This window comes from Botryllus schlosseri, chromosome 15, assembly GCF_051294905.1.
Source record: "Botryllus schlosseri isolate E-star chromosome 15, Bs_hap1, whole genome shotgun sequence".
Lineage (NCBI taxonomy): Eukaryota > Metazoa > Chordata > Ascidiacea > Stolidobranchia > Styelidae > Botryllus > Botryllus schlosseri.
Genome location: NC_137250.1, coordinates 22,792,264 through 23,368,979, shown reverse-complemented (window position 1 = coordinate 23,368,979; position 576,716 = coordinate 22,792,264). Strand labels below are relative to the sequence as shown.

General features: G+C 40.2%; 30 protein-coding genes, 7 long non-coding RNA genes and 4 pseudogenes across 45 annotated transcripts; 27 read left to right on the top strand and 14 right to left on the bottom strand.

Moving 5' to 3' along the window:
* The first annotated feature begins 17,405 nt into the window (after positions 1 to 17,405).
* On the top strand, positions 17,406 to 19,866 carry LOC145457570 (ribosomal RNA processing protein 36 homolog). Its single transcript, XM_080335793.1, has one exon. The coding sequence runs from the start codon at positions 19,054 to 19,056 to the stop codon at positions 19,723 to 19,725; it is 672 nt and encodes a 223-aa protein (XP_080191919.1). The 5' UTR covers positions 17,406 to 19,053; the 3' UTR covers positions 19,726 to 19,866.
* Positions 19,867 to 23,182: 3,316 nt separating this feature from the next.
* On the top strand, positions 23,183 to 64,564 carry LOC145458069 (transient receptor potential cation channel subfamily A member 1 homolog). 2 transcript variants are annotated; one of them, XM_080336377.1, is made up of 22 exons: positions 23,184 to 24,682; positions 24,877 to 24,975; positions 27,255 to 27,353; positions 27,412 to 27,501; positions 30,678 to 30,776; positions 30,840 to 30,920; positions 33,245 to 33,337; positions 33,398 to 33,499; positions 33,732 to 33,872; positions 35,994 to 36,191; positions 37,063 to 37,234; positions 37,368 to 37,391; positions 43,753 to 43,916; positions 44,103 to 44,258; positions 44,326 to 44,436; positions 53,142 to 53,258; positions 54,023 to 54,220; positions 54,279 to 54,365; positions 59,589 to 59,747; positions 61,299 to 61,450; positions 61,959 to 62,040; positions 63,387 to 64,564. In XM_080336377.1, the coding sequence occupies exons 1-22, from the start codon at positions 24,599 to 24,601 to the stop codon at positions 63,588 to 63,590; spliced, it is 2,712 nt and encodes a 903-aa protein (XP_080192503.1). In that variant the 5' UTR covers positions 23,184 to 24,598; the 3' UTR covers positions 63,591 to 64,564. The 2 variants fall into 2 exon arrangements, with proteins under 2 accessions (XP_080192504.1, XP_080192503.1); XM_080336378.1 differs by lacking the exon at positions 37,368 to 37,391 and having other exon boundaries at positions 23,183 to 24,682.
* On the bottom strand, positions 53,001 to 54,147 carry LOC145458070 (uncharacterized). Its single transcript, XR_013921064.1, has 2 exons — positions 54,014 to 54,147; positions 53,001 to 53,300 (listed from the first exon to the last, which is right to left on the bottom strand). It is a non-coding gene; the product is annotated as an uncharacterized LOC145458070 (long non-coding RNA).
* A 5,496-nt stretch (positions 64,565 to 70,060) lies between the features above and the next one.
* LOC145457862 (engulfment and cell motility protein 1-like) lies at positions 70,061 to 83,700 on the bottom strand. The gene is made up of 21 exons (XM_080336154.1): positions 83,502 to 83,700; positions 83,334 to 83,429; positions 82,580 to 82,620; positions 82,454 to 82,517; positions 82,342 to 82,392; positions 80,262 to 80,438; positions 80,106 to 80,204; positions 79,558 to 79,646; positions 78,439 to 78,598; positions 77,954 to 78,004; positions 77,773 to 77,895; positions 76,489 to 76,620; positions 76,220 to 76,324; positions 75,411 to 75,519; positions 74,704 to 74,840; positions 74,426 to 74,589; positions 73,707 to 73,819; positions 73,157 to 73,264; positions 71,785 to 71,936; positions 71,680 to 71,724; positions 70,061 to 70,381 (listed from the first exon to the last, which is right to left on the bottom strand). The coding sequence occupies exons 1-21, from the start codon at positions 83,574 to 83,576 to the stop codon at positions 70,229 to 70,231; spliced, it is 2,244 nt and encodes a 747-aa protein (XP_080192280.1). The 5' UTR covers positions 83,577 to 83,700; the 3' UTR covers positions 70,061 to 70,228.
* A 28,115-nt stretch (positions 83,701 to 111,815) lies between these two features.
* On the top strand, positions 111,816 to 115,406 carry LOC145457628 (DDB1- and CUL4-associated factor 1-like). The gene has a single exon (XM_080335849.1). It carries the CDS (start codon positions 111,816 to 111,818, stop codon positions 115,404 to 115,406), a length of 3,591 nt encoding a protein of 1,196 aa, XP_080191975.1.
* Positions 115,407 to 124,959: 9,553 nt separating this feature from the next.
* LOC145456721 (mitochondrial dicarboxylate carrier-like) lies at positions 124,960 to 127,148 on the bottom strand. The gene has a single exon (XM_080334825.1). The coding sequence runs from the start codon at positions 126,865 to 126,867 to the stop codon at positions 126,001 to 126,003; it is 867 nt and encodes a 288-aa protein (XP_080190951.1). The 5' UTR covers positions 126,868 to 127,148; the 3' UTR covers positions 124,960 to 126,000.
* A 446-nt stretch (positions 127,149 to 127,594) lies between these two features.
* On the top strand, positions 127,595 to 131,299 carry LOC145456717 (uncharacterized). Its single transcript, XM_080334821.1, has one exon. The coding sequence runs from the start codon at positions 128,336 to 128,338 to the stop codon at positions 129,590 to 129,592; it is 1,257 nt and encodes a 418-aa protein (XP_080190947.1). The 5' UTR covers positions 127,595 to 128,335; the 3' UTR covers positions 129,593 to 131,299.
* A 782-nt stretch (positions 131,300 to 132,081) lies between these two features.
* LOC145456710 (WD repeat-containing protein 19-like) lies at positions 132,082 to 524,700 on the bottom strand. The gene is made up of 27 exons (XM_080334813.1): positions 524,690 to 524,700; positions 191,225 to 191,280; positions 190,591 to 190,745; positions 189,755 to 189,933; positions 189,307 to 189,452; positions 188,365 to 188,478; positions 187,750 to 187,944; positions 186,659 to 186,939; positions 185,655 to 185,824; positions 184,488 to 184,594; positions 184,178 to 184,294; positions 183,988 to 184,121; positions 183,081 to 183,244; positions 182,715 to 182,884; positions 182,386 to 182,585; positions 181,250 to 181,471; positions 176,717 to 176,891; positions 176,328 to 176,551; positions 173,876 to 173,995; positions 173,211 to 173,316; positions 172,904 to 173,032; positions 172,026 to 172,184; positions 171,075 to 171,205; positions 170,205 to 170,377; positions 135,430 to 135,580; positions 133,659 to 133,788; positions 132,082 to 132,620 (listed from the first exon to the last, which is right to left on the bottom strand). Exons 2-27 carry the CDS (start codon positions 191,228 to 191,230, stop codon positions 132,447 to 132,449), a joined length of 4,032 nt encoding a protein of 1,343 aa, XP_080190939.1. The 5' UTR covers positions 191,231 to 191,280; positions 524,690 to 524,700; the 3' UTR covers positions 132,082 to 132,446.
* On the top strand, positions 141,002 to 149,794 carry LOC145456713 (organic cation transporter protein-like). Its single transcript, XM_080334816.1, has 11 exons — positions 141,002 to 142,654; positions 143,012 to 143,094; positions 144,973 to 145,182; positions 146,029 to 146,183; positions 147,451 to 147,619; positions 148,267 to 148,404; positions 148,471 to 148,635; positions 148,877 to 149,091; positions 149,213 to 149,321; positions 149,380 to 149,510; positions 149,596 to 149,794. Exons 1-11 carry the CDS (start codon positions 142,472 to 142,474, stop codon positions 149,757 to 149,759), a joined length of 1,722 nt encoding a protein of 573 aa, XP_080190942.1. The 5' UTR covers positions 141,002 to 142,471; the 3' UTR covers positions 149,760 to 149,794.
* LOC145456725 (uncharacterized) lies at positions 145,325 to 147,558 on the bottom strand. Its single transcript, XR_013920688.1, has 2 exons — positions 147,418 to 147,558; positions 145,325 to 147,012 (listed from the first exon to the last, which is right to left on the bottom strand). It is a non-coding gene; the product is annotated as an uncharacterized LOC145456725 (long non-coding RNA).
* LOC145456714 (solute carrier family 22 member 1-like) lies at positions 149,982 to 161,059 on the top strand. The gene is made up of 10 exons (XM_080334817.1): positions 149,982 to 151,968; positions 152,452 to 152,682; positions 153,465 to 153,619; positions 153,686 to 153,854; positions 153,954 to 154,091; positions 154,151 to 154,252; positions 157,192 to 157,406; positions 158,701 to 158,809; positions 159,359 to 159,489; positions 160,440 to 161,059. Exons 1-10 carry the CDS (start codon positions 151,661 to 151,663, stop codon positions 160,541 to 160,543), a joined length of 1,662 nt encoding a protein of 553 aa, XP_080190943.1. The 5' UTR covers positions 149,982 to 151,660; the 3' UTR covers positions 160,544 to 161,059.
* On the top strand, positions 162,896 to 168,896 carry LOC145456715 (organic cation transporter protein-like). Its single transcript, XM_080334818.1, has 11 exons — positions 162,896 to 164,006; positions 164,073 to 164,158; positions 164,264 to 164,494; positions 165,234 to 165,388; positions 165,454 to 165,622; positions 166,143 to 166,280; positions 166,340 to 166,441; positions 166,575 to 166,789; positions 167,675 to 167,783; positions 168,179 to 168,309; positions 168,487 to 168,896. Exons 1-11 carry the CDS (start codon positions 163,797 to 163,799, stop codon positions 168,588 to 168,590), a joined length of 1,650 nt encoding a protein of 549 aa, XP_080190944.1. The 5' UTR covers positions 162,896 to 163,796; the 3' UTR covers positions 168,591 to 168,896.
* LOC145456712 (uncharacterized) lies at positions 178,868 to 181,224 on the bottom strand (annotated as a pseudogene).
* LOC145456716 (WASH complex subunit 1-like) lies at positions 191,279 to 195,159 on the bottom strand. Its single transcript, XM_080334820.1, has one exon. It carries the CDS (start codon positions 193,769 to 193,771, stop codon positions 192,377 to 192,379), a length of 1,395 nt encoding a protein of 464 aa, XP_080190946.1. The 5' UTR covers positions 193,772 to 195,159; the 3' UTR covers positions 191,279 to 192,376.
* On the top strand, positions 195,376 to 198,680 carry LOC145456723 (large ribosomal subunit protein eL31-like). The gene is made up of 4 exons (XM_080334828.1): positions 195,376 to 195,490; positions 195,647 to 195,741; positions 197,802 to 197,927; positions 198,514 to 198,680. The coding sequence occupies exons 2-4, from the start codon at positions 195,647 to 195,649 to the stop codon at positions 198,659 to 198,661; spliced, it is 369 nt and encodes a 122-aa protein (XP_080190954.1). The 5' UTR covers positions 195,376 to 195,490; the 3' UTR covers positions 198,662 to 198,680.
* LOC145457627 (small ribosomal subunit protein uS3-like) lies at positions 199,694 to 213,970 on the top strand (annotated as a pseudogene).
* LOC145456724 (large ribosomal subunit protein eL31-like) lies at positions 212,837 to 216,394 on the top strand (annotated as a pseudogene). Its single transcript, XR_013920687.1, has 4 exons — positions 212,837 to 212,979; positions 214,689 to 214,783; positions 215,497 to 215,622; positions 216,239 to 216,394. The product of XR_013920687.1 is annotated as a large ribosomal subunit protein eL31-like (transcript).
* Positions 229,661 to 235,401, top strand: LOC145456722 (small ribosomal subunit protein uS3-like). The gene is made up of 6 exons (XM_080334827.1): positions 229,661 to 229,785; positions 230,168 to 230,298; positions 233,475 to 233,568; positions 234,048 to 234,142; positions 234,347 to 234,534; positions 235,127 to 235,401. Exons 1-6 carry the CDS (start codon positions 229,687 to 229,689, stop codon positions 235,369 to 235,371), a joined length of 852 nt encoding a protein of 283 aa, XP_080190953.1. The 5' UTR covers positions 229,661 to 229,686; the 3' UTR covers positions 235,372 to 235,401.
* On the top strand, positions 238,136 to 257,174 carry LOC145456711 (uncharacterized). Of its 2 annotated transcripts, XM_080334814.1 has the most exons (17): positions 238,136 to 238,418; positions 241,865 to 242,032; positions 242,546 to 242,632; positions 243,290 to 243,499; positions 244,994 to 245,032; positions 245,094 to 245,218; positions 245,649 to 245,742; positions 249,541 to 249,683; positions 251,280 to 251,326; positions 251,389 to 251,477; positions 252,491 to 252,598; positions 252,657 to 252,744; positions 253,786 to 253,964; positions 254,421 to 254,595; positions 255,655 to 255,703; positions 255,763 to 255,855; positions 256,802 to 257,174. In XM_080334814.1, the coding sequence occupies exons 1-17, from the start codon at positions 238,334 to 238,336 to the stop codon at positions 256,949 to 256,951; spliced, it is 1,929 nt and encodes a 642-aa protein (XP_080190940.1). In that variant the 5' UTR covers positions 238,136 to 238,333; the 3' UTR covers positions 256,952 to 257,174. The 2 variants fall into 2 exon arrangements, with proteins under 2 accessions (XP_080190940.1, XP_080190941.1); XM_080334815.1 differs by lacking the exon at positions 238,136 to 238,418 and having other exon boundaries at positions 241,885 to 242,025.
* Positions 264,473 to 271,492, top strand: LOC145456720 (uncharacterized). The gene is made up of 5 exons (XM_080334824.1): positions 264,473 to 265,107; positions 266,218 to 266,408; positions 266,981 to 267,154; positions 268,270 to 268,728; positions 269,399 to 271,492. Exons 1-5 carry the CDS (start codon positions 265,089 to 265,091, stop codon positions 269,567 to 269,569), a joined length of 1,014 nt encoding a protein of 337 aa, XP_080190950.1. The 5' UTR covers positions 264,473 to 265,088; the 3' UTR covers positions 269,570 to 271,492.
* On the bottom strand, positions 281,493 to 327,763 carry LOC145456718 (uncharacterized). Its single transcript, XM_080334822.1, has 9 exons — positions 327,488 to 327,763; positions 327,164 to 327,316; positions 325,817 to 325,929; positions 322,913 to 323,026; positions 304,312 to 304,432; positions 303,813 to 303,954; positions 294,280 to 294,417; positions 294,078 to 294,213; positions 281,493 to 281,785 (listed from the first exon to the last, which is right to left on the bottom strand). The coding sequence occupies exons 1-9, from the start codon at positions 327,579 to 327,581 to the stop codon at positions 281,654 to 281,656; spliced, it is 1,143 nt and encodes a 380-aa protein (XP_080190948.1). The 5' UTR covers positions 327,582 to 327,763; the 3' UTR covers positions 281,493 to 281,653.
* On the top strand, positions 289,952 to 291,699 carry LOC145456726 (uncharacterized). The gene is made up of 2 exons (XR_013920689.1): positions 289,952 to 291,193; positions 291,231 to 291,699. It is a non-coding gene; the product is annotated as an uncharacterized LOC145456726 (long non-coding RNA).
* Positions 304,432 to 309,247, top strand: LOC145456727 (uncharacterized). The gene is made up of 2 exons (XR_013920690.1): positions 304,432 to 305,896; positions 306,803 to 309,247. It is a non-coding gene; the product is annotated as an uncharacterized LOC145456727 (long non-coding RNA).
* On the bottom strand, positions 336,812 to 342,193 carry LOC145457067 (major facilitator superfamily domain-containing protein 6-like). 2 transcript variants are annotated; one of them, XM_080335225.1, is made up of 8 exons: positions 341,393 to 342,193; positions 340,370 to 340,864; positions 339,351 to 339,514; positions 339,133 to 339,265; positions 338,673 to 338,788; positions 338,421 to 338,601; positions 337,951 to 338,102; positions 336,812 to 336,988 (listed from the first exon to the last, which is right to left on the bottom strand). In XM_080335225.1, the coding sequence occupies exons 1-8, from the start codon at positions 341,490 to 341,492 to the stop codon at positions 336,917 to 336,919; spliced, it is 1,413 nt and encodes a 470-aa protein (XP_080191351.1). In that variant the 5' UTR covers positions 341,493 to 342,193; the 3' UTR covers positions 336,812 to 336,916. The 2 variants fall into 2 exon arrangements, with proteins under 2 accessions (XP_080191351.1, XP_080191352.1); XM_080335226.1 differs by having other exon boundaries at positions 341,665 to 342,192.
* LOC145457066 (major facilitator superfamily domain-containing protein 6-like) lies at positions 343,699 to 353,309 on the bottom strand. Its single transcript, XM_080335224.1, has 9 exons — positions 352,741 to 353,309; positions 351,778 to 352,044; positions 350,368 to 350,991; positions 349,601 to 349,761; positions 347,755 to 347,887; positions 347,125 to 347,240; positions 346,242 to 346,422; positions 344,979 to 345,140; positions 343,699 to 343,977 (listed from the first exon to the last, which is right to left on the bottom strand). The coding sequence occupies exons 1-9, from the start codon at positions 352,871 to 352,873 to the stop codon at positions 343,898 to 343,900; spliced, it is 1,857 nt and encodes a 618-aa protein (XP_080191350.1). The 5' UTR covers positions 352,874 to 353,309; the 3' UTR covers positions 343,699 to 343,897.
* Positions 361,983 to 367,003, top strand: LOC145457489 (uncharacterized). The gene is made up of 6 exons (XM_080335704.1): positions 361,983 to 362,670; positions 362,787 to 362,876; positions 363,580 to 363,668; positions 363,727 to 363,888; positions 365,114 to 365,575; positions 366,209 to 367,003. Exons 1-6 carry the CDS (start codon positions 362,655 to 362,657, stop codon positions 366,452 to 366,454), a joined length of 1,065 nt encoding a protein of 354 aa, XP_080191830.1. The 5' UTR covers positions 361,983 to 362,654; the 3' UTR covers positions 366,455 to 367,003.
* LOC145457485 (neurobeachin-like) lies at positions 374,983 to 451,525 on the top strand. Of its 2 annotated transcripts, XM_080335701.1 has the most exons (59): positions 374,983 to 375,114; positions 387,867 to 388,282; positions 390,029 to 390,133; positions 390,395 to 390,521; positions 392,060 to 392,160; positions 393,441 to 393,658; positions 394,731 to 394,857; positions 395,622 to 395,741; positions 396,080 to 396,229; positions 396,749 to 396,967; positions 397,776 to 397,906; positions 397,974 to 398,104; positions 398,174 to 398,304; positions 399,649 to 399,817; positions 401,529 to 401,671; positions 406,713 to 406,903; positions 407,127 to 407,332; positions 408,145 to 408,271; positions 409,713 to 409,905; positions 410,556 to 410,718; positions 411,761 to 411,971; positions 412,236 to 412,369; positions 412,660 to 413,064; positions 413,537 to 413,757; positions 414,916 to 415,049; positions 415,115 to 415,265; positions 415,937 to 416,117; positions 417,091 to 417,230; positions 418,193 to 418,333; positions 419,816 to 419,981; positions 420,084 to 420,155; positions 421,133 to 421,185; positions 422,175 to 422,255; positions 424,146 to 424,233; positions 424,318 to 424,431; positions 424,805 to 424,942; positions 425,070 to 425,196; positions 426,103 to 426,211; positions 427,135 to 427,301; positions 427,616 to 427,743; positions 428,582 to 428,737; positions 429,442 to 429,578; positions 441,426 to 441,543; positions 441,614 to 441,716; positions 442,025 to 442,140; positions 442,447 to 442,559; positions 442,619 to 442,759; positions 443,557 to 443,676; positions 443,983 to 444,135; positions 444,272 to 444,421; positions 445,781 to 445,888; positions 446,152 to 446,322; positions 446,757 to 446,841; positions 447,403 to 447,558; positions 447,786 to 447,959; positions 448,292 to 448,475; positions 448,806 to 448,938; positions 449,242 to 449,393; positions 450,366 to 451,525. In XM_080335701.1, exons 2-59 carry the CDS (start codon positions 387,935 to 387,937, stop codon positions 450,454 to 450,456), a joined length of 8,622 nt encoding a protein of 2,873 aa, XP_080191827.1. In that variant the 5' UTR covers positions 374,983 to 375,114; positions 387,867 to 387,934; the 3' UTR covers positions 450,457 to 451,525. The 2 variants fall into 2 exon arrangements, with proteins under 2 accessions (XP_080191827.1, XP_080191828.1); XM_080335702.1 differs by lacking the exons at positions 374,983 to 375,114; positions 422,175 to 422,255 and having other exon boundaries at positions 387,835 to 388,282.
* LOC145457487 (uncharacterized) lies at positions 381,570 to 384,297 on the bottom strand. The gene is made up of 2 exons (XR_013920894.1): positions 383,088 to 384,297; positions 381,570 to 382,736 (listed from the first exon to the last, which is right to left on the bottom strand). It is a non-coding gene; the product is annotated as an uncharacterized LOC145457487 (long non-coding RNA).
* LOC145457486 (protein mab-21-like 2) lies at positions 430,729 to 438,041 on the bottom strand. 2 transcript variants are annotated; one of them, XR_013920893.1, is made up of 7 exons: positions 437,796 to 438,041; positions 437,476 to 437,676; positions 436,844 to 436,991; positions 436,389 to 436,549; positions 435,640 to 435,750; positions 431,585 to 432,310; positions 430,729 to 431,146 (listed from the first exon to the last, which is right to left on the bottom strand). XR_013920893.1 is itself a non-coding variant. In XM_080335703.1 (6 exons), the coding sequence occupies exons 1-6, from the start codon at positions 437,954 to 437,956 to the stop codon at positions 432,001 to 432,003; spliced, it is 1,092 nt and encodes a 363-aa protein (XP_080191829.1). In that variant the 5' UTR covers positions 437,957 to 438,041; the 3' UTR covers positions 431,455 to 432,000. The 2 variants fall into 2 exon arrangements, 1 of the variants encoding a protein (XP_080191829.1); XM_080335703.1 differs by lacking the exon at positions 430,729 to 431,146 and having other exon boundaries at positions 431,455 to 432,310.
* On the top strand, positions 454,066 to 459,527 carry LOC145457367 (cilia- and flagella-associated protein 100-like). The gene is made up of 3 exons (XM_080335562.1): positions 454,066 to 454,326; positions 457,640 to 457,885; positions 458,146 to 459,527. Exons 1-3 carry the CDS (start codon positions 454,081 to 454,083, stop codon positions 459,412 to 459,414), a joined length of 1,761 nt encoding a protein of 586 aa, XP_080191688.1. The 5' UTR covers positions 454,066 to 454,080; the 3' UTR covers positions 459,415 to 459,527.
* LOC145457254 (uncharacterized) lies at positions 462,169 to 478,563 on the top strand. Of its 2 annotated transcripts, none has more exons than XM_080335444.1 (28): positions 462,169 to 462,368; positions 463,017 to 463,312; positions 463,535 to 463,642; positions 464,214 to 464,297; positions 464,358 to 464,527; positions 465,155 to 465,302; positions 465,679 to 465,801; positions 465,920 to 466,033; positions 466,342 to 466,469; positions 466,602 to 466,721; positions 467,044 to 467,170; positions 469,063 to 469,221; positions 469,417 to 469,508; positions 470,335 to 470,542; positions 470,638 to 470,719; positions 470,787 to 470,908; positions 471,155 to 471,286; positions 471,923 to 472,053; positions 472,523 to 472,657; positions 472,721 to 472,877; positions 473,318 to 473,495; positions 473,949 to 474,019; positions 474,608 to 474,732; positions 475,174 to 475,256; positions 475,793 to 475,943; positions 476,494 to 476,558; positions 476,766 to 476,888; positions 477,606 to 478,563. In XM_080335444.1, exons 1-28 carry the CDS (start codon positions 462,254 to 462,256, stop codon positions 477,674 to 477,676), a joined length of 3,618 nt encoding a protein of 1,205 aa, XP_080191570.1. In that variant the 5' UTR covers positions 462,169 to 462,253; the 3' UTR covers positions 477,677 to 478,563. The 2 variants fall into 2 exon arrangements, with proteins under 2 accessions (XP_080191570.1, XP_080191569.1); XM_080335443.1 differs by having other exon boundaries at positions 472,721 to 472,886.
* On the bottom strand, positions 493,002 to 497,309 carry LOC145457108 (uncharacterized). Its single transcript, XR_013920785.1, has 2 exons — positions 496,418 to 497,309; positions 493,002 to 494,648 (listed from the first exon to the last, which is right to left on the bottom strand). It is a non-coding gene; the product is annotated as an uncharacterized LOC145457108 (long non-coding RNA).
* LOC145457363 (uncharacterized) lies at positions 505,400 to 510,249 on the top strand. Of its 2 annotated transcripts, XM_080335561.1 has the most exons (7): positions 505,400 to 506,564; positions 508,644 to 508,715; positions 508,981 to 509,038; positions 509,102 to 509,213; positions 509,267 to 509,459; positions 509,515 to 509,693; positions 509,748 to 510,249. In XM_080335561.1, the coding sequence occupies exons 2-7, from the start codon at positions 508,676 to 508,678 to the stop codon at positions 510,051 to 510,053; spliced, it is 888 nt and encodes a 295-aa protein (XP_080191687.1). In that variant the 5' UTR covers positions 505,400 to 506,564; positions 508,644 to 508,675; the 3' UTR covers positions 510,054 to 510,249. The 2 variants fall into 2 exon arrangements, with proteins under 2 accessions (XP_080191687.1, XP_080191686.1); XM_080335560.1 differs by lacking the exon at positions 505,400 to 506,564 and having other exon boundaries at positions 507,908 to 508,715.
* LOC145456719 (uncharacterized) lies at positions 523,598 to 530,397 on the top strand. The gene is made up of 7 exons (XM_080334823.1): positions 523,598 to 524,095; positions 524,735 to 524,767; positions 525,055 to 525,153; positions 526,395 to 526,483; positions 526,777 to 526,950; positions 528,130 to 528,597; positions 530,147 to 530,397. Exons 1-7 carry the CDS (start codon positions 524,086 to 524,088, stop codon positions 530,378 to 530,380), a joined length of 1,107 nt encoding a protein of 368 aa, XP_080190949.1. The 5' UTR covers positions 523,598 to 524,085; the 3' UTR covers positions 530,381 to 530,397.
* Positions 530,398 to 530,969: 572 nt separating this feature from the next.
* On the top strand, positions 530,970 to 539,539 carry LOC145457626 (collagen alpha-1(XII) chain-like). The gene is made up of 8 exons (XM_080335848.1): positions 530,970 to 531,000; positions 531,792 to 531,995; positions 532,684 to 532,726; positions 533,714 to 533,861; positions 536,053 to 536,150; positions 536,355 to 536,539; positions 537,364 to 537,444; positions 538,040 to 539,539. Exons 1-8 carry the CDS (start codon positions 530,970 to 530,972, stop codon positions 538,300 to 538,302), a joined length of 1,053 nt encoding a protein of 350 aa, XP_080191974.1. The 3' UTR covers positions 538,303 to 539,539.
* Positions 539,540 to 543,677: 4,138 nt separating this feature from the next.
* On the bottom strand, positions 543,678 to 545,969 carry LOC145457992 (uncharacterized). Its single transcript, XR_013921044.1, has 2 exons — positions 545,272 to 545,969; positions 543,678 to 544,457 (listed from the first exon to the last, which is right to left on the bottom strand). It is a non-coding gene; the product is annotated as an uncharacterized LOC145457992 (long non-coding RNA).
* A 3,035-nt stretch (positions 545,970 to 549,004) lies between these two features.
* LOC145456651 (THAP domain-containing protein 2-like) lies at positions 549,005 to 551,880 on the top strand. The gene is made up of 4 exons (XM_080334743.1): positions 549,005 to 549,976; positions 550,663 to 550,861; positions 550,972 to 551,598; positions 551,662 to 551,880. The coding sequence occupies exons 1-4, from the start codon at positions 549,807 to 549,809 to the stop codon at positions 551,710 to 551,712; spliced, it is 1,047 nt and encodes a 348-aa protein (XP_080190869.1). The 5' UTR covers positions 549,005 to 549,806; the 3' UTR covers positions 551,713 to 551,880.
* A 1,262-nt stretch (positions 551,881 to 553,142) lies between these two features.
* LOC145456961 (2-Hydroxyacid oxidase 1-like) lies at positions 553,143 to 555,741 on the top strand. Its single transcript, XM_080335110.1, has one exon. The coding sequence runs from the start codon at positions 553,314 to 553,316 to the stop codon at positions 554,496 to 554,498; it is 1,185 nt and encodes a 394-aa protein (XP_080191236.1). The 5' UTR covers positions 553,143 to 553,313; the 3' UTR covers positions 554,499 to 555,741.
* A 20-nt stretch (positions 555,742 to 555,761) lies between these two features.
* Positions 555,762 to 557,451, top strand: LOC145456962 (large ribosomal subunit protein bL17m-like). Its single transcript, XM_080335111.1, has one exon. The coding sequence runs from the start codon at positions 555,772 to 555,774 to the stop codon at positions 556,264 to 556,266; it is 495 nt and encodes a 164-aa protein (XP_080191237.1). The 5' UTR covers positions 555,762 to 555,771; the 3' UTR covers positions 556,267 to 557,451.
* A 49-nt stretch (positions 557,452 to 557,500) lies between these two features.
* LOC145456963 (2-Hydroxyacid oxidase 1 pseudogene) lies at positions 557,501 to 559,037 on the top strand (annotated as a pseudogene).
* Positions 558,951 to 569,792, top strand: LOC145456960 (GPI-anchor transamidase component PIGU-like). Its single transcript, XM_080335109.1, has 13 exons — positions 558,951 to 559,107; positions 559,980 to 560,107; positions 560,162 to 560,226; positions 560,291 to 560,362; positions 560,427 to 560,489; positions 560,692 to 560,795; positions 560,856 to 560,956; positions 562,237 to 562,334; positions 563,968 to 564,095; positions 565,897 to 566,040; positions 567,214 to 567,338; positions 568,994 to 569,136; positions 569,321 to 569,792. Coding segments are annotated over exons 1-13 (1,293 nt in total). The 5' UTR covers positions 558,951 to 559,105; the 3' UTR covers positions 569,441 to 569,792.
* Positions 569,793 to 576,716: the final 6,924 nt, after the last annotated feature.

Genomic DNA, 576,716 nt, shown 5'->3' with positions numbered 1-576,716 from the left:
CACGTTTTTTGAATAACTGGATTCTCGAGACTTGCTACTTGTACGATGTATCGTTGGTGTGCAAACTATAACGGCCATTTTGTATGATAGTATGTTTTAGTTGTATTGTTGTGATGACTCAGCGCTTTTCGTTAGCAAAGTAGGTTGATTTGTGTGTAAGATGTAAGCACCGTGCTAGAAAACATATGTACTCTGTTGTTGGAGTAGCTGATTTATTGTTATGACATGGACATATCCTGAAGCCTTGGTTTGTTGTCTTACGAAAGATGGGGCGACCTCGGTGTCGTAAATTGTGTTAACTAAACTCGTATGGATACCGCAATTGTGCTGGACTTACACCACCAATCATTGTACAGGTTTGTAGCATGAGCGAATATTTTCGTGTAACATGAATATCTTTCGTATACACTTAGTATGAAATGAGATGTGTGGAACAATAATTAGTGTCGTACAAAGTGTTGTGTTTGATTGCTTACTTACTTTTTATCAATGTCTATGTGATGTTAAAAGACGACTGAGTTTTCATTTACATTAAGCGGAGAAACTCATGTAATAAATTTTACTCATTTGAAAATCGACTCGCGTGAAAATACCGATTAACAGTATCAATATGAGCAGTATGTTATTTTTCGCGATATGCAACCAATCTTCTAAGCATAACTTGTCAAAATTTATCGTGTCATAGAAAAGTCGGCTGTTACGAATTCGAAACAAATGTACTTCGGTTATCACGACAAAGGGAATTGAGATCAACGCAGTATTTCGGAAGTGAATGTGTATCGTTTGGTATGTTCAGCAATCACTAAATGATAAAAATATGAAACTGTGCATACAACTCGGTTAGGTAAACGATACAGTTACAAGTCGGATGTGATCTCGATTTACAGATGACAGCTTGATGATGTAAAGCTCAACCACTCCAGTGTGTGTGTTTATTGCAAAGTATTTGACACAAACAAAATATTGAACGTAGGTCCACCACTTGGTTTCATTACGAGGTGAGTGAAAATTGTTTTCTGTTGGTCAGGTATGATTTGCATTTAGAAAAACGCTCTATACCGATTAAGCGACGCTGTTTAATATCATAATCCGATGACTGAGTGAAATTTCCTTATGGTTTGATTTAGCGAGTTAATTACCGGCGATTCAATCACATACAAGTAAGATCTTTTACGGGATGAGTATTGTGACAACATATACTTTGACGAATGACAATGGGGAGAAATTTCCGATTTCTTTGATCGTGAGCGTTCTACAAATATTTCCGGCATACATTTAGCAAGCAACCTACAATATTCTTTTGTTATGGTAATGACTTTCACAAGTTTGGTTTTATGATTACAATTACTTATTTAAATGATAATTTATGATCACTACTTTGAGTAACAATACAAACACATTTTGTAGATTTCAGTGTAGCGCCTATTGCGATTTTGTTAATGCTATGAGTTTTGTGTATTACTCAAGTCTAGTAGAATAGGATGCGTCCAGTAAAGATATTCCAAACGAAATTGTTGTGTCATCTTTAGTCTTGGTTACTGGAAACAACTACATTTGTAAAAATATTTTCTGATATCCGTAATACACAGAGTGATTTGTACCAACACGGAATATCTTTCAAACCAAGAACATTTCAGACAAGTCTAGTTTTACAAATCAATATGTTAATAACCACGGCGGTGAAAAGTTTGTTGCTGTCATAATAACCTTTACCGCAACGCCGGGTATAATTAACGCGAATAATTTAACAATCAAGTCATGATCAACTATTACATATGTCAAATCCATGTGTCAATCCTTATGTTTACAGCATGATAACTTTCAATGTAATACCGGTGTTCGATCGTATAAAATGAATTCTTAACTACGTTGGTCAGACATTCAAATATCATATACTCAAAACATATGTTAATCTCAAGTCGCCGACACCGAGAAGTAATTACTTTTGTCTTACAAAATATACCACATAGTAATTTCTTTGTCTTGCGGAATAGTAACGACTTTTACAGCTGAATAAAAGTACGAGTTGGTGGACTATGAATACAACCGAACTTGCTATGGATTTTGGATTGTGGTGATTACTCGCGTAGTCTTGTCTACTTTTCATAACGATACTTTTTGCTTTGGTTGGGTAAGTTACAAACGGATTGACTTGACAAGGTTTTTTGTATTTTACTCTTTTGTGTATGGGAAGATGTTAAAATGTTGAGACGTAATACTATTTCCGTTCACTCGATTACAACAAAAAAAAAATAATCCGATAGCTTGTTCAAGGTTTCGACAAATAGATTGAAATAGTCCGATTTAACTCATCGCGTCACAAGTCGATCGCGGTATGCACAAGTGGTTGTCAAGTTAGAAATATTTACAACAGGTGCTATTTCATTGAATGATTCTATTGTGTGTAGTAACACATTAAAATATCGCGATAGTATTTACTGAAACTGACAAACGGAAAACTCAGTCGTGAATAGAGTTGTAAGTTTCAAGGATTGTTTCAAAGTATAATCTTGAAATGTGACTGGATCAAAGTTAGTAGTCATGTTTGTCAAAGTCCAAATATTTCATTTTGGATTATCTGGATTTACCTTTAGTACATCCCGCGAATGGATTCCGATGCGGTACTATAACATTTTTGATAATAATGACTCAAGGATTTTCAATCAACAATACTGGAATTTTTTGGTAATGCTAGAGTTGCCAAATGATTAGTTGCGTGTTTTTGTTAAGTGTTTGATTTCAAGTTAATAAAGACAATAACTGTGTAATGCACATACTTGTGATTCTTGATTCTTGTAGAGTTATAGTTGGTATTGATTCTATAAGTGTGAAAACAGCGGCGAATGTGCGAATAATTCGATGCGGCTGAAAGTCGGCGTCAGTAATATTCGGGTTACGTTCGATTCAACAAAAACGCGTTAAGGGATTTGTCAAAGGATTAGAGTTGTACCGATTTAGAACATTCAGATACGAATCGACTTGATTTGTGTAGTGAGTTTCATTTCAAGTTGATAAACTAACACATTGATTGAATATTTTCATGGATCTTATCACGCAACTAAAGTCAGCCACTATTCTGGAGGCATGAAACATATAGCAATCGCGGGCGAGTGACAAATTGTTGGTTTTCGAATCACCACCTGCGACGGTTCTGTGACAAACTAATTACCGAAATATTACCTTGTGAGCGGGTATGAGGGATTGCTATGTCTGAAGCATTATCCGGTGAGTGGTCGTTGGATTTTAAAATTATATCACACCCTTTTGAATAAGCGTTCACTTCACAAAGGATTAGGGTTAGAGCGGAAATAAGTGACAATTTGTCGCTATTCAAGTTACCGACACTGGTGGTCTGTTATTCGTTACTTAATAAATCTTACGAGTGAAATCAAGTTCCGTACCAAACTATCAAAATATTACCTTGTGAGCGATTGGTATGTATGTAACATCAAGTCACGAATGATGGTTATGTCTGGGACATTATCTTGTGAGTGATCGTAGCATTTTACAAATATTTCACACCCTTTTTGAAGTGTTAGTTTGTGTGCATGGTTATTGTTGGTGTTGGATTCACCGTCTACGCCGGTTCTGTGACAAAATAATTACCAAAATATAATTCTGCGAGTGATGCCTACGAATATTTCACCGCGTGAGCGATCGATATGCCTGTAACACCAAGTCGCGAAAGATGGTTATGTCCGAGACATTATCTTGTCAGCGATCGCGGGGTTTTGTAAACTATTTCACACATTTTTGAAGTGTTAGTTTGTGAACGCGGTTATTGTTGATATTCGAATCCCCGTCTACACCGACTCTGTGGTAAACTAATTACCAAAATATTACCTCGGAAGTGACTCCTAGATTTAGCAAACTATTTCGCACTGAATGGAATAGTGTAATAATCGATAGTAGCACGCGGTTGGCCGTGAAACAATTCAGCGCGCAGGTCATTCGAAATATAGGTCGCACTGCTTAATCCTCACAACAAGCCACGTTTCCGTTTGTGCGGTTATTGTTGGTGACTCGTACATATTCAACACCGCGCGAGAGATGCCTATACTCGAAAGTACGATATGCCGACACATCCATAAGAACACACGGTGAATCACCAACACAACCTATACGCGAAAGCACGACATGCGAAAGTACGACGTGCGAGAGATGCCTATACCGAAAGGGCGATTCACGGCCGCACCCATAAGACACAATAGCCGCATGCGACCGCACCCATAAGAACACATGGCGAGTCACCACAGAACCCGTAAGAATACACGGCAGGCGAATCACCGTCACCACCTATAGTAAAAAAGGCGAGTCACGACCACGAGTTTTCACGATATACACATTAACAAAGATTCATTCACATGACTATTTACTTGATACATATTCAACACCAGTCGAGAGATGCATATACCCGAACGTATGAATTACCACCGCGACACCGGTTGAGCGATTCATATACCGAAAAGGGTTACCGGTCGAGAGATGGCTATACTAGCACCGGTTGAGCGATGCATATACCGAAAAGGGTCACCGGTCGAGAGATATCTATACTAGCACCGGTCGAGCGATGCATATACCGAAAAGGGTTACCGGTTCAACACGAGTTTCGAGGCACCGGTCGAGCGATCCCTATACCGAAAAGGGTTACCGGTCGAGAGATGCCTATACCAACCCAGGCACCGGTCGAGCGGAAGGGGGGGTCAAAAGGGTCACCGGTTCAACACGAGTTTCGCGGCACCGGTCGAGCGGGCCCATAAGAACCCCTGCCACCGGTTGACCGATCTATATAACTACTAACGTTGTTATTTCTGTCACACAGGAAGCTCGTGACGCAGATTCAAGTATACCCGATCCAAAAGTCTCTCGCGCGACTCGCTCGGCTTCAAGTGTGCGTGTCAAATTACACAGACGCGAGAGGGCTATCTTACGGGAGAGTTTGGTGGCCTCCGCCAAAGAGATTCGTGCTTCGGAAAAGATAACACTCGGCTTTGTTTACATAGAGCAACCGCATGCGGGCAGATGCATCTGTTTCCGGAACATATTCTCAACCGAAATAAATTGTATCGTTGTAATTTCGTTTTGAGTTAATACTATTTCTTTCAGTTCCAATAACTGAAACAGACTTGACTAGGAATTTTCAGCTTCGAGTTCATTCGAGTTTATTTCAATATAAATCTGCTATACAATTGTATATTGAAGTTCTGCACCTCCAAGAGTATCACAGCCAATATGAATCCGAATGAGATTGTGTAGGAGCGTGTGCAGCTCGCAAAAATCTAAATACGAAGCGACGCTTGCAGATACAGAACTTCAATGTACCATTGATAATATATTCATATTGAAATAAACCCAAATATTTTTGGCTGACACTCGTCAGGGGCAATCGCGTTCACCTTTCTTGCGATTCCATTCTTTGCCACAAGTTCCACAATTTATATACCACATACTAAGCACACTATGGGCGAGACACGCGGACGTGTTGAATTTTATCGCGTGTGGGCGAACTTATTATTCACTCCCATTGTGAGCGTGGAATGTGACTTAACAACTAATGGCTGTGACAGCTAAAACTTCTATCTGATTAGTGTTTGGAGAAAGTTTACTGGAATAACGAGCGGCGTTTTGTGCCCATGACTATATCCGACTGGGCGGGTTCAAAATTTATACACATTACCGAACTGAGTCACAAATATACTATTATACTGGAGGTACAGAACTTCGATATACAATTGAATAATATATTCATATTGCAATAAACTCGAATATTTTCGATTGGCACTTGTCAGGGTTAATCGTCAGCAACTAGTTGAGAATTGGAAAGAAGATTGTATATAAACAATCGTATTATCAAATACCAAAATATACTAAGCTGGTATGCCGTAGCAAAGGGTTATTCACGTTAAAGCGTCGGACCATGGATTGGCGTCTTTGCGGCAGCGCAATGTAGTTTTAGGTCGAAAATTGATTTTCAGAAATACCAGATTTTCCTCCTATGGGGGGTGGGTTCCCAGTGGATTCGGAACTTGGTAAGCTTGGCATTATCATGTAAAAACTATGTAAAACTAATTCTAATTCGAATCTAATTTCTGAAATGTTTCTCTTCTTTGAATTTTAATTCTAATCTAATTTCTGCTCTTCCTGAAAATGCTACAGAAGAACTGTATAGTGCGAAACGTGCCAAGCTTGCTTCGCATACGTTTTCCATGCTCGTGCTTGCAAGAATGAACTCTGACTTAATAATATTATCTGAACTTAATTCAATTTCCAAGTTTTCGCGAATTCAGTAATTCTAATTCTATCCAAATTTGTAGAAAAACTGTGTAGCTATAATTCTAATTGTAATCTAATTTGGAAATGCTGAAAATTTTCTAGTCGTCAACTCTCATGCATGCAAGTGCAAGTTTTAAAATAAATTCGAAAGTGAAAGTTTGGCTGCATATGAGCGTTAATTGTGCTGACGAACTTTGTGAATTCTATGTTGAATACGTCAACATGCTGGTCGCATATCGTTTCTCGGCCAATTTCGGCGTCGTCTATACTGTGCCAGCCATAAGTGGTTGAATAATATATTGATATTGAAATAGACCCGAATATTTTCGGCTGACATTCGACCGTCAGCAGCAGCTAGTAGAGAATTGAAAGAACATCGTATGCCAACAACCGCATCTCCAAATGTAGATATCGCGGTATTCTTCCCGAACCACAATTGTACCGAGAATAATCTTTATCGCAAGGTAACCGAGTCGTTATCAACCCATTCGTGGATCTAACAACTTCTCGATCACTCCGCATCGACAAGAGTGACGTAATCAATATTCATTACGAGCTCGCGTTTCATGGGAAAATTTGGGGAACCTTCGTAATTTTGCTTCCAATTTCGGACACTTCTAAATTACGGGAAGAATTGGAAATGAAAGTACTGACTCGAATATCATCTAGTTTTCAACTTTTACGTCTGGTACTTGAACCCAATTGCCATGTTACTATAGTTTAGTCTACATTCATTAGGAATAATTATTCCGAGTCCTGTCATAGAAGTCTGTCAGAAGCAGATTCGGACAACTAGGTAATTATAGGTGTGCAATCAGACTAATTTCAATAAATCTAATCTAATTCTAATTTGTGAAATTTTTATATGCTCTAATTTTAATTCTAATCTAATTTCTGGATTTCTTGAAAATGCTACAGGAAAACTGTATAGTGCGAAATGACTCAAGCTTGCTGTACAGACATTTTCCATTCTCGCGTTGATAAGAGTCAAATCTGATTTGATATGAACTAAGCTTGATTTTCATTATGTCTCTTTTTAATCCGGAATTGAATTCATTTCCCAAGTTTTTCCGAATTCAGTCATTCCTATTCTAATATAATTTGAAAGTGTTGAAAATATTCTAATTGTCCAATTCTGTTAGAAGCGCTGTCTTCGATATGTTGATGCGAATATCTGAGATTACTCGCAATCACACAGTAATCATGGTGTTGTTCCTAGATCCATTCAACAGATAACAATAAAGTTTTCGTGAAACGTCCGCAATTTCTCTCGGACTGCCTCAAAACACATCTGACTGTGTGTCTGCATACTGGTTGAGCAAAACCCACTCATCTCAATAAATTATAATCGATCTGAAAAGTCGAACACACGAACACCGAGTCATCTAATTTAGGAAGAAAAGTTTGGCCAGTCGACGATTATCTACAGACTCAAACAACTCTCGGGCAATAAACCCCTTTCTTATCTTCCTCATCTCACGCGTTATAATCTCGCCTGAAATAATTCGGAACGGGGCGCGCTGACAAAGTGAGTCACGTTCTCGCGATCGCTTGGAAGCTAAGAGGTGAACGCTCCGTTGGAGCTGAACCGACTCTTGGCTGCTAAACCGTTTGGCGAGTTTCTCGGAGTTACAGAACTTCAAGCCGCAATTTCCGCAATTAAATAGTATACTCAATATTCATATTGAAATATGAATAAATATTTTAGGTTGACACTGGTCTGTTATTATCAAGTCTCTACTAATAGTTGCTGGCGATTAGCTTACTCCTTACAGCCGAAAACATGCAGAGTTACTCAATTGTATATTGAAGTTCTGTACCTCCACGAAGCTGTTCAAGTGTTCAAATATGAATATACCATTCAATTCTTTTGCTGAGAGGGGTTACGAAAATGAGATTCCTGTTACACCATTTTATTTAGACATTTCCTTCGTTCATAACGGTTGGCACTTCACAAAATATCACGTTTGTCTGTCTTTGATGATAACCAACATGTTGATTTGGGCAGACGGAAAATCCTGCACACCATAGCTATTTCAAATCAGTATTTCACTCCGTCATTAAATGAGTTCTCGTGGAGCGTCCCAAGGCGCAAATTACTGTAAAACAAACAATTTAATCATGATGAAGGGCCCATGCAATGTATATGTAGTTGCACGGATATCAGAACGTCCTTGCGGTAGCCTGTGACCACCTTCAAGTTAGAATACAAGCTAATTCTATAACTGAACCCTAAGCGCGCGTATATTGAGGTTGTCGGATCGATTTTTGACCGGGGTGGTCAAAGACTCAACGTCCTCATCACTAGCATTCAAGTAGTAGAACTATCGTCGTAAATTTCTACTCAAGCGCGAGTTGAAGTAGCGATTTTCAAATTAAGTAAAAGGGAACCTCAATCTAGGCCTAGTCCATGTAGACGCGAAAACGACGGAGTAAGAAGTAGGAGTACTCTCAAATCATAACCACGTCAAAAAGTGTTTCAAGTAGGCAAAATCTACTACACTGTGTCATGCCTCTTCATCGCTTGTCTATTTGTTTCGGTACAGTTCCGGGTGCTCTGTCTGATTGAGTGTGTAATGTGTAGCCTATGCTATATTTACTACGTTCTTCCAATTTTGTTACTATATTCGTACAAGGGTGGCGAGACAAGTGCGCAGTGGTATAATCCGCTGCTGCAACACCAATGGGTGCGGGTTCGAGTCCGACCGAGGTCGACTTCCGAATTCCGATACCTAGGTGTTGGAGGTTTACCTAGGCTCCTCCTCGCCACCTCATCCGCGTCAGCGGTGTCTTACAAAAGCCTATAGAGGTGGGCCGTGCTATAAGTCGGCAGCTACGGAAAATAAAAAGAATATCGGCCTGGTGTAAATGACCGTAGTAGTCGACAAACACCACGAATACCCCAAAACAAACAAACAAACTAACTATATTCGTAGGCCACGATGGAAGTTTGATTTATTGGCTTTACAAAGTCGTTTCGACACCTTCCATTCTTTTCATTGTACCGCAATCTTGTGGTCGATTGGTCGGATAATATTGTGAACGATTAATTAAACTGAACAGTAAACAATTTAATATCTTAAATTGATGAAGAGGTGATAAATGGATACTCATATTGAGCATGAAACTAAGGACGAATGCTGTTCTAAAAAGTGACATTCCGACTTAACAAAAAGCAGCACGTCTGCAATGCGGAGGAGGCAACACGTGCCCTGTGTAAGTGCGAAATAAACCAATACTTCCCAACCAGTGGGTCGTGACCCATTGGAGGGTCGCGACCCATTGGAGGGTCGTGTGGCATTTCTAAATGTTACAGTTTTCTCTTTAATATGTCGTTGAGGCTGCTTTTGGCTGTTACGGAACGCTAATCTTCTAATTGATGTGATAGCGATTTTGTAGGAATAAATATTTAACTTTTGGAATACCGACGATTTTTCGAATGGCGGTTGGTAAAAAATACTTAAAATAGGTTTGCAATTTTAGGTATTTCTAAATATTTTCCGAGTGGAAAATCAATCAAGTCTAATCGAGCCTAGACTTGATCTGATATTAGCTAATATGCAAGCTCAACTTACGCATGAAACGTAAACTTTTTGAGTGAGATTGTTTCTATTCTCATTCATTTATTTTGATTCGTTTCGTCATATCTTACTGTGGGACGCCAACTGTAGAAGGTTGGGAAGCACTGCACGGACGAATCTGTGTCGGAAACCAGCTACGGAGTACCTGCAAATCACATAACCGCCCGTGAAGCAGCAGCGTTGGTCGCGTCGTTATATTATGACTGGATTTCTTCTTAACGTGCGATCAATTTACATTCCTCCGCAAAAGTAACCTCCCATTCGCGAGCCAACGCGGCGACGAGATGATTGAAACGCGCGTTAAAAGCCTCGGCGGAATCTTGATTCGATAATTGCGCGCCGCCAGCCGCATCCTTGCAAGTCGACTCGGTGGGTAGCTGTAAATTGTCGCAGTCTGCGGGATTTTCGATATCACCAACTCATCGAGTTCGCCGGAAATGCGCCATCACGTTACCGGTAGAGAGTGCTTTGAGATGAAATGTAGATTTTTTCACGTTTACCGAATTATAAATGGTATTAGATGTGTCTCTTGTAGGTACAGAACTCCGTGAAATAGATCCGAACATTTTCGGCTGACACTCGCCAGGCGCAAGCGTCAGCAACAAGTATAGAATTGGAGGAACATTGCATACAAACAATCGTATCACCAAATATGACGTCACCGGCATGAAAAATCGAATATTCGTAGCGAGCAGATATTTTCAGCTCAGTGTAGAATTTTTAGATGTTACACAAACTCCTTCTTTCGGCACAAACTAGGTTGGCGTATTTTAAAATTCGACTCGAAGGCACACAAATGAAAATATGAACGACCTCTCCGTGCGATGCAAAAACTACCGTATCAATAAGTAGACTCATGAGAGGTACACAACTTCGATGTACAATTGAATAATATATTCATATTGATATAAACCCGAATATTTTCGGCCAACATTCGTGAGGGGTGATCGTCATCAGCTAGCAGTAGAGACTAACCAAATATTTGGTGATACGATTGTTTATGTTCTTTTCAATTCCCAAACTATAGTTGCCGACGATTACCCCTGACAAGTATATTGTATTTCGACATGAATATATTATCCAAATTATGGGACAGCATCTGTCAAATAAGCAATTCTTTGTAACTGTACGAATGAAATTCTACTTCAGACATCGACTTTTTATTCGCAACTACATTAAGCTGTTTCGATCACACATAATCCACGTTTTGGGACTGGATGTACAGGAAGTTTAAAGTTAAAAAGGAGAGGTCAAATGACAGGCATTCTGCTTTTTCTTCTTCGACTTTCAACACAGTTATGGATTGCGTTGTATCGCGCTGCGCACTGGTGAACAGCAAGCGATCAAACAAGTGTTCGCTGCGGTATTACGGGGAAGATTCGCGTAACTTTCTGCGCCGCTGTTGACATAACCTCGTAAGCCCCAGCGAAAAGAAAACTTTCGTGCTTTCGAGATTATCGAATCCCTGTCCGAAAGATTCGGGGACGGTTTATATGACAAACGTAACGCACGGCATTTATTGATCACCATGGACAAGCTAACCTTTGTTGGTGGTGTTCACGGTGTTTTCGACTGCAAAGGTCATTTACACCAGTTCCGATATAATTCATAATGATTCCGTATCTGCCGATATGTAGCACTACTCACTACTGGGCGATTTAAGACACCGCTTTCGCGGATCGGATTGAAAGGCGAGGAGCCTAGGTATAGGCTACCTCCAACACACAGGAAGAGATTCTGGAGCTAAACTGAAGTATACTGCTGTTACTATTACCGGGCCATGATCTTTAATATGGCACACTCATTTTCATCGCTAAGCTTTTTACGGCGAGTTCAATTACCTTTCATCCGATGTCTAATGCGGACCTCTTATTTTCATTGTGGAGGCTTAAGTTGGTGTCTGATTAAAACAGTACTCCAAGTCAGAGTGAGAAAGATAACAGATTTATCGTCGGCTTTGACTATGGAGATGCGATATACCCATTGAGTAACGTTCAACCCACGACATACCGATCAAGAAGCCAGGCGCTCTACCACCACGTCACCTCACTCAGTAAGAAAGTACTACTTAATTCATTTCGACACCCTCCTATCATTTCATTGTATCGCAATCTAGACTGACTGCTGACTGACTGACAGTTATATGTTACCAATGGTTTTGGTTCACTTTTACTAGTGTTGCGATCATTTCAAAACACCACAATATTGCGTTAAATGAAAGGTTAGGAAGGTGTCGAAACGACTTGAAGTAGTCTTTCAGTGAGACACCCACCTTGGCCTGCTGTAGAAGATTAAAATATGTGGCATATTTGCAACCTTGGGTCGGTAGATACCCGTCAATTCACTTCATTAAAATTATTGACATCAGTACTCGGTTGAAATCTGACTTAAATCTTCATCAAGCAGTTTTGTTGACTTCGAATCGAATGTGAATCTCTATCAGCAAAGAAGCGCTTTTGATTCAGTCACAAAACTCGGGTAGTGCGGATGCCTCGAGCGGAAATGAATACGGGAAGACTCTCAAATACGCTAAGTCGCTACGGATCCGTAGCATGCGACGTTGGACAAACCTTAAGGCTGATGATTCTGATCAAGTGTCGAAAGGTCTTATCTTGTTATGGTTGTCGATATCAGGTCGACGCGTGGGGGACACGGTTGGATTGCTGCAACAGGCTGATACGATGACAAATATTCGGAATGATTGATAGTCCGAAAGCTGTCGACCAATATATATCACAATGTAATGTATAATTAATATAGAACATGCCATTTCTACGCTGATTCGCTACATCCATGCGATGGCGCATATATTTGAATTGATAGAATCCAGTAAAAGCCTTGTCTTTACGAGCATATTAAACCAACGTCCTTCTCATACTCACAGAGAAGTTTCTGGATATCTAGATATCCCCAGTCTCTGCGCCCTTCGCACCGTTTTTCGACAATCGTCAACTTATAGTGCGGGTTGCACTTAAAAATATCGTGTTTTAAAGCACGCCTGTTTAAGACAGTTGTTATCAACAGAAGTCTTTTCGTGTGGCCCGCGACAATACTCTGCAACACAGTACAGCGGTCCGCATTAATTTCGTCCGAGAGGCTGAATAGCATTGTTGTTAATATCGTGTAAAGTCTTGATGTGTTTGATCACTTTTATTTGGTATTTTCCTTTGGGAAACACTCGCCAAATGATAATATATTGTAATTTAGATGCTAGTGATTGCAATAAAACAAATTAAACAATAAAAGAAGTATTTTAGACAAGTACTCTGTTTGAAACTACTGTATTTTGAATATATTTTCATTTCAAACAGAACCCGGGCCTGCACTATACCGAAGCCTACGCGCGATATACTTTTGCTCTGGAGGCTCTTGTTATCTGCAGTCATGTAGGACTCCATACTACAACATCCCTTAGTAAATCATCCAGTAAATCTGCCCCCACGGTCGGCAAAACGGTACAGATTCGAGGCGACTCGCACATCTGTCCTCGCGGAGAAATGACGCATCTGTTGATGACGAAACGGAACCGTCAAACCAGTCACGACGAATATTTATTTTGCCGCTCGCAAAACAAAACAACCCACTAGGAAAGCCAGTGCGGGAAGTATATGCCAACACACCTGCGCCTACTCAAAAACAAAGACATAATGTTAGAGTGAAATATTCTTTTAGAAAATTCATGGATTCATAGCGTCAAATTAAAGTCGACATTCGATGCTGTGACAACCTATAAAGCAGTGCTTCCCACCAGTGGGCCGCAAAGCAATTTCAGCCAGACTTGGAGAACTAAATAATTCTAGCTGTCTAATTAAACTATAATTGAAGTAAAATACTGGTAATCTAATTCTAATGGACGTTTCTTTGCTCTAATTCTAATTCAATTTGCGAAATTTTTCTTTGCTCTATGCTCTAATTCTAATCTAATTTCTGGTTTCCTGAAAATTATACAGGAGAACTGTGGTGCAAAACGAGGCAAGCTTGCTGCACAGACATTTGAAACTTGCACGTCTTGCACAGTACATACATTTGCCATACTCATGCTTATGAGAATCGAATCCGGTTTGATACGATACGATTTGGACTTGATTTCATTTCCAAATTTTCGCGAATTCAGTAATCCTAATTCAAACCCAACTTGGACAAACCTGTGTAGCTACAATTACAAGTATAATCTAATTTGTAAAAGTTTTTTATAGCTGTCCATGTCCACACCGGGTTTCATGTGAGTCACAAAGCATTTCCTATTCAATAAATCATCGAGGGCTGCTTTTGGTTATGATGAAATGCCAGCAATCTTGTAATTTCTATGATAGCAATTTTATAGGTAATAATAAAACAACTTTTGAAATGCTGACGTTCTTGCATTTGAGAGTTTGTCGAAAACTGAAAAAGGCCGGGAAGCACTGCTATAAAGAAACGGTGCATCATTTCATTTGGATGTGACTACGGAAGACTTCTTGAAAGAGTTCGCTTTGAACCAATGGAACTGAATTCGAAGTTGTAACAGCATCGAGGCATCTTTTCGTCAACTCATTTTAATACATTCGCTTAGGTCTCCGATATACTTCAACTTGATGGACATCGACAACTCCCGGTCCACGCCAAGATTGTAGGCAATGTTTGAAGTGCAAACATCAATTTGTAGGGAAACCGAAATCCTGGCGACATAAATTCAGCATCGACTGTATTTGTTTTGTGTCGCGTTAAAATTGCGGCCGCTTCACAAGTCAGGAAGGATTCGTTGAGAACGATTCGTTGGCTGGATGCGAGCGATCGCTAATACATGGACTGATGGACATGTTCATTGTTCATGAGCAATGTGTCTCATTAGTGGTAACACAGCACTGCATGATTTGATGTTTGCTACGCTTATGATGTTTTGAGATCGTTGCCAGATATTTTCTACAGTGTTGGTGTGATCGCATGCAAAATAAGGGCAGTCACCATAATAATAGGGTTGGCGGTTAGCGTGTTTAGGGTAAGGGTGCGGGTTGCGGTTAGATTTGGTTAACATATTTTGCGAATCTGAAGAGAGGACACTTTTTCAAAAAATTTCCGACCTACATCGGAGCAAAATCAGGACAAATCCATATTTCAAATCCACCTTTTTTCGAATTTAAATTTAATTTTTTTTCCTAGTAGGCCTATCAAATTTACATTTTCCATATCAACATCGAATTCCTTATCTAGATCCTTACCGACAAGATAGCGTAGAATATCTTGCAGGAAAATATGAAAATTCTTTATAAATTGTCAATCAGCATCTCTTTGCTTAGTTTGTGTTCCTGTAGGGCTGTAGCCGGTGCCATTGTGTTATCTCGTCCATTCTTTAGGTTACCTACTGTGAATGATCCCACTTAGTTTTTCATTTGTTTTTGATACATTGCGAACATGTTATAACGAACGTGTTATATTCTGTTAAAAGTTTCGTATTACAACCATCCTTCCAGGCCGTAGCTGCCTTGCTGATCTTCCGATCCCTTCGCTACAGCCTGGTTCCGAATTGAATTATATATACTTTTCTTTGTATTTATCTGTCTATGTATTATCAATGTTCATAGAACCGAATAAATTCTCTCTCTCTCTCTCTAAGCGTCCGGCTTATTGATCCGCTAGGTCGTGGGTTCGATCCCCAGCCGAGTCAGACCAAAGCAGTTCTGACATGCAAAATAAGGTCAGTCACCCGTGTTGGATTCAGGGTTGCCAGATTGGCCCTTTCGGGGCCAAATTCGTGAAATTTGGCCCTTTTTAGAGACAGTTGGCCCCAAAATAATAATTTGGCCCCTTGGCCCTTTATTTTCAATTTTTGGCCCTTTTTGGAAACAGTTGAGACATACCGTCAAACTAACTATTAAAATAAATCTGTCTCGCAAAATGGGCTGACAATGTTTATGCCAACGTCAAAGATTCGAGTGGAAACACTGTAGAAGATTTGGATTTGTTTTTATAGAATGTAGACTGTGTTGGAATTGTAAATACAGATTTGTGAACAGCTGGACAAAAAAGCAGCGAACATGGCTGGAAGCTATGTAGCAGAAAAAGTCTGAAGAAGAGCACCCTTATAGTACTTAATGATTGATAAAAATTTCAAAGAAAAAAATCAACATAACCTTAGAGTTTTTTGGTGTAAAACCTAAAAATTCGGTAGATAAGTTGGATAAGTTTCAAATGTAAAGAAACTATTCTCTCGATGTGTAATTAAAATTCATAAAATTTAATCACTCTCATATTATAGCACAAAAAGTTTTATTTCACGATTTTATATTCAGTCGGAAAAGGCTTGAAATAATGAAGAAGTTATTGTAGTTGGATCCAGTGTAGTTGCAGGCAGTGGATTTGGTGTCCTACAACAGTATCAACAATATAAAACTGGAATTCCAGGTGTCTATGGGTAATGTGGCAGCGTTATTGACGTTACTGAACAATTTGGCCCTTTTATTGGCCAATTTGGCCCCTTTTTCGGCGCTGTTTGGCCCTTTTTCGCAGAAGATGTCTGGCAACGCTGTGTTGGAATCCGCGGACGTTTAGCGTAATGTCTTTGGTGTGCCAAGACGGTTCTCAGCGTTACACAGTCTGTGTGTAGTCAGTAGAATATTCGGTGTGCACTAGACACCGATTCCATATTCTTCAGTTGCTAGATGCAGAAAGAATAAATACAGTCACAATCGTGTTAGTGTTATGAAAGGTGCTTAGGGTTGGGGGTTAGGGTCGCTGATGGGGTTCTTTAGTTTTCCTGTAATTTGGGTGGGGTTCCTTCGGGTAGAGGGAGATTCTTAGGATTGAGGTGCGGTTCATTAGAGTAATTAGGGCTACAGGGTTGGTGCGATGACATTAGGGTTGGTTGTATCTTAGGGTCATTACACCCACCCAAAATACGCTAACCCCACCCCTACCCTAAACACGCTAATCTCCAACCCTAAAATAATGGTGACAGAACTTATTTTGCATGGGACTAACATCATTTTACATGTTGCGACTGACCCTATTTAGAACCGCTCATAAATCTTTGGAGGTTCGGTCTAAAAATGCCCGGCCTTGAAATCAATGTAGGCCACATAATGTAAAAGTGAATTGTTTGCATGTCTGAATTGAATGTTCTGAAATCGCAACTTCAGCAGGCACAAGACGAACGCAAGGCGTGCATAATAAAAATTCTTTCTCCACTTCTCTGTAGTGTCCCATTAACCGAAATCATGTTAAGGATTGTTTGAAGCTGACACCCAGAATCGTTTTGCTACCACAGTTTCGCCAGTATAGTGGAGCTAAAACTCAATTCACGCAAACTGAGTTTGTGGATGCGGGCTTTAGATCATCGTGTTTCGTGACATGCATGGAACAGCCATACTGTACACAATTGTTATACAGGCCGCAGCTATCGTTCCCTAAACCCCTCCAATTGAGGGGAGCTCGATGGAGACCCAAAATTATTTCGTTAGTTGCTTTTTTGAGGATATTTAATCAACGTGAAAATGTTCTTTGTGCAATTTTATGTCGCTAGAAATTTCTATTTTATTATGAGTACCGTAGCAGGAAAAAAAGGCGCATATCTTAGTGAAATGAGGCATATCGGCGTCGGCGATTACCACATATTGAGCAGGACTATGACTCTAGGGAAGAGGTGGGCCTCAGAACACTTTAAATCCACAAACAGGGCCACGGGAAAAAAAGGTTGAAAGCCCCTGGCCTGGGCCCAGGTGGATGTCTGATTTCAAAGAATACTCCAAATTCAAGTCGTATAGACACCTTTCTATCTTTTCATTGTATCACACTCTTGTGATGTTTTGAAATGAAGAAATTACTGATACACTGATACTGAGTTATTCAAGGTAAACTTAGTTGCCACTGTATTCATTCTAAAACGTAGATTATGTATCTCTGGTGCTCTGCACATCATCACATTTCTGATACATGACCGCACAATCCCATCACAATTAAATAGCTGGCATGTCATGCGTAAAATCCTGTGTGCCACCCGGCAAGTTATAACATGCTTCAATGTACAGAAACGTAGCAGTTAAAGTTATCTACTCGTTAGAGATTCAATGGTTGAGTATCGCATGATATGGCGCCGTAACAGTGCGAAATATGTTTGAAGTTCAAATATGTACCTTTATGCAACCACAAAAATGTAATGCCAGTTCTACATAACTTTAGACATAATTTGGTATTTTTGGACCATGCCTATTTCATTGCACTTTGTGACAATGCTGTGTGTCGGTCAACGACCCTTTCCGAGTATGCGAAATCTGTCGTTTCGATAATTTTTCGCACAGGCGGGATTATCCAACAAGTGTTTGCCAATTGCAGAATTTATGGCCTTTGATTGTTCCGCATCAATCTTGAGCGGATGAGTGGCGCGCCTGTGCGAAAAATTATCGAGACGACAGATTTCGCATACTCGGAAAGGGTCAGTCACACTTTCATTTGTGTGCCTTGGAGTCGACTTTTATCAAAACACACCAGCCAAGGCTGTGTCAACAAAAGGAGTTCGTGTATCATCTAAAAATAGTACATTGAACGTTCTCGTATTCATCATTCCGTACTGGTCACGTCATATTTTGTGATACGATGTTCTTTTGAATTCTCTAATAGTTGCTGACGATTACCCCTGACAGCCGAAAATATTCGGGTTCATTTCAATGTAAATATACTAATTCAATTGTATATTGAAGTTCTGTACCTCCAAGAAGCTGTTCTAATGTAGCGGTGTATTGCATGTCTCGTATGCTGTGATGCGACTAATCAATGTTTCAACGCTTCCATAGTGAAATATATTATCGGGACTATAATTTTTGCTGATAAACAACTCTTTGTGGCAAGTTATTTCAGTACTCTACTCTAATCATTAGAATTTATACTCGATTCAGATTTAATTAGCCTACTCATATCATTGTGCCCAGCCTACTAATTAACAGACAGAATATGCTGATTCAACTGAAAAAAGTGTGCTGTATGGGCTTGTGTCATTTACCGTGCCAGACCTGAAGCCTCGTCTTTTAGCAATACTTTCGCAACAAGCTTGTTTCCTGCAAGTGTTTTGCAAGCGCGCAGTCAAACTTCGACACTAGTTTGGTAACCCAGACTGAAATATTGTTAATGATATTATTCTGCCTTATATTTTGTAGATTTGCTTGATTAAAATTCGATATAGTAAAGAAATTTGGAGTACGTGCATCTCGCATCTTAACACAGCTACACAATGAGTTCGGATGAAGTATCTTCCTCTGACGAGATCGATTCGACTGTTGAAGAGGAAACATTTCGAGGGGAATATTCAATGGAAGAACTTGTAACTATGAGAGAGACAGTCGGATCTAAAGTTTTCGATAAAAAGCTTGCGACACATGTCAAGAAAAGGGAGAACGAATCAAAATCGTCGGCAAAATCTAAAAAACAAACTGATTTTGTGCGCAAAAATAAGAATCGACCTCAAGAAATCTCGTCAAAAAGACCAGTTCGTAAAATACGCGGTTCTTCGAGTTCAAAACATCCCGCGAGGGACCCGCGATTTGACCAAATCTGCGGGAGTGAATTTGATAAAGATGTATTCGAAGCCCGATTTTCGTTCCTAGAAGACATTCGAACGAAAGAGAAGAGAATACTGAGCAAAAAACTGAAAAAATCCAAAGACCCCGAAAAGCGACAAAAATTGAAATACTTGATCCAAAGGATGGACAATCAAACTCGCGAGAAAGAGAGAAGAAAAGAAGAGAAAGAAGTGATCCAAAAATGGCGTCGCGAGGAAAAAGGTAAAGTGGTCGAAGGAAAGAAACCGTACTTTTTAAAGGACAGCGACAAAAAGAAGATGATTTTGGAATACAGGAAGAAGAAAAAGATGGACAAAAATCAAAAATCTCAGAAAGCGAAGTAGCCCGTAACGCCAAATCTACTTTACAGCAGAGGTGGTCGCTGGTAGGTAGCGAAGAACTACTATTTCCGAGTTCTGAAGTAGTTTGTGCCTACTTGCACTACTTACTCAACTGGTAACCGGTAATGTTGGTAATGTTTTTGAACTACTTCAGAGTTGGACAACTAGACATTTTTCTGCTTTTTCAAGAATTAGAATTATATCTAACAGCACAGCTTTTCTCAAATTAGATTGGAATTATACTTATGGTTACCCCTACACAGTTTTCCAAATTAGATTACAATTACAATAAAATAGCTGCAGCTTTTTCCAAATTAGATTAGAATTGGAACAAATGAATTCGCAAAAACTTGGAAATTAGATCAAGTTCAGGTTATATCAAATCAGAGACCATTCTCATAAGCTAAAGAATTACAAATGCCTCTACAGCAGTGGTTACCAACGTGGGCGATATCGCCCCCCCCCCCCCAGGGGGCCATTTGGCGTTCTAGGGGGGCGAAAATGGACAAAGGGGGCGACGGGGGGGCGAAAATAGCGACGGGGGGCTATGACGCGTCAAAACAGCTGACCTTTTTTTTTTAGTCAACCCACGGAAATTTAGTTACAAAAGTGTCAAATTAGGCTTCGAGCCGTAAAGTTGACCTTTTTTTTTAGTCAATCCGCCTGTGATTACAGATTGTATGCCCAATTTTTGGTACACAAAATTTGGGGGGGCGATGATCGGTGTTGAGCTTGAAAAGGGGGCGATGGGTCGAAAAAGGTTGGGAGCCACTGCTCTACAGTATGCTTGGCTCGTTTCGCACGATACAGTTCAGCTGATGTATTTTCTGGAAAACCGGATATTAGATTAGAATTAAAATTGAATTAAATTGAAATTAGATTTTCGTCATTTCGTTCTGATTAGTCCATGTCTGCATAAAGATACATATGGCAATTACAATGCCACTTCAATTAACTACTAAAATTACACGATCCATCGACCAAATCTACTTTTCAAAACTACTTGACAACTATTCAAACCTTTCATTTTGTACTTCTACTTGTAATTGTGTACGGTGTTACTTTGGCCACCTCTGCTTTAAAGTCGATTTCTACTTTGAAACCATAATAAGGAATCAGGGTGATAAATCAAACGTGGATGGGTCTAAAGGACCATCAAAGAGGGGCTGTTGGGATCACATTGGTGATCCAAAGTCGTGGAAGAACGACGATATTTTGATGTGTCTCAAGATCTGTGGCGAGTCGCACTCTGCTTCAAAGAAAGATTCGAGTGTTGTCTCTTTGTTTTATCATTGATAACAATCATGCACATCACAGCCATTTAGTGTTTGTATCTTAAGAATTCGCCCACGAATAACACACGTCTTATTCACCTGCTGTTTATTATTCTATTGAAGTGACGCAGTTTCCTCGCATGTTAAGAATGGTAGGGGGAAGTTGCGTGAGGTAGTTGAATGTTCAGAGGCGGCGTTGAAGGTTCAGAGCAGACTATCAATCCGGTTATTTGATCGTCAATTAACCACTGGATTTTATAGTAGTTCTAGTTGCGCATTCCAAAAATCTTGTCTAATATACAGAAAACACGTGCCGTGTGGCGTGAATTCATTCAGTGTAAACACACTGCAATGCAGTGTGCATGCCTCTTGCATCGTTTAGGCCCAGATGGGTGTCTGATTTCAAAGACTACAAGTCGTTTCGGCACGTTCCTAACTTTTCATTTTATCGCAATTTTGAAATGATGAAAATATTAATAAACTGGCACTGAATCGTGATGCCAGTGTCCTGTTGTGTGATGCTCTTGCAGGCGTAGACGGGGGTGAATTTTGCGGGTCGCGGCCCCTTCCTTTTCAAATGCATGTCCTAGCTGTTTCCAATATTTCCTAGCAATGTCGCTGTTCAGTAGCTCGTATTATTAGTTGCATATTTCTAAATATTATTTTTTAGTTCGCGAATTGAAAAGTGATTAGTTCTAGTATCGCATGGTGAAAACCCAGTAGTTTTTACAAGTCTGCTTTGTTTGAGAACATAAATTAGACGCCCCTTGCCACTGCGAGTTGTTTGTCGACTAGAATTATAGTTTCGATACTTCCATGTCGCCGTGTAAGCCTTAAAGACATCCCAGAACCAATAACACAAAGCTGCGCAAGTTGGCGAAAGGTACGATTCTGTGAAACGGTGAACACCCTGCAGCATTGTCATAAAAGCGTTTTGAAATAGATAGGGTCGAAAAATACCTAATTACCTTCAATGTAGTCAAGGACATGTAGACTTCTATTTAGGCTACCCCTTGGTGTAGTAATAACTTTGATTAGAGAGAGATAGTCTTTATTTTCATCCAACCAAAATACATAACAGACGGCAGTGGTGGTGGTACAGAAAATATGCATGCACAGTATTCGGTATTAGATAGGAATGATCGATAAGACCGTGAAGAGGGAGAGAGAGAGAGATTTATTTCTTCGTCAACCGGAATAAACAGAATACTCATAACAAAAACAAAAAACACAGTAATAACAGCAATAACAGCAACACATACACAGTAATAATAGTGCGTAACTGGCTCTGTAACGGTATAGACGGGTGCCGGCGATATGATCATTACGATCTTCATGTCAAGCCGGAACCTAGGAGATTAGAAACAAGTTTATAGAATAGATACACTCATGCTTACTAGTTATGGTGGTGTGTAAAGAAAAAACAAAAATAGAAAAGCAACAACGAAGTACACAGTGGATGCCTTGATGCAATAGTACATGGGGAATACATCCAATGGCGATTAGTACTTACTGAGAAGTAAGTCAAGGAATTCTGCCTTGAATGACGGAAAACTCATACTTTTCAGTCGCGGGGGCAATTTATTCCACACATCGATTCCAGCACGCTTCAAGGGTGGAAAAGCATTGTCGGAATTAGACATAAATAGGTTGGAAGAGCTCTTAGATCGAGTACCGTGGTTGTGTATATGCATGCAATATTCAAAGTAGTTTACAAGTGAATTTGGAACTTCTTGTTTGTTAAACTTATACATGAACTTAGCTAATTCAAAAATATATATGTCTTCAACTTTAAGAATGCGAAGTTTCTTATAATACGGAGATAAGCGATGATAGATGGTCAATCCAGCAATGGCCCGAATGGCTTTATTCTGCAGTACTTGCAATGCTTTCAAAATAGTTTGGGTTGCAGATCCCCACATAATAATACCATATTGCAAATGGCAGTGAACAATGGAGAAATAAAGACTTCTGAGCATAGGCCTAGGAACAATTCTATTTAGTCGCCACAAGACACCAGTATTGCGAGAGATCTTGGACGAAACATGACTTGTATGGGTATTCCAACTGAGGTCATGGTCAATAAAAATTCCTAGATATTTCATTGATTTGCAAAAGCACATCGCTTGACCAGTCATAATTAATTTGGGATTAGTATTGGAGAGTTGGAGAGTCATCTAGTCTGATCACACCAGCATCAAACAGGTACACTTGACTCTAAACAGTCTGGCTGTAAAAAATGTTATGGTAGTTAAAAAAATAAAATAGAAGAAAAATTGAACGATGGCAACAAATGATCAATGAAGCGATGTCTGGGCGAGGTAGGGCAACAGTGTTAGTGTAACGAGAAGAGGTGATCAAGTAGGGCTTTTTTGAATCTATTATAAAGCGATTCACTCATACTCGATACTGAATCGAATCATTCAGATATTCGATTATGCCCAACCCCACTAATGAGAGACACACACACACACAGAGTCAGGTTTTATTGAACTAGAATCGCAATCAACAGACAATACATTTGCAGCGATACGGTCGTTCGGGGCTCCCACCAGCGGTGAAATACGAACGCCATGCTGCAATGAGTTGGAAACTGTTACCGACGTCATACATAAATTGAAAGCAGTGTAGATGGTTATACGCAGCAGTGGTGTAGGAGCATGTGGCTTTCGTTGAAAATGGTGCCGCCCAAATTTTTAAATAGTTTCATTCTTTTCCATTATATTTACTGGAAATCTTGTGTTGACTAAAAAAGTCATCACCTCACATTGATGCCCCTCAGAAGAAGCCTGCCGAACATGGCGCAGAGTCATAAGCGCCAAGTGGCTGCTGTTAGCCTGTTACGCCCCTGGTTATACGTAGTTTATTTTTGTCCTTGATGTTTTTTCGGCTTATACACCGACTCATGATATATATACACACGATCTATAGGCTACATATGCATACCATGAGTGAATGATGTGCATATGCCGCAAGGTGTCGAAACGACTTGCAGTGGTCTTTGAAATCAGACACCCCCACCTGATCCTTGGCGATGTAAAGAAGATGCATGCACATTGCACATTGGATGGAAAGGAATAAGGGATAACATAAAACGACTAGTGATGAATTGAATTTCCTGACGTCTTGCACACTAGTTCTGAGCTACAATGCCTTGGCCCTGACTCCGTCGAGTTCGAACTATCGGCTCTCGAGTACCAATCAACGAATCGCGATATTGAAATTGTTGATGACTGTGAAAATAACAAACCGCTGGTTTCGATATCATGCTCTCAACTGTTGGATTTGACTTGCGGGGTTCGATGAAAGCGACTCATTACGCACGTTTAGTCGTTTAGTCATTTGACATCGATACTGCATAGTGTCGATCCGTGAATCGTGCTGGGAGTCACCCTGATGGCCAACTCGGCTTTGAGTAATGAACTTTGTTCGGGGTAGGATAGCATCGCATCACGTGAGGTAGTATATAAATTCGTAACCTGGTGATAGTTATAGGTGGTTTGGCTCTCGTTTGACAGGCAATTGCTTTACCCAAATTAACCTTCGTCACGTCCTTCCGGCAGTGACTCATTCGCTCTAGTTTGGAAGAGCCCGATTTCGTAATGGATTCTCAGTCTTTGGATGATGAAAATTTGGACAAGGGGCCGTGGTTTCCACTTGAAATGCGACCGGAGGAAAGACGACTGGTGAGTTAATTCCTTGGCTTAATACTAGCGATGTTTGAATTCAAATTTGGTGGATCAATGCATTTGGTTATCTGGATTTGAATGCATTGACCGTGAACCTGGAACGCAGGTCCGGTTCAAAGTCTAATTAACGGGCGTTATATTCAATTTGTCACCCCGACAAAATCAAAATAGGTCCGCATGTGCTTATTCAGGTTCGCAATCTGGTACTTGCTACCAAAAACGGCCACGAGGATGAAGTGAAAGAAATTTTGGAAAGCAATCAAGTTGACGTTGACAGCAAGTATCACTGGGTGAGCATGAGTCGCATGACAAACTATACAGTATGACACTTGACGACGAATTATGTGAAACATTTTCAGCTGTGATATCAATGCCGATACTATAGCCTGTGCAGAGAAATGAGTTGAGCAACTAGCAAATTTTCAGCTTTTCCAAATTAGATTATCAATATAGTCACATAATTTCTTTAAATTAGATTAGAATTAGAATTAGCCACACAATTGTTTTCTAAATTACATAAGAATTAGGATTGTAGGCGTATGTTTTCTAGACTAGATTAAAATTAGAATTCCTGAATTCGAAATACAAATACACGAGAAATCAAGTTCAGAGTTGATTCTCATAAGCATGATTACGGCAAATGTCTCTACAGCAAGCTTGGCTCGTTCCGCACGATACAGTTCTCCTGTAGCATTTTCATAAAAACCAGAAATTAGATTATAATTAAAATGAGAGCGTAGAAATATCTCACAAATGGTACTAAAAATAAAATTACACCGGCATTTCACTCTATTTATAATCAATTTGACAAGTACAAGTATCTAGTTGTCAATGTCTGGCAGACATGATTTATACATTTGCACAGGCTGTAAAAGTAGTCGCGTTGGTAGGCCTATAGTCCAGCAGAAGTAGCAGTAAATTTATGCTCAAGTAAAAGCAGAATTAGCTATTTCCATACGACAGCGGCATAGCGACACATAGCGACATGTCAATATTAGAAAATGAAAGTTTGAAAAGAACCCAAGTACGCCTAAGTGCTCAAGTTTCGTATAGTAGATTTTGTCGAAGTGTCTCATAACCTACTTTAGCAGTTGATCGGGGGTGATACTACCGAAATTGCAGAGTGCAACTTCACGACGTACGCAAAATTGCTAATGACGTTGCGAATGGGTGCAATTATCGAAAGTAAACTCAGTTACCGTGATACAGTTCAGTTTATTATTAACAATTTTATCCGATCAATTCACCACAAGGCTGCGATACAATGTAAGAAACGAAGGCGTCAAAACGACTTGGAGTAGTCTCTGAAATCATACTCCCACCTTGCCTATAGGCGATGTAAATTGGAGGCATGCACACCAGTGTTGGGAGGACTCGAGTCATGACTTGACTTGGGTCAGACTCGAGTCACCTTTTTCGTATGACTTGACTTGACTCGAGTCACTTTGCAAAAATGAATTGACTTGATATGACTCGGTGCTTCAGAAATGTGGATTGACTCGTGACTCGGAGCAAAATTTACGAGTCAATTTCAAGTCATTAAGTAAACTGTGTCGAATAAATCACCCTATCTTATGTTCGGGTTGTTCGCGATACGCCGGTGTCACTTGTGAAAGCAACCATAGTCATTGACTGATTGTTCGTTTCACTGATCCTCGATTGTCCCATCACAAATAAATTAACCGCTAACGAAACAATCACAGCCTACGTTATCATAGTAGCAACAGATTAATATAATAGCAACGTATCTTTGTTTCAGACGGCTCAGTGCTTACGTTGCGCAGTGCTCACCTTTACCAACCATCTTGTATGATTTAAATCGAATGAATATAGTTTATGCCTTTATATTCTCACGGATGTGTAGTTGGGTAGTGTATTGTACCACATCAATTTCTTCAACTTCTCGAGGCTTCGTATTCGATCCTCTATATTGGCTGATAAAATCAGACTGTAGCATGTAGCTATACAGTTACACACGTATTTCATCAGCTGTTCAGCTGTTTGTGTGAGCGATACGGCACCTTTTTGCATAGGCCTATTTAACTTTATATTCGTTATTTGATTCAAGATGGCCAATTCATTTGTCCTTAATCCAGTCAGCAGAATGAAATGACTTTGCATCACCACTCATACTTCGAAAATTCAATTTGACTTGAATCGTGACTTGACTCGTGACTTGTGACTCGACTTGACTCGAGTCACCTCCAAAAAACGAGTGACTTGACTTGACTCGAGTCACATTTGAAAATCGATTGACTTGACTTCACTCGAGTCAAAATGTGCGACGACTCGAGATGACTCGTGACTCGAAGGTAGTGACTTGATCCCAACACTGATGCACACTGAATGAAAAGTAAGAGAAGATGACACAAAAGGACAAGCGACAAAGCGAGGTGGCAAATGACGGAAGACGGGGTCGATACGTCAGATCGTACTCCGGTAAATTTGAACGCTGACTAGTATATATTGCAGGCGCTATTTTCGCCAATTTTTATGACAATTTCACTCATAAACGCGATGCAATAAGTTCTCTTTGCTTTGTTACTAATACTCCACCGCTATATCATAGGAAACGGCGTTGATGGTCGCGTCGAGACTGAACAATGTCGATCTTTGCAAACTGCTGTTGGATTACGGCGCTGACTGTAACGTCAGCCGCATTATGCAGGTAAATCGTGACGTTAGGCATTCATGATTACTAGCAATGAACGTTGTTGGGATCTCAGCAAACCGCCCTCTGGATCGCGGCATCGTATGGAAATGTCCAAGTCATGGAATTGCTGGTTTCATCGCGTAAATGCACGCAGGAGAATATGGTAAGTGTTGTAGAAAGTGTCGCAAGAATAGAGGCATCCCGATGGATTGATGAATGTGAAGTATAGGCCTTTATGGTCATTAAATTAGTATATCTAGTAGTGCGGAGCGGATCAATAAATTCTCTGGTCCGACTCCGATCCGGTTTTTCAATTCTCTGATCCGGCTCCGATCCGGTTCCGGCCAAAAATGAAAAAGTCCGGTCCAACACGGTACGGTGGTTCCGTGAATTTATAAATATGGCTCGTTATTGTCGTACTGGCTTGGCGGTTACTTGCGTGTGGTTGGGTGGTGGTTATTTAGTTACAAACGTCATGCTCATCCATAAAGATTCTGGCCTTATCAAAAAAGTACTGATCCGGCTCCGATCCCGTCCGGCCAAAATTGAAAAAATCCGGCCGGATGTCCAATCCGGCTCCGGTCCATGCTCCGCACTAATATCCAGAGAGATGTCATAGAAGCTTAGATTCGCAGTCGAGCATTACTGCAAGAAGTGTAACATGTACTGCTACAATCATCAGCTACTGCGATAAATTGTGCCAGTGCCCGTCCGTTACAACTACGGTTGCATTTAAAACAAATGGTTGTTTAAAACTTTTGAAGGCCTTTTTTTAATTCTGTTTTTTAAAGTTCTATAATTATGCCTTAATTGTGTAAATACTTTCCAAAAAACATGTTGCATGAGCCTACGGACAATTACCACTCTATATAGACGACGTATACGATATGGGGATGGTTGGAACCCTCAAAATTGTAGGTTCAACATTAATAGTACAGATATTTCGTCGAAGGAGCTATATTTACCCTATATTTTCAATTGCTAATGTCAATCCACTATGACGTCACACTTGAACATTCGTGACTTCCTGGTTTAAAAAACAAAACAAAGAAAAACAATAAAAACACGTTTTAAACAAGGGCCTTGTTTTGAACATGTTTGTTTTGAATTGATTTTTGTTTTAAATGCAACCGCAGTAATAACACTGATTCTTAAACATTTTCATTTCGAGATATCTGCATTTATTGTTGTTGTTTGTTAGTGGTATTCATGTTTTTTTCGACTACAATTGTCATTTACACTAGGCCGATATTCTTTATTTTGATTCCGTATCTGCCGACTTGTATCACGTCCTACTTCTAGGTCAGTGGTTCCCAACCTTTTTGTCTTCATTCCCCACTTCAGATTCATTCCGAGCCTTCATTCCTCACCAGGCCCGTAACAGCACTTGGTCAGCCCCGGCAAAAACAACGTTGGTCTTGGGCCCCCGGCACCCCCTCAGCCCCGCTGAGCCTGTACGCTTTTCCCTGCAACTTATCAGCTACATTGGGTTTACTGTTTAGTGCGTCGCCTGACTTCGACTAAACGCGCGAAGCGCGCAAAATTTATATAATCCGTGTTTGAATCGGCTGATGTGATTGGGAATTGCATATATTTTGCTATCAATTTTTTATCCCCTCTCTGCTCACGTAATCAGATTTACCGGTAAAGCTGAGTAAGGTGTGTTGGAAAAGGTAGGACCCCTAAATAAGAATTAAACATCTTCAGGTGGACCCCTTGGTGTATTGACTTCGTTACATTATGTTATTTCGTGACCTATATCTACTATATTAAAATATAAGTAAATCGCCTAAATTAAAAGACACACACGATTTCAAATTGGTATTGCTTTACTGGCAAATTATTTTTCCTTGCGGGATGGCATTTGTCCTGTGGGGTTCAGATCGCTAGGAAAGGCCATTTAGCCAATTAAACATATATGTATATTGTATATATATCGAAGTTTTCGGTCACGACAAGGGCATTCCTTCTCGGCCAAGGTCTTCTCGCTGCTGATCGTTCTGGTGCACTTCTCGGAGTTGCATGTTACATGGCCTATAACTTCATATGCGTTGGTGCGTCGTGGCGCTGTAATGGCCGACGCCGAAGTCTCCATTTCTATAAATTCTACGTATTTTCGTGGGGGAAGGGTACCCAATAATCAGATATTCGGCAATAGTAAATCGCACACCCAGATCGAGAACATTTTGAAAAAGTGGCATAAATTTCCAAAAAAAAACTAACTTTAATTTATGTTAATTCACGAAATAATTTTGGGCCCCTTCGAGCTCGCCCCCCAATTTGGGGGGTTGGGGTGCGGCAGTTACGGTCCTGTTCCCCAGTACCCATCACTTTTGTCATCACAGAGCAGCTATTTGCTGGTTTGACTACACAAGACACACAACCACACCAGTACGCAAGAAAATCGCCTATAACTTCAACATAAAACGTATTGTGAACCACTACCAGTAACGCTCAAAATTTTGCGAAAGCGTTATTTCACGTCAAACTAGTCGTGCTGGATGCATTTGTGACGCCATCATTGGCCATCCAGAGTTGAAAATGAGGTTTTGTGAACAATACGCAATATAATTTTCGATACATACATTCCAGAGCAGTTAACTGGTAACGGTAATTGCGCTTGTGTCTCCGTGATGCTGACTGTCCTGTATATAATTTTGATCAAATGCGTCTATTCCCCACCAGAAACCATTGAATTCCCCACCAGTGCGGAATTCCCCACCGTTTGGGAACCACTGTTCTAGGTAGTACACCGCTTGCGCGGCTCAGCATGTATGACGTGCCCTTTAAAAGTCATATTGCAATTGAAACAATGAAAACTAATTAGAACGAATTGCCGGTAATCTAATCTGATTTATGAAACGTTTCTTTTCTCTAGAACTATTCTATACAAATTTTTGAAAGGTTTTTATGCTCTCATTTTAATTCTAATCTAATTTATGGATTTCCTGAAGATGTTACAGTAGGGTTGTATCTCGCTGAACGAGCCTAACTCGGTAAACAGGCATTCGTTATTCTCTTGCTTTATGAGAATGAACTGAACCTGATTCAATTTCCAAGTTTTTGTAAATTTGGTAATTCTAATTCTATTCTAATTCGGCAAAACACTGCGTAACCATAATTCTACTTTTAATCTAATTCGGAAAAGCTGAAAATCTTCTAGTTGTCCAAATCTGCTGCAAATACTGTAGCAGCCCTAATGCTGCTGTTGAACGTGTTATTATTGTATCTGTGGTCAAGATTACACGGAATCACGTAGGCTTACACAGTTCATGACCACAGATAGCATAAATAACTTAAATAACCCATTGCTTATGGTTATCGATTTTCTTCTTGCAGGATAACGCTCTCCGTAAATGTGTTATGATGAATTTCCTATGCGGTTGCGACTGCCTGCTGCGAGCGGGAGCTTCTCCGAACGCTACTGACAGTATGGGGGTGAGCTTATGGTGTTAGTATGATATATTTTGGGGGCTTGCAATTGTCATTTCCTCGTTACAGTTCACTTCGCTTCACGTGGCGGCGGGAGGCACGGACGATACCGACGTGCCGCGTCAGGACAACTGGAAATTTCAGAACCCGGTTAGTATTTCTAGAGTTGAAGAGATTCTTGGATTGGTACAGCGAACTTCAATATACAATTGAATAGCATATGCAGATTAAAATGAACCCGAATATTGTCAGCTGACACTCGTCAGGGGTAATCGTCGGCAACTAGTACTAGTATAGATAGCAATTGGAAAGTACATTGTTGTATTTTTTTATTTCTATATATAGGCCTACACATGCTATTCAATTGTATTTTTCTAGAGTTCAAAACGCTTTCCGCTGAGGTCAGACACGACCGAACAAGGTCGTCAAATACCGAAAGGCTATTCACCAGCTTTGTTTGTTGTTTGAGGTTTATGTAGGCTCCTTCTCGCCATCTTATCCGTTTTTTTTAGGTATTCATGGTGTTTGTTGACTACTATGGTCATTTACACCAGGACAATTTACTTTATTTTTATTCCAGCTGCTGACAGCTGCACGGACCACTTTTAGGCTTTTTATAAAACATCGCTTACACGGATCGAAATAAAGAAAATTGGCCTGGTGTAAATGACCATAGTAGTCGACAAACACCATGAATACCTAAAAAAAACACGGATAAGATGGCGAGATGGAGCCTACATAAACCTCCAACACTACACCAGTGATTGTTAACATTTTTGTTAGCGCGGGCCCTTAATTTTTTTTTGCGACGAACACAAGTCAGCCCTCAATATTACCGGACCTCGATCTGACACATCAACCTCGCCTATTGACTCATGCGCAGGCCGTGTTATTTTTGGCATTTCAGGAGCCAGATGCCAAAACTGCCAAAAATAAAAATTTGAAAATGCCAAAAATAAGCAATTTTTGGCACATGCCAAAAATAACACGGCCTGCCAAATAGTGCATTTTGTTCATTGTGTTGTGTTAACATGACCGCTTTACAAGCGAGAAGAGCGTTTGTGAAAGGCAGGTTTCTTAATCTGGGTCCAGACCACCCATTAGGGGTGAAAGCATGGTGTCCTAAATGGTGTGGGTACAGCGAGATTGAACGGCTGACTGCATTTGGTTTACGTCATACTTTCCATTTGTCCAAAGGCAATTTTACGACCATTTTTGACCAGCTTGTCGAGCGCTAAATTTGATAAAACGGGTATCAATGAGAAGCTGCCGCAGTACTGATTATTAAAATATAAATTGTATTCTGCTCATGGAACTGGAACGCCCAAAATCAACCACGATTTTTGCATCGCGATCGAGTTGAACATGGTGACGCAACAAACTGTCTGGCTATTTCTGAGATGCATAGTCTCGTTTTGCCAGACAGTCTTGTTGCGTCAATGTTCGTAAACAATCTAACCTTCCCAGGACTCTTCCATGCGAGTTGGTAATATTAAAGCCACCTGAAGTGACAGAAGTCCTCCGAAAATATATTGGTAGACTGAAGGAGAAATGATAGTCGGGCTACTAAATAGAATGGGTTGAGAGACAACGCAGGAAACTCCTGGAAAAGGATCGGGAAGAAAATTCTTTCCGCGATGAGATCGATGGCACTGGCGTATTGATCTATTTTCATGATGCATGGAAGCCGGTTCGGCCCTCCAAAGATTTTAAAGCTCTGAAAACCTTTTGTGGATGACTGGCAACATTCTTTCCCTCAACGGCTACTGTTGAAGCCGATATTTCCCAGATTCGCTGGGCGACAAATGAATTTAGGAGAAACTTAGCTGACATGAGTTTGGAAGCACTCTTACAGTGCAAACGATTTAAGTCTATTCAACAGCTGTAACAATCAGCTGTTGAGCGTGTTTGTTAGGCTTTTCTTTCTTTTTTTTGCTCATTGGCAGTGATTCCGATGGATACTGCACATTTTGTGGTTTTGTTTGATATTATTAACCTATGAAATCGTTAGGTTTTTTTTTCTTATTATTGTTCGTTGGCACTGATTATACGTGGATGCTGCACATTTTGTGGTGTCTTTTGACAAACTAGCCTAAATAAAGCGTTTTTGTGACTAATTCGAGGCTGAAACTATCTATTTAGAGGACGATGCCAAAACAGCCAAAAATAAAAATCGAAAAATGCCAAAAATAAGTTATTTTTGGCAGTTTTGGCATATGCCAAAAATAACACGGCCTGCTCATGCGTCATTCATTTTCATCACTATTTGTCTTATATTATCCCATATTTCTTTCTATCCGGTGTGCATGCCCCGTATTTACTTCGCCAAGGCCCAGGTGGATGTCTGTTTTCAAAGACTCTTCCAAGTCATTTCGACACCTTCCAATCTTTTCATTGTATCGCATTGTGTTGTTTTGGAATGATGGAAATTATTAATAACTGATACTGAAACCGCGTCGGATGTTACATTACAGGAAAGCTGGTGGTTGTACCACGCCACGAATTTCGAGACGTGCGAGCTTCTCATCATGTGGGACGCGGACGTGAACGCACGATGCAACCACGAGGTCGGAAATATTTCGATACGTTTGCGAGTCGCGTGTTCGATTTTCGGTTTTCATTCGCAGGCGACTCCGCTACATTTCGCGTGCGAAAACGAGGATGAAGAGATTTGCAATCTTTTGATTGAGAACGGGGCGGATGTCAACGCGCGAGGAGGCATGAGTTCGGTAAGTGTTTCAGAAAAAATGATGGTGTTGTGTCAGACTTATGCAAACTACACTAGAACTACTCATTTTTTAAAACCTGCAACTATTGTTAGAACTAGAGCTACTCACTTTTCAAAATGCGCAACTAGAATTAGTACTACTGAAGAGTGAACGGCCTCTCCCGACGACGCGATATCTGTCGTCTCGATAATTTTTTCTGTATTATTTCATCTATTTCTCTTTATGACGACAGAGAACGCCTCTTCATGTCGCCGTATCGAAGGACAGTCCTAAAATCATCAAGCTCCTTCTGAAGCAAGAACAAATCCAACCGAACCTCAAAGACGAGGAAGGCGAAACCGCGCTAATATGCGCCACGCACACGCAGAAGCGGGTAAGTCACTGTTCCCGAATGTTTGATTCAGAGCGAAACCGTCCAATAAGCTTACATACACTCGGACACCTAGATCGGGGCCTATACGATATTCAATATATTCAATATCGTGGGTCCCACCTACATATTTTTGGTGCTTAACGAGACTTATTAGAGCGAAATATCCGTAATCTATTCATCATTATAATCTAATTTGTGAAATGTGTTAACGCTCTAATTTTAATTTTGGTTTCACTCATTTATAGTTGTATTTCTTCCTAGTTCAGAATGTATTTTAATTTCCAACTTTTTGCGAATTCAATATAGTTCTGGTTTAAATCACGCTATAATCAGTGTGATTTAAATCAGTTTTTTTTCGTTGATTTTTGATTATAATTTTATCATTTTGATTTTATTGATTATTATTTTTTTCATATTTTCGGACGAGATGCATGAATGTGGTTTATTATCGGACAATCATGTGCATTTTTTGCGTATCGGGGATAGCATCTCATCACCGGCACCGGTATAGTTCAGCTACTGGACAGACAGGCGGGAAAAGAGCAAAGAGCGATAGTCAATCAATATGTTATCGCTTTGTTGTGGATACTAGTTAGTTGTCTGCGACATGCTGCTGCTATTTCCGAGGCACTGGTGGAATACCGCAAACGCAGTGCAATCCGGAGTCTCTATCGAATTGGAAAGATTATACCTCATCTCTGATCCAGTTTGCTGACGACAGAAACCACTCTATCGATCAAGATCAAGATGCAACTATTATGCGTGGTCCTGATTTGACTGAACAAGTTTCCTCGCTACTGGAACAGATCAGTAATGATTCTGGCGACCCATCATTACCACATAGGTTGAACGTTTTCAGCTATCTGGAAGATGATTCACAGCAGTGTTGGGATGACTCGAGTCATGACTTGACTCAAGTCAGACTCGAGTCACCTTTTTCGTATGACTTGACTTGACTCGAGTCACTTTGTAAAAATGACTTGACTTGACTCGACGTTTCAGTAATGAGAATTGACTCGTGACTCGAAGCAAAATTGACGAGTCAATATCAAGTCATACGATAAAAAATGGCTGATCTTGCATATATTCGGATTGTGCGCGATACGCTGGTATGACCTTTGAGAGTGAGCAATGTCTCATTGATTGTGCGTTTTACTGAGCCTCCATTGTTTATCACAAATAAATTGACCGCAAACGAAGTGATCGGAGCTTACAGCTTACGTTGTCGTAAACTATGTGAAGTAATCTAATGGCAAAAGTATCTCTGTCTGTTTTATACTCTGCTCATTGTGGTCGGTACTCACTCACTTTAACCAAACCTCTTGTATGACTCCAATCGAATTTTGATCTAGTTTAAATTACTTCGGCAACCATCGGCGCAGGCTTAAATTGTATCCCACGGGTGTTTAAGGTGGTCTCATATCAATTCCGTTTGTGAGGTTTCGTATTCTATTCTATATTTTTGGTGATAGTGACGCTATACAGTTTCTTATACGTATTTTAGCAGCAGTTCTACGTATGCGTGAGCGATACGTCGCCTTTTGCATGTTCATTTAACTCTTCGTCCCTCGATTCCAAATAAATGGCAACTTTCAAACAGCTAACAAAATTCTATGATGATAATTATGACTCGTACTTCGAAAAATCAACTTGACTTGAATTGTGACTTGACTCGTGACTTGACTTGACTCGACTCGACTCGAGTCACCTCCAAAAATCGAGTGACTTGACTTGACTCTAGTCAAAATGTGCAATGATTCGAGATGACTCGTGACTCGAAGGTAGTGACTTCATCCCAACACTGATTCACAGCCCCAAATGTTTAAAGTTTTAGCGTTATCTTTCATCACCTAGATTGACATGGTCGTCATTCATCCTATTTTCCTTTGTTCGTGTTGTTGTTATTATGAGTAAAAAATAAAATTTAAAATTAAAAAAAATCACGGTTTGAATTATGATTAAAATCGATTTTAATCAAGGGCAAAATGATTTTAACCAGAACCCTAGAATTCAGTAACTTTAATTATTGCCTAATTTGGAGAAAACGGTGTAACTATATTTCAAATCCTAATCTGATTTGGACAATCAGAAATTTTTCAAGTCGGACATCTCTGCTTGCAGGAAAGCGTGCGCGCTCTGCTAGACGACGACCGATGGCCGGCATTAATGTCGGTCGTAACTAGACGCGAACCCGAAGACGAGGAAATCAACACTCCGATGCGGGAGATGATCCGCCATATGCCGGAGATGGCTTGCTACGTGATGAACAAGTGCCTCGAACTGAGCCACACGAAGGACTTGAAGAGTCCCAACCTAACGGTGAGATTTCAGCGGAGGTGGTCAGTAAAGATCACGGTTGCATTGCAATGATTCGAGACCTGACTCGACTCCAGTTGCGACATTTTGGTGCCTCGACTTGACTCGAGTCTTTTTTTTCAAGCACGAAAAATGGCTCGACTCGGCTTGACTCAATTTTTGTATTGACTAGACTTCTAATCGAGTAATTGGGCAAGACTCGACCAAGCCACATGACTCCTGATAATAGGACGGCCAGGTCAGGCATTTCATCGTAACTTCGAAGCGCAGAAAAGTCACCACATTATTGGTAATTCGTCTGGCAGTGCAGGTGCTTGAAAATTCAATTCATTCAAATCGAAATGCAAACAATTTCTACTGAATCAATACTAGTTAGCCCTCTAGTTTACCGGGCCACGACCTGACCTATCGATCTCACCTACCGACACCGACACGGGCCACCTTTTTTCATCGCGTATGTCCTTATATAATTATCTTCGTTTACTTCCCATTCAGTGTGCATGCCTCCTTTTTACATCGCCTAGGCCAGGTGGGTGTCTGGTTTCGAAGACTACTCCAAGTCGTTTCGACACCTTTCTATCTTCCATTGTATCGCAGTCTTGTGATGTACTGAAATGATGAAATTGTTAGCAATAAATTGAATTTAATTTAATCGGGGCCAGAAACTGGAGTGGGTGAAATCACTATATTATGAATGCAGAGTAGAGCAGAGTCGAAAAAAGTGGGTTGAACATGATTTAAACGAAGCGATAAAAGTAAGATTGACTTGTGACTCGGAACCTTACGACTTAGTTAAAATAAGGCCGAATTCACTGGCAACTCTTTGGCCGCATCTAGATTTCAGTTGGCTTGGCTACAAAACAACTGTTTTCAGGCTCGCTTCTATTTCGCGTTTCTGGACGACGCGTACTCTAGCGGCTTTTGGAACGAGTCGAGCACAGACACCATAATGTCCACGTTGTCGGAAAACCGAATGCCACCTATTACGACTACAACACTGGATCGCTCATTCCCGCAAAAGGGCGTCGGAGGTCGAGACATTGCGGGTATACCGATTTAATAGTATATTCAATTGTATATTGAAGTACTGTACCTCCATGAAGCTGTTCAAGTAGCCTATATACCGATTTATGAATTACTGTATCGCGGAAATAGTTTTTTCCATACGCATGTTTTCAGATAATCCGAGGCGGGGCACAGTGGGTAAGTTTGAATTTTTAAATCATGTGTCGATATGTGTGCACTGTGCAGTGCACTGACTATAATAGATTGGGCCGGGAAAAATTGACTTTATCTGGGTGATTCGGTTCTGAATTGAGTATCACTCATGATAACGCCACAGCAGTATGAATGATAAGACAAGACAACCGTCAGAATATATTTTTATCTGAACAAGCCACACACAATGTACAATATGCGATAAGACACAATGCGATGTAATGAACAGATGTATAGGAGGATGCCGACGACCAGTTGCTGTTGCGGTCTCTTAAACTGGAATCCACCGCAGGGCCTAGAGCCCGCGATGTCGCAGTTCTTTCTTTGGTGTTTGTCTCTATTCCGCCGTTCTTTGTTGCTCTTTCCATTCCTTGCAAGTGTGATATCATTCTTCACCGTGTCTTCTTTCGGCTTTTATGTCGCCGTAAGAACAGCGACGCGGGGGATAAGGAGCCTAGAATAACCTCCGACAAGAATCGAACCCGGATTTGGTATTCATGGTGTTTGTCGACTACCATGCTCATTTACACCAGACCGATTTTCTTTATTTTATTCCGTAGCTGCCGATGCCGACTTGTAGCACGGCCCACTTCCATGCTTTTATAAGACACCGCTTACACGGATGAGATGGCGAGGAGTAGCCTAGATTAGGGTTGTCATACGTCCAGACTTTCACCGTTTAAACTGCGTCCGGGAGGAAATTCTGAAATATGACTAAATGTCCGGAATTTTGAAGACTTGAAATTTTTCATGAATCAATGGAAACGATATTATTTTTGGGAAGATTTATGCCACTTGAAATTTTTCTTCGCACTGCGCGCGATTTATTGTCACATTCATATTGATTCTAGTATGTGAACCACCGCCCTCGCGAAACATGCAATCAAAAATAAATTAATTAACCATCCTTGACTGAACTAAGTCTAATTGTAATCGCAATTATAGGTGTCGTCTCCAAGTAGAGACTTATGAAGAATGTGATTGGAGTAGGCTGACTCTGGATCTCCTCTCTCAACTGGTACGAAACAAGAACTCCAAATGGACGGATATCTTATTAAAATACCGTTGAAAAATTGCTGGTAATATCCTGGTAAGACCAAATACTCCAGTAAATAAAACAATAAATGAACAGATCAACAACAGCAAAACAAAGCTGGCTACTCTCACCACGTCACTCACGTAAATGAACACACGTGCGCTCCGAAGCAGTATAAGTGGCGAGTGAGCCATAAAGAAAATAATATCCACCGTGACATAGCCGGCCCTGTGACGAACTGTGAACTGCCAAAGCACATACATAGAGTCACAATAACTGATGAGCGGTGGTAATGAATGTTAACAAAATTGTAAAAATACACAGGGTGGTTGTATGAATATGAGCTTACGAATATTATGTTCGTAGGTTCTACTTACAGTACAAAACCTCACTCTCCTGACCAAGCCATTACAGTCAGGAAGCATGATTAGGATACAATAAAGGGTTGCCTTATCGACGTAAGTACGTCGCAGGCAATTATCTTGCGAACACAAAATTGTACAATATCAGGAGCACAAGTGTCTCCAAAGATGTGAGAAGTCATCTGAAGTCAGATCTGCTGCCCATGGACATTCAAGTATTCAAAATCGACATAATGCCCCAATGAGCGATGAATTAGAAGTGAATTGACAATTAGGATTAGTAAAATTGGCATTAAATGCAGAAAAGATAGTGTCTCATGACATTCTCAACAATAACAGAAGTCTTGTTATTGCAATCAAGGAAATTAACCTCAGTGGAATACACCTAATTAGTTCGAAAGGTTTTGTCACAACCCATAAAAGAATGGCCAAGTTATCATGAAGTAACTGCTGACTTCGTAATCCAGGTAACGCATAAGAACTTGTTACCAATAATACAGTAAAAATCATTTACATCAATAATTGGGTGGACATTGGACACGTCCTTCAGGTATCATTATGCATGTGCGTGCATTGTGCAACAATGTCTGCGCTTGGGGGTAGATTTTCAATAACAGGAAAGTGACAAGAAGCTAATACATCATTCAAGTTGATGACTGTCCTTTACCCGATTCCTTTAATGGATATGGGCACAAATTTAGGCTGGCAGGGAAGGATGGCAGCCGTATTCATCAAAAAAGTCTGCGGTTCACCACTGATAACCAATTGGTTTAGGAAAATGAAAGTACACAGGCAGTTGGTAGCCTCAGAAATAAGGAATGCACATGTGATAAAACTGGTAGAAGCTACCAGACAGGTGATTATCACCAAAGGTGTGGACAGATGTACCGGACAACTTATCTCGGCAATTGCAGGAGATAGAGCCGTAACTGTGTTGTTACTGGCAACAACAATCGATTTAGGATGTAATGAACAATTATAAGCGTCATGTAATAAAGTGCTTTGAGCACAGCCACATCCATGAATTTTGCAATGACATGTGGATGGGAAATAATTCGGATCATGATCACAGAATAAGCAATTACGGCGTAACAGACTCTCTTCTGCGTATCCATGACGTTGCTGAACTTGCATCTTTTGGATGTCTTCAAAGTTGAAGAGAGGATGAAGATCTTGACACAGGATACATGATGAATGTAGCTCCTTTTCAGCGACATATCGATGCATCGAGCTTGAATCCGTAGATGCAGTATTCACCTCTATTGCAGTTTTGCGCGGATTCTTTGAGTACTTCTTGTGCGGTACGCGTAGATCAACATCTTTGGGTTCAAGTGAACAATAAAATTCATTGTTGACCAGACCAAATGGTGACCGAGTCAATGCTGTTTTCTTCTTGACAAATTCAACGAAATCGTTGGAATTTGGATTAACACTGGCTTCATCCTGGTGACTTCGAGGGAATGAAGGTGTAACAGGGTATTGAGCAGAATGTAGCAACTCACTATTGTTAGTGGTAACAGTTGCAGAGTTCGTAGAACTATCAATGGACATTTCACAAGTGTGAAAGCCTCGATTAAATTTGGTCGCATCAGCCGCCGCACTACGGGTGGCTGAGTATTGACAATTAGAGGATATTTTAGGTTGCGCAGCCGGCCCATTATAGGCTTCTGAGTAACGGCAACTGAATATCAAATCTGGTTGCACAGCCGGCCCATTACAGGGGACTGAGAATAGGTAGTCGGATGAAATAACTGGTTTCACAGCCGGCCCATTACAGGGGACTGAGAATAGGTAGTCGGATGAAATAACTGGTTTCACAGCCGACCCATTACGTGGGGCTGAGAATCGGTAATTGGATATCTTCTCTGACAACAAACATCCTACAACAGGTGGAGTAGGGGAAGTCGCGAAAGTTTGACATTGAGTGGTAATGGCCCGAGTATCGAGAAAGTCTTCTGTGATAGGTTTATCATTAATAGCATTGCCAACTGGCAGTCCTTTGTTGTGGGTGTCATTACTATCCAAGCCGCAGCAACCTTTATGACTGGTTACAGAAGCTAATGATCCAAATTGTGACGAAACAATTGCTTTATACCGTTTAAGTTTTGACTGAGCATTGAAAAGTTCCCATTCCAACCTTTTCAAATTGTCTTCCTCATGCGTCCACAATGTCTGTAAGTCGTCAAGTGACGTACTTACACTTTCAGAAGTAATACGTTTACGGAATGTGCCATCAGCAATATTCTTTGCATATAGACACAGGTCATGAAATGACAAAATTCTTTCCAATATTGATTCGGCATCGACACTGCCCTCGGTTATCTTGTCTTTGATACCGGTAGTAAGATTGTTCAACTGGGTATTGACTCGATGGAATGTCTCGTCAAGACTGTCTTTTGCAGCCAGAACAGTTCGGGGAGTAGCTCCACTCAAACATTTAGTAAAGTAGGCATCGGCAGCGTGGAAGTCCCTTGCTAGACCGTCCAAAATATTGTCAGTGACTTGCATATCGAAGCCTCTGACTGTAATCGCCTCATAGGCATCAGGGTCTTTTCTTGGACCATAAGTAATAACATTGACTCGCGCATCGAAGTCTTTTACTGTAGATGGAGGATCCATAACGAAGTTAATGGAATACACTCAATTTTTCAACCTTTGTCGTCTCCAAGTAGAGACTTATGAAGAATGTGATTGGAGTAGGCTGACTCTGGATCTCCTCTCTCAACTGGTACGAAACAAGAACTCCAAATGGACGGATATCTTATTAAAATACCGTTGAAAAATTGCTGGTAATATCCTGGTAAGACCAAATACTCCAGTAAATAAAACAATAAATGAACAGATCAACAACAGCAAAACAAAGCTGGCTACTCTCACCACGTCACTCACGTAAATGAACACACGTGCGCTCCGAAGCAGTATAAGTGGCGAGTGAGCCATAAAGAAAATAATATCCACCGTGACAATAGGAGAACGGTATATTCCTAAAGTCGGTTAAGGCAGTTTAGATGCTTTAGTTAAAGATGGTGGCTCCAAACCTGGGGGTTGTTGGCCTTTATTCTGGGGTTCGCAATATGTTGAACGTAATCAGCTTCCAAAATAGGCCCTGATGGTCTGAAGTCTGGTGCGTTTTTCAGTAATCAGGTGATCAAATTTTGAGCTGGGCCACAGAGCATTTTCAAATAAGAAATGAAGTCGCTACCATAAGAGGTTGAAAACCGCCGGGTGTGCAACCTGCTGGAGCGGAGCGGCATTTAGGCTCATAAATAGTTTTATCTGTGTGACATGACTTTACTATGTATAATTACGGTCCTTTCATTTTCGAAATCATTATCCTCCACCAGCTCTCCCGGTAACTATGATCATGTGGACGGAGAGAGGATCAACATATTATTGTAATATACGGAAGAACCAATATTATGGACAGATTTCATTCACAAAATTTAACGACCAGATTCATAGATTCATATATTAAGACCCCAGAAGTTATCGATTACCCTATGGTGCGCTCAAGATCAGTGTTTATTTGGACGGGAGGGAGCTGAAAAAATGTTGTTTCGGTCCAGGTTACAACACAAAACCACAGAAATGCACCGACCTAACCTTATAGTGGCTCTCGATCCGAATCGTGGCCACTGCTCCCTCTAAGCTGCGCGCGTGCGCGGTCGCGCACTACTTTTAAAGTCGCCGCGCACAGAAAAACGTGTGCCGCGGACAAGAAAGCCAAAGTGAAGACTTTTTTTAGTCGTTACGCACTGGTGTCCAAGGGACCGCGCAGTGAGTTGGTGAGTGCGCGCAGACTCGTGAAAAATTAGAGGGAACAATGATCGCGGTCTCCTCTGGTCTAGGCGCAGCTTTGCTAGTGTGACGTCATATTGACAGACAATGCGTCATACCTCATTTTAAAATCCGCTAGTGGGCGCCAAAGAATGTCCGGAATTTGCTACACACAATATGGTAACCCTAGCTAGATAATCCTCCATTACTTAGGTAGGCCCTATAGGAATTCTTGGGTCGACATCGGTCGGACTCGAACCCGCAATCTATTGGTGTTGCAGCTGTGGATTATACCACTACGCTATCTCGCCACTCTTTTGTAATGTGTGTTTCGTATGCTGCCAATTGCCATACGACCAATCGAAAATTTTGTGTTCACAAGTAAAAGTAGCAGGGTTGTAACCAAGTCACAAGGCTCCGAGTCACAAGTCAATCTCACTTTCATATTTTTGACTCGAGTCAAGTCGAGTCATTTTCAATTCCCACCGAGTCAAGTCCGAGTCCAAGTCAGCGAACAGAGGATCGAGTCCGAGTCATGGTATTATGACTCGAGTCCGAGTCCAAGTCATTGTGTTGACTGCTCAGTTTCCAGTTAAAGTCTTCCTAAACCCACTTTTTTTAACTCTGTTTGGTGATATTGAATGGTTCGCATTTATAATATACTGATTTTCCTCACTTTTAGCAGTTTCTGGTCGCATTTTCAAGCGCCAGTACCAACAAACGAAATCCCAAGAGTGTGTTGGCTTCGAAATTACAATGAAATGTCGGTCTTGGCCGTCTGAATCTCGAGTCAATGACTTGCTTCGAGTCATGCGCAATGACTCGAGTACAAGTCGAGTCAATACACAGATTAACTCGAGTCGAGTCGAGTCATTTCCGTATTTTGTGAAAATGACTCGAGTCGAGTCGAGTCATCTGAAAATCGTGACTCGAGTCTGACTCGAGTCGAGTCATGACTCGAGTCATTACAACCCTGAAAAGTAGTATCGAAACCATAATCCTCGATGATAAATAAACAAGAAGTGTATAATTGCAGGACTCGACCCGAATCATTAGCAATAACACTAGATTCAGATTAGAGTACTCGAGTCATTATGTCCATTCCTAACTATAGATAACTAACCTAAGATAGGTCTGTACGTACGTACACTGACAGCACGCGCATTTTTAGTCGGAGACAGCGTTCGTCGTAAGAGAAATGAGACGAAAGCTCCGGCGTGTGACGACAGTTGCTTTACTTGTTGCGGGAGGTTCGGGTGTAGACTGAACGTGGGCGTGAAAGCCTACACGACCAGGAACAGGACGCTGATGAACAATCATCCCTTGAAGATTGCAGTGAGTTTTTAGCACAGCTGCTTTCGCTTGATGAGTAGCAGCCATTGTACAATATCACACTTGTCAGATCTCGAGACCATCGGATCACGATTCGATTCTAACACGGTGTTTGTTAATATTGCTATTTGTTTGTAAGGTATTTCGGTTGGATTGAAAATAGAAGTAAGTCTGTCTCTCTTTCTGTAGACAAAAGAAAAAAGATACTCCGTTCTATGCCATCCGCTTTCCGTCGCCTTGATCAATCATAAATGGAACAGGATGGGTCGATACTGGTTCTACGGGGGGCTTATTCTTCATGCTATCTTTGTTGTGTTGCTCAACACGCACATCATGACCGAGTTTGTAAGTAAATTGAGCATTGAGGCGACTCAATCAACTGCTAGAAACGAAATGACGGTGATTATTACAGCCACCCAAAAACACCACGTCGACAAATGAAACCACGGAAACCGCGAACGGCTGGATTCCAATCGTCACGTTTATCTTGCTGAGTTTTTGCGCTGTTGCAGTGACGGTGCTGGTGAGTTATTGCCGCCAAGATATCCGACTAGGACTGCGAAAAATCGAGTACCTGACTGATTCAATCGAGGATCACTCATTATTTAAGGGTATTAGGGGTAACCCTATATGGGTGATGTTGAATATTAAATACCTTCCTATCTTTCCATTGTATCGCAATCTTGCGGTGTATTGTCGATACAACACCATATTATGAACATGATTTGGTTTCTTCTCACCATTCCTATTTCGTTGCACTTAACTACAATTTAATAATGCTGTAAGTTGATCTATATGGCAGAGATGAGCAATGAGCATGGATTAGGATTAGGATTTTGAAAAACCGGATTTGTGAAATTCGGATTAGAATTTGAGTTTTTTTAAGCGGATTAGGATTAGGATTGGATTTACCGATTTTCGGGGAGATTGATGTCCTGTGGCGAATTGCGACAATTTTTTTCGTTCTACCACGATTTTACAAAGTTTGCGAAGTTAATATTTCTTGTAGGCTACTTTGGCACTCATTGAGCGTTTTATTTCTTTCTACATAATTATATAGGCATGAGATGTAGGCTATAGCTTTCTAAGTGGAATTACAAGTTTGAATCGGATTAGAATTAGGATAAGGATTTGAAAATACAAAATGTTTGGTTTGGGATTAGGATATGAAGTTTCGGATTTGGATTGGATTCAAGGCTTCTGCAATGAAAATTAGTATCCAGACTATAATTCTCGTTGATAAATTAACTTTCAGTGACGAGGAGCAAATATATTCAGTACTCGAAAAAATCGTTTTTTACTACTCGACTCGAATCATTAAAATTAATACTCGATTCAGATTCGAGTACTTGAATCAATAAGCCGATTTACATGGTCAAGTCGTCTTGAAGCCAAGTCGTCTTGGAGCGACGTCATGAGACGGCTTGCCAAAGTGATCGAGTTTACATGGTCATGTTTATCGCAGCTCGAGTGATACACAGCACTGTGGGATTCAGCTCGGGAATATGCTACGGCAGTTGAGATATCCAGAAATACCTTCAACACAATTCTAGAATGACCAAATACGCCGTGTATATATTCTTTCTGATTGTGAGTTGTGCAAGTTATATTGTTGGCTGTACTCGCTTCATAAGTTGTGACGCTGAACAAATAAGACCACGGGCATATTATAAAAGCAGTATCATGTACTGATAGAGCTTTCATATTCACCCATTTGAAATACGTGCCGGTTTCGTGAAATATGAACATGAAATGTTGGTATGTTGCTGTAGTCTGGATTCGTTTTCAAGTACCGGTACTGTTCAAGTCGTCTCCAAGCGACTCTGCGGAACGGATTGAGCTCAAGACGGATTGAAGCCGTCTGCCTTTTTCTCTTTTTCAAAAACGAGAGAGTCGGATTGACGAGTCAGCTTCGAAGCTGACCCAAACGGCCATGTAAATGGGCTTATTGTTCTCAGCCCGGTGATTATACGCTTGGGAAAGCAGTCTCTATTGTTGAGCAATCTACAAGTAGCATAATTGGTAGTGCTATAGCAGGCGACCTGAGCGCTGAAATTTAATAGAATTGGTCTTAATCAAACGCTAGTGGCGCACTGATTTCGAAAATATAAATATAAATCTTGTCAGTTCAATTTCAATGGAACCACCCCGAAACAGTCTCAAAGTCTAAAAATCGGCATTGATCCAACGACAATGCTACCGCCGCAACACAGTGAACATAACGATGGCCAATTTCGCCAACCGATTGTTCGGAACAATGCCGATTTTCATACTTTGATGGCTGTTTTGAGCAGGGCTTTGGAGCAGCCGTAAATTTAAACTGCTCCAGCTCCGGCTCCGGAGCTCTCTTTTATCATACATTAGCTCCGGCTCCAGCTCCGGAGCCGCATTATAACCACTGCTCCGGCTCCAGCTCCGGCTCCGGCTCTGAAATTATCGAATGGTCCTGTCTATATCAGGGGTGGGCCGCGAGAGGGTTTTGCGTGGCCCGCGAGGTAATATCCTATTATATTACGGAAAATGAATTGCTCAGATTGTGAACTTGCAATGCCAACCAAAAATTGCAATTCTGGCTGCGACACTTGGGATGTTGATGACTAAAATATCAGTTCCGACGCATTGGCAGATCCAGGGTCCAGTCACATTTTCAGTAAATCGTCGTACATTACAATAAACTAAAATAGTAGCGAAATTTTTCTTCACGCTTCGCGTGTTTAATTGTCACACGATTTCTTGCTTGGTAGCCTACCCCCTACTGAAAATGAAAAAACGCCCAATTTGCCCGATTGAGTCTATTCGCAATTACGGAAGAAAGTCTTTTCGCGTTTGAGCTCGCATAAAAATCGTCGACGGTGAAATGTAGGCACAAAATGAGAGTCGCATATTATCGGAGACCTTCGATATCGATGTGTCCAGACGCCGAATAGCCGTGTCCTTGCAAACTGAGCCTAGCGGGTGGTATACAATAGACCCGCAATACTTGTAATAATAGCTGCTTCTTTACTAAGCTTAGCAACAGACTGCAGAGTACATGTTTATTACTCGCCGGTATACAACACACTGATTGATGAAACAAGGATGCAAGCTGAAGCCTTGGAAAACATAAACGGAAATAATCAAATATTACAACATCTTCCTTCCAATAGTTTAGAAGTAAGAATGGCACAGTGACTACAATACTACACAAAGAAAAGTCAGTACTGAAGCCGATTCGGAGCTTTGATAAGCCTGCCGGATCTCGTGGTAATTGCACGAGTGCTGCCATCACTGATTGCTGTGGCATCACCAATATCCATGTCGTTTGATTTGGATCGAATCGGAGTCTTGATAAGTCTGCAAGGTCTTGCGGTAATTGCTCGAGCGCCGTCATTAGCCATTGAAGACGCATCACCAATATCCATGTCGTTTGTTTTCGTTTGCTCGGCATCGTCGAGTGTCGCTCGTTTTGCTGCGCTGGTTTCACGTAGATGGATTCTGTTACGTACCAATTCATTACCCTTTTCAGTTAGTACCCTGTACGAACGTTCATTTTCTCTAGTCACCACTTTAGCTGGGGACCATATTTTATCATATTTGTTGAATACACGAATCTGTTGTCCCTCTATCAATGGAGGGAGAGCCTTGCTGCGAATGTCAGAATAATCCTTCTGTTTCTGCAGTCGAGCTTGCACATGTTCTTTATAGATCTCTGGTTTGTTGCTGATACCGTGACTTGGCATAGCTGTAGGAATCGGTCTACCAAACATCAGCTCGGCTGGGCTAGGTAGAACACTGTCCAGTGGAGTTGCTCTAACATTTAATAGTGCCATATGGACATCTTCTCCCCCTTTCATGCATTTGCGAAGAATTGGTTTCAGGTATCCAATTTGTCTTTCGATGAACCCGTTTGATTTTGGAAAACGGGGCGAGGATTTGGTATGTTTGACACCCCACATATGACAAAATTTGTCAAACTTGCTGAGATAGCATGGACCATTGTCGGAGACGATTTCTTGCGGCACGCCAAAAAGGCTAAAACTTTCTTTGACAACTTCGATTACGTCTTCGCTGGTGCTTGAAGACAGTTTTTTCACAATCGGGAATCGACTGTAGTAGTCTGAAATTATAATGAAATGTTTACCTTGAATTTCAAAAAGGTCTGTTCCAAGCTTGGTCCATGGCATATTTGGTCGCTCATGACTGATAAGCGGTTCTCTTGTTTGTCGCGGCAGAGCCTCCTGACATAATTCACAGTTTTTGCAGAGATTTTCAATGTCCTTGTATAGCCCTGGCCAATAGACACTTTCCCGGCTCAGAGCACGCGTTTTCTCAATCCCTTGATGACCTGCATGAAGCTGCAACAGTATGTCATTCTGCATGGTTTCGGGAATAATGACTTGTCGACCTTTGAAGATGATGCCATCTTCAACTGCTAGTTCGTCCCTATAAGTCCAAAAGCTTCTCAGTTCATTTGGGATGGACTTGATATCTTCTGGCCAGCCAATGAAAATACATTCAGATAGTTTGTGGAGGACGTGGTCCTTGGTTGTCTCAGTTCTCAGATCTTTTCTCTTTTCTTCTGAAAAGTGGATCATGTCTATGTCGGTGTTTTCGATTGACCACATTGAGATTTCTTCCACATGCGAGTCAAGGTCAATATATCCAGCATTGGCTGTATTAGGCATTCTTGACAGGGTGTCTGCCAGAGTCATTTCATTGCCAGGTCTGTATTTAACATCAAAGTCATATCCTTGCACTTTCAACATCATTCTTTGCAGCCTTGGAGGTGCGACCCGTAGAGGTTTTTTAAAGATCATTTCCAGAGGTTTGTGATCTGTGACCACGGTGAAGTATCGACCATAAAGATAATGGTGGAATCTCTGTATACCACATATAACGGCAAGGCATTCCCTTTCTATATTGCTGTAGTTTGCTTGAGACGTCGTGAGCGTTTTACTGGCAAATGAAATGGGTGCCCCGTCCTGAATCAAGGCTGAGCCCATTCCTTTCATCGAGGCGTCCACTTCCAATGTGACAGGACGTTGCGGGTCATAATATCTCAATGCCATGCATTCGGAGATACCTTTTTTCATTTCGTTGAAGGCTTTCTCGTGGTCAGTATCCCAGGTGAATGGCGTATCCTTTTTAGTCAAATCTCTCAGAATGGAAGAGCTAACCGAAAAGTTTGGGAGATGATTAGCGAGAAAGTTGGTCATCCCAAGGAACCTTTGGAGATCTAGCTTGGTTGTTGGTGACGGCATTCTCAATACGTCTCCAACCTTTTTTGGATCAGGGTATACTCCATTGTCGGTGTAAATGCGTCCAAAGAATGAGATTCTTCTTGACTTCACGATACATTTACTCTGATTAAATTTCAAACCTTCTTGCATTGCAACTTTCATGAATCTCAGGACACGTTCATCGTGTTCGACTTCTGTGCTGCCGTAGATGACTATGTCATCCGAGATTCCGACGCAACCGTCACATTTTTCTAGAATGCTGTCCATTCGGGCTTGAAATATATCCTGACTTACTGATAGCCCGAAAGGTAGTCTCATGAAGCAATATCGACCGAATGGAGTCCTGAATGTGGTTAGTTCTTGAGACTCCTTGGCCAGTTTCACACTCCAATACCCCGCCTTCGCATCCAGTTTGGTAAAGAACTTGGCTTTGCATAGGGATGGAGTTATTTCTTCCACCGTGGGAATATTGTGCGGATATCGTTTCAGTGCCTTGTTCAGTTTGTGTGGGTCGAGGCACATACGAAGATCACCGTTCTTTTTCACTGCATAGGCTAGTGAGGAGCACCAATCTGTATGTCCCTCTACTTTGCGAATAACTTTCAAGCTCACCATACGCTCCAGTTCAGCTTTGATCTTGTCTTTTAAATTGAGAGAGACCCGTCTCGGTGGATCTATCGACGGTATGGCATCCTTCGTCACATAAAGATTCTCTTCTCCATTGAACTCTCCAATGCCATTAAAGCACCCTGGAAATCTTCTAGTAAGATCCTCCACTGTGTTCAGAGCGTCTCTGTCCGATTCACTTTTAATATCGTCGATATTAAACTGGATAAGGTCTAGTTTCAAACAACCTGGTAACCCAAGAATTACTGGTCCGGGCACATCCACAACGTAGAACTTGAGCTCAACCGGTTTGTGGTCAGTTTTCTTTCTTATTGATAGCGTTATTGATCCATGGCAAAGAAGTTTCGTACCGGAGTATCCTGTCAATCGAACGTTAGGTTCGTCTAGTAGGATTTCAGCATATGGCTTGCTGCCAAACATCTGTTTATATGTTCGTATTGGTAAAGTGTTACCACCAGCTCCTGTGTCCAGCTTGGAGTAGAGCTTGCCAGTTACTCTTGGCTCTGTGTATTTCATCAACAGAGGTATAATGACCTCTTTACAGTCCTCATCACATGCAATGTCATTGATCAATATATGGTGGAACTCAATTCCAGCTTCATCATCACTGTCCAGCTGTATCTCGTTGTGATAACTCTTTGATCTTTTGTTTCTGTGGTATTTTCTTTGAAATTGCTGTTCACTGTCTTGTTCTTCTGCAGATTCATCACGTTCATTTTGAGCATGTTTGCAGGTTTTCATCCAGTGGCCCAATTTACCACAATGATGACAAGTGGCATTATATGCAGGGCAACCTCTCGGCCTGTGATTTAGGCCACAGTTTGTACATCGTTTACCTTTCTTTATCGTGTCTATATTGTCATTGTACATTCCACTGCCAGTAGTCATCCTAGACAGTGAGTTACTTGACGCTTGGATCGCTTCATATTCTCTCCCCTTTTCTAGAATTTCAGCCAGACTAGCACCTTTAGGTTTAATCATCAATTCCTTTCGAAAGTTCTCGAATGGATTGGATAGGATAATCATCTCTATCAGACGTTCATTCAACTCCTCAAGTCCAAACTCGCAACGAGAGGCCTTCTCCCTCAATCGTGAGATAAATCCAGTAATAGTTTCTTCAGGTCGCTGCCTGATTTGAGAGTACTCAAGTCTGTGAATACGAAAGTTAATCTTGATTGAAACGTCAATCTCACTTTCTATCTGCTTCCATATTTCTTTTGGATCTCTTTGATTCTGCTGTGTGAGGCCAGAATTCATGATTCTGCGCATTCCCTCGTCGCCAAGCGCTATTTTTATTTTTATGGCCTTTTTCACGTCGTCTGTGATCTCTTGGTCCATAAAGAACAACTCCATTCTTGCCTTGAAGGCTCTAAACGAGTCCACGAGCGGTTCATGTTTCCAGTCCATATGCGGCATTGGAATATTGCTTGCCATTGTAGGTAAGGTCTTTGAAGAATGTAGGAGACAAAACGTACCTTTTCAACATAGACGCCAACACCGCTGCCACCATGTAATAATAGCTGCTTCTTTACTAAGCTTAGCAACAGACTGCAGAGTACATGTTTATTACTCGCCGGTATACAACACACTGATTGATGAAACAAGGATGCAAGCTGAAGCCTTGGAAAACATAAACGGAAATAATCAAATATTACAACAATACTCACCTAGTTTATTTATAAACTTAGAAAATTTTACCCGCTTGGCGTGGCTAGTGAACCGCGCACTCGTTCGTCAATTGCATGTGCCCCTTTAGCAGAAGAGGTTGGCCATTCCTGGTCTATATAGATTACTAATCTACTAATAGGTTAGTTATCTATAGTAATCTAGAGTCCATCAGCCGTCAGTAACATTCGATGTAGCAACAAATACATATAGGTGCCGCCGTGCCGGCTTGTGACTTCATACTGAATACTTGTCAATTGTCGACAACATCATAGTTGCACTAGAACGCAATTTACTCCGTGCCATTGCTGTGCAAGTGTGCATAGCATTAAAATTCACGCCTGGTGTTCAATTATGATAAATCAGCACATGTGGTTGTTGCATATATAATAGCATCTTATGAAATATGTCGGAGCCGGAGCTACTCCTCAAATAACGGGCTCCAGCTCCGGCTCCGGCTCCGGCTAAATTTTATGTAGAGCTCCGGCTCCGGCTCCAGCTCCGGTGAAAATTCACGGCTCCGGGGCTCCGGCTCCAAAGCCCTGGTTTTGAGGTGGTTCCATTTCCCTGACAAGATTTTAATTTGTAACATCGCAATCGGTACGACAATAGCTTTCGATCAATGCCAGTTTTATTAATTTTTCAGCCCTCGCGTCGCAAGCTATAGGACTACCAATTATCTTGATTTTAGATTGCTCAGTAATACGAGAGACTGCTTGCCCGAACGTAACGACCGGTTTTGCGGGAGTTGCGTATCTATCCGTAGGTTAGTAATCTATAGTTGATCACGTCTTCACAGAAATGTCATTACCAATAACGTGCGTAACTATACTCTGTACGGCTTTGCACTACGGGTTGTGGATGCCGTGATACGACCGTCGACCAATCGAGGTTTCAATTCAAGGTCTCACGTCGGAAAATATATTAATATAATTATACTTGATAAATATGACTCTTAGGATGGACAATGGACATGGAAAAGTTTGCTTATCCGGAAGAGTGCTAATCATATGATTACATCTGTTAATCGTGGCGCTTAAAGTTGGATAAGATTTCGCGGGCGGGAGAGAGAGAGAGAGATAGTGATTATTTTCATCCAACCAAAAGACGTAAAAAAACAGACGGCAATGATGATGGTACAGAAAATATACATGCGCAGTATTCGGTATCAGATAGGAATGATCGATACGACATACGACTGTGAAGGTCAACTAGTCTGATCACACCAGCATCAAACAGGTACACTTGACTCTATACAGTCTAGCTGTAAAAATGTTTGTTTAGAATAGGAAAATAAAAAATAAAAAGTAAACGATATGGTTGCAAATGATCAATGAAGCAATGTCTGGGCAGGGTAGGACAACAGCGTTAATATGACGACAGGAGGTGATCAAGCAGGTCTTTTTCGAATCCATTATAAGGCAGGACTATCACGAGTCGTCTGGTGAAATATGTTGCAACGAACGATTAACAGATTTTAATCAGACGATTACCATTCTCGGAATATTCACACTTATGATCTCCACCGTAAGTGGCAAGGCTCATATAACTTCAGTACTCAGAAAAACGCCTCTCGTTCATTAATGTTTTTCATGGATTCGAAACACAAGAATGCGATACAATGAAAAGAGTCGAATCATTGATGCGCGATTCGGGTTCGAGTGCCCAGCGATGCCTCCAACACGGTCGGCGTCGATGTTGTTCATTTTCCTTGCAGATAGTTTCCGTGGTCAGCGATTTTCCGGCTAGCGTTTGGAAGCTTGAAAATTGGTTGGATATCGTGGTGTACGTGACGACGGTCTGCACGGTGTACGAGATAGCGTCTTCAACTGATGTGAGCCTCACACCTTCTTTCGAATTTGGCCTTGGAATGGTTCTAGTTTCAAAAATCAATTTCAGTTTATATCAAACCAGTGTTAATTCGTGCTCACAAGCATGAGAATGACAATATATGTATGGATTGTTTCGCACGATACAGTTCTCCTTCAAGAGCTTCTTGGAGGTACAGAACTTCAGTATACAATTGAATGGTATATTCATATTGAAATGAAACCCGAATATTTTCGTCTGACACTCGTCAGGGGTAATCGTCAGCAACTAGTAGAGAATGGGAAAGAACATTGTATATCAACAATCGTATCAGAAAATATGACGTCACAATGTTCTTCCTTATTCTCTACTAGTTGCTGACGAGTTCTCCTTCAGTATTTTCAGGAAAACCGAAAATTAGATTAGAATTAACATGAGCGAGCATAGAAACTTTTCGCAACTTAAATTTTAATTGTAGTATAGTCATTTCGCTCTAATTAGTCTACTAGTACTATCTAGTTGTTTGGGTCTGTACTCAAATAGTCAAGTTTTTAAGACTACTTCCACTTAAACTCGTTAGATATCTTGAATTTGAACCACCCCCTTTTCCACGGTGATTGAACATACATTCGAGGATCGTTCATATTTGTGATGTCATTAGAGAAAAAACACCTTACAAATTAGATTAAAATTAGATTACCGGCATTTCGCTCTAATTCGTCAAGTCTAGGATTATTTAGTTGTCCAAATCTGGTACGGATAGAATCGGGATGCAACTACCCATTTCAGAGAAGTGAAATCCCTGCTGCCATCTGCATTTTCACGGCCTGGTTCAGCCTCCTGCTCGCCATGCGTCAGTTCCCGGTCATCGGCATCTTTTTCGTCATGTTCACGCGAATATTGAAGAATTCGATGATTGTCTTGCTGGTGTTCGCTCCGCTCATGATCGGGTTCGCCCTCACGTTCACTCTGATCACTCCCAAATTGGTGAGGGTTTCGATTTCGTCTTTCTCGTCTCGGGGTTATTTAGTTTTTTTTTCTGCAGCCTCAGTTCAGCACCCCCATGTCATTCTTTACGGTGCTGGTGATGCTCTCGGGCGAGATGGAATATATCGACAGTGTGACGGGACCGGTGAGATTTATTTCTTGGCCGTCATATGTTTATGAAATGTGTAGGCTAGGGTTGTTCAGAATTGACCGACTTTCAAAAAGTCCAGGTTTTCAGTCCGATTCCCATGCCTTATACCTTAAAAACATATTCTGGCTACTTTTTTTTTGTAACTCGTCCCCTGCATCCGTGTGCACATTGAGCTGGAAGAATAGCAGCTGAAAATAGGGGATTCCCCTAAAATCTGAGTGTCACGATTTTACCTAGCCTAGTTAAAGTGACATATAACATGGATTTATGCAGCTGTTGCGGTTTGGAGTGCTACAAAACCCCACTATATAAGGCATTCCTAGTTCAGGATATCATTTCCATGTCCCACACTGCCTTAGAACTGCTCAAAACTACCTAAAACTGATAGTCATTTTGTTGGATCACATATCCTACACCCCTCAAACTTACCCGGCACTGTTCATCAATTTCCTGGATCCCCATGTGCAAGAATACAACTGTAAATGTAACATCCACTCACAGCCACATAATAAACATCACAGGAAACGAAAAAATAAGGCAAAGAAAGAGATCAACTTGGCAAAATATTACATAAATCAGGTGGATGAAATGGTTGAATTCGAGAAATCTGCATATCTGTTCCGGTGATCTTCCACAGCTTGTAGGAGGCTCGCTCGCTGTTTTTTGTCATCCGTCATGAACGCAGCATAGTCGGTATTCAATTTTACCATACGCTCTGCTGCATCATTAACTACTTCAACAGTATTCACAAATTCTTGAGCAGTCACGAAATCCGGATCAGTATGCCATTCCGAAACTGAAAGACTCAACCAATCATGTTCAACATGTATAGCATCAAATAGAAACCACGATTCTAGCCCAATCAAATCGACCATACTCATTGACTCAGAGACAGAGTCAGAGATCAGACTGAGAGGCATAGGCTACCTCTGCGAAATTTTTCAGGGATTGGCATTTTCAGCAATTTAGCAGCCATCGCTTCCTTCAGTTTGTCAGGACACTTTGGATTAGCCGAGAACGTGGTAAATACCACCATTTCCTCAGTTAGATACCAATGATGTTTTCGCAATTTCTTGTATGCCACATCAGCAACAGTGAGATCGCATAATGAAAAGTTTTTCATGTCATGAAGGAATTTAAGATCATTCCAAGGTGCGTCACATGCAATATCACAGTTTTCAACCAAGCTGGAACATAAAACAAAGGAATGAATGTATTGATTCGTTCAATGAAATATTCAGAATAGTCCATTTGCTCACTCCACATGAACATTTTTTGACAGTACAGGACTTGACTCATTCATCTAGCGCTATGAGTAGCACCAGGCTTGTGAAAACGATGATCAACATATTTGTCATCCAAAATCGCCAAGGTGCCTGTTGCACATTCTCTGTAGTCATCTCTTATCAAGACCTCTTTCTGCTTTCCATCATTGGGTTTCATCAGTGGAAATATTTCTTGCTTTGCTTCATCAGCTTTCATCGCCAACCAGCGGCCTTCAATAAACTGCAGCGTTTTATAGCTTCTTGATTTATCAATATGTTTCCACTTCTTCTTGAAGGTATTAAAATCCGTGTTTTCAGGGCCCGTGGTTGTCGATCCAAACAAACACTTCCCAACCTCTCGAATGACCAGTTCATAGATATGATGGCGACAGCTATTGTAGAAAACTTTCCTGTTAATCAATTCTTCAAGTAACGGAACCGCACCTTTGTTTTTACCAGTGTTTGAGGATGTTGTGTCAAACACAAGAGCTCTAACAGATTTTGTTAAATTCCAAAGTTCCAGCAGTTCAAATGATGCATCAGCCTGTGCTTTTGCTGTAGCACTTTAATGATGCAGCAGACCGTATGGTAAAATTGAATACCGACTATGCTGCGTTCATGACGGATGACAAAAAACAGCGAGCGAGCCTCCTACAAGCTGTGGAAGATCACCGGAACAGATATGCAGATTTCTCGAAATCAACCATTTCACCCACCTGATTTATGTAATATTTTGCCAAGTTGATCTCTTTCTTTGCCTTATTTTTTCGTTTCATGTGATGTTTATTATGTGGCTGTGAGTAGATGTTACATTTACAGTTGTTTTCTTGCACATGGGGATCCAGGAAATTGATGAACAGTGCCGGGTAGGTTTGAGGGGTGTAGGATATGTGATCCAACAAAATGACTATCAGTTTTAGGTAGTTTTGAGCAGTTCTAAGGCAGTGTGGGACATGGAAATGATATCCTGAGCTAGGAATGCTTTATATAATGGGGTTTTGTAGCACTCCAAACCGCAACAGCTGCATAAATCCATGTTATATGTCACTTTAACTAGGCTAGGTAAAATCGTGACACTCAGATGTTAGGGGAATCCCCTATTTTCAGCTGCTATTCTTCCAGCTCAATGTGCACACGGATGCAGGGGACGAGTTACAAAAAAAAGTAGCCAGAATATGTTTTTAAGGTATAAGGCATGGGAATCGGACTGAAAACCTGGACTTTTTGAAAGTCGGTCAATTCTGAACAACCCTAGTGTAGGCCTTTGTTCAAATACGAGGATTTATTCAGATAGCCAAAACCCAACCTCCAATATCAACGGTACACAGTACACACATTACTACAGCGGCACAAATCCACATGACTGAAATGTACCTACTAGGCCAGTCTTTCTCAAACTTTTTCAGCACGCATTGCACTAATTTACATCTCTCCCCACTGCGTACCAACTGGATCATCAATGACTTATTTTACGCTATCGTACCGGTATCATTAACAGTACTATACCATATACACGCTCTGACTACATGGTTCTACATGGTATATAGACTGGGAGACCCGATATGACCAAAGCGTTCTTGGCCTAAGTCACCCAAGCATATTTGGCAGTATTAATAATAATATGCATCAATTTCTTCTCTCCGTCGAGTAGCACAGCAACGAGTAACGAAATAAATGAAAGTAGACAAAAGACAGCAACACCAGTGAAGGGCGGTTTTCATTGTTGACGGAGTGATCAGAAAATAACAATTTGACCCATGTACACAGTGGTAATATTGTTGTAGCATATAAAATGAAACAAAACAACAGTAAACTTATTACAAAATACATCACTGTGATCATGAGGTATATTCTTCTTGGTACTTGGATAAGAACAAGCCCTATGGGGTAAAGAACTTCAGAATTACATGGTACAATAACTTCATATTGTTAATTTAACAAGAACAAATCTTAAGTAACTAACTAGTGATATTCAAAGGTGTGAAAATGTTGGCTCCAGAGTTGGATCAATTGTAATTTGTAATTGAGCTGAATGTAATTAATACATTTTTTCATGTAATTGTAATTGCAATTGTAGCATTTCTATTTTGTGTAATTGTAATTACATTTCATTATCCTGACTCAGCTCTGAGTAGCCTAATCGTTTGATTACATTTCATTGACTTTCGTGTAGCCTATTCGCTGTTAGTCGATCAAATCTTTGGTTGTTAACAGTCGCTTGAAACATATTTCTGTGCCTGTAGTTTTCAGTACTCATGATTAGGAATAGTTCGAATACGTTCGAGCTTTTATTAATTAAAGGGTATTGTACATATCAGAAATGAAACATGAATAGCTTGAGATTGTTGCTAATTATGTTGCTACGGTTGTCAAAGAACACCTCTTTACTGAATCAATTACCCGTTGAAAAGTAATTGTAATTGTAATTATAATTGTAATTATTACATGTTTAACAGTAATTGTAATTTGATATTTTTAGCATTGAGTAATATAATTGTAATGTAATTAAAATATTGTAATTGATCCAACTCTGGTTGGCTCTAGCAACCAATAGAATTCAAATATTTAGATCAGTCAGTACATGTAGAATGGAAACGACACGGTCCGAGCAACGATGGACGAGGGGATTGCGAATCTGACTATCACTGACACCCAGTGATAGTGATAGTGCTTGATATGAAGGGATCATGGCTAGGCCTACTACTGGATAATATATCACGCCGTTTTAATCGTGGTGACTTCGTCGATAATGTAGCTGTTGTGCCCGCAAAGCTCACCACAACTGACCATTGACCAACACCTATATCTTCTACGACAGAATATATTTTCGAATAATGTCAAAAATATATCAAATGTCCTAGCAGCTAGCCCAGCGATGAAGCTTTGGAAGTACCGTACCGGTGTAGCTTCTCGCTCGAGAAAGACGTACTCAGTTAACCTACAGATAACTAACTAACTAGTTATCTACCCATTCCCATTCCCACCCCATGCATGACGATGACGGCGTAACACTCGTCTTAGTGAAAAAGTGAGTTTTCCGCGAGTGGTGCCGTGACTGGGTATTGTACCTGTGACACAATACTATAACTGTACAGTAGGGCTGTTCAAAAAAACTTTTTTTTCCGGATTCCAGCCATTCAGTGATTAAATTGTCAGGTTACCTTAAAAAACGCTGCACACCAAATTTGGTTCAATTCTAACAAGTATAGGGCTCCGCGGATCCAATTAAAATTTTTAATTTATACAGGAAAATTGAAAAAAAAAATTTTCAAATTTTTCTGTCAACCCCATGAAATTGTTGAGCTGTCTTCAGAGACGATGTAAAAAAAATTTGACTCAATTCGGACTAGTAGAAGTGGAGTTATTGGAGTTTTTCGTTGATAATTCTCTAATTATCCTTGATTGGTGGATAATCCGAGAATTATCAACGAAAAACTCAAATAACTCCGTTTCTACAGGTTGGAATTGACTCAAATTTCATTTGCATGGTCTTTCAAGACATCTCAACATTTTCATGGGGTTGAGAGAAAAATTTGAATTTTTTTTTTTTAAATTTTACGTAGTAAATTAAAAATTTTAATTGGCTCTGCGGACGCTTAGACATGTTCGAATTGAACCAAATTTGATGTGCAGCCTTTGTTGTGGCAACCTGACAATTTAATCAGTGAATGGCTGGAATCAGGAAAAAAAAGTTATTTTTGAACAGCCCTACTGTACAGTACATGTACAATGTACATTTTACAACTCTGCACCTACAGTACAACGGTAGAGTAATCACAGTAACGGAACATACATCACTACAAAGGTAAAAATCTACGCGGCTGCAACAGTACAGTGAGTAGGCCTACACATGTCACATACTACTAGATACCAACTCGTGCCTGAAATCCTCCTGGCGCCAACTTGAATAGAGGGCGCATGAAGTCTGCTACACGATGCAATCTGATTGCAGTCGTCAACGTCTATCTTGCAAAAAGAGGCTGCCATCGCTGTCTACGTCACGTTCACGATTCTTATGGTGATCTGCCTCCTCAACCTGCTGGTAGGACTGGCGGTTTCTGACGTTGAGTCTCTCCACAATCAGGCCAAAGCAGAAATGATTGCACTCAAGGTAAGTTTTCGCCTTCTGGTTACCAGTTTTAGGCCGAATTCAGTAGTTCACTCGCCCTTCTCTGTTATTTCAATGATTTTGTTCTTTTGTCACTGTTCGTGGGGAATACAGCAGTTCATTCTGTATACTAGTATGCACCAGTGATGAGCACCGGAGCGGAGTCGGAGTGGATTCGGAGCGGAGTTTTGCCGATTTTGTGACAGTCGGAGCGGAGTCGGAGTTTACTACAGATATTTTTTCGGAGAATTTCGGAGTATTGTAACTTTTGTCTCCAATGTCTTTGGATAGCTCTGACCAGAATACACTCTTGATTATGATTACAGACCAAAACACAGACAGTTGACACCTTGTAAAGTTGTAATATGACAGGTAACATGCAAAAATGATTGCCAAGTGCATAAAAATCAGCCATCTGCACTGCAATTGGGGACTGGATAGTAGACAATACTATGAGGCCAGCCATATTATCACTAAATTTAGTAAAACACATTACCAATTGTACCATGCTTGCCACTGTTTCGGATACTTGACGAGATTCGTTGGAGTATCTCGGAGTCTGGGATTGAGCTGTTCGGAGTCGAAGGGAGTTTTCCTCAGACACTAAAGTTGTCGGAGGGATTCGAAGTCTCGAAAAGCACTATCCGCTCATCACTGGTATGCACCACCAGTACACCAGTATATTATAGTTATGTATTAGATGTAGTACAATATATTTTTGCTTCTGTGACTGGGCGAAAATTTGGGGTTCGTCGAAGGCTCGCAGATTGGCTTAGGGTTCGCAAGGCTTGTAAAGTTGAAGAACCATGCACTGTTCTAGTATAGAGATTGTACGTACAATCTCTATATTTCTAGTACAGAATGTAAACGTGGAATGGCAACGACCGATTTTGCAGCTTCGTTCCGCTTCGCTGAAGCTTTACTCGGACTTATTTTACAACGGTTACTGTAGGATTTCTGGCAATCCAAAAGTTGTCTTCCAGACCGCAGAATCAACTGAATCTGGTCTTGATCGAAAGCTACTGTCACACTGACTCCGAAAATGTAAATGAAAATATGACCAGGCACTGAACCCCTTGGAGTTCACCCTCCAAGTCTGAATTATCTGCATTGTCCGAACAATCGAAGAGCCGCAATTGGTCATTGTTTTGCGGTCATCCGATTGTTCTGAACAATGCAGATTTTAGATGTTGACGGTGATTTTTCATCTAAGTGCGGATGGCTGACCATATTTTGATTGATATTTTCGGAATCAATGCGACAGTAGCTATCGAACAAGACCAGATACAGTAACTTCTGAGCTCTGCAAGACAACTTTTGGATTGCCAGAAATCCTACAGTAGCTGCCGTAAAATAAGTCTGAGTAAAGGTTCAGCGAAGCGGAACGAAGCTGCAAAATCGGTCGTTGCCATTCCATGTTTACGTTCTAGTTTGTAACGCCGGATTCTTGACATTAATTTTATCCAATTACTTTACTGTCGAAATCCTTCGTGACGTTCGTCGAGAGGACAATATGCCGAAGAAGAGTCGAATAGAAGTCCGTTTTTTGCGTAGGCCGAAAAAGTAATATCGTGCGAATGTCTCTTGTCGGACATCCCGCGTAGGAGGATCGCTTGCGGCTGTGTGACGGAACAACCGAACAAATCGCGGTTCTCGTTCAGGAAAGACGGACGGAAAATGAAATGGAAACATCGTCTGAGCGCGTGGTGAGTTTTCTAGACTGCTTTTGTGGCGTTGTGAGAGACTTCTGTCACTTGTTTTCTTATTGAAGTACTAAGATTATATTTTATCACCGTAGTGATGTTACATTTTGAGTAAATGCAGTTATTTTTTTTGGTTCGTATGTTACAACAATAGCAGCACGGTGTACTTGGGTCAAATTGTTGTTGTCTGTTGCACATGCATATATGAATGATATCGTTACAGTGTACACAGCGGAAGCCGTTTTCCGTGTATATTGGCTTGGTTTTGTATTCATCGTTTATTTGCTAATTTATTTTCCTATAACTTAACTGAGTGAAGAAATTGTTCTACATCGTCATATTTACGACTGACACCGGCTCTGGGGACCTCAGTTATATCGAGTCTCCCTACCAATACCATCCTAATGTTATTTCCGTATTATTATGCTTGTATTGTATATATAGCTATCAACATCGCTTTCTATATTTCATGATAAACGAAATACCTAAAACTCTCTCACTCTCTCTGAAGGTTCAACGTATACGGACTGGCTACCACTTACATTTCTCCCGCGGAACTAATCAAGACCCGCGCGCAAGAAAGACCCGAATCGGTGATCATGTGTTTCTTCATCTCGTACAGCAGGAAGTGACGTCGGCTTCGTATCGAAAATATCGTTAATCTTTATTATTTCGTGTCAAATGAATGTCACTCTTCTATGATCCTGGATAACTAACCGCAACACGTCATTTGTAATGCGGTGATTGTATTATGGCGCTCCAATTGTTCAAGACAATGCCAATTTCCGTCTTTTAAATGGAAATTTGGGGTAGTGGGAGTGACCTGGCCAAATTATCATTGATTTTTTAGGTCCGTGGAGCTATGAGCATGCCACACATGACTATGTATATTTTATCCATTTTGAGAAAATTAACTTTATGTGCAGTTCTTATTTTTTCGCCCATATATTAGCCATGATTAACTCTCAAACAATGTGACGAACAGAAGCATGGATACGATATGAACGACAAAAATGAAAATTTTACAAAAACTTGATTTTCCATCAATTTGAAAAATGGATCTCAAAATTGGAAAAATGGACATAAAGCTACTTAGATTCCCCCGCGACTATGTGGGTTAATTATCGTGTTAGGATTAGGATATATAGAAGGGTTGATTTCTGGATTAGTGTTGGGGTCGGGGTTAGCTTAGGGCAGGGGCGGGAAACTTATCCACTCGGCAGGCCGGATATGGGAAAATGAAGTAGTTGGTGGGGATTCCTGAACTGATGCATTATTCGCATATTTATCCACCTAAACAAGGAATAAATCGTATTTATTGTAAACTTTAAGTTTATAGCATATAGACCAAAACAGTCTTCAATGAATTTATTAACGTAATGTACTTCAATGGCGGTTGAAGTCAATGAGACATCTGTGGTCGATCAAAAGTTGTCAACAAGTTCTTTTAACTCTGGCTCCATGTCAGACTAAGAAACCCTCAGTAAAGTCTACGCGTGAACATCAGTTAGATTGGGACGCAGGTTTGCTGTTGATGGTGATCATGATCGAATATAATTGCTCGCAAATGTATGCAGATTCGCACAGAACAAGTATCTTTCTCAAGTTGGCAAATTTGGATTCATTCAGTGACACAAAAATTATTGTTCACGTTTCAGGTTGTAATTTCTCTTTCAGGGTAGAATCTGTCTGCGGGCGGCTCAAAATCCGGCCGCGGACCGTAAGCTACCCGCCCATGGTATAGGTGTTATGGAGTCACATGCTGAAGTGACGCATGCTCTGCTCAACTGTCGTTTTCATTGAGCCGCATGCTCAAATGTCGGGCAGCCATTTATCTGGCGATCATTATCCGTATCTGGCTGCCCATCAGTGTAGTCACCTGTTTTGCATCTATCAGTACGTTAGTAATCTGTGGTGCTATCCACCCTCACTTTAACAGGACACGGAAAAAATCGGCCGCGATTTATCACTCATCAAGATCTGCCTCGAGCGATTGGCCTCCGTGTCGCAACGGTCCCTGAAGAGCGAGGCTAGCGTGGGAGTGAAATCTCCGGTCGAAGTGCCGGGGGCGCGGGCGCTTCGGAAAACGTTCGGAATCACAGGAAGCAAAAGACGATCGCAGTTGAATCGACCGTTCTTCTGATCTGTTGTTTTCAGCCTTGAATAACGATGATTGGTGGCTCATTGGGTAATTGTGCATTGTGCAACCATTTTTAGCATGGTGGCGTGGACTTATCTTTACAGCACGGCCAATATCGGATAGCACCTTCATAGATAATCCCGATATTCAATTGTAGATTAATGAGGCGCATGTCCAGAACTTCAGAGCATTTATTTGAACATCTTTACCATAATTTATATGCTTGGATATGAAATACACTAGAAAGGATCCATCTGGACACCTGTAGTCGAAAAAAAACAGATCAATATTCCCTGTCTAGAAGTCGCAGATGATAGTTCTCACTTCCTACTACCGTGCTGTGCCTCCACAAAAATTGCCGATATTACTTTACCTCTGATGGCCGATATTTTATTCAAAATGTGATATCGATGTTTTGATCGCATTTTAATTTCTAGGCTTGAGAAGAAATTCCCCAAAAGGGGGGCATTATTAGGCGTCCTCCGTGGACACTTTCTATTTATTAATAAAGAGGACGTATAATAACCCGCCTTATCAAACAATGGAATGAACATCGGTCCCTTTTTGCTACTTCCTAATTTATTACCTGCTGTAAAGATCGCGTTTATCAAAGATTTGCTATTATATGGTTGATGGTAACTAAACACGAAAATGAAGCGGTCCGCCCGTTTAAGAATTTCCGATCTATTTTTTATATAGTTTCATCTAACTGAAATATATTTAATGCACCATATTGATATTTGTCCATTCGCACATTTCTTCCCACGCGAAATAGTTATTATATGTATTAAGCTACTATACTTGCGATTCGAGTGACGGGGATTTCATATTTAAACCAAGATCGGAGAAGTCTTCCGTACTCGTGGGCGTAAAAAGTTCATGTTCCCAGTTGTCTTCGTTCAGAGGGAAACTTGGACATTTTATTTTATAGAGGGGATCAGTTCTAGTCTATATAAATATATGAGACTACGATTCTATGTGTGTCTGTCGCTGTGTTTCATCGAGGATCGTTTTTACACTAGGTACAACTTGACAAGGTGATAGCTGGCGATAGTTAAGTGTCTGATTTCGAAGGCTACCCCAATTCGTTTCGATACCTTCCTATCTTTTCATTATATCGCAATACTGTGGTGCTTTGAAATGATATAAATTATTAATATGCTGACACTGATAGGACTGCAGTAAGATTTTCCTTCTGGACAGCACTTCGCAACTATATACGCCTCTCGACACACTAGTTCCACAATCCACATTTACGACGCTCAGCCTTCCCTCTATGCTTTCAGACATTCATTTGCGAAAATGAAGCATAGCAAGAACATAAAATCCGTACGGTAGTAGATGTCATAGCAAGGTATAAGAAATAATATAGTTTCACCATAGGGTGTAGGCTAAATAGCATCTGAGTTTTCAGCGAACTGGGCACCGAACGTCAGCAGAAATTAGTTTGCCGGACGTTACCGTGATCCCAGTCTATAAATCTAGATATTATACCTTCAGCAGAATACGTTTTAGCGACAAATTCCTCATCGCGAGACGGCAAGCAGATGTCATGAAATCGCTCAAAAATATCAATCACGAAACCAATATGAACCATAGGTGGGTCTTTTCAAATTCGCAAGAACTTGAAAATATAATTCAATTCCGAATTGGAAAGAAATACAACAACAAAACAAGTTCAGTTGATACCTTAAATCCAGAGGTGGTCAGTAACGAAGTACTTCCACTTTTTAGAAGTACTCAAGTAGTTTTCCTCTACTTCTGGTACTTGCTCAAGTAGGTCTGATTTTCTCTACTTCTACTTCGAAATATTTTGTGATCTACTTACTTACTTTTCGCTATTTTCAGTTTGTCAAGTACAAGTAGTTTGATCCCCCAATACTAAAGATAGCCTGAGGAAGTTCGGGCTGTTTTCACGGAGTACCAACATTTAATATTCATGAAAGTCAGGTAAAGCCCAGAAATTTTGTTGCGCTTCGCGCACAGTAGTTATGGAGTGACAAATATGTTTTCACGAAAGTATCAGTGAATATAATTTAGGTACGGGATTGCTTGGTTTCACTCACACCGTATTGTCGCCCATATGAAATATTTCATCACAGTAAATATGGCCACATAACGTTTGAAACTACCGTTTCGCAATCCAGCAGTTACCTATAATATCGTAATCTAGCAACTCATGACGTGTCCTGCTAATTCAATCTGAAAAATCTGGCTTTTTTGAACGTTACACCTGTTTTAACAGATCACTTTAGAAGGTTCATGGATAAAAGACATGAAATTTATTTTACACTTTTTAGAAGCGGTATTTGTATTTCACTTTCAATTCCGAGTATCACACTTTGAGTTCGAATTACTTTCAGTTCTTTTGTCAGCAGAACATACATGTTGAAGCATAAAAGCAAGTGTAGTAAAGCCTCTATTTTCAGAAAATAAAGCTACACTAAATACGAATTTTACGATCCACCATATTTGTTATTAACGTATACTAATCGCGCAAAGTGTTGAAACAGTATCCGATACAACTTCGCCGTATTTCTCTTCGCCTAAACTTGGGACTTACAATCAGGGCTTCGGAGCAGCCCTAAATTTGCATTGCTCCAGCTCCGGCTCCGGAGCTTTTTTCTAGCATAGATTAGCTCCGGCTCCAGCTCCGGAGCCGCATTATTACCACTGCTCCGGCTCAGCTCCGGCTCCGGCCCTGAAAACTATCGAAGGCGTGTCTGTCTATATCAGGGGTGGGCAACCCGCGGCGTGCGGGCCATATGTGGCACACGAAAAGGTTTTGGGTGGCCCACGAGCTAATTTCCCATTATAATATCGAAATTCTGTTATATTATCGAAATTAAATTGCTCAGATTGTGAACTTGCAAGGCCAACCAAAAATATGATTAGTCTGGCCGCGACACTTGGGATGTTGATGACTAAAATATCAGTTTCGACGCATTGGCAGATCTAGGGTCCAGTCACATTTTTAGTAAATCGTCGTACATTAAAATAAACTAAAAAAGTAATAAAATTTTCCTTCACGCTTCGCGTGTTTAATTGTCACACGATTTCTTTCTTTGTAGCCTACCCCCACCCGTAAATGAAAAAACGCCTGATTTAGCCGATTGAGTCTAACTATAGATTATTCGCAATTACGGGAGAAAGTATTTTCGCGTTTGCGCTCGCAGAAAGATCGTCGACGATGAAAGGTAGGCACAAAATGATTGTCGTATATTAGCGAAAATCCTCGATATCGATATGTCCAGATGCCGAATAGTGGGCGGTATACAATCGACCCGTCATATACCAAAGTAATAATATTATTAACTTTGAAAATTTTACGCGCCTGGCACGGCTAGTGGGCAGCGCACTCGTTCGTCAATTTCATGTGGCCCTTTAGTCGAAAAGGTTGGTCACCCCTGGTCTATATATATGACTAATTTACCCGTAGGTTAGGTATCTATAGTAATCTAGAGTCTGTCAGCCGTCAGTAACATCGGGTGCAGCAACGAAGACATAGGTGCCGCCGTGCCGGTTTGTGACGACATATTGAATACTTGTCAATTGCAGATAACATCATAGTTGCTCTAGAACGCACTTTACTCCGTGCCATTGCTGTGTACAGCATTAAAATTCTGATGCGGCGTTTTAACACTGGTCCTGTACTCGTTAATATTAAGTCATACAGCTCAATTCAATCTTTAAATGTGCGATTATTATTCAACTGTAACTGTAGTAAGAGCAATATGGGCGGATATAACGATGTGATCAATAGAAATTTGATTTGTACCAAATGGCCAATGGTTTGAAGTTCGATATTGGTGCATTCGTTACCAGTCCACCCGGTGTCGATCAAGTTTATCGGAATATAATATTTTATCGTTGAAACGAATCGAATAATCGAAATAAACACTGTGCCATGCCTATAGCGAATTAAACTATATGCAGTATGCACAAATTGCACATTGCACATTTACAAGTTTACGAAACAGATGATTAGCCTACAAATTGGAAATCGCGTATCAAATCAGTAATTTGTCTCCAACATAAAATACCATGGGGTTTTGGGCTACTCTTCTGGCATCCCCTATTTACGCTCGAAAATCCTTACTGGAGTGAATGACGATGATGCGCAGTAATGAATTTCAATTCGCATGCATAATTGCATACTCAATAACACTGTCCAATTTCGCGGCCCGATTAAAGAACTATCACGAAAAAACGAGTATTTGCTCATCCGATTAATAGCAGCGATGAGAGGGAATTTCTCGGCTCGTGCCCGTCATATCGACATGTGCAACGAAAATACATGGTGATCATAATTTTCGAGCCGTATACAATTGGCCAACAAGGTTGTGCTGATGATGAAATTACGGGTATGCCGAATACCCACAATTCACAGGCATATTTTGCATATCGGGGTTCGGCATTCATGTACGAAAATTGAACATTGAAGATACGACTGGTCTGCTGTTAAATTCCCAGGAACATGGTTAGTCGGTTCTTAATTTCGCGAAGGCCTGCTGTTGAATTATGTGAACTCGACAGATATGGTTGTTGCATGTATAATAGCATCTTATGAAACACGTCGGAGCCGGAGCTACCCCTCAAATAACTGGCTCCAGCTCCGGCTCCAGCTGAATTTTATGTAGAGCTCCAGCTCCGGCTCCAGCTCCGTTAAAAATGCACGGCTCCGGGGCTCCGGCTCCGGGCTCCGGCTCCAAAGACCTGCTTACAATATGGAGTCCGCGCCATGCCATGATGTTTTCTAAAACGGGGTCCTCCAGTAAACAAAGGGTTAGTATTGCATTTTCATATCAATACTATACTTTGCAACTCATGATGCGAAAGTATGCTTATTCTGTCGAAACTTGATACCTCCTGGGATGCATTAATACGAATCAAGCTCTCTGCACATTCCGCATAGCTCAATTATAGCAGCTTTTGACAGTCCATGCGAACGAATTAAGACTGTTTTCAAAACTACTTACTTACTTGAGTAGATTTAAAGTCAGTCAATGCTACTTCTACTTCAAGTAGTTTTAGGTGGCTTATGGAAGAAGTACTTTTACTCGTACTTGAGTAGATTTTTTTCGTCGCTACTCCTACTTCTACTTGAGTAGCTTTCTTGACTACTTTGACCACCTCTGCTTATATCAGGGTTCATTCTCATAAGCGTGAGATGACAGATGAATCATTTCGCACTGTAGGCCTACCTAGTTGTGAAAGTGTGTGCTACTCCTAAAACGATAGCTTAAGTATTCACAAGCAATAGATCAGCTACCCTAGTGCTCGAGCCAGTTTGGAATCACAATCCTGTGATTGTGAAATGTAACGAAAGCAACAAATAGGGAAAAATTCAACTCAAATAGGCAAGAATTGAAATGTTTCGCGATACCGATAAATCCGGTAGATAGCCAATCCTTGTCATCAAACTAACTCCTGGGATAATAGCAGAGTTGTAACCAAGTCACAAGTCAATCTTACTTTTATAGTTTTGACTCGGGTCAAGTCCAGTCATTTTCAATTTACCACCGAGTCAAGTCCGAGTTCAAGTCATGGAGCAAAGTACTTTGCTCGACACGTGTCGAGTCGAGTCCGAGTCATGGTAGGCCTATTATGACTCGAGTCAAAGTCACAGTGTTGACTGCTCAGTGCTCACTTTCGAGTTACAGTCTTGTTAAACCCACTTTTTATAACTCTGTTTTGTGACATCGACTTGTTCGTATACTAATTTTCCTCGCTTTTAACGGTTTCTAATGGCATTTTCAAGTACCAGTACCAAATATAGACGAAATACCAATAGTGTGATTATATACTTTAGTGTTCTTCAGAATAACAATGAAATTTCGGTTTTGGCCATCTGAGTCTCGAGTCCAAGTCGAGTCAACACATAGATTGACTTGAGTCGAGTCATTTCCGTATTTAAAGTCGAGTCGTCAGAAAATCGCGACTCGAGTCATTACATCCTTGGATGATAAGAAGTCGGGAAATAGAGCACTTGAGAAAAGTCACTGGTATCATTTCAATGTGAGCAAAAGGCAGATATTCGTGTCGTCGAAATATATTCTTTCCCGGGTCGTTCACTTCAAAATGAAGATGTAACCTACCTATCATAACATCTTGCATAAAATTTGTCACACTGACGACCTTTGTTCATCAACAAGCTAATAATTACATGCCCAATAATTGTGTCGTGAGATCAATATCCTTCAAAGATGAAATACTCTAAAAAAGGAAGACATTGACGGAAAACGTATAGAATCAGAACGACACCAACATTGTGACATTTACAAAAGCGGCCTTCTCAAGCGAAATATACTATATATTTCTGATTTGCTCTTTTCAATGAATCTCCCCATCACTTTGGTGATGATATATCGATCGGTATCGATTGCCACTGATTGGCATCCCCCCTCCCCACAAAATATGCACAATATCACCGTAGCCACCTCATTGCTCAACAAATATGTCTGCAATCATAATTCTCCTGGTGAGTGTATATTGGTCGGTTAAATGTACAAAATGCATAATATATGAAACTATATATTTTAATAAGGTTCGATGATTCATAAACGCATCCCATCCTAATCCTGGCTATGGAGTTAACAATCGCTTGGCTTGATATAGCGAGAGCAGGCGTTTATATATGATTAGAACTTGTAAGCAAAATTGTAGTTGTCGGGCGGAGGCGGAATAGCGGGGGGTCGATCCGGAATGTGGATGTTCTCCAGTTCCAAAAGACGAAGCTTCATCTCCATCCCAAGAAGCATCTCGACGTCGTACCTCATCAAACCGCTGGTCATCTGGAAAATAGTGATCGTTGAAGATGATACATATCGGCAATGAAATCTGTGAAATGTTTTAAGGGTCTCATTCTAATACTAATCTAATTTCTGGTTTCCTAAAAATTCTACAGAACTGCATAGTGCGAAACGAGGCAAGCTTGGTGTACAGACATTCGCCATTCTCATGCTTATGAGATTCAATTCCGATTGGATATGAACTGAACTTGATTTTTGCGGATTCTTTGCAATTCAGAATTTAATTTTATGTCATTTTTTCACGAATTAACAAATTCCAATTCCAATCTAATTTGAAAAATCTGAAAATTATCTAGTTGTCCAATTCTAATATTATACACTGCTTTTCTACTGTTGGCGTTTAATAATTAATTTCCAAGATTCTGCAAATTGAGTAATTCTAATTCTAACCAGACGAAATGTGTAACTATGGTTTTAACGTAATATAATTTGATATGAACTGAACTCGCTTTGCAATTCGGAATTAGTTCAATTTCAATTCAAAGTTTTTGCGAATTCAGAAATTCTAATTCTAATCTAATTTGGAAAAGTATTACTGCTAATGTAAACTACTTTTCTACAGTTGGTATTCGATAATTTCATTTACATGATTCTGCGAATTCAGTAATTATAATTATAATCTAACCCGGAAAAAATGCACAGCTATCATTCTTAATTTAATCTAATTTGATATGAATTGAACTTGATTTTTGTTGTGTTTGTTTCTAATTCGAAATTAGTTCAATTACAAAGTTTTTGTGAATTCAGTCATTGTAATTTTTATATAATCAGTCAAAAACCGTAGACCAGTGGTTGCCACCGTGGGCGATAGGGGCCGAAAATAACGAAGGGGGCTATGGGGGGCGATGGCGCGTTAAAATTGGTTTCAAGTCGGAGAAATGACCTTTTTCTTTAGTCAACTCAAGAAAATTTAGCTGTATAAGTGTAATTTCGAGGTCGAGCCGAACAGTTGACCTTTTCTTTTAGTCAACTCGCTGGTAATTACAGTTTCTATGGCCATTTTTCGGTTCCCAATATTTAAGGGGCCATGATCGGTGTGGAGCTTGAAAAGGGGGCGACGAGTCGAAAAAGGTTGGGAACCACTGCTGTAGACCTATCAGTCTAATTCTAATCCAATCTACCGGTCATTTAATTCTAATTTATTTGGCGAAATTTTTCTTTGCTCTAATTCTAATAAGTAAAAAAATCTGCGTCGCTATATTCTAACTCTAATTTAATATGGAGGAGCAGAAAATGTTCTGAATTGTCTAATTCCGGTGGAATGTGATTTAAAGTCTCACCTTTCTCCCGAGTAACGCAGCGATGCCGTCAGACCAGTGATCCAACTGAGGTAGAGAAATAATGAATTAGTCGGCACGGCGTTCATAGCGATGGTTAAGAATTACCGTTGCTGGGTCGGGAGCCACAAAGTTTAGATAATCGTCTGGGTCGTAGAGAATCGAAAACGCGAGATCGGCCGTGTTCTTGTGCACTTTTGAATTTCTGATGTGCGGGCAGCTTTTTCCAAACAGTATGTCTTTGCAGTCGGCGATATCCACTGAGGAAATATCAGGGTTGTAACCGAGTCACAAGGTTTCGAGTCACAAGCCAATTTGACTTTTGTAGTTTAGACTAGAGTCCGAGTTCAAGTCATAGTGTTTACAGTTCAGTATCGAGTTCAAGTCAGGTTCAACTCACTTCTGCAAAACTCTTGGGTGATATCGGATGCCTCGGATTCATAATATTTTCATTTTTCTCATTCTAATCATGTTTATTCAAACAGATATACAATTGCTGGGGCCTACTTTTTCAATTATGAGTCCTGATATACGAGACGAGCATAAGTCATGTAGAATGTGTCGAGTCATATGACTTGGACAAGTCAATGCACAAATTGACTCGAGTCGAGTCATTTTCTATTTTCAAGAAAATGCCTCGAGTCAAGTCGAGTCAGCAAAAATTAGGACTCGAGTCGAGTCGTTAGAACCCTCGGAAGTATGCAGACGTGGTCAGTGGGGTAGTATTTGTACTTTTTCAGGGTACTCGAGTATAGGTTTTGCCTACTTGTGGTTATGATTTTAAACGACTGCCCCTTCAACTTAACAGTTTATAGTAGAAGGGTAACATCGTCACAGCAGCCAATGCAAAACAGCCTTTGTATGCGGGAAGCTGATTATATTTTCTGAAAGTTGTAGGAGTTTGCACTGTCATCAGTGACAGCCACTCTGCATTAGTCGTGAAAATAGGGTCGTTCAGACACAACTTTTCAATGTGATATAATAGTGTTTACGGTTGTTCATTCTATAATTAATAATAATTGAAGAATTTCCCTCCATAAATTTCTATTTTTTCAAATCCTAAATTTTGCACTCCAATAACTTCGCTTCTACCTGTTGGCATGGAGTCGAATTTAAATAACTTGAAAATTTCGTGGGGTTGCCATTAATATTTGAAAAAAAAACAGTTTTTTTAGTAAACTGTATAATTTTCGAACAAAGTTTCTGATCCAAATTTGGTGTAAAATTTGCAGAAAAAAGTTATTTTTGAACAACCCTGGCGCCCTGAGATTTCAAAGGCAGCCACGGTTGCACTTGAACTTGAAGCAGTCGTAGTTTTAACACGTGCCGGATTGGAAATCACTACTTCAACTTGTAGTTGAGTTGAAGTTTACGGCAATCGCTTCTATTTGAGCACCAACAATGACCACTTGCGAAGACATACTTGTATTTGAAATGAAAATGGCATCAACACAATTTCACAAACAGCTTGACCACTCACATTTCCCGTTCATGGATTCAATAGGCGGCTTGTCGCTGGTGTTGTCAACGTCTCCGTAATGCAGATATTTCTGGTTGGGCGACAGTCGACAGCACCAATGCGATTTTTCTAGGGAATGTCAGTTTGTTAATGTGAATAGTAATAAGTAGGGATGGGCACAATGATTGGAGTATGAATTCCAATGATTAGAGTTGAGTCTAGCACTGAAACTATACTCTCCCTGTAACTAAGAGTTCACTTATCAACGAGAATTATAGTTCAGATACTTTTTTCCACTGTGGAAAGGCTGTAAACCACGATCGGTCATATCACGGCATACGAAACATGTAATACAAAACTATGCATGTTAATGGAAATCACATATCTGAGAAGTCATGATTGGCACAACATGCAATGAAATCGGTATGGTCGAAAACACCAAATTATCTTTAATGCGATGTAGAATTGGCATTGTATTTTTGGTGGTCGCGTAAAAGGTACGCATTTGAACTTTCCACATCATTCATACTGGTGCGATGTCATAATGAGTGATAGACAGAGTGCGGCGTACCTCGAAATTTTTTGTTGGAAACTTTATTAAAAACGGTTCCCGCTTTCAAGAAATTCAGTCTTTGCTCGCGGACAAGTTCGAGAATCCGCGGCCGGAGTTCTTCTTGAAGTTCGCTGCAAGGAATAACGGCATCTTAAAAGTTATAGATAACTCGAGTCAGGATTTTTGAATGACTTGACTCAAGTCACCGCCCTAAAAAGACTCGACTCGGAATCATTGTATAAAAAATACGGAACGACTCATGAATCGGGGCGAAACTGCGAGTCAATGTTCAAGTCATCGAATATTCTACTCGGCAAAGGCAGGCGATCAGAACCAATCTTATATTTACTGATTCCATATCTGTTAAAAAAATCAAAATATCTGATGATTCCATCGGAGTCAAAATTTTCAGCGACTCGTAATGACTTGCGACTCAAAGGCAGTGACTCAATCCTGACACTGCCCCCTGTTATGTTCGTTTGTAAATGTGCGTTGGTATCGTTTGTTTTTTCATTTGTCTGGGTTAGTAATCACCACCAATCATTATTTCCTCGTGTGTTGTACTGTGTATTTATACCCTTGTGTTTAACTGCACTCTGGACCATGATCGCCTGTCTTAAAGCTACTCTGCCATCAATATATTGATATCATCTTGGAAGATAGTCGTGTGAGTTATTGTTCTAAGAAGACTAAGAAGATAACACCTTCCGATGGTGACAAATGTAGGAAAAACTCACAGAACGGGTCTGATCTGCGAATCAAACTCTTCCTTGTTGAGACGTTCCTGCTCGCGGTACTTTACGATATCGTTGTAATTCTTGAGCTTCTGTTTGAAGATGTCCAGCGACGTCGGCTTCGTTTTCAGACCCAACAGGATTTGATCGCGGACCACGTTCAGGACCTGCCCGGACAAAATTTGAACTCTATCAATTCTAATCCCGATATTTCCTACAGCCTACTCGGAGTACTTCAAAAGTTAGTACTTGTTAGTAGCAGTACTCTGCAAAGTCCGTACCTTGTCAAAATCCTCTTGAATGGCGCTCATCTCTTTCCACGTCTTGTTGAGAAGTTGGATGCAGATGCAGAAAAACTCTTCGATCGCGTGGTCGTGCGTGAAGAACATGGCGTAATACTCCTCCCCCGTTTCGGTGGCTGCGAAATTTTCGCCTCAACATTATTTCATTTGCGACAGACAGACTTGCAAAAACTACCAATCTGGTAAGTGGAGGGTCAACCAACCGCTGCTTTTCTTTTCCGATTCTATCACCATCTTTTCTCATTTACAATATGGCAATTCTTACAATCAGTTATTTGTTATATATGTTTTAGTTGCAGATTTTTAAACGTCAGTAGGTCTAGTTGCAAGTTTCGAAAAGTGAGTAGTTGTGTAGTTGTAGTTACGAGTTTCAAAAAGTTACTAGTTCTAGTTCTAGTTTTCAGCGTTGAAAAGTGAGTGGTTTTAAAAAGTTATCAGTTCGAGATCTACTTACCAGTGTTGAAAAGTGAGTAGTTATAGTTGTGGCTACGAGTTCTAAAAAGTTATTAGGTCTAGTTCTAGTTACAAGTGTTAAAAAATTTCAGTTTAGTTTCAGTAGCGTGTGTAGAGTAGTGAGTAGTTCTAGTTCTAGCTACGACTGTTGAAAAGTGAGTCGTTCTAGCTTCAGTTGCACATTTTGTAACTCCAGTAACTTGTACAAGTATAAGACAGACAGACAGACTCACGCTGTTCGCCGATCTTCAGGATTTCACAAATCATCTTCACAAGATGAACGGAACTCTTCGCAAATGGGCATTCGTGTTTATCGCCGCGAGCGCTGTTTTCCAGAACGAGCTAAACCAAGACAGAAAAGGTGACGGCGCGCTCATGAGTAGAGCTGGGCGCAATGATTCGAGTACTCCAATTTGAATCGAGTATTAATCCAATGATTTCGTCCCAGTACTGAGAGATGATTTTTTCGACTACTGAAATTATGCAATTGAATAGAATAGTCATATTGAAGTGAGCCCGAATATTCTCGGCTGACACTCGTCAGGGGTACTCATCAGCAACTAGTAGAGAATTGGAAAATTGTACATCAACAATCGTATATCGAAATATGATGTCACCAGCATGAAATGAGATCCCAAATAAGAGAGCGTTCAATAATACGCCTCCTTGCCACTGAGTGTGAATTTATCAACGGAATTTCCAGTTTCGATACTGTTTTACACTGTGGGAAGCCTTGTAACCTCGACTGGTCATTATCGCAGCATACCGAACATCTAGTGCATGGCATATATGTGAAGTCGTGATTGACCCACAGCATTGTCGCAAGGTGCAATGAAATAGGCATGGTTGAAAAATACCAAATTATCTTTCATGTGATGTGGAACTGGTGTTGCATTCTTTGTGATCGCATAAAAGGGATAGATTTGAATGTGTTCTCTATTATTCATGCTCTTACGACGTCAACATGAGTAACCCTCGAATACTTATTCGGAAGCGAATTAGTCCGATACCTGATTATGTCCAGCACAATAATAAGACTTACCCGGATATAGTTGTCTTGCTGGTTCCGAGCGAAATAACGCATGCAGTCGAGCGCAAACAATCCCGGAGGCGTCTGGTCAAATTCAAGCACCGGGTTCTGATTGTTCTGGAATAATATGCTGATATTGAAATGACCGGAATATTTTTTGCTGACAATCGCCAGGGGTAATAATCGTCAGCAACCAGTAGAGGATTAGGAAGAACACTGTAGATCACAAACCAAAACACTCATTAGAAGACAAGCTAATTGGAATTCGACAGATTCATTACCTCGAAACCCAATTTCTTGAAATCGTCGGCGTTGAATTGCACAGAACTAGTCGATCTTTTTGTAGATGGTGAAATTTCCGTAGTGGAGTCAAACGCGATGGTTCGAAGTTCAAACAGGTTTCGACGTTGCTCCTGTGGAGGTATGGCATAAGTTATGAGTAAGATTTAACGTGTTAACCTTCGAGTCGAGTATCTGAGCATCACGCATTATGACTTTGCAACAGTATCGTTTCAATGGTGGAAAGTTCAAATATATACCCTTTATGCGACCACAAAGAATACAATGCTAGTTCTGTATCACATTAAAGGAGGGTTGTAACCAAGTCACAAGGTTCTGAGTCACAAGTCAGTCTGTTTTTATAGTTTTGACTCGAGTCAAGTCGAGTCATTGCCGATTCACCCCTGAGTTGAGTCCGAGTCAGGGAGCAACAGGTCGAGTCCAAGTCTTTATGTTAAGACTCTCAAGTTTGAGTGCAAGTTAGGTTCAACTGACTTCTGTGAAACAATTCGGTAATATTTAAGGCCTCGGATTCATGATATACTTATTTTTCTCACTAACAACACATTTATACAATCATATAAATAAGTTTCTGGGCGTACTTTTCAATTATCTGTCCTGATATACGAGACTGCAATACCAGTAAGTCAAATAACATGTGTCGAGTCTTATGACTGGATCGAGTCATGCGCAATGACTCGAGTACAAGTAGAGTCAATACACAACTTGACTCGAGTCGAGTCTAGTCATCTTCCATTTTTTCAAGAAAATGACTCGACTCGACTCAAGTTATAATTTTTCGATGACTCGACTTGAGTCATTTTATATTTTTCAAGAAATTGACTCGAGTCAAGTAGAGTCAACGAAAAATTACAACTCGAGTCGGATCATCACTGGAGTCATTACAACCCTACATTAAAGTTAATTTTGTATATTTTCGACCATACCTATTTCATTGCACTTTGTCAATGTTGTGGGTCCATCACGACTTCACAGAAATCTCATTTCCACTAACTTACGTAGCTTTCTACTACATGTCTGATATGCTGTGATACGATCAATCTATGATTACAGCCTCCTATAGTGGAAAATAGTATCGGAACTATAATTCTCGTTGATATATTATTAGCGGCAAGGAGTGTATAGTTTCAGTACTCGATAAAATCATTAATCACTACTCCACTCGAATCATGAGAATTAATACTAGACTCAGACTTGAGGACTCAAATCATTGTGCCCGGAACTAGCCACGAGTTTGCTGTCAATACAAAGGAGAGAATACTCACCGCGTCGTGAGGATTCAGTTTCGTTCTCATTCTCTCTTCCAGTAAATTGAAAGTCAAGACCTGGAGGACGTAAAGTTGATGAGCCATTTCCGAGTTGACGTTCTTTGAACTTCGGATGATGTGCTGCGACAGAGAACTGGATTAGAATCTTTCGTCAAACTGACAACCTTACGACACTCACGTTGAGGATGACCGTCCGGAATTGCTTCTGCGTCATAGGATTCGATATTTTCTGCAAAAGAGAGAGAGACTTTTATTAATCCAACTGGATCAAAAATATGTAGTAGTAGGCTAATTCTAGGCAACTTATAGCAGCAAACATGTAGAATTGGGAGCAAAGTCTAAAGCACTTCTGCAACAACTTTTATTCCTGTACCAATGATGGTAAGTTTGACCACCTCCAACTAAGTATGGTAGCAATTAATAATAGCTTCATATCGAAATGTACATGGAATATGTTCAGCTGACACTCGCCAGGGGTAATCGTCAGCAACTAGTAGAGAATTGGACAGAACATAGTATATCACCATATATGTCGTCACCGGCACAAAATTTGAACAATAAAGGGAAACAAATCTGCTATTACTACATGGTAGCAGTGTTAATGTGACACCAAAAATACATCATCTTTATGGCAGGAAAGCTATGCTCCAAAAGGTGCCTCACATTTCTTCCAGTAATTCTGGAGCCCTCGTTTGGATCTCGTAAGAAAAGAGCGTTGATGAGAGCAATCGTGTTGTGCTGAATCTCGGCGTTGGAACGTTGAATGTGCGTGGTCAGGTTGAGGACCGAGACTTCTTTCGAGATCTCGGTATACAGACGCTGACTGGGAAACAAAATTCAAATTCGGGAGTCGACGGAATCACGAATATTCCCGCTACCAACCAGACTTTGCCAATTAGATAATCTAGCTCTAATCTCATTTTTGAAATGCCCCTATGCTCTAATTTCAATTCGAATCTATTTTCTGCTTTTCCACTAATGTAGAACTGTATAGTGAAAAACGTGAGCCAAGCTTGCTGTACAGACATTTGCCATTCACATTTTCAAGAGAATGAGCTCTGATTTGATATGAACCAGGGTTGTAATGACTAGAGTCACGATTTTCTGATGACTCGGCTTGACTCGAGTCATTTTCTCAAAATAAGGAAATGACTTGACTCGACTCGAGTCAATATGTGCATGACTCGAACCAAGTCATATACCCTGAGACTCAGACGGCCAAGAGCGACGTTTCATTGTAATTTCGAAGAGTAGTCAAGTATAACCACCCTATTGGGAGTTCGTCTATTGGTACTGGTACTTGAAAATGCAACCAGAAACTATTAGAAGTGAGGAAAATTAGTATAATATAAATGCGAACCATTCGATATCACCAAACAGAGTTATGACAGTGGGTTTAACAAGACTTTATCTGGAAACTGAGCAGCCAACACAATGACTTGAACTCGAGTCATAATACCATGACTCGGACTCGAACCTCTGCTCGATGACTTGGACTTGAGTCGTGGGCGAATTGAAAATGACTCGACTTGACTCGAGTCAAAACTTAAAAAATGAGATTGACTTGTGACTCGGAGCCTTATGACTTGGTTACAACCCTGATATGAACTGAGCTTGATTTCTGTTATATTTCTTTCCAATTCAGAATTGAATTCGATATAATTTCCAAGTTTTTGCGAATTCAGTAAATTCTATTCTGATGCGGAAATAACTTTGTAGCTAAATTCCAATCTAATTTAGAAGAAAAGGAGAATTTTCTAGAAGTTTATCTCTGCCACCCACCTGTGGATGACGGCCAGTTCCAGAATATTCAGGGCTCTTTGCAAAATGGTGACGTCCGTTTCTGAATTATCTTTCACAAGACTGCAAACCTGCAACGTCATTATGATGATGATTTTCATTATTTCAGAACTTGGAAGCAGAGAGAGCCAGAGTAGACTTTGCTTACTAGCGCTACTCACTCTCAAGTGACTATGTTTTGGATAGCTTCTACCTGTATTCAACTATTTTCCAGGCAATACTTTGGATTTTAAAAAGTAGGAAGGAGTTTTTACATTTTTAACATAATAGTTGTGGCGTACGAGTGAAATAGCCTGTATCAGACTTACTGAATTTGAACATTACACCTAATTGTTAGTCTCATTAGAAGTTTTGAGTTAGCCCCTCCATCATATCCACGTTTCAGACCTCCTATTTTCTACAATCACCTTGAGCAGTTTTCGATGTCTTGGAAATTGCTAATGCTGCTTCAAATTGAACATAAATTTACGACATTACTTCTAACACAGTAGCAACAACGATTATTTAAGCAGTATTTCTCATTGCCGCACCTTTCTTATGAATCCATGTGTGAGAACGCTGTCGTACATAACCGTTCCATGATCGAGCAATTCAATCACTGCTCCCAATCCATGAGCCAATGCTTCTCCCTGAATAAAAGATCACTTTTAGCATTGCATTCTGCACTTGACTGCGACAGAGCTGACTTTGCAAGTCTCCCTCTCAATTCCTTCCACAATCATGGAGAGACCTTTCTTTTGAATGAATATGTCTGCAAAGGTTGGATCGATAGATGATTTGGATAGACGTTTGTACGCGACCACTTTGTCTTCTTGAGGCGTCTTCATTAGCAGGGATTGGATCAGGTCGTTTACAGACTTCTCCTGGAAATACACAACTTATCAATTCAATAAAAGCAGATGAGGTGCTATCGGAAGATATGACCGTGCTCAGAGGTAGTCAGAAACGAAGTACTTCTACCTTTCGGGAGTACTCAAGAACATTTGCTTACTTCACTACTTGCTGAAGCACAAAAATCATAAAGTATTTAAAAGAAGCGAACAGAGACTCTAATTTGGAACCAACACGCAATGACCAATTGCATCGCGAATATGTGCAATAGGGGTGGTCAAAAATGAATTTTTCTCTCAAATTATATTGGCTACTTGATAAAATTGTTAGGTTACCGTCGAAAAAATTTGGATTTGAACAAAATAGTATTTACGGTGACCAATTCTTTAATTATTTATTATAGTGGTGCTCACCGTAAATACTATTTTATTCAAATCCAAATTTTTCGACATCAACAACTCCGCTTCCGCTGGTTGGAATTGAGCCAAATTTGCTGAACATCATTTCTATATAGACACCCTTACACTTTCATGGGGTGAACAGAAAATTTTAAATTTTTGTTCATTAATTTTTATATATTAAATATAAACTTTCTACTCCTGTAGAAATGTGGCTACTGGCTGAAATTGAATCAAATTTGGTGTTTAGGCTTAAATTAGGTACCCTAACAATTTCATCAAGTAGCCAGTACAATTTGAGAAAAAAATCATTTTTGACACCCCTAATGTGCAATTATAAAATATTAAACTGTGATACAGGGTCATGTTACCAGTTACGTAAAGATATCCAATATCCCCATACTTTCTACTTGATTAAATCTGCAATGCGAAAAGGCTTCAAAGATCATAGTTCGTGTAATAGAAACATCTCAGCCTTTGAGATACAGTTGGCGCACGCAGCTATCCCGGACAGGAACATTTTAAGGGGACTAGCAACCCAAAAAAATCAAAATGTTTGATTTTTTTTATTCTGCTAAGAAATGTTAACATTGTATCTCTGCTGTTACCTCATGGCCATTTTTTACCCAAACAATAACTAAAAACTGCAAAATTTCGATTTTATTTTCCTTTGATAATTGGGGGGGGGGGGGTGTTTTTTTTTCAAGTTCCTACCAAAAGATCGCATGTTTCGTCCGATGACTTTATAAAATATAGTGTTTGACAGTTATAAAATATATCTATCTATAATATCTCCGGGTACAAATTTGTTGGATTGTTGTCAGTTGGCATTCTAGCATTCTGGCACTCATTCTTATCATTACATCGGTAACACCTGTTCATTGACTTTTTATGTTTCAAGTGTTTGATAGTCGTTTTCTCAATTGTAAAATTTTTGTTTAGTTGCATAACGGCAAACCAAAAATTTGTTTGAAATATTTGTCGTAAATGCGTCACTCTAGGTTTTTTGAAAAGCTGAGATTCAGACCTGTGCTATGCTAAAAGTTTTCAGTCATAGGTCTACCATGTCAAGAGGTACAGAACGTCACAGTAAACTTACAGCAAATTTATGATAAAAATTTGGATTTTTTTGAATTTTTGAATTTCAAAATGAAATTTCTCCGAGGTGGGTTGCATGTAATCCTTCAAATTTTAGCATAGCACGGCACTGTTCTGTTCTAGTACTTCCTAAAGAAGGCGTTAGATCGTAAAAAGGGCTTCACAATATCGAGATTTTGCATTCCCCGTGTCGGTGCATTTTCTGTCCTTGATATACAAAAAAATCCACAATCTGCAGAGTATAACGAAAATTTTTGTTTTTTTGTTTATAGCATAGCGACATCTAGCAACTGTGAAAATTTCATGGTGATGGGGGTAGCCATCCGAAATTTAGGTTTTTGGGTTGCTAGTCCCCTTAACAGGGGACTAATCTGACATATACAATACCAAGTACAGGATTCTACAGTGTTTCGCGGCAGGCGTCATCAAGATTACATACCGGGGACGGCACAAGCCTCAGCATTTCTCCGTCTTTTATTTCATGTTGATTCTGAAAAGCAATCAAGTTCATCTATCTGCAACATAGCATCACATGACATGACATGACCCACCGCTGCTGTTACGTACATTCCGCTGTCTGTAACTTGCAAAGAATACTCCGACCAATCTGCCGAACTGTGACAATAATATAGTAAGTAAAGTACACAATTATAGTAACTATGAGAGTTTAAACTTACCCTTTGCAAAGATCCTTTATTATGTCTTGTAATTTCTTTGTCTGTAAAAGTGATCACAAATCAGGTTTTTCCCATAATTCATTGCAATGATAACTATTCACTTTTCAAAACGCGCAATTAGAACTAGAACTAACAACCTTAGAAAATCATCAAGCAATCAACTATAATACAACTACGCTACATTCAAGACGGAGGAAACGTTTAGGTTTTCCACATTAACATCACTACAATTTTGAAATGGGAGAGATTGTGATCAACATCTGGCTAAACCACTGTTACTGGTGACGACTCTGAGCTAGCAATGTCTGCAAGAAGATCACACTACAGAACAGCGGTATTCGCACCAAATGACAATACACGTTTTCTAGTTTTTTTTAGATACACAACTAGAACTAGAACGAATCACTCCGCAAATAGAACTACTCGAAAAAACAGCAGTTATAGTTCACTAGATTAACCAAACTACATTAGATCAAGATTGTTAGCTGAGACACAAAAAATCACCAAGTCACAAAATTCATGGCCATCGGCCAGTCAAATTCACAGGGACTTGTGATCGTGCCATGAGTCACTGATTCCAGTTTGACTTCCTAGTAATAGGTGGTGCGGTTGCTTTCAGAAAATTGTGGACTATACCGCACGTATAATTAAGATAATTCTACGAGTCAGTTATAGATTTGACTTTTCGTAACTATATAAGGCAATACGGAAAAAGCTTACATGTTGATTCCTGTTACTACAAAGGCATGGTTACCTGATCCATTTCGTAGAGCTGAGTGAGACCTTTGACATCAACGGCCACCTTGACCACATCTCTCTTTCCATGGCCATGAGCTGTTTGGATCAGTTTCTAAATCAGATGACAAGGCCGCTTTTGAAATAAAGCAGACAAAGGTATCTTTGATTTCGTAAAATTCCATACCTTGTCATACTGAGTCAACTTGATGCTTGTTTTCGTATTAGGAGAAGTAGGCATGTGATGGCTATTCCTTGACATCTTGAACAGCTAAAGTATGCTGACCATAACACGGAATGCCTAAAACCAGTTTTTCCCAGTCCGATATTTGGTTGTATTAAGCTATAAGATACACCACATTACATATATATTAGGGTTGTTCATAATTTGGAAAATCTTACGAATCCTCCGTTGTAATGTCTTATTCTATAGATTATTGATAAAAAACGACACTGAGCCTGAAAGAAGCTCACTGGAAGGCCATTAAGATTTCGTGCAAGGCGTTTGAAAGTAGTTGCAGAAGAATGGGCGTGCCCGCACATCTGCGGTGTCATCCTATGTGGCTCTGCCAACGCCAAATTATTCACAACATAAATGCCGTGCACCGTGCAACTGAAGTGGTACTGGCGGAATTCTAGCGGAATCTTCGCTCTAACGTGAAACACCACGAATGAACATGTAAATCACTATTTCTGGGATTAACCCCGAGTGTATCGTGTACTCGGAAAATATCGACTACGGTTGAATTTTTTCTTTATTCGGGTCTAATTTGGAAATAATCAGGATTGGGAGGCTTCATTTATTACAACATCGTTATTCGCTCATTGCTATCTGAAATAAATCGAGGAATAATAGTCGACATGATTCGTAACACATTCTTCGCTAGAGCGAAATTATCGAATGCAACCAGAAGCACTTTCAACGTTATATTTGAGAGTCGAGCGGACTTGCTAATATTACAACTCATATACCACGGGAAAGTGATTGAATAGTTCTACAATATAAAAGTAATTTCAGAGTATAGCGGGTCTTAGTTTATTCAAAATAAGAACGCAAAGTTGGTCTGTAACGTCGCATTTGAGGCATACGAATATACCAATTGATACGAAAATACCATACATTCAGCGTTATATTTGAGAGTCGAGCGGACTTGCTAATATTATACCTAATGTACCACGGCAAAGTGATTGAATAGTTCTACAATATAAAAGTAGTTCCAGAGTATAGCGGGTGTTAGTTTATTCAAAATAAGAATGCAAAGTTGGTCTGTAACGTCGCATTTGAGGCATACGAATATACCAATTGATACAAAAATGCCATACATTCAGCGTTATATTTGAGAGTCGAGCGGACCTAATGTACCACGGGAAAGTGATTGAATAGTTCTACAATATAAAAGTAATTCCAGAGTATAGCGGGTCTTGGTTTATTCAAAATAAGAGCGCAAAGTTGGTCCGTAACGTCCGTATACCAATTGATACGAAAATACCATACATTCAGCGTTATATTTGAGAGTCGAGCGGACTTGCTAATATTATACCTAATGTACCACAGCAAAGTGATTGAATAGTTCTACATTATTACTGTAATTTCAGAGTATAGCGGGTCTTGTTTTATTCAAAATCAGAGCCGCAAGAAAGCTACCGCGGTGGGGGAATCACTGGCCTATATTATTGCACACGATACCTAGCGACGAGTCGGGCTACATAATGCCACGATGCTAAAGTACATATTGATGTTTTAAACGTCGCCAAATGTATCAAGTGAGCAATCAAATTCTATAATAATCCCGTAAAATCAATATCTTCCGTCGTTTTGCCAACAATTTCGAAGAGGACTTGCGAGGGAATATAAGCTTACGTCTTAACGGTCTAGGCCAGACCGAACAATGTATTCGGCTTTTGCGTATTGCTACGTCAAATATTGATGCAACACGAGATTCTCGGTAGCGCAAATTCTGAATTTATTCGATTAGTTTGAACGGGAACCTTCTATGTTCCAATACACTTCATTGCTGGACGGACTCTGTCGAGCGCAACCATATCGCGGATAGAATTTCAAACCTTGGGGATATGTATTTCTATTGATAAGGTCGCGCCATGCGCCCATATCGCTCTTACTGCAATAACACGTGGATAATTGAAAGCGCACCATTTTACGATCAAATTCGACTGGCTGATCGGGGCCTACGTAGGCCGTATAGGCCCCGGGCTGATATTAACCAGCGCGTTGTCGGCATTAAAACCCCAGATGCGTAGCCAAGGAGTTTCTCATTTATAACTAGAAATCCCGTTCTTTCGAAATGCCAATTCACTAATTCGTATTATCGATGCTGCGTACTGCAAATTAGCTAGAATCATTTGTGTGCGAAATGGGTCATCGATATCTCATGTGCACTATCGTCGGTATTTTGATTTAGCACGTCCGCTTGCAGGCCTGCTGTCGTCCGCAAAAACACTTTCGCCAAACGGGAACAATATCCGAGTGTAATATTGTTTGTGTTTATATATCTTTTTGATTAAAACTTATGCCAGCGTCTGAGCAAATTGTGCTCGTTGCCATTGCCGAATCTGGGTATTTGGGTATGATCAGGGCACCCTGAAATTGTATTTATTGCAGGTTTGCGGCATGTCTGCAATTTCGTTATCAGCGCAACCTTGCCGGCCGATTGATACACTGTACACAGTGTACAGTATACAGTCCGATAAAAGTGATCAATACTATGTATTTCGCACAGCGTAGCCTACTGATGCGTAACGATCCTTATTAGATGTACAAATTCGACCTCATCGTTAGAAACCTAGATTCCATCGCGTGCTCTGGGACACACCAACTCCTATCGCAATTTACAACCAAATATACGTTCACATTCTACAAATTAAAGTGCATTAATTGCATCGATGAGGGCCGCAAGCCGCGTTTAAAATATTTTGTGAACCATTTTTGTGATAAATATTCGCGGAGCGCAAAGTTGAACAGTGTTTTATTGTGTGTGCCTGCTAGTTTGAATATATTCCAGTGCCCATAATATTAATACAATTATGCTTTGCGGACGTAAATCGGAAAATGCAGCAATGCAGTCAAAATCGATGTTTTAATCAGCAATCATGCAATTGTCGCGATGCTAGTTACTCAATACTAAGCAAAAACCCATTGTGTTGGCGGTAAGGAATAATTACTGATTGACCGTGCGCGTTTGTAATCATAATTCTAATCTGTCCTTCGTGTTCCAGAATTGTCGTGCAGTGTTACTATTCAGTTCTCAGTCCAGCGACGAATGCCGAGTGCGCCGCAATCAATAGTCTCAGCCGCGATCTCTGCATTGTGCCATGCGATATGCGTTCACAAACGAATCTCGCTAATTGGTCGCGGCCCCACGTAACACTGATAACACGACTTGTTGAATTGCAACTGAATATTAGTGCCAGAATTGTCATTGCAAAAGGTCGGGGTTTTGCGTTTCAAAAGGAGGGTTTCGACACCCCCTGGCCACGCGCCAGCCGCCACCCCATGCAAAAATAAAAGTCGGCGCCTATGCCCATGACAAAAAGTAATTATTTACGTGCTCAAGACAAAGTGACAGAGATTACGACAGAATCTGATCGATATTACGAAGGCAATGTCATACTGTTACTGCGGTCATAGAACATGCTGCGAATGTACGGTCACTATCCATGCTCAATTGTACAGTAGGGTTGTTCAAAAATTTTTTTTTTCCAAATTTCACTCGCTTCATGATAAAATTGTCAGGTTGCCTACAAAAACCTTACACACTAAATTTGGGTCAATTCCGACCAGTAAAGGCCGTGCAATCTTAAATTGAAATTTCGACACTTCGATATGACCAAATATTGTGTTTCGGGCATGCCTGAAGGGAAAGTGATGCTTTTTTTACGGGTTTACATCTTGAAACTGGACTGTGATAGAGTTGAGATAATGAAATTGCTAATTAGTGGAAAATTAATGACACTGATTTGCTGGAAATGAGTCAACGAAATTGAAGTAGTCTCGTTAAAACGATGGTGATATATATTATCAAATAAAATACTTCTAAGGCTGAAATCGGGCACCATGAAGAGAAAATGAACTGACGCACAGGTAAAATACAGCAAAATATATTTCCCAGGTTAATATCCATACCCGAAAGTATCTTTTGACGTACCGATGTAGATTTGACGACGTTTTCGCTGTTTTCTTCGCAATGCGTTATGACATTTGCTTTTCACAACTCCTATATACCTCCACAAGGCGAATTACGAATGCTGAGTCATTGTATTTTCGAATTTTAGTGGATCTGCATTATCATAGGCCATTTATATGTAGTTATGTACCGTAGTGAACTCGCGCCAACCAACAATGGGATGCTTGAGGTATGTCATGTTACCAGTTGGTTGATAATAATGATGACATATCTTCTTCATATCAATATTTCTTCTGAACCACTTCATATCATTCTCGAGTACAATCGGCCGGCAAGGTTGCGCTGATAACGAAATTGCAGACATGCCGCAAACCTGTAATAATTACAATTTCAGGGTGCGCTAATCTACCCAAATACCCAGATTCGGCAATGGCAACGAGCACAATATGCTCAGACGCGGGCATAAGTTTTAATCAAAAAGATATATTGTGTGTGTCTTGATCGGATGAATGCTGTTATCCACAAGCTCATTTGCTCTGATTACGTGAAATTCACTGTGGTGCGACAAAAGTTATCGCCTCTAGTCTGGGAAGTATATTTTATTGTATTTTACCTGCTTGGCAATTCATTTTCATCATCATCATTCATTGGTTTAGTAGCAATTTTATCAGTTCAATACACCACAAAAATGCGATACAATGAAAAGAAAGGAAGATGTCGAAGCGACTAGGAGTTGTCTATGGAATCGGACACCCACCTTGGCCTAGGCGATGTAAAGAGGAGGCATGCACACTGAATGAAAGTAAAGAAGATAGTGTAGAAAAAGGAAGCGACAAGAAATAGGGCGTGATGTCATGGGAAGCGAGATCGATAGGTCAGTCGTGGTCCGGTAATCTTGAGGATGGACTGTATTTATTTAGTAGTAATTGCTTGTATTTCGACTTGAATGTGGACATGCTCGTCGACTGCCGGATGGCCGGCGGGATACTGTTCCACACATCAGGTCCGGCATATTTGATAGAGCGATGATCTTTTCGGTCGATCATATGATATTTGGACGACGTGGACGCGCGTGTGTTGTACTTGTGCGCTTTTGATTCAGAGGTAAAGAAGTCATTGAAGTATTCGGGCGACGACCGCAGTGAAACTGATACATAAACTTGGCGATTTCTAGTTTTCGCATATCTTCTATGTTTAGGACGCCGAATCTCTTTATGATCCCGGATTTCAGCGCTGAAAGTATTCATATGCGACGTATATCACTATCATTTTCACGGGGCTCTTTCAATGTAGTTTCAGCTTATTAGTGCAATAATCATTTTTCATATATTAGCAATTTCATCATCCAAACTCAATCACAGGCCTTTATCAAGATATAAACGCGTGTAAAAAGCATCAATTTCCCTTCAGGAATGCCTGAACACAATATTTGGTCATCGAAGTGTCGAAAGTTTCCACCGTAATACTATAAATTCAAAAATGGTAGAAATTGACCCAAATTTGGTGTGTAGCGTTTTTTTTTAGGCAACCTGACAAATTTATCACTAAGCGAGTGAAATTTAAATAAAAATTTTTTGAACTACCCTTGTACAGTATGGTGAATTCTGCGCAAATCGACTTTCATATAACTGGAAACAGGCATCATCGTCACGAATGTACCAAATCAAGAAGAGTTAAAGGCGAACAGCGGCTTAAACTCAAAGAGGAGCTTGATTGAAAAACCCCGACTCAAGTGCATCGACATTTATTTGATACATAGTCAGAAAATAAACGCTGTTTTGGTTCACATACATTCGCACCTTCGACTGACGCCTTGAAAGACATCAAAAGAGATTATTGTCCAGTGGTAAAATATTTCAAAAACTGGCTATTCTGCATGGAGAAATTATTGAAAATATTCACGAATGAGAAGAAAACTAATTTTCTGCGTGCGTGGTCCGCGAATCCTCCAACCGTAACTATGTACAATGACGGGTAGATCAATATCTATAAAGAGCTGTGCCGCGTGGATTTCCTTTTCATCGATGGCTGGTGTTGTGCGCAGCAGTAAAGGCTTTGAAAATTTTCAAAGCTATGTGATTTTTGTATGAAACCCAAGAAACCGGGAATGCCGGTGGCAAGCTTTCTCACAAGCAAGCATGACGCAATCACAATAGGAAACTTTCTGCGAGACTTCATACGCGATTCTTCGGGTAGAGAGCGATCCACGAAACCTCTAATCATTGTAGTAGACGGCAGTAAAGCGGTATGGAATGCAGTTTTGGATGCATTTACCAGATAAAATAGACTTGAGTATTATTACCGATGCTATCGCATTGTTAAAGGTCAACTGCATCTTATAAACAACTTCGCCTAATCATGTTCAGAATTTTTTTTCATACCGAAATTGCCGACTTTCCGTATTTCAAACTAATCGGAAATTGCCGTAATTTGGACTGAAAGTCCCAATATTGGTATGTTTACAGAAAAAGCGAAATGTTCATTGTGACGTCATGTAGTTGACATCTCTTCTGGCCGCTGCGGATGTATGCTATAGGCAGGGTTGCCATACCGTCCTTATTTCTAAGATTTGTCCTTATTTTCAAGGGCCACGTCTTAGAAAACTCAACTGTCCTTATTTTCGACTTGCGTCCTTATTTTGTCTTATTTTCAACAACCACAGTACTTCGATCGTTTTTCTCGGGTATCTGTGTTGCAGAATAATCCTAATCCTAATCCTAATCCTAATCCTAACCCTAACCGTAACCCCTAACCTCCAAATCACTTGATAATAGTATAATTATGTAATGAATTCACATTAATAGTTGGTAAGACATTTTTACACAAAATTCTCCGAGGCCCGAATTTACCGATTGAATTCGGCCATCGGTAAATTCGGCTCCGTAAATATCCGCGTTATCTTCCGTGGCTGTGTGATATACGCATACCCTGACCTCCAAATCACTCGATAATAATATAATTATGTAATTATTTCACATTAATAGTTGGTAAAGATTTTGTAGTAGAGGACCAAAATATAACGAATTAGCATTGCAAGCTTGGTAAAATTAACCGACATTTTTAATGGCAGTCTCCTCATAGCTAGGTTGGTGTTTCCTTATAAGGCCAATTTGTATGCAATGTATGATATGCCTTTTGAATATATTAATTAAAAATCTGTCTCATGTTGGTATGCTTAATTAGGACACATTTTGTAGAATGCCACTGCCATGAAGCTGAGATTTTAAGGAGAGCCACAATCAATCAATCAATCAATCAGGTTTATTTATATTTTCATCGCTTCAAAACATCACAAGACTGCGATACAATGAAAAGATAGGAAGGTGTCGAAACAACTTGGAGTAGCCTTTAAGATCAGACACCCAGCTTAGCCTAGGCGAAGTAAATAAGAGGCATGCACTGCACAGTGCATACTGAATGAAAAGTAATGCAGATCGAGAATATAATACTCAAGCGACAAAATGAGGTGGCATGTGGCGGAGGGCGAGGTCGAAGTTAGGTCGTGGTCCGGTAATCCTGAAGACTGGCTAGTATTCATTTAGAAGAATTTGCTTGTATTTCGACTTGAATGCGGGCATGCTCGACGACTGTCGGATAGCCGGCGAGATGCTGTTCCACATAATCCACAATTGGGGTCCGGCATACTTGATATAGCAATGCGTTTTCTTGTATTCAGTCCTGATCATATGGTAGTTGTTCTTCGTCGACGCTCGTGTGCAGTACTTGTGCGCTTTTGTCTCCGAGGTGAAGTATAGTCGTTGAAATTTGAGGGACATTGACCGCAATGGAACTAATACATAAACTTGGCAATTCTAGCTTCCTCATATCTTCTATGTTTAGAACACCAAATCTTCTGAGAAGCGATTAATCAGTTGCACATCCATGTCCCCGTGGTGCTTTGGCAATGATACGGATGGTCCGATGTTGAAGTTTTTGCAGTGGGTCAATTGTATTCTTGTAGGCAGCACCCCAACAGAGAATTCCGTATTGTAACATTGATAGGAATCGAGTGTTGAAGAGTATCAACAGCACGCTGACTGGCAGAGTGTAGCTAAGGCGGCGAAATAGACCACATACCTTCGATAGTTGTGGTTTGAGTGATTGGATGTGACTCTTCCAGGACATGTCCGAATCCAGTAAAACACCATTGGTATTTGGCATTTTTAGTGTTAGAAATTGGTTGGCCAGCGATGTCAACTGTTATGATATCGCAGGAGTTGACGACCAATAATTAGGATTTCGCATCGTTAACCCGAAGGCTATTATGGGACGTCCACTCATGCAATTTGGGCATTTGATCACGGGTGACGGCATTCAAGATTGGGGTAGTAGGTGCGTGAGATAGGAGGTGAGTATCGTCAGCGAACAGAGTGGTATTCAATGACGAGGTTTCAAAGATATCATTGACATATATTGACCGGTCCAAGAACAGAGCCTTGCGGAACACCACGGGTAACAAGGTGGGGGGAGGACAATGTGTTGGATATCGAAACCATTCGATATCTCCCAGTCAGGTAGCTTTTCATGAGCTCTAGTTGTGGACCCCAATGATGACCCCGGAACCCGTAGCGCGACAATTTCGAGAGAAGAATACTGTGATCGACGCAGTCAAACGCTTTTTTTTTAGATCAGTGGTTCTCAACCTTTTTGTCTTCGCGGACCCCCGACCCCCGCGGACCCCCAGAAGGTTTTAGTTCAGATTTAGCTCAATTATCGTGCAATCGTAATCTGACCTCATGACTGTAGGCTCAGTGATAAATAGCAACAAAATGACGTTTCTTGCAAATAAGATCATACTATGTCAACTGACTTTTATTACTTGAAAGCGAATTCTGCAATTGCATTTCCTGAAATATGGTCGTGTCTTTGGAAATTCACGCCCTCGATAGGATATTAGCGAGTGCCGAAAATCCATTTCCACAATATAGGTGGGGCGAATGTAATAATAACGCGTTACGCTTCCGACGACACATGATCGCAACAAATATGGCACTAACATTGACAAACATTTTTTTAATGAACATATAATGTCAAGCCTAGTCGTTTCTATCTTGCACAGTGGTTCTCAAACTTTTTTTAGACACGCCCCCCATTATGATGGTGAAAAATTTCGCTCCCCCTTATCGTCATATCACAAAATGAAACCAGAGTGCTAGCAATCGCAGAGGATAGTTTGATGGCATGGACGGTTATGACTGTTGATGTGTGAGTTCTCATATACGAAATTCGGACTATACACAGGGCAACAACCATGAATTGGAGGTAAACCGCGTAGCGCGAGAAACAATTTTCAGTTGGCCGCAGCTTCGCGCCCCCCTTAAGATGCTTTCACGCCCCCCATGGTGTGTGCCCCCTTCAGTTCGAGAACCACTGATCTAGCAGCTTATCTTGAAGTTATTTTATAGAAAGGGTTTTATATATCGCGGGAGAAAATGGATTTTTGTAAACATTTTCTAAACACCTTACTCATCCAACTCTTTTTCCACAATCCCCAACAAAATATCTCTAAACAGGAAAATGTTGTGTCGGTAGGCTGATGGAAATTTAGCAATTAAAATGAGTCAACACGGTAGGATATTTCATCTCCGACTGCCACTCTGTTTGTTTGAGCTCTGGAGTCTTACTATGAAGCGTATCTGAGTCGTGATTTTCCAAATTTAGAAACAATACAAATTAGCTTATCAACTATTTTGAGGCTTCGCGGACCCCCAGGGGTCCGGGGACCCCGGGTTGAGAACCACTGTTTTAGATCAAGAAAATGCTACACCCCACACTTCGTTTCTCCAAGATGTCATAGTACTGTTCAGCCACTGTTAGCAGGGCATGCGAGGTTTGATGCTTTTTGCGGAAGCCAAATTGTTGTGGAGAAATGATAGACATCTTGGCGAGGAACGAAGATAGGCGCGGGAGAGGAGCAATTTTTCGAATACAATTCCAATACACGGCAGTGTTGGGATCAAGTCACTACCTTCGAGTCACGAGTCATCTCGAGTCATTGCACATTTTGACTCGAGTCAAGTCAAGTCAATTGATTTTCGAAGGTGACTCGAGTCAAGTCAAGTCACTCGTTTTTAGGAGGTGACTCGATTCAAGTCGAGTCAAGTCAAGTCAAGTCATGAATCAAGTCACGAGTCAAGTCATATTGAATTTTCAAAGTATGAGTGGTGATGCAAAGTCATTACATTTTGCTGACTGAGTGAAAGACAGATTATTTGGCCATTTATTTTGATTGAAATAACGAATACAAAGTTAAATATACATGCCAAAAGGCGTTTTATAGCTCACTTAGAACTGCTAATAAAATACGGGATTAACTGCGTATAGCTACATGCTACTGTCTGTTACACCAAAATAGAAGATCGAATACGAAGCCTCGAGAAATCGAAACAAATTGATATGGTACAATACCCATCACTACCCATCTAGACATCTGCGAGAATATATGAACGCTAATGAACGCACAAACTATGTTGGTTTGATTTAAATTATGCAAGAGCGTTGATAAAGGTTTACACTGCGTAATGTGAGCACTGAGCCGTCTAAGAAACAAAGATACGTTTCTATAAGATTAATCTACTACTACTACTACGGCAACGTAAGCTGTGTGGTCAATTTACTATCAGTGAATGACATGGTTGCTTTCACAAGTGACAACGGCGTACAGCGAACAATCCGAACATACATAAGATAGGGTGATTTAATCGACACCGTGTACTTGATGACTTGAAATTGACTCGTAAATTTTGCTTAGAGTCACGAGTCAATTGACATTTTTGAAGCGCCGAGTCAAGTCAAGTCAAGTCATTTTTGCAAAGTGACTCGAGTCAAGTCAAGTCACACGAAAAAGTTGACTCGAGTCTGACCAACACTGATACACGGTAGGACAGATATAGGTCGGTAGTTGGTGACATTACTATGCCTGAAAATGAACACTATTTGAAAGTTCATTTATGTGTTAGTCGAGAAATGTTCAAATCTATGACCAAACATAATTGGCTATGGTATGGATGCGAAACCTGCGAAGATGCGCAAATTACGAATTGTATGCGTACAGGTTCAGATTGGCTCAAGTGGGATTATAGAAGGTTACGAAATACTGAAATCTCACATGAATACTTTTGAATAATTATTAAATCAATACCCTAACAAACATAGGCGTTGACTTTTATTTTTGCATGGGGTGGCGACGGGCGCGTAGTCAGGGGGTGTCGAAACCCCCTCCTTTTGAAATGACCATTCTGACGCTAATATTCAGTTGCACAACAAGTCGTATTATCAGTGTTACGCGTGGCTGCGACGAATTAGCGAGGCTCGTCTGTGCACGCTAATCGCACAATTTAACACGACGCAATCTCCCGCTGAGATGATTGCGAAATTAGGTCATCGTGGGGCCTACGATTACTTAACTTAAACCAAGTTATCGTAGGCCCCGGTCATTGTTTGCCGCGCTCTCGGCATTCGTCGCTGGACTGAGCAGTAAAACACGACGCGACAATTCTGAAACACGAAAGACAGACAAGAATGATATTACAAACGCGCGCGGCCAATCGGTAATTATCACTTACTGCCAACACAATGGCTTTTTTCTTAGTATGAGTAGCTCGCACCGCGACAATTGGTTGCAGAATAAAACATCGATTTTGACTGCATTGCTGCATTTCCCGATTTACGTTCGCAAAGCATAATAGGATTAATATTACGGGCACTGGAATATATTCCAACTAACAGGCACTCACAATATAGAACTGTTCATCTGTTCAACTTTACGCTCCGAGAATATTTATCACAAAAATGGTTCACAAAATATTTTAAACGCGCCTTGCGGCCCTCATCGATGCAAATAATGAACTTATAATTTGTAGGAGGTGAACGTATATTTGGTCTTCAAGTCGCGATAGAAAAGATGGTGTTTCTCAGAGTGCGCGATGAAATCTAAACGAATTTGTACGGTGTTTCTCAGAGCGCGCGATGAAACCTACGTTTCTAACGATGAGGTCGAATTTGTACATCTAATAAGGATCGTTCGTTTGCTGAAATCATCATCAGTACGCTGTGCGAAATACATAGTAGTGATCAATTTTATCGGACAGTAGGCTACAATCGGCCGGCAAGGTTGCGCTGATAACGAAATCGCAGTCATGCCGCAAACCTGCAATAATTAAAATTACAGGGTGTGCTAGTCTACACCTAAATGCCCAGATCCGTCAATGGCAACGAGCACAATGTGTTCAGACGCGAGCATAAGTTTTAAGCAAATAGATACATAAACACTAACAATATTACACTCAGAGATTGTTACTGTTAGGCGAAAGAGTTTCTGCGGACGGTACCAGGCCTGCATGCACCGACGATAGTGCACATGAGATATCGATGACCCATTTCGCATACAAATGATTCTCGCTAATTTGCAGTGCGCATCATCGATAATACGAATTAGTGAATTGGCATTTCAAAAGAACGGGATTTCTAGTTATAAATCAGAAAGTCCCTGGCTACGCACCTGGGGATTTAATGCCGACAACGCGCTGGTTATTATCAGCCCGAGACCTACGGCTTACGTATTCCCCGATCAGCCAGTCGAATTTGATCGTAAATTGGTGCGCTTTTAATTATTCACGTACTATTGCAGCAAGAGCAATATGGGCGCATGCCGCGACTTTATCAATAGAAATACATATCCCAACGGTTCGAAATTCGATCCGCGATATGGTTGCGCTCGATAGAGTCCGTCCAGCAATGAAGTTTATTGGAACATAGAAGGTTCTCGTTTAAACTAATCGAATAAATTCAGAATTTGCACCACCGAGAATCTCGTGTTGCATCAATATTTGACAACGTAATTCAACGCAGTGCACTGCACAATGCGCAGCATTAATAACAAATCGAACACTGACAAGTGACACCAAGGGAATACGAGTGTATGAAGCAGACGAGAATCAGTAGCCTACGGATGATAGCAAACAAGAAAGCGCGAATCTAATCAGTAATTCTTCAACTTGCGTACAGCACAATGGGGTTCCTAGTCTGACATCGCGACAATTGTTTGCACATTATAACGACGTTTGGGCTGCACTGTTGCATTTCCCGATAAAAGTTGGCAAAGCCGTAATAGAGTAATGAATGTGCGCACTTTGCGCAGGAATGACTTTTAATTCGCAGGCATAGGCCACACAAACTCACTGTCCTATTCCGCGCTCCAAGCCTCCAATTAAAGAGACTATCATGGAACTAACTCGAGAATTATTTTGTAAACGAGTATGGGAGCAAATACAATTTAATTAGAAGGAGAACGTGAATTTGCTCGTCTGGTCCAGAGAGAAGATGGTGTTTCGAAGTGCAAGCGTATCGAAATCGACGACGTAAACGAGGTTTCTTCGATTGTCTGATTACTAATCACGGATTACAATTTATTGGGGCGTTCGTTCGTCGTCGCCGACCAAGCTGCGTATCCAATTATCCGCGCGCGTATCGGTTAATGGTAAATAGTTGGCATTTACGCGCTATAACGGACTCAGTATCAGGATCAGGTTTACTAATATTTTCATCGTTTCAAAACATCACAAGACTGCGATACAATGAATAGATAGGAAGGTGTCGAAACAACTCGGAGTAGCCTTCAAGATCAGACACCCACCTTAGCCTAGGCGAAGTAAATAAGAGGCATGCACACTTGCACAAAATGCACAGTTGCACATGCACATTGAATGAAAAGTAATGCAGAGAAGAATATAAGACGCAAGCGACAAAATGAGGTGGCATGTGGCGGAGGGCGAGGTCGATGTTAGGTCGTGGCCCGGTAATCCTGAAGACTGGTTAGTATTGATTTAGAAGAAATTGCTTGTATTTCGACTTGAATGCGGACATGCTCGACGACTGTCGGTCGCGTCGGGTAGCCGGCGAGATGCTGTTCCACAATTGGGGTCCGGCATACTTGATTGATAGAGCAATGCGTTTTCATGTATTCAGTCCTGATCATATGGTAATTGACAGCGCTAATGATTTGAAATCGCACACGGCGGACGTTTAATCTTAATGTATGGGGTGGCCGCCACCCCATAAATGTGTCACCCCGTCACTCGGCGCCAATGCTAACAGATATTTGTTGCGCTAAGCACTATTTGTTTTCCAGGTATTGGTAATTCACATGTATAGTATAAGATTGGATTTTCCAGTCTCTAAACTGAAATAGGCAGACGTCACACCGATTCGCATTAAATATTGGTGATCATGGTTTTAGTAACAGCCGTGTGTGCGAATCCCGCTGCCACCATATAGCATTATCGCCGAGCTCCTAGCTGCAAGACTAACCAGAGATGCCACTGAGATATTTTGGAAAGACCCAGATTTGGACGTTGAAAAAAACCAGAAAAAACCAGATCCTATATTTCACTCAAATTTATATGATATAGCTGCAAAACAGTGACTGAGAGTCATCAATGACAGTTATACGACCATAGAAGAAGTTTTAGCCCTTGATATTGAAATCCCAACTGTTCATTTTCACACCATACATTTTGCTCAGTTAAATGAGGAAATCCATCGAAATATGATGCTTTCCTCTCGACACATTGCTACGGGCATTCGGTATGGAGGGGGGGGGGGGCAATACGTAGTTTATTATATATTCGTAATGTTTGTCACAATGATAATCCCTATCTATCATGAAGATGATTTTAGGGTAGTTCCAGCGACTGTGAGCTGACCAGATAGATTAAAAATAGCTTTCGATTCATTAAACTGGGACAAGCATTTTTATCTGGGATGTTTAGTCGAAAAAGAAACTGCCAGATCATGAAATTAAGGGTACATTTGAATTTGGCAAACCCCTCTCCCTCTGAATAACTTGCCCGGGTGCCCAAACTGTCTCTTTGAGTGTCCCTGTTGAAAGTGGTCATACTTTGATGTCAACATGGTAAATTAGTTAGATCATCATTTGGTCTTTCCATGTGCATTAATTGCATACTTTACAGCAGTTACATACTATTTACTGACACACAACGAATTTGTTGCAGCGCTAGCATTCAAGTTCTAAATCGTTTTGAATTGCAAAACAAATGCTCCAGACTCCAGAGTTTGTGAAAATGACTTTCAGTATTCAATTAAGCTCTCTCATCAGGGTTGTAACCAAGTCACATGGTTCCGAGTCACGAGTCAATCTTACTTTTGTGGTTTTGACTCGAGTCAAGTCGAGTCATTTTCAATTCATCACCGACTCGAGTCCGAGTCCAAGTCACCGTTCAAAGGGTCAAGTCCGAGTCTTAGTGTTATGACTCAAGTCGAGTCCAAGTCACAGTATTGAAGTCATGTTCAGCTCATGTTTTCAATCCTGCTTGGGTGATATCGAATTCCTAGCTTGCCAAACATGCTCATTTTGTCCCTATTTATTTAGGCAGTTAACGGACAGGTTCTGGCCTCATTTACCGATGCTACAGATAACTTCACTAAGCTAGAACGTAATATCAAATATCTGTCTTGTCAGTCTGATACATCACCAATTCAAGCATTCAGTTTTTATGATAAGCACATCGGCGATAGCTCATAAATTGCTGATAGAGAACCAACGAGTTCACGTCAAGATACCAGCTGATAGAGAATCAACATATGCGTGTTTATGTAGAGGTATTTACACCAGGCCAGCCTGCTGTAAAAGCGTGCATGCAGCTATGTGCATTGTGCAGTGACAAAAAAAACAGATACCTTTTGATATTACTTAAGGTTTTCCCAATGGCATTACAGACTACATCGCAGTTACAGAGCATTAGAGAAATAATTGTACAATGGGGTTGTTCAAAAACATTTTTTTAAGTTTTTCGGCTACTTCTTTAAATTGCTAGATTGCCTAAAAATTCAAATTTAGCTCAACTCCAACCAGTGGAAAGCAATGCTATGAAAGAAAATTTTAGATTAATTACAAATAGAGATTTTCGAATTTTACTAACTACAAATAGAGATTTTCGAATTTACCGGCTATCTCATAATATTGTTACATTGTGTAAAAATAGGATTCATAGCAAATTCCAACTAGAAGAAATGAAGTTATTAGAGTAGAATATTTTGGATATGAAAAATAGTCGGCTTACTACTAGTATGTAATTATATTATATGAAAGAATTTCTCACTAAAAATACTTCATTTATTTTCAAATCCAAAATTTTCTCCTATCATATCATTGATTCTACTTTTTAAAATTGAGCCAGATTCAATGTTCTTTTTATGCAACGTAACAATTTCATGAAGTAGCCACCGAGTAAAATAAAAAAGAAGTTACTTTTGAACAGTCCTATTCTACAAACATCACACAGCATTAGTCATTCATTATTACTCACATGCACAATGCACATACCTAACAAAACAGACAGCAGATCACGTCAATGATTAGTTACACTTTAAAAATATCAAAGTGGAAAGGAGATCTTCAGATATATTAGAGCGGCATGGCCTTAGAATAAATCCACCTCAACTGAATACACGTTCCACTGGTGCACTAGATGCAGGACTTGATAAGCATTTTTGAACCACACTGAAGAGCATAGGATACTCATTCTTTCGAGTCGCCCAAAAATGCAAAGAATCATCGCTTTCAAATCCACACATGAGCTTATCAGTCTCTTCCAAGTTCTTGACTATCTGAGTCCTTGCGTTGGGTCTAATTGAACGTTGCTTCGATTGTTTGCTTGTATAATTGGAAAGTCTTAAGTACTTTGATTGCGGAGAATCTAGTACCTCTTCGTCAGATGATTTTGTACCTTGGCTGGTGATCCTGTATGAATGAGTGTCAGGCTCAGTCATCATCAACTCGATTATTTTCTGCCGCAGTGCAATTCGGGATTGCTCTGAGCAATTTAGATCCATAAGCTAATGGAAAGCAAATTTCGGATCGAACACGCATGATGTGAAGAAGATGGTTTCACTAAACGGTTTGGGATTACCGATAGGCCAATCCAAAGACTCATCAGTTGTGATCATGTTCACATTTACAAACACTCCTGCAAAACGCTTTAAAATAGAATTTTTCAATGCTTCCACTAATGCGCGCAAGTAATTGACAGTGATAGTGTGCCTAATTGCATGGTTGTAGAGTGAGAGGGAGAGCAGGGTTGGTAGTTGGAACTACCCTGATTGGCATTGCGACGCAAGAATGCTGTCTGGCGAAACGAGAGGGTAGCTCAAGAGCAAAAGAGCCAGACAGTATTATTGCGTCCGAATGCCGATCTCCATAACAATGAAAAATTCCAGGCTGATTGTGGGGGTTCCAGGGCCACGAGCGGAATAACATTTACGTTTTCGTAATCAGTGCGGAGTCAGCTTTCGATTGATACCCGTTTTACCAAATTTAATGCTCGCCAAGCCGGTCAAAAATGACCTTCAAATTGCCTGTAGCCAAATCGAAATTGTGACGTGAATCAATTCTTTGGCGCGTGAGATTTGGTTGTGTCGACAGCATATAGGACACTATGGTACCATTGTCTGTTGTTTTTGCTGCGGCATATCTGATATCAGACGAGTGCAACGAAAGCAGTGGTGACAAATAGCGATGTCGGCAGAATTCGTCAGATGTGTTGAACTAGCCATTACGATTCGCAAATTTATTCATCTTCAAGTCATATAAAATAAGCCGAGTCATTGACTTGGGTCGAGTCATGCGTAATGACTCGAGTACAAGTCGAGTCAATTCAAATATTGACTCGAGTCGAGTCGGGTCATTTTCCCATTTCAAGAAAATGACTCAAGTCAAGTCGAGTCACAAAAAAAACGTGACTCGAGTCTGACTCGAGTCATTACAACCCTGTCTCTCATCACGCCAAGACCTCTCATTTTAATAGTAAATGGGTCTCTTTAGACTCAATCACAGTAGAATCTGTCATGTTATAAGATCTTATGAAGCTAATAATCAATTTTTCGCCGTAAAATTGTCCTGACAAACATGTCGAAAAAAAACCAGATTTCAAGCACAAAAACCCAGAAACCCAGCTGATGCTCGAAAAACCCAGATCTGGGTGGAAAAACCCAGGAGTGGCATCTCTGAGACTAACTATACTAGACAGTAGACAGGTACCATCACAAGTCATATTCGAACTGTAGGCTACTCTCTCAGCGGTCCTCATTTCGTGCCCGCCACAGAACAATAACACCAAAGGGGATCACAGCCTCGGAAATCCAGGTGTTCCGACATAAAATATGTTACGAAATTTGGTATGTTGCATTGTCATAATGTCCTACAACTGCGTACCAAATTTCGAGTTGGGGGAATGGCAAATTTCGATATTAAAGTTGACTATGTATAGGTGCGTGCTACAGTCCCGTAACGATATTAAAGTTGACTGTGTATATGTGCGTGCTATGCTCCCGTAAAATAGATTAACGCAAAAGTCGGTATGGAACTGCGTTAGTTTTCAAGGTGTTCCGACATGAAATATGTTACGAAATTTGGTATGTTGCATTGTCATAATGTCCTACAACTGCGTACCAAATTTCGAGTTGGGGGAATGGCAAATTTCGATATTAAAGTTGACTATGTATAGGTGCGTGCTACAGTCCCGTAACGATATTAAAGTTGACTGTGTATATGTGCGTGCTATGCTCCCGTAAAATAGATTAACGCAAAAGTCGGTATGGAACTGCGTTAGTTTTCAAGGTGTTCCGACATGAAATATGTTACGAAATTTGGTATGTTGCATTGTCATAATGTCCTACAACTGCGTACCAAATTTCGAGTTGGGGGAATGGCAAATTTCGACATTAAAGTTGACTATGTATAGGTGCGTGCTACAGTCCCGTAACGATATTAAAGTTGACTGTGTATATGTGCGTGCTATGCTCCCGTAAAATAGATTAACGCAAAAGTCGGTATGGAACTGCGTTAGTTTTCAAGGTGTTCCGACATGAAATATGTTACGAAATTTGGTATGTTGCATTGTCATAATGTCCTACAACTGCGTACCAAATTTCGAGTTGGGGGAATGGCAAATTTCGATATTAAAGTTGACTATGTATAGGTGCGTGCTACAGTCCCGTAACGATATTAAAGTTGACTGTGTATATGTGCGTGCTATGCTCCCGTAAAATAGATTAACGCAAAAGTCGGTATGGAACTGCGTTAGTTTTCAAGGTGTTCCGACATGAAATATGTTACGAAATTTGGTATGTTGCATTGTCATAATGTCCTACAACTGCGTACCAAATTTCGAGTTGGGGGAATGGCAAATTTCGACATTAAAGTTGACTATGTATAGGTGCGTGCTACAGTCCCGTAACGATATTAAAGTTGACTGTGTATATGTGCGTGCTATGCTCCCGTAAAATAGATTAACGCAAAAGTCGGTATGGAACTGCGTTAGTTTTCAAGGTGTTCCGACATGAAATATGTTACGAAATTTGGTATGTTGCATTGTCATAATGTCCTACAACTGCGTACCAAATTTCGAGTTGGGGGAATGGCAAATTTCGATATTAAAGTTGACTATGTATAGGTGCGTGCTACAGTCCCGTAACGATATTAAAGTTGACTGTGTATATGTGCGTGCTATGCTCCCGTAAAATAGATTAACGCAAAAGTCGGTATGGAACTGCGTTAGTTTTCAAGGTGTTCCGACATGAAATATGTTACGAAATTTGGTATGTTGCATTGTCATAATGTCCTACAACTGCGTACCAAATTTCGAGTTGGGGGAATGGCAAATTTCGATATTAAAGTTGACTATGTATAGGTGCGTGCTACAGTCCCGTAACGATATTAAAGTTGACTGTGTATATGTGCGTGCTATGCTCCCGTAAAATAGATTAACGCAAAAGTCGGTATGGAACTGCGTTAGTTTTCAAGGTGTTCCGACATGAAATATGTTACGAAATTTGGTATGTTGCATTGTCATAATGTCCTACAACTGCGTACCAAATTTCGAGTTGGGGGAATGGCAAATTTCGATATTAAAGTTGACTATGTATAGGTGCGTGCTACAGTCCCGTAACGATATTAAAGTTGACTGTGTATATGTGCGTGCTATGCTCCCGTAAAATAGATTAACGCAAAAGTCGGTATGGAACTGCGTTAGTTTTCAAGGTGTTCCGACATGAAATATGTTACGAAATTTGGTATGTTGCATTGTCGTAATGTCCTACAACTGCGTACCAAATTTCGAGTTGGGGGAATGGCAAATTTCGATATTAAAGTTGACTATGTATAGGTGCGTGCTACAGTCCCGTAACGATATTAAAGTTGACTGTGTATATGTGCGTGCTATGCTCCCGTAAAATAGATTAACGCAAAAGTCGGTATAGAACTGCGTTAGTTTTCAAGGTGTTCCGACATGAAATATGTTACGAAATTTGGTATGTTGCATTGTCGTAATGTCCTACAACTGCGTACCAAATTTCGAGTTGGGGAAATGGCAAATTTTGATATTAAAGTTGATTACGTATAGGTGCGTGCTACGCTACCGCAAACAGATGTAACGGAAAAGTCGATGTTGGACGGCGTTGGTTTTGAAGGCGTTTCATCCTAAAATGGTTGACGAAATTTGGTATGCTACACCTTAATGATGTTGGCTAACACTGTTATGAGTTTCGTGATTGGGTCTCAATTAGCGGAGTAGTAATTCGTCCATCAAAATCGAGTATCTAACAATGACGCGGTAAACTGGCATCTAGCCTGCGCGTGAGTGTGTACGCGTGCATTCACCGATTCGAGGCTCGGATCCCCCGTCATTTTCCGAGGCTGGATTTCCGAGGCTGTGATCCCCTTTGGTAACAATAACACTATAGATAACTAACCTACGGAATACGGATAGGCTACTCTAAGTTGTTTCGACACCATCCTATCTTTTCATTGTACCGCAGTCTAGTCATAGCAATTTACAGCGTAGCTATGCTGTAAATTGCTATGGTCTAGTGATGTTTTGATACGATGAAAATATTAATAAACCTGATTGATTGATTGATTGATACGCAACACCCGTCGTCACGCCTGCTTGCCCGGAGGAAATCACTGCTCAGGTGCTCAGCAATCTGAATGCGACATAATTGCCGCCCTATTTCTTGTCGCTTATTTTTCTATACTATCGCATTTTTTGTGCTGTATTGAACTGATAAAATTGCTAATAAACCAATGATGATGATGCTGATTTTCAGACTTTTAGGTGTATTTCAAGGGGCTTCCCCGGGCTCAATCAAGCGTATCATAACACAAAATTTAGTTTTGTATGGAAATCCGGTTGTAATGGTTCTCTACTTTTTAAAGCTGTTGTTGAATGTTGAGGCACAGTTCATTTTGTGCACAGTGTTCTATGGTAATGTATCACTTGTGCAATGTGGTAGATTTCACTTTTTGTGCAAAGTCTAAAATTTAGGGTTTGCTGAAGGCTACCAGACTAGCGTAGGGGTTCGCCAGGTTAGTGAAGGGAAGGTTTTTGATTTGATGATAATGGCACAATTCAAGTTCAAGTTAATTCATAAAATTCCAACACTTCAAAACATCAAGGGACTGCAATACAATGAATGATATAGGAGGATGCCGAAACGACTAGAAGTAGTCTTAAGATCAGACATTGTGCAAACTATTGGATTATCAAAATGCACAACTAAAACTAGAGAATACCTTGTGATTGTGTTTGTTGGTAGTGAAGCAATCAGTTATATTAGGCTATAGGCCAATTTCTCGTCTTAGAATGCGAAATATCCTTATCATGTATCAATCTCATATATAGAGAGAGCTATTGCCATTAGAAAATTGGTTTTGTTATTTTTCATGCAGCTGAGAAATTGCTTGTAAAAATGATGAGTTGAAATGTAAATGAATTTATAGCTAGTCTTACAATCGTATACTCGCGAGATACTAAGTGACTGCCTGTTTATTTGGGCCCCGTGGATATACCCGTTTATTTGCCCTACAGCAGTGGTTCTCAACCTTTTTGTCTTTGCGGACCCTTTTTGAACTGTCATGGAACCCCGCGGACCCCACGGGTTTTAGATCAAATTTTTCTCAACTATCGTGCAACCGTCAACTGTCTTGTGCAAATATTAACTGCAGGCTATTGATTGATTGATTGAACAACAAAATGACTTTTCTTGGAGGTAACACCATACTATTATGAAGAAATTGGATAGAAATATTCGCGGCCGTGTCTTGAAAATCCGCGCCTATACGATTTAATTGGTATATAATCGAGTGCCGAAAATCCATTTTCACCAAGAAAGATTGTGGCTAATGTAATATAACGCGTAACTTCCGATGACACTTTTTGGTATGGTCGCAGCATGACACCAAAGTTGAACCTGGTCATTTTTATGTGGCAGCTCACTGTGAAGTTATTCTGGAATAGCTATTATGTATAGGGCTATCACAGGAGAAAATGGATTCCGTGGCGAGGTTTCGAATCACTCAATTTGGACAGATCAGGAAAACACCGCAGGAATTTCCATTTCAAACTACTGTTCACTGATTAGCTGAGACTGACAGCTTCCGATCCAAAATATTTTGCAAACATTCCGAAGTCACCCTGATTGACCTCATAGTATACTCTTACTTTTTATTTTTTCACAAACCTCGACAAAACATTCCTAAACGGCAATATGTTTGTATCAGTATGCAATTGAGAATTTCACATAGTAAGTGCATCTATTTTGCAATATCACTAATGCAGCCAATATTGCCATCAAATATGCTGGACCTGATTTGCGGAACAGTATCTAGCCAGCTATCTGACAGTCGCCGAGGATGTCCATATTCAAGTCGAAAACAAACAATTTCTACAGAATCAATACAAGTCAGCCATCTAGTTTACCGGACCACGACCTCATATATCGATCCCACCTTCCGACAAACGTCACCTCTTTTGTCGATTGTCCTTTTATATTACCGTACCTCGACCTCCAAGGGTGAGCAATTATTTTCCTCCGCGGGCCAAATCAGAAGTAGAAAATACGTTGGCGCGCCGAGTGAAAAATTTCAGTTATATTTTCCAGAGTATTTTAATTTTATTTCTAAATGACATTGTTATTAATGCTTTTCAGTGAATGTGTTGACTTTGGGTAATGATATAGTGGCGGTCAAGTAAAAAACTGCATATTTGTCGTCATCACTCGAAACAATGTTAAACACGATACATTTTTAACTCTATTTAAACCCCTATCCACGTTTTTCTATTAAGACAGTAAAACAGTAATTCTCAAACTTTTTAGGCACGATTCCCTTTCTGATAGTGAAAGCATTCGATCCCCCTGTCATGATATCACAAAATATTTAAAATGCTAACAATCCCAACGGATGGTTTGATGGAATGAAGGGCTATGGCTGATGACGAGAAAATTCTGAAATATCAAAGTCGGACAATACACAGAGCCTAAACTGTATTAGCAAAATCTCAGAGTAAATCGCGCGGGGCGTGAGAAAAAATTTCACTTCGCTCCCTTCTACAGATGCTTTCGCCTCCCCCAGTTCGAGAACCACTAAATTGTATATGGCATAGTACAAAGTTTATTGTCTCGGTCGCAGTGTGCAGCTCAAATACCCTTGATGTGGAGCGAATACAAATATTTAGTGCTTTTACCGTCTTTGAATTTCAGGTTTCGACTTTATTTTTTTGACGTGTCCGTTCATCCGTTATGGTGATATATCTGATACTGATGTGATGAGTCATAATCGCGAGCACTGATTGACTTGTTTTGCGAATTAGGGATTTGGAATAGCATCACGTAACAATTTGAAACACATACACAACAAAGAAGGTTTGACCTAAACAATATGAAAAGAATGAATTCTTGTGACTTTAATAATGAAAGTTTAATTGCTACTTTGCCACATTGCCTTTATTTATAATCTGGATTATGCATTCGAGGTACGTCGGCAGCGTAATCGTTTTCGTAGCATATTAATGAGCAGGCTTCAACGTCAACGAATTTCCTTTGTAGTTGATACAGCCTATTGTTTTAGTTGATGCGTCAACATTCAAAAAGCAGGTTCTATGTTATGAATTCCAAGCAACCTTTCGCGGGCCGCACAGAATGGCTACACGGGCCGCACTTTGCCCAGGTATGGCCTAGACCAGTGGTTCCCAACATGGGCGAAAATCACGAAGGGGGCGAAAATGGACAAAGGGGGCGAAAATAGCGAAGGGGGCGATAGGGGGGCGATGACGCGTTAAAACGGCTATATTGGAGTCAAGTCGGAGAAATGACTTCTTTTTTTAGTTAAACGACGGAAAGTTAGTTGCAAAAGTGTAAAATTCGACACCGAGCCGATAAGTTGACCTTTTTTTTTTAATCAACCTGCCGATGATTACAGATTGTATACCGATTTACAAAATCTAGGGGGCGATGATCGGCGTTTAGCTTGAAAAGGGGCGATGAGTCGAAAAAGGTTGGGAACCACTGGCCTAGACCATTGTATCGCTCAGTTGTATCGAAATGTGGGGTATCGAAATGACATGAAATTGAAATTTGTGAACTGTTTCTATATGCTCATAAATCATAATATTGATATATTATTATTCTATGCTAGTTGGCGAATGTCGGTATTGGCGACATTGATAAAATAGATACACTTTGGAAAAGGCATAGCAGCGCCTGCATGAGTAACTATTTTTCTTGTTAGGTAAGAATCCCAATGCTTTACTACTAGATCTCTTCCCCGTAGGCCAGTGGTTCTCACACTTTTCAAACAGGCCCACCTTTTGGATAGTGAAAAATTTCACGCCCCTCTTATTGTGATATCACAAAATCGTAGAGAGATAAATATGAATGCTGCCCATCCCAACGGATAGTTTGATGGCAATAAAGGTTATAGCTATTGATGAGAGAATTCTCAAATATGAAATTGGAACAATAGACAGAGTAAACACTGAGCTGGAGTTAGCTGTGACTTCACGCACCTCTCCAGAACCACGACCGTAGGCCCTCATTGCTGGGATTGACATACCCACGACGACGGCTTCAAAGAACTCAAAATCAAGCCCACCTGAACTAATACCTCCCTTCGGTTGAAAAAAAAAACAGAATCTACTCGCGTACCACCTGGAAGATTTTCGCGTACCGCTATTGGCCATGTATTACTAATTCCCATGTCACAGGCTGTGTGTAGTACAAGTTTTTAAAACAGTGATTCTTGACCAGGCAGCATATATTATTCGTTCTGTAGATTTTTGACGCTCTTGTGGATGCACTGTCTATTTTCGGATCGGTATCCTACAGTAATGTGGTGGATTTTTTTTTTTAACTAGGCGAAAATCCGCATTTTCCCAACGGCTTGGAGACTAGTGTAAGGGTTCGTGAAGGTTAAAAACCACTGTTCTAAACAGTTACAGCTCTTCCAATACCTTGCTTGTTGGTTTTTTATTTGATAAGAGACAGGGTAAGTTCCTTTATTGTTAAACATAATTGCGTATCTGTAAAAGGTGCTCTAGAACCGTCAGTGAGGCGCGTCCCAACCTTTTCAGTTCGCGACCCACTTTCCATCAAATTTTCATTGCTAAACCCACAACGAGATATGACAAAACAAATGAAAACGTGATTCGGCGCACAATGCGTAGTTTTTGCTGGCGTTTTGTAGTATTCATGGTGCTCACGAGCCTGTATTACAGCACAGTTGCAAAGTTAACTATGCCTTATGAAGCTGAAAATTATATTTGAGTCCCACGGTACTAAATTGTTGCTGATATCCGAAGATGATATGAGAAGCTCTAAAGTACGGATTGCTAGGGTTGGGCAGCATGGTTCGAGCACGGATTCTAATATGAATCCAGTGTTAATTCTAGGGAATTGAGTCGAATAGTGAGAGATATTTTTTGATAACTGAAAATACACACTCGTTGCTGATAAAGAGTTCATTTTCCGAAGAGAATTATAGTTTTGATACTAATTTCAAATGTTGCAGTATTGAAAGCTTGAATAGTCGTATCTTAGCATACAAAAAAATGTATTGGTAATGCAGTGGAAATTGTTAGTGGAAAATGGATTACGGTACGCCCTTTGTGGTCCCGTAAGTGGTACATATTTGAACTTTCCGTATATTTCATATTGTTATAACGTCACAATGACTGATACTCTAATAACCGACTTGACGATAAGCCTAATATTCAATTTTGCACCGCCCCACTGATTGCGAATGAGGGAACTCAAACTCATTCAGGCATTAAGCTAGCTTTAAATCTACTGGTATTTCTCATTTACGATTAGACGTAATATTTGACTTCGACAACTTGCAGAAATGTCAGTTGAGAAATGCAAAACATATAGGCCTACAGTAGCAAGCAGGGTTGTAATGACTCGAGTCATGACTCGACTCGGACTCGAGTCACGATTTTCTGATGACTCGACTTGACTCGAGTCATTTTTTCAAAATACGGAAATGACTCGACTCGAGTCAATCTGTGTATTGACTCGACTTGGACTCGAGTCATTGCGCATGACTCGAACCAAGTCATTGACTCGAGACTCAGACGGCCAAGACCGACATTTCATTGTAATTCCGAAGCCTACACACTATTGGGATTTCGTCTGTTGGTACTGCTACTTGAATATGCGACCAGAAACTGCTAAAAGTGAGGAATATTGGTATATTATAAATGCGAAACATTCGATATCACCAAACAGAGTTATAAAAAGTGGGTTTACCAAGACTTTAACTGAAAAATGAGCAGTCTACACAATGACTTGGACTCGGACTCGAGTCATAATTCCATGACTCGGACTCGACCCTCTGCTCGCTGACTTGGACTCGGACTTGACTCGGTGGTGAATTGAAATGACTCGAGTCAAAACTATAAAAGTTAGATTGACTTGTGACTCGGAGCCTTCTGACTTGGTTACAGCCCTGGTAGCAAGTTCCGCAGTTCGCTCGTTACGCCGTTTAGAGTTGCCCGCTAAAACTAGCATCTATGTATCAATGTCATTGTTGACTGTCAGTTTCCAGATCCATACCTATCTCATTGAAATTTGATCGAAATATAGATCTGGGTTTATTTAGCGTCCACATCTGTGTTTTTTTTCAGATATATCCCAGTGGCATCGTTGAAGTATATAGTAGGTATAAATAGTATATTATTCTGAAGTGTTCGGTCATTATTATTCTCTTGTGCTTATTAACTTTGAATGATGTGATAATGCTTCCGATGGTGTACGATTGTAGTGCATTCAGTCTTCATGATGTTTATGGCTTTTGGTTTAATCCAACCAGACAAGTTGTTGGGTATTGTGGAAGTAGCTCCTCACAGCTGATACCTGTACTGATGTGTTCATGTGGTATTGCTGGTGTTATACCACATTGCCTCACAGTTTGCTTTATTCCCTATACATGAAAAAAGATAGGCCTAGTCCTGAACCTGGCTTGAACCCAGCCGTGGTGTGCTGGCTTCGGTGGCTCATTACTAGGGCGTTTTTTTTTTACCTAAAATAGGAAAATTTTGACCAAAAAAAATCGAAATTTTGACTTTCTTTTGTCCTAAAGAAACTGAATTTTGACCTAACGTATGCAAATCAGGTGTTTTCCCGCCTAATGTTAAAATTGTACCACTTATCTTCATTTCTGGTTGGAACTGACTGTCCTAGCGAAGTAGTTGGCCTGAAAAAACGTTTTTGGCTTGGAAACAGGCAACTTTTTACACAAAAAAAAACAATATTTTAACGAGATCTGGCCCTATGAAGAATTCCAGTGGTTACAATGTGTATTATGGTAGAAATAATTGAAAAAATTTGTAGTAGAACGAGAGATACGTTCCTACATTCTTGGGTAGAAAGTGCATGTCCTTACTAAGAAGCTTGCCAAGGACGTTCAACAGCATAGCAGTTGTTGGCTGACAACACTCAAGTTGCGCGTACACTGCTGGTGACACACTGTGTTGCTTCATTCTGACAATGTTGTCTACGTCACAATTTTTCATCATGCGCTTCTTAATATAAGAATGATGCAATGCGCAAGAAGTCTTCCTTCCTTCAGTTAGGATATAGCGGTACTTTGACCATAACGCCATGTTTACCTACTTGTTTTATTTGACCGTTTATGATTCACAATGAGCAGACAATTAGCCGTTTACAACAGTAGGCGTATGAAATAGGCTGCAAGCTGTAAAATATATAATTGTCACCAACAGTGCAAAATCTACGATGCAAACGAAATGCAGACGTCAAAAATTTTTGACATAACACTACAATTTTGTCAAAATGTCATAAAAAAAAACGCCCTACTCATTACTAATGTCAGATCAGACGACAGCATTCTAGATTTATGTGGTCTTTTTAGCTGGCAGTTTAGCTCGGTATATTATTATATCACGCTACATCCCATACATCTTAGTGCACATTTTTCTTTCTCATCATGCAATGCAGTCTTTCCTAATTTTTTCAGATTCCGTTCATATCCTACTAGTTTCGTTATGACCTCTGAAGTTGAACCTGTCAGTGAATTTGCTGATCTAATTGACAAGTGGAAGGCGGAACACCAGGATGAGGGCTGTGATCCACTGCCGTTTCTTACCAGATGCTGTGAAATCTTGGACTCTGCGTCAGTCGAATTCCATGAAGGACATCCCGACCCATTCGACCAGCGCCACCCCAAACTTGTCGTCCCGGGATGTAGATTGGGCAAAGTATTGACACTCCTCGAAAACTGCAAAGAATTTAATGATACGCTCACTTCGGCGTACCTAAAAACTAATGCAAGCCCAAAGAACGTCGGACGTGTTGTGATAACATCAGTGAAACTAGCTCTCTTGGCCAGGAAAGGCTATCGCATACCTGGATTGGATACCGAAGAATGGGTAAATGTCTTGACAGGCTGGATTATCTATGGCCACGAGCCTTTGCGAACACATGCAACAGGTCTTGTTGACGGTCATTGTGTTGTGAAAAAATCCCGTCATGACAAAAGCATCAAGCTAATTACTACCTTGCTGAAACGACTATGGAATTATCATGAGCCCGGCACATACAGGGAAGAGGAGTCGACGCTAGACGTCAGCTACTTGATGGAAAATCCCCTTGCTGCGAGTCTGGGCCAGTGTTACACATTCAGTCTGCTGAAATGCTTTGGAGGGTTCGAAAAGTTTCTATCGGCATTTGACAATTGCAATGCACTGCTTTTGATCAGTAGGTATCTTGAGATGAAATCGAACGACCGTGTGATTGGTCATGCGTTGGAGTTTTTGGGCACGCTCTTCTGTCATAACAAGGCTGCCATCGAGTTCATTGGATTGGGCGGCATTCAGAAGCTGATTGATATTCCGATAAAATCAATAGGTTCCTTTCGAGTCGCCATGTGTTTGTATAACCTAGCTTGTCATAAGAAGGCTATTGAGAGAATATGTCACTCTTCAACGCATATTTTGAGGAAACTCACAGAGTATGCCGTGTCGCTTTTGGGCTGTTCGCGCGACTCTGGTAAATCCAATATCGCCAAGTTTTTTACTGTGACATTTTCGTACCAGAATGTACTCTCGTTATTTGACGACATGGGCGGTCTGAGATATCTTGTAAATATGATTTGCACGACCGATTACTTGAAGAGAGATTGGGAGTACGACAATTGGCGTGCAAGTTGTCCTTATTTACCGGATTTTCCGTCTGTGACGACGCATATAATCAAACCGGCGTGCGTAGCAATTCGGAAGTATTTGGAAGCACACGCTGTATTCAAAGTCAGACAGCTCGTGAAATCGCTCCCTGTTCAAAAACACAAATACCCTTCGACGAAGTTTGTCACGAACCACGAGTTCGCCACGTGCACGAGGGATCAGCGTTTTGAATATTTTGATGTTCTCCGAGAGTTGGCAGTCGAATGCGACAATTTCGATCTAGATAGCTGGGCGCCGATAACTCTCTTTCAGAGACTAGGCGGTGTTACGAAGCTGCTCACTATCATTGAAATCACTCACATGCTTTTAGATACCATACCTGCGCAAAAAGAAGTTTGCCAGGCCGCGTTGGATGTTCTATGCTGCGTCACATTGTCGCAGTCTTGTCAAATCATACTTACGCAATCTCACCCTGAATTGCGGGTGAATGAGAACGGACTCCATGCAATACTGAATTTCATTGACACTTTTTTGGCCCATGATAACGCCACCTTCATGGATGGGGTTTGTGCAAATTCTGCCATTGCTGTTATCGCAAATTGTACTGAAGATACTTTTGCTGAAAGCAGGGACGACGCTGAGTCTTCGAAAGTGCATGCTATACCAAGGTATAATAACAGGAAACGAGAAGTTAAAGAGACATTGTGGGAAATCATTCGGGAGTCGCACGGCATACACATCCTATTATCTTTGTTAGGTGTCACCAAGCCAACGCAAACGGCGGATGAAACGCGCTACTTCGCTTGTAAGGCACTAGTAGGGTTTGTCGAATACCGCCCGGTACGTGATATCTTGCCAAAGCTTCACTTCATGACCAGCAAATTACTTGGAGCTATAATCCTGAAGCCCGTCCTCGAAGACAAGAAACAGCTACACCTCAAGTTTTGCAACAATTTGATGTTACTATTGAAAAGAATAGTGACAAGAAAAACAATTACTCTCGACGCTGACTGGAAAACTGTCATGACAAATGTTGCATGCGCGGAGACCCGTGCGCGGTATGATAATGAGGACATTCTGCTGATTATTTATGTCTGTCTGTTTTTTTCGGGTCGTCGCAACATTGCTGCGTCATTGGTACAGGAAGCTGCGATTTCCCCAGATGCCTATGACAACTTCTACGCCACGCCTATAGATGTTGGAAAATTGGAAATGGGTAAAGGTTTTGTGACAGAACATTCAAAGTTCAGTGAATGCAATCATTCCCTGCTTCCATTTACTCTGGATTTTCTCATTGATAAATGCAGTAAGCACGACCACTCCAATTGTGAAAATCCGATTGTTGCTATACCACCGTTTTCTCTATTCACCCACCGTAGGAACAAAATTGGAGCATCGCTCAATATCCTAAAACGCCATTGTTATCGACAAGGCGTTTATCGCGGCTGGGGTGGTACGAGTCGCGATATGCGAATGATTTACAGTCGTTTCAGGCCTGCCGGGGAGATCCGGTCTACCAGAGATCGGGAGTCGCGCTTCACGGCTGTTGCGTTCAATCATAACGACGATTGCGGGCTGATTCTCGGAGACAGTGCAGGAAATTTGCACTTCGTGGAACCGCCAAAGTTTGAAGATCGCGTCAAGACAAGAGTTTTTGATTCGGCAATTATGCGCATCGAACCCTCATACGCGGGAGACGTGATGTTGATTCGGTCAACATCTTGCAACGAATGCGCTCTATTATCCATGAACAATACGTTCGATGTAAAGTTAACGTTTGACGAACTTGATGATGCCGAATTTTCCAAGACCGTGCAAGACAAAATAGTCGTCACAAGTCTGTCAACACAAGCAATCATCTACGACCTCATCACCGGCAGGGCTATCAGCGTGTACGGAAATGACGTGGATGATGAGATCTATCCAGAAGACCGGCGGGATCTCATATACAGTAAGAATTGCGCCACTTTTTCCTATGACGACCAATTAGTCCTAAGCAATGGATGTTTGTGGGATGTCCGAAAACCCCCGACGTTTCCCGTCCACAGATTTGATAGCTTCAACGATGAAATCAGTGGAGTGTTCCACCCAAACGGTTTTGAAGTGATCATGAACACTGAAGTCTGGGATATGAGAAACTTCAAATTGATACAGTCGGTACCTGCTCTCGATCGATGCCGATTGATGTTTAATCGTAGCGGGAGTGTTATGTACGCCATGAAGCTTGACACCGAGGAGCGGCCAGGTTTGATGTCATCTTTCCGCACTTTGGACTCGTCAAATTACAATCAGTTGGGCTTTATATCTGTAAAACAACAAGTGTATGCTCTCGCTTTAGACGATTGGGACCGTAACATAGCTGTTGTCGAAACACCGAATGCCGAAGAATCGTCCGTTTCTGTGTGTAGAATGTATGAAGTCGGCATGAAATTTGAAGATGATGAAGAAGGGTAGTGCAATTTGGACAGCACAGATGATCTGGTAAATTTTCACAAGTTGGGTCCGACAGATCGTTAGGTTTGTTTGGCGAGTTTTCGAATGGCACTGACAAGGAAATAAATTCAGAATTGATCCAGATTCGGTGACTGGGTCTGCTGCCTGATGTGTTCGAATGCTCCATAAACTGCCTGCTGTGTGTGATATATTTGTATACTCACCCGGTCGTCCTAAATTGTTCCTGTGAATTTGGTTCAATACAGATCTCACTGTTACTTGATGGTTTATGTTTTTTGAAATCAAAATAGTGTCGGGTTTGACTGCTCCAAAATTAATCGTTGGTACTTGACTAGAAGGACAACGTCACAAATTTCTACAAGTAAAAGACGCGTGTAACAACGTAATGTCAGGAAAGTTTTCGAGTGACTAGTTCAGAAAAGTAGATGTCGGAATACTTTTAGCAGTTGTTCAGGGGTCACTGCTTTGAATCAGTTCTACAGCGGATTTTTGGCGCGACAATTGTCGGAAACAAATTCCGTTGCTGTGGATTCAACCTTGACAAGGTCGCGAGCGAGGTAACGGAATGATGCTGTGCCTGGCTTCTTGATCGGTAGGTCGTGGATTTAAGCCCCGGCCGGGTCAGACCAAAGGCTTGAAACTGGTGTCCGTGGCCAGTGGCTCCCAACCGCGGTGCGGCATAGATGCATTTGTTGAATATTATATACAGCAGAGGTCGCCAACTCAGAACGGGTCGTGGGCCACTTTTCAAAATTCGTAGAGGCCCCGGGGATTCGTAGGCCTACTGTTGCGGTTATGATGCTGGTGTACTCGAATACTTGAGTGAGTTGGGTTACGCAGAATGATTCCAATAATGGAATCTGAATCGAGTATCAATTCCAGTGAAAACACTGAAATTATAAGATCCCTGCGTCTTAGAGCTAATTCGTAAACGAGATTTCAAGTTTCGATACTATTCTACACTGTCGGAGCGTAGAGACCTCGATTTCTCGTATTGCAGCACAAAGCTGCCCAATACTCATATTAGTGGAAATGCCATATGTCACATATCTGAGAGTCATGATGAAACCTGAAAGTGCATAAAATAGGTTATGGCCGAAAACATACCCCAGTGTTAGGGTTACCATATTTTGGAAATCTGAAAAGAAGATACTTTTTCAGACTTGCAAAACCGGAGGAGAATTCTCCAAAAATGGTAAATTTTCCCACTTTGTGGTCGGTTGACTAAAAAAAGGTCAACTTCCTCGCTCAGCCCCAAAAATACAGTATTTACCTACACATTCTCAGTTGGTTGACTAAAATAAGGTCAACTTTTACGCTCGGTGCCCAAAATACAGTTTTTTCCTTCACATTGTTGGGTGTTTGACTAAAAAAAAGGTCAACTTTCCACTCAGTTTCCTCGAATTTTAGACGAGTCTGCGCACACTCGCCAACTCACTGCGCTAACCCTTAGACAACAGTGCGTAACGACTAAAAGAAATAAGGTCACCACTTCGGATTTTTTGTGCGCAACTTGGATATTCTGTGCGCAGAGACGGTGCCAGCACTACGCACGTGCGCACCTTAGAGGGAACATTGGTTACATCCTGGGCTATCTTTGGTCTCCTTATCCATGTTATTATCTCCGGTGGCGAGAAACGTAGTGGTACGCCCCACAGCTGTAACATCAGTGGATTCTTCGACGATCGCTCATTTCTATTCCAGGGGTCCATGGATGCCTTCTGGGTTCCAAGCACTACATCATGGGGTACGAGATGGTGTTAAAATGGACAAGGATACGAGAAATCTTATTTAAAGCACAGGGGGTATGATCGCTAAAAAGGTTAAGAAAATCTGCTATTATTATGAAACGATCAAAAATATATTTATATTGTTATTGATCTGTTCCAATCGAACGTTGATTTAATTTGCCTTTGGTAATGATACGAACAATAGCCTACTATCAATTATACCAGAAACCCAGATTAGGCTACATTTGATCAAATGCTCTGATATCAGAACAATCTTTGGTAACTTCTATAATATTCTACCGGGGCTTACGATATTCATCGTATCGTAGGGGTGCCTTTATTTTGTACTGAAACTTATGACACTTATGGAAACTTATGAAGATAAAGAGACTCTTGGAGGAAGAGCCGTTCAATATACAATATTTTCGGCTAAAACACGTCAGGGGTACTAATCGTCAGCAGCCAGTAGAGAATTGAAAAGAACATTGTATAGCAACAATCGCAATGACATAATGAATATATAATTAAGCCAATAAATAACCAATCAATTTTAGTTGAAACCGTCCATATGTCGTACCTTATTGTCATCGCATATATGTGCTGTGTCGATGTTTGATATGAACGCATGGCACCGCGCACACCAATGCTACTTGTACTTAGCCTATTTCATAGCGCAATGGTGAGAGTTCAGTATGCATACACCCGCTTTATCTTGTATTATAAACCTGACTGGAAATAAAATTTATTACCGTGAGTTATACTGGACTCATTCACCTTTACTTTGTTTAAATTTATATCGAATGCCAAGTGAAAACCGTGGGCTTTGTCAATGTGAAGTTGGATAACTCGGAAAATTTTCGCGACCAGTTGGAAATTGAGATAAGTTCAGTTCCTACCAAGTCAGAGCTCTATGTTATAAGTACGAGAATGACAAATGTCTGTACAACAAGCTCGGTTCGTTTCGAACTATACAGTTCTGTATAGTATTTTCCGGAAAACCAGGAGTAGATTAAATTCAAAATTGTAAAGCATTGAAAAATATCAGAAATAAATTAGAAGATTGCCAGCATTTCGCTTTAAGTATAGACATTATACAATTATGTCGGAACCAGGGTAGCCTATCTGGTAGATTCTCCTAAATTAACATTGCAATTTACATAAACATTGTTCGTAATTGTGGTAAAATTAAAGCGTCGCGTCCGGAGAGTTAGCATTTTTATATAATCTGTTGTGAAGAACAGAGAGTACATCAAAACAACGTGACGTCTAACAGCGCATCTGAGATATTGTGCACATTGCACAATCTTGAACTTTCCCCGCGCGGCAATCAAATCGGGTCGCGCGTTAGCATATGAAGATTGCGACACAGTCGCGTTTACTGATTGACGCTGAATTGGTATCTTGGAAATAATAGTCGACTTCAATGCCACTCAAGTATTTGGATAAACAATGCTTCCAGTTAAATCTTTCGGCTCTCGATATTATTGAAAATACTCGTGAAGTCGTGATATACTCATATATGACGTATTAATATGATGTTACTTATCATTCCCAATGATTATGATTTTAAAAATTATATCTAGGTAGAATCACCACACATCGACCAATAATTGCTGATGCGCAATTGCCCATTGCCATCCATCGTTGCTCTGGTTAAACCTCTAGTGAGTATAGTCTCGTTGTCTCCTGTCAGTCCAGTCACAGGCGTGTAACACCAGTACCAATATCCAGCCCTGGTAAACTAGTAGGGTAACGACAGAAACGAAATCCGTCGTCAAAATCGATCACTACTCAATGAGTAGTACTCATTTAGCGGATCACCGATCCGTTGAGGCAATTTCAAATTCTGTTTAATAAGTTTCCATAAGTTTCATAATTTTCAAACGTTTTCATAAGTTTCCATAAGTATCATAAGTTTTCATAAGTTTCCATAAGTGTCATAAGTTTCCTAGGACAAAATAAAGGCACCCCCTTTCGACTGCCATTCTCTGTGTCGCAAGAACAGCAACCCGGGGGAGGAGCCCATCAGACCTTCGAAACGTGCTGCAACAGGGACTAGACCAGAGGTCTCAAACTCAAATGTGCTCGCGGGCCAATTTCCTAGTTTTTGATGACCCCGCGGGCCGCAGCATCAATAATAGCGATATTCAATGTATAATTTCGAAGTAGGCTTTATTTGACGGGACCTTGCAGACAGGCATTCCACAAACATCGTGGAAATGTAATTTACTAATAGACTATTCACGCTTGACACGGAAAAATCACATTTTGAAATATATGAATAAAATCGTTTTTGTGCCGGGCATAATTTTTTTAATTAATGAGTTATAGACGTAATTAGAGAGGACGCATGATGACATCGTAAATCTGTCGGGTTTTATGCAGTATATTTTAAAATTTACTGAAGATTGATCTTATATCAGAGCATTTGAGCGGTGTAGCCTAATCCTGGTTTTGATATAGCAGTGATAAATATAGGCTATTGTTACTGTCATTGCCAAAGTCAAATTAAATCAGCGTTAGATTTTGTTGCATTCGATTATTATTGGAACATATCAATAACAACTTAAATATAATCATTATTGAACCTAGCGATCGTGCCCATGGTGCTTCCAATAAGATTTTTCGTAGCCCCTGTCCATTTACAACAAAATTTCTGATGGTACCATTAAAATCAGAAAGCCCATTCACATGAAATCGCGCGTTGCACGAAGACGATAAATTCGCCAAGAAAATATTCCGGAGCATATAGGACTAATTCCACGATGCGTCTCGTACACCCTGATGTGGTGCTTCGTACCCCGATGGGTCCCCACCCTGGTTAAGAACCCCTGGAATAGAAATGTCCAATCGGCGAAGAATTGATTGGTGTTACAGCTGCAAAAATCGTACTACTATACCTTACTCGCCACCGATAATAACATGGAAAGAGAACAAACAACATCTAGCATGTAACCAACTGTACGTCTCGGGGGTCACAGAATGCCAATGGTTGCAATACTGACCTGATTATGTAGCTATATACCCTACGCAACGCAGGCTACGGCCTTCTAATATATTACTATTCCACATGACAGTTCCGAGTCGCAGGTCCTTCTCTGATTTTAAAGTTTCACCCGACTCAACTTGAGTCGTTTTTATTCAATCACCCAGTCAATCCGAAATCGAGTAATTTTACGAAAAGGTCGCAGCAAACCAAATCGCAATTTTCAGTCACGAATCAACGGGTCATGTTTTATCATCATTAACTAGAATTGTGACGTAATAGTTGATCTTCTGCCGCATGTAGCTTTCGAAAGTGGTGTGATAATGAAGTTTGTTGAGATTTCAGTGATTTTTATAGCAGTTTTAGCGTAAACTTTAAGTTCTTTTATCTAAAAATGATATATGGCACTTGAAGATATTGTTGAATACTTGAAATTCCAAAATGCCGTCGCGGCCGCACAAAATGCTCTCGCGGGCCGCGTGTTTGAGAGCTCTGGACTAGGCACTAGACACCTCAGCCTAAGATCCGCGGGAACCTCATTTTGTCGCTTGCCTTTTATATCATCTTCTTTTGCTTTTCATTCAGTGTGCAATGTGCCTCCTCTTTACATCGCCTAGCCTGGGCCAAGGTGGGTGTCTGATTTCAAAGACTACTCAAGTCGTTTCGACACCTTCCTATCTTTTCATTGTGTCGCTATTTTGTGGTGTATTGAACTGAGAAAAATTTCTAATATACCGAACCGAACTTAAGATGGTGCCAGCACTGCAAAGTGTATATACTTTATTTTTATTGCAATTATTAATGAATAAAGACAGTATGTCCGTCACTTTGAAAGTCTGAAGTGTCTTATTATTAGATATCGTATTATCTCAGCTCATAAGATGACACTTTGAAGATCAAACATCCACAGCTACCATTTTTCTTTACCACATTTAAAATGATGACTCTGAGTCGTTTCCACACCTTTCTATCTTTTCATTATATCGCAATCTTGTGGTGTTTTGATCTGATGAAAATTTCCATAAAATAATTGATTGATCTTCTAGTCTGAGGATGTCGGGGTCGTATGATTGCATTACAGGTGACCCTGGCACCAGTGCATAGTACGACAGTACTTACAGTACCTTATTCATGGACTGAATATCTCTCACTTCACAGCTATACAAATCAGTGTATCTCTCACGCTACATGCTGACATTTAAGTAGCCCAACTTATTTGAACAGTACATCTGAAAAAACGATCCGATTTTGAAGACTACTCCAACTCGTTTCGAAATCTTCCTACCTCTTCATTGCAATCTTGTGGTGTATTTATTACCGTAATTTTCCATGTATAATCCGCAAAATTTACTCGATGTTTTGCTCTAAAATCGGGGGGTGCGTATTATACATGGGAACAACACGCTTGAAAAAAATCTCCCTCGATAAAAACTTGAAATCACACCTTTCTTTCAGTCATCGCGGGTAGTAATTCGTATTATAGAGTGTGACGCGCTGCCAATTAAGGGAAGCGCGTTGCTAATTAACGAGAGCCGTGTGCACAATCACGCGATCTCCTGCTGAGTTGGTTTGCCGTTTGTACGCGAGCGAAATGAGGTCAGTAATAGACACTCGCGCGCGGCAATTCTCGCCAATTCATCGCGTCAACGACAGGCCCGAACAATCGCATATACAAGAGGCCATGTGCGCAAGATATAATCGCTTGCGTAATCAGTCGCATCTCCAACAGACCTGTTGCGCATGACATAACCGTTAGCCTAGGCCAGGGGTTCTCAAAGGGTGGGCCATGGCCCACTGGTGGGTCACAAGAGCATTTGAGGTGGGCCACAGAGCTATTTGGAAAATTTTAGAAATAATTTAAGTTTAGTAATATTAGTTGTGTTAATCGCTAAAAAAAATTCATATTGGTTGATTATATGTAGGCTGCAGCTTTTCATCCGACTCTGATGAGACGTAGTGGTACGTAAGATTCAGCATTTCAATTCGAAAAAGGGAGGCAGAAACGGCGGCTTTTTCCACTGGCTATGACTACCTATGGCTAACAGGAACTAAAATAATTTCGCGTATATAATACCTGCTGGAAGGTAATGCTGAAGTAACCAAGTATTCCGGCAGGGTCATAGGTCGTATGCCGTCGAAAGGGGGGTACAATAAACTCGGAATGAAGTGTAATTCGTGTATAGATTTACTGTACTTCGGCAGGTCGTATTATTGTAAGTTGAAAATGGCCATAATTACAAATTATTAGCAACTTCTGATGGAGGTATACTGCACCACCGCAACGAATAGTAATGGATTGAGGATTCAGCGGAGAGCATTAATATTTGAAGTCTGTTTAAAATGTCATGCCTGTAAATCAATGTACATAATGTAAGAGTCACATGAATTGATAGTATCACTGGATTGAATATTCCGACATCGCAACTTCAGTTGGTTCAGTACGTGACATACAATGTAGTACATTGTACAGCAGAGGTCTCAAACTCAAATGTGCTCGCGGGCCATTTCCCAGTTCTTATTGACGCCGCGGGCCGCAGCACCAATCTTAGGGATCGGATATTCAATGTATAATTTCAAAGTAGGCCTTATTTGACGGGACCTTGCAGACAGGCATTCCACAAACATCGTGGCAATGATATTTACTATTGCATTTCACTCTTATTGACACGAAAAAATCAAATATTTCAATAAAATTGATTTTGTGCCGGGCATATTTTTTAAATTAATGAGTTATAGACATCATACGAGAGCATGCCTCATGACATCGTAAAACTGTCGGGTTATAATATTGCAGCTAATGGAGATTTAACTTGTCACAATTCTATGTAAAGTATTTTAAAATCTACTGAAGATTGATCTGATATCAGAGCATTTGAGCGGTGTAGCCTAATCCTGGTTTTGATGCAGTCGTGATAAGTATCGGCTGTTGTTACTGTCATTGCCAAAGTCAAACTAAATCAGCGTTAGATTTTGCCTTCGATTAATATTGGAATATATCAATAACCAATAACAACTTAAATATAGTCATTATTGAGCCATAGTAATAGCATTGCTTAGCGATCGTACCCATTGTGCTTATGATAAGATTTCTCGTAGCCCCTGTTCATTTACACCACAGTTTCTGATGGTACCTATATTAAAATCAGTAAGCCCATTCACATGAAATCGCGCGTAGCGCGGGGACTATTTTCCCGTTGAATTAATTGACCAAGAAAATATTCCACAGCATTTCGGCCTAATTCTACAATGCATCTCGTACACCCTGATGTGGTGCTTCGTACCCCGATGGAGTCTACGGACCCTGGTTAAGAACCCATGGACTTGAAATGTCCATCGGAGAAGAATTCATTGGTGTTACAGCTGTAGAGCGTACTACAATCTTACTCGCCAACGATTATAACATGGATAAAGAGAACTAACAACACCCAGCATATACCCAGCTGTACGTCATGGGGGTCACAGAATACCAATGGCTGCCATACTGTCCTGATTAGATAGCTTTATACCCCACGCAACGCAAGCTACAACCTTTTTATATATATTACTATTCCCCACGACAGTATCATAGATTGCTGCGTCCGGAGGATTACCAACCAAGTCACTGTTCCGAGTCGCAAGTCCTTCTCTGATTTTGACGTTTGACCCGACTCAACTCGAGTCATTTTAATTCAATCACCCAGCAAATCCGAAATCGAGTAACGAAAAGGTCGAATCAAACCAAATAACAATTTTCAGTCACGAATCATCAGCGGGTCATGTCTTATCATTATAAACTAGAATGAGACGTAATAGTCGATCTTCCACAGCATGGTAGCTTTTAAAATTAATGTGATAGTAAAGTTTGTTGAGATTTCGGTTATTTTATAGCAGTTTTAGCGTGAACTTCAAATTCATATATCTAAAAAAGATATACGGCACTTTAATATACAGGTGAATACTTGAAATTCCAAAATGCTATCGCGTGTTTGAGACCTCTGTTGTACAGCATGCATAATAAGAAAATCTTCCTCCACTCCTCTGTAGTACCTCATTCACCAATGAATTGTTTGAAGCTGGCCCAGAATGATTATACTATTCCCCTAATAGTGGAACTAAAATCCGAATCACACAGTGTATGCGGGAATTCGATCATTGTGTTTCGGGAAGCGAATGGAGGGAGCAGCGGACGATCATAATATACTCAGAAGTTTTAGCATATGATCTACCAGAGCCGTAACTGCCGTGCGTGTTTATACTTTAATTTCATCAGTAGAAAATATGACTTTAAGATTAGAGGTGGGCCACAGCACATTTTCAAACCGGAAAATGGGCCAAGGCCAAGAAAGAACTGAGAACCCCTGGCCTAGGCGCAATCGCATCTGTAATAGGCATCATGCTCAAGATGTCGGTTCGTTGGCCCAAACTAACTCGCCGCTAGCCTCGCAGGCTTTGGCTGCTATCTACTATCGTTCAAAGACAATCCCGCTAATTGTATAATGATTAGCGATCGTTGTGTAATGATTGTTCAAGAGTGACATCTCGGAACTATTCATGTACTGAAATGAAGGGTGCGTACTATACATGGGTACAGGCTTTTCCCCAGAATTTACATGCTATTTTAGGGGTGCGTATTATACATGGGGGCGTACTATACTTGGAAAATTACGGGTAGATGAGATTTTCAATGACAAATTGAACCTAATTATTGTTATACATGGTACATTCGTTGATTCTCTCAGGTCAAAAACCAATGATGATTTGTTGCATCTGATTACTGTCAGACTACACTGCAAGTCCTATGAGAAGCTCAAGACTATACAACCACAGGCTATCAGGCAACGGAAGAGTTTCCATACCATTATACAGTTGATAAAAATCTGGAATATTTTTTTAATGATCGATTCTATATTGAGATCAGAAAGCAGACAATTTAACAAATCAAAATTCAAAACAAACATGCAGGTTGAAATCGACGTAAAGGTAAATATTCTTGGATTGACTATGGTTGGAACAGGGTGTATCTATTTTGTCAATGTCAACAATGCCCCATGTCACCATCTTCTATTCTACTTGAGAAGAATTAGAATTGTAGCTACACATTATTTTCCAAATTAGATTAGCAAAAGAAAATAAATTATAAAAGGAGCACAGAAAATTTCAGAACTTAGATTACCGTCGTTGGAGGGGGGGGGGGGGGGGAGGGTTCACTTGAAAATACGCTTCTCGCTAATTGGCAGCACAAAACACTGACAATACGAATTACTGTGAATATTGGAGATGTAGTGGGCATTTCAAAATGACAGGTTTTCAAGTTTGACATGGGAGGGGTTTCGAACCCCCCGCTAATCAAGTAGAATAATGAAATAGTTCCTGGACGTAGACTTGGACAACTAGGTAACTCCAATTGTCTAATTATACCAATTAGAGTGAAATGCCATTATTCGAATTCTAATCTAATTTGTGAAATGTTTCTACGCTCTTATTATAATTATAATTTCAATTTCTTTGGTGAATGTAATTAAGAAAACATTTGTGTGGCTATAATTCTAATTCTACTCATGTAGAATAGTTGTAGACATTGGCGACACCCTTTGGAAAATACGAAAAATGAAAAAGAACTGAAGATCATGTCAACAAGATATGGCTATTGGGTACGACATCAATTCAGTTTCAGTACCTAGATGTAGTTAAATTAGATTCATTTCATTTTGCAATTTATCTCAAGCTAAAATGCAACGATGAGCCAATGTCATGTAGGAAGGATAACATTGATCAGTGAAGAGTTTTAATTATAAAAATAGAAATTAGGTTGACAATAATATATTTAACAAACGTTAGCGTAAAATTGAAACCCACAATTTTTTTAAAATCATCAATTTTAGTGTGCCAGTAAAATACATTATTTTTTATCGTTCCCGAAATAGATGCGAAACTGTTCTTTGAAGACCCAAATCAAAATCGTCAACGGTCCGAGTCTCACCCAAGCAGGTATAAACCCTTTGAAAAACCCCATCGGTCCAAACTTCCCAGTTTCGACCACGCAATGCCACACGCCCCGAAACTCGCCAGGTTTCGCATTCATGAGACGTGTCTTCATGACGTCCACAGGCTGCGTCATACCAGTCGCGATAGTGCTCGCGATGAAGCTTGCAGTGAAATGAGTCGTGATGTTGTCTTGAAAATTGAAGGAACCTAACAGAAACTGTTTGATCTGATCGTAAAACGCGATTTGACCGTTGGTGATCAGAACTGCTCTCAAAGCTGCCATTTGAACTCCATTGAATAGAGATAAGACTCCCTCCCCCTTGGCAGTCGCATATAATCCATGAAATACATGACGATAGTTTCTTCTTTGTTCTAATGGTAGCTTTATATCATTTTGCATCCTTACATTGATGACATCACACGGGGTACCGACAATACCTCCAATAAAACCACTGACGCTGGCAAGTATCATTTTCTTCACTAAAGACGGATTTGTTTCTCCTTTGGACACTATAACAGGCCGAACAGCGTCGTAGATAGCAAACCTTGTCATTGAATACGTTAGTTGACGACCTACTGATGCACTGACGCCGTTGTAAAGTGCCAGGAATCCCTGTTGACTGACGATGGATCTCGCCATTGTGAATGCTCGCATTTCCACTTTCTGTTGCGTTTGTAAATGTACTTTTATGAGGTCCAAAGGATGCGTGCAGCATGCAGCTAGCGCGGCAGCTACGCCTCCGTGATACCATTTTGGAGTTCTGTTCACGTCTGCCTTCATAATTACGATTGCTGCAATTTCACATTGACCAGCTTTTGCAAATCTGCTCGACACGTTCAACGAATCAACTTTTATCAAAATACACCAACCCAAACTCTGTCAACAAAAGGAGTTCGTGTATCACCTAAAAATAGTACATTGAACGTTCTCTCATTCGAAATTTCATGCTGGTGACGTCATATTTTGTGATACGATTGTTGATATACAATGTTCTTTCCAATTCTCTACTAGTTGCTGACGATTACCCCTGACGAGTGTCAGCCGAAAATATTCGGGTTCATTTCAATATGAATATACTATTTAATCGACACGTTTTGCTGCAGCGAACCCACACGTCATGGACCGCTGCATATCGCAGAGGTCAACAACAGGCAGAAATATGTTTTAGGATTTGTAACATTTACCTATAGAGACTGTAGATTGTAGACTTGTAGAGCTAGAAACTGTCTCTACAATTTAATTATATGAGCGTTTTCGGCACCTTCCATAGCATAGTGGTCACGAATCTGACGATAAGCGCCTACCGCCCAGGCGACCGAAGTTCGATTCCGCGTCGGAGCTTATTCCGGCCTCCTCTCCCCGCGTCGTAGTTCTTACGGCGACAAAAAAAGCTCAGAAAAGGACCCGATGGTTATATTGACATCCGATGTTTATTTTCATAACCTTTTATCGACCAGAATATCAACAAGTGATCGTTTTTTAATCCACGATTATGTCTTCCATCAGTGCGTGACGTAAGATGGTTATTTGCTTTCAGACCGTCGAGGAACCAGGAAGTGTGCAGCTGCGGTTTAGTTTCTAAAAATATCATCGGATATAACCACTGAGCTATATAAAAACCAGCTATATAAAACCAAGACATTACTATACAAGGAAAAGGCGGCAAGCGTTCGAAGCGATTTGATGAAGTCAATCAATCAAACTCCTATCCCGAAGTGAAAATATTGTAAAAAGGAAAGAACCTGTCATAAAAAAGGCATGTACAGTATATGGATGAGAAGGTGGACTCGATAATCTTAGAATATAGCTGTCGATATTAAAGAATGATTTACGTAGTCCAGTCTTAATTCATAACTTTTGTCACACTGTTATGTTGATGAATGGCCAGTTTTATGTACGGTATTATACAACGGGAACGGGTGAAACATACTGTAAGAGTCATGTCCGAAAAAATTCAAGAACAATCTCAATAAATAAGAAGCCCACTTTTCGCCTTGTTGGTTATTTTCGCATGTAGTAAGTACAAAGTACTGTATACGCTTCTTTTTCGCTTACTTGACAATCTGTTCTTGAGTTGAGTAGAAATTTATGTCATCCCTTTTACTTGATTCAGTACAAAAGATAACTACTTCGAGGACATGTAGTTACCATATACATTATTATATTTATTTTATTTGTTAGTGCTGACTATGTAACAAAAACATCTACCATATATATGTAGTGCTAGACTTTCTGTGGAATAGCAACTATGTCAAACATCGAGCCTGTATCGGTCGCGGAACAACATTTGAAAAGCGAATTTGAACGAGAAGTTCTCAACCGTTTACGGCAATTCCTCTGCGATCACCTGGAGCCGGAACGTTTTTTCCCTTTCCTACAAACCAAAAATTATTTGGACGTCGAGAACTGCGAGCAGATACGCAACTCTGGAACTACAAAGGGTAAAGTCAACAAGATGTTGGACATTTTGATGAGATCTGGCCGGCAACCGTTATTCGCCTTGGCCAAAGCTATTGAAAAAAGCGGTAGCACTCAAAGATTCGTGGCTGAACGTTTACGAGCTGAATATAATCGTTGGCTGAATCGTGCTGAAAATATTTCAAGACTTGAATCAGTCCGACAATCACACAACAACAATGATGATGATGGAACTACAGCTCAATATGATATATCTCCATCCCTACCGCCAATCCCTATGCCACCTCCTTATTCCCCTTACCCTCACACAATCCATTCATTGCCGCCATCCCATTTTCCACCATTTAACACGGTCAATCAATCCATAAATCCACCCAAATCTAGCCCTAAACAATTTGAGCTTTCATCCCAATACATGACTTCAACTCATGATCTACCCGTGGGTAGATCCCGATCTCCTGGTAGCAGTAGTTTTTTATCTTCTTACAGACCGAGTCAGTTTGTCACCAATGATTTCCCTGATTCTACGGACCATATCAACGCAGAAATACGTGGTGATCAGGAAAAAGCAGAACGGAAGATACCTCCACCTCTAAACGGTGTCAGTGCTTCACAAAATCTAGGCAATGACATTCAATTGAGTCAAGAGAAAGAATTTAGAAGGTATCAGTCTGATACGCCAGACCCAATAATGTCATGCAGCTATCCAAAGTCTCCAAGAACACCAAGCGAGCATGACGCTTCCAGTAATGAACCGCGTAACGCAAGACCGTATAAATCTCAAATCAGCTGTCAAACTGCAAGCATACAGCCTAGTAGCTTCAATTATTCCAGCGTGTGTAGCGATGCATCTCCTAGACTGCAACCTACTGATCTCGAAGAAAGTACGACAAAACGAGGTACTCCTAGAACCAATGTCCTTCTAAACAGGGAGTTGTTGATTCTCGACACGATACACAGCGAAGAGGTGCCGACTAACTTTGGGTCTGCGCCGCAAGTCCGGAATCCTACGGAACACACCGATGCCAGCATGTCTTCAGAAAATGACAATGATGAGATGTCTCTTGAAATTTCAAAGGAACCATAGACTGTTGGCAAAACCTGTGTGATTTGATTCCGAGTAGGGTATCGTCTCTCACTATGACATCAAATATGTAGCCCTACCATTTGTATATTGCCAGTCCTACATCACATTCACCATGATGTGTTACTTTTTTCAATCTTGCCTATCTCATCTCACTTTGTGACAATGCAGTGGGTTTATCAAGACTTCACGTATACGTCATTACCGCTGACACGCTTAGTAGGGTTGTTCAAAAAACGTTTTTTTTCGGGATTCTGGAGACACATATGACATTAGGTTACCTAAAAAACGCTGCACACCAGATTTGGCTCAATTCCAACCAGTAGAAGCCGACGCAGAGGCAATTGAAATTTTTGAATTTTTTATAAAAATAATACACTTTTTCAAATTTTACCGTCAACCCCATATAATCGTCAAGTAGCCTAAAAGAACAATTTTTGCTCACTTCCAACGGTAGAAGCCAAGTTATTGCAGTTGAAATTTTTGGATTTGCAAAAATAGCATTGATGATGGAAAATCCCAGAATTATTAATGAAAAGCTCAAATAAGTCCGCTTCTACAGGTTGAAATTGTGTCAAATTTGTTTTGCATCGTTTTTGTAGCCAGCTCCACTATTTCACGGGGTTGACAGTAAAATTTGAAATTTTTCATGTAGGCCTATTCTAATCAATTCAAAAGTTTCAATTGGCTCTGCTTCGGCTTCTGTTTGGAATTGAGTCAAATCTGGTGTGCAGCAATTTTTTAGGCAACCTAACAATTTAATCAGTGAATTCCTGGGATCTGAAAAAAAAAAGTTATTCCTGAACAGCCCTAACGCATAGCTATAGAGTGATATTACATGTTTTGTATGCTGTGGTACGACCAACCGAGGTTTCAAGGCGTCCACAGTGGCAAAATATTCTCTAAACTATAATTTTCATTTATAAATTCACTCTTAGGGGTAACGGGTGTATAATTGCAGTAATTGAAAAAATCATCCCTCACTATTTCATTAGAATTAATGCTCGATTCAGATTCCGAGTACTCAAATCTTTGCGTTCAACCTACTAATTAATACAAGAGTATGCTGCTTCAACTGCTAACGGCGTGCTGCATTGCCTCGTGTCATTTGTCGCAACAGACCTGAATCCTGTATCTTTTATATTCTTTTTAAAGCAACTTGTCTCCTGCAAGTATAATTTGGAAGCTCACTGTAAAACTTCGACACTCTGACAAGTAAACGCGGAGTCTTCTTTGAAAAAGGTTAAATTAGCTTTATCATAACTCACTGCTTTCATTGTGGAACAGTCACCTCTCCATTCATAACAGCGAGGGAACTAGTTTGGACGTTTTTTCCGTAATAGCTTGCTTGAAAACACAGCCCAATTGAAATCATTTTTTCCATGCGAAAAGTGACTTTCTCGTACTCTATGGTAGAAAAAACATGAAATGTTGACAATCCAGGCTCCACTGACAGATGACATAATTTTAAATGCTGCTTTCGTGCATTTTTTCTACAGTGCATTAGCTAAAGATTACACTACGTTTCTAAACTTGAAGAACACAGACTTGAATGTTGTTGCATGTTACTGCTGTAATGAAATATGTTTTCCGTCTGTTCCGTAAATCCTATGTATCTGTTTCTTATTTACATTATTTTCCGGCACCACAGTCATAAGTTGTTTGTAATTTTGCACAATAACTATGCATTATAATTTTTATGAAATCAAACGATCATAATAATACGGGTTTATTGGTCGGGAAGGGAGCAGGCAGAATTCTATAGAATTGAAGTTACTGCAGTTATAATTACGACAATGTAGCGTGTTGTTTGGACGTAGTTGCACTACATTCTCCAGTAGTTACGGTTTTAGACTACTTCTACTGAACTCCTTTCCGTTTTTTAGCCAAACCTATAGCCTAGAATACTTACTTTTTTACGTGTTATAAAATCTGTGCTTGAGTCTAGTCCAAGTCAGGGTACAGAGGACCGAGTCATAGCGCTGAGAGCTTTAGAGTAAAGTCAGTTTTCATGTTTAGGATAATGAGTCTAATTAATGAAAAATTGCGACTCAAGTCGTTACAACCCTGTTAAACGCAAAGGTATAGATTATGTTCAGAATTGTGATACAATATTACCATACGTCCTTTTTCAAAAAATCGAAAATGTCCTCCTTTTATAGCTTTCGCAGCCAGGCGATTGCACTGACACAACTAAAAGACATCATAAATGACGAGAAATCTGGATTCCGAAGGCAAGGCAATTTTTTCAAATCGACCGTTTTCTCGTCCGATATTATAAGTTCTGTGATTATTAAAAAGTGTCCCCACTTTCTGATCTCCAAATATGGTAACCCTACGAAACAAGTATCCACAACTGCTAGGACATGCCACCACTCATGCCAAACTCGCCTGTCTGCTGGCACTGCATGCTGATGTAGCCTAGCACTCATCTTGGAAAACTTAAATTTTTCCTAGATTTAGTCTTGGTTGCACAATAGTGTAATACACAATTCTGCTGCATCAGCACTTCTGTTACCATTCATTTATATCAAAAAATAAAAACTCTATTGACGAACACAAACAAGCAAACTATACATCAAGTTTTTCAGTGTTCAGAATAATCAACAGACACAAAACACCCTACAAACAAAACTTGGGCCGCACCAATAAAAATTATGATAACTATATGAGTTGTGCAAGTATTGAAGTATAAACAATGTTCACGTTCAAAATCTTATATGAATAAAGATAACCATCGTTACAAGTCTACAAGCAAGGTAATACTTTCAATAAATCACAGCATCTAAAAGTCCACGTATCAGTATAGAATCACAGAGCTACAAATCAATTTGATACGGCATCATGTGCAGGAGACTCAAGTCAAATACTTTTCCGCGTCCTTGGCCCTGACGAGGTCGTCAGCCTTGACTTTTTCGGAACACATTGGACATTCGGGTTCAACGTCCAAGAACCGTTGAAATTCGTTGTACAAGGCCGGAAAATCACATGCAGGACACGCGCACAGGTTGGTTCTCACGATATGACGGCCCTGCAAAGGTGATTCAATTTGAAAGAGATTCTTGGAGGTGCAGAACGTTAATATAAGTCAGTAGAGAATTGGAAAGAACATTGTATATCAACAATCGTATCATGTAATCGCCTCAGTTGTTCAAATTCTCATGCCGGTGACGTCATATTTTGTGATACGATTGTTGACGTACAAAGTTCTCCCCAAATTCTCACTAGTTGCCGACGGCAACCCTGACCAGTGTCGGCTGAAAATATTCAACATCTTACATTATTCAATAGAACATTAATTTTATCAACAACAGCAGGGTTGTAACCAAGTCACAAGTCAATCTCACTTTTATAGTTTTGACTAGAGTAAAGTCGAGTCATTTTCAATTCACCACCGAGTCAAGTCCAAGTCATCGAGCAGTGGGTCGAGTCCGAGTCAAGGTATTATGACTCGAGTCCGAGTCTAAGTCATTGTGTTGACTGCTCCGTTTCCTGCTTAAGTCTTATTAAACTCACTTTTTATAACTTTGTTTGGTGATAGCGAATGGTTCCCATTTATAATATACTAAATTTCCTCGCATTTAGCAGTTTCTGGTTGCATTTTCAAGTACCAGTGCTAATAGACGAAATCCAAATAATGTTACTATTGTTCGAAATTACAATGAAATGTCGGTCTGAGTCTTGAGTCGTATGACTTGGTTCGAGTCATGCACAATGACTCGAGTCCAAGTCGAGTCAATACTCAGATTGACTCGAGTCAAGTCGAGTCATCAGATAATCGTAACTCGAATCGAGTCATTACAACCCTGATAAACAGTCCAAGAACCTTTGACCACTTTCCTTTGTCTGCTCCCGAATTGAAGTGGTTTTTGCACGTCCTGGAAATTGCTACTTCCGCTTGCAAACGATAGAAATTTACGGCATAGCAACGCTTACTACTTTGACCAGCTCTGCGTATGCCTAGGGTCGAAAAAGTGTCCTAAGCCCGTATTAGCCGATAAATAGGTTGAAAGTGAATGAAGCGATAACCAAACAGGATATGTGCTCATCGGATGTTTATGTAACTCACAGTTGCAATACAGTACGGAACTTGGCTTTTACATCCTGGGCACAACAATTCCGTTTCTGGCAACTGATACTCGCAGTATGGACACGGCGTCGTTGGTTCTTCCTCGTCTTCTGCTTTACCGCCCGATTTCCTGCAATGTAATGTTGAGAGGTTTAGCTTATAACTAGGACAAGTCTTTACAATCTTTTTTTTACAGCTTCGGGAAGCTTCTTAAATACTTAAAGTATGCGAAGTATGATGTAGTAAGCTTGAAAGAATTTTATACTGCAACTTTTTCTATTTTTACATGCGACATAATTGTGTAACTTTTATCAAGTATTGCGCAAAATGTAAAGGAGTAATTTAAAACATGTTATAAAACTATTTCTAATATGATTTTCTCTTTGATTTGCATAACAAAGAGCTATGTGATGGATTATCTGCAACTCCAGCTAAGCATGACTTTACCTAAACTATATGCAAATAGAGCGTTTGATTGATTCACTGTCATTTAAATTTGAGGTCCTTTCCTATTTCACGGACACCTGGGCGAGACCGCCGAAAATTGTGTTTCACTGGGTCAGCCTTTCGGGCTCTTGATTTTGGTAAACTCACCAACACTGAGTTTTGCTGCAAAGCCTTGGGCCAAGTTTGCAGACCTGGGGGAATTGGGGTGTTTGCAGGCCTAGAGTCAGGGTTGAGATGACTCGAGTCTCAAATTTTTGGTGACTCGACTTCACTCGAGTCATTCTTTCAAATGCGCAAAATGACTAGGCTCGAGTCCATTTGTGTATTGAATCAGCTTGCACTAGAGTCATTCTGCATGACTAGAACCAAGTGATATGACTCGAGATTAGGACGGCCAAGACCGACATTTCATTGTAACTTCGAAGAATAGTGAAGTAACCGCATTATTGGTATTTCGTCTGGTCCGTGGACATATGAGCAATTGAGCATGCAACACTTTGGTATACAACAATTGGGCATGAAACACATGAGCATGTGGGCGAAATTACGGGTTAGGGGTGAATTTATGGTTGGGTTAGGCTTGGGGTTATGATATAGATGAGGCCTACGTTTCGGGTTAGGATAAGTTTTGGGGATATAAAGTCCTATGCTTAAGTGTCCAAGCTGAGCGGCTGCTTTTCATTGTATCGCATGCTCATATGTCGGGCAACCATTTTGTCTATCAGTCGGAGAGTCCTGATACTTGGAAAATAGGGCCAGACACTGTTAAGACTGAGGAAAATGACGGTATTATGAATGCGAGCCATTCCATATCACTCGAGCAGACTTGAAAACAGCGGGTTTAACCAGATTGAACTGCAAAGTGAGCAATGAACAGACACAACAAACCGGGCTCGAGTCCCAACACTATGTCTCGGACTCGACTCTCTACTCACTAGCTTGGATTCCGACTTGACTCGGTGGCGAATTAAAAATGACTCGACCTGACTCGAGTCAAAACTATAAAAGTGAGATTGACTTCTGACTGGGTTACAACCCTGCCTGCTCTTTTTACTTCTTGGAAACTGCTACTTCTACTTCTACTCGAATGTGAATTTACGCTGTCACTCCTACTTGAGGGGCAACGATGACTAATTTGACCTCTACTCTTAAAAGGCTTATTCAAACAGATAAAAATAAAAGACTTGTTCGAGTCACGTCGAATCAATACACAAAGTGACTTGAGTGATTTTCCATATTCGAGAAAATGATCCGAGTCCATTCGAGTCTCCGAGAAAACTGCGACCCGAGTCAATACAACCTGCAGTAATGCAATCAGTTTTACCTGACGATCTGCTCAATTTTTTTCTTGTATCTTTCGTCGACTTTGCTGCGATACTCGGGCCTCATCAGCATGGCCGCGTAGCTGAAGCTGCTAGCACGCAGTCCGGATTTTTGACATTCCACCACTGTCGAGGTGAGTATGGACACAATGTCTGAAAGAAACGTTAATAATAGTTCACTGTATATATTTAGTTCAGAGGGATATCAATTTAAACGATGGATATATAATGGCATGAGAATATTACGCATCAGTCAGTTAACACTAGTTCGCAACTTCAGGCAGTTAACAGAAATTAGGCATGTTGTGGTGATTATTTCCTCGTGATCTCACCAATTGTGTTGATTACCCGCATTTGTGTTGATTAGCCGCATCTTACCCTACCTTATATATTGAGTGTTGTATGTACCGCGTTTAGTTGCTCGAGTCTTCATTTAGTTAATAAAAACCAAACTTGCGTTGAGGTCGTAGTACGTTTTCAGTACAATTTTATTAACTAAATGAACGTTGTCGTCTTTCCGTAAAAGACATGGCTGCTTACAACGAGAAGCTCATCCGCGTACCAGTGTTGGAAGTGTTACCACGTGCAGTGGATTCGCAGAAGGTTTTCAACCATTGGAAGCGTATGTTGGAGAGCTATATTGAAGCCGTTGAGCAATCAAGAAATGCCGGCTCCGCATCGTCTGGGAGTGGGTCGGATTCACCCGCACTTTCCGCCATCAATAAGATCGCTATTATGGGTGGATACATGTCTGCTGAGATATTTTCGTATATCGAAGATAAGGAGAACTACCTTGAAGCAATGGAGAAATTGAAGAAGATGTATGTCAAGAAGAACAATACTATTTACGCTCGTCATAACCTCTCGGCCAGAAAACAAATGACGAGTGAGAGCGTATCTGAATTTGCACAAGAATTGTTAACATTGGGCAAGAAATGCGAGTTCAAGTCGGTTACCGCAGAAACGCATTTGGAAGAATCTGTACGCGATGCGTTCATTTCTGGATTGCGATCAGCAAATATACGTCTTCGTCTTCTGGAACACGAGGAGCTATCTTTGGATAAAGCGCTTCAAGTTGCAGACACTATGGAGAAAGCAGAGTGCTTCTCTCGTTCCTACGAGACCGCCGCTACTGTAAGTAGCATGGCTCACATAGATTGCGCATCCGCACACATTGCTGCGAATAATGATGCGAGCGAGATCGCTAATGTGAATAGCGTGGCTCGCACGGATTGTACATCTTCGAATGATGGCGTAAGTGAAGTCGCGGTAGTCCGTCGTCAATCGTCGAAGTGTATATTTTGTGGTAACAGTCACGTTTTAGACCGTGCCCTATGCCCTGCTCGGTACGTGAGGTGTTTCAAGTGCCAAAAGCAAGGACATTTCAGTAAAATGTGTCGATCCAAAGTAGTGAAAACAGCGGCGTCTGTCACTGAACCTCGAATCTCGTCCATTCTTGCATCTAATGGCTGTTCCTCGCTGTCCAATACTACTGTGCCCGCTTACATTCGTAAAGCAAAGTTGCGTGCCTTACTGGATTCCGGAGCTTGGGAAAATTACATGGATTCTAAAGTAGCCGCTTCGCTTGGGTTGAAAGGCAGAGGACTGCAAACCATGATCAAACTCGCTTCAGGACAATTCGCCGCCGAAGTCAACGGTTTCGTTTGTGTTCCTCTGGATTTGGGTAATCGAATATATAAGTCTGTTCGGTTCGGCGTTCTTGACGATCTTTGTTGCGATTTGGTTCTAGGCCATAATTTATTCGAAAAGCATAAAAGAGTTGTTTTTGAATTCAGTGGCGATGGAGATCTAACCATCAACAGCGGCAGAGCAAGTGGCGTAGGCGATGGGATGGTCACAAATGAAAGCGTTGACGGGAGCGCTGATACAGCTGCGGCAGCAACTGATGCCTGTAATGTGATAGCTGCTAAAGTGGATGAGACGCCGTGTATTTTTCGGTTTGTAGATGGAAACGTGCAGCCCTTGGCTACCAAGTCCAGAAATTACAGTAATGATGACAAGGTGTTTATACGTGACGAAGTCTCAAAACTTCTGGATTCTGGAGTGATTGAACCTTCCTCGTCTCCGTGGAGAGCTCAGGTATTGGTGGTAAAGGACTCCAGACACAAGAAGAGATTGGTCGTTGATTACTCTCAAACAATCAACCGCTATACTCCGCTAGATGCATATCCGCTTCCGAAGATTGAAAACGTCGTAAATGAAGTAGCTTGTGGTAAATGGTACAGTGCGATAGATTTGAAGTCCGCTTACCATCAGGTACCTCTTGGAAGTAATGATAAGCCTTTTACTGCATTCGAAGCTTGTGGTCGTCTATATCAATTTTGCAGGCTTCCCTTTGGAGTCACTAATGGAGTTGCTGCGTTTCAACGCTTTATTGACAGATTTATAGAAGGCAACGGACTGAAAGGCACTGTCGCTTATCTAGACGACATTACCATTTATGGCGACACAAAGCAACAGCATGATGAACGTTTGCAAGCTTTTATAACCGCCGCGAAGGTTTGTGATCTAACTCTGAATGTTAACAAGTGCAAGTTCTGTGTTAAGGAATTGTCCATTTTGGGACACTTCGTCGCTCACGACTCCATAAAGCCTGATCCTGCTCATCTGAAGCCTCTAGTTGACTTACCTGCGCCTTCTGACGGAAAAAGTTTGAAACGTTGTCTGGGAATGTTTTCTTACTACTCGAAGTGGATATCGAATTTTTCCGGTAAAATTGGTCCGCTATGTAACAACGATTTGACATTTCCCTTGAGCAGCGAAGCCTTGATGGCATTTCGGCAATTGAAGAACGATCTCCTACTGTCAAGTCTCGGCTGTATTCTGGAGGATGAAGAATTTACCATCGAGTGTGATGCCTCTGAATTCGCCATTGCTGCAATACTCAGCCAAAGAGGGAGGCCGGTAGCGTTTGCGCACAGAACGCTGAACAATCATGAGAAGAGGTACGCTGCCGTAGAAAAAGAAGCAGCTGCCATTATTGAAGCAGTACGTAAGTGGGGCTATCTACTTCATATAAAACCGTTTACCTTGATCACGGATCAAAAGGCACTGTCCTTCATATTCGCGAAATCTCATCGCAGTAAGATAAAGAATACAAAATTGTCCTTGTGGAAACTCGAATTAAGTGCATTCAAATACCGCATCAAACATCGACCAGGTAAAGACAACGTAGCCGCCGATTCGATGTCGAGAGTTTGTGCCTTTACAGGATCGAGCTTACGGAATATTCACGTAACACTGTCGCACCCAGGAGTGCGACGGATGATGCACTTCGTTCGAGCTAAATGTTTACCTTTTTCCACAGAAGAAATAAAGAAGGAGTGCCGAGATTGCCCAGAATGTGCTGAAATTAAACCCCGATTTTTCAGACCAGAAGCTTATACTCTCGTCAAAGCTCTTAGGGCATGGGATCGCGTGAGTATAGATTTCAAAGGACCAGTCGCTGGAAAGCGACCTTACTTGCTTGTTGTAATCGACGAATTCAGTCGTTTTCCTTTCGTCTTCCCATGCGCCGATATGACGTCGCAGACTGTTATTAGCTGTTTATCGTCATTGTTCGCTTTGTTTGGATTACCTGGCTATGTACATAGTGACAGGGGAAAGTCTTTTCTCTCTAAAGATGTCCACGAGTTTTTGATCCGAAAGGGTGTTGCGACCAGTCGTACCACTCCTTATCACCCTACGGGTAACAGTCAATGTGAGCGGGCTAATCAGACGATATGGAGGTCAATTAAACTTTTACTCGCATCTCACAAATTGCCAGAGAGCGCTTGGGAAGCGGTGTTAGCAGACGCCTTACACTCTATAAGGTCATTATTATGTACTGCCACCGGAGTCACCCCACATGAACGTTTCTTTTCATTTTGTCGTCGATCGATGCACGGTCAATCTATTCCAGATTGGATGATATCCAACAAAGATGCGCTCCTGAGGAAATTCGTCCGTAATAAAAGCGATCCTCTCTGCGAATATGTCGAACTCATTGAAGTAAATCCAAAGTATGCTCTTGTAAAGCGCCGAGACGGTCGTGAAAGTACGGTATCTGTGAAAGACCTTGCTCCGTGTCCTCCTCGTGAACGGACAGAATCCTTGCGTTCAAAGTCCGAAACTGAGGAAGATATGGAGATTCTGGAACGCGAACCTGAACAAGTGGCTGAAGAATCGATTCGGTCAGTTGAGAAGGAGCGCACGAACACCGATTCTCACGTAGATCGCCCAGACGACGTCGATGGCAGTCCGATGCCTGCAGTATCTCTCCGTCGTTCTACTCGCATCCGTCGGCCTCCTGATAGATACGGAGATTGGGCCTAAATTGTTTTGTTTGTAGCTTAAAAATTTGTCATTCGTAACGATTTATTTATAGTGTAGTCTTATTTTTAAGGAGGGGTGATTGTGGTGATTATTTCCTCGTGATCTCACCAATTGTGTTGATTACCCGCATTTGTGTTGATTAGCCGCATCTTACCCTACCTTATATATTGAGTGTTGTATGTACCGCGTTTAGTTGCTCGAGTCTTCATTTAGTTAATAAAAACCAAACTTGCGTTGAGGTCGTAGTACGTTTTCAGTACACATGTTGAATTCAGCACTTGGCAGCCCCTTACCTTACCCTAATCTTAATGTGCCTCTACCCTGCGTCTTAACCCTAAGCGCATCGTTACCCCTAAGACTCGTCTCTCAACTAACCCCAACACATACGTCCCAAGTGTGGTGTATTAAAATTCACGCTCAATACTCGCAATTTATTAATACAAGGATTCTGAATCGACTTCATAATAGTCATACATACTATATAGTAGCATAACCAACCAGTCAGTCAAGCAGATACGTAATCCGAATTTGTCCCCGTGGAATGAGCCATACTACGCATCAACCGCCCAGCTGGTATTCTACACGGATCTCTATACGCGCAACGAAACTCCAGGCGACTGGGCGCCGGCACCGTAGTCGACACGCGCGCGTACACACATCGCTAATATTCGATTAAATGGTTCACTCAATAATATCATTTACGGTGAGTATGTCGATAGTATGATTGAAATACACCAGACTAGTTTTAGCCAACACAGTTCGTGTACCGACAAAAACGGTCGAACATTGAACTCGAGCGACCTCTTCGCTTCGATTATTTGAAATTTCATGCCGATGGCATGATATAGGTGATACGATTGTTGACATGCAATGTTCTTTTCAATTCTCTAACCGACGATTACCCAGGCTGGTGCCAGCTGCAAATATTCGAGATTATTTCAAAATGAATATAGTATTCAATTGCACATTGAAGTTCTGTAACTCCAAGAAGCTCATTGAGAGAAGAGTGCATGATAAATACTGTCGACTGTGAAGCGTGCATAATGACGCGTTGTCCTAACCTCCCGCAACTGGTTTACAATAACTAGGCACAGAACGACAAATTTAAATTAGAAATCACCCGAGTAACGATAATTTGATTGTTATGACATGAAAAAGCAACATTACATCATCGTTTAATGTGTTTTCGCTTTCAACGTATTTAATACGAATGTGATCAGGCTCAGTCCAAATAGACAGGATAGGTTGCGAAGGATGAAGTTTGGCAGTAGCCTACACCGTTGTCAGGATTTTCGAGCCAATCATTATGTGAGCGATGAAATGTGTCTGAGAGTTAACTGGCCATGTAATCATTTTCATCTTTGTACTGAGATACAATGAGAGATATAGGAAGATACCGAAACGAATTGGAGTAGTCTTTGAGATCAGACACCCACCTAGGTCTAGGCGATGTAAAGAGGAGGCATGCACATTGCACACTGAGTGAAAGTAAAAGATAATATAAAAATGGCAAGCAAGAAAATCAGGGGGCAAGTGACGGAAGGCGAGATCGATATGTCAGGTCGTGGTCCGGTAAATGGTGATGAGCCGCGTTTCAGAAGTTCTGTATTGCTTGAGAAAGAAGCCTCACTGTCTCAGCGTTAAGAACAGAAACAAAAGACAAAATCGGAGAACAAAGGTATTAGGCAAATAAAAGATCAATGGCCGCCTCAAAATTGAACTTCTCGAGCTTTGACCGAAGCAAAATTAGCGACATCTTCAAATTCAAGTTTTTGAACGTAGTCTCTTTTTATAGAAAGAATCGATGATCTGATAGCCGATCATCATACATGGGTAGAACGTAAATACGACTTCATCATTTTGAGCTTTGAGAATCTCCTCTCATACGTCTCAAACGTCAAACGCTGTTGCATTACGATCGAACGTGGTTTCACTGCTTCGCACCAGCCTCTCAAATCTGTCGACCCCCACAGATAACTCTAAAATTCCACCACCTCGTCGTCATAAGTGATTTTAAAGGCGTTGGTTGTGATTAGTCGTCTCTCCGTGCTGTGTGCACTGGCAGCCTCATTTCGCCGCACCCTTGCAGCCTGCCGTTCCTGGCACAGAGCCAGAACCGCTGCTACGCCACTGACTCGAAGTCAGTATGCAATAAATACATACAATAATATGGCGACTATTACCGAGTAGAAGTTTTCGCACCGATCCAGTGCGACGCAATATTTATGATCAGAAACTCGCATTGATCGCTTTTAAGTCGAGGTGTGCTGGAGGCGAAACCTTCCTGTTTGACTCCAGAACGAGACGAGTGCGGTTTCGAGCTGGTGACTTCCAAATTGCGCGGGATGGCGACTAGTTCAAGCCTGACAACACTTCGCAGCAATATATTTCTCATCTAATTTGTGACATGTTTTATTCTGTCATTTTGATCTTAATCTAATTTCAGGTTTTCCCAGGGGTGTTACGGGAAGACCGTACAGTGCGAAACGAGCCAACTTAGCCTACATACATTTGCCATTCCAATGCTCACGAGAATGAGCTCGAATTAGATTGAAGTGAACTTGAGTGTTGCTGTATTCATTTCTAATTCAATTTCCAAGTGTTTGAAAATTCATTGATACCAATTTCAACCTAAAAAGCTGAAAATTTTTGTAGTTTTCCAGCCCTGCCGTTGTCATGGATTGTTGAATTAATCATATATAAGCAAGCATGGTCGACTACGAGAAAATCTTGAACGAAATCGGCCTCATAACTAGACCGCAATGGATCCAACTCCTCATTCTGACTCTGCCCACGATGCTCGCCGCCACTCACATGACGGTGATGGTCTTCATCGGCTACAAGCAACGGCACGTCTGTTCGGAACCGAGAATACAGCAAATTAACTCTCAGGTAGACTCAAAGAATATATTTACTCCTGTCTTACAGTGCTGAACAATTCGGCGCGAAATGTTCCTTCCAATTCTCTTCTGGTCGCTGACGACCACCCCTCGACGATTGTCAGTTGAAAATATTCGTTGCTATGGTTCCTTTTATGATATGATATCTACTGTCACATATCCAATCCACTCATTTTACACGCTCTACAGACCAAGATGAATGTTTTTTAAAGACTTTTTCCAAGTCGTCTCGACTCCTTATCGTTTCATTACATCGCAATCTTTGGTATTTTGAAATGACGAAATTGTTACTAAACCGAACTGAATTCGAAGCGAGATCCAGACAGAAAACTGATGCCTTGACGTTCAGGAGTGCAGCGTAACGTGGGCGGAGCAATTAATTGAGACGATGTCGCGGGACGAAGCGACGGAATCAGCAGACAGTTGTGCAAGGTACGTCCGGGATAGTAACGAAGTACTTCTACTTTTTCGAAGTACTCGAGTAGTTTTCCTCTACTTCTGGTACTTACTCAAGTAGATCTGATTTTCGCTACTTCTACTTCTACTTCATAATATTTTGTGATCTACTTACTTACTTTTCGCTATTTTCAGTTTGTCATTTTCAGTTTGTCAAGTAGAAGTAGTTCAATCTTCAAAACAGGTAGATAGTCTGAGGAATTCCGGGGCTGTTTTCACGGAGTACCAACATTTGATTTCCATAAAAGTTATGAGTAAAGTCCAGAATTTCCGTCGCGCTTCGCGCGCAGTGGATACGGCGTTACCAGTATGATTTCACGAAAGTATCGATGAATATAATTTAGGGGTCGGGTTGGTGTCATTTCATTCACACAGGGATATCTAGAATTATATATATCTAGATATCCCTGAGTCCACACCACATTGTCGCCCTTCGCGCATATGAAATAATTAATCGCAGTATATATGGCTCATCATAACGTTTGAAACTGATGTCCATGGCGCTTCCTAACCTGGAATAGTGGACTCTGATATTTTTTGTTAGTTTTAGAGCTGTTTCAGCATACCAACGTTGATACTTTCTGGACTGAAGGCATTAAAAACGTGTTCCACTTTTAGAACTAGTATTCATGTTTCATTTTCAATCCCCAGTATCATATACTTTGAGCTATAATTAATATCAGTTCTTTGGTATAGATACCATGCATGTTGAAGTATGAAAGCAAGTGTAGTATTGCCTTTAAAGTGTTTACACCGTATCCTATACCACTTCTCCGTATTGCTCTTCGACTAAACTACGGACCTTATAATATGGGGGATGGTGCCATACCATGCTATGTTTTTAAAACGTGCTGTTCGAGAAAACAGGATAAGTATCGAATTTCCATATCAATCCTATCATTTTCATCCCACGATGTGGACGAATGCTTATGATATCGAAAATTGGATACCGGCTGCTGGTATGCATCAATGTGAATCAAGCTCGTCTCCTTTCGCATAGCTCAATTTGCATCTTTATACAATCCGCGTGAACAAATTAGGATCATTTTCACAACTACTTACTTACTTGAGAGTACTTTTAAAGTCAGTCAATTCTACTTCTACTTCAAGTAATTTTAGGATGCTTATGGGAAAAGTACTTTTACTCGTACTTGAGTAGATTTTTTCGGCGCTACTTCTACTTCTACTTGAGTAGCTTTCTTGACTACTTTGACCACCTCTGGTAACGAGTAACAAAAAGTGTAACGCTACAAGCGAACAATCGGTGCAAACTGCGAAGCTAAACATGGTTGACTTACAAACCGAAGAGTTGTCCGAAATATTTGATAGGTTGACGGTCCCACTCCATAAATCGATCCGAAGTCATTCACAGAAATAGTCGGTAACGGGGCACTTGAACTGTTTTCGAGCATTCAAGATGGTCGTGCGAAATGGCCCCCGTATCACAGTAATTATTTTCGAAAACTGTGCTAATTCGTGGTGTCGTCAGCTATTTTGCGGCAGAAGACGCATCTTCCAAATCTCATTAACGGCTAAAAGCATGCAACAACCTGGCCGTATCGACTGTACTAACTACTTCCTTGATAACTTTACATAACTTTTTCTATTTCCACCTGAAGCTGTTTTGACATGTCTTGGGAGTCACTTCTTCTACTTGTAATTGATTAAATTTACATTACGACTAAATGAGTACCAACCTTCATTACTTTGACCACCTCTGCCCGCAATTACCGCATCAGTTTTAAAATGTCGAGAGAATCGTGACTGGTTCTTATAATCGAGTAGAAATTGATGTCGTTTACCCGAGTAGCAACGGTTACTATTTTGAACGCCTCTGCTATTTATCTGTTTTAGATTTGACTTCGTGAACTGCACGCTGTTGCCTTCCAACACAACGACAGATCCTTGCCGCGCGTGGACCTACGACACGTCTGTGTTCAACACGACGGTCGCGAGCGACTTCGATTTGGTTTGCCACGACAAGCAACAAGGGAGGCTTTCACAATCTGTGTTCATGTTTGGGGTGGTGCTGGGCACGGCCATGTGGGGACAGGTCTCTGACAAGTGAGTGCGTCAGTGGTTCGTCTGGGGTCAAGAAACACACTCAACCAATACACATGATTTGTGATGATGCGCCGGTCTAGGCCATCATTGGTTGAAGGTAATTAGTAGGGCAAATTTTTGCAACGTGTTTTTACAGCTTCCGACAGCTTCCTAGACACTCAGAATCTATGTGCTATGATGTTTCAAGCTGTTTGGAGGGATTTTATAGTGCAACTTTTCATACCAATATTTACTGCAACTTTGATCAAATATTGCCTAAAAATGTGAAGGAGTGATTTAAAAACACGCTATAAACTATTCCTAGTGTGGTTCTATTCTGATTTATCTGCATACCAATATGCTATATGATGAGCTGCATCTCACTGTTATCTATGACACAGTGGCTTGCAAGCAAGCAACAAGTTCAACTAGCCCTGTCAGCAATGCCAAGCAAGACAGCACCTGCTTCTTTCACGACCACCGAAAATTAGGTATGATCAGTGGTCGAATTATGACTGTTGTGGTGTCACGTCACGCAGGAGGGTTGGAGGTTTGAAATCGAGACCCGTTCTTTCTGATACCGCAATTCTCTCTTCAATATTTGTAAGCTCATTTGTAGTTAAGCAATTGGTACCACACTGTTGCGTTTCCACCAAACAATACGATGACACTTTTCAAGGTGAATCCACGCATTTCTGAACTAGTAGGCCTATATCTTATGCTTGTGTCCAAGTTGATGGGAATGAAGAGTGATTTGATATGAAGCGAACTTGGTTTTTGTTGTATTTCTCTCCATTTCCAAGGTTTTGAGAAGTCTAATTCTGATCTAATTTCGAAAAGTTGAAACTTTCTAGTTGTTGCTTTCAGGATCGGACGCAGGATTGCCGCAATCGTGCCATTACTGATCGGAATCGGTTTCTCGATAGCAGCCGCCTACTCTGCGACTTTCCTCGAATTTACAGTACATCGCTTCTTCGTCGGCTTCACCATTTTCCCTGCTTTCTCGTGCTGCTACGTATTGGGTATGAGCGATAAGTATATCTGGTCAGTGATGGCATTCCGCCCTCGTTGATTACAGAAGTGGTTAAAGTAGTTAGCGTTGTAGAAGCAGTGCCGCGAATTTCGACTAAATTACAAGCTTACAACTAAATAATATATTCACATTGAAATAAATCCGAATATACAGTGTTGTCTGAATTGCTTACTAGTGACGATTAACCTCCGACTATCGTCAGTCGGAAATTGACAGGTTCATTCAATATGAAAATATTTTTAAATTGTATGCTGAACTTCTGTACCTCCTAAAGTCTCTGAAAATTGCAAGTGGAAGTAACACTTTCCAAAACATGCCAAAAATCTTAAATGGAAGTAGAAAATGGAAGATCTAATAGCTATGTGACAAGTAGTTTCTAAAATTAGCAGGGTTCGGATACGTTTGGCAGTTTATCGATGGTTGTTGCCATGTAGATTGCGAGACAGATCTTGGCCCTTGGCCGTAATCTAATCTGTAAAGTGTGTCCATGTTCTAAATAATACCTCTAATCTATTTCATGGATGTCATGAAAATGCTACAGGTGAACTGTATCGTGCGAAACTAGCCAAGCTCGGTGTACGGGCATTTGCCATTCTTGTGCTTACGAGCACGAGCTCTGATTGGATTTTAACCGAACTTGACTCTTGTTGCATTTCTTACTGATTCGGGAGCTAACTCAGTTTTCACGTTTATACGATTTCAGTAATTCTAATTCTGATTTGATTCGAAAGAGCAAATTTTTTTTAATGGACCAACTCCGCTGGAGTAAGTGATGCAAGTGCCAAGTAGGCCTAACGCACTTGAAAAAAGTGAATGTCCTTCTTTACTGATCACTAGAGCAAGTTTTTGCAACTTTTGCAACTTTTTTTACAGCTTCCGGCAGCTTCCTAAATACTCGTAAGATATGTAGAATGCTGTTTTAAGCTGTTTGAAGGAATCTTATTGTGCAACTTTTGTCCATTTTTCCATGCAACTTTTTGCAACTTTGTCCATTTTTCATGAAAGTCTTTTCGATTTTGGTGAAATACACGGCCAAATTCGACTGAAACAGCGTAAATCAGCACCGAAGTAACGCTTTTACGGGTATTTCGGGAGCTGAGCCGGAAAATTGACCTTTTGTTTTAGTCAACCGAGTAAAATGTGGTCAAAATGCAACTTCTGCAACTTTTCAACTTTTTTCAAAAATAAATGCAACTTTGCACGGATTTAACTGCAACAAAAACTTGCCCTAATGATCACCTTTGGTTGATTACCAGGCGCGGAAACAGTGAATCAGGAACACAAAGTGTGGGTCACTCAAGCGTTTCAATGGTTTTTTTCTCTCGGCATCTGCAGTTTGGCGGCGATCGCCTATCTCATAAGAGATTGGAGAACTCTCGAGCTTGCGATCTCCTTTCCGGGAATTGCCACCCTCGTATTGATGTGGTGAGATGCATTTTCTTGCATGCTATTTCCACTATAACGTCAGAAATTGGGGGTTTATGAGCTGTAGACCTTAGGTACATTCCTTGCCCCTCTCGGAATTCGGCGTCAATATCACAGACTTGTTACTAGGGCTTTATTGGTAAATTTGAGTACCTGACTGATTTCATTCCGAGCCGAGTATTAGACTTCGAGCCAAGTATAACTCATTCTGACGTAACAGCAGTATGAATGACGTTAGAAAGTCCAAATATGTACCTTTTTTGCGATCACCAAGACCCGCAAATCGCTTACTAGCCACACCCCCCCACCAGTCAACTGATTTCAAAATGTTACGTCATTGCTCTTGCTTTTCACTTAATACTCACTTCACTCAATCTGCACAACTTTGCCTTCTCAAAATCGGGTGTCGATGTCACCAACTTGTTCCTAATGGTAACTAGAGCGACTACAGCCAAAGTCAAGTGGTTATAATATGGCCTATGAACAATTGAACATGCTCGGAATTTGCTCTCATGAGGGATTCTTTAATGGAAGTATCCCTTCAAAACATCACAGCATTTGTGAAAAATGTGCTGGATAACATCAGTAGTTTTCACTCTACGCAGAATTGCTGCACGGGCCGTATGTTTGACACCCCTGTTCTACAGGTTTACATTCGAATCGCCACGTTGGTTGATCTCATGTCACCAGTATTCGAAGGCCAACGCGATCGTCACAAAGCTCATGAAAAGCGGGAAAAACCTTCACAGTTTGGAAGCCAAGAAGCTCAAAGTTTTGTCAATGATGTGAGCACAAAAATATACCATTTCCGAAGAAGGTAACGTCTCAACATCGCCCACCATAAAACACAGGCAAAAAGATAAAGAGGCATCTGACAAGCCGAAAAAGCTTGAAAGTGGAGGATCGGAAAAAGTGGACTTTATCATCACGGCAGAGAAGACGCGTCGTGATACGATCGTCGCGATTTTGAAGCTGCCAAACATGAGGAAAAAGAGCTTCATTCTTTACTACGAATGGTTAGCTCCTTAGATGTCCCATAAAAAGGATTTTGTGCAATCCAATAATGTCATGAAACATGCCGCGTACCGCAAAAATTCGACTTGACTTGACTTAAGTCTCCTCCTAAAATCGATTGACTTGAATTACCTTAAAATCATCAAGGGACTTCACTTGACTCGAGTCATGACGTGAATGACTCGATATGACTTGTGACTCTAAGGTAGTGACTCGTTCCCAACACTGCTTAACCTATTGCAGGATGGTCACATCGGCGCTCTACTACGGACTGACGCTAAATTCCGCAGAGCTGGGTGGAAACGTGTTTGTGAACCTATTTCTTTCTGCAGTTGTTGAAATACCGGCTACAATGTTGGCCATTCCGATGATTCAGAAATGGGGTCGACGACCTACCCTGACTTCGACATTATTTCTCAGCGGGACCGTATGCATCTCTATGTTGTTCGTCTCCAAAGGTGATTATGTTTGAGCAAGAGTGTCATACTGTGTACCGTTGCTTTAATTCTAATTTGAAGCTAATTTGTAAAAGCTAAATTATTCTCGTCCCAGCTCTTACAGTGCGAACTACTTTTCCAGAGTTGGTATGGTTGAACGTGACCCTGGCGACGACAGGCAAATTCCTAATATCTGCCACTTTTGGCACTGCATATGTCTACTCGACGGACATCTATCCCACAACTGTCAGGTGAGCTGCTTTCAGTCTATATCAAAACAATTGTAATAACAGAGACTGGTTATATCAGAAACGTGGGCATTGGAGTATGCAGTAGCTGGGCTCGAATCGGAGGAATGTTGGCTCCCTTCATTGCTATGCTAGATGTCGCCGGGCTTGCTGTGCCTTATATTACGTTTGGATCCATGGCCATTGTAGGAGGTAAGGATAATAAATGTGTTGGTTGCTAAACTCTTAGAAGCACGTAGGAATTGGTTTGATGAGAGTACGGTAATATGATTTCCAGGATTTCTGGGTCTTCTACTACCGGAAGTTCTGGGCAAAAAGAATCCAGAAAACCTCAAGGAAGCCGAGGAATTTGGAAAAAACGACACGCTTTTTCCATTCACCTGCTGCGGTGCCAATAAACATTGCTCTGGAAAAGCCAAGTCAAACACGGAAGACATTTGAATTCACCCGACATGTTAATAAAAGGCGAAAAACTTTGAGAATTGTTTCAAACAACTTGAGCCGTCTTTGGCAAGATTATGTTCGATCCATGACAATATCAGCATCGATGCTAACTACGTTTCTAGCACCATATAATAATTCAACATTCTTCAAGATTTCCAGTGCCAAGAGAGGTCAGAACAGGGTTGTAATGACTAGAGTGAAGTCGCGAATTTTTGGTGACTCTACTTGACTAGAATCATTTTCTCAAAATACGGTAACTATCAGTACTGGCACTTTAAAAATAGGACCAGAAACTGTTAAGGGTGAGGAAATTAGTGTACTATGAATGTGAGGCGTTCGACAACACCCAAGCAAGGTTGCAAAAAAGTGGTTTGAACATGATTTGAACTCGAAAATGAAAAGTGAACACAATGACTTGGACTCCTATTCGAGTTAAGACTCGGACTCGAGCTTCTGCTTCCTGATTTGAACTCAGACTTGACTTGAATCAAAACCATAAAAGTCAGATTGAGTTGTGACTCGAAAATTTGTGACTTGGTTACAACCCTGGATCAGAAAGATTTAATATTGGCATTAGAGAAGGATGGGTTTAAACAGATCAACGCAATAATTCGGGAGACTTTTATTTTTGCAATGAATTCCAAATAGATATAATCAGGTGGAGCACGTCTTGCAACAGCAGAACTCAAAAGCCACCAAAATGTTCATAATCTGTCTCCTTGAAATTCAATCGATATTCACTGTAGTCAAGCCTCAAGGCTGGTTTAATACAGTTTCCGTGGCCCTGATGAAAGGTTTCCTCCCTGGTCGTCATCAATTTCTCCAACAACTTATCCTCATCCAGAAATGGTCACTGACGGTGCACTGCAAGTCAGCGTTCTAGAGCCTGTATTTCCACTTTACAGTGTTGGGATCAAGTAATTACCTTCGAGTAGCTGCAACTTTTGACTTGAATCAAGTTGAGTCGTTAGTGAAGCCATCCCTCATCTTCGAGTCAATTTCAAGTCTCCGATTTAATGCAGAGATTCATCAAGGCTATGCGTATAGGCTAAGGCGGCTGACATTCATCAGGGGTAATCTGTTGGCTCAAACCTAGTTTGGTGTATTTTGCTATAAGTCGACTTCAGGGCACACAAATGTTTTATTTTCAAGAGAAACTTGGATTCACCCTCAGTTGCTGCAAAAATTGCGGAACTCTAGCCGACAATATAGATATGGTTTGTTTTCCAAGTATTTTTATCAATTCAAAACACCACAAGATTGCGATAAGGTGAAAATGGGAGTGGGAAAGATTTGGTTACAGACGTTGATTGTACTACCATTGCTTATGCGTGTATGACTTTGCAAGAGATAGTAATTGCTGCTGAGCGCTGGCTATTATTTCAGGTTCAAATTATTGAGTGACTTTGCGGTGTAATAACATTTACATTTATCTATTTACGCATACGTCGGGTTCCGAAAATTGGTTTTCCCGCCGAATTGCGTGTTCTCAAGTTGGTGAGTAGCAACCACATCTGCCTCAGGCTATCACGTGTGGAATGTGGTTCGAATCACAAATTCACTTTTGCAAGTGAGAGAGGCATGTTGATATGTTCTTTACTATACAATTATGGAAGGACTAGTTGACTGCGAGCTGTATAGTGTGTTATGTAACATAGTAGTTTCGAACAAACGACACATTATAAACAATGTTGTGACTAGAACATCAAAATTTGCGGCATGAAATTGTACAGAAACTTGAGAAATGACTTGAAGACGAATATTATGGTAATAACATGGTCGGGAACGTAATGGATCGACCGAATTATGCATGAGAAATAATGAGGTGAAAATTAATACAGTGAACAGAACATACCACATAGCTGCCAGTGAATGTCAGCTATGGAAACGCATGACCAATGTCACTGTTCAACAGCGATCATCCAAGCGATATGGTTAATTTTGACATAATATTGAATGAAATTGGGGTTATAACGCGATTGCAATGGACACAACTATGGATCGTCGCAATCCCTGCAATAATTTCCGGGATGCACATGACAGCAATGGTTTTCCTTGGATACAATCAGCTTCATCAATGCTCAATGCCCGGTAAAGATCAAATAACGAATGTTTTCAAGGAATGCAACATTAGTTGGACAGAGGAGCTGACAGAGAGGTCTAGCTCATGGAAAGGAGAGCCAGGCAAACTGGATCCATGCACACGGTAAGACGTCACTTCATATTTATAGGGCTGGGCACAATGATCCAGGTACTCAAATCTAAATCGAGTGTTCATTCTAATGATTTGAGTCGAGTGGTATAAGATTTTTCTGAGTTCCTAAAATTATACACTCCTTGCCGCTAAAAGTTAATTTATCAACAGGAATTATAGCTTCGATACTATTTTCCACTGTGGAAGGCTTGAAGCCTCAATTGATGATATAGCGCGGCATATGAAACATGTAGTGCAGTTAGTGGAAATAACGTATCTGTGAAGTCCTAATCAACCCCCAGCATTGTCACAATACGCAATGTAATAGGTATGATCGAAAAATTAAAATCTCTCGGGCACTCGATTTTGCCAAGCCCTACATAGTACTAGTCTACTTAAATCAACATCAAACTGACAATGGCACAAAATTTGAAAAAAAGTGCAGGATATGGCAATTACCATGTTGCAGTGACACCATTGAATTGATATTTCAAGGTTGATTCTCCAGACAGTGAACTGTACATTCTGGGCGTCTGGCAATCAAACTCTCGACCATGGGCTAGAGAAATGTGATAATTGGACTTACGACACTTCGCTGTTTGAATCGACTGTTGTGAGCGAGTTCAACCTTGTTTGTGACCATAAACAAAAGGGAAGGCTGTCGCAGGCAGTTTTTATGACAGGGGTGATGCTGGGATGCACAGCGTGGGGTCAATTATCTGACAGGTAAGGATGTGAAATAAATTGAAATTTATTTCACTCAAAAAGTTTTTTCAATTGATTCCCATTGAGAGTGAGTGCATAGAATTACATTCCAAACCGAGATTTCCACGGTTGTAACAAAATAACAACGAGGAAACTCAAATTCTGGGATATCATACTGGACTGCAAGGACAAATTTTGGTACAAAATAACCAATGAAACAACAACGCACTTGTGAAACAAGCAAGGCTGGAATGCATGGACCACGGATGGGCAAACTGCGGCTCTTTAATGATTGTACATGCATTTCGCCATTTTGCTTCAGAGGTTTAACCTGATGCATTTATCGCGTATCAATAATATGAGTATTGCTTTCGTGTTGTTTCTTTCCGTATGGTTTACGCAAGACATGTGAAATTTAGGGGAAAGTAGCATTACAGGGTTAGAAATTTGCAATTGACATGACGTCAAAAATTTGTAGTTTCGAATTTTTTCGTTGTGGCTCTTTCAATGGTAAGATTTTTGATATGCGGCTCGCGCATGAAGCAGGTCTGCCCACCCCTGGCCCCGACAATACGTATGACAGCCCGCAACTCATTTTATTACATAATCATATCATAGTAATCCCAATATAAACCCATGCCCATCTTATAGTCGATACTACTAAAAGGGAGAGAGTGGCTAACTCGAACTGAGACTGCATCAGGAACTAAACGTATCAGTTTCAAATGAAATAAACGCGTATTGTGATGTATAAGCTTGATCCACTGTGGCTCAATATAGAAAACACACTGTGTTTTGTCGAGGTTTGGAAGAAGAATGGCAACCATTGCGCCTATGGCAATTTGCATCGGAGCTGGAATTGCAACAGCATTCACAAAATCCTTCCTTCAATTCACAATTCTACGATTCATAATCGGGTTGAATATACTGGGGTCTTTTTCAAGTGCTTATGTATTAGGTAAGCTTTCAGTAAGAAAATCAGAGGCATATTAAAAACTGAACTATATACGAATGGAAATTTCAGGTTCAGAAATAGTGAGGCCTATACACAAGGTGAGGGTTTGTCAAAGCATGAATCTTATGTTTACAATGGGAATCTGCATATTACCGGCCTTGTCATACGTTGAGAGACAATGGCGACGACTTCAGTTGTGGATATCGATACCTGGATTTTTACTTCTTCTTGTGTCATGGTGAGGGATTTTAGCATGGTTGTTCGGATGTCTATACTAGTCAATAAATTTGCTTTATAGCATACAACACGGTGGTGACCATTGCTGATTAAATTACAGGCATTTGATTGAATCACCACGTTGGTTGCTGTCGCAAGGAAAACACCGAAAAGCAGGAAGAATCATAAAGAGGTTCATGAATGGGAAAGCAAAGAAAGACAGTGAAGAAATACAAAAGTTACATGAATTAACAAACAGGTGATGTTAATAACATGCCGGATATCATGAACTAGAATACTTTGATTTATCGACTGCAGTGAACAAGGGGGCGAATCCACAGCAATGACGAATGACACAATTCTTGACATTTTAAAGTTACCGAATATGAGGAGAAAAAGTGCAATCCAATTCTACATTTGGTAAGTTGGGCTGGTCTCAACGATTCAGATACAGAAATCTGAGCAGTGTATCAAGTGTAATAGTACGAGTATAGAGTGGAGAGCTGATGTTTTCAAATGCCTTCACACCTAGAGTAATATTTCAGCAACGAAAGATACAGCTTCAATCATTTAATTCAGCCATTGGAACTCCGAAACATTGGCCAGCCATATATTCCGGAGTCGTATAAACATGATGGACAATACCTCAAATATTTATGGAACATTTCTGTTGAGTAACAATTGATCGAACGGCACAATGGACACAAAATGCCACGAAAACCCATGCTCCTGAAATACGAAACTATTTTGCATGTGTATCGTGCATCATTTACCATGTAGCCTCCTAAGAGATAGATCGCAGGCAGCTAACCCGTGGCTTCCAAGATGGTTTTGAGTGGCTCAAGGGGCAATTCTCGAAACTAGTTTTTTATAAGAAATTGATTATAAGTATTGTTTTCACCGCCCCTGAGATGTTCGAGCTTTTCGAGTCTGTAATATCTATTACGGTTATTACATCATCGTATGTGGTACTCTAATACTTGACTAGTCTCAAAATTTAATACATAATACGCAGATTCGAATAACCCAGATACTAGATATGGCCTATACAAGTGGTTCCCAACCGGGAAGGAATTCCCCCCTTGGGGGGAATTTTGCAATTTTTAGGGAGGAATTCCACTTTAGAATTGGATTTCCTAAATTGCTAATGTCCGAACTGTCATGTAGTCAACCAGTTATATCCGAACGTATGCTCCTTATGGTTTTTTTTTGTTTGCTGAAAGTATGTTCAAATGCTATTTGAAATCTCTTTTTCACATACAAATTCCCCGCCCCCCATTTTTAAAAATTAGTTCAGATGTGATGCAGTTCGCAAGACAATTTTACAGGCCAGCGACGCCAAATATATCCTAAGCGAGCAAATGCCGTGCCGTATCTATCACAACAGGGCCTCTAGTGAAAGTATTTCTCTTATATTTTCAAGTCAACATTTTCAGATAGTGACAAAATATTCCAACGTCATCGATTCAAGTCAAAGAGATCGCTAGCCTTGCTTTATTTTTAGTGAACATCAACAGCTACCCGATCAAAAAAATACATGGTAAACTTGGTGGAATGTTGCCGAAACGTAATGGGTGTCCTAAATTTCAATGAGCTCCAGCAGGGTATCTGATCCCGTGTATGTTATATATCAAGGCTGTAACCAAATCACGAGGCTCCGAGCCACAAGTCAATCTCACTTTCATAGTTTTTACTCGAGTTAAGTCGAGTCATTTTCAATTCACCATTGAGTCAAGTCCGAGTCCAAGTCACCGAGCAGAGGGTCATGTCTCGAGTCCGAGTCCAAGTCACACTCCAGTCAACACTGTTTGGTGATATTGAATGATTTGGATTTATGATATACTAATTTTCCTCACTTTGAGCAGTTTCTAGTCCCATTGTCAAATACCAGGATCAATAGACGAAATTCCAATAGGGTGGTCACACTGGTCACTTTACTGTTCTTCGAAATTACAATGAAATGTCGGTCTTGGCCGTCTTATAGTCTCAAATCATATGGCTTGGTTCGAGTCATGAACAATGACTCGAGTCATGAACAATGACTCGAGTCATGAACAATGACTCGAGTCCAAGTCGAATCAATACCCAGATTGTCTCGAGTCGAGTTGCTTCCGTATTTTGAGAAAATTACTCGAGTCGAGTCATCAGAAAATGGTGACTCGAGTCAGACTCTAGTCTGGTCAACCCTCCTATATATGAAAGTACCGATATTATTGACCAAATGCATACGCAAACTTGAGAAAAAAATCGCAAGACCAGTAAATTTATGCATAGTGATTTTTCACAACAGTTATATTAGCAATTGGTGCATGGTAAGCCGAAAACACAAATGGAAGTGTGGGGGTTTGTTGAGTCAAGCCTTCCAGAATTTGTTTGATTGGGACTAAGACCATTGTTTTTGGAGGTCTACAAAGTGTTATTACAGCACTGCTAGAAATAAACACTCGGTACCGCCCGTCTTATTCTCTCAGTCAACAGGTGTTTGCGCGGTAAAAATGACCTTTTTTAATCATCGGGCAGATTTATCCTAAGGGGGGAATTTTGGCTTAAATTTCGGCCAAGGGAGGCACGAGATGAAAAAGGTTGGGAACCACTGGCCTATACATTAGTTGCAAGCTGTGAATAAGTGTAGACGTGATCAGGAGATTATGACATGGTCTATACTGTGGTCAATCGACGAATACTCAAGTTTTGCTGAACTTTGGAGTACAGAACCGCAGAATATATTTGAATAATATGTAACTCATTTCATTCGTCTCTTCTTGATTGAACAGTTACCACAATTCGTAAACCCACTATGTATCATTAGATAATTGCGCGTTAACTTGTTCCATTCATGTCTCTACTACATCTCTCTCATACTTTTAATTCAAAATTTTACTCGGTACGATACAGGGTTGTAATGACTCGACTCACGATTTTTTGGTGACTTGACTGGACTCGAGTCATTTTTTCAAATGCGTAAAATGACTTGAGACTAGGTAAGACAGACATTTCCCCATAATTTCGAAGAATAGTAAAGTCCCCCTCATCCCATATATTGTATATCCTCTATCAGTCCTGATATTTGAAAATAGGGCCAGAAACTGTTAGCACTGAGCAAAATTGCGATACCATGAATGCGAGCCGTTCTATATCTCTCGAGAAGAGTTGAAAAAGGTGAATTGAACCAGATTGAACTCAAAACTGAACAGTGAACAAAATGACTTGGACATGAGTCACAACTCTATGACTCGGTGGCGTATTGAAACGGACTCGACTTGACTCGAGTCAAAACTATGAAATGAAAATTCATTTGTTACTCGGAGCCTTGCGACTTGGTCACAACCCTGTTCAAACATTGTTACACTATGGTGAAGGTTTGCTGCCTCCATGCTGTACTACGGTCTGATGATGAACTCGGGCGAGCTTGGAGGCAATCCGTTCATCAATCTGCTCTTGTCTGCACTGGTCGAGATTCCAGCACTGCTTCTAGCGATACCGATAGTACAGAGGTTGGGGAGACGAAAACCTTTGGTGTCTTCTCTGATTTGCAGCGGGATACTTTGCGTTTGTGTCATGTTTGTGCCAAATGGTGAGTAGTTGTGCTATGATTAGGGCTGGGCGAAACCGAATGCCTCAGTGATTCAATTCTGAATTGAATGTTAAGCTTAGAGTCGAGTATTATGAGATCACAACTGTATGAATGGTGTGGAAATTTCAAATATGTACGACCACAACAATATAATGGCTTCTAAATCTCATTAAAGATGATTTTAGTTTTTCGACCATACCAATTTCATTTCCTGTCGGTTGATCCATCTTTCACAGCTGACACTGGTCTACACGATTTTTGCGCCAGGATTCCTTTGGTTCGTTTTTAACTAATTTGGGGGCGCTGAATGCGAATCTGGCGTTATTTTTATTCTATCACATCACGTTTTGAAGATAATATCGATGTTGATTTTTGCTATCGTAATTTTCCAAATATAGTACGCCCCTATGTATAATACACACCCTTAAAAAGGCATGTAAATTCTGTGAAAAAGCATGTACCCATGTATAGTACGCGCCATGCATTCGCAGTACATGAATAGTTATGTTTTAGTATTCCATGTCATTCTGTTTTGCGATGCCACTGTTGAACAATCATGATATAACGATCGCTAATCATTATACACTTAACGGCGGCAATAGCCTGCGAGGCCCGCGACGCGATAGTTCAGGCCAGCGACATATCACACACGTGGCCTGTTACAGATACGAGTGCTCAGGCCGATTATGTCGTGCGCACCAGGCCTGTTGAAGATGATATTGTAGTATTTAGGCCAGCGATTATATCAGGCGCACATGACGTGTTGCATATGCGATTGTTCAGGCCTGTCGTTGACGCGAGGAATTAGCGAGGATTGCCGTGCGCGCGTGCAGCAATCAATGACCTAATTTCGTTCGGGTACGAACGGCAAACCAAAACTCAGCAGGAGATCGCTTGCTGTTGTGCAGCGCAAACGCTAATTGGCAACACGCTTCTCGCTAATTGGCAACGCGTAACACTGTTAATACGAATTACTCGGCATGATGGCTGAATGTGACTCGCGATTAAAACAAACATGAAGAAAGGTGCGATTTCAAGTTATATTTCGAGGGAGATTTTTTCAAGGCTTGTTGTAGCCATGCATAATTTGCACCACCCCATTTTAGGACAAAATATCGGTAAACTCTTACTGACAAGGAGTTTGCAATATCAGTACTCAAAAATATAATCTCTCACTACTCGCCACGAATCATTAGAATTAATAGTTGATTCAGATTCGAGTACCCGAATCATTGTGCTTAGCCCTAGTCACGATTTTGAAGATAAATTTCAACCCTGCCTGCCAAAATTTCAGATCTTCCCTGGCTGAACGTCACACTGGCAAGTGTCGGGAAATTTTTCGTTACAATCGGATTCAGCATCGCCTGGATATATACGGCTGAATTGTATCCCACCACTGCTCGGTGAGATAGTTACCAGGATTGAACGCGATCATGAATTGGGCTGGGAGAAATCGACTGCATGAGTGATTCCATTCTTTTATATGACATCAGAGAAGGCAATGTTATTTCAATATGAAAAAACGGGTATTTCTCCAATCATACCTATTTCATCACTGCACTTTGTGAAAATGCAGTGTGTTAATCACAACATCACGGACTGAAATTATGCGTTCTTTACCACCAAAAATTATAGTTCCACTTCCAATCCATTAGTATTTTCAACTGCAAAGCTTCGAAACCTCAATTGGCTGTATCTCAGCACACGAAACGTGTCATACAAAGCTACACACGTTAGTGGAAATTACATATCCGTGAAGTGGTGATCATCACACAGCATTGTCACAAAGTGTAATGAAATAGGCATAAAATACGCATATTTCAACTTCCACATCTTTCATACCGCTATTGTGTCATAACGAGCCAGACTCTAATATTTGACTGGAAGCCCAATGCTCGAAATCATTGAGCTCACCCCTAATAATGACATTGATATCCCACGGTCAATTTCAGAAATACCGGGCTCGGAGTGTGTAGCAGTTGGGCCAGGCTCGGAGGAATGACGGCTCCGTTTGTCGCAATGCTTGATGTGCTGGGATTTTCGGTGCCGTACGTCGTGTTTGGTATCATGGGTGCCATAGCGGGTGAGTAGAGTGTGTGGGTTTTCACAAATTTTTACAGACTATGAATCTAATAAGCTGGCGTCCAACTTAAGAGAAAATGCTCCCATCTCAAACTCAAAACCAGGGTTGTAACCAAGTCACAAAGCTCCGAGTCACAAGTCATTCCCACTTTTATGGTTTTGGCTCGAGTCAAGTCGAGTCATTTTCAATTCACCACCGAGCCAAGTCCGAGTCCAAGTCATCGAGCAGAGGTTCGAGTCCGAGTCATGGTATTATGACTAGAGTCCGAGCCCAAGTCATTGTGTTGACTGCTCCGTTTCCAGTTAAAGTATTGTTAAACCCAATCTTATAACTCTGTTTGGTGATATCGAATGGTTCGCATTTATAATATACAAATTTTCCTCGCTTTTAACAGTTCCTGGTCGCATTTTCAATTACCAGTACCAATAGACGTAATCCCGAGAGGATGGTTACTTTACTGTTCTTTGAAATTACAATGAAATGTCGGTCTTGGCCGTCCGAGTCTCGAGTCATATGACTTGATTCGAGTCATGGGCAATGACTCGAGTCCAAGTCGAATCAATACACTGATCGACTCGAGTCGAGTCATTTCTGTATTTTGAGAAAATGACTCGAGTCAAGAGGAGTCATCAAAAAATCGTGAGTCGAGTCATTACTTGAGTTATTACATCCCTGCTCAAAACCCCCTTCTTTTGAAATGCCGATTCTACATGAAATATTTTTTAGCACATTTTCATTCATATAAATCATATTATCAGTTATTTGTTAATTGTGTTTTTAGTTAGCTAGTGTTGACTTTTGAAGGTTGTTAGTTTTAGTTCTAGTTGCGAGGCTTACAAAGTCAGTGGTTCTAGTTTTGAAAGAGAGTAGTTATAGTTCTAGTTGCGCATTTTGAAAAAGCAGCATTATGTAATAGCATCTTCACAATTCACGAGCGCCATCGCATTTAGGAATCTTGGCGCTCCTGCTGCCAGAAGTTCTTGGTAAGAAGATTCCAGAAACTCTGCAAGAGGCCGAAGAGTTTGGGAAGAAGCGCAAAGGCGTTCGTTTATAAATTTCAAGATGATGAAGAGTGAAATATTTGTCTGCGCTTGAGACTATCGGATCTGACGTATTGGCTTCACCTATCGACCAGACTACTAGTTAATTGATTGTCAACTAATTATTAGTGAGTAAACATGTTCCCTATCTGGGCAGATGGGCGCAATTCACTTCATTTGTACAATTGTACATGTCCTCGAGCCCTATGTTATTACTACGTATCAACCCAGTCTGCACCAAAAATAAAATATTCTGTGTATCATTTGAACATTGTGCATGAACTTGTACTGATTGTGTCTGCATTACATCTCACTCGTATGTGACTTGAGGATGCCATACTTGGTGATACTTAGTTTTTGAATGTTCGCATTATAGATGACGGTTACCCCTGATGAGTGTTACTGTTCAGTCAAAAGGCTTAATGCATATGTGAGTATTATTTATAACTGTATTGTCATTTTATAAAATCTTTTGTTACTTTTCATTCAGTGTGCATGCCACTTATTTACAAGTTCTAGGCCAAGTTCTAGACTCATTTCCATCCTAATTTACATTGTATAGCAATCTTGTTGGTGCCTTGAATCAGTAAAAATAAAAGTAAAGGTATCAAGAGTGTTTATAGGCTGTTCAAGTGTTCATTTCTGAGTCTGCCTGCGTGTCTGTCTGACTCGAGTCACTTCGGTAACATGACATTTCAGAAATATGAATTGACTCGTCACTCGATGCGAAGATATCGAGTCATCCAGTCATCGATCTCATCCTAATTGACGTAGTACGACATACTGGCACTCGAGTTTTTCGAAAATAACTTTTTTTCGGGATCACGCGGATTCGCCGATGCAAATTGTTAGGTTGATCAAAAATAGGCTGCACACCAAATTTGGCTCGATTCCATCTGGTAGATGTGAACGCACTGGAGTTTGAAAATTTTGAATTTATTGTAAAAAAATTAAACTTTATTCCAAATGTTACTGTCAACCCCATGTAATTGTTGAGTTGTCTACAAAAACGATGCAAAATAAACTTAATGCAATTCATAACCCGAAGTTGCGTAATTAATAGGGCCAGTTTTTGTTGTAGTCAAATCCGTGGAAAGTTGCATTTCTTTTTCACAAAAGTTGCACTAAAAAGTTGCATTAATAGGCAATTTCCTTGGAATTATCAGGTTATGAGATGCTCGAATCGATCCGTATCCAAGACACTGTAGCAAAACTCAGTGTTAGCGACCTCAACAAAATCAATGGCCTGAAAAAATTGACCCAGTGACAATATAATTTTTGTCGGTCTCGCCTGAAAGTACGTCAAATCAGAAAGGACGTCAAATTTAAGCGATCTATAGTGCCAAATATCTCCAGTAAAAAGTTGGTTGCATGAAATATCGAAAAAACTTGCAAAAAGTTTCATGAAAAATCGAAAAATTTGGAGAAAAGTTGCAATAAGTTGCACTATAAGATTCCTTTAAACAGCTGTACTTTTACAGGGTACTCAAGTAGGCTTTGCCAATTCCTCTATCTGCTCAAGTAGCTATGTTTTAAGATTACTTATAATTTGCTACTTACTTTTTGATCGAAAAAGGTAGAAAGTAGTGCCAAGATATATAATTGTAATAAGCTTGTAAATATAAATTTGATGTTTGCACCTGTTTTAATGTTATACTGTGTATCTATAATTCTAATTTGAAGCTAATTTGGAAAAGCTAAAATTTTTCTAGTCCAAAATATTTGGCAATTTGAGATGGTCCGCAACCACGACATCAGATGTGCTGGTATATTGAATCATTGATATATAGATAGATGGATAGATAGATAGATAGATAGATAGGCAAGAGTTCGGTGCATGGCGTCCTTCCACATCATCACCTACGAGATGTAAAATGTTTGGGCTTAGTTCTGGTCTTATCACTCATATTTTCTTGTATGCAGTGATATTCATGCTGTATTGGTGTACAGTGCATTTGATATGAATTTTATTGAAGAATTAATAGATACCCCCCGGGACTGCCCGGTGCTCTATGACTCTGCGCACATGAATTATATGGACATACAGCAAAAAGGTAATATATGGATAAAGATCAGCGAAAAACTCAATGAAGACAATACATCAGGTAAGCATTGTTGCGGGTCTAGAATTGGATCAGCATCATTTTGACCAGCTTTCTACTACAGCGTGTATAATATAGCCTATGTAATTACAAATGTCCTTCAGGACCAGTATATTGTATATAAATACATAACGTTAAATAATAGCAGTCAAGCAGTGGTGGGATTCGAACTTTTTCGTCAGTAGGTTCTATCACAAAAGATATATCTTGTAGTCGGTTCTGCTACAGAATTTCATGAGTCGGTTCTATTCACCGACTCCAACCATCGTATAATGGGTACTGGATGATTTTGTGTGTTTGGCCCGCTTCATATCTACAACTTTGTTCACAGCAGAATCAAGCCAAGAAGAAGATGTAATGCAATTGAGTGAACCTCAAAAAGATGTAAGTCAGGTTATGCCTGATGACGGTAGAAATGAAGTGGAGTGTGGACATCAGTCAACAACTTCCCATACAAAGGTCTCTAGAAAGAGGAAGGGATGTTATGATAAACAAGAATTCCAAGTGAGTTGGATGTGATGAAAGCCTATTGTACATGTAAAGATTTTGAAAGTGGCGATATTCTTATATTTTCTATATACAGTCATCCATATCCACCTTCATGAGTCAAAAAGGTTCGGCGCCCGCAAAAACACTGACAGTTCGACACACACCAATGAAGCGGAAAGCGTGAAACCGTTATGATTTATGCCATACGCGTGCAGAGCGAAAACTCTCTCCCCCTTTCAGGTGCACCACCATATTTACAACAGGAAAGATTGTGTCATGGACATATGGATTTAAGTCATAGAGTTTTAGATCTTGACAAGAAATCAGTTGAGATTTGTGTTGCGACAGGTATTTTGCAATATTTTCCTATGTTTTACAGTATTGGTGATTTAGATATCCAGAGGTGGAGCCAGTAAAATTCTACATCAATGCCTCAGTCGCAATGACTTTTGAGTTTTGACCTTTTGGGCAATCCCAACCCTCAACTGTTTATATGCTAGTGTAATATGAATTCACCCTCAGTTGCTGCAAAAATTGTTGGGGGAGAGAAAGATCTCATCGAACTTCACAACATTACATAGTATGTTATGTAACATAGTAGTTTCGAACATTAAAATTACCACACAGAATAGAGGGTATTACACAGAATGTCAGTATTGGAAGTTTACCGAAATGTATGACCAAATGTCACTGTTCAATAGCAATCATGGTTAATTTTGACGTGATATTGAATGACATCGGGGTTATAACGCGATTGCAATGGACACAACTATCGATGCTCGCGATCACTGGATTAATGGCCGGGATGCACATGACAGCAATGGTTTTCCTTGGATATAATCAACTTCATCAATGCTCAATGCCCATTCAAGAAGGAATAACGAAAGTCAGTAGCAAGCATTCAGAATTTCATGTAGAATAAAGTCAAAATGTTTTTATCAATGTTTTCAAGGAATGCAACATTACTTGGACAGAGGAAATGACAGAGAGCTCAAGGTCTTTGAAAGAAGAATCGGGCAAACTAGATCAATGCACACGGTAAGACGTGATAACTAAAACGTAAAAACATCAAACACAGAATGATGCATGAATCGTCATGGTGGCTACAATGTAAAGTTAACACCACTAAATTGATATCTCAAGGTTCACTCATCAAACAATCGACTGTACATTCTGGACGTCTGGCAATCAAACTCTAAATCCTGTGTTCGAAAAGTGTGATAATTGGACTTACGATACATCACTGTTCGACACAACTGTTGTGAGCGAGTTTAACCTTGTTTGCGACCATAAACAACAGGGAAGGCTGTCGCAGGCAGTTTTTATGACAGGGGTGATGCTGGGATGCACGGCGTGGGGTCAAATATCCGACAGGTAAGGATGTGAAATGGATAGATTGAAATTTGTTTACCACAGAACAACATTTTACCTGATTCTCATGGGAGTGAATGCATAGAATTGTATTCCAAATAACAACGAGAAAACTCAATTTCCCAGATACCGCATTGGACTGTAGGGGAAGGGTGTTCAAAAATAACATTTTTTGAAATTCTACAGGCTACTTGATAAAATTGTTAGATATCCTGATCAGAACGTTGCATATCAAATGTGGGTCAATTCCAACACGGAGAAGCGAAGTTATTGCGGAAGAAAATTTGGGATTTGAAAAATATCATAGTATTTATTGGCAAATTCTTCAATTATTAGTCATAAAACTTTTTTCAAATGAAAAATTCTACTCCATAAGCTTCACTTCTGGGGATTGAAACTGAGTTAAAATTGCTATACATCATTTTTGATAACCAAACATGGGGTAGCCAATAAAATTTGAAATTTTTCATTTCCATTTAATAAATCCGAACGAAACTTTATCCACTCATAGCAATGATTCCAAAGTTTGGAATTGAGCCAAATTTGATGTACAGTGTTTTTCTTTAGGCAACCTAGCAATTTTATCAAGTAGCCAGGTGAATTTGAAAAAAGCACTAGGGACACAATCCGGTAGAAAGGAATAAACAAAGTACTTCATCAAAATAGCTCGACTCCATAGACAATCCTTATGACAGCATCAAGCTGATTTTATAAGCTAATCATATTATTCGCTAAATTTGAGGTTTGGAAGAAGAATGGCAACCATTGCGCCGATGGCAATTTCCGTTGGAGCAGGAATTGTCACGGCATTCACAAAATCGTTCCTTCAGTTCACAATCGCACGATTCATAATCGGGATGAATATCATGGGATCTTTGGCAAGTGCTTACGTACTAGGTAAGTCAAGTTTTCAGTAAGAAATTAGAAGCAAATAAGAGACTTTGCAAAAACGAAAATTTCAGCTTCAGAAATAGTGAAGCCGACACACAAGCCGTGGGTGTGCCAAAGCATGAATGCTATGTTTGCGGTTGGAGTGTGCATCTTAACGGCGTTGTCATACTTTAAGAGAGAATGGCGGAGACTTCAGTTGTGGATATCGATACCCGGATTCACCCTTCTTCTCGTGTCATGGTGAGAGATTTTAGTACTTTGTTGGGATATATATGTTAGTCCAGAAATATGCTTGATGGCATACAAGACGGTGACGGTCATCTGCAGGGCTGGGCAAAAAGATTCAAGCAATTTGGTGACATGAGTCATTTTTTCAAATGCATAAAATGACTCGATTCGAGTCAATTTGTGTATTGACTCGACTTGTACTCGAGTCATTGTGCATGACTCGAACCAAGTCATATGACTCGAGACTAGGACGGCCAAGACAGACATTTCATGGTAACTTCAAAGAATAGTAAAGTCACCATATTATTAGTATTTCGTCTATCAGTCCTGATACTTGGAAAACAAGGCCAGAAAGTGAAAATCACGATATTATGGACTTGGACCCGGACTTGACTAGGTGGTGGATTGAAAATGACTCGATCTGACTCGAGTCAAAACTGTAAAAGTGAGATTGATTTGTGACTCGGAGCCTTGTTACTTGGTTACAATCCTGGATTTTACCCAGCACTAGCCATCGGCGATCAATTTTCAGGCATATGATTGAATCGCCACGTTGGTTACTGTCGCAAGGAGAACACCGAAAAGCCAGCAGAATCATTAAGAGGTTCATGAACGGGAAAGAAAAGAAAGACAGTGAAGAAATACAAAAGTTGCATCAACTGGCAAACAGGTGATGATAATAAGACACCGCATATCCTGAAACAGAATCATGTGATTGATCGTCCGCAGTGAAAAAGATGGCGAGCATACAGTAATGAAGAGAGACACAATTCTTGACATCGTTAAGTTACCGAATATGAGGAAAAAAAGTCTGATCCAATTCTACATATGGTAAGTAGGCAATTGTATTTATCAGCAGTGCTTAGGTCAATGATTCGTATATTCAAATCCAAGAAAAGTACCGATTGTAATGATTCAAGGCGAGAAGTGTCCGTCTTATTCAAACATTGTTGATATGGTGAAGGTCCGCTGCCTCGATGCTGTACTACGGTCTGACGATGAACTCGGGCGAGATCGGAGACAATCCGTTCATCAATCTGCTACTGTCTGCATTGGTCGAATTTCCAGCACTCTATCTATCAATACTGACGCTACAGAAGTGGGGAAGACGGCCATCTTTAGCCTCGACTATGATTTGCAGTGGAACAGTTTGCATTTGCATCATGTTTGTGCCAAAGGGTGAGTTATCATGTAACGATGATGGCTCGGCAAAATCGAGTGCCTGAGTGTTCGAATATCACTCGTTCACAACATCACGACTGTATGAATGATGTTGAAGATTCAAATATGTAGCTTTCGTGCGACCACAAAAAATATAATGCCAGTTTTGCATCACGTAAATACGATTTGGCACTTTTCAATCACCCTATTTTATTGCACTTTGTGTGCGCTGATAATTTCACAATTCACAGATAATTTATTGTCTGCGTAATGGAGTAAAAAAAGTTTCTTTTACATCGAAAAAAGGAGGCTCTAAAATCCCGACAAATGACCTAAAACTTCAATAAAAAGTGAATTTGGGGGATTGCCCCCCTTTTCCAGCCAGTAACCCCCCAATTTCTGCGCGGGTAAAATTGCCCGTCTCGGAAACCACTGGTCATGGGGTCAAGAAATATAGCTTAAAAGGTGACAAAACATCTTGTTTCTATCCGTCTTAAGAAGACAGTTTTCTCTATTGGGAACACAAAACGAGTTATAGCCAAAATGCAGTCAAATTTTTGGGGGTTGCCGGCTGTTTTTATCACTCCGCCCTAATGCGTAACCTTGTGCTACACGTTTTGTATGCTGCGATAAGACCAATCGAAGTTTACAGCCATCAATAGTAGAAAACGGTATTGAAACTAAAATTTCTGTTTATAAATAGTCTTGTTTTAAAATAGCAAGGAATGTACGCTGTAATTTCAGTACTGGAAAAATTCATCTCTAACTGCTCAACTCAAATTAATAGAATTAAATCAATACTCGGTTCAGATGTGACTGTGAGTACTCATATAATCGTGCACCTACACAGCCCTAGTCACGATTAGTGAAGATGAATTTCAGCAAGGCGTGCATGAATTTCAGAGATTCCCTGGCTGAACGTCACACTGGCTAGCGTCGGCAAATTTTTCGTTTCAATGGGATTCAGCATCGCCTGGATCTATGCGACCGAATTATATCCCACCACAGCTCGGTGGGTGCAACGAGTGGTGTGCAGGGTTGCAACGACTCGAGTCACGATTTTTTGGTGACTCGACTCGAGTCATTTTTTCAAATGCGTAAAATGACTCGACTCGACTCGACTCAATACATGTATCGACTCGACTTGTACTCAAGTCACTGTGCATGACTCGAACCCAAAACTGAACAGTGAACACAACGACTTGGACTCGAGTCACAACACTATGAATCGACTTGGACTCGGACTTGACTCGGCGGTGAATTGAAAACGCCTCGACTTGACTCGAGTCAAAACTATACCTGCGTGACTGACTTGCGACTCAGAACCTCGTGACTTTGTCGCAACCCTGGCCCTATTTATTGTGACCTGCCATAATCACGATACAAATGTCCCACAATCCATTTTAGAAATGCCGGGCACGGAATATGCAACAGCTGCGCCAGGCTCGGAGGAATGACTGCACCGTTTGTTGCCATGCTAGACGTGCTTGGATTTGCGGTGCCGTATGTCGTGTTTGGTATCATGGGTGTCATGGCTGGTGAGTAAAATAAGTGGGGTTTCACAAACCTCACAAGTTGACAGTCAATAAACTGTTTATTTTTTAAGTAGTTTTAGTTCTAGCTCTAGTTTGTGGATTCTGAAAAGTGAGTAGTTCCAGTTCTGGTTTAAAAATCCAGGATTTTGTAACAGTATGTTCACAACTCGTCGCATTTAGGAATCTTGGCGCTCCTCCTGCCAGAAGTTCTCGGTAAGAAGATTCCAGAAACGCTACAAGAGGCCGAACAGTTTGGGAAGAAGCGGAAAGGCATCAGTTTATAAATTTTAAGAGCGATTAAGAGTGAAATATTTGTCCGTACTCGAGACCATTGGCAACCCCTGATGAGACGGTCAGCCCGAAAAGCTTTGGGTCTAAAGTATGAATACATTATTCGCCTGATATTGTATTGTACTTTCATGTTTATCTTTCGTTACTCTGCATTCAGCGTCTTACTTACACAATTGTAGAGGTCAAGGTGGGTGTCTGTTTGAAAGACAGTACCATCCTATTTTTTCATTGTGTAACAATCTTGTATCGTTTTGAATCGATCGGAATTTTATAATAAACGATATACAAAAATGCCTGTATCTGTAGGCTGCTTATTTCTGAAGTTTGTCCCAGACTTGGATAATTCTGGTTGTCTAATTGGACTAATGAAAGCGAAATGCCAGCGATCTAATTCTAATCTAATTGTGAAACCTCTCTGCGTTGTCATTTTAAAGGGGCACTGCACTCTAAAAATGATGTGGTCTCAAATTGAAGGAAGCTGGAGCATGAAGGTCCTGTGAAGATTTCAATAAATTGCACCTCCATTACGGTGGCGTTCTGAAGAAAAAGGCAGCGGGCAAAAATTTGTTTTCGTTTTGCCCTTCAATTTGAGACCACATCATTTTCAGAATGCAGTGCCCCTTTAATTCTAATCTAACTTCTGGTTTTCTGAAAATGCTACAGGAGAACTGTACAGTAGGGCTGTCCAAAATTTGGAAAATCTCAAAAAGTCTCCGTGATTGTGTCTCATTCTATAGATTATTGATGAAAAACAACAATTAGCCTGAAAGAAGCTTACAGGAAAGCCGTTAAGATTTCGGTCAAAGCGTTTGAAAGTAGCTGCTCAAGAATGGGCGTGCCACCGACCGGCATGTAGGTTTCAGCCGTTTCCTTCACACTAAAGCAGTCATGCTGCGAAAGCTTCTGTGAAGCAGGTGTTGTTTGTTCATCATGTATTTCGTAACTCAGCATGTCCTGAATTCATCTTAAATCATCACATGCCAAAATACTAACAATGCGCACTCAGAATCCCCGCCGGTAGCAGACTTCTTGAACACCTAATCAGCAAGCTGCTGCTGCCGTGATCATTGGAGCATAGCCGATTAGCCAATCAAGAGCCGTTGTATTTTGATTACTAGTCTTCTCGCCGTTCTATGGTCGGTGGCACGCCCATTCTTGAGCAGCTACTTTCAAACACTTTGACCGAAATCTTAATTTAACGGCTTTCCTGTAAGCTTCTTTCAGGCTAATTATTGTTTTTTTATCAGTAATCTATAGAATGAGACACAATCACGGAGACTTTTTAAGATTTTCCAAATTTTGGAAAACCCTACTGTACAGTATGATGTCAGTGGCATATAGTGAGTACATTGACTATAATTCTAATTGTTATCTAATTTCTGGTTTTCCTTTAAATGCCACATTTAAAGCCAGCCATTGCTATGCTTATGAGGATGAATACTGATTTGATATGAACTGAAATTGATTTTTGTTCTATTTCTCTAATTACGGATCGAAGTAAATGTTTAAAAATTTGTGAATCCTGCAATTCTAATCTGATTTGGTATAAACTGTGCGGCTGTATGTCTATTTGATAAGCGAGCTGCGAAAACACAAACGCGACTCACGGCCCGGAAACTTCGAGATGTTCTCGGCCACCCTGATGAGCATCCTGGCCGCTTTGAGGTGATCCCCGCGTTTGATGTGGCTCCTGGCGAGGATGTAGGAATGCAGGACCAGGAGGCTGCTCTCCATTTCCGAGGGAATCTTGATGCCCCTGTTCCTCAGCTCTTTCATCATGCTGCAGAGAAAGGGAATGGGTTGGCGGTTTGCGTGTTCACAAATAATTCAACTGTCAACGATATGAAATTGTTGGGCAGTCTGAAAAAACCGTGTGTGACAAATTTCGATCAATTCCAACTAGTAGAAGCAAAGTTAATGGGGTGCAAAATTTCGAATTGTGGGATTAGAAAGACCGACAGCACAAAACTTTTATTTCAAAATCACAATTTCCAACCCCTATAACTTCTACATGTTGCATTTGAGCAAGATCTGTTACGCAACTATTTTCAGACAATATAACAATTTCATGGGGTATGGGGGTGTTTTTTCAAAACATTAAATTTCTTTTAATTTAAATTCAACTTTATAGCCAACCTAACAAATTTGATGAAAAACATTTTTTTAATTCTAATAGCTTTGCTTCTACAGGTTTGAATTGATCCAAATTTGGTGTGCAGCGTTTCTTTAGCCAACTTAGCAATTTTATGGAATACACAATAAAATTTGAGGAAAAAAGCTGTTTTTAACTACACCAGGCGACATGAGCCAGAGTTCCATAGAGTGATATATGATCTTCATAAAACTTGATGACTATAATACAATGTTTTGTTTGAAAATTTAAATAATAGAATAAAAATACACGAGTGTTGCATGCTCAACGTTAGTTTTTCATAGCAGCGCACTCTCAAATGTCTAATCAAGCGTCTGCTTCTTGCCTGTAGAGCAGATGGTGGGCGCCGAGGTAACTTCCTGCGCTTTGTTCTTCTTTTGAAATAATGAGTGCGGTCCGAGCCGCGTCTTGATACCTTTTCAAAGCCATGTACAAACGGAACAGATGTTTTGGGTCCTGAACGAAAGCATATGGATGATTCCGATATTTTGCAAATCAGATCAGCTCAGACTTGCACAAACTACCTGACTAGTTAAACGACGGTCAACTAACTTCTGGTATTTTGAGTGATTCTAGTTCTAGTTCTAAAAAAGTGAGTAGTTCTAGTTCTATCTGCGAGTTTAAAGGTGAAGTAGTTCTAGCTCTAATTCTAGCTGTGAGTTTTGAATAAAAAGTAGTTATAGTTCTAGTTGCTGGTTTTGAAGGGTGCATAGTTCTAGTTCTAGTTCTAGTTCTAGGTGCGGATTGTCAATAAAGCGTAGTTCCAGTTCTAGCCATGAGTTTTGAAAAGTAAGAGGTTTTAGTTCCAGTTCTAGTTGTGGATTTTTAAAAAAAGAGTAGTCCTAGTTTCGATTGTTGAAAAGCGAGTAGTTCCAGTTTTAGACGCAAGTTTCGAAAAGTAAATGGTTCTAGTTCTAGTTGTGAGTTTTGAATAGTAAGTAGTTCTAGTCGTGGATTTAAAAAAAGACATTAGTTCTAATTCTAGTTTCGATTTTTGAAAATTGAGTAGTTTTAGTTCTAGTTGTGAGTTTTTGAATAGTAAGTAGTTCTGGTTGTGGATTTAAAAAAAAGACATCAGTTTTAATTCTAGTTTCTATTTTTGAAAATTGAGTAGTTTTAGTTCTAGTTGTGAGTTTTGAATAGTAAGTAGTTCTAGTTGTGGATTTCAAAAATCCATTAATTCTAATTCTAGTGTCGATTTTTGAAAATGGAATAGTTCTAGTTCTAGTTGTACATTGATCCAGTAGTTTGTACAAGTCTTAGACCAGATACCTACTTTCGGGACTCCGTCGGTTTCTCCGACCAGGAAAGAAATGAGAGTCTGATTCAACGACTTGTCTTCCGCTTTGGAAGCCGTCTTGATGGCCAGTTCGATCGACTGCACGTCGTCCGACATGGTCTGCGACATCGCGGCTTTGATCAGATATTTCATTGCCTGCAAAATTCCAAGGGTTGTCGCAACTTGCGCAATGAGTCGCCAGCAGAGGCGATTAGTTACAAAGTTGTGATGATCAGGTTTTAATGACTCCAGTCATGACTCATGACTCTTTCGTTGACTCGACTTGACACAAGTTGTTTTCTTAAAAGCAGGAAACACCTCGACTCACCTTGAGTTACTTTGCGTATTGACTCGACTTGTGCTCGAGTCATTGCGCATGAACCAAGAGATTCTATATGATTTGATTCAAGTTTCGTGCATCAGGACCTACACTTGAAAAATAGGCCCAGAAACTGTATTTTGTGTTTGAATAAACATCTCAAGTGTGAAAAAACGCCTGTATTATAAATGTGAGGCCTTTGATATCACCCACGAGTTTCAAGAAAGGAAGTTGAACTCGACAACGGACATTAAACATTATGACTTGGACTCGAACTGGGTTCTCAAGACTATGGCTCGGACTGTACTCGAGTCAACAATATAAAGTAAAATTGACTTGTGACTCAGAACCTTGTGACTTGGTTACAACCCTGGATACTACTTCCACTCTCGCTTCATCTTTTTTAACTCAAAAATCGGCATAGAGTACTCAATATTGCTTGCTCTTTGCATATCAACAATCTCATCACCAAATTTTATCAGCATATGAAAATTTGTGACAATACCACTCCTATTTGTACTTGAGTATCAACAATGATCACCTCTGGTCAACATACCTTGTTGTAGAGTCCTGCGAGGAAGTAGAATTTTCCGCACAGGAAATAATTCTTTTCGTTCTCAAAATGTACGGCGATGCTTTGAAGGTCGTCTGTAGTCGCGTCATCACCGATAATTTCAGCGTAGATCTATATTCAAGTGTCGCGTATTGAATGATATATTGATATTGAAATGAACCCGAATATTTTCCGGCTGACGCACGTCAGCAACAAGTAGAGATTTCAAAATTTCATGAAATTTTGAATAATCAGGGCAAAGCGTTTCAGCTTAAGCTTACTGCACTAACATTAAAATATGCAAAGTCACCTCCATCTGGCCGTGTTGCTGAGCCATTTGAAAAGCTTCGTCGTTGCATTTCGAGAGAACCAAAAACTGTATTGCAGACGCGTAATCGCCGAGGCGAATAAAAAACCTGTGATATACAAAAGTGTATTGGAGAGACTCTAAGTGGTACAGAACTTGAATATTCCATTGAATAATGTATTCATACTGAAATAAACCCAGATATTTCCGGCCAACTCCATCAAAAAATAGCAGAGAATAGTAAAGGACATTGTATGTCAACAACCCTATCGCAAAATATAGCGTCGCCAGCACAAAATTTGGATAATCGAGGCAAGCAGATGGTTTTTAAAGATCAAAATACTATTTGTGGATCATACGCGAAGACCTTCTTCTTGTTGGCGCAGACTAGATTGGCACGTTTTGATGAAAGTCGACGCTAAAAATAGTACATCGACCTTAAGCCATCTGTTCGTTGGATTATTCCAACTTTTTAAGTCACTGACGTCATGTTTGGTGATACGATTGTTGATATACAATGTTCGTTCCAATTCTCTACCAGTTGCTAATGATTACCTCTGACGAGTGTCAGCCGAAAATCTTTGGGTTTATTTCGATATGAATATATTATTCAATTGTAAATTTTGAATGTTGATTCCAAAATTACTTTCCCAATGAAAAGCGAGTACCTTGCAACCATACTAGCGCCGTCGATGGAACCGGTTTCCTTGACGATTCTTACGGCTTCTTCCGGTTTATGAAGATGATCGAGATAAACCCTGATCTCACTTTCGAAATCCTTGGCGTTCCTGAATCAAACGACCTCCAGTCAGTTTAGAAAGAAAAAATAACTACTGTTCGGACCAGCTCAAGGTGAATTTCAACGAATGATAACGTACCCAGGGGACGTCAAAGTAGCCATTGCACCATTATCTAGTACCTTTACCGATAAACGCGATATATTGAGCCGGTATTCAAAAGGTAGGCATTTAATTTAAATTACATTTATAAAACTCCACAGGATTTACTTAAACAGCTTTACAGCCATATTTCTATGTTTGAACACAAAATAAACTAGAAAGGCTGCATCTGGACACGTGTAACCAGAGATTGTTAGTATCGCAGTACTTTTTACTTTCTCAGAGTACTCGTAGATTTTGCGCGCTTGCGCTAATTTAGAGCAAGCGTTTGCAACTTTTTTTTACATCTTCCGGCAGCTTCCTAAATGCTCGGAGGTGATGCAGAATGCTGTTTTGAGCTGTTTGAAGGAATCTTACAGTGCAACTTTTTGCGACTTTTCTCCATTTTTTTCATGCAACTTTTTGCAAATTTTTCGATTTTTCATGAAACTTTCTGCAAGCTTTTCTGATTTTTCATGCAACTAACTTTTTACTGGAAATATTTGGCACTAAATGTAAATAGATCGCTCGATTATGTCACTGACGTTTAAATTTGACGTCCTTTCTGATTTGACGTACATTCAGGTTAGACCAGTGTCTCCCAAACTTTTTTTAGCTACCGCCCCCCTGGACAACGAATAAAGTGCCAGCGCCCCCCGACACCCCCCTCACACCACGCCTAAATGATAAAACGAAAGTTGTTCTGCATTTATTACAGCTTATAATGAGACGGATGAAGCTGTTGTATTATTATCATCATCCTCGACAAATTGGGTTGGAGTCGTAGTAAGAACAATCTTATTCTAAAATCTCCAGGGCTCACCTCCCGTACTGTCAAGTCGATTTCTGCTGTGAGCCTTATCACCTTATCACAGCACTTAAAACACGTTCTATCAAATATGAGCGGGGACGGGCAATGACGAAAAACTCTAACCGACTCCAGTGAGAGTATTGCTATTTAATTCAATTGTGTATCCAGAACGATTGATTGGAGATACTGAACTTCGGGTAGAACTCAAACTTGTTCTACACTGCAATGTAATCAGCTCCCCAATCATTTCATGCTCATAAACTTCACAGAATGGATTGAATATCCGGAGAGAATTTCTTATTGGAATATATCCTGGAATAAAATCACCATATCCTCGTGCAATTTACTGAGTTGATTGCTTTATGTTTCTCCATCAAATTACGGTGAAATATCACGGGATTATTATTGAATCTAGACAGTGCCATTTTAACCTTTATCAGGTTCATCATTACCAAGAACGGATATATTCTACTCATAAATTTTGGAAAATATTCCCGTCAAGTGGAAGCGATATCGTTTCTCGCAACCAGAAACGCTGTGTCGAAGGCCACGGTCGCGGCACTGTGGTAAATCCACGATCGTTTGAGACAAAGTAAAATCACGCAAGGCAGTTTCTGTAATGCCATCACACCTTGCAGTGAGCAATACCTGCTCAAATTCTCACAACACACAGTGAACCACGCTTTTCAAGGATACTGCCGTCTGCTAAATTAGTCCATTGATGGGCAGGTTCAACATTGTGAAGTAACAATTGACTTTTCCGGTACAGCTGAATAGATAGACGGATGACCCTAAATTACCCTGGCTGAATCGATTCCGCATTTTTACTGCGAATTTAGCTGCTTTATTTATCAATAGTTTCAACACTACGCAGCAGTTGTCTTCTAAACCTACACCGCCCCATTTTCTCTCAGCGCTCCCCCACCGCCCCACCTTTAGCGCCAGCGCCCCCCAATCGCCCATTTCGTGGCCAGCGCCCCCTTCACGCTCACGAACGCCCCCAGGGGGGCGCTGGCGCCCACTTTGGGAACCACTGGGTTAGACCGACAAAAAGTTATATTTTCACTGGGACAATTTTGGATACGGATTCTTGGATACGGATAGATTCGGGCATCTCATAACCTAATAATTCCAAGGAAATTGCCGGTAAATGTAACTTTTGTGAAAAATAAATGCAACTTTCCACAGATTTGACTGCAACAAAAACTTGCCCTACTAATCACTAAAGCGATTATGATTTTACATTTCTTCTACTTAACAGTTATCAATTTTGGCTAAACTAGGCCACAATTATTTCATTTCTACTTCCAACGAAATTGCCACTTCCATTTGGACTTGAGTGAAAACTTATGAACTTGAGTCCACTTTCACTTGAATGCCAACGGTAACGTCACAAAAACACAAAAGAATAAAATTAACTCGGCAAATTACTTGTAAGCGGCAACGGCCTCCGCATATTTTCCGTCAGCTTCCTTCGCCTTGGCGTACTGGAGATGAATTTTGGTCGACGTGACTTTAGGCAAAAGTTCTCCCACTTTCCTCCAGTTCTTACACCGGATGTAGACTGCGGCCGCTTTTTCGTCGTCTTTCGCCTCCTCGTATAATTCCGCGGCTTCCGGGAATTGACGCATGCTCTCCAGGATCGCCGCACATTCCTGATGCAACAATAGAATAAATTAAGGGAAAATAATCTTGGAGGTACAGAACTTCGATATACAGTTGAATAATATATTGACGAATATAATTAAGACTCAAGTCGAGTCACGACTCAAGTCATTACAACCCTGGAGAGGAAATAAAGCAGAAGCAAGGAAACTCACTCGTTTCAAAGCGAGACTGTTGCTCCTTTTAGCTTGCGACATGCCCCTCCTTATATCTCCTTGACGTAACGACATGCGCGTGATGCCATGGACGCAAACTTCATCATGTTCCGCAAACTGAGGTTCCCGCGTCAATCCCCGTTCGTAGTGGGTCAGTGCATTTGGATAATTACCCCTAAAATCAAAAGCACACGGACTGATTCGACATATTATCACCGTATTAGTTGCAAAATGTGAAACATCAGTTTTCAAGAAGGAAAATGATAACGCCCCAGGACACGCACCCATCAGGCATGCTTTTGTTAGCAAATCGATATGCTACACTTGTGTTACACTATGACCGAATGTGGTCTCAGATTACTTCTAAAGTAACATGTTGAACTTTTCTCGAATCAATTCCAACCAGTTTCCTTGAAAGTTAGTCCGAAGGGAGTCAAAACCTGTGTGGCATCGTGTCACAAGCACAGGGGTTCAAAAGCTTTTTATAGAACTACCCAAATATGAGTCGTATTGACATCTCGCAGCCCAAGCCTCACACTCACTCACATCATAAGATGTTAGTATGCTATACGTTTTTACGTGCATGTACGAAATACAAGTTCCACGTTTCACAGCTAATTAAAAAATATCAGTGACTCAGTGAGGTTGATTTCATTTAAATCTCTCCTTCATAGTATTTTTAATGTACACTCTTTTTCAATATCCACTATACAGGAATTGCTGGTTTCCGACCTATTCCTATCACAAGCGCAGTCCTTTCAGGAAATTTTTAAGCTCACAGAACCATGGATCATTGAACTTGATAAGTGATCAGATAAGTGCTCGATGGGATTCTATGCTTGAAACAATGATAACTAGGGCGATTTTTTTTAACTAAAAAATATCAAATTTTCACCTAAAAAAATCCGAATTTGACCAAATTTTGACCTCACGTATGTAAATTGAGTGTTTTCCCATATCTTGCTAAAATTGCACTACTTATCTTCATTCCTGGTTGGAACTGTCTGTCCTTACGAAGTAGTTTGGCCTGAAGAAACGTTTTTGGCTGAAGAACTGACAAATTTTAACCAGAAAAACACTATGGTAAAAATAATTGAAATTTGTTGTAGTACAACGAAAGATACTTTCTTACATTCTCGGGTAGAAAGTGTCTGTCCTTACTAAGTAGCTTGCCAAGAATGGAGAAAGAACGTTCAACAGCAGCAGTTCTTGGCTGACAACACTGAAGTTGTGCGTACACTGCTGGTGACACACCGTGTAGCTTCATTCTGACAATGCCGCCTACATCACAATTTTCATCGTGCGCTTCTCGATATAAGAACCATGCAATGCCCACGCAATCATGCATCAGTTAGGATATTGTGCTACGTTGACCATAACGCCATGTCATCTTATTTGTTTCATTTGACCGTTTATGATGAACAATGAGGAGACAATGGGCCGTCTACAACGATAGACTTATAAAGTAGGCTAAAAGCGGTAAAATATCAAATGATAAGTTCACAGACAGCGCAAAATCTACGATACAAACGAAATGCAGAGGTCAAAAAATGTTGACTTTGTAAAGAATTTTGACAAATTTTGACCTAACGCTTCAATTTTGACAAAATTTTGACATGTCAAAAAAATCGCCTTAAGGGGCTAAGCTACCCCTCGAATTGCAAAATCAGTCATACACCTATAACTTCGAAAATAGGGAATCGATCTTTCTGAAATTTGCACACAATGTGCTTCAGTGGATATTCTAACATTGGTTAAAATTTTGTGTGAAAAGTCCAAATATTTTTGACGTTCACCGTGTTTCCGTGATTTTTGAAATCAATTTTAGAAAAAGTTTTCGCAGAAAAATTTTCTGATGAAATTTTTTCACGGTGCGTTTTATAGATTCTTATTACTCCAAATTACGGACTCAAAAGGTTTTTTGATCATAATTTAAGTTCTTTTCAGGAAAAAAGTTTTTGTTCCGATTTTTTTTTTTAAATCGCAAATTTTTGATTTCGATGAACCGAAATGGAGGTAACCCTAACCTAAACGAAAAAATAAACCTTTTCATCCTGTTTAGCATCCCAAGGCACTTCAGACTTCAAATTTTCACGTTGATAGGACCAGTTTTTCTGCCTCAAATATTATTTAAGGTATCGAAAACCAAAGTTTTGAGAAAAACACCATTTTATTTTCAAAACATGTAAAACGCGCAGTAATATTTGAAAAAAGCCAATTTTACACAGTTGCGGAACTAAAAAGCCCCAGGAGAATACGTTTTTCCTTCTTCCTTTTCCAGTCGTTTGTTTTTTATGGATTCTTCAATTCTCGTCCGCTTGCGGGATGCGTTAGTTTTTTTGAGTTGTCTAGCATTCATTATGCGGCGAGTGTCTTTTTCCTTGACGTAGCTGTGGGAGCGTGGTGACATCACCATGCCAATGTCAGCACCTTGACATAGTATTGCAGATGCTCCCATGTTCCATTCCACAACACAGTCCGCAACAATACTGTCAAGGTATTTCTTACCAATGAACAGGGCTTTTGAGCACCTGTTCCATACGGTGCTATGGAGTGATTCATTGGCGTTTTGTGTCCGAAGGTCCATGCATCTTTCTAAAAACTCCACATTTCCCAGTTTGTCAAATTTGATTTTGAGTGCTTGAAACATTTTCTCCGTCAAAGGTTTGTGAGATTTGTCTTCTGGCCATTTTATCGGGCCTGTTACTCCTGCTGCTCGTGCCTTCAGGTAATAACACCAACTTACGTCGCAGTAGTCATGTCGGGGATTATCGTCAGAGGTGCAGTTATGATATAATATTGCTTTGATGGCTTTTGCTGCTTTTTCAGCATCTCCATCTGCATTGACAATAGCATTTCGATAGTAGTTACCCCATTTTCTTCTGCGTTCTTCAGTCAGCTTTCCTCTTCCTGACATCGTATGTTTTTTAGCCCGTTCCGTTTTCACTATATCATCGAGATTTTTTCGCATTCTCTTTGACACATGATTGATGCATTCACTTTTCTTTATTGTTATGTCTTCCCCATATGGCTTCAAATCATTCAACCCCTTATGCACAGCTGCATCCCCGTCTCCAATCAATGTTGTATATCTAAATCCAAAATCGCTGGAGCGCTTCCATAATTCTTTGGCAATATGGGTTTCCATGCTATTCGAACTGCCGGAATAGTTTTTGTCGCAACGTTGTAAATGTGTGGATTTCCATTCCTCTAATTCACTTTCTTCCAAATTCTTCCCCATGACTTCGCAAGATTTGCAGTAATTGCTCAGTACCATATAATCAACGATAATGCGAGTGACTGGCTCGATACAAAATCCGATGCCATATTTGCTTGTGTGTCCTCTCTAATGCCATGACCCATCGAATGAAACTGCGATATCCGTGACGCTCTCATCCGGCCCCTCAGAGACACCAATCTCATCTCTGACTATTTGTCTTGCATTCGAAAGATTTTCGTTGACGGACTGCTTGCTGCCATCCATCACCAAAGGTAATATGTTTTGGTATGCTTTCCTACTCAGTCCACCATGGAGCCCAATTAGATGGAAAAAGCTATTCAACTTGCTCCAATGTACCCCAACTTTCTGTGCACTAAAAACGCATCTTGTGTTTACATGATGATGCTGATGGGATGTTCCTGTAGACTCTAAAATATGTTTCGGAGCTGATGTGAATTTCTTCAAAATTTCAACATCACAACTCGAGCATGCTATGGCTATTTCAGCAGCCAACCCATTTTCTTTGTTTATTTTCCACGAGGAAGGTCCATTACACTGTTGACACTTCACCAATGACATAACAGTGTCCAAAAAGTCAAAGCTCACTAGTTGAAATGTTTCTTCTCGGCAGATTTCATCAGTAGCAGATCTCATATGATGGAATGCCATGACTCTTTTTTCAACTGGGGTTACCTCGACTTCCTTTGGCTTCTTTCTTGTCCCATCACCAATTTTCTTCCCATGAAATTTCTTTTTTTTACGACCATAAGCTTTTACAGTCGCCTTCTTTCCACCCATGTTACAAATAATAACCAATCTTCAGTACCAACATGCAGATATCGCCAAAAATCAGTCACAAAACCTGTCTCTCTGCACACAAAAACCGACTAAAATAGCCAAGCCTGGCTCCCAGCCTGTTGTTTTGATGTTACGCATGACCAGCTACACCATAGATACTCAAGTTACCAAACTTAGGGACAGAGAACAACGTAGAGCCAAGGAAATTGGGATATTGTCGGCGGCTGTTGCTTGAGATGAGGGGGGAGGGGGTTGTATAGGCTCAGAAAATATCGAATTTACCAAGGTTAGGATTATCCAATCATTAAAAGATTTGGATAGATGAAAGATCAAGTCGAATAGAAGCTATTTTACCAAAAAAAAGAAAATCGAAATTTTTTCAATTTCATGGGTAGCTTAGCCCCTGATGACAAAATTAAAATGTTTAGCACGCTGCACACGAAAGGGTAGAGACCCCTGGAATAAATTTACTACAGCACATCTATCTATACCCGAACAAAATTTACGTCGCTCACATGAACTCGAGTTGCACCGCGTACTCTTTTGCGATAAACGGAATCTGTCCCGGGTCCAGAGTCTGCGCCAGCTGCATGGCGGAGTCCCAGTGCAGGAGATCGCGTCGCAGGTCCAACGCGGCCGCTGGTTTACCCGAGTTTAGGAGCAGCTGTTGGGCAAGATCGTACTCACCCAGGTAAGAAGCCAGAGTGCCGGCCAGCAGGTTTGTGTCTTCGACAGCTCTGTTACAAAACAAAAAGCGTGACGACCTCTACTACAGCCGTTATCAAGTATTAGTTTACAGACTGCTAAAATTCTGTAACATATTTTTGAAAATCTACCCAAATGCTACTCAAAAGTAAATATTGGAAACATAAATTGGCTAGAAATTCGTTGCTGTCTTTTTGCTATTATGTGCGGCATCAACGCCTCTGCAAGGCATTCTGTTAAAAATCTTGAATTTGATAGTTTAGTATCTTTTGAAAGAAACGCAAATTTGCTTAATGCGAGGCAGACTCGGACAGCTAGATAATACTAGTGGTCTAATTAGTCTAAAGAGCAGGGTTGTAACCAAGTCACAAGGCTCCGAGTCACAAGTAAATCTCATTTTTCTAGTTTTGACTCGAGTCATTTTCAATTCATCATCGAGTCAAGTCCGAGTCCAAGTCAGTGAGAAGAGGTTCGAGTCCGAGTCACGGTATTATGACTCGAGTCCGAGTCCGAGTCATTGCGTGGACTGCTCCGTTTCCAGTTGAAGTCTCGTGAAACCCTCTTTTTATAACTGCTTGGCGATATTGAATGGTTCGCTTTTATAATATCCTAATTTTCCCCACTTTTAGCAGTTTCTGGTCGCATTTTCAAGTACCAGTACCGATAGACGAAATCCCCATAGTGTGGTACTTCACTATTCTTCGAAATTACAATGAGATGTCGGTCTCGGCCGACTCAGTCTCGAGTCATATGACTTGGATCGAGTCATGCGAAATGACTCGAGTCCAAGTCGAGTCAATACGCAGATTAACTCAAGTCGAGTCGAGTCATTTTCGTATTTTCGAGTCAAGTCGAGTCATCAGAAAATCGTGACTCGAGTCATTACAACCCCGCTAACGAGAACAAAATTTCGGTAATTTAATTGTAATGTAATCCTTTTTCGAACCTCAACTGCTGCAACGAAAGCACCATCCCGGCGTCCTTAATGCATCGGTATACTCGGATCGCGAGTTCCAAATCCAACGCTCCGATCGCCGCTTTTCCGAGCGCAACCCACAACTTCCTTTCGTTCAGCATCAAGCTGAGAGTCCACGACTCTTTCCAGCGGCAAAGCGCCAGCGAACTAGCCAGCTTCTTCTCGATAACCTGAAAATATAAATAAATGAAACAAAAAATAAATAAAAATGAAAAAAATGAAAATTAATGAAAAATTGAATTGATATTAATGATCTGGTTGTCCAAGCCTGTATGTGAGATTGCTGCAGAAAACCTCACCTGTGGATCCGTCTCTCTCTCTTCCAAATTCCTCAGAAACGTGTGAGTGTCGAGCAGTATCGTGTTGATTTTGCCGTTCGACAGCTGCAGGGTGACGCTCCCGTTGTGCAGTAGCAGAGGGTGCTGGGAAAAGGGACGGTGCGTCTGACCCACCAGTGATACGTGCGGACCTGCAGTGCAAGAAAAGTTAGTTGAAAGTCAACTAACTACTGAATTTTCGAATAGTTCTAGTTCTAGTTTCTGATATTTAAAAGAGATTACCGGTAGTTCTAGTTCTAATTCCAGTTTGTGATTTTTAAAAGAGTAGTTCTAGTTCTAGTTGCAGTTTTTAAAAAGAGATCAGTTCTAGTTCTAGTTTAAACGTACCTTCCAGGGATTGCCGATGGAATATGTAGGTGTTGATGGTCGTTTCGTCATAAACAATGAAGACGCCTTTGTCGAAAGGGTATTTCTCCCAAAGAAGGCCCTCCATGTTTGCTGGAAAATCGGGGATTTTGTGCAAAGCGTCGTTGACGGGATTGTACACGAATCTGGAAATAAAATATTGAATACATAAAATTGAAAAAAACAAAATATCCAACATCGGTCGGGCTCTAGATAGACCAGCACAAACTAGAACTAGAACTACTCAAGAAACTGGTAGTTACTTGACCGTTAACCAGGGTTGTAACCAAGTCACAAGTCAATCTCACTTTTATAGTTTTGACTCGAGTCAAGTCGAGTCATTTTCAATTCACCACTGAGTCAAGATCGAGTCCAAGTCGGAGAGCAGAGGGTCGAGTCCGAGTCATCGTGTTGACTGCTCAGTTTAGGGTTAAAGTCTCGGTAAATCCACTTTTTATAACTTTGTTTGGTGATATCGAATGGTTCGCATCTAATTTTTCTCACTTTTAGCAGTTTCTGGTCGCATTTTCAAGCACCAGTACCGATAGACGAAATCCCAATAGTGTGGTTACTTTACTATTATTTGAAATTACAATAAAATGTTGGTCTTGGCCATGTGAGTCTCGAGTCATATGACTCGAGTCCAAGTCGAGTCAATACACAGATTGACTCGAGTCGAGTCATTTTTGTATTTTAAGAAAATGACTCGAGTCAAGTCAAGTCATCAGAAAATCGTGACTCGAGTCGGACTCGAGTCATTACAACCCTGCCGTCAACTAATTAGATTGGTAGTTTGTACAAGTCCGGCTCTAGAAGAGCATTTACGATAAAAAGAAAAATAAATATGAAAAATAAAAATTTTCGAACGTCAAGCTTGTTCGTAACCCACCCATGCCCCTGATCGTCGACAATGACCAGCCTAGTTCCAGCAAAGTCCTGATGTATGCTTCGTATGCCGGTCGAGTGTCTGAACACATTAACCTGGTTCCAATCTTCCAAACTGAAGAAATGCAGATTGCCCGACTGCATGGGAAAACAATTAAGTTAAAATCGCAAAATATAACGGAAAAATTTCCCACCTCTGTGCTGTAAATTAGATAATCGTTTGTGATGTCACATGACGTGACCTTCCCGGCGTCGTCTCTTTCTGGAAATAATTTCGTTTCCCGCTCTTCCATCCCAGAGCTCATGTCGATCTGTCGATAAAACAAACTGCTAATTGCTACCAAATAAGGATAGTCGTTAAGTCGCCGCTGAATCAAAGCAGCTTATGTCCATTTTACATATTTTGTGAACATTAAAGTTATGTAAAAATTTTAAAAACTGGACCTAAAAATTTGAAAAATGGACATGAGACAGTTTGATTCCAGTGCGAAAAATATGTCATACCAAGTGTAATTGCACTTTTCCTTCAAACATCACAGCAGCGTAGTCGGAACTCAGCCTCATGCTTTGGATGGTTCCCAGATATTCGCGATCTTTCATTCTTCTGTGGCCTGCATTTTTACATTCATAAAAACATCTATGGGCAATCAAATACGTCAACGTCGCTACTCAGGCTCTTGGAGGTACAGAACTTCAATACACAATTATATAATACATTCGTATTGAAATAAAGCAGAATATTATCGGCTGACACTCGTCAAGAGAAATTGTCAGAGCTAGCAGAGAATTGGAAAGAACATTGTATATCAACAATCGTGTCACCGAATATGGCATCAAAATTAGAGATCGTTAAAGCTTAATGTACCATTTTTAGATTATACACAAACTCCTTCCGTGGGCACTGGCTAGGTTGGTAGATTTTGAAAAAAGTCGAATCCAAGGTCAACTAACTGAAGACAAGAATGGCCTCTCCCACGAAATATTATAAAAAAAATTGATGAAATGCGTGGTAAATATCTGAAGCGTCTTGATATGTGTATATGTAGGGTTGTTCCGAAATAACTTTTTTTCAAATTTTACTGGCTATTCGTTAAAACAGTTGCACGCTGCACACCAAATTTGGCTCAATTCTAACATGTGAAATGATGATTTTGGATTTGAAATAACAAGTCTTCATAGCGGGAAATTCTATAATTATTTACTATAGAACTACCCACAGTAAATACTATTATTTCAAATCCAAAATTTTGAACCCGAATAACTTCGCTTCTACCGGTCTGAATTGAGAGAAATTCGCTATGAGTCGCTTTTTTTAGACGATTTAACAATTTCACGGGGTTGCCAGTATAATTAGCGGAAATTTTTAATAACTTGAGAAATTTTATAAATAGCTTCATATCTACGCATTTGAATCGAGCCGAATTTAGTGTGCGGCGTTTTCTTTGTCAACTCGACAGTTTTATCAAATTTAGAATAGTAAAATTTAAATAAAAAGTAAATACATAGATTATCTTTATGTCGTAAGTCACCAGCCTATAGAATCAAATAAAATATTGCGCTTTGGGTTAAAATTCTAATTTTACTATGGTGTACTATGGACATGGTGCCGCCTGCGAATGGATTCATATGTTGAATACGGCCCCCCAGCCCTGACCCGGGTTAATTGCTCACCATTTTCTGTAACTGCGTAAAACCAGGCCCTGTTGTTCATACCGGCCGCCACGTGGTACGGTCCGCAAGCGATAAAATTAGGTTCTACATCGATAGGTATCGTGAGTCTTTCCGTATCTTCCGCTGGATTGATGATGGTCACTTCCAGCAACGAGGTCAGGTACGCGATTCTGCAACAAACCAAATATGCTGGGGTGGAACAGGACGGCATTACAAAGTTATTGCAGTAGAAAAATTTGGATTTGAATAAAATAGTATTTACGGTGTCTAACTCTGTAATTATATATTATCAAATCATGGAATTAGAAATGTTTCAGAGTCCAAGTCAGAGTGTTCAAGCCCAATATCAAACCAGTATTCACCATGAAACCAATAAATGTTTCCCATGAACACCACACAAAAAGTTGATAAACGTCAAAATTTGTTGTGTTTTGGGTCGGTAGCTAGGGTTGAGGGATGACCGATAGGGTAGTGATATCATCCCTCACAACAACCCTAAACTCTCGACGTAACCCTAACATTCCTTCCCGAACCCTAATATCTGTCATCCCGCAACCCTAATATCCCTTACCCCAACCCAAAACACAATAAATTTCGACTTTTATAAATTTTTGTGTGGTGATCATCATGGTATTAAGGGGGAAAATCGTTTGACATGGGACGTATATCGAAGAAGCGCCCACTTTTTTTGAAACATTCGACTAATAGCAAAGATCTTGGATTCCTAATATACTCATTTTTCTCACTCTAAACATGCTTATTCAAACAGATGAAAGACAGTTTCCGGGCCTATTTTTCAATTCTCTGTCCTGGTAAACAAGAGTTGAATAAGTCATACAGCATGTGTCGATTCATATGATTTGGTTCAAGTTGAGTCAAGTCAATACACAGATTGACTCGAGTCGAGTCATTTTCAGAAAATGACACTGGTCAAATTGCGACTCGAGTCAGATTCGAGTTGAGACATGACTCGAGTCACTACAACCGTGAACCGTGAGACTCACCTGGTCCCGTTTGTATCTCCAAGCATGGGAAGCTTGGTAAGGTAACAGTGAAGATTTCCTTTCGCTGCCGAGACAGCCAGCAACTGCCCGTCGTCCGTCCAAGCCACATCGCGTAGTCCTTTTGGCTCGTCCTCTACGTTGATAATGGCGGTGACCTCCGTTAGTTCGCGTATATCGTGGATTCTAATGCTGGAATCTCCGCACGAAGCGGCAGAGCCCAGGGATTCGGATATGGTGACGCAGGAGAGGTAGTCGCGGTGGTTGCGGACTTGGAATAGTTCCTGAAAGACGAAATTGTCGAGGTTGGGCCTCATGTATGTAAATTAGGAATTTTTGCACATGTTACAATTGTACTACTTATCCTCATTTCTGGTTGGGACTGTCCGTACGAAGTAGTTTGGCCTGAAAAAACTTCTTCGACTTACAAACGAACAAGTCTTTACATGAAAAAACTTTATTTTAACGAAATCTGGACCCTCGAAGGATTCCAGTAGTTACATCACGCATTATCGTAGAAATAATGAAAATTTGTTGTAGTACCATAAAAGATACATTCCTACATTCTCATGTAGAAAGTGCCTGTCCTTACTAAGTGGCTTGCCACGAATGGAGAAAGAACGTTCAACAGCAGCAGTTGTTGGTTGACAACACTGAAGTTGTGCGTACACTGCGTGTGACACACCGTGTTGCTTCATTCTGACCATGTTGTCTACATTACAATTTTTCATCAAGCGCTTCTTGATATAAGAATTAATGCCCAGGCAGTCTTTCTTCAGTTAGGATATTGCGGTATGATGAGCATAACACCATGTCAACCTATTTGTTTCATTTGATCGTGTATGATGCACAATGAGCAGAAAATGGACAGCACATATCTACGATACAAACGAAATGCATGTTGCAAAACATTTTCGACTTCGTAAACAATTTTGACAATGTTTTGACCTAACGCCACAATTTTGACAAAAATCACCCTCGTGATGATCGGATATCCGAAACCAAATACCCGATTCACAATGAAGTGAATCAGGTACCGGTACTCAATTTTGCCCAGACCTAATTGTCGTAAAAACGCAATAAAACAAGCCTACTTGACCGATCTCCGACGCGTGCGTTGAAATGACCAAGAAAAATCCGCGAGACATCCCGATCATGACGTAGCCGTCTCCGTACCATCGATACGATTCGATTTCGCCGTAATGCTTCTGAAACGCCAGTCCAATCGGATTCTCCTCGTCGGTCATCTTGTAGAGGTACAAGTTCTTTTTGTTGACAACGAGGCTCACCTGTTAAATGTTACAGGTTTAATCTTATTTCCAGAGGTAGTCACTGTAGGTTAGGGTTGTTCACAATTAAATTTTTCCTTCAAAGTGTACCGACTGTTCCATAAAATTGTTTGGATGGCGAAAAATATGCCGCACACCAAATTTGGTTCAATTCCAACCAGTAAAAGTGAAGTTATTAGTGTTCAAAATTTTGGACGTGCAATAATAGTATTCAATGCCCTATTTTATAGACATCTTGACAATTTCATTGGGTTGCCATTAGAAGTCAAGCTGAAGCAGAAGTCAAATTAGTTGAAAACACAACAAGTTGAGAAAGCAGTGTAAATAGCCAAGACCTACTCGACTACTTCAATAGTATTTTTGTCACTGACGACAGTACCTCTGCGCATTTCCCAAATCTATGATACAACTAAAACTCACTGTGTTTTGTCCAACATCGCTCCTGTCGTCGGACTTCATTTCCGAGAATTGCATCAGACTGGGAGTTCCTCGCACATTGAATTGCGAGAGAGTTTTTCCGTCTCTGTCGCTCACCTGGATTCGATGGTTAACGTTACGAGAGAGAAAAACGGGACGTCAGGTGCAGACTTGTGCAAGCTGCCGGATTTTCAAACCGCGCAACTGGAACTAGAACTGCTCGCTTTTCGAAAATTGCGACTGGAACTAGGATTTTCAAAATCCGGAACTAGAACTAGAACACTTCAATACTCGCGACTAAAACTAGAACTACTCATTTCCAAAAATTGCAACTAGAACTACTCACTTTTCAAAAATTGCAACGGGAACTACTCACTTTTTCAGAAATTGCAACTAGAACTACTCACTTTTTCAAAAATTGCAACTAGAACTGGGATTTTCAAAATCCGGAACTAGAACACTTCAAAACTCGCGACTAAAACTAGAACTACTCATTTTCAAAAATTGCAACTAGAACTACTCACTTTTCAAAAATTGGAATTAGAACTGGGATTTTCAAAATGCGCATCTAGAACTAGAGCTGGATTACTTCAAAACTCGAAACTAAAACTGCTCACTTTTATAAAATTGCAACTAGAGCTAGGATTTTCAAAATGCGGAACTAGAACTACTCGCTTCTATAAAATTGCAACTACAAATAGAACTACTCACTTTTCAAAAATTATAACTAGTACTAGGATTTTCAAAATGCGCAACTAGAACTAGAACACTTCAAAACTCGCTACTAAAACTAGAACTACTCATTTTCAAAAATTGCAACTAGAACTAGGACTTTCAAAATGCGCAACTAGAACTAGAACTACCGGTGCTCAGAGAACCAGCAGCTACTTGATCGTGAACTAGTCTGGTAGTTTGTACAAGACTGATTGGGTGGCATATACTAACCGTGACCATATTGTCAACTCCACCTAGAGCTAACTTATTCTCATTGCTCCAGGCTCCGCAGATGATCTTTTTGTTGTGCTTGCCCAGTATCGGCACTTTTCTGCCTACTTTGTGGTCGTACAGAACTACATTTCCTTTCATTGTACCTAGGAAGCAAAACATAAACTTCAATTCTAGACATCAACAAGTCATGGATGGAGTCGTTTGGTGATTGGGGGATTCAGAAAGGCTTTACTTGGTGAAATTCAGAACCTGATAGAAACTCGAATCATTCTAATCCAGAATATCAAAGTTAGACGAAACTCTTAAAGCTTCAATATACAATTGAATATTATATTGTTATTATTGAACCAAGATTGAGATAGTTAGCTCTACACCTCTATTATTCAAATTCCCATGCTCAATGACTCAACCACAACGAGGGCACTAAAACCCCAAAGTGACGTACCGATTGCAAGGAGCAACTCATTGACCGCCCATAAAAGAAGCGTGTGTCCATCTTTCGCACCACTGTCTACTGTAGTCATCTTGTGCTGATTTGCGTCCCACAAATACAACGAGCTTGACCTCTCACACGTGACAGCCAACGTGTCGCCGTCGTGGTCCCACTCCATACCAGTGCAAGAGCTGGAATGTGGAAGCAGAAATTGCACCCTCACAGTATCAACACAGAAAATAGGCTAAGTGTTTTTGGCATAGTAAAAAAAAAAGAGAATCATCCTTGCGCAGTAGGATTGTTCAAAATTAACTTGTTTCCTGAAATTTTACTGGCCATTTGACAAAATTGCTGGGCTGGCTGAAAAAATGCTGTAGGCCTACACCAAATTTGGCTTGATTCCAACCTATTGGATTTGGAAGATTTTCAAAATTTTCTAGAGAAACAGAGAAGTTCTTGGTGTACAAAATTTTGGATTTGAAATAATAGTATTTCTATACCGTAATTCTATAGTTTTATAATTATTAAAGAATTTCCAACCTTAAAATTTATATACGGTAGTAGAGAATGGGAAAGAATATTGTACCGGTATGTCAACAATCGTATCACCACATCCGACGTAGCAGGCATGAAATTTTGATGTCATTCTTTGTGACACGATAGTTGACATACGATGTTCTTTCCAATTATTTACTAGTTGCTGAAAATAACCCCTGAATAGTGTCTCCCGGAAATACCCGGGTTTATTTCAATATGAATATACGATTCAACAGTATATTGAAGTTCTGTAACTCAAAGAAGCTCTTCAAATATATTATCATACTATGTATATGTATGAGCTATCAAACCTTGTCACTGGAATTTCCTCCTGCAATTGACCGTGTCTGTCCCACACTCTGACTGTGTGGTCCGCCCCGGTGGTGGCCAGATAATTTCCGAGTTTTTTCTGCCATTGGAATGTCACAGGTGCGTCGCCATGCGGCTTATTCAGTGAGAACATTCGCTGAAGGACAAAACGGAATGCCGGTAATCTAATTATAATTTAATTTGTGAAATGTTTCTATGTTCTAGTTTTAGATCTAATATTATTTCTGGTTTTCCTGAAAATGCAACGGGAAACAGTATAGAGCAAAACGAGCCAAACTTGCCGTACAGACATTTGCTATTCACATGCAACATGCTCATAAGAATGAATTATGACTTGATATGACCTGAACTTGTTTCAATGTCCAAGTTTTTGCGAATTCAGTAATTCTAATCCAATTTGAAAAAACTGCAGCTATAATTCTAATCCTAGTCTAATTCGGAAAAAAATCTGTATACAGTAGCTACAATTATAATTTTTATGAATTTGTAAAATCTAGAAATTTTCTCGTCCTCCAACTCTCGCTTGAAATTTGTGTCTTTATATTTTTGTCATCGAAGATATATTCTAATAACTGGCTTTTAAATGACTATATGCATTGAAATTAAGCTGTTTACCTTCATGTTTCCTTTCAACTTCCCACATACATCCAGTTGCTATCCAAACTATAATTCTGTGAATATTAAATCGTGTATGATTATGAAAATAACAATGATGCCAAAACAATAGGCAGAAAAAGACAAAATCACATCCTACGAAGTCATCACAATATCAATACGTTCATCTTATGGAAGGCTCATGCAAATTACAGGGGCTGCAAAGAAATCAATCCAGTTGTACACAGCAAAACGAATATTACAAGAATTTAGGCAAAATGCAGTTGAGAAATGTATTCCTAATAATATCTATATTCATTATTATTGAAATAAACCCAAATATTTTCGGCTGACACTGATTGGGGCTAATCGTCAGCAACTAGTAGAGATTTTAAAATAACTTTGTATATCAACAACCATATCACAAGACGTTTACTGTCTATATTCAAAGTTCTATTTGAATCTCTACTAATCGCTGACGATTACCCCTGACGAGTGCCAGCTGAAACTATTCAGGTTCCTTTCCACATTCCTATATTATTCAATTGTATATTGAAGTTCTGTACTTCCAAGAGTCGCTTCTTAGGCAAGATAGGAATATTTTTAAACCAGAAATTGATACGATCACGAAATACGTGAAAAACAAAAATCATGAAACATAGCATAGGGAACCGGAGTACAAATACAGATCATAAAATATATCACGAATGCTGCAATTGAATCATAGCTTATTCGAGAGATTGCACATGAAATCATTTGTCAAAAGGGCTCTAGTGTACTTTCTTATCCACAGAAACATGACCGTTACCAATTTTTAACCCAAATTTTTACAACCCTACTCAGGTGATATAGAATGCCTCGCATTCCTAATATACAAATTTTCCTCATTCTTAACAATATCTAGCCCTATTTTTCAAGTTGTCACCATTAACGATAAACAGAACAGAAATAACGTGGTAGCTTCACTATTCTTCGAAGTCACAATGCCTGTTTTGACCATCCGACTCTAGAGACATATGTTTCGGTTGAATCATGCTTGATCATTCATGTAGGGGCCTACAAGTCAAAACAATACAGAAAATGATTCAAGTCAAGTCGTGATTGGCAATGACAATGCTCAAGTGTTGTGAATAGGATAGTACACTAGGCAGGCCCGTCTAAAGATCATTCTTATTAATTCCAATCATCATCTTCCTCGTTAGACGCCGAGGGGGCAGTGGGGGCCGGGATCATGGCCGAGATTTTATCCATAGCAGACCCACCGCCCGTCACATTGCTATTATTCTCGTTGGACTGCTTATCCGCATTTTTAGCTCCCGAAATTCCTTTCCTTCTCATAGCCAGACGGCTCGCTAAATCTGCCATCATATCCCCACCAGACGCGGCCGAAGTCGCCGCTTTTTGCTCTTTTTCCTTCTTTTTCGCGATTTTCCGATTTTTACTACTTTTCAGTTTCACTTTACCGACACCGCCCGCATTTCTGATGGAGGCTAGAAGATCGGACCGGCCCGAATCCGGTTGAGACACAGGTTCTGGCACTGCAGATGGAGGGGGTGGTGCTGGGGCTGGAGGAGGTGGGGGTGGTGGAGGTGGAGGTGGTACAGCAGCAGGTGGACCAGCAGCTGGTGGACCAGATGGTGGTGGTGGCGGTCCAGGAGGGGGTGGTCCAGGAGGTGGTGGTCCTGATGGGGGTGGCATATCATTAACAACATCAGGTACATTATCAACTCCTGGTAAATCCGGAAGACTAGCTAACAATGCAGACGGCGCAATACTCTCGTTAACATCACTACTAAAAGCCAAATCAGCTATGCCTGGCAGGTCCGGTAAATCCAACGGGACATCAATTTCAGGCACTTCTCCCAGCCCCGGGACGTAAAGATAGCTTTCCGCCGCGTGGCGCTCCATTTGCTCTCTATTAATAATCGACATTGGTGCATCCCCAATTTTATCACCGCCATCATCATTTTCAGGTGCGGTAGTTTTGGCGCGTTTCGAAGATCCCAACGGGTCAAATGTGGTGTATTTTTTGTATGGGTTTTCCTCGGAATTGAAGAGAAGCAATGAGCTCAGAGATTCCAGATTTTCAGGCAAACCTCCGAGACCTTCGCCCAGGCGTTCGTGATAACGAGACGACTTGCTTCTAGGACGTGGCATGTTGTAAAATGTCAGTTTTTCTTTTAAATCTTCATCATCAAAAGGGTTGTGTTTGGATTGAATTTTTCGATAGCTCCGTTTCACTTCGTTTAGTGAGCTCACCACATCTTTAAACATAGATTCATAACTATTTCTTTCATCTCCTGCCGGATATTTAGAGCTGGAAAATACTTGCGTCGCTTTGTTGCTTCCGCGCACTTTTTCAATTTTTGACTCAGCAGATTTTATCCTTTCCAGAATTGTATTGAGTTTTTCGCGATTTTCCTTCACTCTGGTGTTGACTCTGCCGAAAACGTCCTCGGAAATCGAGGATATCTGCTCTAAAGCGTCGGAGTATTGGAAAATAGTCTCCTCGCGCCGTAAGTCATACGGAATGAGAGAGACGGTGTACATTTGGTCATGGCGGTCCATATTATTCGACTGTACACAAAATAGTTTTGGTACAGTACAGGCCCAATGCAAACACAAGCCTGATTACCTCTACACTAAAGACGCGAAAGAATTGCATATTGTTAAAAAGTAGGCATATAGCTGCTGACCAAAATAGCATTTGAGCACAGGATTGCATCGACTTGAGTCACAATTTTTTGTTGACTTGACACTAGTCAATTTGTGTTTTCACTCGACACATTTGATGTGACTTATTCAAGTCCGATATATCAGAACTGATCATTGAAAAATAGGTTTTTTATCTATTTGAATGAACATGTATAGAATGAGGAAAATGAATTCAAGTGTTTCACAGTTGAGTTGAACCTGACTTGAACTCGATACTGAACAGTAAACATTATGACTTGGACTCAAACTAGAGTCTTAACACTATGACTCGGATTCAAACCGTTGCTGCATGACTTGGACTTGACCTGATGATGAATTCAAAATGACTCAACTTGACTCGAGTCAAAACTATATACCGGTATGTCAAATTGACTTGTGACTCTAAGCTTGTGAATTGGATACAAAATCATACAACCATGGCACGTAGCTGGTAGCTCTGCCACTGCCATTCAAATGTTCACTACAAAAAGTAATTTGCAATTTTGGTTTTAAATCATAGACAGTAAAATGATTAGGTCTAATTCTTTAGCTATTCAGTCATATCGATGAAGTAAGGTGTTAAAATTGAAACTGAGCTTTTTATTACGGTACTATGTTGAATTGTGACGATTATTCAGTCTTAAAAACCAAATCAATACAGCAAATACCAGTGTAAACGTAACTTTTGATTTGACATATAATGCTTATTAAAACAATTTTTGATTCATCAGTTTATTTTTTTGTATTGTTTGTAAGACAAATTTTGCTAGTCAAAAAACATCATGGTCTGTGGGCTTACGAATTGTCATGAGATGAGACAACAAGACATAGCTAGATTGTTGCGACCATTTTTCGTCAATAAGCACCTGAGACAAAATGTAGGTCATATAAAAGGTAACTATGTTATTATTGTTATAAACGGATTTTCATTGTAACTTTTTCTTTGCTTTGGAGCATGTGAGTGTAATACCAACACCAAGGAAATTTAAAACATCATTAAGCTCCAACATAACAATTCTACTTTCGCTTTACTTGCCCCCAAGGCCCCAAGAAAATGTCCACTTATTTGGTGCTGAATGCATATTTAGATAAGAAAGCCTATATTTAGTTTCAACTCCCAAATAACTGCTAAAAAGTAACACTTACGATCAAAGTTAAGGTATCTATGTATAGTAGTACTCACAGCTGTTACTGCAAAACATCGTATGCATATCGTACATAAATATACACCGATTATTACGATAATATTATTATTACATATTCTACGTTGAAGAGGAAGACCGGTAAATTTCTCACACAAAATCAACTCAACAATCAGATGACTAATCACTGAAGCGTAGAATCGTAAATAGAGCGGTTGTTTTCATTAAAAAAAAACATAGAAAATAAAATATTATTTCGTTTTGTATAGATTAACAGAAAACTCCGATAAAATATAAAATCATTCATATATACATCCAAGTACGCTATATAACACTCATGTGGCATACAATCGATATATGATGTTTAGTCAAACTCGTGACCTTCAACCTCTCCAGTAAGTCTGGAATCGACGTTGCCGGTTCGATCTTTTCTCAGGCTTCGCGAGTCACGGTAGGTCCTACTTCTTAATCTGGATAGATCTTGGTTATGTTCACCAAATTATGAGATAAGTTTCGTTTTTAAAATTACATAGAGATATGATGTACCTGATAAGCTATGAAACGGTACTATAGGACTGTCATTTAGCAAGGTACGTGTTGATTTCAGATGGTGGCGAAAAAGGATAAGAAGCGCCTTGGAGCGACCAAAGAGGTGGTTACTCGTGAATACACCATCCACCTTCATAAAAGGATTCATGGAATGTAAGTAACCACTTAATATTACCACTTCTCAGTGCGGTGTATACTATGAAAATGTGTATTGTGACCTGTGTCAGTGCCAATAAGTGCCGCAGACTTCATATCGCAGCATTTGATATCCAAAGTGGAATTGGTGGCAACGTCACGCAGGATTTTCTATTTAATTTCTTAATTATTCTATGCAGAAAAAGCTCAGGATTTATTTCAAGAAATGAACCGAGATTCCATAGGGGTTTGATATTGAAACTGCTTTGATTCATCAATCTATCATGTAGAAATTCATGTTTCGATTTATAATTTGCCTGATTACTGTCCACATTACGTATGTCGAGTTTGATCAAGATATTCTTGTAAATTGCAAATTTGAAATGAACCTTTCAAACCAGTGGGCCCCGGAGTGGAATTGGTGGCAACGTCACGCAGGATTTTCTGTTTAATTCCTTAATTATTCTATATAGAAAAGCTCTCATCACGCAGGATTTATTTCAAAAAATGGACAGAGATTCCATATAGGAGTGGGCCAGTGCTGAGACGCCGATTCCGTATTGGAATTTCAACTCTTATTTCATTAGTACTACTTGATATCCAGAGTGGAATCGGTGGCAATGGCACGCGCAACGTCACGCGAGCATTTATAGCTGATCACGCCGATTAATGAATTATGCTGACGTCACGAAGCGTGTCCAGATCCAGAATAAGGCACTTGCGCTTTACAATGTACTCGAGCAAGCGTGGCATTTGCGTAGCAGCGAATATACGGCGTAGCTCAAGTCCGGCGGATACCAGGTCTATTTTAGCACATTGTGTCATTTAATAAGTAATTCAGTATTGAATCAGAGCAAAAAATATTTCCGTCACGCGGATGAAATTTTCCAATCACGCGAGAAATCCGTCTATCACGCACAACATGTTGTCGAAAACAACCACCGATTCCAGTCTGGCTTGACATATCCATAATAAAGACGTATTATAAGTTCTCCTAATCCAGTGGTTCCCAACCTTTTTCGTCTCGTTCCCCCCTTGGTCGATATTTGAGCTAAAATTCCCCCCCTATGAAAAAATTGCCTGTGACTGAAAAAGGTGCTTTTCAACGCACAATCATTTGTTGACTGGGCAATTAATGGCCCAACATATTCAGATATGTCTGAACTATATCGAATGCGGACCGCACTACACTTTGATAAAGTACCGTTAAATTTGACCTGTTTTTACCGGTCGGGTAGCCGCTGACGAAAAATGAATCCGCTTGCTTTGGACTTGAGTTGAATTGAAGAATTTGGTATGTGTTTCAGGTTAGCTCACATGTTGGCTTCAAAAGTTGAACAATTTCAATAGCGGCCTTGTGTTGAATTCGGCTAGAATTTTTCCTGCTTAGTAGCAATTTGGTCGACAGGCTGTCGCGGTCCCAACGAAATCGTTTCGTGAGCCTCACTTTATCAGGGGATGTAATATCTACGGAAGGCATCTAAACATACTCCTAGCTTAAAATCCGCCAAAGAAACATAGCCTACAATTATAAAGAACTAATTTCTACTTAACAGTTCTATACCATAAAAATCTAAAAAATGTCGTGAGCCCAGTCTATCTTCCGATGCAATGCCACAAGCCAGATTTCACATTGATAAATTTAGGCCAGATTCCCCCCTAAAAATTTCAAAATTCCCCCCCCCCCTGGTTGGGAACCACTGTCCTAATCTTTTCAAGAAACGCATTACGGTAATGATTCGATATCTTGACTACAAAAAGCGAAATTTCAACTTGGAGTCATTGGTTGTGGTGGTCCATTATAATTACTATGCGAATGGGATTTGTGGACTGCCTCATGATCCGCAGTGTATGTTGACATAGCGGTAAGTCACGTTCTACTCTGACAAGGTATTGTTAAAATTGATTTTTTTTTCTTCGTTGAGCTGCAAATGATGATAACACGACGGTCTTCATACTTTTTTATGATGAACCTGAACTCTCTTACTGATGCAGTTGTATGTAACTATGAGTGTAATTCGGTGTCGCTTTCATTTGAGTTATAGGTATCGTAGTTCACCAATTATGCATACTTCCAGGTCCTTCAAGAAACGAGCCCCTCGTGCGGTCAAGGAAATCCGTAAGTTCGCCGAAAAAATGATGGGAACCAACGACGTGCGTATAGACACACGACTGAACAAGGCAATCTGGGCCCAAGGTGTCAGGTACACACGACTGTCTTTCTTGTTTCTCATTTAGTTTGCCAATGTACAGTGTATGTATGTAAGTATATGATGGTGATTTTATTCAAAATACGCAAAGCGTCAGCAGAGATTTGCTTTCAAAATTAGGCATTTTCTCATCCTGTGCTTTGCAAAAGAGAGTCGAGGGTAGTTTGAAGTGCGGCAGTCTCCTATACTGCTATGCTATAGAGCCTTCGTACATTATTGGTAGTAGAACAAAGGAATAGGTGTCTTTACTATGTCAATGTCGACAACTATCTCCTACTCTTGAATAAATAGGGAACTATGCCATTATTCTACTTTGGTATGCCCAGTGCCGAATACTATCAGACTCACCGGGAAATATTTCATTATTCTGAATTAAATCTAGTTAGTTTTAGTTGGTTGCGTATTTTTAAAGGTTCTTACTTTTAGCTCTTTGCAAATTTTTTTGCAAGTCTGCTTAAAAACTAATCTCGACTTGACTAGAAAATATTTAATAGTTGCTGACGTTGATGAAATAGATATTTCCGAGCAGAAGATGTTTTATCTGTGAAGTCCTTCCCTAACCAAGCATATGTATTTATAGGAACGTCCCGTACCGGATCAGGGTTCGTCTCGCACGAAAACGTAACGAGGACGAAGACTCCGCTAACAAACTCTACACTCTCGTAACGTGGGTTCCTGTCACTTCGTTCAAGGGACTCAACACCATCAATGTTGATTCAGAGGAATAAATCTTGTAGACATTCAAAACGTGTGATTCCTTTGATATCGGGATAGCTGCTATCAAGCTTCTGTCTGTGTCAAACAAGTGTTGATCATTTGTTGGAAGCAGGATTCTCATGTTCCTCATCAGTATGGTGAGCATGCCAAGCTAGATAAGAGGTGATCCTTAGTACAGAACTAGTTTACAAGTAGAAATGCAGATGACTAGGGATGCTGAAGCTACATCGGGTGGAAGTTTAAATGTAGAATTATTCATACCACAACATGGTAATGTTTTCAATATTATTTTGAGCTGCTAGGATACATTCACTCATAAACAGAATGAAAACATTCAAATCTACTCTCTACTTCACACAACCGACGCTATGAAATGTGGGTGTTTGATAACAATAGGGTTACCATATTTTGGAATCGGGAAATGAGGACACTTTGTCAAAATTTTCAAACTTAGAATACTGGTGGAAAATCCTGAAAAATTTCTCAATTTTTCCCACTTCGTAGTCGGTTGACTAAAAAAAAGGTCAACTTTTGCTCAGGCGGGTATTTCGGGAGCTGAGCGAGAGTTGACCTTTTTTTAGTCAACCTACTACGAAGTGGGAAAAATTGACAAATTTTTCGGGATTTTCCACCGGTTAGTTCAGTGCTATTTTATGGTATCTCGGTTAAATTTTGCCCTGTGTTCATTCATCTTCATCATTGGTTTATTAGCAATTTTTATCAGTTCAATACACCACAAAAATGCAATACAATGAAAAGACAGGAAGATGTTGAAGCGACTTGGGAGTAGTCTATGGAATTAACCAAAGTTCTAAAAGAGGACAAAATCTCAAAAAGGACATTTAGGCGTCCGGTCGTATGGTAACCCTAGATAACGACATCCTGAAGCTCCCTCCACTCTGGGAATCAAAACAATGAATATGGAGTAATTTTGTCTAAAAACATAACCTTGGCCAATATCAATAAGTGAAAATGGTATATTTGCATATAAATGCTGGAAGTATCAATGCATCTTCGAAAACTTCATATCTCTGAGTATCCTCATGCCGCTGATGAGCAATCCAACACAATATCCGAACAAAGCGCCCACTACGCCAGGCACCGGCATCCTTGCCACGGTCGGTCCCAGTCCAAGGGAATCACAATTGGGGACAGCCAACAACCAGTTCCAGTACAAATCACGCAATAATAAAATCTACGTCTTGACGTGGAATCAAATTCACGAAAATTGAACAGAGCGATCCATTTCCTCGCTTTCACCCCCAGGACGCAAGTGCCTGGTGTGACAATTATGGATGCAACCATAGCTGCCCATGATGATGTTTTACTAAGATCAGTTCTAAAATGAGCCCCAAATAAAATCGCTATAATATGCACTAGGAACCATATATAAACACATTAAAAGCTAACGATGCTCCACACATTGTTCTAGCAATTTTTCTGACGCCAAGTTGTGATTTGCCATTGAATGATGTGTCAATGTTTTCCTCAACCCCCAATCTAGGATATAGAATTAAGTGAAGAATAATTTGTAGCGGGGTATTTACCGCCATGAAAAGAAAAATTACAAGCTTTGGACTTGTAATGAGTGAAAATGACTCACTGTGGGTCATCAGAAAAAGGAATATAGTTATAAAAGACCAGAGGTGGTCAGTAACGGAGTACTTCCATTTTTTTAAGTAGCCTACTTGAGAAGTTTTCCTCTACTTCTGGTACTTACTCAAGTAGATCTTTTTTCCGCTACTTCTACTCCTACTTCGTAATATTTTGCGAACTACATACTTACTTTTCGCTATTTTCAGTTTGTCAAGTAGAAGTAGTTTAATCCACCTAGCAGGAAGATAGCCTGAGGAATTTCGTGACTGTTTTCACGGAGTATCACCCATAATTTTCGTCGCGCTTCGCGCTCAGTGGATATGAAGTGACCAGTATGATTTCACGAAAGTATCAATGAATACGTTTTGGTGAGGGGTTGCGTGGTTCCGTTCACACTGCATTGTCGCCCATATGAAATATTTCATCACAGTAACGTTTGAGACTGATGGTTCGCATTCTAGCATTTACTTATCATATCGTAATCTAGCAGTCCATGGCGTGTCCTAATCTGGAAAAGTGGACTCTAACTTTTTTTTCGGCTTTAGATATATTTTAGCATACCACATTTGAAACTTGTCTGGACTAAAGACATAGTATTTATATTTCTCTTTCAATTCCTAGTATCATACTTTGAGTTTTAATTATTTTCAGTTCTTTTGTCTGGCGAACATACATGTTGAAGTATAGAAGCAAGTGTACTCCAGAGGTGGTCAAAGTAGTCAAGAAAGCTACTCAAGTAGAAGTAGAAGTAGCGACGAAAAAATCTACTCAAGTACGAGTAGAAGTACTTCTTCCATAAGCACCCTAAAACTACTTGAAGTAGAAGTAGAATTGACTGACTTTAAAAGTACTCAAGTAAGTAAGTAGTCGTGAAAACGATCCTAATTCGTTCACATGAATTGTAAAAAGGTGCAAATTAAGCTATGCGAAAGATGACGAGCTTCATTCATATTGATGCATACCAGCAGGTATCCAATTTTCGATAGCATAAGCATTCGTCCACATCATGGGATGAAAATGATAGGATTGATATGGAAATGCGATACTTATCCTCTGTTTTCTCGAACAGCACGTTTTAGAAAATAGCATGGTATCGCGCCATTCCCCATATTTATATTATAAGGTCCGTAGTTTAGTCGAAGAGCAATACGGAGAAGTTGTATAGGATACGGTGTTAACACTTTGCGCGATTAGTAAATGTTAATAAAAAATATGGTGGACCGTAAAAATGCCATATTGTGTAGCTTTATTTCCGGAAGTTAAAGCTTTTATGCTTCAACATGTTTGTTATCCAGACAAAAGAACTGATATTGATTATAACTCAAAGTATATGACACTGGGAATTGAAAATGAAACATAAATACTACTTCTAAAAGTGGAACACGTTTTTCATGCCTTTAGTCCAGAAAGTTTCAAAGGTGGTATCGGGGTCTACGATATACGAATATCGTAGGCCCCGGTGGTATGCTAAAACAGGTGTGAAGCTGAAAAAAGTCAGAGTCCACTTTTCCAGGTTAGGACGTGGCATGGACATGCTAGATTCCGATATGACAAGTAAATGCTAGATTGCGAAACATCAGTTTTAAACGTTATGATGAGCCATATATACTGTGATGAATTATTTCATTTGGGCGAAGGGCGACAATGTGGTGTGAACGCGGGAATATCTAGATATCTACTTATAGATATCCCTGTGTGAACAGAACCACGCCAACCCGCTACCAAATTTATATTCATCGATACTTTCGTGAAATCATACTAGTAACTGCTGCGTATCTACTGAGCACGAAGCGCGACGAAAATTCTGGGCTTTACTCAACTTTTATGAAAATTAAATGTTGATATTCCGTGAAAACAGCCCCGAAATTCCTCAGGGTATCTTCCTGATTGGAAGATTGAACTACTTCTACTTGACAAACTGAAAATAGCGAAAAGTAAGTAAGTAGATCGCAAAATATTACGAAGTAGAAGTAGCGAAAATCAGATATACTTGAGTAAGTACCAGAAGTAGAGGAAAACTACTTGAGTACTTCAAAAAAGTAGAAGTACTTCGTTACTGACCACCTCTGAGTAATGGCTATAATTTCCGCAAATAAAGCTACTATGACATTTTTGCGATCCACCATATTCTTTATCAACGTTTGCTGATCGCGCAAAGTGTTTACAACGTATCCGATACAACTTCTCCGTATTGCTCTTCGACTACACTATACGGGCCTTATAATATGGGGGAGGGTGCCATGATATTTTCTAAAACGGGCTGTTCGAGTGAACAGAGGATTAGTATCGCATTATCATATCAATAATAGCATTTTCATCCCATGATGTTGACCAGGGCTTTGGAGCAGCCGTAAATTTAAACTGCTCCAGCTCCGGCTCCGGAGCGTTATTCAATCATACAGTGGCTCCGGCTCCAGCTCCGGAGCCGCATTATTACCACTGCTCCGGCTCCAGCTCCGGCTCCGGCTCTGAAATTATCGAATGGGTCTGTCTATATCAGGGGTGGCCAATCCGCGGGGCAAATGTGGCCCGCGAGAGGGTTTTGCGTGACCCGCGAGGTAATTTCCTATTATATTATCGAAAATGAATTGCTCAGATTGTGGACTTGCAATGCAATGCCAACAAAAAATTACAATTCTGGCTGCGACCCTTGGGATGTTGATGACTAAAATATCAGTTCCGACGCATTGGCAGATCCAGGGTCCGGTCACATTTCGGTAAATGGTCATATATTACAATAAACTAAAATAGTAGCGAAATTTTTCTTCACGCCTCGCGTGTTTAATTGTCACACGATTTCTTGCTTGGTAGCCTACCCCCTGGCCCCTACTGAAAATGAAATAAACGCCTAATTTACCTGATTGAGTCTAACTGTATTCGCAATTACGGGAGATAGTCTTTTCGCGTTTGCGCTCGCATAAAGATCGTCGACGGTGAAATGTAGGCACAAAATGATTGTCGCATATTATCGGAGACCTTCGATATCGATGTGGCCAGACGCCAAATAGTCGTGTCTTTGCAAACTGAGCCTAGCGGGCGGTATACAATATAGACCCGCAATATACTCAAGTAATAATATTATTGACCTAGTTTATTTATCAACTTTGAAAATTTTACCCGCTTGGCGCGACTAGTGGACCGCGCACTCGTTCGTCAATTGCATGTGCCCCTTTAGCCGAAAAGGTTGACCATTCCTGGTCTATATAGATTACTAAACTACCCATAGGTTAGTTATAATAGTAATCTAGAGTCTGTCAGCCGTCAGTAACATCCGATGTAGCAACGAAGAAATATAGACTAGGTGCCACCGTGCCGGCTTGTGACGTGATAATGTATACTTGTCAATTGTCGACAACATCATAGTTGCATTAGAACGCACTTTACTCCTATGCCATTGCTGCGCACAGCATTAAAATTCAGGCCTGCTGTTCAATTATGATGAATCAGCAGATGTGTTTGTTGCATATATAATAGCATCTTATGAAATAGGTCGGAGCCGGAGCTACTCCTCAAATAACGGGCTCCAGCTCCGGCTCCGGCTGAATTTTATGTAGAGCTCCGGCTCCGGCTCCAGCTCCGGTGAAAATGCACGGCTCCGGGGCTCCGGCTCCGGGCTCCGGCTCCAAAGCCCTGATGTTGACGAATGCTCATGCTGTCGAAAATTGGATACCTGCTGATATGCATCAATATGAATCAAGCTCTGCATCTTTCGCATAGCTCAATTTGCAGCTTTTGACAATCCACGCGAACAAATTACGATCGTTTTCACAACTACTTACTTGAGTAGATTTAAAGTCAGTCAATTCTACTTCCACTTAATGTAGTCTTAGATTGCTTATGGAAGAAGTACTTGAGTAGATTTTTTCTTCGCTACTTCTACTTGAGTAGCCTTCTTGACTACTTTGACCACCTCTGTAAAAGACACCATCTCAATGGTTGCCAGTAAATTCGGCCTCAGGTAAATTCGGCCCATGACCTCGGTAAATTCGGCCCTCCGAGAATATTGTATTAAAATGTATTACCAAACCGTTAACATGAACTAATTATATAATTATACTCAGGACCGTAACTCCCGCACCCCAAACCCCCCAATTGGAGAGGGGGCGAGCTCGAAGGGGGCCCAAAATTATTTCGTGAATTAGCATAAATTCTAGAGTATTTTTCGAAAATTTATGCAACTTTTTCAAAAAAAAAATCGCGCAAGTCGCGATTTCAAGTTGTCAAGTATCTTAATTATTTGGTACTCTTCCCCCAAGAAAAAACACGCAAGATTTATAGAAATGGACATATCGGCGTTGGCCATTACCGCGCCACGACGCACCAAGACTTTATAACGATTTAGGACGGTTGCCCGACATATGAGCATGCGACACAATGAAAAACGACGGTTAAGCATGCGACGCTATAGCATGAGGACACATTAGCATGGTAACACATGAGCATATAGGGACACATGAGCATGGGGGCACATGCGCATGGGGACATATAAGCAGGGTGAAACATGAGCAAGGGGACACATGGGCATGGAAACAGATTAGCATGCGACACTTGAGCATGGTTACACATTAGCATTGAGACTAATCAACATGGTTACATATGGGCATGGTAGCACGTGATCATGGGGGCACATAACCATTGGGACACTTCAGCATGTTGACACTTGTACATTGTGATATATGAGCATGGTTACATATTAGCATGATGACAAATGAGCATGAAGACACTTGCGCATGCGACATTTGAGCATGTGACACTTGCGCATGCGGCATTTGAGCATGCGACACTTGAGCATACGACACCTGAGCATGCGACACTTGAGCATGCGACACTTGAGCATGCGACACTTGAGCATGCGACACTTGAGTATGCGACACTTGAGCATGCGACACTTGCGCATGCGACATTTCAGCATGCGACACTTGAGCATGCGACACTTGAGCATTTTTCATATATTAGTGTGCAGTTAACTAGCGTCAGAATCATGGATTTATACCAGTCCGTACATAATATATCTCCCCTCCTCCGACCCTAATATCCCCGCTCCCAACTTTAATACCCATCACCCAAACCCTGATCTTGGGATACCTTAACGCTAACGCGAACCCTAACCCTAATCATGGGATGCCTTAACCCTAACCCTAACCAACCCTAAGATCCCCCCTCGCAACCCCAATACCCATCACCCCCACCCTAATCTTGGGATACCTTAACGCCAACCCTAACCCTAACCAACCCTAATCTCCATCACCCCCAACCCTGGTATTGGGATACCTTATCCCTAACGCAAACCTTAACCCTAATACTGGGATACCTTACCCTTAATCCTATAACCCTAACCCTAATATCCCCCTCCCAACCCTAATACCGATAATTCCCGACCCTAATCGTGGGATACCTTAACCCTATCCCTGACCAACCCTAATATCCATCACCCCCAACCCTAATCTTGGGATACCTTAATTAACCGCAGCATGGACCCTAACCCACTTCGAACCCTAATGTTCCCCCTACCCACCCACGGCACGTAAAACTTCCCTATCAAAATAGACCCGCAAAATAAAATAATAAGTCCCGTGTCGAAATGCGAATTTGGAATCGCTTTCGTCTCACAAAAGGATATATTCTTCTAGTTCGTCTGATACGTGTAAACGCGATTCCAATATATGTGGAGCAATGACAACCTTTATCGATTTACCGCGATTTTTGAAGCTTTTCACACAAATCTATATGGTCACATGCTCAAGTGACGTATGCTCAAGTGTCGCATGCTCAAGTGTCGCATGCTCAAATGTCGCATGCTCAAGTGTCGCATGCTCAAATGTCGCATGCTCAAGTGACACATTCTCAAGTGACGCATGCTCAAGTGTCGCATGCGCAAGTGCCGCATGCTCAAGTGTCGCATGCTCAAGTGTCTGCATATCCACGTGTCGCATGCTCAAGTGTCGCATGCGTACGTGACCCCATGCTCATGTGCACATTTGCTCTTGTGTCCCCATGCCCATGTGTCCATATGCGCATGTGTGCCCATGCTCTTGTGTACCCATGCTCATGTGTCGTCAAGGCTCATGTATCGCATGCTCATGTGTCACCATGCTCAAGTGGCACTTACTAAATTGTCACCATGTTGATGTGTCCCTATGCTCACGTGTATCCATGCTCGTGTGTCCCTATACTCATGTGTCCCCATGCTAATATGTCCTCATGTTAATATGTCTCTGTGCTCATGTGTCTACAGGCCCACGAGTCGCCATGACCAAAAGTCGCTATGCTCAAGTGTCGCATGCTCAAGTGTCGCTTACTATTGTGTCGCATGCTAATACGTCCACGGACCATTTAGGACATATTACATGTGACTCCAAGAAGTGTGTCAGAACGATCGGCAGCGAGAAAAGCTTGGCCGAAAAGGTGTATGCCACTGGTTCCCAACCTTTTTCGACTCATCGCCCCCTTTTCAAGCTCAAGGCCGATCATCATCATCATCATTGGTTTATTAGCAATTTTATCAGTTCAATACACCACAAAAATGCGATACAATGAAAAGACAGGAAGATGTCGAAGCGACAAGGAGTAGTCTATGGAAATCTGACACCCACCTTGGCCTAGGCGATGTAAAGAGGAGGCGTGCACACTGAATGAAAGTATCATCATCATCATCATTGGTTTATTAGCAATTTTATCAGTTCAATACACCACAAAAAATGCGATACAATGAAAAGACAGGAAGATGTCGAAAGTAAAGTAAAGAAGATAGTATAAAAATAGAATGCGACAAGAAATAGGGCGGCATGTCATGGGAAGCGAGATCGATAGGTCAGTCGTGGTCCGGTAATCTTGAGGATGGACTGTATTTATTTATTTATTTATTTATTTATTTATCGCCCCCCAGATTTTGTGAACCGAAAAATCGGTATACAATCTGTAGTCATCGGCGGGTTGACTAAAAAAAAAAAAGGTCAACTTTTCGGATCGTTGTCGAATTTTACACTATTGCAACCAAATTTCCGTGGGTTGACCGAAAAATAAAAAATAAAAAAGGTCATTTCTCTGAATTGACTCCAAAATAGCCGTTTTAACGCGTCATCGCCCCCCCTATCGCCCCCTTCGCTATTTTCGCCCCCTGTCGCCCCCTTTGTCCATTTTCGCCCCCTTCGTCATTTTCGCCCCCCTAGACCGCCAAATCGCCCCCTGGGGGGCGATATCGCCCACGTTGGGTGGGAATATAGATAACTAACCTACGTAGGTTAGTTATCTATAGTGGGAACTAGGGTTAGTTCGGATATCAATAATTTTCACTATCCGGATAACGGATATATCCGGATATTTTGGAATTTATCTAACCGGTTAACCGGATAATAACTGCTAAGTGAGACAATCGATTTCATTAGGTCTGCATGTAAAACGGATCGCAAAATCATTACACAGTGTTATTGTAGAGTACCTACCTACGCGCGCAGTATGAGCGAATACGAGAAAAACCACACAAATTTAATGTTCACTGCTTCTGCAATGCCCTCTTTATAAAGCACAGATGCATCAATTGTGGGATCCTGTAGCCGGGACCGGAATTTTGTAACAAAGAGTCCACGTTCATTGAATGCTTTTTCAGCTTCCACAGAAGTGGGCTGAATAGAAAGCAGCGCTTCGTAGAGAGTCAAAAGGTTGGCAGGTCGTACGCCGGAAACTTCAACGGCTTTACATCCTTTTGACCATCCTTATGTTTAGGTTTGGAGTACTAGAAGGACGACTAGCTGATACTGAAATTGATGTCGACATGATACCTCGCTCTAATTCACGTGATCAGGCACGCAGCCAGCCGAAAATGTAGGGGGATTGAAATAAAATCAGGTGGTTTCGATTTTTTTTTCGAATTAATCATCAGCGGAAATCAATTACGCTTGCACGCACGCACATTTTTGCGAACATTCGATGTCATTCAGTTTCGCGGTGTCACTCTCAGAATCACTAATTAGAATACACTTAATGGCATATCGTCAACAAGCCATCGAGAGATAGGAGCCAATGCATGCTGGGTCCGAGATGGTTAGGCCAGCGATTATATCGTTCGTAGGCCTATTGCAGATGCGATTGTGTAGGTCAACGATAATATCGTGAGCACCAAGCCAATGAAGATGCGATTGTGCAGGCCAGCGATGGAATAGTGTGTACACTGCACATGGCCTATTGCAGATGTGATTCTTCAATCCAGTGGGACTATCGGCTTGTTGAAGACGCGATAAATCAGGCCAGAGACGATAGCCGAGCGCGCGGCAATCAATGGCCTAATTTAACGATCTTCTCAGCAGGAGATCGCGTCACATTACATTGTGCAATGTGTACAGACGCATCTCGCTAATTGGCAACACGCTTCTCGTTAATCGGCCGCGCCAACACTGAATACTACTTATTGAAGCTTACTAAAACGTGTAAAATGCATTAGCAACGGTTCTTTTTTATCCGGTTAACCGACAGAAAAATATCCGGATATCAGATAGTGAAAATACCTGCGGTTAACCGGTTAACCGGTTAACCGTTATCCGGATAATCCAACCCTAGTGGGAACCACTGGCCTATATCAATGTTTCCGCCACCAAGCGATCCTACCAGTCTTCTTTTCTGAGCTTGCCGGCGATTGCTACACAGATGTCGATAAAGCGCAAGGTGAGTTTAACAATTTTCAAGTTTTAATATTGCTCGAATACGTTGTTTAACTTTACATAACCAATTTCAATATTCCGTCTATCAATGTAATACAAGGTATCGTTTGTAGGAATGCTAGTAAGAACGATTTCTTCAGATAAACATCTAAGCATTACCGCGACCAGCATGGGCCTCGATAATATTACCTGCGACAATGTGGCGATGATGACTAAACTTAGGACACTGAACTACTGCTTGCACGATTTGACTTATGTTTTAACTAAGCCACATTGCGATGCTAGTCTTGATATATAATTTCACTAAATCATACGGTAAACTTGAGCAAATACGTTTTCTTGCAATGAGGCATGAGATTCAAGTTGATTAGTGGTTTGAATTCAGTTCGTTCGCGACGGCCTTTTCAAGGCTGAGCTGAATCAGCTGCTCTGGAAGGAGTTGGCAGAAGATGGCTACAGTGGTGTTTAGGTTCGTGTGACTCCTTCACGCACGGAGATCATGATCATGGCAACCATGCAGGTTGGTTTCATATTTGATATACTTCTTTGTGTATGTGGTTGACAGTGTGATCATATTACCAATCTGAATAGAGTTTTCATTAGACTGGTATATAGAGTAGCTTCGTAAAAATCATGTTATAGTGAGATTTCCTTCAGTCATATCTTCCCTACAAAAAAAAGTTAGACAAGTTTGGTCTCAAATCGATTTTTTAGCAGAAAAAGTCTTGAAGACAAATTAATCTTACCAAGTAATTTCGGCACTTCTTCGGTATTCTCCACTCAGCGACCAGTGCTCCCCCATGAACACGAACACAAATTTATAAACGTCAAAATAAATTGTTTTTTTTTGTGTCTTTGTAGAGACGGATATTTGGGTGGGGGTATTAGGGTTGGGGAAAGGGGGATTGGATGCGGGTTAGGGCCAAGGTTGGGGTAGGGTATCCCCAGATTAGGGTTGGGGGATGTTAGGGTAAGGGGGATATTAGGGTTATGGGGAAAGGGGGATTGGATGCGGGTTAGGGCCAAGGTTGGGGTAGGGTATCCCAAGATTAGGGTTGGGGGATATTAGGGTTAGGGTAAGGGGGATATTAGGGTTGGAGGAAAGGGAGATTGGAGGTGGGTTAGGGTAGGGCATCCCAAGATTGGGGTTGGCAGATACCCTAATATCCCCCAACCCTAATCTTGGGATACCCAACCTTGGCCCTAACCCGCATCCAATCCCCCTTTCCCCCAACCCTAATATCCCCCCTTACCCTAACCCTAATATCCCCCAACCCTAATCTTGGGATACCCAACCTTGGCCCTAACCTGCATCCAATCCCCCTTTCCCCTAACCCTAATATCCCCCAACCCTAATCTTGAGATACCCTACCCCAACCTTGGCCCTAACCCGCTTTCCCCAACCCTAATATCCCCCCTTACCCCCACCCAAATATCCGTCTCTACTAAGACACAAAAAAACAATATATTTTGACGTTTATAAATTTTGGTTCGTGTTCATGGGAAACATTTGTTGGTGTCATTGGGGAACATTGGTCGCTGAGTGGAGAATACCGAAGAAGTACCGTAATTTCTGTCTCAAATCGATTTTTTAGAAAAAAAAGTCTTGAGACAAATTAGTCTTACCAAGTAGGCTACTTTCTGTCTTGAAAGTAAGACCGGAATTGATCGAAAATAGTAGGGGTGCCTTGGGGGCATCCTTTGGTTCTGGGCACGAGAGAAATTGAAGTGTTAAGTGCTATGTACTAAGGAGCTTACAATACATTCACTAGATAAGGTTATCAAGGTAGCCTACATGCCACTCACCACTCAACATGTAATCCTCAGGACAATATATACGCTTCTCTGAGTCAATACTAGCATTTGTGGTGGGTGGGTAAAATGAGACCAATAAAACTGCAAAATTTGTCTTGAGAACAAGACTGAAAAAACTGAAGCATCAAAACTATCTCAATAAGCTAGCTGTGTCTGTAGAGTCCTTAGCACAGTATTGTCCTATGGTCTCTCTCACTCTCCCCCTTCACTCGGAACCTAAGACTGAAATGGATGCCATCAAAGCACTGCTTCTATTATTGATCAATTTGAGTCTTACTTTTGAGACGGAAAGTAGGTACGGTAAGACAATCTGGTCTTAGACTTTTTGTCTAAAAATATCGATTTGAGACCAAATTTGTCAAATTTTATGCTCTTGGCCCATGCCATCTTTCTGGTCTCATTTTTAAGATCACAAACCATGTTGTTTCATGATTAGCAAAATTCGTCTCAAAAACAAGACCATAAATACTGACACATAAAAAACTGTCTCAATAAGCTGGTTAAGTCTTTGCTATGGCCCATGTCAACTTTCTGGTCTCATTTTTAAGACCACAAATCATGTTATTTCTTGATTAGCAAAGTTCTTCTTGAAAACAAGACCAAAAAACAGATGAATCAAAAACTGTCTCAATAAGCACAATATGTCTTATAAGATGCGTTTGATTGGTCTGGTTTTTAAGACCGAATGATCGTGACAATTTTATATGGTCTTAACAAGCTGAATCAGTCTCAATTTTAAGACCTAACTTCATAGCAAGACTTGAATTGTTGAAGATCAGACCAAATCATCCTCATGTCTTGAATTTGAGACCAAATTTGTCTAACTAGTTTTTGTAGTGTTGGACATGGATGGTTGTGTTTGAAACAATTGACAAGCTCAGGCCATGGCCAAAATGGAATATAAATTTTAGGAAAACTTGATTTTCTCAAAATGAAAAATACACACATGTGCTACTTCAGATCTACAACGAAATAATATATATGTTCAGTCCGATTGATCCTGATAATTCTATTGTCTTCCATAGAATATGTAGCATTACACTGGATTTCAGACAATATATCGTCTGTAGTGCTAAATCTTAATGCTAGCGGCTGAACTGTAGCAATGATGACCAACTTAGGACACCGAAATACTGTATGGATGATTAATCTATAGCGTTACTCATTGCTGAGCTACAGTACAACGCTAATAGTATCCTTGTTATGATAATGGCTTTCGTGAAAGAGAACACTAATCTAAAAATCGCGGTATATTTACAGAACCCAGAATGTTCTTGGTGAAAAAGGTCGCCGCATCCGCAAATTGACCACCATGGTTCAAAAACGGTTCAAGTTTGCTGACGGAACTGTTGAGGTTAGTTTCATGTTTTCTATAGTGTTACGGGGCAAATGATGATCACAATATCTTCATCATAATGAAAATTGCTGATAACCAGTCTCTTCACAATCTGATGCCCCATCAGTGCAAACACAGACTTGGAACACTATGTATTGATATTGAACCGAATATTTTTGACTGTCACTCATCAGTGGTAATCGTCAGCAATTAGTCTAGAATTCGACAATAGCTTGTATAGCGATGGTCTTATTATCAAATATATGTGATGTTCAGGCATGAATATTTGAATATATGATGTCGTTGATATCATATTTGGGGATACGACTGTTGATGTGCAAAGCTGATACTTGTTGCTGATCGCCCCTGTCTAGTGTCAGCCGAAGATATTTGGGCATATTTCGATACTAATCCAATATTTGGTTTTGTGTATTTAAGTTCTGCGGTAACACTTGCCATGTAATTTTGCAGTTATATGCTGAAAAGGTCGCGAAGCGCGGTCTCTGCGCTACAAGCTTCTCGGAGGCCTGGCCGTCAGACGGTAGGTAGAATTTGTTATTACTCTGGTTTTCAATCAGTCTTTGCAATGGCGATGATGACCAACTTAGGACACCGAAATACTGTACGGATGATTAATCTATAGCGTTACTCATGGCTGAGCCATTTCATCAATTGATATCTATATTTCTATCCAATTCAAACTTGAAATTAAGTTATGCAAATTGAAATTTTATTCTGCAGCGCTTGCTATGGCGTCCTGCGCTTCATATTGGAGTCGGGAGCCAAGGGTTGCGAAGTTGTCGTTTCTGGAAAACTGCGGGGTCAGCATGCCAAGAGATGAAATTTGTGGACGGCCTCAAGGATCCACAGTGGTAACCCGGTTCGCGAGTACGTCGACACAGCGGTACGCCACGTTCTCTCCGTCAAGGTATTTGTTTCAGGGTTATTTTTAATCTAACTGCAAATGATGATAACACGACGGTCTTCATATTTTTATGATGAATCTGAACTCTCTTACTGATGCGGTTATTTGTAATGGATTTTCCATCATTTGGGCTTGTATTTATTTTGTCAAAGTCGCAAAGGTGTTCCTGAAGTAAAATAATTTCCTGGTAGAGTCGAGATTGCTGACAAGATTTGTGCTAGTAAAATAGGTGTAAAGTCGAAATGGTAGCTGACATTGGTGCTAATAAAGTTGTATAAAAAAATTGGTTACTGATAGAGTAGATAGTTGCTACGATTAATTTAATATATTCTGGTCGAGTTGATGACAGGGTTGTAATGGCTCGAGTCATGACTCGACTCGAGTAAGACTTTCTGTTGACTCGAGTCTTTTTTTCTTAAAATGATAATGACTCGAAACTGAGCAGTGAACGCAATGACTCGCAGTCTGGGTACCATGAGTTGGACTCGACCCTCTGCTTGCTAACTCGGATTTGACTCGGTGGTGAATTGAAAATGACTCGAGTCAAAACTATAAAAGTGAGATTGACTTGTGACTTGGTTACAAACCTGGTTGATAGTATCTAAAATTATGCAAATCAAGTAGAATAATTGTATATTTTCGGGAAATGTCCAAATTATTGATGCAACTCTAGTGGAATAATGAAATATCTCCTGGTCCTGTCCAATGTTTGATTCATCGGTGTTTTTTTATGGTATTGTTTCTAAGACAAATTTTGCTAGTCAAAAAAATCATGGTCTGTGGGCTTAAGAATTGTCATGAGATGAGAGAACAAGACATCTAGATTGTTGAGACTATTTTTCGTCAAGAAGGACCCGGGACAAAATGTAGGTCATATAAAGGCAACTACCATATTGCTAGCCTATGAACGGATTTTCAATTGTTGTTTTTGTAACTTTTTCTTTGCTTTGTTTTGGAGCATTTGAGTGCAACTACCAACACCAAGGAAATTTAAAACGTCATTACACTTCAACGTCGCAATTCTACTTTCGCTTTACTTGCCCCAAGGCCCCAGCAAAATGTCCACTTATTGGGTGCTGAATGCATAGATAAGCCTACAGTTTCAACTCTCAAATAACTGCTAAAAAGTGACACTTACGATCAAAGTCACAACTGTTACTGCAATACATCGTATACATATCGTACTTAAATATACACCGATTATTACGATAATATTATTATTACATATTCTACGTTGAAGAGGAAGACCGGTAAATTTCTCACACAAAACCAACTCAACAATCAGATGACTAATCACTGAAGCGTAAAATCGTAAATAGCGGTTGTTTTCATTAAAAAAACATAGAAAATAAAATATTATTTCGTTTTGTATAGATTAACAGAAAACCCCGATAAAATATAAAATCACTCATATATACATCCAAGTATGCTATATCACACTCATGTGGCATACAATCGATATATGATGTTTTGTCAAACTCGTGACCTTCAACCTCTCCAGTAAGTCTGAAATCAACGCTGCCGGTTCGATCTTTTCTCGGGCTTCGCGAGTCACGGTAGGTCCTACTTCTTAATCTGGATAGATCTTGATTATGTTCACCGAATTATGCGATAAGTTTCGATTTTAAAATAAAATAGTGATATGGGGTACCTGATAAGCTATGAAACGGTACTATAGGACTGTCATTTAGCAAGGTACGTGTTGATTTCAGATGGTGGCGAAAAAGGATAAGAAGCGCCTTGGAGCGACCAAAGAGGTGGTTACTCGTGAATACACCATCCACCTTCATAAAAGGATTCATGGAATGTAAGTAACCACTTGATATTGCCACTTCTCAGTACGGTGTATATTATGAAAATGTGTATTGTGACCAGTGACAGTGCCAATAAGTGCAGACTTCATGCCGCAGCATTTGGTAACATTGAAACTGCTTTGATTCATCAATCTATCATGTAGAAATTCATGTTTCGATTTATAATTTGCCTGATCACTGTCCACATTACGCATGTCGAGTTTGATCAAGATATTCTTGTAAATTGCGAAATAAAGCTTTTAACCCAGTGGTCCAGTGCTGAGACGCCGATTCCGTATTGGACTTCAACTCTTATTTCATTAGTACTACTTGATATCCATAATAAAAATGTATTATAAGTTCTAATATTTTCAAGAAAAGCATTAATGATTCGATATCTCAACTACAAAAAGCGAATTTTCAACTTGGAGTTATTGGTTGTGGTCTATTATAATTACTATGCGAATGTAATTTGGGGACGACCTCATGATCCGCAGTGTGTATGTTGACATAGCCGTAAGTCGCGTTGTACTCTGACAAGGTATTGTTAAAATTGATTTTTTTTCTTCGTTGAGCTGCAAATGATGATAACACGACGGTCTTCATACTTTTTTATGATGAATCTGAACTCTCTTACTGATGCAGCTGTATATAACGGTGTGTAATTCGGCGTGGCTTTTATTTGAGTTATATAGGTACCGTAATTCACCAATGGGCATATTGCCAGGTCCTTCAAGAAACGAGCCCCTCGTGCAGTGAAGGAAATCCGTAAGCTCGCTGAAAAAATGATGGGAACCAACGACGTGAGGATAGACACACGACTGAACAAGGCAATCTGGGCCCAAGGTGTCAGGTACACACGACTGTCTTTCTTGTTTCTCATTTAGTTCGCCGATGTACAGTGTAACTCTAGATCCAGAAGTATATGATGGTGATTTTATTATAAATACGCAAAGCGTCAGCAGAGATTTGCTTCCATAATTTGGCTTTTTCTCATCCTGTGCTTTGCAAAAGTGAATCGATGGTAGTTTGAAGTGCGGCAGTCTTCTATACTGCTCTGCTATAGAATCTTCGTACATTGTTGGTAGTAGAACAAAGGAATAGGTGTATTTACTATGCCAATGGTCGGCAACTATCTCCTACTCTTGAATTAATAGGGAACTATGCCATTATTCTACTTTGGTTGCCCCAATGCCGAATACTATCCGACTCACTGGGAAATATTTCATTATTCTGAATTAAATCTAGTTGGTTTTGTTGTTTTAGTTGGTTGCATATTTTTAAAAGTTCTTACTGTTAGCTCTTTGCAAATTTTGAAGTTCCAGTAGTTTTTGCAAGTCTGCTTTAAAACTAATCTTGACTTTACTAGAAAATATTTAATAGTCGTTGACATTGATGAAATAGATATTTCTGAGCGGAAGATGTTTTATCTGTGAAGTCCTTCCCTAACCGAGCATTTGTATTTATAGGAACGTCCCATATCGGATCAGGGTTCGTCTCGAACGAGGACGAAGACTCCTCTTACAAACTCTACACTCTCGTAACATGGGTTCCTGTCACTTCGTTCAAGGGACTCAACACCATCAATGTTGATTCAGAGGAATAAATCTTGTAGACATTCGAAACGTGTGAATTCTTTGATATCAGGTTAGCTGCTATCAAGCTCGGTTAGCTTCACTGCAAGACCATTGTCGATGACGGATTGGAAGCAGGATTCTACTGTTACCTCACCAGCATTGTGACCATGCCTAGCTAGATTAAGGTAGCCCATAGTACAGAGGTGGAAATAGCTGATTCCAAGGCTGCTTACGAGTGGAAAATTTAGAGTTCTAAATTGAAAAAGGTGCAGTTAGAAGAATGATTCATAGCACCACAAATTGCTAATATGTACCATAATTATTATTAGCTGGTGTAATACACGGGCTATTGTGCTCGATCGAAAACATCCCAGTTCAGCTCTCTACTTGACACTATCAAATGCGATTGTTTTTAAATGAATGTTAGAAAATTAAAACCTATGCTAATTTCACTCGTAGATGTCATAAAAACAACCTAAAGCTCTCTTGACTCTGGAGATTGAAACAATGAATAGAGCAGGGCTGCAACCAAGTATAGTCATTTTCAATTCAGTGTTTTGACTCGAGTCCAAGCCACTTTTTCAACTCTGCTTGATTGATATTGAATGGCTTGCATTCGTAATAATAATACTTTACCTTGATGCAGTCTTTCTTGCCCTACTCCCCAAGTATCAGGACTGATATTAACTTTTACTATTCTTCGAAACTACAATGATATGTCTTTCTTGGCTGTCCCAGTCTCGAGTCGTATGACATGGTTCGAGTCATTGTACACATTTGAAAAAATGACTCCAGTGACAAAACGATCGCGACTCCTGTAAAGTCAAACCCTGGAATAAAATCATTTTGTCTAAAAATATGCCAAGGTAGGCAGTCGAAAAATGACAATGTCAACATCAATGAAGTGTAAATGGTATATTTGCAAATAAATGCTCGATATATCAATGCAGCTTTGAAAACTTCATATCTCTGAGTATCCTCATGCCGCTGATGAGCAATCCAACACAATATCCGAACAGCGCACCCACTACGCCAGGCACTGGCCATGCTTGCCACGGTCGGTCCCAGTCCAAGGGAATCACAATTGGGGACAGCCAACAACCAATCCAAGTACAAACCACGCAATAATAAAATCTACGTCTTGACGTGGAATCAAAGTTACGAAAATTGAACAGAGCAATCCATTTCCTCGCTTTCACCCCCAGGACACAAGTGCCTGGAGTGACAATTATGGATGCAACCATAGCTGCCCATAATGATGTTTTACCAAAATCAGTTCTAAAATGGGCCCCAAATAAAATCGCTATAATATGCACTAGGAACCATATAAACACAAAAGCTAACGATGCTCCACACATTATTCTAGCAATTTTTCTGACGCTAAATTGTGATCTGCCATTGAATGAGGTGTCAATGTTTTCCTCAACCCCCAATCTAGGATATAGAATTAAGTGAAGAATAATTTGTAGCGGGGTATTTACCGCCATGAAAAGAATAATTACAAGCTTTGGACTTGTAATGAGTGAAAATGACTCACTGTGGGTCAATAGAGAACAAATCAGAAAAAGGAATATAGTTATAAAAGACACAATCTCAATGAATGCAACACGTACAACTGAATTGTTACCGACTGATTGTGCCATATTCCAGTTGTAACAGAAGTCAGTATCAAATCTAGGCCTAGGCCTAAAAAACTACAGTAACGGCTTGCTTTGTAATATCGTAGATTATTTTTGATCGGGTTTCGCTTGGAAAGGATCCGACCATACACGCATTCCAGCCGGTTGAATTTCTTCTTGATTTATTCCAGCTCTGGAGTCCTTTTGGAAGTCTTCTGCAGAAATGAAATATTTCAGCCGTGAGCGTTTGTTAGGCTACATGTAAATGGTGTATTGAATAGAATAGAATGACTGTCAAGTTATAGTCATTTCAAAATCATGTTAGGTAGAAGGCAGATAGTATCCTACTTATATAGTACTTTCAACATTGATCAAATACTATAACTATAAACTATGTGTACTGTACGGCTGTGGTGGCTAGATAGTGATGATGCACAACTGCATATGATGATCTCAAGGGTCTAAATGACTTCAAAAACATCACCTTGGCCTGGTGTTAGATCACAAATTCGCCATCGTTATCAATCAAAACTCGTCAAACTTCTGCTGAAGTGCAGTTTCAACGAAATATCACACGGTTCTAGCATTTGTATGACCGAACGGACTTACATTGCTCCCATTCATACTATGCTAAACGAAAACATTCCGTATATGCGTATATACGAGACTACAATTAATAACAGAGAACAAGCACCATAACATTACTCACTGTATGCCGTGATATTGTAAAGGGGAAATATGTATATTGGACAGATTGCTCCGACGATTCCAAAAATTGCGACTGCCAGTAATTTATAATTTCTTCGTTTAACGTTTCTCAGATTCGGTTTTGGACGAACTTTTTCCAGCAAGAATCTGGTCAACAGAACCATATTTCTGCCGAAGTAAAACCTATGTCAACCGTGACCGTGATATCGGTACAATAAAAAAATAATATCCACTAGGGGTCAGGAAGATTATTATTATTTGTATTTTCATCAAGCATCAACGGTTCTGTTATTTACAGCCGCTAAAGAGACACAACTTACAGTTCGATAAAAGTACAATATGCCGTTAATTACTGTCCACTGTCCAGCATCCACCTCGGTAAACTAAGAGCATTATTGGTATTGATACCCAGTGGTGGCCCTACGAACGGGGGAGGGGCTGGGCGAGACTTACCGGGGGGGCCCCTATAAGTATCTATCCGTAACTTCTGGGGAGCTCCGCCCCCCCAGACCCCCCTTCCGCATCGGTTATTATAGTCTATCTTTCACCACCGTAAAGGTTTGCCCAGGTGCTGGATTCGGCCATGTCTATTTTGCATGTGTGCAAGGATAGACTACATCAAAACTAAGTAATTCTACCGCATGCAGAGACGTGATGAATATCGGGATACGGGACTTTTCTAACAAATGCAGTGATTTAATGATGATTGACACATCTGTACGGAATCATGTTCTTGCTTGGTGCACGGATTTCCATGTTTATTCGTCATTCTCCTTGAAAAAAGCGCAAAATCCAAATAGGGGGGGGGGGGGCTTCGACCAGGGGGGGCCCCGGGCGACCGCCCACCTCGCCCACCCCAAAAGCCACCACTGTTGATACCCCTTGCAAGTGTTGCAACAGTGGTCGATCTTCATCATCATCATTTTATCAATTTTTTTATCAAATCTATACACCACAAGATTGCGATATGATGAAGAGATAGGAGGGTATCATAAATAATAAACATGATTGATTGATTGATGGTGCCGAAACGAATTGGAGTAGTCTTTTAATCAGACACCCACCTTGGCCTACAGTATCCCAGCTAGCACGCCCACTTGGTATCCAGGTGGAATTTAAGTGGTTAGGTGGGATGGATGATCGGAATGGGTTAGTAACATGTAACCCACATCGAAACCAAGCGGGATTTCCATCCATAAAGATGCGTGGTTATACCATACCAATCCCAGGTAGATTGCAATAAGTCTCTTCTAATTGTACCTATCAATTTGAACTCGGGGAAGGTTTACTTGTTGAGTTTTTGATATCAAATCATCTTGAAACATGAGAAACCCACTTATAGAGGAGCTCAGATTTCCCATATATCACCCACACAGGAACCAACCTTATTTTCCATCAATGTTATTTGGTTTATTTCATCGAATAATAAAGGTTGTTCCGTATGTAGTAAAGTTTTCTAGCTATTATGCTATCCCTGTTGGTTGCTCGAACCTCGAACATTAAAACCCCTACCATGCTTTACCTCGTCAATGTGATTTGAACTATTTAAAATTGACCGTTTGTCACACTGAAGTGAACTTAAATTTCCGTTGCTAGAGTACTCAATTCCTCACAGCGTGCGTTATAATTTTCTTGGATAGATCCAATTACCTTTATCCCTTATCTGTATCTATTATTTTTAAGTCAGGATTAATTTTACTCGTAAAACTTGTTTTTTTTTTGTCAATGAAGAATGGTCGACTTGTCATACGGCTCCCACATGTGACCGAGTAGTTTTCCGAAATAGATGCTTCTTTTATATTTTCAAGGTTTGTTCATCTATATAGTAAAGTCATATTATAATCGGTTTCCGATTTATTCATTTGCGATGCTGGTCGCTGGGACATTTCCAAATTGAATTCCACCTCCATATGAATTGAATTCGGGTACTGGTGACGATAAGCGCCTAAGAATCGGGCGGCCTCGGTTCGACTCCCGTCGGAGGTTTGTCCGGGCTCCTCTTCTTGCGACATGAGACCCGAGAATGACTCGACGAAAGAATGCACTCACACACAAGTTATGGAAATCGCTAGCAAGGGCCCTGGCCTCGAAAATGACCAACATCGAGAGTAACTGTGACGGCGGGCACTCTAAGCCGAGGTAGATGTCAGTCTAAAAGACGGCAACTGGGCGTCGGTCGGCATCCTCCTATTTGTTCATTACATCGCTTTCTATCTTATCGTATTGTACATTGTGTGTGTCTTGTTCAGTTGAAAATATAACTCAACGATTACACTTAAACAGTGATGACGGCCTAACTCACCCACCGTAAAGGTTATTATATACTCAGATTACAGTATATATTGGTTTGTGTGATCCGATGTCGCAGGTTCCAGGTATGTACTGTACAATATACAATGATAACTTAACTAACGTGTAGGGTTTACCTAACGTCGCCTAGCACATCTCTACGTCGACTTCTCTGCTCACTTACACTGCAACTGCTACAAGGACCAGGGTCGCAATATTGTCTTCGCTGCCAGCTAAGTGGGTTACCCACATGGTTCCCCAGAAAATACCTCTGTAATATGGGGCCAAAAATGTACGGTTCCCGCTTGGTTTCCCCAGCTGGTTACCACAATTCATCTCACCTTGATACCTTGTGGTACCCAAGTAGGCGTGCTACCTGGGATATAAATATCAGGCATACACACTGAATTTAAGAAAGGATAACATAAAAGGAAGCGACAAAAACGAATGTGAATGATAATTCGGCAGTCTTTCTTTTGACGCTTTTTCGTTCTTATTATTCTATTCTCATCCTCCGTATTCTTCTTTAACCGACGAAGAACGAAAGAAAGACAAGAGCAAGAAAGTATAATGACTAAAAATGGCCGGCGAATGAAAGATTATCACATCTGTGACATCGCGGGCACTATAGGCCGAGGTATATGGAAGAAGTAAAAACAAAGGGGAAGAGAAGCCCAGATAAGCCACCGACTACCGCCGATTGTCAGTGCTAGTATACCCTGTATTTGTGACGTCGCACATAGATATAATATAGGGTTACCATATATTGGAAATCTGAAAAGACGACATTTTTTCAAAATTTTGGGACTTGCAACACCGCTGGAAAATTCTGAAAGACAGTTTTTCTTTCATATTATCAGTTGGTTCACTAAAAAATGAGCAAATATCCGATTCAGCTGCCGAAATAGCCGCTGAAGCGTTACTACAGTGCCGATTTATTGCATCTCAAAAAAGAGGACCTTTAATTGGGCGTCCTCAGAGGACACTTTCAGAAAAGAGGACAAATCTTCTTAAAAAGGGGACGTATGATAACCCTATAAATATAATATGAATATCAATTGATTGATTTACCGAGATAGATTCTGGCTTATGCATGAATTCAAATGAATGAAGCCTCCGGCTCAGATAGATTCATATGAGCGTAAATAAGATGAGGCATGCCCACTGGATTTAGCCTAAAATTCACTTCGAATCTGTTTTATCATTGCATTATAATTATTATTTCATTTTGAATCAAAAATTAATAAATTAAAACTATTCTGAATTTGATTTCTGTGTGACGAATAAATCCCGTTGTACATTAGGGTGGAGTGAAAAATAAAAAATTTGGAATTTCAAAAAAGGGTCTCGATATTTGGTGCCAAATAGCAAATAAATATATATATTCATATTGAAATGAGCCCGAATATTTTCGGCTGACACTCGTCTTGTGTAATCGTCAGCAACTAGTAGAGAATTCAAAAGAACATCGTATATCAACAATCGTAGCACAAAATATGACGTCACCAGCAATGTTCCCCCTAAGCTGCGCATGCGCACGTGCGCAAGTGCGCAGTGCTGACACGGTCTCTGCGCACAGAAAATCAAAGTTGGCACAAAAAATCCGGAGTGATGACCTTTCTTTTGGTCGTTACGCCCTGTTACCCAAGGGTCTGCGCAGTAAGTTGGTGAGTGTGCGCAGAATCGTCAAAAATTAGAGGGAATTAACATGGGTCACCAGCACGAAATGTCGAATACGAGAGCGTTCAGTGTACTATTTTTAGATGGAAAGGGTCGTTCATACTTTCATTTGTGTGCCTTGGGGTCGACTTTTATCAAAATACACCAGCCAAAAGGCTGTGTCAACAAAAAGAGTTCGTGTATCATCTAAAAATAGTAGGCTACACTGAACGCTCTCGTATTCGACATTTCGTGCCAGACTGTTCAGATTCAAGTGTACCTGTTTGATGCTGCTGTGATCAAACTAGATGACCTTCACGGTCTTATCAACCATTCCTATCTAATACCGAATACTGTGCATGCATATTTTCTCTACCACCATCACTGCCGTTTGTTATGTATTTTGGTTGGATGAATATAAAGACTCTCTCTCTCTCTCTGGTGACGTCATATTTTGTGCTACGATTGTTGATATACGATGTTCTTTTGAATTCCCTACTAGTTGCTAACGATTACCCCTACCGATCGAGTGTCAGCCGAAAATATTCGGGTTCATTTCAATATGTATATACTATTCAATTTTGGGTTTGGGCAGCTATCCAGCTGTGATCACTCGTCCATGATATTCCGCTACGTCTCGAATAAGAAACTACTTCTTGTTGTGATTACTCGAGAGTCGAGACTCCTATATAAGTGTATGTAACACGTGTTAGAGGACTACTTTACTATGATTATGAGACTCTATACGCAAACTACTGTATAACGTTCTGAATAAACCATTGTATTGAGTATATATCTGTTACGAAGAACTTCACCCAAGGAACAGCTTCTCGAGTTAAGTATTCAAGTATAGCCGAAATCCCAAGATATTTGGCTAGCTACGCTTCTAATACAGATCACCAGAGACAATAAGCTCTGAATCCTGCAGTACTCCATCTAGTGGTCGTGCAATTTTACAGAACGAGCCGAAAATAGCTATAATTTCACCATATCTAGGAAATCGCATACAGTATAATGCTAGTTATGGGCTTAAAAACGCAGAAGCAACATGTTTCTATCTTTCTTCCATAGAACTTTGGTGTAAAAATTAACAGAGAAAAAAGTTACAAGCAGATTACTGATTTTCGAGGTAAAATTAAGCACTGAAGCAGTCGGTACGATGTCAAAAGTGTGTAGTGATTGATCTTATGACTGAGCAACATACCCCATCAATTAGAACTACTTTTTAAAAGATGCTCAAACAAATGAAGCCCCCTCCAAGTATAAATAATCCTCGGGCATCGAATAGGGATTGCTAAAACTGTACGGCTTCCATTGGTAGTGCGGCCTCGCGACATCGATAAGTTTAAAACAGCGACCGTCAAGAGACTTCCTCTACCAGCATGCCGTTGTAGGGTTTGCATCACATTTATCACGAAGCTCCTGAAAACACAAAAATTGGAAATCCACATTCAAAACACAAGCATCAATTTTATATTGGAAACAGAAAAGTTCTGTATCAGCATTACAGAGTATTAGTCTTCACCAACATTAAAATCGTGTTTAGTATTGAAAGATTTCACCTGCTTTCGAGACTTCAGTTTTTACCTGATTAGACCATCTCTTCGTATAAATCCTGACACGGGCAGATGCTTCAGTCACAACTTTGACATATCTTTGTACTGACTGGCTCGTTTGGACGTCTGTATTGGTGACATTAGTTCTATTCCCAGCTTTGTGTATCGGGACCACGCTATTTTTATTGATAGCTTGTGTAGACGCCAATTTCTATCATGAAGTTGAGAAAATGGACAGTAAACTGTCCAATGTACAAGCTGATAATTTTTAGAAACCATAAGATGAGACTTGATCATAGCCGACGGCCTTGTTTTATTTCAGTTTGAAGATGGCTATAATACTTCTACTTTGGTGAGATTCGTTGGTTCGAGCAAAACAGACTGAGATATCGATTTCATATCCGGCCTGGCCGATGCAGGTGTTGTAATAGAAGAGGCAATATTTGGACCTACGTTACAAAAATATCCATTGAAGTGATTGGCGACGACTTCAGGTCCTGAAAGCTGAGACCCCTACTGTGAAAGTTTGTCCCCGGTATTCGAATTCACAATTTGGGGATCAGACTAGTGATGTAAGCGATTAAATATATGAGTTGCTGAATTGTCCATGAATTGCAAATATTTGAGAATACTCTTGTAGGTTCAGAACTTCGATCAATACACAACTATGAACAATTCAAATTGAAATAAACCCGACCTGACGAGTGCCAGCCGAAAATATTCGGGTCTATTTCAATTGTATATAAAATATAAGGCTGTTGATATACAAAGTTCTTTTCAATTCTCTACTAGTTTCTGAAGATTACCCCTGACGAGTGTAAGCCGAAAGTGTTCGGATTTATTTCAATATGAATATGTATCATATGCAGAAGTGCTATACAGTTATCTCCCAGTTAAGTAGGCCTACGCAATTTGATCCTGAGTAGTTTGTGCGAACTGATGTGGTAGTGCGTACTTAACAGATATGCAGCTATCCAGTGATGGTGTGCTTGCAGCTATGGAAAAATTTCGAATTTTTTTACGTCATTGACGATGCGTTGCCATGTTCATTTTCTGTTGTGCGGTTTTGAATGCCATTATTTTCTGATAAGTGTACAGTACAGTACAGCCCAAGTAATTTGTTGAGTACAGTTTTCGCGTTCGCATGGTGTCAGGTAAAGGTAAGATTAGAAGTCATCGCAAAGTTGTGTGTGCCGTCCGCTCCGAGTAAAAGAAGTCTAGCTAGAGAGTGACTCTGGTTGTCTGTGCAAATGCCACAGGAGCAACACAAAGCTCCATGCACGCACATTGATTGGAAACCTAAATCTCCGGCCTGTATAAAGAATCGGAGATGACCTGTCAAATATCTCAGTCAGCGTTCGATGGACGTGGACACATGTTGGAAATGGTTTAACGAAGTGTTTTATCCTGAAGTAAAAAAAGAGCAGGACGTCTGGTTCTTTTGTTGTTGGATAACGCTCCGGGACATTTGCAGCCCTTGAACGGAATAACGTCAAAGTGGAATAGGCTACTTTCCACCAAACTGTACTAGTAGGAAACATCCATGTGACATGGTAATCATCGCGGCAATGAAGAAGAGGTACAAATATTTATACCTCAGGGAGGTTTTGGACTTTTACGAGCTTGACGAGAACTTGAAGGCCCACAAGAAAGAGCAAGCTAAAAGATTATCCAGGGGCCATAGGGGCAGCAGGTGTTGCTTATGAGAACACTGCTCATTTGCTGGATGCTGCTCACTATGTAAAGCAAGCATGGGTTTTATTATCGGGTGCGTCGGTAAGAAACCCAGGCTCAACTAATAGCTCCGTTGGATGGGGACGTTAATGAGGAAGCTAACTTCATGTCTGACATGTCCGAAATCTTGCGCTGTTTCAGGTCAATGGGTATTTCGATTGTCAAAGTCAAGCTAGAAGGATCTATGAATGTTGATGACGAGAATAATGAAGAGTATTTACAGGCAACTTTGGATGACGTGAACGAGGTGTTGGAAACGATGCAGACTGAATATTATTACACTAACGATGTGGCTGGCTCAAGCATAACGATTGTAGCCTACATGTGCAGTGTGCACCTGTCGAAATAGCATCGTTGTTATTGGCTTTGAACAACTTTGCAACAAAGTGCTTGAAGATGAGGATCAGTTGCTGTGTCCTGCCTTACAGAATCAAGCAGGAGGTGCTTCCGATTATCTCAAAAGCACTCTTGAATGCTTTCAGAGAAAACTGAGACAGGTGACGTTGGAGGTTAAGCAGAAAAGAGTGCAAAATATGCATCAGATGACTTTGCACGACATGTTTAAGCAGTGAACTATTGTCTAGTTGACGTTCAACTTTTCCAGTTAATGTGGTTGCTGTTTAAAATAAATAAATTACTGAAAAAGTTCAACCCAGAATTTGTGAAGAATTTTTGCGTAGGCCTATTTATCTGGGATGTGAACTTAAACGGGTGCGTACTTAACCGGGAGTTAACTGTACCTGCATATTGAATGCACAATATCAAAACTAGCTCGGTGTGTGGGAATAATGACCCGTCTGCAATCTTTGGTTTCAAGATCAATACTATGATACGAACCATCTATTTCTCTCTTTTCCACACTCACCTGCAATATGAAATCGTAGTATGGGGAAGTGCATGCACAACATTTTTGTGCAGAATTTGAACCCTGCAAAACCGTGCGATACGGCTGATTTCATCTGTACCTTTACGTACAAAACTATCGCCTTACTACCGTAAGCACCGAATTTTGCAAGTTAAAAAACTATATCGCTTCGAAGTATCAAAAGTTATTCACAAATAGTTTTCAAATAGTTTGCCTCCTGTGTTTGATGCCTTTTTCATGCCTGCTAAACATGTCCATTCCCACTACACGAGATCCTCGTCTAAAGGAAATATCTACTTACCCCCACCCAATAGCAACCTAACTAAGAGATCTATCGACTACTCGGGACCTATCATCTGGAATGCATTACCACCACATATCCGTGAATTGCCTTATAATAGATTCAAAAAGGCCCTACTTGAACACCTCTTGTCGTTACACTAACACTGTTGCCCTACCTCGCCCAGATATTGCTTCATTGATCATTTGCTACCATTGTTTAATTTTTCTTCCATTTTATTTTAACTACCGTAACATATTTTACAGCCACACTGTTCAGAGTCAAGTGTACCTGTTTGATGCTGGTGTGATCAGACTAGATTAGGCGGCGGAGATAGTGTGGTGGTTACGATAAGCGCCCAGCACACAGACGGACCGGGTTTGATTCCCGTCGGAGGTTTATCTGGGCTCCTCTTCCCCTGCCGTTGCCGTTCTTACGACGACAAAAAAGCCCAGACAAAGACCCGACGAAAAGAAAGCACTCACAATGAATGGAAAGAACTAGTAGAAAGGGCCGCGGCCTCAAAGAGATCAACATCGAAAAAGAACTGTGACATCGGCCTATCTAGGTCGAGGTGGATGTTGGAGTAAAGGATCGCTACTGATGCGTGTCGTTCGACATCATCCTACGTTCATGACATCGAATTGTGTCTTATCGCATTGTACATTGTGTGTGACTTGTTCAGATCAAAAATATAACCCAACCATGTTATGTTATGTTATGTTAGATGACCTTCACGGTCTTATCGATCATTCCTATCTAATACCGAATACCGTGCATCAGTGATGAGAGGACTGTAATATTTTTCGGTCCAGTCCTGAAAATTTTTAATTCAGTCCTTGCCATCCTGATCCAAAAATATTTTCAAAATTCACTGTCCAAGTCCAGTCCTGAAAATTTTAAATTCAGTCCTACCTGAGATGAGCGGATTTGGAATTTCTATGTCCTAATCCAATCCAAATCCGAAACTTCAAATCCAAATCCAAAACCTAATCCATAACTTTTTTATATTCGAGTCCATGTCCAATCCTAATCCGATTCAAACTTGAAATTCAGAAAAAAATGCTAATTTATGCAGCGGAGGGATTAGAAAATTTACTTTCACAACCAACGATTCTCTTGATTTAAGATAACTTAGCATAAGGCTGCACCTTTCATGTTCATTTTCACAGAGTGAACCATAGTGTAGTGTACTATAAGTACATCAATAACTGATCTGAATAAAGTTTGTCGCCATTCGCCACACGACATATTAATCCCCCAAAAAATCGGTAAATCCAATCCAAATCCTAATCCGTTCAGAAAAAAATCTCTAATCCTAATCCAATCCAAATCCGACAAAATTTCACAAATCCTGTTTTTTCAAAACCTTATCTTAATCCATGCTCATCTCTGAGTCCTACTCCATCCTGATCCAAAAATATTTGCCAGATTTTCAGTCCAACTCCATCCTGATCCATAAAAATTTCAAAATCGAAAGTGCAATTCTAAAACTGAAAAAACGAGAAGGACATGTCAGGTCGGTTATAAGCACTGCACATCAAATTCGTTTCAATTCCAGCTTGTAGAAGCAAAGTTATTACAACACAAGGAAGCATACACATTTTTTATAGTGGCTGCCCGTCCCTATAAAGTTTTGTAAGAAATTGGTCCTTTAGGCTGCAGAGAGAAGATTGTACCACCACGACTTGGTAGAATTCGTGCTCTTCTACTAATATAGGGTTGAATTCAACTCAAGTTAAATCAAGAAGTCTACAACAGCGAAAGTGGCACGAATATAGCATACGAACTAGGCAAACTTTTCCTATGGATCAGCAAACCTAGTATGTAGCTCGACTCGACCTAAATCCATGTCGCCGAGAAAGAGAAACATATGTAGTAGCCCAGATGGATTGTTAACATTATACAAACAGGCTGTTGCACTTGCGCCACTTGTACTTGGCACCTTGGCAGCAGATAAAGTGACCTGGACCTAATATTTCGATATGCACCTATATATGCGAACATCAATTCCATATTTCTGCAATTCTAACATCAAAAAAATTCCTTAGGTCCTCGTGTAAACAGCACTTGATAAGATCTACGGTAATGTGCTGTTTACAAATTTACATTGATTGCTCTGGTTGAAGAAATTCGACAGTGCCAATGTGCCATACGGGCATCCCTATAAGACGGAACAGCGGAAACAAAATTCCGTAATTTTGCTTCTAAATGCGTCAATTGGCAACACTGGCAATAATTCTTCTCTCCGCCCCCCCTCACTTCTGGTTACGAAACCAGCGTGCCCGAGTCCGGATTTTGGAATGCTCAAAATTCAAGTCCAACCTTTTAAAAAAAAATCACAATCCGGTCCGATCCGGATCCGACATTTTTTTTTTTCAAAATCACAATCCGGTCCGATCCGGTACCAACGAAAATAACCCATAATCCTGATCCTGTCCAATCCAAGTCCAATCCAATGCTCATCTCTGCTGTGCAATGTGCATGCATATTTTCTGTACCACCATCACTGCCGTGTGTTATGTATTTTGGTTGGATGAAAATAAAGATTCTCTCTTTCTCTCTCCCTCCTCCAAGAGGGGAGAATGATATAGAAAAGCTAGTTTTTGTTCTATCAATGAGTATCATCAATGATGCTTGACCATGACGTATCGCCACCAAGCGATGTAACCAGTCTTCCTTTTCTGAGCTTGCCGGCGATGACTACACAGATATCGAAAAAGCGCAAGGTGAGTTACACGCATTTTATACCTTTAATCTTACTGGAATATGTTGATGGACTTTTCATCATAAATTTAGTTACTACTTCTGCCGATATAACACAATGAATTATTTGTAGGAACAGTTGTGAGAACGATTTCTTCAGATAAACATTTAAGCTTTATACTGCTAGAAGCATGGGCCCCGGTAATGTTATTCGCGCCAATGTGGCGATGATGACCAAACGTGGGACACCGAATTACTGCTTGCATAATTTGACTCATGTTTCAACGTAGCCTCATGGAAATGTTTCTCTTGATATATAACTTACCTGTATCATTTCAAACCTCAGCAAATACGATTTCTTACGATGAGACGCGAGTTCTAAGTTGATTAGTGGTTTGAATTCAGTTCGTTCGCGACGGCCTTTTCAAGGCTGAGCTGAATCAGCTGCTCTGGAAGGAGTTGGCAGAAGATGGCTACAGCGGTGTTGAGGTTCGTGTGACTCCCTCACGCACGGAGATAATCATCATGGCAACCAGGTTAGGATCTTATCTTATAGTTATTTGTATGGCGTTGACAGTGTGATCATATTATTTATCTGTGAAAAGTTGTTCTTGACTTGTATAGAGTATAGCTTCGGATGTCAATTTGTCACATTTTGAGAAAATCATGTTTGAGGAAAAATTACCGGTGTATTTTCCTTCAGCCAGCCATATTGATCGTGGACATGGTTGTGTTTGAAACGGTTGCCAGTAAATTCGGCCCTCATAGAATGTTGTATTAAAATGTATTACCAACCGTTTACGGGGCCGAATTTACCCGGTACATTTGCATGGCCCTCGGATAATTTTGTATAAAAATGTATTACCAACTATTAATGTGAATTGATTACATAATTATATTATTATCAAGTGATTGGGAGGTCAGGGTAGGTGTAGATCACGCAGTCACGGCGTGATTAGATCACGTGACGAGACGCTCACATATCGACCACGCATGCTGGTCTGCGGCCCTGTAGATATAAAGCTGTATCAGCTGTATCACTCAACCTGGATGGAATCGGTGTCTTGTGTTCAAACAATTCTTGATTTTTTTTATTATCATTTTTTTAATCACTTTACCTTTAAGAATCATCGTTGCTCCCATGTTATATAAGAGAAACCGTACCGAGATTCACCCAGGTATCACTCTGCAATAAGTATCACGTCTATACTATGTCTGGGATGCGCGAAATAGTCTAGTAGGCTATCACTCAAGTATCAACCATGTCACTCAGGTATGAGCTGTATCACTCCATTATCAGCTTTATCATCCAGGTTTCTCTCTGCATTAAAAGTATCACGCGAAGACTGCATCTGGGTTGCAAAATAGTCAGGTATCAGAACACAAGGGTATCGTCCCCTACAATGATTATGCAAACACGCAATGTTACATGGAAACTAGATCATCATCATCATTGGATTAATAGCATTACATTATCAGGATGCATTATAGCCAGGGCCGTAACAGCACTTCGTCAGCCCCCCCCCCCCCCAAAAAAAAAAACGTTGGTCTTGGGCCCCCTATAGGGTGATAAACCGACCCCTCTCAGGTTATACGCTGTTTATCGCTACATATCATCTACATTGGGTGTCCATTTAGTGAGTCAGCTCTTCTCGCCTAAACGCGCGAAGCAAGAGAAATTTCTCTATTTCATGATTTAGTCGGTCAATATATGATCACGTAATCTGATTTAGGCTACTGACCGGTAGAGCCGAGTGAGGTGTGTTTGAAAAGGTAGGACCCCTCGATTAATGATTAATTTAACATCTCCGGGTGTATACCCGTTGGCAGGAACGAAACAGCACTTCGTCAGGCTCCTCCAAAAACCTTGAGTCTTGGGCTCCTATAGGGTGATAAACCGTCCCCCATCATGTTATTCGCTTTTGCCATGAAATTATTGTACTGTTTGGTGAGCCAGCGTGAAGCGCGAAAATTTTCGATAATTTATGATAAAATCGGTTTATGAGATCGGGAATTGCATATATATTGCTATCAATTTCTTGTCCTCTCTCTCTACTCACGTGATCAGATTTTCCGGTAGAGCTGAGTGAGGTGTCTTTGGAACTGTGTTTTTTGAAATTTTCAAAAAATACTCTATAATTTATGCTAATGTTTAATTTTTCCCGACTTTGTGGTTGGTTGACAAAAAATAGGTCATCACTTCCGTCTGACTCCCGATTTACACAGTTTTTACTTGAAATTAGTAATGTTGACTAAAAAAGGTGTTTGCTTTCGATTGAACCACGAATTTCCGATTTAGCGTCGTACATGCCCATTTTCACTCGTATCTATTCATTATATGTTATCTGTAAAAGCTGTGAAGGAGGACGAATTGCCTAATCGGAGGACAATTAGGCGTTCTCGGAGAACAATTGCGAAAACCTGAAAAAGGAGGACAAATCCTCTTATAGGAGGACGTATGGTAATCCTACGATAAGAGAGCTAAGTAGCAGTGTCGGTTAGTAATTGCGTTCATAATGAAAGATGTTGCGGGCCGCAAAATAAACGTCTGTGGGCCGCGGGTTGAGAACCCCTGGTCTAAAGGATCCGTGGCGCTGATATCTGCGCACCATAAGAGGCCGGGTTTTGTCAAAGAGACAGACGAGTCTTTATTTCTTCATCCAACTGAAATACAAACAAACAGACGGCAATAATGGTGGTACGGAAAATAGGCATGCACAGTATTCGGTATCAGATAGGGATGATCGCTACGACCTTCGACGTCAACTAGTCTTATCACAGCCATCAAAAAGTCACACTTGTCTCTACACAGTCTGCAGAGAGATACCTGGATGATACAGCTAATACAGTTTATATCCACAGGGCCCTGGTCTGCTCGTTATTGTGACTGTAGGTTGGGGGAGGGGTGTTGGGGTTCGGTAAGGGGACTGTTGGGGGAGGGGGACTTAAACCCCAATCCTAACCCTAATACCCATCACCCCCAACACTAATCTTGGGATACCCTAACCCTAATCTCCAAACCTAATATTTCCCTTCCCCAACGTAATACCGATCACTCCTAATCTTGGGATACCTTAACCCTAGCCCTAATATCCCCCCTCCCAACCCTAGTACCGATCACCCCCAACCCTAATCTTGGTACACCTTAACCCTAAACCTAACCAACCCTAATATCCCCTCCCAACCCTAATCTTGTGATACCTTGACCCCAACATGTACCCTAACCCACCTCCAACCCTAATGTCCTCCCTACCCACCCACGACACGTAGTGTATTTAATGCATTTATAATGCAACATAGGGCCGAATTTACTGACAACCGTTTAAAACAATTGACAAGCATGGCTATAATAGAAATGACGTTCGAAATGTACAAATACTTTATCTTGAAATTTGAAAAAATATACAGCTACTTCAAATCAACAACAAGATGACATATATATGTCAATCCGATTGATCCTAATAATTCTATCATCTTTTATAGAATATGTGTAACATTATGCTGGGTTGAAATTTATCTGTTATGCTAAATCTTGATTCTAGCGATTGTGCTGTAGCAATGATGACCATCTTAGGACACCGAAATACTGCATGGATGATTAATCTATAGCGTTACTCATGGCTGAGCTACAGTACGACGTTAATAGTATCCTTGTTATGATGATGGCTTTCTTGAAAGAGAACAGTAATCTAAATGTCGCGGTATTTTACAGAACCCAGAATGTTCTTGGTGAAAAAGGTCGCCGCATCCGCGAATTGACCGCCATGGTTCAAAAACGGTTCAAGTTTGCTGACGGAGCTGTTGAGGTTAGTTTCATGTTTTCTATTAGTGTTACGGGGCAAATGATGATCACAATATCTTCATCAGAATGAAAATTGCTGATAACCAGTCTCTTCACAATCTGATGCCCCGTCCGTGCGAACACAGACTTTTGATTGAACATTACTGTAATGTATATATATCGAAATAACACGAATATTTATAACTGTCACTCATCAGTGGTAATCGTTAGCAATTATTCGAGAATCCGACATTAGTTTGTATAATGTATATTGATGGTCTTGTAACAAATATATATGATGTTCAGGCATGAATATTTGAATATATATGTCGTTGATATCATATTTTGAGATAAGACTGTTGATATGCAAAGCTCTTGAATTTCTGATACTTGTTGCTGTTCTCTCCCGTCTAGTGTCAGCCGAATATATTCAGGCATATTTCAATACGAATCCAATATTTGATATTCAAGTTCCAGGTAACACTTTGCCTTGTAACTTTACAGTTGTATGCTGAAAAGGTCGCAAACCGCGGTCTCTGCGCTACTGCGCAATGCGAGTCTCTTCGCTACAAGCTTCTCGGAGGCCTGGCCGTCAGACGGTGGGTAGAATTTGTTATTCCGCTCTTCAAATAATCCTCTTCGTAATGGCGATGATGACCAACTTAGGACACCGAAATACTGTACGGATGATTAATCTATAGCGTTACTCATGGCTGAGCCATTGCATTAGTTGATATTTGTACATATTTCTATTAAATTACAACCTGGTACCAAGTTGTTCAAGTGAAAAAATTATTCTCCAGTGCTTGCTACGGAGTTTTGCGCTTCATCATGGAGTCTGGAGCCAAAGGTTGCGAAGTTGTCGTTTCTGGAAAACTAAGGGGTCAGCGTGCCAAGGCAATGAAATTTGTGGACGGCCTCATGATTCACAGCGGTAACCCTGTTCGCGATTACGTCGACACGGCGGTGCGCCACGTTCTTCTCCGACAAGGTATTTGTTTCAAAAGCTACTTTTGGTGGAACTGCAAATGATGATAACACGACGGTCTTCATATTTTTATGATGAATCTGAACTCTCTTACTGATGCAGTTATTTATCATATATTTCCCATCATTTGGGCTTGTATTTATTTTGTCCAAGTCGCAAAGATGTTCCTGGAGTAGAATAATTTCCTGGTTGAGTCTAGATTGCTGACAACATTTGTGTTGGTAAAAGTAGGTATAAAGTCGAGATGGTAGCTGATATTGGTGCTTATAAAGTGGTATAAAAAATTAGTGACTGATAAGAGTAGATAGTTGCTACGATTAATTCAATATATTATGGTCGAGTTGATAGCAGGGTTGTAATGGCTCGAGTAAAGATTTTCTGACTTGAGTCATTTTTTTCTTAAAATGCGCACGGGTACCAAGTCACATGACTCAAAACTGAGCAGTGAACGCAATGACTCGAGTCCGGGTACCATGCTTAGACTTGGCCAAGTATAATATATTTGCGACATTGACAAAATTGAGACACGATATGTGGACCTGTATAATGTGTCCTCCCTTTTGTGACCATGTATCATTTTGGTTCATTTCTTCAGGTGTCCTCGGTATCAAGGTCAAAATCATGCTCCCGTGGGACCCCAATGGCAAGATCGGCCCTAAGAAGCCGCTACCAGACCATGTCAGCATCGTCGAACCCAAAGACGAGGAGGCAATTAGCGGCCCCAAGTCTGAGTCTAAGACGCCCAAGCCGGAACCCGTGCCGCAAGTACCCCAGGGAATGGGTCAACAGTCGATGCCCATGCCCTCTGCAGGCCCGCCGATGGGTGGACCTTCTATGTGATGTGATTAAAACTTACTCGCGGAAAAAAAACTTTTGTTGCTGTTGGTCTGTCATGAATGTAAGGTAGCTTATAGTTGAAGGAGTTGAATTTGATTAGAATTGTAATAACTGAGTTTGAAAAGACTTCTAAAATTGAAAGAATTCTGAATTAGAAGGCATTGCGACAAAGTCAAGTTATTCGTATTTGCAAGTGTCAGTACTAATAGCGTGGCCTTTCGCACCATTCACATACTGTTCATCTAATTTCAGGGACACCAGATATTACATCAAAATTTGAATAAGAGCATAAATTTTTTTTCTAATTCGACTGGTACAACTGGTCTGATTCAGGGGTGGTGGGCAATTATTTTCCTCCGCGGGCCAAATGAGAAGTAGAAAATACGTTGGCTGGCCGAGTGAAAAATTTTAACTACATTCTCCAGCATGTTATAGTTTTATTTTTAAAATACATTGTTGATTAATGCTGCTCAGTGAATGTGTTGATTTTAGGTAACGAAATGAAAAATAACTATTTGCCGTCATGATTCGAAACAATGTTGAACATAATACATTCTTAACTCTCTTTGAACCCTTATCCACGTTGTATTAAGCGACACTAAAACAATGGTTCTCAAACTTCTTTTGGACACGTCCCCTTTTATTATAGTGAAAAAATTCGCGCCTACCCCCCCCCTATCATGATACCACAACATATTCAAAAATAAGCAACCAGCATGCTAGCAATCCAGAGGGATAGTTTGATGGAAGTGGAAGATTATGGTTGTTGATGAGAGAATTCTGTAATACCCAAGACCGACAATACACAGCAATAAACTACAAGCTGAAGTGAAATCGCGCGGAGCGCGAAAAAATTATTTCATTCAGCTTCGCGCCTCCCTTCAGATGCATTCATGCCCAATTGCCCATCCAGTTCGAGAACTACTGCACTGAAATGTATACGGGATAGTACCAGGCTTGTCTTGGTTGCTGCATTTCGAGCAGTGTGCAGCTCAAATAGCTTTGATGTTGAGCGAAGTTAGCAGTTCTTAAACTCGCCCTCCCTTGACCGAGTGTTTCGTGCTCGGCAAAAACTAGAAGGACGGGTTGACCCCTAACTCCGGTATACAATATTTAGTGCTCTAAACCTTTGAATTTCAGCTTTCGGCTTTTTTTGTTGTTGATATATCCGTTCATCCTTTATGAGTGATAGATATGATGAGTCTTATAGTAATCGCGAGCACTGATCGACTTGTTTTTCGAATTAGGGATTTGGAAACGCCTCAGGTGACAATTTGAAACACGTACCGGTATAATGTGTGTGACAATGGCAACAAAGAATGTTTGAAGTAAACTATATCGAACTACTGATTTCTTGTGAGAGGGGGAGATAGCGTAGTGGTGACGATAGGCGCGTACTAAGCCGGTGGACCGGTTTCGATTCCCATCGAAGGTTCATCTGGGCTCCTCTTCCCCTGCCCAGAAAAGCCTGAAGAAAGAAAGCACTCACAAGGATTGGAAAGAACTAGTAGAAAGGACCGCGGCTTCAAAAAAGATCAACATGAACAGAACTGTGACATCGGGCACTCTAGGCCGAGGTGGATGTTAGAGTAAAGGATCGCTACTGATGCGTGTCGTTCGGCATCCTCCTATCTGTTCATTACATCGCATTCATTATCACATTGTACATTGTATGTAACTTGTTCAGATGAAAATTATAATCCAATGATTGTTGTTGTTGTTGTTCAATTGTTGCTTATACTTTGCCGCATTAGTTTTATTTTGAATCTGGATTACGTATGGGAGGTAGACAGCGTAATCGTGGCATAATAATGAACAGGCTTCAAAGTAAACGAATATCATGTTTAGTTGATACAGCCTATGGTTTTAGTCCACGCATCAACATTTAAAAAGAAGGTTTATTGTTATGAATTCCAAGCAACCTTTCGCGGGCCACACAGAATGGCTTCACGGGCCGCACTTTGCCCAGGCCTGGTCTGATTGAAGTAGGCTACTAGCATTTGTAGAAGCTGCACCAATGTCAGAGTCAACTCGAGTCATCCCAACACTGCAGCATTGTGGCACGAGTCGTCGCAAGGCATCGTGTACAGTACGTAATTTTAGCTACGTCTTCACTGAAATGCAGGGTTGGAATTATCAATATGACGTCACGTGACGTCATGGGGTTCACGTTCGCGTTCACACAGAACCTTTCAAAAAGGTTCGCGTTCACACGAACCTGAACCTTTCAGAGGTTCACACCATCCCTAGAAAGAACATCATTCTCCAATAGGACCACGACCTGACCTATAGATCTCGCCTCCCGTGACATGCCACCCCATTTTGTCGCTTGCTTTTTCTATACTATCTTCTTTTACTTTTCATTCAGTGCGCAAATGTGCAAGTGTCCGTGCCTCCTCTTTACATCGCCTAGCCTAGGCCAAGGTGGTGTCTATGATTCCGAAGACTACTCCAAGTCGTTTCGACACCTTCCTATCTTTTCATTGTATCGCAATTTTTGTGGTATATTGAACTATAGAGATCCTACAATCTCTATAATTGAACTGATAAAAATTGCTAATAAACCGAACTGAACTGAATAGGCATACCTGGAGCACGATTTTGGGTCATGTCGATGGGACGAAATTTGCCATCGTATAAATACTATTATTTCCAAAAATTGCCTCAATTTCAAGTCGGTCTGAATCTGCTTCTACTGGTTGGAATTTAACCAAATTTGGCGTACAACTTGACGATATTAGAAGTCATTTGCTGAAATTTGAAAAAGAAGTTCGTCTGTCCGTAGTTTGCAAGTACTATGACCGCCTTTTAGTGTTCGCCCGGCGTTGTGTTTATATAGCTCAGCGGTAGTGAGGGTCAAGGTACAGTTGCATCTATCGTTTGTTTTCAGCTGCAAAGTCCATAGTCGTTAATCGCGCAACTAATCGGGCCGTAGTTATCACTGGTGACCGGCGCGTCCGTCAAGATGACAACTCCAGCATTTGTTGAGCTTGAGAACAAGGAAGAATTGATTGCCGAGCTTCGGGAAAAGTTCAAGAAGAAGTATATCGGTGAGTGTGGCACAGTGATGCATTAGAATATATTGCGCTCTGATAGTTTTCGACTCCTTGCTATATTCATTGTACCGCAATCTTGAGGTTATTGATATAATGAAATTATTAATAATAAACTGCAGGCTTGTAACCAAGTCAGGAATCGGTGTCCTGTGCTCACACTATTCTGTATTTGAGTATTTTTTTATTAAATTACTTCAACTTGGAGAATCATCTCTGCTCACCTGTTATATTACGCAAAACGTACTGAGATTACAGTAGGGCAAGTCATAAGGTCCAGACTCCAGAGTCCCAGAGTCGCAATCAATCTACTTTTATAAGTTCTATGTTCTATATAGTTTTTAACTCAAGGGAGTCAAGTCAGTCATTTTCAATTCACTACCGAATCACGTCCGAGTCCAAGTCAAGGTTCAAAGGTTCAAAGGTTCAAGTCTGAGTCACAGTATTGAGACTAGAGTCCAGTCATTGTGTTCATTGTTCATTTTCCATTTCAACCCTCATCCACTAACTTTTTTACAATGCTGTTCGGGTGATATTGAATGCGCCTCACATTCATAAAATATTAATCTCCTTCACTTTACACAGTTTCTGACCCAACTTTACAAACACAAGTACTGATAGACGAAAAAGAAATTATGTGGTTGGGTAGCATACTATTTTTACAGTGAAATGCCTGTCATGGCCTTTCGATTCTCGAGTCATATGACTCAGTTGAGTCATGCGCTATGACTCGAGTATAATGTACAAGTCGAGTCAATACACTAATTGCCTCAATCAAGTCGAGTCAGTTTTCACATTTTAGGAAATGACTCGAGTCAATTCCAATCATCAAAAAATCGTGACTCAAGTCGAGTCATGACTCGAATCATTTCAACCAGTGCTGTCGAGTCGGTAAATTTCAGCACCTACTCCGACTCCAGACATTTTATATAGACCGACTCCAACAGTATACTACAAATTTACTCCAAAAATTATTATATGCCTCAGTGACGGTTAAATAACTTGCATATAACTATTAAACACATGCAAAAAAGATTGCATGCAAAATTGTTTCATTGTAACACGGCTCGAAATATTCACTGTGCAATTATGATGGAAGTATTCATTTCGAAATATCCTTCCTTTTTGTCATATGTTATTGTTTTTATAACATAGACAAGTCACGGATATTCTAATATGTATGAATCATTCATATACATATATATCATATACATCCTGTATAGTGAAAATGTGGATAAAAACAATAGAGCGTAGCTTTTGTGTATGCGTTAGCAACTAATGCAGAGATGCATAAATTTCCTCACTTCACACTACACTGATGACAAGCAAACTACTACTAAACATTGATCAGAGAGGAAATTTTTGGAGTAAGCTAGAGTCAAATAACATGTGTAGCATATTTGCACTTTTTCTTACACATTTGTTTGACCCAAGCCGCTGAGAAAAATAATTTTGATTTTGTTAGGTGGGAAGCAGTATTTGATTATATTTGCATCAATTTTACAACTGATGCTTTCACTTACAAAACCAGCCGATGTATTTACCCTTTCATGATATCATGGCTATGGCATAATTCAAATAATTGCACCAATTTGTGAATGCATCAGTAATTTTGTGTGGCTGGCGATTTGGTTGAAATTTTCTTCCTCTATGCAATTAAATTGCAACTTGCAAGGTTCAATTTCATCAATATCATTACTAATAGCACTGATTGTAGTACATCCAAATTCTATTTTATTTATTGTTAGTAATTTTAACCCTTTCTAATCGGCCGGCCTACTGACCAAAATTTTACTGCATCCACAAAAAAGACGATAAAATGTCATCCATATGGTTTAAATCGACGCCCAATATATTGCCGTAAACCTGAAGTAGCCGCCTAGCGGTCTGAGATACTCTTACGGCTCAGAGGCCAGAGGGAATAGCGGTGTGCAAGAAAATTTTCTCGATTTCTTGAAAATAAACTACAATTTTGTTCTTCTATATCTCCTGACGTCATACTTAGGCCCTCTCTTGGTATATGACCACCTGATTGCGTTTCGCATGAATCCCTACGCTCCAACGAGACATTACACACTACTATAGCGCTTCATAGCCCAGCGCTACGATCTTGGAAAGGTAGACATGTGATAAGCACGAATCACGCGGCCGCCGCCGATGAGTAATCGATTACGTAATCGCGTAATCTCGCGGAAGGCAATTCACTTCCAATTCTACATAACATAGTAACTATTTTATATATCTCCATGCTATTGAGGTGGTATCAACCCCAGTGGCTTGTTATATGTAACTTGCAACTGCATAACGGATTCGTAAGTATACACATATTGGCTTATTCGACACTGTCCAGTGCCCATATACGCTCGAGTTAGTCATTTCATGTGATACATTATTGCTTTATTTCACATCAATTTGAACTGTATTCTACACGGCTAATGTTCCATGTATGATCAACAGTAGTCATAGAAGCTAACAGTAACTTCGTGTGCCATCTAAACCGATATATAACTGCCTCTATATGATGTTGTTATTACAGGCTCTGGTACCAGAATAGCCTAACTCTCACGCTTATTTGTGTAGTGTTAGGGCTGGTGTCGGCTTTGTTATACAATACTAAACCCCATGATAGGGATATTGATGAATATGTCAGGATAATGGCCAGCCATATGTACAATTTACAATTGCCTGGAGCAATTGTACATCTGTTTGAAGCCGCAACGAGTCGGATGAACTTACGCAGCCATGATTTTCACGTAATAAGGTATTGCTTTCTTTCACGTCGATTTGAAACATCTCTCCGTGCTAATCTTCGATATAAGGACTTTCATTGAATAGTATGACAACAACAAGTCATAGAAGATAACTGTAATTGGTAATATGACGTCAAGAACGGAAGATACAATGGTTTATATTCCAGGCGTTCATTCACGCGAACATAATTACAAATTCAATTTTGCGGGAAACGTTTTTGCGTGTTCAACTGTTCAATCTGCATTTCAAGAAGGATGTACATTGATATAATAGGTTGTACATGGTCTTATGTATGCGTATTCATAATAACTATCCATATAAATCGATTGTTACAGTTTAGAAAGTAATGCAGTTCGAGCTATCTTAGAATAAATAACGACTCCTCCGTGTTAAACAATCGCGGTCCAGTATACTGGACCGCCGGTCGCAAAGGGTTAAGAGACCGTTGAAAGCACTTGTTTTCATATTAAAGAAGTTGGAGTCGGAGTCAGAAGCATTTTCACAAACTCCGACCGCAACTCCAGCCAGTCATCTTCTCACGACTTCGACTCCTAGGCGTGCTAAAAATTTTTTGAGACTACGACTCCATTAAGGGAAAATTCAGCGAAATTCCGACTCCGCAGCCCTGATTAATTACAACCCTGATAAACTTTAAATTGAACTGGTCTAATGCTTTGCTGAAATGCTTGCAGAACCTGGCTCTCCTAAGCTTGCAAAATTTGACGAAAGAGACGTTAATCGTATCTTCAACGATGATCTTTTCGCTTTGTCTTTCCTGAACTGGAAGAAAGGAGTGATGAGTGATTCTCTTGATATGATTGCTCAAGTTTTGGAATGGAGGAAAGAAAATGAGGTGGGAGGTGAGATTGCGCAGTTTCTTTCATTAGAAATTCTGTGATATGACTAGAGCCAGTCCGATTGTTATTGGTTCACTGATAATAACAAATCAATATCATACTTTGAAAGAAATATCGGTATCGGCCATTAGAGGTAAAAATTATCTTCCATCTATTAACGTCACAGCATGGTAGTTGCTAGTCATAGAACTATAATCTGCATCTGTTAAGACTATGAATATAGAATGTTTCTATAATCAGCCGAGTCCTTTTATCCTATTTATTTGAATAATATATATTGAAATAAACCCAAATATTTCCGGCTGACACTCGTCAGAAGTAGCATGATCGCCAGCGAGTAATAGAGAATTCAAACGAGCTTTGCATATCCACAGTCGTATCACCAAGTATCATCACGGAGTGAATTTATTCGTCGTTGGTAAAACAGAAGTCTTCACATGTACCTCATATGCAATGCGAAGCATCAACCTACATCCTGGTATCATGCAAATTGAAAACGCGTTCGTCTTATTTTAGATATATCTGTAGAGAGTGTTGGAGCCGAGTTCATGGAAAGAGGCATATGTTACATACATGGTCGCGGGCTTGATGGCAAAAGAATAAGTAAGTTTTGGATACGTAGTAATACTGAAAAAATAGTATTTACTGTGCCTAATCAAGGAATTATTAATGAAAAACTGGAATAACTTCACTTCTATGGGCTGGATTGGAGTCAAATTTAATACTAGCCAGCCTACAGGATTACCGGACCACGACCTAACATCGACCTCGCCCTCCGCCACATCCCACCTCATTTTGTCGCTTGCGTCTTATATTCTCTGCATTACTTTTCATTCAGTGTGCATGCCTCTTCTTTACTTCGCCTAGGCTAAGCTGGGTGTCTAACCTTAAAGCTACTCCGAGTTGTTTCGACATCTTCCTATTTTTTCATTGTATCGCAGTCTTGTGATGTTTTTAAAATGATGAAAATATTAATAAAAACTGATTGATTGAAATTTGTTTTGCATAGTTTTTGTAGACAACTTGATAATTTCATGGCTTAGTCGTCAAAATTTGTTAAAAAAATTCCATGTCTAATAGCTTCACTTCTACTCGTTGGAAATGAGCCAAATTTGCTTTGCATCGTTTTTATAGCAAACCTACTAATTTTAACTAATAGCCACACAAATCTGGAAAAAAAATTATTTTTGAACAGCCCAAACACTGAGCCATTAGGCTGCTGTCTTCGTTTACCACCAAAATCGGTTTCCTTCATCATAGTGTGTACCATCGGAAGACTGCAAACAAAGAATGACAAAGAAAAGGTTCGGAAACTTCTGATGTTCTGGCTGGAACGTCTGCAGCGCACCGAACCCGGCCAGCACATCACCTTCATACTGGACACTCACAAAACGGCCATGTCCAACGTGGACCTCGGCATGATTCGTTTTATCATCGACTCTTTCTCTACCTATTTTCCGGACCTTCTCGGTGAGTCCATTACACCTAGAGCAGAGTTCGACAACTAGATAATTTTCAACTTTTCCAAATTATAGCTACAGTATTTTCAAATTAGACCAGAATTAGAATTATAGCAAAACATTTTTTTCCAAATTAGAAATTTTGAATAAATTGATTGAGTTCAGTTCGTATCAACCTGTACACTTTCAGGAAAACCAGAAATTAGATTATAATTAAAATTAATGCAAAGAAACATTTCAAAAATTGGATTAGAATTAGCTCACCGCCATTTCGCTCTAAATAGTGTAGTTATGCAACTAGAATTAGCTAGTTGTCCAAGTCGGTATCGATGGGCCATTAGAGGTAAAAAAATATCAGCCATTTCTGTAACGTCACAGCATGGTAGTTTATTTCGTGCCCAAGCATAGCATTAACTGTATAGCTGTTCAAATAAATGCTGTGAAGTGCTGGAAATGTGCCTTGAGCTAGACCCCATATCTTTTTGATCTGCTGAGATGTGCATTCATTGGTACAGCAAATGTAATTGTTATTTGATATGCGCAAGGCATGGTGACATCTCATCTCTTGGGTAATCTAATATGCAAATGACATTGTATCTCTTCGAGTTGTTATATGATACTTGCGAAAGTGGAGCTTATATACATCATACATATGATATATCATATGATAGGCAGACAAGTAGCCGGGAGGGGTTTGACAACAAAATGGAGAGGTTTGGATTTTTTTCATAATTACCAAGATAGTATCAATATATTAGGGTTAATCACTAGTATCAATATATTAGGGTTAATCACATCAGTAGATATGGACAATACACAATTCAGACAAGCTTCCTAGTGTTGACGAAATTACGCGTGTTATTAAGCTCCACTTCCGCACATTGAGATAGTTCACCAGCGAAACAGGCAGTGGCGTTAATAAGCGAGTACTTGATCCTTCTTGAATACCAAATATTCACCAACAAAATCTCGAATACAAAACCTTGGCGGCGAGGAACTGTTTTTACAAATCAAAGTGTCCAAGTCTGTTGTGGAACCTGTTCTGTAATCGCCGCGATTTCATGTGAATCAGACCTTTCTCATCTTTTGTTATCCCGAGCTTCGATGCTCATCTTCTGATCGGTATGTTTTAGCATCAGCGGTTGCAGTCTGTTTGCGGCGAATCGCGTAGATTGCGTAGAGTGAATCCTCAACTATAACTACTCACTTTTTAAAAAGTGCTACTAGGACTAGAACAATAAAACCATTATTTAGTTAGCTGAACATCAAATAATTAACTGGGTAGTTTGTACAAGTCTGCAAAGAATGGTTCTGAACGTCTCATGACTCTCCAAATTTCAGATTACTTATCACGGTACACGGGCAGAGGATTTAAAATATGGATGCAATTGAAATTATTCTGATAGGATTTAAATAAAGGTTTAGTCGAGATTATGTGCCGTTGATCAACTGATTTTATTTGCTTTCTGTAATTATCCGAAGATTAAGTAGTCTTTATTTTCAGAGAGGATCGTTATCCTGGATATGCCCTGGATCATGAACGGTCAGTTGCTTTTCCATTATGATTGATTGCATGAGCTTATCTGGAAGCCTCCGAATTTCAGCCATTTGGAAAGTCGTGAAGCAATGGATGACTGAGGAACAACGAAGCAGAGTTGTTTTCTGCAGTCGCCAGGAATTGGGGAAGCTTATTGCAAAGGATCAACTGCCCACTACCATGAACGGAACGGTACGTATTCGTCAACAATGTTGAGACAACTAGAGAATTTTCAGCTTTTCCGTATTAAATTAGAATTAGATTAAAAGCTACATTGTTTTTCAAAATTTGATTAGAGTTGAAAATAGTGCATTCGCAAAAAATTACAAGATTCGAAATTGGAAAGAAATACAACAAGAAAGCAAGTTGAGTTCATATCAAATCAGGGTTCACGGCAAATGTCTGTGCACCAATGTTGACTCGTTTCGTACTATACGGTTCTCTTGCAGCATTTTCTGGAAAATCAGAAATTGGATTAGAATTAAAATGAGAAACATTTCACGAATTAGACTAGAACTAGAATTATCTAGTTCTCCGAGTCTGGTGCTTGTCATGATTACTTCTTTGCTGTCCTGCTTTGCAATGTCGCGAAGTTTAGTAATGAGAACGAAATCCTTTCCAGTCCGAGTGGAAATATTCCTACCCGCCTTTTCCCGATGATCTCCCCGCAAAGTCTCACTTCAAGGACGACCCGATGAACTTCAAACCAGAAACAGGTAAATCTTAGCACGGTAATTTTTACACTCCAGTAAGGAAAATATAGGCGTGATTCGGACAGAGGTGGTTTGTAATAAAGTTAATTTTTTAGCGGATAAAGTTTGCTTTGCCAATATCCACTGCTTAGCCCGCTCGAGTGGTCATGTTTTTGAACTACTTTCTTTGTACTCGATGGTTTTTAGTCTAAATTAATTCTTTAATTTTTCATTTTGTAAAGTAGAAAGTAGTTTTGAGGTATGTGTCTGTCATCTTTACATGTGAAATTGTCGTAAAAACCGAGCGAAATGGCCCACGTATGACGGCATCTGAACATATTATGTTTAAAAATTGCATTTATTAACCATTTTGCATTAGTCTCTAAGATGCATCTTGGTATTTTGGAAGTATAAACCTCTGATTAACCTCTAACCGTTAACACCTGGACTAAATCTACTTTTTGAAACTGCTTATTCGAGTAGATTTCAAGCGTTTCATTTTCCACTTCCAATTTGAGTAATTTTTGACTTTTGGAAATCTGTAACTGTATTTAGCAAAAAATTATGACGTCACTGCTGCTTCTACTCGAAGAAATTTTGTCATGTCTTGCAAATCGCTACTTCTGGTTAAGGAGAAATTTATGACATTACTTGTATCTCTACTCGAGTACCAACGGTGAATTCTTTGACCACGTCTGGATTCAGGTTGCAAGGAGGCTTCTAGTTCTAGTTGACTATCCGCACCACAGCTTTGCGATCGCGGCCCTTTTGGTCAGGGTAAGACATGTAGCTTGCACGGGAAGACTGCTTGCATGGTATTTGATGATTTTCTTAACGGGGCGTGTTTTTTTTTCCGCACATGAGCGGTGTGTGGCGGCTCCATGTTTTTTTCATGTATGTAACGCGCGTCCTGAGAAGGTCTATTGCATGCAACTTAATATACGCTGTATCTGTATGCATAGCTGTGTTACCTTAGACTTCTTGGGCGGTATATATTGCATGATAACTAGCACCTTCACCGATAGCCCAGATATATTCAGCCGATATTTAAAAGATATGGCACCCTAAGGCACATTTTCAGAACTTCACGGCCATTGCTATGCTAGGCATGACATAAACTAGAAAGGCTGCAGCTTGACAGCTGTAAGGTATCGGAAATAGTTCAACATTCCCAGTCTAACAGTCGCAGATTGCGGCATTGGTGACATCGGCAATATTGACAAATTAAATACACGCCTTTTAAAGTGATCTCCTTGACCCGATTATTCGAATGTTCATGCTGGTGATGTCATTTGGTGATACACAATGTTCTTTTCAATTCTCTACTAGTTACTGAACATTACTCTTGACGACTGTCAGCTGATAATATTGGGTTCATTTCAATATCAATATATTATTTACATTCATTAAAGCCCAAAACAAGATAGTGTTAAGACCAGAGGTCTCAAACACATGGCCCGCGACGGCATTATGAAATTCTAGGTACTCGACAGTATATTCAAGTGCCAAATATCTCTTTCAGATATAAAAACTTGAAGTTCACCCTGAAACTACTATATAACCCACTGAAATCTCAACAAACTTACTCATCACATCACTTTTAAAAGCTACCACCTTTCGTAAAATTACTCGATTTCGGTTGGACTGGGTGATTGAGAAGTAAAACGGAGTCGGGCAAGCGTTAAAATCACATAAGGACTTGCGACTCGGAACGGTGACTTGGTAATCCTATGACGCAACAATCTATGAAACTGTCATGGGGAATAGTGATCTATCAAAAGGTCGTAGCTTTCGTTGCGTATGGTATCTAGCTATCTATAATCAGGTCAGTATGGCAACTATCGGTATTGTGAGACCCCCCGTGACGTATAGTTGTAACATGCTGCTGGGTGTTGTTGGTTCTCTTTATCCATGTTATTATTGGTGACGAGTAAGTTAGTAGTACGCTCCACAGCTGTAATACCAATGAATTCATCCGCGATTGGACGTTAATCCAGGGGTTCTGAACCAGGGTCCGTAGGTAGACCCCTTCGTGGTGCGAAGCACCACATCAGGGGATACGAGATGCATTGTGGAATTAGGCCAATATGCTGTGGAATATTTCTTATCCAATTTATTCAACTGGAAAATGGTCTTCGCGCTACGCGCGATTTTATGTGAATGTGCCTTCTGATTTTAATATAGGTAGGTATGTAGGCCCTACCATTAGAAATTGTGTTGAATATGAACAGGTGCTACGAGAAATCTTATTGGAAGCACGAGGGATACGATCGCTAAAGTTGAGAAACGATGCTATTTCTATGGTTCAATAATGATTATGTTTGAGTTGTTATTGACATGTTCCAATAATAATCGAAGGCAAAATCTAATGCTGATTTAATTTGACTTTGGCAATGACAGTAACAATAGCATACTTATCACGACTACATCAAAACCAGGATTCAGCTACACCGCTCAAATGCTTTGATATCAGATCAATCTTCAGTAGATTTTAAAATATTCTACATAAAATTGTGGCACGTCAAAGGTCCACTAGCTGCAATATTACAACCCGACAGTTTTGACAATGTCATGATGCATCCTCTCACATGATGTCCATAACTCATTATTTCAACAAATTATGCCCGGCACAAACAAACATTTGAAAATGTGATTTTTCCGTGTCAAGCGTGAATAGTACAATAGTAAATTGCATTTTCACGATGTTTGTGGAATGCCTGTCCGCAAGCTTCCGTCAAATAAGGCCTACTTGGAAATTATACATTGAATATCCATATTATTGATGTTGCGGCCCGCGGTGTCATCAAAAACTGGAAATTGGCCCGCGAGCACATTTGAGTTTGAGACCTCTGGTTAAGACGTTCGCTGCGGTATGCATGTAGCTTTATCGAAAACCAGATGTGGACTCCATGTTTTGGCAGAGAAATGGTTTGTTCACTTTATTTCCAGTTTGCATTATAGTTACTTTAAAAAGTGCACCGGTGTCGTGAAAACGGGTCTGTGGCTTTTGCAATTACTACTGTAAATTACAGGCATCTGAAAAGCATCTTTATAAGTAGATCATTTTGAGCTATTCCATGGTAAATTTTAATTAGAATTATAGTTACGCAGATATTTTTGAATCGTATTGGAATTAAAATTCGCAAAAACTAGTAATATTGAATTGAAGTCTGAATTCGAACGAAATACTACTAACTACATTGTTTTCACAATTTATATTAGAATTAGTGAAATTGCAAAAACTCAGAATTTGAATAATATTTCAAATTAGAAAGAAATGGAACACAAATCAAGTTTATATCAAATCATGGCACATACTCATAAGCACAAGAATGGCAAATGTCTGTACACCGAACTTGGCTCGTTTCGCAATATACAGCTCCCTTGTAGCACTCTTAGGAATACCAGAAATTAGATTGGAATTGAAATGGGAGCATGGAAACATTTCACATGTTAGATTGCAATTGGAAATACCAAATTCACTAAAACTTTTATATTGAATTAAGTTCCGCATTTAGAAATAAATACAACGATCGAGTTAATTGTCATAGGCATGAGAATAACAAATGTCTGCATACAGAGCTTGACTCATTTTGTGCTATACAGTTCTACTGTAGCATTTTCAGAAAACCAGAAATTGAATCAGAAGGAGATCATAGAAACAATTCACACTTTAGATTAGAATTAGAGTAACGAAATTTTGCTATAATTAAACTAATTACACGTTTAGTTGTCCGAGTCTGCATCGTTAGACTGATCGCATGGCACACAATGTGAGTACTAACTGATTTCGCTTGTTCATCTGCAAATTTGTGTTTCCAGATAATTCAAAGGACGATACAAACGAACAGACAAACCCATCGGCAGACTCTTCGGAATCAGATGAAACAATTGACGTAGCCCCAATGCCTTCGACTAGACCACGACACAGCTCACTACCTTCACCAAAGTCTTCACCCAGAAAGGTACTATATCTGCATTTTATTGTGCATTGTACGTTTATACATGATGTTGATTGTTACAATGATCACTTGATCATACTTGGACCAGTAAATAATTTTCATTCTAATTACATTAGAATTATAGCTATACAGTCTTTTTCCAAATTAGACTAGAATTAGAGTTATACCGACATAGTTCTTTTCCAAATTATGCTAGAATTAGAATTATAGCTACAGTTTGCTCCAAATCAGATTAGAATTATAGCTACAGTTTTCTTCGAAATTGGCTTAGAATTAGAATTATAGCTACACTTCTTTCCAAATCATACTGCAATTAGAATCATAGCAACTACAATTTTTTTTAAAAATTGGAGTGAAATTAGACCAGAATTTGAATTATACGACTAAATAATAATATTCACATTGATACGATTGTCTATGTACAATAGGGTTGTCCAAAATTTGGAAAATCTCAAAAAGTCTCCGTGATTGTGTCTCATTCTATAGATTATTGATAAAAAACAACAATGAGCCTGAAAGAAGCTTACAGGAAAGCCATTAAGATTTCGGTCAAAGCGTTTGAAAGTAGCTGCTCAAGAATGGACGTGCCACTGACCATAGAACGGCGAGAAGACTAGTAATCAAATAACCACGGCTCTTGATTGGCTAATCGGCTATGCTTCAATGACCACGGCAGCAGCAGCTTGCTGATCAGGTGGTCAAGAAGTCTGCTACCGGCGGGGATTCTGAGTGCGCATTGTTAGTAGTTTGGCAGGTGATGATTTAAGATTAATTCAGGACATGTTGAGGTACGAAATACATGATGAGCAAACAACACCTGCTTCACAGAAGCTTTTACAGCATGACTGCTTCATTGTGAAGGAAACGGCTGAAGCCTACATGTCGTGTTTTCATCGAGAGAAAGCAGAGGCGCTTATGCAAGTGTTAAGCGAATTCACCGTTTCAGTACGAATCCACCATCACTGAATACAAATATATAAAGCTTAACAATACACTATACTATGTAGGCTCCAGCCGTTTCATTCACAATGAAGCAGTCATGCTGTAAAAGCTTCTGTGAAGCAGGTGTTGTTTGTTCATCATGTATTTCGTACCTCAACATGTCCTGAATTAATCTTAAATCATCACCTGCCAAACTACTAACAATGCGCACTCAGAATCCCCGCCGGTAGCAGACTTCTTGAACACCTGATCAGCAAGCTGCTGCTGCCGTGGTCATTGAAGCATAGCCGATTAGCTAATCAAGAGCCGTGATTATTTGATTACTAGTCTTCTCGCCGTTCTATGGTCAGTGGCACGCCCATTTTTGAGCAGCTACTTTCAAACGCTTTGGCTAATTGTTGTTTTTTATCAATAATCTATAGAATGAGACACAATCACGGAGACTTTTTGAGATTTTCCAAATTTTGGACAACCCTAATGTACAATGACTTTTCAATTCTCTACTGGTTGCTGATGATCACCCCTGAAAAGCGTCAGTCGAAAATATTCGGGTATATTTCAATAGGAATGTATTATTGAAAGGTGCTATTGCGATTTGTACATCCATTTGTAGAAAAATTCTATAATCTCACCTTGCTACAATGCTTAATTTTCCAGGAGTCAAACCATGTGGAAAACTCCCCGAAAGCGGGCGACTCCAAAAGGTTTAATTTTTGTTTTTGGTCAAATTCGATATTGATATTTATACGGACATTCCACGTTGTAGGAAGTCGAAGACTCGCAGACGTGCGACATCACAAAGGGCCGTCGTTCATGAACAAGCAACTACCTCGCGGTCGCCCATCCGCAACAAAGGTGATTCGATGTTCTGGCAACCTGATTAAATCCTTCTGCGTGTGTCATTACATATATAGGCTACTTTTGGTGTGCATTCCTTCCTGCGCGTCTGAAAAGAGCCATATAACTGCATAGAATAGCTCATGCATCAGCGGTTTTTGGTGGCCTACTATCGTCATGATGATCATTTTAGTAGGTTGTTGGTCATATTAGTGACTTTTAGGATGTTTACTTGGGGTGAGATCAATATATTTGATCAATACCTTGTTGTTTAAACAACGATGCATAACAATTTTTGCTCACTTCCAACCGGTAGAAGCGAAGTTATTGCAGTTGATAATTTTGGATTTGCAAAAATAGCCTGGACAGTGAGTAATCCCAAAAATTATTAATGAAAAATTCAAATAACTTCGCTTGTACTGGTTGGAATTGAGTCAAATTTGTTTTGCATTGTTTTTGTAGACAGCTCAACTTCCCTGTGGTTGACAGTAAAATTTGAATTGAAAAAAAAAAATTTCATAAATTTAAAATTTTCAAACCCTGTGCGTTTATGTCTACCAGTTGGAATCGAGCCAAATTTAGTGTGTAGAGTTTTTTTCGGCAACCTAGCTATTTAATCAATGAATCCCCAGAATCCAGAAAAAAAGTTATTTTTGAACAGCCCTAGTGATCAACTGTCGTCAAGCCGATGGTATCATTAGTTTTTTGGTCATATTAGTGATCAGTCATATGTGGCTTCTAGGATGTTGACTTGGGGTGAGATCAATGTATTCGATCAATACCTTCTTGCGGTATCAATATTTGTGGCAATACCAAGGGTTGCATTCTGCGGTTTGTGAATCTTACATTTTCAATTTATCTGTAATCTCGTCTCGGCCACCAGTAATTTTCCAGTATAAAAATAAAATATTTGTGAAATAACCTAATATAAAGTCATCTTACAAGCATTGTGCTTGTTGGATTTTGTCCAATATTCAGACATCTAAGATGCTGTGTATGAGGTTATTTTACAAATTCTTTGATCGGTTCAGGTGAAAATCAGTTGAGACAACGTCATATTTCTGGCTCTATGCAAAGCAAAGAATCATCCCCGCAATCCGTCATTTCTTTCAGCGAAAAATCTCCGTTTCGTGATGCAGGTAATGGGATCGCACTCCGGTTTCCGAAAAGTGAATAATGCGACGATTTGTGCTTTAGGCGATGGTGAAGTCACACAACCTGTGGACTCGTCGTTTTCAAAAGGCAGCTCGGATGAAATCACTCTCAGAAATCTGCTTATCATGAGGCGAGGAGGTTTACTGCTTGATTTGCAACTCTTAGTCACTCATGTCGGATAAGTTGAATATTGTCTATTTGTTAATGCTTTATAGCCTAAAGTAGTGGTTCTCAACTTCTTTTGCTTGCAAACAGGTGAAATTATAAAATTTTGAGGTTCTGTGAACCTCCGAAAAGCAAATTTAACCCGAAATGGGATTACAACGAATGTATGCGTCTTAAAAGCAAACAATTAAAAGAGAGATATTACACCTATTCCATTGACTAATATATACAGATTGAAATGAGCCCGAATATTTTTGACTGACACTCGTCAGGGGTAATCGTCAGCGTCTAGTAGAGAATTGGAAAGAACATTGTATATCAACCATCGTATCACCAAATATGACGTCTAAAACCACCAACTTCATTTTTTTTTGTTCGTATGCCAGTTTATAATATTCAGGTATATTTCAATATGAATATATTATTATTCGAAGCAGAGGTTCCCAACCTAAGTATTTTCAATAGGCAATGACCGCCCCCCCCTCCCCCATATGCCTCTTTCAAAAATTGAGAAGAGTTATTTTAATTCAAAACTGTGGGGAAACTGGTTCACACAGTATCCGGAAATGATATAAATGTAACACACAATAGACATGATAGTACATTAATTAGTTATTAACATTGCTGTGATGGTTGAGATTTTATTTATTAATTATTTATTTATCAATTAAATTATTGCTGATTTGTTGTGGAAAACAAAAATATTATCATCAATAAATCTAAAAGTAAATTGATGCCAAATTCTGAATGAAGCAGTAGCTCACTGCTGTACTAGTGTTTTTATTAAATTTTGAATAATATCTTTTGTTATAGACGACAGATTTCACGTCTTAGGAAGAGGCTTTCATTTGATAGCCTTTGAGTCGACTTCTATCAAAATACGTCAACCTAGTTTGTGCCAACAGATTATAATTTTTTGATGACCTACTGAAGAAAAACTGGTTGTCCCAGGCCATCGCCAAGCATTAAATTTACAGTTTCATCGGTAACGTTTGCATTGTTACAGTCCGGTAGCAACGATGAAGTTCGAGCGTGCCAACGAGCGACTCGAAAGCCAGATCGACCTCCGCAATCCGAACGAAGCGACACAGAATCTTTCTGAAAGGACGGACGTATCGTTTAAAATCAAGACTACATCGCCCGATAAATATCATGTGAAACCCAGCGTCGGGATACTGCGACCTGGTGAGCTTCAAACTGGCAGTGGCAGTTAGGCCTATGTAGTCAGCATTGGTACTCACTACTCAGTAGAGTTGTTCAAAATTTTTTTTTCAAATTTGACTGGCTAATTGATAAAATTGTTAGGTTGCTGAAAAAAGTGCTGCACATCGTAAAAAAATGGATTTCTTTGAAATAAATATAAAACTCCATGAAATTATCATGTAGTCTACAAAAACGATGCATAACAAATTACGTTCAATTTTTTAGATAAATCCATAATTCTTTACTCTCATGGCTCTGCTTCTACTGGTTGAAAATGAGTCAAATATGATGTGGAATATTTTTTTTTGGCAACTTACCAATTTATCATTTAGCCCGTAAAATTTGAAAAAAAAACAGTTGTTTTTAAACAACCATAGTACTCGGGTAGGAGTAAAAGTAACTTTGTAAATGTTTACTCAGTTTCATGTTTTGTTGCAGGTGAATCTGTGAGCATCCGTATTTATATCGAGCCCGAACACGAGACTTCTATGCATAACGACCGATTTCTGCTCCTTTATAAAATAATTCCGGCAGAAGAAGAACGCCCGTCTCACAGCGATATCGTCAAGTTCTGGAAATTGGAGTCGAGCAGAACCTCTCATTTCGAACACAGGTGAAGACTTGAGACTTGACTCGAGTCAGAATGTGCAATGACTCGATATGACTTGTGACCCGAAGGTATTGACTTGGTCCCGAAACGGCTACTTACTTGGGTTCTTTCAGCCCCATTGATTTTGTACTTCTACTTTTAGTAGTTTTGACATGTCTTGAAAATTGCTACTTTTACTTGTAATTGACAGTGGTGTAATGACTGGACTTGAGTCGCGATTTTCTGATTACTCGACTTGACTCGAGTCATTTTCTCAAAATGCGGAAATGACTCGACTTGGACTCGAATTTTTGCGCATGACTCGAACCAAGTCATATGACTCGAGACTCAGACAGCCAAGACCGAGATTTCATTGTCATTTAGAAGAACAGCTTCTTGGAGGTACAGAACTTCAATACACAATTGAATAGTATATTTATATTGAAATGAACCCGAATATTTTCGGCTGACACTCGTCAGGGGTAATCGTCAGCAACTAGTAGAGAATTCAAAAGAACAGCGTATATCAACAATCGTAACACAAAATATGACGTCACCAGCACGACATGTCGAATACGAGAGCGGTCAATGTACTAATTTTAGAAGAGTAAAGTAACCACCCTATTGAGATTTCGTCTATCGGTACTAATACTTGAAAATGCGACCAGAAACTGCTAAAAGCGAGTAAAATTAGTATATTATCAATGCGAACCATTCGATATCACCAAACAGAGTTATAAAAAGCGTATTTAACAAGACTTTAACTGGAAACGGAGCAGTCAACACAATGACTTGGACTCGGACTTGAGTCATAACACCATGACTCGGACTCGACGCTTTTGCTTGCTGACTTGACTCGGTGGCAATTGAAAATGACTCAACTTGACTCGACTCAAAAATTATAAAAGTGAGATTGACTTGTGACTCGAAGCCTTATGACTTGGTTACAACCCTGGTAATTGAGTAGGAATTTGCGTTTTTATTTCTACTTGAATAGTATCTCCAACTATTATGGCTACCTCTGGGTAAAGTCTCTCCCTGTTGATAAGTTTTCGCTTTTCAGCAATATTCTCTCTCTTCCAGGGTATACGTCGCAGGAAGAAAAAAATCGAACACTGTCGAATCGAAAGAGGTATTTCTCCGTTTTGCTCGCTGAAATTGCTTTGGTCTGTGAACTAACTGGTTTTCCAGGTACCTGATATTCAAACGAATCTGTTTCCGGAGCATGAAACGGATATTGTGTCGTCACAAGTGCAACAACAGATCATTTTGCTGAATAACAAGGTGGGTATTAATATATAGAACAGCGTTCTTATCTACAACGACATGACCATCACCAATCAGTTTCCTATAACCACGGCAAAATTGATGACGTTTATTACAGGGTTGTAATCAAGTCACAAGGTTCCGCAAGTCAATCTCGCTTTTATAGTTTTCACTCGAGATGAGTCGAGTCATTTTCAATTCACCACCGAGTCAAGTCCGAGTCAAAGTCAGCCAGTAGAGGGTCGAGTCCGTGTCATATCGTTTTGACTCGAGTCCAAGTCAAATTCATCATGGTCACTGTTCAGTTTTCAGTTCAATCCGGCTCCACCCAATTTTTTCAACTCTGCTCGAGTGATATAGAATGGCTCGTATTCATAGTATCGTAATTTTCCTCAGTCTTACACTTTCTGGTCCTATTTTCCAAGTATCAGGTCTGATGAAATTTTTAGTAACAATTTGTACTGACTGTAAATTATTTAATAGTAATCAATAATCGTCAGATTTTATTTTCATCTGCCCAAGACACACACAATGTACAATGCGATATACAAGACGCACAATGCGATATAATGAACAAATAGGGGATGCCGAACGACCAACCAGTTGGGGCCTCTTGAACTGCCATCCACCTCGACCTAGTGCCTGATGTCAGTCTTCTTTGATGTTATTCTTACTTCGTCGGTCCTTATTACAAGCTATTTCTTGCTATTTCATGAGAGTTATAACGGATTAAGTGCTCTAATCAAATTTTAAACCTTGGTAACTGAAACTTTGCTTAAAGTAGACAATTAGGTCGGGGTTAAAGTCTCATTAGAGGATTCATAACCTTTACCCCCAACCCTAATCCTATGGTACCCCAACAATGATCCAACCCACTACTTCAACCTCACCCTAAACCCTAACCTTAAGCCCCCAACTAAAATGCTAAACCAATTGTAATCGAGATATTTTCGAAAAATTTCAGGTGATTCGTCTCGAAAGCGACTCTCGTTGGATCCGAAGGCGTTTACGACACACGATGGGGCTGTTGTTTGTCGTCATACTACTTTTGTTGGTTTTGCTCAAAGAAGTTATCGTTCTATCGTCTCGCGTTTCAAAATCGCAACCATCTTAAAGACAGATTTATACTAATATAAATTAGGTGTGTTAGCGCCGCAATAATTTATGTCTGCGTTGCAATTCTCGCAATCTTTCATTCCTCGTGTGCAGGGTATTTCATGACCGCAATTCGTTTTCTATCACGCTATGGAGCGAGCTCGCTAGAGAATGGCGCTTTTCTTAAACTTATATTAGTAGACGCTTGCGACTTATTGAAATAAATTGTGGTGAGGACCAAATCTTATCAGTGCGAAAGAGTCGATATTGAATGGAAGTCGCAGTCAACGCTAACGGCTGAAGTGTTTTTATTGCGGTGGAGATGTAGCGGTATTCTGAACACTCGGTCTCCTTCGCTGCAGGGTTGGACAATGGCAACTAGAAATTATTCAACTTTTCCTAGAAATTATTCAACTTTTCCTAACTAGAATTGCTTGCAGATTGAATTCGATTTCGGATTAGGAAGAACAAAAATCGAGCTCAGTTCGTAGCAAATCAGAGTTCGTTCTCATAAGCGTTTGGATGGCAAATGTCCGTACACCAATGCCTGGCTCTTTTCGTACAGGTCTCCTGCATTTTGAGTAGACACTCGATTAGAATTGAAATCAGAGCAAAGAAACATTTCACAAATTAGATTACCTAGGGTCACCAAATTTTGAGATTCTAAAAAGATAGCTCCAGCACAGGAGAAGAAAAGAGGTGATTTTGAAAATTTTTCAACCGATAGTACCGTGTTGACTAAAATAAATGTCGCGTTTTGGTCGCATTTTTATCCTTCTTATACAGAAAGAGGGCATTATGTAGGCGTCCTCCGAAGACACTTTCAATTTATTGAAAATAGGACAAATCCTCTTAAAAGAAGTCGTATGGTAGCCCTGGATTACCGGCATTTCGCTGTAATTAGACAACTAGAAGATTATCAAATTTGCAGCTTCGCAAGCAAAACGGAAGACTTTTAGCACTGATCAGTGGTCACGCGATGTATGCCTCAATGCACATTGCACACTGCAGAGGATGGATCTGAGTGAGAAACTGATTAACATTCAGGAATTTGGCGAGGGCAACTCTAAACGGCGGACCGCGGAACAGCGGAACATGTAATACTAAACAGCGGACCGAGCGGAACTGCGGACCGAGCGGACCATAAGAAAATAGCTCAATACTAAACGGCGGAACGAGCGGACCGCAGAACTAGCGGAACTTGCAATACTAAACGGCGGACCGAGCGGAACTGCGGACCGAGCGGACCATAGCAAAATAGCTCAATACTAAACGGCGGACCGCGGAACTAGCGGAAATTGCAATACTAAACGGCGGACCGAGCGGAACTGCGGACCGAGCGGACTACTACAAAGACCAGAATGTAAACAGCGGACCGCGGATCAGGCGCAACTCGCAAATGTCGCAATACTCCTAATTTCTGAAAGGGTGCCTTTCATTTTGGCAATAAGGAGCATACCGAACATAAGGACATCTTGTCTATGGTAACTATGGGGTATCTTCAAGTGTGGCAACGTTGTAACAACACACCCCAAACATTCCCCAGACTTGATGTCCAGGTTGCAATGCAGTACGAACACACCTCAAACATACCTCAGACATCATCATCTTCATCATCATCATTGAATTATTAGCAATTTTATCAGTTCAATACACCACAAAAAATGCGATACAATGAAAAGACAGTAAGATGTCGAAGCGACTAGGAGTAGCCTATGGAATCAGACAGCACCCACCTTGGACGAGGCGATGTAAAGAGGAGGCATGCACACAGGATGAAAGTAAAAAAGATAGTATAGAAAAAGAAAGCATGATGTCCGGATTGTAACACAGTACGAACACACCTCAAACATACCCCAGACATGATTTCCTGGTTGCAATGGAGTACTCTACTAACATACCACAGACATGGTATATATCGACTATCTCTGATCGAGGGGAAATTTCTATGTATGTTCTACTTAAGTATAGTAATTATAATGAAATGTAACTAGCTAATTCTGAGGCTCTCTTTTCGATGGATGTTTCCATCACGTCGGTGATGGTGCTCTTAGTCTATCTAGCTAAATAAGGAAAGTACTTTTTCTTTTGTAACATACCTGTAGGTTTTCATCTGCTCACTCTTCTAGTGGTTACGTTTCTGGACTATATCCAAATTAACCGATTAATTTAAAGTTGAATTACGAACTGTTCACTTTCTGACACGCAGATGAAAGTAGTTTTTTTGCTCGAACACGATGATTTGGAAAGGGAAAACTTATAACTACGTCGTATACAAATCCCAGAACGATTTTTCAATGAAAACGACGGGTCAGACGCAAATCGTGGACTGACTGAACAAATGTAATAGCAGACTAAGGCTGCGTTCGTCGTTTGGTTTCGCCACGAGTGATTGTGAAAACCCGTTACCAAAACCAGCAATGTGAACACAAGCGAACTTCGCAACGTGACGGTGAACGCATTGGTTTCGACATCGACGTCACAATTGACGGCTAAATGAACGCACTGGTTTTGAGGAGAAAATTTTGACGCCGTTTGGTGTGACGCTTCCCCGTTCATATCAAAGTATTGGAAGGATGAACTCTATGAATGCAGGAAAGTGCCAATATGGTATAGCGCAGTTGTGCGAACCTGATGACTGCTCTGCTCACGTCTGTTTGTTGATCAACAGGCCTGTATGGATGTTATCGTAAGGAACCTCTTCTTGATTGCTTCGAAGCAATGAATCATAACGTAATGTACTTGCAGTATTTATGATTGATCAAAGCTTACAGCAACCCCAGTAGACGCTCTGAGGAATATTTCAACAAGGTAGATACAAGCCTGATATGTTGTTGTTTCATTAGGCTATAAGCTAAAGACTATTTTTAGAAGTTATGTTCTGCAAGACGAGTAGTGGAGCAGACATTTGGTCGGCTGCAGCACCGTTGGCGATGTTTGTTGAAGAGGTGTGGTGCTCTGCCCGAGAATGCGCTGTTGCAGATAGCATCATGCATCAGATTGCACAACTTTTGTGAAGAGAACATGGACTAAGCAGTGTTTCTCAACCCCGAGTCCGCGGACTCAAATGAGTCCGCGGAAGGTCCTTGGTGAGTCCGCGAACACAGGAATTTTCAGTAACTTAATCGGCTCGGCACACTTTTTCTTCAACTTCCGATATGATTTCGGAACATGTAATTGACAGACCTACGGGGCTCGTTCACTTTCGGACCAAAGTCATTGTAGCCTTACGGAGAAAATAGCTTTTTGGTCCGAAAGTGAATGAGCCCCGTCCTAGTCCGGTTTCGTCAAATTCCGATTTGAGAATTAGGCTGAGTGATTTGCAAAATACCCATTTTGAAATGTTAGTAACCTCAATAGCTGTCTTAAAAAATGCATCATAGATACCTCAAATGTGTGACTGGCGGCACTCAACTTCAATAGTGCTTTCAGAACTACATTCATTGCAGTAGAATCTATTACCTCGGTGACTTTTCGGGTTTCCCTTATCAAGAATTAACGGCACCATAAAAAGGATAAAGAGTTTGTATACAATCTTGCAATATTCCATTAATATATTCCGCTGATTGTCTGTGTAACGTCTTCTGAGTATTGTATAATTTGATTCTCTATTATCCCTCTATTATGACTACCGGAGTACCGGTACAGCTGACTTTGACCAGCTACAGTTCCTTTTCATCATTGCATTGTTACGTCATATTTTGCCAATTTGGATTTTGTTTGAATCTCTTTCTATACGCTTCTTATTGTGCCGTTACCTCTTGTTGATAAGGGGTATACGAAATTCCTGCAAGTTAATAAATTATACTGCAATGAATGTAGTTTGGAAATTAATATTAGAGATACCTCAATAATCGATGTTTGGCCACGTATATTTCAAACGCAAGAACAACGAAACAGCACCACTACAAATTGATCAGCATTCCAAGCATTATTGGTTCTCCTGAGATTTTCTGTGTCTTGGGCAAACCAGTTGGTTGCAAGTATCACAGGCAAAACGGGTATGCTTTGCACATCTGTCGCATCATCCTGGTTTGATACCAATCACGCCAGGTATAAAACCCCTATTATCGCCAACTGGAATTTTTAAAAATGCCCTACATTTATGTTCGAGGTAGCCTATTGCTAAAATTGTCATAAGCAATTTTATCACGGTCATAAACTTTACAATTTTGGTCGGATTGACTTGAATTTAGTACGAATGGACTCGGAATTTAATGCTGCGTGATCACTATTAACAATTCACATACAGAATATGCCAGGTATAAACCCCTGGGCCAGCTCTTTATACACTACACACGTATGCGGGACCGTAACCGCCGTACACCAAACCCCCATACTTGAGGGGGGTCCTCGAAGGGGGGCCAAAACTATTCGTGAATTAACATAAATTATAGAGTGTTTTTTGAAAATTTATGCATCTTTTTAGAAAAATTATATCATATTCCGAAACGTCTCACTCAGCTCGACCGATAAATCTGAATGCATGAGCAGAGATAGCATAAAAAATTTACAGCTAGATGCAATCCCCGATCATGCTGACCGATTCAATCATGAATTATGGAATATTTTCGCGCCTCGCGCGGTTTATTCGAAACAAAATGACTGAATGAACGGTACAAAAATTTCGCTGAGAAGTAGCGCTAAAAAGGTATCGGAAGGGGGGTCTGGGGGTAAAGCCCACCAGAAGTTAGGTTTAAGGCCTGTGTGGCCCAAGACCAACGTTTTGTTGTTGAGGGGGGCTGACGAAGTGCTGTTACGGTCCTGCACGTAGGCACATTGCACAGGCTTCCGGCGCGATATACGCTGAGTGCTGGTAATTGATTATGGCGACTTGTTCACTCACAGACTATTTGGAAAATTACAAATCGTAGGGACATGTGCTAATCACAGAAACAATCTAAAGTTGTCTAATATAAGTGGAACTCGAGATGTGGATTGCATTACTGAATAGTTGCTTGAATTGCAAAGCCGACAGATGTGGAAAGACAGATTTAAGAGAGCTTCCTTGAGTCAATTTTAGCTCATTTTTTTGTTGATACCGTATTACACTCTCTTGGATAGATAGGAAAAAAAAAGATTTCAGTAATATATAGCTTGAGTCCGCGGGTATACTGGCGAGCTTGAGATGAGTCCGCGGGTAAAAAAGGTTGAGAACCACTGGACTAAGCAGAGTTGCCACCTACAGAAGTACAGATGTAGTGGATGACGAAATCGAAGCCACCAGCACTGAATGTGATCTGGAGTCTGGTATTTGAGTACGCGACATGTTTAAATATGCTTTGCGTTGATTTGACACGACAGTCATTCAGCTTTCTGCTAAGAGCAGTTTATCCTAATAAATAAACGATGAAACGTTTTTTTTTGTCACTGGCTAAATAGGACTCTAGCATACCACTATACCAGACATAAACAGGAGCGGAGAATGCAATAGGGCTAGTCAAGTAGCTTTAATTATAAGCAGATGACACTGGTTCTGGTAGTCAACTAACCCGAGGTCTTCAGTCGGCTACACTTATTAGCATTAGCTCATTGACTTGGAGAAACTGACTCACTATACAGTTAATGTACGTGAGGCCACTAACGTTACATGCCAATTTAAGCCTAAATGAATGCTGCATTTGGCATGCTCGATTTACTGTTGCTTGTCACATAAACTCCAAGGACGCTGTTGATGAAATTTGTCCGTGCCAGAAAAGCAGAGCTGCTAGCGTACCCATTAAAACTCAGACGCAACCCGATTTGAGAGAATATGCTTGTCTCAAAGATTAAGCCATATATGCAGGTGCACGTACGAACTGAACGTAAAGTGAAACTGGGAACGGCTCATTAGAGAGAGAGAGAGATATGATATTCTTTTTCGCCTGCACCATCGAGCGATGCTTTGACGATGGAGTTGCGATACGGCCCCATGAGGTCATCTAGTCTGCGCCCCAGTTTTTTTTTCTCCTCCATGCTATCCGTGATTGCTGAGCGCCTAGCAGGATAGCTGCGGATACTCGAGTCTTTGGTATGACCCGGCCGGGGATCGAACCCATGACCTACCGCTCGAGAAGCCGGACGCATAACCATTACACTTTCTCGCTCATTAAATCAGTGCTTGAAGGTATGTCAGATTATGGATGTCACCTATAGCTACTACGCTGGTCAACTTATTTTATGGTTCTCACAGTCTTAATTGAAAATGACTTAGTTTTCCTACGGGGACATTAGAGGAAGTACCTTTGGTCTGTGTATTCTGGTGTAAACTGATGGATATGATGATAATAAGAGGATAATAGTCGGGTTATATTTTTCATCTGAAGTCACAGACAATGTACAATGCGATGTGATGAACAGATAGGAGGACGTCGAGCGACACGCATGCAGTTGCGATCCAATTAATCCAACATCCCCCTCGGCCTAGAGTGCCCGATGTCACAGTTCTTTTCGATCAAGATCTTGTTGAGGTCGCGGCTGGTTCTTTCCATTCATTTCATTGGGTCTTTTACTGGAACGGCAACGGCGGGGAGAGAGGAGCCCAGAATATACCTCTGACGGGAATAGAACCAGGTCCGCCAGATTGGTGGGCGCTTATCGTTACCACTACGCTATCCCCCTCGTCCGTTCGACAACTTCCTATCTTTTCATTGCATCGCAGTGTTGTAGTCTTTTGAAATGATGAGAGAGAGAGAGAGAGATATGGTATTCTTTTTCGTCTGCACCATCGAGATGCTTTGTCGACGGAGATGCGATACGGCCTTTGTAGTAAGGCCATCTAGTCTGCACCCCCAGTTTTTTCTCCTCCATGCTATCCGTGATTGCTGGGCGCCTAGCAGGATAGCCGCGGATACCAGTTTTCGAGTCTTTGGTCTGACCCGACCGGGGATCGAGAAGCCGGACGATCGAGAAGCCGGACGCACAACCATTACACTATCTCGACAGCGGAAATTGTTAAGTTCTAATATAGAGCTGACACTGTGATCCGGTGTCAACAGATTACAATGTTATGACCATTAAAAGTTTACTACATTTTAGAAATACAAAACATATAAAGTACAAAACGAAATGCAATAAAGTAAAATTGTGTCGTAACTCATAACTAGACGTTGAAGAATTACATTACTTGACAAAATGAAACTACTTGACAAAATTTTCAGCAAAATGTAAGCTTCAACGAAGTCCAGGAAAAGATAACTTGAGAAAATTACGAGATGCGCCTGATCCGTAGTCCGCCGTTTACATTGCAAATTTTGTGATAGTCCGCCGGTCCGCAGTTCCGCTCCGTCCGCCGTTTAGTATTTCATGTTCCGCTGTTCCGCGGTCCGCCGTTTAGTATTGAGCTATTTTCTTATGGTCCGCCCGGTCCGCAGTTCCGCTCGGTCCGCTGTTTAGTATTACATGTTCCGCAGTTCCGCGGTCCGCCGTTTAGTATTGAGCTATTTTGTTATGGTACGCTCGGTCCGCAGTTCCGCTTGGTCCGCTGTTTAGTATCGCAAGTTCCGCTTGTTCCGCAGTCCGCTCGTTCCGCCGTTTAGAGTTGCCCATTTGGCGAATAATCGGCGGTTCTATTATTGTTGGAAACTGGATATTGGAATTGCGTTGGAATCTTTTTTATATATAAAGTTTGCTCAGTGGTTAGTCGTCATCTGTTTTGAGTCTGTTGCGCGGTCAGCAAATCGAGGTATTGCTAGTTTCACCCGCTTTGAAGTTCAATTGTGAGTCCACTGTTTGAATGACTGTCCTAGTGTCCTTCAGGTAGCTCATATCCATTTTACACATTTTGAGAAAATCAACTCTATGTAAAGTTATTGTATTCTTTCGGCCATACCTCCGCCATGAATAACTTTGAAGCAATGTGATAAGTGATAAAAATTTATATATGGTGAAGTTTGTTTACATGTTGTTTACTTTGTTTATATACTTTGAGCAACCTACATGGAATCAGATCAATGAAATAAAGAGGCGTTTACATTACAATGATGTTTACATAGATGAGTTTGTCCAAGTACTGAGCCCTGAGCCTCTTATTGTTGACACGTTATCGTATCTCGAATTTCCTTGGATTTTTCAAAACTACATTATAACATATTTATTGTATTATTATCTTTTACAAACCGTTTCAGTTATTATCATTTTGCATCGCAGCAAATGAAATCGTGCATGGTCTGCTTATCATGGAAATTTATTTTGTCGGTAAGAACCGGTGTTGGTGTTTTCAATGAAATTGCGTACATAAAATTAAGGTATTGGGAACACCTTTGTGGTTACTTTGCAATAGTTAGGCTATGCTTGATATGCTCATGATTGGGAGTTGTGTTCTACGCTTTCTTTTTGGGTGTCACTGCTCACAGCAGCATACTTGTACAAACTACTGGATATTCAAAATGTGTAACTAGAGCTACTCACTTTTCAAAACTCGCAACTAGGACTAACTAATAACGGATAATACGAATTACCGAATTTCGAATGAGCCAAGAAATATTGGAGATGGAATTGGCATTTCAAAAGGATGAGGTTTCAAGTTTGAAATATGGAGACGTTTCGACCCCGAAACCCTTCGCCTCTGAATGACTAGTTTTTTGTAAATTTTTCCGTACTATTTTTCCATACTATCTTCTTTACTTTCATTCAGTGTGCATGCCTCCTCTTTACATCGCCTAGGCCAAGGTGGGTGTCAGATTCCATAGACTACTCCAAGTCGCTTCGACATCTTCCTATCTTTTCATTGTATCGCATGTTTTGTGGTGTATTGAACTGATAAAATTGCTAATTAAGCAATGATGATGATGATGAGGAACTCAATATATGCACTTTTTGCCTTCTCAATATCACAATATGGGGTGTAAATGTCAGCGACTTGCTCTAAGGGGGACTAGAAATCACAACGCCGCTTTCAGGGACTAATAGTGTTGCCTATAAACATACTCGACGTTTGCTGTATCGAGGGAATATTTAATGGAAATATTTCTTACTACAAATTTAAAAATTTGAGAAATGTAGCCTACTGGATAATACATGCATTTAAATCTACACAGAATTGCTCCTAATGCCGGATAGGGTCGGGTGGGCCGTATGTTTGACACCACTGTTCTACAAATACGGTATTCTTTTTGGATGCACAACTAGAACTATACGCTTTTCAAAATCTGCAACTAGAACTAGTTCTATGAACTATACTCAAAGAATTATAGTTAGTTGACCATCAACCAACAACATAGGTAGTTTACACAAAGTCTGTGCAGCATCAAGATATAGTTTGTCTGGATTGTTGTGACAGAAATCTCATTAATATTCTGTTTGCAGTTCTTCACTATGCGATAAACATTCTGTCATTCGCAATCGCTTCGCATGACTTTTGCACGCACCGACCCAAACCTCTGATTATTGGCCACCGTGGTAGCCCAGGCATACTGCCAGAACATACGGTTGAGGGTTACCAACTGGCTGTAGATGTGGGCGCAGATGTGATCGAATGTGATGTTGCTGTGAGCAAGGTTGGTACTTGATGTTTTTAAGCCAGGGGGTCCCCAACTTGTGGAGGTCTGAGCCTTGACTATACCGTCGCAGTGGAATCAAAGTGACTTACGTCCATTTTACACATTTTGAGAGAATTGACTTTACATAAAGTTTTCATCTTTTTTCAGTCATATATTGGCCCTGATTAACTTTGAATTAGTGAAACAGACATAACCATGGTCAGGATATGGCCGAAAAAAACTGAATATTTTTCAAAAACTTGATTTTTTTCAAGTTTTAAAAATGGACCTTCAAAATTTGAAAACTGGACATAAGTCACTTTGATTCCACTGCGACGATACCTGCTAAAAGAAAGAATTATGATGAAAGTTTTCTTAAGCTTGGCTTTATATATCTTATATCTACATCACAAAGGAGAATGCAATCACACTGTGTTTTATGTTCAACAGTTTTGTCAATGTCACTAGGAAAAAATAGTTGAAAAAAAGGGTTCATTAATTTTTCAAAATTCTCAACTGGGGCCGCATTGTAAAAATATAGAAACCCCCTGTTTTAAACAAATGCTCAGCTACTAGAAGTTTGATTTTAGGACTTGAAACTGCTTTGCACGCACGAAGCTTGGTTGAATGCAACAACGGACGTCTGGTCGCGGGGTGAGTTTCGCGACCGCGTGAAAACTTATTACATTCCTGCAAGAGACGAATACCGGACGGATTTTTTCACAACCGACTTCACACTAGCTGAGCTCAAGACATTGAATCGGGTGGGATCAAAGTTTGTCAGAGACAAAGTACTTTAACTTAATCAGAGTACTTAAGTGGTCTTTTCTACTTGCACTGCTACCCAGGGTTGTAACCAAGTCACGAGGTTCCGAGTCACAAGTCAATCCCACTTTTGTAGTTTTGACTCGAGTCAAGTCGAGTCATTTTCAATTCACCACTGAGTCAAGTCCGAGTCCAAGTCAGCGAGCAGAGGGTCGAGTCCGAGTCACGGCATTATGACTTGAGTCCGAGTCCAAGTCATTGTGTTGACTGCTCAGTTTCCAGTTGAAGTCTTGCTAAGCCCACATTTTATAACTCTGTTTGGTGATATCGAATGGTTCGCATTTATAACATACTAATTTTCCTCACTTTTAGCAGTTTCTGGTCGCATTTTCAAGTACCAGTACCAATAGACGTAATTCCAACAGTGTGGTTACTTTACTATTCTTCGAAATTACAATGAAATGTCGTTCTTGGCAGTCTGAGTCTCGAGTCATGCGCAATGACTCAAGTCCAAGTCGAGTCATTTCCGTATTTTTAGAAAATGACTCGAGTCAAGTCGAGTCATTAGGAAATCGTGACTCGAGTCATTACAACCCTGGCCGAGTCCAAGTCATTATGTTCACTGTTCAGTTTTCAGTTCAACCCACTATTTTCAACTTTGCTTGAGTGATATAGAAGGGCTCGCATTCATAATATATTAATTTTCCTCAGTCTTAACAGTTTCTGGCCCTATTTACCAACTATCGGGACTGATAGACGAAATACCAATCATGTAGTAACTATACTATTCTTCGAAGTTACAATGAAATATCTGTCTTGGCCGTCCAAGTCTCGAGTCATGCACAATGAATCGAGTCAAGTCGAGTCACCAAAAATGGCGACTCAGTCGAATCATTACAACCCTGCTACTACCACTTTTACTTGAAGTTTTTTAAAGTAGTTTTGAGATATCTTTAAAAATTCGAATAGAAATTTATTGCGTTTATTCTACCTTTGTACGGTACTTCAGACGACCACTATTGGTAATATTTGAATTCGTATTAAAGGCTGTCACGAAATACTGCACACAGTACAGATCAAAATATTGAGTCTGGCACACTTTCTATTTTTGCAGGTTCAAGTTTTCTCGTTTCGGAATCACGCTTATGATGGAAAATTCAAGATGGCGTCGTTGGACGATTATATTTCAGTTGCGAAAAAATCAAAATCTGTCAAGATTTATGTAGAAACTAAAAATCCGCAATTTTTTAATAACTATTTACAACAACATTCAACAAAAATGGAAGATTTATTGATTGAGTCGTTAAAAAGGCACGGGTTTGCACATAAAGAATCGCCAGCATTTATAGAATCATTTAACATCCAAAGTTTAGAGTACATGTCTCAATTTACACCCCTACCTCTTGTTTACCTGACTGAAAATACTACGAGCGATGAATTCATGAGTCATATATCAAGATTTGTGTCAGTTGTGTGTCCTGTGAAAAATTTTATTGTTGAAGTTGATCCCGCCACAAATATGATTGCTAAGAAAACAGATTTCGTGGAAAGAGCGAAAAGACATGGACTGCAGGTAATTAAAGCTCTGTTTTGTATAACTTTTGCCTAAACTTTTCATCTCATTTCGAGTTAGTTGCTCATGCTTGCAACAAGACTTTTAGGCGAGACGTATTAATTTCCAAATAATTACTGTAGGCTATAGCCATGAACATGCTGTATTGATGGCTTTCGAAAGGTTTTCCAACAAAATGCCCTGTCAGAACTGTCTTGATTGTTATTGTAAACATTGTTCGACGTTCTCTGTAACATCTGCGGCTTTTGACATGGCGAGGATCTGTGGATATTTTTCTGGCACAAGTTCGAACTTAACATACTTATTAGTCGGATCAGTTCCGAGCATCTTGAAGATTGTATATAATTTCAATGATATTTTGTGCAAACGATTTGTTGAAATCGTTGAAAGTGATTATTGTTTTATGGCGATATTTGCGGTTTTTGTAACTTATGCCTGTAACTACCAAACTAAACTACGACATCATCAAACTCGAGCCTGACAATTTAACTTTCTATTACTGGCTAAAAATGCCCTCTTTTGGTGGTTAAAATGTGGTAGGCATATTTATACTTCAATATTTGTCAAAAAAGTTTTTGTCCAAAGTTTCAATCTTTTCGTTGACAATTTTCGTTTTAGGCAGAAAAATAGTATCCGTAATCATGTCAAAACATCGCGCTTGTTCTCTCAGGTTCACTGCTTCACTTTCCGAAACGAGAACCGATTCCTCGCGTTCGACTACGGCGCCGATCCTTACAAGGAATACGCCCTCTTTGTGGAGATGGGCGTGAACGGGATGTTCACGGACTTTCCGTGGTCGCTGAAGAATTACCTTAGCACCAGAGAACACGATTGTAAATGAAGGAGAGACTATTCCCGATTGCGCATACTTGACGAATGACCAAAAGGCATTATCTTTCATATTTAGAAAAGACCATCCGAGTAAGATTAAAAATGCAAAGTTCACTCTGTGGAAACTCGAGTTAAGTCCGCTAAAGTATCAGATAATTCACCGCCCTGGATCCGAGAATATCGGACCTGATACTCTGTCTCGGGTTTGTTGTTCGTCCCCAAGCCAGCCACACATGAGCCTTCAAGAGATCCATGAAGCGCTGAGTCACCCTGGGATTCGACGACTTGATCACTTTGTCCGATCCAAGAATCTACCTTTTTCTATGGAGGACGTTAAAAGAACTTGTGCTAATTGTCAAATATGTGCTAAATTGAAACCTCGGTTCTTCATGTCTAATGAAACGAACAAGTTGATAAAAGCTACTCGACCATGGGAACGTATTAGCTAGGCTTACCATATTTTGAAAATGCAAAAAGAGGACACTTTTTCAGAAATTTGCAAGATTCAAAACCGGAGTAGAATTCCCAAAAACCGGTGAATTTTTCCCACTTTGCCGTCGGTTGACTAAAAAAAAAAAAAAAAAAAAAAAAAAAAGGTCTTCATTTCGCTCAGAGCTGAAATCACCGCTTTTCCTCCGAAATACCCGCCGGAGCTTCACTTCTGCGCTATTTTGCGGCATATCACTCGCAATTTCCTCTATATCTGACCTCAATTTTCAAAAAAGAGGACAAAAGGGCGTCCTCCGAGGACACTTTCAAAAAAGTCAAAAAAGAGGACAAATCCTCTTAAAAGAGGACGTATGGTAAGCCTAGTATTAGCATCGATTTCAAAGGTCCCGTTGATGGACCCAGAACGTTCGTACTTGTTATTATTGACGAATACAGTCGCTTCCCATTTGCTTATCCTTGTCGCGACATGACGTCGTCAACGGTCGTCAATTGTCTCTCATCCTTGTTTTCGCTTGTCGGTGTACCGGAATATGTACACAGTGACAGGGGTGCCTCATTTCTATCTAAGGAAATCACCGATTTCCGGACACGCAAGCGTATTGCCACCAGCAAGTCGACTCCTTATCACCACACAGGCAATTCGCAATGCGAGAGGCTTAATCAGACTTTGTGGAAATCCGTCAAGTTGCTTTTGGAGAGTCGGAGATTGCCGGAGAAACATTGGGAATCGGTTTTGCCGGATGCTCTGCATTCCATCCGGTCGCTCTTATGCACGGCAACTAATTGTTCTCCTCATGACAGGTTCTTCAAGTTTGACAGGAGATCCATGCAGGGCGACTCCATTCCGGACTGGCTTCTTCATGTCGGCACCGTTTCTACGAATTTTTTTGTTCGGAACAAAGGCGACCCCCTCGTTAATGAGGTGGAACTATTGGGTGCCAACCCTAAATACGCCTTAATAATACGTTACAAAAACGGCGTAGAAGCAACGGTTTCAGTTAAAGATCTCGTACCCTACCCTGTTTCTACAAAGTCTTCTCAGGCGTTTGAAAGAAAGGAAAACGAGTTTTCCTCTGTCTGCGATGCAACGGAGCCGTCATCCGATGAACTTACCACGTCGTCCAGCAGCGAAAAAGATAAATTGATTGTAAAACATTTTCTCCGCTTCACGACGAAGTAGTGCAGCCCAGTAGCAGCGTAGATGTCGAGCAACCTCAACTGCGCCGATCCACGCGCATAAGGCGCGCTGCCGAACGTTACGGGCGAAGGACCTCGTAAAAGCTAGTCCCTATTTTTCTTGGTGGGGGTGAATGTGGTGATTGTTGTGATTGTATAAGTGCTGATTACTGTAATTAGTTTACTTCGCTCTGTTCATTCCTTTCGTACCTCAGTTGCTTATATCTGTGTTGTCGAGGGCATGTCCTTGTTCCATGAAGTTGATCGTAGCCGAATTTCAGTTAATCAAAACCTAGAAAGCTGTCAAGCAGTTTCGTCTTCGTCTACGTACGCTTTTCTGGAAAGGTCACCACACCTACTGCCTACTCTCCTTGACCATTTGGGCCTTATTTTCCGAGACATAAGGCAAGCGCCTCAATACTAGCGTTGGGACCCCGGATAATCCCGATCCCAGGATCCCGGGATTTGAAGCAATCCCGATCCCGGGATTAGCCCCAATGAAATCCCGGGATTTGTGAACAGCATCTACCAGGGCTTACGTAGCGTCATGTGTCATTTTTTGGTAATAAAGCAGTGTCAAAAACTAGACAGATTGTCTAAAACATTGTTTCTTAACCTTACGTCCCTGCAGCGCCCCTTTTCGAAAATGGCCTACGTCTGGCGCCCCCGCCCATATTTTAAGGATATTTCGCCAACAAATTACGAAACCGTCTAAGCGATGATACTCTTTATCAGTGGTTCCTAACCAATTTGAATGTCGGAGCCGCATTTCAAACTTCATAGTATACGCAGGGAGCCTCATTAAAACACCCGATTAGACTATATACTGATTCTAAAGGTATCTGATAACCTACCTCTAAATCTCAGCATCTAGCAAACTCAGAAGCATGCACATTGCACAAGCACATGCACATAGACTTCTACAGATTGTATATCTGTTATTCTAGCATTGATAGACGCAGATTGACAAGTGCTATACATTGAAATAAATTGAAAATGCATATCATTACTCAACATACTATTTTGTTGTTATGTGATAACTCTTCATACATTCCAGCAATTGATACACAAGTTTGCGGAGGATTATTCTATGAAAAATATTGGACTTATTGCGATTTATACTTGACTATGAGCCGTTATTTCAATGTTAGTGAAATTTTGTCGTAATTTACTCTTCAAAAAGACGATATATAAAGGTCTACGAGCAGCAGAACTCAAGCTATGTCGTTGTCTGACGGGTATTCCTCCGTGCGTTTGACGCTAGTCCGCGAGAATTCTGTTTCTCTGTTTTCAGAAGCGCCCTTGGACGGCTTTAGAGAGATCTAGTATTCCTCATTCCAGCATTCATATACAAAAATTGCCTATAACTATATATAGAAACAAACAACAACTGTCGTCCATTATATTTTGTGGCATATTTAGAGGTCACTCAGAGCCGCAAGAAGGCTACCTTGGAGCCGCGGTTGGGAATCAATATTACAAGGAATAAATGTTGTTTATGTAGCTTGCATCATGCGTATTTTACAATTTAGCTAATCCCGGGAAATCCCGGGATTGAGAAGCGAAAATCCCGGGAAATCCCGATCCCGGGATTTCAAATTCGATCCCGAAGTCCCAACCCTACTCAATACAAACAAGTCGGGTTTTCACCGGTTCGACATACTGGAGCCTTCTAGACCTTTTTGTCAGCTCTCAAAGTCGATTTCTTCCAGCAAGCATTTTTCACTCGTAAAAAATACGTTGTATTTTGGATAGGAGTGCAGAACAGATTTTAATACCTGGCCATCCAAGCACTAGTAGACGTTTGTATAACAATTTTCGGTTAGTTTGTGCGAATGAAATCTATTCTACAAAAAAAGTGCGAATGAAGCTCAGGAAGGTTGAAAAGCACTGCACTAGGTTATCATACTGAAGTGTGGCCTAGTGTCCTATCTATATGGTGTGGACACAAGCAAATCTCTTTGCTCAATGAAATTGGTCTATACGTCACACTTTCCATTTGGTCAAACACAATTTGACGGTCATTTTTGACCTGCTTACCGAGCATTAATTTTGATAAAACAGGTATCAATCGAAATCTATACCGCGGTACTGATTGCGAATATATAAATTTTAATCTGCTCGTGGTCCTGAGATCCCCCAAAACCAGCCTCGAATCATCATCATCATTGGTTTATTAGCAATTTTATCAGTTCAATACACCACAAAAAATGCGATACAATGAAAAGAAAGGAAGATGTCGAAGCGACTAGGAGTTGTCTATGGAATCGGACACCCACCTTGGCCTAGGCGATGTAAAGAGGAGGCGTGCACACTGAATGAAAGTAAAGAAGATAGTATAGAAAAAGAAGCGACAAGAAATAGGGCGGCATGTCATGGGAAGCGAGATCGGTAGGTCAGTCGTGGTCCGGTAATCTCGAGGATGGACTGTATTTATTTAGTAGTAATTGCTTGTATTTCAACTTGAATGTGGACATGCTCGTCGACTGCCGGATGGCCGGCGGGATACTGTTCCACGCATCAGGTCCGGCATATTTGATGGAGCGATGATCTTTTCGGTCGATCATATGATATTTGGACGACGTGGACGCGCGTGTGTTGTACTTGTGCGCTTTTGATTCAGAGGTAAAGAAGTCATTGAAGTATTCGGGGCAACGACCGCAGTGAAACTGATACAGAAACTTGGCGATTTCTAGTTTCCGCATATCTTCTATGTTTAGGACGCCGAATCTCTTCAGCAGCGACTTGTTGGATGGGCAGCCAGGCCCCTTTGGTGCCCTAGCTATGATTCGGAGTACTTTATGCTGTAGTTTCTGCAGTGTCTTCTATCCAATACGTATGTCATCATTGACTGCTTTTCATTTCTTACGCCTACATTGACCGTGGTGCAAAAGACCAACATGTGACAAGCGCCAGATTTTTCTTTAAGTAAACAACAACAGCAACCGTCAAATTGCCTTTGACCAAATGAAAAGTGTGACGTAGACCAATTTCAATGAGCCGTGAGATTTGCTTGTGTCCACACCATATAGATCAGTGGTTCCCAACCTTTTTCCACCCACGTACCATTTTGAGGTTTTATGCAGTGCTCGCGTACCACCTATATAAGTTAAGAGCGTTTCCACCATTTATGACGTCATACTCACGTATTTGACCTATGCGAGGTGTATTAACAAATTCTATTAAACTAGGCCAGGGATGTCAAACATACGGCCCGTGGGCCGGATCCGGTCCGCAAGACGATTTTATCCGGTCCGCAAAGCAATTCTGAGTACATTGAAAAAATATTATATTATCCATCACATCCACATTAATAAACCAAATTACAGCGTCCGCGTTGGCAGTTAAATATCTTGTATTCATCAGAACGCATACGCAGGGATAACGCCAGATTATGACTAAAGCAGGGGTGGCCAACCTTTTTGCCATTCACGGCCGCAATTCGACTACTCGTGTAGCCTATACGGCCGCATTCCAGGGCATGGTCGTAATGAACGAGCTGGACGCCAAATACCAAGGTTAAAGTGTCTATGTCCATTTCTGGTGAACTCCGGACTAATCTATTTAATAGGCTTACTATGCGCACGAAAATCGCGAGTGGTCACTGGTAATGTTAAGGAAGAAAGTGCTCATAGTCGCGCGAAGCGCGAAAAATATTCAGATTCGCCTATGAATTTCGTCATTGATATTAGTAGTTTTACATATTTCCATCAAACATTCATCCTTTCTCATCCCGTGTGATCAGATTCACTGGTATAAAGTTGATGTATAGGGGTGTTTTCGAAAATTTAAAGCAAGTTATAAATTATGATGCATCTTCGGGTGGGCCAGTTGGTATTAGTCACTTTGCAGCATGCTGTTATTTCTTGACCTCCCATCAGGATAGTTAGTATAGTGAGGAGCACACGATTCCGAGCTGATATACCCATGTGAGGCGCATCATTTTCCACTGATGTTCGCATCTGTATTGTGGGGCTCTGATTGCAAAGGGTGCTACTTATTAAAATCGAAAAATGTAGTCGCATTGAATCGCGCGCGGCGCGAACAAAATTGTAAGATTAATTAAAATCTTTCAAGAAATCGGGAGTCAATTCGTAAATTCGAAATGCATGTCGACGGCCGCCAACACATGCTAATTGAATTGCGAGTCTATACGGCCGCACAAATTCCCTCTTACGCCCGCAGGTTGGCCACCCCTGGACTAAAGCAAAGGGAACACTGAAATATGCCTACTTGTATCGCCGGTAATGCCATTGTTTTAGCGGTTCTTAACTGTATTCAACCGGACAAACATCGTATTTTCGCCAATTTCATTGCTCGCAAATAATGGTGTTGCGACTCGCTAGAATGAAACCCCTACGTTCCGTGTATTATCTATATATGCTTGATAATAAAGTATTCCAGCGAGAAGCAATGGCACGAGGCAACATTTTGGATTCCGTTGACTGGTCCGGCCCGCGAGCGATTTCATGACTTCCATCCGGCCCGCGATGCAATTTGAGTTTGACACCCCTGAACTAGGCATTATCAGCCAGGGTTGATGGGATGTATGGAATTGTTTTTTCACCACCAGTCACAAGAAGAACAACATAATGAAATAACAACACACAACAAAAGTCAATTTATTTAATGCGATGGCTGTATTTGTTTATTATCCACTAGCTTGTCGATGCGTGGCATACGTTTGCTTACAGCGCATCGAAAGTCATGTATGGGCGCAACGCGCAACAAGTCGGTTTCGTTTCTTCAACTTGATAGACATCAGGGGATGAAAATCCTAGCTCGCATTCCCACGTATAAGGGGAAATTAGCAGCTGCGGAATAGCGTGAGACGACGGCTTCAAAAAACTTAAAATCAACCTCACCTGAACTAAGAACTCCCATCGGTCGAAAAAAACAGAATCTACTCGCGTACCACCTGGAAGACCTTCGCGTACCACAGGTTGGGAACCACTGATATAGATAGAACACTATGGAAGCAGACATGGCGGCGCCTGTATGGCAATGATGTCCTCAAATCCACATTGTCTTTGTCATTATCGACGAGAAATGGCTTTGAGGTAACACTGCTGTCGTTAAAAGACATTCAATAAATACGATTTATTTCTGGTGTATGCGGATAAATTGGCCAATATGTATCGATTCGGCAATCCGGGGCGCCAAGTAGGCAACGAAATTTTCCTATATCCAGCCCGCCGACTGGAGAAGTTGCCCGCCCCTGCTATATATAGTATGGACTGTGGTGTATGGAGCATGTTCAATTGTTCATGTTCAATGTTCATTCATGTCCAACAATTACGTAGCATAGCCTATCTATACGTACGTCATACGAGTAATCCAGATTCAAAATAAAGCCGATGTAACAAAGTGTGCCACAACAATTATTAATTACTAGGGCGGTTTTTTTTTGACATGTCAAAATTTGTCAAAATTTTGTCAAAATTGTAGCGTTAGGTCAAAATTTGTCAAATTTTTTCATAAAGTCAAAAAATGTTTGACGTCTGCATTTTGTTTGTATCGTAGATTTTGCACTATCGGTGAACTTATAATGTGATATTTTACCGCTTTTAGCCTATTTTATAGGCCTACCGTTGTAAACGGCTAATCGTCTGCTCATTGTGAATCATAAACAATCAAATAAAACAAATAATAGGTAGGCATGGTGTTACATGGTCAACGTACCGCAATATCCTAACTGAAGAAAGTTTTCTTGTGCGTTGCATCATTCTCATAGAAGCGCATGATGAAAAATTGTGATGTAGACCAGTGGTTCTCAACCTTTTTCTCCTCGCGGACCGGTAAAATTTCAAAAAATGTCTGGTGGACCGGTAAACTTTGAAAATTGAAATGAATCCAAAATGTAAAGTATGCTACCGTTCTTTGCAATTATTTGGTGCTAGAGACTGACATTTAGAGGTTTCGATCGTTATTGATTATCTTCATGATGGCATCCATGTGATTTTATGGTAGTCAGTCAGTCTGCAGAGTCGAGGTAAAATTGCATTATCCAGATGAACGTACTACCGCCGGGAGTCGTTTACAGTCTTTCGTGCCGACGGCCGTGGGTTTAATCGACCACGCCAACTCGAACCAAGTCGAACCAAGCGCCTTGTCGTGCTACCTTGCTTATTGCCCACTGCCACCAGACGCATAGGCTACTCTGGCAACTACGTATACAATGCGCGCCGTCAGGAAACACCTTGCAGAAAACAATACCTGCCATCCTCAAATCCGGACCGCTAAAGCACTTCGTTAGCCCACTCCCAAAAACGTTGATCTTATGGGCCCCACAGGGCGATAATCCAAACTTCCGAGGCTTCTCCCCCAGACCCTGCAGTGGGTGGATGTTCTCACCTGTACCTGTGACCATATTAATTCTACTCAGTGTAAGCAGAGAGTTTATCCAGCTTAATCGCGCCAATAGCAAAAATTATCGATCAATCATGTCTGAATCGGTTTTTTCGCTGCCGAATTTTTGGCACATCTTTCGGAGTCCCATGTTAATACGTGGTGGCATGGTAATGGCTGACGCCGAAATGTCTATTTCTATAAGCCATGTGTATTTCTTGGAGAAGGGCACCTACTATAAGCAAGACATTTAGTGATACTAAATCGGGCAAAGCACGAAAAGAAATTGAAAAAGGTTGGAAAAAGTTTCAGAAAAATATGCTATGATTTATGTTCATTTGCGAAATAATTTTGAGCTCATTTCAATCGGCCCCTCTCCAATTGGGTTTGGGTGCCCCAGTTACGGTCCTGCACAAAATGATTGAATCGAAAACAAATGATCGCGCAAACTGTGCTGTTTAGTAATGAGTCAGCTCGTATCTGTTCTGTACTTGTCGCTCACATGTCGTCAAATGATGACACGTCTTGAACTTTAGGTCAAATTGGACATGTTTCCAGTCCTAATGTTACCTCATGAAGTTTTGAATTATTTAAAATTTGATTTTTTATTTATTTGATCAATGAACAAGCCTTCAACATTGCATCTTGAAATTAAGGTATAAAATTGTAATATACCTGGCGGACCGGCAGGAATGTCGTCGCGGACCGGCAGTTGAGAACCACTGATGTAGACAACATTGTCAGAATGAAGCAACACGGTGGGTCACCAGCACCAGCAGTGTACGCACAACTTGAGTATTGTCAGCCAACAACTGCTGATGTTGCACGTTCTTGGCAAGCTTCTTAGTAAGGACGTGCAGTCCGTGCACTTTCTACCCAAGAATGTAGGAAAGTATCTCTCGTTGTACTACAAAATATTTTAATTATTTCTACCATAATACATATTCGAACCACTGCAATTCTTCATAGGGCCAGATTTCGTTAAAATATTGTTTTTTTTTCATGTTAAAAGTTGCCTGTTTCTAAGCCAAAAACGTTTTTTCAGGCCAAACTACTTCGTTAGGACAGTCAGCTCCAACCAGAAATGAAGATAATGTGGTACAATTTTAACATTATGTGGGAAAAAACCTAATTTGCATATCTTAGGTCAAAATTTGGTCAAAATTAAGTTTTTTTAGGTAAAAAAAAGTCAAAATTTTGATTTTTTAGGTCAAAATTTACTTTTTTTTTAGGTAAAAAAAAAACGCCCTATTAATTACCTATTATGCATCAAACACTCCATACGGGTGACGACTGACTCTGAAAGCCTAACGGCCCCTCGTCGTCTCCCAGTCTATGCCGCAATTTGTTTTGTATACGTCTATATTTATTGATGTGACGAATAAAAGACTATCTATCTGCATCTATAATTAAAGTCACAAAAGTCACTGTTTTCATATAGTTTCGTTACCATTGTCAGATTTACACACTCCGTGCTTTAAACTGTTACGCGGGCTGACGGGCGAAATTCCAAGAAGATTCGGAGCACTAAATGTGTTTATCGGAGTTAGGGGTGAACCCGTCTTTTTAGTTGTGGCGAGCAGGTCGCCGTGGAGTATGATTAAAGTCGGTAATCTCGCAAAAATGTGAGTTTTATGGCTAAGTGAGAGCGAATTTCGGAAGCACATTTACATCAACATTCATAACAGCAAAGGCTATTTCACCCAGCTGCCCACTGCTCGGAAGGCAGCGAGCAAGACAAGCTAATGCTTGCAGTATCCTAAATACATTTTTATGATATAAAAAAAAAACGTGTCTGTGTGTTACAAAAGGGTTGATAATGTATCATGTTTACTATCGTGTTGAATTATGACGGATAATTAATATTATATTTTGTTAATTAACCGTCCCTATCTCATTGTCTAATATCAATGCATCCACTGAGCAGCGTAGCCTAATCCACTGCTTTCAATCAAGAAATACGGCTAATAGGCTGCAGAATTTAGCTAAAAATTTTGACTGGGCCCGCCAACGTATTTTCTGCTTCTCATTCGGCCGGTGGGGGAAATAATTGCCCACCCCTGCTAAAAAGTGACATTGCGTCACAATTCAATATTACGAGTGTATCGAGCAGACAAGAGTGAATACGCAAAACTGATGATTACAATCTGGAAAGAGCGCATCCAATCACTAATTCTAGTTCCTATATCCAACACTAGGGGTCAGCATTGCCAAGCTGAGCACTGTAGGGCTCTTCAAAAATGACTTTTTTTCTCAAATCGTACTGGCTACTTGATGAAATTTATTAGGTTACCTAATTTAAGCCTACACACAAAATTTGGTTCAATTTCAGCCAGTAACCGCTTTGCTACAGGAGAAGAAAGTTTCTATTTATTATATAAAAATAAATAATAAAAAATTTGAAAATTTTCCCTTTACCCCATGAAAGTGTTGGGCTGTCTATAGAAACGATGCTCACCAAATTTGGTTCAATTCCAACTAGTGGAAGCGGAGTTATTGCCGTCGAAAAATTTTGATGTGAATAAAATAGTATTTACGGTGAGCACAACTATAACAAATAAACGAAGAATCGGTCACCGTAAATACTATTTTATTCAAATCCAAATTTTTCGACGGCAATAACTCCGCTTCCACTGGTTGGAATTGAACCAAATTTGGTGAGCATCGTTTCTATAAACAGCCCAACACTTTCATGGGGTAAAGGGAAAATTTTCAAATTTTTTATTATTTATTTTTATATAATAAATAGAAACTTTCTTCTCCTGTAGCAAAGCGGTTACTGGCTGGAATTGAACCAAATTTTGTGTGTAGGCTTAAATTAGGTAACCTAACAATGTTATCAAGTAGCCAGTACGATTTGAGAAAAAAGGTCATTTTTGAAGAGCCCTACTGAGCAGTGAGCAAGCTCGCATCGCGACGATTGTATACGGACTATAGTGGGGTTGTGGCCTGTTTTCAAGCATTTACTTATTAACGTTCGTAATTTATAACTGGAGTAAACGATCATGCGCTGGAGTAAACAACTATATCACCAAAGAACTTCATTTGCTGGTTCAATTCAAAGAGAATACTGTTATTTCGCGGAAAGCGTGCCTCCAAATCGACATTTTCAGCAAGGTCACGTTTTATTCTCTAGCGTCGCTTATATAGATATTCGTAGGATTACTAATTAGTTAAATTGCTCAGATCACATAAGCATCAGTCCTGTTTCGTGAAATGAATATTGATCATTCTTTTTCGAACCGCACGATTGGCCACCAGTGTTGTGCTGAAGACGAAATTGCGGGTATGACGAATACCCACAATTCAGTAATTACAGTTTACAGAACGCGGTATATCTAACCTACCCAGGTTTGGCACCATTGTATAAACATGGTTAAAAAAAGGTGGTGCCAACGAGGCAGCACTTTCTGATTTTGTGAGCGATGACAGTAAAATTCAGCTAATAGTATTAGCATCGCATCTTATGGAATACATAGGAGTTGGAGCTACATTTCAAACAACTGGCTCCGGCTCAACTTGCATTTTATGCAGAGTTCCGGCTCCAGCTCCGCTGAAAATGATCGGCTCCGGGGCTCCGGCTCTAAAGCCCTTTACAAAAAACAATCATTTTGAATATCTTAGTGTAGTCACACATCCCTGTAATTGTACGTATACACTTAGCCTATGCTCAGGGTACTGGAAAATAAAATCGGGTGACATGTAGATGTTAATTTCATTTTGCTTCAAGTTGGGGTCGTATCTTCAAAAGGTTGCCGACCGCTGGTCTACAACACAATGTAGTAAGCGTAATCAACTACTGATAATGGCCTATCACGATGTTCATCAATGTTTTGAGTTCAATTTCTCGGAGAACACCAAATCTATTTATTTGAGTTGATCTGGCATGGAATTACCCTATAATCAAAAATCAACTGCACGCGTCGTTTATTGTAAATGGATACTATATACTACACGTCTGCTACAGAGTAGTTTATTTTCACTGTTATTTTCATTTTAAAATCGTGAGTACAAGTGGAAGAAAAATATTTTAAAACTGTCACGAAACTCACATAATGAATTCCCGACAGATTAACATATTCGGATGTAACTACATCCATCGCACCCCTTTAATATGTCTTTAATTGCAGGAATTTCCAATATACCACGCATCCATGCACGGCGATGTCTCCACACTCTGAATGACTTCGTCAAATTTCGCCCAGGTAGGCGAATGGAATTGTTGGTAGCAGTGCGAGCCGTCAGATAATCCCTGAAACGAAGCAAATAATCACAATTTCAGGAGAACGCGACACAATTGACATCCAGGACCACATTACATCACCACAAGGAAGGAACGTCCTTTTGAATGTTGGTTGGAAGAAGGCAGTTTAATTTTCGTCTACACCAGCGGTTCTCAAACTTTTTTTAGACACGCCCCCTTTATGATAGTGAAAAGTTTCGCGCCCATACCGTCATATCACAAAATGCAACCAGCAATAGTTTGACAGCATTGAAGGTTATGACTGTTGATGAGAGAATTCTGAAATATGAAATTCGGACTATACACAGAGCAATACCTATGTATTGGAGTTGAATCGCGCCCAGCGCGGAAAATTTTTTCAATTGACCGCAGCTTCGCCCACCCTTCATATGCTTTCACCCCCCCCCCCCATTTTGAGAAGCACTGGTCTACATCATAGTGCGGAGCATGGACCGGAGCCGGATTGGATATCCGGTCGGATTTTTTCAATTATGGCCGGAGCCGGATCAGTACTTTTTTGTACCATAATGCGTAATGAAACTACTGGAATTCTTCACAGGTCCAGATTACGTTATGATAAGGTCTTTTCAGGTAAGGATATGTCATTTTTCAAATCAAAAAATTTCTAGGCCTAATTTACATACATGAGGCTAGAATCTTCCGTTTTTTATGTAACAAAATCGCCCTAGTGTGATGAGTTTTCGTATGGTAGGCTACAACTCGTACACGGAGTTTACCGCTTTCATTGAAACATTTATTCGTTAATATTATATTTTCCCATGTCGATTTCGTCGCAATATTGCTGACAGTAAGTGTAGTACGTGTTGTGTTACAGTCTCCATTGCCAAGTGCATGATTGTGCGCGCGCACAGGCCGTTTTAAGGCTAAAATCTCGTATGTTGTTCCGAGACCCAATTGCCGAGACTGCTTTCGTCTTTTGTCTTCAAAGACCATTCAAAATGATGTGTAATGAGCTTGTAGATGAGAATCTGCATGTTCTCTAGTCCGCTTGATGCAATTAAATTTAATGAAGTGCTCCTTAATCGTGGGGAACTGAGAATTACGGAAATTTCTCTCAATATGGGGTATTTTTGGATTGAATTGATTATATACGGCAGTGGTTCTCAACCGGTGTGCCGCGGCACACTAGTGTGCCAATTGGACTGCTCAGGTGTGCCGCGAGCAAATGTGGTAAGCTATGTCGAAGTATAAGAAAAATCCAAATTTTGAGTGTGTCATTGTTGGTTTTTCCATTGAATTTACCCGATCAAGACACGCGATGCACAAAGCGATGCAGTAACAGATATAAGGATGTCAAGGCGACCGTATCTCAATCTGACATCCCCATTAGGTCATGGATTGGGTCTTTCTTTGGGCTTCATATTGTAAAGACGCTTTGAGCACAGCAACGTATAGGGCGGAGAATCTAATACATCTGCGATTCTTCGTAACTCGCTACTGCACTGCCATGAATCAAACTGGGGCCTCCACCGTCAATGGGGGTGATACGCTAGTTTGCCCACGCATAGTAGCATTTAGAACGGTGATAACTAAACTCGGGCAATTGTACCGTGATATTGAGGTGTGGATGAAGGTGTTCACCTTATACTTGTCACCCCCATCAGAACCGGATGCAGAACAGGGACATGACGCAGATTGATGACCTTTTTCTGTTTCTATTTGTAGTCGTATTCTTGCCATGTCTTTGTAATCGATGATCATTTTACACCATACCGATATTACTTATTTTGATTCCTGAGATGCCAACCTATAGCACGGCCCCCCAATTTTTGTAAGACACTGCTTTTGCGGATCGGAGGACGAGTAGCAGCCTACATAAACCTCCAACACCTAGGAAGGCATTCTCACAACCGAGAAATGAACTCATTTGGAAGTGATGTTCACGTTTACAAATTAGAATTACCAACATAGCCATTCACATTGCGATTGTTAGGTAGCGTGCCAGCACTGGAGGTAAAATGTAGGCTCAGGGCGCAAAGTTATGTTGCAGGCGACAAATTCGAGAATTGAGAATAAAGTTGATAAAATTATATCAGTTACAAATCTCTCATCGCGGAGGTTTATTATTCCGGTTTGTTGGAACTGCAATACAACTGCGGGTGGCTGCCAGCAACACTATTGAGGTATACTATCCCCACAGGTGCCATTACACGATCTGCGTGGAAATGCGTTTGGCTTAATATACTTCTACGCCTCTGTATCGGTTAGTGGCGATCGCGACTGGACTCTTCAATGCGACGGTTAATTACATCGACAATGCGTTAGTGGGCAGACTTTATTGTCAAGCCAATCTCATGAAATTAAGCTCAACCTGAAGTTAAACGAGATCCCAGCAGGCCAGTTATGTGGTAAGCGGATAATTCAAAACCTCGCACGGAAGCGGAGAAATTTATTCTTCCGGCCTGCAATAAGATTGTAAAGAAATGTTTGGGAAGAATGGTAAACGATTCCCATGTCTAATGAGACCATTCGCATACGTATTTGTGAGATGAACGCTGAGATAAAAGAAAACTCAAGCAGAGATAAGCCTACTTGAGTGCTCCGAAAAGCAGTAGTACTTCGTCAGTGCCCACTGCCCGCCTCTGTAAGACTATGGTTGCTGCTATACGCATTCTGGTAGTTTGCCTGTGCCGTAAGCCAAAAGAATTCAGAACCACTGTGCTAGTGTGCCGCGAAGTATTTTTCGTTTTCAAAGTGTGCCGCGAGGTCAAAAAGGTTGAGAACCACTGATATACGGCTTCAATGGATAGCATTTTGTCCGAGTATCTCGACACCGCGATGGTACCAACGAGTACTCACCAGAGTTGGATCAATTACATCAATTCAGTTCAATTACAATTACAATTAATTCCTTGTATGTTTCAATTACATTACAATTACAATTACTCGATGCTAAAAATATAAAATACAATTAAAATTACACCTTTGTATGTTTCAATTACATTACAATTACGGTTAAACATGTAATTGATTAATCATAATTCCAATTCGGTAGAGGCCCAGTCAGTTGCGGCTCGTGACAATATCGGGTGGTGGGGCAAGGGCTGCAAGCGACTTTTTATCAAGATGACGTCACAATGGCGTTTTCCAAAGTAAACAAGCAACTTGGTGGTACGGTAACACGAACGACAACAGTGATTTTAACGTATGTGCCGCGAGAGGTCTGCTGGTGAGCTGTGACTTGAAGTGTGGTAACTGCGTAAACGGCGTGCGGAACAAAGATTCGACACGGTTCATGTTCGCACTACACCTAACTAATTATCTGCAGAAATGGAAATGACTATAACTCGAGAGATTGCGTAAGCCTAACTGGAAAGGTCAACGAGTTCGGACACATACGCAATTGTTATGTCATAGATTGGACATGTCATATTGATTACAAAACATCATTCTGAAGAACTACGGATAGCAGCCTCGGAAATTCGGTCCCGGTACAGCATAGGAGATTTTGGCCTTGAGGCTGGAGACTGTCACACGGACATACGGCTTACGGTCTATAGCAGTGGTTCTTAACCTTTTTCATACCGTTACCCCCAAGAAGAAAATGACAGGATGCAATTACCTCCTTTCAAAACATAACAAATTACAGCTTGCACTCAATTAATTGTAAAACAACACAACGTGACGTCATAATGCCTGGTGAAAATATAAAGTCAATCTGAAGGCTGTTTTTGCGTTATCCAGTGGTCACATCTAGGAAAAGCGGAGGATAATAGACAGCATCTCAAATAATAGTCAATCGCAAACTTATTTCGATTTTTGGTTTTGATAGATACCATTGCAGAAAATCCTATTTCACAGCAATAAGTTGAAGGAAATTCAACCAGAAAGTTCAAATGCCATTATGACAAAGATTGGTTATTCATTTTGAAGCCGAACCCACAAGGCTTCCAATATCTTCCCCTTGTTTCTCCGAAAGCATTTTGATGATGTCAGACTTTATTTTTCTGACTAGACTAGGCCACTACACTTTTCAATACTAACAACTATATTTCCACGATATTGATATTGCATTATAGCTGTAAACCTGAACCTAGACTCCCCTTGTTGTCTTTCAATTTGCCAGCATGCGTAATATAATATGATCCGCACTATTGCGAAATAAATTGGATATACCTAGCACTATGCTAACTACATCTGATCCTGTTATCCATAAACACTAGTTGTTACTATGATATCACAGCAGGCATGGTGTGTCAATAAGTGAAACAAAATATATACAAGCTCGCAAAAATTCATGTTGGCCTACATTCATATTTACGTTTGAAAATATTTCAGTGCAGCGTTAAAAGTTCGTGAAATATGTCAATTAGAATTACCCCCCGGAAATTGATGAATTAGCCTTTGGGGTAATTACCCATAGGTTAAGAACCACTGGTCTATAGTGTCTATATGTCTGCTGCAAAATCGCCTTTGGGAAATATATTACCGAATAAATACGTGATTGAAAGCCGGAAACTTGGTACACTGTTACATGAAATCATCGAGAAGTAGCCTTATGACCGTTTTCGGTATGGTACACTGTCAAAATTAATACGAACAGATCAACATCGAATTTTGCGTAAAATATACTGATGAATAGGCTGATCAAGCGATCAGCTGTTAGCCGCCATCGAAAACGAAACAGCTATCGCGCTTGACAGGGGTTGTAATTGTAAGCAAATGGCCTGAAGGCCACAATTTCACGGTGAAATTGACATTGAAGAATATAAAATAAAACTAAATATTTGAATGCAAACCGAGGATGTTAGTAAACTGTTTCATGATATCATCATCTCATCAACTATCTCAGTATGGAACACAGTTAGTGTTAACACAGCTACACCGGCTTTTGCGTGAAATCCGCAATGCGTTAGGCAGGCTAAGTGTCAGATCAGCGCACATCTCTACCATACTCGACCTTGATAACGAAATTGCTGCCCGAATCATTGAGTACCAACCTTGAGACTTGGCACAGCGTTCGATACTAAAATCAAGACATACCATGCAAAAGCTCATGACGGATCTAGGTAAGGAGCATCGTTAAAATCAATGGAGACCAATACCGGTTTTGCGTAAAATATGTTTGCGATAAATGACGAGTCAGCTCTCACTCGACTTAGGAAACGAAATTACAACTAACATAGTTCAGTGACAAACTTGAAACTTGGTACAGCGTTCGATACTAACATTAAGACTTACCGTACCAAATGTCATGACCGATCTCGGTATGGAACATCGTCAAAATCAATGGACACCAATACCGGCTTTTGAGTAAAATCTGTTTGCGATACATGACGGATCAGCACACACTCAACTTCGGAAACGGAATAACTAGCCTAAACTTTGAGTAGAAACCCTTAAACTTGAGACAGTGTTAAATACCACCATCACGACATGACATACCAAGTTTCAAGAATTATCATGGAGTGAAACACCATCAAAATCGACCTATACCAGCAAAGATCGACTCAACGCATACGACGGTAACCGAGTTCAGATATAGATACGATTGTTACATCACACCTTAAGGGCCACTAGGCTATGTTGCCCCGGTGGCTGGGTAATTTTATGAATAGGAGAGAGTAAATCACCGTTTCTTTATTGTGCGCGGCTTTGAGAGAATAGACAGTGAAAGCTTGTTATGAGCGCTACCGGGGCTAGGCATTCGCAAAGCGAAAACACGAAGAGAATTCGATTTTCGCAGAGACTTCGCTATATATGGGCATTTACAAGCGAAAGGACAAGAAGAATACGATTTTTGCTGTGATTTCGGTAGATATAGATTGCTGTGCGTCTCTAAATGGTAAAGAATTGTTATTGAACATAATTTTAGGTGGGGCAATTCCCCAGTTTCCCTATAGGACGAGCCGCCACTGGGCCCAGTCAACAAAAGTGTGTACACTGTACACTGTACACTGTACAGCAGGGGTCTCCAACACGCGGCCCGCGGGCCGCATGCGGCCCGCGAGGTCATATTTTGCGGCCCGCGACCTGATTTGGAAAAATTTCGGAAGAACGATTAGTAAAGCATGTTGAAAATCTGAAATTTATATTGTTGTTTAAAATAAGCCATTCTACTGTGCTCTATATCGCTATTCCTCACTAGCTGATACGGCTTCGGCATGGTAATATCATTCGTGTCGGAAGAATTTGCTTGTATGCATGGGCAATTTTTGGGCATATTGCCTTGATGTGCAATGGCCTACCACTACCAAAACCGAGACGCTTGAAAAACGACTTCGGTTTCTCCTAAGGACAATGCTTTACGAGGAGATCTTTTTCCAGCAAGTAGGCAACCGTGTCTAGCTATAACGCCAATATCGATTCTTTAATCCATGGGTGGCGAATCCGCGGCAGCAGAAAGAAAATTATGCGGCCGTCGACACTTAGTTTAATTAGGATGTGTTGGCTGCCGTCAATATGCAATTGAATTTACGAATCGACTCTTTAATTAATGAGAGGTTTGAATTATTCTTGAATTTTTTTCGCGCTACGCGCGGTTCAATACGTGTTGATTTTCGATTTTAATATAGTAGTGTCCTTTGTAATCTGAGTCCGACAGTACAGATGCATGCGCCGGCATCGCGCCCTATATAGAAATACAAAATTTTAATCGTGTTCTCCTCATCACTAATGAAGTTTATTCTGGTAGTCCTGTGTTTCTTGCGAATCCAATATATATTTCCATTATACCGATCGACAAATCTGATGGGAGGTCAAGAAATAACTGCAGGTAACACAAAGGGGACTAAAAAGAATTGGCGCAACCAAAGATGCAGCATAGCATTAACAACTTTCCTTTCGCTTTTTCGAAGACACGCGCCCTGCATCAGCTCTGCCGATGAATCTGATCACATTGGCCGAGAAAGGATAAATATTTTACAGTAATATGTGAAACTATAGTAATATTTAATAACGAAATTCACTCATGTACATGAAAAATTTTTCACGCTTCGCGCGACCGCGGAACGGATCCCTGTAACTCAGTGGTTCTTAACCTTTTTTCCTCCAGCGCCCCCTTTCAAAAATTATCGTGCTCCAGCGCCCCCCAAACTTCATAATGTAAGGAATGTAATAAAAACAATGAGTAAGAGGGGGGCCGTAACAGCACTTCGTCAACCCCCTAAAAACGATTGCCTTGCGCACCCATAGCGTGATAAACCGAACTTCTGAGGGCTTCGCCCCCACGAACCCCCTATCGTGATTTCGATGTTCAGCAAAGTTTGTGTGGCCTGGTCACCCTAGGTACCAAAATTTGCTATAATGCATGAATGAATAGGTGGTAATGACATATATAAGTCGCGATAAACTGAGTGAGCTGTTGTATAGGAAGATAAAGGGCACGTAATTGATAATTAAACATATTCGGGCGTGCCCGCAGGTACAATTATTCGTTACCAGGGCCGTAACAGCACTTCGTCAGCCCCCCCCCCAACGAAAAACGTTAGTCCTGGGTCTCTGCGCACAGAAAATCTACGTTGCGCACAACTAATCCGAAGTTATTACCTTTTTTTAGTCGATACGCACTGTTGTCCAGGGGTCAGCGCAGTGAGATGTTGAGTGTGCGCAGACTCATCAAAACTGGAAGCGAATATTGTGAGGTTTCTTGGAAACTGTAGGGCCCGTTACTAATAATTAAACATATTCGGGCGGGCGAACCCATTGGTATGTCTTCGTTGCATGATGTTATTTCGTGACCCCCTGTCTGCAATATCAAAAAATATAGAATCGCTCAACGGGGATATCGCCCAACAGGAATATCCCTGTCGCCCAATCGTACTAAACTAAAAGACGCACACGATTTCAGATTGGTATTTCTTCACTGACATATAATTTTTCCCTGCCAGATGGAATTCGTCTTCTGGGGTTCAGATTGCCAAGACAGGAACATTCGGTGTCAGTCATTTAGACGCCCATGGACAATTAAACATATATGTATTTGGAAGGCTATATGTAACGGAGTTTTCGGTGATAATTTGCTCTGAATACTCATTAAGGATATGTCCTATCACCACATCATCTACTGCGAAGCCATTTTTCTCCAGCGCCCCCCATACCGCCCCCCTGAGCCCAGCGCCCCCCATATCGCCCCCTGAGCGTTTCCGACCCCCTTCAACATCGCCAGCGCCCCCTGGGGGGCGCTGGGGGCAAGGTTAAGAACCACTGCTGTAACTCTTCATAATACGACTACTAACGATTTCGGTGCGCATAGTAGCCGATATGTGTAAATATATTAGTCCGGAGTGTACCAGCAATGGGCATGGGCAGTTTAACGTGGGTATTTGGCCCCAGTTAGGTCATTCCGACTATTCACCGGAATGCGGCCGCAGGCTACATGAGTTATTGCAATGCGGCCGTGAATAACAAATAGGTTGACCAGCCCTGTCTTAGCTGCTACAGAGTGTTGTCAGGTATGGTGCACAGCTCATAGTTAAAAATATAATGAAATTTATTATCATGATATTTTTGTTGTATTTGTTCAATAAAATATTGTCTCTTTTGTGGTGACTATGCTCGTCGCCCATGTTAAAGAGCATAGCATTGTAATAACGTAGTCTTATCAGACGTGGCTGACTGTGTTGTCTACTTTAATCTCGATATTGATGTCATGCGGCCCGCGGCCTCTAGGAATTTTGAAAAGTGGCCCGCGATCCATTTTGAGTTGGCGACCCCTGCTGTACAGTGTACAATGTACATTCAATGCCGAAACAGGCGAAGAAAGTGCAGGAGAGAAGTGAACGCAACCGTTTTGACACTACAGCGAGGCGGCACCTTTGATGTACAAAAACTGATCGCTCTCGAATTAAGAAGATCGACTGTTCTCCTTTCCATCGGTCGGCCAGAGGGTTGGCTGTCAGCGTTATTAACCAATCTAATTGCGCTTGATTATCACGAGGCTACACCGTGCCGTGTCTTCTGCCTAGCTTTGTCAGGTTCGTGAGCATTTGAGCGTGGAGTGATTGTGATGTCATAAGTCATCGGATGTTGTTTACCGCTGCACAGTTAGTTTGAATTATATTCCGTCTATACCGGCGAATTGTATTTCCGAGATTATAGCGTTGGAAGGCAATATGAATGAAGTCCTTCGTTGAGATAAGTTGAGCAAGTAATATTTCGGGCTATTAATGAAATTTTGTATGTGCTTGCTTAGATGTGTATTGATAGTCAAATGGTGTTTCGAATGGCAGTTCAGTCGGATTAACTGCTTGTTTGCGTTAGGCTTCAATAATAGAACTTGATATAAATGCCTATAGTTTTCCGTGTCCTGAAATGTCAGATTGGCGGCAACGAACAGCGTGTTAATAGTCAAGTTATTAGCAGTGTTGGGATCAAGTCACTACCTTCGAGTCACGAGTCATTTCGAGTCATTGCACATTTTGACTCGAGTCAAGTCAAGTCACTCGATTTTCGAAGGTGACTCGAGTCAAGTCAAGTCACTCGATTTTTGGAGGTGACTCGAGTCAAGTCGAGTCAAGTCAAGTCAAGTCATGAGTCAAGTCACAATTCAAGTCAAATTGCCTTTTCGAAGTATGAGGCATGATTACGTCATTGCATTTTGCCAGCTGTCTGAAATACAGATTGATGTGGTCATTGATTCTGAACCGATGAACGAATATAGAGTTAAATATCAGAGATGAGCATGGATTAGGATTAGGTTTTGAAAAAACAGGATTTGTGAAATTTTGTCGGATTTGGATTGGATTTGGATTAGACATTTTTTTCAGAACGGATTAGGATTTGGATTGGATTTACCTATTTTCTGGGAGCTTGAAATGTCGTGTGGCGAATGGCGACAAACTTTATTCAGATCAGTGATTAATGTACTTATGGTTACTAAGTTATCTTGAATCAAGTGAATCGTTGGTTGTGAAAGAAAATTTTCGAATCCCTCCATTGCATAAATTAGTATCTTTTCTGAATTTCCAGTTGGAATCGGATTAGGATTGGACATGGACTTGAATAAGAAAAAGTTATGGATTAGGATTTGGATTTGGATTTGAAGGTTCGGATTTGGATTGGATTAGGACATAGAAATTTCAAATCCGCTCATCTCTTTTAAATATGCACGCACGAAGGCGCTGTACCGCTCACATATACGTAGAACTGCTAGACTATACGTGAGTAATTGCATAGCTTCGGTTTATAGTTACCTGCCAAAATTGAGAAACGAATTGATAAGATGCAATACATTACTCATTTACATATTGATATGATACAATTCGAGCCTGCGCCAATGGTTGAGGATTATATAAACTAAATTTGAATTCAATTGCAATGAAACAAGAGGTTTGGATAAGGTATAAGAACAGAAAACAGAAATGAATATTATGCCGTTAAGATACTTCACTACTACTAGTTTACGACAACGTAACCTATACGCTTCAATCACTACGTATGAGGTCATTTTATTTATGGGAGAACAATCGAGGCTCAGTGAAACACACGGTCATTGAATGATTGGTCGCTCTCACGGGTTACACCAGCGTTTCGCGAACAATCTGAACATACAGAAGATACAATGATTTTTATCGACACCGGTTACTTGATGACTTGAAATTGACTCGTGAATTTTGCTCCGAGTCACGAGTCAATCCACATTTCTGATACGCCGAGTCAAGTCAAGTCAAGTCATTTTAGCAAAGTGACTCGAGTCAAGTCAAGTCATACAAAAAAGGTGACTCGACTCTGACTCGAGTCAAGTCATGACTGTCCATTTTCAAAACAATTTCTAATGGTAGGCCTACCTATATAAAAACCAGAAAGGCCATCCACATAAAATCGCGCGAAACGCGAAGACTATTTCCCAGTTGAATAAATTGGCACAGAAAATTTTCCACAGCAGAGGAGTATATCCACAATGCATATCGTACGCCCTGATGTGGTGATTCGTACCACGAGTGGGGCTACGGACCCCTGGTTAAGAACCCCTGTAATAGAAATGTCCAATCGCCGAAGAATCCATTGGTGTTTTACAGCTGTGGAGCGTACCACTCGCCACTGATAATAACATGGATAAAGAGAAAAAAACTATACATAGGATTTAACCAACAATACGTCACGGTGGCCACAAAATGCCAATGGTTTTCACACTGACCTGATTAGATATCTATATATTCCACGCAACGCAAGCCATGGCATTTTGATATATTACTATTCCCCAAGACAGTTTCATAAATTGTTGCGTCCGCAGGATTACCAAGTCACTATTCCGAGACGCAGGTCCTTCTCTAATTTCAACGTTTGACCCTATTCAACTCGAGTCATTTTTAGTATATCACCCAGTCTTATCAAGATCGAGCAATTTGACGAAAGGTCGCAACCAAACAAAATCACAATTTTCAGTCACGAATTATCAACGGGTCATGTTCTACCATCATGAACTAGAAATGTGACGTAATAGCGATCTTCCACCGCATGGTAGATTTTAGAAGTGATGTGACAGTAAAGTTTGTTGAGATTTCAGGTTTTTGTAGTAGTTTAAGAGTGAACTTCAAGTTCTTAATTAAAAAAAAAGATGTATGACACTTGAATATATTGTCGAATACTTGAAATTCCTAAATGCCTTCGCGGGCCGCACAAAATGTTCTCGCGGGCCGCATACGGCCCGCGGGCCGCGTGTTTGAGACCTCTGGCTTAGGGTTTGGGTGTAGTATATAGAAGGGGTCAGCCACCACCGGCACGCGTGCCATTTGTGACACGCGCGAAGATTTTTCATGGCACGCCAAATGATTTCACGCAAACGTCATATTGAGATCATGTTTTTGCAAAATGTGAAACAGAAGTTTTCAAAATGTACAAAGCTCGTAGGTGATCCAAAATCAATTCGTAAATCAACATAAAAACAGTCTTTAAGGGCAGCCAATCATCTTGAAATTATTTTCTGCGCTTCGCGCGATTTATTGGAACCTGATGTTTTGATTATAATGTGGGAACCCCCAATAAATAAATATATATGTATATAGAAAATGTTTAAAAAAAATATGCATAATGTACAGAAATTACTCAATCGTTGGTAGTTATGAAAGAACGTCAACCAAATATCGTATGAAACCGTGTTCGTCTCTCGGAGGGAAATATTCATTCAGTTTCGTCTGGTGTGCAAGTGATTCCAATATATCTGGAGCACCGACAAACTTTACCGCTTTACCGCGGCCTCTGCAGACAGATCTGGCGTGCTTTATTGCGTTGCTCAGCACGCATTCGAATTTGGAGTGTGGGTAAATTGCAACGGACAGTTTTTATGTACGTGATGATGATTAACGGGGTTGGTTTGACTTATGTTATGTACACATTTCACCTTCATAATATTAAAACATTTCCCTGCAATTCCCGTGACCAGATATGTGAGGATCGAAATGCCTTGCCTCTCGAATGCTTCACCAATTCTGTTCAGGTCCGTTTTCACGTTATCATCTGTTCCACAGTTTGCGCATCTGTATAGTAGGACATGGTGTCAGTCAGGGAACTTTTACTGTCCAACCGCACTTTGCTTTGCTCACCCATCAGTTAAAAGAATCATCATTCTTTCCGTGCCGCGTACTCCAACACGTGATCCACGTGATGAAGTGAACATTTGGGTTCTCGCATATCGGAGAGCGTTTACAAGGCAAGTCGATGATGACGTGCCTTCATGGTACCTGGAATAAGATTTTCAAGAGTAAAAAAGATATGACAGGCGTCTCTATATATAAATACGTTGCAATCTATCAGGGATATATAGAAGTATAACATGTCAAACTGGCAGGGCATGGTATGGTATGGTATGGTATGGAAGTATGGTATGGTATGGAATATGGAACAATGCAAGTATGGTATGGAATGGAAGATTTTAATCTATGGTATGGAACGACATTTCCATACTTCCATACTTTGGTGTTTTATACATTTTATCGTGCAAGCTTCATGAAGCGTACGTTGTTCGTTGTTCATGGAATACGATCGCTTTTGTTATGTGTGAACGTAGAACAAATAGATTACGCTTGTGCAACGGTTTTAGCAGCACGTCTTCGAGCATATAGTCTATCACGTGACGAAATAATTGGTACTGTAGGCTACTCCAACACCTCTGGAATAGTGAGTGGTTGACTTTAGTTGCGTGATACGAATCATGAGAATATTCAATCAATGTGTCAATTTGTCAACTTGAAATGAAACTCACTACACAAATCAAGTTGATTCGTATTTGAATGTGTTGATTCGGCACAACTCTAATCCTTTGAGAAATCCATTTAACGCGATCTGTTGATTAGAACGTAACCTGAATATTACTGACGCTAACTTTCAAACACATGGGATTATTCACACATTCCGCGCCGCTGTTTTCACACCTATAGAATCAATGCCAACTAACTCTACAAGAATCCAGAATGACAAGTATGCACATTATACATTGTACAATATACCATCATTGTATTTATCAACAATCATTGTATTTATCAAACTCTTAACAAAAACACGCATCTTATCACTTACCAACTCTATCAATCCTCGAATCCTTATTATTAAGAATGTTATAGTACGACGTCGGAATCCATTCGCGAGATGTTCTATAGGTAAATTGAGATCACCCAAAATGAAATATTTTGACTTTGGTGTAGTGTGAATTGAAATAGGATTGACAAACATGACTGCCAACTTTCACCCAGTCACATTTCGAGATTATACGCACATTGATTTGAAACAAGTAATGAAACATTACAGCTCTATTCGCGATCCGGCTTTCTATTTGTCAAAGAGAGTTTCAGAAATACTATCACTATGACATCTCAACATTTTAACATCTTGCCATACGCAAAAGAGTAAAATACAAAACCTTGTCAAGCCAATCCGTTTGTAACTTACCAGACCAACTCAACAATATCCGTGTGAAAAGTAAACAAGATTACGCGAGTACATACAACCACTACAACCTAAAATCCATACCAAGTTCGATTGTATTCACATTCCGATACGATGCGTCTTTTTTATTCAACTTTAAGTCGTTACTATTCTGTAAGATAAAGGAATTACTACTCGATATATTTTGTAAGACAAAAGTAATTACTACTCGGTGCAGGCGACTTGAGATTAACATAATATGTTTGAGTATATACGAGATTTGAAAGTCTGATCAACGTAGTTGGGAATTCATTTCTTACAATCGAACGCTGGCGTTATATTGAAAGTTATCATGCTGTAAACATAAGGATTGACACATTGATTTGACATATGTAATGGTTGATCATGACTTGATTATTGAATTATTCGCGTGAATTAGACCCGGCGTTGTGGTAAAGGTTATTATGACAACAACAAACTTTTCAGTACCATTCTTATTAACATATTGTAGTAAAACTATGCGTGTCTGAAATGTTCTTGATTGGAAAATTATTCCACCTTGGTACAAATCACTCGGAAAATATTTTACAAATGTAATTGTTTCCAGTAACCAAGACTAAAGATGAAACAAAAATTTCGTTTGCTGATTAACAACCGGTGCAATACTTTATTGTCGGAATCTGCGACATCGAATTGAAACATACGCACATTACACAGTACGAAAATATCACTTTGGACTACGAAGCGGCGTCATTTAATCCGTGTTAAACTCTGTTCACACTCTCTGTCGAATGCGTGAAATGTAAAACATAACGAGGTTACACTCTAAGACTTTGATCAGCAAAAAAGTAAATAGAGGTATATCCTATTCAACAGACTTGGTTAATATAAAACTTATAACAATAATAAAATCGCAGTATGTGCTACACTGAAATCTACAAAAATATGTTGGTATCGTTGTACATAGTAGTGATATCGATTTGAACCTCCAGAATAATTGTCATCATATAACCCAGAGGTCTCAAACTCAGATGTGCTCGCGGGCCAATTTCCTATTTTTGATGGCGCCGCGGGCCGCAGCACCAATAATAGGGGAATTCAATGTATTTCAAAGTAGGCCTTATTTCCGGGTTTCGAGCATATGTCTACTCCTGATAACTAGCCTATATTGACATTGTATGTCATTACGGAAGTCAAATAGAATCAGCGTTTGATTTCACCTTCGAATGTTGGAACAGATCAATAAGAACTTGAACATAATGGATCTGTGCAATAACAATAGAAATGTGCAATCGCCGAAGAATCCGTTGGTGTTACAGTAGGGCTCTTCAAAAATGACTATTTTTCTCAAATCGTACTGGCTACTTGATAAAATTGTTAGGTTACCTAATTTAAGCCTACACACAAAATTTGGTTCAATTCCAGCCAGTATCCGCTTTGCTACAGGAGAAGAAAGTTTCTATTTATTATATAAAAATGAATAATAAAAAATTTGAAATTTTTCAGTTCACCCCATGAAACTGTTAGGCTGTCTATAGAAACGATGCTCACCAAATTTGGTTCAATTCCAACCAGTGGAAGCGGAGTTATTGCCGTCGAAAAATTTGGATTTGGAAAAAATAGTATTTACGGTGACCGATTCTTTGTTTATTTATTATAGTTGTGATCACCGTAAATACTATTTTATTCAAATCCAAATTTTTCGACGGCAATAACTACGCAACGCAAGCTACGACCTTCTGATATTTTACTATTTCTCCTACCAGTTTAATAGTTTATTCATAGTGTGCTATATGGTGTGGACACAAGTAAATCTCACAGCTCAGTGAAATTGGTTTTTGTCACACTTTCCATTTGGTTAAAGGCAATTTGACGGTAATTTTTGACCGGCTTGTCCTGCATTAGCCTAAATTTGATAAAACGGGTATCAATGGAAAGCTACCACGGTACTGATTGCGAAAATATAAATTTTATTCTGTTCGTGGCCCTGGAACTCGCCAAAATAAGCCTCAAATGTTGCATTGTAAGTGAGTTTGGTATTGTGACGCAACCATGCCGTCTGAGCAGCTCAGGAGCAAATGCGCACGAGAGTGAGAGGGCTCAATCGCTTGCGGGACAATGGCCAATACGCTTGCAGCTGGTGGTGCTCCTCGCCTGCTCCCAGACGTCATTGTTGCATCACAATACCAAACTCACATACAATGCAACACTCGGGGCTTATTTTGGGGTGATACGAACAGAATACCACGAACAGAATAAATTTATATTCTCGCAATCAGTACCGCGGTAGCTTTCGATTGAGACCCGTTTAATCAAATTTAGGCTAATGCAGGACAAGCCGGTCAAAAATTACCGTCAAATTGCCTTTGACCAAATGGAAAGTCTGACGTACACCAATTTCACTGAGCCGTGAGATTGTTTTGTGTCCACACCATATAGGACACCATGGTTTGTTGCGTGCGTGGTTCTACCAAGTCACGGCATTCCGAGTCACAAAATTCCTTCTCTGATTGTAACGTTTTAAGTGACGAGTAGGCTACGAGAAATTATACAGACGGTCGCGCCCAAGTCCAAATCACAATTTCCAGTCACGAATCATCAACAGGTCATGTTTTACCATATTAAAGAAGTAATGTCACGTATTATAGTTGATCTTCCACTGAGTGGTAAATATTAGTGAAGTTTGATGAGTAGTTCCAGGCTTCTGGAGTAGTTTTAGAGCGAATTTTAAGTTCTCAAAAATTAGTAGTAAAATATTGTGGAATACTTTGAAATCCAAAATGCCGTCGCGGGCCGCACAAAATGGTCTAGCGGGCCGCATGCGGCCCGCGGGCCGTGTGTTTGAGACCTCTGATATAACCAAAGTACTGAAAGTTGTTGTCATCGCAAAAACAATTCGTATGATGTTCACTGAATGCATACTAGAACTATTTGTGCAACACACACGATCAGAGAAATCGGGTATTTTTCCATTGTCATTCATCAACGTAAATCTCATAGCAATACTCAGCCACTAAAAGACCTTACTTGTTTGTGATTGAATAGCCGGCAATCTCGCTAAATCAAATCCTATGGAGATTTTACTCATCAGATTATGACATGAAGCAGCGTCGCTTAATCGGTGTAGATCGTTTTCTAAATGCAAATCATATCCATCCAACAGAAAACGATTTTCACTCGCTTGGTAATGAAACCGAGGTGTGGGTCTTCATTCAATATTTTGTTTGTGTCAAATACTTTACAATAAACAGACTGGAGTGGTTGGGCTGTACATCATCAAGCTGTCATCTGTAGATCACGATTACATCCGACTTGTAACTGCATTGTTTAAGTAACCGAGTTGTAAGCACAGTTTGATATTTTTGTCATTTAGTGAGTGCTGAACATACCAAACGATACACATCCACTTCTGAAATACTGCGTTGATCTTAAGTAGAGCCCGACCGATATTGGATTTCTGAGCCGATACCGATAACACCGATATCCAGTACCTCCACCGATAACGCCGATATATTCAGCCGATATTCAAAATATGTGGAATCTAGCTCAAGGCCCATATTTAACACCTCAGAGCATTTATTTCAACAACTTTAAAGCCATTGATATGCTTGAACATGAAATAAATGATTTAGGGGCTATAAAAATATATCAAAAAAGCACCAATCCAGCAGTTGCAGATTACAGTTCACGAAGCACAATTTCTCGGCCCTTTCTCCAAGGAGTGAACTTCTGTGGTCTTCCATAAATGATGTATATAGTACTAAACACAGTCTTCCACTTGGTACCATAGTTAGTGGCACAGCAAGAGTTGCAAATCTGTCTTCATTTCGGTTCCACCGCTCCCTTGCAGGGGATCTTTCCTTCAAGGTTTCACTAAATATTGATATTCTTCTGGCAGTGCACCTGGAGCCTTCAGCACACCATTAACAAATAGCTGAAAGAGGATGACCAAATCAACTCAAATTGTCCACATCTGCAACTGCTCCACCCATCCCCTTGCCCTTAGGCCTTGACCATGACCAGCATTTCAACAATCAATTGATCAATAATAGTTGGCCAATGTCAGCATGGAATCAAATATTTTCGTATCAATTATTGGCTTTACTCCACGTTTGCTTGATTTTCTTTCCCTCTATGCTCGCATATTTCCTATCATGGTGGCCCCGCAGGCCTCAGTCAGACGACTTCATACATTACTGGTATAAATAGCTCTGTTGGTCTTGATACCGAACCAATAGCACTATCTTCAGAGAAACATTTCGACGCGACGCTTTTCTCTATCATCACGAGGGTCAGTCCAGCATGATTGAACTTCTCATTTTTCTTACTGATTGAAATCTTCTGCAGACAACTATCCATCCAGCTGCTCTCTGTCTTCATGGTGATCGATTACTGCAGGGGGATTCCCACGAAGTCAGTGGGGCATAACGGTGGCTAGTTATCTAAAATATTTTTCAGATAGGCACGCCTACTGCCTGTATGCAGTATGCATTATATGCAGCTTGGCCATTTATTTTTATAACTTACCGTCCTCACGTCTTCTATCGACTTCTCTGACTCCCTGCCACCATGTTGTGACGTCACGAAAATGGCCGATATTTTTTTACCTTCAATGGCCGATACCGATATTTCTCTCCAAGCGTGATATCGACTCGATATTATCGGCAAGCCGATAATCGGTCGGGCTCTAATCTTAAGTCCCTTTGTCGTGATAATCGAAGTACATTTGTTTCGAATTCGTGACATCCGACTTCTCTATGACATGACGAATTTCTGAAAAGTTATGCTTAGAAGATTGGTTACATATCACGAAAAATAATATACCGCTCATATTGATACTGTTACTCCATTGATCGGTATTTTCAAACGAGTTGCTCCGCTTACTATATTCAAATGTAAACTCATCCGTCTTTCAACATCACAAAGATATCGATAAAAAGTATGCAATCAAACGCGACACATTTTACTTTTGCAGGCTGTGTACGAGTATCTCACACAACTTATTTGTTACCAAAGGTATATAAAAGATATTTACGTCACAAAAATATTCGACGTCGCTCGATATTCTTATATTACGATACTACAGAAAGGTCGGCAACACTTTCAAACTGTTTCGATATCTCAATAACTTTATTGTACGAATGGATGTTCGTGTATCTTAATATTCAAATAGTTCAACGCAGAACTAGTACTTACAGAAACATCAGAGTTGTTTACACAAAAGTTTGTATGTGTATAGTATGTGAATACCACGCGTAAGTCCAGCACAATTGCGGTATCTATCGAGTTTAGTTAACACAAATTTAGTACAACGAGCCACGTAAACTTTCGTGAAAGAAAAGCATAGTCACTAGACCCGAGGGTTCTGTCAATGTCATAGCAATAAATCAGCTACTCCAACAACAGAGTAGAGTACATATGTTTTCTAGTCACGGTCCTTACATCTTCCACACAAATCAATCTACTTTGCTAACGAAAAGTGCTGAGTCATCACATGATTATCCTCACAACAAAACAGCTGGAAGATATAATCATACAAAAATGTTCCTAACCCTTTGCGTAATAACAACGGTAATGAAAAGTATGTTGCTGTTATAATAACCTTCACCGCAACACCCGGCCTAATTAACGCGAATAATTTAATAATCAAGTCATGATCAACTATTACAAAATCTCATATGTCAAATCAATGTGAAGGATGTTTACAACATGATAACTTTCAATATAAGGCCAGCATTCGAACGTAAGAAATAAATTCTCAACTACATTGGTCAGACATTCAGATCTCGTATACTGAAAACATAATATATGTTAATCTCAAGTCGCGGGCGCCGTGTAGTAATTACTTTTGTCTTACAAAATAGACCGAGTAGTAATTACTTTGGTCTTGCGGAATATACCACGTAGTAGTTACTTTATCTTACAGAATAGTAACAACTTTTAAAGTTGAATAAAAAAAAAGACGTCTCGTCGGCCTATGAATACAACCGAGCTTGGTATGGATTTTAGGTTGTAGTGATTGTATGTACTCGTGTATACTTGGTTTTTGTTTCATACGGATACTGTTGAGTTAATTGGGTAAGTTACAAACGGATTTTCTTGACAAGGTTTTTCCTTGTTGACTCTTTGGAGTATGGTAAGATGTTAAAATGTCGAGACGTAATACTATTTCCGTTAACTCAATTGCAACAAAAATATCCAGATAACTTATTTAAGGTTTCGAGAAAGTAGATCGAAATATTCCGATTCCGATTTAACTCATCGCATCGCAACTCGATCGCGGTATGCACAAGTGGTTGTCAAGTTAGAAATGTTTACAACAACGGGTGCTATTTCATTGATTGACTCAATTGTGTGTAGTAACACATTAAAATATCGCGATGCTATAGTGATATTATTTACTGAAACTCTATTTGACAAACGGAAAACCCAGTCGTGAATAGAGTTGTAAGGTTTCATTACTTGTTTCAAATCAATATGCGTATCAGGGCTGTTCAAAAATAACCTTTTTTCCTGAATCTTGCTGAATACGTGATTAAATCGTTAGGTTGCCTTAAAAAACGACGCACACCAAATTTGAATTCATTCCAACCAATATTCGCGGATTTCGTACGGTTCGAAAATTTTGACATTTGTCAGCGATCGCGGGATTTGTAATCTATTTCACACCTATTTGAAGTGATAGTTTGCGAACGCGACTATTGTTGGTTTCAGAATCACCGTCTACGACGGCTTTGTGACAAAATAATTACCGAAAACATTACTTGCGTGTGTTCCTGGATTTAGCAAACTATTTCACACCTTTTTGAAGTATTAGTTTGCGAGAGCGGCTATTGTTGGTATTCGAATCACCTTCTACGCCGGCTCTGTGGTAAACTAATTACCAAATATTACATTGCAAGTGATCCCTGGATTTAGCAAGCTATTTCACGTATTTTTGCTGACAGTACGACACATCGCCGCGTCCATAAGAACCCATTACGAATCACCACCGAGAGGGGGGTCTGAAAGTACGAATCACCACCAGGTGTTGTCAATGCGAATCACCGCCACATGGGGGGGGGGGGGGGGGGGGGGGGGGCTAAAAGTACGACACATCGCCGCATTCATAAGAATCCATTACAAATCACCGTCGAGAGGGGGATCTGAAAGTACGAATCACCGCCACGAGTTTTCAATACGAATCACCGCCACATGGGGTTCTAAAAGTACGACACACCGCCGCGTCCATAAGAATCCATTACGAATCACCGCCGAGAGGGGGGATCTGAAAGTATGAATCACAACCACGAGTTTTCAATACGAATCACTGCCACATGGGGTTCTAAAAGTACGACACACCGTCGCGTCCATAAGAATCCGTTTCGAATCACCACCGAGAGGGGGGTCTGAAAGTACGAATCACCACCACGGGTTTTCAAACGAATCACCGCCGCACCCATAAGAAACAACGCTAGTTCGCTACCGATCTACTATACTACTATCGTGCATACAAATCGATTCCATCGAATTTGATATGAAGTTTATATAATTGCCAACAAGTTGATGTAGCGGATTCGACGTGCCCGACATCGTACGCCTTTAATTCTTGGATTACACGATGCATTGATTGATTGGACAGAACAAAAGACATTACAACGCCAGTAGGACAATGCGGTCTTCAAATCCACATTGTCTTACTCAGGGATATCAGATATCCCTGGTCTTTTACTAAACATCGGCGAGAAATGTACTCTGTTGGAAATAACATTCCAATTACAAATTAGAATGATAAACATTACCACTATGAAGTAAACAGTGTACAGTATTTTAGGACATTCAACTCGAAATTTTTCTTCGCGCTTCGCGCGATCTAGTGTTACTGTGTTTCTTGATATGGGGCCAATATTGCTCTTTTGCCAAGAAAGGTTCCTGACACTGGTGTATACGAAAATGAAACTGCCATCAACATTAAAAAGACGTTGCCTACTCGCAGTAGTGTTGCAGTTTGGTCTATCTTCTGGAATTGTGAATTATTGCTTCGTTTTAGGGATTATCTCACTCTGACGGGATATATGGCTTCGCCAAGAATGTTTTCACATCTTAATACTTTTACTCTACATTTAGAGCGCAGTGTCCTTTTAATCATGCAGTGGTATCATAAGAAATTGGCTTTTGGTCATGAAATGGATGTTCGCGATCAATGAATAAAGCGTCGTACATAACGAATTTTTACCTGACATTATTACTCATTCCGGTGAGCAGCTGAGCCTTTGCGAAGTATCTATCAAAGTCGATTTCAACATGTTGAGCCCGATCAAAATTCAGGACTCCAACACGAGTGGTGTCCATTCCGACGCTGATAGCCCCACATAAAGCTTAAAAGACGGGTGGATTGTTTGCAACCAGTAACAAAATATACTTATGGTTATTGTAAATTCTAATCCTTGCATTTGTAATCCACTAAATTCGATGGGAGTCATTACTCTGCTATTTTTATATGATTATTTCTGCACTTCCCAACTCCGTTGGCACGAGTGTTGGGAACTATAGTCACTACCTCCGAGTCCCGAGTCATATCGGGTCATTGCACATTTAGAATCAAGCCACATCAATCGATTTTGGACGTGTCACGAGTCAAATCAAGTCATGATTAAGGTAAAATGAAAAAATTGTGGACTATTATCGGACGAAGAAATCACATATTCATCACTAATTTCAACAAATGTACTCACAGCCCACCACTGCTTTGGCAAATCTGACGAATTTTTGGAAGTTCAGCGATCCAACGCTACTACTTTCGTCTATCATGAAAAGCACATCGCGGTTTTTGATGGTGAGAGGGTAAGGTGCTTGCTGAAAATATAAGAGGTATCGAAACTCACACATCGTTGCCTGTTACCGTCAATCCAATCAACGTCGCTGGTGCATTTGTCAGGGTTGGGCTTATGCAGTAACGAAGTACTTCTACTTTTCGAAGTACTTCAAGTAGCCTACATTTTCCCTTCTCGCACCACTTCCCCAGTCAACAAAAATGTGTACATTCAATGCCGAAATAGGCGAAGAAAGTGCCGGAGAAAAGTGAACGCAACCGTTTTGACACTACAGCGAGGCGGCACCTTTGATGTACAAAAACTGATCGCTCTCGAATTAAGAAGATCGACTGTTCTCCTTTCCATCGGTCGGCCAGAGGGTTGGCTGTCAGCGTTATTAACCAATCTAATTGCGCTTGATTATCACGCGGTTTCACCGTGACGTTTCGTCTGCCTAGCTTTACCAGGTTCGTGAGCACTTTAGCGTGGAGTGATTGTGATGTCATAAGTCATCGGATGTTGTTTACCGCTCCACGCTTAGTTTGAAATATATTCCGTCCATACCGCGAATTGCATTTCCGAGATTATAGCGTTGGAAGGCAATATGAATGAATCTCTTCGTTGAGATAAGTTGAGGATGAAATTTTTCGGGCTATTAATGAACTTTTTTACGTGCTTGCTTAGATGTGTATTGATAGTCAAATGGTGTTCCGAATAGCAGTTCAGTCATATTAACTGCTTGTTTGCGTTAGGCTTCTATAATAGAACTTGATATAAATGCTTATAGTTTTCCGTAGCCTGAAATGTCAGATTGACGGCAGTGAACAGCGTGATACTTGTCAAGTTATTTATTAGTGCTTTGAACGTAATGCGTACTACCGGTCCGTTGATATTTTAATGCAAAACCGCGAAAGAGTGTCGGTACCCCTCACCGGATCTTGGCGTGTTGTGGTTATGGCTTTGACATCATTTGTTAGTGCATTCATTAATGTGTGTACATTTTACATTAACGAAACATGGGATATGCTCAACCCATCTATTTTCTCTGTCTGTAATATCTGTCACTGAATTTACAATCATGGATGTTCGTTACAACGGTTGGCATTTCAACTGTTAAGCCCAATACTATATATTGTAATAATTTCTGATTAAAATATGTGATACTCTTTTCAGTTAATCTACGAGTTATTTTACGATGAACACTCAAGCGACGAAGTGATTGCGATACGCCCAAATATCAGTATAAGTGTGATGGTGAATTGACAAGAATGCGGCGTTGGCGAAGGCAGGAGCAGCTCATAACATATCGTCTAAGCATCTGTTCAACCTGCATCGACAATGGCCATGATCAGCCGATTATCACTGTTAAGGATATCTGGTTGACAGTAGCCTACATCACACGAATATGAGGCCAGTGGAATTACCCAGATACCAGAGACCACGCCAAGCCTAAACGTGGGAGAAATCATTCAAAATTGGCCTCCGAATGAAGTTAGCGTGTCACACAGTGAGTAGGCTGCTGATGGTAGCTCCGCGTTGCTTGATCCGATTCTTCCCGCCAAGCAGACTTGGACAACTAGATAATTCTAGTTGTCTAATTGCACTAAATTAGAGCGAAGTGCCAGTAATCTAATTCTAATCTAATTTGTGAAATGCTTCCATGCTCTAATTCTAATTTTAATCTAATTTGTGAAATGTTCTTATGCCCTAATTCTAATTCTAATCTAATTTGTGAAATGTCCGTATTCTCTAATTCTAGTTCTAATCTAATTATTGTTTTCCTGAAAATGCCTCTTTGTCCGAGGCTGCGAACGACATTCCAGTTTCTACAACTTTACGTTAGTACATCGCCATTCTGACTAACATGGGCGATGCCCACGGTTACCATAAAAGAAGTAATATTTTATTAAAGTATAGTAAAAATCGAGCCAAGCTTGGTATACAGAAGTTAACCATTCTCATGGTTATGGGAATGCACTGTTGTTTTTGTTTATTAAACAAAAATATGTGGCGCTTATCGCCTGACGGCCTTTTTCACCACGCACTGTGATTTGATGTGAACTGCATTTTGCTGTATTCATTTCCCATATAAAATTTCATTGAATTTCCAAGTTTTTGCGAACTAAGTAGCTCTAATTCTAATTCTAATCTAATCTGGAAAAAGCTTAGTAGCTCTAATTCTAATTCTAATCTAATTTGAAAAAAGCTGTGTAGCTCTAATTCTAATTCTAATCTAATTTGGAAAAACTTTGTAGCTCTAATTCTAATTCTAATCTAGTTTGAAAAAAACTGTAGAGCTCTAATTCTAATTCTAATCTAATTCAGAAAAGCTGAAAATTTTCTAGTTGTCCAAGTCTGCCGCCAAGGCACATACTTATTTGATAAACCAGGTTTTTTCTGTATTTCAATTCAGGAGCAGGAATAGTTGTATCAAACTTGTACCGGAAATGAAGATCTCTGTACCTCGACTGAAATCAATATGTCGTTTTATGCATTTTATATGGCTGTCTGTATTTGACCGGTGCTTTGTATGTATATCTGCTCGTGGTGGAACTAAAACTATAATGAAAACGCATTGTCAAATTGTGATGTCAGTATGTATGCCAGAAAGCAACAATGATTCAGATAGCGATAGGGCTAATAGCGGTTGTAAGCTGCAGTAGCGAGAGGGTTAATGGACGGCAACAACGGGTTAATAATTCTGCTGCAGAAGTGCGAAAATTGGTTCTTTTGAAGCGTCATTTTGACATCGATTGCGTATTATACGCCGGCGATCGCTTCCCAGTTTGTTGACTGGGTCCTCAACTGGTTATGATTATAGACCAGTGGTTCTCAACCCTTTCACCTCGCGGACCGGTAAAATTTCAAAAAATATTTGGCGGACCGGTGAACTTTCAAAAATTGAAATCAACTCAGAACGTGAAGTATGCCACTGTTGTTTGTAAATTGAAATTTTGACAGTGTTGATCGTAATTAATTATGTTCATGATGGCATCCATGCATGTGATTTTACAGTCGTGAATCTTATGAGTCGAGGTAAAATTGCCTTGCCCAGATTATTATATTCTTTATTCACAGTAAGAAACTGGTCAATACACACATAATCCGGGGAGCAACCTGCACCCAAAGGAAAATGGCGAGATTGGAGTAAATTTTTTAAAATTTCAGTAATGCAGTCAAATTGTTATTCCTATGCAATACATGGAGAAGTCAGATTACAGAATTGCAGTAGATGAAGAATTGGCAAGGGTTACAGAGCAGAGGTAGAGATGATTGTAAATGAAGAATCGAAATTACAGAAATGATGCTGTGATTCACTAGTATAATTTTAGTCCAGTGGTGCATTCAACGCCTTCCGAAGAATATACACAGTGCCCGATAACGTGATCTTTTGGATCACGTCGAATCGAACGTTACCCAGAATCTGTCGGATATGTCTCATGAGTTTTTTGCTTACGACCCCTGTAGCGCCAATGACTATCGGTACAATGTTTATTTTGCATCGCCACATTTTCTCACATTCCATTTTGAGCTCTGCGTATTTGGACTGCTTTTCTGATTCTTTTTGTTGTATATTGTGATCAGCTGGGACAGCCAGTTCAATGAACAAGCATTCTCTTTTCTTTTTTAGTTTGATGATCATATCCGGGCGGTTTATTATTATTATTATATTCTTTATTCACAGTAAGAAACTGGTCAATACACACATAATCCGGGGAGCAACCTGCACCCAAAGGAAAATGGCAAGATTGGAGTAAATTTTTTAAAATGTCAGTAATGCAGTCAAATTGTTTATTCCTATGCAATACATGGAGAAGTCAGATTACAGAATTGCAGTAGATGAAGAATTGGCAAGGGTTACAGAGCAGAGGTAGAGATGATTGAAAATGAAGAATCGAAATTACAGAAATGATGCTGTGATTCACTAGTATAATTTTAGTCCAGTGGTGCATTCAACGCCTTCCGAAGAATATGCACAGTGCCCAATAACGTGATCTTTTGGATCATGTCGAATCGAACGTTACCCGGAATCTGTCGGATATGTCTCATGAGTTTTTTGCTTACGACCCCTGTAGCGCCAATGACTATCGGTACAATGTTTATTTTGCATCGCCCCATTTTCTCACATTCCATTTTGAGGTCTGCGTATTTGGACTGATTTTCTGATTCTTTTTGTTGTATATTGTGATCAGCTGGGACAGCCAGTTCAATGAACAAGCATTCTCTTTTCATTTTTAGTTTGATGATCATATCCGGGCGGTTGCTTCTGATTTCGCGGTCAGTTATAACTGGTACATCCCACAGAATTTTTACCTGGTCGTTTTCTGTCACTGGTGCTGGGCTGTAATCGTACCAATTTTTTGTCGAAGGGGTGATGTTAAAATGTTTGCATAATTCAAGATGAATGTAGTGACTAATCCTATTGTGTCTCCATGTGTATTCGGTAGCTGCAAGTGCACCACAGCCGGACATGAGATGTGCCACAGTTTCATTTTGGTTGTGGCACATTCTGCATTTGCCGTCCGTGTTTTGCTTCAGAATTCTTTTGCGATAGTATTTTGTAGGAAGCGATTGGTCTTGTTATTATTACGACAACAGTGGTGCTTATAGCCTGATTAAGGCTTTGTGCCCACGACATGATAATTCAACGGTTCAATGCATTTCTTCTGGTCTTTTTACTTTTGTTTCTTGCACTCTCTCAGGCACGCTTCATCGGTTCTGTTGTTGCCGAATTATAGCTCGGCTCACTGTAGTTGGGCTTTTTAAGTCACTGCATAGCAGTGAGGTCGGCGATGAGGAGCCCATGCCTTGCCCAGATGAAAGTGCTGGAGCCGAGAGTCGTTTACAGTCTTGTGCACCGAAGACCATTGACTCGAATAGTATTCTCCTCTTCGACAATATCGAGAAAACAAGCGTCTCGGAGTCTAATCCAGCACCTTATCGTGCTACCTTGCTCATTGCCCACTACCACCAGACGCAGGCTACTCTGGCTACTATGAATACAATTCGCCGCACGAAAACACCCGACAACAGCTAAACCTGGCCAGTGGCCATCATCCACAAAATCAGGGCCGATCGTCAGCTTACCCGCCCAAAACGTCGGTATTGGCTCCCACGGGGTGATGAACCATAGTTCTGGGGGCTTCGCCTCCAAGCCCCACTGTTGGTTGTGTGTTTTCACCAGACTTGTGAACACAGTCATTCTACTCAGTGTATGCATGAAGTTTATGTAACGTGGTCGCGCCAAGCGCGAAAATTTTCTTTAATTCATGACTGCATCGGTCAATAATATAGGTTATTGCATATATATTGCTGTAAATTTTTTATGCTCTCAGAATAATTAGATTTTTCGGTAGAGTAGATATTGAAATCACCCAAGCGTACTAAACTAAAGCATTCACACGATTGCAAATTGGTATTATTTCACTGAAAAATAATAATTTTCTGTGATCTGGCATTTGTCGTATGGGGTACAGATTGCCAGAACAGCAAGATTCAGCGCGCCATTTTGGAGCCTATGGACAAAATATATAATATATATCGATGTTCGGTACGGCATTCCTTTTCGGCCAAGTTGATGTCGCTGGCGAGTTCTTAGCACACTTTTTGGAGTCCATTATTAGCCTAAACTTCATTATGTATTGGTGTGATATTGGCTGACGCCGAAATACCTATTTCTGAAAATCAATACTATTTCTTGGGGGAAGGACACCCAATAATCAAAGACATATAGTGACACTAATTCGCGGCTCGCGCGAACAAATTTTTGAAAAAAGTTGGATCAAGTTTCAGAAAATGCTGTTGTACAGTCACGAAATAATTTTAGGCCCCCGTTCAAGTTACAACCCGTTCAAATTGGGAGGTTTGGGGTGCGACAGGTACGGTCCTTCGCAAACTAAATGAATCAAAAACAAATGATCGCGCAAACTGTGCAGTTTAGCGAGTCAGCTCATACACTTGTCGCTCGTATGTCGTCAAATGACACTCCAAGTCTAATCGAACATGTTTCCAGACCTAATGTTACTTCACGAAGTCCTGAATTTGTTTAACATTTGATGTTTAATTTATTTTATCAATGGACCAGCCTTCAAAATATTGCATCTCGAAATTAAGGTACACAATTATAATATGCCTCGCGAACCGGCACCGGTCTGCGGACCGGCGGTTGAGAACCGCCACTGACTACTTTTACTTCTGCTTGGCAGTTTTCAGATTTTTAGGCAACACTAAAACTAGAATATTTACTTTTTTACTTACAAAGAGGTTCTTGGAGGTACAGAACTTCAATATACAATTGAATAGTATATTCATATCGAAATGAACCCGAATATTTTTGGCTGACACTCGTCAGAAGTAATTGTCAGCAATTATAGTAGAGAATTGGAAAGAAAATTGTATATCAGCAATCGTATCACAAAATATGACGTCACCAGCATGAAATTTCGAATGAGAGAGCGTTCAATGTACTATTTTTAGGTGGTACACGACCTCCTTTTGTTGACAGAGTTTTGGTTGGTGTATTTTGATAAAAAGTCGACTCCAAATGGAAGTGTGAACGGCCCCTACCGACAACGCGAAATCTGTCGTCTCGATTCTTATTCGCACAAATCGGATTATGTAATAGATGTTTGCCCATGGTAGAATTAATGGCCTTTGATCGCTCAGCATCAAGCTTGGGCGGATAAGTTAAGGGTGAGCTTTTCACCGAGCGTGATGCACGTGTTCTGATAAATCTGGGGACATGCTGGTTTATGCGTTCCTGCAAACGCTCTGACGTTCTTTCCACGTAGCCACAATCACAGTGGAACTTATATTCGTACACTGCATTACTTTGTTCAGGTGCAGGGAGCACGTCTTTGCGTGTTGAAGGGAGCAGTTGTGTAGTCGTAAAAATCACATTGGTTTTGACTGCGTCGTAACACTTACTGACCGCAGAAATCAACTGTTTTTCAAATCGGGTGGAAATGGGACCAATCTAAGGTAGATGGATATAAACATCTTTGGTTGTCCGTTCGGTGGGCTTTGTTGACTTCCTCTTTATGCCGCGGTTGATGACGTGTTCAGGGTAACCGTTATCAAGTAAGATTTTGCGGATGTTGTCAAGCTCTAAACTCAGTTTGCTACTCGAACATATCATCAACGATCTATGCACGAGGGTGCCTATGAGGTTGATTTCTCTGCGTCGAGGACTAAATGAATTCCGACGAAGGTATTGGCCTGTGAATTTCGGTTTCTTGAAGACAGACGTTCAAAAGTTGTTGGTATTGTGATTTTCGACTAAAACGTCCAAACATGATAGTGAGTTATTGTGTTCTTTTTCAATTGTGAATTGCAAGGCCGGGTGAAATTTAAGCGAATGAGAAATTGATCACACTCCGACTCATTCCTGAATATGACAAGAGTGCCATCTACATATCGGCGGTGCAACAGTGGTTTGACGGACTCACGCTGGGAGAGAAGCTCGCCCTCATAATATCCTACTTATTTCTTCTTCTCCTCCAGTACCGACGGTGACTACTTTGACCTCATCTATAGTGTGAATCTTTATCAGCCATGATAGAGATTTACAAAGTATTTATCAGTTACAAGGGTTGTGTGACGCCATCACGAATTTGTTCCGGATTTCGAGTCTTTTAAACTTGGTCTTTGTCTCCAATATGATGAAGACTGGATTTCTGCGACGATATCGACGTCGTCTTTATTGGTTTATATGACAATGAATCTGCAGAAACACCACTTAGATCAAAACTTCCAGAAGTCAGACTCGAATGGCATGGACCAGACGTGGGGTAATCGGGATTAGTAATCGTAATAGATTACGACGATTACAGCATTTTCAAGTAATCGCAAGTAATCGATTACATATTACATATGAAAAGAATCCAAAGTATTCGTAATCGCAATCGACTTTTTCAGATATCTAGTCGATTTCCCTGTGCAAACAACGATTGTAATATGTACTTTTTATTTGTACTGAAGAGTGGACACTCTTGATCAATGAAGAGTGCTACATTATTCCAGGTTATGGCAGAAACGTCGGCTTTTCAAATGCCACTGCCAAGTATTGGCTAGCTCGTGATTGTAAAACGAATTATCCACAGCCACACGTAGTAAAAGATACTCGATGTACTGTACAGTAGACGTAGTTGTGTAGTTGTAACTTGTAAGAACACCCGCCATGCCTTATATCAGGTTGTCAATACACGCAGCAGGATAATAAAATCACAACTTTGCCTTTTTTCAAATAGTAACGTATGTATTGATGTTTGGTTATGCTTAGTTAAATGCAATTTGACCGTTGCTGCTTGACGAGCAGTAGGCTTACGTGCACCGGAGAAAGTTTTAAAATTTTGTGGTTGTCAAATTGAACATGACGATATCCACATCGAAGCATTAAAAATCAACGGCTGCTGGAGTTGGTACAGATCATAACCAAGTCATTATTTGCCGTTACTCGCAACTGCAGCTCGCAATATCTGTATTGTAGGCCGAACTATATGTTCACTTTATCTTATCATATGACCCTACTTGAAACGGGCAACAATCGTAATTTCGCAATTCTTTACTCAACATTTGGATCTGCCACCAGCCATCTGCTTATACACCGTGCTAGCGAAGGTTGAAGCTAGAATCAGGACCGAAACCGCACTGCGTACCGGAAACGTTCGTGTCGGGCCCAGAGGTGGTCAAAGTAGTCAAGTAAGCTACTCAAGTAGAAGTAGAAGTGGCGACGAAAAAATCTACCCAAGTACGAGTAGAAGTACTTTTTCCATGAGCAACCTAACTCTACTTGAAGTATAAGTAGAATTAACTGACTTCAAATCTACTCAAGTAAGTAAGTAGCTGGAAAAACCATCGTATTTCGTTCGCATGGATTGTCAAAAGGTGCAAATTGAGCTATGCGAAAGGTGCAGAGCTTGATTTATATTGATGCAGACCAGGATATATCCAATTTTCGACAGCATACGCATTCGTCCGCATCATGGGATGAAAATGCTAGTATTGGTATGTATATGCGATACTAATCCTCTGTATCTCGAACAGCACGTTTTAGAAAATATCATGGAATCACCCCCCCCCCACATTATAAGGCCCGCAGTTTAGTCAAGGATGAGCAATACGGAGAAGTTGTATAGGATACGGTGTAAACACCTTGCGCGATTAGTAAGCGTTAATAAAAATATGGTAGATCGTAAAAATGCCATATTTTGTAGCTTTATTTCCGGAAATTAAAGGCATTACTACACATGCTTTTATGTGTGGCGATGTAGCGCAGTGGTATTCCGCAGCTGCAACACCAATGGAAGCGGGTTCGAGTCCGACCGAGTCACCTCATCCGCGTAAGCGGTGTCTTACAAAAAGCCTAGAGACCTGCTATGAGTCGGCAGTTACGGAAAATAATGAAAAATATCGGCCTGGTGCAAATGACCATAGTAGTCGATAAGCACCATGAATACCACAAAAACGAACAAACACTTGCTTTTATACTTCAACATGTATGTTATCCAGACAAAAGAACTGATATTAATTATAACTAAAAGTATATGATACTGGGAATTGAAAGTGAAATACAAATACTACTTGTAAAAGCGAAAAATGTATTTCATATGTCCAGAAAGTTTCAAAGGTGGAATGCTAGTAGTAGGGCTAAGGAACTTTGGCGCGCACCAATCCCCGCCCCTGAGGCTGTTTATGTTCGTCGCTCCCCACTAGATTATCGCGATGCGTATTTAGCACTATATGTAGCAGATATTCTGGTGTTTTGTGAATTTCAATACTGATTTTCCATGTGTATTTAGCAATATGTATTGAATAACTTGCTTCCGAGAAATAAATAACATTCATTATACGATATGTGATTGAATTCCGAGACTTGATAATAACTTGCTTTCGAAAAATAAATATAATTCAGATTATACATAAGTTTCGAAAACTATGATGTCTATGCAAGGCTATATTCGCCAGATAATAACATTATGTGTATTTAGGACTTAGTATTTTCGCGGATAACATGAGCTCTCAGATAATACTCATCAACGTTGAACTATAGGCGCGATTTTATGATGATTACGTTAGATGATTAAATTCCGAAACTTGATAATAATTTGATTTCTGGATATAAATAACATTCAGATTATACATAAATTTCGAAAACTATGATGTCAATGCAAGACTATATTCGCCAGATATTCTATTATTATGTGTATTTAGGACGTTGTATCTTCGCGGATAATATGAGCTCTCAGATAACGCTCATCAACGTTGAAGAAGGTGCGGTTTTTATGATGATATATCATAGTAATTGGGCCAACATCATCACTAATTAATTAATATAAAATGCGATTTTGAGTGCAAACCGATCGCGGTTTCGATTTCCGAGGTCTCCACATTTTACGACTAATTATGAGTTTTACGTGAATTAATATTTTTAGATTCAAATATAGCGTATTGAGTACTTTTTCAGCGCATTAGAGACGTTTACACTATGGATTTCGTAAGCTTTACTTGAGTTTTTTAAATTAAGGTAGAAGTAGCCATTTTCGAGTAAGTAAAACGTTAGTATTTTAGGTCCATTTCTGGTTAATACTATAATTATCATAGTGATGAAGCAGTCCATTACCATAAACACTTGAAAGTATTTGTTGAATGTAGCTAAAAACCTCTGAAGAAGTACAAGTAGCACAGTTTGTGGTGTTTGTATGTGTTGTGTTCCTCTCAAACTATTTCTTAATCATATACCGAAGAAGGCTAAACCGATGCAGTACAGGTTACAACCACGTTTATTCACGACCAAACCTTAACAGAACTACGACACACGAAATACTAACGACGGTAGGAACACAGGAAAACAATCAACGAGCACGAGTCATCATTGACAAACGCAAAGTAATTCCACGACAGTATGACATCAAAATTTACGTACTTTGCGCTTACCTTATGTTAATCGTTCTCCTCGTCTATCTACTTTACAAGATTGAAGTGTAGAAATTTAGTAGAAATGTAAACACGATTGAATATGACTATAACTCACATAAGCATTACACTATGATTATTTATTTCAATTAGCAAACATAACAGATGGTCACCTAATGAGTGCAAGCGCGAGTTCGCAAGTGGCAAATAAGTTAGATCGCTCGAAATAATAGTCCCGAGTTGCGTAAAGCTAATGTTCTTCCCGTAGTTGAGATCAACGTTTGCAATTTCACCTATGGGAATGAGGTAATAGGAAATACCAATTCGAGAGGTTCTCTACTAGATTAGTGCCTAACTTTCTCCATCGCCAATACCTGATACTGTCGGATAAGTCTATGAAACTGACACCTCTTATGAAGAGCAATGAAAAAAGTACATTCCAACATTTTATTATCACTAAATTTCTACTATAGTACAACAAGTAAAAAAGTAAGTATTAAAGGTATAGTTTGCCTGATAACTGAAAATAATAAAAAATTAAATTAAAAAATTGAAAAGCACGAAAAATTACATTTTATCCCGGAACGCAACAAGAAAAATCGTATGACTTTTGTAAAGTAGATAGAAAACTACTCTATTCCGATGCACTAAAGACTTTTACACTCCGGATTTTGTATAGTATATACTAATTTTCCATTGCGGAGTATTCAGTAAACTTTAATCCAGTGATCCTCCATCTATTTTCAATCACGGTCCTCTTATTAGTCTAGGCTTCGAACCCCACATCCAGTACGTTTTATGGGGATTAATATTTTTAGACTCAAATACTTTTCCAATGTACTAAAGTTTTACAGTACGGATTTTGTAGAGTAGATAGAAACTACCTTTTGAGTCGATAGCGAAGTACTTGTACATTTTGGAGTATTCAAGTATTGGTTTTGCCTTGGTAGCAATACTCATTCAAGTGATTATATATTTACAACGCATCTACTTCTATTTCAGAGTTTTCGGTTTGCAGACAAACTATACCTTCAATACTTACTGATTTACTCGTTCGGAAATCATCACTTCTTGCACTTTACTAAAAATTGACTGATACTAAAATGTTGAAATGTACTTTTTTCAATGTCCTCGATGAGCAGCGCCAGTTTCAACTATATCCTATCATGCATTTTCGCGCTGCAGAATGACTTATCCCAACGAAAAATAGCAAAAATACATCGAGAATCTGCAAACTCTCACTGCGAAATATTTGAGTTTTACGAATTATCCTTCAAAGTGAGCTTACATATTGGATATTATCAAAACCCTTTCGAAATCGAAATAATTGTACATTTGGAGTACTCAAGTATAGGTTTCGCCTGCTTGCGCTATACTAAATCCAGTGATTATCTATTTAGACTTCATCTACTTCTATTTCAGAGTTTTCAGTTATCAGACAAATAATACCTTCAATACTCACTTTTTTACTCTCTCGGAAATCAGCACTTCACGTACTTTAGAAGAAATTTACTGGTAATAGAATGTTGAAATGTACTTTTCCATTGGCCTTGATGATCGGGCCCAGTTTCATCTATATTCTACAATGCATTTTCGCACTTCAGATTGTATCGCAATGAAAAATAGCACAAATACGTCGAGAATTTGCGAACTCTCACTATACGATAATTGAGTTTTACAAATTACCCTTCAAAGTGAACCTACATGTTGGGTATTATCCAAAACCTCGTAGAATTTCGCTACGAGCGATAAATCCTTTGAATTAAGATGGAAGTACCTATTTCCGACCAAGTAAAACGTTAGTATTCTAGGTCTATTTCTGCTTAATTCTGAAACTATAATAATGGATTTGAAGCAGTACAATATCATAAACACTTGAGCGTTTTTGGTGCATGTAGGCAAAAAACGTACTTGAGTACTCTGAAGAAGTTAATACTTACTTGTTTAGCCGCTAGGGCATCGTCACTTCTTGTACTTTACTAGAAATTTACTGCTGATAAATGAGTAATCGACTTTACCCGATATTCGCGTACTATGAAACTGAAGAATGAATAGACGCGTTCTCAAACTATAGAATGATATAGTCTGTACAAAATGTTTTTGATATCAAGATAACTTTTTTACATGAATGGTCACGTATCTTAATATTCAAATAACCCAAAACAGACCTAGTACTTACAGGAATATCGTAGTTCTTGTAACAAAGTTGTATGTGCACAATATATGTTTAGGGTAAGTCCTACATATTCATGATTTCGTCGGAGTTTGTATTTTAGAAAATATTATACAACAATTTACTTTACTAACGAGAAGTGTCGAGTTATCGAATGATTTTCCCTTGCATCAAAACATATATAATGTGGAACTGTATTTCTAACGTTCCTAACCCTTTGCACACCAGTGGTAAATCACACAAGCAACAAGTTTCGAGAATCGAGTTATTGAATAACGTGAAAGTGTTTTTCCAGTGTCAAGTCGTTATGTTGATTAAAGCGTATATTGTAATACTACGAAGTGAGACTTCGAAACTATCGCCAGTTCTCCAAGAGCAAATATCGTGTTCTACAAGTGTTAAGTTGTTGTATTATGTAGCTAGTAATTGGTGCACGTAAGCTCAGGATAGAACCCACTTGTGTTAACTTGCGTTATTATGTACCTAGTAATTGGTGCGAGTAATCCCGCAACTGCTGCTGTTCAATGCCTTTACCGCGTTCTTACCAAGCACCTTAATAAGGATAGACAGCCCCAAGCAAATAATGTAAGTATGTATGTATGAATGATGGGTCTTATGGTACTTGACGATAGAAGCTGGTCTTCTATTCTATATTCCGAAATAATCAAGTTGGTGGTTTTACCAGCACCCCGCCTCATACAAACTCTAGTAGAATCACTAATAACCCCTCACGTTCACTCAAGTAAATCTAATTTGATACTGGAGTACTGAACCCTAATTTTCCAGCAGTGTGATAGACGCCGTCAGATGGTACTCAACATCGCGCAATTCTGCTCGAATACAAGTAAAAGTACAGATTTCGAAGTAAGTAAGTAAGTAAGTAAGTAAGTAAGTAAGTAAGTAAGTAAGTAAGTAAGTAAGTAAGTAAGTAAGTAAGTAAGTAAGTAAGTAAGTAAGCAAGCAAGCAAGCAAGCAAGCAAGCAAGCAAGCAAGCAAGCAAGCAAGCAAGCAAGCAAGTAAGTAAGTAAGTAAGTAAGTAAGTAAGTAAGTAAGTAAGTAAGTAAGTAAGTAAGTAAGTAAGTAAGTAAGCAAGCAAGCAAGCAAGTAAGTAAGTAAGTAAGTAAGTATAAGTAAGTAAGTAAGTAAGTAAGCAAGCAAGCAAGCAAGTAAGTAAGTAAGTAAGTAAGTAAGTAAGTAAGTAAGTAAGTAAGTAAGTAACAGGTTATGTTTGTAGACTATATCTCCACTTCTATCGTTCAGAGATGTTGAGCAGAGAAGTACATGTATTTCTTCAAAGTACTCAAGTGTTTTTTTGCCTACATGCACCAACTACTCAAGTGTTTATGATATAGGCCTGTTTCAAATTCAAGACAGTTTCAGTATTAAACAAAAATAGACCTCGAATACTAACTTTTACAATGTGAAATTGTATATGCATAAACGAAGAAACGTCACTTTTACAATGGTTCGGTATGATTTCTATATTATTCCACTCTCGTTATTGGACTGCGGTGCGACGCCGAGCTATATCTCGATGCATTAAAATTTTTCGATTTATTCCGCCCCATGTAGATTTAACGTAAGGAAGGTTATTTCACACATAAAATTCGGAATACGTATTTGCTCGAGTTAAAGCCATAACGCTTGGAGTGAAATTTTACGTGGTTTTCGTTAATATCCAACTGGGCTAATCTCGAAATGTAAATTGAAAAACTCAAATATCGCATAGTAGGACTTCGCAAATTTTCGGTATATTTTTGCTAGTTTTTCACGGTGATGATAAGTCATTCAGGATAGCGAAATGCATTGTAGGAAATAGATGAAACTGATACAATTCATCAAGACCCCTGCAAAAAAGTACATTACATTTCAACATTTTATTAGCAGGTAATCGAAATGCCACAAACTGTGCTAACCTTCGAAGTTGTTAAGTAAAGATGTACTCGTACTTCTTCAGAGTACCCAAGTAGGTTTTTTGCCTACATTCACAAAATACTCTCAATTCCTTATGATATTGGAGTGCTTCAACTTCATGATAGTTATAGTATTAAGCAGAAATATACCTGTAGTATAAACGTTTTACTTACTCGGAAATGACTACTTCTATCTTATTTTAAAGGATTCCTCGCTCGACGCGAAATTTTATGAGGTTTTGAATAATATTCAACATATAGGCTCACTTTGAAGGGTACTTCGTAAAACTCAAATATTGCAGAGTGAGAGTTCGCAAATTCTCGATGTATTTTTGGTGTATTTATTGCGCTAAGTCATTCTGCAACGCAAAAATACGTCGTAGGATATAGATCAGGGCCGGCCAACCCGTGGCCCGCGGGCCACATGTGGCCCGCGAGAAGGTTTTGAGTGGCCCACGAGGTAATTTCCGAAATTTCTAATATCATCAAAAATGGATTGCACAGATTTTGAGATTGCAAGACCAACCAAAAATTTGATTAGTCTGGCCGCAATACTTGAGATGTGATGACTAAAATATCAGTTCCGACGCATTGACAGATCCATCAGCCATTCACATATTGGTACATCTTCGTACACTACAATAAAGCAGAATAATTTGCGATAGATTTATCAAAGGTAAAAATGTTCTACAAGCTTAGCGCAATATGTTGTCACTCGAATAGCCCTGTCCTCGCAAACTTGGCCCAGCGATATACAGCAGGCCCGCAATATAGTCAAGTGACAATATTATTGACCTATGAACTTCAAAAAATTTTCGCGCTTGGCGCGGATAGTGGCCCGCGCAATAGTTCGTCAATCGAATGTGGCCCTTTGGCCGAAAAGGTTGGCCAGCCCTGATATAGATGAAACTGACACCGCTCACCAAGACCACTGAAAAGAAGTACACTTCAACATTTTAGTAGCAGTAAATTCCTAGTAAAGTACAAGAAGTGATGATTTCCGACTGAGTTAAAAAGTAAGTATTGAAGGTATAGTTTGCTCGAAAAACCGACAACTCTGAAATAGAAGTAGATGCAGTGTACATAGTTAATCACTTGATTAAGTATAGCGCAAGCAGGTCAAACCTATACTTGAGTACTCCAAATTGTACAAGTACTTCGCTATCGACTCCCTCCACGTAAAAAGTGACTAGGTTTTAGACTACTTTACCACTACTTGACAGTTTCAGTTTTAGATAAAATTTGGAATAAAAAACTAGCTCATTCACCCACTTGAAAATCTTTTCTTTAACCTGTACTTGAGTGTAGCAAGTAAACCTCATTTATTATTAATTCTACATGTACACTTGACCATGTGTTATGACTTACATAATTACTTTTCACCATATTTGAAGTCTGTCAAATAGCAGTATATGTTACGGTGAGCTTATATTCGTTCCGTTTGATCATCTTGACTAACTATATTCATTCGACGAGCTCTTCAGTGATAGTCCTGGGACTTGGAACAGTGTTGTATGACATCATAGCGATACGAAGTTACGACAGTTTAAAATTATCTACGTTACGACACCAAATTTTGTTAGTTCATCTCCACCTTCAAATATCGTGTTATACAAATAGCCTATTGTGCATACGGAACAAATACATATATGGCTATGTTGTTGCAATCTTCAAAAAAGTACCTCCCTCAGTAACCAATTTCTCGTAGGCTATGCATACAAATGAGGACAGTTACATCAACGAGTGGTAACTTGTTGTATTGTGTAGCTAGTAATTAGTGCAAGTAAGTCCGCAACTACTGTCCAAGGGCTTTTCCTCGTGTTACCAAGCATCCTCGTGAGGATAGACAGCCCCAATCAGCTAATGTAAGTGTGTATGTATGTATGAGAGGTCTTATGCCGCTTGACGAATGAAGTTGATCGTCTATTCCATTCCGAAATAATCAAGTTAGTGGTTTTTAACAGGACCTCACCTCATAGAAACTTCAGTAGAATAACTTATAACTCCTCATGTTTACTCAAATAAATCTAATTTGATAATCAAGTACTGAATCTCAATTTTCCAACGAGTTCAAATTTAGCTCTAACTTATGAGATTAAACATAATAACTTTTCATGTTGCAGTGAAATTTACAGCATGAACCGAGTGATTTCATAATTAACACAAGATAATTAAATGAATTTCTAGAGTATTATAAGATATTCGTGTCATCCTCGCTCGTATATCATAAAAGAATACCTACTGCAGTCGATTTGTAATTATTTGCGCTGTGATTGATTAACTCAATCATGTTGCAGTGCTTTTAATAGCGGAACTCTTTAACAGCATAAACCAAGTAATTTCATAATAAACACAAGCTAATTGAATGAATTTATATTAAAGTAGTTTGAGCGTTTGTATCACCTTGACAAGTGGCATTATCAGACATGAAAATGATATTATCACCTAATACCAGAAGTTAACACACGTCAATGTGGTTCAGAATTTACGAGAAATTGGTTACTAAGAGAAGTACATTCTTGTATACACAATAGCAGAGAGAATCTTTAAAATGTAGTAAGCAGGCCGATAGCTATTCGTTGAGTTGTATAAGCATGCATAAAAAACATTCCCGCACGTCTTAGGATTAGGTGGTAGGGTTAGGAAGAGTTAGGTTTAGGAGCGCGCGGATTGTTTTTTATGCCTTGCATTGACATCATAGTTTTCGAAACTTATGTATAATCTGAATTATATTCATTTCTCGAAATCAAGTTATTATCAAGTCTCGGAATTTAATCATCTAACGTAGCCTATAATGAATGTTATTTATTTCTCGGAAGCAAGTTATTCAATACATATTGCTAAATACACATGGAAAATCGGTTTAATATGAACGAGTGCCGAAAGTCTATTTCCACAAGTATAGGTGAGGGCGAATGTAATAATAACGCGTAACGCTTCCGACGGTATGATCGCAACATATATGGAACCAAACTTGACAAACAGATTTTTTTATTGAACATATAACATCCAGCCTAGTCATTTCTAGCAAGCAGCTCACCTTGAAGTTATTCCGGAATTGTGGTGATGTATATCACAGGAGAAAATGGGTTTTTGCAAACATTTCGATTGACCTTACTACCCCAACAAATAAACTCTGAACAGCAAAATTTATGTATCGGTATAGGGTATTGGTAATTTGACAATTAAAATGAGTCTGCACAGTAGGATATTTCATCTCAAAAGGCTATTCTGTTGATGTGAGTTCTGGAGTTTTACTAGTAATGAAGCGAAACTACCTCTTGATTTTCCTAATATAAAAAATACGAATTAGGTAATCAACTATTTTGTAAATTTAAAGGCTTCGCGGACCCCCTTAAAATTCTTCGCGGATCCCGGTTGAGAGCTACTGCTCCAACGTCTGGCCACGCCACTGCTGACAGAATGATTTTAAGACGGTAATTTGAGAATATCAAATCAATAAAATAGTCATGTCATGATTCCACTAAATGTCATGTTTTAAATCATTGATTTGCAAACTCACTCTTTTTGTACGCAATATTCCTCTTCTTCTCCTTCTTTTTCTTTCACAAGAGTTGCCGCGCGCTAAGAGATGTCCAAACTGATCATAAATGTCGTCGTCACCGTCAGTACACATCTGTGAAACAGCAAAGCAGGTGCGTACGCAGAGGGGGGATTTTTAAGGATAGGCCGCCCTTTCAAAATCACCGACTTGCTATTCGAAATTACCAATATAAACCGGAAGTTTCTTATTATCCTTGATAAATGTAGCTAATAATAGTAGTAGTGATCGCTCTGGAGGTGCATGGGGTTCTTATGGGTGCGGCGGTGAACTAACGCGAATAATTTGCTAAATCTAGGAATTACTCTCATGGTAATATTTTGGTAATTAATTTACCACAGAGTCGTCGTAGACGGCGATTCGAAAACCAATAATAACCGCGCTCGCAAACGATCACTTCAAATAGGTGTGAAATAAGTTGCAAATCCCGCGGTTGCTGACAAGATAACACCTCAGCCACAGTTTGCCGCAGAGCTGGATTTCGCTGGTAAGATTTAATAAGTAACGAATAACAGAACCGCCACCGGCGGGATTTGAATACCAACAAATTGCCACTTATTTCTGCTCTAACCCTAATACTTTGCGAAGTTAACGCTTATTCAAAAAGGTGTGAAATGATTGTAAAATCCTACAGTCGCTCACAGGATAATGCTTCAGACATAGCGATCTCTCGCTCTCTATACAACTGAAGTTGAATCGTAACCGAAAGCGTATTTTTATCACCTCGACATCAAGCTTAGAGAGCCAACAACTTGACGCTTTATGTTCTAAGTGATATGATAAGTACAATAAGTAACGACATTATGCTTGCGCATGGCATCTTCCAGGCTTGTTTCACAAGCATCTACTTGTAGACTGTCTGAGATTTTCTTTCCGATAATGGATTCGATGACGTGAGTCGCGAGATTGTCAAATTCTTGGCCAGCGTCTAGGGTAGTCACCTACAGCAGTTGCTGCCAACGTGAAACTTGAATGGCGGTTTTGAGATTGTGTACTACCTCAACATAAATACTTTGTAACTAAATTGAGTACCGGCAGCATTTGTTACAGAGATCACCATTGGTCATCATCAAACGACCACTTGCAACGAAACCGAATTCTGCCAGCAAATAGATTTTACGCGAAAGTTGGTATTGGACTGCATTAATTTTAAAGGTGTTCCATCACGAAATAGGTGAAAACATTTGGTATGGTACACTTTAATAATGTCAGCTAACACTGTAACAAGTTTCAAGATGGGCACTCAAATGACTCAATGATTAGCATGGTAAATCTGTCATTAAAGTTGAGTATGTATATTATATAGTTGCGCGCTAGGCTACCGCAAACGTATTTTACGCAAAATTCTATGTTGGACAGCGTTGGTTTTGAAGGTGTTCCATCACGAAATAGGGGACAAAATTTGATCTGGTACACTTTAATAATGTCAGCTAACACTGTAACAAGTTTCAAGGTGGGAACTGGACACTCAATGATTAGCATGGTAAATCTGTCATTAAAGTTAAGTATGTATATTGTATAGTTGCGTGCTAAACTGTAACATGGTATCATCGAGGTATACCACTCGAAATATCATCACCTATCTCGGCATGGAGCACGGCTAAAATTAACAAGACCAACACTGGTTTTGCGTGAAATTCGCAATGCGGTAAGTAAGTGTCAGATCAGCGCACATCTCCGCTATACTCGACCTCGATAACGAAATTACTGCCCTAATCATTCAGTGTCAACGTTGAGACTTGACACAGCGTTCGATACTAAAATCAAGACATTCCGTGCAAAAGCTCGTGACAGATATAGGTGTGGAGTATTGCTAAAATCAAAAGAGACCGATTCCGGCTTTTGCGTAAAATCTGTTAGCGATAAATGATGAGTCAGCTCTCACTCGACTTAGGGAACGAAATTACCACCCACATAGTTAAGTGACAAACTTAAAACTTGGCACAGCGTTCAATACTGACATTAGGACATACCGCGCCCAATCTCATAACCGATCTCGGTAGGGAACATCCTTAAAAGCAATGGAGACCAATACCGGCTTTTGAGTAAAATCTGTTTGCGATACATCACGGATCAGCACACACTCAGCTTCGGAAACGAAATTACTACCATAATCCTTGAGTAGCAACACTGAAACTTGAAGCAGTGTTAAATATCACCATCAAGACGTAACAAACCAAGTTTCAAGAATCATCATGGCGCGAAGCACCTTCAAAATCGACCAATACCAGCAAAGGTTGACTTAACGCATTGGACGCTAACAGAGTTCAGATATAGATACCATTGTTACATCACACTGGCGGGGCAACTCGCAAAGTTGCTCCGCTTGCTCGGTAATTTGATGAATAGAGTAAATCACCATTTCTTTATTGTGAACACCTTTGAGTGAACAGACAGGAAAAGCTTGTTATGAGCGCTACCTGGGCATGCCCCGACTAGGCATTTACAAAGCGAAATCACAGAAGAAATTAGAATTTCGCAGAGACTTTGCTATATATAGGCATTTACAATCAAAAGCACAAGAAGAAAGCAATTTTAGCCGTGACTTGGGGATATATATATATATAGATTGCTGTGCGTCTATAAATGATAAATCATTGCTATAAAACAGAATTTCAGGTGGGACAAATGCCCTGCAGTTGCCCTATAGGACAAGCCGCCACTGGACAATCACAAAAGCTTACGACCCCTCCTTTTTCTCCAAAGTCCACCACATATTTAGGACCTGGCTTAATCGATTATAAATATTTAAACCAATCCAACGTAGTGGATTTTGATTGGTGGTCACGAGTGTTTATTTTATTCCGTCTTGGTCATATTTTATTGTTTAAGATACAAGTATGGGGTGATATTTTCGCGACTCACTGTGGTCGTACTAGACAGAGATATGATGTCTGGTGTGGAACTGGAGTCGTCTCCTATCATAGTGCTTACACTCCTGACGAAGATGGTACCTGTGTATTCTTCTGACGTACAGGCTAAAATTTTAAAGCAAGTTATTATTCACATTGCAATATTAAGTAAAGAGGGAATTAACGTCATAGCACAAATGTGACGTAATATCAGAGGTGGTCAAAGTAGTCCGGAAAGCTACTCAAGTATAGAAGTAAAAGTAGCGACGCAAAAATCTTATTATGTGCGAGTAGAAGTAGTGCTTTTAAAAGGAACATAGAACTACTTCAAGTAGAAGTAGAATTGGCTCAAGTAAGTAGAATTTACTCAAGTAACTGTTAATCGTTGTTAGAACAGTCATAATACGTTCGCATGGACAGTCAAAAGTTGCAAATTGAGCTATGCGGAAAGTGGGCAGAAAGCTTGATTCCTATTGATGCATCCCAAGATGTATGAATTTCGAGAGCATAAGCATTCGACGGCTCAGGGGATGCGAATGATAGTTTTGCTATTAAAAAGCGATTCTAATCTTTCGTTTACTTGAACACCCCGTTTCAGAAAATATCATGGCATGGCGCCCTCCCCCGTATTATAAGGCCCGTAGTTTAGATGAAGAGCAATATACGGAGAAGTTGTATCGGATACGGTGTTCACACTTTGCGCTATTAATGTGCGTTAATACAAATATGGTGGATCGTGAAATGCCATGTACTGTAATATATTTCATGCCTTTTGTCCGGAAATCTTCGATGGTGGTCCGCCGAAACAGCTCTTATATACGCTCAAAAAAGTCAGACCCCACTTTTCCAGATTTGGGCACGCCATTTGCTGCTAGATTACGATACGATGGGTAAATGCTAGATGGCGAAACAGTAGTTCCAAACGTTTTGATGAGCCATATGTACTGTGATGAAACATGGCATATGGGCGACAATGCGGTGTGAACGGAACCACACAAGACGGAAACCGCTAATCAAATTAGATTAACCAATACTTCCGTGAAAATGTATTTGTCACTTCATATTTACTTTGCGCGAAGCACTACAAAAATTCCGGGCTTTACTTAACTTTTTCGAAAATTAAATTCTAGTTGGTACTCCATGAAAACAGGCCAGAAATTATCAAGTTACTCTCACTAATTGGCTAAATATACTACTTTTACTTGAAAAATTTAAAATAGTGAAAAGTAAGTAAGTTCCAAAATATTATACTTGAGTAATTACTGCAAGTAATGGAAAACCACTTGAGTACTGCGAAAAAGTAGAAGTGCTTCGTTACTGACGACCTCTGCGTAATATACATAGCGGCATGAATCCTTACGGGCATATTCATGATCGCTACCAGCGCAAGGAGAACCTCCATTTCTGGCCGGTGTTTGTACCCTGACTCGTCTTTTCCTGAATGCGTATCCACCTCTGGCATCAGCCACCTTGTCACAGTGACCATATTGTCCATACGCGTGCCAGAAACAGTCTGAAATATAGAGTAGGCTACAATGTTCAGTTGTTCACATAACTCGGCATATTGGTTGAACTTGCTCTACCCTCCATTGTGCGTGAGATATTTTGTCGAAGGATTTCGAAACGCTATTTCGATTTGGACTACTCAATCTCATTAGGTTTTGGAAACTAGAGCAAAACTAACCTCTTTTTTGTGATACCGCACCTCCCCACCATCCAATCTGGCCGCTCACAGAAGTAATAATGCAGCACAACGTGAATATAAGGAGACTATCCATGCCCTACGCAGAGTGCAATCAAGTCTGCCGAGATGAAATCGAATAATTCCTTGTTAGATCGATTTGTTGTGTAGTTGTTCGGTCGTTGATCTATCTAGCTGACGGAATAGGATGGCTACTATCCTCCCAAGAACAGCTGGATCAAAAGACTTTGCAGATTCGACCGATATTGCAACTAATGCCGAGCACATAACATTACAGAGGAAACCGCTTGAAGACAGATTAGACTAAAATAACCCATAGTCGGCATAGTTGGCATAGTTGACTGACTTCGGAACGCATCCTCTCAGGCGTAATATGTTATGAATCAGCGTTCGACCTTACTAGGGTATTTTTATTATCGACCTGGTGTGTTGTATGTTGAAACCATATAGTGACCTACAGTGGTGTGGACAAAATCAAATCGAGTATCACTCGAAAGCTGTCGCCGTACTGATTGCAAAAATATAGATCATATTCTACTCATGAGTCATGACCCCGGAATCCCCTAAAATTGGCCTCGAATGGTGCATTATGACGCAGTTTGGGAATTGTGACGCAATAATGCCGTCTGGAATATCGATACCGTAGCTCAGGAGCAAGTGAGCAGGGGCGCAAACCATTAGTGTTGTACCCTTTGTCCTTTGATAGAGCTCATTACGATCGGTTCCTAGGCTTTTACTAACATAAAAGTAAGCTAGTATATCTGAATACAACACGGCAATAAAACAGAGTTGATGCAGGTACAACGAATATAAACGATGCCGTACCCAACTAGTACGGAATGAATTTAATAGTCACGACGTAAAGGTAATCAGAAACAATCAGCATAAACATCATCTAGCGCTCAAAATGTACTGAATCACCACAATTAGCATCCTTAATATACGGAAAAATGGAAACAGCGAAAATCGGAGCCAAAACGGGAAAATATCGTAAAGAGTCAAAAATGCTGATTCCTAAAAGACGGAAATATCGGAAGAAGCGGAACTTTCGGCCATTGCCATCAATAGAAATGCGCATATTAACCGCATAATAGCAACTCTAAAACGTGGAATTAGCGGAAAATATATACTTTCGAGCTAAAGAAGAATTAAATGGCGAATTTAGTGGCAGATGTCCCATTGATGATGATTTGATAGCCTTGGATAATAATAAGCTGACACCAGAATCTACATATATAGTGGATAGCGGAAAATGTAACGATGCGAGTTCCAGGCCAATTAGGCGAAATATTGCCCAGCGAGTATATAGCGGACTTTGAAAAGTTCCTAATATGCTAAAAGCGGAATACAGCGCACTACGTAAGATATTTATGAACAGCGGACACAGCGGAAAAGTCAACCATGCGAGTTCGAGGTGAATTTGGCGAATTTGCCCATCTATGACGTTGTGGGCTTTGATACTTGTCCCGGGGGACTGACAATAGTTTCCGGGCGGAACTGCACTAGAGTAGCCTACTCGATTAAGCCATCGGAGATCTTGCGGCGCCGGCTTCACACTTTACGAAGGCGACAAAATCTTCGAACGTCGGGTCGATGCCTCTTTTCAATTTTGCGTTGTGACGCGACATGAATCGACTCAGGAAATGCACAGAATAGCACTCCATTATTTCATAGAAAACGCACCTGGCATAGACCTCTGACACTGAATTACATTTGGTGATGATATGACTGGCATGGTCACATGCTTCTATGAGCGACTGACTATGGTTAGTTCCAATTTGGTTATATTAGAGTGCAGTAACGAAGTATTTCTACTCTTTCAGAATACTCAAGTAGGTTTTACCTACTTGTACCAGTTCTTCAAGCAGTTGTGTTTTTTAGACTACTTGAACTTTTACTTGAACGATTTAGTCAAAACTATTTAGATTTTGAAAGGTAGCTATGACTCGAGTCAAGTCGCGAGTCACGTCACAATCGTTCGAGTCCGACCGAGATCGACTCCAAAATTCCTACCTAAGCGTTGGAGGTTTATCTAGGTTCCTCCACCCCATATCTCATCCATATAATATAAGTGGTGTCTTTTCAAAAGCCTGCAAGTGAGTACCGGACCACAACTGACCTATCGATATCGCCTTCCATTACATGCCACCCCATTTTTGTCGCTTCTTTTTTTTCTATACCATCTTCTTTACATTTCATTCAGTGTGCATGCCTCCTCTTTACATCGCCTAGGCATAGGTGGGTGTCTGATTCCATAGACTATACTCCAAGTCGCTTCGACACCTTCCTATCTTTTCATTGTATCGCATTTTGTGGTGTATTGAACTGATAAAATTGCTAATAAACCAATGATGATGATGATGATGATGATGATGATGATGATGATGATGATGTGGACCGTGCTACAAGTCGGCATTTACGGAATAAAAATGAAGAAAATAGGCTTGGTGTAAATGATCAATAGTCGACAAACACCATGAATACCACAAACAACAATGTCACAATTCAAGTGAAATTGAATTTTCGAAGTGTGAGTGATGATTCAAAGTCATTACATTTTGCTAGCTGTGTGGCAGGCAGATTAATTGGCTGTGTACCTTGCATCAAATAACCAATATAAAGTTAAATATTCATGCAAAAAGGCTTTCTATCGCTAATGAAATATGTGAATAACTGCATAGCTACATGCCACAGTCTGTTATTATTAACCAAAATAGAGGATCGAATACGAAGCCTCGAGTAGGTGAAGCAAATTGATATGATACAATATACTATCCATCTACACATCCGTGAAAATATAAACGCATAAACTACATTCGTTCGATTGAAATCACACAAGAGGGCCGGTAAAGGTAAGCACAGCGCAATATAGGCGCTGAGCCGTCTAATTTACAGAGATACGTTGCTATTAGAATTAGATTGATCTACTACTCAGGGTCGTAACAGCGCTTCGTCAGCCCCCCCCAAAAAAAACGTTGGTCCTGGGCCCCCCATAGGATGATAAATCTAAGTTCTGGGGTGCTTCGCCCCCCCAGACCCCCCTCAGGCTGTACGCTGTTTAAACCTACTTATAATCTACATTGGTTGTCCGTTTGGTGGGTAAGCTTTTATCGCCTAAACGCGCCAAGCGCGAGAAATTTCTATCATTCATGACTGAATCGGCCAATATGACCGGGAATTGCATATATTATGCTAACAATTTTTATCCTCTCTCTGCTCACGTAATCTGATTTACCGGTAGAGCAGAGTTAGTTGTGTTTGAATAGGTAGGAACCCCTCAATAATAATTAAACATCTTCGGGTGTATTGTATAGGCTACCCGTTGGCAGGAACGAAACAGCACTTCGTCAAGCCCCCCAAAAAACTTGAGTCTTGGGCTTCTATAGGGTGATAAACCGACCCTCCATCACGTTGTTCGCTTTTGCCACGAAATTATAGTCGTGCTGTTCAGTGAGCCAGCGCGAAGCGCGAAAATGTCGATAATTCATGATAAAATCTGTCAATAAGATCGGGAATTGCATATAGCCTATATTGCTATCAATTTCTTGTCCTCTCTGCTCACGTAATCAGATTTATCGGTAGAGCTGAGTGAGTTGTATTTGAAGCTGTAGAGCCCATAAATATTAATTAAACATCTTCGGGTGGGCGAACCCGTTGGTATGACTTCGTTACATGATATTATTTCGTGACCTGCTGTCTGCTATATCAAAAATATAGAATCGCCCAAACGTACGTAGACTAAAAGATCACACGATTTCAAATTGGTAGTTCTTCTCTGGCTTATAATTTTTCCCTGCGGGGTGGTATTTGTCTTGTGGAGTTCAGATTGCCATGACAGGAACATTTAGGCGCCAGTCATTTAGGCGCCTATGGACTATTAAACATACATGTATTTTGTATATATAACGAAGTTTTCGGTCAGCATAAGGGCAGTCCTTTTCGGCCAAGGTTTTCTCGTTGCCGATCGTTCTGGCACACTTCTTGCAGTCGCATGTTACATAGCCTAAAACTGTTGGTGCGTCGTGGCGAGGTAATGGCCAACGCCGATATGCCCATTTCTATAAATATTGTGTATTTTTTCTCGGAGGAAGCGTACCCAATAACGAAGATATTCGGCAACTTGAAATCGCGCGTAGTGCGAAAAAAATTGAAAAAGTTGCATAAATTTTCAAACAATACTCTATAATTTACGCTAATTCACGAAATAATTTTGGGCCCCCTTCACGCTCCCCCCCCCAATTAAGGGGTTTGGGTGCGTCAGTTACGGCCCTGCTACTACTACTACTACAACAACAACGTAAGCTGTGATCATTTTGTTTGCGTTCAATTTATTTGTGATGTAACAATGGAGGATATGTGAGACGTACAATCACTGAATGACTGGCTGCTCTCACAAGTGACACTGACATATCGCGAACAATCCGAACAGTTACAAGATACAGTGATTTAATCGACACCGTTTACTTGATGACTTGAAATTGGCGCATAAATTTTGCTCCGAGTCATGAGTCAATCCACAATTCTGAAGCGCCAAGTCAAGTTAAGTCAAGTCATTTTTGAAAATTGACCCGAGTCAAGTCTAGTCATACGAAAAAGTTGACTCGAGTCATCCCAACACTGCCTGAAATATCCCCTTTATCATTGCCAGAGGAGGTCTGTAACCTAGTACTTGTACTTTTTCAGACTACTCAAGTAGACTTCGCTTATTTGCATGCAGCATTCAAGTTCAAGTTTCTTTTGTAGAGTACTTCCTATTCTACAGTTTACGCAGAACTTCTTACTGTTTTACACTTTAGATTTTTACAAGTAGAAAGTAGTTTCAGGATATGTCTGTATCACTTTTACGACTGAAATTATCATAAGAACTGGGTGAAATAGCCCTTACCATGGTAACTGAGTATACATCGAAAATATTTATAACATATTTGTAGTGTCTTTGTTGATTTTGTTTGAGTCAAAAACATTAACCCAGCAATTTCGAAAAACTAATTCGTGGAAAATGCTACTTCAACTTGTACTTGCGTATATATTTATGTCGTTACTTCTACTTGAGTAGAAGTTGTTTTGGCAATGTCTGGTTACAGTAACTGAATATACTTTTGAAGATTCTACCATTTGCAGCGACATTAATTGATTAGTCATTTTGCATTAGTCGCAAAGATAAATCTTGCAATTGCGAAAGCAGTCATCTCCGATTTACAGCTAAAAGTAGTAGTAGTAGTAGTATAGTAGTGGCGGCGAGATAGCGCAGTGGTATAATCCGCAGCTGCAACACCAGTGGGTTCGGGTTCGAGTCACACCGAGGTCGACTTCAGATTTCCTATCCCGAAGTGTTGGAGGTTTATCTAGGCTCCTCCTCGCCACCTCATCCGCGTAAGCGGTGTCTTACAAAAAGCCTAGAAGTGGGCCGTGCTGTAAGTCGGCAGTTACGGAAAAAATGAAGAATATCGGCCTGGTGTAAATGACCATAGTAGTCGAAAAACACCATAAATACCACAAAAAAACGATAAAAGTATTCGACTCCCAGACAAAATCGACTTTCTGATACTACTTAATTCACTTTTTATATCCCCTTGAATTTATTTCACGTCTTTGAAATTGCTCCTACTCAAAATTGTGTCGAAATTTAAAAGCATTTACTTCAGTTGAACATCTATGTCAATACTTGAACTGTTTTGGTATGTCCTGGCACCGAAATATCCGTAGTGTAATAATACCACACCGAGGTAGCTTAGGTGACGGCAGTCTTACCAGTTGCCGTCGGAATTAAGTCGTCAACATTTTGCCGACATTCACAGTTCCTTGGCCGGATTTTAATTGATATTTTCCGAGCAAGTGCAACAGTTTCACCAACTTTAGTTTATTATCGTTTCATAAAGTAGTGCCATGGAAATGCACAAGGATTCAAAAGCGTTGGATGTCTTTGCTTCAAGAACTATGTAGTCACCTTGCATCAAAATGATCGTTATTGTAGTCGTTACTTGGTACTCAACTATGATTTTATGAATCTAAATTCGACACTGCAGATCGATCGCGTGAAATTTATTGCTGCATTAAGTTAGATGTGGATAGTAGTTGTGTTATAGTGGTGGACATCATCATCATCATCATCATCATTGGTTTATTAGCAATTTTATCAGTCCAATACACCACAAAAAATGCGATACAATGAAAAGAAAGGAAGATGTCGAAGCGATTAGGAGTTGTTTATGGAATCGGACACCCGCCTTGGCCTAGGCGATATAAAGAGGAAGCATGCACACTGAATGAAAGTAAAGAAGATATTATAGAAAAAGGAAGCGACTAGAAATAGGGCGGCATGTCATGGGAAGCGAGATCGATAGGTCAATCGTGTTGCGCCACATCGTAACTCGGCGCTTGTGATCGTGTCTGTTCTTCCAGGCTCACTGCTTCTCTTTACGAAACGAGAATCGATTTCTCGCGTTCGACTACGGGACGGATCCTTACAATGAGTACGCCCTGTTTGTGGAGATGGGCGTGACGGATTTCCCGTGGTCGCTGAAGAATTACCTCAACGCCAGAGAACACGATTGTGAATGAAGGAAAGACTATTCCCGATTGTGCATACTTGACGCATGATACAAGATTCACATTCAATGAGTTTACCTGATGTGATTCATTACATTGGTCGACATTTTTCATTTTTTTTTTTGAACAATTAATTGAGGTTATCTAATTTGACGATGCTGATTCCGAATTTGCCCTCAGAATTTACTCATCACGTCACAATTTTTCGAAAAAATCGAAATTTTTTTTACTCATAAACGGCTGTATTAAGGGCGCTTATGCCCGTTTAGGTCCGTATATGATACGAAACTCATCATACAAAGCTCTCAACTTACTTTATTGGATTTGAGGTGTTACTATCTTAAACTAAACCCTCCAATTAATCAGGATCCTTAGTATTTCCAAGAAATTTAGATGCAACTTTAAAGAAAGAGAGTCATGTATTTTTTTCCAATTCCGCCTTCCTATAATAAGAAATATGGGGTTTTGGTGAGTGTTCTGATTTCAGGTTCTACAAATACACCCTCTATTGTATTAACTCACGTTAGGAAACCTTTCGTGAATGTATTTAGAACGTGCGCTCTCTTTGATCAGAGCCTTTAATAACTTTTTCATGAGTTCCAGTTTAATATATAATTGTGAAAATACAACATTAGATCTGTCGATAAGAGCAGGCTCTGAAATATTTTAAAGCCTGTTATAAGATACTCCCTCATCGGCCACTTACGTTTAATTCAATGGTTTCTACTCTCTCATTAACATATAGAACAAGGATACCTTGTAGCCATAGACAGTTGAACCAGTAGCATATTTATGAATTCAAAATCAACGGAAACTTTACACGTTAGAGTAGTTTGACTAATATATTCCAAATTTGAAATCAAAAGTTTCATATTCTCGAAAGACCCCTTGATGCCAATCATACCAGCTACAGGGATAGAAGCACATTGATTTGTATTGTGCGACAAAACAGCTTTTAGGCTTGGTGCATAAATAAAGAGGCGCAATTCACAGTTCCCAATGTCTCTACGAGACCTGGAACATCAACACAATATAGACTAAAGAGGGTTCGGACGCAAGGAAGCGTGTGTATTCACTATCACGATGCATATACCAAGTAACAGTGGTATCATTGCCAAGTACATATGTTTGGCTTTTAATCTGGAACCTACAATAAGATTAGATTAATTTGGCAAATTCAAATTTATGACAAAGTTATTTAGTTCAGCTTGATTCAACTTATATAGCTGCTGATCACCACCACACTCATGCTGAGAACATTCTCCGGACAAAGACTCTTCAACGAGAGAGAGTAAAACCTTTGAAAGCAATGGAATCGTGACATCTGGCCCATGAGGAATCGGTCGTATTGCGCAAGTCAAATTGGATATTGATTTTTATGCTGATTTTTTACATAGAATACTTACCTTTTTTCATACTTATAAAAATTTATTTTTACTTCTATTTGAGTAGAAATTGACGCTATTTCTTCTACTTCTACTTGACTACCTATGGTATGTACTTTGACCACCTCTGATGACGTCACAATGATTATAGCTATGACCCAACAGCAAGGAATACGTCACAGAACAGGCTGTTTTTAGCACTAAAATGCGAAATTTTAAATCACAGATTATAAAAAATCTTGACGTGATAGGAAAAAAGCGACTTTATATGCGTAATCAGCGTACGAAAATTGACCTAATAGTCATCATTTTGGCCAAAAAACAAAAATCATGTCGACCAGTGTTATTTTTCATACCTACTAGAGATGTTCGATCCCACAACACAAGATCCACGTCCAAGGAAAATGCATGTAGCTATTTACCTCCTTTACTACTTGGAAAGTAGTTAATTTTACATGTCAAATCAGACGAATTAGGGCGAAATACCAGTTAACTAATTCAAATCTGATTTGTGAGTGGTTTACATATGCCAATCTAATATCCCGTTTTCTTGAGAATGCAACGGGAGAACTGTGTCGTGCGTAACGAGCCAAGCTTGCTGTACAGACATTTGCTATTCTTGTGCTAATTAGAATGGACTCTGATTTGACATGCAATGAATTTGACATTTGTTATATTTCCTTCTTATTCGGAATTTAATTCCATTTCTTTGCGGGTTCAGTCATTCTAATCTAATTTGGAAAAGCTGAACAATAAACATTTTCTATAGTTGTCCAACTCTGCTTATCCGCACCGAATAGCAACCTAAGAGATCTACTGTATACAGGACTATCACTTGGAATGCATTACCACAACGAATCCAAGAATTGATGAATATGAAGTATAATAAAGATATATATAAGAGTTGTTTACCTGTTATCGTCATATTGACATTGTTGCCCTACTTCTCCCAGACATTGCTTTACTTATATTGTATTATCATTTAATTGTTTTCAATGCTTTTAGAAACTGATAATACAAAGACGGTGAGCTTGTTTGATGCGGGTGTGATCAGACTATAGTTCACCTCCAATGTCGTATTAATCATACCATAATCAATACTGTGCAAGTGTGCATGCGTATATGTGTATATTACCGTGTGATCGTTTTTGCAGTCAGTTTGTTTTGTGTTTCGGTTGGATGAAAATACGGACTATATCTCGCTATAGCTGTATGCGGGCAAGGACCGGAGTCTAAAGCAGATGTTCCTAACCATGTAATACACAGATGATATACTGAACAATATCCTCTACCTTAACATAAACCCGGAGATATCGAAATATGGTCTCAAAAGAAATGAACCTTGTGATATATAAACATACAAATCGACGTATAAATTGTTTTCTAAGTTTATTTTCCAAATGTCTGGCAGTGCGTAAAGCAGAACAGTGGTGTGCGAACAACCAATATCAATGCTTTCACGGTGAATTCGGCGAGATTACAGAACATCCGCTGAAGATTCAGCAACTTCTTTTCCGAATGCAAGAGAAGAGGTGCAATCACCGGGATCCTGAAAAGGACACAAAAATGCCGTCTGAATTGAAATATATGTCCCAGTAGTGATGGTTCGGATCAAACAGGGGATCAATTCATATACTTACAATTGCAATTACTTCATAATTGCATTGCGCCTGAAAATCGTCGGCCCGTAGATGAATTTGTCGATTTATAGAAGCTGTATAAGCTATGCGATGTATGTACGACGGAATTATACATTTATTGCCAAATGCAGGCTATATCTAGTTGGATGAGCAAGAATCCCTTTGGATATCAGATATAATTTAATAATGATATTCATATGGAAATAATAAGGTCATTGTATATGAACAGTCGTATCACTATGACGAGTGTCAGCCGAAACTATTCGGGTTTATTACAATATATATACCTCCAAGCAGGACCGTGACTGCCGCACCCAAAACCCCAATGAGGGGGGGGGGAGCTCAAAGGAGGCCCAAAATTATTTCGTAAATTGACAAAAATTGTAGTGTTTTATTTTGAAATTTATTTTGGAACTTAAAAAAAAATTCGCGCTTTCGCGATTTTGTGTTACCAAATATCTGGGTTAATGGGCGCTCTATTATACCGGCCGAATATATTTGATGATAATTTACTGGCCCTACAGTTTCCAAGACACCTCATTCAGTTCTACCGGCAAATCTGATATCACGAGCAGGGAGGATAAAAAATCATATCATATTGACCAATTCAATCATGAAATGCTGAGAATTTTCGCGCTATACGCGCGTTTAGGTGAAGTAACGCGTCTCAATAAACAGTACAATAAATGTCGGCTACAAGTCGCGGCAAACACGACTAACTAAGTGAAGGGTCTGGGGGCGAAACCCTATGAGGGGCCCAAGACCAACGTTTTTTTTTTTTTTGGGGGGGGGGGCTGACGAAGTGCTGTTACGGTCTTGCCTCCAAGAATCTTTTAGTACCAGTTATGTAGTTTAGAAACGTTGCACGAACCTTCATTTCATATGGTTTCTTTTTCACCAAAAAACTGAACATGCCAAACGCCACAGTGGCTACGAAGGTCGCACTCCCGCACAGAATAAACAGGAATTCACCTCCCATTAAGTTGAAAATGGCGCCGCCAGCCAGAGCACCCACGCTGTACGCTGTAATAAGTTGATGATGGTCACTCGATCAGTTTTTCTCATCAAAGTAAAAACGTTCGGCGGCATATACGGTGCGAGTGATTTTGAAACTGGAATCGAATTTTCAGAATACATCAAGTGGTAATGCGTCTTGACTTAGTTATGTGATTGAAAGGTATATCTGCAACTTCACTCTTAGCGAACGAGTGTGTAGTCACACCCTTGTACCACCCGTTATTTTGCGGGTGTGAATTTACACCCAAGATACACGAAACCAGACCCTACCTCATTGAAATCTCATTGTAAATTGCACGGATACAGCATACTACAAGAACCAACCTATGCCAAACAGAAAAGCTTGCATTATTCCCATACACGACGCTTCAAGTCCTTTAGGAGAGAGCTTTGACGTGTACGAACATATCACCACAAACATGAGTCCCCACGTGATACCGCGCAATGATTCAGTGGCGACCAATTGCCACGCGTTCACCACAATTGCACTCAGAAACGTCCGGAGCTGAATAAAGATAACAAGGTCGCTTCAAATTACGAAATTCCAATCATAGACATCGCAGTTCTCATTCTTACCGCCATGACGCCAAGTCCAAAGCAAAGTAATGTCTTGTGACCGAATCTCTTGGTTAAATAGCCGGCGGCCAGACAGAACGGAATATCAAGTGCAGCGCCAATGAACGTACTCGCCCCTGTTATAGATGGTTGCAAATATACTAAATAATATTTAATGTGATGCAAAACTGGTAATACATTCTCTAATGGTCGCATAAAAGTTACATATTTCAACTTTCCACATCTTTCATAATGTTGTGGTGTCGTGATAAGATAATATCTGACTCGACTTGAATTCCTCAGATACTCGATACTTCCCAGTCCTACAAGTATACAGGCCTATAGCAAACGTTTTATATCATGCATTAACACGGAATGGTGAAGTAGGCTATATAAAATGGAACTATATATTGACATACCTATGGGACAAATGTTGGGTGATTTCGTCTCGAGGGAGGCGGGAGCACACTATAGAGCTCACCTAATATGAAACTGGGGGTTTCAAATTTTACTTCGGCAAGCCAAAACAAGTAGATCTCCAAAATAGCACTATCAATCCCATAAAAGAAAAGCAATCCCAAAAAAGCGCAGGCGTCTGGTTTCTTCAGAAAAATCTAAATGGCAGGGTTATTTTCTGTATTGCTGATCTGCAATATTCTGATACATTGCCACAACTATCAGCTGATAGTTCAAACTTACCTTCAAATCCTGAAATCGAAAGCCCTCATGGTCTCTCTTTACTCTGACGGGAAGTTTCGCAGATACAATAGCAGCGCAGCAGTAACAAACCATAACTCCGGCAAACATGGACAGAAAAGCTCGGTTAGTGCCAGTCATGTCTCCGATACTCTCAGCCGATCGATCTAAAAACGTCGCCAGAATGATTATTTGAAAAGATTCTTGTAGGTACAGAGCTTAAGTATACGACGGAACAGTATATTCCTAATGAAATAATTACCCGGATAAATACGGCTGACACTCAAGGTAATCGCCAACAAAATGCTCGTTTCAAAATACAAGCAATTTCTACTGAATCAATACTATATAGTCAGCCCTCAAGATTACCGGACCATAATTTGAAACATCGACCTCGCCTACCGACACGTGCAGCATTGATTTTGGTCGCTTCCTTTTATGTAATCCGTTCTTATATCCAGTGTGCATGCTTCTTATTTACATGCTGTAGGCCAAGGTGAGTGTCTGAATAAAAAACTACTACAAGTCGTTTCGGCACCCTTCTCTCTTTTCATTATAACGCAATCTGGTGATGCGTTGATTTGATAATAAATTTAATAAAATCATCATGATGATGAATCTCTACTAGTTGTTGACGATTACCCCTGACAAAAGCCAGCAGAAAATATTCGGGTTCATTTCAATGTGAATATTCCTGGACATCGTCAAAACCCAGCAATGAATTCCAGGGGATCTGATTGGCATGACTGGACGCACAGCGTATCAATCGGTTTAGGTAACGAGTGCCTAATGCTTATAGCCCTATTGACCAATAGGCCATCCCATGATATATCATAAATAAATCACCAAAACTGTATTTCCGATTCGATACCAATAGAATAAGACATAATATTTCTTCAATATTATGGTAACAATCTTTTATTGCATTTGGCTGGCAGCGCATCGCATCCCGTAAATAATCACATTCCTCATTCCTGGCCCTTATTGGTAGAAGATGTGCTATGTCTCAAATAGAACCATACCCTTCAAGTATCCCACAATCAGCGCCGCTCCGCCGTAACCTACAGACGCCCAGAGTCTTTGATGTCCGAATTTATAGCGATTTTGAGGCCCCAGAACACCAAGAACGGTAGATTCCAGTACTGGGTAAATACCCACCACCGAAAACGAAGAAGCGAACACCAGGACTACCAGCAACCAAAATGTCTGTCCGTACTCTTCAATGTCGACGTGAGTTGCTGCGGTTACATTTTCAGAGGCAGAAACATTCGAATTGGTAAGGTTCAACGACTCTTCTTGTGGCACAAAATACATGGAAGACAGCGTCACAGCCCCTACCAAAAATAATGTTATTAGAACCGCTTTCGGGTGACGACTTTTGTCAGATAGTGCGCCGATAAAGGGGGGGATAATGACCGATACGACACGTTCAAACGCCCATATTACACCAGTTTGCTGCGTTGACATCCCCAAATGTCTCATGAAAAGAGAACGATAGGTCGTTGCGCATGATTGACCTGCGAGATAAATATGACAGAATCAGTGTGACACGGTCAAGTTAGATAACTAGCTAACGGAGATGAGCATGGATTAGGATTAGGTTTTGAAAAAACAGGATTTGTGAAATTTTGTCGGATTTGGATTGGATTTGGATTAGACAGTTTTTCAGAACGGATTAGGATTTGGATTGGATTTACCTATTTTCTGGAAGATTGAAATGTCGTGTGGCGAATGGCGACAAACTTTATTCAGATCAGTTATTAATGTACTTATGGTTACTAGGTTATCTTGAATCTAGTTAATCGCTGGCTGTGAAAAAAAATTTTCGAATCCCCCCATTGCATAAATTAGTTTTTTTTTCTGAATTTCCCGTTGGAATCGGATTAGGATTGGACATGGACTAGGACTTGAATATGAAAAAGTTATGGATTAGGATTTGGATTAGGATTTGAAGGTTCGGATTTGGATTGGATTAGGACATAGAAATTTCAAATCCGCTCATCTCTGCTAGCTAACTACGGCAGGTTAGGATCGAATCTTCTTACCGCCAATGAAAAATAGATAAAGTAGCTTCAGTGGAATGTAATTGGTATTTATTCTGCATGAACACGTTCGGTCGGTCGAAGCCTTATCGGGATGCACCATTTTAGACACTTCCTAACTGCTGCATATATTTTATGGTATGTACGAATTTCTAGGCAAAGAAATTTACAGCAGGACTGCACTTAGAAATATATTTCGATGGAGTCGAGCTGTGGCTGTACGCCAGCATTTTTTGCCTGTTCATCTCGATATTACAGCCTCTATGGTAATTTACCTCGCGCCGATATGTTGCTGCACTGCCGAGATACTTTAGTTTTAGTCTTTCGTAATCCTGCGCAACTTTTAACTACCGGATGGTAATATGATCCTGGAATTTGTCAACACTTATGCATTACATTCTATGAACTCGACTGATCTCGCAATGTGTTTAGTATCCCAACGCTGCGTAGGTATTCACTATGTAACCTGCCTCATAACTTCAAACGGCATCCTCAGTAAAAAAACGTTTGTCTCCTATCTATATCATTTCCATGTCCACCGATATAGGCGAACAATATCTGGGATACAGTCGTTACATCATTAATTAATGAAGCACACTAAATGGATTCAGGTCATAGTCATACACCTTCTTATCTTTTCATTTTATAGCATTCTTGTGGTGTTTTTGAAAGGATAAAACTATTAGTAATAAACTCGACTACCGCTCGTCGGCGAATATCGTTGAATACACTCCTAAATCGCTCTCTAATTACGCAAACTCGCTAAGCTGAGCTGCTTAGTGCTTACAGAAGGACTGCAAGCTTCGCTTCGTCAGCATATCATGAGCTCATTGTACGCATTGTGCGGTGTAAATAGTGATCAGTCAACCGAGTGGCATAAGTTTCATTATATGCTGAAATTGTTGATTTAACCGGTCGAAAATGTACCACGATTTCGGCCACCGGCAATCATGTTTATGAATCACGACAGCGATTGAAATTAAATTCAATAAATCAAGATACACAAGCGATTATAACGGTGGCTCCAAAAGTATGGGTCGTGACTCAAACATGGGTCGCGACCTCTCACTCTCATGAGCGATCGTTCGTAATGTATGCCGAATTTCTTGCGAAACAAATTCGAAAAAATTTATTTGTGCTTCTAGCGATCTTCTCTGTGCAGTGCAGTGCATATTTTGTACTGTTTTCAAAACAACTGTGTTGAGTACTAGCCAATTCCTAATAATTAAGTAGCCCGCGCAGATAAGTTCTTTATTACACCGATGCATAAGAATTGCGTCCACCTCTATAGGCCTACTCAGTCGATTTGATGTCGTATTAAGATTCGCCTTTTCAAGAGGATCTAGCTTGCACGAGTAATAAGCAGGGGGTCTGTTACTGGAAACAGATTGGACGCGATTGGTGTAACGCTTAGCGCACAATAGAATACAGTCGTGCATTGAAAATACTATGAAAGACTGGTGCATTCGACTAGTTTTCACCCATTGATATGGTGTGAAAGCATCACTTGGTACCATGAAGGAAGTGCTCCTGAGCTGATTTGCAAGTCGTTTGTGAATGTGCGATGGTTATGAATCGACGCAGTCTCCTTTGTGGCAATAGTTTAAATATTCCGTGTCAATCTCCTGTTTGGTAGGCGAATAAAGTTTTGTTTCCGATATTCATTGTATGCCATTTGAATTTACAATCTGCGTTCATCCAACTATGCCCACGCCCAATGCACATGCGTCTATCGGTGAATCGATTTTACCGACTTATGGCTCGGAACACTGCGAAGAATCTCAAATCTGCTTGTCTATGACTAAACTGGCCGTGTGGCGACGAAGAGTCTGTTGACAAAGCTGCCTTGAATCTTGCGTGGCAGGCCTAGCACTGACAGTAACCGTTTCCTAGGTGATAATGCAAAATGACGATGTTCAGAAAATTTATAGGACATCCGATCATTTTGCACTGGCCGAGGCCGAGGTGGATGTAGAGTGAAGGATCGCTACTGATGCGTGTCGTTCGACATCCTCCTATCTGTTCATGACATCGCATTGTGTCTTATCGCATTGTACATTGTGTGTGACTTGTTCAGATGAAAAATATAATCCAACGATATTATATATTGCACTTGCCTATATGTGCTGTCGCAAGTAGCTGCGCGGGTGCTACTATATAGCATCTACTGATAGGAATATTTCTACGCTCATTGCAGGTTATGAATTAAGATTGAATGGTCTAAAACAGTGTTGGTGGTATTTCCAAATGACTATACAGTGCACATATCTCGGAACAACCTGAAAATACGAAGATATATAATACACTGCTTATCCCTGGCGTATCTCGGTATCTGCGAGTCACATTTACAAAACCAAACGCACAAACAAACACTAAACACGAAATTTAGGAAATAATGAACGATATTTCGGACTGACACGCAACTTCACGTAACATGCGCGTCGCATTTGGCGTTGGAAGAGATTCATCAACATTTTCAGCAATCTTGGTCGGCGTCAGATCATTGCTTCAGGTGTGTTCATCCCGTTCATCGTTATCAACCGTGTCTTCTATGAGGTCAAGTTTCGTCGATTCCTCGTTGATGTCGGCTTTAAGTTTGAATAGCATCGCATTTTAAAATTTCGGTAGCTGACGATTTTTTATAATAGGCCTAGTCATCGATTGGAAAGTTCATATATTAAAGTTCCCGAATCCACACGCCACAGTCATTTGTAGACTAATCAGACTAATCTAATTTCCGACATGTTTCTATGCTCCAATTCTAATCATATTTCCAGGGTTGTAATGACTCGAGTCCGTCATTTACCGAACCACAACCTGACATATATCGATCTCGCCTTCCGTCAATTGCCACTTTATATTAGCTTCTTTTACTTTCATTCAGTGTGCATGCCTCCTCTTTACATCGCCTAGGCCCAGGTGGATGTCTGATCTTAAGACTACTCCTAGTCGTTTCGGCATCTTCCTATCATTCATTGTATTGCTGTCTTGTGATGTTTTGAAGTGATGAAATTTTATGAATAAACCTGAACTTGAAACTGCTAAAAGTGAGGAAAATTGGTATAATATAAATTCGAACCATTCGATATCACCAAACAGGGTTATAAAAAGTGGGTTTAACAAGACTTTAACTGGAAACTGAGCAGTCAGCACAATGACTTGGACTCGGACTCGAGTCATAATACCATGACTTGGACTCGACCGTCTGCTCACTGACTTGGACTCGGACTTGACTCGGTGGTGAATTGAAAATGACTGGAGTCAAAACTACAAAAGTGAGATTGACTTGTGACTCGGAGCCTTGTGACTTGGTTACAACCTTGAGATATTTCTGGTACTCTTGAATATGCTACATGAAAACTGTATAGCGCGAAACGAGCCAAGGTTGGTGTACAAACATTTGCCGTTCTCATGCTTACGAGAAAGAACTGACCTTGATTAGTTTGTGTTTCTTTAGAATTCGGAAATTAATTAAATTTCCAAGTTTTTGCGAATTCAGTAATTCTAATTCGATTCTAATTTGGAAAAGCTTGTACATTGTGTAGTTATCATTCTAATTTCTCATTGCACGAATCACACCGCGTCTTACATTCGGTGGCGTCGCCTTCAACGTCCCGCCTTCTCGCGCAAAAACTGTAGATGCCGAACAGCGTCGCAGCGACGAGGGTCGACAGACCGGCCAGAAGAAAGAGAAAGTCGCCTCCCATTGATTGGTAGATTACGCCGCCGACCAGCGACCCGATACTGTAAGCTGAAGAGTATTCGATAAACCTTATGGACGCGATAGCATAGCATCGATTGGACAAGGACAGCGATGTTCTTTACCATTCTCTGAAAGTTGCGGACGATTACATACCCCTGGCGAGTGTCAGCCGAAAGTATTCGGGGTTACACAGAGTCTTAGCTGTCGACTCATATATTGGTGTAAAGCCATAGTGGTTGTTAAAAACGAGGCTCACACGTAGCCTACGCCAGGGGTTCGCTGGAGGTCAAGACACACGCACCCACATCATACACCAGAAGTCACATTGATTTACAGTAAATATTCATGATAATCTTTGTTGCCCTACCTCGCCCAGACATTGCTTCATTGATCATTTGCCACCATTGTTTGATTTTTTTTCTATTTTCCTTTAACTAAACATTTCTTTACAGCCAGACTGTTCAGAGTCAAGTGTATACCTGTTTGATGCTGGTGTGATCAGACTAGATGACCTTCACGGTCTTATCGATCATTCCTATCTAATACCGAATACTGTGCACGCATATTTTCTGTACCACCATCACTGCCGTTTGTTATGTATTTTGGTTCGATGAAAATAAAGACTCTCTCTCTCTCTCTCTCTCTCTCTCTGTTATGTGTGAAAATCGAATTTTATTGGTTTTGTTCTTTTAAGACTGTTGTTGATGTTGTTCAGTATGTGCACCAGTATTCTATAGTAAGTAATGCGGTAGTAATGCGGTAATGCGGTGTAATGCGGTAGATTTTTGTTGTTGTGACTAGGAGAAAATTTGGGGTTCGTCGAAGGCTTGCAGAGTAGGCTAAGGGTTCAGTAGGCCCCGCGCCACTGAAGGTTAAGAACCACTGTTGTAAAGATTAGTTGCTCAACTATATCCGAACTATCGATGATTATGCCACTAGAATAGATCTGGAAACGCAAAGAGATATTTTTTCATCGAATTTCGTCCATTTTATTAGCATACTCCAAGACGCGTTCACGGTTACTGCACTGTCAACCACATATCACACTTTCGCCCTATAAATCTCACAATTTAATGGGATGAAAAGAATGTATCACTCTTTGGACAGCCGCTCCATAGGGTCGTACAGTATTTTCGATGTTAAAATCACCTGCGCCCCATACAAAGCCCTGCATGATCCCCATCGTTGAGTTTTCCAGTCCCTTCGGCGATATTTTGGCGGTGTACGAGCAGACCACCACCCATGTCAGTCCGAACGTTATTCCCCTCAATGATTCAGTTCCTACCAACTGCCACGGATCTGTCACGAGCGCGGGGGCTGAAGTTCGGATCTGAAGTAACGAGAGAGAATTGCAATTCAATGACATACCTGAGTGCCTACTGAAACTCACACTCAAAAGGTGAGTATACCCCAGAATTAACCCGGGGTAGAAACCAAACACATTATTGTGATGCAAATCATGCTTGAAAAAGAAGAATAAGCGCAAACGGAGTACGAAGAAACGTATGGCACGTACGATTTATGTCAATGCTTCACATGCTCACAACAGGAATCAATCAGAAACGCATCTTCTGCAAAGTAACCAAGCGAACTATAAGCTAGCGCTGGAATATATACAGAGAAAGAAAAACGCCGATTGATAATGATGATTGGCTCAACCCGTGCATTAATAAATATAAATGCGAAAATACGATAATACTATTCACTGCGTTCAGTCGCTAACAAGTCTGGCGATATATTCGATCGATAACATGCGAACGAGCTTTCTAAATACGGAAGTATACGTCCTGTTTTCATATGCCACATTTTGAGTGGAAATATACACTATTTTTGCTAATAGAGTAATCTATCTATACACACACAGCAATCCCTATTGTACCGAATTCCGTACGAATTGTGTATAAATCAGTAACTTCTTGGTTTGATAAACCGTGACTCGGCCACATACAGAGCTGCGTTCAAAATCTCTGCATAATGCAATTCGCGATAGTATAACTTTAAATCGTAGGACTACAATGAAGCATGAACTTACACCCAAAGTTGCTAATCCGAAACACAGCAAAGGAGCGTGTCCGAATGTCCTTAGCAGGTATCCAGCTAATAGGCAAAAAATGATTGAACTAAATGCGCCAGCGGATGTTCCGATACCTTAAAACGAGAAAAATAAATTTTTGATAGGGAATATATCAGTCAGACTTGAACGACTAGATAATTCTAGTTACGAATTAGAGCGAAATGCCGAATTTCTTATCGAATTTGTGAAATATTCCCATGGTCCCATTTTAATTCTAATCTAATATCTTGTTTCCTGAAAATGATATAGAAGAACTGTATAACGCGAAACGAGCCAAGCTTGCCATCCTCGTGCTTACGGAAATGAAATCTGATTGATATGAACTGAACTTGATTGTTGTTGTATTCCTTTCTCATTTGGAATTGAATTAAATTTCCAAGTCTTTGCGAATTCAGTTATTCCAATTGCCATCTAATATTGAAAAATAATGTTTAGCTATCTATAATTCTATTTCGAATCTAACTCCGATTTGACGGAAAAGCTAAAAATTTTCAAATTGTGAAACACTGTCCTCAGTGAAAACCGGATCCTCCGAGATCCGCGATTGAAGGATCGCATTCTGATATACTCGATGGAAACTAAATTTACCCAGCACGAAACTCGGCGAATGTAGTTTTCCCTCGGCCAGCCAAAACAGGTAGATCTCTTGCAGAGCATTGTCGATCCCGTAAAAGAGGAGAATTCCAAAAAACGCGAGAGCTTTAACATCGGCAAAGATCTCCTTAACGAACGAAGGGGAAGTTGCGATTGTGTGATGTGTGTGTTGCTGCTATTGTTCAGTGATAAATTGTGAGTGACGTAATGCACGCTTGAACAATTCTAGTTGTCTAATTACAGCGAAATGCCGGAAATCTATTAATGATCTAATTTTTAAGATGTTTCTATGCTCTAATTCTAGTCCAATTTTTTGTTTTTCTGAAAACGCTATAGGAAAACTGTTTACAGTGCGAAACGAGCCAATCTTGCTGTACATACAGTTGCCATTCTCGCGCTTATGCTAATGAACTCTGATTTGACACCAACTGAACATGATTCAATCTACAAGATTTTGCGGATTTAGTTATTCCAATTCTAATGCATTTTGAAAAAAGCTGTGAAGCTAGGGGAGATGTGGTACCGATGGATCACTGGGACCGAAAATACTTGAAAAATTCTCCATGATAATTCCATGATTACACTCCGTGAATTTGTCTACAATTACATACTGACAGAATCTTTCCTCACATGCAAAAAAATTCGACCTGCGTTAGTTATGGGTTCTGTGATGAATGATTTACGTTTTGGGGGGTGTAAAGTAAATTTGTATCGACATTTGCATTTTTCTATATCACCTTTCAGACTAACAATCCCGCCGTAATTTTTGATGTGAAGTATAGGGTTTGTATCAGGGTATTTAATGGCACATATTTTTTTGAATCAATACCATCCTCAAGTGGACTATTTTCAAGTCAATTACAAATTTATGGGGTGGGGGACCAATGGTACCATAGCCAAATCAAGCAAAATAGATGGACCAACTAATCACTTAACAACAGAAACTCGCCTACATATATATAGGCTGTTTATCATAGTTACCTGTGGTGTTTTATCGCTATTACGAGGTATTTGAAAGTCAAAATGTCGATTTGCGGATAATAAGTATGTGGCATTAATTTTGTAAGTTTAGGCGTAAATCAAAACATGATTTTATGTCAACATTTGAGTTGATATAATCTATTTTATTCTTGAAGGTCGCGACGAAACATTCTTCATTGGCTTGCTGTAGCTTAGCTTATAGTACACAACAAAACAAGTTAAAAAATTTGAGTTTTTGAGCGTATATCTCATAGGTCCAATGGTCGTGTGCCATTGGACCCACCGGGTGGGGACCGATGACACGTTCGAGCAACAAATTTTAAACGCTTATACATATTTTTTGAAAAGGCGGATATTCATGTAAATGTCCGCGACAGGTAGAGCTTGTATCGAAGTGTTGAGACAGCAAAAGATCTGCTATTCTCGGCTGAAGATTTGGGGGCCAGAGATCATTTTGCAATTTTTGATCCATCTGTACCACATCTCCCCCCTACTTCTAATTCTAATCTAATTTTGAAAAAATACTGCGTGTCTGTAATTATAATTATAGTCTAATTTGGACCAAAATGTGTTAAAATTCTAATTCCAATCTAATTTGGAAACTATAAAAATTGTCTTCTTCAGCTTTGGTTAGATGTCGATAACATGCATTCTACCTCCCAAATTATCAAGTTTCCTCCCATACGTGATATTATAATGCGTTAATGTCATTCTGTGTATTATGACATGACCCTTGCGAAATGGCTATTGTGAATACACAATACACATTACACCGATGCTTCGGATTTATTAAAAAAAGTGTTTTGGAAAGGTAAGCTATATAGTGTGTATTATATGATCACAATGAAGTCGGACTTACCTTGACATCTTTTATTCTCACTTTATCATTTCCCTTTTCCTTTCTCACCGGCAGCTTGGTGCACACAATGGCCGCGATCCACCAACAAATCATAGTGCCGACAAACATGGACAAAAACTCTCGATTTGAAGACGACACCTCATCAATGGATGTAGACTGATCTTAACAAAAACCAAATATTCGAATATGAAGGGCTTGACGTGAGTTCTAAACTTCCTAAATGCTGGAGCATCTACAACAAGAAAATATCAGACTCAAAGGGGTCGAATTTCATGAGTCAAAATGCAATCTCGGATGATGCTGGTTTGCGTATCCATATTGGTGATGGTAATAGAATCGGCGTTGCAAAAGGTCGGGGTTTCGACGCCTGTAGTGTCCTGTTAACGCCACTGTTAGTATAACGATGACTTTGAGCTAGCAATGGACATCTGCAAAGAACACCACACGACAGAAAACCGGAATCACGATTCACGCCAAACGACGGAAAGGGTTTTCTAGATGTTATACAATTGATTTATATTAAATGTACCACTAAAATTACAACTAGAACTGTTCACTTTTTAAAATTCGCAACTAGAACTAGAACTACTCAAATTAACAGTATTTAGTTGAACGAAAACTAACTATAGAATGGTAGTTTATACAAGTCTTGTTGTTATGATGTCCGTAATCAAAATTGAGGAATCTTTTGATGAATAGGTATGTTTTGAATGCAGAGTGCCGGAGTATTTCCAAGATTAACCAATTATGATTATATTCTAATCAACCTTTTAGGTAGCCGATGATTAACGCTGCGATCCCGTATCCGATCGACGCCCACATTCTCTGCAAACCGAACGAGTGTCGATCCTCCTTCCCCAGAACCGCCAACGCTGTAGCATCAACCACCGGGGTTACTCCAGCTACCGTGACTGATGACACCAAAGTCAGTATCACCAACAACCAAAACGTAACTCCGTACTCGTCAATCTGATTATGAACTAACGTACTGCAGGCATACATATCTTCATCATTCTGTGTAGTGCTTGAAACATAGCATAACAATTGCCCACCAGAGCAATTATTTGCAACATACACTTCCCCCTTGTGAAACGATGAATGGAGTTGATCAGCTTGATTATTGTCGAGACACAATGCTTGGTTATCAGGAGCAAGGTAGCATTTTTGATACAATGATGAAGTATTCGCGTTCAGCGCAGTTGAACTAGATATCACAGTGGAAGCGGTACTGCGCTGTGTGTCTTCTCGGTCGTCGCAAGCAAACGATAACACAGCAGATACATTACAAATGCAACGCTTTGAATTCTCTTTTGGATTTGACAAAGTAGAAATTTGTGACGCCGGGTTGGAGTTCATGTCCCAACAGAATGAAGTTTCACCAGACAGTATTTCTGTGGAAAATGAAAATGAATAAATGTATCTTGAATCTCGAACCAGACTTGGCCCATTACATAATTCCAGTTCTCTAATTAGACTGAAAAACAATAATTAGAGCGAAATGCCGGCAATCTAATTGTAATTCAATTTGTGAAATGTTTCCATGATTAAATTTTCATAGTAATCTATTTCCTGGTTTTCCTGAAAATGCTACAGAAGAATTGTATGGTGCGAAACTAGTCAAGCTTGGTGTGCAGACATTTTCCATTCTCGTGCTTATGAGAATGAATTCTGATTAGATATGAACTCGACTTATTTTTTGTTATATTTATTTCCAATTCGGAACTTATTAATTCAATTTCCAGGTTTTTGCGAATTCAGTATTTCTAATTCCCATCCAAATCGGACAAGATGACGTAGCTATAATACCAGATCTCGAACCGAACTGTGGTCGGCCAACGTGCGCGGATTAATAGTTGATAAATCCGCTAAGAATTGGGATATAAATCAGACCAAAGCCGAGCAAACAGCTGTTTATGCAGAAAATGGCATTTTAGTTTTGTTGAATTCGTTTGGAGTATATGTTTTAGTCATTTAGTATCATTTAGTCATCATGTATCACGTATAGAGATATAAAATGGACATTTTTGTTAATAGTCGCAGAAGTCTGACATACTACGCGATAAGTTATAGTTGCTATTGGAGCACTTACCCGCCCAACACTGATTGACTATGTTTTGATGCCACTGGATTGTTGAGCACAGCTTCTATGTGATACAACAACATATGTATTTGTTTACCTGCGACCGTAACATTCAGTCCAATTCCGCTTGGTATCAGTGCTTCTTGGGGGACGAAATACATGACTGAAAACGTAATGGAACCCAAAATATACAAAACTATCAACACTGCCTTTGGGCGCCGCGTTTTATCCGTTAGAGCTCCAATGAATGGCGGCGATAAGACGGACACGACCGGTTCCAAAGTCCAAATCATTCCAGTCTGCTTCGTTGACATTCCGAGGTGCCTCATAAATAACGCGCGGTATATGGTCATGCAGCATTCTCCTGAATAAAATGGAGACTCTGGAAGGTACAGAACTTCAATATACCGATGAATAGTACATTCATATTGAAATGAACACGAATATTTTCGCCTGACACTGAGAAATACTTTAGTCGTAACATTGTTTTATATGAGATGCTCCGGCAAGGTTATTTCCTGTGCTCTCTCTCGTGTTCCATCCAAAGCCTTTTTGTTGTTTGATGCTTCTATATCTATATCTATATCTATATCTATATCTATAGCCATGATGTCATGAATAGTTGGTAACCGCTATATGCGAATTTCTATAATAATAACGAGTCAAGTGCTTCAGAACTGCATAAAATGCGATCATAACATAATTTCAAAATACCATTATAGTTAGCCTATTCTTCAATGGCGCACCACAAATTTCACCATCGACGACAAATGTACTAGATATAATTATAATTTTTACGTCACATTTTTACTTTCGGTCAGCACAAATTTTCTCTATGATTTAAAATAAGTTAACAAAATATCGGCTTCGCAAAACTGTAAATTCGAGCTGTGCGAATAATGGTTCAATGATTTCGAAGACTATACTCCAAGTCGTTTAGACACCTTCCTATCATTTCATTGTATCGCAGCCGTATGGAGTTTTGCAATGATGAGATTATTTATAAACTGATACTGATGGAACTGGCGAGACGAGTGATTCGATGGTAAAAACACAGTACCTGCCAGAGAAAAGAAGTACAGTAACTTTAGCGGGATGTATCTAGGTTCAATCTGAAACGGACGCTTCCTTGTGGCTGCAACTGCGTTTTTGTTGTTATCGCCATTTTCTTCCGTCAGACAGCCATCTTCCATCCTCCGAATTCGCAACCCTCGCAACTTCAAAGTAAGCCGCCTACAATTACGAAATAACTGCTTGTGCCAATATCAATCAATATCAGATTAAGAAGATCCATTACAAGTCGAGTATATGCTACATATTTGAAGGTCTGATTGACTCCATCACACTTTCACCAATCAATGATGCAATCTACGAGTGAATGAGATGACATTAGCTGTCAAAATCTACGAGGCTAACCCTGCAATGATATACGTGATCCGCTCTTCTTTGACACCCGTACGTTCTGCTGTATGAAGCCTGATCTATTGCGTAAATGTAACTGTTCTAGCTGAAAGTTGAGATCATTAACAAAGGGGATTTGTATCACCAACATTAGACATGAAACAGATTTTGTATCGTTCATAAATTCTAAGATGAAACCTCAATCAACGCGTGGCATTGATGTCCGTAAATATTACCGACGCGGTCAGCTGTTATTTCGTATAGTAGAGATTATAATACTTCCGACAACATAGTCCGTTGCGTAAGGTTTGTTGTCCACCAGAAAGGTAAATTTGCTCACGCTCACTAACAAAGGAATGATTGAGTTTTCTTTTAAATGTAGGTCGTCACTAGCAATTCAACTTTGTTGGCATTGTAAGAAATGCGGGTGAAAACTTGCGCATCAAATCTAGGCCAGCGTACATAAATACATGTGTATTTGAATATCTGATGCTAAGATAGTAACTAAGATGCTATTGATTAAGTTGACCGGCTATGTATACGCGATATACAATGTTCTTTCCAATTCTCTACTAGATGCTGACGATTACGATTATTTCGATATGAATATACTATTCAATTGTATATTGAAGTTCTGTACCTCAAAGAAGCTCTTTCGCTAAGCAAAAACACAACAAGAAACATTTACCATTGAAAATACATTGAAGATTATACACCACGGATGTCAAACTCAATCAGGGTCACTAATTCAAACTTGTTGGTGTCTTCCTGGCCGGGACCAGTCAAATAGTGCCTAAATGTTAACTCCTAATACATATATTTGTTTTTCAGCGACACATGCTTCATGTTCAAGCATAAATAATATATAATATTGCCTATAATAGGTGCTCTGTGCTAGCAGCACCTTTAATGAACAAACAATGGAATTGCCAACAATTTATACATACATTGATTCCACGATCGAGTACAGAAACCACCGATTCAGTGGTTCTAACCTGCCGGACACGACGATGCAGACTTGGATGATTCCAGTTGTCTAATTACGCAAATTAAAGCGAAGGCCAGTAATTGAATTAGAAGCTAATTTGTGAAATGTTTCTTTTCTCTCATTTTAATTCTAATAAAATTTTGGTTTTCCTGAAAATGCTACAGAAGAACTGTACATGCGAAACGAGCCAAGCTTTGTATACACTGTAGTGCACGCAGACATTTGGCATTCTCTTGTTAGGATGAACTCTGATTCGCTACGAACTGAACTATATTCAATGTCCAAATTTTCACGAATTCAGCAATTCTAATTTCACTTCTACGCGGATCAAAAGTCGATGTTGAGGTGGTAAAAAATACCAATAAATAAACACACGAGTGCGTGCGGTACGTCAATAACAATAGCCCGATTCGGGCTCAGGGTCGTAATCGAAAGAACATTCTGTTATTGAATCTCGGTGCCATGCCGCCTATTTGAAACTTCATGTAACTAGCAAGAGTAGTTGAACTTTCCTGGACCAGCATCTGTAGAGAAAGTCAAACGCGCGCTGACTGCAGTGCGCAGACAATTCAAAATCTGCCATTGTATCATCATTACCGTTCATGCACTCGACTGGTACTTGATTGCTCAATGCTAAGTGGACGAACTGTTTCCATCGCCAGTATGCTTCGAAGGTATCAGATGAGGCAGATGATCAAGGTGCAACGGATTAGGAGAAATGTCGAAGCGAAGGCCGGACGATTCTAGGAATTTCATTGATCTTACAGGAGAAGTCGATAATTTTCACCCGGCTTTCAAGCGACCTCGAACTTCGCAATTCTCCGCCCTGCATTACGCAGGGACGTCATATCTCGCGGAACAGGCATCCTCGTACGGCGTTCACCCGTCCTATTACAATACCGGTATAGTCGAAGTTTACGACAATACGGGAGCTTATGGATATAGTTATCCGAACGGAGCGCAATTTTTACCTTCAAGTCTACCAAACGCGAGACACGATGCTGTAATTGGCCATCCGCGAACTCATAACGTTTCGGGGCATGATTTGGCTTTTGGAAATGACAGAATGCCTCTCAATATCGTGAGACCTTATCAGAGAACACCAGCGCCGAATGCCACGCGCGGGACGCCTATACCTGTTCAGATATCGTGCCGCGCTGGGGGAGATATTCATACCGGCAGTAACACATCGCTACCGGTACGAAACTCGGGTATTGGATTATCTACTTACGTTCAGCAGCAGTTTAACGGACCTGTGATTACTTACAATCCGTATGAAGGCGTTTCTTGGCGGAGAGATGTCAGAGATAATGTATTTCCAAGTCAAGTTACTCAGCAGCGGAATCATAGAACCATTCCGAGATTCAGCGAAACAACGCGACAGCATCCGAGTTCTCACGAAACTGTACCAGTCAACTTACAGCATCAAATCACATCTTTCCGAACGAACCCTAGTCATAGCGACTACCCAATTTTAGGACAGCGTTATGAAATAGGTGTAAATCGCTATCGCCAGGTTACTTTACCATCGCCGCCAAAAATCCGACGATTGCCTTCTCATTTTCAAGCGCTCCCGAAGTTCTTGGACATGATGTGTTCGATGGCCGACCACGACAGCCGACGGAGAGTTTTTCATCAAGTCGTCGCTATCACGAATAGGAACGAAATGGAGCTTCGCGGTCTGGTTGCGTACTGAGACTCGTGGATGGAAGATAATAATCCATTGAATCGTTGATATGAACGGTTTTACTTTTATCGCTGGAAGATAGAGATATGACATATATATATTTGAGGTGTTAGCGAGTGTTTTATTGTGCTGTATTCGAGTTGCATTACATTTTTGCTGTAAAACATTATAGTCTTGTAACATTAAAATACGGTTCCTTCTGAACACAGCGATTGGTTTCAGCATGAGCGTGCGTAGTAGGCCTAATTGTCCATTGAATACAATGATAGGCCTAGTCGACTAACTAAAATCGCGGTTAGAGCCGGTTCTGGATCGATATATAGTTGTGCAAATGTGCATCCAGAGGTCGCGTTATGCGATAGTCGGTTATATCTGGTAATATTGTAAATTAGTAGTTTCGGTGAGGGAATGTACCGCATAGCGTGCATCGCTCAGCCCGGCAATATATTTGCCAACTAGTCATAATATAATATTCACAACCTCAGTATTGTGATATTCGAAACAAAATTCCCGAGATTAATATAATTTTCTGTTGAGAATAGTGTAGAATCCTGCTATAATTTCTCAAAAATGTTCTGAATCTATGTATAGCCTTACAAGGTTCGTTCGCGAACACCAAACTCTGAAATATCGAGGTTTGCATACCAAACACGAATCTGAACAGAACGTCCGCACCCTCCATGAAACCGATCAACCAACCTACCGAAGACAATTGTAATGCCAATTTATCTATTAATTAAGCGCCAATAAATGACGAGGCAATTTGGTTCAAACAGGAGCTCAAATACCGCTCTGGCAATTGAAAATTCACCCCAGGCGACGGGTTTGGTAATCCTGACTGCGCAATAAGATTTTTTGCGGATATATAATTGAAAAATTACTTTCAATACAAGTTTCAAAAAGTAGTTTTGGTCAAATCAAACTAGTTGATCTGATATTACTACTTTCGCAATTGCACGATGTATATTCGCGACTTACGACAAATTACTGATGGAAATAAGGTGTAAGCATGGTCTAATATTCGAAAATATATTCAGATACAAAGACGATCGTCCGGTTAATGTGACAAATTCACCAGTAGAAACGATCTAGCAACTACTTCCTACTTGACAATGTCGAAAATGCAAAAAGTAAGCGCTTGGGCCTCGAACAGATTTGGAGTATAGAAACGGATATGGTGGATATGGTGAGAACAAATAGCGACCTTGGTAAAAGCTGCAAGCATAGACAATCAGTATTTGAGTACTCCGAAAAAGTAGGATTAGTAGCCTACCACCTCTGCTCCAAATATATGATCGATATATCGTGTGATTCGTGTCTACCTGTAATGGTCATCAGTATAGTCTTCCACAACAACAACAACAATTTTAGGAAAGTTCAGACAGGTTTATCACATAGTATTGAAGTTCTTGTATCCGATGAAGCGCTTGAGCAATTAAGCGTTTCCGATATGGCGTGTAGTCTTTCTGTATTTCTATAATATTATACTGAATCCTCAACATCGTTCGGAAATAATTGTTTCTCCGCGCGCGGTGTGATCTCTTGCTTCATTCGTATTTAATTCTGCGCTGTCATTCGTGTTTAGTTATTAACACTGCAGTGTGTCATTTTATAAATTAGGCTTCACGTAATGTGTATGTGCAGTGCATAAACGGTGCCAGGGCGTAGAAGTGTTCTTCTCTATCAGGGTTGTAATAAATCACGAGTCCATCATTTTTTTATCCATAAAGTTTCAAATTAGACTCCCAGTTAGGGAATATTCAGTTGGTGACATAGTTTTTAGGTCAAATCCAGCGGTGTAACGGTCGAGGCTAGACAATACGAATGCATATAAGGTTGCAGAATTTAAACATCCGTCCTACTGGGGCTTCCACGTAATAAGGTCTGAAGAGAAGAGAAGAGAAGAGACTGACTTCATTGATAAGATCGTCGACTCGATAAATATTGCAACATGTTAGTAACCAAGGACTGCTTCTTGATGTTAAAATTAATGGTTCACAATATTGATATGCATTCTTGAACGCTGAATATGAGTTGCGAATCCCGTGATTACTCTTTGCTAAAACGTATTGCGTTTGTCGCGTGTGCATTTGTGCAATGTATGCATCATTATTGTCAATGGTTGGAACAGCGTGCGGCGTTTCTCTGTATAATCACGGAAAACGAGGTTTCGCGAACAATTGAATTATAGATAACTAAACTACGGAGGTTAGTTCTGTATAATTGAATACGCAACCTCGGCGAACTATGTTAACGAATCAAAGAGAACTATTGACTCTAATGTCCTGCCTGTTTTGAAATCTGTTCCGTAATGACACCCATGATTCAGTCCTTTCTCATCTGATATGATACAGTTGTTTTAGTACAGAAAATAAATTACGCCATTTGCTGTCTATTCGCGGACAGAATATGCGGTTTATAAGAAGCTACGTTAGCTTTTTAAACTTCTCTTCAATCTGGAAACTCGCTTATTGAGACAGATGTTGACCCAGCTCATCGTTGATTTTACTTATGATTTATTTATCTCAGCCTTGGACAATGGGCATGGACACTGGAGAGTCTGCCGAAACGAATGGCCTATGGTATTATAGTAGTATTAATTTCCGATGTTTTTCGCTTTTGTCATTTTTTTACTTGTATAAGTCCATGATTGGATCAGCAGCTGTGCTTTACGTCGCTATGGGAAGTTTGAAGACTTGACATATTGCTTCATTTCGTAGAGACTGCTTCATTGGCGGAACTGACGTGATCGCGCGTGTGTGGAATGGAGCTTTGTGACTCTTCCGGTATACCAAGTTATGAGGATGATGGGTGTTAGGGTTTTTTGGTCTAGGGATTATTGTTATGATGTTATAGCTCAGAATTAGTCGTTCGCTGATGTGATCAGTATAAGTTTACGAATAATTTCAACATTTAAAAACACCACAAGACTGCGATACAATGTAAAGATAAGAAGGAGTCGAAACGACTTGGAGTAGTCTTTGAAATCAGACCCTCACCTGGGCCTAGGCGAGCTAAATAATAGCATAGTCACTGGATGGAAAGAAATAACGGATAACATGAAACGACTAGTGATGGAAATAAATAACCTAGGTGTCGATAACTAAGGTTGAATTGTAACATCGAGTTCCGGCTGACTAGTATTCATTCAGTAATTCGACTTGAATTTGGACACTGGACATGCTCGAATGCTGACGAATAGCCAGCGAGATGTTATTTCATACTTGATAGAACGATGCGCGCTTCTTAGGGTTGTAACCAAGTCACAATAAGGCTCCGAGTCACAAGTCAATTTAACTTTTATAGTTTTGAGGCCAGGGCATGGTATGGTACGGTATGTAATGGAGCTCCACATTCGGACACAATTTTCCATACCATAGCAACATTCTTCCATACCATATTTGATACTTTGATGTACAAGTTCATACATAGATACATTGAGAATTGTAAAGAACATTGTTCTAGATTGTATATACCAGTGGTTCTCAACCTTTTTGTCTTCGCGGACCCCTTTTGGAGCGTCAAGGACCCCGCGGACCCCCAAAATATTAGTTTATATTTAGCTCAATATGGCGAGATATCGTAGTGGTATAATCCACAGCAGCAACAGCACTGGGTTGCGGTTACTACAGAATACCTACCTATGTTTCGGCGGTTTATCAAAGTTTCTCCTTGCCATCTCATCTGTGTAAGAGATGTCTTATAAAAGCCCAGATGTGGGTCATGATATACGGCAGCTACGGAATAGAAATGAAGAAAATTGGCTTGGTGTGAATGACCATAGTAGTCGACAAACACCATGAATACCACAAACAAGCTCAATTATCGTGCAACCGTCATCTGTGTTTTACGAATATTAATTTCAGGCTAGTGCCAAATATAGCAAAAAATTAACATCGCACTATTTATATGGAAATTGGGTTGACGGTAGCAAGTTTTGTAGCTGCATTTCTTGAAATACGTGGTCGTGTCTTGAAAATCCGACTCTTCGGTTTGATATGAACGATTGCCGAAAAGTTATTTCCACAAATATAGGTGGTGGCAAATGGTATAATAACGGGCACCGACGACACATTTGAGTATGATCGCAGCATATATACCACCACAATTGAGACTCAGATTTGTACTTGAACATATAACGTCCATCCTAGTCATTTTCATCAAGCAGCTCATCTTGAAGTTGGTCTGGGATTGTGGTTATGTATATCACCCCAGCAAACCTCTCTAAACGGCAATATGTTTTTTTATTTATTAGTAGGCTATTGGGAATTTAGCGATTAAAATGAGTTCGCACAGTAGGATAATTCAACTTAGACGGCAATTATGTTGATGTGAGTCATGAAGTTGTAGCTGTAATTAGGCAAAATATCATTTTGCAAGTTTAGAGGCTTCGCGGACCCCCTGAAAATGCTTCACGGACCCCCAGGGGTCCGCGGACCCCCGGTTGAGAACCGCTGGTATATACAATGTTATTCCAAATTCTCTACGAGTTGCTAACGATTACCCCTGACGAGTGTCAGCCGAAAATAGTCGGGCTCATTTCAATATTCATATACATATGAACTCTTATTATAACGAATCAGGTGATTTCAATCACACCATTTCGCATACGGCTGAATAACAACGTAGATGCGGGAGATTGCGTTCATGCCGCTGTCCAGTCGATTTTCGCTAATTGTCGGCACTGATAATACGAATTGCTGAATTGCAAATGAGCTAATAGGCCTAGATATTAGAGATACGATCGGGATTTCATATAAACGTTTAATAAACGAGGTTGATAATGATTTTTTTTTTAAAGTGAGTCTATTCCCGACCAGAAACCCCTAAATTCCCCACCGGTTGGAAACCATTTCATTAGGATATATCATGAAATAAAATTTTACATCACTACAATCATTTCGGTACAGCGGATCAAATATCCATTTTTCCCTTCAATCTGTGGGCCACACATTAGATTCATTAGCCAACATTCTTTTATCAGAGAGAGACAGATTTCATTGAATTTAATGCGTGTTGGAGGCCGCCATGTCGTAATGTCGCTGCGAGACAAGCTACATATTTTTGAATTACAATGATGGTTATTCAAATAGATATCAAGCAGAAAATTATTTCCTGTTCAACAAATTGATAAAATATTCATGTAACTTCTACATTCTCAGAGTCTAACGAATTAAAAACTCCCTTGTTAGTTTACGGAGTGGAAGTTATACGATAGGCGAAATGCCGGTTTGTAATGCGACAGCGGTCGAATATCATCCATTTCATGATATTTTGATTGGAATAATTATCCTTTTAATGTCATATTCCTTCTCATGCGCGTTGCGCAACTTTGTTTTCTTCAAATAGATGTCGATGACCGGGGTGTGTGAGTCAGGAATCGCAATTTGAGATATGAACGAGCACAGACAGTGATCGATTTTCTGACGAATGCAATCAATTTGTCAAATCGAAATTAGGATAATTGTCATGGTTCTGACAAAACTGTCAAAGTATGCAAAAAGTATGGAAGTATGGAAAAGACCTTCCATACCATACTTAAGAAAGTTCCATACCATACCATACTTGCACATTTCCATATTCCATACCTAAATTCCGTTCCATACCATACCATACTTCCATACGATATCATACCATGCCCTGGTTTTGACTCAAGCCAAGTCGTGTAATTCTCAATTCACCAACGAGTCAAGTCCTAGTTCAAGTCAGCTAACAGAGGGTCGATTCCGAGTTATTGTATTATGACTCGAGTCCGGGTCCAAGTCATTGCGTTGACTGCTCAGTTTCGAGTTGAAGATTTGTTAAAACCACTTTTTATAACTCTGTTTGGTGAAATCGAATGATTCGCATTAAAATATACTAATATTCTTCACTTTTAGCAGTTTCTATATAGTCTAATTTTCAAGTACAATTACCAATAGGTGAAGTACCAACAGTGTGGTTAGTTTACTATTCTTCGAAATTACAATGGAATGTCGGTTCTGGCCGTCTGAGACACGAATCATATGACTAGGTACGAGTCATGCGCAATGACGCGAGTCCAAGTCCAGTCAATACACAGATTGACTCGAGTCGAGTCATTTCCGCATTTTGAGAAAATGACTCGAATCAAGTCGAGTCATCAGAAAATCGCGACTCGAGTCGAGTCAAGTCATGACTTGAGTCCTTACAACTCTGGCGCTTCCTTGTATACCGTCCTAATCACGTGGTATAGTTGTTCGTCAAGGACGCGCGTGTGTTGTACTTGTGCTCTATTGATTCCGAGGTGAAGTAGTCGTTGAAATTTGCTGGACACTGCGACAGTGAACACAACGAAACTGATGCATAAACTTGGCAATTTCTAGATAACTGATATCTTCTATTCTACGTGATGCGTGTGTTGCCCTTATTGTTTCGTGATTTTGTGCTTGTCGGATTTGATGTTGCTGCTTTTTGGATAGTAATTCCTGTAGGCATGTGTTTTGTTGTGAGAGTGCCTAGGCACTTCTCAAGTTTGGTGGGGAGTAATGTATAGCAGCGGTGGTATATATAGCTATATGGTATTGATACCACGTTTTATATTTGCCTCTTTTATATCTGGCCGTCTCGACAAGCCTAGTGTCTTCTGCTTAGCCCAGGTAGTATGAGTAACATATAAAGTCTCTGTAGCAGTTGTTGTATCGTGAGTCATCAACTATAGGCCTACTTAACGAGGTCTTTTACAATTTTTACACGTTTCCTGGCTCGGAGATATATCCGCATTACATACGATATCAAATTCAAGAGTCTTTCGCTTTCAATTTTATATAATATTTGAGTCTTGATCGCAATTGCTTTGCAGGTATAAATTCAGAGTACTAGACAGTAGTAGCAGATTGATGCTCGCTTGAAATTGCCGCGTGTGCACAAAAGATCGCAAATGAAGTATATCGCAGGTCTGCCGGATTTTATTTTTTCATCCACCTCAAAGATATTTCATGGGACTTCTTTCTTCAGTTGCGTTTCTATGGTCGTCACTTTGTTAATAGTATATTGTTTGCATTCATTTTAGTGTGGATCGTGATTGAAGTCGTGGCGGGTAACGATCTGGGAGAGTTGCCGGCGAACCGTCCGCTTGTGATCGCCCATCGCGGAAGTTCAGGTACGACAAGTTCAGTTCAGTTTATTTGCAATTTTTATCAGTTCAATACACCGCAAAATTGCGTTACAATGAGAAGATAGGAAGGTGTCGAAACGACTTGGAGTATAGTCTTTGAAATCAGACACCCTCCTTAGCCTAAGCCGATGTAAAGAGGAGGCATGCACAGGGCACATTGCATACTGAATGAAAAGTAAAAGAAGATAAGACAAAAGGCAAGCGACGAAATGAAGGGGCATGTCACGAAAGGCGAGATCGATAGGTCATGTCGAGGTCCGGTAATAATAAAGGCAAACTGATGGTATTCATTTAATAGAAATTGCTTGTATATCGACTTGAATGTGGACACTGGACGTGGACATGCTCGTCGACTGCTGTCGACAAGTCTGAGATGTATAGGAACCAACTAGCACTGGGGAGTCGCGTAAATATCTATGATGCGACTCCGCTAGAGCTCTTGTAAGATTCCAAGTTGCGACTCTGACCGATCTTCTCTTAAAACGAAAGAAGAACTGTTGATGGTGCCATAACCGGATGATAGGAATTGAGATCCTGTGTCCGGAGTTAATTAATCGGATTTTGTTTACGTGAAGTTTTTTTCACATGAACTTTTTACTTTTGTTCCGTTCCTGAGAATGGTGGCCGAATAAAGCGGTTGTCATGCTTATCGGGTGTTCTAATCAGTCGACTGTATAATATATTTCAGGAGAACTACCCGAACACACCGTAGCAGCGTATGAGAGAGCAGTAGAACAAGGTGCCGATATCATAGAATGCGACTTGGCGGTCACAAAAGTAACCATAATGTATAGTTTGTTATGTTCATCGTATGATTTCCTTGTATATCTTTCAGGATCGAGTGTTGATATGTAGTCACGAGCCGATGCTTAGCAGTACCACGGACGTGAAACTGAAATATCCCGAAAGAGTTACTACGTACACTTACCACGGTCTTAACATAACGGATTATTTCTCAATAGACTTTACTTTGGACGAGTTGAAAACATTGCGCAAGGTAAGAATCCAGTTCAGATTCGCTTGTATGGAAGCCAAAGGGCGACTAACCCCTATTTTCAGACTTTCCGCGGTATAGGCTACTATATACTGTAATGTACTATCTTGGTATCATGCACCTTCTGTTGCTTTTCATTTACTGTGCATATGCCTCTTATTCATGGGGACAACGTGGGTCTGATTGTCAGCATATACTCCAAGTCGTTTCGACACCTTATTTTAGTGGTTCCCAACCTGTGGTACGCGTACCAGGGGTACGGGGGTAGATTCTATTTTTTTTTCGACCGAAGGGAGTTATTAGTTCAGTTGGGGTTGATTTTGAGTTTTTTGAAGCCGTCGTCGCCGTGGTCAGATCGTCATCGTGGGTAGGGGCAATCCCACCAATTACGGCCGACGAGGAAGAGATCTAGTCGTAAATGGTAAATCATTGGGATTCTTACCTAATCAAATTCCGTTTTAATATATTTGAACACAAGAATTCCAAATGGATCCACTATACAGAAATCATATACTGCTCCTTAAAATTGGCAGCTTGTGTTCTGTTTCGCTGCCTTCGGCGGTTGACGGTGGAAACATTTTTGACCGCCTTCTGCGCGCGTAACGTATGCAGATGGTACGCGAGCACTGCATAAAACCTCGAAATGGTACGTGGGTGAAAAAAGGTTGGGAACAACTGCGGCTTATCTTAATAAGTTATCGCCATCTTGTGGTGGCTCGAAATGGTAAAACTTATTATAAAGCGAACCAGAACCAACATCACATCATTGTGGGAGATATTCACCGAAAAGATTGTAGACGAGGCTTGTGCAGTCCTTATCCAGATTCCATTTGACGGTAAATTCCATATATACTCGAATTTTCATACATCATTTCATTAGCAATACCCTATGCGTCAGACTTTGACAACTAGATAATTTTAATTAGACTATAATTGGACCATAATGCCGTGTAATATAATTTTAATCTAATTCGTGATTGTTTCTTTGCTCTAATTCTATAATTCTAGTTTAGTTTGGGAAATGCTTTTATTCTCTGGTTTTATTTCTGGATTTCCTGAAATTGCTACAGGAGAATTGTTTCGTGCGACACGAGCCAAGCTTGCTTTACAGACATTTGCTATTCTCATGTTTGTGAGAATAATTTTATTTCTAATCTAATCTGCAAAAGTTGAACAGTTTCCAGTTGTTCAAGTTTGCTTTGCCTACCCATCTTTCTATCTATTTCAGGTACAAACCCGGTCATTCCGAGACCAATCCTACAACGGTATGTATGAGATAGCGACATTAGAAGAAAACATCGCAGTCGCTCAAGGTGCTAACAGAACCGTCGGCATCTACCCAGAAACGAAATTTCCAGATTTTTTCAATCGCTACCTCGAAAGTTTTAACACTACATTCGAAGACATGTTGATCGATGTCCTTTCTACCCATGGTTACACTTCAAAAAAATCACCTTGCTTTCTCCAATCGTTCGATCTGGCCAGCATCCAATATCTTGCTGGTCGCACGGATTTGAGGCTTGTTTACCTTATGGAGACTGACGTCACTGATGAATTGTTGGCGAATATGTCGTCGTACGTAACGGGTATCGGGCCGTGGAAGCAAGCAATTGTACAAGTCAATCAAACCACCCGCAGAATTGTCAAGACTACAGACTTTATGGACAGGGTTAAGGAGTATGGATATAAGGCGAGTCTCAACAACGAGAGTGATATATCTTTTTAATTGATATAGAATTTATGAGCCGATACCGATAAAATCGATAACTATAGCACCTTCACCGATAACCCCGATATTTTAAAATATGACATCTAGCTTAACTGGTATTTCCAAAACTTCGGAGCATTTATTTGAACAACTTTGCCGCCGTTACCATGCTCGGGCATGAAATGAACTGAGAAAGGCTGCATCTGGACACCTGTAAACGGGGTTGGTCAGTAACTTGAGTAGGCTACTTCTACTTGTTCAGAGTACTTAAGTAGATTTTGCTTACAGGTACCTTTCTTACCTACTTTAAAATCGCTACTTCTATTTAAGTATAAATTTACGACGTTACTACTACTTCTACTACTTGAGTACCATCGATGACTATACTTAGAACACCTCTGCCTATAAGTTGTATGAATTATACGAATATTCCCAGTGAAGCAATCGCAGGTTAAGGATTCCCTACTTCTATGCAATGACGTCATGACAATTGTGGATATTTTTTACCCCAAATGGTCGGTACCAATATTTCTTTTAAAGAGTGATATCGACTCGATATTATCCGCTCTAATCTTAACATCTACATTATAAATCGTCAATGTCATTCTCTCATAGATTCATCCTTATACTTTCCGGAATGAGGACCAATTCCTCGCTTTCGACTACGGTGCCGACCCGTACCAAGAATACAAACAATTTGTTGAACTAGGCGTGCACGGCCTCTTCACAGATTTTCCGTCGACCATGGTGAATTATCTCTCGTCTAGAGAAACACAGTGCAGTAGGAGCGATAGTTCAACTGTAATATCTTGCCCTTTAATGATGGCCATAACCTTGCTTTTGATCAACGTAGAATACTGAGCTTTTTCAGACGACGCAAGATATGAGGTGGTCGAAATATAAACAGATACGATCAAATATACCACATCTATTTGCAATATTAGAAGAGTTGGAAAAGGTGAGGTGTTGAGACTCTGAGATGAAAAAGGTTTCACCCATCTGCACCGCACGTCCATATTAGCCTAATAACTGTGTTTGGAGAGATGGGCCGAAGTTTGAAGTAATGATTTCAAATACTGTATTCACGTTTTCCATAGTTTTTTATAATTATTCAGAATAACATGTATGCTTAAACGCGAATACTATAGTGTGCGCTCAAGATTACCGGACCACAATCTGACATATCGACTTCGCCTACCGAAACATGCAGCTTTCATTTTTGTCGCTTACTTCCATGTTATCCTTTCTTTTATCCAGTGTGCATTCCTCTTATTTACATGGTGTAACCCCAGGGCGGTCCTTGATTAAAAGACTACTCCAAGTCGTTTCGGCACCCTCCTATCTTTTCATTGTCGCAATCGTGTGGTGTATTGATTTGATAATTTTTTGAAATAAAATGATGATGATGAATGCTTGAAGGGCATGATATTCGACGAACTTATTGAGCCTGATGCAGTCATTCGAGTTGCGCTAGTAGTTCTCAACCCGGGGTCCGCCAAGCAACTTCGGGGGGTCCGTGAAGCCTCTAAATTTGTTTCACGATTGATAACCTGATTTTTAATTTTCTAAGCTAGGAAATCATAAGTCAGTTTCGCTTCATACTTGTTGAACCTTCCGGACTCACATCAACAGAATGGCTGCCTGAGATTAAATAATCTATGCAAACTCATGATCTGGGTAACTTAGCAATGCTTGCAAACTAGTTTCGATCTCAAGTTGTATGTCTCAGCACAATAGTGAACAGTAGAGGGTTGTTCAAAATTAACTTTTTTTTGGATTTCAGCCATTCACTGAATAAATTGTCAGGTTACCATAACGAAGGCTGCACACCAAATTGGGTTCAATTTTAACAAGTCTAAGCCGCCGCATAGCCAATTAAATTTTTTAATTTATTACGTGAAATTAAAATCGAAACAATTCTTGGATCATCCACCGATCAAGGATAATCCGAGAATTATCAACGAAAAACTCAAATAACTCCGCTTGTACGGGATGAAATCGAGTCAAATTTGTTTTGCATCGTTTTTGAAGACAACTCAACAATTTCATGGGGATGACAAAAAAATTTAATTTAATTTTTAATTTTACGTAATAAATTAAAAAAATTAATTGGCTCTACGCGGCTTATACTTGTTAGAATTGAACCAAATTTGGTGCGTAGCCTTTGTTATGGTAATCTGACAAATTTTTTTCAGTGATATACTATCCCGAGGTGAGCTGCTGGATAGAAATAATTAGGCTGGACGTGATGTGTTCATTAAGAAATCTGTCTCTTAGTTCTGTCAGAGCTGTTCTGGGGCCGAAGATGTTGCGATCATATACCAAATAGTGTCGTCGTAAGCGTTACACGCTATATCGTTTTCTTGGTTCCGCCTATCTTTGTGGTAATAAATTTTCAGTTCTCGTTCATATCAATTCGAACGCGCGACTTTTTAAGATACGAACACGTATTTCAAGAGATGTAATACAAAATTTCCTTTGAAATAATGAAAGTCTCCACCATTTTCACCTATGCTATTTTCATGAAAAGTCAAACTGTTTATCACTAGCCTAGCTGTAAGTATTTGAACAAGTCACGATACACGACACGATAATTGAGCTAAATGAGAACCAAAACTAATTTGGGGGTCCGCGGGTGTCCGCGATGACAAAAAGGTTGAGAACCACTGATATAGAGCGCGTATTAGAAAGTCTCAAATGAAAATAAGCTATAAATGCACTAGGAACGATATATTTCTAGCGGTTAACATCGAACCTCTTAGCACTCAAACCTCGGTGAAGAAAATTAATCGATGTCCGCAGTAATTGATTGCGTGACGTGTGATCAACATTTCTCTCTGTATCTCGTGCGGGTTGCTCAATGCTGACATTTCAGTCTTTGCCAACGTCATATTCTGGAAATTGATGAAACATAGTAAGTTTTGATATAGGCTACTATCTTTACTAATATCAATACTTTCATGAGAGAACACTCCTATTCTGAATGATGTCGAGCATGTAGCCTACTTCTGTATATTTCATAAACATGTCCAGAATAAAATAACGTGAAAGTTTTCCATTTGATCGATGGAAATTCATATTGAGCCATTATGTATGAGATTGAAAAAAGTGATCTTTTGGGGATTTTTAATATTTTCAATAAATTCAATAACAGTGACGCTCTATAGGAACCGGGTCAATTCTCGGCAGTGGAACGTTTCGAAGCTCAGAAGGTTTATCTGGGCTCCGTCTCCTCCGGATCGTTCGTTCTTACGGCGGCAAAAACCCCAGGAAAAATACCCGATTAGGGACATAGGCCTAATCAAAGCGCATGAAGGAGAGAGTCTCAGGTAATATACATCCGACACTATAGGCCAGGGCGGCCGCCAACTTTTTCGGCCAGAGGGCCACATGAGATTTACGAACCATCAACAGCCATTATGTTAAGAAAAGTCAGTGTTTAGTCACGTCATAGCTGCGCCAGGCGCGAAATTTTTTCAAAGTTGTTGTACGAATTCGGTCAATAATAATGACACTTACATGTATATTGCGGGTCACCGCTGTCTACCGCTCGGCTCATTTGGCAAAGACAGGTAGGACCGTAACAACACTTCGTCAGGTCCCCCAAAAACGCTGGTCTTGCCCCCCCCCCCCGTAGGGCAGTAAACCCAACTTCTGGAGGTCGTATCGCAAAGCTGCTGTTCTTATTCACGCGTGATGAAACAGCGGCGTAGTACTGTTGTCTTGGTGGAATTCGGTAAATGAAACTAGAATTACTGTCAAATATCAACTACTATATAGCTCCTTAGCTCAGATTTACCGTTACTACCGACGTCATTGGTGTCTTTGAAAATTTAGGGCCCGTAATTAATACTTATACATCTGAGGTCGGGCCCGTTGTTATCAATTACTTTGTTGTGTGTGTCGTGACTCGTGAACCCCCGTCTGCTATATCGTCAAAAGAATTTGGAATCGCTGAAACGTACCAGAACTTCTTCCGTGGGACGCACATGACTGAAAGTGGCATTTCTTCACGAAGTGGATGGGAAGTGAGAACGTGGGTGTTTTATTCCAGAGACTACTCCAAGTCGCTTCGACTCCTTCCTATCTTTTGATTGTATCTTATTTTTGTGGTGTATTGAACTGCTAAAAATTGCTAATAAACCAATGATTATGATGATTAAGCGCAAGATTATTCTCTACGGGTGGCGGCTCCATTTGCCAGGACAAGAATATTAGACGCCATCCATTCAGGCGCCTATGGACAAGGGAAAATTCGATATAAATATATCGGTGTCGGCCAACATGAGGTTTACTCGTCGCCGAGCTCTTTGGCAGCGCACTTCGCAGAGTAGTTAGCCGAAACGTCATTTTTAACGTATTGGAGTGTCGTGATGCGGTAACGGCCGACGCCCAAATGCCTATTTCCATAAATCATGCGTTTGTTTTCAAAACATGCTCTATAATTTATGTTAATTTACGAAGTAGTTTTGGACCCCTTTCGAGCTCTTGGGGGTTTGGGGTGCGGCAATTCTGGTCTTGAAGACAGGATTACTCGGCTTTTGGACATATAAATATCGAAGATTTCTGCGAAGATGCGTCAATCATTTCGTGCAAAGGTTTCATTTGCCGACGATCTTTCTGCGAGCGCACATGCAAACTGCAAAGTCGGATGTTGTACGACATGCTCTCTCATAATTGCGAATATAGTCAGACTCAATTCTTTAAATTAGGCGAATTTTTAATTTGCAGGAAGGGGTAGCCTACTACTAATTTTGTCAACGACATCCCAAATTTGGCGGTCAGAGAAGGGAGAGAAGGGGGACTATTCGTTTTCGCCTGCACCTTCGAGATGTTTTTGACGACGGAGATCTTAGTCAGCACCCCCGTTTTGTTTTCTCCTCCATGGTATCTGTGGATGCTGAGCGCCAAGCTGGATAGCTGCAGATAGGCTTACTAGTTTTCGAATCTTATTTGGTCTGACCCGGCCGAGGATCGAAGCCACGACCTATACCGACCAAGAAGCCGGCGCATCATCATTACGTGTACACTATATCTCGCTCGGTGAGGCTAATCAAATTTTTGGTTGACCTTGCAAGCTCACAATATACTACCCCGGTCATTTTTTTTTGTAATAACTAATTTCGAGAATTACCTTGCGGGCAAATGTTCCCTCAGATTTTTGACGAGTCTGTGCACACTCACCAACTCACTGCGCATACCCTTGGACAACAGTGCGTATAACGACTAAAAAAAGGTCATCACTTCGGATTTTTTTGCGCGCAGCTCAGATTTTCTGTGCGCTGAGACCATGTCAACACTGCGCATTTGCGCACGTGCGCAGGTTAGAGAGAACATTGCTTGCGGACCATTCAAAACCTTCTCGCGGGTCACGGATTGGCCAAGATGGATGTCAGATTGAGAGACTATAAACTGGTCGTTTCGACATCCTCCTAGGGTTGGGACTTCGGGATCAAATTTGAAATCCCGGGATCGGGATTTCCCGGGATTTGCGCTTCTCAATCCCGGGATTTTCCGGGATTAGCAAAGTAGTAAAATACACATACAAGCTACACACACAACATTTATTCCCTGTAGTATTGACGAAAAAACATGCTCCCGTGAATACGAATGAAACCCAGCGACCGAAGGCCACCCGGATAATGAGCGTTTAAATTCATGTACCGCCTGTTTCGTGTAGAAAATGATTCGTCAAACGTGATCGAAAAACGTACAATGCTACGTTTCATTGCCATAAGCTCTTCTTCCACACACTTACGGATTTATTTGCTGTGCTCGATCACCAAGTCACGATCCCGTTTGCGACATCTTGACAAGTCATAGCCATAAGCCTTGAAGGCCCGACGAATTCACTCACTTTGGGTAATTGAATAAATGTTAACCCGTCCACAGCAGTTAACTGGTTAAGAAGTTCATCGAGGCGAGGCTTATGCGATTTATTTTATAGGAATCGATCTTCCTCATCTTTCTTTGACGTGTCCGATTGAATCGTGCATGATTTAATTACTATCATTTGTACGGACCTTAAATGCGTTATTAGTTCCTTTGTGCTAGACACTGAAGCTTTCAAAACGTCTTGACACAAGTTGCATTTGACTTTCTATGTAGATTTATAAAACAAACAGTTTCGCTAAACATGTGATTTTCTCTTTGCATTGACATCTTCGAAATTCGCCATTATTCGACCTGTATTTCACCTCAACAACACCGTCGTTGTGACTTTCCGATACTCAGTTATACTCCTCCGATTCGTAGACTACGACGGAAGTGATTGTGTAGTACATTGTTATGCCATAGCTGGTTTTAATATCAAATAATTGTGAATTGTTTTAGACAATCAGCAGAGTTTGTGACATTGATTTATTACCAAAATAAGAGATATGGCGCTACGTAAGCCTTGGAAAATGCTCTTTACAAATCCCGGGATTTCATTGGGGGTAATCCCGGGGTCCCAACGCTACATCCTCCTATCTGTTGTTCAGTACGTCGCATTATGTCTTGTGTATCGCATTGAACAGTGTGTCTTGAGTGGACGACGGCGAGGACCTGTGATGAATGGATTATCAAATTCCGGAATACGAAACCATTCTGATCTGGCTGGAAAATACTTTCGAAGTTTCGAAGTAGCCTAATTAATATCAATATACTAATAATAATCGTCCGATTATATTTTCATATGAACAAGACACACAATCAGCACCGTAACTGCCGCACCCCAAACCCCCCAATTGGGGGGGGGGCGAGCTCGAAGGGGGCCAAAAATTATTTCATGAATTAGGATAAATTAGAGAGCATTTTTTTTAAATTTATGCAACTTTTTCAAAATTTGGGCTGGGCGAGACTTACCGGGGGGACCCCTATAAGTATCTATCCGTAACTTCTGGGGGACTTCGCCCCCCATTCCCCCCTTTCGCATCGGTTATTATTATCTACCTTTCACCACCGCAAAGGTTTGCCCAGGTGCTGGATTCGGCAGTGTCTAATTTGCATGTGTGCAGGATAGACTACATCAAAACTAAGTAATTCTACTGCATGCAGAGACGTGATGATCATCGGGATACGGGACTTTTCTAATAAATGCAGTGATTTGATGATGATTGACACATCTGTACGGAATCATATTCTTTCTTGGTACACGGATTTCCATGTTTATTCATCATTATCCTTGAAAGAAGCACAAAATCCAAATAGGGGGGGGGGGCTTCGACCAGGAGGGCCCCGGGCGACCGCCCACCTCGCCCACCCCAAAAGCCACCACTGGCAATATATATGCAATTCCAGATCTTATTGGCCGCTTTTATCATGAGGGCTGGGCACAATGATTCGAGTACTCCGAGTACCGAGCGAGATAGTGTAATGGTTATGCGTCCGGCTTCTCGAGCGGTAGGTCGTGGGTTCGATCCCCGGCCGGGTCATACCAAAGACTCGAAAAATGGTATCCGCAGCTATCCTGCTAGGCGCTCAGCAATCACGGATAGCATGGAGGAGAAAAAAAAAACGGGGGCGCAGACTAGATGACCTCGTGGGGCCGTATCGCAACTCCGTCGCCAAAGCATCTCGATGGTGCAGGCGAGAAAGAATATCATCTCTCTCTCTCTCTCTCTCAGAATCGAGTATTAATTTTAATGATTCGAGTCGAGTAGTAAAGGACGATTTTTTCGAGTACTGAAATTGTACTCTTCTCGCCACTGAATGTTAATTTATCAACGAGAATAATAGTTTCGATACTCATTTTCACTGTAGAAGCCTTGGAACCTTGATTGGCTGTATCGTAGCATACGAAACATATGGTAGGCTACAAAGCTACGAAGGTAACTGGATGTTACATATTTCCGAAGTCATGATCATCCCACAACATCATCACCAAGTGAAATGAAATCCGTGTGGTCGAAAAAAATACCAAAGTATCATTTATGAGACGGATAACAGGCATTAAATTATTTGTGATGACATAAGATTTAGATATTTGAACTTTGACGTATTATATTTTGTCATTGCATCATAATGGGTGATACTCGATTACTCGACTCGACTCGAAGCATATTACGTGATTCAGAATCGAATCATGAAGCATGAATCTAATCATGAATTATCGAAAACTTTCGCGCGTAGCGCTGGCTCACTAGTCAGCACGATTAATTTCGTGACAAAATCGAACAACGTGATGGGGGAGGGGGCGGGTTATCACTCTACCGGAGCCCAAGACCCAATTTTGTTGGGGGGGGGCTGACGAAGTGCTGTTTCATTCCTGCCAACGGGTGTACGCCCGATAATATTGACCGGTTGAATCATGAATTATATCAATTTTTCGCGCTTCGCGCGTCCAGGCGGGAATATCCGACTTACTAAACGGACACCCAATGTAAATGACAAGTAGCGGCAAAGATCCGATTGCCGAAGGGGGGTCTGGGGGGCGAATCCCCCCAGAAGTTAGTTTTATCACCGTCTGGGGGGCCCAAGACCAACGTTTTTTTTTTGGGGGGGGGGGCTGACGAAGTGCTGTTACGGCCCTGCACACAATGCGATAATACAAAGACACAAAGCGATGCAATGAACAACAGATAGGAGGATGTCGAAACGACCAGTTTATAGTCTTTCAATCTGACATCCCCCTCGGCCTATAGCAGGGCATCCAACTCGACCTAGGGCCTGATGTCACAGTTCTCGTTTTCGATGTTAGTCTCTATTCTGCGGCTCTTTCTTGATCTTTCCATTCCTTATAAGTGCGCTTTTTCATCGGATATTTTTCTGGGCGTTTTTTCGTCGCCGTTAGAACGGCGACGCGGGGAAGAGGAGCCCAACATAAACGCCGACTGACTGACTGACTGACTGACTGACTGACGCCGACGTGGAATCGAGCCGGGGCCGCCTAACCGGCGGGCGCTTGTCGTCACCACTACGCTATCTCCCCGCAAAATACGCAAAAACTAAATGATTGCCTATCTTTTCTGCTACGGCTCATCAGAGATGCAAACTAAAATTTCAGAAAGAGAATCCATATGAAGCTCGATGCTAGCAGCGAGGAATTCAGAGTCTGAAAATACGCAGCCTGTAACGAAAATCCTGCTATTTTCACCTAGTTTGGTGCATAAAATCCTACCATTAAAGTATCGATTGTCAATATTCGCTAATTATATTTAAAATTTTTATTGAGTCTAGCTACGCTAAAAATCGATGAAATCCTGGCCCTGCCCACTAAGCTATATAATGAACCGGCTCCGGCTCCTTAACCGGATTTTGATCACCTCTGCACACAAGTTAAGTGAATCTAAAGATTACTAGCCTACGTAAGTTAGTAATCAATAATGAATCATATAGAAAGAGAGAGAGTGGAAGTGAAAATGTATTAATCGTCGCAAAAAACTTCAAACGTGAAATCAAAAGCACATATGACACAGGAAGCAGGGAACACAATGAATAAGTGGTTTTTCATACTCGTAATCAAATCATACGTTTGCATTTTCTGCCAGAATCACGGCAAGATGGTGCAGTCATTGCAGTGAACGCCGGATTCGTAAATGGTGCGTTTTATACGAATTTTTGAGTTACAGCTTATAACGGTTGAAGTAGGAGGCAATGGAGTTATTTATCGATGATGGAAAAAACTCATTTGAAATGTGGCAATCGTATTTTACGTGAGTGGTTATCAAGTAAACGCCGCCCGTGTATTGACATTGAGATATATAATATCGGTACGCCCTACGCCGCTACGCGAAGGCAAATGCATATTTATCATATAGCATCAAATGCCGCCCAAAAGCTGCTATGAAGGTCCCATGATGTGATATCTTGCTTTCTTTGCTGTAACAAAAAGTTTAAATGGAACTGTAAGTGTTATGTTAATGAGACATCGAAATCACGAAATGAATGTCATATAATACCGTAAAATAAAGTAATGTGGAATTTTATGTCTTAAATTACGGATAAAGGTGTGCAATATTCAGTTTTAGGACGACTCGAGTCGCATGACTTGACTTGACTCGAGTCACTTTGCAAAAATGACTCAACTTGACTTGGAATTTCGGAAATCTTGATGACTCCAAGTCGTTTCAACACCTTCCTATCCCATTCATTGTATCGTAGTCTTGTGTTGTTTTGAAATGATAAACTTTTAATAATAATCTGACCTAAACTGAACTCGTGACGAAGTGAACTATCTGAGTCAGTTTCAAGTTCTCATGTACGTACGGTACCGCAATCGGTATCATCGCCTTATCATGAATGTACGTTCGTACTATATACTTTCGACGCGCTATGTGGCCTGTGGGAGATACCAGTCATTTCGAGGAAGGTTGGTTCGATTGGTTTGAAATAAGGACAAATATGTTAGAAATGAGGCGAGTCTCATGTCAGAAATGAGGATAGTCATGTCAGAAATGAGGATAGTCATGTCAGAAATAAGGATAGTCGCTATATTCACTATAAAGTCAGTTACAGTACCAGGAACGACTTTCTAGTGCTGCTAACCCAGTCCGAACACATCCCAGACATGATGTCCAAACACGCCCCAGACACGATGTCCGGGTATCAACACAGGCCGAACACGCCCAAGACACCATGTCCGAATGGCAACACAGGCCGAAAACACCCCAGACATGATGTCTGAACACGCCCCAGATACGATGTCCGGGTATCAACACGGGCCGAACACGCCCAAAAGACACCATGTCCGAATGGCAACACGGACCGAACACGCCCCAGACACCATGTCCGAGTGTCAACTCAGATCCGAAAACAACCCAGACACCATGCTCGAATGGCCGAACATGCCCCAGACACGATGTCCGATTGGCAGCACAGGCCGAACACACCACAGACATGATGTCCAAACACGCCCCAGATACGATGTCCGGGTATCAACACAGGCCGAACACGCCCTAGACATCATGTGTGAATGGCAGTACAGGCCGAACACCCCCCCCCCCCCAGACATGATGTCCGAACACGCCCCAGATACGTTGTCCGGGTATCAACACGGCCGAACACACCCAAGACACCATGTCCGAATGGCAGCACAGGCCGAACACACCCCAGACATAATGTGTGAATGGCATCATAGGCCGACCACATCCCAGACATGATGTCCAAAGTCGCCGCAGACACAATGTCCGAACACAGCCGAGACACCATGTTTGAATGGCAGTACAGGCCGAACACCCCCCCCCCCCCCAAGACATGATGTCCGAACACGCCCCAGATACGTTGTCCGGGTATCAACACGGCCGAACACACCCAAGACACCATGTCCGAATGGCAGCACAGGCCGAACACACCCCAGACATAATGTGTGAATGGCATCATAGGCCGACCACATCCCAGACATGATGTCCAAAGTCGCCGCAGACACAATGTCCGAACACAGCCGAGACACCATGTTTGAATGGCAGTACAGGCCGAACACCCCCCCCCCCCAAGACATGATGTCCGAACACGCCCCAGATACGTTGTCCGGGTATCAACACGGCCGAACACACCCAAGACACCATGTCCGAATGGCAGCACAGGCCGAACACACCCCAGACATAATGTGTGAATGGCATCATAGGCCGACCACATCCCAGACATGATGTCCAAAGTCGCCGCAGACACAATGTCCGAACACAGCCGAGACACCATGTTTGAATGGCAGTACAGGCCGAACACCCCCCCCCCAGACATGATGTCCGAACACGCCCCAGATACGTTGTCCGGGTATCAACACGGCCGAACACACCCAAGACACCATGTCCGAATGGCAGCACATGCCGAACACACCCCAGACATAATGTGTGAATGGCATTAGGCCGACCACATCCCAGACATGATGTCCGAAGTCGCCGCAGACACAATGTCCGAACACAGCCGAGACACCATGTTTGAATGGCCGAACATGCCCCAGACACGATGTCCGATTGGCAGCACAGGCCGAACACACCCCAGACATGATGTCCAAACACGCTCCAGATACGATGATCGGGTATCAACACAGGCCGAACACGCCCAAGACACCATGTCCGAATGGCAACACAGGCCGATAACACCCCAGACATGATGTCCGAATACGCCCCAGATACGAAGTCCGGGTATCAACACGGGCCGAACACGCCCAAGACACCATGTCCGAATGGCAACACAGGCCGAACACACCCCAGACACGATGTCCAAGTGTCAACTCAGATCCGAAAACAACCCAGACACCATGCTTGAATGGCCGAGCATGCCCCAGACACGATGTCCGATTGGCAGCACAGGCCGAACACAACCCATACATGGTGTCGGAACGCCCCAGACACGATGTGCTATTGGCAACACAGTCCCAACACCCCCCAGACACGATGTTAATAAGGTTTGTCGTGTTTGAAATAAGGTCAGTCTAGTGTTTGAAATAAGGATAGTCATGTTAGGAATAAGGATAGCCATGTTTGATATAGGGATAGTCATGTTTGAAATAAGGATAGTCTCATGTCAGAAATGAGGATAGTCATGTCAGAAATGAGGATAGTCATGTCAGAAATAAGGATAGTCTCTATATTCACTATAAAGTCAGTTACAGTACCAGGCACGACTTTCTAGTGCTAACCCAGTCCGAACACATCCCACACATGATGTCCGAACACGCGCCAGATACGATGTCCGGGTATCAACACGGCCGAACACACCCAAGACACCATGTCCGAATGGCAGCACAGGCCGAACACACCCCAGACATAATGTGTGAATGGCATTAGGCCGACCACATCCCAGACATGATGTCCGAAGTCGCCGCAGACACAATGTCCGAACACAGCCGAGACACCATGTTTGAATGGCCGAACATGCCCCAGACACGATGTCCGATTGGCAGCACAGGCCGAACACACCCCAGACATGATGTCCAAACACGCTCCAGATACGATGATCGGGTATCAACACAGGCCGAACACGCCCAAGACACCATGTCCGAATGGCAACACAGGCCGATAACACCCCAGACATGATGTCCGAATACGCCCCAGATACGATGTCCGGGTATCAATACAGGCCGAACACGCCCGAGACACCATGTCCGAATGGCATCACAGGCCGAACACACCCCAGACATGATGTCCAAGCACGCCCAAGTCACGATGTCCAAGTATCAATACAGGCCGAACACACCCAAGACACCATGTCCGAATGGCAACACGGACCGAACACGCCCCAGACACGATGTCCGAGTATCAACACAGGCCGAATACGCTTAAGACACGATGTCCGAATGAATAATTGACCAGGATAATGGAATTTTATCGAGCGATCATTCGGAACAATGCCGATTTCCAGATTTCAGACTTGGACGGCTATATTTATTGGTGGTTCCGTTGACCTGCCAGCTTTAAAATTGTATTTGCGAAATAGCTTTCGATCAAGATCGGTATTGGTAAATTGTAGTTTCATTCAAAGTTAATTTATGAGTTCGGCCGATACTAATGTCCCTTGCATTTATTGCGGGTCGCCTGTGTTTGCCGCTGGGTTTATTTGACAAGGACAGGAATATTTGGGGCTCACACATATAAATATCGAAGACTCCTGGTTACACGTCTATAATTTCAAATGCCGATGCGAAGTTGGATGTTGGACGCACTGGCGTAGCCAGGGGGGACGAAAGGGGCAATTTTTCACATCAGTTTAACAGCTTTCGTTGAAATTCTTTTAATTTCAACTTCGGGCCACTCTGTGCATGCCGCTGACAGCATAAATAAATCAACACTCACTAAACGAGCAGGCACCTTGCCGATCGCAAAAAATACTTACTTTGTTAGGCCTACAAAAGTTTGCTCGAAATATCAAGCTTTCCGTTTGTGAATATTTTGTGACTCTCTGCTGTGAGCTTGGCCCGCAATCACACAACATTACGAGCGAAATACGCTATCATGTAAGTAGTGAGCGAATGCGATGTTTATTCAACCAATCAATAAGATATAAAAAGAATACATCTTTGTCTAATGTAAAAAATCCAGCAGGCGTACGGGATCCCTCTTGATTCTATATGTTTATTATATTATAAAAATCAAATCCGTGCGATCGGGGTTATTGTTATGTTGGCTATTGTATAACTTGTTAATGGGGTAATATATAAACCCGTTTAAAACTGTTCAATATCAATGTAGCAATAGTCAGACGCCGAATACATTGTCCGGTCTGGCATAGACCGTTAAGGCGGAAGCTTATATTCCCAAACAAGTTCTCGTCGAAATCTTTGGCAAAGCGACACAAGATCTTGATTTTATGGGATTATTATATCATTTAATTTAATTGCTTTGCTTGATGACACATTTAGTAACGTTCAAATAATCAGCATGTAGGCCTACGTCAGCATTGTGGCATATGTGACCTGAGTCGTCGCCATGTATCGTGTACGACGTACGTACATTAATATATCAATTCACCGAAATGCAGAGTTGCAATTGGCAATATGACGTCACTTGACGGCATAGTTTCACTTTCGCGTTCACACAGAACATTTCAAAAAGGTTCAAGTTCACACGAACCTGAACCTTTTAGAGATTCATCCCATCCCTAGTACGTGGGGAATCCGATTTCTAGTTCCTTGGCGATTTTGAGGGTTTTCTGGTGCCCTGGCTCTTATAAAATATAATACAAATACATGTGTGTTGAATGGCACTGTTTTAGTGCTATAGGTCTATATACCCGATGGCATCAATGTTCTCTAGCTTCTTCGGTATATTCCAGTGATTCTCAACCTTTTTTCCACCGCCGTCTCCTCTCAGACATTCATGGTTGCCGCTTCCATATTTAAGCATTGTACTAAAGACGATGCGGTAAAGGTCGAAGTATGGTCGCTCATGCCGGGTTTTGACTTGACCTAATTGGAATTATTTCGCTCATGAATCGCGCCCAATGACCACTCAACTATTTATCGAACTAATAATTGTATGTACTATTTTCGGGATAAAATCAAGGTTGATATTCCGAGCGCAGGGTAGGGGCCATACCTATCAGATCGAACCCAATGTATAGTCTATATAGCGGCTAGGATATAGCTTAGGTTCTACCCGACAGGTAAAGCCCAGGGGCTCTCAGCCTATTCTTGGTCGTAGGCCTTTTCCGGTTTGAAAATGTGTTGTGGCCCACCTCTTATCTTAGAGTTATAATCCTGTTGATTGCGTGGTAATCGACAGCGCCGATATGCATATTTCTCTAAAATATGCGCATATTTCTTTACTGATGAGTGATGATATTAAAATCTAGGCATAATGGGGCATGAAATCGCGCGAAGCGTGACAGAATTTTCCAAGTTGAATAAATATCCACTAACAAACGACCAACAAAATAATATTGGACCCCTTCGAGCTCCCAATTGGGGGTTTCGGTGTGGCAGTTACAGCCCTCGTAGATCATAGGCTAGAAGTCCTGAATATTATTCTGATCGCCCGCTGCTCCATTCGCATCGCGAAACACGATGATCAGATCCCGGCATCCACTGTGTAATTGGGACTTTAGTTCCACTGTTGTGTGGAATAATGATCATTCTGGACCAGCTTCGAACAATACAATACAATGGTAACAATATGTTCAAGTGAAAAGCAAAGCCGGTGGCCCGTGAGCATTTCGAATGTTTGAATCCGGCCCGCGACGTAATTTTGAGTTTGACAGCCCTGGTTTACAACGCAGGATATTTGTGGCCAGATAGTTATTGTTTTTAGTTGCTTGCTGATGCTGTATAGTAAAGCGATGCAGTGAAGGCAGGGATATATAGAACTCCGGGATGGCTGACTTAATTTTGGCCTTTACCTAAGTAGGTCCAGAAAGTCACCTGCAATCTGCCTCGAAATATCCACTTTTCTGCAAGCTAGCGATACAGCTGTTTCTAGAATAATGATCCTCAAACTTTTGCAGAATAGTTAGTGAGTAAGCTAGACATTCTTCCCATATCTCAACCTTACTACTGTATAGCCAACCTAGTAAAGTATGACACTGCTGTATAGCCAACCAAGTTAACTATGACAACTCTGTATTTCAGTAAATCATGAATGTGTTTAATTTCTACACATCATATAATCTGCATCAGGCCATAAATAACAGTGAATATCGAATAATATCAGCGTCTTCTACCTATTTACAAGCCATTGTTGGAAACCTTGCAGCTGGAAGGGGGGGGGGGGTAATAGGATTGATTAAATCAACAGTTTCGATTCGCGTTAATCGACAATTACGATGGAGTATAGGGTTGCATTTAAAACAAACATGTGTAAATCCAGGCCCTTGTATAAAACATCTTTTTTTAAGCCATGACGTCAAGAATATTCAATAGTGACGTCATATTGGATTGACATTGACAATTGAAAATATAGTGTAAATATAGCTCCTTTGACGAAATATCTGTGCTATTGCTGTTGAACCGACTATTTTGAGGGTTCCAGCCATCCCATATCGATATTTGTCGGCTATATCGGGTGGTAATCGTCCGTGAGCTCATACAACACGTGTTTTGGATAGTATTTACACAATTATGGCATAATTTTACAACTTAAAAAGAATTTTTTTCAAAAGGCCTTTGTTTAAAACACTGTTTAAAGCATGTTTTAAACATGGCGTTTCAAACACCGTTTGTTTTAAATGCATCCCTACCATGGAGCATTTACAATAACGAAAAGATAGCACGGCCTGTAAGGACTCGAAATTGTGATAGCAGCATTGTCATCTTCTATGTCACTCAATGAAAGTTGATCAAGAAATCAGCACACCATTGATACTTCTCTTCAGGTTCAAATGCAGCTTCGGGGGGTAGAAGTTTGGTACATATCATTATCAATTTGAGAAGCATTTGGTAGACCCAGTTGTTGAATTCAGCTGATATTTTGTTCACCGAGAAATAGTTTCATGACCGCAGTGTAGAAATTACCACCATGGCTTAACGGTACATCATGAATGGGCCTCCTGAAGCATTTCATGCCATTTATCAGTTAAGAAATATTCAGTATCATTGTCTTGCAGATTTTCCGATTGAGTGATAGATGATTCCATGTCAAAAAACATCTCGGTGAGGAGGCACGAGATCCAAATATTCAGATTGTGGCCATCTTTGCCAAGATTTAAATGGGATGTGCCCAGTATAATACATCAGGATATCCACTGTTGACGTGATGCAAATACTGGAACATCGCGTTTGTTTTTCCGGAATCTGCAACAAAAATGAACAAATGATGTATTTAGAGACACAAATTAACCTTAAGAATATATATATATAGATGTATGCAGAGCTGGTCAATAGTGAAGAACTTCTACTTCATTGCAGTACTCAAGTAGGTGTTGCCTATTTTCGAAGGTACATCTTGTAAATTTGAAGCAGCCATCTCCAAACTCAAGTACCTTGCAAGCATTTCACTTTCTACAGCTACTTGAAGAAGTTCAAACACCAGTACACCCGGGAATACGACTGTTACTTGAGTAGCAATGCTGACTACTTTAACCACATCAGGATTAATGTAAATCGCTCATTTGATAACGTATCACTAGAATCAGCCAAACTTACCTTGGGCCGACTGAGGAGAGCTCCATGCGTTATTGCGACGATTTGACGAAACCTTGCAAATTGAAAGCAATCTTCAGAGTTTTCTTTTCCTTCGTCGTACAGGCCTATAGCCTATAGGCTGTAAGTGTTTATATGGTAAAGACAGGCCGTATCTCAGGGTCGTATCGTGTCCTGACGATTATGTTGGCTTATCCATTCAAGGGAGTGGGCATCTTCATGGCTTCAGTAAGAGCAAATGGTCAACAAATGTTGTGGCCATATACTGGGAGTCAGCCATTGGCAGTTCACAACAGTGCACGTCTGTTGAAGTATAATTCCAGTACTGTAGCATTAAGGTGCAGTTCATTAACAAACAAACATATGCCTGCCTTGTTTTACTAGACATGTAACTGGTGAATAGTATCTGTAACAAGAGATTGTATTCAACAGTTGTTATGGACAATTACAACTGCAACGACCTTGACGTGTTGCGTTTGTATTAGATTCAAATGTTTGGTTATCCTTAATTGAAATGCCTCTTGAATCTTGCACACCGGTAGTGTACTCAGTGGCTCCAATTCTTACTAGGAATAATACAGCAATGATCTGGAATACCGGTAAGCCTGCAATACCAGTACTACCTGCATATTCACATATTAATCTATAGCACAAGATCTTAATTGACGAAGTCCTTCCTAACGGTCGCCTTCATAGTTCACACGGTACAGTGTAAATGTACACTTGCACTTGTACAATGTAAAGCCTTGGATGGTGAGATACATTCGCGAAAAACATACCGCAAGGCGCGATCGAAATCATACTGCGGATATCAATGTTAACGTTGGAAATTATTCTATATTTTGTTATCTTCTCACGATTATCAGCGCAGCAAAACATGTTACATAAGATACTACAGAAGCAGAGATATTCCGAAGGCGAGTAAATGACCGTATACCGGCATACCGGTAAATTGCTACTGAAGGACTAGGGCTAATACCGCAAAGTTTCAGACTACCTGAACATCTCATAACCTAGTTCACCTCTAGCTTTATATAAGAACATAAACATGGATATTATATGCCTCTACCGCTCTCAAAAACTTAAAATTACACACAGATGAAGCGGCTGACCGGAACGTGCATCAAAACTGAATGCGTGAAGCGGGACCTACTTAGGTAATACCGCGATGACGCAATTCACGCAGTCAGCCATCCCGGAGTTCTATATATCCCTGAGTGAAGGAATATGAAATTGCTATAGTTGTTGAAATTTACGGACGGGTGATCAGAATAGAACCCCGAGGAAGTATCTGGCAGATGTTCAGTACGTTATCGCAAAGTATTCGAAGAAAGAGTGCGACTGTGATTCCGATTTTTGAAGACACAACTGTCCAGCATTTTGGCATATTAATATTAAATGATGAAGATTATGCTTTTGGAGATGCTGACTATCCACTGAGGACTTACTTATTCACGCCACTATTATGGCCAAGAACATTGACCGAAAAATGTCACTATTGTTTTCATACATAATGTTACCCTTTCTGGCATAGAGCACAGTGCTTTGGGTGTTGAAAAAATATCTCGCGCATTGCCTATATTCAAGGAAGAACCTCAGAATATAATTGTGACAATAGCCTGCCTCTGCCTTCACAATCTATCAATTCAGACGAGGAAGATGGAGCTGAATTTGATGAAATACTTCAAATGGAAGCGTTGAACGCACTCGCATGGTGTCGACTCCTACAGACTACAGTACACAAATATTTGCATGACAACGCATGATCTTGAGATTTCTCCTAGCTAGCATTCATGAATATTCTTGTTTGCAATACATTTGATTACATTCCAAAACATACTTGTGCTTTATTGCTTGCGACACGTCAAAATGAGGTAAAATGTGCATTATGGCTGTATTAAGTAAGTTCAACCTTATAAATTTGCGACACGAGATAGCGAAGTTATTGGGGCGTGTTCGGCCTATGATGCCATTCAGACAATATATCTGGGGCGTGTCGGCCTGAGTTGACACTCAGACATCGTGTCTGCGGCGAGTTCGGACATCATGTCTGGGGTGTGTTCGGCCTGTGCTGCCAATCGGACATCGTGTCTGGGGCATGTTCGGCCATTCAAACATGGTGTCTCGGCTGTGTTCGGACATTGTGTCTGCGGCGACTTCGGACATCATGTCTGGGATGTGGTCGGCCTATGATGCCATTCACACATTATGTCTGGGGTGTGTTCGGCCTGTGATGCCATTCGGACATGATGTCTCGGGCGTGTTCGACCTGTATTGATACCCGGACATCGTATCTGGGGCGTGTTCGGACATCATGTCTGGGATGTGTTCGGACTGGGTTAGCAGCACTAGAAAGTCGTGCCTGGTACTGTAACTGACTTTATAGTGAATATAGCGACTATCCTTATTTCTGACATGACTATCCTCATTTCTGACATGACTATCCTCATTCCAAACATGAGACTATCCTTATTTCAAACATGACTATCCCTATATCAAACATGGCTATCCTTATTTCTAACATGACTATCCTTATTTCAAACACTAGACTGACCTTATTTCAAACACGGCCAACCTTATTAACATCGTGTCTGGGGGGTGTTGGGACTGTGTTGCCAATAGCACATCGTGTCTGGGGCGTTCCGACACCATGTATGGGTTGTGTTCGGCCTGTGCTGCCAATCGGACATCGTGTCTGGGGCATGCTCGGCCATTCAAGCATGGTGTCTGGGTTGTTTTCGGATCTGAGTTGACACTCGGACATCGTGTCTGGGGCGTGTTCGGTCCGTGTTGCCATTCGGACATGGTGTCTTGGGCGTGTTCGGCCTGTGTTGATACTTGGACATCGTGTCTGGGGTGTGTTCGGCCTGTGTTGCCATTCGGACATGGTGTCTTGGGCGTGTTCGGCCCGTGTTGATACCCGGACTTCGTATCTGGGGCGTATTCGGACATCATGTCTGGGGTGTTATCGGCCTGTGTTGCCATTCGGACATGGTGTCTTGGGCGTGTTCGGCCTGTGTTGATACCCGGGCATCGTATCTGGGGCGTGTTTGGACATCATGTCTGGGGTGTGTTCGGCCTGTGCTGCCAATCGGACATCGTGTCTGGGGCATGTTCGGCCATTCAAACATGGTGTCTCGGCTGTGTTCGGACATTGTGTCTGCGGCCTATGATGCCATTCACACATTATGTCTGGGGTGTGTTCGGCCTGTGCTGCCATTCGGACATGGTGTCTTGGGTGTGTTCGGCCGTGTTGATACCCGGACAACGTATCTGGGGCGTGTTCGGACATCATGTCTGGGGGGGGGGGTGTTCGGCCTGTACTGCCATTCACACATGATGTCTAGGGCGTGTTCGGCCTGTGTTGATACCCGGACATCGTATCTGGGGCGTGTTTGGACATCATGTCTGTGGTGTGTTCGGCCTGTGCTGCCAATCGGACATCGTGTCTGGGGCATGTTCGGCCATTCAAGCATGGTGTCTGGGTTGTTTTCGGATCTGAGCTGCCATTCGGACATGGTGTCTTGGGTATGTTCGGCCGTGTTGATACCCGGACAACGTATCTGGGGCGTGTTCGGACATCATGTCTGGGGGGGGGGGGGGGTGTTCGGCCTGTACTGCCATTCACACATGATGTCTAGGGCGTGTTCGGCCTGTGTTGATACCCGGACATCGTATCTGGGGCGTGTTTGGACATCATGTCTGTGGTGTGTTCGGCCTGTGCTGCCAATCGGACATCGTGTCTGGGACATGTTCGGCCATTCGAGCATGGTGTCTGGGTTGTTTTCGGATCTGAGTTGACACTCGGACATCGTGTCTGGGGCGTGTTCGGTCCGTGTTGCCATTCGGACATGGTGTCTTTTGGGCGTGTTCGGCCCGTGTTGATACCCGGACATCGTATCTGGGGCGTGTTCAGACATCATGTCTGGGGTGTTTTCGGCCTGTGTTGCCATTCGGACATGGTGTCTTGGGCGTGTTCGGCCTGTGTTGATACCCGGACATCGTGTCTGGGGCGTGTTTGGACATCATGTCTGGGATGTGTTCGGACTGGGTTAGCAGCACTAGAAAGTCGTGCCTGGTACTGTAACTGACTTTATAGTGAATATAGCGACTATCCTTATTTCTGACATGACTATCCTCATTTCTGACATGACTATCCTCATTTCTGACATAAGACTCACCTCATTTCTAACATATTTGTCCTTATTTCAAACCAATCGAACCAACCCTGTAGGTCATTTCACCTCTGTGCAGACTGCTGATTTCCCTTGGATCCTTGGGCCAAAGAGCAGCTTTTAAGACAGATTTCACAGTACCTGTATATTTTTTGAAACAGTAAATGATATTGTGCCATTACGGTCTTTGCTTTGAGAAAAACAATTATCCACAAATAAATTTTGTTATTTAGTAAAAACCTCATTGCCAGCCAGGAGTGCAGCCAGTCGATAAAAAGGAGGGGTTTGAATTTCACCTTAAAAATCGAGTGACTTGACTTGACTTGACTCGAGTCGAAATGTGCGATGACTCGGGCCTATTCCCACCACTGGGAATATTGTTACGCAAGTTGTACTGCAGGCTTTCAAATGAAAAATGAATATTTGAAAACGGTGTAATCGAGCAATACTTGAAAAGTTTGGTTGTTGATAATGTTCTCTACTAGTTGCTGACGATTACCCCTGAGGCCATGACCAGCGTCACCCAAAAATATTCGGGTTCATTTCATTATGCATATATTATTCAATTTATAACATGCATATAAATGTAAAAATTGATCGATTTCAGATATTCCACTCATCAAGTCCTGCATGAGAGGCTGCTATTTGATAATTTACCTTTCATGATTGGCGGCGATGGCTGATAACGCTTCTTCTGAATCAGCGGATGAAACCACAAAATCTCAACCCGCAAAACCTGAGGGATCAGAAGAAACAAACCCAATCTCTGAAAATGGTGTAGAAGAGGCGAATGCGATTGAAAATCACACCGAGGAAGAGGAAAAAACAAACGGAATTACCACAAATGAAGACGACGCCACTCTGAAAATAAAAAACGAATTTGCGGATGTGGATTTACCGACTGAGCTGACTGAGGAAGTAACCAACGCTCATAGTGCAGAATCCAAATTTGCGGTTTTAAAAAAACTGTCGGAGGCCGTTGAAATATCTGACAGAGATTTGGTCGATACCGTCTTCAATTTGGTGAGTATGTTGTATGTTAGTCAAGAAATGACAGTTATGGAACAGCTCGCTGAATATCTAGTTGACTTTAGCGTCATCTGAGGAGGAAAGTTGAATCTGTTAAATTCTCAGCACAGCAGAGTTGTATGTACTACTAGAAAATTTTAATTTTTTCCAAATGAGCATGAGGATGGCTAATGTCTGTAAAGCACCGTTGACTGTTTTCGCACTATGCTTTCTATACAATTCTCCTGTAGTTCTGCAAACGAATTATTTCCTGTACATTGATTCGCTTGAAAATGTGAGGAACCTGAAGTCAGACCATGGGGCTGGGGCTACGGTATTATTGAAACCGGCTTCAACATGCCAAGTATACCTTGGAAAGTTAGGACCTGGACGTTATTCCCTCCCTAGTCCTAAACCAATGGGTCCCCCGACCGAGCCTCCGTGTCCCAAGACCCAGGGGGTCCTTCATGTCAAGGAAATTGACAGAATGAGTGACTATATTACGTTAATTTAAACGAGAACTTGCTTGCAGCACCATAACACGGCAACTGCATTTTGGAATAAATTTCTTGAAGTTTTTCTTTGCCCTTCGTACCATTTCTGTTATAATTTGAATCTTCATTTTTATAACGATGTTGTCTCTCTCACTCTCGGTGGTGTAAAATTAACAATGGTAGTATTGGCCGTTGAGGATTTAATTTGTTGTCCTTTAAAACTTTAAAACTGGTGAGTAAATTACTGCTAGTTACTGATAAGTGATAATTTACCGTAATGCAATGTAATGAGATTTTTGAATTGATGTATTGGTCTTCAATAGCCTAACGATTACTCTCATTTTAATCGTTAGTGTATTAATATAGAATTCGCACCTGTCCCAAATAATCTAATAAAATTTGAGAAACTGATAAATCATGTCTATGGAGCAGTGGTAGCACTGTAGGCAAAGGGTGAAACGCGTTGAAATTCCCGATCAATTATTTAGGGTAGGAAACATGTTTTACTCGGCATCTGTTCTTGAGAAGCTCATGAAATAACATTAATATTAAGAATTTTCAGAAGTTGTCTACTGTATCACAAACGTTCATCTTCATCTTGAGATTTGTATGTTGCCCTAGCTAGGACATTCTTCCATAGGATTGAGTCAATGTAATGTTACGGAAACCACACCTTATTTACGCTGATTGTGATAAGCGATTCAATGAATATGAGTCATTGTTTCATTTCCTAACCCAAATAAATTCAATACAACATGAATTTTATTCCATTTTCCTGAAATGGAGGGAGTTGAGATTGGTAAATGGTTCCTAAATTCTGTCTACGCAACTACTCCGCAGCCAATCAAGTTTTCTTTTGCCGAATTTATATTTATTTAGACTTTTGTGCCACGATCCCATTGCGTTACATTATCTGAACGATTCACTCCTATGATCAAAATTAATCTCCATAAAAAATTGGTAATGGTCAACACTCCCCGAAACTGTTGACTTGTTGATGTGGCAGCCACTTTTTGCTCACCAGATTATGATATTGTGCATTTGTGCCTCATTTCAATTTCTTGCCCAAGGCTCTTCAGATATAAGTATTACAAACTTTTTGATCCATTGAGATTCATCACATCCCTCACGTGTTGTTTTTCATAATACTGCAGTTCAATATGCCTTAGTATATGGTTGTTGACTGTTATTTTTAGCTGTTATTCTTCTGTTATTGAGAAGTATAGAGTTAATTTGTGGCAATGTCCTAAAAGTCCTTATTTTGCAGCTTGTTGGAGGTGATTTCGATTTGGAAATCAATTTCATCATTAAAGATTCAGAATGTATCACGCACATGGTTGATCTTCTGCAGACTTGTACGTTGCAATGTCAGGTAAGCACTCTGAGTGATCATCTTTAAATTACAGTAGAATGAATGTCCTCCATTCTTTTGGCCCAGTGATAAAGCTATTGCATTCTTAACACATGATCAACCAAGTGTGGCAATGGCACAAGTTCGAAACCTAATCACATTTTTGTATTTGAGTTTGGCTGTCGAGGCTTATTGAACCTCATCTTCTGAACGTTATGAACGTTACAATGTATGCTACGTGGACCGAACATGAAGTAATGGCTGTTGTATAATAATTTCCAGGCTGAAATCTGGAGTAAGTTCAAGGGCATTTGTCGCAAAAGCACAAGGAACTTGCAAGCATGCAAAGAAGCCGGGTTACTAGAATCGCTGCTCGTGATTCTGAAAGAAGCGGATGACATGATTGCAGGTGCATAGATTGGCGAGTGATATTCAATGAAATAAACTACAAATACATAGACATATCGTTACTACAAACATTAAATATAGCTCTTCATTAGGGTTGTTCAAAAATAACTAAATTTTCGTCAAATTTTACTTGATTTTTAATCAAATTGTTAGGTTGGCTAAAATAAAACATTGCGCACCAAGTTTGGCTTAATTGCAACCTGTTGAAGCATAGATACGCTAGTTGGAAAATTTTGAATTTATTCAACAAATTAAAAAAAATAACTTCAAATTTGAATGGAAACCCCATGAAATTGTTGGGTTGTCTAAAAAACGATGCAGATCAAATTTGACTCAATTCGAACTGATAGAAGCGAAGTTATTGATGTTCAAAATTTTGCATTGAAAATAATAGTGTTGCTCTGGGTTGTTCTATAGTAAATAATTAAAGAATTTCCCACCATAATTACTATTTTTTGAAATCTTAAATTTTGTGCTCCAACATTTTCGCTTGATCCGGCTGAAATTGAGACAAATTTGTTGCAATTCGCATTTTTAGACAGCACAATTTCATGGGGTTAGCTTCGGTGCCACATGTTGTAATTGGACCAAATCTGGTGTATAGCCCTACCTAACAATTTTATTGAATACCCAGTGAAACTTGAACGAAACAGATATATTTGAACAACCTCTTCATATATGTACAAGTTTGCGAGATTGGGGAATATAGGGGAAGTGATATTAAACTTTTTGCAATTTATTCCTGGCTATTAGAAGTTAATTTGATAATTGTAAGATTTTATGGGCGTGGACTCTTCACAGAAACACTCTATAAAAGTCCATCACCAGTAGAATTCATAGATATATTCTGCATGCAATGTGACGGGTATGGGTATTAGCTCATGTGTTTGACGTTTGCTGGAATTCTCTTCCCGGTTTTCAGATGCAGCCTTGAGCGACACAACCAATATCCGTTATTATGGCATTGGTATATATAAATCGACGAAACCTACATGTAGAAGCAAACAACATCCGTCTATTTTATTTTTGCGGTATTTTCAAGGGTCAATAAGAGTTGCAGTTGTGAATCACTGATATATACTGTTGAAACAATTTGATCCACTACTTGTGCACAGACGGTGATCTTAGCTTTTAGTTGCTTGTGAACTATTTGAGCGCAGTATTAGTAATCAGTACACAGAATTAAGATAATGACTGTATTGAACGTTCAATTCTTTTGATTTCAATACGGAAGACTCTACAGTATACTTGCTTAGTACAGATATTTGCATTATTCACCTCAGGTTTACATTCCTTCGTGCAAGGCAAGTCTTCTGATAATACATTTTGAATATGTGCAAATCAGGCTTCTTAATGTGCTATTATTGACCAATGGACTGTGGAGTTCTTGACACTAAAGTTCAAACTGCGATCTACAGAAAATGTTTCCTGACTGACTGCTGACCTAATCGATTAGTTATTGGCCAGATCACTGGACATTCACATGAAAAATAAAAATCTTACCAATTCATCAAGTTGTTTAATTTTTTTTTATTTCAGAGCTGTTGATCGATATGTTGAGTTTGATGACAAGCTACAGTATTACAGTGAAGGAGCTCAAGTTACTTCTCAGTATGCTTCGAGGGGAAAATGGCACTTGGGTAAGACTTGTGAACGCTTTATTTTATATAGATATAAACTGTTTTTAACAGTATTGGGCTTCTAGAATATTTATTATGTTATGTAGACCTATGTTTATGTTCGTTGTTGTACAGTACAGTCTAAAATGCGGAATATATGGCAACCTTCAAATTCATCCGACTTTATGTATAGGTCTACGATAGGCCTATGCTCTACATCAGATAAAATAGAAGTACAGATATTGCGAGCTCTTCAACATTAGTTTTTTCAGAGTAAATTAGTACATGACCAACTGTGTAATGGTCGGTGAACATAGAAACATGCGACTCACTTGAGCATGTGAGTTAAAGTTAGGGTTTCTGAAATTCTAAGTTAGGGTTGGAGGTAGGGGTATTTTGGGGCTTTTACAGGCACAAGCTAAGGTGTTGCATACTCAACTGTTGTTTTTCATTGTGTAGCATGTAGTGTTGGGCACAATAATTTGAGTACTCTAATCTCAATCGAGTATTAATTGTCATGATTCGAGTCAAATAGTGATAGAAGATATTTTCGGGTACTGAAATTAGCCTATTCCCCCTTTTAACCAAGAATTATATTACCAACGAGATTATAATATTTATACTTTTCCCACCTTAGGATCCTTGAAAATATCTAATTGATGGTAGCACGGGTTGAAATGACTCGTACTCGAACCAAGTCCTATAACTCGAGACTAGGACGGCAAAGACCAACATTTCATTGTAACTTCGAAGAATAGTAAAGTTACTACATTATTGGTCCTGGTACTTGGAAAATAGGGCCTGAAACTAATAAGACTTAGGAAAATTACTTTATTTTGAATGCAAGCCATTCTACATCACTCGGGCGGAGTTGAAAACAGTGGGTGAAATCTGAACAGTGAACATAATGACTTGGATTCGGACTCGAGTCAAAACACTATGACTCGGACTTGACTCGGCGGTGAATTGAAAATGACTTGACTTGACTCGAGTCAAAACAATAAGGAACAGCGTGACTTGGTTACAACCCTGATGGTAGCACAGCACCCAAAATACGTAATAAATTAGCGGAAATGTCATTTCTGTGAAGTTGTGATCATAATGATGGCATTGTACCTTTTGCAGGTGAATAAGTATGGCCAAAAAGGCCAAATCTTTAATGTAGTGAAAAACTGGTATTATTTTCTTTATATTCACATCACCTATACTCTTATGACCTCGCAATGAGTGATATTCAATTCTTTTTTTTTCTTCGAAATCTCAGGCAGGCCAACGCTGTTTGATATCGTTTGCTTTTGCAGCCTTTGCGAGCGGTCCAACTGCTCAAGATTTTGCAACAAACCCCGGAGCGCCACGGTCCCGATTGCTTCTTCATGTTCCCCGGAGATCGAGACGCGAGTATCGCGCTGCCGCCCTTGAAAGCGTGGCCGCATTCCACGGGATTTACCTTCACAACGTGGTTCTTGATGGAGCCCACCATGAACGGGAGAGTGGACATCAACAAGCCGTATTTGTACTGGTAATTAATTCGAGAGTGTTGTTGTGTCGCGCTCGGCGTATGCATCATTTCCTGCTGCTTTTCATTTCACACATATCCATGGTCAGTACACAGTACTGTGTTGACTTCCTCCAATAAACATTATTATGTTCACCTTCATTTCCCAACTGCAAAGCATTGAGCATAAGTTCTCTCTTCGCCCCGATTCTTCAAAATTTCATACCGGAGACGTCATATTTTGTGATAAGATCGTTTTTATACAATGTTCTTTCCAATTCTCTACTAGTTGCTGATGATTACCCCTGGCGAGTGTAAGCCAAAAATATTCCGGTTCATTTCACTATGAATAGACAATTCCATTTTATAACAAAGATCTGTACCTCTAAGAAGATCCAAGTGTTGTTTGTTTTCTTGTAACTGAAACTGATGATTGCTGGTCGAGTAAACACCATTTGAGACTTTTTTGTTTATTGTTTGCTGAGACTATAAAAAGATTAAAGCGTTGATGGCTTGTAGAGGTGATGAAAGCGGTCGGCGTTGTTGCTCCAGTAAAAATAGAAGTAATGACGTAAATTCCTACTCAGTTAGAAGTAGTGATTTTCAAGATGAAAATTTGAAGTGCTAAAGTAAGAAGTTTCAAAGAGTAGATTTGGTCGATCAGTTGTATATATGCAGTTGATCGGAGATAGGCGCTCTGGAAATTCCAAGTTGCTTGCGCTTGATTGAGGCCAAATGATTTACAAGTTATGACACGACAAATTGATGCAATTTTTGAAAATACATTCAGTTACCGCAGTGTTGTGTGTTTTGTATCCTTTTTTACAAAATCTAAATGCCAGACCATTCACGGTTTCAAGGCTTCCACCGCAGAAAATACCATCCAAACTATAATTTTCGTGGATAAATTATCTCTTCGTCGCAAGGATCGTGCCATTTCAGTGCCTGAAAAAATCATCTCACAATAATTGACTCCAATCAACAGGATTAATAGGCTACTATACTCAGATTATTGTGCACAGTTCTACCGGCCACCACGTTACGCTGTCTGCCTCAAGGGGACTTCTGCATTGAACGCATGTCCTGAATGTTTCAGCTTTCGCAATTCGAAAGGTATCGGCTACTCTGGACATTTTGTCGGCAACTGCCTTGTCGTGACCTATCTGAAATCGAAAGACAAAGGCTATCAGCACTGCGTCAAGTACGAATTTAAACCCAATCAAGTAAGATCGCGATCTAAAGTTAGATTACGTTGCGTGAGTGAACTGAGCATTGAACAATGAACATTAGTACATCGAGCTTAACTGATCTCGTCACTTCGATTATTCGAAATTTAATGTCATATGTGGGGATACTATTGTTGATGTACAATGTTCCAGACTTATAAATCTAGAGAATTTTCACCTTTTCCAAACTAGATTAGAATTATAGCTACACAGTTCTTTCCAAATTAGACTATAATTGGAATCATAACTAAAGTTTTTTTCTGAATTTTATTAGAATCATAACTATACAGTTTTTTTCAAATTAGATTCCAATCAGAAATATAGCTACCGTTTGGAGTTTTTGTCCAAATTAGATTAGAATTATAATTCGTGAAAACTCTGAAATTGAACGAAGTTCAGTTCATGTCAAATTTGAGTACATTCTCTAAGCGATAAAATAGCAAATGCCTGTGCAGCAAGGTTGGCTTGTTTCTCAAGCTACAGTTCTCCTGTAGCATTTACAGTACAACCAGAGATTGGATTGGGGTTGAAATGGGAGCATGGACACATTTGACAAATTAGATTAGAATTATGATTAGGGCAAAGAAAAATTTGTCAAATTAGAATAGAATTGGATCATTGTTATTTTGCTGTAATTAGACAACTATAGAGATCTAGCTGTCCAAGTCTACAAAGTTGTTTACGATTCTCTACTAGTTGCTGACAATTACCCCTGACGAGAGTCAGTCGTTCAATATAAATATATTATATTTTGCTTTCAGTGGCACATGGTTTCTATCGTCCATATCTACAATCGCTGGAGAACGAGCGAAGTCAAATGTTATGCGAACGGACAACTCGTGTCGACTGCCGAGCTGAGCTGGTCTGTTGGAACTAACGAGGTGACATTTTCATCATATCTACTTACGCATGAAAAACTGATAGACATCAGCTGTCACTGCCAACATTTCGTCATTCTGTAATCAATTTTCCTTATCAAATGAAGATGCTGATTTCATGTTATCGGGAAAACCAGTCACTGAGTAGGAAAATGCTTTCCATATCCGTCGTAAAATTCCAGCCAAACTATAATGTGGAACGCTGATGAATACAACTTTACGCTTCACAATACCAGACCCCCCCGAAACAGTACAACAAAGAAAAAGGCACAATGTCTTTTGTTTTACTTTCTTCTTTCGCCTGGTATTCAAATGAATTCTTCATCTTTTGTTATTTCCAGCAATTCGACAAATGTTTCATCGGATCTGCGGAAACGCAGGGTGACGGGCTGAGGGTGTTCAGCGGCAAAATAGCGGCGGTCTATGTTTTCAGCGAAGCGCTGAATCCGTCTCAAATTTACGGGATCTATCAGCTCGGGCCAGATTACAAGGTCAGATATCAAATGTGCTTTATCAGTATATCACACATTTTTATGCAGTCGTGTTTTTTAGACAATATAACGATTTCCTGGGGTAGCAGTAAAATCTACAAAAATTAATTTTTGACTTTTATGTTAGAAATTCAAAACAATGCTTCTACAGGTTGGAATTGAGCCAAATTTGTTATGCATCGTGTTTTTAGACAGCCTAACAATTTCATGGGGTAGCCGGTAAAATCTGAAACTTCTTATAGTATTTTCATTTGACGTGATAAATCGAAAACTTTCTCCTATAATAGCGATACTTCTACAGGTCAAAATGGGGCCAAATTTGGTGTGCAGCGTTTTTTAGGCAACCTAACAATTTTATAACGTAGTCGGTAAAATTACAAAAAAAAGTTATATATGAAGAATTCTAGTTTGGATGCAATGTGAAAGTAGAATTTTAGTCAAAGTAATGCCACTATTTATTCCTTGTCTTACTGATCTGTTCCCTTGATATTTCTCATCATAATTTCCCACTGTATTCAGAATCAATTCAAGTTTCCCGCTGAGAGCGATAAGCTCCTAGTGAGCCACCACCGAAAAGTTTTGTACGAAGACAGCAAGCTTAGCGAACATCTCATGGTGGCGTACAATCCGAAAGCCACAGACGGTCAGCTCTGCCTGGAATCGTCTCCGAAACCTCCCAGCAAAGATGGCGTGGCCCATCGCTGGTTTGTTCACAGCCCTCACGCTCTCATGCTACAGGTGAATTCTTCTCTTTCGTATAACCTTATGTAGTTGCATTTTATGAGTTATCATTGACAGCTATGGCAGCATAAAATTAGTATTACAATAAATCATGGTAAAACACGTCTACATTTGGCCTGCAGCCCATGAGCTTGACAACCAATGTTTGAAATCTAGATAATTCTGGTCGTCTTATTACGCTAATTAAAGTGAAATGCCAGTAATTAGATTCTGATATAGTTTATGATTTGAAATGAACTCAACTCGACGTTTGTTGCATTTCTTTTCAAGCTGTTGCGAATGCCGTAATTCCAATTCTAATCGAATTTATCAATTTGAAAACTGCGTAGCTATAATTGTAATTCTAATCTAATTTGGAAAAGCTGACAATTTTCTAGTTTGTCGAACTATGTTGACAACCCTGGTTTAGAGTATGGATCCACAGTCCACATCTCTTTATCATATCGGACTGATTACTTGACCTTGGTCATGATATAATTTTGAATATTGTACACCGAGAGTCTAGATTTTGCTTCTTAATTGGCAGATTTTATCGTTTGATGACCATTATAGTATCTGCCACGCCCCGATTATTCGGATTTTCACGCCGGTGACGTTATATTCAGTGGTACGAGTGTTAATATACGATGTTCTTTCCAATTCTCTACTAGTTGCTGACGATTACCCCTGACGAGTATCAGCCAAAAATATTCAGGTTCATTTCAATATCAATATACTATTCAATTGTATATTGATGTTATGGATATGCACCTCCAATGGCTTTTTTTAGATAGTTGTAAGATAGTAACTGTTTCTGGTTTTACAGGGTGTGAAAGCAGTAGTGACCCAGTCCATACATTGTGCCCTACATTCTGTGGGGGGCATCGATGTCTTATATCCCTTGTTCTCTCAACTCAATTTCAAACAACTCGACGGTACCACTGATACTACCGTGTGGTAAGTCTCGAAAGTTATGAATTTGATTGTATACATTGTCACAAGCGACATGTAACTTTTTCCGCAGCTTGACCATTTTGAAGTTCATTTTACAACTGATGAAAGGCTCGTTCAAAACCCAGCAACAGATTCTACACGGAAAAGGGTTTCTCGTCATCGGGCATTTCTTGGAAAAGGCAGACAAGCAGCACATTACAAGTTGGTTGATTTGATAGAATCTTGAATTTCCTGATGATAAAATTATTGACATTTTTGATTTTTTTTCAGTGGAAGTTTTGGATGTGCTGCTGGCGATCGCAAAGTTTCTCGACACAGTCCAAAACAACATTCCGTTATTGAGACAATTTTGCGACAATATATTTTTCAATCCGGCTCTGTGGATTCATACAGAACCGAAGGTAGGTTTGGTATTTTGTTTATGCAGCGAAAATTCATTTCAAACCGTCATGTCGGTGTCAGTGATACTTTTTATTGGAATGATTATTGGAAGTGCTTCAGGGCCAAACTTGGACAACTAGATAATTCTAGTTGTCTAATTTCACCAAATTAGAGCGAAATGCCAGTAATCTGATTCTAATCTAACTTGGAAAAGCTGAAAATTTTCTAGTTGTCCAAGTCTGTTCAGGGCAGTGTTTTTGTAATATTTTTTAAAAGGTACATCTTCCATGATGATTCTTGAGTCATAGTTTCGTTAAATTTTCCCTTCATTTTATTATTTTTAAAACCAGATATCGTATTTTTAAACCGATACTGATAAAACCGATAACTTCACTAATAACGCCGATATATTTAGCCGATATTCAAGATATAATATGGCATCATGCTAAAATCATTTTTAACACTTCATAGCAGGTATTTCAACGGCATTACAGCCATCGCTATACTTGGGCATGAAATGAACTAGAAAGGCTGCACCTGAACACTAGGGCTCTTCAAAAACGACTTTATTTTCTCAAATCGCACTGGCTACTTGATAAAATTGTTAGGTTACCTAATTTAAGCCTACACACCAAATTTGGTGCAATTCACACCGGTAGCCGCATTGCTGCAGGAGATGAAAGTTTCTATTTATTATATAAAAATAAATAACAAAAAATTTGAAAATTTTCTGTTCACCCCATGAAAGTGTTAGGTTGTCTATAGAAACGATGTTCACCAAATTTGTTTCAATTTCAACCAGTGGAAGCTAGTTAGCGCCGTCGAAAAATTTGGATTTTGAATAAAATAGTATTTACGGTGAGTCGGTGACCCATTCTTTAATTATTTATTATAGTGGTGCCTACCGTAAATACTATTTTATTCAAATCCGAAATTTTTCGACGGTAATAACTCCGCTGCCACTGATTGGAATTGAACCAAATTTGGCGTGCAGGCTTAAATTAGGTAACCTAACAATTTTATCAAGTAGCCAGTGCGATTTGAGAAAAAAGTCATTTTTGAAGAGCCCTAGTGAACACCTATACGCTATTAGAAATAGATCAATATTTCCAGTCCAGCAGACGCAGATTGTAGTTATCTGATTCCTTACTACCATGCTGTGATGTCATGAAAATTGCCGATATCTTTTACGTCGAATGGCCGATACCAATATTTCTTCCAAAGTGCGATATTCACTCATCACTTGATATTATCGGCGAATCGATAATTTAGGTCAAGCTCTAATCAATATACTATACTTGATATGTATTATTATTATTTTTTTTGAAATAGTCAAAGTATATATTGCATTCTATATGATCCAGGTGCAACTTGCTCTGTACACATACCTTTCAACTGAATTTGTGATGTCGACCGCAATGCAGACCACGGTGAGGCGCGTCAGCACCGTGTTAATTGTAATGCACTCTCTGAAACATTATTACTGGGTTGTGAATCCACAAGACCGTTCCGGTATCACGCCGAAAGGTTTGGGTAAGTTTGGATAACGGAATATTGTATTGTAATCGCCTTTTTAAAGACTGGAACAGTGGTTCTCAACCGGGAGTCTGCGAAACCTCCAAATTTGCAGAATGGTTGGGAACCTTATTCGTATTTTTTTGAATTAGAGAAGTCACGAGGCAGTTTCGCTTCATAACTGCTAAAACTGCACATCTCACACGAACAGAGCAAACTCATTTTAATTGCCGGTAGCCTACTGCTACAAGCATATTGCTGCTTAAAGATGTTTTGTTGGGGTTTTGGAAGAAAATTGCTTGCAAAAATACAATTTAGTACTCTTCAAAAAAAAATTTTCCTTCAGATTTCACTGGCCACTTGATAAAATTGTTAGGTTGGTTAAAAAAAACGCTGCACACCAAATTTGGCTCAATTCCAACCACTAGAAACGGAGTTATTGCAGTAGAAAAATTTCTAAGTCTGTGATTTTATAATAAGTGATCAAAGTGTTAGTCACCGTAAATACTATTTTATTCAAATCCAAATTTTTCTTCCGCAATAACTTCGCATCTGGTGGTTGCAATTGTGCCAAATTGTGTGTGCTCTACTGACAGCCTAACAACTTTATGGGGGTCGGCAGAAAAATTTGGAAATTTTATTTTTTTGTTTCTTAATGGTAAAGTCAAAACTTTCTACTGCACCAATCTCGCTTCGACTGTTTGGAATGGAGCTAAAGTTGGTGCGCAGCGTTTTTTTAACCGACCTGACAATTTTATCAAGTAGCCAATGAAATCTGAACGAAAAAATTTTAGACGGCGCAGATTTTCAAGACACGACCCTTTCTTTCAAGAAATTTAGCTTCACAATTCTGCTTTGAAATGATCAAGAGTCTTTCCAACTTCCACATATATAGTGTGATGTTATTTTCAAAAATTGTCATTCTGTTGCTGTTTATCACTCGGCTACAGTTGATATTTGCACAGGACGTGACGATTGCACGATTACACAGCTAAATTTAAACTGAAACTTTGGGGGTCTGTGGCGGTCCAAAAGGGGTCCGCGAAGGCAAAAAAGTTGAGAACCAACGGGCTAGAATGACCTGTCACTCTATCTAAGTAACCTTTAGGAACTTGGCGAAGCCTTACATTAATTTGCAAGCCATTGGGAATCCCAAATTGTGGCCTAGTCTCAAAAACAAAAATCTACTACATTACCATAGAATACCGGTACACAAATTGAACTGTGCACCAACAACTATGTTAACTGAACAATTATAATTATCGAACAAAACAGCAAAGATGATAATAAGTATTTACTGGAAATTAGTGCGGCTTCTGCTGTATGCGCCGGGTGTGTGTTTTAACCACCAGCAAACCCCTGAGACAGGCTCAGCTAACCCAAGTTAAGAAACACAGCTTTATCTTGATGTTAAAGTTTTCAGATCTTTGAGCTCGGCTTATCTCTTGAGTCGAACGAAATGTATTGACCTTTGAGATTTCATAAAGCAATTGAAATCTTTGTTCCAAAGTGCATCCAAGCTGTAAGTCCTTCATTCGGCAAATCTTCAACCAAAATCTCACACGACAGAAAAACCAAAAATTAGATTAAAATTTAAATGAAAACGTAGACACGGTTCACAAATTAGATTATAATTAGATTATCGGAATTTTGCTTTAATTAGTCATATTAAACAACTTGAATTATTAGTTATCCAATTCTGCAATCAAACATGTCCACCGTGTTTCAGATGGTCAGCGGCCTTTGCGGGATGAGATTCTGTCTTTGAGAGCGTTCATTCTTCTGTTTTTGAAACAAATCATCACCAGATCCGGAGGATCGTTGGACGACGAAATACAATCACTGATGAGCTACTTGATTACTATGCACGAAGTAAAGCTGCCTTTTAAGACTTGTACATACTACCAATGTAGTTCGTTGTTGTTCAACGAGTAGTTCTAATTCTAGTTTTAGTTGTGAATTTTGTAAAGTAAGTAGTTCTAGTTCTAATTGCGGATTTTGAAAAGTGAGTAGTTGTAGTTCTAGATCTAGTTGCTAGTTTTGAAAAGTTCTAGTTCTAGTTGTGAGCTTCTAAAAGTGTTAAGTTGTAGTTCTAGTTGCAAGTTTTCAGAGGTGAGTAGTTCCAGTTCTAGTTGTGATTTTTGAAAAGTGGGTAGCTCTAGTTCTAGTTGCGAGTTTTGAAAAGTGAGTAGCTGTAGTTGTAGTTGCTAGTTTTGAAAATTGAGTAGTTCTAGTTCTAGTTGCGAGTTTTGAAAAGTGAGTAGTTGTAATTCTAGTTGCTAGTTTTGAAAATTGAATAGTTCTAGTTCTAGTTGCGAGTTTCGAAAAGTGAGTAGTTGGAGTTCTAGTTGCCAGTTTTGAATAGTTCTAGTTCTAGTTGTGAGCTTCGAAAAGTGGGTAGTTGCAGTTCTAGTTGCTAGTTTTGGAAAGGGAGTAGTTGTAGTTCTAGTTGCCAGTTTTGAATAGTTCTAGTTCTAGTTGTGAGCTTCGAAAAGTGAGTAGTTGCAGTTCTAGTTGCTAGTTTTGGAAAGGGAGTAGTTGTAGTTCTAGTTGCTAGTGTTGAAAAGTGTATAGTTCTAGTTGTAGTTGCTAGTTATGAAAAGTGAATAGTCCTAGTTCTAGTTGTGAGCTTTGAAAAGTGGGTAGTTGTAGTTCTAGTTGCAAGTTTTCGGTAGTGAGTAATTCCAGTTCTAGTTGCTAGTTTTGAAAAGTGAATAGTTCTAGTTCTAGTTCTAGATGCTAGTGTTGAAAAGTGTATAGTTGTAGTTGTAGTTGTAGTTCTAGTTGCAAGTTTTCGGTAGTGAGTAATTCCAGTTCTAGTTGCTAGTTTTGAAAAGTGAATAATTCTAGTTCTAGTTGCTAGTTATGAAAAGTGAATAGTTCTAGTTCTAGTTGTGAGCTTCGAAAAGTGAATAGTTGTAGTTCTAGTTGCTAGTTTTGAAAAGTGAGTAGTTGTAGTTCTAGTTGTAGTTGCTAGTGTTGAAAAGTGTATAGTTCTAGTTGTAGTTCTAGTTCTAGTTGCAAGTTTTCAGTAGTGAGTAATTCCAGTTCTAGTTGCTAGTTTTGAAAAGTGAATAGTTCTAGTTCTAGTTGTGAGCTTCGAAAAGTGGGTAGTTGTAGTTCTAGTTGCAAGTTTTCAGTAGTGAGTAATTCCAGTTCTAGTTACTAGTTTTGAAAAGTGAATAGTTCTAGTTCTAGTTGCTAGTTTTGAAAAGTGAATAGTTCTAGTTCTAGTTGTGAGCTTCGAAAAGTGGGTAGTTGTAGTTCTAGTTGCAAGTTTTCGGTAGTGAGTAATTCCAGTTCTAGTTGCTAGTTTTGAAAAGTGAATAGTTCTAGTTCTAGTTCTAGTTGCTAGTGTTGAAAAGTGTATAGTTCTAGTTGTAGTTGTAGTTCTAGTTGCAAGTTTTCGGTAGTGAGTAATTCCAGTTCTAGTTGCTAGTTTTGGAAAGTGAATAGTTCTAGTTCTAGTTGCTAGTTTTGAAAAGTGAATAGTCCTAGTTCTAGTTGTGAGCTTCGAAAAGTGAATAGTTGTAGTTCTAGTTGCTAGTTTTGAAAAGTGAGTAGTTGTAGTTCTAGTTGTAGTTGCTAGTGTTGAAAAGTGTATAGTTCTAGTTGTAGTTCTAGTTCTAGTTGCAAGTTTTCAGTAGTGAGTAATTCCAGTTCTAGTTGCTAGTTTTGAAAAGTGAATAGTTCTAGTTCTAGTTGTGAGCTTCGAAAAGTGGGTAGTTGTAGTTCTAGTTGCAAGTTTTCAGTAGTGAGTAATTCCAGTTCTAGTTACTAGTTTTGAAAAGTGAATAGTTCTAGTTCTAGTTGCTAGTTTTGAAAAGTGAATAGTTCTAGTTCTAGTTGTGAGCTTCGAAAAGTGGGTAGTTGTAGTTCTAGTTGCAAGTTTTCGGTAGTGAGTAATTCCAGTTCTAGTTGCTAGTTTTGAAAAGTGAATAGTTCTAGTTCTAGTTCTAGTTGCTAGTGTTGAAAAGTGTATAGTTCTAGTTGTAGTTGTAGTTCTAGTTGCAAGTTTTCGGTAGTGAGTAATTCCAGTTCTAGTTGCTAGTTTTGGAAAGTGAATAGTTCTAGTTCTAGTTGTGAGCTTCGAAAAGTGAATAGTTGTAGTTCTAGTTGCTAGTTTTGAAAAGTGAGTAGTTGTAGTTCTAGTTCTAGTTGCTAGTGTTGAAAAGTGTATAGTTCTAGTTGTAGTTCTAGTTCTAGTTGCAAGTTTTCAGTAGTGAGTAATTCCAGTTCTAGTTGCTAGTTTTGAAAAGTGAATAGTTCTAGTTCTAGTTGCTAGTTTTGAAAAGTGAATGGTTCTAGTTCTAGTTGTGAGCTTCGAAAAGTGGGTAGTTGTAGTTCTAGTTGCAAGTTTTCAGTAGTGAGTAATTCCAGTTCTAGTTACTAGTTTTGAAAAGTGAATAGTTCTAGTTCTAGTTGCTAGTTTTGAAAAGTGAATAGTTCTAGTTCTAGTTGCTAGTTTTGAAAAGTGAATAGTTCTAGTTCTAGTTGTGAGCTTCGAAAAGTGGGTAGTTGTAGTTCTAGTTGCAAGTTTTCGGCAGTGAGTAGTTCCAGTTCTAGTTGCTAGTTCTAAAAAGTGAATAGTTCTAGTTTTAGTTGTGAGCTTCGAAAAGTGAGTAGTTGTAGTTCTAGTTGCTAGTTTTGAAAAGTGAGTAGTTGTAGTTCTAGTTCTAGTTGCTAGTGTTGAAAAGTGTATAGTTCTAGTTGTAGTTCTAGTTCTAGTTGCAAGTTTTCAGTAGTGAGTAATTCCAGTTCTAGTTGCTAGTTTTGAAAAGTGAATAGTTCTAGTTCTAGTTGCTAGTTTTGAAAAGTCAATAGTTCTAGTTCTAGTTGTGAGCTTCGAAAAGTGGGTAGTTGTAGTTCTAGTTGCAAGTTTTCAGTAGTGAGTAATTCCAGTTCTAGTTGCTAGTTTAGAAAAGTGAATAGTTCTAGTTCTAGTTCTAGTTGCTAGTTTTGAAAAGTGAATAGTTCTAGTTCTAGTTCTAGTTGCTAGTTTTGAAAAGTGAATAGTTCTAGTTCTAGTTGCTAGTTTTAAAAAGTGAATAGTTCTAGTTCTAGTTGTGAGCTTCGAAAAGTGGGTAGATGTAGTTCTAGTTGCTAGTTTTGAAAAGTGAGTAGTTGTAATTCTAGTTCTAGTTGCTAGTGTTGAAAAGTGTATAGTTCTAGTTGTAGTTCTAGTTCTAGTTCTAGTTGCAAGTTTTCAGTAGTGAGTAATTCCAGTTCTAGTTGCTAGTTTTGAAAAGTGAATAGTTCTAGTTCTAGTCGCTAGTTTTAAAAGTGAATAGTTCTAGTTGTGAGCTTCGAAAAGTGGGTAGTTGTAGTTCTAGTTCTAGTTGCTAGTTTTGAAAAGTGAATAGTTCTAGTTCTAGTTGTCAGCTTTGAAAAGTGGGTAGTTGTAGTTCTAGTTCTAGTTGTTAGTGTTGAAAAGTGTATAGTTCTAGTTGTAGTTGTAGTTCTAGTTGCTAGTTTTGAAAAGTGAATAGTTCCAGTTCTAGTTGCTAGTTCTAAAAAGTGAATAGCTCTTGTTCTAGTTGTGAGCTTCGAAACGTGAGTAGTTGTAGTTCTAGTTGCTAGTTTTGAAAAGTTAGTAGTTGTAGTTCTAGTTCTAGTTGCTAGTGTTGAAAAGTGTATAGTTCTAGTTGTAGTTGTAGTTCTAGTTGCAAGTTTTCGGTAGTGCGTAATTCCAGTTCTAGTTGCTAGTTTTGAAAAGTGAATAGTTCTAGTTGTAGTTGTGAGCTTCGAAAAGTGGGTAGTTCTAGTTTTAGCTGCTAGTATTGAAAAGTGAATAGTTCTAGTTCTAGTTGTGAGCTTCGAAACGTGAGTAGTTGTAGTTCTAGTTGCTAGTTTTGAAAAGTTAGTAGTTGTAGTTCTAGTTGTCAGCTTTGAAAAGTGGGTAGTTGTAGTTCTAGTTCTAGTTGCTAGTTTTGAAAAGTGAATAGTTCTAGTTCTAGTTGTGAGCTTCGAAAAGTGGATAGTTCTAGTTTTAGCTGCTAGTATTGAAAAGTGAATAGTTCTAGTTCTAGTTGTGAGCTTCGAAAAGTGAGTAGTTGTAGTTGTAGTTCTAGTTGCTAGTGTTGAAAAGTGTATAGTTCTAGTTGTAGTTGTAGTTCTAGTTGCTAGTTTTGAAAAGTGAATAGTTCCAGTTCTAGTTGCTAGTTCTAGTTGTGAGCTTCGAAACGTGAGTAGTTGTAGTTCTAGTTCTAGTTGCTAGTTCTAGTTGTGAGCTTCGAAACGTGAGTAGTTGTAGTTCTAGTTGCTAGTTTTGAAAAGTTAGTAGTTGTAGTTCTAGTTCTAGTTGCTAGTGTTGAAAAGTGTATAGTTCTAGTTGTAGTTCTAGTTGCAGGTTTTCGGTAGTGCGTAATTCCAGTTCTAGTTGCTAGTTTTGAAAAGTGAATAGTTCTAGTTCTAGTCGCTAGTTTTAAAAGTGAATAGTTCTAGTTCTAGTTGTCAGCTTTGAAAAGTGGGTAGTTGTAGTTCTAGTTTTAGTTGCTAGTATTGAAAAGTGAATAGTTCTAGTTCTAGTTGTGAGCTTCGAAAAGTGAGTAGTTCTAGTTCTAGTTGCTAGTTTTGAAAAGTGAATAGTTCTAGTTCTAGTTGTCAGCTTTGAAAAGTGGGTAGTTGTAGTTCTAGTTTTAGTTGCTAGTATTGAAAAGTGAATAGTTCTAGTTCTAGTTGTGAGCTTCGAAAAGTGAGTAGTTCTAGTTCTAGTTGCTAGTTTTAAAAAGTGAATAGTTCTAGTTCTAGTTGGGAGCTCTGAAAAGTGGGTAGTGATAGTTCTAGTCGCGAGTTTTCAGTAGTGAGTAGTTCTAGTTTCAGTTCTAGTTACACATTTTGAATATCCGTAGTTAGCACAAGTGTGCTCATTTTAGCGCCAGTCTTGTGCCACCATCCAATCATTTGTTTCAAGGACGAAAACGTTTTGGATGTACTCCAACTCCTGGTGGCTCTGATTTCCGAGCATTCCGGCACGGTGACTCCGGTTTTCGATGCTCACGACGGGATCACCGTCATCTTCAAATTGTTGGGGTCCGAATCCGAAATGGTCAGGGTGCACGCCGTGAAACTGCTGGCTTACTTTCTGCAGCAACTGTCGGAAAAGTAAGACACTGTGAAATTGTATTATTCACAAGTTGATAATTAAGGAATTTTCCAATATCCCAATGTTCTTTCCAATTCCATACCAGCTGCTGATGATTGATTACCCCTGATGATTGTCAGCAGAAAATATTTAGGTTCATTACGATATGAATTGAATATACTATGTAATTCCATATTGAAGTTCTGTTCCTATTATATCTTCAAATTGTGATTTGGTATTCAGGCGGAAAACAGATCTGATGAACATGTACAGTCTGTTTACTCTGATCGGCGAGAGACTCTTGGTTCATTCCGATAGCAACAAAGACAATCCAATCACGATCGCGATGTACAACGCCATGTATGAGTTACTCACGGAAGAACCGTCGACACAAGTCATCCAGAGACCTCACAGCGAACCGACCTCGCAAACGAAGATAAAAAATCCGGGTGTGTAATATTCTACACATCTGTTATAGGCAGAGGTGGTCAGTAATGAAGGACTTCTTGTGTGTCATAATTCAAATATGTTTTGCCTGCTTGGGCTGCTTATTTGCTCTTCTATTTGGCAGTTTTAAACAACACTATTGACTTTTTAAAAAGCAGATTTAGTAGAAAGGAGTTTTGTGATAAGTTTACACCGCTTTTATATATGAAATTGTCATAAGTAACATAAGCAGTAGAGCTGTTCAAAAAAAAAACTTCTCCTTCAGATTTCACTGGCTACTTGATAAAATTGTTAGGTTGGTTAAAATAACGCTGCACACCAACTTTGGCTCCATTCCAACCAGTAGAAGCGATTTTCTTGCAGTAGAAAGCTTTGAATTTAGCATTAAAAAATGAAAAAATGAAATTTCAAAATTTTTCTGTCGACCCTATAAAATTGTTAGTCTGTGATTACAGATGATGCACTGCAAATCTGGCTCAATTCCAACCACTAGAAGCGAAGTTATTGCAGTAGAAAAATTTGGATTTGAATAAAATAGTATTTACGGTGACTTACTCTTTGATTATTTATTACAAAATCGTGGAATTAGAAATGTTTCTACAGCAATAACTTCGCTTCCACTGATTGGAATTGAGCCAAAGTTGGTGTGCAGCGTTTTTTTAACCAACCTAACAATTTTATCAAGCAGCCAGTGAAATCTGAAGGAAAAGTTTTTTTTGAACGACCCTAATGAGCAGCATCACGGACAACTTTGACCAGTCCTGGTTGTAGATGGTGGCCTTTAAAACGATTCTTATCCTGATTTCTACTTCAGTGATGATGAAAGTGATCGCCAATCTGCTCCGTCAATTTCCGCAAGCGGGAGACACGGTCATGATGGTCCGAGTCCTGTTTCTGAACGACTTGCTCAAGCTCTTTGAGAGCAGTCAGATTAATAGAAGGTAGGTTTGAGCGATGCACTGTTACCGTTTGTTGTATGCTTCATGTTCTGCTGTAAGCAGGATTTTAATGACGCATGACTATTGCGATTTTTTTGACATGTCAAAAAAAAGTCAAAATTTTGTCAAAATTGTAGCGTTAGGTCAAAAAATGTCAGAATTTTTTACAAAGTTGAAACTTTTTTGCAACCTGCATTTCGTTTGTATCGTAGATTTTGCACTGTCGGTGAACGTATCATTTGGTATTTTACAGCTTGTAGCCCACTTTATAGGCCTACCTATAGGCCTACTTCTCATTGTGAATCACCAACATTCAAATGAAACAAATAGGATGACATGGTGTTATCATAGTGTCCTATATGGTGTCGACACAGGCAAATCTCACGCCTCAGTGAAATTGTATCACGTCACAGTTTCCATTTGGCTACAGGCAATTTGACGGTCATTTTTGACCCGCTTGCCGAGCATTAAATTTGGTAAAACGGGTATCAATCGAAAGCTGACTCTGCACTGATTACGAAAATATAAATTTTATTCCGCTCATGGCCCTGGAACTCCCACAATCAGCCTCGAATTTTTCATTGTTATGGAGATTGGCATTGGGACGCAACAACGCTGTCTGGCGAAACGAGAGAGTAGCTCAAGAGAGAAAGAGCCAGACAACATTGTTGCGTCCCAGTCAGCTTTCAATTGATACCCGTTTTACCACATTTAATGCTCGGCAAGGCGGTCAAAAATGACCGTCAAATTGCCTGTAGCCAAATGGAAATTGTGACGTGGTACAATTTCACTGAGGCGTGAGATTTGCCTGTGTCGACACCATATAGGACACTATGGTGTTATGCTCAACGTACTGCAATATCCTAACTCAAGCAAGTCTGCGTGGCCATTGTTTCTTATATCGAGAAGCGCATGATGAAAAATTGTGATGTAGACAACATTGTCAGAATGAAGCAACACGGTGTGTCACCAGCAGTGTACGCACAACTTGAGTGTTGTCAGCCAACAACTGCTGCTGTTGAACGTTCTTTCTCCATTCTTGACAAGCTACTTAGTTAAGACAGACACTTTCTGCCCGAAAATGTAGGAAACTATATTTTGTTGTACTACAAATTTTATGATTTCCACCATAATGCGTGATGTAGCTAATGGAATTCTTCATAGGTCCAGATTTCGTTGAAATAAAGTTTTTTCGGGCCAAACTTCTTTGTAACGACAGACAGTTCCGACCAGAAATGAAGATAAGAAGTACAATTCTAACAATATGTGCGAAGACACCTAGTTTACATACATGAGATCAAAATTTTGCCAAAATTAAGATTTTTAAGATTGATATAGAATCGAGTCCTCGAATAGTCGAATCATTGCGAAACAAGTTTTGCACTCAAATCCAAACCCCCTGCGCAGTAACGAAGCATGAAATGATGATACCACCATGTTTCAGAATCCTGCTCCAGCAATCGGTGTGGCAAGACTGGATGTTGTCGTTGAGTTATTTCCGTCCGAAAGGCAGAGACGAACACTTGTGCCAGCATTTGGTGTTTGAGATATTTCGCGTCCTGCTGTATCACGCCGTCAAGTTGGAATGGGGCGGATGGAGAGTGTGGGTCGACACTGTTGCCATCGTTCATTCCAAGGTGGGCAGCTTGATTTGTGACTCTTCCTGGGGCTCTTACTCATTTGGCGGTATGAATTGGGTTTGGTGACCCTTATTTTCAATAAAGGGGACAGTAACGAAATCCTTGCTCCTTTACCGAGTACTCGTGTAATTCTTCCACTTAACAAGTTTCTAGGCAAAGCTACTTATACTCACACTTTGAATTTGGTAATTTTAGGATAAGTGATAGTGGTGTTAGATGTAAGCATATTCCCAAACTTTTGTACGTTTCACAAAATTCTTAGTTTAAGTAGTTTTACATAAAAAAAAAACTCTTGAATAAAATTGTTTCAGTATTGACCACCTATAGTGTTATGTTTGTTAACATTCTCAAGTCTAAACCTGCCTTGGATCTATGACTTCTAATATAAACTATAATGTAATATTATTACCGTATTTATTTGATGTCGCTATTTTCTGTTTTGGTTTCTCACTGTTTTGGTCATTTGAAATTTATACGATTGTTGATATACAATGTTCTTCCCGATTCTCTACTAGCTGATGATTGCCCCCGAAAAGTGTCTGCTAAAATATGTGGGTTTATTTCAATATGAATATAAGATTCAATTGTAAATTGAAGTTCTGTACATCCGAGAGTGTCTTATTTGATGTTAAAACAAAATATTTCAGGTCACTTTTGCTGCGCACCGCGAGTACCTGGAGAATATCTACAGAGAATATAAAAGCGCTGAGGAAAGAAGCAAGGCGCTGGGGACGGTATCTGCTATAAGCGGCATTGCAAGTCAGACAGTCTCATTGAATGACAGAGCTGATCAAGCTGCCATTACTGAGGGTATGATCTCTTGTGTCGAGGTGTTGCCAACAGACTTGTACAAACAACCAATCTAGTTAGATGACAGCCAACTAACTACTGCTTTATAGTAGTTCTAGTCCTAGTCGCACATTTTGAAAACTGAGTTCTGGTTCTAGTTCTATTTTTTTTTGGAAACGCGAGTAGTTCTAGTTCTGGTTGCTCATTAAAAAAATAGTTGCAGTAGCTCAGAGTCGTTATTACTAATGTGTTTTTTTTACCTAAAAATAGGAAAATTTTGACCTAAAAAAATCAAAATTTTAACATTTTTTGACCTTAAAAAACTTAATTTTGACCTAATTAGGTGTTTTCCCACATAATGTTAGAATTGTACTACTTACCTTCATTTCTGGTTGGAACTGTCTGGCCTTACGAAGTAGTTTGGCCTGGAAAAACTTTTTTGACTGAAGAATTGACAAATTTTTTCATGGAAAATCTTAATTTTTTTACAAATCTGGCCCTATCAAGAATTCCAGTAGCTGCATCACGTATTATAGTAGAAATAAAATAAAATTTGTTGTAGTACAACGAAAGATACTTTCCTACATTCTCGGGTAGAAAGTGTCCGTCCTTACTAAGTAGCTTGCCAAGAATGAAGAAAGAACGTTCAACAGCAGCAGTTGTTGGCTGACAACACTGAAGTTGTGCGTACACTGCTGGTGACAAACCATGTTGCTTCACTCTGCAAATGTTGCTGCATCACAATTTTTCATCATGCGCTTCTTGATATAAGACCAATGCCCACGCAGTCTTGCTTCAGTTGGGATATTGCGGTACGTGGAGCATAACACCACGTCAACCTGTTTGTTTCATATTGAATGTTTATGCTTCATCATGAGCAGATAATGGGCCGTCTGCAACAGTTGGCCTATAAAGTAGGCTACAAGCTGTAAAATGTCAAATGATAAGTTCATCGAAAGTGCAAGATCTACGATACAAACGAAATGCAGGTTGCAAAAAAATTTTGTCCTTGTAAAAAATTTTGACATTGACATTTTTTTACCTAACGCTACAATTTTTTTAGAATCAGCCTCCTTTGAAGAGTCTACGCGGGAAAAAGCATCATCTGCTCACAGCGACGGACAGACAGACGTCGCTGTGACTCCGGCAAATGAGCCACGTCACGAATTGGAACCAACAGACGGAGATACCGTGGAGTCCAGTGATCCCGTGGCCGATGATGAACGCAAATCACTTCATGATGATGATGGGACTGTTGACAGCGATCACAGAAGGTCAGTAACGGAGCACTACTTTTATTGAGTACTCGAGTACATTTTTGCCAACTTTTCTACTGCCTTACTTCGGTTGCCTGGGAATGCGGTACTTGGAAGACCCCTAGTCCTAATCCTGATGAACAATGACCCTAACCTAACCCGAGGGTTGTACTGCTTCGAGTCGGACTCGAGTCAATTTTTGTATGTCTGAATTTATTAATACAATATCGAAACATTGCTATCGAAATAATATCAATCATTACATTTCTACATCTCTCACAGCGACTCCCCACAAGACGATTCTGAAGCTAAAGGGCAGCTCGACGAAGTTGATCAGTCTGACGATGCCGAAGCAGGAGGTGACAGTGTCAAGAATCCTTCTGCTGACGCCGATGATCGACAAGAGACTCTCGGAGGTACACAACTTCAATATGCAATCGAATAATATATCCATATTGAAATGATCCCAAATATTTTTGACTGATACTCGTCAGGGGTAATCGTCAATAACTAGTAGAGAATTGGAAATAACTTTATATATCAAGGCCTATAACGTGCTTGAAAACGCCTTTGCTTGAAACCAGAACGATTTCAGATTTTAGTTTAGAATTAGATTACCACCATTATTTATTACCACTAGAATTATCTATCTGTCCAAGCCCTGAAAATATTCGGCTATATTGCAACACGAATATATCATTCAAAGATGAACAAGATGACGCCCAAGTTTCGAACGATGTCGAAAGTGTCGGCGAAACAAAAACCGATACAGCAGAAGATGATGGTGAATCTCAAGATGCAGAAAAACCGGAAGAATCAGAAAAGACCGTTGAAGAAAGTCACAAAGAAGATGAAATAGTGGATGACCAAGATACTGAATCCACTCCTGCGAAACAAATTGATTCCGAAAGCGAAGAACCAGTTGATGCCCCGGAAGAAATTGAGGAAAAGAGCGATAAAGAAGCAGTGGAAGATGAAGAAACAAGAGAAGACCAAGATGCTGAACCCGCTGATTCAAAGCAAGTTGATACTGACAGTAAAAAGGAACCAGTTAAGCCAGGCGAACTTTCGGATGACCCAAAAGACGTGGGGAAAGAAGAAACTACTGGAGGTACAGAACTTCAATATGCCATTGAATAGTATATTGATATTATTATGTCAACAGTCGTATCAGCATTATGGCTGTTAAAAAAGTAACTTTTTCTTTCAAATTATACTGGCTACACATCAAACTTGGCTCAATTCCAACCCGTGGAATAAAGTTTTTAATATATTTAATAAAATGAAACATCAAATTTTTCAAAGTGTACTGGCTACCCCATGTCAATGTCATGTTTTCTAAAAAACATGATGCATATCAAATTTGGCTCAATTCCAATCTGTAGAAGCAAAGTTATTGGAGTAGAAAATTTTGGATTTAAAAAAAATAGTAGAATTTAAAAAAAGTTATATTTAAACAGCCCTAATCATCACAAGACGTCATAATTTGTGATACGATTGTTGACATACTATATTCTGACTAGTCACTGAAGAGTGTCAGCTGAAAATATTCGGGTTCATTTCAATATCAATATATTATTCAGAGTCCAAAGAGTCCGGTGCTGAACCGTCTGCAGAATCGGAGCCCGGCGTAAAGTTGCCGGAATCTGAAAAGCCAGAGGCAGATGCAAAAGCAAAAGACATCGTGAAAACGGAGGGGGAAAAGGCTGCTGAGGATGAACGGGCGGAAGCAAGCGGAAATGTGGAGAAAGGAGATACAGCTACTGAGAAAAATGGGCAGAAAATGACGTCGTCTACCGTGCAGGTACGTGTGATTTTCATGCTGTTCGTCAGCTACGACAAGTTTTACAGTATAGTAACATTGAAATAAACCAGAGTATTTTCGGCTGACAATCGTCAGGGGTAATTGTCAGCAACTAGTAGGAAATTGAAAAAATATCATTGTATATCACCAAATATGGGGGGAAAGGCATGAAAATCCGAATAATTGTGGTTACTTCAACTGCTGAGCAGATTGCGCTTTTAAAACAATGAAGTAACATCTTACATTGTCACTGAATTGAAAGTCGAACCCCAGAAGCGGTGTCATACTCATTTGTTAAGTGGCGGCGATATTCGAGGACCCAAATTTACAATTCTGTTTTATCCTTAGCCGGCTAACCTCAATTCCAAAATTTCGATGAGTTCGCGCAACAAAAATCACTAAATCCAAACCACGTAATGTAGCCTACACTTATTGATAATAGTTGTCCACACCCAAAAAAACGCAAAAGTCTATGACCACTACGATACAAAATATCTTCGACAAGATAGCCTAATGGTTAAGCGTCCGGCTTTTTGATCGGTAGGTCGTGGGTTCGATTCCCGGCCGGGTCAGACCAAAGACCTGATTAGTAACACTGGTATCCATGGCTTCCCTGCTTGGCGCTCATGCATTACCGGGATAGCATGGAGGGGTGGTGCATGACTTGAAAAGCCGTGAAGGCTATATCTGCACTTCCTTGTCCAACGGCATATGCACATCATGCACTCATGGTATGCATATGCACAGATCGTGTGTATGTGTGTCATGAGTCGGTGTCTATGCCGCAAAAACATCAAGGACAAAAATAAACTACGTCCTTTCCTTAGATTAGTTAAAACATGTTCATGAAAGGTTTAGCATGTCTGCAGTTGCCGATACCTGAGACGTCGGTTTTTCTGTATTCCGACTACACTTTGAACAGGTTCTAAGATGAGAATATAGTTGAGATATAGCTCGATGTACGCGTATTGACAATGGCAATCCATACAGAAAGACTGTAACAGTCTATGGCTACTACAGCTTGAGATATCTTGGAGTGGGTAGGTGAAGAATTGAGCAGGTCTTGAACCGGTTTGATTGGTTTAAGAGCGTGTCGAATCAGGGTAACACGCCCCGGGGGTTCACAGCTTCACCCTTGAAATTGAATTTGCTTTGAAGGGTCAGCGGCAATTCAGCCCGGGGCCGCGTACCAGCGTTTTCCGCATACCCGAATTCAAATGGTCGTCCTTTCATCTACGCCTGTACAACGATCTGCTCACCATGGTGGAGAAGGAGTTTGATTCTTGGAAAAGGTGATTTCTCGTTTATTTGCGTCGTCAGAAATGTTACTGCTATCATATGTTTCCTGTGAACGTAGCTCGGAGACTCCGCTCGCAGACACCGTGAACGAAGGTCAGCACACGGTGTTCATGAACAACACGGTTCACCTGATATCGCAGAACATCGACAATCTCATTTTGGCGTCTGGAGGGATTTTACCCATTTTGTCGTCGGCTACATCTCCTAACGTAAGTTCTGATTTATTACGGTGACTCGTAACAGTCAACGCTTGGCCTTTTGTTCCGTGAATTTTCAATAGTGAAAATGAACCAAAAATGACGTCAAACGTACGCATCTCGAAAGTAATTATTGGAAATTTGTGTTTTTGATATTTCACTTTTTTTTCTGTGGTTCTATTGAAGTTTCTACAAGGCGAAGTCATCTTAAAACCAGCTAACTTGATGTTGATTGTTCAGTTATTGAAAGTATTGCAAATGTGCTGGTCGCTAGCCTGAATTATACCGCCAAATTAGTACTGTCGAAGTCTTCTCAGATTCAACTGAGCTAGTCATTAACAGGTTTTAGGCTAATTTTGAACGGTTTGGTGCTGCACTTGCAGCAACGTGACGATCGCTAAGTCCAATTTTTATTTGTATCGAATTCGAAGAACTTATGAGATTGTTCATAAAAATGTCAAATTTTTTTTAATTTCCAATTGTCATTTGTTTTGGCTTCAAATTTCTTATGTTACTGTTCATAAAAATTCCGAATTTTTTTCAAATTTGCAGCTCCTGTTTGTTTCTGCTTTAAACTTCTTACGCGTTCGTTATTATTATTATCATTAATTCATATTTGTTGGGGTCCAAATTTCTTATGCGATTGTTATTAATATTTTTAATTTTTCAATATTCAATTTCAGTACGAGCTTGATACCATCGACTCGTCGCAAGGACTCACGATGGACATGGCTTGGCAGATGCTGAATCGGCTCAGCTCCATTGTTGACATCGTCACGTATTCGTCGACGATGAATCTCTCGGAAATCGAGCAGGACGAGAACATGCAGCCCGGCGGCATCCTGAAGCAATGTCTCAGAACAGGTACGATACTTCAACTAGGATTGCAACAACGAGAAAATGTTCAGATTTGTCAAGTCAGATAAGAATTAGACTCGTAGCAACAGTTTTCTCCAAAATTAGTCGAGAATTAGCATGATTGAATTTGCAAAAACTTGAATTTTGAATTACATCTCGAATTACAAAGAAATGCAACAAAATCGAATTCGCGCATGTCAGGTCAGAGATCATCCTCATAGGCGCGACAATGGCAAATGTCTGTACAGCAAGCTTGGCTCGTTTCGACTACGGGGTTGTTCAGAAAAAAACTTTTTCTTCCGATTTCACTGGCTACGTGATGAAATTGTTAGGCTGATTAAAAAAACGATGCACACCAACTTTGGCTCAATTACAACCAGTAGAAGCAAAGTTATAGCAGTAGAAAAATTTATTATTCAATTATTTTATAATAAATAATTAAAGAGTTGGTCACCATAAATACTATTTTATTCAAATCCAAATTTTTCGACCGCAATAACTTCGCTTCTAGAGGTTGGAATTGAGCCAAATTTGGCGTGCATCATTTTTACTGACAGCCTAACAATTTTATGGGGTCGGCAGAAAAATTTTGAAATTTTAATTTTTTGTTTTTTAATGATAAATTCAAAACTTTCTACTGCAAGAATCTCGCTTCTACTGGTTGGAATGGAGCCAAAGTTGGTGTGCAGCGTTTTTTTAATCAACCTAACAATTTTATCAAGTAGCCAGGGAAATATGAAGAAATAGTTTTTTTTTGAACGGCAGTTATACAGATCTCCGGTAGCATTTTCACAAAAATTAAATATCGGAGTAAAACTGAAATTGGAGCATCTATAGAAACATTTCACAAATTAGTTATGAAATGAAATACCGGCAATACTTTACAATTAACAGAATTAGATCACTAGAATTATCCAGCTGTCCCAGCCTGACGGCATGCGGAACTTTTTCGTGTGAATAAATTTGTTTATTCCTGCAGCGTGCATCTGCGCCGTCCGAAACTGCCTGGAGAACCGCTACCTTCGTCACAAGATCCCCAAAACGCCTCCTCCGACACCGATTGAACCAGATACCGATTCGGTGCCTCTCCATGCTGTTGTGGAAGAGGATAATAACAAGGTGATCGTGATTACTAGGCCTGGGTCTTGTAATGCAACGATTTTTTTAGTATTGGAATTTTTCGCCCCTTGTAGTTTCGATACATTTTTCATTTCTCCCACCCCCGAAGTATTACAAAAACCAAAATTTGCGGTGTTAAATTACCAGGATTGTAATGACTCGAGTCACGGTTTTCTGATGACTCGACTTGACCCTAGTCACTTTCTCAAAATACAAAAATGACTCGACTCGAGTCAATCTGTTTATTGACTCGACTTGGACCCGAGTCACTTCGCATGAATCGAACCACGTCATATGACCCGAGACTCTGACGGCCAAGACACGCATTTCATTTTAATTTCGAAAAATAGTAAGGTAACCACACTATTGGGATTTCGTCTATTGGTACTTGTACCTGAAATGGGACCAGAAACTGCCAAAAGTGAAAAAAATTAGTATATTATAAATGCGAACCATTCGATATCACCAAACAGAGTTATAAAAAGTGGGTTTGACTTTAACTGGAAACCGAGAGGTCAACACAATGACTTGGACTCGAGTCATAATACCATGACTCGGACTTGACTCGGTGGTAAATTGAAAATGACTCGACTTGACTCGAGTCAAAATTATAAAAGTGAGATTGAATTGTGACTCGGAGCCTTGTGACTTGGTTACGACCCTGGAAATTACACGTTACTGGAAATTATATTTCCGTGAAAGCGTTATCGACCCACAGCGCAAAGTGTGATGGAAGAGGTAGGGTCAAAGATACCGAATTGTATTGATAGGGTTGGGAACTGGCTTTTTTTCTTTGTAGTCGTATAAAAGGCACATGTTCGAGCTTTCCACATCTTCCATACTTTATGAAGCCAAGCCCTAATTACTGATTGTCTTAAGCAATCCAAGAACGCTAAGTGACCTCAATTATTTGCTGGTACAGAAAAAACGTTTAAAATAAATAGCAATATGTGATGTTTCAGGCGACAGATGTGTCAGCTGTTGAAGCGGCAGAGATCTTACTCTCCCAGATGTCAAACCAGGCGACCCCGATCTTAGATCCTAACAGGCTTCTGCAAGACTCTGATGTCAACAGGCTGCGTGCTGTTATTTACAGGGATCAGGTATGGTTCAAGTATTCTGTACGCCACATGCGAAATCATATCGTGACTATGGCCTGTTACGACAATTATCAGTGTTGGTATTGAAGAAGTAACGCGGTGAATAGTTGTAGCGAGTTACAAGGCATGTCAACACCATCTTCGAGCGAACGTAGAGATTGAAGGCGTGTACTCAGTTCCAAAAAGTAGATTTGGTCGAAACTCGGCGCTTCTTCGATATACGCCCCAGATCGAAACTGTGATCCCCATGTTACCAAAAAATGTTTCCCATGAACACGACAAAATTTATAAACGTCAAAATATTTTTTGTTTTGTTTTTGGAGAGACGGATATTAGGGTTGGATGTGGGACCAGGGTTGAAGTTGTGGTTCGGGTGTCCCAAGATTAGGGTGGGTGGGGATATTAGGGTTGGAGGAGATGGGGATACTAGGGTTGGAGGTGGGTTTATTGTCAAAGTTGGGGTTAGGCTATCCCAAGATTAGGGTTGGGGTGAGGGACACGATATCTAACCCTAATATCCCCCAACCCTAATCTTGGGATAGCCTAACCCCAACTTCGACCCACATCCACCTCCAACCCTAGTATCCCGCTCCCCTTATCTTGGGACCCCAACTTTTACCCTAACCCATCTCCAACCCTAATAACCCCTCTCCTCCAACCCTAATATCCCCTTCCTCCAACCCTAATAACCCACCCTCTCCCAATCATAATATCCCCAACACTAATCTTGGGATAACCTAAATCCAACTTTGACCCTAACCCACCTCCAACCCAAATAACCCCTAACCTCACCCCTTCCCAACCCTAATATCTCCATTCCCCCAACCCTACTATCCGACTCTCCGAAGGCCAAAAAATCAATTTATTTTGACGTTTATAAATTTTATTGTGTTGTGTTGTGGGAAACATTTGTTGGTGTCATGGGAGCACTGTTTTGCTCTGGGGCGTATATCGAAGAAGCGCCCGAAACTCTGCGGTTAATCAGGGTTTTCTATTTACGAAATTGCGAAGTGCGTCTTTGCGACTAACGCAGAATTACCGAAGGCACTTCAAATTGGTTCAGTTTTCGAAAGTTAATTCAGTTACGGGTATACGGGACTATTTTGCCCGGTTTTTATGACAATTTCACACGTAAAGGTATTGTAAACATACCACAAAACTGCGTTGCTAGTAACATACAAACTGTGAAACGAAATTAGTCTAAACACACAGCTTGAGTCGTGTCAGAAGGCGGAACCTACTTGAGTGTCCGAAAAAGTACATTAAGTTGTAAAGTTGTCAAGTTTTGTTTACATTCTCGTATACAAACCTACTTTGAATACCACAGAGCTTGAGATCCCTACATCTGATCTTTGCCTCATTATTAAGGCCTCGTAATCTTTGCCTCCTTTCAAGTACCCAAGCTGGCTATCTGTTAAAACGGTCCCAGAACTAATTATATTGATGTTTAATCCTAAGTTTGCTGAAATACCTAATTCTTTTCAGGACGACAACAAGCTCGCGCAAGACCTGGCTTTGGCCGTCGTGTATTTCGTGTCGGTCTTGATGGTTTCAAAGTATCGAGACATTCTCGACCCCGAGAGTCAGACAAAGCTATTGGAGTCGACGGTGGCCAAGAAAAATTTACCGACCGACCAGGGCAAAGTTGTTGGTAAGTTGTCCCTTTATCGTCGAGACTGAATTTTACAGTCGTTGGAAATGCAGAATCTCTCATTTCAACCCGATTTGTTTATCACATTCCCATCTATTACAGGAGAAGTTGATCGCCTCGCCAATGCACAAGATATGAACGTTTATAACCGCAAGCCCGAAGCCAGAAAGATGGGTAACTGTCGTTCAGTATCTGACTCGCTAGAGTTGGACAATTAGAAAATGTTCAGATTTTTCAAATTAGATTACAATTTTTTTTCCAAATTATACTAGAATTTGAATTATACAGACATTTCTAAACCATATTAGAAAATAGATTAGTTTTTTACAATTTAGATTAGAATTAGAAGTACTGAATCGAAATCAGTTCATCAAATCCTAGTTCATTATAAGCATGAGAATGGCAAATGTCTGTGCTCCGGGCTTGGCTTGGCTTGAGTTTAAAAAAATGAGTTGGGTCTCCGAAAAATCTCAACTCAAATCAAGACTCGAGTCCAGCGTTGTAATGACTCGAGTCTCGATTTTCTGATGACTCGACTTGAAAAACGGAAATTTTTGTATTCACTCGACCAGGACTCGAGTCATTGCGCATGACTCGAACCAAGTCATATGACTCGAAACTCAGGCGGCCAAGCACGACATTTCATCGTAATTTCGAAGAATAGTAAAGTCACCACGCTATTTGGATCTCGTCTATTGGTACTCGTACTTGAAAATGTGACCAGAAACTGCTAAAAGTGAGGAAAATTGACCATTCGATATCACCAAACATAGGTAGGAAAGGTAATTTTAATGACACTTTAACTGGAAACTGAGCAGTCAACACAATGACTTGGACTCGGACTCGAGTCATAATACCATGACTTGGACTCGACCCTCTGCTCGCTGACTTCCACTCGGACATGACTCGGTGGTGAATTGAAAATGACTCGACTTGACTCGAGTCAAAACTACAAAAGTGAGATGGACTTGTGACTCGGTTACAACCGTAGTTATTACAATCCTGGTTTCTAGTACTGCATCAAATCAATCTTTTCTGTGTCATGTAAAATTTGAATTCTATGTTTCAATTGTTGATATACTATGATGAATAAATTCTCTGCGTCTCTCTTATCGTGATTCAACCTTATTGCAAAATTTGATGTTTTCCAGAACGTAGCGAATCATCTGCATCTTCCGAAGAACCGAAGAAGCAAACAGTTCAGGTTTGTTCAGTCATTTTTTTCTGTGGTCGATGCAAGCTGGTGGGTTTAGAATCAATCAAAACCTCTCGTAGCGGGACTTTCGTTGATTGGTAGTGCCACTGATGCTATTAGCGTTAACTCCTTTGATAGCTCGAATATATGTTATGCAAGGCACTGGTAGTTGGGGTTACTTTACGGAACGTAGATTCAGTAATTTCACTTTAATTTGTCACTTAGTTGGTGTTCTGTGTTCTGTTTTAGTGCAATTATATTCGCTGGAATTGTATGTCTTATTTTTAAACTTTTCTGAGTAGATTATCATATTATGGATTTATTTCTAAATAAAACCGTTAGTCAGCAAAGATGTTGTGGTTTTTTTTGAATAATTTTTCGACAACTCTTTTCTTCGTTACTGTCATAATGGACGTTCCCTGTGGATGATTCTCTTAAATATTTTTTTAAAACTCGCTCATATAATTTACTATAGGAGATTAATGTATAAAATCGATGTGTAATCATTATGTTTTTGATACACTTTATCCACAATATTTTCAATACTTTTAAAATTGGCGATTTGCTCGTAACTTTTTTCTTTTCATTTTTAAGACAAAGTCCTGTGGAAGGGAGGTAGAAACGTGGTGCCCCTGCATCTTTTAAGCCCGAAACTAGCTACATAGCGGAAGCGGTTATCGTGATATGGCAAAATTAGCAATTTTCAGCTCGTTCCATGAATTTACACAACTGCAAAACAGACAGAAGTATTATATTTGATATTTGGCACCATAAATCAAGACCTCTTTATTCAAACGATTTTTTAATATTTTTCACTCCACCCTATTATCCAGTATAAGACTGAGAGCATAATGCTAAATTTTAGCATTTCCGATTTCGTTATTGTTTCATAAATATTATACCTTGGACCGAATTGCGTACCCTACTTTTATTTTGTAAAATTATTTTGCGTGCCTACGTTTTTTCTAATTTGGTGTTTATTGCATGCCACTGCGAAGGATATTCTTAAAAATTTGGCCAAATCCGAAGACAGGCCGGCCACGGAACGTGGACCGGTGGCAGGGCACGCGATAGACCTGGTAAGAGCCTTGTGGGGTGCTGACTAATGCATCAACAGTTGGGTTGTTCAAATATAACTTTATTCTTCAAATTTTGCTGGCTATTCAGTAGAATTGTTAGGTGGACTAAAAAATCGCTGCACACAAAATTTGGGTCAATTTCAATAGGCAGAAGCAAAGCTATTGCAAAGTGATTGATGTTCAAAATTTTGGATTTTAAATAATAGTATTTACGGTAGGTGGATTTATAATTTATAAAGACTTTGCCTCCGTAAAAACTATTCAATTCATATCGTAAATTTTGTACTCCCAATAACTTCGCTTAAACTGGTTGGAATTGAGCCAAATCTGGTGAGCATAGTTTTCTTAGACAACTGAACAATGTCATGGGGTTGACATTGAAATTTAATATATATTTGAAAAGTCTTACGATAAATTTAAAATCGAGCCAAATTTGGTGTACAACGTTTTTAGACAGCCTCACAATTTTATCGAATGGTCAGTAAAATTTGAAGAAGAATAGCTGTTTTTGAACAACCCCAACCAACATCTCCATTGTGCCTCTTTGTCATGCTGAAACACGGATGACACGATCATTGACCGTCTACAAATCTCTTCCATGATTATGCGTTCGACCTGAAAATCACTGGCTGTGTTTCGTTGTAATAAAATGTCAATTATGCTGAAATACAGAAGCAAGATCTGTAGGTTACATTCATTAGAGTTTGACTCCGGTAATTGAATGCAGCCTGAAAATGTAACAACTTGAATTTATAATTGAATAATATAATCATATTGCAGATATTATGTATGTAGTATAATCTTCCATATAATATATCGCCGCTGTGGAATCAAAGTAGCTTATGTCCATTTTGCATATTTTGAGAACATTAGCTTTATGTAAAATTTTTGTTTCCTTTCACCCATATCTTGGCCAACAGCAACTTTAAAACAGTGTCATAAACATAAACATTGCCAAGATATGGCGGAGAAAAGGTGAAAATTTTACAAAATCTTGGTTTTTTATCAATTTGAGAAGTGGGTTTCAAAATTTGAAAAATGTACATTGGCTGCTTTGACGGCACTGGAGCGATCTAATATTTCGATCTGAATATCTGTACCTCCGAGAGTCTCAAATAACAACTTGAGTAAGCAGTGCTAGTAGACAAGACGCACTTGAGCACTCTGAAAATATACTCTGGCCTTAATGCGAATGTATGTTAAGACGTTTTTACATTCCCATAATTGTCTTGGGTCTTGTACAGGAAAATATATTCCTTACTTATCACAGCCAATTTAAAATAAGTTATATACATGTGTTGAGAGTTGGAGAAAAAGGCGTTCTAGTCTGATTTTTACACGAGATACTGCGATAAGAAACTAAATTGGATGAAGCATGACCTTCTTACTGTTCATTAGCGGTATTTGTGTGATTTCTTACAAAACATGCCGTGTCCCAATCTTATCCCAACTGAATCCTTTTGAACGACCATCTGTGCATTGTTTACTTTTTGGCATCTGCTTTTGAACGCATTTTCCGACTTGAGTTCTGTTACACCTTTACATGGTATCGCATATAAATTTATAAGTAAGGCCGGGCAAAATTGAGTGCCCGAGTGATTTAATTGTGACTCGAATCAATAGAATTAAGACTCGTTTCATATTTGAGTACTCGGAACATTGCGCGCCTGGTCCTACTTATATATATATACAAGTTGCATGAGTATGCCATCAGTTTAACTGTTTTGAGGTTTGCGCGTGCATGCTTGTTAGCAATAGAATTGACTTTTTGATGGTTGTCATCGCGTGTGCTGCATGCGTTTTGAGTTTGAAAAATCTTGAAACATTTTCATTGTTTGCTTTTGGTCAAAATTTTGATCGCTTGTTCCTCATGCCGCTTGGTCACTTCAGAACAACTCTGGGCCGAAGTTCCACTCTTTTGATCGTAGCGTGATGGTTCAGTCCACGCCGACAGAGGAAAAGTCTCAGCCACAAACAGGTCGGAGATTTGCTTCGTTTTGCTTCCGTCATAAATTCATTTTAAATAAGCCTGCATGCGATATCTGTAATCTATTCCATGCAGTGAGTGAAAGTGCTGAAAATCCAGAGGAAATGCAACCAGCCGAGAATCAAGCGCCTGACCATGACAAATTACCAAAGATAAATACGGTGGAGCCTACGGAACATCCCGATCTTGGTATGTTAATTGCTGTTTTTAATAGCTGCGAAGCAAGAAGTTTAAAATGAATTGTTTTAAAGCCGCTCTCTTCAATTAGCCCCTTTTTTGAGATTTTCTCTGCATAGTGTATTAATAATAGTGACAGTGAGATGGTAATAATCCGAGAAGTGAAACTGCTTTACGATTGACCACGTCTAATTATACAATTGAGTTACGTAATTAATTGCGTTTGCGATTGGAAATAAATAATATTCTATCAGCGTTGCACTTTTGTGACCCAAGTTATCTTATGTAAGATACCCCTCTCATAATAATAAAAACTGTCGATTTCTCTGATTCTATCCAATTACTGTGTTGTGGTTTGGTTGACTCTTGGCGGTTCTTGCTGCAGATTCTATGGATGTGTCCAAAAGGCTGGAGACCTCGTTGGAACAACTGGCCCCGTTACTTCGAGATATATTCCTGGACTATGCAACATATCTGAGTAAAGTGCTGGTTGGCAGCCATGGCCAAGAGCTGTTGAATGAAGGTAATGTGTTCGTTATTGATTCGGCCGGCTTGGAAAGAGATATTTTGATCAATTTCTGTGCATAAATAGCTAATATATTATCATAACCTACCTACCGCCGATTCAACAACACTGCATTCTGTTTTAGGGTTAGTCTGTATGAAGACATATTCGTCGGTTGTGGAGCTGGTGATGCTGTTATGTTCGCAAGAATGGCAAAATTCGATTCAAAAGCACGCTGGTCTGGCGTTTATCGAGCTGATCAACGATGGGCGGTTAGTCGTTTAGTTATATGAAGTTTGAATCTTGGGAGCAGATTTGGATGACTAGAAAATTTTCATCTTCTCCAGATTAGATTAGAATTACAATTATAGCTACTGGTGCATGTTTTTTCAGATTAGATTAGATTAGACTTAGAATTATCACTACAGTTTTTTTTCCAAATTAGATTAAAATAACAGCAACACAGTTTTTATTCCAAATTAGATTAGAATTACAGCAGTACAGTGTTTTCAAAATTAGATAACAATTTGAATTATAGCAACAAAGTTATTTTCGATTCAGAAAAAATTAGAATGGTACATTCGCAGTTTTTTTTTCATATTCAATTAGAATTAGAATTACAGCAACACAATTGTTTACAAATTAGATTAGAAGTGAATTATAATTATCTCAACATCGTTTTTTCCAAACTAAATTAGTATTAGAATTACCGCAACTTTGTTTTTCCAAATTGGATTAGAATTAGAATTGTTACGACGCTGTTTCGACGAATTTGATTAGGACTAGAATGAACGCAACACTGTTATCTCGCGAATTAGATGTGTATTAGACTTACCCAATCGTCAAAAACTTGGGAATCGAATTTAATTCAGAATTTCTAAGGAAACGCAACAAGTCAGGTTCAATCCATAACAAATCGGGGCGCAAATGTCTGTACAGCAAGCTTGGCACGTTTCGCACTATACAGTTGTGCAGTTGCATATTCAGGAAAACCAGATATTATATTAAAAATGAAATGAGTGCACACTGCACACTGCAAGGAAACATTTCTCAAATTAGATTAGAATTAGATGTGCTCTAATTAGTCTAATTCGCCAATTATAATTCGCTAGTTGTCCAAGTCTGCTTTGGAGTGAATGGGCACAGAATATTGACACTTCGTTTTTTGTGTATTGCAGGCTTTTGTGCCTTTCCAAGAAAGAACATATCGTGCGTGTTTCAAACGAGGCCGAGTTCATATTGAACAAACAACGCGCCGAAGATGTGAAGAAACACGCCGAGTTTGGAGTGAGATTTTGCTGCATTCTTTACTCGTTTACGATATTTAAGCCAGACTCTCTAGCATTTTCATGTGCCAGTCGGGGTTGGTCGGTATCAAAAAAGTAATTCTGCTGTTTCTGAATACTCAGTAGGATTTTCCCAACGACGATCGTCCAAATCAACTTTTCGTAACTGCAAACTTGAGTAGTTCTGAGAACTTTCATTTTCTGCAATTACTTGAAGTAGTTTTTGAATGTCTTTGAAACAGATGTTGTTACTGTAATTCATTAGAAATTCACTGCGCTACTTCTACTCAAGTAGCACCGCTTCATACTTTGGCCACCGCTGTCGCCATTCCAGTATAGTTCATCGTATTTAAAAGCCTGGCATTTGGGCTGTTCGAAAATAATTTTTTTTCAGATTTTCCTGGCAACTTGAATAAATTGTTAGGTCGGCTAAAAGCCGCTGCATACCCATTCTGGCTCAAATACAACCTGTAGAAGCATTGCTGTAAGAGAATTGCAGTAAAAAAATTGGATTTATTTCAGTAGAAAATTTTGGATTAAAATAATAGTATTTACGGCGGCAAATTCTGTGAATAATTATTATAGACCTCTACCCATCGTCAATAGGCCTACTATTTTTTTGAATCCAAAATTTTTTACTGCAATAAGGTTGCTTCCACTGGTTGCAATTGAGCCAAATTTCATACACATAGTTTTTCTTGGAAACCTAACAATTCTTTATGTAAAAGAATTTATTATTTATTTTTATTTAATAAGCCCAAAAGTTTTCTCTTTTAGCAATGCTTAGAGTCATGCCAAAATTGATGTGCAGCGTTTTTTTGGCCACGTAACAATTTTATCAAGTAGCTAGGAAAAGTTGACAAAAAAGTTATTTGTAACAGCCTCACCTGGCACGCTACAAGACAATTTTCCATTTGTTCTCAGTCGTGGTGCGCAGTTCTGATCACAACGGTGAGGACAGAGGAGAGACAATGCGATTTGCTGCTGTCTGCGGCTAAACATCGCGATCGTTCTTCTGCCGAAAACCTTTGCAACAGAATCACAAATATCATGACCAACAAGCACGGCGCTTGGGGCGCTGTTTTTATTAGGTAAGGTTGCCAAAAACCTTTTGGTATAAACAGGCATTTTTATTCTTACGCTGTCATTACCGTGCTAATTCTCAACCAGGGTTGTAACCAAGTCACTAGGTTCCGAGTTAAAGTTTAAAGTAAATTACTCGAGCCTAGTCATTTTAATCATCAGTACGAGATTTTGCTGTACGCTTATCTTGATATACCTAAATTTTGAACCCTGCCGATAGTGTCTAGAGCTAAACTGTCAGTTCTAAGTCTGAGGAAGTAAATGTAATTTTTGGTAAACTCTTAGAATTCTTTGCAAATCGAACAAGTCTTTTTGTTACCAGCCGATCCCGCGAGTTTTGGAAGCTGGATCAGTGGGAAGATGATACCAGGAGGAGGAGGAGGTTTGTGAGAAATCCTTATGGCAATACTCACCCGGAAGCAGTGCTGCATCAACAACCGACTCCAGTTGGTGAGATGTTTTTAAATAATATATTGATATTGAAATAAATCCTAATTTTTTCTGGTGACACTCGATAGTGCTAATTATTAGCAACTAGTAGAGAATCGGAAAAAAACTTCGACGATTATCACGATTGCTTGTGACTAGAGGTCGACCGATATTGATTTATACAGGCCGATACCGATATATCGGCTCACTCACAAGGCCAATACCGATATCATAGGCCGATATTAATATGGAAGGAGCAGAGAACAATTACACCAAAAATATGATATATTAGGCAAGATGACACTTGTCCATGCCACAGAAAGCTGAACAACAAACGAGGAAACTGAAATTGAAAAGAATTATTGCTCAATTTTGCACATTCGATGAAATTTGGGATAACCCAAAAAGCAAAAAATGATGCGGAATTGCAGATCAGTCCGGAAAAAGTAGATTGTAATGCAGGAAGCATAGTTTCTCCGCATGCTCACCCAGCTAAACTCGTCCTGCAAGGGTAAATCTGTCATATATCGCCCTTTGCGTCGTCGATTTCTTGAGATTGAGAAGGAGCATTGAATTTCCGAAATTTTTGAATTTTTTTTTAATATAAAATATCGGCCTCGATAATCGGCCATGTCGATAATCAGTCGACCTCTACTTGTGACGAGTGTCAGTACACAATGTCCAATTATATATTTCAATCTAAATGTACTATCTAACTGTAAATTGAAGTTTGGTACCTCCAACAGTCCATTGAGATGTCAGTGACATTACTCTGGCTAGCTCTGCTTGTATTCTACTGAGAAAGTAACGATTGAAGCCTCTTTCAAAGATCGAACTCTCGAAAACACCATTGTTTTAGTGTCTGACGCCGCGGTCAGTGGTAAGTTTCCGAGCGCAGCCAAGGCGGTGCGGACCGCGCTTGAAGAAATCCAACCTTCCGGTTCCTCCAGCGACGATGAAGATGACGAATCTGGCTCCAGCTCGATTGCCGAGAAGGAATTCGAGGAATTGAACGGTTCGATAGGCTTGTTTTTGTGAGATGCTTGAACTATACTGTATATCTGCAAAGGGTTGTTCAAAAATCGGTTTTCTCTTCACATTTTACCATTTATCCCAGTGGTTCTCCACCTTTTACCTTCCTTGGACCCCTTTCCCCCAATTATTAGTTCAAACTTACTTTGAATAGCGTGCAACCGTCGTACCTGCCTTCTGCGAATGATAACTTAAGGCTTGTTGGTGCTCAAAATTTTGGATTCAAAATCGATTTGAAACGTTTATCTTTTTAACAAATCTAAAATTTTGTATCTGATAGCTTTTGCTTTTACACGCGGGGATTGAGGCAAATTTGTCATGCAACTTTTTTTTTGGTCAACCTTAACAATTTTGTCGAAAAGTCGACGGAATTTGAGGAAAAAAGCTATTTATGAACGACCGTAATCAGCATGCATCTCAAATAGGGCTTAGCACAATGCTTCGATGACTCAAATCCAGCATTAACAGTCTGTCAGGGTTCGAGTCGAGTTGTGATGGATGATTTTTTCGAGTACTGATTATGATTTTAAATTGTGTTACCTTTATGGTATTTTCCAACAATAAATTTCGGAATTTTGAACCTTCCATTTTCTACTTCTAGTTGTAATTGAGTAGAAATTCACGGTTATAATTGAACTTGAGTAGTAATGCTCACTACTTTGAGCACCTCTGATTGTTTGTGGGCAGGTCCGGCTGTCTTCTCCACAGACTGCGAGCTGATCGCTCCCGGACTGAGCATGCAAGGAACCTTCTCCATGACTAACGAAGACATTTTCTTTGAAGTCAGCGAAAACACGGATTCGTTCAGGAAAGCTGATGCCACGGTGAGTGCCGCTTGTGCTGTGTCTCATTTCAAGTGCTTTTGAGCATCTTGAGTTTCGCAATAAAGTTTTAGACAGGCAGACAGGAGCATATTTCGGAGAATAAAGAGAACATACGTCCGTAAAATGGTAGCCTGCTATACCAGCGTTAGCTCATTGAGTCAGCTCATCACGTTTTATAATCATCATAATATGTAGGCTTGCATGTTATAATAACATATGTGGATGGAATATGTATAAAGGGATATCAATGAATCCGATGTATCGGTGAAACTGGGTGCGGAAGTAACTATACAAAGAGAAAGCAAACGATATCAGAATTTCAAGCGGACGTGATAGTAGATTGCGCAGTTTCATTTTCGTCATCCGTTTTTATGTTGATATTTGAAATCATGAAACGAAATATTTTTTGGTTCTGTCGGAATCTTGCCATAAGGTTTCGGTCCTAAGAAGACGATCGATCTTTGAAGCCGTTATCACTGCAACAGCATTAGCATTTACAAAAGTACGCAGTTAGTTGTGGCAGGTGACAGTGTATATTGGTCAGGACGATGCATGCTGGCATTGTAAAAGCTTTCACCGGCGATTGACTCGTGAAATTTTTTCGATACATCGACAACGTATTATCTGTATATATTGTAATTAATCGATATTGCCGTCCACGAAGTATTAGATTAGGTTAACCTAGTTTTGTAGGTTATTGCTGTCTCGTTTCTTAACTGGCGTCTTGCATGTTAAAGGCAGCGAGTCTCAATCCGCATTACTCAAAACGGAATAAATTTGGGTACATGTTATCGTTATAGTTTCTTCAGAATGAGCCTAATTCGAATCGAGACAGAATCGTCGCTTTTACGATAGAATGTCGTGAGCCTATGCATTGTGTGATTAACATACAATTGCCTCACTACGGGGCGATTTGTAGTACGTGGTATTGTAGGCTTCTTGTAAGATATGAGAGGCTTTAACGCCTAAGACCATGTCAAGTTGTACGGGCTAACTACAATACACACTATTGTATCAAGTACCACTACATCATACACTTATTACGGGATATGAGCTATTCGTAGTGTGTGTGTATTTCGACTTGTGAGCGTCGGCGTCTGCGCATTGCACAAACTCCGTCTGCCGCGCCGCGTTGATTGAAAACCGCCCGTAAACAAATAAAACAATCCACGCTATTCTCTCAAATTAGGCCTATTAAGACAACTTTCTGATACCGGGGCAAGGCGTGAGTAATTCTGAGTAATTATGCGGTCAAACGATACACGTTGTGTGTTCGTTTACATTGTCGTGCGTAAACCCTAAGACCGCAAACTTGCAATATATGTTATTTATTTTCAATCACGATAGTGGATATTGCTGAAAATTCATGGGGCCGTTGATCGTAATCGTAAACAAGTATTTCGGTAGACTTGGACGGCTAGATAATTCTTGTTGTCTGATAAGACAGATTACAGCGAGATGCCGTTAATCTAATTCTAATCTAATCAGCAAAATGCGCATATTCTCATCTTTTATCTTCTTTACCTGGAAACGCTACTGGTGCACTGTAGAGTGCGGAACGAGCCAAACTTGCTGTACAGACATTTGCAATTTTCGTGATTATGAGATTGGGCCCTGACTTGTTAAGAACTTGATTTGAATCAATTTGCAAGTTTTTGCGAATGCAGTCATTCTAATTTCAATCTCATCTGTAAAAAACTTTGTAGCTTTAATTATAATGTGATTTGGAAAAAAGTTTGTAGCTCCAATTCTAATCTTATTTGGAAAAAAAATTGCAGATGTAATTGTAATCGTAATCTAATTTGGAAATACTGAATGTCTTCTAGTAGTTCAAATCCGCATTCGGGGCGCAGAACTTCAGAAACACACGAAACAATAACCTCGCAACTGTCCGTTTATTCGCCGAAAGCTTTTTCGGCAGACGCGTATGAAATATGTCTTCATTGTGACGGAATAACACCGAAAACAAACGACAAGCGCACAGCGCGGTATAGTAGTATCGGTACAAAACAACGTATTCGTCCCATACGTTGCTAATCACGTTCCCGAGAAACACCTTTTTGGAGTGCTGACATGATGCGCTCCTGTTACTAAGAGGTGATTTATCAACGAGAATTCTATTCTCGATACTATTTTCCATTATGGAAGGCTGTTAACCTCGATTGGTCGTATCGTAGTATACAAAACATGTAGAACAATTCTACGTACGTTTATGAAAATTACGTATATGTGAAGTCATGATGAACCCACAACATTGTCACTAAGTGCAATGAAATAGGTATGGCTTATAAAATACAAAATCTATGACGTGATGCAAAACTGGCGTTATATTCTTTGGAAGGTACACATTCGAACTTTCTGCATGGTTCGCACTGTCGTGACCTCGTAACGAGCGATATTGCGCACAAATTCGATCTCAAAATCAGCTCAGCGTTATATTATCCAAATGCGCGGCCCCGAGCAACACAGCTCTGGACAGCCTCCAAGCTATTTCCACCGTCTTGTCTAAAACGCGCTTGTCCGCGCCCGCCAGCATGTCGACTCCCGGCAGAAAGTAATGCGGGAAGCCGCCGGATCTGATGCAGGCTACTAGCTGCAGCAGAGCGCCTCGGGTCCTGTCCCCGATGTGCAGGTCTGTCCAGTCTTCGTCGCGCGGGTGCTTCTCGCATTCGTAGAGGACGAGAGTGGTCACGTGGCTGTTTTTGATGCGCGTGCCTTCGAAGTCGAGGTATCTGCGAAAATGGCTGCCTGAATCAGCTTTTTTTAAGGTTATATAGAATGATAGCCAACCAGGCTTTTCCAAATTCAATTACAATTGGAGTTACTGAAAATTTGAATCAAACCGCTACCCTTATCCAGAATGTGACAAGTAGAAAATTGTTTGCCTTTCTAAATTATATTACAATTAGCGTGATAGCTACTCAAACACGCTGTGTAGCGCACGGTTTCTTCCAAATTAGATTACAATTAGTACGATAGCTATACACACTGTAGCGCAGTTTCTTCCATTACAATTGGTATGATAGCCACACACTGTGTAGTGCACGGTTTGTTCCAAATTCGATTACAATTAAGATGATAGCTATATACACTGTTTGGCGGACAGTTTCTGCCATTACAATTAGTATGATAGCCACACACTGTGTAGTGCACAGTTTCTTCCATTACAATTAGTATGATAGCCACACACTGTGTAGTGCACGGTTTGTTCCAAATTAGATTACAATTAAGACGATAGCTGTACACACTGTTTGGCGCACAGTTTCTTCGATTACAATTAGTATGATAGCCACACACTGTGTAGTGCACGGTTTCTTCCTAATTAGATTACAATTAATATGATAGCTATACACACTGTTTGGCGCACAGTTTCTTCGATTACAATTAGTATGATAGCCACACACTGTGTAGTGCACGGTTTCTTCCAAATTAGATTACAATTAATATGATAGCTATATACACACTATTTAACCCACAGATTCTTCCATTACAATTAGTATGATAGCCACTCATTGTGTAGTGCACAATTTTTTCCATATTAGATTACAATTAGTATAATATATACACACCGTGTCGTTCACAGTTTCTTCCAAGTTACATTACAATTAGAATGAAAACTACACAGTGTGTCGTGCAGTTTCTTCCAAATTTGAATATAGTTATAATTGCTGAATTCGCAAAACCTTGGTAATGGAATTAAATTTCGAATGAGAAAGAAATACATCGAATGTCAAGTTCATTTCGTATCATATCATAGTTCGTTCGTAAGCATGGGAATGGCAGATGTCTGTGCAGCAAGCTTGGCTCGTTTCGCACTATACAGTTTACCTGTAGCATTTCCAGGAAAACCAGAAATTAGCGTAGAATTAAAATGAATGTATAGAAAAATATAGCAAATTAGACTAGAATTGGATAACCGGTATTTCGGGCTAATTGTTTAAACTATCATTATCTACTAGTTCAATTCTGATCCGGAGGTTATCCGCCTTCCCGCGATCGATCAGCGCGAAACGCCGACACATGTTCGCTAATGTCGCGCGGTCAAGCTTCAATGTACTTCACGCAGGCTTGTTATGAAGCTTTCGTTTTTAACTGCGCCGCGATCGCATGTCATATTGCGGCCGTCACGTCAGCGCGCGTTATGTCCGCGCGATCGCTCGGCTTACCGGCATCGATTTCCCGTCGGGGTTGTCAGCGAATTTGGTTCCGCCGTCGAGCGGATTCTCCACGCCGTGTCAAAGCGCGTCGCCATTTTGTTTTATCGACCTGACTAAATCTTGTCAGTAAAGAAGCCGGCTTTTCCAAATTAGAATGAAATTAGTATTATAGCTACAAAGTTTTTTTTTCCAAATTACCCGTAATTTTCCATGTATATTACTATAGATAACTAACCTACGGTAGTTGGGTTAGTTATCTATAATAATACGCCTCCATGTATAACGCGCACCCCTAAAATTATGTGTAAATTCTGGGGAAAAGCCTGTACCCGTGTATAGTACGCACCCTGCATTCGCAGAACATGAATAGATATGTTTTAGTATTCGATGTCATTCTGTTTTGCGATGTCACTGTTGAACAATCATGACATGAAGATCGTTAATTATTATGCACTTATCGGCAGCAAAAGCCTGCGAGGCCCGCGACGCGATAGTTCAGGCCGGCGACATCTTGCGCACTTGGCCTGTTACAGATGCGATTGCACAGGCCAACGATTATGTCGTGCGCACCAGGCCTGTTGGAGACGCGACTGTCGTGTTTAGGCCAGCGATTACATCTTGCGCCCGTGGCGTGTTATAGATGCGATTGCTCAGGCCTGCGCGCCCGTTGAGCAGGCAATGAACTGATTTCTCTCGCGTACAAACGGCAAACCAACTCGGCAGGAGATCGCTGGTTGTGCAGCGCGAACGACTCTCGCTAATTGGCAGCGCGTAACACTGATAATACGAATTACTGGGCGAGATGACTGAATGTGACGCGCGATTAAAACAAATATGAAGAAAGGTGCGATTTCAAGTTATGGTTCGAGGGGGATTGTTTTCGAGGCTTGTCGCACCCATGCATAATACGCATGCCCTGATTTTAGGGGGGAAATCGGTAAAAATTTTCGCATTATGCATGGAAAATTACGGTAGATTAGATTTAGAATTATGGTTACACGTTTATTTTTTATTTTCGCTGTATACAGTGCTGTAGCGTTATCAGGAAAAGCAGAAATTACATTAGAATTAAGATTATGGCGTCCTGGAAGCATTTAACAAATGAAATTATAATTATTTTGAGGGCATTTCGCTATAATTAGTATAATCAAATTATCCATTTGCCCAAGTTTGGTCAGTAAGTCTGGGCAAAATCGAATGCCAGAGTGATTCGATTCCGAATCGAGTATTACGGTTCGACTCGAATCATTCGAATTAAAACTCGACCCAGATTCGTGTGTTCGGATCATTCTACATAGCCTCACTTAGCCTCACTTGTCAGGCGTGTAGGATGTACATCAAATTCGCTCGTCTTCGATCTCGAATAAGCCGGTCTCGTGGGAGATGACTCGTTATGTCTATTCCCGATTGTGAGGATTAACGCGTCATGAAAGACATCATTGTCGAACCCCGTTTGATCTGGCGGTCTTTTAACGGCACACATGAAATAGGCTTCAAATATGAAGTGAGCTTCTTTGAGGTGCAAAACTTCAATATACAATTGAATAATGTATCCATGTTGAAATAAAGCGGATGTTTTCGGCTGACAATTGGTATAAATTTAGCAAAAACATTGCATATCAACAATCGAATGTATTCGGTTTTATTTCAACTTGACTCCAATATTGTAACAGACAAAATGTTCGTAGTACCGCTATTCTGTGCTCTGGGTATATTTCGTTTGTTTTATGTCGTTATTCGGTTGTTTTTATCGACGAATTTGTCTCTGTCATTCCGTAATTGTGTGTGTGCTGTTACTTGGTAGTCCCGAGTTCTGAAATCAGCGCTTCGTATTGTCCGTCCCTATATGCTGACAGCAAAAAAAAAACGTGCTATTCGTACGTTTTGTGTTTAAGTAACTGTACCTGTCGCGTAACGTCTTTAAAATAGACAAACATCTCCGTCTGCATCCTCCGCTGATCAACATTTCTTCCGAACTCGTGAAGGACATCGCCCACGCGTCGCACTCGGCAAACCTGTATCGACATGCGGTTTAACGATGCTAAAATCTAGGGCTGTACGTGGTGTCAACTTTCGCGCCGGTCAGCCAAAGATATTGCAATGTTGTATCTCAGTTTCAATATGCAACAATTTGGACGCTTGTCCGTTGATCAGAGAAATGAAACATCGAGTTTTGAACTGATTTAGGAATTTGGAACGTAGTTCATAATTACATCTGACTGCTGCAACTGCGAGCGTTGACACTGTTCCAAATTAGCTTGACGGCTTCTTCGGTTAATTTTGACTTTGCAATTAAACAGCATTAACAGTGTAATAAGCAATCACCACAGTCGCAATTCATTCAAAAGAATCCGGGCGATTGGAGAGACTTCGTTTTGCAGAACTGCATTATAGAATTGAATAATATATTGATATTGAAATAAACCCGAATAATAATAATACACGGCAGTGATTCTCTCAAGTTTCCAATATGTACATTTGAGTTGCATACCATTGCCGTAATTCCGTTTTGGGTCAATTTTGATATTTTTTATATTGTACCGCTGTTCAAGCTGAAAATATTGAAAAACACTGATCTAGAATGCATCTTTTACTGTAATAAGCCGTTCGCACTGAGCGGGACCTGCCATTTTTTACATAATCATTTACTCACCCCGATTTTTGGCTTGTAACCTGCACGGAGACGAGATTGAAGCCGTTTGCTCGAACTTCTGCGATTTTCTCGGCCGTCGGCCACGGCGATTTCGGGTCCGGCCAGTGCGAGGCGCTCCTCGGCCATATTCCGGTACAACGGAAGGCCGGGACGACTTTGACCTTTTGATTGAGAATAAACGATACGTTGATATTGAAAAGGACTTGACTATAGTGCGTTAACCGAAAAGGTTCGGGTTTATTTCAATATGAATACATTATTCGATTGTATATTGAAGTTCGGTGACTACAGGAGTCTTTTAATTTCTACCCCCGTGTCCTAGCCAAGTCTATTGGGATTCTTATCGTGTTGGGATCCCCGTGTGAATCCGCAGTTTAGTTATAAGACGAAGTCCGCTTGCAGTATAAGGAAATTGTTGAAAGTTCACTCTCTGGAATTGAATGAAGCAATCTCACCTTGTAAGTATTACTTATGAAGAGTACGGCGTCGCCGCCTTGGCCGCCGGCTGTGTCGAGCCTGACGCACGACGCGTAGTTGCACAAGTCTATCGCTTGCCCGACGAGGTAGAGAAAACGTGCCCGGACTTTCCTAGCCGAGAGATATCTGGAATTAGCGCCATCCTGATTCAATATTCCCGCCAGTCCAGGTCGAAATAGCGATGTGGGTAGAATTGTGATCAGTTGCTGGCACCTAACGATTATTATGGATTACGCACATCCCTACCTAGTATACGTGCTAGTTTTCGTGAATACAGTGATTCTAATTATAATGTAATTTTGAAAAAATAGCTATATTTCTTTTCTTGTCCGATTTGGAAAATGCTGTGTATCTATCATTTTAATTTTAATCTAATTTGGAAACTAACTGTTGAGCTATAATTCTAATTCTAGTCTAATTTGTAAACAATGTGTAGCTATAATTCTAATTTGGAAAAAAACTCCGTTGCTGTAATTCCAATTCTAATCTAATTTGAAAACAAACTGAACCTACTATTTCAATTCTAATGTAATTTGGAAAACCTGAAATTTTCTAGTTATCCAAGTTTGCCAGGGTTTAGTTGTCTATGGTTAAACGCTGTAACTGTTACCCTGAAGCCGTGATGAATTCCACCCACAGCGACATGCTTCTCTTCCTGCCCTCGCTCAGTTTGAGCACCGCGCAGCCCGGCACCGCCCCGTCGTCCACGAAGTTGAAGATGCCCATTTGGTTGAGGTAGAAGGACACTTGGAATTCGGTGGGCGATATCACCTCCAGGCCTTCCAGTCTGCCGTCCACTTTCGTAAATGTGCTGCGGAACAGGATTGGCGTTGTCGTATAGCAAATTGGTTGTTACTAGGGCTCTGTTGAAGTTCAACGCGGTAATTTCTGCAACCTTGTTATGCGGCCCACTTGTTTGCCTCTGCTTACCTCACGAATCTCGGTTCTTGGCGCTCGACTTCTTGGAGAAGGTCCCTGATGATTTTTCCCACTTCGAACACGCGATTCGCCATCAGAGACTTGCGCGCGGCCGCTTTGCCGCGGTAGTACTCGTTCATGTAGTAGGAGAGTTCGGTCTGACGCGCCAACATCGCTACCAATCAACCAGAGCAGCACAACTATAGAAAATTTTCGGCTTTTTCAAATGATATTAGAATTGGAAGTATAGCTATGTTTTTTTTTCAAATTACACGAGAGTTGAGCATTAGAGCTCCGTAACATTTTCAAGAGAACCGAAAGTTGGAATAGAATTAACATTGTAGCACTTTAATAATTAGCCAATCATCTAACTGTCCAAGTGTACAATCAACGTTACTCCTGTGTCATCAAATTTACAGGATGGCGTACGCTCGCTGACTATTCAACCCAACGCGCGATTTACAGGGTTGCTAGGTAATCCGTTGCGGTGGTGCGGATTATGGAATAGCTGACAGTAACAGTGTACCTTAATGATATCTGTGGAAGGCAGATGTTATGTATATACGTAACGTCGATACATCGCCATTTTGACTATCGATACTCGTTGATATAAAAAAAATTCGTCCGCTTTCTGTTCTATGCAGAATTTCAAGTGATCACTGTAAATATATCTCATCTTTCCTCCTTGGAACTATGTTTAAAGGAAGATTTGGTGCTATGGGGTAAATGCACCTATGTTCCACCCATGTACTTAAGATTGAAGCATAGTGTCCTATATGGTATCGACTAGGGCTGGGCACAATGATTCGAGTACTCGAATCTGAATCGAGCATTAATTTTAATGATTCGAGTCGAGTAGTAAAAGACGATTATTTCGAGTACTGACATTATACGGTCCTCGCAACTGAAAGTTAATTTACTAACGAGTATTATAGTTTTGATACTATTTTCCACCGAGAAAGCCTTGAAACCTTGATTGGCCGTGTCGCAGCATACGAGGCATAGTACAAAACGACGAACGTTACTGGAAATAACACATTTCCGAAGTCATGGTCATCCCACAACATTGTCAACAAGTGCAATGAAATCGGTATGGTCGAAAAAATACCAAAGTATCTTTAATGTGAGGGATAACAGGCATTATGTTCTTTGTGGTGGCATAAAAGGTGCATATTTGAAGATTGACATGGTACATTCTGTTGTGACGTCATAATGAGTGATACTCGAATACTCGACTCGACTCGAAGCGTTATACGTGATTCAGAATCGAATCACTCAGTTACTCGATTTTGCCCAGCCCTAGTATCGACACGAGCAAATCTCACGGCTCTGTGAAATTTCCATTTGGCTACAGGCAATTTGACGGTCATTTTTGACCGGCTTGCCGAGCATTAAATTTGGTAAAACGGGCATCAATCGAAAGCTAACTCTGCACTGATTACGAAAATATAAATTTTATTTAGCTCGTGGCCCTGAAACTTCCACAATCAGACTCGAATTATTCATTGTTATGGAGATTGGCATTGGGTCGCAACAATGCTGTCTGGCGAAACGAGAGAGGAGCTCAAGAGCAAAAGAGCTAGACAGCATTGTTGAGTCCCAATCACAATTATCTAGTTATCATATGACGAAACCTGCAAGTTATGCTACTGGAGGCCCTACCGGGTCGGACAGCCTAACCTGGCGCTGTACTGTAGATTAGAAGCGAAATTCTACCGATACACGGAATGCCAACTTGGCCAAGCTTTTGCACTGTAGCGAATACAACACGACCCGATCATTATAACCCTATCGAAATCCCCGCCCCGTTATCTCCGCAATCAATGAGGATTTGTCCCGAGAGCAGACGCTTTATAGAGGTAAATATCGATTCATATCGCCGGTGATTTATGTCGGATTGTGTCCGCTGTCACGCGCGTCACATTAGATCTCTGCTTTCATTCTTATGCACCGCCGACTGCGCTAAATGCGCGGGGGGGTATGCCTTGTCAGGTAGTCGATATGCGGGAATAAAATATGTTTGTGGTTATGCATTCTTACCTCTACGGCCTACGTACTTTGCTGAGTTAAGTTTCAACGAAAGTGATAGTTTCGATGCCGTTTTCCACCGTGTAAAGGCTGTAAACTTTGATTGGCCGTATTGTGGCATACGAAACATATAGCGCAAAGCTACACACGTTACCGGAAATGTCTGTCAAGTCCGAATCAACCCACATTGTGGTCACAAAGTACAATGAAATAGGTATGGTCGAAATATACTGTATCATATTTCAGGTTACACAACACAGGCGTAAGTGTAGTAATAATTTCCACGTAAGTAACGAGTATTCTAGGCCTGGGTTTGCCTAAAAATCTGAAAACGGAGACCCACGGTGAAAAAAATAGAGTAGCAATGCTCGTCAAGTTTTCATTGCGTGGTAGAAAACATAATTACGTGTCGCGTATAGATTTACAAATTGTACATCCCTGGCGTACTTTTTATCATATTGCAGCGATACGGCCAATACCGAGCCTAAATCGTAATCTAAATCCTTCTAGGTCGCGGATAAATTCGATTCTGCGCGCGCGCGAAGGGTATTCGCGAGTCTTTTACGGAATAAATCGAAATTAAGTGCGCTTAATCTGTTGATTAAACAAAATGTTGGGAGTCTTTCATGATTAATTCATTGGATACGCGGCCTCGGGTAGAACGGGCTTATTTCGGCGAACGGTTTGGAACGCAAAGACGTTGTATCATAAAGTAGAGGGATATTCAAATTTGATAGCGATAATTCTCAGCCTCAGTGCTAGCCTTGCTGCATCAATATACAATTGAATAGTATGTTGATCTTGAAATATACCTGAATATTCTCGGCAGATACCGGTAATTAAAATTGTTGATATGCAATGTTCTCTCCAATTCTCTAGTAGTTACTGACGATTACCTCTGACGAGTGTCAGCCGAAAATATTCGGGTTCATTTCAATATCAATATATTATTGAATAGTTATCGAATCGTACATGGTACATCGTATATTATATCGCGTTTCATGACAGCTATCTTTCACTGTGATTACGACACGCAGATATTAGATTTGTTACGTCTCAGAGTAGACGGCGACGCGGTTGTGTCGAAAGAAAGTAACAAACTGTCGCGTTTTCGAATTAGATTACGCTGAGCCCTGTCGCGTTTGGCTGGTACGTTTTTGAAACGCGTTTACCCCTAATTTGACAGGAATGTCTGTTAAGGTGTCGGTAATTGCGGCTTTCGCTTTGATGCGATCCGTTTAATTTACGACTGCAAATGCGATAATGACATCACTTGCAAAGTTTCGCGAATGCAAGACGCGTTTTGGTTTCCAGCCTGTCCAGACGCGCGGCATTGGCATGCGTGCAGATCTGTGTTAGATGTCCTGAAATGGAAGCCCTCTATTACACACTGCCTTGGAGCAGCTAATTGTTATTGTTTAGTGAAGCGAAATGCCGCTGATCTAATTCGAACCTGAATTTGTGAAATGTTTTCTAAGAACTATGATACGCTCTCATCCCTTTGTCTTGGTGCAATATGCTGATGGTCTGTTTTTGATACTGAAGTAGTATCTAGTAATCTATAATGATGCTTGGTTGTAAACGTTCAGATTTTCAATATGCCCGATTTAACAGGTGCTTCAATACACCGACAGCATTCATGGAAAGTGGTCGTTTCACGAAATCCGAGCGGTCTTTGCCCGGCGATATCTTCTCCAGACCACGGCTGTCGAGATATTCCTTGCGAACAGAAGTAAGGAAATACTAAATGGAGGATATTTCTCGCTAAAATACGATGTTTCAATGTGTTTTTTAAATTTCAGCGTCGGTCATGTTCAACTTCTCCGATTACGCGACCGTCAAGAAGGTTGTGAATTATTTGCCCAAGGTTGGAATCGGCACTGGATATGGACTTCCGCAGACGATGTAATTTAGCTCTTATTACGTTGCTTTGTTGTATTTGCAAAAATTGAGCCTATTTGTAGTTTCGTTGGTCATTTTTCATCTGCCACGAAAAGCACCCTGCGATTTCTAAATAAGCTATCTCCGGTTAAGTGCTCAGAGTGTGTGGCCCCTCAACGAAATCTACTTTTCTGCACTACTTACTTGAGTGTATTTAAGATATTCATTTTCCAATTCCAATTGAAGTAGTTTTTGAAATGTGTGGAATTTGCTAGCTCTACTATAGTACCAACCAACTTGATTAAAATTTTATCTTTCTTCTTTTCATTCAGTCGAATGTCACTGGCGAGTCCGCGGCAACTTTTCAAGCAATCCAACATGACCAGAAGGTGGCAGCAACGGGAGGTGTCCAACTTTGAATATCTCATGTTCCTGAACACGATCGCAGGTTAGATGTAATCGATCAGAATTGTGCAAACTACTCGCCAAAAGTCGCAGCTAAAACTAGAACTAGAACTACTCCATTTTCAAAAGTCGCACCTAGAACTACTCACTTTCAGGAGTTGCAACTAAAACTAGAACTAGAACTACTCAATTTACAAAAGTTGGCACTAAAAATAGAACTATCCACTTTTCAAAAGGCGCGACTAGAACTAGAACTACTCAAAAAACTGGTAGTTAGTTCTGTAATCGATTTCTCATTTTACATCCCGATATGTGTGCTTGCGGTGTTTAAATATCATTAATACTCCAGGACGTACGTATAACGACTTAAATCAGTATCCGGTGTTCCCGTGGGTTCTGACAAACTACGAATCTCCAGAATTGGACCTTTCGCTACCGAGCAATTTCCGAGATCTCTCGAAGGTGACGGGGTTTTATTTGTCGTAGAGTAATTTTTGAAACTGTATTTTGGTGCGTTACAGCCGGTGGGAGCTCTGAATCCGAAAAGAAAGGCATATTTCGAATCGCGGTACGAAATGTGGGACGATCCCAACATTCCAAAGTTTCATTACGGTACACATTATTCAAACGCCGCCTTCACTCTTGGATGGTTGATTCGAGTGGTGAGTGGCTGCTTTTTCTACTGTGCTATTTTGAATGTTATTATTGCTTTCGTTACAACATCGATCGCAATAGTAGCCTACATTCATTTTAACTCGAAGACTTTTCAGGACTTTGAAAACAAGATAATTGTAGTTGTATATCTAGCTAGACCGATTAGAGTGATATGCAGGTGATCTACTTCTAATCGAACGTCTAAAATGTGTCTATTCTCTCATATTAATGTAATTTAATACAGGAGAACTGACTCTTGTGAAAAGGGTTAAGATCGTTGCACAGACACTTGACAGTCTCAGGCTTATGAGGAACAACTCTCATTCGATTTTAACTGAACTTGAATTTTGTTCTATTTCTGGCTAATTTGAAATTGAATATCCAAGTTTTTGCAAATTCAGTAATTCCAATTGTGATCTAAGTTTTAAAAAAAACTGTAGCTATCATTCTAATTATAAACTAATTTGCAAAAATTGTGTAGCTCTCTTTCTAATTCTAATCTAATTTGGAAAAACTGTAGTTATAATTCTAATTCTACTGTAATTTGGAAAAAACTATGTAGCTATAATTCCAATTTTAGTCTAATTTGGAAAAACTGTATCACAGCTATAATCGCAGTTTAAAATTTAATTTAGAAAAACTGTGTAGCTATCATTCTAATTATAAACTAATTTGCAAAAATTGTGTAGCTCTCAATCTAATTCTAATCTAATTTGAAAAACTAAAAGCTTTCTAGTTGTCAAACTTTCGCTAATGAGCAGCTTCTGTTATCTCCAATGTGATCGATGATGTTGTTGTTCTGCAGGAACCTTTCACGTCCATGTTTCTGAACCTGCAAGGGGGCAAGTTCGATCACGCGGACCGCACTTTTTCCTCCGTCCTCCAGGCTTGGAAGAACTGCCAGCGGGATTCTCACGACGTCAAGGTGACCGTATTTAGCTCAAATTATCATATTTTGGTGAAGCTAGACGTCATTTACATGTGTCTTTGTGGCACAGACGCAAAATGACAGCTGACCCTAGAAATAGGTGCAATTTTCGAAATTCATGGGCTGTTTTGACCAGTTATTATGACAATTTCACTCGAGAGCGTTACGAATAAATGAAATACCAATAATGTGATAACTTTACTATTCTTCGAAGTTACAATGAAATGTCTGCATTGGCAGTACAAGTCGCGCCATAACTCGAGTCAATACAACCCTGGTCTGGTGACGTTTATCTTATTTCAGGAATTGATTCCGGAATTCTTCTACTTGCCCGAAATGTTTTTGAACAGCAACAGTTTCAATCTGGGCTCCAACAGTGAAAAGGTGCAGCTCGGTGATGTCACTCTGCCGCCTTGGGCCAAATCTCCAGATGATTTTGTCAAAATGCATCGAATGGTGAGCTGGTTTTGTAGTCGATTTGACCGGGGATTCTTTTTGTAACTAAAATCGTCTCCGTTTGAGTATCAGCAATCTTTATGTAGTTGGATTGGTTGGATTAAAAATAATAATATTTATGTTATTATCCTTGCAGGCTCTGGAGTCGGAGATAGTGTCGTGCCAGCTTCACCAGTGGGTGGACTTGATATTCGGGTACAAACAGCGAGGTACGGAAGCCGCCAGGTCGACCAATGTCTTCTACTACCTGACCTACGAGAACGCCATTAACCTGAATGAAATTCACGTGAGCCATTCTATTTTTACATGCATCAAACCTTGCTACATACCTGACCTAGAAGATGTTATCATTGGTCAGTGGTCGAGTACCTTTTCAGCTCGCAAATTCTGCCCAAATTCCAAAACAATTTCTGCAGACCGGTGAACTTTCAAACATCAAATAAACCCAGAATAATAATTACGATAGAACTATACAAAAACGAAGATTTTAAATTTCAAACTAATGATAAATGCGACCCGGATTTGACAGTGGCTTACATTTGATAGACCTGCGACTTTGCCATTTGCTAGATTCTATTATACCGTCAAATGTTGCTTTTAGATTTACACAGTAGGGGTGTTCAAAAATGACGTTTTTTCTCAAATTCCACTGGCTACTCGATAAAATTGTTAGTTAGGCTACCTAATTGAAGCCTGCACACCAAATTTGGTTCAATTCCAACCAGTAGCCGCATTGCTACAGGAGAAGAAAGTTTTTTATTTATTATAAAAAAATGAATTAAAAAAATTTCAAAATTTTCGGTTTACCCCATGAAATTGTTAGGTGGTCTATAGAAACGATGTTCGCAAAATTTCGCTCAATTCCAACCAACGGAAGCAGAGTTATTGATGTCGAAAAATTTGGATTTGAATAAAATAGTATTTACAGTGGGCACAACTATAATGAATAATTAAAGAATTGGTCACCGTAAATACTATTTTATCCATATCCAAAATTTTTCGACGGCAATAACTCTGTTTCTGGTAGTTGAAATTCAGCCAAATTTTGTGAGCATCTTTTCTATAGACAGCCTAACCATTTCATGGGGTGAACAAAATATTTTGATTTTTTTTGTATTCATTTTTGTATAATAAATGAAAATCTTTCTTCTGTAGCAATGCGGCTACTGGTTGGAATTGAACCAAATTTGGTGTGCAGGCTTCGATCAGGTAACCTAACAATCTTGTCGAGTAGCCAGTAGAATTTGAGAGAAAAAGTCATTTTTGAACACCCCTATTACATTTAAACAGTTTTGTACAATACTCACGCCATTGTGACGTAGGAGACAATGAGCACGGTATCACGTGTTCTAAATTTTTAAATCGGTTTATAATTTGTTGTCTTACCATGTCCCTAATTACTGGTCAGGCCTCAAACCTCTAACATTTTGCAATTGAGAATGAAATTGAAATGTGTTTGACAAACCAGCGGTTTAGAACCACTGGTAGACGAACTTCAGATCATGATTCATCGATAATGCTACCAATACTAGAGATTTCATTGATTAAATTATACTCGGTGGAAAATCTGAGCTTTAAAACCAGATGTCTGCCTCCCAGGACTCTGCACCTTCTGACACGATTTCTTTTATTTGTCGCATCACAGGATCCTATCGAGAAACAAGGGCTGATGGACCAAATCCGAAACTTTGGCCAAACTCCGTGCCAACTGCTCTCAGACACTCATCCCCCGAGAAGCTCAAGAATGCATATGGTAAATAGGATTTGCGCGCCATCAAGAGTGATTCGAAACAGTGTTATGTATAAGACGTTCATAAATATTATTTTAAAAATTGCATGACAAAATGAGACATAAGGCAGCTCCAATATATCTGCGATTTTCAGTCGTTCTGTGATTAGTTTGAAATTTTGCTATGTATGGTTTGTCCAAGTTTTCATGGAACTTCGCTCACGTTCAAAAATCATCGTTGGCTGATGATTTTTCATTTGAGCGTATTTTTTAACACTCTCATTCAGACTCCCATGATGTTCAACGACAAGAATTCGCAAGAGGTCGTGATGGTGTTGAAATTCCTGTCGAATTCGGCGGTCACTCACGTAGCAGCTAACACTCACCCGACTCTAAATCTGCCGGCTGTCATCACTTGCACTCAGAATCTTCACTTTTGCATCAACAAGTGGAATAAGGTATTCTATGAAATACTCATTTTTCATTTCACCGCTGTATTTTTATACGGCCGTCAATTAAGAGCACTTCAGCTACCGAGGTTGAGAATTGAAAAATGTCTTCATATTGAAATAAACACAAATTTTCGGTTGACATTCGTCAACTAGTAGAAAATTGAAAAGAACAATGTCTATCAACAATCACATTCCAAATATCACGGTATCTGCATGAAATTTCGAATAAGAGAGGCGATCGATTCTCTGCTACTTGCTGACGATCACTGCTGACGAGTGTCAGTTGAAAATATTCGGGTTTATATCTATATGAATATGTGAATAGTCATTTGTATATCGAAGTGCTGTAGCCTGCCTCCTAAAAGCTCTTTCGTGCTCATACTTGGAAATCATTAGTGTGGTAGCTCGTTACACTTATTTACTAATCAAACGCTGTTCAGGCGTATGGACAAGAAAAGTCTCCAGAAGACAAGTCGGACGATAAACCGATGCAAATCTTACCGATCCAAGCAGACCAGCTCACGGGTGAGAGTGTGTCTGTATATATTGGTTTGGCGTCAGATTCAATGGCCAAATTTTCGGTGTAGGCTACTTATTTTTCTAACTGCCGCGCAATAGTGAGGAATCATTTTCTACTTTCTACTTATTTCACCTGCCCTAATTTGGATTTGAATAAAATAGTATTTACGGTGACTAACTCCTTGATTATTTATTATAAAATCATGGAATTAGAAATTTTTCTTCTGCAATAACTTCGCTTCTAGTGGTTGGAATTGGGCCAAATTTGGTGTGCATCATCTCTACTGACAGCCTAACAATTTTATGGGGTCGGCAGAAAAATTTTGAAATTTTAGTTTTTTTTTGTTTTTTGATGATAAATTCAAAACTTTCCACTGCAAGAGTCTCGCTTCTACTGGTTGGAATTGAGCCAAAGTTGGTGCGCAGCGTTTTTTTAACCAACCTAACAATTTTATCAAGTAGCCAGTGAAATCTGAAGGAAAAGTTTTTTTTTTGAGCAGCCCTAGTATGCAGTATACTTCCTCATTTGAGACGCCAGCATTTTGACCAATTTTCGTCGATCTGCAGACACGCAGGGAGCTCTGAACCGTCGTCAGATCAGCGATATGCTCGATCAGAGCGTCACTCTGCACAGTTCCTGTTTTGTGGTTACCGCAGATAACAAGTATCTGGTGTCGTGCGGATATTGGGATCGAAGCATTCGCATCATCGCCACCGAATCGGGTATGGTCAAATTAACTTAAATGCGATGTGGGACTGCCACTATATTCTTTGTGATCGCATAAAAAGTATAGATTTAAACTTTCCACAACATTCATACTGTTACGACATCATAATAATTGAATACGTGACTGGTCACTTTGCTCAAAGCCTAATACATGATTCAGCATTTTGCCTAGTTCTAGTTACTAGCAAAGTCGAGAGTTACATTTTTTCTGCTGTTTCATCAGGAAAACTCCATCAAGTCGTGTTTGGTCACTGGGACGTCGTGACGTGTCTGGTCCGGTCCGATACGTACATCGGCGGCGATTGCTACTTTGTGTCGGGGTCCAGGGACGCAACCATTCTGCTCTGGTATTGGAACGGTAGAAGGAACAGGATCGTGGGAGACTCCATAAGTCCCGGTGAGAAATTTGTGTAGTTGTACATAAGGGAAACGGTTTTCTTCTGCGGGTGGGAATTAGGCGTAATTTGTTTTGCAGCGTTTATGATAATGTCTTCTATTATCTTTCTAATCAAGTTAGGATCAGCAGTGGTCAAAGTTGTCATCGCTGGTACTCGAAGTAGAAGTAACGTTTTAAAAGTCGGTGAAAAGTAATTACTGTTGAGTTAAAGGAGCGGTACCACCAAACCACTTTCTGCTTCACAAAATCCAACATTTAAAAAGTTCTCAGTTTTTTGTCAAATACTGCTCACTACAAGACAAACTGAACTGAAGTTGTTTCTGTTATTCCAGATGACAACCCGACCCCGCGGGCCGTCCTTACCGGGCATGACACAGAGGTGATCAGTGCCAGCGTGTGCGCTGAGCTGGGACTCATTGCCAGCGCTTCCTTGGACGGACCTATCCTCCTTCACACAATCACGGGAGATTTGCTCAGAACATTACAACCAGCTGCAGATGCTCTCAATGATGATAAGTAAGTGTTTGTATTTACTAACCAGTTGAATAGTATATTGATATTGAAATAAACCTTCATGTTTTCGGCTGACATTCGTCAGAGGTAATTGTCAGCAACTAGTATAGAATTGGAAAGAACATGGTATATTATGCTTCAAGGTCAGGGTTAGTGGTTGGTGGTTACTTAGCTTAGACTTTAAGGGAGGGATAAGGGTAGGGGTCGCCACGAGCCACATACAGCATGCCGAATTGTGTATCCTATTCAAGTCCTATACCTCCAACACTATTTCTTTACTAACCGCAAATGTTGGCATATAAGGAGGCAGCTATTTTCTCTCTGACATTTCAGGTTGCTATCGCCGTATCTGGTTCAGTTCAGTAGCGAAGGGATTGTGTACGTGGCGTACAAGAACGGGCTCATCTGTAATTTTACCATGAACGGACGAAGCCTGACTCACAGGCGTATTGACGATGGCGTTAAGGTGATTTGAATTAGCTTTAGCCACTACGCAACATTTCTAGGAGCTAGACTGGTAGCACTCCAAATACAGAGGTCTACTCTTCATGCACCACTTGCTCGAGTGTCCGGTCCTTGAAATTTTCATGGTAACTGGCAAAATAGACCCTGTATCACGATATCGGAATATATTTTTCAAAATTGCTCTATTTGTAGCTTCATATTGTCATTTTGCGGAGGTGTGTCTTAAAATTTCGAGAGTAGCCACCCGCCGATTATTTGCTGTACGTCACCCTTGACCGAATCTGCTCAATACAAAATGATTCAGGCGATCAAGCTGAGTTCCGACGGTGAATATCTGCTGACTGCTGGCGACAAAGGTATTTTGCAAGTGTGGAACGCGTGGGATCTCAAGCTACTGCACTCTTTCCCGCAATGCGACGCCGGCATCTTGGATATTGACATCTCGCACGACCAAAAGTATGTATTGCTTTAAATAAAAAATGTATTGAATATGGCAAATGGTCAGCGTTGAGTTAGAATCTTTTGTGTGGGATGAACTATAGTAATGACTATAGCAGACTAGGACAACTAAATAATTCTAGTTCTCTGATGAGAGTAAAATGCCGGTAATATAATTTTAATTTATTTTTTCTGTGCTCTAATTCTAATTCTAATCGAATATGTGAAATGTTTCTATGATTTAATTTTAATTATAATGTAATTTAATTTCTAGTTGTCGTGTAAATGTCACAGGAGAAATGCACGGTGCGAAACAAGCTCAGCTTTCTGTGCATCCATTTGCTGTTCTCATGCTTATGACAATTAAATCGGACTAGATAGGAATGGAGCTTTATTCAATGTTTTGAATTTAGTAATTTTAATTCTAATCTGATGAAGCTATAATTCTAATTCTAGTATAATTTGTAAAAGCTGTGCACCTATAATTCTAATTCTAGTATAATTTGGTAAAAAAATGTGTAGGTATAATTCTAATTCTAATATAATTTGTAAAAGCTGTGTACCTATAATTCTAATTCTAGTATAATTTTGAAAAAAACTGTGTAGCTATAATTCTAATTCTAGTATAATTTGGTAAAAAAATGTGTAGCTATAATTCTAATTCAAATATAATTTGTAAAAGCTGTGTACCTATAATTCTAATTCTAGAATAATTTGGAAAAAACTGTGTAGCTATAATTCTATTATAATTTGTAGAAGCTGTGTAGCTATAATCCTAATTCTAGTCTAATGTTGAAAAAACTGTGTGGCTATAATTCTAATATAATTTGTAAACGATGAAAATTTTCTAGTTGACCGAGTCCAAGAGATTTTAATAGACCATTATATATCAACAACAGATTAGGTTTATTTGGGTATTGGGATATTCAGGGTTACTTGACACGAATTTCGATGAGTTAAGTAGTTAAGTTGCGAAATTTATTTTTCCAGGATTGTGATCACAGGCATGACTTCGGGCAGCATTGTCGTGTTCCGGATCGATTTCAACAAGTGGCATCACGAATATCAAAACAAATATTGAGGAAGAGCGGAATGGGGCTGTCCCTTTTTCGTGCAATGGCTGATCATTTCTAGTATAGATGGTTTGTCAATAGTAGTAGCAACTCTTTACGGTGGTTGAGATATTAATGTCGGATTTTTATAGAGTGTATATCGTTAATGACAGATGTAAAAACATTTATGTGTGTATAACAGCTCAGAGCAATCAAGGCCTTCTCTGTGTATAGTTACTATGTTAATTCGTGACGTGTGTCTATTGTAAGAGTGAATCGTGTTAGCGGATTTGGTAAGAATTTTGCACTAATTTTTCACGCGTTATGTAGTTAAATGATCAGTGTAGTATCGTGAATCTAGGATTGATTGGAACTGTCGATAAATCATATTCATTTTAGATCTCTTTTGATACTGCAGTGCTGTTCGGCGATAAATCATCTCGCTCACAGTGATACATGTAATGTGATGTGACTTAAAGTTTGGGCTCCATAATCAAGCAAATATTTCTTGACTTGAAATGACTATTTGCCCCTGGTCATATTTGGAAGACTAGAAAATTTTCGGCCATTCAAAATTAGATTAGAATTGAAATTATAGCTGTGCAGCTTTTTCCGAATTGGAAATATAACTACACCGGCTTTTCCAAATTAGATTAGATTATTGACTTCGCGAAAACTTGAAAATTGAATCCCTGGTGCTGTTGGTAACAATTGAATATTGTTATATGGGGTTCGACTGGGCAGTATCACTTTCAATCTCTGCTCATAGTACTGATTTTTTCATGCCCTTGTCAGGTTAAGGCTACTATCATGTGCTTTATATATTCTGTTATACTAATGTTAAGCAGAGGTGCTGCTGTACATCCCGTTCTAAAGCTGCTGTCGGTTATGTGATATTTGCGATATGCACACAGCTACGTGACCAAAAGACGCGATGAGCTAATCTCGTGGGACCAAAAAGTAATTTTCGTGAAAACCACAACCGTCCGTTATATCCAATGCTCCATATTGTGTTTCGTTTTTCGTAGACAATACACTCGTATTAATCATTGTGAGCGACGCTGGCTATATTGTAAAGTAACAAGCATGTATGGCGAATCTTGCATTTGATGTGTTGGTGGCTGCCTGTGAGCAGACTGATATTCGGGTGATGTGTTTTTATCAAATCAGTACAGTTCGGAATGAAGGATTGCGTTAAGTAAGAAAGAACTCCCTTTGTTTCTTTGGGGATTTGGTTAATTGCTGGAAATTTACGTAATTGGCAAGATGTTTAGAATATCAGGGCAGGCCAGCTACAGACATAGTACTAGGATTCTCAGGGGCATTTCCATAGAAACCAACTGCGATGATATCTGCTTGAGATACTGTCACGCAGGAGATGACACCCGAACAAGTTTTCAATAGGTCAAGGAAGTGGTTCTCACATTGACGTGCCGATTGGGTTGCTCGGAGGTGACGCTTGAAAATGTGACCGATGTGTAAAAACAATGAATCCAAGCTATCACTGTGGCATTGTAGGTAGTTCTAATATTTGTACCAGCTCAAGGACACACAATGTACAAGGCAATGTAATGAACATGTAGAATGCCGAAATACCTCAATCTAACATCCCCCTCGACCTAATACCCGATCTTTGTCTTTCTTGTTAGGCCTCCTCGCTCATTTTCACTCTCTTCCTTGAATTCGTCATTTTCGGGGTTAATTTTGTAACGACACTGTGAGCACAGCGACACAGGGCGTCCGCCTTCAATGGCGATGGAACGCCAACTAGCCCACATATAATCGAATTTGAGGAGGTGGTAACTAAACGCTTTCACTCCCGAGTTTTTGTAAGTGATCGCTTACGCAAATCACATGGCGTGTAGGAGCCTAGACAAACCACCGGCGCTTAGGAAAGGATTCTGTAGTCGACCTGGGCCACGCGAACCCGCAAACCATTTGTGTTGCAACGTTCCACCACCCAACTTGCCACTCAGATTATTATCGAAGTGCTGGGGTACCGTGAACTATTTTTTCTTTTAGAGAGGGTGCTGCGAGGTCAAAAAGGTTGCGAACCACTGGATTGAGGCAATTCTATTGATCGGACGGTATCTCAAATATTGGATATTCATCCTGATCCAAGTCGCTGCCTGCATAAACAGTAGCCTAACCATTCCATTCTGGCACCAGCAAGGGTTTTGAGAACACGCTAGTTTCACGAAGGTCTGTTGTGGTAGCCCATAGGCGTGGGACACTGTCGAAGTAAGATAATAGCTCGGTAAATTGGGACGTATCGCGGCTTTTTGATACAACCAGGAATATATCCAATAGTGATATATTGTAGTGCAGAATACCAGTCACGCAAATCCCATAATTACTTAATTCGACATAACTGCTTTGATCGTGATATCCCTTTTAGCAAAGCATTTTACACAGTCGATTCGATGCACCGTACGATAGGGTTATACCGCGTCCTCCCAAATACCAACTGTATTTTGGGCGCTGAGCGAGAAAGTTGACCTTTTTTTAGCCAACCGACCACGAAGTGCAAAAAAATTACCGTTTTTTCATGCTTTTCCTCCGGTATTGCGAGTCTGAAAATTTTGAATAGGTGTCTTCTTTTCAGATTTCCAAAATATGGTAACCCTACCGTACGGCAATTAAGCATCTCCGTCATTTGAGTTCCAATTAGAGCCTGTCTATAGTCGTGAATTTCAGGCGAGACTGCTCTGAAGAATCATTTTATGATTTTCTTTGATTATACCATCCCTAGGGCTTAATCCTTCTAAAAACCTTTTGGAGATCGGTAGCGCACAATCGTAGCGAAAAGAGTGTGTTCACATTTCACACTCAAAGGACCGAAAAGTGTAATACACGAAAACGAATCCAACTCAAAAATATATTTCAGCTTTAAATCCTACGTGCCTATGAGCTTGAGCATACGTTCCTACGTGCATGTATAATTTCAATTAGGATTTTGCAGACCTACTCGATTTATACTGCGCTGTAAGTCTGAGGTGGTTTCGTGTGCCATATTGGTGTATATTCACACCCGAATATCAGGGGTGATACACAGGTGGAAAACACACTCTTTTGGCCAAGAATGCAATACACATATGTACTGCACAAGTGCACATACTGTAGGAGGTGGGCGCGGTTGAAGTCCGAAACTCGTTGGGAACCATCCGTCGTTGGCTCAAATTGTTCGGAAGTCTCGTGAAGATCTAATATAATTCCAAATTTTATGTAAATCCTCGCATTCAATACACGATTTATCTTAATTTGGAAATCTCCAAACCCAAGTGCAAATGCGGCGTACTCTATCATGTTACTGTGGAATCAAAACAGTTTGTTCATTTTTTTAAATTTTGAGATTCATTTTTGAAATTCGGAGAAAATCAAGTTTTTGCAAAATTTTCATTTTTTTTCGACCATTTGTCACATTGCCTCAAAGCTAATGATGGCCAAGATATGTCCGAAAAAAAATGAAAACTTAACAAAAACTTTAATTCACTTTAAACTTTGTAAATTATACATAAGCTAATCAGATTCCACAGCGACGAAATGCACTATATTAGTCTTGGCCAATGATATAGAGTCCATGACCCACCTTCGGAATAGGATTAAATACAAATAGGAAATTACAATAATTTATTGATCACTATGACATCATAATGAATTCTTGGGAGCTGCATTTTTTAGTCGTCGGTTGCGATTTCCCTGCAAACATAAACAAAAGTTTCATGGCAACAGACACTCATCCAGTCGCGCAAAAATTTGCGAGCCTGGTTCGGAAGGACCCAAGGTTCGCGAAAGGAGACAATACTCCGAAAAGGAAGCCGACCCGCGCAGGAGTACGGATTCAACAGCTCGAAGAGCCCCAAAACAATCCGTTTGTTTTGCCACGAGATCGAACTTGGGTCGGTAAGAATTATTTTAGTCATCCGGTAACACCTTCGGTGAAGATATTGAGGTAAGATTGTTACATAGGATGGGGTACATATACTTTGTGAATGTCGGCAATGTCGCACAATGTCTGCAATGTGGGTACAATATACGCACTTATACCGTGCAATATACTTATATATAGGGATGGTGTGAACCTCTGAAAGGTTCGGGTTCGTGTGAACGCGAACCTTTTTGAAAGGTTCTGTGTGAACACGAACGTGAACCTCGTGACGTCATATTGCTAATTCCAACCCTATCTTTCAATGAAGTGATAGCCTATATTATTGTATACGATACCTAGCGAAGACTCGGGCCACATAATGTCGCATTGCTGAAGTACATATTGGCGTTTTAAACGTCGCTAAATGTATCAACCGCGGTTATCACAGGATATAATAATCTCATAAAATCAATACATTCGTCGTTTTGCCAACAATTTCGACGATGACTTACCAGGAAATATAAGCTTACGCCTGAATGGTCTTAGCCAGACCAGACAATGTGTTTGGAATCTGAGTATTGCTACATTGATATTGAGCAGAGTGTAAAACGGGTTTCTATACTCGCTACCGATACCATAAACAACAAGTTATATAGCAGTAGCCAGCACCTTAATCGCACAGATTTGGTTTTAATGATACAGTAAAGATATGAAGTCGAGATTGACCCCATACGCCCGCTCGATTTTTTACATCAGAAAACGATATCAATGTCATTGATTTGTTGAATAAGCATCATTTGCTGACTACGTATATCGCTCGTGATGTTGTGTGATTGCGGGTCAAGCTCACGGTAGAGAGTCACTAAATATTCACAAACAGAAAGCTGGATATTTCGAGAAATTTTTGGTAACAAAAATGCAAGTAAAACTTTTAAGGTTGTCATGGTGCATGCTCGTTTAGTGTTGATTTTTTATGCTGCCAGCGCCATGCATAGAGTGACCCACAGATGAAATGCAATAAACTTGAACCAAAGATCTTATAATTAAGTGCAAATTACAATTTACCAAAAAGGTTCACAGTGCAGAACCTACCAAGGTTCTGTTGTGAACGCGAACCTCTAAATTTCCGAGGTTCACACACAGAACACGAACGTGAACCTCACGTTCACACCATCCCTACTTATATACAAATAATTATTGTCGACATTGCGCTGGTATTATCGACATTGCGGCAACATCATCGACATTGCTATCGGTCAAGTATAATATCAGGTATAATTATTTGTATATAAGTATATTGCACGCAGTGATGGCCCTATGAACGGGGAAGGGGGGGGCGGACGAGACTTACCAGGGGGCCCCTATATAAGTATATAACCGTAACTTCTTGGGGGCTCCGCCCCCCATACCCCCATTTCGACTCTGTTATAATTATCTATCTTTCACCACGTCAAGGATTGGCAAGATGCTGGATTCGACCATATCTATTATTGCATGTGTGCAAGGATAGACTACATCAAAACTAAGTAATTTAACCGCATGCAGAGACGTGAAGATTGTAGGGATACGGGACTTTTCTAACAAATGCAGAGATTTGATGATGATTGACACATCTGTACGGAATCATATTTTTCCTTGGGACACGGATGTCCAATGTCCATGTTTATTCGCTATTATCCTTGAAAAAAAGCGCACAAACCAAAGAGGGGGGCCCTTCGACCCGGGGGGGGGGGGCGGGCAACCGCCCACCTTGCCCAACCCAAAAGCCACCGCTGATTGAACGGTATAAGTTCGTATATGTAGGCCTACCTATATTGCGGCGACATTGCGCCGAATTATCGACATTGCGCCGGCGTTGTCGACATTGCGCTGGTATTATCGATATTGCGGCAACATCATCGACGTTGCTATCGGTCAAGTATAATATCAGTTATAATTATTTGTATATAAGTAGGCTATATTGCACGGTATAAGTTCGTATATTGTACCTACTACCTACATTGCAGACACTGCCGACATTGCGCGACATTGCGCGACATTGCCGACATTCACAAAGTAGCCTATATGTATACCCCATAGGATGGGTCACTCTTCGCATCCGTAATTTCGCCTATACCAGACTACCAGTTAGCTCGGTGGCATGCATTCATTCATTAAGCCAAGCCGCGCAGCAGCGTTGCGGTCATTAGAGGCACCAACGCCCGGGAAAAATAACAACCTATAAATGTGCAAAGAGAAAATGAATGGATCATAAAGTGGATAATATTTTACGAATATAATTACTATAGCGTAAAACATAAGGCACAATTGTAATGTTGACATACATCTATGCTCAATATCCGATTGCAATCGTGGGAAGCGAATATGAATACTATAAGCCCACGTGAGCCTATAACCGCGTTCTTTCTTCTATTTAGAAACTTTATCAGTTCAAAACACCGCAATATTGCGAAAGAAGGAAGATAACGCACCAATAACTGTATGTTAAACAGTTGTCGCCTATAGTGAGGGGCCGCGTACGTAAGCCTACACTACATGTATGTTATAAATCAGATGCCTTAAACACGTGACACGTCAAATGTCCGCTAGCTGCAAAATTGTAACGTAACATTATAAGCTTTTACGATGTCATGATGCATTTGTATGATCGCATGTTGCCTAACTATTTATTTTCACAAACTATGCCAAGTCAAAAACAACAATTTTATTCAAATATTTAGAAATATTTTGATTCGTGCCAGGCGTGAATTCTCAATAGTAAATCACATTTTCACAATGTGTGTGGAATGCCAATCTGCAAGGTCCCGTCAAATAAGGCCTACTTGGAAATGCATTCGATGCCGCTATAGTGCTGCGGCCCTCGTCGCCATCATATACCAGGAAATTGGCCCGCGAGCACATTTGAGTTTGATACCTCTGTTATAGATAGATAGAATGGGGCCTATTGCAGCGGGAAATGGCGATGGTATTGCAGTGAGAAATGCTTGATGTGTACTGTACGACGTACGGCACGTACAGGATATAGGTTCAAAGTTTAACGTTAGTATACACTACCGGTATATAGCTACCGAAGCTAGATACCTTGTTATGACAATATCAGTAGGCTAGTGAACTGCCACCATATTTCCAACTGTATTGTTTGTCTTGAAATGATTAAATTTACCGTATATGCAAGGTGCGCTACTGTGTCGCAAAGCTCCCTTCTCCGTAACCAACCACCAATATTATCTATCTTGGAGCAATTTTGTAGGTCATAATAGCTATTATACCTAGGCGTGTGATAATAACATCGAATTTTACATAAACAGTGATATGAAACTCTCTAATGACGCTCCGTCGCTCAGGTTAGTCTCTGGAAGGAAGAAAAGAAGCGACAAGAGAGCCAACGCCGCGAGGAACGAAGCAAGAAGCCTCATCAAAAACACACGTTCAACACGCGCATTGCTTATTCCTTGTTACCTCGTCTGCGTAAGGAGATACAAGAATTGGATGTGAAAATCGCAAAGTGTGTCGAGAAGGAGAAAGATGTATTCGGTCGCAAATGCAAATTTCGGCCTGTAGAACGGGAGTATACGATTGATTTCATCCAGGTGATATTGTCGATAGCTATAGCTCCGTCATCTGTTATCATCAGTCTATTTCAATCGTCGACATATACGGAGGCCGAGCGTACATGCAGATATCGACTAACGAGCAACTCGCCTGTCGATGCATGCAATGTCTGAAGAAGAATCTTTGTTCAAATAGGCCTAGATAGGATATGTCAGCAATCATAGGAATATAATATATTTCGGGTATAGTATATATTTCGTAATGCCACAACCCACAAGTCAATGTATTCGCTTTCCAGAAAAAACGCGAAATATTCTTGATGGAATTTGCGCTTCAAACCAAACGAGATCAAGTGGAAAACTACAAAACAGAAGCCATCGAGCAGGAGAAATACTTCGCTAGAAAACTGAAAAAGCTCCATCACGACGCCATACAGTTCGACGAATTTTTAAAGGCTACCGACGACGCCGCGGCCGCTAGCATGAAAAAGGCGGAACAGGAGACAAAGCTCCGCATCGACACTGTGAACGAATACCGCAGACTTTTCGCCTCAGCCATGAGCATCAAAAGCGACATCTCACGCAAAGACGAAATATTAGCTGGATACCTGAAATGCAAAACGTTTTTATTCCACGTATACGAGACTAGCGTTCAGAGCCCGAGCTTGTCGGCTCAGTTATTTCAAGAGAGAGACGTGAAAGTAAGATTCCCTGGCAAAGAGAAAAAGAAACGGAAGCAGTCAAGAAAAGGATTGCAGAGAAGAGCCTCAGTAAAACCAAAACCAAAGTCCTTAATCAGCAAAGAAAGCTGGCATCAATCTCCCTCGAAAATGAACTATCCGGACGAATGGACCGAAGACGATGAACCAGCAGAATTACCGTTTAATTCCCCCAAGGAATTGTTGGAGATCATCAGAGATTTAGAAGAAAAAAACTTGAAGCTGATCATAAAGTTTCAAAACACAGAAGAGGAGCTAGAGGACATGAAAAAATACTCGACTAAAGCGAAACAGTATCTCGTCCTACAAACGGAACAGTTGGAAGATCACGTTGCTGACTTGAAGCGTAGAATAGAGCGACACGAAGAGCAAGCGGATCAGTTGAAGCTGATCTGCGCGATTTTCACAGAAGGCTCCAAAGAACGGGATACTAAAAAGGCGTTAGTTGAATTGAACGGGAGGGTCGAAAGAGTGTACAAAGCCGTTTTCGACCAACCAGTATTAACCATTGAAGCTCTCTCCATGCTTACTATGCTAGAAAGCAAATTAGACGATCTCGTGGAAGAAGTAGACGCTTACCCAGAAGACGCGGTGCAAGACGTACAGCGAGCCCTTGACAAAGAAAGACGTAGGCAAGTAAGAGACGAGAAGATGAGCCAGCAGAAATCGAAACAAGAAGAACGCGCTAGGAAAGTGGCGGAGAGATTGACAGCAGTTAGCTTTAGAAGGAGCGGCAGGAAGTTAATGTATAGGTCGGCTCCGCCGGAAGCAAGGCGAATTATCTTCAGAAAGTTGTCAATGAGGGAAAGAGCGGCAGATACGGCGGATGAGGTGTTTTTTCAAGAGTAAATTGTTTTCAATATACATCAATTGTATAATATATAGACGAGTTATCTGCAGTGAATCAAATGATGCTGTTTGCTGTCTATAATGAAAAAATTATAAATTGTCAAATGATGACATATGGTTCGTTAAATGGGCGACTACAGTGAATTTGAAGTAGAAGTTAAGTGCTGGCAATGTTGGATGTTAACAAACTCAACTCAAGTGTCCGTATATAATTGTTCCATATTCAGTTCATACATCCGTTTTTAGTCAGTAGGGTATCAATATGCACTGCAAGTTCTATCAATAGATAAAAGGTTTGAAAGACGTCAACAAGAAATAACTGCTGTAGAGAGAGAGAGAGAGAGAGAGTCTTTATTTTCATCCAATCAAAATACATAACAAACGGCAGTGATGGTGGTACAGAAAATATGCATGCACAGTATTCGGCATTAGATAGGAATGATCGATAAGACCGTGAAGGTCATCTAGTCTGATCACACCAGCATCAAACAGGTACACTTGACTCTGAACAGTCTGGCTGTAAAAATGTTTAGTTAAAAAAGGAAAATAGAAGAAGAATTAAACGATGGTAGCAAATGATCAATGAAGCAATGTCTGGGCGAGGTAGGGCAACAGTGTTAGTAGTATAACGACAGGAGGTGATCAAGTAGGTCTTTTTTGAATCTATTATAAGGCAATTCACGGATATGTGGTGGTAATGCGTTCCAGATGATAGGTCCCGAGTGGTCGATAGATGTCTTAGTTAGGTTGCAGTAGTATATATAGGCTATCGCGGCGCTCCGAATGTTTGGATCGATCCTGATTTGCGAATTTGGGCGCAATTTAAGGGAGTTTCTACTGGCATTATGACCATATCATAATTTACGATTTCGGAATGACACAGTATAGCTTTTCGCGACCAGGTTTATAATTAATTATCGGGTCGCCAGCTTTAAGATTGCCATATGCTACGGAGCAACCATAAATCGCTACTGATATCAAGTTTCCCAACCGTGCAGCCACGTGTTTCGTGTCTATCCAAACAAAGGTTTGTAATCTGTATTGAGGCGGTCGGAGCATGGCATTTCCTGATGAACTGAATAACCACTGCCAATCATAGTGTACTGAATGCCTATGACCAGTGGTGGCCCTATGAACGGGGGGGCCCTGGGCGAGACTTACCGGGGGAGCCCCCTTCAAGTATCCAACCGCGGAGCCCCCCAGACCCCCCTTTCGCATCTCTTATTATTATCTATCTTTCACCCCGGCAAGGTTTGGCCAGGTGCTGGATTCGCCAATGTCTATTATTGCATGTGTGCAAGGATAGACTACATCAAAACTAAGTAATTCTACCGCATGCAGAGACGTGTTGATTATCGGGATACGGGACTTTTCTACCAAATGCAGAGATTTGATGATGATTGACACATCTGTACGGAATGATATTCTTGCTTGGTACACGTATTTCCATGTTTATTCGTTATTATCCTTGAAAACACCGCATAATCCAAATAGGGGGGCCCTTCGATCAGGGGGGGGGGTGGGCGACCGCCCACCTCGCCCACCCCAAAAGCCACCACTGCCTATGACCAATGACCATATATTCAATTTATTTATTACTTGAAAACTATCGGGTAAATTCAATTTTCATTATTTTATTCATATTCCTAACCACATAATGTACGAAATAAGGCAAAGTCATTTTGAAGATGCAGTTGACCTTTAAGCATTTCATCATTTCAATACACCATTGCGATACAATGAAAAAAATAAGACGGTGCCGAAACGACCTGGAGTAGTCTTCGAAATCAGACAACCCGACTGGCCTAGGCGATGTAAAAAGAAGGCATGCACACTGAATGAAAAGTAATAGAAGAAAATATGAAAGGACAATTGACAAAAAGAGGTGACATGTGTCGGAATTAAGCCGAGGTATGTCAGGTCGTGGTCCAGTAAACTCGAAGGCAGACCATTCCTTGCGATAACCCTCAACCCAAGGACTTCATGCTTAATTTACTGACGCCTGATCATAAGAACGAATGATAGACGGATGGACAGACATACACATTTTATTAAACAAGAATCGCAATCCGTATACAATAGACTGAACAGAGTTTGCAGTGATGCGATCCTTATGGGCTCCCGCGATCAGCCAGTCAACTGTCTGCTTCTAATGCCTTTTAATCATTTGGATATGTAATTGTAAATGAATGCCAACATTTATGTAGTTTAGATACATACGTGAATACGAAATAAATTTATTTAGATTATTCGCATTCTGTATGATAAATGAGCTCAGATCTACACCATGGAGTGATATCGTCACGATTCGGTTGCAGATTCGGTCGACCGTGACAAAACTAAACAAACAAGACTCAACGTATAATATGTTATGAATAAGTCGGCGCTACTTTCAAGTTGTATCGTTTTACGGACAAGGGTTTTAAACATGGGGTTGTTGTAAGGATTGGAGTGTTACGAGTGTTAACTTACATTGCGGCGGTAATTTTGCGTAGCATTCAGTACAGAACAGCAGCGAAATGAAATATTTTCCGCTACTACGTTGTTATTTACCTATATTTAGTACGAGTAAGATAACGTGTGTCGTCGAAAGCATATGTATGACATGGTTACACAAAACCAGAGGTGGTCAGAAAAGAAATACTTCTATTATTTCGCAGTATTGAAGTAGCTTTTTCCACTAAGCACTCGAGGGGTTATGATTTTATAAAAAAAAGGTTAAACAAACCAACATTGGCTACTTTTAGCTCCTCTGCACAAAACTTTATTTTTTCTCCAAAACGCAGCACTCCAGTTATGCATGTTAAGTTCTTACGTAATAGGATATATGTGTTAAACTATGTACGAAGCCGGTGATTCTTCCAATATATCAAACTGGGATGAAAAGATTCAGAAGCTCTTGGAACAAGGAAGACGTCTCGGCTCTGTGGAGACAACCTATGAACCCAAACATAGTGAGATTTTTAACACAATATCGATATTGTTGCGATTTCAGTGGCGATTCAGGTTGCTACTAAATGAAATTTGTAATAAATAAATAAGGAGTACATAATTTCAGCACTCGAAAGAACCATCTTTCCTTACTCTACTCAAATCATTAGAATCAATACCTGATTCATATCCGTGTACTTTTATCATTGTGCACATTCCTAACCATAATATTGTGTGACAAAATTTGAATAAACTACCCAATTCCAAGCTCTAGTCTTTGAGATATAGGTATATTACTGAGTTATGCCTTATGCTCTTGGCCCATGTCAACTTTCCGGTCTCATTTTCAAGACCACAAACCATGTTGTTTCCTGATTAGTGAAATTCGTCTTAAAAACGAGACCAAAAAACGGATGAATCAAAAACTGTCTCAGTAAGCACAATAGATATGTCTTCTAAGATGCGTTTTATTGACCGGTCTGATTTTAAAACCAAATGATCGTCACAATTCTATATTGTCTCAAAAAACTGAATCAGTCTCAATTTTAAGACCTCACTTTATCAGCAAGACTGAAATTGCTGAAAATGAGACCAAAGCATTCTCATGTCTTAAATTTGACACCAAATTTGTCTAATTTTTTTGTAGTGTGGTTTATTTTGTGTTTTAACAGACACAAGGACTGAATCTCAACCACTTGCTGACGACGTTTCCCGGTTGAAGCAAGAAATTGACGAACAAAACCGCAAAACTTTAGAACTGCAAAGCGAAATCAGAGAAGCAACTGAAAATTTCCGATCCAGCATGCCTCGAAGAAGTTTTATATCAAACATGAACCATAACAACAATAATATTAGTGTTGCGGCATTCTCTCACCCAAAATCCGCTACAGAAGGCTCTGGTGATTATGTGCCATTCGTCAGGGCAAGTACTAAAGAACATCTTGAAAAAGCCTTGGAAGATTCGCAGGTAGGGATAAATTTGCTCGCAGATTGGCCTATGGTAACAGGCTTTGTGTCAATATAGTTTTCTTATCAAATAACATATAATATCATCGATATGTATATTCTATAAAATCTCTTGCATTAGTAGCATTTTGACTAAATTTATAATTCCAATCTGTCCACCATACGGTAGTATACTTGTTCGGGGTACCAGGTTTTAAAAGCATTTGAATGATTTTTTTACCAGGAGCAAGTTCGGTATCTCACCAGGAAATTGGAAGAGACACAAGAGACTACTGACAAACAGAAAGTTCAGTTCAGAACGACGGTGGAAGAGTTACAAATGAAACTTCAGGTGACTGCAATCTTAGCAAGTAACTTGCGATGAAAATCGAATCTGAAGATATAGTTAGTGAAAAATTGAAAATCAAAGTGAAAATTTTTGTGCAACACTGTTACTATTGAGTAATAATATATTCATATTGAAATAAACCCAAATATTATCGTCTGCCGCACCAAATATATGTATAAAAATTTGAAAAATCGACACAAACGGCTGTCTTGAGCTCAATTACTATTTTTGCATAGTATAGGCAAATTTCGAAATTTCCACTCTTGCTTCTGAACACTGCACAAATGTAAATTTTGTAGTTCTGTCACCTGAATGTCAGGCAATTTACGACCAAATAATGTGTGGAATAGGTTTCGCTTGATTGAGTTATTATCAGTTGTCTACCTGAAAAATAAAATTGATAGCCAACCCTTTGTCTATTGCTGTAATAAAATTTGGTGTCACGATTCTTTAAAATGCCGTGCATTACTTTGAATAGAATATTGTGTTCACATACAAATATTGAAATAAACTTGAATGTAGCCTACCTCCAAGTTTCTCTTCAAGTGGGATTTTAATAGATTTTGCTATTTAGGAAACGATAGCCGGCCGGAAACAACTTGTTCAACTGAGGGAGAGTGAAATGGAAGAGAGAGATGACATGATACACCAACTTCAGGTTTATTAATCCGTTTGTGACTCGCCCCCTATTCACCTCATTCGATTATTTATATATCAGAAAACCGTGAAAGAACTTGCTGGCGCAAATCAGATGCAAGAACAGTCTCTGCAAGAATCAAATCACCGATTAGAGCTTTTTGAAAAGCAAAATCATACTTTTGAAAAAGCGTTGGATAGAATTCGAACTATTTTCGCATCTCATGATAAAATCAAAGGGAATCTGTGCAGGTACGGTAGCATTGCTAAGTTACGAGCATACATTTACAGAAGTGGCCAAAGCAGTCTGTAGAAGTAGGATTAATGATGTAAATTTCTACTCAATTACTGGTATATAGCGATTTCCTATATATGTCAAAATAGAAAAAATAGATATGTTCGGGGGGTAGCATACCTCTAGCAGTAAATCAGAGGTGGCTATATTGGAAAATGCAAGATGTATCTTCGCGAATAAGACAAAATAAATAAAACCACCACAAATCGGTACGTACGGTCTTTGAAAATATGCTCAGTTATTGCGACACTGGGCTCTCGGTTGACAATTTTACATGGAAATATGATGCTGATTCTACCCAAAACTACATCTACTTTTCCGAAAGTGTGAAAACGTAAAAAAACTTTCAGTATAAGTAAAACTAGTCTACAAAGATGGCCGCCTATAAATTATCATACATGGTAATTGAGTAGGCTACCAGTGCAGTTATATTTTGGAGCACTCAGTCAGATATTTAGCTTTTATGTTGGTTCAATTTCTGTCATATATGCTTAGTGAATCGTTCTGATCCAACTTGACTAAAAATAAAGTTCTTGAAAACAGATTGGTTAATCAACCTGTTTCAAATTTTTCTCGCTTTTAAGATCGAGCGGGAGCCACCGTTTTCGTGAAATGTCTGTCGAATTTGTCGTCGATACGGTCGAGCGAGCGATGAACGACACATACGAGGAAATCGAAGCGATGAGGAACAAAATTATGGAACTCGAAAATGGGATTTACGACATGAAACAGGTTTTCCATTTACACGGTCTTTCAACCGATTGCCTAGGTCAGCGGCACCCAGCGCATGGGTCACGACCTAAAATTGGATGGCATGATTTTTTCAGGCATATTGTATCATAGGCGAAAAAAAGTAACAAGAAATAAAATGTAAACGTGTCGAGATCACAGGCCTTACTAAGTGCTCAAACTCATTTTGCTTCAAAACTGTGCAACAATTTGGTCTGTAAAAAAGTATTACGACTATTTTTTGGGTCGCAAGATTTGATAATTCTGAATTATTTTTTACTGTGTAGTGTTCAAAACGTGTTAGGAACCAAAGGCGTACCTTATTGTTTGATATGTATTGATCCGAATATATTTAGTCATACAATCTGATTTTATCAAGGATCATAATAAGGAAGTGAATCTGCTGTCTGTGAAACAACAAGAAGCAGCAGAGATGCTCAGAATTGAAACAAACGAACGTGTTCTAGAGGAGAAGTTGAACACGGAAGGTGCCATGAAGCAGGTTGGCTTTTGTTAGCATTCGTTCTGAATAAAGGCTGTTCTGGGCTGGATAAACCATTTCCGACGTTTCTAATGCCACTACAACAGCGTGATGGTGCCAATATTTATACTTTTTTCAGGTTTACTCCTTACAAGATGAGCTCCAACAGCAGAAGTTGACTTTAGCTTCCAAAGAGCAAGAGATCCGCGATGTCGAGAAAGAAATGACAATCATCACTACGCAATTTGAGGAAGTAAGTCTAATTATGCAAATGTAAGAATATTGGCGAATTTCGCAGAAAAAATAGCCCTAATAGATTGTTTCTGACCTAAAATGGTCCAACAGCAGAACAACTCAAGTAAGCGCAGAATGCTTTTCATCATATCATCATGCGCATGCAATGCATGAATGTACTATTCTATAGCGTCATTTCTCTTACTAAAGCAAATTTGCCATTTGTAACGTACCAGTAGAAATTTAGGGTGAGTATGAATTTGCAGGTATCTACATTTCCGATATGCCATTCTAGAGATTAGTCATGATTTTTTCATCCCTTTTCAGCTGAAGAATCATTACTTCGACGACAAGGAATCACTACAAAACAAACTTTGCCAAGTTGAAGCGGAACTGGCTTCGAAAACGCAGTCAAACGATACTTTTAAGCAGGAATGCGAAAAACTGAAGCTACAGTAAGAAAAATAGAATATTGGTTCTGAGCAGAATTGTGATTTTTGGATATCCATGGTCAATCGTTAATTGTTTTTGTATCGTATCTATTTTGATCAATCCTGAGATGAGCTATGTTGCCTACTATCACACAGATTGGCCGAATCGCAGCAGCATTTTCTCCGCACGAATGAAGAACTCAAGTCTGAGAGAGAACAGAGGCGGAATCTTTGTGTCAAGGATAACGAATCCTGCAAAGATATTAATGAATTACGGTAATTTTTAAAGTTGCTAGCTAACAGACGGAAATAACTAACCAAAGCTGATATGGTTTATGGTAAAATTTGAAAAATTTTTATATTTTTTTATAATAAATTCAAAATTTTCAAACTCCTGTGCGTTCACATACACCTGTTGGAATCCAGCCAAATTTGGTGTGCAGCGTTTTGGTAACCTAGCAATTTAACCAGTGAATCCCCAGAATCTGGAAAAAAGCTATTTTCGAACAACCCTATAGTGCTATTTGATCGTGATGAAAGATGTGCATGTCTCATCGGTTTTATGCCGCTGAAGCTTATCAACGATTTTTAATTCTAGCCGTCAACTAGACCTCAGGAATGCCGAGATCTCATCTTTGAAAGAGGAGTCTTCTGGAGTGAGAGCTCAACATTCTATTCAACTGGTTGAAAAAGTCAGGGAGGCGGAACTGGTCGAAAGGTCAAAGGTATCGGCGTGTTCAAATGATGATAAAAATTAGGGCTAGACACAATGGTTCGAGTCTAGTAATGAGTGAAGATTTTTTCGGGTAATTTTTCTCATTTTGTCGTGTCGCAGTATAGGAAACATGAAGCAGTTGTGGTACAAGGCTACAAGATTCACTGATTAAATTGTTTGGTTGCCTGAAAAAAACGCTCCTCACCGAATTTAGCTCGATTCCAACTGGTAGATGTGAACGCACAAGAGTTTGAATTTATTACGAAAAAAAAAACTTTAAATTATTCTGTCAACCCCATCAAATTGTTGAATTGTCTACAAAAACGATGCAATACTAATTTGACACAATTCGAACTCGTAGAAGCTAAGATATTTGAATTTTTCATTAATAATCATGGGAATACCCACTGTCCAGGCTATTTTTGTGAATCTAACTGCAATAACTTCGCTTCTACTGTTGGAAGTGAACAAAAATTGGTAAGAAAACTTTACAATTTCCATGGGTTGACAGTAAAATTTAAAAAAATTCAAAATTTTTGAATAATAAATTCAAAAAAACTCCCGTGCGTTTACATCTACCAGTTGGAATTGAGCCAAATTTGGTAGGCAGCGTTTTTTATGCAACCTAACAACTTAATCAGTGAATCCCCGCGATCCAGATTCAGTATTGTCACAAAGTGCAATGAGATAGGCATAGGCGCTGAACCTAGGTAGGCATACCTAGACACTTTTTTAGGTATGCTGCATACCTAGAATTCGGTTTGGCATGTATCGGCATAAATCCCGATTGTGTTATTTAGAACGAATCGCAATTACGACATTACCTGCTGCCGCTTATGTGAGCGAGGTAACCCGTTGCGCGTGGCCAATTAGCGAGAAGCGTGTTGCCAATTAGCGAGATTCGTATGTGTGCACAGTAACGCGACGCGATTTCCGCTGAGATGATCGCGAAATTATGTCATTGATTGCCGTGCGCTCGGCAATCGTCGCTTGGGACGCTTGCCTGATTTATCGCGTCTCCAACAAGCCTAGTTTCACTGATATCATCGCTTGCCTACACAATCCCATCTACAACAGGTCTGGTACGAAAGATATCATCGCTGGCCAACTATCGCGTCTCGAGCCTAGCATGCGTTGGCTCCTATCTCTCGATGGCTTGGAGACAATGCCGTTAGGTGTATGCTGATTAGCGATTGTGATTAAAGAGTGACATCGCCAAACTGAATGACATCGAATGTCCGCAGACATGTGCCATTGTCGGTGCGCCGTGCATGCGTGATTGAATTCCTCTAATACTTGAACATAATCATCAGAAGATGTGTGTCAAGGCTTGAGTTGTAAAAGACGAGAAAGGTTTGAACAACCTGAAATCGGTGCTATTATAGAACAGATTCCATAACAATTCGGACATTTTGCCTTGCGCAAATCGTCGCCAAGGTTATGTAATACCAATACGCGTTGATAAGCGGCGTATTTAATTATTCACGAGCGATCAGGGAGTCGCTAATTGACAGCACTTCCGGAATCGTTGACAAGCTTATCATACGCGCAAGTTCGTTAACACGAGGAGATTGTATAATTGGCATTGACGCATGCACTTAACCCGCATGAATCGATGCTACATTAACCCTAATTATCAATTCCGTCACATTATGACGTCATCGAACCCGCATACTTGAGGAAAATTAGCGTTCGGCGCCTATGGAGATAGGTGTGCTAAAAAAATACCAAATAATCTTTAACGTGATACAGAACTGGCGATATATTTTTTGTGGTTGCATAAAAGGTGCATGTTTCAACTTTCCACGTCATTCATACTCTTTGGACATCATAATAAGTAATATTCAATTACTCGACTAGAAGTCTAATAATTCTGTACATCAATTTCCATATTATTTTCAGGCCGACAGGAAGTCGTCGGAATTGAACGAAGAAATTTCTCATTTAAAGGAAGAATTTACGAGGACAAAAGCGAACTTGGAGTCTGCCGAAAGGCAAATTTCCGATATCATGGTAGAGCGTTCTGCGACACTGAAGTCACTCGAGGAAAAAAGCCTGCAAGTAATGAAAATATGTTTGAGCATAATTTTGCACTGAAAGCGTTCTGGTGTAGCTAATAATAAATATTGTGCAAGGATGGACGACACTAACAGAGTAGGCTACTGAAATTCAATCTCTGACCTAGCATTTGCTATTTGTATATCGGCAATAATATGTGATAGCACCAGCTTGATGCATTCGAATAATTGTTTTCAGCTGGAGAAATTGACATCGCAATGGAATGTTGCTGAAAGAAAGTTGGTGGAATCTGAAGAATCTCGACGCAGAGCAGAAGAGAAATGGGAAAAGTGAGTTATGGGAAGAATAGCTCCATTTAGATCCAAATGCGTTAGCGGCTGCGAAAGCAATAAATTCAATCTACACATAGGGTCACCATATTTCGAGATCCTGGAGAGAGGATGCCTTTTACAAATTGCAAAACTTGAAAAATCGGACGAGAAAACGGGTGGTTTGAAAATTTTGACTGGAAATACCGTTGTGTTGACTAAAAAAAATCCCAGTTTCGCGTCATTTGTGGCGTTTTCCAATTCCGCCTGTGCTATCGCCGGACTGTGAAAGCTACAAAGGAGGACGAATTGCCAAAGAGGAGGACATTTTGGGCATTTTCAACTTCTTGATTTAGAAGGACAAATCCATGTGGTTACCCTTCTTGCTTAAAGCTTCGAAAAACTACTACATTCACAGTAACTTTTATTAATGAGTTTCAATTTTTTTGCGTTCCTCTTATCGTGAGTTACTGAGACAAAACAGGGTTGAATTCAGAACCAAATGGCGAATTACAACCCAGTAATCATAATCCACCATTTTCTTTTGAATTCAACCCTGTTTTGATTTCATTACTGTGCACGTAATTCTTAATGAGGGACAATCTAAAAGTATTTGAGTAAATGAACCGTATGATGAACACAGATTTGAAAGCTTTATTAAAATTCAGCTCCGCAAATCAATTATACTTTACTATAATCATCTTGTCCCAGCACGTAACAATAGAAATGGGTAAAATACATATTTGGTACGCAAAAGTCTCTGACGAGTGTCAGCCGAATGTATTCTGGTTCATTTCATCATAAATATATTATCCGAATATTCTGCGAATATCTCGCTTTTTCGCAGACTGTACGCAGAGTACAACGATATTTACGAGAAGCTAAAAACGGCACAAGCGAATCACGACACGATCAAATCGCAGACTGTCGAAAAAGAGAGAGAGCTCTTGACCCTTCAACTGCGCGTACAATCTCTCAAATCCGACATGGAGAGAACGAAAAGCGACCTGGATGAGGTCAAAATACAAAAGCTGAATTTCAAAGCTGATCTTGAGGTGAATTTTTCATTTTTTTTCATTTTTTTTTGTAATTTCACCATCTCAATGGATTTTTTCACGTTCTATAAATATGAACTTGGTTCCGTGTCTAGGATAAGACAAAGGCATTGCACAAGCTCGAAAGCCAAGCAGCATCCGATAAAAGAACAATTACCGACTATGAAGCAAGAATAGGTAACACTAATTTACGCCCTTACAAAAATTAATGTCCCAGATTATGGATGAAAAATTGACTTTTCAGGAGAGTTGATACAGGAGAAAAACAGAGCTAGCACCAGAGCCCTTCAGCACGAAGATGAAAATGAAATTTTGAAAAAATCATTGGAATCCGCGCAAAGGGAATTGGAAGAAGCCAGAACTCAAGTAATGTATCCAAACCTATACTACATATCAATCTCTTTGGTTTTTGTAGACTTTTTTGACATAAAATATCCGTTCATCGTCATTTTCTGTTTTCTTTGCTACACATACTCTTTTTGATTTATCATTTGTAGTTTCTATATGGAGATAGTTCCTTGTCCGGCATGTTTATCGCAATTTTTAAAATTTACTGATGTTTTATCGTAGATCGGAATAAATTCATTGATATTCGACACATCCGGTATCTAGATCACTTATCTGTTGGACGAGAAAAACGAGACGAAAAAAATTTTGGGCGAAATCGAGTCGAAAGGAAGAATGGAAAATGAAAGATTGCGAAAGCAACTGAAGCAAACGAAGCGTAACCTGAAAGACGCAGAGGTAGAAATGATGCGTCGTATTGGGCTGGGCGAAATCGAATTATAGCGGGTTGTAGCATTGCATTATTGAGTTGATTCAAATCTGCAACTAAATCAGGAGATCCCAACTTTTTTAAACCGTAACCACCGTTGAAATTTATGAAAATTCAATTGCCCCTATTTTTGAAATGAAGAAGTCAACATTAAAATTGAAAATAATGGTTCATTCAGTAACTGGTAGCCTACTTACAATGATATCAATACAACACACAATAAACATAATACTAAATCAACTAGTTATTGAAGTAATGTGACGGTTGGCCTTGTTGGCCAAGAAGTGACTTATCACTGTACTAGTATTTTTAGTAAACTTTATTGATTTCTTTTGTTAGTGGAGGGAACTTGGAGATCATAATTTTTTCATGCCCCCCCCCCCCAAATAAGGGTCGTGGCCCTTTGTAGGGAACCGCTGGTCTAAATGAATAGGCTGTGTCGATACAAACACTGCTCTGTTAAAAATCAGCCTAAATTTAGGGATTTAGGCAGCCAATGTGAAAAACTAGGCCTCGATCCAACGGATGCGGTAAATTCATCAAAATGAAAATTTCAAATTACCGGGGCATGTCACTGATATTTTCGATACTGTTCGTTTTTTCAGACATCTCTCATGACTATAAAGTCTGTGGACGGTCGAGCCGCACGTATCGCCGAAAATATGCAAAAGGAAGTCACCAGTAAGCGGTCGCTCATTGACAGCCTGCAAACCGAGCTATCTAAAGCGATAGACAGGTGAGGATTTTGAGTTTATCTAAAGATACTTTTTTGGGTTAGAGACATAATAATTGTATTTTATTTCTATTTATAATTATTTTATGATATATATTTTATGGTGAGCTTCTTGTAGGTACAGAACTTCAATATACAATGGAATAGTGTATTCAATTCATATAGAAATGTACCTGAATATCTTCGACTGACACTCGTCAGGGGTAATTGTCAGCAACCAGTAGAGAATTGGAAAGAAAATTGTGTATCAACAATCGTATCACAAAATGTGACGTCACCGGCATGAAATTTCGAATAGTTGGCTCGAAGAGAGAGCATAGGCCTAATGTACTATTTTTAGATGGTACACAAACTCCTTTTGTAGGTACAAACTTGGTTGGCGTACTTTGATGATAATTGTCATATATTTTAATTGTTTCATTTTACATTTACTTGGCAGTACCTGTGTGTTAATTTTCCATCAATCCTGCAGGTTATCTTATTTTGAACGCGCAAACAAAGCGCTCCAGAGCAATTTGGAAGAGATGGAGACAAATCACGAAGAACTTGCGGATTCGAAAAATAAGTTGGAGAAGGAATTGAAAGAATCGCGGAAATCGGAAAAGGGGTGAGTATCTCCTTTTCGAGAAGCTTTACAGTGAAACTAGTGGGATTTCCATTGCTCTCTCAGATACCGACTTGCTGTCGAACGCTTGGAAAAAGGTCTCGAAAAGGCTGCCGTTAAGAATAGCGAAGCCCAGGCAAAGATTAACGAGCAGGAGAAAGATATCGCGCAGCTGCATATCAACCATAACATGATGTTGATGAACAAACGAGCTAACGGACAAGTAATGCAGGTTTTTGAAAGTTGAATTGTGAATTGTTTACATCTTTTCAACATATAATTTTAAATTATCGCCCTCTGAAGGACTATTCTGGCCCCCATACTGTAATTCACTTGTCTTGATACAAAAATTCTTTGGATGTCACGCTGTCATCCTTGGTAGTTTAGTTGAATATAAGTAACCATTTCCAAGATATGTCAAACTTCTTCAACTGTAATAGGAATATGAAGGGGTCTGAATAGTACTCAAGTAGTTTGAAAAAGTACAACTAATTCCTTACTTAGAATGAGCTTGATTTGACATCAAAGTTTTCAGAATTCAGTAATCTGATTCTAATGTAATTTGGAAAAAAACTGTGTACCTATAATTCGAATTCTAGTATAATTTGGAAATAAATGTGTAGCTATAACTGTAATTGTAATTTAATTTATAATCGCTCACAGATCCCAAGCTCCAACGATAAGCCGTTACCCGGCGCCAACCTGTACCAGCCCGGTCTGATGCCGTCTGGCGGGAACGTGGGCCAATCCATACTGGCGAGACTCATTCTCAACATGACAGCGCAACAGGCTTCGGTGCCAGATGGATTCCGTCAACCGTTACTCACAAAAGACGACAATAGTAAGGGATAATTTGTGATATCATCAATGTATTGATATATTTCTAATCATTTACTCATCTGCGTGAGACTGTGTGACAAAAAATCAATGTATGTTACTTTGTAGCTAACAAAATGACCGACTATTCCTCGGCAGCAGTGGGCACACAGATTTGAGTACTCAAATCTGAATTGAGTATTATATCTAATCGTTTGCGTAGCGTACGATGATTTTTAAGAGCACTGAAATAATGTGCACCTCAGCACTAAGAGTGAATTTATCAACCAGAATTATGTTTCCGATACTATTTTCCAATATGCATCTTACACAACGTAGTACGAAACTGCATACTTTAGTGGTGATGGGAGTGGAAATCACTACTTCTACGCATATCTGAGTAAAAATTCACGGGCTATTTGTACTTCTACTTGGGTAGTAACGCTGACCACTCTGACCACCTCTGCGCGCTTTTTAGGTGACGTCCAGCGGTCCGGAAACCGTCAGATGCCAGTCGTCAGTGACAACGTCGGAGAAGATATGTGTAAAGTAAGTTTGCAGTCATTGTAGATATAACTGTACTTTGCTGTAGGATCTTTCTTCCTCCAAACCGTGATCGTAATAATAACATTGCAGGACTTTGAACCGGACCTGGGCAACTAGTTGATTCTAGTTGTCTAATTAGTCTTGTTACAGCGAAATGTCGGGAATCTAATTCTAAATTGTGAAATATTTCTATGCTGTCATTTGCCATTTTTGCGCTTACTATTAGTATGAACTCTGATTTGACATCAACTGAACTTGATATTTGCTGTGTTTCATTCTAATTCAGAATGCGATTTGATTTCCAAGATTTGTGAATTCGTTAATTTGATTTGGAATCTACTTTGGAAAAGCTGTGTAGCTATAAGTCTAATTGTAATATAATATGGAATAGCTGGAAATTTTATAGTTTTCCAACTCTATCTTTGAACCCCCGGCTGTATATTGATGTGACGCGTGATCAGAAGTGTCATTTGCAGTGGAACAAAGATAGTGTGACATATTCCATCATTTTTCAGCTTTTGTCGCAAGTGTGATCAGAAATGTCATATACAGCAGAACAAAGGTAATATGACGTATTCCATCATTTTTCAGCTTTTATCGCAAGTATGCGATCGATTAAGCAGAATGGAGAAGCCAAGAAGAGAATCAAAACACCGATCGTCATCCGAGAAATATAAAACAAAACAATCGAGAGCACCGGAGGAGCTATGCAAAAGGTGGGAAAATATCACCAATTTGTATTGGATGATCGATCGATCGATGTAATTGTCATAATTACTCGACGAAATGGAATATGCATGACAGCGACTGAATATATCTTTGAAAATTGCAGTAATTACTAGTGTCGATAGTCAGTTTGCGTTAGTTGCGAAGATTATGTGACATTATAGTTATGCAAAAATTTCGACCTAATCTGTTTTTTGAAACTATCTGCTTATGTACTGTTAAGATCTAAATTTTCTACATTGAATTCAACTAGTTTTTACATATCTTGGAAATAACTAACTTGACTTGTAATTGATTACAAATTTGCAGCCAACCAGTACCGACAATAACTATTCTGACCACCTCTGGAACTCGGTGAAATTATTCTCTCCTAGTGATCTCTTGTTGAACCGTTGCGATATGCAGTTTGTTACCGACTCTCTATCTTCCAGCCCGGAATATTCTGTCAATTTGAGCCCGGATCGGTCCACGTCAACTGTTCTTGATACCAGCACTTTTGGATCGACCATAAAAGGTTTGGATTTTTATGATTTCGCGATGTCGCGAATGCGTTTTATTACGCCATATCGAACTTTCGATGTCTGCATATTCTCAGTTTCGATCATTTTCAGCAAATTCCCAACATACATAAATCAATTTTTGTATTTTCTGTGAAAAGTCTCTGCGTGCAGACTTAAACAACTAGAAAATATTCATCTTTTCCAAATTTGAGAAGAATTAGAATCATTGCTGCATTGTTTTTTTTCAAGTAAGATTAGAATTAGAATTAGAAGAATTAGATTTAAGTCTGTAACTTAAATCAATTTCAGTTCATATCAATGACAAATGTCTGCACAGCAAGCTTGGCTTGTTTCACACTGTGCAGTTTTCCAGCAGTATTTTCAGAAAATCCGGAAATCAGATTAGAATTAGATTTCACTCAAAGCCTAATACTCTTTTGAGAATCGCACCACTCAGCCCTAGTGGTCAAATAATGTATGCCTTGCATATAGAGATTTTTATTTCTCTATATCAACAATGAATTCCACTATGCATCTCATGCACTTTCAGATGGCGAATACAGAAGTCCTTTGTCTGCACTTGAAGAAAGCCCAACGGGCCGACCCTTTTCTCCCGTCAGCCAACTCTTGGGAAGAGGCAGTCCACCGCACAATAAAGCTTCAGCCAGAAAATCACCTCACTCGAAAGGAAGACGTAAATTGTAAGGGTTGTTCATAAATTTTTCTTCAAAGTTTACTGAGTGTTTGACAAATTTGTAAGACGTCTAAAAATCGATGCATAACAAATCTGGCTAAATTCCAACCCGTGGAAGCGAAGTTATTGGTGTTCGAAATTTTGGGTTTGAAATTTTAGTTTTTGCGGTGCTGTAAGAATTTTCCACCGTGATACAAATCCGATAACTTTGCATCTAATGGCTGGAATTGAGCCAGACTTGTTAAGACTGCTTACAATTTCATGGGATTGACAGTGAAATTTGAAAAAATGTATATTTCTGTTAAGTAATTTAAAATGTTCTGACTCTAATAGCTTCACGTCTACGATAATTGAGCCAAATTTGGTGTGCAGTGTTTATTTAGCCATCCTTACAATTTTATCGAATATCCAGTAAAATGTGAAGAAAAAAGCTATTATCAAAACAACCCTATTGCTCTGGGCATGTTTATTATTGTTGGATAAAATGCATTTTTTATACAGAAGCTCTGACTTAATCCAGTACAACGTATATAGTCACATGAATATTTTTTATGCAGAGACCTTGAGGAGATGTCAACTTCAATTCCCGGCGCCAGCACAGAATCTACTTCTGACCTCCCTGGTAAGTTACCGCGATGATTACTGAATAATTTTCCGCACATTTTGAAAAAGGCTTCACAAATCATATCAAATAGTGAAATTTTCTCGCTGGTGACTACAATGTTCAATGATCTGACGAGTGTCAGCCAAAAATTATTTCAATATCAATATATTACACAATTGTATATTCAAGTCGTGCAAGTTTCCAATATCATCATTTTTCACACAGCCGGCAGCACCTCAGTTTTGAAACACGCGATCACAAACACAGCAGAAGACCTTTGTCGTCAACTGCAAGACAGATTGGAAGGTCTCAGCAGAATGGGCGGAAGGCTTCAAGAACAAAACAAACGTAAGAGACAAATGGTCCCTGCGGCCACCGTAAATCAATGTTATAAACAAATAATGATTTTCACGTGCTCAAAATCTTGACTGGCGGCAATTTGCCTACGGCCCTCAGTGTAAGCAACACCCTAAAGCTTTCACCCTAGCTGTTCACCTACATTTGATTCGTAACCTGTCAATAACGGGGAAGACATTACAGGTCACGCATTGCATGCACAATAAGGGGAGTGCATGTATATAATAGGGTTGTACAAAACTTACTTTTTGTTTCAGATTTTTGCGGCTATTAGCTAAAATTGTTTGGCTGACTAAAAAAACGTGGCACACCAAATTTGGCTCAATTCCGACCAGTGGAAATGGAGCTACGTTTGTTTAATGTAAAATATTTAAAAAGTATATCTTCAAATTTCCAATGATACCCATGAAATTGTCAAGTCGTCTAAAATGACAACGCCTGAAAATTTTTGCTAAATTCGAACCGGTAGAACCGAAGTTGTCGCAGATGAAGTTTTTGATTCAAAAGTATAGCATTGATGGTGAGTAATCAGAATTATTGATGAAAAAGTCAAATAACTTCGCTTCTACGCATTGGAATTGAGTCAAATTTGTTATGCATAGTCATTTTAAACAAGTTGTGAATTTCATGGGGTAGCCTGTAAAATTTGAAAATTAAATCATAGTTTCACTATGACCGCCTGATTTCGACTTTCCGATCTTCTTCCAGTCACGGAGAAAATGATCAAAAAGCAGGACGCCAAACTTCAGAAAGTTCGCGGAGGAATGAACTTTCGATGACAGAGAGTTGTCGATGACTTCAATTCGTAGTTCGAGTCGACAGCCCGTTTTTACCCCCTCCTCGACACAAGGGAATTGTAATTACTTATGACCTTTTTATGTCAATACGGGAGGTTTTTCTCGGTATCCATACTCAAGGTACGAATACTTGTTGACACCACCTGCTATGCTATTGCATCTGTATTCTGAGTACTCCAGTACTTATGATTTTAGACTTCTTGTACTTCCAGTTGAGCAGTTTTCAGGTTTTAGGGAGGTCTAAACCTAGAATAAAGACTACACATCTTGAGTCAAGAATCCCTTTTCAAATTTTGAATTGCACAACCTGTGAAATAACTACGGAATTTTTTCTCCTTTACTGTGAATTATCGTCGACTGTCTCCCGTTTACCTTTTTTACCATCTTTTTCCTGAAAATTTTTGCGTAAACTTTGCACCCTTCAATTTCACAGTGTTTTTAGGTATTTGAGCACATAACCATTCCACGAACACAAATTTAATTATTGCCTTTTTATAGCCTGGATGCGTTTTAAAAACGCCGATTTAGCATCGATTCACTTTAACGATCTGTATTATCAACAGTAATTTTTGCAACTAAAGTAAGATACATTAACGAACAAGTATTTTCGATATAAAGTATGTGGATTTGCGTCGAGCTTGCTTATACTTTTTAAAATGACAGACTTCATTGTGGCGTTGGATATTTCTATGTAGAGTTATTTCAAGAGAACTGTGTGTTGTGCTGTGTTTTAATGCTAACGCAGAACATGTCCAAACCTTTCATAAAAATTACATGTCGGTAATTCCTGCATTTTCTGATTTGTATCATTATATTATCTTTCCGTTGTTAACGATACTTTGTTAAATAATAAATATAGCAACTGAGAACTGCGCCTGTGTTGTTGAATGGTCGGTCACAGCAATCTTGCCAGGCAGTGCAGCTAGGTATAGTTGAAGCGTTCAGGCGAAATCAAACGGATGTCCGGCTTGTCGGATAGGAGTATATCATATATAATGCGTCCACGCGCAATTTCCCCGTCTCTGCATTAAAATCAGTAACTCGGGGAGTTCTACTTAACTTCAATATTTGCTTCAATCTAGGGCTACCATATTTCGGAATCGGCAAAGGTGGACACTTTTTCAAAATTTTTAAACTTTAAATACCGGAGGGAAACCCTGAAAAATGGTATCATGCATCATGCTTCGACCCGAGTCGAGTTTTCGAGCATCACTCACGACGACGACCCACCAGAATATGATATGTCAAAGTTCAAATACGTACCTGTTATTCCACCACAAATAGTATAATGCCTGTTATCAATCACATTAAAGAAAGGTATATTTTCGATCATACCGATTTCATTGCGCTTTGTGACAATGTTGTGGCGATGATCATGACATCGGAAAAGTGTTATTTCCAGTGACGCTCGTAGCTTTGTACTATACGTTTCGAATGCTGCAAATACGGCCAATCAAGGCTTTAAGCCTTCCACAGTGGAAAATATTATCGAAACTATAATTCTTGTTGATCAATTAACTTTCAGTGATGAGAAGCGTAACATTTCAGTACTCGAAAAAATCATTTGTCATTACTGGTCTCGAATCATCAAAATTGAAACTCGGTTCAGATTCGAGTACTTGAATCATTGTGCAAATCCCTAGCTATGAACAATGAACAATGAACATAGATAGTGAAAGTGAGCGATTTTCTGAGGTACGCAAGTGTGGCAACTGCCAACTGGCAAACCGGGGTTTCCACTACCAGAATGATGTATATTTGCCGTTTAGAAATTATGTTGCGCGTGGTATGGCTTTGGCTGGAGACCGCGTTTTGAGTTAGTTGATGAGGGAGTTAGCTGAGGGCGTGGCTGAAGATGGTATTTCTATGTGTGGTAGCGTGAAGTGTGAGTAGTCGGGAGCAGCACTCATGCAGCAGCATGAAGTAGTTGTATGTAGTATTAGGCAGTTAGGGTGTGAAGCAGCAAGTAGTTGGCATTGTATTTGTAGGCTTGAGGTGGATTGGGGCATGGAAAGATGACGGACGATGCTGCGCAAGCATCTAGGTAATGTAGGTAGTCCCTCGCCCGTAGATGACAAGGCTGCTGCTGGTGTAGGTTTCGGCCTAGCTGTCGGAATACATACGGTCAGTGTGAACTTGCGTGCTGAGTGTAGGCCTGTGTCTTGTATTGGTAGGTCGTCTGTTTCCGTTATCATTTTGCATGTGTCGCTATGTATTGTGAGAAAATGAGTCTAGTGTGAAACGCCGTTTTGGTTACTGTAGCCCAAGGGTGGGCAAACTACGGCCCGCCACGCCGTTCTGTGCGGCCCGCGAGAGTCTAAAAAACATTTCAAAAATTTTGATAAAATGCATACTAAAAATCGAATTGATGCAGGGACTTGACTAACCTTTTCCTAGTATATTTCACCATGATAATTCTAAGACAGTGGTTTTCAAATTCCCCTTGGGGGCGTGAAAGCATCTGAAGGATGGCGCGAAGCTGAGTTCAACTGGACAAAATTTCCGCGCTCCGCACTATTTACATCCTATTCCTGGGTATTGATATGTATTTAGTTTTAGTATGAATTACATAGTAGAAGCGTGTTTGAAGCTAACATGGTTATGATGCTGTCAGCATTGTATGTCCTGGAACTGAGCCGAAAGTTGAATTACTAAATCTATGAACAGATCGCTGCTCACAGATTTATATTTAAATCCTGTTCTAGGAATCGGGCCAACCGACTTTCATCTCTATATAGTTTTGACAAATTGGTTATTGCGAGGTCCGCCAGCCTATGAAATCTCGCCACTATCTCAAACTCGAGCAAAGGTCCAGCTCGATTCGAGAGAGTGTTTGGTATTCGGTTAGGATTTCGAGCGTTGCTCAGTTTCGAGTCTTTACTCCTATGGTCGGCAACCTACGGCCCGCCAAGCGAAATCGTCCGGCCCGCGACATAATAATTAGTTATCACAAGAATACGGCCCGCCCTTTCATAAAGAGTTTCAATCTGCAGTGCAGCACTGTTAGGAAAGAATGCGGCATTGATACGATATAAGTACCTACATCGTATTATAGTCTATTGTTACGCCATAAAACGAAGGCGGTTTAAGTATAGGAGATATAGAGTAGACTAGATCACTAGTTCAGTCCTTATCAATCGGGTGTATCTCGCAACCGAAGGTGTACCATATATTTTAAAGGGTTTACCACTCTCATGGGGTGTGACAATAGAGGAGTCCTTCCTCTGCTTTAAAAACGCTTGGAACATTTGAGACGCAATGACAAAATCTCGAACACAGTTTGAGCCTCCGTAGGTTAGTTATCTATAGTTTAATTCACCACAATGCATTGTGCGCCAAGACAACAAACCTGAATAGTGTTCGGCCACAATGATGAAAACTGTTAAAATGATTTTGTCGCACAAACTGAATCACCAACAGTTGCGCCAGATATTACTAGAAGCAGATAATCGACGATGTCATGTATATCTGCCATGTTCGCGCATTAAGTCGATCAGCTATGCTTGCACGAGTGTTATGAACTGAGAAATATCGCCGACTCATAATCTTGTAATCGAAAATGGGTATCTAACCTTGCTTTCCTGGTACATTTAACGTGATATCTGAACAAATTGAATTTCCAACTTCGGGGGAAAAACAACTGAATACATGAGATGTTGAGGCGCATTCGAAACAAATCTGCGACTCTGGGAATGTTAACAGTACAAAGAAAATTATTCTCACTTTCCGATACCGGAGGAGAGAAAACCTAGTACCAACACTACATTTGTAACTGTGATACGAAATTCAATTACTGAATGTTCACCCGCTTTTCCGACATTCGTTCTCTACAAAATAAATTCTGACTATTCAATACTCTGTTTAATGTGGCCGCCAATAACATTGCCTGAAAATTTTAAATGAGCCTTTTTGAAATTCGATGCAATTGAATTGAATGAAAAATTTCATACAAAGAGCATATCGCTGCATCACTTTGACAAAGAGTACGTTCTTGGAATCAGTCTTCTTTATCCCAGCTTGACCAACAACGCAAAAGAAATTGCATCGATTTTTGAAAGCACACGCATGTGAACAATAGTTTTGAACAATGAAATTCACAAAGAGCAAGCTAAGATCACGTATTTCGGGCGCCGATTTAGAATAGTGTCTGATTCTTGCTTCATCTGACTTGTTACCAGAAGTTGAAAACCTTTCACAAAGCAAGCTGCGTCAATTGTCAGACAGACAGACAGACAGTCACATTCATTCTGCGTTGTTGTAGTGTAAATACAAGTGTTTGCTGATTGGTATGATTGACATTGCAGCAATGTAAGATAACATATCGAAGTGAGCGTAAACCATAGTAGTAAGAAGAGTTCCGGCCCGCCAAAATGTTGTACTCTCCAAGTTTGGCCCGCGACTAGCAAAAGGTTGCCGACCCGGCGTACATTATGCATATCTTGAAGCAAAAAATTCAGAGATTAAGAGCCACAAACTCCAAATTTACAAGAACGTGAACAAGGTTGATATCTGAAAAAAGTTGAGGGAGGTGAGGCAGGCAGTCCTGCAGAAGATATCAAGCAGAGATAAGTGATTTTGAAATATAGACTGTAATTTTTCATTTGTAATAACACTGCAAAAGAACATCTGGAACAGGGAATGAATGGAATCATAAGTGGCAATGAAAACTGCCTAATGATTATGCCTGATCCATAAATTGGGGCTCTCACGGATTCACTTGAAGGGAATTTTAGTGATTCGCGGATTCATTTACTTGTCCAGAATTATTATTAGCCGGCAAATACTATCAATTAAATGATGCCGAAGTATGACCTAACACCTGAGCTCTTGTTCGAAAAAGCAAAAGAAATTGATTTTCAATGTTCGGAGGGGAAAGCTTTGGGAGATTTTAGGCCCCTCACCGGCCGAATATTTGCATATGTCCATCGAAAGGATTTCGAAAACAAAACTCGGCGGGTGAAGAGAGCCTGCGAAAAACATCAAGCAAACGTGAGTGAATTTGAAATATATAGTCCCGATTCGACTAGTTCTCTTGTTCAAGGAAATAGCGCAGCAGCCCATTGGTTAGGCCAAGGGTCGGCAACCTACGGCCTGCGGGCCGAATCCGGCCCGCCAAGCGAAATCGTCCGGCCTGCTACATAATAACTAGCTATCACAAGAATACGGCCCGCCGTTTCATAATGAGTTTCAATCTGCAGTGCAGCACTGCATGAAAAAATGCGGCATTGCTACGATATAATAGTAGCCTACATCGTATTACGCCATAAAACGACGGTGGTTGAAGTAGGAGATGGAGATAGACTAGACTGCATCAGTGCTTATCAATCGGGTGTATCTCGCAACCGAAGGTGTTCCTTGGCGCTCATCAATGGCGCTCATCTCGGCACCATCCAACCCATGATCGGTAACGCGGGCACGTGCTATCGATAGCACCTCAGTCAATCTTAACTGCTCCGCCTTTGGTGTCGCCCTTATCTGAGCAGTCACGCGTTTCGGCAACCCCAAGACGGAAAGATAAATTCAACAGCTGTTCGTCGTCGTTTTGACAGATACCCGCCAACTTTGCTAATCGTTTCAAGTCGGCAAGGAAAACGTCGACCGATTCCCATTCATTCCACACCCTCGTCTTGAATTCCCCATACGCCAAAAGCTGATCACAGGCAAAGGCACGCAACAGAGCCTCTTCGATGCGCGGTTCGTCACTCTTTTCAGTCTCCGGTAACTGGTCGTACACGGCAAATGCGTCACCGTCGAGAAACACCGGAGTTACGATTGATGTTGTTGCTATATAACCCGCTCCATCATACCGCGTCAACACATCCGTCACTTTGAAACTGGCCATTATCGTCAATAGTCCGCGATAGCTTGTGCGGAATATATTTGAAAGATGAAAACGCTACAACAACAAACGACCTCTCTCTCCACTGGTCACACGAGCTCTGTGTGCCAATATTCACGACTATCAAACAACACCATTCGAACTAATTAACGAGCAATCAATCAGTCGCACGCGCTATGATCAGCGTCCGAGGTAAAAATCAGTACACAAAATCTACACCAAGACACACATACTTCTTTAAAGGGTTTACCACTCTAATGGGGTGTGACAATAAAAGTGTCCTTCCTTTGCTTCAAAAACGCTTGGAACATCTCATGACGCAATGACGCCAGAGCATGTTTGTGATAATAATAATAATAATAACAATAACGCCAGATATTACTAGAAGCAGAGAATCAATATGGCGATGTCATGTACGCCTACCTGTCATGTTCGCGCATTAAGTCAAGCAGCTGTGCTTACACGAGTGTATGAACTGAGAAATGAAATAGCAACTTTCCTCGGAAACAAAAATATTGCCGACTCATAGTCTGTAATCGAAAATAGCTATCTCATCTTGCTTTCCTGGTACATTTAACGTCACATCTGAACAAATTGAATTTGCAACTTCAGGGGGAAAACAACTAAATACATGAGATGTTGGGGCGCATTCAAAACAAATCTGTGACTCTGGAAATGTCAACAGTACAAAGAAAATTATGCGCACTTTCCTATACTGGAGGAGAGAAAACCTAGTACCAACACTACATTTGTAACTGTGATACGAAATTTAACTACTGAATATTCACCCGCTTTTCCGACATTCCTTCTCTACAAAATGAATTCTGACTATTCAGTACTCCATTTAATGTGGACGCCAATAGCATTGCCTGAAAATTTCAAATAGGCCTTTCTGAAATGCGATGCAGTTGAATTGAATGACAAATTTCATACAAAGAGCATATCGCTGCATGACTTTGACGAGTACGTTCTTGAACTTGGTTTTTATCCCAGCTTGACCAAAAATGCAAAAGAAATTGCGTCGTCGATTTTGGGAAGCACATACGCATGTGAACAATAGTTTTGAACAATGAAATTCACGATGAGCACGTATTCACGTATTTCGGACGTCCATTTTGAACAGGGTCTGATTCTTGTTTCATCCGACTTGTTACCAGCACTTGAAAACCTTTCACAAAACAAGCTGCGTCAATTGTCACATTTATTCTGTGTTGTTGAAGTGTAAATACATGTATGTGTCTTCTGAGTGGTATGATTGAGATTGCAGCAATGTAGGATAATATACAGAAGTGAGCGTAAAATATAGTATTAAGAAAAATTCCGGCCCGCCAAAAAGTTGTACACCCGAAATTTGGCCCGCGACTAGCAAAAGGTTGCCGACCCCTGCTTTACTCGATAGATTTGACAGCTTGTCTGCGGTTTTTCGTTTATTGCTCGCGATCTGGCAATCCGCGGGTTTGGATGTGATGTTGGTTGCCTAGTATTGTCTTCAATTACGTCACAACACAGTATATTGGAATTACACGCTGGTTGTATAGACGAAATAACACCGCTCAATAACATGACTATTTGACATACTGTAGTAGCCAAAGTAAATATTTTCAAATAATGAAACATCAGACTTCATCCTGAAGTCTTCAGGCATGAGCAAAAGCTATTTATTGGATTACTGATGATGGGTATTGGTAGGCCTACCGTGTTGTTGAAATTTCCGCCATACACGAAGGACGGACGGTTTTATCAACTGTATTGCGATGATCTAACATTGCGTACATTCATAAAGCGCTTGGTCATCTACAATTGTATATTGCATTTGTCCGCATCGCCGAGGATTCGGTTCATGTTAGGATTGGAAGGTCGCTATTGTAGACAATAGCTTGTGTGTGGTTTTTCAGTAACATTCATCCTCCATTCGTTTCTACATATCCATATGCTACGTTTGATATTAAATGATAAAACATAGCGTTGTGAGGAATTAACAGATTTTGCGAATCCACCGGAAACCTTTCTGATGAAAAATATCCGCCGATTTGGGAATAGCCTACGCAGTCAACGATGAAGCCATACCGCGCTGGAACATGATTTCCTTCTTAAAACAGTGCTACATATTACAGTTGAAATTGTGAATTCAGGCACCAAACATGCCCACAGCGCAATTTGCAAAATATATTCACGGCCAAACCGGTGAAAGGGAATGAGTACACGAGCGTTACACGAGCGCGGAGCAGGCGGCAATCGCAGAGAGACGAGGTCCCGAGCCCAGGAACACACCCGCGCATCTAATGAAAGTCGAAAAAAGGTTGACTATTTGCACCAAAGTTAGAATGTGCAACAAAGCACCTTGTCTCCAAATTTCAGAAATATTGCGTCATTAGTTTCAAAATTATGGGTGTATGACTGATTTCTTGATTTGAGGGGTAACCTATAGCCCTTAACCTATAAATAGCATTGGTAGGAAGAACATTTTACCCTTATATGAATAGAAGGGGTCCTTAGTAACATTTAAAAAGCAGTTTCAAACTTCGGAACCTACGTGAAGATCAGAACCATCGAAATATATCGAGGCGTAACTTATGTCAGAAATTGCCTAATACGCGAATTCAGATGTGCCAGACGCGATGCCGTTTTTAACCTATGACATTATTGATAGAAAGAACTTATCACTCTATTATGAATAGAAGGGGGCCCTAATAACATTTAAAAAGCAGTTTCAACCTTCGGAACCAACATGGAAACGAGAACCATCGAAATATATCCAAGCGTCAATCAACAATCACTCGCGAACTCGATGCGCCTGGTATATCATACTCCTTGAAATCATAATTAAGGAGTGCACCGTGTGTTGATTAATCTCAGAGACATCAGACATGCTGCAATTCCTTTTACACTACAAGATAATAAAATAAGCAAACGATAATTCAAGCATGAAGCACGTGTCCACTAGGGTTGTTCAGAATTGATCGACTTTCAAAATGTCGTGGTTTTCAGTCCGATTCCCATGCCTTATACCAAGGGTCGGCAACCTACGGCCCGCGGGCCGGATCCGGCCCGCCAAGCGAAATCGTCCGGCCCGCGACATGATAATTAGTTATCACAAGAATACGGCCCGCCGCTTCATAATGAGTTTCAATCTGCAGTGCAGCGCTGCATCAAAAAAATGCGGCATTGCTACGATATAAAAGTAGCCTACATCGCATTAGTCTATTGTTACGCCATAAAACGAAGGTGGTTGAAGTAGGAGATGGATATAGACTAGACTGGATCAGTGCTTATCAATCGGGTGTATCTCGCAACCGAAGGTGTTCCATGCTTTTTAAAGGGCTGATCACTCAATCGGGGTGTGACAATAAAGGTGTTCTTCCTTAGCTTCAAAAGCGCTTGGAGCATCTCAGACGCAATGACGGAATCTCAAACTATTCAATTATAGATAACTAGCCTCCGTATGTTAGTCAGCCTGTCTATAGTATGATTTCCCAGAAGGCATTGTGTGCCAAGACAAAAAACCTGAATAGTGTTTTGGGCACAATGGTGAAAACTGTTAATATGATTTTTGTCTCATCAACTGTATCAGTTACGCCATATATCACTAGATGCAGAGAATCAATATGGCGATGTCATGTAGGCCTATATCTGTCATGTTCGCTCATTGAGTCGAGCAGCTATGCTTACACGAGTGTATGATCTGCGAAATGAAATAGCAACTTTCCTCGAAAATACAAATATCGCCGACTCATAATCTTGTTATCGAAAATGGGTATCTCATCTTGCTTTCCTGATACATTTAACGTCACATCTGAACAAATTGAACTTGCAACTTCAGGGGGAAACAACTACATACATGAGATGTTGAGGCGCATTCAAAACAAATCTGTGACTCTGGAAATGTCAACAGTACAACGAAAATTATGCTCACTTTCCTATACTGGAGGAGAGAAAACCTAGTATAGTATACCAACAGTATACCAACAGTATACCAACAGTATACCAACACTACATTTGTAACTGTGTTACGAAATTTAACTACTGAATATTCACCCGCTTTTCCGACATTCCTTGTCTACAAAATGAATTCTGACTATTCAGTTCTCTGTTTAATATGGACGCCAATACCATTGCCTGAAAATTTCAAGTGGGCCTTTCTGAAATGCGATGCAGTTGAATTGAATGACAAATTTCATACAAAGAGCATATCGCTGCATTACTTTGACAAAGAGTACGTTCTTGAAATTGGTCTTTATCCCAGCTTGACCAGCAATGCAAAAATATTGCATCGATTTTTGAAAGCACGTACGCATGTCAACAATAGTTTTGAACAATGAAATTCACGAAGAGCAAGCTAAGATCACGTATTTCGGACGTCCATTTTGAATAGGGTCTGATTCTTGTTTCATCTGACTTGTTACCAGAAGTTGAAAACTTTTCACAAAGCAAGCTGCGTCAATTGTCACACTTATTCTGTGTCGTTGAAGTGTAAATACATGTGTCTTCGGATTGGTATGATTGAGATTGCAGCAATGTAGGATAATATACCGAAGTGAGCGTAAAATATAGTACTAAGAAAAAATCCGGCCCGCCGAAAGGTTGTACACCCGAAATTTGGCCCGCGACTAGCAAAAGGTTGCCGACCCCTGCCTTATACCATAAAAACATATTCTAGGTACTTTTTTTCGTAATTCATCCCTTGCATCCGTGTGCACATTGAGCTGGAAAAATATCGGCTAAAAATAGGGGATGCCCCTAAAATTTGATTATCGCTGTTCGGACTAGGCTAGTAAAACGTCACATATAAGCTGGTTTTATGTAGCTATTGCGGTTGGAGTGCTACATAACCTCACTATAGAAAGTATTGTCAGTTCAGGACACCATTTTCATGTCCCACACTGCCTTAGAACTCCTCAAAACTGCCTAAGACTGAAGAAGGAGCGGAGCTCCGAAAGCTCGTGTAATAAATAAAATTATTACGTTGCAAGTGGACGCTAAATAGGGTGTGAAAGCAACCAAGATCCTAATATTATCTATATCGTCTGCTATCGGTTCAAAGAATTATAAGACTGATAGTCATTTTGTTGGATCACCTATCCTACACTCCTCAACCCTACCCGAGATTGTTCATCAATTGCCGGGATCACCACGTGCAAGAATACAACTGTAAATGTATCATTCACTCACAGCCACATTATAAACATAACATTGTTCAAAGGAAACGAAACAAAAAGGCAAAGAAACAGATCAACTTGGCACATTGCATTGCACTGGGATGCAAAGCTCACTAGAAGTCGTTTCGGAGGGAAATTTGAGGCCTTGGCAGTGTTGGCATAGTCTGCGTATTCCAACGCATTTGAGAAAGGCAAACTTCTTGGCAATCGAACTCTGGAGAGTGCTACAGGAAAAGCACAGGCTGATCTGTCATTTGAACTGCTGGAACTTTATAATTTAACAAATAATGTCAGAGCTCTTGTGTTTGACACAACACCCTCAAACAATGGTAAAAATAAAGGTGCGGTTCTGTTACTTGAAGAATTGATAAACAGGAAAGTTTGCTACTTTCTACTTCTGCTTGTCGCCATCATATTTATGAACTAGTCATCCGGGGAGGTCTGGAAGTGAAGTGTGTTTGGATCTGCGACCACAGGCCCTGAAAACACAGATTTTAATACCTTCCAAGAAGTGGAGAGAGATTGATCAATTAGGAAGCTCTAAAACACTTCAGTTTGATGAATGCAGCTGGTTGGCGATCAAATCTGATGAAGCTAAGCAAGAAATAAGTCCACTGATGAAGCCATATAATGGAAAGCAGAAACAAGTCTTGATAATAAATGAATACAGAGAATGTGCAACAGGCACCTTGGCGATTGTAGCTGCCCAATATATTGATAATCGTTTTCGCAAGTCTGGTGCTACTAATAGCACTGGATGGATGAGTCGAGTGCTGTACTGTCAAAAATGTTCATGTGGAGAGAGCAAATGGGCTATTCTGAAGAGTTCATTAGAAAGTTGCCCTGTTTTATGTCCCAGCTTGGTTGAAAACTGGTAATGCATGTGACGCACAGTATATTGATCTCAAATTCCTTCATGGCATGACAGACTTTTCATTGTGCGATTTCACAGTTGCTGATGTGGCATACAAAAAGATGCGAGAACATCATTGGCATCTCACCGAGGAAACGGTGGTATCAACAATGTTCTCGGCTAAACCAAAGATTCCTGACAAAGTGAAGGAAGCGATGGCTGCTAAATTGCTGCAAATGCCAATCCTTGAACTATTTCGCAGAGGTAGGCTATACCTCTGAGTCTAATCTCTGACTCTGTCTCCGAGTCAATGAGTATGGTTGCTTTAATTGAACCGGAATCATGGTTTCTATTCAATGCTATACATGTCGAACATGATTGGTTTAGTCTTCCAGTTTCGGAATGGCATACTGATTCGCATTTCGTGACTGCTCAAGAATTTGTGAGTAGCATTGAAATAGTTAACGGCGCAGCAGAGCGTTTGGTGAAATTGAATACCGACTTTGATGCTTTCAAAACAGATGACAAAGAACAGCGAGCGAGCCTCTTACAAGCCGTGGAAGATAACGGGAACAGATATGCCGATTTCTCTAAAGCAACCATTTCGTCCGCACCTGATTTAAGTAGTATTTGCCTAGTTGATCTGTTTCTTTGCCTTTTTGTTTCGTTTCCTTTGAACAATGTGATGTTTATAATGTGGCTGTGAGTGAATGATACATTTACAGTTGTATTCTTGCACGTGGTGATCCTGGCAATTGATGAACAATCTCGGGTAGGGTTGAGGAGTGTAGGATAGGTGATCCAACAAAATGACTATCAGTCTTAGGCAGTTTTGAGGAGTTCTAAGGCAGTGTGGGACATGAAAATGGTGTCCTGAACTGACAATACTTTCTATAGTGAGGTTATGTAGCACTCCAACCGCAATAGCTACATAAAACCAGCTTATATATGACGTTTTACTAGCCTAGTCCGAATAGCGACACTCAAATTTTAGGGGAATCCCCTATTTTTTGCCTATATTCTTCCAGCTCAATGTGCACACGGATGCAAGGGATGAATTACGAAAAAAAGTACCTAGAATATGTTTTTATGGTATAAGGCATGGGAATCGGACTGAAAACCACGACATTTTGAAAGTCGATCAATTCTGAACAACCCTAGTGTCCACACTACAATTGAGTGAACATATCACACATCTCGCAATGCCATTCGGCCGTCCGCGTTTGTCTTGCAAAGGATCTCTCATCGGGAATACTACGAAAGGTTCCTTTATAGTGATCGCGACCGTATACATATATATATATAATATGTATATATATATTTACCTATTAGGCTACTTTGGGAGACAATCGTACTTATTTTTGTAGCAGTTGGGGGACGGAAAAAATAGGGAGACAATTTTGTGTCCCCCTAATTCTTGGCGACATTTTTCCCTCAGTTGTTATCGTCTGTTAAGCAAATCCGTTTGGGACCACGCTCATTAGTCCCTCATTTGCCCCTTACAAAAGAAATCAAGCCATGAAGTAGCAGGAATTTAGAGTTACAATGGCGACATTTTGACCCCTGTATAAACCCCGTATTTTGAAAAGTGGCATTAAGTCGACAACCAATAGGGGGGATTTTCTTCCACTTTTCGCGTGTATAAAATGACACCGCTTTGCATACATGATAGTTTTTGTTTAGGATTCACTCAGTTCGAACCATTCCGGTATATATAGGGATTTTAAGCATTTATACACTGTGTTAAAAAATGACGACACAAAAAATGCTGACCACCATTGTGATGACTCAACATAAGTTCTAGTTGCGATTTTGGTAGACACCGCGGGTAGTACGATTTTAATGTCGACTCCTAATATTTGGGCCCTTTTTAGCTCTTAGCATAGGCGAAAAGGCACTACATCATTGTTACATGTTGTTCAACACTCGTGATACACACTGTGAAAAAGAATTACTGCTTTACCTTAATACAGCTCCATCAAATATATGTATTGGTTATAGCATGATAAATATTCTGTAGTATTTCTCGCACCCAATATATTGAGCTGATAGGTCGTTGATTTGCTTGTATCAAGGCCGCTTGAAGATGCTCTGTCAGTTGCGAGCATAAGGAATATACCTTACGTCAGTTATTCTCAACCTTTTATGTCCTTGCGGACCCCCTTTGGACCGTCTCGAGCCTCCGCGGACACCCGACTTTTATTTCTAATTTAGCTCAAATTATTGTTTCCGCTCAAGCCAGACAATGAACAGTGCGGTACAAAAGATGCATTGCGACATATTGAACAAAGAGGAGAATGATGAAACTACGAAGCGCGGTATTTATTAAGGGTGCCAAATATTATTTCGTGAATGAACAATTAATATTTGAAAATTTTTGCATCTTTTTAATTCTGCTCGCACTATACGCGATTTCATGTAGATAAATGTTTTGATTATTAGGCACCCTTCCTCCACAAAAAATACGCATCATTTATGAAAGTAGGCATCTAAGCGTTGACCATTACCACGCCAAGATGTAAGAAGATATATGAAGTTTGGGCGAGCATGGGTCTCATAGAAGTGTGCCAAAAAGATCGTCAGCGAGAACACATTAGTCGAAAGGGATTGCCCTTATGTTGACCGTAAACTTCGATATAAAAATGTATTTGTACGGGTGCCTAAAGTGCTGGCACATTATATTCATGTCGTGGCAATCTGGACCCCACAGGGCAACTGACATCCCATCCCGAATTATTATTGATCAGTGAAAAAATACCAATTTTGAATCGTGCGCTTCTTTTACTTTAGTAGCCTGCGTATAGGCGAGTTCAATATCGTTTGATTACATACCGCACAGGAAGTCGGACTGAGAGGATACAAAATTTATAGCAATATACACGCAATTATCAATATTTTATAGACCTAATCAATCATTAATTATACAAACATTTTACCAGGTCCACGTGGTCGCATCTAAATGGAGACTGCATAGGTCAAAAGTGCTACATTCGGTCAAAGTGGCGATCACCGAATAGATATAGGATTCTTAATTGTATCAATGTGAGGCGAGATGCTATGTAACAGTCCCTGGATTTATGGCTTTTATACCTATACAAGAATAATATATTGCTCAGAACGCAGTAGTCAAAGCAGATGAATATAAAATGTGACCTAATATGGCCGCGGGTGTAATCATCCCCTCTCCACATTCACAACAATTTCGTTGCTAGAGAGAGGAGAACAGCACCAACTAGCATAATAAATAACAATATATCTCGTAATTTTCGAATTATACGCAAGGTCCAACGGACTATGTGACCCCAAACAGCTTTCCATACTTTCGTAAGTTTGTTTTATTCCATAAATTATTGTAATCACCCTATCATCGTCACCAGAAACATTTACAAACGTCACCAGAAACGTTTTACATTAAATTCAACTACGTAGCTCATGTCATCCGCTCATACCATGCAGGAGTGTTGATAGAAAAATCGAGCTGGTTTATTCGTCATCACATACACGGATAAAATGACTCTGCAAAAGCTAACATAAACAAATAATTATGATCAGGCTGAAATGTGGCAACATAGGATTGAAAAGCAGCCAAGTGCAAGTAGTAAATTAGTTGACTTGTTTTTGTCATTTCATAACGTCACAATGCTGAGGCAGGAGAGCGTCAAATCAAACACTTATCAAACATATTATGGTATCAGCTAGGGATGGTGTGAACGTGAGGTTCACGTTCGCGTTCTGTGTGTGAACTTCGGAAATTTAGAGGTTCGCGTTCACAACAGAACCTTGGTAGGTTCTGCACTGTGAACCTTTTTCATATATTGCAATTTTCACTTCATTATAACATCATTAATTCAAATCTATTGCATTTCAACTGCGGGCCACTCCATGCATGGCGCTGGCAGCATTCAAAATCAACACTAAACGAGCATGCACCTTGACAATCTCATATGTTTTACTTGCTTTGTTACAAAAGTTTGCGCGAATTATCCAGTTTTCCGTTTGTGAATATTTAGTGACTCTCTGCTGTGAGCTTGACCCGCAATCACACAACATCACGAGCGAAATACGTAGTCAGCGAAGGATACTTATTCAACCAATCAATAAGATTGATATCGTTTTCTGATGTAAAAATTCGAGAAGGCGTATGGGGTCACTTTGGACTTCATATCTTTACTGCATCATTAAAACCAAATCTGTGCGATTGAGGAGTTGGCTACTGTTGTATAACTTCTTAATGAGGTAATATTGGTAGCAAATATAGAAACCCATTTTACACTCTGATCAATATCAATGTAGCAATACTCAGACACCGAATACATTGTCCGGTCTGGCCTAGACCGATAAGGGATAAGCGTATATTCCCTGGTAAGTCCTCTTCAAAATTGTTGGCAAAGCGACGAAAGATATTGATTTTATGGTAGTATTATATCCTTTGATTGCCTCAGTTGATACATATAGCGACGTTTAAAACGCCAATATGTACTTCAGAATTGTTGCATTATGTGGCCCAAGTCGTCGCTAGGTATTGTGTACATTAATATAGGCTATAACTTCATTGAAAGATAGGGTTGGAATTAGCAATATGACGTCACGTGACGTCATGAGGTTCACGTTCGTGTTCACACAGAACCTTTTAAAAAGGTTCGCGTTCACACGAACCTGAACCTTTCAGGGGTTCACACCATCCCTAGTATCAGCTTTAAATACCAGAGGATCGAATTCGCACAATGCGTCGGTTACAACGCTCAGTATAGGCTTACAGCCCACAATTCTACATTGTATACGTTGCACTAACTAATAATTTCCACGAGTACAGATATTTTAGTTTCCCTATTATAAAACACGGTAAGAAGCAGTCAGATTCGGGTATCAATTACGACCCCGTCAGTTCAAGCCAAGGCAAGGCAACACTACATATATTGACTGACTGATGTTGAAGAGATCAGAGCGTATAACGTCATCATCGTTGCTCATTATGGCAGACTAGGGAGTGATATTCACATTTGCGTCTGATTATATGAAGCCTCCGCAGTCCGCATTGAACAGCTCGACGGCAAATTCATTGGAGTGAGTTCCCAGCTATCCTGACGTCTCGATTGTTTGTAGTGGCTGAAAAATAATGCAGCGATGTAGTGCCAAATTGGTAACTACATGCACAGTACACTCGCGTTTGGAGATGATACACAACTTCAGTAAATTTCAAACCAAAAATGCAGCATGATAAGTTGCTTCATCAAGATTGAGCTACTGAACGGCGGGCCTATATGCAAAAATTTGGGTGGATTCACAAAACTGATCATAAAATCCGAACCCCGGGACTTGTACCAACGCCTAACGTACCGCTAGATTCCGCGTTTCAATGCTCAACCAACTGAGCCTATTTGACGGCGACTGCGATGGGATATCATAGTTTAATTATCCCGAGTGTTCTCGATTTCTCATCTGAGAAAAGAGAAAACTGGTATTCATTTGGCCGTGACGCCATTTCTAATCCTTATTATGTTATAGTGATCGCTTGACCGAATTCTCAGCTGTATCATCTATCGAAAGAGTCCTGAGTGACGTGTTTACCTTATGCAGTTATCAAGTAATGAACTCAGACGTACATGCGATTTGAGCGTGCGTGTTGGGGTTTGCGTAAGATGACTCACACCGCGTGTCGATTACACAACGCGGCAGCCACTTCACAGTCACTAAGCTATTGTTTTTGTGATCAATGATAACTAATGATAACGAATAAAGTATTGTTATCCATGGCATTAGACATCTAGCAAATCTGCCAATTCGAAAGACAATCATAATACAGGGTATATTGTCTCACATAGGTGACACGCGGGCGTCGTTTCTACGCAGTATAAGTGATGTTTCTTTCATATCAATATGAAAGGCAATACACATCACCACGTGCGATTTATTGGCGTCATGATCGGCATACGTCCTTTCCTATCCAGAACTTATGATATCGCTGTTTATGGCGCGTTATTATATACACCAGTCAGCTAAATTACGGCAAAGTCTGCGGGCTCATTTGTACGGCCTCACCAGTCACGTTGGCAATTTTTTGCTACGCCAGTGTCCAATAGATTGATAGTAATGAATTCTTTTGAATTGCAGCTATCTTGTACAATTTGCAAGTGCCTAAAAGTCTCATAAAAGCAAATATGTTGCCATGGCGGACGGGCATTTGTGAAAATTCAATCATGCCTGCCGACATCGTTAGCCGCGTAATGTTTTGCCGTATAGAACCTACACTTTTAACAGGTTTTATCATCATAAAATAGCTTATAAATGGCTGGGTACATGTGTGTCGATAGAAGCCATCCACAGCACAGTACTGCAACATCATAAGACCATCATAACGCATTATATCTCCAATTAGGTGAAGCGTGTTCAGGGAAGACTTTGCATGTCAGGTCTTACCGACACGCGCAAAATTCGTTTTTCTGTATTCAACCAGCATTTGAACAGGTTATACGCTGCTCGCGTATATGATATATAGCTTGATGTACGCGTATTGATAAAAATTATCATTACAAAAAGACTGTAACCGTCTATGACCGGTACAACGCCAGATATCTTAGATCAAAGGAGGTGTGTTAGTGAACAATTGCGTCCGTCTCACGACCGAGACAATCGTATCGATCAGGCATAGGCCACACACTGGATTTTAAAAAGAATCAATGAAACGAAAATGCAGATGTTATCGTAACTATATGCTCTCTCAAACAGCGTTTAAATACGATTTATCAATATTTAGAAACTATCTAGTTGAACTATTTGAAATTAATCGGGAAACAATATAAAGTTAACGCGAAATATAAAGTTAGCGTGAAATATAACACAACAGAAGAGAAATGCATTCTTTACTCAATACTCACTTTTTGTCATGGAAATGGAGTCGGCGTGGCGATCCATTTTTACACGCTATTTGTACGCAGAATTCAGCAGCTATGTAGAATACTCTTCAATACGCACAACGGATCGTTCGATGAAAACACTGATTGGGAAGTAACTCCATCACGCATGGCATGTTTGCATCTTAAACTTTTCTTATGAGATTCGTGTTTATAGGATTCATGCTAATATACTTGTCATGAAACTTGGGGGCCATGAGCTGCTAATAACATCATCTTCATCATTCTACATCATCTGCTATTACATCTTCCAAAGTAACGTCCATTTACTATAACCTGCTAAAGTGCTAAAACGCTGAAACTAATCCTTCAGTCACTCGGTGACAGCGGACATGAGACCTTACCAGTTGATGGCACGCAATTGGTCGCACGTACGTATACAACACTAAAGTCATCGACCTAATTCAACATTGTGAATTGCGCCTATCTCTGTAAGTAAGGCGGCATGTTAAATTTTTTGTGATAAAAGTAGGCTATTCCTAAGCTACTGATCGATCTGTATATTCTGCGAATTCGGTAGCCTTTGGGAGACAAAAACCGACTTTTCAAACGCCAATACCGGGCCAACCCCGGGTCCCAAGCCGTTGAATCGGATATCATCGCGTTCAGTTCGACGAGAGGAAAACGGGGATAACTCTGTCGAACCCCTAGGACCAGCGGTTGTCGATCGGTATTTCGATGTCTGTTCTGATACCGACCGATCGAAAAACCAATTGCGTAACCCGTATTGGCGTACCATCACGGGTTTTTGGAAGAAAACTTTTTCTACGCGTCCCAGCCCCATTTCCCGGGCATCGTTGGAATCGTAATCGAATTACGCGTCTGCCGGTACCAAATTTATCCGGCTACGATATTCGGTTGGCCAGAAATCGGTGATTAAAAAAACTGTGAAAAAAGCGCTATACACTGTTTTTTGAAGGCCGATCCCAAGTCGGCTGAAAGTCCGATACGATCGTATCGGGTATCGGTCTACGCGGGGCCCGAAGACGAACGCAGCGGTACCTCGTATGGCCCAGTGGTGTGAACGACCGAGACGGAACCTCGGATAGCCCGCCTATGAAAAACGTGAACTTCTCGGATGATCCACCGATCCAGGATAATCCGAGGATTATAATCGAAAAACTCACATAACTCCGCTTTTACTGGTCGGAATTGAGTCAAATTTGTTTTGCATCGTCTTTGAAAACAGCTCAACAATTTCATGGGGTTGGCAGAAAAATTTGATTTTTTTAAAAATTTTACCTAATAAATTAAAAATTCTAATTTGATCTGCGGAGTCCTATGCTTGTTAGAATTGAACCAAATTTGGTGTGCAGTGTTTTTTTAGAGTAAGCTGACAATTTAATAAGTGAATGGCTGGAATCCGGAATTATTTTTTATGACATTTATGATCAGTGCGGGATTTGAAGCACAGGCCTGCAGACATGGGCGGAGCCTGGAGCCTATTAAATCATATTACGTCGCGTGCAATACCTCGGTTACAATGATGATGACCCCATCAAGCGCCAAGGTAATCAAGGAGGTTCGCAATTCGAAATGAAGATAGGTTGGGATTGGTTTATACAGGGTTTGACGCTTTGGCCATGTTGATAATTGTAATTATAATTGATCGGGCAGGGTCATTACCCGTAACATTTATGATACCTTACAAAACGCGTATTCAACGGAGTATTGGCGACAAATATAGCTTTAGTTACGAAATTACACATGAATGAAATCTATCGGTATCAAGGTCAATATTACATGACTTCACTATTTCGAATCTGGTTTTACTGGTGGATGGCTGCATCAACAAACCCACTCTGACTGTTTTAGTATAGATTAGTGAAGATTCATTCGACTCCGAGCCGGTAAATCTAGGTTAATGTGTTTCAACTGCGAAAGTATGAACACTTGAACAGTGAACATAGACGATATCAGATCGATGCGATTCATGAAAGCAATTCTCACGCCGCAATATAGCGTACCGCAACAATTTTGGTCGTTATTGTTTGATATTCACGGTGCTCGACTACATTGTTCACATTTTACACCATGCTGATGTTTTTTATGCCATATTTACCTTCATAAGACAACGATTACGCGAATGAGATGCTACGTAGAAGCCGAGATAAACCTTTATTACCTTAGTACAAATTCTGGAGTCGACCTCGGTCGGACCCGAAACCGCAACCAGCTGGTCTTGCGGTTGTGGATTATTCCACTATACGCTATCTCGCCACGCTCTCACTAGCGAGCATGATTGAATTGGAGATCTAGGCGTGTCTATGAATGCGGCGAATGTTCGGTTAGGTTTGCTGGATTTCCCGCTGCGTAGAAGCCGAGGCCAGTGAAATGCAAATTTCGGTCATTTTTGAAATAATAGTATTTACGGTGACCAATTTCGTCACACCGACATGACCAAAAATCGTGTTCCATTTATGCCTGAAGAGGCAGGGATGTCCCTTAGACTTGTTTTGATCTTGACAAGGGCCTACATCGCCAGTAAATGAAAGAAATTGATGACACATATTAGCTGTAAATTAGTCCACTTCATTGAAATAGACACGTTAAAACGATGGTGAGATAATTTTCCAATAGAGCAGTTTACACACTGAAATTCACGACCACAATAAGCACGCAAAATACGGGTAAATATATTTTTCAAGTGATAGTCAATATCTATATTCTTCATCGGTCCAAGGTGGATTCCTTCACGCTACAATTTGATATTTATGATATTCTATCATTTGCTCTGCAGCACTCCTATAGTACTCTTACAGGCGGATTATAAGACTAATTGGCATCGTGACGGATCTTATTCCTATCAAAAGTCATCGTCCTTTTTTCATGTCATCCTCCACATTCGGTGAATACCATCTAATAACTAATTGTATCCATATATCGTGTTAAATCACCAATGTTTTTTATTACTTTATGACAAGAAGGGGGTTCTGGTGATATTGAAAGACCAGAAAATATCTAATGTGCTTTATAAGCTCAGTGGGTTACCATTTCGTTTCCCTGAAGCTCGCAAAGTTTCCAGCACATACACAGCTCTAGTATCAACGCCTAAGTGAAGTACCATAAATGCTTTTTCAACTCATAAATACCATTCATTGGCATAGCCCATTCTCAATTGCAATCGGCATCATTTACGCCCTGGATCAGTCAATGTCAAGTGGCAGGGAAATATTCGAACGCTGAGTTGCTGAGGAATGCAATTGATGTCTCTGTGGATGAGATTTTAGGAATGGCGACTTTGCAATCAGTAAAAACTTCGAATCAAGGCAGAGAGACATCGGTGTGCCCTGCATAACTGGGATTGATTTCATGAAATCTAAATTGGTCGGACAAAAATACATGTTACTATCACTGGAGAAATATATTTACCCGTATTTTACCTGCTTGTCAGCTCATTTCATTTTCGTCGTCCTTAATTTCAAAAAATTATCCCACCACCCTTTAATGGAGTTATTTTAATGAAGTGGACTAATTTCCAGCTAATCCGTAACGATTTGAAGCGGCTTTAACATGACGAGAGTCTGAGATAGGAGGTAGAGACATGTTAAAGTGGTCTTTATTCGAAGGTTTCTGTCTTGCAGCACTAGTAATAATTGATCAAAAAGTGTGCCTTACGTTAAGCCGAAAATTGCCTTATACCTGCTAATACACTCCAAGTCCATGAAACAAGAAGCTTCCGATGGATATTAGGGTCGATTATAATAAATGAATATATTTATTATTTTATGGTAACTGAGATCTGCTATCGCAGCAAGGTAGCTATTGAATGTCGTAGTTATTTGCATACTAGCCGTAGAGAACTGGTGATCTAATCTGCAGCATGGCCAACTGTAGCTTCTTATAAAGACACATGTTCCGTATTTTCACTGCAGTTTTCAAACGCAAATATGTGCGTGGTGAAATGGCGTGGTCATTGGTATGATCCACAGCTGCAACACCAATGGGTTGTTGGTTCGAGTCCGGCTGAGGACGACACGAGAATTCCTACCCAAGTGTTGGAGGTTTATCTAGGCTCCTCGTCGTCATGTGATCCGCGTAAGCGGTGATTTATAAAAGCCTAGGAGTGGGCTGTGCTAAAAGTCGGTGAATACGGAATCAAAAAATGAATATAGGCATACTCTAAAACTACCAAATTAGTCAAAACACCATGAATAAAAAACTAACAAACGGCGAATTATATATCGCGATCATCGATATCGTACAAGGATGACGTCGTGGATTTCAAATAGTGACGTCATAAGTGATTGTCATTGGTAAATGACTCTTTTGACGAAACCGGTTCCCGAACCTTGTCATATAATACGACGTCAATGTCCACCTAAGTTCAGTAACAGCAATGGTCATGGTCTGGTAATTCAAAATGGCGAATTGTCTCCCTAAGTAACAAATGTCCACTAAAGTGGTCTATTAGATATTGCAAAAGTTGGGAAAAATTAGGGCGACCGCAGTTGGAGGACATTTCGTGTATATTCTAAACGCTGCGATATAAACCGCAAATCACCAGTGACAAAGCGCGGAATCGATATTCCAAAACCAATCGAGTTATTTCAAGCCGCCTAGCTTGTCTCCTTCTGTTGGCGATAATTGTCGCCCAACTGCTTCAAAACAGGAATGTCCACCAAAGTAGTCTAATAGGTAAATATATATATATATGATCGCGGCGACAAAACACAACGGAACGAATGTTTCTGACGAAGGTGAGCAGTGAGCTCTGTTTAAATGTATCTGCACAAGGGTTTTTCCCTTTTTGATCTTGTGGACCGGATAAACTTCAAAAATCAAAATTGCCCTGAATTATAATCACGACAAATGCATGCAACTCAATTGTAACATTGGAACCTCACCTAATGCTGCCTTTTTGTATTCTGAATTTGTACGTGAATCTGTTGAAGTTTAAGCTTGTTGCTGTCGTTATTGTTTGAGGTAGCCTATCCATAGTGCAGTGGCTCTCAACCGGGGGTCCGCGGACCCCTAGGGGTCCGCGAAGCAATTTCAGGGGGTCCGCGAGACCTCTAAATTTTTAAAATGGTTGATAACCTAATTTTTATTTTATTTTTTATTTTGAGAAAGCATGAGGCAGTTTCGCACCACAACTGCTAAAACCTCATGACTCATATCATCATAATAATCGTCTGACATGAGCTATCGTAGTGTGGAAATTCATTTTCATCGCCAATTTTCCAATAACCTGCTGATACAAACATATTGCTGTTTAGCGACGTTTTGTTGGGGTTTGTGGTAAAAATAAAAATATGGAGATAGTAACGTCAATCAGGGTGACTTCGTAATGTCTGCGAAACCTTCTTGATTTAAAGTTGTCAGTCTCATCAAATTAGTGAACAGTCGTTTGAAATAAAAATTTACGAAGTATTTCCCTAATTTTTCCCAATGCAGGGATTGAAACCTCGCCACGAAATCCATTTGATCCTGTAATATACATAACCACTATTTGAATAGCTTCTTGGAGGTACAGAAATTCAATATATAATTAAATAGTATATTCATATTGAAATGAACCCGAATATTTACGGCTGACACTCGTCATAAATCGGACAATGATATACCTACTCTTAAAGCTCGGCTATCAGATTTGGAGCATTCTTATTGCGGATGCCCTATCGACAAGGCTGGTTTTTGATGAACAATGAGTGTTTCGTTGCTGTCAAAGCATTACGCTCCAACCCTGAAATTCATATCACCAGTTATATTGGTACGCAGCTTTGTCGTGTTAATGTTCAATAGTTCATGGTCGAAAATGTTTGCTCGAACAGAACAAGTCGTTTCATTACAGTCATTCTCGGGTTGGAAAACTTGGATCCATTCTTTGGCGCATAAAATTTGTCTACATACTTTTAGATTAGGATTTCACTTTGACGGTAGAAACTCTCTGCGGGCCGATCAAAATGCCGTCGCGGGCCCATCCGACCCGCGGTGCGTATGTTGCCAGTCCCTGCGCTAGATGCTGGGCGTGATATGTTCATAAAATATATGTTTCTTCATTTTGGTGCCATAAATGTTGCAATCACACCAAACGTATAGTCGGAAGCGTTATGCGTTAATATTGCATTAGCCTCCATCTATCTTTGCGGAAATGATTTTCGGAACTCCTCGTTCATATCAAAACGAAGACGTGGATTTTCAAGACACTACCACTTACTTCAAGAAATACAGCAGCAAAATTAGCTTTGAAATATTCAAAGTCTACCAATTTATACATAAATAGTATATGATGTTATTTTCAAGAAAAATCAATATTTTGTTGTTTATCACAAGCCTACAATTCATATTTGCACAAAACAGATGAAGGTTGCACCATAATACAGCTAAAATTGAACTAAAACTGGAGGGGGTCCGCGAGGGTCCGTGACGGTCAAAAGGGGTCCGCGAAGCCAAAAAGGTTGAGAACCACTGCCATAGTGTTTGTCGAATACTATGGTGATTTACAACAGGCCAATTTTCTCCATTTGTAGGCTACTCCGTAGCTGGTGACTCGTATAGCACGGTCCACTTCTAGGCTTTTATAAGACACCGCTTACACGGATGAGATGGTGAGGAGGAGCCTAGATAAACCACCAGCACTCAGGTAGGAATTCCGGAGTCGACCTTGGTCGGACTAGAACCCGCAACCCATTGGTGTTGCGCTACCACGCCACGGTTTCAGCATGTCGAAACTCGCGAAGTCATGCTAAATACCATTTATTTCAGGGGTGTCAACCTCAAATTATACGTCACAGGCCGGACTCAAGCCTTAAAATGGCTCGCGGGGCGGACCAGTCTACTGATTCCAAAATGTTACCTCGTGCTCTTGCTTTTCACGTTACTATTTATTGTCAAGCATATAGCCTGGGTCGTAGGGGTTCTATTCTAACTTTCGTAACACCTTTATTCACGAGCAATGGAACTGGCAAAAATACGATGATTGTCTGGTTGAATACGAACCGAAAGAACAGAACTATATGTTTGTGTGAACTGCATTTAACGGTTTCGCATTGGCGATGGTTCTGATCTCCACGATGGTTCCGAAGTTTGAAACTGATTTTAAAATGTTACTAATGACCCCTTCTATTCATATAAGGGTAAAAAGTTCTTTCCATCAATGCTATTATAGGTTAAAAACGACATCACGTCTCGCACCCCTGATTTCGGGTGATTTCCTACATAATTTACCCTTAGATATATTTCGATGGTTCTCGTCTCCACGCAGGTTCCGAAGCTTGAAACTGCTTTTTAAATGTTCTTTGGGCCCCCTTCTTTCCATAATAGGGTGATAAGTTCTTCTTACCAATGCTAATAAAGGTTAAAAACGACATCACGTATGGCACATCTGATTTCGCGTATTTGGCAATTTCCTACATAATTAACTCTTTGTTATATTTCTATGGCTCTCGTCTCCACGAAGGTTTCGAAGTTTTAAAGTGGTGCTTTTTCAATGTTACTAAGCACCCCTTTTATTCATATAAGCGTGGCAAGTTCTTCCTAGATCCTTTCTATTAATATCAGGGTAAGAAGCCCTTCCTTCTTTGGCTATATTATGTTATTAACGACAAGTGTGCCACATCTGGATTCGGTTACTAGGCAATCTCAGACATAATTTGCAGCTACATATATCTTGATAGTTCTCATCTACGGAAAGGTACCGAAGCTTGAAATGACTTCATATATTTTATTTGAGACCATTTCTATTCATAGCTTCATAGCAGGTTAAGAAGTCCTTCTCGTTTCTATGATATGTTAAAAACGAGTCCGACATAATATGCTGCTTAGCGGCCATATATGTATTTCGATGGTTCTCAGCTCCATGCATCTTCCGTAGTCTGAAACGGCTTTTAATATGTTGTTTAGAATACCTTATATTCGCAAAAGGATATCAAGTCATTCCAAGTTTGTCTATAATGTATTAAACACGACATAAATGTGGGTTAAAACTACCTGACAATCGCTTTTCTTAATATTCGAAACTTTTCCTATCTGAAATATATAATGTTCCCTTGGTAATTGCAAGTGCTTCACATGATACCATTTTTTTCCCAATATCATCATGGTGGTAGCTTCTTGGAGGTGTAGAACTTCAATATACAATTGAACAGTATATATTGAAATGAACCCATATTTTTTGGCACTTCGGTATTCTCCACTCAGTGACCAGTACTCCCCATGATCATCATCTTTTCATTTTCATCATAAATATATAAAAATTTATGGTGCTTCACGTGGAAACCGACCGTGCTCACCATAAACGTCAAAATAAATCGTTTTTTTGTGCCTTTCTAGAGACGGATATTAGGGCGATGAGGTGGGGGTTGGAGCCTTGGAGATGGGTTCGGATCAACGTTGGGGATATGGTATTCCAAGATTATGGTTAGGGGAAATTAGGGTTGTGGGAAGGCGGATATTAGGGTTGGGGAAAGGGGCATTGGAGGTGGGTTAGGGTCAAAGTTGAGGTTAGGGCTTCCCAAGATAAGGTTTAGGGCAGGGGTGGGCAAACTACGGCCCGCGGGCCGCATGCGGCCCGAGAGAGTCTAAAGAAACTTTTTAAAAATTTTGATAAAATGCGTACTAAAAATTGAATTAATGCAGGGACTTGATTAACTTTTTCTTAGTATATTTGACCATGATAATTTTAAGACAGTGGTTTTCAAACTGGTGGGCGCGCCCCCCTTGGGGACGTGAAAGCATCTGAAAGGGGCGCGAAACTGAGCTCGACTGAAAAAAATTTTCGCGCTATGCGCGATTTTCATCCATCTCATAGTTATTGCTATATGTTAGTCTTAAATACATATCTAAAAATCTCTCATCCATAGTCGTAACCTTCGACGCCATCAAACTACCCGTTAGGTTTGCTAGCATCCTGGTTCGTTTTGTGATATGACAATAAGGGGGCGCGAAACCTTTGACCATTATAAGGGGGCGGGGCATGTCTTAAAAAGTCTGAGAACCACTTATCTAAGGTGTTTGAAGCTAACATGGTTATGATGCTGTCAGCATTGTGTGTCCTGGAACTGAGCCAAAAGTGGAATTACCAAATCTATGAACAGATCACTGCTCACAGATTAATATTTCAATCCTATTCTAAGAATCGGGCCAACCGACTTTTATCTCTATCGTTTTGACAAATTGGTTATTGAGGTCCGCCTGCCTATGAAATCTCGCCACCATATGTTTCTGACGCGTGTACGATATCATCAAAGCAATATTCGGCTTGTTTTAAATAGGTACATATATTGTCTCCATGTCCTCACTATACAAGCAAATATCAATATTGCGTTTTGGTTTATAATTCCAATTTTATATAATGCGGCCCGCGAATGAATTCAGATGTTGAATGCGGCCCGCGAGCTCAAAAGTTTGCCCACCCCTGGGTTAGGGGAATGGGGATATTCGGGTTGTGGGAGGGGGGATATTAGGGTTGGGGGAAGGGGGATTGGAGGTGGGTTAGGGTCAAAGTTGTATAAAACCGATACCACTTAGTGCAAGTAGGAGTAGTGCAAGTAAGCAAAACCTACAGCAGCACTTCGACTTTACAGGTCATCTCTTGTTTAGAGTGACAAATAGTATATTATGTGTGCAAGGGATTCGTAGCGCCCAAGCAGAGGTGTAGAAAAGGTGTTGAACATGTCTTGAACTCGGGAAAGGAAGTAATAAACAGTAGGCTACTCTACCATTTGCAACTTGACCCGGTCATGGAATACCATAAAAAAAAATTTGTAAACGTCGCAGAACCTGTCCTGTTTTATAGATATTGCATTGTCTCGTGAATTAGATTAGATCCACTTGATACTATCAAAAATGGTTATCCTGAAGATGTATTTGAAATACTCCTCACAAAGGTGTTAACACGATCGGATCTAGCTACCAAAATAGTACCTGAAACATGTTTCAATGATGATTGCATGTCCGATGTTTCTGTACTAGAGGTCGACCGATTATCGAGGCTGATATTTAGAGCTTTCCCGATTATCGATATCGGCTTATGAAGGCCGATATTTTATATTTGAAAAAAAAATCAAAAAATTCGGAAATTCAATGCTCCGTGTTCTCAATCTCAAGAAATCGGCGACGCAAAGGGCGATATATGACAGATTTACCCTTGCAGGACGAGTTTAGCTGGGTGAGCATGCAGAGAAACTATGCTTCCTGCATTACAATCTACCTTTTCTGGACTGATCTGCAATTTTGTTTCATATTTTGCTTTTTGGGTTATCCCAAATTTCAACGAATGTGCACAATTAAGCAATAATTCTGTTCTACAGCCTTGGGCGCTTCATGCCAGCATGGGTTCTTCTGATACTCTTTAAATCCTTAATCCAATCGAAGTTACATTATGGCATCCTCTGTTGGGGGGGCTGCCAGTAAAACTGCACTCAAGCCACTGCAGAAACTGCAGCATAAAGTACTACGAATCATAGCTAGGGCCCCAAAGGGGCCTGGCTGCCCATCCAATAAGTCGCTGCTGAAGAGATTCGGCGTCCTAAACATAGAAGATATGCGGAAACTAGAAATCGCCAAGTTTATGTATCAGTTACACTGCGGTCGTTGCCCCGAATATTTCAATGACTTCTTTACCTCTGAATCAAAAGCGCACAAGTACAACACACGCGCGTCCACGTCGTCCAAATATCATATGATCGACCGAAAAGATCATCGCTCCATCAAATATGCCGGACCTGATGTGTGGAACAGTATCCCGCCGGCCATCCGACAGTCGACGAGCATGTACACATTCAAGTCGAAATACAAGCAATTACTACTAAATAAATACAGTCCATCCTCAAGATTACCGGACCACGACTGACCTATCGATCTCGCTTCCCATGACATGCCGCCCTATTTCTTGTCGCATTCTTTTTCTATAATATCTTCTTTACTTTCATCCAGTGTGCATGCCTCCTCTTTACATCGCCTAGGCCAAAGTGGGTGTCAGATTCCATAGACTACTCCTTGTCTCTTCGGCATCTTCCTGTCTTTTCATTGTATCGCATTTTTGTGGTGCATTGAACTGATAAAATTGCTAATAAACCAATGATGATTCTTTTCAATTTCAGTTTTCTCGTTTGTTGTTCAGCTTTATGTTGCATGTACAAGCGCCATCTTGCCTAACATATAATATTTTTGGTGAAATGGTTCTCTGCTCCTTCTATATTAATATCGGCCTATGATATCGGTATCGGCCTTGTGAGTGAGCCGATATATCGGTATCGTCCTGTAAAAATCAATATCGGTCGACCTCTATTCTGTACCTACCTTGCTTCGGCAACGTGTCTAATCGCTTTAAAAAGATGATGGAATCGGCCAATCATCGCTGTTATTATAACTCTAACGCGCATGTGGTGTACACAACTAGACTACCTTTGCCAAACACCCTAAAGCAGTGTTTCTTAAACTAATCGCCAGCACTCCCAAGGGAATGTTTAGATTTTGAAGGGGCGGAAACGTTCAGGGGCGCCATATTTTTTATGGTATAGATAGGGTGGCACTGTTAGTGTTGTGACCCGCAACCGCACACTAACGTTATATAGAATGGGTTGCTTTGTTTGGAAGACATTCATTTTAAATAATTCTTTGAACCGATAGCAGACGATATATAAAATATTAGGACCTTGGTTGCTTTCACACCGTATTCAGCGTCCACTTGCAACGTAATAATTTTATTTATCACCCAATGTGAGCAAAGATGTCTACCACTATTTCAGTTGATTTACTCGTCACAGAAAGCAATAAGACAATACCCAATACAATTAAACGGCACTGCGCTCAAAAATGGTGTGGCCTCAAATTGAAGCACAGAATGTATCAATAATTGGCAGTAATATGTGAAACATATTATAGACGAAATTCATTCATGAGGTTGAAAAAATTTTTGCGCTTGGCGCTTGCGGGGATATACAGCTTCTACAAGTAGAATCTTTGCGATGGCACTAAGCCCCCACAAGATCTCTGCTCGGTGCGATGTTACCGGTAGCCACTTGATCATGAGTATTTGTCGCCCATATGCGCCATGACGACTCTCCACTGGAATGCAGCCGTATGCTATACATGGAAAGATATGAAACGGGGCGTGTATAGCAAACAGGCTGAACAGTGTTCAGGGGTGTACGAGTTTTCAGCAAACGTTATAAGGCTGAAGCGCAGTGCTCTATTGCAATGGATATTGTAGTGGAAGCTATCTTCAATTTTTTTACCATTGCAGATACGGAAGTGATTTCATTGGCCTGGGAACTGATGAAAAATCAGGAGCCTGATGGCGGTCCGCGTACATCAGGTTCGCTTTATATATCTTTCGCTCGCCATATATCTTTTAGAGCTGTTTTTATCTTGGGCTGGTTATGTCGAATTCCTACGCTTTTCCTCCCGTGCTTGAACTGGAATGACATGAATCACATCGTCGACACCCTTCTATAGAGTCAGTTAAACATTAATATTTATGTTTCTGTGTTTTTGTTTTGAGTATTTTTGCATAACCTACTCATCCTGATTGCCCCTGTTGACGAAGAAATCAACCTCTCTCCTCCCAAACTTTATTACAGCGCCAGCGGATCGAACGGACGCTCTTTGGGGATATCGGAACAAAGGAAAAGTGAAAAAGTAGCCTAAACGGTTTTAGTTCCGTCATGAACCTTGAATCGAGTCATTGGAATTCGTTCGCAGATATTTCGGGACGTCCGGCAAAGCCGTAGGACAGATGTATGATCCGCTTGGCATTTGCTCAACGGCATGTGACGATCTCGTGGTCGCAGATCGGGGCAACCATCGGATCCAGGTTCGTGTTTTGTTTCAACGGCTTTTCTACGGCTCCAACATTCGTGCTTCCAGATCTTCGACGTCAACGGACGAGTCAAGGGATGCTTCGGGAGCGAAGGGACAGCAGAAGGACAATTCGATTACGTGCAAGGCGTGTGTCTGACGTCGCGTGGAGGGATTGTCGCCTCGGAATTGTTGAATCACCGGATCCAAATATTCGACGAACATGGAAGGTTCGTTCGGGAGTTCGGTGGCGAAGGATCAGGTGAGGCGTGGGCGGCGCCATAGTTGTCGGTGATGGTGACGCCGATTCGTTCCAGGAGACCGAGAACTGAACTGTCCTATCGGAGTAGCGACGGACGAATCAGGTTTGATCTACGTTTGCGACACCGGCAATCAGCGAATTCAAGTTTTCTCGGAGGAGGGAAAGTTCGTTCGAAAGTTCGCCTCTGAAGGTTTGGCCCGTCCGAACTACCTTTCCGTGACTCCAAACGGCAGAGTTCGTGAATTGTTAGTTCCATTTGGCCTCTCGTGACCTTTCTCCTATTCTCAGGTGATCGTCAGTGACTTGAGAATTCACAAAGTCCATGTTTTCGACTCGCAAGGCCGCCATCTTTTCCAGTTTGGAACGAAAGGAGCAAACGAGGGTCAGTTCGAGGAACCGTCAGGCGTCGCCACAGACGACCACGGCAACATAATCGTGTGTGACAGCGACAACGGCCGGGTTCAGGTTTTCACGAGCGACGGAGAGTTCGTGACTTGTTTCGGTTCTGATCTGAAGCCGGAAGGAGTTTGCCTTTTGTCAGGCGGACAAATCGCGGTCACTGACAGTGGCAACGACAGAGTGCAGATATTTTGAGCAACCAGATCCGAGCGAGTTCCGAAATTTATTGTACGTTTTTCCGGGTGAAACTAAACTTGGATGTCACTTATTCGTTTTGTTATCTGTTCCGCATCTATATCGCCTATTTGTCGGATAAGGCTGCCGGAAAAGCCAGCTTATTCCGATAGTTTGTTGTCCTCGAGGCAAAACAGCAGCAGTGTATCAACATTCAGTGCGGTGTGTGTGTGCGGCCTCTACCCAAAATTGAGAATCTGTCGTCACTATAGTTATTGGCGCAAGTAGCATGAGCAGCTAAATGCCTGCCAATGGTAGAGTTCATTGTCACTGCCTGATCGTGTTCCAACACCCTTAGGTCAGTTTCAGCGGCCTGTTCCTGGGAATTTAATGTACGTAGTCTGATAACGCGCGGTACATGTGGTTTGATACGTTCCTTGCAAGCGCTGAGTTGTTCTTCCTACGTACCGAGAATCACAGTGGCACTTAAATTCGTAAACTATATTGCTTTGTTGAGAAGCTGGAAGAACATCTTTGCGCGTTGCAGGAACAGAACATGCATCTAGCTACATTATATACAACCAATTATGACGTCATAGAAACAAACAACATGAAATACAGGCAAACCGCGATCGCAGCTAATGGCCAATTTTTAGATTGACTAAAAATTCCTTCTGCTGACACAAGCGCGGTCGGTGGATTTTAATAAAAGTCGACTCCACTGCAGACAGATGGAAATGAGTGCAGCCTCTACCTAATACAGAAAATCTTTCATCGCGATAGTTTTTAGCGCAAGTTGCATTCTCAGCCAAATGCTTGCCGATGGCAGAGTTCATAGCCATGGCCTGATTACGTTCTAGTAATCGCAGATCAGTTACGGCTGCGTCTTCGCGAGAGTCCAATGTGCGCGATCTAATAACGCTCGGAACATGTTCTTTGATGCATTCCTGCAAGCGCCGAGTTGTTCTTCCCACGCACCGACAATCACAGTGGCACTTGAAATCATAGACTATATTGCTTTGTTGAGAAGCAGGAAGAACATCTTTGTGCGTTGCAGGAAGCAATTGTTTGATGTTAAACTCAACATTAGTTTTTACATTATCGTAAAAGCGATTTACAGCAGAAATCAATTGCTTTTCAAAACGGAAAGAGATGGGCCCCAGCCACGGTAAATGTATATATACATTCTCCTCAGACCGTGTGTTCGTGTTTTGTGATTGCAGGGATTGAAATTACTGAGTTTTCTGTCCACAGAACTCTGGACGATGTGTTCCGGGTACCCGTTGTCGATTAGAATTTTGCGGATATATTCTAGCTCCGTGTTTAATTTTACATCCGAACATATCATCAAGGCTCTGTGCACCAACGTGCCAATCAAATTTAGTTTACGGCGATTCGAGCCAAACGAATTCCAGCGTATATATTGCCCTGTAAACGTTGGCTTCCGGTAAACCGAAGTGACAAAACTGATATCCCGTTTTTCCACTAGAACGTCTAAGAATGGTAACGAGGTAGCACGCTCTTTTTCAAATGTGAATTTTAAAGACGAGTGTAGAGAATTCAAGTTATCAAAAAAGCCATCGAACTCCGTCTCATTTTGACAGATAACGAAGGTGTCGTCGACATAGCGACGGTACATGAATAGAGGCTTGGTTTTATCTGCGGCGAAAGTCTGTCTTCATGGAATCCCACAAATATATTAGCTAAAATCGGGCCAAGAGGGCTACGCATAGCCACACCGTCGGTTTGCATGTACAATTGTACATGGTATCGTCAGGGCCGTAACAGCACTTCGTCAGCCCCCCTCCAAAAACGTTGGTCTTGGGCCCCCCATAGGGTGATATACCGGACTTCTGGGGGGCTTCGCCCCCCCCAGACCCCCCTCAGGCTGTACGCAGTTTACCGCTACTTATCATCTTTATTGCGTTTCCGTTTGGTGAGTGACATTTTCTCGTCTAACCGCGCGGAGCGCGAAAAATTTGTAAAGATCATGATTGAATCGGTCCATATGATCGAGAATTTCATATATATTGCTATCCGTTTTTATCCTCTCTCTGCTCACGTAATCAGATTTACCGGTAGAGCGGAGTGAGGGGTGTGTTAAAAAGTATAGGGCCACTCAAATAATAATAATTAAACATCGCCGGGCGTATACCTGTAGGCAGGAACGAAACAGAACTACGTCAGGCCCCCCAAAAAAACTGGGCTCTTGGGCTCCCATATAGGGTGATAAACCGACCCCCCCTGATCACGCTGTTCGCTTTTACCACGAAATTAGTTGTACTCTTTAGTGAGCACGCACCAAGCCAATTTTCGATGATTCATTCTAAAATCGGCCAAGAAGATCGGGAATTGCATATGTATTGCTATCAATTTCTTGTCCTCTGTGCTCGCGTAATCAGATTTAGCGGTAGAGCTGAATGAGGTGTCTTGGAAACTGTAGGGCCCGTAAATAATAATTAAACACCTTCGGGCGGGCGGGCCCGTTGGTATGACTTCGTCACATGATGTTATTTCATGACCTACTAAACCAGGGGAGTCAAACATACGGCCCGCGGGCTGCATCCGGCCCGCCAGATGATTTCATCCAGCCCGCGAAGCAATTTCGAGTAGATTGAAAAATGCGTGCAAATTTCTAACAAACTTTGAGATTTTTACTAAGAAATACTTCAATTAATCCCTCAAGACATTAAATGACGAGTATGCTAATCGGTCACTTTATATAGCGACCAGACTGCAAAGTTGCGGTTTCTAGCCACCATTAGGAACAAGTTGTTACATTGACACCCAATTCGTAGAACGCAAGAAATTGCATATTAAGATCACAGCTTTTTGACAAACTGATCAAAAACGAGTTATTCACAGGAGCGAAAACGACAATGCAAAGCCCTTATGCAGGTTACATAGAGATTATAATAGTTACACATAAATATAAATTGAAATGAATGTGGTCGCACTACTGCTTCACTTCTAATTCACCCGAATCGCGATATAATAATGATGAAGCTAATTGCAACGTTCGCGTTTACAGCTAAAACCTTTGTATTCCTTACAACTCATACGCACCGTTGACGATGTTATACGACTAAAACAAAGGCAGTATAGAAATATAAGAAATATCAGCGTGAAATACGTGAAACGCTTATATATCATCGTTAGGGCTACTGTTCTGTCGGTTTATGACTGTATTTAGCCGCCCAAAATCTTCGTATCATTGCCAATTTCATTGTTTGCGAATAAAGGTGTTGCTAGAATTAAACCGCTATGATCCGTAATCTAATGTCACATACTATGGTGTAGGCCAAGTATTCAAATGAAAAACAATGACATTGATTTTGAGGTATTATTTTGGAATCCTTTAAATGGTGCGGCCCGCGAGCTATCTGAAGGTTTCAACCCGGCCCGCGACGTCATTTGAGTTTGACACCCCTGTACTAAACTAAAAGACGCACGCGATTTCAAATTGGTATTTCTTCACCGGCACATAATTTTTCCGTGCGGGATGGTATTTGTCTTGTGAGGTTCAGATTACCAAGACAGGAACATTCGTCGCCAGTCATTTAGGCGCCTAGCGACAATTAAACCTATATGTATTAGGCTATTAGCATAAGAGCAGTCCTTTTCGGCCAAGGTTTTCTCGCTGCCGATCGTTCTGGCACACCTCTTGGAGTCGCATGTTACATGGCCTCAAAATTTATATCTTGGTGCGTAGTGGCGCGGTAATCGCCAACGCCGGTATGCCTATTTCTATAAATCTTGCGTTATTTTTCTTGGGGGAAGAGTACCCAATAATGAAGATATCTGGCAACTTGAAATCGCGCGGGGCGCGAAAAGTTTTGGAAAAAGCTGCATAAATTTCCAAAAAATACTCAATAATTTATGCTAATCAACGAAATAATTTTATGCCCCCTTCGAGCTCGCCCCCCCCCCCCCAATTAGGGGGTTTGGGGTGCGGCAGTTACGGTCCTGGGTATCGTTAAAACTAAACTCAACAGAACAAGTAGCCGTATTGAGAAGTTCAACGAGCACTTTACGCGAGAAGGAAGGTGGTGCTAAATCACCACCACCATATAGCGCGTCCGCACAAATATCAATGGTCTCCTTCAGCGGCACGTTCGTGAAGAGGCTAACGATATCATAAGAACCGAGAAACATGTTCGAGTTTGGAAGGTCGGTGGTTTTCATCTCGTGCGCGAATGTAAACGAATCAGCGACACAATGCGAACCACACATGAAACGCACGGGTTCCAAAATACCGATAAGCCACTTCGCGAGCTTGTGCTGAGCCGATCCAATCCAATCATAAAAAGAATTGGTCGAACGGGCACGTTGGTTTTATGAGTTTTTGGCAGTCCGTACATTCGTGGCCTCTGTGCCCCGACCGGTCTGATGGACGAGTAGACCTCAGGTGTTATGGAGCCGTTTTTCTTGAGGTTGAATAGTCGACGCTGTAGCCCGTCTTTCGATCTTCGCAATTTCATCGAATTCAGCAGCGGGACCAAGTGTCTTGAATTTTGATTCGTCACCCAGTATTGCTTCCATTTTGAGTATGTAATCCCGTTTGTTGACGATTGCCCTTGAAGAGTGTCAGCTCGAAAAGCTTCGGGTTTTAATATGTTTCTGCAATAAATATAATATTAACTTCATCAACAGCTGATAAATAAGCAAAGATGACAATGAAATTAGTAACGGCATCCTAATAAATCAAGTAATTTTTCCGCTGAAGACCGGCGAATTGATTTGCGAAAATTTAAGTTACTTCTTCAAAATAAATCGGGTGATTTTCAGCTGTTTGCTAGCAAATCCTATTCCATAATCGGTGTAGAAACAATCAATATTGTGTTGAAATCTACATTTTCATGGCGAGGTGAACATGGCTTTTTTGAGTGAAATTAATAGCTGTAAACGAGAGACACTGCTTGGAGTTAGTGACAAGCTGCGGGTTATTGTTGTTGATTATGTTAGTTTGGCGATCACGACGCAAGTGGTTTTGTTCGCCATGTCCAATAATCATTTTCAGATCTCGGATGTGCATTACAAAGTCCGGTGAGTTTGTGAACAATTCAATCTCCTTTTTATTATATATGTTCTGTTCATGTAGTAAAAAACAGATCTTTTTTAAAGTATCCTTTCTCGGCCCAAGTGTGCTGCGAGAGTTTTATAACGTTTCTAGTGTGCCATAGCCGGAAAAGTTTGGGAACCACTGGTTTAGTGGTTACTGCTCAGTGCTCACGTGTACAATCTTTTTGCGCCGGCTGGTACACAGAACAAAACCCATACACACCGCTAGGATATATATTCCTAACAATCGGTTATTTTTCACGTTTTCACGCATTGGAATGGGCACGCCAGAAAATTCCGTTCACCTCCTTTCCACCCTACGTTATGATGGAAATTGGCCTGATACACGATTTTCGTTTACAGTGCGGGTGTGCGATGGTCCAATCTACGTCGCATCGTTTCTATAGACAGCCTAACACTTTCATGGGGTGAACAGAAAATTTTCAAATTTTTCATTATTTATTTTTATATAATACATAGAAACTTTATTCTCCTGTAGCAAAGCGGTTACTGGCTGGAATTGAACCAAACTTTGTGTGTAGGCTTAAATTAAGTAACCTAACCATTTTATCAAGTAGCCAGTACGATTTGAGAAAAGAAGTCATTTTTGAAGAGCCCTAACCCACACACACCATAATCATTACTGAGATTTTATAAACTGGTCATCTATCAATATTAGAATGCAAGTCGTCAAATTTTAGAATTGGATTCGTTCAATCAATCAATCGTCAGATTATATTTTCATCTGCCCCAGACACACACACAATGTAAAATGCGATATACAAGACACACAATGCGATGTAATTAGTGTTGCATTTAAAACAAACGGTGCTTTTAAAACAAATGCCTTTTTTAGAAAAACAAAAATGTTTTTTTTAAACGATGTATAATTAAGGCATAATTGTGTAAATACTGTCGTAAGAACCGGTACTATGAGCGTACGGACGATTTACACCCAATATAGTCGACGTATATATGATGTGGAGTGGCTGAAACTCTCGAAATCGTCGTCGGGCCAACAGTTATAGCATGTAGATATGGATCATTGGCACGGAATAGGTGTGCTGATGATGATGACCATGACCACCAACCGTAAAAATAATCCATAACGATGTAGTCCCGGTTAAAGACGTTTTGGTATGTTTATGTCAGTGGTCGGAAGCTCTTTAAGTCGAAGAAGCCATATTTACCCTATATTTTCAATTGTTTACGCCAGGGGTGGTCAACCTGTTCGGCCAAAGAGCCACATGAGATTTGCGAACCATTGCGCGGGCCACTTGGATGTTGATGAACTTTTTCAGTCTACCGATAGGACCGAACCGGATTAGGTAACGGTGAAAACAATACTATAATGCGCATGCATCAAAATCAATAATAATTATGTCATTAAGACCCGACGCGCACCCACGACGTAGCGGCGCGCAGCGCCAAAATTTATCAAAGTCAATGAATGAATTCGGTCAATAATAATGTTAATTGCTTATACTGCGGGTCGCCTCTGCATACCACTGGGCTCATTTGGCAACGAAAGGATTATTCGGCGCTTGGACTTATGAATATCGAAGATTTCGGCTAATATGCGAAATATTGTACTTTATGGTCATACGACGATCTGCGAAAATGTGGTTGGCCCCTGGCTACGCCAATGCGTCGAAACTGATATTTTGGTCATAAAAATCCCATATTTCGCGGTCAGGCTAATCAAATTTTGGTTAGGCCTATTTGGTTTTGATAATTTATTTTCTGATAACTAATTTCGAGAATTACCCCGCGACCAACTAAAAACCTTCTCGCGGGCCACGGGTTGCCCGCCCCTGGTCTAGGCCAACCCACTGTGAGCCACACGTCTTTTCAGTGTTCATGAAAATATTTGTAAAATGATATCTTTTTAAACTTATTATCCCTATTTCTACTCCACTAGAAATCTAGAATTTTCTGCACCAGTTTTATTTTTGGATTTTTTGAAGGTTTGAGAATAGTAGCATTTGATCAAACATCACCGTATTGCGATAGAATCGAGGAAGTCTTGTCCTGCGTCTTTTTAGGAAACCTGAAGATTTGGATTTGAACAGCTCCTGGGCCTTGCAGTGTTTTATCGACGCCGAGTGTATTGATGATAAAATCCAAGTGTTCTCAGGACCCACGAATAGTAGTCAACACTCGAGATTTTTATCACACCTTCACATCGCTCTCTAACACATACCACTTCATTTTATTGCTTGTCCTTTGTTATCTTCTATTAATTTTCATTCAGTGTTCATTAGGGCTGTTCAAAAATAACATTTTTGTCAAATTTTACTGGCTACTTTATAAAATTGTTAGTTTGCCTAAAAAACGATGCAAATCAATTTAGGCTCAATTCCAATTCATAAGAAGCATTGATGTATAAGACAAAAGTTTTCTATTTAGTTAATAAAAATCATTACAATTTTTGTTTTTAAATTTTACTGGTTACTGCATGAGATTGTTAGGTTGTCTGATAAAACGATGCACATAAATTTGGCCCAATTCGATCCAGTAAGAAACGAAGTTATCGATGTTCAAAGTTCAGCATTTAAAATCATAGATAGTATATTTACGGTATTTTCGAATCCAAAATTTTGTAGGCCTACTCTAATAGGGCATCCCTAAAAGACGGAAAACGGACGCTAAAACGCGGAAATGGCGGAAAGATCCAAAATGCTGATTCCCAAAAGACGGAAACAGCGAAAAAGTTCACCATACTAGCTTAGGCGAAATTTGCGGAAGATTGCCCATCGAATACATGATGGACTTTGATACCAACATAATATGCTGACTACGGAATCTTAATAAGCGGAAAACCAATACCGGTACCTTCCAAGATTTCGAGAAAACTGACTTTGACCGCATGGCGTTGTGTACGTGCTAAAGCAATGGTGGCCAACCTTTTCGGCCAAAGGGCCACATTTCATTGACGAACCATCGCGCTGGCCACTAGTCGCGCCAAGTGCGAAAATTTTTCAAAGTTTATAGGTCAATATTATTGTCACTTTAGTATATTGCGGGTATGCTGTATGGTGCTGGGCTCAGTTTGAAGAACTGGACTATTCGGCGCCTGTACATATCGATATCGAAAGCTTCGGCCAACAGGCTTCAATCATTTTATGCCTATGTTTCATCGTCCACGGTCTTTCTGCGAGCACAAACGCAAGGTCGCATGTTGGACGACACTTTCCCTCGTAATTGCGATCATAATTAGACTTGATATGGTTCATTACGCGTTCTTTCATTTTCGAGAGGGTACCATATTACCATATTAATACCATAATAAAATCAAGAAATCGAGTTACAACATATATTGCGTGAAGCGTGAATAAAATTTCTACTTTAGATAAATCTACGGCAGAATATTCTGATTTATTGTAACGCACGAAGATCTACCAAAATTTGACAGGCCCATTGATCTGCCAATGCGTCGGATTTGATATTTTGGTCGTCACATCCCAAGTGTTGCGGCCGGACTAATCAAATTTTTGGCTGGCCATGCAAGTTCTGGGCAATCCATTTTTGGTAATATTACTAATTTCTAAAATTACCTTGCGGGCCACTCAAAACCTTCTCGCGGGCCACGGGTTGGCCGGCTCTGTGCTAAAGCTTATGCTACGGGCTGACAGCCCAAGAGACTACATGGAGTTTTTGAAGTCGTTCCATCATTTAAAGCCGAGTTTCTTAACCTTGTTAGCGCCCGTAGGCTACCCTTTTAGCTTTCATGAAATATTCCCGTAAACCTTATCCAGGATACATGGGAATCCCCTAGGCCCCCGTGATACTCTTCTGTCGCGAATAAAACCAGGGACTAGGCCTACGCAATTCACCAACGCAATGACTTATCTATTATTCCTATCGGCCTAACAAGCACCTTCATTGTCATATGCTCGCGCATGGTGAATTTCTAAATTAAGTTGAATTAACGAATTATTTCTCGACGATATTATGGTATACTTGTATACTATATTTATCATCTGTCATCCAGCTACCAGCCAAATCTGATCTATCGGTAGAGTGGCTGGTAGTGGTGTTTTGTTTTTGGCAATTTATTGCGCATAGGAGACAACAGAGATGAGCGGATTTGAAATTTCTATGTCCTAATCCAATCCAAATCCGAACCTTCAAATCCAAATCCCAATCCATAACTTTTTCACATTCAAGTCATGTCCAATCCTAATCCGATTCCAACTGGAAATTCAGAAAAAATACTAATTTATGCAATGGAGGGATTCGAAAATTTTATTTCACAACCAACGATTCACTTGATTCAAGATAACTTAGTAACCATAATCATAGGCGCCGACTTTTATTTTTTTACGAGGTGGCGAAGTCTTGTGACGTCATAATTTTTCCATATCGATGACGTCATCGTCGCACTAAAACGCACTTTACTACATGCCGCTGGTTTAAGTGCAGCGTTAAACTATTCTTGTGTCGTTTTAATACCGGCCCTGTGATCATTAATACCAAACCATGCGATCGAGTTATTAAATGGAATCTTAAAACGGTACGAGTACGATCATATGAAAATATAACTGCGCTACTAGTCTGTCCGACGGAATGCACCGAGCAGAAATCAGAATTCACGTCACTGAGAATTCGGAGTTGTATCAATGTTATTCACGCGCAATGCGCTGTGGTGTGATTAACTAAATACGCTACGCACTTGTCTGGCAAGTTCGCAATTAACACACAACTCTGGAACATGAGGTTTCAAGTAGACAATAATGATGATTACAAACGCGAAATCGCGCAGCCAATCAATAATTGTCTCTTGCGATTTCTAGCTGCGCGTTGGCGTTGATTAGCTCTCATCGCGGCAATTGTTTGCAGATTAAAACTGCGAATTTGGCGGCATTGGTACATTTCCGATTTACGTTCGCGAAGCATTTTGGGATTTCATCGGTCAATTCGTAATTTCAATTTGCATGTCGACGGCCGCCAACACATACTAATTGACTTACGTGTGAACGGCTGCACAAATTTCCTTCTACGGCCGCTGGTTGGCTACCCCTGGGCTAGAAATATTTCCACTTCCGGGTGCATGCCGCGATCTTATCAATAGAAATCCACTGTCTACGAAATGCCCAATAGTTTAATATTCGATATTGTTGTTCTCGATACGAGTACATCCAGCAATCAAGTTGATCGGAATATAGGTTCCTTGTTCAACCGAATCGAATGAAATCAGAATTTGTGCCACCCAGAATCTCGTTATGCATCAATATTTGACAATGGCATGGCATCGCCTAATGCACTTTAATAACGAAAGGAACACTGAAAAATGACTTTGTGCGGCAATTTCGGAGTACGAATGTATCAAGTAGAAAACAAAAAATACGGATGGTTGCAAACGAGAAAGCGTGTATTCTAATCAGTATCGCTACGAATGGGTCTTGAGTTTGACATAGTATTGAGTAGCTGTCGTCGCGACAATTGTTTTCACATTATATCGGTGTTGAAGCTGTATTGCTGCATTTCCAGATTAATCTCACTGGCAAAGCCTTCTTAGTGAAACGAATATGCGCAGAAATGAATTCCAATTTGGAGGCACACACCAACACATCCTCCAATTTCGCGCTCCGATTACGAAGACTATCACACGTAGCTAGCTAGCTCAAGATGGTTTTGTAAACGAATGTGGGCGCACATCATTTAGATTTTAAAAAAGCAGATCGTCTATTTGGGTGGATGGTCGGGAGAGTAGATCTAGGATGGTATTCATGTTGACGTTTTACTCGTATGATAAGCTTGCCAAAGAGTCCGATAGTGCTGTCAATTTGAGAATCCCTGATCTGTGGTGAACAATTAAATACGCGAAGTCGCGCACGTATTACGCAGCCTCGATGACAGTTTTCGCAAATCAAAATGTCCGAACTTGACGGCACCGATTTCAGGTGGTTCAGACCTGTGTCGTCTTTTAGAACTCAAGCCATGATACACATCTTCTGATGGTTACGTTCAAGTATTAGCGGGAATCAATTACGCACGTTAAAGTCTCTTTGCAGCTATTCGATGTTCTTCAGTTTCGCAATGTCGCTCTTTAATCAATGTAACATAAAACAATCGCCAATCAGCGTAAACTCGACCACAGATAGGAGCCAACGCATGCTAGGCCTGAGACGCCATAGTTAAGCCAGCAATGGTATCTTTCGAACCAGGCCTATCGCAGATGCTCATTGCTCATGTATAGTATATGCCTGCAATGATATCGTGTACGCCAGGCCGAAGCCGCCAATACAGATGCGATTGCGCAGGCAAGCGATGGTATAGATAGAGTGAACTGGGTCTATTGCAGATGCAGGCTTGTTCAAGACGCGATAAATCGGGCTAGTGACGATTGCCACGCGCACGGGAATGACTGACCTAAGTTCGCGACCATCTCAGCGGGAGATCATCACAGAATCTTCTCACTAATTGACAACATGCTTCTCGCAATTCGGCCCGGCGCAACAATGATAATACAATTATTGAATTGCAACTGAATATTAGAGTTAGAATGGTCGTTTCAAAATGACATGGTTTCGCGTTTCAAAAGGTTTCGCCCCCCGAATGCCCCCTGGCTTCGCGCCTGGCACACGCGCGTATCGAACTCGACGGCGTCTCTAACGATTCGATGTTATTCAGTTTCGCGATGTCGCTTTTTAATCAATATGACATAAAACAATCACTAATTAGCGAAAACTCGACCGCATTGTCTCCAAACCAGCGAGAGATAGGAGCCAAAGCATGCTATGCCCAAGACGCGATAGTTAGGCCAGCAATGATACCTTTCACAACAGGCCTATTGCAGATGGTATTGTGTAGTCAGCGATGATATCGTGCACACCAGGCCGAAGCCGCCAATGCAGATGCAATTACGCAGGCAAGCGATGATATAATGTGAAATGAGCCTATCGCAGATGAGATTGCTCAAGTCTGCGGAACCAGGCTTATTGTTCGGGACGCGATAAATCAGGCTAGCGGGTAGCGACGATTGCCACGCGCACGGGAATGAATGACCTAATTTCGCGACCATCTCAGCGGCAGATCATCACAGATCATCTCTAATTGACAACACAATTCTCGCAAATCAGCCGCGCGGAACACTGATAATACAATTATTGAATAGCGACTGAATGTTAGAGTTAGAATGATCATTTCAAAATGACGGGGTTTCGCGTTTCAAATAGGGACCCCCGAAACCACAAGGCTACGCGTCTGGCACACGCGCGTATCGAAATCGAAGACGTCCCTAACGAGGTCGCGTGGATTCGCCTGATTACTGGTCACAAATCACTTGGGTGTTTGAGCATTTTGTACGAGGTGGCCGCCACCTCGTAAATATGGTCACGAGGTGGCTGCGCCACCTCGTAACCACGTAAGTCGGCGCCTATGACCATAATTACATTAATAACTGATCTGAATAAAGTTTGTCGCCATTCGCCACACGACATTTCAATCTCCCAGAAAATAGGTAAATCCAATCCAAATCCTAATCCGTTCTGAAAAAAATGTCTAATCCAAATCCAATCCAAATCCGACAAAATTTCACAAAGCCTGTTTTTTCAAAACCTAATCCTAATCCGTGCTCATCTCCGGTAGACAACCATGTTCGAATTATTCATGCATGAATGAACTGGTCCATTTACCACTGTTGTTGATTACATTGTTGAAACATGTAGTTAATTGAGTCCGCCAAAAGATTGTCGCCACTCAAATGATATTGGTGTCGCGCACACGTATGAACCGAACGTAAAACCATGTATGTCATGAGACGCACGCGATTCCAAATTCACATTTCTTAACAATTTGTTTGTTTGAGGTATTCATGGCGTTTGTCAACTACATGGGTCATTTACACCTGGTCGATTTTCTTTATTTTTGATTCCATAGTTGCCAACTTGTAGCACTGCCCACTTCTAGGCTTTTTAAGACACCGCTTACGCGGATGAGATGACGAGAGTGCGGTATTTCACGCATTTGTATTACGGGCCGGGGCCCATATTGCAGGGACACAACGATGCGGCTCCCTGAGATATCAAGATCGAATAAGGCTAGACTCATTTATATAACAAGTTTACTTAAGATAGTTGCATTGTGACGATGTTTAAAGTCCAAAAATATTTTGCAAACCTAGAAAAAGCGGAATATTTTCTGGGTATATTTATTCAACTCGAAAACTTTCTATGCGCGACGCACATTCTAATATCGCATGGCGCCATTAGAATGTTTTAGTCTACGGATGTTGGTGTGGTGCAACCTGCTGATGCGGGACTATTAAACATCAGCATTTCATCCGCGCCAGCCATAAATCCTCTCCAATCACAGGCCAATACATATGAAGTTTAGGCCACGAAGTCCGAATTTTGAATCCTGGGCTTTATTCGATACGGAAAAAAGTGTGTTTGTTTGTTTGTGAATCGTGCATATAAAGGGTAGTAACGATTAATGAAACGACCCGTATTAGAATTTTTGCTGAAAACACTGTGGAGGCAAAGGACAGCGTTTGGAACGGCCTGACCATGAACAGGGGGCATACGAGAAATTTTATTGATAGCTCAAGGGGTACGAGCGCCGACAAGGTGAAGCTGAAGAACCACTGACAGGCTAATTGGTGAAAGGTGACATTCGATTCAGCCGCGATATACATAAGGCTCCTAACGACGTTGGACGTTAAACAATACTGCGATTTATTTGTAGAAGAGGACATTCCTGATTCGCGCACTGTCCGGGCGGTAGTCCAATGTGACGTCAAAGGCACGCAGTAGCCTATGTGACGTCAAAGGCACGCAGTAAATCCGCAATGATCGTTGTCCGAATAACATCGTGTGTTCTCTTTTAACATACGGGCTAATAAAGATGTTGTTTGTTCTGCGACGATGCAAAGGCAAACACCATTCCTTAACACTGTTATTGGGGCTCCGAGCAGTGTAGTTAGGAGGATAAAGGATTGACTTGGTTTTACAATTGGATCGACCGCAGCGCAGTCGACTGCTACCTCATGAGACCAGGTTTGTATCACTTGATACGCTTCGTCTGCATGCATTCAGAATGGGATCCAGCTCAGCACTACAAGATCATTTGCTGTTTCTCAGTTCAGTGCATGCATATGTTGTACTGTGGGTTTTACTGTGCACACGTATCAACTTACAAAGGAATGCAAAAGACTAGACCTGTGGTTCTTCAATATATATCGAAGTTATCATCATGCATATGCATTATGCAGCCGACGAAAATAAGCACCAGATCGTTGTTCAGCCTTAGCCTTAGTCACCCAACGATTCTGTGGAAACTGGCAGCTGTTTTCGGGCAGAGTCAGGATTAAGACATTGATTTGAAATTGATAAAATTTAATATCATATTTTCGTTTTGATTAGCGATCATTTATTTTGTAGGCGATGTTGACAATTAGAAGAAGGAGCTCTCTGTTATTAACATTGATAGTTAGTATAGCTATCGCATGACGCGTCTACCATTATCACACTACTTCATGCACAAAGTACATTACACATCTTATTGGGTAAGATGGCTTGGTGACACAACATCAAGGGGCTATTGAATATAATATTGGTCACTGAAAGAACCGCCAACTTGCCTCGTTAAACAATAATACAACATGAGGCATATATTAATTGAACTCTACGTTGCAGGGAAGGCTTACGCCAACGCTATGAATTCGAAAGGTGAGTTAAATACACATCGTAAATGTGAATTGATAAAGCAATGACTTGAACTGCTTACCTGAAGCTATTGCGAAAAGTTCCTAATTATGCCCTACTCGAGCTTTTGGCGACGATTTCGGCAATCGGACATATACAATGAAGATAAGGTTTTCAATTCAAGTCAATTGGCATCAAAAGCTAAATATTAGTCTGGGACATCTAATTATAATACGGTGGATAGATGAGCTCGAGTATATATTAGTGATGATCGAATGCTGAATTGATATTACGCAGAATTTATGTCTCAGTGCTTCTGCTTCTCGCGTGCATCGGAAATATCCACGCCAATGAAACAAGCGATGCTGCCGCAACTAAACCGTTGATTATTGCGCACAGGGGCAGCTCTGGTATGTATCACAAGCGAGTTTTCTGATGTGGCACCAACTAACAAGCGCGAACGGAAATAACTTTACGAAAGCTTGACTTTTAGTAGAGCTTAACTGTGCATTAGCAGTTAGCATTCTACTTGGGCAACATGGGTGCCATGACTAGCGCCCCTGGTAATTTGATTACTCGCCCCTTGGTCAAAACTACTAGTTTGGACGAAATTTTCAACAAATACTAGCAACCATAGCTGCGTACGAAGCGGTAATAACAATTCTGCACCATAAGCAAATCGTTTCAGTTTGTTTACACTGTCCAGTGTCCATGCGACGTTTAAGAACCAGCTGGTCAGCCCTCAAGAATATCAGACCTCGATCTGACCTATCAACCTCGCCTATCGGCACATGTGCCATTCATTTTAATCACGAATAGTTTTATGTTCTTTCTATCCAGTGTGCATGCCTCTTATTTACACCGCCTAGGACAGGGGTAGCCAACCTGTTATGCGGCCGTCGGCACGTAATTCGATTAGTATGTGCTGATGGCGCCCGTCAATGTGCAAATTGAATTTACTGACTCTCGAATTTTTGAGAGATTTGAATTGATCTTGAAATTTTCTTCGCGCTATTTGCGCGATTAAAAGCGACTTGATTTCTCGATTTTAATATAGTAGTTATACTGCCTGTCCAAAGTTCGCCGGAAATGGACATCAACACTTTGTACAATTTAACATGGGTATTTGGCGCCCATTTAGTTCATCACGACACGACTATGCACCGGAATGCGGCCGTAGGCTATATGAGTAATCGAAATGCGCCAGTGAATAGCAAAAAGGTTGGCCACTGGCCTAGGACCAGTGGGTGTCTGATTTCAAAGACTACTTCAAGTCGTTTCGACACCTTCTTTTCATTTTGATTGTGGTGTTTTGAAATGATCAAATTATTCATAAACTGCTACTGATATCACCAGTCACCACCCATTGTTCATATTACAGATAATTAATTACATTGTTGAATTGCTTGAGTTTTGTCACTCTCTACGATTTTCTGTTCCGAAATCTTCTTACAAACCATACATTTTTCAAAACCACATGTTCTCGCATTTCTTATATGCGGGCCTACTGTATTGTAAAATAACATGATACTCCGAAAGTCCTGTAGTCTTAACGTTCAAGCTTTTTGCAGGGAACGAGTCCGGTGATATTTTTATCGGCTGCATCTTGATTATGATTATAACATCATTGGTATTCGTGTTCTCTGTCAAGGTCAGTTACCGGAACATACCGTGGAGGCGTATCAACTAGCTGTCGATCAAGGTGCCGATATGATAGAATGCGATTTAGCTGTGACGAAGGTAATTCTATAAATGCATATCCATCCATGTATTATAAAAGTAAAATATGCTTGTCTTTTTCTAAATCGGTCTGAGACTATGTATAGTTCTTATTGTTCCGCTTACCAGTGATCACATTGAGTGATCACATTGTGATTCGTCATAATAGTCTACAATCTACACCATCCTGTAAATTGTGATGCTAAACAGCCTAATCATGATCAATGATCATAATTAATTAACTTTCATTATATATGCGTATATGCGATGCGCTGTAAATTTTGCTGAGCTTGCTACGTGCAATCTTTTGTCAGGATCTTCATTTCGTCTGCGCCCACGAACCTTGGTTGAGTCAAACTACAGACGTCGCGTCAAGACCGGAGTTTGCTGATAGAAAACAAAGTTATTTCATACCGTCTCAGGGACGAAATGTGGAAGATTTTTTCACGATCGACTTCACGCTGGAGGAATTGAAGACAATAAGAAGGGTAAACAATCCCCAATGCAGCCGCATTCGCGAAATTCAATTTTAGATGCAAAAAATAGTTAAACAAAGGCGCGGATAAATATGTTTTGTAATTATTTGGAATGGGACAAAATAACGACGATTTCTAGGATTAAATTCACAGAAGCTATGTGCCTAAATGGCGGCTTTGAAGTCCTGTTCGTATGAAATTGATATCCGACTCAATCCCTGAAGCTTGAGTCAGAACACGCAAAGGTCATGAATTCTACCATTGGCAAACATTTTTGGGCTACTTCTGGAATTGCGAAAAGTTATCGAGACGACTGATTCCGCGTCGTCGGGAGAGGTCGTTCACACTTTCAATTGTACAGCTTCTTGGAGGTACAGAACTTCAATATACAATGTAATAGTATATTCATATTGAAGTGTACCCGAATATTTTCGGCTGACACTTGTCAAGGGTAATCGTCAGCAACTAGCGGAGAATTCAAAAGAACATTGTATATCACTTTCAATTGTGTGCTTTGAAATCGTCTTTTATCAAAATACGCCAAGCTAGTCTATACCAACAGAACGAGATCGTGTGACGTGTACCATCTAAAAATTGTACATTGAGATTAAGCGATATCTTCGCCCCGATTAATCGAAATTTCATGCCGATGACGTCATATTTGGTGATACGGTTGTTGATACACTATATATTACTAACCTCCGTGTGTTAGTTATCTACACAATGTTCTTTCCAATTCTCTACTAGTTGCTGACGATTACCCCTAACGAGTGTCAGCCGAAAATATTTGGGTTCATTTCAATAAGAATATACTTTTCAATTGTATATTGAAGTTCTTGTACCTCCAAGCAGCTCTTCAAATTGATGTATAGAAATGCAATTTTGTGCATGTAACCATTATTTGTTCATAGGATATGAATAGTGTAAACGGGTACTTTAACATCATTCTGATCAGGCGCTTCAAGTCCTAATAATATTAACTTGGATGTATTTAATTTGCTATTGCTGTCATCTCCATTTTTCAACAGCACATGTTCATGTCTGCATATGTCTGTACCGTCTGCCTGTATTGATTTAACGCCACCTTTGCTTGAATATACAGTGAGCTTCGATACATTGCATACTTGTATAGGCATTACATTACAGGCTGATTCATAACTGCTGTACTTATACGTCATCACTGTTGAATAGGTTCAGCAGCGTAGCTATCGCGACCAGTCTTATAACGGCGACTTCGCAATCGCAAGTTTAGAAGAGCACATCACCGTGGCTCAAAACCAATCCAATTCGAAGACGGTGGGAATATACTTGGAGACGAAACTGCCGGATTTCTTCAACAGATTCCTGACATCCAGCAACACAACTATGGAAGATTTACTTATCCCGGTTCTCCGAAACTATGGATACATTTCGAAGTCGTCCCCGTGTTTATTGCAATCGTTTGATATTCGCAGTCTCCGGTATCTTAGTAACATAACGGATCTACCACTTGTGTATTTAACTGCCACAACTATACCTGACAGCATTATGAGTGAAATGGCATCTTATGTAGATGGGATAGGCCCGTCGAAATCAGTAATAGTACTGGTGGATCCAATTACTAACAGGAATATCAGAAGTACCGATTTCATCGAGAGAGCTCATCGCTTTGGTTTCGTGGTAAGTTCAATGATTTTTTTCAACTCATTAGTATAGCCTTATACGACGTTGGTCAACACCAAGTCTTCTACGTTGTTTCAGATCATTCTTTCATACTGATATTGCGACTAGAAAAATATCTTACAGTTATCGAACCAATGTGGCCTGTAAGTTGCAAACAGCATAACGTACAACAGTAGGCCTAGGCCTATAGGTATATACGCCTCACTTTAATTTGTTCAAGCTATCACAATAAATTTCCGATTGAGGCATATAAATGCCATGCGTATCATACACACTCAGGGCCGTAACAGCACTTCGTCAGCCCCCTCCCAAACGTTGGTCTTGGGCCCCCCATAGGGTGATAAACCGGAATGAATCGGTCAGTATCATCGGGGATTGCATATATATTGCTATCAATTTTCATCCGCTATCTGCTGACGTATTCAGATTTACCGGTAGAGCTGAGTAAGATGTATTTAAAAAGGTAGGACCCCTCAATAATAATTAAACATCTTCGGGCGTATACCCGTTGGTAGGAACGAAACAGCACTTCGTCAGGTCCCAAAAAACTAGAGTCTTGGGCTCCCATAAGGTGATAAACCGACCCCGGTAACCGGATCCCATCTTGTTGATCGCTTTTGCCACGAAATCAGCCGTACTGCTTAGTGAGCCAGCGCCAGGCGCTAAGATTTTCGATAATTCATGATAAAATCGGTCAATAAGATCGGGAATTGCATATATATTGTTATCAATTTCTTGTCCTCTCTGCTCACTTTATCAGATTTACGGGTAGAGCTGAGTGAGGTGTCTTGGAAACTGTAGGGCCCGTAAATAATAATTAAACATCTTCGGCGGGCGGACCCTTTGGTATGACTTCGTTACATGATGTTATTTCGTGACCTCCTGTCTGCTATATTAAAAAATATAGAATCAGGCAAACGTACTAAACTAAAAGACGCACACGATTTCAAATTGGTTTTTCTTCACTGGCGTATAATTTTTCCCCGCGGGATAGAATTCGTCTTCTGAGTTTCAGATTACCAAGACAGGAACATTCGGCGCCTAGGCTGTGGACAATTAAAGCTATATGTATTTTGTATAGGCTATATAACGAAGTTTTCGGTCAGCATAAGGGCACTCCTTTTCGGCCAACGTTTTTACGCTGCCGATCGTTCTGGCACACTTATTGGAGTCGCATGTAATATGTCCTAAATCGTTATATGTCTTGGTGCGTCGTGTCGCGGTATTGGCCAACCCCGATATGTCCATTTCTAAAAATCTTTCGTGTTCTTTTCTTGGGGAAGGCTACCAAAAAATCACGCGTAGCGCGAAAATTTTTTTGAAAGTTGCATAAATTTTCAAAAAAATACTCTATAATTTATGTTAATTCACGAAATAAATTTGGGCCCCCTTCGAGCTCGGCCGCCCCAATTGGGGGTTTTGGGGTGCGGCAGTTACGGTCCTGTACACACTGTAGCAAAAATGTTCGCATAAATGCGGACAAACAATCAGCTTCGTCTCCATGTCTTCATATGACGATTTGCCTAAATGTTTTGTTTGAATTTAGGTGCACCCGTACACGTTCAGGAACGAAGATCAGTTCATGGCTCATGATTACGGCGCTGATCCTTATGCGGAATTTGAAATGTTCCTCGGTTTAGGAGCTGACGGCCTTTTCACCGATTTCCCAGCCACTTTTTATAATTATCTAACCATCCGGGAACCTTGCAACGGCAGCATAAGAAGATCAATTAATTTATTGCTGTTGATATCGATGTCATTATTGCTTATGTTCCGATAAATATTTGCTACATCCTATGCATATGTAGCCTTTATACACGCGGATGCATATAGAGCTAGGAAAACAGGACGCAGCCCCATGGAGTTGGTGCATCTGTTTGAACCCCGTTTGTACTGAGAAGATAGGAAGGTGTCGAAACGACTTGGAGTATTCTTTGAAATGACTTCTGTCCCCCACCTGACCCTTAGACGACGTAAAGAAGAGGCATACACTGGGCAGTGGGCATACACTGAATGAAAAGTAATAGAAGATAACATTACAGGACAGCAAGCGACAAAATGAGGTGGCATGTGTGAAGTCGATATATCATATTGTGGTCCGGTGGTCTCGAGCGCTGACTAGTATTTATCCAGTTGAGCTTGCCTGTATGTTGACTTGAATGCAGTGGACAATCTGGACATGCACGGTACTACGTCAAACTCCCGTGCTACAGTCTCAATGAGAAAGTATCGTAAGCTTACGAAGTAAGTTACCGGGATTTTGTACGATTTAAGCCGATCTCGTGGTAGATTATTAATAAGCAAAATATCATCAGATATATGGGTTTAGCTATATACGGACATCGCGTTAGGACCGGCGGCCAGTCACAATGGCGACGAACGACCATTTTGTTTTAGAGCGTAATTTGTATTTACACGTAACTTAACATGACGCCATGTCAATTGTTAGTCACATCAATGTCTGTTCACTATTCAGCCTATTGTTCTGTGCTTTTGTAAGCTTATATGGACGACTTGCAAAGTCCCCGCCCTCATTCATTCATCACCTTCCTGTTTCGCGCGTTTCGTCTTCTGGTCTGTGCTGCCGACATTGTTCCAGCTCTAGGCTTTCACATCCCAGTTATGTTCGTGCATTTACCTTTAGTATCGTTCAACTCTTGATTTCTATAGGACTATAGTAATTACCGCCAATCATTATTTCCTCATGTGTCGTGCTTGTATTTATACCCTTGTGTTCTGTTGCCTGTCATCTTTCGTTTATCTGCACTCTGGGTCGTGTCGTCTGACGTTATGTAATTCTGCTGAGAATATACTGATTCCATATGGAAACCTGGTACCATGAGTTATTGTTCTAATAAGATCAAGAACATAACAATCCCGTTCATGATAGCGGCATCAATTTATCTTCTGTATCGATTACCCGTCTCATCAATGGGTCATATTATGAGTCGACTGCCTAATTTTTGTGTGTTCTCCACAGACATTTCGACAGGAGTAAATTGTGAATATCAAACAATAAGCCTATAGTGTATACATATCTGAATATTCTGAAGTTCAAATGAAACGAAAGCAGGCGTTGAGATGAGGCTTTTTATATACATTCTATGCGGTTTCGTGGCGATGACGTAGTCCTATTCCTGTACGACCGACGGTGAGGAGGAAATCCGTGTGTATTTATACAGTAATATAAGTATTGTGTACTCTGCACTACTGCACAGATGATATTCTGATCGACATCATTTTTGTCGTCGACGGATCTGGATCGATTGGTGTTTCTAATTTCAACGTTGTGAAGACATGGCTCGGGAATGCTATCACCGCGTTATTCAATACTTTCGGGGGACGGGCTCAATTTGAAGTTCTCCAATATTCCAACAAAGATGGATTTTTCCAATGTTAGTCTTATACCACGGTATACTGGAATTCGCCGAAGTGCTAAAAATTGTTAACCCAAAGAACGAAACAGTATAGTGCTTGCCACTGTCATTCTACGAGCTAGCGGTAATGGTTGGAGACCAGAAATATGGCAGAGCGTTATAGTTTTCTCATAGGTGTTGTCCAAGGTTGTAATCAAGTCGTAAGGTTCCGACTTCCCAGTCACAAGTCAATTTGACTTATATAGGTGCGATTCGAGTCATTTTCAATTCACAACTGAGTCAAGTCCGAGTTCAAGTCATTGAGCAACGGGTCGAGTCCGAGTCATAATGTTCGCTGTTCAGTATCGAGTTCAAATTCCGGTTCAACTCACTTCTGTGAAACTCTAGGCAGAGGTTCTTAAAGTATGGATCACGATAGGTATAATTTTGGGTCGCAACGGCGCCAGAGCTATCTTTTAAAATGTATGTAATATTTGTTGAATTTCTTGTAACACAACAGATCTCCGCCCGATTTCAAGGATATTTATTAAATATCTATAGAGGTCATTGCGTTGGGTACTATAGCCAATAAGCGAGACACCTAGAAAAGTCATAAATACAATATGGCTTCATCATGAAAATGTGCCGACCTTTGTAGCACACAAATTGATCTGAATTCATGATAAGATTTGTCCAACATTGGTTTCGCTTTATCTGGATTGTTAAGTGTATTGCCGCGCAACGAGAGGGTGCGGGAATATGATACACAGGTATTCGAGTCCAACGCCTTCGCGCCGGGACACACGAAGACATTAAGTTTTGGCCAACATGCGGCTGAAAAAATAGCGGTGTCAAAAAGATCGGCGGCGATAAATTAAGCCTTGGCCAAAACTGACCGTCATTTGTTGGCCAAAAACTTGATACTGATATGTCTGGTGGTTGAAATTGCCGGCAACGAATAGTCTCGTCCATGCAATCTGAGTAGACAGTAGTAAATTGCAATACAAATACGACCCCCATAGGAAAATAATGTACCCCAATTTGAGTCGCGTGCGTCAGACATATTTCATAGAACAGCGTAGAATATAACTGTTGTCCGCCCGTAAAACGCAGCTTACTAGTATTAAGATGTATTGTTTTGATGTGCGAGGCCTGGGTCGCGAGATGTCATCAAAACCCAGATTTGGGTCGCGGTCTAAAAATTTAAGAACCACTGCTGTAGGGTGATATTGATGGCCTCGGATTCATAATATGCTCATTTTTTCACTCCAAACATGTTTAGTCAAACTAGGGATATCTAGGACGTTTCGAAAAAATCGGTGAGGTTCACAAATCCGAATTTTCTACTTCGTACATCACAGTTCACTTTATCTTATAGTGCTTGTCCAAAGTAAAACGTGGAGCAATTGTTTTCATACAAGGCACTCGATTTTATATGCAAAATATTCGATTACTTTTGGATTATTATTTTTCAACTGTAATCGAATGCGATTACGTGAAACTGCTATGGTCGTTGAAATTGATTACGAATACAAATCACAATTGCGCCTTGTATGATGCGAGTCCATAAATACTCGTGTTCTCATGAATTTGAACTTTTTGAAGCCAAGGTACGACATGAACCTATACATATCATTCCATTTCCAGCAACTTCCGGGATGTTGACGGCAGAGGTCTAAACGAATTTGTTTGCGACGGATTTGTTTCCACAACTGCAAAAAGGATTCAACATATTTAATTATATCTTTTTAATGCAGAATTCCGATCGGTGAATCAAGGCAGTTTGTGACACCGTTCGGATTGGGAGAATGTGATAACATCGTGTGCATGACGTCACGAATATCGAACATGCCGTATCTTGGATCACTACCTTACACGTATTACGCTTTACGGAGGGTTATAGAGGCAACATTTGGTATACCATATATGTCCTCTTTTAATGGGATTTGTCCTCGTTTCTAAAAAAAAAAACGAAATGTTCTCCGAGGACGCCGAAATGTCCTCTTTTCTCGCAATTCGTCCTCATTTATTACCATGAGCGTGGGACGATGACATAGAGACAACTAGAAATGGTAATATCGGCAGAAACGAAACGTGGAAACTGCATGGTTTTCCATACAATTGACGCCAAAAGGTCAACCCAATGTATAAAAGCCGTGAAAACCGTTTGTCAGGCACCGGTTCGGAAAATGAGCTCTTTTTCAGCATTTTACATCAAATTCTTCCGTTTCAATGTCTGTTAATATCAATTGCAAAAAGTGTGCTCCTTCTCTGATCTCAAAACATGGTAACCCTAGGTAACAGGAGCCATCAGCCCTGACCGTTCCGGTGCCAGGACATACCAAGACAAGTCAAGTTCACGTCAGCATGCGACACCACAAGGGAAAATGCCAAACAGATCTTAGCTTGGAGGACCAGATTCCTGGAAACCTTGGTCCAAGTTGACCACCGCGTGTTGGTCTAAACCAGCGGTTCTCAACCGGGGGTCCGCGGACCCCTGGGGGTCCGCGAAGCAATTTCAGGGGGTCCGCGAGACCTCTAAAGTTTTAGAATGGTTGATAACCTAATTTTTATTCTATTTTTTAATTTAAGAAAGCATGAAGCAGTTTCGCACCACAACTGCTGAAACCTCATGACTCATATCATCAAAATGTTGTTTTGTTGGGGTTTGTGGAAAAAATAAAAATATGGAGATAGTAACGTCAATCAGGGTGACTTCGTAATGTCTGCGGAACCTTTTCGATATGAAGTTAGCAGTCGTTTGAACAGTCGTTTGAAATAAAAATTTCCGAAGTATTTCCATAATTTGTCGCAATGCAGGGAACAGCTTCTTGGAGGTACAGAACTTTAATATACAATTGAATAGCATATTCATATTGATATGGACCCGAATACTTTCGGCTGACACTCGTCATAAATCGGACAATGATATACCTGCTCTTAAAGCTCGGCAATCAGATTTTGAGCATTCTTATTGCGGATTCCCTATCGACAAGGCTGATTTTTTGATGAACAAGGAGTGTTTCGTTGCTATCAAAGCATTACACTCCAACCCAGAAATTCATATCACAAGTTATATTGGTATGCAGCCTTGTCTTGTTAATGTTCAATTGTTCATGGTCGAAAATGTTTGCTCGTAAATATATATGTATACCCGAACAGAACAAATCGTTTCATGACAGTCTTTCTCTGGTAGGAAAACTTGGATCCATTCTTTGGAGCATAAAATTTGTCTATACTTTTAGATTAGGATTTCACTTTGACGGTAGAAACTCTCTGCGGGCCGATGAAAATGCCGTTGCAGGCCGAATTCGGCCAGCGGTCCGTATGTTGCCCGTCCCTGCGCTAGATGCTGGACGTGATGTGTTCATAAAATATGTGTTTCTTCATTTTGGTGCCATAAATGTTGCGATCACACCAAAAGTATCGTCGGAAGCGTTATGCGTTAATATTGCATTAGCCTCCATCTATCTTAGCGGAAATGGTTTTCGGCACTCCTCGTTCATATCAAAACAAAGCCGTGGATTTTCAAGACACGACCACGTACTTCAAGAAATACCGCTGCAATATTAGCTTTGAAATAATAAAAGTCGACCAATTTCTACATAAATAGTATGATGTTATCTTCAAGAAAAATCATTATTTTGCTGTTTATCACAAGCCTACAGTTCATATTTTCACAAGACAGATGAAGGTTGCATCATAACAGAGCTAAAATTGTACTAAAACTTGAGGGGGTCCGCGAGGGTCCGTGACGGTCAAAAGGGGTCCGCGAGGCCAAAAAGGTTGAGAACCACTGGTCTAAACATAGTTTTCACTGGTGTGTCCTGGTGCCAGAATGGTGGCAGCGTGTACTGCGGTCTTGTCACACCGGTATTTTTGCCTAGTATATGTATTGGTGAAATAACCCGTGTATTGTGACAAAAGTAAAGAGCATCAGGAAATTTAAAAATATTTATATTAATTATCATGCAATTGGAAAAATATCACCTGAAATAATAAACTGGTTATTATTTATATATCCGTATGTATACCATTTTTATTACGAAAGAATCAATCATTATAGTAGCCTAATGATGACGTTTGTTTATTGTAGGTTGAATTTCCGCTGTCCATACACTATCCAAATTCGAGCAAGGTGATTATATTATTAACAGATGGCGAAGCCACAGATGGGGAGGATATTCCGCGAGCGTGAGTAACCATTTATTATATTTACTTATGTTTCGTATTCGTTGCGACAGCCTGACAACGTCACTGTTGTCACAATAGTGTCTTATAATCGTGTAGACAATGGTAGGGGTGTGAAACATACGACCCGCCAGGCGATTTCATTCTGCCCGCAAAGCATTTCTCTATTTATCATTCTTAACACTGAAAATAAAATACTTACGTCAGATATCAGAAAACCGTTGAAGAAAATATCACCAATTTTGCCATTGGAGTTCGGGGTTTTAACGAAGAGGAATTGAAGGAATTCGCCAATGGCGGTGTCTCCGATGACAGAGTGTTCACAATCCCGGACTTTGAATCATTAAACTTCATTATCGCTGAGCTACAGATGGAGGTGGGATTTTTATTCGGTAAATATAACAATAACAGTTATGTGATAATCCTGTTTGCAGGAAAAAAATATCGGTACGACAGATTCTGTGTTGTCGGGAGAGGCCGTTCAGGGCGTTCACACTTTCATTTGGGTGCCTTGGAGTCGACTTTCATCAAAATACGCAAACCAAGTCTGTGCCTACAGAAGGAGTTCGTATACCATCCAAAAATAGTACATAAAGCTTTAGCACTCTCTCCATCCCGATTATTCAAAATGTCATGCCGTTTATGATACTATCGAATGTAAACTATCGATGTTTACACTCGATACTGATACGATTGTTGATATACAATGTTTTTTGAATAGTAGATTCATATTGAAATAAACCCGAATATTCTCGGCTGACACTTGTCAGGGGTATAATCGTCAGCAACTACTAGAGAATTGGAAAGAACACTGTATATACAATTGTTGATATACAATGTTCTATCCAATTCTCTACTAGTTGCTGACGAGTACTCCTGACGAGTGTCAGCCGAGAATATTCGGGTTCATTTCGATATTAATACACTATTCAGTTGTATAATTACATGTCGAAGTCAATGCATATTAGCTGCTATAGTTGGCATACAAGTGTAATTTTCATTTTTTTTTTAATTTTCAAGTATTTTATTGAAACTGTGATATTTGTCCCTGTGTATATTCATATCATTGTGTATTAGGCTATTTATACGGAATCTATTCCTGTTATTGTTACCGCTGAGGGTCACACGCCGTTAACGACCCTGGTGACTTGTGTCTCTACGTACGTCAGTGCGCACAACTTACACTAGTGTATATGTATATACATTTTTAATCTAGGCGCGACAAATGTAGAACAAAACGCAACTCACAATGCAACCACAGACTGCGAAGCAGCAATAGCCAATGTGACAGCAGGAGGTGGGTATTTGTCAGAATGGTGCCTATGGCGTTGTGAACCAGAATCGATATTATTGCTTACTTGCATACTGGTTGTTGTTGTTGTTTTTGTTATTTATTCGACAAAAATAATGCCGCTATCGCCTGACGGCCTTTTACGCCACGGTCAATAACACTGTACAATGTACACAAATAATGGCGAAATAACGGAATAAATTGTTAATTATACGTGTAATATCATGCCGTTTCCAGTCAATATAACAAAGTCGAGTAACGGACACGATAATACATGAGGTCTGGCATTCGTAAAATGCACCAGACGCAAAACCGGTCGCGGTGTCAGTGTGTGGAGGAGATATAGTCCTGGCGTACGACGGACATGTCAAGTCACAACTTTCTTTGTGATCCTTATAACGTTCATATTCATTATTTGCCTTTCACAAAATAACAGCAATCCATATCGGGTATATAGTTGACAGTTGTAACATGGATAATGGATATCCTCCAAGCTCCAACGCGCCGTTAGAGACGGAATCAAGCGCACATTTCTTCGTCGTGTCAAGCATTTTGTGGAATTCTTTTGCACGCAATTTATAGCAAATTCATTTTAACCAAGGTACGGCGACTGTAGCACAAACCACAGGTCACAGTTCAAGTACAGATCACGAACCTACCACAGCTGGTGCTGGTGCAACAACGGAGGATGAGTATTCGTTGAGAATCGTGCTTATATGCTTAGCTATGGCGTTTACGCCATACATGTCAAGTCACAGCTTTGTATTTTGCTTTATGATCCTTACGTTCATTAGTTTACCTATGTTGAATATTTGCCATGTACAAATAAATGCACCACATATCGGCTACTCTTCACGGTTGTAACATGGATATCTTCCAAAATGCCGTTAGAAACGGAATAAAACCCACATTTAAACATCGTGTCAAGCATTGTACGAACATTTTTTGCGCACAACTTACAGTAGCCTACACGTTATGGTGTCTGTTATAGGCTTGTTGTCAAATGAGCCGGCGACATTCAAAAACTGAGACTGTCCCGTCTAACTAGGACTATAGGCATATGTACGGGAGATATTAGCACAGGTTCCATTATTGATATTCAAATCGTAAAATATTCATCACGATAACTCAAAAATAGTCATGCATGCCTAATAATTTATATTTGATGTTTCCACAAGCGATTTTTCTACTGAATGAATAGTAGTCAGCCCGGACCATTTACCGGACCACGTCCTGACATATCGATCTCGCCTTCCTTCACTTGCCACCTGATTTTGTCGCTTGTCATTTTATATTATCTTCTTTTACTTTCATATTCAGTGTGCATGTGCAATGTGCATGCCTGCCCTTAATTACATCGCCTAGGCCCAGGTGGGCGTCTGATCTCAAAGACTACTCCAAGTCGTTTAGGCATCTTCCTATCTTTCATTGTATCGCAATCTTGTGATGTTTTGAAAAAAAGAAATTTTATGAATAAACTTTAACTTTAACTTAAACACTCAATCGTCGCTCCAAAAGGGCGGAGGATAATTCAAGGTAACCTATCAACGAGATGATATTGCAGCCGTCGAGATCTTTATTAAACTGTCGAATTTTAAAGAGTGCTAACATATTTAAAAAGAGACTACCCCATTTTCCGGTTTTGTGCTTGTTCTGCATCAGACAAATATCAGTTCTGCGTTGTCATTTATGTTGCTGTTGCTGTCCCGATTTACCGGTTGCGTGTTGAACGGCAGTGGGCAGCAGAGATTAGCGGGTTGAATATTTTCCAGTCCGAATCCGGTTCCAGATTTGATCTTCAAAGTTCAAATACGTGCCCAAATCTAGAATTCATTTCGTATCATTTACAAATTCAATTTAAACTGGCAAATACTCCAATTCATCCAAAACTCGTATGAAATTATCAGAAACTTGTCCAAATTAAAATCCGGCTTCGCAAATCGCGATTTCCAATCCGGCCAAAACCAATCTGTGTTTTTCGAATACCCATCCTTACTGAAATATATATTTTGGCAATTATATAAAATAGGGCATTATTCGACGAGAATGTTTGTGAACATTGCCTAATGCCTTTTCTGTATTTGATGGTTGACGAATAAAAGACATACTTCTCTCTCTCTCACTCCCGTCACAGTTGAGCGACTCTAGACAGCAGAGGCTGCGGGCACCGAGCGGAGATGAGCACGGATTTGGATTAGGTTTTGAAAAAACAGGCTTTGTGAAATTTTGTCGGATTTGGATTGGATTTGGATTAGACATTTTTTTCAGAACGGATTAGGATTTGGATTGGATTTACCTATTTTCTGGGAGATTGAAATGTCGTGTGGCGAATGGCGACAAACTTTATTCAGATCAGTTATTAATGTAATTATGGTTACTAAGTTATCTTGAATCAAGTGAATCGTTGGTTGTGAAATAAAATTTTCGAATCCCTCCATGGCATAAATTAGTATTTTTTCTGAATTTCCAGTTGGAATCGGATTAGGATTGGACATGGACTTGAATGCGAAAAAGTTATGGATTGGGATTTGGATTTGAAGGTTCGGATTTGGATTGGATTAGGACATAGAAATTTCAAATCCGCTCATCTCTGGCACCGAGCTATGTCTGTGGCGCTGCGTTTGAGCATCGTTCCGAAAATATGTTCTTTTTTTAACATCTTGAGAGTTGATAACACTTTTCCGTTTAAAATCGACTCATATTTTCTTGATATACGGACTTAATTATTCTATGCAGAAAAGCTCTCACCACGCAGGATTTATTTCAAAAAATGAACCGTAAGTGTTATTGCAGTTGAAGTTTTCAGTGGTCTCTAGCCGGCTAGGAGTATTCTCACAGCACCAGATCAGGCACAGGACCGAATATTTCTCGTTATGATTTACATCTATGGTCGGCAACCTACGGCCCGCGGGCCGGATCCGGCCCGCCAAGCGAAATCGTCCGGCCCGCGACATAATAATTAGTTATCACAAGAATACGGCCCGCCCTTTCGTAAAGAGTTTCAATCTGCAGTGCAGCACTGTTAGGAAAAAATGCGGCATTGATACGATATAAGTACCTACATCGTATTATAGTCTATTGTTACGCCATAAAACGAAGGCGGTTTAAGTATAGGAGATATAGAGTAGACTAGATCACTAGTTCAGTCCTTATCAATCGGGTGTATCTCGCAACCGAAGGTGTACCATATATTTTAAAGGGTTTACCACTCTGATGGGGTGTGACAATAGAGGAGTCCTTCCTCTGCTTTAAAAACGCTTGGAACATTTGAGACGCAATGACAAAATCTCGAACACTGTTTCAGCCTCCGTAGGTTAGTTATCTATAGTTTAATTCACCACAATGCATTGTGCGCCAAGACAACAAACCTGAATAGTGTTCGGCCACAATGATGAAAACTGTTAAAATGATTTTGTCGCACAAACTGAATCACCAACAGTTGCGCCAGATATTACTAGAAGCAGATAATCGGCGATGTCATGTATATCTGCCATGTTCGCGCATCAAGTCGATCAGCTATGCTTGCACGAGTGTATGAACTGAGAAATATCGCCGACTCATAATCTTGTAATCGAAAATGGGTATCTAACCTTGCTTTCCTGGTACATTTAACGTGATATCTGAACAAATTGAATTTCCAACTGCATGAAAAAATGCGGCATTGCTACGATATAATAGTAGCCTACATCGTATTAGTCTATTGTTACGCCATAAAACGACGGTGGTTGAAGTAGGAGATGGAGATAGACTAGACTGCATCAGTGCTTATCAATCGGGTGTATCTCGCAACCGAAGGTGTTCCTTGGCGCTCATCAATGGCGCTCATCTCGGCACCATCCAACCCATGATTGGTAACGCGGGCACGTGCTATCGATAGCACCTCAGTCAATCTTAACTGCTCCGCCTTTGGTGTCGCCCTTATCTGAGCAGTCACGCGTTTCGGCAACCCCAAGACGAAAGATAAATTCAACAGCTGTTCGTCGTCGTTTTGACAGATACCCGCCAACTTTGCTAATCGTTTCAAGTCGGCAAGGAAAACGTGGACCGATTCCCCTTCATTCCACACCCTCGTCTTGAATTCCCCATACGCCAAAAGCTGATCACAGGCAAAGGCACGCAACAGAGCCTCTTTGATGCGCGGTTCGTCACTCTTTTCAGTCTCCGGTAACTGGTCGTACACGGCAAATGCGTCACCGTCGAGAAACACCGGAGTTACGATTGATGTTGTTGCTATATAACCCGCTCCATCATACCGCGTCAACACATCCGTCACTTTGAAACTGGCCATTATCGTCAATAGTCCGCGATAGCTTGTGCGAAATATATTTGAAAGATGAAAACGCTACAACAACAAAACGACCTCTCTCTCCACTGGTCACACGAGCTCTGTGTGCCAATATTCACGACTATCAAACAACACCATTCGAACTAATTAACGAGCAATCAATCAGTCGCACGCGCTATGATCAGCGTCCGAGGTAAAAATCAGTAGACAAAATCTAGACCAAGACACACATACTTCTTTAAAGGGTTTACCACTCTAATGGGGTGTGACAATAAAAGTGTCCTTCCTTTGCTTCAAAAACGCTTGGAACATCTCATGACGCAATGACGCCAGAGCATGTTTGTGATAATAATAATAATAATAACAATAACGCCAGATATTACTAGAAGCAGAGAATCAATATGGCGATGTCATGTACGCCTACCTGTCATGTTCGCGCATTAAGTCAAGCAGCTGTGCTTACACGAGTGTATGAACTGAGAAATGAAATAGCAACTTTCCTCGGAAACAAAAATATTGCCGACTCATAGTCTGTAATCGAAAATAGCTATCTCATCTTGCTTTCCTGGTACATTTAACGTCACATCTGAACAAATTGAATTTGCAACTTCAGGGGGAAAACAACTAAATACATGAGATGTTGGGGCGCATTCAAAACAAATCTGTGACTCTGGAAATGTCAACAGTACAAAGAAAATTATGCGCACTTTCCTATACTGGAGGAGAGAAAACCTAGTACCAACACTACATTTGTAACTGTGATACGAAATTTAACTACTGAATATTCACCCGCTTTTCCGACATTCCTTCTCTACAAAATGAATTCTGACTATTCAGTACTCCATTTAATGTGGACGCCAATAGCATTGCCTGAAAATTTCAAATAGGCCTTTCTGAAATGCGATGCAGTTGAATTGAATGACAAATTTCATACAAAGAGCATATCGCTGCATAACTTTGACGAGTACGTTCTTGAACTTGGTTTTTATCTCAGCTTGACCAAAAATGCAAAAGAAATTGCGTCGTCGATTTTTGGAAGCACATACGCATGTGAACAATAGTTTTGAACAATGAAATTCACGATGAGCACGTATTCACGTATTTCGGACGTCCATTTTGAACAGGGTCTGATTCTTGTTTCATCCGACTTGTTACCAGCACTTGAAAACCTTTCACAAAACAAGCTTCGTCAATTGTCACATTTATTCTGTGCTGTTGAAGTGTAAATACATGTGTCTTCTGAGTGGTATGATTGAGATTGCAGCAATGTAGGATAATATACAGAAGTGAGCGTAAAATATAGTATTAAGAAAAATTCCGGCCCGCCAAAAAGTTGTACACCCGAAATTTGGCCCGCGACTAGCAAAAGGTTGCCGACCCCTGATTTACATGATCGTTCTACCCAAGCACATGTAACAGGATGCACTTGAATTTCAATATCGTTTTTTATCTAGCATTGGTATGAATTGACTACTTGTAGTCTGTATAGCGACGATGTTTCACAGGGGTAACCCTAAAAGGAGGGAACGCGGAAACTGCGGAAAACGCGGAACTCGCGGAAATGGCCCCTAAAACGCGGAAACTGCGGAAAATGCGGGAAACCTCGATTCCTAAAGCGCTGAAACAGAGGAAAAAGAATTGACTTGAAAAATTTAGAAATGATTTCGTGACTTGATTAAAAATTTGCAATGACTTGAAGATAGTGATCTGATCAGGGATATATAGAACTCCGGGATGGCTGACTTCTTTTTGGCCTATACATAAGTAGGGCTATATATCAAGCTGCAATCTACCTCGAAATCTTCACTTTTTTCGCAAGTTAGCGATGTAGGTGCTTATACAATCAGGTTCCTTCACCTTTTGCCGCCTTCCTGGTGAGTAAGCAAGACATTCTAGAAAGTATGGGTCTTCCCATACCTCATTCTTTATGCTATATAGACAAATAAGCAAACTCTTACAACGTTGAATATCATTAATTTCAATCAGTAAATAAATCATGAATACAGTTTATCCAGAGGTAATACATAGAAATGTGGATAACGAAGAAAATCAGCATTTTCTAAACGTTGAATACATTGTTTTCCAAACTTTTTCAGTGCGGATGATATTTTTGAAAAGTATTTGGGAGAAGTAATATAAGTCAATCAGGGAGGAGTAAATATATGATGACCGAGACTTATTGAATTGTACGGGCTATTTCGAATACTACAACACGCCAAATATTTCTCCACTTTTGCATCAATAGACATTCCTGAGCTTTATCGTCATTGGGTGTGCAGTACATCCCGAATCAAGCTTCTGAAGGGTTCGATACTAATTCACAAGTATTGGAAATTATGTGTAATGGTGATGCGTCCGGCTTCTCGATCGATAGGTCGTAGGTCGATTCCCAGTCGAGTCATACAAAAGACTCGAAAACTGATATCCGCGGCTATCCTGCAAGGCACTCAGCATTCCCGGATAGCATGGAGAAGAAAAAGAAACGGGTGCAGACTAGGTGACCTTACGGTCGTATAGCATCTCGATGGTGCAGGCGAAAAAGAATATCATCTCTATCTCTCTTGAAGATTTTCGGATATGATGATAGCTGATTCAATGGACTGAATAGATATTAAAAGTGTCGCTGCTGAGTCACAAGACACAAATTTTCAGATGGTAACGCGAGTATAGTATAGCAGGATATCCACTGATGATGTGCTGTACAGGATGGAACATCGCATTTCGTTTCAGGAATCTGCAACAAAAATTAATAAATTTAGAGATACAAATCAACCATAAGCCCAATCATTAAGAATAGCTTGATGTGGGGATTCAACCCAGTGGTTCTCAACTGACAAATATGTTAGATTTTTCCAATTATAAATGCATGAAGCTGGACACATGTCCATTAGAGAATGAAACATCAAATTTCAGATTGAATCGGATTTTTCAGCATGGTGTTGTAATATAGAGCTCATAGTCTACTTTGGTCTTGACGTACGTCACAACGCTGCAAGTTCAGGAAACGAAATATCCTACACCTCTTTTAGCAACAGTTATATGGGTAAGCTATGAGGCTATTACAAAAAAATATTTCAATTTGGACAGTACGATTTAGCAATCTTTAGCAGAGGAATAGAGGGACTAGATAACTGATAAGCTGCTGGTATTTCTATCAAAAGCAATCAAACAGTCAAACTGAAGTTGGTGGCAGAAACCTTGCAGAAACTTCATTAGCACCACATATAATATCAAAATACATTAAATGTTGTTTCCAATATTTGGTTTTTATTTGCCTACATTAGTCCTATATGCAATTTAAGTTGCAAGGTGTGCAAGATCAAATAGGTCGAGAAGTGCCAACCGCTGATTTAACTGCCATAATATTCCAGCTATTGAGTATAATGTCAACAAAATGCACAGTTGATAAAATGACAGGATGATCTTTACTGTAGCATAGTACCTCAAGCCATAAGCAGTTGATTCGCTCAATACACATACAACAATATATTTAGATGGATTTCGATCCTTCATCTGATATATATCTCACCAAAATCAGACAAACTTACCCATGCATGCTGAGGAGAGGTCCTGGCTGTGTTGCAAGGATTTGACAAAACCTTTTGAACTTTGATGTAGTTTCCAGAGTTTTTCCCACAGCTTTTCCCAATTGCCACACCCTGACGATACAGTTAACTTATCCATCATAAGGGAGTGGCCGACATCAAGTCGATTGATGTGATGAATAGTCCTGTTTTGTATCTTCAAAAGTTTTAGTGGCCAGCAAATGCTATATTTTGTGTCCGTCATTCTTTACATTTCACTGCAACGGAGGTTTCTTTCCAGTATAGTGGCTAGTGGCATTTGATTGCCAGTCATGAACAAACATATTTATATGTCACTAGTAGCCTATCGGCACCGTATCTGTAAAAACAGATTGAATTTAAATGGTGCCTGGACTGTTATACGATTATGTAAACTTCCAACTACCATGTATTGTATTCTAACACTACCATGCTCCTAGGGTTTGTATATTACGTAAAAGTCTAAAAACCATCCTGACTGTCTGACTGAAATGCAACTTGCATACCGGTACTGAGAGGCTGCAATTTTCGGTCATTTCAAGCTATACAACTATATAACTGTCTTATGGCAAACCATGGGTAGGTATAGAATCGTTATGCTAGTTCGATACTCCTTCCTTTCCTTTGTTTTGCATCATGTTAACTACAAATAGGAGCGCAGCATGGACAAACTCTAATCATCGATTAACCTATTACATAAAATCCTGACGAAGTCACTCTAAACTGGCGGCAGCCACTGTACTGTACTGTACAGCCTAGGACTTCAAGGCTTATATGCAGTTCTATAGCATCAGATCAGTCATTAATGCATAACGTAATCAGTATTAGAATCATCCTGAAATGTAATTCTCAACATTCTGCTACATCCTGATATACACTAACGGTTATCAATGTAGCAAAACATACTCGATAAGAAGAGATATTCCGAATACCAGCGATATATCGTACGGTACCGACATAACGGTAGCGCCGTTCATAACCTGCAGCTAAAGCTACATACCGACAATACTGCTAAAATTATTAACTACCTGAACATCACATGTGTCCTCTAGCTTTATAAACAATTAAAAATATTGATATCATACGCATCTACCAGCAATCACAAACCAGAAAGGTAATTCCAAGTCTTCAAGTTACGCACAGACAAAGCGCTGTCAACAATCCTCTCTGAAGTGAGTGCGCGAAAATGGCCCTACTTGTGTATGACCGTGATGACGCAATCGACGGAGTCAGCCATCCCGGAGTTCTATATATCCCTGGATCTGATCCCAACTCTACCTCGTACTATGAAGTATCCACCGTTAGTTGATACTGCGAGACCACACTGGTACATCAGTTTCGTCTGAATATTAAGCCATGCTACTGGTATTGGCCAAAACCCGAACAGTATACACATTGTACACATTTCACCTGCAACAGAGGTCTCGATAAAAAACTTTTCACTACGTTAACGCCAGTTCCTGAAGAAAGATTGCTGGCGAACCGTTTGTTTACATCGATTTCATACCCCTGGTGAAGCATGACTCGCGACGCGCTCAAACGCAGAGCTCACTGGAGTTTCCAATCATTGTATATATATCATTGGGTAAAGGTAATACCACAATTTCCTGCCAGGCGAGTAAACTGGCTGAATTCTTCAAAAACTATTTTGACGCACAAGGAAATGAGAAATCGGTTGGGATGCCAAATGATCTGGAAAACATTCCAGATGCTGTAAAGTTGATGCAAGAAAATAGCTCCACCATCGATGAAGACCCACCAACACTCGAGGAAGTTAAACGAGCTATTGAAAATCTGAAGCGTAAGAAATCCAGTTCAGACGTACCACCGGAGATTTTGAGAGCAATGGCGTCATCCAAATTGATCATGGACAAAATTACAGAATTGTTCCAAAAAATATGGGAGATTGAAAAATTACCCCAATCATTCGGCCACAGCAAGCTAACTGCCATATGGAAGAACAAAGGAAGCAGAACCGATCCATCGACATATCGCGCTATTCAAGTTGGAAGCGTATTCTGCAAACTGTTAATACAAATAATCATATCAAGAATAGAAGAATGGTACAACCAGCAAATTCTCGAATTCCAATGTGGTTTTAGAAAAGGGAAGGGAACCACCGACTGCATATATGTCACGAAGCAGTCTCAAATCATTGCTGAAAAAACTGATAAACAAACATATGCCTTGTTTGTCGATCTCTCCTCTGCGTTCGACCACGTTAACAGAACCTGGCTAATTCAGTCGCTACGAAATCGAATCGATGAGGAAAAGGGAACAAAAATCATCAACTTACTTGCCTCTCTATATCGATGTACAACAACCGAACTGAAAAGCCACCCTAACCTAACTTTTCCCACAAAATCTGGAGTTCGACAGGGCGGACCCGAATCCCCTATCCTCTTCAATCTTTATATGGACTATGCCGTGAGAGTCTTCCTACACAGATCGAAACTAGCCGATATCGCTTTCAGCCAGTATCATTTTCGCACACCGGACTATGCACGAGAAGATAAAAGGGACAAGAACTACCAAGGAACCGCTATCAACATGGGCTCAGGCTATGCGGACGATCTTGAATTCTTTTTTAAAGACCAAACTTCTCTTCAGGAAGGTCTAAAACTGCTATCAGAAGTTCTTACTGAGTTTGGATTACAAATTAATGAGTCGAAAACAAAAACTATGATATTTAACCACAATGAGGAACTGACTTACCCGACTTCAATCTGCTCTCTACACAATCATGATATTGAAAACGTGAAAACTTTCAAATACCTTGGTTGCATGATTCACTATAACGAAACGAATGTGGGGATATCCGAAATCAATAATAGGGTCAGCTCGGCTCATGCTGCTTTCCAAACCTATAAATACCTGCTTCGAAACTTCAGAATTTGGATTGGTACAAGAATAAAATTTTTGAATGCCTTTGTGCGAAGTCGACTCACATATGGCTGCAGTGTATGGTCTCTTTCGGAAAATCAAAGCGTCCTGGATGTCTGCTACAGACAATTTTTGCGAAAAATGGTCCACGGAGGCTACACTCGAAGGGGAACCGATCACGCATTCAAAATTAGCAATCAGAATCTTCATAGAATCTGTCGCACTGAAGACCTTTCAGTATTCATTGATCACCAACAAGCTAAATTTCTTGCACACATAATTCGAAAACCTAATGACAGTGTCGTGAAGTCAATAACGTTTGAAGATGAAAGGAGAACGAAAAAAAGGAAGACCCTCCGCAACGCTGATGAGCAATGTCCTCAATCGGAACGACACCGACATCAGGACATTTTCAAAAGCAGCACTGTCAAGGGAAATTTAATTTATAACCTAAATCTTTGATGCTCTCTTTTTTGATGGATACTTCCATCACCTCGGTGATGGTGCTCTAAGTCTGAACGCAGACAGAGCTAGACCTATATATATATTATATATATATGAGATCTACAAATGTCAATGATCGACTGTCCCGCGTTCCGCCTTTTCCTCGTTTTAGTGCCTACTGTGTGATCTATAAAGGTCAATGACCGACTGTTCCGCGCTCCGCGTTTTCCTCACTGAGCTATATCCTCTTGTTTCAGCGCTTTAGGAATCGAGGTTTCCCGCTTTTTCCGCAGTTTCCGCGTTTTAGGGGCCGTTTCCGCGAGTTCCGCGTTTTCCGCAGTTTCCGCGTTCCCTCCTTTTAGGGTTACCCGTTTCACAGCTCGTTATGTGATGTGTATAGCCATTAGTATCTGTGTTTTGAAGTATCCCTGTACATAGTGTACAATATTGGGAAGGCTTTATAGCATATGGATTAGCATAGCATATGCATATTATTGCTCAATTATAATGTTTGATATGTTGAGTTTGCATGCAGAAGAATTGTCAATGCTCTACATTGCCAAGTTCGTAGCAATGATCTTGCGCTACCAGCTTTACATAAGTTTCTTGCAGACATTGATACTGTCAAACTATAATGTGCATTTTTGCTCCCAATGGGCAATATTCAATATATCGATAGTTCCCTATGGAATATCGGTTCATTTTTTGAAATAAATCTTGCATGATGAGAGTCTTTCTGCATAGAATAATCAAGTAACTAAACAGAAAGTTCTGCGTGACGTTACCACCAATTTCACTCTGGTCAATAGTTTGAACAGTGATCCCCAACCTCAACATTTGTTTACAACTATTTTCTAGTCAAAATCCCCTATAAGAATTTATCAAGCAAAAGCATTCAGACCCAAGAATTTGTTGAACATACCCAAAGCAATAGGACCAAGCCCCGAACTACTGCTATCTCCGGCTGAGCAAATTTGCGTGATCCCCGTGCGCAGATGCATTGTGGGTACACGGTAAATTGATTTAGTACAGGGGCTTATGGAAAAGCGGTCAATGTTTCAATATATTTGATTCGTGTTGGGTCTGTAGTACTGTATGCGTATAGAGCTTTGAATGACTAATTATTCTAACATTCAGGATTTGTTTCAGCCCAATATCTCGTGCCAGTATATTGATATTCCGTGTAATTCGACATGTCGAAGATAGTACGTTCATCAGGTGGTAGTGGTAGTCTTTGCTGTGCCTATGGGTGCAGGAAAAGGCGGAAGAAGATATCCAGTGAGTCGTATGCAAGAAGTAATAGTGACGGCAGTAGTGATGAAGAGTCGACAGTAAAGCGGCGATACCCCAGAACTTTTCACCGGTAAGTGAATAACAGAATAAGCATAGCAGCCAGACATGGCCAGATCAGTCACAGTTGTAATAAACAGGTCATGGTAAAGTGATAGCAGAACATTTCGTTGCAGTTATATGAATGAAATGACCAGACCAGACTACCAGTAGAAATCCGTGTCACCATATCAGCTATGTAATGTTCATCATCAATATCTGTAATAATCTGTAATAATGTCCATCTCACTCTTTGTATTTTCTCCATGATCGAGTACAAGCAGTTCGGCCAATAATCAGTGTGGTATTAAATTCTTGGTTATGCTATGTAGGCAAGAGTAGGAATACAAGGAAAGATTCAATTAATGGCCTATGGGTTTTTATCAGCATATAGGTAAAACAGGATATCTTGTTCAGATTCTAAACAAATACTGTGGAATTTGCAAATTCCATAGTCAAGTTCATCTATAGTCCTTATAGCTTTGTGCGAAACTGTCAATTTATTTATTCAAAAATATTTTTAAAGGTTTACCGTTGAACTGCTTTAGCTTTAGAAAGCTACCTCAATCTTGAATACAATAAGCCTATGGAGTGGAAAGTGACAGATGTATAATTTTATCAGACAAGATATTTTATGTACCTTCTGCTTTTATCATAGCCCATAACAAAGAATTGTCTATTTAGTGTGCTTTGCTTCATACAATGCTCCGTATAATGCAGCTTTCCTACTAATGAATCGCTGAAAGGAAGATGGGTAGAAAGCATAAAAAGAAAAAACTGGGTTCCATCAAGATCGTCAGTTATCTGCTCCGATCATTTTCCGGAAAGTGCCATTTACCGTGTGGGCCAGTTGATACGTTTGAGGGAGAATGCGGTGCCAACAAGATTTCTGAACTTTCCGAAATATATGAGGACAAAGGTACAGTAGGAATTTATAAATTTACTTCTAAAGTCAAGTTTATATTAGCATACCCTTACCCTAGCCACTGTTGATATGAAATTCGTTAATTTGAAATTCGTTGATTTCAGGCTTCCAACAAACGGCAAGCGAGACCAGCAACACTTCAAGATAAGAAACGTTATTGTAAAGTACAGACTGGTGAAGCAGTTCTCCACGACCACAATTACTGTGCACGTACCTCTCCTCAAAAGCTCATTCAACAGCAACGCCGTAGAGTGGTACAAATTAAAAAGAGATTGCATGCTGCCAGAATGAGGACATGCCGCCTGAGAAAAAAAGTAAAAACTCTGGATGAGGTCATTGCATCTCTGAAAAAAAATAATTTGATCAGCGATTTGTGTGGAGAAGTAATGTCACAAAAATTCAGTCGTATACCCAGTGAGCTGTTGCAGCGCATGATGCTGCAAGCTGGTGGAAGAGGAGTCAAATACTCTAAAGAACTGCAATCATTTGCAATGACGCTGCAGTATTATTCTGCTAAGGCATACAATTTTGTGCGTCAAAATTTTCAACTCCCTCTTCCCCATCTGAGTGTGATAAGGCGCTGGTATGGAAAACTTCCTGTTGATCCCCCTAACCCCCGTCCCCGACGCACACGCCGACGTCGCCGCCGCTTTAGGACGGGGGTCACGGTGACCGTGCCCTATCTTCGGAAGAAGAAAAAATCAATTACACTTGAGCTGCAGTCTGAATCGGTACGTTTAATATGCCTTGTCCGCAGATATTAAGCTCTAACTTATCCCTCATTTTACTTTCAGATCACCCTCAATTACGTCCAGGGCGACGTAAAGTCAATAACGATTAATTAATTAATTTATTTCTGTTTTTATTTTGTCATGTTGGTATTTTAATAGAAAAATCATTCAAAACCTTCGTTTCTCATAACTGAAGCTGGTGTTTCTGAAAACGAAGTTCAGCATTTTGGTAGACACAGTACAGCGCGTGTGATCCCAGAAATGGTATATCTAAAGCCAGGTTGTCGTTGAGTTACCTAATCAGTAACGTTAATTAACTCTTAGAGCGCAGATTGCTGTAACCGACAGCGTCAATTTCAGTGACCGCTAGGCAATTGTACCCAGATAGAAATAAGGACTCGTGCATTCATCTTGTATCTCTCATTCAATGATATAAATATATTATTGCTCTCATTTGATCACCTCTGCAGAAATCACTAACCCATATTGCTACACATAACTCACATATTCTCACTTTCACTTTCTAGGATTTATTCCGACTACTTTGACACAATGAATAAGTAAGAATAAAAATTAGATGGTATAACTTTGATTGTAGCTGTGCCTTTCCATGTCACATGATGCTGAATTTTTCTCCGTCAGTGGTATTTATAGTCAACACGTAGCTGGCAGCATTAGCATTGACATCAGCACCATTGTTGTGAGAAGATTTCGAATCGAGGCCAGGGTAATTCTGAGGCAGTCTCCGTTAATAACTTGAAGCTGGTGGTCATAGGCGTAGGTGCTTTTACTACCTATAGATACAGTACCTGGAACATAACAACAAAACTGGCATTATCCATTGCAATCATTTGATAGCTTGGTTATTTGTCTACACTAAATGTGCCTGTTTGTTGGTTTTCAAGATTTGTAAGAATAGTTAATGACAGTGTGCGGTTGTATCAACAATTCGAGAACGCAGTACATGAAACTGAAGCTATAATGAGTAAAAAGACAACATCAGCAAGCTCCCTCAGGACGAATGGCGTCATATCCAAATCAAATTGCCATACACAGTAGGCCTACCTGAAACCGAAGGGATAAAGAAGACAACATCACCAAGCTCCCTTAGGATTAACGGTATCATATCCAAATCGAATTATCAATGCCATGACAATTGCCTTAACCCAGTAATTGTGAAAACAGCACTCAAAGCCAGGAATTTTTGAGCAGAAGCATACGTTTATTTACCTGGATACAACGAGGTAAGCAATCTATATCAGGAAGATATTTTCAAATGAATACATACTGTGACACATATATAACCTTATATTGTCCGAACCATCGAAATCGATACCTCCAGGCCAAAGAGTAATCAAAACAGTCACATCACCCAACCACTTCTGCCTTGACCACCAGCTTACAGTGCAACTATCAACTTAACCCAAAGATGGCGGCCAATTGATCACGCGAATATCGCGAGTAGCGCACTCCAGTGTTTATATAGCTCAGTGAATAGGACTAACTAGTAGGCCTATAACTATATTGATTGACTTACGGTATGTTGAAAAATTCACGGACTTAGAAATATTGGTTTATAATTCCGGCAATTTTCAAGACTGTCTGTCCAGCAGTATCTCGGACGCCTGGCTTGGAATTACTGCATTGACACGTGTATTCTGAAGAATTGTGTTTATGTTGAAACAGGCCTATTTCTTGGTAAGTCCGTTACCATAATGCTGTCAGAGAATGATACTGGATCATCTTTATCCACTGCAAGCACAAAAGAGAACCGTGATGGACTTTCGAACTGCATATGTGTTGATGACTTTGAAGCTCTTGCAACAACTAAGCTGGATCGAAACTCTTGTGGGTATTACAACTCAGGCGCTACCAGTCAGCAAACTTTGCTTGAAAACTGCACAGCATTCAAGTCATGGCGATTTCGACCAATGGTACTGAGAGATGTGTCAAGTGTTGACCCATCTACAGAAATTCTTGGACGGAAAATTTCCTTCCCTGTATGTATTGCCCCGACAGCTATGAATAAAATGGCTTCACGAAAAGGCGAGATTGATTCGGCCAATGCTGCGTGTAGTTTAAACTCTGGTTTCACTTTGAGCTCATGGGCAACATCTAGCATTGAAGATATCGCGGAAAATGTGCCATCAGTGCTTCGATGGTTTCAGCTGTACGTTTATAAAGATCGAGTGCTGACTAAAGAATTAGTGAAAAGAGCTGAAAACTGTAATTTTAAAGCGATCGTCGTAACTGTTGACACACCTGTACTGGGGCGGAGATATCAAGATGTAAGGAACAAATTTTCTCTGCCCGAAAATCTTGTTCTGAAAAATTTCGAACAACAAAACAAACTAGGGTTTTCAGATGGAGTGCGGAGCTCTGGAGATTCAGGTCTAGCGGAATATGTCGCGTCCTTGATTGACCCATCATTGAACTGGGATGATATCGAATGGTTGAAATCGATGACTACGTTGCCGATCATTGTAAAGGGGATTCTCACTGCGGAAATGGCTGCAGAAGCAGTGAATCATCAAGTCGATGGCATTCTTGTGTCAAATCATGGAGCACGTCAGTTAGATGGTGTCTTACCCACAATCAACGCCTTGCCAGAAATCGTTAAAGCGGTCCGGGGTAGATGTGAGGTATACTTGGACGGTGGAATCAGAAATGGTGGAGATATCGCAAAAGCAATTGCTCTCGGTGCCAAAGCGGTTTTCATAGGCAGACCAGTGTTGTGGGGTTTGGCTTGTGGCGGCGAATTTGGAGTTAAAAAAGTCTTGGAAATATTGAGGGACGAGTTTATTCTCACTATGAAACTGCTTGGCGTGACTTCCGTTCGAGAACTGCAATCAACGCCAAACTTAGTCGTTCACGAGACTAACATTCTATCGAAATTATGAATCAAACAATTTGTGTAATTGTGCAATATGTAATTATGGTTTGTGGGTCAAGTTCTGTGTCAAAACAATTGGTTGCTTGTAAATCAAGTACAAATTATGTTATAATTAGAATATGCAGGTGTTGGTACGTGTCTGTTGATTGAATTGTAATTGAATTTAACGTCTGGTACAGAGGCGGACAATGTTTTGGCTCATATTATTATACAAAAGTATGCCCCCAAACAGATACACATTATAAATGTGGACCTCGAGCTAAAAATTTTGCCCACTAGGGTTGTTCATAAATATCTTACTTTTCTAATTGTAGGCTATTTGATAAAATTGTTAGTTGGCTAAAAAAAACGTTGCACATCAAATTTGAAACTTTTGAATATATTATGAAAACTTAAATTTTGTAATTCAATTTTTACTGGCTGCTCCATAAAATTGTCAAGTTATCTAAAAAATGATGCATGATAAATTTCGTTTATTTCCAACCCGTAGAAGCGAAGTGATTATAGCGCAAAATTCTGGATTTTGGGAATTTCTTCAATTATAAATGATAGAACTGCCCAGTAGCCACCTTAATACTATTTTTCAAATCCAAAATTTTGTACTCGGATAACTTTTACCAGTTGGAATTGTGCCAAATTTGTTATGCATCGTTTTTTAGACAACTTAATTTCATGAAGAAGCCTGTAAAATTTGAAAAAAAAGTTTTAATATTTTTTAAATAATTCAAAAAATTTTGAATGTAGTATATTTCTGCCCTTGATGTTTCTTCGGCATATACACCGACTCATGATAGCTTCACTTCTACAAGTTAAAATTGAATCAAATATGACGTGCAGCGTATTTTTATCCAAACTCACAATTTTATCAAATAGCCAATTTGCCAAAAAGCCAACAAAATTTGAGGAAAAAAGTTATTTTTGAACAGCCCTATTGCCCACCAATGGTCCATGCTCGTATAGCTTGACAACATGATTGAAACTATTCTTTATGGGACTTTGTATGCACTTTGAGTCGAGTTTCTCTTCAAGATTTTACGAATTTAACTAGAATTGTAACTTGCAGTGCCTTATTCACCTTTATTTTATAGATTCTTAAAAGTTTGCATCCAAATCCATGTATTGAAGCAAGTATTATCATCAGTACTAGAGACTAGAGCATTTGTTACATAGAAAAATTATGTTATCCCTCTTACAGTAGAATCATTTTGTCATTTTATGGTGTCTGATTAGATTTATTTTAATTTCTTCAGCTAGGCTTGATTACACAATAAACAGACAAGATGCCACGTGGAATGGCGCACGGAATTCCCTTCAAGAAGCTCGGCCATAGTCCGAAACAACGGCTGGATATGTTACGAATCCTGGTCGGAGCTCTTATCAAACATGAACGCGTGGAAACATCCTTTTTGAAAGCGAGCGAGACTCAAAAATACATGAACCGATTAATTGACATTGCGAAATACGGTCCCGAAAATAAATACTGCGCCGACATGGTCAGTTTTTGGACAAAAGACGACGAATCTCTCAAAAACAAACTTTTCGACGTTCTCGTACCGAGATATTCGACCGCTAAAGGGAAGTACACGCGAATCGCTATCCTACAGCATTACTGGCACAATGAAAGCATAAAACGAGACGTCCGAATGTCAGTGTTGGAGTTGAAAGGCAATCCTCTGCCTCCTTTGCCGTTGAAAGAACAAAACCCGCACACTCTTCAGAATGTGTTGATTGCTGCAGCTAAAGAAGATTGGAATAAAAACGAGAACACAAAATAAGGCTTCCTAACAATATCCCAAATGCGCAAACGGGACGGTATGAATAAGAAGCGTTTTCAAGTGAATTTTTTGTCACAAACGGTTTCAAGGTTCGCACTCAATGACAGGACAAAGCTATTCAATTTATATTATGATGAGTTTGAACAGTTTACGTACCTGATAGAGTGAGTTCTTGGGCAGTAGGGCTGTTCTAAAATAACTTTTTCTCCAAATTTTACTTGCTGCTTGATAAAATTATTTGGTTTGTTAGAAAAAATCATTATTAATTATAGAAACGCCCACTGTAAATACTAGTGTTTCAAATCCGAAATTTCCTGCTATAACTTCGTAACGGGTTGAAATTGAGCCAAATTTATTATGCATCGTTGGTTTTTAGATAGCCTAACAATTACATGGGGCAGCCAGTATCATAAAAAAATTGTTAATAATAAATCTAAAATTTTCTGCTCTTATAGGTACCAGTCCTTAGCTTTCGTTAATTCTCGTGCAAATATACTCGGGAAATTGGCGCTTTTAAACAGCTGGGTTGAAACAATCATTTTCAAATGATATTTTCTTTCGGCTTGTATCTTGTCTTGTCTCTGACATCCTTTATGTGTCTCAATCCGTTTCAAGACTCTTTTGAGTAAAATATCATGATGCCAATTCATGGAACACCCAATATTAGGCTACTGATTTTGTGCTTGTTTGTAAATCAATCTCTATGTGCTGACCTCGGTGATATTTATTTGTGTGATTAATCATTGTCCCATTGTGGTCTGCACGTTTTTGATATTGAAATCAGGGAAACCTCTATGACGGGGTTTCTAAACCTGGGTACATGAACCCAGTGGGGGTCCGCGGTCGAGTTCTAAAGGTTCCGTGAAAGGCCAGTGTTGAAACTGAAATTACAAAACTAATGTGTCCTCATTTCTAAGATCTGTCCTTAATTGTCATATTTCCCATGATCAATGTCATAATAGTCGGGCGATACAAACAATAATATACCGTTGTTTAGTCATCAGCCTCCCAAAGTTCGTGGTAAGGGAGGGGGCCCACGCATACATCCCCACACATTTTTGGGACCATGTTAACAAAAAGTTTAAGCACCACTGCTCTTTATTAACTGTGAATCAGGGCCCACGTGTGGCCCGTGTGAAATCACTTTAGTTTATCTATTGGTAAACAGTCTCTGATGTCTTTCAGTTTTTTAGAGCACCTTACATAGACCTACTCTTATCCACCAATAGTTCGAAATGAACGGCTTTACATGCGTTAAAGACTTTGAACTGCATGCCACACAAATCCTTCCTGTAACTGCTGTAGGATACTTCAACAGTGGAGCAAGCGAAGAACAGACATTGCAAGAAAACACACAAGCATTCAAAAGATGGTGCTTGAGACCCAAAATTTTGAGAGGCGTCTCATCTGTAAGCCTTGATGTCAAAATTCTTGGGAATGATCTCAGCTTTCCAATATGCATAGCACCCACTTCGTTAAGCAAGTTGGCTTCACCAAATGGGGAAATTGATGCCGCATCAGCGGCTTTAGAACTCGGTACATTGTACGCTGCAAGCTCCCTTAGCACATCAAGTATTGAAGAGATTGCATCTGTCGGTGGTGATCTGTGATTTCAGTTGTACGTTTTCAAAGATAGGGAACTGACTAGAAGTCTGGTGGAGCGTGCGGAAAAGAATGGTTTTTCAGCTCTTGTTTTGACGGTTGATGTCGCGGCGTTAGGAAAACGATTACCTGATATCAGAAATAAATTTACACTGCCAAGTCATATATCGTTACGGAATTTTGATGGCCGCAAAAGCTATCAAATAAAGGGGACAAAAGAATCTGGGCTGTCTGAATTTACAAAATCTGTGTACGATTCAAGTCTGACTTGGCATGATGTTGATTGGTTGAGGTCTATCACGAACTTACCAATCATATTGAAAGGCATTATGACGGTTGGTATGGCAGAAGAAGCAATCAAAAATAACGTTAGCGGAATTATTGTATCCAACCATGGTGGTAGACAGTTGGATGGTACGCCTGCATCAATTGACGTTCTACCACTCATAGTGAAATCTGTTGGTCAAAAATGTGATGTATACCTTGATGGGGGCATTCGTACGGGAACTGATGTCGCGAAAGCCATCGCTTTAGGTGCGAAAGCTGTCTTCATCGGAAGACCAGCGATATGGGGACTGTGTTGTGGTGGTCGGCAAGGGGTCATGCAAGTTCTTGAGATTTTGAGGGAGGAATTGGAGATGACGATGAGATATTTAGGTGTCCGCTCCATTGCCGAGTTGCAAAATGATCCCACCCTGGTGATGCATGTTTCGTCATATTTATCAAAGCTTTAACCATTTTTCTCATTTGATAATGAAGTCACATAATTCCTCTTCCTTCATACTGTCATTTGTGTGCCTTGGAGTCGACTTTTATCAAAATACGCCTACCAAGTTTGTGCCAACAATAGGAGTTTATGTACCTCTAAAATAGTACATTGAGCGTAAGCAATCACTTTGCCCTGATTATTCAAAATGACAGTGACATCATATTTGGTGATAATATTGTTTGTTGATATACCATGTTCTTTCCAATATTCTACTAGTTGCTGACGATTACCCCTGACAAGTGTCAGCAGAAAATATCAAGATATATTTCAATGTGAATATACTCTTCAACTGTACTGTGACAATGTTTCAGTTTGTGCAATAAAATCTATTAGCAGTATTTAATTGTTTTCAATTATGCACCTGTAATTATCTTCCTATGCACATCATTGTTTTTTAGAGTACATATTCAAATTGTTTGGTATTGAATGAAAGCACATATTCTGAGGGACGGCTGGTAGACGACCAAAATGTGAGTTGCTATATTTATTTTCCGTGCAATTCATGTTCGCCTGAGGGGATCAATGACTCGAGTACAAGTCAATTCATTTTATGGAATTTGGTTGAGAAGATGCATCTTGCGATTTTAAAAGTAGCATTCCACCAATTACGGTACCTGCCAAAAATATGCAAGCCGTCGACGAAATCTACTTTTAGAAACCACTTACTTGAGCACTTTTCAGGCGTTTCATTTTCTACTTCACTTGAAGTAGTTTTAAATATCTTGTTAATCGCTATTTGTACTTGTAATTGCGTAGAAATTTTTGTCGTTACTATTACACGCAGTAGCAATGTTCAGTACTTTGACTCAGGGTTGTAACCAAGTCACAAGTCAATGTCACTTTTCTAGTTTTGACTCGATTCAAGTCGAGTCATTTCCAATTCACCACCGAGTCAAGTCTGAGTCCAAGTCATTGAGTAGAGGGTCGAGTCCTAGTCATAGTGTTTTGACTCGAGTCAGAGTCATTTTGTTGACTGTTCAGTTTTCAGTTCAATCAGGTTCAACCCACTTATTCAATTATGTTCTAATGATATAGAATGGCTCGCATTTATGATATCGTAATTTTCCTCAATCCTACCAGTTACTGACTCCATTTTCCAAGTATCAGGACTGATGGACGAAATAGCAATAATGTGGTGACTTTACTATTCTTCGAAGTTACAAGGAAATGTCTGTCTTTGCAGTACTAGTCTCGAGTCATATGACTTGGTTCGAGTCAATACACAAATTGGCTTAAGCCGAGTCATTTTACGCATTTTAAAAAATGACTCAAGTCAAGTCTCCATAAAATTGCGACTCAAGTCGAGTCATTACAATCCTGAGTTAACCTCTGCATTTCGCAGGATTTCAAGTGAAACCAGTATCGTGTTGGGTGTAGCGGTGCGTGCGTGCCTATTTGCGTCATCAACAATCAGGCAATGGCTGATGGACAGGCCTGAAGTTTCCACCCCTCAATCTTCATGGATTAGATGTAGGTGGATATCACCTTTCTCCATTTCAACTAACTGACTTGATATTTTTACAGTGAAGGAAGGCATGGCCTTGTATAAAAATGATATACCAATCTACGATGGGGACTCATTTCATGATGTAAATATCATGGACTTTGTGATTCACAATTACCGTATGTGTAACCTTGAAGTATATCTTTCAGAGTCCGTTGATGTTGCACTTCTTTTTGCGTTTAAATGACTTGTCGCCTCTTCTTATCCCGATATTCTTTGTGGTAAGTAAATTTACTCCAGCTTGAAGCAATTTTCGCAAGTGTGTTAATGTGTTGCCTCTTTCAGCTTGCAGATGTTGTCGCCGCTATCAAGCTCAGTCAATTTTCACGCCTGTACATTGGAGATCTGGTACATGAATTTTCTTCGTCGCATGAACATTTCTGACGTAGAACGCATCCAGAAACTCTGACACTGTAGGATTGTTCAAATACAACTTTTTCTCCTGATTACGGGGATTCACTGATTAAATTGTGAGGTTGCCTAAAAATTGCTTCTATATCTACTGTAACTGGTAGATGTAAACGCATATAACACTTCAAAAATTTTGAAGGTAGCAGATCAACAAGAGAGTCGCTCCAAGTTTGCAGACGATTCCTACAAAATCTTGCCGAATAGAAATCGTTTGGAGTGGATTCCTGATTTGGTTTGCTTATTGTGAGTATTCGGCTCTTGTTGAACAGTAAGTGAAAATACTCAGCGTCTCATTTCTTCCAGATATATGCTCAATCCTTTCCTGATCGCTGCCTGTGTTGCCCAGACAACGGTCGTGTTTAACAACCTCTTTTTATGCCTGTTGTTTTATCATACTGTGAAAGGTGAGGTAGTTTAACATTCCAGTTTTTGCAACTTGGCCGCAGTATTGTGCTGGAATAAAACATAGAAGTAATTTAATGATTTTCTCATAGATGTTCCTAAGACTCGAATGAATCGTCTCAACCAGGCTTGTGCAAACTACTGTTTTTTCAAAACTAAAACTGCTCACTTTTCAAAACTCTCGATTAGAACTAGTACTAGAACTATTCAAAAAACCAGCCGTTCACCCTTACGAGGTGGGGGCATATTTTGCAGAATTGACCTTTACTTTTCAAACTCTCACCGTGACCCCACCAGGTCTTGAATCTGGGCCGTTCCAGTTTCAAAGTGGGTGGAGTATAGCCCTCTACCGATTCCACCCTTGATTGACACCCCATGTCATGTCTGATGTTTTTTAATAAGTTTGAATAAACAAGCTTTTCCCCCCAAAAAATCTCTCTCTCTCTCAATTTTCAAGGCTGACCCTCAGGATGGCGTCAGAGAGAGTAATGTGATGCTTCAGTGCGTAGCCACTGTTGCCTGGTTTCAAACAAGCCGTCAACCATGTTTGTAAACCGCACGGTTCGTCAGATATCGAAAAATGGAAAATACATATAAAATTTACAAATGGGCGTGGTCAGTGAGTGGTCATCAAGGTCAAGTTCATGATCAAGACTCAATCGGCCCCTGCAGTCCGGTTTATGGCATAAAACAACGCGATATGCTTTCTTTTGTCATATCCAACCATTTGCAGGCATAGTAAACCTGTTTATGACTCATATGCCGACTAAATTTGCACTTGAAATTGACCTAGATCTTGAAAATCATTGAAGCGTGACCAAAATTTACAAATTACCCTCAGAAAACTCTCCAGAAAACGTTTTGATGTTTGAAACGGTGAAAATTTACACAGAAAACCGTACGTGTCGACTTCTGATGTTCTGGCAGATTTTCCGACAATATTTCCCACTCGGAAAATATCCGGAAGTTTTAGGTGATAACCAATTTTTATTTTATTTTTAATTTTTTGTTTATTTTTACAAACTAAAATTTTTGAGTAAGGTACCAAATATATCGGAAAAGTCTCAGCTTTTCAAAAAACGTAGTACCCGATGGCTAGGGCGTGTCAACATGGAGAAATCGGTGTCGGAGACATGCCATATCATATATGATACGCCCACCTCGTCAGGCGTAAGGGTTAACTGCCAACTAACACTGCAGGTATCAGCTCGATTTGACATGCTCAAGGCAACTTGCATTTCACTATTTAAAAGTTCCGTGACACTTTATTTATCTACCACAGAAAATGCAATCCAAGCCACTTTATTCCTGGCGCTGACGACATACCAGACTTTCTATCCGGTTCAGCTAGTGGCCCCGCTCATCATGTATTTTCATAAAGTAAGTGCCGTCCGGTGTCTACTGCCCGGTAATGGTTTTATCTGCTGATATACTCTCTTGTAGATCTTGAGAAGATGGTATTCAGATAGTTTTTGCCCACTGACCAGTAGTTTTTTTAGACTTCTTCATCAGTTCTTAGGTGAAACTACTTACTTTTTTCACTTTGAATTTTTGGCACTGTTTCAATATACCCCCGAGATCAAACATCAAAATTAATAAACGGAAAAATAAATTCTATTACGTGTTGGGATAGGGGTGGGATTGGAGTTGTCGGTGCTGGATATTAGGGTTGGAAGTGGGCTAGATTTATGGTAAGGGTTGTGGGTGGGAGATGTTAGTGTTGTGAGTGAGAGGTATTAGGTTTGTGGGGGAGGGATATTAGGGTTGGAGGATGACGGATGTTAGGGTTGGGTGATGAAATAGATTAGGGTTGGGGGTCGCGGAGGTTGTTTCGAGGATTTTATCACCACTAACCCTAATATTCCTCACGCCCAACCCTAATATACATCATTTGCACAGCCCTAATATCTGCCATCCCCTAACCTAGTATCTCTCACCCACAACGCTAATATCGGGATACCCTAACCCACTTCCAACGCTAATATCCCGTACCCATCACGAAAAAGACTTCATTTTTTCGTTTATAAATTTTGATATGTTTGATTTCGGGGGGTACATCGAAGAAGCGATGAATTTTTAAGGGTGGAAAGTACTTTTGGGATAAGTCTGCAACACTTAAGTGTCGTAGTTGACTACATTGTCATAAGAACCGTGTGACATAGCCCCTGTATCAGTGTATCATCAAGACTGAATATATATTGGAAGATTGCATTTGGGGTCCCATTAGATAAGCGACATTTTGCAATTTTGAAAGTAGCCTCCTTCGAATAACCCAAGTCATAGGTCAATTCTAATTTTATAGTTTTGACTCAAGTCAAGTCGAGTCATTTCCAATTCACCGCCAAGTCAGGGTTCAACGGTTCGAGTCCAAGTCACTGTGTTCATTGTTTTCGGGTTCAATAATGTTCAGCTCACTTTTTTACTACTATTTGGGTGATATTGAACGCCTCGCATTCATAATACATTTACACATTTTCTGACCCTATTTTAAAAACGCCAGTACTGACAGACGAAATTCCAATGATGTGGTTGCTTACTATTCGGCGAAGTCACAACGAAAAGCCTGTCTTGGCCGTCCGAATCTCGAGTCATGTGACTTGGTCGAGTCACGCGCGATGACTCGAGTACAAGTCGAGTCGATACATAAATTGCCTTGAGTCGAGTCATTTTCCATATTTTACAAAATGACTCGCGTCAAGTCGAGTCACCAAAAAATCGCGACTTGGGTCACTACAACCTGAAACTGCTTACTTGAGTAGTCGTAGGGCCTTTCATTTTCTGCTTCCACTTTTGACATGGAGATTGCAACTTGTACAACTAATTGAGTAGAAATTCATGATTTTGATTTACTTGATCACCACCTCTTGCTGCTCTGATCAACTCTGGTATTGAATCATTGGCTTGATTTGGTCAAATTTTGTCATGAACCAGTTTTTTCAAATCCGTTTTGTAACCGATAGCTTCAAGCTATCTATGATTGTATCTTACATTGTCTGTAATTTGGTCTTTGTAGCAAAGCAACGCCTCTGTCCTGCGATGTACGGTGAAGATTTCAGTTCTCTTTATGCTGTGGAGTGCAATATTATTCGGAATATCAGGAATGGAGTCTGTCGATTCGATGATGGCTACCATGAAATTCATGTGAGTCGATTACTATTTAGGCACTATCGAATAGCATATTCATATTGAAATGAACTCACTAGTAGAAAATTGTAAAGAACACTGTGTATCAATATGTACAATGTATACAATGTTCTTTCCAATTCTCTACTAGTTGCTGACGATTACCCCTGACGAGTGTCAGCCGAAAATATGCGAGTTCATTTTAATACCAATATATATTTCAATTAAAACATAATCGGTTTCGATTTATGAATGTCAATTCATAATACTAAAACGGGCCTAATCCGCTGCGTAGTTGATATACAATTGATTGGTCGCTGATTGTATCTATGAATTGGTCTAGCGCAGAGCGAATGTCTTTGTGATGTTAAACTCGTGTACTCTGACTTTTTGTGTTCTGTCTCCATGAGCCAATGGTATCAACGATATAAGGATCGTTCCATAGTGAAAGGTGGAATAATCCTATACGCTGTATCACACACACATATATATGCGTGTTCCTTCCTATCGATATTCCACGCCACACATATTATATCACATCCCCTGAGCTATCGGGTTTTCATTTCCTGTGTAACGTTTCAAGATAATATATGGACTTTAATCTATGTGATAAATATCATGGCGTTACCAATATATATATTTCATTTCCTGTATCATGTTTCAAGATATGGACTTTACGCTGTGGTAATTATAACGGCCTTACCATTCAGGTGCGTAGCCATCCGAAAAATAGGGGGGGGGGGGATGAAATAAAAGAGGGGGTTTCGATTTTTTTCTGATTTAGTAATATAGCATCAATTCATTAGGGTCAAGTACATGCGTAAATAACGATTATACAACATTCTCGTGTTGACGATTATACACGTATGATAAGCTTGTCGACGAGTCCGGAAGTGCTGCTAATTAGCGATTGCCTGATCTGTCGTGATCAATTAAATACGCGCGCTAATCAACGTTTCGAACAATTAAAGACGCGCGCTTATCAATGCGACTTACGTACCCTCGGCGACGATTTTCGCAAGTCAAAATGTACGAGTTTTTATGGAATATGTGCCATAATGACGCCGATTTCAGGTGGTGAACTCTTTTATAACTCAAGCCTTGACACACAGCTTCTGATTGTTACGTTCAAGAATTAGCGATCAAATCCACATGTGCGCACGCGTCGCACATGTTTGCGGCCATTCGATGTCATTCAGTTTCGAGATGTCACTCTTTAATCACAATCGCTAATCAGCATATACCTAACGGCATTTTATCCAAGCCATCGGGAAATAGGAGCCAAAGCATGGTAGGCCCGATACGCGGTAGTTAGGCTAGCGACATCTTTCGTACTAGGCCTATTGCAGATGCGATTATTCAAACCAGCTGAACTAGGCTTGTTGGAGACGCGATAAATCAGACTAGGAACGATTGCCGAGCACGCGGCAATGAATGACCTAATTTCGCAATTATCTCAACGGGAGATCGTGTCGCGTTACATTGTGCAGGGCAATGCGCACGGACGAATATCGCTAATTGGCAACACGCCTTTCTTTAATTGGCCGCGCGCAACACTATAATACGACATATTGAATTGCAACCGAGTATTAGCGTCAGAATGGTCATTTGAAAAGGTCGGGGTTCGCGTTTAAGGAGGGGGTTTCGCGCTTCTAAAGGGGTTCGGGTGTTCCGACCCCCATCTGGCTACGCACCTGTAATGCCATTATATAGGCAACTGATGTTTTCGTGACGCACACTTTGAGAAACCCCTCTTCTAAATATTTGTTGAACTCATTTTCTATGACTTATGTTTGTAAATAATTCATTTGTTTTCTAGACTCACAGTACCTGATTTGACACCGAATGTGGGAATATTTTGGTATTTCTTCACCGAAGTTTTTAATCACTTTCACGCGTTTTTTCTCGCCGTTTTCCAACTCAACGTCGTGATCTTCAGCATGCCGCTAACGATCAAATTGAAGTGAGTTTACTTTTTTTAATCAAATTAGGCACATTAGGGCTGCTCAAAAATAACTTTTTCTCCTAATTTTAATCACTAGCCTATATCGAATTTAGTTCAATTCCAACCTGTAGAAGCTTAGATACAACAGAAAATTTTGGATTTATTATAAAAACACTTTCAAAAATTTTCAAAATTTTACTGGCTTCCCCATGAAATTTTGTTACCTTTGTGTGAAAAAAACGATGCATAACAAATTTGGCTTGATTCCACTCCGTAGAAGTCAAGTTATTGGTGCAGAAAGTTTTCAATTTGAAGAAATACACTAACTAATCGTGGTGCACATTTGCGTAAATCGTGAAAAACGAGTGAATACGACATTCGAGCGCGGTTCCGCATGATGTCACTGCCGAGCCGCAAGCTATTTTCGCGCGAAAACAAAATCAATCGATCTCTCCCGAGTTTGCAAGTTGCACTGGGCGAAGTCTTTTGCAGTGGAGAACTAACAGTCGATGACAAGCATGAGTATAGTGCGTAGACGAGACGATTAATCGGTCGGGGTAAACAGCCGAATTGTCCAGCCGGCAGAAGACTACATAAATTTACAATTCACAATTGAACTCTGTCGGATTTCACAGCCATTCACCCGCGCAGGATCGGTATTCAATATTTCTGACCTGCCAGCCTTACGAGTGTGTATTTTCACTGATGAACTCTACGAGTCGATAATACGCGCGTAAGAAACGCTCTCTCCGCGTAAGTAAACGAGAGAGAAGAAACTAAAAAAAACACTGTACCTGTACGCGCTCACGATTTACGCAAATATGAACTATGCTTTACAGTAAGAAATTATACATAATACCCACCCCAAAATTTTCTACTTCAATGACAAGTTCTGTAATATCGAATTTCCCGCCGTCAATACTATCTTTTTCAAATCCAAAATGATATATTGCTAATTTTGGGGTAGACAACTTTAATATACATTTTAGTAATGTATGTATACATAACGTAAATATATGAAATCCCGAAGCTTTTCAGACTGACACTTAGCTGACGATTGCCACTGAAGAGTGTCAGCTCGAAAAGCCTTGGGTTTCAATATGATTACCCTGTGAATATATTACTTCAAATGTAATTCTACTTTACATATATTGTTACACCACGGAATCAGATTTAAATTACCCTTTCCAGGAGTCGTCCTATATTTCTCATGTTCCATCTTTGCTACATCATCGCCACCTTCAAGTCTTACCCGTCCGTCGCTGACGCAGGGTTGTGCCTTTGTATCCTGCCGATTTGGTCACATACATTCGAACGTGAGTAGTATAGTAATCCTATCATAGTTATATATCATAGTAGTTTCCTTGGGAATATGTTTCCTTGTTAGACTTATTTGTGTAGTGGTGTGATGGTAACGTTGACGGGGGCTTAGCTCAGTGGTTCTTGATCTGGCGAACCTTTACACTAATCTGCAAGCCTTCGTCGTACCCGAAATTTTTGCCTACCACATTAGAAAGATCTAATAAATTACATATAGGATACCGGTGCGCAAAATGACATCGTACCACCAAAGGTACACGAATCTTTCCCAAATGTAATGTTGAATTCTCTATCTCATACGTTGTATCGCACACGTATATATATCCCATAAATACAAGGTCGTTCACGATGTATCTCGCATGTTTTTCTTCCCATCGATATTTCACACGACACGCATAGTATATCACGCCACATGTTCTATCGGGTTTCACTTCCTGGATAACGTTTCGAGGTAATATATGGGATAATTATAATCGCCAAGATTGTAACACCACCGAGAAAACAACTACCGATAATGGTATTACCGAGGATGGGCATTGGGCATTACTGAGAAAGGTACATTACCGAGAACGTATTTTTACCTAGAATGGACATTGCTGAAAATGGACATTACCGAGAATGTAAATTACTGAGAATGGACATTACTGAAAATGTTTATTACTGAGAATGGGCATTACTGAAAATGTTTATTTATGTATATTACTGAGAAGGACATTACTGAAAATGTTTATTACTGAAAATGGACATTACTGAGAATGTTTGTTACTGAGAATGGACATTACCGACTATGTAAATTGCAGAGAACGGATATTAGAATGTGTATAACCGAGAATGGACATTACCTAGAATTCTCTGTAATGTAATTATCGGTTTTAATCGTTCTCCTAGGGTTCATGTGAACTCTGGCTTAGAACCGCTGATTTAGTTTATCGTCGCGTTTCACGGGTGATGCTTATTTGTTCTCCTGCTGACGTGGTTATTTGCATAGGCAGTGTGTAACGAAGTTTTTTTCATTACTTTTTTGAAGTATCCAAATTGGTTTTACTACTTATACTTGGTAGGTTTTAGGCAAAAACTGGTATCTAGCTTGCAGGTGTGCAGATGAAGCCTTTCTAGTTACTTTCATGTTCAATCATAACAATGGCTTTAAAACTATTCAAATGAATGCCCTGAACTTGTGGCAATGCGCCTTAGGCTAGATGCCTTATCTCTTTAATATTGGTTGAATAGACAATTGTTATCTGTGAAGGTGCTATTTAATGAAATCGAAACAGAAATCCGATGTCAGTCAGATCTATTCATAACCGCTAACAATCGTCTCTCGGAGTGGCGAGATAGCGCAGTGGTATAATCCGCGGCTGCAACACCAATGGGTGTGGGTTCGAGTCCGACCGAGGTCGACTTCCGAATTCCGATACCTAAGTGTTGGAGGTTTACCTAGGCTCCTCCTCGCCACCTCATCCGCGTCAGCGGTGTCTTACAAAAGCCTAGAGGTGGGCCGTGCTATAAGTCGGCAGATACGGAAAATAAGAAGAATATCGGCCTGGTGTAAATGACCATAGCAGTCGAAAAACACCATGAATACCCCAAAACAAAAAAAAAAAAACGATCGTCTCGAATCAAGTGGTATAGTCATCGTAATGTTTTCTAGATCTCCGATCTCCGCTTGTTACGAGTGTGATGCTACTTGTCAGCTCAATCCTGTGTCCGGTAATGTGGCATTTGTGGATTCAAACCGGAACTGCAAACGCAAATTTTTACTTTGCGACCACCTTAACCTACACGACCGCTCACGTGAGTATTTTGTTGACCATCTTAAAATGACTTGGTAGCCTTCGAAAATCCTTTGGCAGTGCTCAGTGATATGCCACATCATTTTTCTTCTATATGTTGGAATTGAATCAAATTTGTAGTTTCCAGTCAAATTCGAGAAAAAAACATCATCTGGCAAATTTCACCAAAAGCTGTATTTCTACAGGTACTCCTCTTGACTGACCTGCTGATAGCCTACTTGAAGTACGACTACCACCTGTTCGAAGGCTTGAAACCTAAATTGGATAATACAGAGAAGGAAGCCGCGATTCGCTTGAAAAATTGAATCTCGGTACCACGCCTCTGCTTCGGCAGTATGTGGTGTACCTCGTTCACAGGAGTCGGTCTGTGATCGGGCACATAAGAATAGACATGCCTTCCGTTGATATAGGAATGTCGCGTATATGCAGTGATGTTTGGTGATACGATGTACCATGTTTTTTCCAATTCTATTGTTGCTGACGAATACCAACGACTGGTGTCAACCGAAAATGTTCTGGTTTATTTCAATATGGATATTCTATTCAATTGTATATGGAAGTTGTGTACCTTCAAGAAGCTCTTCAAATTTTTTGCTGCTGATATCGCAATCTTGTTTTAAATTAATAAAAGTGTTACCGGAACGCACGAACGATAAATATGATATGGTGGTTGTTGAGGGAGTATATGTTTTGCTGTATTATAGAAATCGAGAAGCGTAGTATGTTACAGCGTGCAGACCATGGCGATAATGTATTTGTAATTAGCAGAGTTGTAACCAAGTCCCAAGCTTCGAGAGTAGCAAGTCAATCTTACTTTTTTAGTTCGACACGAGTCATTTTCGACTCGCCACCAGGTCGAGAAGCATAGAAGGTCAAGTCACGATGTTGACTGTTCGTTATCGAGTTCAAATCAGGTTCACCTTACTTTTATCAAATATCGTAGGCTCGCATTCATAATATAGGCCTACTCATTTTTATTGCACTTAACATGTTTATTAAAGACGGTTTCTGGGTCTATTTTTCAATTGTTAGTCCTGATACGGATTGTCTTGAGTCTTATGACTTGGCCTAGTTGTAACACGAGAAATGATCCGTTTTGAACATGATTCATCCTCATCACGCTCACTGGTGTCCATTATGACGACTTTAAACCGCATCGTAATCATTTTCCTTCCAGTCGGTTCAGGCTGCTTATTTATGTGATTAATTCAGTGATTTGTATCTTATCTGAGCTAGGAATTAGGAAGAATAGGTTGTAATTTGACATTTTGCTGTGATGGTGATGGTATTGTTACTGTGATCATGATCATTTACAGAAGATCAGCCTAGACCCGCAGTCTTTCAAAAAACTTTCCGGTCGCGCACCGCTAATTTGTTATTTTACTACACCGCGTACCACCTAGATCCCAAATGACTTATCTTAGTCAAAAATACCAGTATTATTAGCAATTGGCATTGTTGTTACATCATAACACCAATGAATGGTACGAAAGGCTAATTTAATTTGCTATGTGCCACTGTTTTCTGTAGATAAGATTGTGTATGCGAGGTATAACATTATCCATAGCACATTGGAGAACAGGGCTGTGGAGTCGGTAAATTTTACCACCGGCTCCGACTCCGACTCCACACATTTTCAATATACCGACTCCGACTCCTGAGTCTTTAAACGTACCGACTCCGACTCCGACTCCTGGGTCTTTAAACGTACCGACTCCGACTCCGACTCCAGCATTATTACCAATTTACCTCGAAAATTATATGCCACATTGTCGGTTGAATGACTATCATACAACCATTAAACCAGGGGTGGGCAAACTACGCCGTTTTGTGCGGCCCGCGAGAGTCTAAATAAACTTTTTAAAAATTTTGATAAAATGCGTACTAAAAATCGAATTAATGCAGGGACTTGATTAACTTTTCTTATTATATTTCACCATGATAATTCTAGGACAGTGGTTTTCAAACTGGTGGGCGCACCCCCCTTGGGGGCGTGAAAGCATCTGAAAGGGGCGCGAAGCTGATCTCAACTGAAAAAAATTTTCGCGCTACGCGCGATTTTCATCCAATTCAGTGTTATTGCTATGTATTTAGTCTGAATTACATATTAATAAAATCTCTCATCCACAGTCGTAACCTTCCACGCCATAAAACTACCCGTTAGGTTTGCTACCATCCTGGTTGCGTTTTGTGATATGACGATAAGAGGCCGCGAAATCTTTGACCATCATAAGGGGGCGGGGCGTGTCTTAAAAAGTTTGAGAACCACTGATCTAAGGTAAATACTTTATATCACAGCGGGATAGCTGTAACGAGATTGACATAATTTGAATCATCAGTGAGATTTTAGATTGCCCACTTCCTTTTTAATTATTTCAGTGATGTGCTTATAAAAAACCGATTCGGGCGTGTCTTAAGCACATTCGTTGTTTGTATGCGTGGAATGGGGGTATCTATATTTTATCTACACATATAGTAGAAGCGTGTTTGAAGCTAACATGGCTATGATGCTGTTAGCATTGTGTGTCCTGGAACTGAGCCAAAAGTGGAATTACTAAATCTATGAACAGATCACTGCTCACAGATTTATATTTCAATCCTATTCTAAGAATAGGGCCAACGGCCTTTTATCTCTATAGTTTTGACAAATTGGTTATTGAGGTCCGCCTGCCTATGAAATCTTGCCACTATATGTTTCTGACGCGTGTACGATATCATCAAAGCAATATTTGGATTGTTTAAATAAGCACATATATTGTCTCCACGTCCTCACTATATAATCATATATCAATATTACGTTTTGGGTTATAATCCCAATTTTATATAGTGCGGCCCGCGAATGAATTCAGATGTTGAATGCGGCCCGCGAGCTCAAAAGTTTGTCCACCCCTGCATTAAACATAGGCAAACATATGATTAACTGTGGCATGCTGAATTGTTTCATTGTGGCACAGATCGAATTATCCACTATGCAATAACATGAAATAAAGATTTGCTAAATATCCTTCCTTATTCAAGTTTTTATAACATGGACTCTCTAATATATCCTGAAATGTATGAATCATTCAAATATGGCAGATATCCAATCCTGTATAATAAAAATGTACATAAAAAATCCAAGTGTAGCTCTTGTGTATGACTCAGCAACTAATAAAGAAATTGAACTTACTAATTTTGTCATTATATACACTATCCTGATTACAAGCACAAACACTCTTACTACTAGTAATAGACATTGGTCATAAATGGAATTTAGTTAAGTAGTCAAAGACCATAGCCTATGTCTAGTCTACGTGTAGCCTACTTTATCAAGTATTCAAGGATTGGGACTTGCAGTCTTTCTTAATCATTTGTTCGACCCAAACAGCTAAGCTACACTACAAATATTTTTAATTTTGTCAAATGGGAAGCATCGTTTGGTCATATTTACATATTTTTACAATTTTACAAAACCAGCCGATGCATTTTCTCTGTCACAGTATCATGGTATAATTCCAAAAATTGCATCAATTTTGACTACATCGCGAAAACGCATCTTGCGATTTTCTTCCCCTCTGCAACTGAGTTGTAATTTGCAAGTAATGTCTTTTATCTATATCAGGGGTGGGCAACTTTTTCGGCGAAAGGGACGCCTGAGATTTACGAACCATTGCGCGGGCAACGGGAATGTTGATAACCTTTTTTTAGTCGTCGATAGGAGCGAACCGAATTATGAAACATTGCAAACAAGACTTATATTACTACGCTCTAAAATTGATAACATTATGTCATCCAACTGTGCAGTGCGCAATCAGGCCCTGGTCGTGCGAAGCGCGACATTTTTTTGCAAGATAACGACTGAATTAGCTAGCTATAGCTATATCAATAAATATGTCGCTAACATACATTGGGGGTCGCATCTGTATACCACTGGGCTCATTTGGCAAGGACAGGATTATTCGACGTTTAGACATAGCAAAATCGACGGTATCAGTGAACATACCTCTATCATTTTGTGCAAATGTTTTGTCGACGATCTCGCTGCGAGTGCACAAGCGAAGCCGTATCTCCTAATTGCGAATATAGTTAGACTCAATTCTGTGAAGAATATGTATTTATAATTTTCAAAAGGGGGCTCAAATACTGAATGCAAGAAATCTAGTGACAATGAATAATGCGAAGTACCGAGAAAAATTTCAAGTCAAATAAATCTGCTATGAAATATTCTACTTCATGGTCATATACGAAGATCTGGGATAAATGTGGCTGACCCCTGGATACGTCAATGCCTCAGAACTGTTGTTTTAGTCGTCATCATCAAATTTCTCGGTCATGCTAATCAAATTTTGGTTGGCCTTGCAATTGTACCTGATGTCATAAATAATTTCGAGAATTACCTCGCAGGCCATACCTAACCTTCTCGTGTGCCAAATTTGGCCTGCGTGCCACGGGCTGGCCGCAGCTGATCTGTATGGTTAATAATAACAGTGATTGGTGGTACATAAAAATTCTATTGAAAATTCTTTGAAAGCAAATGTTTTCATGATAGAGAAGTTGGAGTCGGAGTCGGAGTCGAAATCATAGTCATTCTCACAAACTCCGACTCCGACTCCAGTCAGTATTTTCCCACCGACTCCGACTCCGACTCCAGCTATTACAGTTTTCACGACTCCGACTCCGACTCCGACTCCATCAAGCGAAAATTACCCCGACTCCGACTCCGACTCCACCAACTCCGACTCCACAGCCCTGTTGGAGAATATATCCATATTGTCCATTGCCCAGATTCATTTGAGCGATCTCGGCCATTTAAGGGCCATGGCAACTTTAATGGCCGCAAGCACTAGCTTTCTCGCACTATCACGCCGAGGCAAGGGATCTCAATTCCTCTTTTCCGCGTTTTTTTTATTACTCAAGGTGCCGTTTTAATAGGCTGGGCATAGTGGTCGCGTTAAAGTAGGTTTTCATGCAAACATTCTCATCCGTATTCGATTGCGATGAATCCATACTTTATGTATTCTGGGTTACACTCTTTGTCTCGACAAGGTTAAAATTCATCGACCTTGCTACGCTGATGCATTAGTATGCTAGCCCTAGTAGCCAAGCTATAGCATTATCACCGGATGCTTGGTTCTCATTAATGTGAAACCGGTGTGGCTCAATGATACCATCGTGAAAATGATGTACAACTGTAGTAATCGTATATAGCAGCGGTCGGGAACCTATGGCTCGCGAGCCATATATGGCTCTTTTGGGCAAAAAATATGGCTCTTTGCGAAATTTTTATTTTTGTGCCTAATTTATCTATATTGCAGCAACCTGTTATTAAATCTTCAGCACGACCAGTATAATTATTCTTGTGACAGTATAAACCTGTCGTGGAAAGGTTGATACAGTGACGTATTCGGGGGTGGGGCTCGGACCCCCTTTTCAAAATCCTCAAATTTAAGTTGCTGTCGCGCCGGCGACCATTATCACTCCCGAATTCGATGTATCGTCCAAGAAATCTTGGATTGCACGATACGTTGATTGATCAAAGAGAGTAGGATACGTGGCGGCACCTGTATCACAATGCAATTTTCAAATACACATCGTCTTCTTAATCTACAGCGAGAAATGAACTACCGTGGAAGTGACATTCACAATTACAAATTCAAATCACAAACAACGCCATAGCTATCCACGTTCTTGATTGATAACGCAGCTTTGTAGTCGCTGTTAAAATATAGGCATGTGGACCAACGTTATGTTACCGCCGAATACTCTTGAGAATTGAGAAGTCGTATCGGAATCAGTGCGACAATAACATTCCATTAATATCAGTTATTATAAATTCTTGATATATACAATGAATTGCGATATTACAGGTAAGGCATCACCCGGCCGTGCGTCACCTATGCCTTACCTCTCTAAAACTCTAAAACCGTGTAAAATGTAGATTCATACTTTTACTGTTGTCTAATGTCTACAGCTGTTGGTAATCTAAATGGTAATTGTGTACTCATACTTATTACTCAAATAAAGGCAACCAGCATGATTAGTACGAGTTTTTACAAAGAAAATACGGTGCAAACGACGAATCCCATGTAGTGATTTCGAATTTGCGCTACCATGACGTCACGATTTTTTAATTGTGACGTAACAGTTGATTGACATGTATGGCTCTTTGGGAGTTCAAATGGAAAATGTAGGGTCAATATGGCTCTTCGGACGAAAAAGGTTCCCGACCCACTGGTATATAGAGTGTATTTAGAGTGGTTTACTGCAAAGGACAGCAAATTGTAGGCTGCAATACAATTGAAAATTGCCGATCCGCTGACGTACCACCTGAAAAGGTCTCACGTAGGTCTACCACAGTTTGAGAACCACTTAGGTCTTAGTGCAGGGGTTCTCAAATCTCAACACGCGGCCGGCAGATACTTATTTTTCGGTCTGCAGCATCCTTCATCATGAAAGCAAATACTACTGGAACGGAATTGTTACATATTTATTTAGCTATTTTGCTCTATTATCGCACCGTCTCTGTTTTGTTTATTGATGACTCATATCCTTGATGTGGTCTCGAATTATCATTGATTGATGGATAATCCGAGAATTATCAACGAAAAACTCCAATAACTCCGCTTCTATTAGTTGGAATTGAGTCAAATTTGTTTTGCATCGTCTCTGAAGACAGCTCGACAATGTCATGGGATTGACAGAAAAATTTGAATTTTTTTAAATTTTCCTATTTAAATTAAAATTTTTAATTGGATCTGCGGAGCCCTATACTTGTTAGAATTGAACCAAATTTGGTGTGCAGTGGTTTTTAGGGTAACCTCACAATTGAATGACTGAATGGCTGGAATCCAGAACGAAAAGTTATTTTTGAACAGCCCTATTATATACAAGCAACGTTGGGTTGCGACCGAGTTGGTAAGCTTGACGACTAGCCAAACTTTATTTTGTCAACTATCCAATCAAAATGTAACGTACGGTCTTTGACTATGCAGCGACTAAACGTGCCGACGACTAAACACTAGTCATGCGCAATGACTCGGCTACGGGTCGCGTCAATCCACGGAGTGACTCAAGTCGGGCCATCTTCCATTTTCAAACAATGAATCGAGTCAAGAACAAAATGCGACTCGAGTCAAGTCATTACCACAGGGGTATTGGACCACGCTGGTCTATATCAAAGCGGTCTTGTACAATAAAGATGGATAGTGGTGCCCGTGGACTGGACACTGTGGACAGTGACATACGAGTATGCGAAAATTGAGAAAGGGTGTCATGGTATCTATGGTAAGGTAAGGTAAGGTAAGGAAAGAAGCAGAACGGTTATCGACCGTATTATTGCTCCAACAACCTAATAATCTTAGTGGGTCATCTATGTGATGAAATTACTATCAAACTCAATTTAGCGTCGAAGCGGCACCAGGAACTTCGTCAATAGATGCTGATACTTCATCGTGATGTTCAGGAGTTTGCCAAGGTGATATACCTCCATCACTCAGAAGATGTGTATCCTGTTATTTGCTATTCATATCGCCGAATCAAGGTAGAATAGGAGAAGGTGGGGCTCAATGGATATACAAGCACAATGGTAGGCTACATCGTGAA

Coding starts and splice junctions, on each gene's coding strand:
- LOC145457570 (XM_080335793.1), top strand. CDS start 19,054: ATGAGTTCGGATGAAGTATCTTCCTCTGACGAGATCGATTCGACTGTT.
- LOC145458069 (XM_080336377.1), top strand. CDS start 24,599: ATGGATTCTCAGTCTTTGGATGATGAAAATTTGGACAAGGGGCCGTGG. Junction 37,392..43,752: donor TCCGAGGCGGGGCACAGTGG/GTAAGTTTGAAT, acceptor GCGCATTTTTAG/TCGGAGACAGCGTTCGTCGT. Junction 54,366..59,588: donor TCGACAGTGTGACGGGACCG/GTGAGATTTATT, acceptor ATCTGATTGCAG/TCGTCAACGTCTATCTTGCA.
- LOC145457862 (XM_080336154.1), bottom strand. CDS start 83,576: ATGTCAAGGAATAGCCATCACATGCCTACTTCTCCTAATACGAAAACA. Junction 79,647..80,105: donor CACATGGATTCATAAGAAAG/GTGCGGCAATGA, acceptor ATGACGTTGCAG/GTTTGCAGTCTTGTGAAAGA. Junction 70,382..71,679: donor CTGCGTTACTCGGGAGAAAG/GTGAGACTTTAA, acceptor ACTATTTTCCAG/ATGACCAGCGGTTTGATGAG.
- LOC145457628 (XM_080335849.1), top strand. CDS start 111,816: ATGACCTCTGAAGTTGAACCTGTCAGTGAATTTGCTGATCTAATTGAC.
- LOC145456721 (XM_080334825.1), bottom strand. CDS start 126,867: ATGAAGGCAGACGTGAACAGAACTCCAAAATGGTATCACGGAGGCGTA.
- LOC145456717 (XM_080334821.1), top strand. CDS start 128,336: ATGTCAAACATCGAGCCTGTATCGGTCGCGGAACAACATTTGAAAAGC.
- LOC145456713 (XM_080334816.1), top strand. CDS start 142,472: ATGGTCGACTACGAGAAAATCTTGAACGAAATCGGCCTCATAACTAGA. Junction 145,183..146,028: donor TGGGGACAGGTCTCTGACAA/GTGAGTGCGTCA, acceptor TGTTGCTTTCAG/GATCGGACGCAGGATTGCCG. Junction 148,636..148,876: donor TTCATTCTTTACTACGAATG/GTTAGCTCCTTA, acceptor AACCTATTGCAG/GATGGTCACATCGGCGCTCT.
- LOC145456714 (XM_080334817.1), top strand. CDS start 151,661: ATGTCACTGTTCAACAGCGATCATCCAAGCGATATGGTTAATTTTGAC. Junction 152,683..153,464: donor TGGGGTCAATTATCTGACAG/GTAAGGATGTGA, acceptor TGTTTTGTCGAG/GTTTGGAAGAAGAATGGCAA. Junction 159,490..160,439: donor TATCATGGGTGCCATAGCGG/GTGAGTAGAGTG, acceptor CATCGCATTTAG/GAATCTTGGCGCTCCTGCTG.
- LOC145456715 (XM_080334818.1), top strand. CDS start 163,797: ATGACCAAATGTCACTGTTCAATAGCAATCATGGTTAATTTTGACGTG. Junction 164,007..164,072: donor TTCAAGAAGGAATAACGAAA/GTCAGTAGCAAG, acceptor AATGTTTTCAAG/GAATGCAACATTACTTGGAC. Junction 166,442..166,574: donor CTGATCCAATTCTACATATG/GTAAGTAGGCAA, acceptor GATATGGTGAAG/GTCCGCTGCCTCGATGCTGT.
- LOC145456710 (XM_080334813.1), bottom strand. Junction 184,295..184,487: donor GAAAAGTGCAATTACACTTG/GTATGACATATT, acceptor TTTTATCGACAG/ATCGACATGAGCTCTGGGAT. Junction 170,378..171,074: donor GCCCACCATCTGCTCTACAG/GCAAGAAGCAGA, acceptor CTTTCTCTGCAG/CATGATGAAAGAGCTGAGGA.
- LOC145456716 (XM_080334820.1), bottom strand. CDS start 193,771: ATGGACCGCCATGACCAAATGTACACCGTCTCTCTCATTCCGTATGAC.
- LOC145456723 (XM_080334828.1), top strand. CDS start 195,647: ATGGTGGCGAAAAAGGATAAGAAGCGCCTTGGAGCGACCAAAGAGGTG. Junction 195,742..197,801: donor CATAAAAGGATTCATGGAAT/GTAAGTAACCAC, acceptor GCATACTTCCAG/GTCCTTCAAGAAACGAGCCC. Junction 197,928..198,513: donor ATCTGGGCCCAAGGTGTCAG/GTACACACGACT, acceptor ATGTATTTATAG/GAACGTCCCGTACCGGATCA.
- LOC145456722 (XM_080334827.1), top strand. CDS start 229,687: ATGATGCTTGACCATGACGTATCGCCACCAAGCGATGTAACCAGTCTT. Junction 233,569..234,047: donor TTGCTGACGGAGCTGTTGAG/GTTAGTTTCATG, acceptor GTAACTTTACAG/TTGTATGCTGAAAAGGTCGC. Junction 234,535..235,126: donor CCACGTTCTTCTCCGACAAG/GTATTTGTTTCA, acceptor TCATTTCTTCAG/GTGTCCTCGGTATCAAGGTC.
- LOC145456711 (XM_080334814.1), top strand. CDS start 238,334: ATGACAACTCCAGCATTTGTTGAGCTTGAGAACAAGGAAGAATTGATT. Junction 242,633..243,289: donor GCTTGATGGCAAAAGAATAA/GTAAGTTTTGGA, acceptor CCTTCATCATAG/TGTGTACCATCGGAAGACTG. Junction 251,478..252,490: donor GTCGCCCATCCGCAACAAAG/GTGATTCGATGT, acceptor TGATCGGTTCAG/GTGAAAATCAGTTGAGACAA.
- LOC145456720 (XM_080334824.1), top strand. Junction 266,409..266,980: donor GTGATGTTGCTGTGAGCAAG/GTTGGTACTTGA, acceptor GTTTGATTTTAG/GACTTGAAACTGCTTTGCAC. Junction 267,155..268,269: donor AGCTCAAGACATTGAATCGG/GTGGGATCAAAG, acceptor CTATTTTTGCAG/GTTCAAGTTTTCTCGTTTCG.
- LOC145456718 (XM_080334822.1), bottom strand. CDS start 327,581: ATGGATAGTCTCCTTATATTCACGTTGTGCTGCATTATTACTTCTGTG. Junction 327,317..327,487: donor TGCGGTATCACAAAAAAGAG/GTTAGTTTTGCT, acceptor TCTATATTTCAG/ACTGTTTCTGGCACGCGTAT. Junction 303,955..304,311: donor TGCCAAAGCAGTGGTGGGCT/GTGAGTACATTT, acceptor CCGTCTTTTAAG/CTTTATGTGGGGCTATCAGC.
- LOC145457067 (XM_080335225.1), bottom strand. CDS start 341,492: ATGGTGCATCCCGATAAGGCTTCGACCGACCGAACGTGTTCATGCAGA. Junction 340,865..341,392: donor TTATCTATTTTTCATTGGCG/GTAAGAAGATTC, acceptor TTTATCTCGCAG/GTCAATCATGCGCAACGACC. Junction 338,103..338,420: donor AGCTTTTCTGTTTGGCATAG/GTTGGTTCTTGT, acceptor AACTTATTACAG/CGTACAGCGTGGGTGCTCTG.
- LOC145457066 (XM_080335224.1), bottom strand. CDS start 352,873: ATGGAAGATGGCTGTCTGACGGAAGAAAATGGCGATAACAACAAAAAC. Junction 350,992..351,777: donor ACTGAATGTTACGGTCGCAG/GTAAACAAATAC, acceptor CATTTTCCACAG/AAATACTGTCTGGTGAAACT. Junction 343,978..344,978: donor TGAAGGCGACGCCACCGAAT/GTAAGACGCGGT, acceptor TCAAACTTAAAG/CCGACATCAACGAGGAATCG.
- LOC145457489 (XM_080335704.1), top strand. Junction 362,877..363,579: donor CGCCCATCGCGGAAGTTCAG/GTACGACAAGTT, acceptor AATATATTTCAG/GAGAACTACCCGAACACACC. Junction 363,669..363,726: donor GCGACTTGGCGGTCACAAAA/GTAACCATAATG, acceptor TATATCTTTCAG/GATCGAGTGTTGATATGTAG.
- LOC145457485 (XM_080335701.1), top strand. CDS start 387,935: ATGGCTGATAACGCTTCTTCTGAATCAGCGGATGAAACCACAAAATCT. Junction 399,818..401,528: donor TATCACGCCGAAAGGTTTGG/GTAAGTTTGGAT, acceptor ACCGTGTTTCAG/ATGGTCAGCGGCCTTTGCGG. Junction 426,212..427,134: donor AGAAACACGCCGAGTTTGGA/GTGAGATTTTGC, acceptor ATTTGTTCTCAG/TCGTGGTGCGCAGTTCTGAT.
- LOC145457486 (XM_080335703.1), bottom strand. CDS start 437,956: ATGTTGGCGCGTCAGACCGAACTCTCCTACTACATGAACGAGTACTAC. Junction 436,550..436,843: donor TCATAAGTAATACTTACAAG/GTGAGATTGCTT, acceptor CTCAATCAAAAG/GTCAAAGTCGTCCCGGCCTT. Junction 435,751..436,388: donor GTTACAAGCCAAAAATCGGG/GTGAGTAAATGA, acceptor ATGTCGATACAG/GTTTGCCGAGTGCGACGCGT.
- LOC145457367 (XM_080335562.1), top strand. CDS start 454,081: ATGAATTCTTGGGAGCTGCATTTTTTAGTCGTCGGTTGCGATTTCCCT. Junction 454,327..457,639: donor TGCCACGAGATCGAACTTGG/GTCGGTAAGAAT, acceptor TCCGTCGCTCAG/GTTAGTCTCTGGAAGGAAGA. Junction 457,886..458,145: donor ATACGATTGATTTCATCCAG/GTGATATTGTCG, acceptor TTCGCTTTCCAG/AAAAAACGCGAAATATTCTT.
- LOC145457254 (XM_080335443.1), top strand. CDS start 462,254: ATGTACGAAGCCGGTGATTCTTCCAATATATCAAACTGGGATGAAAAG. Junction 464,298..464,357: donor ACATGATACACCAACTTCAG/GTTTATTAATCC, acceptor TTTATATATCAG/AAAACCGTGAAAGAACTTGC. Junction 475,944..476,493: donor TCGAAAGGAAGACGTAAATT/GTAAGGGTTGTT, acceptor TTTTTTATGCAG/AGACCTTGAGGAGATGTCAA.
- LOC145457363 (XM_080335560.1), top strand. CDS start 508,598: ATGGATATTGTAGTGGAAGCTATCTTCAATTTTTTTACCATTGCAGAT. Junction 509,039..509,101: donor AACAAAGGAAAAGTGAAAAA/GTAGCCTAAACG, acceptor ATTCGTTCGCAG/ATATTTCGGGACGTCCGGCA. Junction 509,214..509,266: donor GGGGCAACCATCGGATCCAG/GTTCGTGTTTTG, acceptor TCGTGCTTCCAG/ATCTTCGACGTCAACGGACG.
- LOC145456719 (XM_080334823.1), top strand. Junction 524,768..525,054: donor CAACGCTATGAATTCGAAAG/GTGAGTTAAATA, acceptor TTTATGTCTCAG/TGCTTCTGCTTCTCGCGTGC. Junction 525,154..526,394: donor TGCGCACAGGGGCAGCTCTG/GTATGTATCACA, acceptor TTCTCTGTCAAG/GTCAGTTACCGGAACATACC.
- LOC145457626 (XM_080335848.1), top strand. CDS start 530,970: ATGGCGACGAACGACCATTTTGTTTTAGAGC. Junction 532,727..533,713: donor TGCGGGAATATGATACACAG/GTATTCGAGTCC, acceptor TTTTTAATGCAG/AATTCCGATCGGTGAATCAA. Junction 536,151..536,354: donor GGGGAGGATATTCCGCGAGC/GTGAGTAACCAT, acceptor TACTTACGTCAG/ATATCAGAAAACCGTTGAAG.
- LOC145456651 (XM_080334743.1), top strand. CDS start 549,807: ATGTCGAAGATAGTACGTTCATCAGGTGGTAGTGGTAGTCTTTGCTGT. Junction 549,977..550,662: donor TACCCCAGAACTTTTCACCG/GTAAGTGAATAA, acceptor CGTATAATGCAG/CTTTCCTACTAATGAATCGC. Junction 551,599..551,661: donor TTGAGCTGCAGTCTGAATCG/GTACGTTTAATA, acceptor TTTTACTTTCAG/ATCACCCTCAATTACGTCCA.
- LOC145456961 (XM_080335110.1), top strand. CDS start 553,314: ATGCTGTCAGAGAATGATACTGGATCATCTTTATCCACTGCAAGCACA.
- LOC145456962 (XM_080335111.1), top strand. CDS start 555,772: ATGCCACGTGGAATGGCGCACGGAATTCCCTTCAAGAAGCTCGGCCAT.
- LOC145456960 (XM_080335109.1), top strand. Junction 562,335..563,967: donor TCATCATGTATTTTCATAAA/GTAAGTGCCGTC, acceptor TGGTCTTTGTAG/CAAAGCAACGCCTCTGTCCT. Junction 567,339..568,993: donor TTGGTCACATACATTCGAAC/GTGAGTAGTATA, acceptor AATGTTTTCTAG/ATCTCCGATCTCCGCTTGTT.